Below are 543771 nucleotides of genomic sequence, written 5' to 3'. Positions count from 1 at the left end.
AAGGTATTTTACAACGACAAACAGGAAGATATAAGAGTACCAGTACTCCTTTAACATAGAGACTATATGCAGAACAAGATAGTATTACATATATGAAGGAGTGCAACATATAGTTAGTAAAAACAAAATTGAGGATATAAGTGGGTTTTCATAACACATTTCATATCACGCATACATAGATCTAATATGTGCAAACTATTGAAGTGCAAAAGCAATGTAAAAAAGTATTTCATATAGTGGCACATCTGTTGTATGTATAGAAAATATGAACCTAGTGGATATAAAGTCTAACTGCAGCCGCAGTTAGTGACTTTAGGTTCGTCTATAGCAATCAGATAATAGCCTGTTCCCATGGTATTTCCGCATTTAAACCTGATTTCACAGTATCTAGGAGGAAGATGTAATATACCTCGTGTTTTTTATCTGGGCACAATCCAGGATGCGGGATGATTTCTTCTAGATAATCCATTTGATGTCATTTTCTGAGTGATTGTATTCCAGAAAATGAGAAACCATAGGAGATTTCAATTTACTCGTTCTGATCGCCGATCTGTGTTCAGTTAGGCGGATATTCAGACTGCGCAATGTTTCTTCAACATATGCTTTCTCACATGGACATAGTAAAAGATATATAACATTTTTCGTTTTGCAGTTTGTTATTCCTTTACTGTTAATAGTATGTACATTATAGCAAATAGATTCGCTTTCAATCGTGAGAGGGCATATTTTGCACATTCCGCATCTAAAGTTTCCATCAACTGGATAGTTTCCAACAATACTTCATTAACTAGCTGTTTTTGTGGTAGTAGGCATACGTGATCTGACAACAATATCTTTGATGTTTTTATTTTTACGGTACACAAACATCGGTCTTGGTATAGGGCTACTGGTTTTGTGTATGTTCAATATGTGCCAGTTCGAACAAACAATCTGATGGACGTACTCATTTAGAACAGAATGCCTTGTTACAAACACTAGTTTATCTTCCTTTTGTTTGGTGTTGGTACCTTGAAGTAAGTGCTGTCGGTCATAAAACCTCGCACGTTTATATGCCTCTCTAATGACACGGTGAGGATAACCTCGATGCAGAAATTTCTGCTTCATCTCAATGGATTCAATATCATAGTCCGCAAGTTTTGTACAATTATGCCGAAGGCGCAAAAATTGTCCGAAAGGGATACTGTTTTTTTGAGGATGGAAACTACCATTATGTAAGATAGTGTTGCGCGCACTAGGTTTGGTGTAAAGATCTACATATATTTGGCCACCATCCTGTTTTATAGTTAGATCCGAAAAGTCAATATGAGAGTTGCTGTAGTGTGATGTAAATACAAGATTCGAATCACATAGATTGAGCCATGCTGTAAAATCAGAAAACCTATCCTCATTGTCATCCCAAATAAAGATGACGTCATCTATGTATCGCGACCAGTTCAAAACTGATTTGAAAAAGGGTGCATCTTCATTAAAGACAAATTTGTCCTCGAAATGGGCTACATAAATGTTCGCAATTGTGGGGGGGGCACAATGCGCCCATACTGACTCCTTTTGATTGTTTAAAGAGGTCACCTCGAAATTCAAAGATATTTTCTTTAAGGACAATGTCCAGACAAGCAAGAATGAATTCAATGTTGCAGTCTACATGATATTTTTCAATGAACCATTCTACTGCAAGAAGAGCACCTTCATAAGGTATATTGGAGTATAGACTCTCTACATCCAATGTCACAAGCCATTGCCTGTTGTTGTTAAACGGTATACCTTCCAGCATGTTGATGACTTCACATGTATCTTTAATGTATCCAGGGATGTTGTATATATAAGGACGAAGAATGGCGTCCAAATATTTGGAGATAGGTTCAGTAATAGAACCTATTGTGGATACAATCGGCCTGAAGGGAGGATTGGTCTCATCCTTATGTATTTTTGGGGTGCCGTAGAGGCAAGTCAATTTAGGATTGTCAATGTTGAGATATTGAAACTCTTTTTCACATATGATACCTTGGTGAAGAGCTTTAGTTGTCAAACGTGAGATCTTTGTTTTTATCTTGCTAGTAGGGTTAACAGCAAGTTTGCATTAAAATTTAGTGTCCGAGAGCATGGTTTAAATTTTCTCAACATAGGTGGTAGTATCTAGGATGGCGATCCCGCCACCCTTATCGCAGCTTTTGATAGTAATATTCGAGTCATTACGTAATGCACACAATGCTTCATATTCATCCCCAGAGATATTAAAAGGGGTCTTTGGTATATATTTGGTTGCCTGCAAAAGTTTGTGATATGTCACTTATTCAAATATTTTAGCCTCAGGTGCTATCTGATCTGTGGTTGGCATGAAGGTCGATTTTGGTGCCAAACCTGATTTATTTATCTCTTCTGGAATGTACTCTTTCTCATCAAAAAAGAACTTAAGGCGTATTTTACGAAAAAAAAGCCATAAGGTCGTTGAATAGTTCAAACTTGTTAACTCCTGAATGAGGAACAAAAGATAGTCCTTTGGATAATACAGAGTAAGTGGGACTATTGACAGATGACGTACTGAGATTAAATATAGGAATCTGTTTTACTGTCTCCAGTACTGTGCATTTCTTGTTTCTAGGTACTGGTTCTGGTTTACTTGTGGAGGGCCTTGATATTGGTGTTGATAGTGTGCTCGAGGTTAGTATTGACCGAGTGATTGATAATTGGCTCGGAAATGAGGTTGATAGCGAGGTCGCCAATTTCCTCTCTGTTGGTTGCGCCTCCCTAAAAAAGGAGTGTAACCCTGATTGAATCGAGAGGTATATCCCATGCCCCTTAGACCTGGTGTATGTAAGCTGCCATCACTGTCTGAGTCTGATGTTTCAGAGACGGTTGTGACTTTTTTATAGGTAGGTTTGGTAGATTGTTGGTATGACATGGTGTCGTAACCCAGATCCTCAGAATGTTTATAGAAACTGTCACTTAGGTATGGATAAATGCGCTCACGACTAAAATATTTTATATCTTTTTGTAACTTATCCGTTATTCGTTTTGTAAGGTAATCTGTATAGGAGCTTAATTCGGTTCCTATTTCAGCAAGTGCTTTTTTGGCATCATCTACAGCAGTTGAAGAGGATATAGTATTTTCCAGTTCAGCGATTTCTTTTAATAGTTGTAGCAAAAGTTATTTTGCTGTTTCCACTATCAACATCATGAGGTCTCTGGAACAGCGGTTAGCTATTTGAGACCATCTGTCCAGAAATTCCTTGATGTGCGTAAATAAACCAGGTATGTTTTTAATTTGTAATCCTTGTAGGATTATCCCCGCATGTAAATATTGCAGCATATAGTCACCGTGTACCTCTATTCTCTTGGTTTTCTTTTTAGGAGACAACAATTTAAGTAACTCTGCATTGTCATTTTTGTTAGGTCCTACTCTCTGTTCAAACCTAGTTGATTCCCCTAACATGGCAATAAACTCATCATCAGAGAAGCCAAAGGTGTTTAGGCTAGCCATGTTGTAGTTGGGAATGATAGATAATTATCCTAATAGATTGGCTAAGGCCAAAAGATTCAGCTCAATAACTGATTATAACATGCAGTGAGAACCTATATATTATGGAACAAAACTATACTAAAACTGTCCAGTGAGTTAAAATGAGGTCAACTGGGTTAGAGGAGGGGAAAACAAATATTTTTTGAGATGGTCATGAACCATTCAAACAAAACAGAGCAGCATCCCCTCATAGACCGGCTATGAGCATTATTTAATTGGAAAGCAGGGGACCCCTATATAGTGACTGGACTAGCTATACATAGGGAAAGAAACTGGTAGGGAAAGGTCTATAGCATAGTTGGAGGCTGTGACAATCTAATAAAACCCAAACATATATATTTCACAAGAGAAGCTATGGCCTAAAAAATACCTTATTACAAAAGGTCATGATTTCAATCATTTTTTAAATGTATTATTGTTTGTTGTATATATAGAAAAGAAATAATAATTTTTACAATATAAGATCAGACTTGTATTAATACTTAATCGTGGTGAGCCAATTTTCTCATTCTATAGTACAAGTACACAGTACAGAATAAAACATAAGACACAAATGATGATGGCAAGGCGGTAGTAGAGACTACGCGCGTTTCAGCGAGGTCGCCTTCATCAGGTCACCGTCTTAACGAACTGTAAACAAAATGATATAGGACATAGCTATTATTTTACATATTATAATTATGAGTGGGTTACATATCTGACAGTTCATAAACACAGCTCATAATTCTCCTAACATTAAAAGTAGTGACCACAGCAATATATACATCCATCAAGTGCATTATAAACAAAAAGCAGGAAAACATAATTCACATATATCAATATGTTGATCTATACATATTTACAGTGTTTAAAAATATAACATAAAAACAACCAAAAGTACGGCCTTAGCCACAGATATTGTGCCTTGTATTGTTATGTGAATAGAATTTTAGGGATAAAAAGGTATACCAGCTCTAAAAAAGCTGGAAAATAAAGAGCTGGCATAATGTATAGATCAACATATTGATATGTGTGATTTATGTTTCCGTGCTTTCTGTTTATAATGCACTTGATGGATGTATATATCTCTGTGGTCACTACTTTTAATGTTAGGAGAAAGATGGTTGATCTGTAATATTAAAATATATATCGTAGGGAAAACTTTTGTACGATATTATGGTCTCAATATAAAAAATCCCTCCCCACTTGAGGAGGTGTATAAACAATTACTGGGAACAAGATATTTAATAATAATGGGAGATTTTAACACACTATAGACACTGCCTTCGATAAATCCACTTTTAAATCTATAATGCATTCTCCAAAAATGAGAGAAGGTCTATATCAGCTAAATAAAAACTTAGGCTTAGTAGATGCCTGGAGGTTAAAAGAGGGACAAAAAAGAGAATATACATTTCAGAATAAAAAATATTTACATGCTTCTAGAAATTAAACAAGAACATCACTAGCCAATACATTTATCTGATCAATCAATCAATCAATCAATCAATCAATCAATCAATCAATCATAACACTTGTATAGCGCACTACTCACCCGGAAGGGTCTCAAGCCGCTTGGGGGAAGGGGTCTGCTACTGCTCGAACAGCCAGGTCTTGAGTTGTCTCCTGAAGGCGAGGTGGTCCTGGGTTAGCCGAAGGTGGATGGGGAGGGAGTTCCATGTCTTGGCCGCCAGGTAGGAGAAGGATCTACCACCGGCGGTGGCTCTTCGGATGCGTGGTACGGCGGTGAAGGCGAGGCTAGTAGACCGTAGCTGGCGGGTGGGCGTGTAGAAGGTCAGGCGGTCGTTGAGGTACTTGGGGCCCAGGTCGTGGAGAGACTTGTGTGCATGGGTGAGGAGCCTGAAAGTGATCTTCTTGTTGACAGGGAGCCAGTGCAGGTCCCTCAGGTAGCCGGAGATGTGGCTGCGTCGGGGGATGTCCAGGATGAGTTGGGCGGACGCGTTCTGGATGGGTTGGAGTCTTTTCTGTAGCTTGGCTGTGGTTCAGGCGTAGAGGGTGTTTCGGTAGTCCAGTCGGCTGGTGACGAGGGCCTAGGTGACCGTCTTCCTGGTTTCGGTTGGGATCCATCGGAAGATCTTGCGAAGCATGCGTAGGGTGTGAAAGCATGATGAGGAGACGGTGTTGACTTGTCTGGTCATCGAGAGGGAGGAGTCCAGGATGAAGCCTAGGTTGCGTGTGTGGTCTGTTGGCTTGGGAGCGGTGCCCAGGGCTGGGGGTCACCAGGAGTCGTCCCAGGCGGAGGGCGATGGTCCCAGGATGAGGACTTCCGTCGTGTCTGAGTTCAGTTTCAGGCGGCTGTTCTTCATCCACTCGGCGACGTCTTTCATTCCTTCGTGCAGGCTGGTTCTGGCGGTGTCTGGGTCTCTGGTGAGGGAGAGGATCAGCTGGGTGTCATCGGTGTAGGAGATGATGTTGAGGTTGTGTTGGCGTGCGATGGCAGCAAGAGGTCTCATGTAGACGTTGAAGAGGGTGGGGCTGAGAGATGATCCTTGCGGAACGCCGCAGATGACTTTGGTGGCCTCGGATCGAAACGGGGGGAGGCGGACTCTCTGTGTTCTACCGGCGAGGAACGAGATGATCCACTCCAGTGCCTTCTCTTGGATGCCGATGTTGCTGAGGCGTTCAACTAGGGTGCAGTGGCAGACCGTGTCGAACGCTGCAGAGAGGTCCAGGAGGATGAGTGCCGCTGTTTCCCCGTTGTCGAGCAGGGCTCGGATGTCGTCGGTGGCTGCGATGAGGGCGGTCTCGGTGCTGTGGTTGGTTCTGAAACCTGACTGCGAAGGGTCGAGGGATCCGTTCATCTCAAGGAAGGTGGCAAGCTGTCTGTTGACGATCTTCTCGATGACTTTGGCAGGAAAAGGGAGGAGCGAGATGGGGCGGAAGTTTTTGAGGTCGGTGGGGTCAGCTGTTGGTTTCTTCAGTAGGGCCCTGAGCTCGGCATGCTTCCAGCTCTCCGGGAAGGTGGCGGTGTTGAGGGAGGTGTTGAGGATGTCCCGGAGTTGGGGTGCGATGGTGGAGTGGGCCTTGTTGAAGACGTGGTGGGGGCAGGGGTCGGTCGGAGTTCCGGAGTGGATGGTGTTCATCGTGCGGGCTGTGTCTTCGGTGGTCACCGTGGTCCAGGTGCGGAGGGTGGCGGTAGGGGGCGTTGGTTCGACGGTTGGGTGCGTGGATGGTGCGCCTAAACTGTTGTGGATGTCAGCAATCTTGTGGTGGAAGAACGAGGCGAGAGAGTCACAGAGATCTTGTGAGGGAGTGATGTTGTTGTTGCCGGTGCTGGGGTTGGAGAACTCCTTGATGATGGTGAAGAGTTCCTTGCTGTCGTGGGCGTTGTGGTCCAGTCGTTCCTTCAGTGATTTCTTCTTGGTGGTGCGGATGAGCTGGTGGTGCTTGCGGGTGGCGTGTTTGAGGGTGGTCATGTTGTCAGTGGTCTGGTCGAGGAGCCAGGCTTTCTCGAGGGTGCGGCAGGTCTTCTTGGAGTCCTTGAGTTGTTCGGTGAACCAGGAGGCCTTCTTGCTTCTGAGTCTGCTGGGAGGGTTCTTCAGTGGTGCGAGGTCGTCGGCGCAGGCGGTCAGCCACTGCGTGAAGTTGCGGGCTGCTTGGTTGGGGTCCGTTGTGCTGGCGGGTGGGTTCTGGCTGAGGGAGGTGGTGAGCTGGTCGGCGGTGATCTTGCTCCAGCTTCTGTGAGGAACCTGTTGCGGGTGGTGGTGGGTTGTGGTTCTTCTGAAGCTGAAGTGGACGCAGCTGTGGTCGATCCAGTGGAGTCCGGTGGAGTGGCTGAAGGTGATGTGCTTGCTGGATGAGAAGACGGGATCAAGCGTGTGGCCAGCGTAGTGGGTGGAGGTGTTGACCAGTTGCTTGAGTCCGAGGTTGGCGAGGTTGTCCAGCAGGGTGGCGGTGTTGAGGTCCTTGTTGTTCTCCAGGTGGAAGTTAAGGTCCCTAGGAGGATGTAGTCGGCGGAGGGGAGGGCGTGTGGGCTGAGGAAGTCCGTGATGTCTTCGCTGAATTGTGGTCCCGGGGGTCTGTAGATGAGGGTGCCTCTGAGGGTCGTCTTTGGGTCGGTGTAAATCTGGAAGCGAAGGTGCTCGGCGGCGGCGAAGGTGCCGTTGGAGTCCGTCGTGATGCGGATGGTGTTCTTGTGGACGATGGCGATGCCTCCTCCGGTCTGGTTGACGCGGTCCCTCCTGATGATCTTGTACCCGTCCGGGATAGCGATGGCGATGTCGGGCGCTGAGGAGGCGTTCATCCAGGTTTCCGTGAGGAAGGCGATGTCTGGTGATGTTGTGTCGAGGAGGTTCCAGAGTTCCACGGCGTGTGTGTGGACGGAGTGGGTGTTGAGCATGATGCACTTGAGGTTGCTGCTGGTGCTTGGCTTGGCGGGTGCGGTGAAGGTTCAGAGGCAGGTGAACTTGCAGGTTCTGCAGGTGAAGGGTCAGTGAATGCGTTTCGGGGCAACCCGCAGCAGGCGGGATTACGGCCGGCATTGAGTGCGTAGAGGGTGGTGGCATCGTAGGTCTGTCGGGTCGTCTTGCAGCGGTGGGGACCCGGTGTCCTGTCACTGGGCGCGGTCCAGGCGCAGACGGGCGCAGATGGGCTTGCCTTTGGCGCGCCTTCGGGGCACAATCGGCGCCCCCGCTGCGCGCATCCGCTGCGCGCGGTCGCTCCGGGGGCGTCATAAGAGGGGAGGAGGGGTCAGCTGGGAGGCGGGAGGAAAGAATCCAATGCGTGGTGGGGGGCGGGGCCGCACGGGAGGCAGCGGCGGTAGAACGGAGCTGAGGAGCCCGGCGGGCGAAGCAACTCACACGGGGGTACCAATAGATAATGGGGCAGGCAGGCACACGGGCACTCAGGCAGGGGTACAGAAAGGAGAATTGGGCAGGCAGGCACACGGGCACTCAGGCAGGGGTGCAGAAAAAGAGGAAGGGGCAGGCAGGCACACGGGGGCACTCAAACCAGGCGCAGGCAGTCCAGGCGGCGCTCGAACAGGGTAGGAGAGCGTCGATCTGGAGGGGGGAGCAAAAAGACTGGCAGGCGGAGCAGCAGCGGTGGGGAAGTGACCTACCCGAGGGAGAAAAGCAGCGGTGGGGAAGTGACCTACCCGAGAGAGAAAATCCCTCCCCACTTGAGGAGGTGTATAAACAATTACTGGGAACAAGATATTTAATAATAAGGGGAGATTTTAACCCGCTATTAGACACTGCATTCGATAAATCCACTTTTAAATCTATAATGCATTCTCCAAAAATGAGAGAAGGTCTACATCAGCTAATTAAAAACGTAGGCTTAGTAGATCCCTGGAGGTTAAAAGAGGGACAAAAAAGAGAATATACATTTCAGAATAAAAAATATTTACATGCTTCTAGAAATTAAACAGGAACATCAGTAAAATAACACACAAGCCAATACATTTATCTGATTACCCCTCAATACAATTAGAGATCTCTCTAGGTACTCCCTCAGCCCAGGTCAGATGGACTTTAGATAGGACTCTCTTGGAAGATAAGGATGTCAGATTATTTAAGGACCATTACGATTGAATTTTTTAACCTTAATGAATATTCAGGCCTGGGGGGACACATTGTGTGGGATGCTTATAAAGCTTGTATCTGCAGTAAGCTAATAGGTATAGCAGCATATAAAAAAATTAGCCAGGGATAAACTTACAAACCTCGAATATAATATCAAGGAAATTCAGGAGGGGTTAGAGGCCTTTATGAACCCTATCAAAGTCTGGGAGCTACAAAATACACAGAGGGTGGCTAAGGTCTCGCTAGCAGAGTACCTTGAGGGGATAGTACAGAAGAGGTGGAAGGCTAGCAAGCTGACATCAGAAATGAAATCATAGATGGAGTAAATAATATGAACAAAGAGATATGTATAGAGAATTGAGCTATTGGGGAGACCTGTTTAGGTATTTTTCAAGAAGTATATACAGAGGATACAGCAGCAACACTAAGTTAGATTAAGGGATGGTTACAACTAGACAACTTTCCCAGTTGGAGGGTAGACCAAAATACCATCATAAATCAGAACATCACAAAGTAAGAAATAGATAGATCATAAATAACTGTCAGAATGGGAAGGCACCTGTCTTGGATGGGTTACCAAATGAAATATATAAGGTTCTGAGGGTGGAACTCATCCCACACCTACTAAAGTTAGTAAATGGGATTTATATGGAACATCTTCCTTTGCCGCTCTCATGGAATGAGGTGATAATAACATTAATACCTAAACCAAATAAGGATTTGACTAAATGCGAGGTATATAGTCCAGTACCCTTGCTAACTTCAGATTGCAAGGTGTTCGCACAGATTCTTGCCAAAAGATTGGATTGGGTCCTAGGAAATATAATACACGAAAATCAGAAGCGTTTCATGAGGGGAAGGCAACTGGCAGAACTTACCCACAACTTAGTAGGTGTAATTGATGTGGCTTTGGTGTCAGGAACTCCTCTAACTGTAATAATGGTTGATGCAGCTAAAGCTTTCAACAGAGTCAGCTTGCCGTATTTGTACCAGGTAATGGAGGGAAACGGATTAGGGGGACATTTTCTTAGGGCAATGAAAAATATCTATCAAGCCCCGAATAGCAAGGATACTGGTTAACGGCTCACTAACTTCATCCTTTGCCATAAGGAGAGGCAGGAGGCAAGGATGTCTGTTGTCCCCATTGCTCTTTAATCTATACATAGAACCTTTGTGAGAAGATTAAGAACAGAGCAGAGAATTTTCCCCTTTCAATACCTTACATGGACCACGAAGGCAGCTTTATACGCTGATGATGTAATAATTTACACTAGGTTATCTGGTGCATGAAGATAAAACTGAATTCATGTCCTGGAATGAACCAATAAGTTCCCTCTCAGGAAAGAAAGAAATAAGATATTTAGGAATCCAGGTGGTTAAAAACCTAGATGAGATGGCATATATAAATTTCAGCAAGCGTTTGAAAGAAACTAAAAGCCTCTTGCATCGTTGGGCTGCGATCTATATATCCATTCTGGGAAGAACCAATCTCGTAAAAATTTTGATTTTGCCGAAATTCTCATTCTTTTTAACTCCCTTCCGCTGCATTTTAAGCCAGAATGGTTTACAAAATTACAGAGTGAGTTGAGTAGTTTCATCCGGAGGTGTAGGAGGATCAGAATTGCGTGAAAAAAGCTCACAAAGAAAAAGGTAGATTGCGGCATTGCCGGATTTTCAATTATACTACTGGGCTTTTGCATTAAAGAACATAAGGAAATTATTACTGGACTCTAATGACATCCCAGCATATTTAAGGGCCCTAACGCAAAACCTAGCAGAAGAAGGAACATTTTATCTATATAGGTTCGGGAATCGCAAACATTTTTTTTTAAAAGTTGTTTGAAGTACTAATTTCAGATTGTAAAATATGGATACAGGTCACAAAAGTAATGGGAATTACATATTATAGTGCTAAAGCTCCAATTTGGAACTCCCCACGGACACCTCTCTGTTTTCAAGATACCTTGGCATTACCTTTGATGGAGGCAGTGTCGTATTTTGACAGTGATTGGGTTAGCATTTGCTTCAGCTACACAGGTTTTCCCCTGTTAACTTGACCATATTCTGGAGGCCATTTTGTATTCCTGACCTCCATTTTAGGTGAATGGGCTGCCTCGTGGTCAGCATGCCCTTTCTTCCTTCTTCTCTGCCAATGACCACCTGGTCTGCCCGGTAACAGGCTACTTTTTATTGTTGTTCAAGCCTGCACATGCGCTCTTAGGCCCCTGGGGTCAACGATCGGTCACTGCCCAGGAATGTTCCTTAAACTGACCAGTAGTGCTAAGCCCCTCCCACAAGTTGGCTGTGCTCCAAAAATGCCCTTATATGTACCTGAAATTGTTCAAATGTGTGTACCGCCCATTTTCAAACTTCTGTATCTGTATAAAAAGGCCACATGCTCGATGTTCGGTGTGCTACCTCTTGCATTGCCGAAGGGTAGTGTTTGAATGTACCATGGGGTATTAATAAACTTGTCTTTTTGCATTCCAGTGTCCGTGCCAACTTCTGTTTTAAGGTATCCCAAGTACGCAGAGTATGTAGGTCTGCCAGAACCTAATACCACAAAATTGGCGCCCGAACATAGGGATTCATCGGTGACTCGGATGCCCGAAGGATTGGTTGTGACGAAGGACTGGAAACTCGCCCTGGACGCTATCGCTGCTATCGAGTGACCCGAGTCTTGGCACCTACGGCATTTTCCCTTTTCACCCGATCTGACCTTCCAGGTGGCGCCGGTCCTCGACTGAGATCCTGATCGTTGGGTTGTCTTGAAGTGATTGTTTGATCGGTTTGAGAACTTGGCAGTTGGAACCTGGATATTTTAAATATTTGGTAAGCTTCTGATTGGTAAGGTAGTCTACTGACACTGTTTTTTTTTGGATTTGTTTTAGTTAGCTAACATTTGGTCCTATGATTTGTATTATATGTGGAGTGCACCCCACAAAGGCAGGTAATGTAGAGATATTTCTCTGTGTTTGTGTTTATTTGAACGGCACACCGTGTGTAAAATACTTTAAGTGCCATTTTGTATTAAGAATCATGTTTTGTGATATTCCTGACATGCCTGTTTTCAGCACGCTCCGAGGGATGTGCTGTCTTGGAAACAGTACTAGTTATCGATTACATATGTCTCAGCCGGCTCCCCCAGAGGGAACACCTAATCGAGAAATGTATATAAAATTTGGCCTTCCCCCTATAATGTATAGTTTGTTGTGGCACCGATTCACAAAAAACAACTCTGAATTGCAATGGCCACTATGTGGGTCATTTGATTTACGAAAGGTTCAGTATGTGGAGCAGTGTTTGTTTCAGCGCAGGTCTAGACAGGATATGTTTGATTGTGTGCGTATGTGGGAGAAAGCGGTATGTGAACGAATGAAGCGTGAACAAGCCTTGGCGGATAAAGAACAGCAAAAAGCTGCCATGTTAAGGCTTTACAGCTACAAGATAAGGAAGTACAGGAACAGAGCGAGAGGGAGACCAGAGAACGTAATTTGCAAGTTAATGGTCAGTTTCCTATTCAACGTTCTCTCTATCCTGTCCTTTATAATGCTCCTGATGATTTTTCTCTATTAGATCGCTCTCCGCCTCCATATGCCCTACCTACGGCTCAGGACGATGATTCTGGTTCTCACGATGACAGAGATAAAAAGAGGGACACTCGTTCCATGATTCCTGCTTCTCGAACTGCGGGCTTACGTTCTATGGCTTCTAAAATTAATGTTGCTTATATTCCTGCTACTGATGTTACTAGTTCTATAAAGTCTTGGCCTGAAAAAGAGCCGTTGTATTTCCTGGAGCATTTTGCTCAGGAAGTTATTGAACACTTCAGAAATTATTCACCTGACTTAGAACATAAGGATATCAGTGTTGAATATGCTAATTTGCGTAATAGTGTTTTTATTCTTGCAGATGCAGATGACCTCTTTCAGCGTTTACTTAGATTGCGGGACGAGGCGACTCGATTACGGGAGCTGAAAAAGAAAGAGGCTTCGCCTGTGCCTGGAGCGGCGGTTGAGAACAGGGAGTGTCCTATCTTCGGATCAGATAAGATTAATGCGGTCCATGTCATGCCTATGCGGGAAGCCACACCTTTGCATGCTTCTCCTAAGGGTAACGGTACAGATGATGATAAAAGATCTGTAGATGCAAAGGGTTATTTTATATATAACTGGGTTTACACTCCCTGGAATGGGGCGGATGTTATGGCTCTTAAAAAAGCTTTGCCTGACCCGCGTAAAAATATGGCGGCTTTCTATGAGGAAGTTGATGGGGCTATTAGCTCGTGTGTTATGACTTTAGTTGATATTGACCTTTTCTTTGGTTTAATATTACCTCCTGATATGTGGAGGGCAATTCGTAAGGTAGATGATCGAGCGATTTTAGGGGCAGATTGGAAGCGCATAGAACAAGCGGATTTAGAAAGAGAGCCTGCGTGTAAACCATGCCAATTGATTTTAGACCTCCCTGTGGCTGTTTTGAATAAATTAAAATTGCTCATTCCCCCCAAAAAGATTGATTGGACGGTGTTTGCTTCTTGTGAACAGAAGTCCGAGGAGTCGGTTTCCGATTTCTTTACACGCTTCAAGGAAGCTTTTCGTGATTATAGTGGGCAATCATTAACAGAAGACACGGGTAGGCATTTGTTTGTTGATAAGTATGTGGCTAATCGCCTACCAGAGATTGCGAAACATTTGAAGGCTAGTGAAAGTTCATGGACCACTGCAACTCCTGCTTCCCTCCTCACAATGGCTCAGTACTATGAACGACAGGAGATAGAAGCTAAAGAGAGTGAGGATAAGAAGATGAAAGACTTAAAAACGAAGGTGATGCTAGCGCCGGTTTATGGCTCGCAGCAGAGAGGGAATGATAGAGGAAGACGGAGATCATATGGTACGCCTTCTGCCCGCGCTGATATTTCTGCAGATCAGTGTGCTTATTGTAAGCAGTTCGGGCATTGGCTCGCAGATTGCCCCGTGCTTCGAGAGCAGCGCAATCAGCGTGGTCAAGGAAATAACAGGTTTCGGAATGATTATTCCGGTCCTAGGGGAGGAGCGAATGATCGCGGTAGGTTTGAAGCTAGGGGTCGTGGTCAGACTGACTATAATACTTTTGATCGACGGAATCAATATCAGATAGTCGAGGGTGAGTCTCCTGAGTTGCAGGATGCTATTTATGCATAGGATTGCATAGGATGGGGTATGGAATCGGTTGAAATACTAGTAGATCAAAGGGGTCCATATATTTCAGCACATGTTTTGGGCTCTACTGATCAGTTTCTGGTCGATACAGGAGCCACACGTAGAGCTCTGTCCAAACAATTGGTTCCAAGGGCTCCCCTGTCTGACGAAACGATTACATCGATAGGGTTCGATGGAACACCTTCCCTTAGCCCATTGTCTCAGCCTCTCCCATTCCACATTGATAAATTTACTGCACCATGTCCATTTTTATTGTCCCCAAATACACCAGATAATATTGTGGGCCTTGATATGCTCAAACATTTTCGAGCGACTAGACACTGCGCCCCCGAAGGGGTGCGGGTTATTTTGAATGAGAATTACCTAGCGTTTGAGAGATCGTGCCTCCTTCAGGAAGCCGATGCCCTAGCCTCCCTTCCAAGTGCTTTGTGGGCTACTTCTGATACTGATGTCTGACAAATGATTATCCCCCTGTCCATATCACGGTTAAGGAGGGAGTGCTTTTGCCACGTGTACCGCAATCCAAAATATCTAGAGAAGGTGAAGTTGCTTTGACCCATATTATAAATGGCTTGATTACTGTAGGAGTAGTGGAAGAAGTTCCCTATAATATTTGCAACAGCCCTATTCTTCCGATCCTGAAGAAAGATACAGATGCTAGGGTTTACTGTTTTATCATTGACCTGAGAGAAGTCAACAAAATTGTAGTGCCCCAATATCCTGTGGTGTCCGATATCACTACTTTACTTACTTTGGTTCCACCCACGGCCACCACCTTCTCAGTTATCGATTTGAAGAATGCTTTCTTTTCGATTCCCATTCACCCTGATAGCTGATACCTTTTAGGCTTTACTCTGAATAATAGATTATATAGATTCCGTAGAGTTCCTCAAGGCTATACAGAGAGTCCCAGCATTTACAGTCAGGCCTTGAAAAGACAGCTTGATTCCTTTAAGTTACTGTCTGGAGTCACTCTTATTCAATATGTTGATGATATTTTGTTAGCGGCAGATATACCAGAGCAATGTGAGGAGAGCACTCTCCCTGCTTTCTTTCCTTGCCAAGCATAATAACAAAGTGTCACGAAAGAAATTACAATATTGTAGACCGAAGGTGACCTACCTCGGTCATCTTCTGTCTAAGGAGGGGCGTGCGCTGACATCAGATTGAATCCAAACAATTCTAAACACACCAGTTCCCTCCACTCAGAAAGATGTTCATGCTTTTATAGGGTTGACATCCTTTTGCAGACAGTGGATATTGGGATTTTCATACATTATAAAACCTTTGTTAACTTTGTTGTCCAAAAATACACCGACTCCCCTTGAATGGACAGATGAATGCCAGAGTGCTTTTGAACATTTGAGACAGACTCTCTGCTCTGCACCAGTGTTAGGTACCCCAGATTACACAAAGATTTTTACATTGTATTTACACGAGAAGGATGGATGTGCATTGTCAGTTGTAGTGCAGACACACGGAGATAAACAACGACCTTGTGCGTACTTCTCAGCAGTACGCGATCCCATAGCACGAGGATTACCTGGGTGTTTTCGAGCAGTTGCAGCAACAGCAGTGTCTATACGGCAGAGTGAGGGAATAGTTTTGTTGCACAAATTGTTGGTGTTAGTGCCCCATGCGGTAGACGTCTTATTGAACCAAACGAAAACACAGCATCTAACTAGCTCTCGTTTAACAGGATATGAGTTAACGCTGTAGGCGCCGAGACACCTATGGGTAATTGCAGCGCTTTAAAAATCGCATAAATAAATAAATAAATATTACTCTGAAAAGGTGCGCCACTTTGAACCCTGCTACTTTACTGCCATATCCTGTTTCTGAGTCTCAGGAGGAAGAACAACATGATTGTGTTTTTCTAACTGAAGAACAGACAAAGGGCCGTATTGATTTACAAGATACGCCACTTCCAGATGTAGATGGGGAACTATGAGTTGATGGGTCATGATTGAAGTTGCCAGATGGTACAACTTCTGCAGCGTATGCAATCACGACACTTAGGACAGTAGTAGAAACAGCTCGTATCCCTCAAAAGTCGACCCAAGCAGCCAAACTGATAGCTCTAATGAAAGCCTGTGAGCTAAGTGCTGGATTACGTGTGAACATTTACACCAACAGTCGCTATGCTTTTGGAGTAGTGCACGATTTTGGCCTACTCTGGAAGGAGCGAGGATTTTTGACTTCACATGGGTCGCAAATCATGCATGGAGATTTAGTACGCAATCTCCTGAATGCATTGATATGTCCAAAGAAAGTAGCAATAGTTAAATGTAGCCCACATAAAAAGGTGACAGACAAAATAGGCAAGGGAAATGCTTTTGCCGATTACACAGCCAGAGAGACTGCAATGTTTAAGAATGTCTCTCCCATGTATGTGGTAAAATCGCAGGCTGAGAGATGGCATGATGTCAGAGAATAAATAGTAGACATACAGAAATCAGCCTCTGAAGCAGAACTTAAGCTGGGCTACAGAGGGAGTGCTGGATGATGAGGGCTGTTGGCGTAGCAAGAATATGGAGAAATGGAAATTGCCTGCTGCTTATTTGCAAGCAATGGTTCAAATGACACATGGGCTGGCACATGTTGGAGCTCTTGCAATTACTAAATTGCTTACACGAGTTTGGGAGCATCCTGAGATTGCCAGCACGGCCAAAAGAGTGGTTCAAACTTGCTTGATATGCTTACAGCATAATCCTGCCAAGGGAACTCATACTCCTAGAGGAGGGTTCGCTCCACGGACTGCACCATTCGAAGTGCTACAGATGGATTACATCCAGCTTGAGCGCTGTAATAACCTGAAGTATGTCCTGGTGGTGGTGTGTGCCTTCAGTAAATGGATAGAGGCCTACCCCACGAAGGACAATACAGCGTTGACAACAGCTAAGGTGTTGCTCAAAGAGTACTTCCCAAGGTACGGTGTTTGTAAATTTTTGTGGAGCGACAATGGGCCCCATTTTGTGGGGAAGATCGTGGAGTATGTCCTTAAGGGATTGGGGATAAAACAAAAATGTCATGCTGTGTTTCACCTGCAGTCAGCAGGTTTGGTGGAAAGGTACAATGCCACTTTGAAACTGAAACTAGCAAAGATCGTGGCCTCTACGTCCTTGAAATGGCCGGACGCCTTGCCCTTAGCATTGCTATCTATTAGATCAGTGCCACACTCCTGATCTGGCCTCACACCATATGAGGTGGTGTTCGGAAGTCCAATGAATATTTGGGGAGTCCCTAAGCCCCGCCCAGTGCATGATGTGCCATGTATAATGATGAACGATTATTTGGCACGATTAACAAATGATTTGTTTCCCATTCACCAGCAGGTTCGAGAGGCTCTTCCGGACAAATCCATGGGCGAGGCTCATAATCTCCGACCTGGGGACCATGTAATGGTCCGATCATTTGAGAGATCCAGCAGTCTAGAGCCGAGGTGGCGTGGGCCAGAGCAGGTGTTGCTAGCGACCTGAACAGCAGTACGAGTCATGAACAAGAAGCGGTGGGTGCATTCCTCGCACTGCCGCTGCGTTTCTCCAGACCTGGTGAAACCTGCTGCGTTGTCTGATTATCGAGACATCTTGGATGCGGAAAAGAGTCCAGCCACCACGCCTAGCGAATTTGAGGAAGCCCTCCCGGATCACACAGTTTCTGGTGCAGCGATGTACAATCTGCGATCAAGAAAAGCAGCTTTTATGTGCGAGACTGGTTAAGTTACCGCCTTGATGTTTGTGAAAACGGATGCAGAGAATATCAAGGGGGGGGGATCAGGTCTGTCTAGTGTAGAGACACCCGTCTTGAATCTCGAAGAAGACACCAACGGCTACCTCGAGGCTCAGCACTCATTTTCGTTTTTAGCTTTGTTTTAATTATTTTGTTCCGAGACTATGGCATCTAATATGGCAAGAAATAAGAAGATTCTTGGTGCTGTGGTCTTTGTTTCAACGATTGTGGTAATAGCAATAATAGCTTGGGTTGTAAAGCAAATTGCCCCGGTGCGGGGAATGAGATTTTGATACCCTTTTTGATCACTTAGATACTTATCTCATTCATCTATTTGGATCGATTGTTTTCTGTCATTGAGTAAAAGACAAACCCCGCATAGGTTAAATAAACCCCATAAACTGACGCAACTCTGAAGGACCACTTACGACTGGTGAAGTTTAAAAAGTTTAATATAAAATCAGAATTAAGTGCATATACAATCCTCTCAGGATAAGATTCAATAGGTATACAGGAACTAGAAGGAACATAAATTCCCTAAAGAACCTCAGTCTACAAAAGAATACAATTAAAGTTAATTCAAGAATCAGCAGATTAAAAAGCATCGACACAATGTGGTTCCGTTGCGTCATCTACAAAAAGAATAAACAAGTTAATTCTGTCCCTACTCTGTACTAAGTGACATCCCTACTTCGCAAATTCCTTACCTAAAAAGGTGTCAGCAGTTTGACTTCCAAAGAAGTTCAAACTCTCTTAACCCCTAATGGTAACTTATGTTGAGAAGCAGTACCCTCTCTGCCTACCCATCCGCTCTCTAAGGGTCCTCGGCCTACTGCTCTCTTGCGCTCTGATCTCTCTCAGCGCTCGCTCCTAACTTCTCCTCCCCAGGGTGCTGTCCCTAAAATACACAATCACAGTATGGGTGGAACGCCCCTTCGACGCCCACCACGTACTTTCCCCATGATGTCATTTCTAGCTCTTTCCATGGCTTCATCTCTTCGCGTCGTCCGTTAAGTTGACCCTTCTCCTTAGACGCCATCTTCGTCTTCTTGCTGGTGACTTCATTTGACATTCCAATTGACACTTTCGGAGCAAAAGCCTATCACCTCAGCAGAACTCTACTCTTTACGACTGTATTCGTAACCTTAGTTGGTCCTGTGAACGGTCGTTTCTAAACAAGACTCAAATTCCAAGCATCTCTTATCACGTTTAGGCCATAAACTTCGTCCAGCATTGTCACCTTAAATCTAGCAAGACCTTTGACTCTTGTCTCGCACATCAGATCAAGGCTATTCATGACTCCTGTGAGCCCACTAAATTACATACAGCAGACTACACTCCTGCGAACTCTTGGTCAGTTAGGTTAAAATCACATATGACCAAACCTTTTCTAACATTCCTACAAAAAGCTTTCTACACAGTATAACCTTTAACACACATTTATATATAATCGAATTTAGCAAAGCAATGATTATAAGTGAATACATTCTACATATAACGCAACATTTATTTTCTCGTGCTTACATCGTGCTATACATTCTCTACAATTTCGTCACTTTATGTTTCGCCGTTTTCTCCGTTTCATGATTACACACTTACATGAATTCTACTTTGCACGTTCTTCTTATTCGTAAGCATTTCTATACATTTCTACATTAGCCCACTATGTATACAGGCTTCTCTAATTCTAATACACTTTATAGAATAGATACATTTCCTATTGCTCATGTTACATCGGCTAACTTTATACTACAAGTGTTAACTTCACGTTATAGATTCACGTTTATGCGATATGCTTGTGAATATGGTCCGGATACACCTTTTATTCAAATTGCGCTCTCTCAGTTCCCCCCTTTGATGACCTCTAGGGGTCATCACTAAATGCAATTTGAATAACACCCTTACACAGAACTAGTTACAATATTCCCTCTTTTTATCGTTTCGAGAGCTCTTAAACTCTTGTACTGTTGATCTTGTAAAGCAGCTAATCTCCTTTCTTGCTCTCTCATGGATCTTTGTAACCGGTTCGACCTATACCATTTGTACAATTTCACTAACCCTAATAATGTGATTATGCAAATCAATACTATCAATACAGGTTTTAATATATACCACACAATGCTTTTACCAAGGTTGGCAAACCAACTTCCAACCTTTCCTACTCCATGACCTACTTTCTCCCAAACATTTGTTTTTGATAAATCTTCGATTTCTTTATGTATCTGTGTAATGTTTTGTATGACTTTCTCAAGTGGTTTTGAATTGTCTGGAATGTAAGTACAACATTCCTGGACCTTCAAAGCCTTGCAGACTCCGCCCTCTTTTGCTAGCAGTACATCTAAAACAAGTCGGTTCTGAAGAACCATTGCTCTAATCGACTGCATCTCTCCTTCAACTAGCATCAATGACCTTGCAGTACTTGCAGATAATCTATCTACAACTGTAGCTAGTCTCCTGATCTTAACATCGTTAAGTATTAAACCTAACATAGGAAGCATCGCTCCAAAAATGTCTCCAACTACTTCTGCATCTCCTACTTCCCTTTTCGCTCTTGTCGAAGCCTTTCCTTCTATGATCGCTAAATCCTTTGCATGATATATTTTGGGGAAGACAATTGCCAAGTAACATGAACCATACCAATTGTCAGGCAGTTTTACATAGGCATTTCTTCCACATACAAAATATACATTTGGAATCGCTTGCATCCCTTTCATGAAATCTTTCGTATAGTAAAGTAACCTAAAAGCATGTTCGCAATTTACTTCACCTACAAATACACTCTCATAATACGTCTTGCTTCAAGTTAAACATAACTTTCCTTTCTGCGTTCTATCCAAAGCTATTGGACCATTGCTACCCTTCTTCTTGTGTGCTTTTTCCTCTTCGGTCCAATCTGTTTTCCACTGTCCTGACATTTTTAGAATCTTCTGCCTTCTGTATCGGTCATCTACTTGTCCTATGAACTTTTTCTCTACCTCTGACACTTTGCAAGTCAGATTATTTCTGCGTGCATATGAAGTATCTAGTGTATCCCAAGGAAGAAAGAACTTGGCTAATCGATCTTCCTTTTTATAATAGTCCCACTTATTCATTTGTTTATAATTCGGGACTTCAGGCAGTACCGAATCATAATTTGAAAAGTAGTACTCAAATCCTTCCCTACCATAAAATATACTGAGCAGTAAACTACATGTTATCCCATAAGTCAGTGGGAGATGATGGTATCTGATGCCTTCATCTACGGAAGCCGGCAATTGCATACATACATAGCATTCTTTGGCCTCCATGGCATCAATATACTCATACAATAGCTTGGCATATGCATTTGATCTAAAATTTCCCTGTGACTCGTCTACGTGTAACCTACGAGCTTCATTTGCCAGTAACGTCTTTTCACGGATGACATTGCTCTCCTACTTCTCCCCAACAAGAGCAGGTTTCAAAGTTGTTACAGGCTTTACATCTGTTGTCTCTTTTTCACTTGCATGTCCTACCATGTACGATGTGGTAACTACTGTAATAATGAGAAAAATTACTACTGCTACTAGTGTACCTATTATGCATTTTGCTTTTCGGTTTGGGTTGCCGTTCTCCATGTTATCAAACAGCGTAGCTCCTTCTTTGCGAAGAAAAGTTTCTTTTCAAGTCTTTGGTTTGCTTTATTTGCTTTCTCAATCTGTAAAGTGCTCTTTATCAACAAAGTCTCTTTTTCACAACAATGTCTTTTTATCTTCAGTAATAGACAACCCTAACCCTTCTCCGTCCTCTAAATGTAATCCCTAATTTTATTCTTCTTTCCACTCGGCGCTAGGTTATCTTCATTATAGCTTAAACACAAAAGTCTTTATGCATCTACAATTATTCTCGTACCTGCAGCTTTAATAACATGTTCCAATAATTCCAAACGAATGACTTTTTCTTCTTGTTCTTGTATTTGATGACCAAAAGTCGGAAACTGTAATCGATTTAGCACTAGATCTTTGATCCGACTTAGGTATGGGGGTATGGGAAGTGTGAAAGTCAGTAACCCCTCAGTCTCGAGTCCAGGCGTCAACATCCATATCTCCACTGCCACAAATGGATCGAGATCGATCACTTTCACTTCTTTCACTCTCCCAGATTTCTGTCCCCAAGACATCTGCTAGATAAGTCCACTCTGGGGTGGCGTACCTTCTGCAGGGCACACGTACCCTTCTCGATCTTCTCGGACTCTCAGAACCTGAATCTGTAGTTTCTTCTTCTTGATCCGACTCTTCAGAGATCGGGACAAGGGTTCTTTCTTGATTTGCTTTTAAGCTTGGCCTTCTTCTTCTCTCCGGCCAACTAGCTTCGTCACTCCTTGCCCTCCTGCTCCTTGTTCTTGGACTTGTCTCTTGATCACTCACAGCTTGTTCGTTATCTGATTCGAACTCCCAGGTACTCTCTTCTTCTGAGACGACTTCGGTCTCACTGGTGTCCTGACCGTCGTCGGCCTGCTCCGACACCGGCTCAGCCTCTTCGATCACCTCTACAGCTTGGCTTTCCCCCTCTGTGGCTTCTCCGCTTTCCGCTGGATTCTCATCCGAGAGAGGAGCTGTTTCTTCCAGAGTTGTTGGCACTCTTCGGGTGTGTGAGGCGTGTATCCAGTTGGGCAAGCCTCCACACTTTACTGCAGTGTTCGTAACTAGTATGACTTGGAACGGTCCTCGCCAGCGCACGTCTAGACAGTTCTTCCTGACGTGCTTCTTCACCAGGACCCAGTCCCCTGGACACAGGTCATGGCACAAGTCTTGTGCTGATGGAACCTCTGCAGCCTGGACCTGGAGGGACACAGAATTAATGGCATCAGATAGTCCCTTCCAGTAGTCCAAGATCAAATCGTCTGTGATGTTCAATAGCGCTGCAGTCGGGACCGATGGCAATCTCATAGCTCTTCCCATTAGCACCTCGTGTGGAGACAGACCTGTTTTCCTATCTGGTGTGCTACGTATACTCATAAGAACCAATGGAAGTGCATCAGGCCAATTCAGGGATGTCGATGAACAAACTTTGGCAAGTCTGGACTTGATTGTACTGTTGATTTGTTCTACAATCCCTGAAGCTTCTGGTCGATAACTGCAATGGAGCTTCTGGTCAATACTCAAAGCTGAACATAGCATCTTCACTACTTCGCTATTGAAATGAGTTCCTCTGTCCGATTCCAAAGAGGATGGCACCCCGAACCTCGGTATCAACTCTCTAAGCAACAATTTTGCTACTGTAAGTGTATCGCACCTACGTGTCGGGTAAGCTTCAACCCATCTAGAAAATATACAGACAATCACTAAAACGTATCTGAGTCTATTGCATTGAGGCATTTCGATGAAATCAAGCTGCATTCTATTGAAAGGCCCCCCAGACCTCCCAATGTGAGTCAGTGTGACTGGTGTTCTCTTTCCTACGTTTAGTTGCTGACAGATCGCACAACGCTGACATACTGCTTCTGCCGCTACTCTAAACTTCGGATTAAACCACGTTTGTCTGAATACTCTCACCATGGCATCTCTACCTATGTGTGCTGATCCATGCAATTTCCTTGCCATTGGACTAACAAGTTCGTTTGGTAAAACTGCTCTCCCATCTGCAGAGATCCAAAAGTTCATTTAACTTTTTGTACATCCAGCTGTCTCCCAGCCCTTTTTCTCATCATCTGGTGCATTTTCCTGAACACATTTCAACTCATCCCATGTATCTACAGTGTCTAACAACATTGTCAATTCAGTTCTTTCCTGTATTCTCCCCACTTCTACATTGGTGTGAGAATAACCTTGTTCTGCACAGTAACGTGCTACCTCATCAGCATAACGGTTGCCTTGCGACACAAAGTCTACGTTCTTCGTGTGCGCGGCACATTTGACAACTGCTATGGCTGACGGACCTTGCAATGCCTCTAACAATAATCTCACGAATTCTCCATTCCTAATAGGAGAACCCGAGGAGGTCATATAACCTCTTTGAGACCATAACTGCCCATAGTCGTGAACTACCCCGAAACCATACTGGCTATCGGTGTATATGGTGACTCGAATTTTGTTACCTGCTAAACAGGCACGCGTCAAAGCAATAATTTCAGCTACCTGAGCGGAATGTACTCCTTCCAGGCAGGCGGCTTCCACGACTCTGGTAATTGTACAAACTGCATATGCTGCTCTCAGCTGACCAATATCGTCTCTTACGCATGAACCATCAACAAAGAATATTTCATCGGGGTCAGTCAATGGCTCATCTACGATATCTGGTCTCGGTTTGGTGCATAGTTCAGTCACATCAAGGCAGTCATGATCTGTACAAATTTCATCATCAATATCATTTGGAAGTGGCATCAACGTAGCAGGATTCAAGACGGAGCATCTTTTTAGGGTCACATTCTCGGCAGCCAATATGACTTGCTCGTAGCGTGTGAGCCTGCTATTCGTCAGATGCTGAGTCTTAGTCCTGGTCATTAACAATTCCACAGAATGTGGTACGTACACCACTAACTGATGTCCCATTACCACACTTTCACATCGTTCAATGCTGACATCCGTTGCAGCTACGGATTTGAGACATCCGGGCAACGCTGCGGCTACTGGATCTAATGTAGCCGAAAAATAAGCAACTGGCCTACGCGCATCTCCGTGTATCTGGGCCAAAACTGCTAAAGCGCAACCCTCTCTTTCGCAGCAGTAAAGCAAGAATGGTTTTGTGTAATCAGGCATTCCTAAAGCCGGGGCACGACATAAGTCCTCCCTCAGCTGCAAAAACGCCATCAAACAATCTTTGTCCCATGGTACCGGATCACTCACTCCTTTGTGCGTCAGTTGTAGTAAAGGTTTTGCCTTCAGTGAAAAGTTGGCTATCCACTGCCGACAATAACCGACCATGCCTAGAAACATCCTGACTTCTCTTTGTGTTTTAGGCGCGTTCATTTTCATGATCGCCTCTATTCTGTCTGGAGACACCTTCCGTTTTCCCTTTTCAATCCTGTGGCCCAAGTATTGCACTTCGGTCAGACAATACTGCAATTTACTTGGAGACACCTTGTGTCCGTTCTCGGCCAAGTGATTTAACAAGGTGATGGTGTCTACTTTGCAAGCTTCCTCAGTTTCTGACGCAACTAGGAGGTCGTCTATGTACTGGACTAGAACCGAGTTCTTGGGCAGTACTAGACTTTCAAGATTTTTCTTCAGCAGCTGGTTAAAAATCGATGGGCTTTCTGTATACCCCTGAGGGATACGACACCATGTTAAAACGCGATCTTCCAGCTTAAAAGCGAACAAATACTGGCTCTCCTCATCTAAAGGAATCGAAAAGAAAGCCTGGCATAAGTCTATCACGGTGAACCATTCAGCTTGGAACGGTATCTGAAACAATATCACTGATGGATTCGGTACCACTGGACAACATGAAACAATGATATTATTAATCTTTCGAAGGTCCTGCACTATTCTGTATTTTCCACTAGGCTTCTGCAAACCCATAATCGGGGAGTTACATGGACTTCCCACGATCTCCTTCAGTATTCCCTGTTTAATCATGGATTCGATCACAGGCTTTATTCCTGCAATCGTCTCCGGTGTCAACTTATATTGTGGTGTTCTTGGATACTCGGCATTGGGTCTTACCATGATCTTTACTGGTTCTACCCCTTTGATCAATCCTATTTCTTCTCCAGTAAAATCCCACACCTCAGCTGACACTTTCTCCCTCAAATCCTGTGGAAGCTCCTCCACTGTTAGGGTAGGATATAGTTCCACGCATTCCTGCGAGTTTACAACCTTAAAATCGGCATCCTCATCGTTCGTCTGCACTTCTACTCCTTCAGGTGTGCAATGTATTGTGCAATTCAGTTTACACAACAGATCTCTTCCTAACAGACACACAGGGCTAGAATCACAGATTACAAACTGATGTTCATCACTGTAATTCCCTATCTTCACTGATACTGGTTCTGTCAGAGGATTCGTCATCCTCCTGTTTGCGACTCCTACCACCTGAATCGTCTCTCCCGACATTGGCAGACCCGGGACTACCGCTGATTTCAACGTGGATCGAGTGGCCCCCGTATCCACCAAAAAGGTCGTAGGACATCCAGCTACTTCAGCCTCTACGTACGGTCCTCTCTGATCTACTTCCAGGGCCGCTCCTAGAGTACAGTCTTCTTCCCTATTCACTCGTTGCCCTGTAAGAGGATCAACGTAGTAGCATTCTTCTCCTCCTACAAACAATGGCATTTGTCTATAGGTTTTCCCTCCATTTGTAATGCGAGGCGGTTGAGGGAACGGCGCTCGAGGAGTCTGATTCCCCCCTTTGATAAACTTTCCCTTCGGGACTGCTGTCCCCTTTACCATGCTGGGTTGAACCTCATCCTCCTCCTGTTCTAATTCCCCCGTCTCGACATTATAGGGACACTCGCGTCTCCAATGTCCCACCTCGTTACACTGATGGCACCTCGTTGTCTTTTTCAGTGTCGCGATATCTATTCTCGGTCTCGGTCTTTCTTCCTCATCTCTGCTTTGATTATTCTGTTTCTTTACTGGTGTTCCTGTTCCCTGTTGCCGCTGTCCACCCTTTCCAGCTGATTGCATCTGCACCAACATCAGCTTTTCTTTAAGTTTCTTTGCTTTTGAGTCTATTTCGTCGCTACAGTACCTCGCATACCTCAAGATCTCATCTAAAGGTTTATTCTGCCAACAAATCAAATGCTGTTGAATCATTAGGCTTATGTCTGGTCTCAATCCTAGAAAAAACTTCGACACAAACTGTCCTATGTCTTTAGGATCCATGACATCCAACCCGCTATACTGTTTGAAGGCTTTCAGCAATCTCTCGTAGAACTCGTGAACTGTCTCTTTAGGCTCCTGAGTTGTTCGATCTATCTTAACCCAGTCTATGTCTTGCACTGGCACTTTCTCCTTTAACCATGCTATTACTCTCTCGTACTTTTCCATGACTCTATTTGATGGACCATTCGTCCTGGCATCTCTCGGAGGCTCACAAGCGGGCCATTCGACACTAAGCTTGCATGCCGTCCACAAATCTCCGGGTACTACGATATAATACAAGGTGTTCAAATCGATCCACAGTACCTTAGAGATCTTCACGAACCTCTCTACCTGCTTGTACCACTCCACGGGGTTCTCTCTTAACTTGGGGAAAGAATTAGTAAATGCCGCTAAATCCCCCCTACTCCAGGGCACATGGACGTAGTTTCTGTTCGCGATTTCTCGCAAAGGGAAAGCTTCCATTCGCATTAGCTCTCCATCTTGGGACTTCGCAAGTGTACTCCTTCTGACAGACCCCCTCTTGGACCATCTTTCCTCCCATCTATCCAGATCCCTCCATATCCTAATACACATGATTAGTTCCCTTATGTGTACTCTTAGCCCAATCGTCCTACGCTCATCTAGATCCTGATCCGTGCAATTTAGCCTATGGTTGGCCTGTAAAGCTTTAGTCCGTGACATGTCTATCATATACCTGTCTGCCAATTCAGATAATTTTTCATGAGCTGCCCTTGCTTTCCGAGTAACATCCTTAGATAAAAACAGTATTTCATCCGGTTCGTACAGCTCTAACCTTTCTATTGCCACTGTGCCGTCAATTATCTCATCCAAGTCTGATTTTAAACTCGTTACATCAAGCCGTCTTGCTTTTATTTCAGCTCTCAGTACGTCAGTCCTAGGTTGTTCACTCACACCCCTCTCACCTCCACTATGCGCCCTACGTCTAAGCACAGGTGAGTTATGAGGAGTTCTTCTTCCATCTCTTTGTTCCCACCTCTCTAGATCCCAAGCTTTTCCATCTTCCCTTGGGGTATGGTGGAACGTTAATCCATTCCCCATCACTACATTCCGTCTTTTCGGCTCGGTTTCTCTAGATACAATATAGGATCCTCCGTGCTGCTCTGTATCACTGCAAATCCCTTGCTGTCTGGTGTCGCTCAATAGAATGAAGGGTCCTCCACGGTCCTCCATGTTCCCGCGATCTCGTTCGTGATCACCGGATGCATGGCGAGACGTTTCGCGACTCCCTATATTCCCCTGACTTCGTCCGTGATCACCGGATGCATGGCGAGACGTTTCGCGACTCTCCATGTTCCCGTGATTCCAATGTCGCACATTTTTGTCCGGGGCATGGTGAGTGCACTTGAAACTATTTCGGTACTCCTGCGTCCTTCGTTCTCCCTCACTAAGGATGACGCGAGGCACTCCCCCACACCCTGCACTCCTGTCGTCGCACATTTGCCTATTGCCACTGGCAGTATGGCAAGTATCTCCTCTGCTTCCTTGACTCCCTCCCTCCCACTCAGGGCTGCTTTCGCCAGCTCCGCAGTGAGAGAGGATCCTGTTATCCTGGTCACTCCATTCTGCTCCTGTTTCTAATCTTTTATTCTGAGTCTCTTCGGCAGCGTCCCATTCTCTCAAATATTCCCTTAATTCCTTATAGGATTTCGGTTTCGGTCCCCTCAGATCCATCTGTCCTCTTTGGCCCCCCTGTTCTATCCAGGGACCCGTTGCGGAATCTAGTGGGGTACTCCGACTCATTGGTCCAAGCAACTGCCTCTGGGAATTGATCGTATTATTCCTTCCCTCTATCTCTGCCCTTTCTCTGTCCCATCGTGCCTGTTCCTCCTGCTGGACCCCCTCTGGGTTGTAGATTGACACTATAGGGCCTATGGTAACAGGTACTTGTAAAGCGTCGGGCATTTGATACGACCTTGCATGCTGTGTTTCTGGCACCTTCTGGACCACGAATCTTCCCACTACTCTCTGTTCGGGACTAGATTGAGGTACTTCCTCACCTTTCTTGGCATCCCACTCTGTTACTGGGAGCGATTTATATTCCCCCCATCTAGCTCCGTCCCCTTGCTGTAATGCAGGACTTTCGGCTTCTCTGTTGTACGGAGGTGGTCTATCTGTTAATAGTCTCTCTATCAGATCCTCATCTGGCTCGCTATCCTCATCTTCTTCTAGAGGTTTCTTTTCTCCCGTAGCTTCTAACATTGTGAACAGTTTGTCTGCTTCTATCTTTTGCACCCTCCACTTTTTAGCTTCATCGTCCCATTTAGAATCCTGCACTGCTTTTACCGATCGCCTCACTCTTTCCTGGCGTCTCTTTAAGCTCTTTTCGTGTGCTGCTCTAAACCATGCACTAAGGGCTTCGAACTGTGTTGGCCTCGGTAGAGGTCTTGTTGCTAGCATTACCGCTTTCAGTTGGTTCAATACTTCCAACTTAAACGTCCCGTATCTCGGAAACGTCAGTTCCTTATTCCCTTCTGTTAGCTTATTCCACTCGGAGATCCATAATATCGAGTGTAAGCCTACATTCACTGCCATATGATAAGCTGGTGTGCCTTCTGGTGGAGCTTCTTCTCCGGCATACAAGTTTCTTCTATCTCTCTTAAAGATCGCCCTTAAACGTTTAAAACACTTCATTTTCGATAATCTACGATTTTCCTCTATTCTCTTCCTTATTTACGTCCCGCTGACAAACCAACCAATCCCTACGCGGCTCTCGCTGACCAGCCTATCCCAGCTGACCGACCAATTTCAGCGCGGCTCTACGCTGACGTCACTCGTTCCCTCTGCAGCAGTTCCCCTCCTTTCTCAACTCGTCTCACGATCTTGCATGCGTTTTCATTCATACGCTGAAAAATGACTACTTCCGTCCAAGCGATCACTTTTCTCTGACTGTACGGCCACAGTCTAACTGTAATTGTCACCTCAACTGACGAAACGTCTTTCCTCTCACGGTCAGACGATCGCCTTAACTGATAGGTTACTTACACACAGTAAACGTACGACCAGCGTCCGTTACTCATACACTCACTCTTACGCTCCCCCTATCATCGGTCCGTCGGGCGATCAATGGTACCTCATGACCCCCTTTACAATGGTGAACAATTACTCTGGGTGTTCGATACACCCGAACCACTTAAGCTCTCCTTGAACTTAAGATTTTATCCGGTTGCGCGCGCTCACAACCTTCCCTCAATCACACTACAGGCATTCAACTCCGCTTGACATTACAACACAGGTACAACATAAAATACCGCAATCTTACAACGCATGACCCTTATACTCACTCTCGACCGACTCTGCTGCTTTTCTCTCGACGCACCGTCAGCACCGTCTTCGGCAGGGATTCTTCTTCTGGTCGTCGATGACTAGGGACCTTGGGGTAATCTAGACCTGACCTAGGTTGTCTTCCTCAAGAAGAAAACCATCTTTCTCTGCTACCAACTGCGGGGAATGAGATTTTGATACCCTTTTTGATCACTTAGATACTTATCTCATTCATCTATTTGGATCGATTGTTTTCTGTCATTGAGTAAAAGACAAACCCTGCATAGGTTAAATAAACCCCATAAACTGACGCAACTCTGAAGGACCACTTACGACTGGTGAAGTTTAAAAAGTTTAATATAAAATCAGAATTAAGTGCATATACAATCCTCTCAGGATAAGATTCAATAGGTATACAGGAACTAGAAGGAACATAAATTCCCTAAAGAACCTCAGTCTACAAAAGAATACAATTAAAGTCAATTCAAGAATCAGCAGATTAAAAAGCATCGACACAATGTGGTTCCGTTGCGTCATCTACAAAAAGAATAAACAAGTTAATTCTGTCCCTACACTGTACTAAGTGACATCCCTACTTCGCAAATTCCTTACCTAAAAAGGTGTCAGCAGTTTGACTTCCAAAGAAGTTCAAACTCTCTTAACCCCTAATGGTAACTTATGTTGAGAAGCAGTACCCTCTCTGCCTACCCATCCGCTCTCTAAGGGTCCTCGGCCTACTGCTCTCTTGCGCTCTGATCTCTCTCAGCGCTCGCTCCTAACTTCTCCTCCCCAGGGTGCTGTCCCTAAAATACACAATCACAGTATGGGTGGAACGCCCCTTCGACGCCCACCACGTACTTTCCCCATGATGTCATTTCTAGCTCTTTCCATGGCTTCATCTCTTCGCGTCGTCCGTTAAGTTGACCCTTCTCCTTAGACGCCATCTTCGTCTTCTTGCTGGTGACTTCATTTGACATTCCAATTGACACTTTCGGAGCAAAAGCCTATCACCTCAGCAGAACTCTACTCTTTACGACTGTATTCGTAACCTTAGTTGGTCCTGTGAACGGTCGTTTCTAAACAAGACTCGAATTCCAAGCGTCTCTTATCACGTTTAGGCCATAAACTTCGTCCAGCATTGTCACCTTAAATCTAGCAAGACCTTTGACTCTTGTCTCGCACATCAGATCAAGGCTATTCATGACTCCTGTGAGCCCACTAAATTACATACAGCGGACTACACTCCTGCGAACTCTTGGTCAGTTAGGTTAAAATCACATATGACCAAACCTTTTCTAACATTCCTACAAAAAGCTTTCTACACAGTATAACCTTTAACACACATTTATATATAATCGAATTTAGCAAAGCAATGATTATAAGTGAATACATTCTACATATAACGCAACATTTATTTTCTCGTGCTTACATCGTGCTATACATTCTCTACACATTTCGTCACTTTATGTTTCGCCGTTTTCTCCGTTTCATGATTACACACTTACATGAATTCTACTTTGCACGTTCTTCTTATTCGTAAGCATTTCTATACATTTCTACATTAGCCCACTATGTATACGGGCTTCTCTAATTCTAATACACTTTATAGAATAGATACATTTCCTATTGCTCATGTTACATCGGCTAACTTTATACTACAAGTGTTAACTTCACGTTCTAGATTCCACGTTTATGCGATATGCTTGTGAATATGGTCCGGATACACTTTTTATTCAAATTGCGCTCTCTCACCGGCGAGAGAGTATTTGCTTCCTTTCACTCCAGCTCCATGTGAACATTTCCACTTTACTTTGACCTATCATGAAGAGAGACATAGACAGACTTATCTGAACAAAAGTTTCATTCAAATTCTCCATCACACCCACAACATGACCAACACTTCGAACTGTTGGGTGTGTGGTATGTTGCCTGGACATCAAAAGAAAGGAGGAACTCCTCTTATTCCTCTTCCGTTTTCTCATAATGGTTCCTGCAATGCCTGGTATACCCTTCTGTTCACTCTGCGATGGCCAACAAAAGGAGGACTACTCTTTTGACTTAATAAAGTTTGCCACAATGATAAAGATGGTCACCCAGAAGCAGAAGGGACTAAATTTGAGAGGGAAGAATACCGACCGAACAATGTATCTTCACCTCGTATTTTTACTAATTTGAGAACTGTGAATATGTCCAGCCTATTCTTAATTACAGTCATTAAAGCAAGAGCCAAGCTCTCTGTTAAAAATAAAGGTACTATCCCAGTTGGCAAGAGTGAATGCGTTACCACACTAGCATTTGATACACCAAATAATGTTGCCTTTGTAACGTCATGTAACACCTACTTCATTTGTGGGAATAAGGGCTACCACCGTCTTCCCGTTGGGTGGTCAGGAACATGTTAAATATCTTTTGTATTGCCCCCTGTTTTTATTGCCCCACCCATGTACCACAATGATTTTGTATTATACCATGATTTTATATTGAATAGGGAGAAAGGGGCATTAGATCTTGATGATATTGATCAGACGGATACTGCCTTACAGCAATATGTTGATTTCAATGTAGGCTTATTTTCATTTGTAGGAGCAGCCCGTAACAGTAGAAAAATAAGGTGTCTGACACGTGTTGTGGAAGCTGTCGCCTACGAAACTGCCTCTGCTCTAGGGAACTTGACTGAGGAGCTTCAAATTACTAGAATTTTGACGCTTCAGAATAGCATCGTTCTGGATGTCATGTTGGCCGATCGTGGGGGTGCATGTCGCATTAGCGGGAGTAGTTGCTGTGTATATGTTCCTGACAACTCACCTGCTATATATGATGCTATTTCCAAATTACATAAAATTGCGTCAGAAATTCATCCCAAAAATGGTACATGGACATTCTCAAATTGGTTCTGGACTCTGCTTAGTACCTGGGGTTGGAAATTATTGACTATCCTTTGTATCATTGTTGGAATATTCTTTATGTTCTGCTTATATATCCAATATGGCCCTACGCTATGTTCCATATGTATCACAGCTTGTATTCCGTCTAGATGAGCTATTGCTAGAAATGAACAATTGACTAGCAAAGAAGTCACAAAAATAATGCTAATAGATATCGATGACGAGTATCCAGATTATTTCAGATATGAGGTAGCTTCAGCAAAATGCTAAAAGGGCCGTCTGTCGTATTTTGACAGCGATTGGGCTAACATTTGCTTCAGATACACAAGTTTTCCCCTGTTAACTTGACCATATTCTAGAGGCCATTTTGTATTCCTGACCTTCATTTTAGGTGAATGGGCTGCCTCGTTGTCAGCATGCCCTTTCGTCCTTCTTCTCTGCCAATGACCACCTGGTCTGCCCGGTAACAGGCTACTTTTTATTGTTGGTCAAGCCTGCGCATGCACTCTTAGGCCCCTGGGGTCAACGATCGGTCACTGCCCAGGAATGTTCCTAAAACTGACCAGTAGTACTAAGCTCCTCCCACAAGTTGGCTGTGCTCCAAAAATGCCCTTATATGTACCAGGAATTGTTCAAATGTGTGTACCACCAATTTTCAAACTTCTGTATCTGTATAAAAAGGCCACATGCTCGATGTTCGGTGTGCTACTTCTTGCATTGCCAAAGGGTAGTGTTTGAATGTACCACCACCCCATGGGGTATTAATAAACTTGTCTTTTTGCATTCCAGTGTCTGTGCCAACTTCTGTTTTAAGGTATCGCAAGTTTGCAGAGTATGTAGGTCTGCCAGAACCGAATACCACAGCAGGTATTGAAAGGTGGGAGCAGCTATGCGAAGAAGGGGCTCTACTATCATGGGAAAAACTAAGCACCATCACGGAAGCTAGAATATCCAGATTTAATACTACCAATTGGCGAGCTGGTCCTGGACACAGCTGAACTGGGGGCAGAAACTAGAAATTGAGGATGCATTACAAAGCACCCTATTATGTTGGAATCGCTAGCCACCGAAGAGTCCTTCACAGTCATGGGTGACATGAATTTTCACCTGAACAACATAACGGTAAGGACACCTTTGCCCTCAATACAGATCTGGAAATACTGGGTCTCAGACAAATGGTCACTTCCCCTACCCATCAGGTGGGACATACCCTAGACCATGGGTACTCACAAACTTTCTCTAAGGGGCCAAATTTACATTGTAGTTTGTGGCCGAGGGCCGCACCTGTGGGGGCGTGGTCAGTGAGAGAGGGGGCGGGGCTAGAGACAAAAAAAAACCTGTGACCATGAGGTTGAACACAGGCCCTGGCAGCGGATGTCTTTGTCCACTGAGCCACCAGACCGAGCATACACACATATCTCTCTCTCTGTCTCCCTCCCTTTCTCTCTTTCTCTTCTTCCCTCCCTCTCTCTATTTCTCTACCTCCCTCTCTCTCTCTCTCTCTCTCCGTCCCTCCCTCTCTCGTCTCCCTCACTCCCTCTGTCTCCCTCCCTCTCTCTGTCTCCCTCACTCTGTCTCCCTCACTCTCTCTGTCTCCCTCACTCTCTCTGTCTCCCTCCCTCCCTCTCTGTCTCCCTCCCTCCCTCTCTGTCTCCCTCCCTCTCTCTGTCTCCCTCCTTCTCTCTGTCTCCTTCCCTCTCTCTGTCTTCCTCCCTCTCTCTGTCTCCCTCCCTCCCTCTCTGTCTCCCTCCCTCTCTCTGTCTCCCTCCCTCCCTATCTCTGTCTCCCTCCCTCCCTCCCTCTCTCTGTCTTCCTCCCTCTCTCTTTCTCTCCATCCCTCTATTTTTCTCCCTCCCTCTCTTTTTCTCTCCCTCTCTCTCTGTCTCCCTCACTCCCTCCCACTTCCTCCCTCCCTCCCTCCCTCCCTCCCTCTATCTCCCTCCCTCTCTCTGTCTCCCTCCCTCTCTCTGTATCCCTCCCTCTCTTGGTCTACCTCCCTTTCTTTGTCTCCCTCCCTCTCTCCTTGTCCCTTTCTCTCCCTTTCTCTAACTGTCTCCCTCCCTTTCTCTAACTGTCTCCCTCCCTCTCTCTCCCTGTCTTCCTCTCTCTCTCCCTCTCACCCTCTTTCTCCTTCCCTCCCTCCCTTTGTCTCCCTCCCTCCTTATGCCTCTGCCTCCCTCCCCTCCCCTGACTCTCCCTCTCTCTCCCTCCCCGACTCTCTTTCCCTCCCTCGCCTTCCCCTGACTCACCCTCTCTCCCTCTCTCTCTCTCCCTCGCCCTCACCTGACTCTCTCTCTCTCCCTCCCTCTCCCTCCCCTGACTCTCTTCCTCCCTCCCCTCACACTCCTTCCCTCCCCTCACACCCCCTCCCTCTGTCTCTCCCTCCCTCGCCCTCCCCTCACACTCCCTCCCTCTGTCTCTCCCTCCCTTGCCCTCCCCTCACTCTCCCTCCCTCTGTCTCTCCCTCCCTCGCCCTCCCCTGACTCTCACTCTCCCTCTCCCTCACCCTGCCCTGGCTCTCCCTCCCTCTCCCCTGACTCTCCCTTTCTCTCCCTCCCCTGACTCTCCCTCTCTCTACCTCCCTCCCCTCACTCTCCCTCCCTCCCCTCACACTCCCTCCCTCCCCTCACACTCCCTCCCTCTGTCTCTCCCTTCTTCGCCCTCCCCTCACTCTCCCTCCCTCTGTCTCTCCCTCCCTCACCCTCCCCTCACTCTCCCTCCCTCTGTCTCTCCCTCCCTCGCCCTCCCCTGACTCTCACTCTACCTCTCCCTCACCCTGCCCTGGCTCTCCCTCCCTCCCTCCCTCCCTCGCCCTCCCCTGGCTCTCACTCTCCCTCTCCCTCACCCTGCCCTGGCTCTCCCTCCCTTCCTCTCCCCTCCCTCTCCCTCTCTCTCCCTCCCCTGACTCTCCCTCTCTCTACCTCCCTCACCCCCCCTGGCTCTCTCTCTGTCTCCCTTCCCTGACTCTCCCTCTCTCGCCCTCACTCTCCCTTCCTCAACCTCCCCTGTCTCTCCCTCCCTCTGTCTCTCCCTCCCTCTGTCTCACCCTCCCCTGACTCTCCCCCTCCCTCTCTCACTCCCTCCCTCGCCCTCCCCTGACTCTCTCACTCCCTCAACCTCCCCTGACTCTCCCTCCCTCGCCCTTTCTCTCCATCTCTGTCTCCCTATCTCTGTCTAGGCAAGGTGTATTAATTCTATTAGAAATATCACGAAAAGCAAGAGCCATTTGCTGCACACATCGAACCACCTTCCCCAGCCTTCCCAAAATCTGCAGCACATTATTAGTGACTCCCTAATGTAGAGGGTGTACGAGAGCTGGCTGGACCACTGCAGCAGAAATCAGGTGTAATCCGGAGGGCAGAGATTCCAAATAAGGCTGGGCTGATTCAGACTTTCATCCCTTCAGTGTCGATAAAACAAATGCTACTCGAGGCTGCGCAGAGTGATCTCCAAGTTCATGCTCGGCTCGGTTCAATCAGTCACGGGGGTTGTCCTGATCACTGTAATTGTCCAACAACTCCCCCCTCCTCCCCCCCATCCTCTGTGGCAGCCCGGGATGAGTCAGCTTGCCTGGCGCGCACACAGCCGGAGCACTTCACAGGTCTTTAAAAGACCATTAAATCGTTAATGAGGCTTTGTTCTGTTTCACCTGTTCTGAGGCCCCTGCAGCTCCACTCTATGGCTGGAATTTCCCGCCCCCCCCTAGAGCAGAGCCTCTCCAAGTCAGGCTGCATCAACCGGCGGTGTTTACTAAAACTCTTGATTTTTTTTTTTTTAACTGGTACATGTCTGCAAGGTCCGGCGGGCCGCAAAGGAAGGATTGCCGGGCCGCCACCGGCCCGCGGGCTGTACTATGAGTACCCCTGCCCTAGACGGTATCTTCTCTAACGTCGAGGGCCTGCATATATTAAACATCTTACCCATGCCTTGGACTGACCACTATGCCATATTTAGTAGATTGACAATCAATGAAAACTTAAGAAAGAAGGTCACTACCCCTGTCCCAGGCTCCTTTAAAGTATGGAAGAATATAAATCAGACAGAATTAAAAAAGCTGTTGGACAGTACATGTCCATTTCTGTCAAAAAGAACCCTATACTGCAACCCGACAATTTCAGGATTGGCTAGGCCATGCTACTAATCTCCTAGTACCTACTAAAACCCAATCTAGGAATAGAACCACACCGACCGCCCCGTGGTACACAGAGGAATTAGGAATACAAAAACAACTCAGCAGGAATAGGGAAAGGCATTGGCGCAAAACCTACGATACAGAGAGTAAGACCAAATATAAAGAATCATTGGCCGTTTACAAAGCTATGATTGTTGACGCAAAAAAAACATTCTTCTCAGAGCAAATTGAAAAAGCCAAAAATTGCAGCAGGCAACTATATGACATCACAAAAACTCTGTCAGGTAACGTCTCAGATCTTACCCCGCCCCCTTCACAATCACTTTGCGATGCATTGGCCAACTTCTTCTCTAAAGTGAATGACATCTATCAAGCTTTCACCTCAAAAACCAACACGACAATAGCCTCTCCTTCTTATATTCCCCTGAAAATATTTTGACCAGGTTCAAGGATCTTACGACTGACCAAATAAAGATCATTGTCTCCTTGATTAAAACTGGGTCGGCATTAGACCCTTGTCCTTTCTCAGCCCTCCCACGGTGATGGACACCATCATCCCGGTCATCACTCTAGTTTGCAACTCCATACTTGGGTCTGGGACCTACCCGGACTCCTTGAAAAACACGCTGGTGAAACCACTACTGAAGAAACTGAGTCTGGACAAGGATGAATTGAAGAATTATAGTCCTATAGCAAGCCTCTCTTTCTTAGCCAAAGTGGCCGAAAAAGCTATGAACCAACAACTATCCGAGCATGTAGAGAAACATCTTCTACTGGATGATACACAATTCGGTTTCCGCAAGTATCATGGTACTGAAACTGCCTTAATCAAAGCCGCCGATGACATTAGAGTAATCCGAGATCAGGGAGGGACAGCAGTACTAGTACTGCTTGATTTATCGACGGCTTTCGACGCGGTCGACCATAAGATCTTGGTCGACCGTGTCGGAAAGATGGGCATTCACCATACAGCAAGAGATCTGCTCGCATCCTTCCTGGCCGACAGAACACAGGCCGTCACCTTGGGGCCATACCTATCTGCCAAACTGTCACTACCGTGTGGGGTTCCTCAAGGCTCATCCCTAAGTCCGACACTATTTAATATCTATGTGTCGGACCTTGCTAATGTTATCAAAGCACATGGGATGAGCCTAACCTCCTACGCTGATGATACGCAATTGGTATTGGCCATCAAGGGCGATGGATATGCGGTGGCAGAGCGCTTCCAAAGTGGAATGCTAGCAATCGGAGAGTGGATGGCGTCTAACTGCCTTAAGCTCAATTCCGAAAAAGACGGAGGTGGTCATCTTTGGACCCCTTTCACCAGGTTGGTCACCAACCTGGTGGCCACCAGCCTTTGGAGCCCCTCCCAGCCCGGCCTCTAAGGCCAGGAACCTGGGAGTAACTTTTGATGAGGGTCTCAACTTTGTGGCACATGCTAACAAAACAGCGGCTACAGCCCATCACAAACTAAGAATGATCAGGAAAATTGTCCCGTTTTTGCCAGATGCAGCTGGTAAAACACTGGTCAGTTCTCTAGTTGTGTCTTCCCTTGACTACTGCAATGGCCTATTCTTAAACGCTCAGGTCAGGGTAACCAATAAGCTTCAGACGATACAGAACGCAGCAGCACGTCTGCTTTCTAGAACACCCAAGTTCTCGGCCATATCAGACACAATTAATAAATATAACTGGTTGACGATCCGGAATCGGATCAAGTTCAAATCACTCTGCATAGTCTACAAGACACTCCATGATCAAGGACCACATTTTCTGAAGGACCAGCTGATACCCTATGAACCAACTAGACAGCTCCGATCCACTACTCTTAACCAACTAGTGGTCCCACGTACCAAACCAGTCTCATGGGGTGACCGCCGCTTTCTAGTCGCGGCACCCAAACTATGGAATGCCCTGCCTCAACAAATTAGGACAAGCCCTTCACTCCTGCTGTTTCGTAAAAGATTGAAGACCTGGCTTTTCAACCAGTAATACTAGCCATTAACATCCTGGGGAAAGTTATGTGAATAGTCTAGCGCCGAGACACCTGCGGGTATTCGTTCGCGCTTAATAAATCGCAAATATAAATAAATAAATAAATAAAAATAAGAAGGAGGTTGATAGATGGTATTGGGCTCTAGTACAGGGAGAAGATGGTACTCGGGCTTCACCGCAGGAGATCTGGAAGCTCGACATGCCGAGATGCGATGTGACCCATCTGTGGCAAGTATCTGCATCTATGCATTGTTCTTCAGTGAAGCCGGCTCCACTTAGGAGAAACCACTTGTTTACCTTATAAGAAGCGTACTTGTCCCCAAAGAAGTTGGCAAAGATTGGGGCCGGCAAGAAGAGGCAGTGCCTGAAGTGTGCCATGGAAGATGCGGATGATGTCCATCTGTTTTGGCGGTGTCCGGCTATCCAGTTATTCTGGCAAGAAGTAGGGGAAGTACTAACTAAAATTATGGGCATAAACATTCCGATAAGCCTCTCATTAGTTAATTTTGAAACACTACACGGGGAAGGGGTATGTTTGGGGAAGAGTAGAGCACAACTCATGTTTATTTTGATGTATTAGCACGGAGAGAAATTTGCTTAAAATGGAATTCAGAAACACAACAAACTTGTGAGGGATGGAAGGCTTCGGTTGGTCACATAGCTAGACTGGATTGTCATACTGTGTCTAGTAAAAGAGGAAGAATGTGGGTACCTTTTTCACTTCAAAATGTTTGTTTGGAAAAACTTTGTGGTGGGAGGAAGAGTAAATCTAATGTAAAATATAGGTGAAATCCAAGGATTAAGACAACTTTTCTACCGGTTGCTCAGGATAGTGGTGGTGGCCATAATTTCCTCTTCAAATACTGGTCTGAAAAGGAAAAGGTTGGTAAAAGAATCTAAAACTTGGTGGAGGTGTTACACCACTTCTTTTGGTTTATACACTCCTTGGATATGATTCTTACCTTTTTTCCAAGTCTACATATGAAGACAAAAAATAATTCATTCATTTCAGTTCAAAAAGGTCAAATATTATTTTTCACATTTCATTATTTCATTATTAACATACATATTAAAGTGGACCTGAAATTCATATATTACCATAAATCGTTGATGATTACACTATGACGCACTGAATGTGCTGTGTTCGTTCAGGTATCCTTTCATTCTTTAAACATCTACCTCCTATACCCTGGCTAGATTTCCCCGAAAATTTGCTACATATTGTTGACTGACCAAAATCCTGTCCTAGCCCATTATTAGGTGTTCAGATGCCTTGGAGAAAAAAGGGGAAATTCTCTTAGAATGGATCTCCTTCCTTGCTTTAATCCCCTAAGTATGTCCACAGTTCCTATTCACTGTTAAGACCTTAAGGTGCTAGGGTCCTCAGTTATACAATGTACTTAGATTCCAAACGTGTTAACAGACTGACTCTGCCCCCTCCTCTTCATATAGCACTTGATCAATGCAGAAGTAACTCAGCATATCGCTTCTGCTCTGATGTGCCTCGGCAAAATGTCGAGCTACTGGATATGTCGCATCCTAATTACTTATTGCCCAACAATGTTCTAAAACTCTTTTTTTTGGCAGAATGAACGGTACTGCCAATATATTGTTTTCCCACATGGGCATTGTAGGCAATATACTACAAAACTTGAGTTGCAATTCAGAAGTTTTATCATCAATTTTGGCCTTCTTTCCTTTGGTATCTCATAGCTCTTTACTTTAACACTTTTTCTGGATGCCTTTCATGTTGTGCAGAGGTAGAAGCCAGTGACTTCCGGCCTTTTCTCTTGTCTGTCAATGAAATGACTATGCACTAAAAGATCTTTGAGGGACATGCCTTTTCTATGTGTAATGTTGGGTTTATCCTTTAACATTGGTCCCCAAATCAAATCTGACTGCAGGACATTGAAATGTTTGTCAATTAACCTCCTGATCTGGTTTGATTCTCATGAAAAATTCATTATAAATCTTACAACCTCTTCTTCCCCTGTTTTCTTTTGTCTAGGAATGAGTATTTCTTGTCCCTATCTCCTCTTTACCTTACTGACTGCTTCTCTTAATGTTTCACTAGCATACCCTCTTTCTTTAAATCAACTGAGCACTTCTTGTTCTGCCTTATGATAAAATTCTGGCAGGGGGTAATTCTGCTTAATCAATCCTTAATAGCCCCCTCAGGGGAAGCTAGCTACTAGACTTGTCGGTGTTGACTACATGCATGTAGTGTTGTGCTCCCTGCTGTGGGCTTTCTATAAAATCTTGTACATAACTAATTGCTTTTCAAGTATACCAACAGGTCCAAAAATTGTACTTTTATGCTGCTTATATGGCTGGTAAATTGTAAATTCAAATCATTATTGTTTAAACTAGCAATGTATCTTTCCGCCTCTGTTTGTGTTCCCCGCCATACTACAAAGAGATTGTCAATATACATGACCCACAGGGCCACATTGTCTATCTAACGCTCATTGGGTTCCCCCAGGCCACGTGTTTTCCCACCAGCCCACGAAACTGGGGGCAAAGCACATGCCCCTGGCAGTCCCTTCTGTTTGCAAATAAAGTTGTCCTGAAATTAAAACAAATTGTTGTTAAGACAAACTAAACAAATTGTAACAGCATGATGTTATGTTCATGGAGCCTTAATGGCCTGTTCTTAAGAAAGAATTCCAGTGCTATCAGACCATCTTAATGTGCTATGCAAGTATATAAGCTTGTAATGTCTAATGTTATTAGGATGAAATTATCTTCCCTTTGTATATTTTGAATCAATTGGATGAAATCTGTGCTGTCCTGAATGTACGAACTGAGATCTTTTACGGAAATAAGAATTACTTTACATATGTTGATGTTTTTTCCAATAAACTCCCTTTTGAGGAGACAATCAGGTGTCCCGGAGGGCATTTCTTATTCTTATGAACTTTAGGTAAATAATAGAATGTTGGTAAAACTGGATATTCCACATTGAGGATTTGATACTCCTCTTCTCCTAGGACACCTTTGTCCTGCCAGTTATTCAACATTTCATGGAAATCCGCAATGCTACTATTATATCAATTTTTTTGTATGTAGCTTTGTGTGTCATTCAATAAACATAGGGCTTCCTTTTCATATACGTTTTTTCTCCATGAGGAGCACATTTCTGCCCTTATCTTAATGCTTGAAAACTAAAGAAGGATCGCTCTTTAGTGACAACACAGCTTCCCATTCCCATTTGGACAAATTGTATCTTTTTGGGGGGATTTTGGATTTTGTTGTTCTCATTTCATCCTACTCTTTAATCATCATATCATGGAAGCAGTCAATTGCATCAAAGGGTTTTTTGGGCATATACCTTGATTTCATTTTAAATTTACGTAGTCCCCCTGTTTGCTGTATCCCTGCTTGCTCTAACACCTGTACTCAGCCATCCTTCTCCTTCTGACCAGAGAGGGTTGGTAATTCTTGCAAATCATATAAAGTTTGTATCATTTCCAAGTCCCTCCCCTCAGCAAATCTGTTGGCCTTCTTATATTTTCTTTCTCTGTTGTTCCTATTTGAGGCAGTTATAGATGGGCCTTTTTTCATTTCAGCTTCCTTAAACATAAGTACAGATCTATCTGAGTTTGAATGTAGAGAATATTAAATATACTATTCCCACTCTAATTTATTCAGCATTCTGGAAAGTTTAGAGGAGTTAGATTTACTATTTGTACTCCAGTCACCGCAATATTAGAGAAAGCGCTGGACTTTGATGGGGGCGTTACATTTACTATTTCCACTCCCGTCTGAACAACAGTAGGGAAAGTGTTGCCCTACGGAGGGTTAAAATGTACTATTCCCACTCCAGTCTGTGCACCATCAGGAAAAGCTTTGGACTTTGGAGGGGTAAAATGCACTATTCCCACTCCAAACAGTGCAACAGTAGGGAAACAGATTTTGTAGGAGTAAAATGTAATATTCCCACTCCAAACGGCGCAACAGTAGGGAAAGTGTTGAGCTGTAGAGGGTTAACATTTACTATTCCCACTCCAATCTATGCAAAAGTAGGGAAAGAGTTGGATTTCACAGGGGTGAAAAATACTATTCACACTCTAAACAATACAGCAGTGGGGAACGTGTTGATCTTCAGAGGGGCCACATTTACTATTCTCACTCCAGTCAGGGCATCAGTAGGGAAAGCATTGGATTTCGGAGGGGTAAAATTCACTATTTCCACTCCAGTAAGTGCACAGTATGGAAAATGTTGGACTTTCAAAGGGTAAAATTAGCTATTTCCACTCTACTATGGAACAGGAAGGAACGTGCTGAACTGCAAAGAGATTAACAGCCTGATTCATCATTGAGCCGTTTTACGAGTCTGAAATAGCGATTCATAACGAATCGCTATTGTATTGTATTGTATTGCATTGTATTTATTATTTGTAACGCGCAACTGTCACCCTACGGGTATCCTGGCGCCCAAACAGGAAGTAGTCAGATGGTACTACAATACACTAGCTGTCAAGACATGTAGAACAGCCAACGGATCTATTAAGTAAAGTCACGGGGATTAGACTTTGGCGAATAGCCATGTTTTCAGGCTCTTTCTGAAACCCAGTAGGGTGCCAATTTGTCTGATGTTCTGGGGAAGCTCGTTCCACAGCCTAGAGGCAGAGATGCAAAAGGCTCTGCCTCCCATCCTCGACCTCCTGATCCTGGTAGTAGCTGCCAGACTCTGGCTAGAGGAGCGCAGGGATCTGGAGGGCCTATACCAGGAGAGCCTTTCCTGTAGAGGGATAGGTCCCGTGTTGTGCAGGGCTCTGTACACAATACATAAGGATTTAAAAACAACTCTACTCCCGATTGGCAGCCAATGTAGATCTCTTAGCGCCAACGTAGTGGAGGAGCTGCAAGGTCTTTTAAGTGCCAGCTTGGCCGCTATAGACTGGACCTTCTGGAGCCCCTGTAGGATGTATAGGGGGGCCCCTAGATATAGAGAGTTACAGTAGTCCAGTCTGGCCAGGATCACACTCCTAACTACTAATGGCCTGGACTCATCAGGCAGAAGAGGCAAAATCTGTCTGAGTGCTTTCAACAATCCAAAGCAGACACTGATGGTTTTATTGGTCTGAGAGGTCATTTGGAGATCCGCATCAAACAGTACCCCTAGATTGCGCACGGTTTTAACTGGGATACAAGGTTCAGCTCCCGGCGCAAGCCTGATCTCGTGGGAAGGTTGTTGACTCAGTTTGGCTGACGAGCAATAGACAACCTCTGTCTTCCCCTCATTAAACTGAAGGGAGTTTATGGTCAGCCACCTGGAGACCCTGCTCATGCAGTTCTGAAATGTCTCCATGCTCACCGCCTGTCTTCCTTCTAAGGAGAACACCAGTTGTGTATCATCAGCATAGTTTATCAAATCTATGCCGAAGGATTTAATCATGGGGATCAGGGGCTGCAGATAAAGATTAAAGAGAATAGGGCTGATCGAGGAGCCCTGAGGTACTCCGTGACTGACCAGGGACTTGGGAGATGAAAAGGGTGCTAGGGTCACCACTTGTTGTCTACCTGTCAGATAGGATTGTATCCACCTCAGGGCCTTGCCCTTCACGCCCAGTTTTTCCAGCCTACTTAGCAGCACTGCATGGCTAACCGTGTCGAATGCGGCCGACATGTCCAACAGCACCAGGACTGAGGAATTGCCATTGTCGGCTCGCATTCGAAGGGTGTCCAACATGGTTGCCAATGCAGTTTCTGTTCCGTGGCCTGGGCGGAAGCCAAATTGGTCCTTATCCAACAGGCAGTTGTCTTCCAGATATCCTGACAGGGACCTACTGACCACCTTTTCCACAATTTTTATCGGGTAGGGCAGGAGGGATATGGGCCTAAAATGCGCCGGAATCGTAGGGTCCAGCGAAGGCTTTTTGAGCAGGGGAGTAACCACTGCCTGCTTCCATGCATCCGGCACTGTGCCTTCCTCAAGAGATTGGCGACAAATCTGATGCATCCAGGGGAACAGCTCTGGCCCATATTCCTTCCAGATCCTGTGCGGAAGGGGGTCTAGAGGTGACCCAGATGACACATTCTGGGCCAGACTGAAAAAGAGCTCCTCTGTAAGAGGGGTGAAATTTTCCAGTGATGACAATATTGGTAGAGGTTCCTCTTCTTCTGCCTGTGCCACTGCATCTTTGCAGCTGTCCCTTTCCTCCTTCAGCCCCCCCACAATTTTAGCAATCTTTTCCTCAAAGTAGATCGCGATCTCATCGCATAGTTCTTGAGTAGCGACCAACTTATTACTCGTACAGGTGGGATGTGAGAGATCCCTTATGATATTAAAAAGGGTTTTGGTACTGTTAGGGGACTGAAGAATAGTAGTGGCATAGAAGTGTGCCTTGGCTTTGGCGATGGCTCCTTTATATTTTGCCTGTTCCACTTTCAACAATTTTTTATCCAACTCTGAATAGCATCTACGCCATTTCTTTTCTGCCTGTTGGCGTGCATTGCGTAGGGATTTCAGCTCCTCATTAAACCAGGGAGCAGACGGTTTCCTCTTATTCTTTATAATTTTCAGAGGAGCAAGTCTATCCAGGGTCTTAGTGATGTGATTACAATATTTATGATAATTCAGATCTACCGATTCCTCTGGATCATAGGAAACATTGCTCTTAAAAATAGGCTTTGTTTTATCCTTTGGTAATTTGGACCAATTCCGTCCCTTCCTATAAGTCACCGGTCGCTCATTTCCATTCCCCTCCGTGGGTATGGAGATCTGGAAGTGGATTAGGGAGTGGTCGGTCCAGTGCTGAGGTAGGATATCAATCATCCTAGTCTCAGTCTGTTTGGCGAAGACCATATATAGGATATGTCCCCCTGAATGGGTTGGTTTCTGTACCAGCTGATCCAGGCCCCAGTTTCCACAGTTGTCCTTCAAATCCCTCAGGTGACTCCCCAGGGATCCATTATCCCAAAGATTAAAATCTCCCAGGATCAACATTCTGGAGTGGGACAAGGCAAGGGCAGCAATGGTGTCAAACAACGCCTGGTATTGTGTTTCCGCACCAGGTGGTCTGTAGCATAGCAATCCAGTCAGGATCCTACCTTTTGGGTCTTGTAGGGAGAACCTCAGTAGCTCTACCCCCGCCACCCCATTGATCTGTAGAGGGGAAAAGTCCCACTTATCTTTATAGATCACTCCGAGCCCTCCTCCTCTTCCCAGTGGCCTAGGTTTATGAAATAGTTTATATCCTTCAGGGCATGACAAGCCCAACTCAACAGAGGTGTCCACAGTAATCCACGTCTCCGTTATGAATAGGGCATCCAGGTCCATGTCATTTAGTAAGTCTGACACTTCCAGGTGATGTTTTACTAGGGATCTACTATTGATCAGCCCACAGTCCAGCATTACTGAGGACTGTGGTAGGGAATTTTGGGGTATTCCCTCTACACTCTTACCTATGGCCAATAGCTCGTTCCTAGAATACTTGCAAAAGGCAGCGGTCTTGGCCCTAGGACCGTCCGGAGCACGGACGGGCACAGACGGGCTCTCCTCTGGCGCTCCTCCAGCGCGACGATGCGCGCGTGCGCTGCGCGCCTGCATACTAATCTTTAAGTAAGGTGTGGCTAAGGGCACTCGCAAACACTAGAGCGCTAGCCCCTAGAGCATTTCAAGCCTACACCCAAAATGGCGGTCGGGAGTGAGGCAGCACTAGATTCACCCAAATTAGTGAGTCCTGTGGGGTCTTTGTTGCTTTGTGGGCAGTGCGAACAGAGGGGGAGAGAGGGGGTCAATTAAAAGTTCACACAGATCAATAACACAATCAATTTTTAAAATTTTAAAAAACGAGCAAGTACTTCTAAATATATTTTTTTTACTCAGCAAAAGTTCTACATTAGCAGCAGCAGCGTAACCAACCTATTTGTTGTCCGCGCGAGGCTAAACTGGTTCCCTAAATAGTGTTTGTCCAAGGGCACTCGCAAACACTAGAGCGCTAGCCCCTAGAGCATTTCAAGCCTACACCCAAAATGGCGGTCGGGAGTGAGGCAGCACTAGATTCACCCAAATTAGTGAGTCCTGTGGGGTCTTTGTTGCTTTGTGGGCAGTGCGAACAGAGGGGGAGCGAGGGGGACAATTAAAAGTTCACACAGATCAATAACACAATCAATTTTTAAAATTTTTAAAAAAACGAGCAAGTACTTCTAAATATATTTTTTTTTACTCAGCAAAAGTTCTACATTAGCGGCAGCAGCGTAACCAACCTATTCCAGACTCGCAAAGCGGTATTCATGTAGGAATCGCAAAAAAATATGCGATTCCTACACATTCCTGATTTGCGATTAGCAAATTGATAATCGCAAATAAGGAAAAACTCCCCATTCATTCCTATGGGCCAAAAGGCCCATAGGAATGAATGGGGAGTATTCCCTATTTGCGATTAGCTATTTGCTAATCGCAAATAAGATTGCGATTTGAAGGGTGCAAGGGGTGTCCAAAGGACACCCTGTAGCACCCCTCAAATGCACATTTGAACAGGTGTTGCGCACACACATGTCCAAAGGACACGTGTGTGTGTAACATGCAAAAGAAAAAAATGCACTAAAGTGCTTTTTACTCTTTTTTCGCAATTTACCACCAAGTCAGACTTGGTGGTAAATTGCGACCTAATATTGCGATTTCGCAATTTCTAAATGGTTGATGAATTGCATTTAAGGAATCTCTATTAGAGATTCCTTAAATCCAATTTCTCGTAAATATGCAATTTCGGTAATAGCGATTTTTGCATTTGGGATGATGAATCCCAAATGCAAAAATCGCACTCGCAAAGGGCCAGATTCTGAGAATCTGGCCCTTTGCGAGCGCATATCAGCTTGATGAATCGGGCTGTAATTGTATTATTCCTACTGTAGTCTAAGCACTTCACTTCAAACACATTACATGCCTGAGTAAGCTCATGGATGTCAAAAAAATATTAAACTCCTAATTAAAAAAATATTAATTAACATATTGTATATATAAATTTAAATGAAACTCAAAACAATCAATGTACATAATTACTATTCAATAAAAAATAAGTATCACTTGATAAATGTTATTAAATTATTAATGAACTAACTTCTCACCTTGTACCCCTACAAACATAGCAGCCCCTACCTGTCATGTAACTAAATAAATAACTATTTCATAACTTACATATTTAACATTAAATAAATAGTTAATTAAAAATTAATAATTTATTGTTCATTAAATCTTACTTAATTAACTTCCCACCCTCGACTCCTACACACCTCGTATCCTGCAACTAAGCTAAAATGAAATTAAATGGATATTCTACAAATTTGTTTTTAAAAATTCAATTAAATATTTAATTTACAAATAAAAATGAATACATAATTATTACTTCATTAATTTCCCACCCTATCCCCCTACAAATCTTGCCTACATAATTAGAAATTAAATAAATCATTAATTGGTAATCAATATTAAATTGTTAATTAGTTATTGCTTAATTAACTTCCCACCCTGCACCCCTACAAACTTAGCTACCCGCAACTAAAATATAAGTAAATCAAATAAGTATTCCATACGTTACATAACTAGAAATCAATTAAATAATTAACAATGTATAAATAATTGTTAATTATTTTTAAATTAACCTCCCACCATATAACCCTCAAATCTAACAGCCCGCAATTAACATATAATGAAAATAAATTTGTATTACATAAATGACATAATAAATACCAATCACATAATTAAAATAAATATATTAAATAATTTGTAATCAATTATTACCTAATTAACTTCCCACCCTATCCCCCCATAAACCCAACAACCTGCTAGGACACTATACAATACTATCAAAAATTAAATAAATAACTCTAAATCCCTTAAAATTACAAGCTATAAAACAATTAACAACATTTATGTAACCAATAGTAAAACATAAAATTAATACATCAACTAAAACACATTAAAACAATAAAAACAATATTTTTTACCACTATATTAGCAAAATGGTATTAAAAACATCGATATTATTTAAAGCAATATTTATTAACTCAAAAAGCGATGTTTTTGTCTATGATATTTGTGCATCACATTATTTATGTACTGTGATATTTAATTTCCGATATTTCAGTCTACTGATATTTTTAACTCAATATTTTGTCCCGACACTCCACAGAGTGGACAGTGGACAGAGGTAAGGGATTGCAATGACAGACAGAGGCTATTCTCAAGATGTTCCTTCACAACCTGATTTTCTTTCCTCTTTAAAAATGGGTTTTCTCTCATCAGTTGACTGTGCTGTACACTTGAACTGTACCTGGCTACTTTTGTTACAGGTGTCAGTTGAGTTAACACTTAACCTCATTGCGTGTTTCATAGTCTGTCTTTCTGCTCACAGATGTCACTTGGTTACTGTTGCTTTTCCTCTGTGCGGTTTTCCTTCCCATCAGTCTCATGAGAGACTTTCAATTAACTTTAATGTCTCTAAATTCAAGGTTCAAATATAATCATTCAATATTATCTTCAATATACATTCATGGACTGCTTGCATTTGCTATATTCTCTTGCAGTGGCATTGTGCCATTAATCATGCAACTCTAGGGGGCATCAGAAACCCAAATATGCAATGGCTGATCTGTCCCCCTACCCACAAGTTTTATCCCAGACTGATGCTGAGAGCTGCACCTTCACATCCTCATGCCCTGGGTCCAGAGAGTGCTCAGCTGAGATTGGGATGTAGAAAGGGGCTGGCAGGAGGTCTGGTGGGGCTGCTGCAGAAAGGGGAACGAGGGGATCAATGTAAAAAATAAAAAATAAACTTACCTGCTGCCCTCCATTGCATGGCGCTCGACTTCTCTCGACTTCTCTCTTTTTCCATCTCAGCCTACCCTGTGGCCAATCCTGAAGCTGCTTTCACATGAGAGCAGCTTCAGGATTGGCTTGAGCACCCTCAATGTGAGATCCATGTCAAACTGTGAGTCTGCCCCTGTCTCCCAGGGAGGACCTGGCTTGGCAGTTTCCATGAGACACAGGGTCAAGGCTGATTTGCATATGGCCAGGTCTAAATTGGGGTGACATGGTGAGTAAAAGAATGATGGACTTAATCCAGATCTCTTGATTGGGGGTGAACGTTTTGATTTGTTCTGCATTCCGTCCATCAATTGTGTGTCTTTTGCTTTTCTCCAACCCAGCAGTGAAGGGAGTGCACATACCACGCCCCTCAGTACCTGTTGTCACTGTGTCACCGCGGCTAAGACTCCGAAAAGGAAAATAATATGATGATAAAACAAATTTTAAACCCGTTTTATTATTGTTTTATTTTTTATGATTAGGAGGGTGCTGGCAAAGGGGGCGATGCTCTTCTGCCATAGGGAAGGAGCCGCCCCTGGTAGCCATAATACCATGGTTGTCTTAGGGGCAAGGTATATGTAGTTATTAAGTCTTTGTTTGCTTTTCTGGTGCAACACTTCATAGCAACATAGAAAATCTACATTACATGATGGGGGGCTCAGATGAACTTGTAACCATCTGGTCATGTGGTGGGTAGGTTGCTGGTTGTCCACAAAGCAGGCAAACACCTTGGCATCAAGCATAAAAAAGTAAGGCGAATTCTGCATTGATGTGGCTTTAAATCTTACCCCAAACATGAGCTGTGTGTATAGAGGATTCAGGATTAAGGCAGCAGTATTTGTCCATAGCCATTCACAGGTATTCCATAGAGCCGCATCGGGGTGTGGAAGAGTTGGTGCTCGCACCAGGGTACCCCAGCAGTGCCCAGTTGGCCGGTCCACGGAGAGTGCCAGGGGATACCTCTTTTAGGTAGACCTTGGCATGATTGGTTAGAGGCTCAGGCTCCCTTGGCAGGAAGGAACGAGTTAGTTCACCCTGTGGGAAGAGACCTCTGGTGGAGCTGGGGCCCAACTGGGCCTGAGTCAATTAACTGATAATGTATGGATTAGGTAGGTGGTCAACCATGAAGCCAGGAACCATTGGTTCGGAGATTCAATGTCTAGATTACTGTCGAAAATGGGATGTGACTGAATGTTTTGGGCATGTTATGTAAATGTGAAGAGAAGTCTTTGACATGTTTTGTGTTTGATAATGAATCAATACCACCTGAGAGAGGGTTCTTCTCAAACACAGCAATTGGTCCGGTCAGGCAGTTTTATGGGACTAATAGTTTTGAAGCACTTAAATGAATGTGCATCTCAGCCCCTTGGGCCTCCCCCTTCCTCTGCCCAGGTGAGGTCCCCCACCTGTGAGTGACACTATGAGAGAAAGGACAACCAATGTCACGGCGCCTTGAGGCCAATACATTGACTGGTCGATATTCAATACTAGATGTTCAGTGCGGACCTTTCTGCACATACATATTGCAGCATTTTGTGATAAAAGTAATGAATGTTCCTTTTCAGGGTGCCCCCATGCCAGCGTCACCCCCTGAGGTCTGATACGGTGTGTGCAGTGACCTCCCTAGTTACCTGACCTGCTCCGAGCCGAACTCCGGTAAAAGCTGCCTGCAAGCTGAAAGTTACTGCATGTATACAGGGTGTTTGCTTTATCAGAAGCCTTATCTTTAGTTTGAATGTACCTGGTCCTTCTGTTGTAACATTCCTGAACTAAATGGATTCTCTTGAACTAGAAAATAACACCTGCAATGGCGATGGGGGCCTGATGGTTCCGGTGCCTGGTTCCTGCAGTGGAGGTGAGGGCCTGCTGCTTCTGATGCTTGGTTCCTGCAGTGAAGGTGAAGGCCTGCTGGTTCAGGTGCCTAGTTCCTGCAGTGGAGGTGAGGGCCTGCTGGTGCCTGGTTCCTGCAGTGGAGGCGAGGGCCTGCTGGTGCCTGGTTCCTGCAGTGGAGGCGAGGGCCTGCTGGTGCCTGGTTCCTGCAGTGGAGGTGAGGGCCTGCTGGTGCCTGGTTCCTGCAGTGGAGGTGAGGGCCTGCTGAGGGCCTGCTGGTGCCTGGTTCCTGCAGTGGAGGTGAGGGCCTGCTGGTGCCTGGTTCCTGCAGTGGAGGTGAGGTGAGGTGAGGGACTGCTAGTGCCGGTACCGTGTTCCTGCAGTGGAGGTGAGGGCCTGCTGGTGCCTGGTTCCTGCAGTGGAGGCGAGGGCCTGCTGGTGCCTGGTTCCTGCAGTGGAGGTGAGGTGAGGGACTGCTAGTGTCGGTACCGTGTTCCTGCAGCGGAGGTGAGGGCCTGCTGGTGCCTGGTTCCTGCAGTGGAGGCGAGGGCCTGCTGGTGCCTGGTTCCTGCAGTGGAGGCGAGGGCCTGCTGGTGCCTGGTTCCTGCAGTGGAGGCGAGGGCCTGCTGGTAACCTGGTTCCTGCAGTGGAGGTGAGGGCCTGCTGGTGCCTGGTTCCTGTAGTGGATGGGAGGGCCTGCTGGTGCCTGGTTCCTGCAGTGGAGGCGAGGGCCTGCTGGTGCCTGGTTCCTGCAGTGGAGGTGAGGTGAGGGCCTACTAGTGCCGGTACCGTGTTCCTGCAGTGGAGGTGAGGGCCGGCTGGTGCCTGGCTCCTGTAGTGGAGGTGAGGGCCTGCTGGTGCCTGGTTCCTGCAGTGGAGGTGAGGGACTGCTGGTGCCTGGTTCCTGCAGTGGAGGCGAGGGCCTGCTGGTGCCTGGTTCCTGCAGTGGAGGTGAGGGCCTGCTGGTGCCTGGTTCCTGCAGTGGAGGTGAGGGCCTGCTGGTGCCTGGTTCCTGCAGTGGAGGTGAGGTGAGGTGAGGGCCTGCTAGTGCCGGTACCGTGTTCCTGCAGTGGAGGTGAGGGCCTGCTGGTGCCTGGTTCTTGCAGTGGAGGGGTGGGCCTGCTGGTTCCGGTGCCTGGTTCCTGCAGTGGAGGTGAGGGGCTGCTAGTGCCGGTACCGTGTTCCTGCAGTGGAGGTGAGGGCCTGCTGGTGCCTGGTTCCTGCAGTGGAGGGGTGGGCCTGCTGGTTCGGGTGCCTGGTTCCAGCAGTGGAGGTGAGGACCTGGTGGTGCCTGGTTCCTGCACTGGAGGGGTGGGCCTGCTGGTCCCGGTGCCTGGTTCCTGCAGTGGAGGTGAGGGGCTGCTAGTGCCGGTACTGTGTTCCTGCAGTGGAGGTGAGGGCCTGCTGGTGCCTGGTTCCTGCAGTGGAGGGGTGGGCCTGCTGGTTCCGGTGCCTGGTTCCTGCAGTGGAGGCGAGGGCCTGCTGGTGCCTGGTTCCTGCAGTGGAGGCGAGGGCCTGCTGGTGCCTGGTTCCTGCAGTGGAGGCGATCGCCTGCTGGTGCCTGGTTCCTGCGTTGGAGGTGAGGTGAGGGCCTGCTGGTGCCTGGTTCCTGCAGTGGGGGCGAGGGCCTGCTGGTGCCTGGTTCCTGCAGTGGAGGCGAGGGCCTGCTGGTGCCTGGTTCCTGCAGTGGAGGGGTGGGCCTGCTGGTTCAGGTGCCTAGTTCCTGCAGTGGGGGCGAGGGCCTGCTGGTGCCTGGTTCCTGCAGTGGGGGCGAGGGCCTGCTGGTGCCTGGTTCCTGCAGTGGAGGCGAGGGCCTGCTGGTGCCTGGTTCCTGCAGTGGGGGCGAGGGCTGCTTGTGCCTGGTTCCTGCAGTGGAGGTGAGAGCCTTCCGGTGCTGGTGCCTGGTTCCTGCAGTGGAGGTGAGGCGAGGGCCTGCTGGTGCCTGGTTCCTGCAGTGGAGGTGAGGTGAGGGCCTGCTAATGCCGGTACCGTGTTCCTGCAGTGGAGGTGAGAGCCTTCCGGTGCTGGTGCCTGGTTCCTGCAGTGGAGGTAAGGCGAGGGCCTGCTGGTGCCTGGTTCCTGCAGTGGAGGGGTGGGCCTACTAGTGCCGGTACCGTGTTCCTGCAGTGGGGGCGAGAACCTGCTGGTGCCATTGTTGGTTCCTGCACTAATGGTGCTTGCTCGGACTAATCGAACAAAGGCCGAATTCTGTGTTTAAAGTGCCTAATTATTCAGAAATCTGACTCATTTGTATTTTCTATTTTAACTGAAGCCCGATTCAAATAAAGAGTTTCATTAATCCTAAGCCTGGTAAATTAGTACATTGCCTAATTATTATGAAACATAAATTCCTTAAAGTGCGCGCTTAATCTAAAGCCTCGTTCCCATATTTAAGGTGCATCCTTCTTCTAAACCCCGAGTTTTATACCAAATGGACTTGTTAAAGTGAAACACGATTCCTACATTTAAAGTGCATCTTGAGTCTTGACCCTGAATGTGATGCTGGAGGCGCTCGCTTTATCTGGAGCCCGATTCCTGCATCTGAGGCGCTTGCCGCGACTGAACTAGTTTACCCTGCAGTTTGATTCGTTCCTACTGTTTAGTTACTCTTACATGCGGGGTCCTTTAAAGTGTTCTGTTAATCCTTCCGAAGACTTTTTTTATTTAGATTGTTTGCCTCCCCTAAATTAATTAACTCTGCGGTCCAATTTTTTTTTTATAGCGCTTAGTTCATCTGAAACCTGATTCTGAATAGAATGTGCTTGCTGCCACCAAATTAGCTTTCTCTGCAGCGTGACACATTCACAGCACTTTATTAATATGAAGTCCGATTCCTTTGCTTAATTATTCTGAAGCCTGATTCCTTTAAAGTGCTCCGTTAATCTGAAGCCTGATTCCTTTAAAGTGCTCCGTTAATCTGAAGCCTGGTTCCTCTAACGTGCGTAGTTGACGTTAAACTTGATTTCTAAATCTAGGTCGATTTACCCTGAAATGTGACACATGCATTGTGGTTGATTAATTTAAAAAGAGATTCTTTTAAAGAGCTTAATTAATCTGAAGCCCGATTTCTTTCAAGTGCTTTGTAAATCTAAAGCCTGTTTTGGTAATGTAAGGCGCTTGCTTTCACTGAATTGGTCCACCCTACATATGTATGGTCTCCTGACCTGCAGCACTTTCGAGGCTTTGCTTTGTGCACAGCGCCTCGCTCTTGGAAGCTTCCGAGTCGCAGACATTGTATCAGTTCACCGCATAGCGCCTGGAAAACGTGTAAATGATGCAGGCTTGAAACTCAACTATCCCACCCTGAGGGGTAGTAGTGGCGTAGTTGTGCCGAGCCTTCTGACTTGTCTCGTCTGTGTGAGTGTGCGGGGGCACTGCAGTCCATCCAAAGCGCCTACTGAAAGGCAGAAGGCGCTAGCGCCGGTCCTTCACTCTTCCCACAGTGCGCCACGTGCGCCCTGGCTTTCTGAGGCTAACGGATGCCCACCGTGCCACAGAACAGGATGTATGTGGCAGCAGTGCTGCGGGAACATATTGCGAGGCACTATACATCAAGGGAGCCACGAAACCCCCCCAATCCCTGATTTAGGATTGGGGTCGAGGCAATGGAGGGACAGACAGTCATTCCCGGCTTCCCTGTCTGTTATAAGTGGCAGACCTCGGGGCACGGTGGCATGTGCCACAAGGAGTCCACTACCTCCACTACTTACCAACGTGTGTGACAAAGTTTGCAAGCATGGTAGAGGAGAATATTCTGTACCAGAAAGAGTGCACAACGTCGTATCCCCCCTCCCACGCACCTATTCTAGTGGAATTAGTATTGTAGGAAAGGGAAGTCAACAGTTGCCCTTTTATTTTGGTGCTAAATGGGAATGTCTCCTCTAAAGGGAGGATGTATCAGTCCCAAATGAAAAAGTATGTTTTCTGCACACCCACCGATGGCCAGTCTTTGGGGGTCTTACAGCAGCTGCACGCCCCATGCAGCTGTTGCACTGATGGCGTCCGAACTAGTGCTTAGAAGGTACCATGGGCGCTCATGGAAGCACGCAGAATTCCCGGTTCTGCCTCTTATGTAGTAAAACATGGGGTGCAGAGAGTCCCGCGAGTCTGCGCCCCGGTGCCACTGTACCCACTGCACTCATAGTAGACATCCCCCTGGTTGTCGTCTAGTAAGTTGTTTGTGAGGCCGTGGCCAAGGGCCACCGTACCGTCCCGTGAGATGGAAGGCTGATGGGGTGGCTTGTGAGCCACGGCGGCTCGGCGCCCCCTGGCGGGCAGGTCTAGGCTTGCACCGGTGCACTCTGTGCCCAGAACCCCTTCATAAGACCAAATATGACCCCAACTCGCCTCGCGCTGGGCTCCGCAGACAGCCTTGGAGTTGGACGCATCTTTAGGCAGCAGCCAGCACAGGTGAGGTGTGTGACGGGTGCCCAAAGCCGGCCTGCACTTCCAAGGCTTGGGTGTCGCAACACAGCTTGACTTAACATCCGCCCCCAGCCCTCAAGTGTTCCGCACACGAACAATCCCCGCAGGACAGCACTGCTCAGAAAACGACGCTGCTCACACCCGCCAGTACCGTCAAGCCACACGCTGCTCTGTACGGGCAGTAAAAGCGGAGCACTGCTGTGCCGTCTGCGAGCACTGCCTAATTCTGGAGGACACGCGCCCAGGTCCCTTCCAAAAAGCGAGAGGTGTAGCTGGCAGCTCTGCTTCGCCCGTGCACGCACACTTCCCGTGACCGTAGTTGAAAGGACGCCAGTCCTGCTGGAAATACTTGGCATTAGCGCCCACACCACCCTCTGGGAGCAGGTGCAGCGCTGAGTGCAGAGGGGACGTGTTGGCTGCTCTCTGGCACACGCGAGGGGAGGGTGCGTGTGTTGTGGGCACACAGGACGCGTGTCCCTCCCACCCACACCAGCAGCGGACCCGCACACATCCACTGTATGCAAATCCGCCTGCCAGCGCGTCGCGAGCACATGGAGCCGCGTGGTCCCTAATCCCAGCCTCCCCCCTGACAGCCCGTCTGCCCCTCTCTCTGCTGCTGCTGCCGCCGCCGCCTCTGCCTGTGCTGCTTGGAGTGGAGCGGACAGGCAGCTCCTGCAGCCGGTGGCACGGTGCTCTGCCCTCGGTCTCCGGTGGTCGTCCTGCCCTCGCACCCCCCGGCAGCCCCCCGAGCCCTGCAGCCTTTGCTGGATTAGCTGGATTGTAATAATTTGATCTGCCGCCGGGCCCCCCTCGGCCCCCGCCCCTGCCTCGAAGCCCAGCCTCGCCCGGTGGTCATGGGGTCCCTGCCTTGGCGCTGGTCCGGGCTGCACGGAGCGCGCAGTGCTCACTAGAGTGGATGGGCGCGCCTGGACCTATGCGCTGGGGAGACGAGAGGCAGCGCGCAGGCACATCGCAGGAACTTTGAGCCGGGAGGATGCAGGCTGTGTACTGGTATGCCGTGCTCCTGCTGCAGCCCACGCTCCATCTGGTAAGTGCCAGCACCGACTCTGGCCGGGCAGTAACTCTCTATAACGGCCCGGGTTCTTGTGGCATGCGAGATCTCGCCCTGCGAGCAGGGTTTTGTATCCAAGGGGTGGCCACTGTTGATAAGAGGGCTTTTGAAGCTTCGGTGGGGACAGAGCGGCCGCGCGGGCTCCGGCAGCACAGGTGATAGCGCTTGCGGGGATACAGCTGAAAACCAAGAGGCTCTAAGCACTAGCAGCCTAGGGGATCGGTGCTGGGTTGGGAACACGGACTACTGCAATGTAGGGTACACTGCCCCGGGAGGTATCTGTTGCAGGGTGGGACCACCCAAGGCGAGGACACGGCTGCATCCCAAGGGAGGGGGGGGGGCGGGCTTTGCAGCCACTGGCAGAACAGGAGCTACTGCTTTCGGGCAAAAGGCTGAGGAACACATGTATCTAGGCACTAGCACCCTAGGGTCCCTGTGCTGGATGAGAAGAGTAACTGCTGCACCCTGGAGGCCACTGGCCGGAGGTGTCACGGCTGCAGCCTAGAGGCACTCTGGCTGAGGACACTGACATCTGTAACCCAAGGGCCACTGGTGGAAGGGAGAGGGCACGGCTGCAGCCTAGGGGCACTCTGGCTGAGGACACTGACATCTGTAACCCAAGGGCCACTGGTGGAAGGGAGGGGGCCCGGCTGCAGCCTAGGGGCACTCTGGCTGAGGACACTGACATCTGTAACCCAAGGGCCACTGGTGGAAGGGAGAGGGCACGGCTGCAGCCTAGGGGCACTCTGGCTGAGGACACTGACATCTGTAACCCAAGGGCCACTGGTGGAAGGGAGAGGGCACGGCTGCAGCCTAGGGGCACTCTGGCTGAGGACACTGACATCTGTAACCCAAGGGCCACTGGTGGAAGGGAGGGGGCCCGGCTGCAGCCTAGGGGCACTCTGGCTGAGGACACTGACATCTGTAACCCAAGGGCCACTGGTGGAAGGGAGAGGGCACGGCTGCAGCCTAGGGGCACTCTGGCTGAGGACACTGACATCTGTAACCCAAGGGCCACTGGTGGAAGGGAGGGGGCCCGGCTGCAGCCTAGGGGCACTCTGGCTGAGGACACTGACATCTGTAACCCAAGGGCCACTGGTGGAAGGGAGGGGGCCCGGCTGCAGCCTAGGGGCACTCTGGCCGAGGACACTGACATCTGTAACCCAAGGGCCACTGGTGGAAGGGAGGGGGCACGGCTGCAGTACAGGGGCCACTGCTTGGGGGATACAGCTGGAGCGGGTACTGCAGCAGGCTAGGAGAGCAGGGCTGGGTTGAACCATTGCTGAAGTCCAGGCGTCACTGGTGGCGGCGCACCCTGCTGCAGCACGGGGGCGCCGGTAGGTGGAGGCTCTTTTTTCAGCCCAGTGGTTACTAATGGGTTAATGGATTGGAATTCTGCAGCAGTCTAGGGCCATTGGCGAGTGAGGGTACAGCTGCTGCCTAGGGCCACTTGCGACTGAGGGTACTGTTGCTGCCTAGGGCCGCTGGTGAGTGAGGGTAGTGCTGCAGCCTAGGGCCACTGGCAAGCGAGGACACAGCTGCTGCCTAGGGCCACTGGTAAATGACGACACTGCTGCTGCCTAGGGCCACTGGTGAAGGAGGGTACTGCTGCTGCCTAGGGCCACTGGTGGGTGAGGGTACAGCTGCTGCCTAGGGCCACTGGTGAAGGAGGGTACTGCTGCTGCCTAGGGCCACTGGTGGGTGAGGGTACAGCTGCTGCCTAGGGCCACTGGTGAAGGAGGGTACTGTTGCTGCCTAGGGCCGCTGGTGAGTGAGGACACTGCTGCAACCCAGGGCCACTGGTGAGTGAGGACACTGCTGCAGCCCGGGGCCACTGGTAAACTAGGAAACTGCTGCAGCCTAGGGCCACTGGTGAGCAAGGACACTGTTGCGGCCTAGGGCCACTGACGAAGGAGAAATCTGATGTAGCCAGAGGCCACTGTTGAGCGAGGACTGTGTTGCAGCCTAGGGCCACTAATGAGCCAGGACACTGTTGCAGCCTAAGGCCACTGAGAGGTGAGAACTCCGCTGCAGCCTAAGGCCACTGGTAAGCTAGGACTCTTTTGCAGCCCAGAGGCCACTGGTGAGTGAGGAGGACACTGCTGCACCCTATGGCCACTGGTGAGCTAGGACACTGCTGCAGCTTAGGGCCACTTGTGAGTGAGGACACTGCTGCAGCCTAGGGCCACTGGTGAGAGAGGACACTGCTGCAGCCTAGGGCCACTGCTGAGTGATGACACTGCTGTAACCTAGGGCCACTGCTGAGTGAGGATACTCCTACCGTTTAGGGCCACTGGTGAGTGAGGACACTGCTGCAGCCCGGGGCCACTGGTAAGCTAGGACTCTTTTGCAGCCTAGGGCCACTGGTGAAGGAGGGTACTGCTGCTGCGTAGGGCCGCTTGCAACTGAGGGTACTGCTGCAGCCTAGGGCCACTGGTGAGTGAGGACACTGCTGCAGCCTAAGGCCACTGGTGAGCGAGGACACTGCTGCAGCTTAGAGGCCAGAAAAGGGTGGGGCACATCTGCTGCCTAGGGGTTACTACTGAGTAAGGAGATGGCATCATAGGGGCGCACCACAGTGTAACACGCAGCTGTGACCCCCGCGCTGACAGCCAGGATAGGACGGTGGAGCTGTCTAGGGGTGCCCTGGTGCGCGAGGTCACTGCAGCTGCTGGTGCTGTGCGAGAACACTACTGCAGCGTGGTGGCCACTCGCTGGCGAGGGCACTACTGCGGTGTGGGCACTGGCAGCCGTACTGGGTTAAAAACACTAGTGCGATAGTGGCACTGCCCGCCGGGGCGTGGAGCAGAGGCACAGCTGCGAAACAGGCACAGCCAGCCTGTGGGCAGCCCTGCGTGAGGGCACCGCTGCCCTCATGACACTGGCAGCCTGTGGGTAGCACTGGTTAAGGGCACAGCGTTCATCATGACACTGGCAGCCTGTGGGTAGCACTGGGTGAGGGTGCCGCTGCCCTCATGACACTGACAGCTTATGGTCGTACTGGGTGAGGGCACCGCTTCCCTCGTGACACTGACAGCCTGTGGGCAGCACTGAGTGAGGGTGAGTCTTCGTGCCATGCACTCATAGATCAGGGGCCGCTTCCAGTGCCGCCCCTGTCGCAGCCAGGGCGCTTGCATCCAAGCGTCGGTACTGGGTGAGGGCACCGCCAACATGGTGGCTGCAGCAGGTGCTCCTTTCACAGGGTAAACGTTGGGCGAAGACCCTGCGGCAGCCCACGCACTGCCCGGGCAGTTGTGGGTGTGTGCCATGCTGAAGGCCAGACACTAGGAGCCCTGGGGTCAGTACAGGGCTCACGCGCTGGTGCAGCACAGACACCAGCAGGGCAGTGTCCGTGCAGGGCGAGGGCACGGCTGCGGCCAGAACGCTGGCTGCCCAGGGACATTTTTGGGTGAGGCCACGGCTATGCCGAGGGCAAGGACAGCTAGGCCGAGAAGAGCGCCGCGTCCTGGGGAGGGGAGCCATTCACCGAAGAAAGTTTGAGAGCTGTGATAAGGTGGGCGCGTAGTTCGAAGCAGACGAGTTTGTATCCAGTCTTGAGACAACATCTGGACGAGTGTTTTATGAAACTCCGCGAGATAGCGCATAGAGCGCCCTCTGCCACTGACTGTGGCTCGCACCAGGGGGTCAGGGCAGCGAGGTGGAGGGGGGCGGTGCAGGAGCGCACCTGGGCGTGGACGGTGATCTTTCCTGCACGTGTGTGCGTGTATGTTTGCATGCGCTTTATTCAGTGTACAGGTATGTGCGAGTATGAGTGTCCAAGTGTATTTGTGAGTCTACGCGCATATATTGGAGTGTGCACGCGAGGGGTGCGTGTACTTGTGCGTGTAAGCGAATGTATCGGAGTACATGTTTGATTTGTGTGTGTGCGCGTAAGTGATGGAGCACTCGTGTGTATGGTTTTGAATGTGTGTGATCTGTCTGTGCATATTTCCTTCGGTGTGCGTCGCCATGTATGTGTTTGCATACCTGTTTGGGTGTGCACCTGTTTGTCTCTCGGGGAATGTATTTGCTTCTGTGCGCGCGTGCGTATGGCTGTTGCGCGTGTGTGTGTGACTGGGTGGCATGCCCTGGGTGTGCTGTACTCTCTGCAGACACTCCACACCCGGCCCCTCTCCGCCTGGCATCAAGCACTTGGCTTGCGAGACACACACCCGTTCACCGCTCCCTACTCCCGGCTCTACCTCTCTGCGACGTGTTTAGGAAGGACGCATTATTCTAGACGCCTCCCTTAACAGTGGCTAACTACACTGTTGTTACAAAGCACAGCGTTGCCAAACACCATCGGCCGTCAAGAACAACAATGACGCACAATGTGCTACGAAAAAAGGGCTCGCGGCGTGGACCACGCGTTCAGCGGTGCCAGAAACTACACGGACACTTTCTTTTTAATGACACCTGCGGGCAGCCAGGGGGGTCACCTGGTTATGTATTGCTTCTGTGAATCTAGATATGCAGATGCATCGGACGGGCAATGATAATGGACCGGGTAAACAGTGCCTGGATGCCAACCCTTTGGTTTTAGCGCTACATACAAGTAAATGCGAAATGTTCTGTTGAAGACAACTGAAGCGTGGCGTATGGCGGCCTGGGAGCAGAGGCATTTTGGGGCATCTTGGGCAGTATGAGAGGATTTGGGCAGACGTGGGCTCAGAGAAGCAATAATGGCAAAACAGAGGTAGGGTATAGAGCACATGTGCGAGTTTGGGCGCTTAGAGGCTGCTCTGGCAGGAAAGAGTTTCTGAACTGGGGTGGCGGGGTGAGAAAAATAACGATGGATTCAACCCAGATCTGTGACTGGGGGTGAATGTTTTGCCATTGTGCAACATTCCGTCCATCAACTTGTGCGCATTGCTGGCAGGAATGAAGCATGTCCTGGGTCTGTGCCCACTGGACATGGAGGGGTGTTACTTCACACCACAGAGAGCACTGGGGCAGTTCGTGGGGTGCCTTAATGACCTGTTACCATATCGTGTGTTCTGAGAACTGCTAGAAAAGCGGTAGGCCCAGAACACACGGGCAGGCCTGGTGAAATGGGGACGGGCCTTTGAGCACAGGAGAGGAAGGCCTGTGAGTTCGCGGGGAGTTCTGGGAACCGCAATCCACCAAGTATCACAGAGAAAGGCCTGGCAGAATAATGGAGGCCATGCGCCACTGGTCGGCCCTGAAGCCCTGGGGAGGCCTGGCAGCATGTGAGCCTGCCTGGCAGCAGAAGGGACCCAGGTCCTATCCAGTGTACGGGCGCATGCCTCGGCATTACCAGCACGGAAGCCTCCCTGCAGAAAGAGCGCAGTCCCACAGCACCTGCTGTATGTCGTTTGCGTGTTAAGAATAAACGTGCATTATTTGTTCATTCATTGTGGTCATTGTGAGGCCTGGTGTTGGCCACGGGCGAAGGGCGCCAAATTCGCGAAAAGGAGGGGATGTGGCAAACGAAGAACATGACATAAAACTTAACGCCACTACTTCAACAAGAATTTGGAAGTTGCTGGCTCGCATGCGCTACTCTAAACCTGGGCTGTTGTGGAGGAAGACGGTAGTGTATGACATTAACCCTACATCCGACCTGGTAATACACCACGTGCTTAGCAGAGCCTCCCTCGGACTGTACTCTCGGGTCAGTCTGTCTCGGGGTAGCATCGGTGTCTGAAATATGGCGAATTCCCGTCTCAAAACAGCAGCCAGAGAACTTAGGTCATGGTAGAATGGCTGCGCGTGCCCCGCAGGGCTGCCACACCATAGGGGCACTTGGCCTCCAGTGACAAGTGTCCGAAGCAGACCAGCTGTGTGTGTGCAGCTGTGCCGCAGCGGCCCGCTAGAGGGCAGCGTTGGCCTCCTCTTCCTTTCGCTGCAGGGGCAGCAGGTGACCGTGGCGGCAGCAAGTTGGGTTGTAATTCCCATTAAATGTCACTCGCCAGGATCCTGTCAGCGTCTCCCGCAGAAGCCCACCGAGGCAAGGCGAGTCTTTTTCGGAATTAAGAATCCCTAAGCCATGTTATCGTCATTTTCAAGTAGCAGCTTCACAAAGGACAACATCGCACTAAACACTCAATAAATTGACGGACACTACTCCCATTCAATGTCGTTTCCCCTCATCACCTCAGGAAAGACTTTAGGATTCAAAAAACAATAATACAACATGTCCCTAGCTAGATACCCCCCCCCCCCTCTCGCCCCGCCCCCAAGATATAATAATTATGGTCTAAGGTTCAAGACCTGGGAGATACAAGCGGCACACCAAGGGGGTTCTGCCAATGTGTTGGTTATTACATTGCAAGAGACACATGTTTGAAGAATCTATTTTATTTTATGATGAGCGGGTGACAGTGTATAGCAGGTATAGCTCAGATGTAACTTCCCGGCGCACCGCCATTTTATGGAACATAGGGCATTCTTAGATTGTATACAAACATCTGTGATTACCTACGCAGTGGTACCTAATTAAAGAAGTAGAAGAATTCGCATTTTTTTTATTTTTAAGATATTTCTCTGTCTACTACAGATACAAAGTCAACAAAAATGTGTTACTGGTTAAAAATCAATAGAAGAAATGGAATATAATTGATGCCACTGGAAAATGAGCATATATCAAGTGGCCATGATGCAGTCAAAGGTCAGTTCAAGGACAAAGGACCCGCCATTTTGAAACCACACACAATGTGGACTAGTGTGTACTTTCCCTGTAGCCCTCAGCATGACGGGGGAGGGGGTAAAGCAGGCCGATCTGCAAGACGCCTGGCCTCACCACAGAGGCGTCGGGGCAGTGTGTAGACCCCAAAACCTCGAAACTGGTATTGGACTGAGCGCGCGCGCGGGGGACTGGTCTGGCGGAGACAGAGCTCGGAGCTGAGCCGCCGAGGCTGCCCAGGCCGCGGGTCAAACCAACCTCAAGCTAGGGGTGTTGGAACCAGGTGACTGTGTCAGGGCCGCACGGAGGTGGGTGTGGAGCGGGGATGTTCAACCTGGGATTTAGAGAGCTCGAATTGTTTGGGCCTCAGTGCCTGTGTCAAGACTGCCACCAGGATACCTACAATGTCATCTGTCTGTTTCCACCCCGGTAGCTACTGGTTTCTTGGAGTCGCGACCCCCACACTAGAGTGTCCATTTTGTGTTCGCGGTCAGCTGGGAGCGCTTGGAAAGCATTCCGTGCGCGGTGGACGCTGGTTGAGTTTTCCGTTATTCACACACCTCTTTGCATGGATTGGACAAAAGGCGTCCTAAACCCCAGTGTACCCCTTGCCAGCACTGACAGAGGCCCTGGGAGGGATGGGCACCCCCTCCCTGCCCCCATACATGCAAAGAAAGTTGCCATGGTGCCATCTGGAGTGCGCTGACCTGGGTCACACCAGCGTCCATATTTCATTTTGAGAAATATTATAATTCTGCCTGTGAATGGCGTGTCGCTCTTATCCACCCGATTAGCCCCCCCACCCCCAACCCAAACGTGAATATTTACTTCACAGTGTCTGTGTCTCAGGCCCGGGCCCGCATGTTTTGCCCTGAGGGCACGACCTTCGAAGGCCACCGGATGATGAAATGACGGGAACCCGTTTTGCGTGATCCTGGCCTTGTAACTGCGGGTCACTGCTCCCCGAATTGCAAGAGGGTGTCTCTGATTTCGAGGCACGCTGCCTCCAATGTGGAGAGAGAGCGTCTGGACTGTTTCTCTGATTGTAGAGACGGTTCCTCTGATTGCGGGAGCTCTCCGTCTCGTGACGGGGCCTTCCTTTTTAATTGCGGGTTAATCTAATTCCACGAACTGTCTCGCTAGATGTGTGGCGCCCTTGTCATACGCGCCACGTTATGCAGCTGACAACGGACCTTTGTCCCCCTAAAAGCGGGCGCTGCTTTGCTGATTGCAATGCTCTGTTCCTCCTGCTGTAAAACAGTTTCTCTGATTGCGGCGCCGTTCCTGGATTTAAAGGACACTTTTCTGCAGTTGTGTGACACTGTTCCGTCTGATTGTGAGGCACTGTTCCTCTGGCTGTGTGTTGTGTGATACTGTTTGTCTGATTGTGAGACACTGTTCCTCTGATTGTGTATTGTGTGATATTGTCCGTCTGAACATGAGACACGTTCCTCTAATTTTGAGACAAAATTCCTCAGCTTGTGGGACACTGTTTCTCTGAAATACAGTTCCTCTGTTTGTGAAGCACTGTACCCCTGATTGTGATACACTGCGCCTCTATTTGAGAGACACTGTTTCTCTAATTGTGAGGCGCTGTTTCTCTAATTGTGAGACACTGCGCCCCTCTAGTTGTGATGCACTGGGCTTCTAATTGCTGCAAACTATTCCTCTAATTACTGTACACTATTCCGCAAATTTCTGTTCACTAGTCTTCTTATTGCTGTACAGGACTCCTCTAATTGCTGCAAACTATTCCTCTAATTGCTGTTCACTTTTCCTCTAATTGCTGTTCACTTTTCCTCTTTTTGCTGTTCACTTTTCCTCTAATTGCTGTTCACTATTCCTCTAATTGCTGTTCACTTTTCCTCTAATTGCTGTTCACTTTTCCTCTAATTGCTGTTCACTATTCCTCTAATTGCTGTTCACTTTACCTCTAATTGCGGTTCACTATTCCTCTAATTGCGGTTCACTATTCCTCTAATTGCTGTTCACCACTGCTCTGTTTGTGGTACAGAACTTCTCTAATTCAATTAGCAGCGGATCTTTGAATTAGAGCCTCTTGACACTTTAAAAGGATATCTTAATGATGTTTCTGGCAGCTAGTCTGTGACTGTTTTACATACCTCTGAACTGCAGGCTTGTGGCGGGCGAGCTCACTGGTGTGAACGGCTCACTTTGGTGCGCGGTTAAAGAGTACGATGTAAACAAGCAAAGTGACAGTGGCTTTACTCTTTGTTGAATGTTACTCCTCTTATCCCACTGGCGCTGTGTTTGACCCTTTCCCCTGAAAGCCCCCAGAAGATGGTTTATATAGGCGCATCCAGTGGGATTGTTCTGACACTTGCCGGGGATCACACCGTGACTGCTGGCCCGGAGCGCGGGGCTGGCACTTTGCCCGACGTGTTCACCTGCAAAGTCCACACGTGGTGGCTGCCTCCTTCACGCAGCTGAGACTCTCTTGTCTCATCTGCGGTAGTAACTTGTGTTTGCAGCGCTTTACGCCGCCGAGGAGCTTTTTTTTAAAGGTGGGGGGGGGGGGGGGGGGGGGAGGGGGAGAGATTGACCTGCTTAAGCACAAACCAGCCGGTTTCTTGGGTTGCGAAGAGGTGTAAATAGCTGTACAATGGCTGGGCAGAGCTCGAAGCACTTTACACTCTCATGGTATTCCACTATGGGTGTGTGCGTGTGTATAAAGCTACTACCGGCACGCACATACACACATACACTCAGCACGCACACTGGTTCAGAAATAAAACGGGCACACGAATGCAAATACACGCACAGCTTGTTTACCTCAGCCGCACGTGTCCACGTGAGGAGTACTTGAACGTCACGCGCCTTCGCCGCTTCTTTCAAAGCAGGGTCGGGTTATTTCCACTTGTGCACGTGCTCTCGTTGGATGCCCGTGCCCTCCTTTACCTGTCCTCACCCTATAAGTGTCAGAACACACGTGGGCATTCAACATGCGCGCGCCGTGCCCCTGTCAGCCTGAGGGCTCGGCCCGCGCATGGACCGGCCAGAGTGACATTATACACACCGCCAGGCATCTCACCCAGGGCTGCCCAGCTTACAGAACATCGCCTACAAAGGAGTATCCAGGTAAATGCCAAGGAATCTGAGACCCTACTTCCTGTCCAGCATCCGGGGCCCTAGGACTGGACTACAGAAGCAGTATATCGCGCCTGCGCAGAAGAACCGCCACTGAGCACGCTGGCGAAGAAACGTCTCGGGTCCTTTTTAAGGTCTCGGGTCCTTTTTTTAATGTCTCGGGTCCTTTTTTAATTATTTACACATCGCTTAAGAGAAAAAACACCCGTGCAAAAACTGTAATGTTCAACAACACTGATGACAGTTCCTTGACGCCCTCCTAACACCATGGTTAGCATCGAATGCACATTTCTTTCATTCTGAACAATTTGTTTCTGGGTGCAAAGGCCCTTGTTTGCTTATTGTTTCCCTACTTGAGATCTGATGGAATCGTTAATATAAATATCGGTTCAGAGTTTAAATATTAGTAGCTGTGCTGAAAGCACCCTGCCTGGGAGACGGTCCTGGGCCCCTTCTTGCACCTCTGACCCTATCCACGCCCCCTCGGGTGCGACCTGCGGAAGATAAAACGGGGCCATTTCTAAAGAAGGGTCATAGGGTCCCTGGGTGGTAGCACTGATAGGGAATGATAGTGTTGGTGTTGAAGGGGGTGGTGGGTGGTCATTGGGATTGATGGCGGCAGTAAACAGGTCGCATTGATGGGGATAAGAGGTTGGCGATTGGGTTCACTGGAGGTGGTTTGCATGTGGTATAGTGGTGGTGTTAATGATGCAATTAGTGGCATCAGCGGTGGCTCCTCCATGACAGCAGGGTAGCGTTGCCCCACCTCCTGCGAGCGCCACAGGTGAGCACACAAATAAAATGGCGTAATATTGCCATCTTAGTTTGCCTCCAGCTCGCACTGTGAACAGCGCAAGCTTGAGTCAGGGGGCGGGGCTGAATCCTTCTATTGGAGGATTGCTGCTGCCCCTTTCAGTACGCAGGTTGGGTTGGCCGGCTGGCTACCTCGGCCAGCAGAACAGCACACTGTAGACCCAGCAATCTCCCGCCTGTCAAACAGCCGAGGGATTGATGGCATAGGCCCTCTGGCCTCTAAATGAGAGCTGGATTAGCCTGCTCCCACCAATCCTGGAGCTTCTCTCATGCTGATTTGAGCAGCTCCAAGATTGGTTGGATTCGCGTTCCACTGAGCGGGAAGGAGGTGCCATCCAATCCTGCTCTTGGAGCGCCAGGGAGAAGTGAAGCATATATGGTGAGTTTGGCGCAATCGTGCCCCCGCCATATTTTTAAAACTATAGCCACCACTGAGGCAGTGGTAGCTGTGGCCTTATTGTGGTGTTTAGGTTGGGCTGGTGGCATTAAGCAGATTTCTGCGTTGGGGCAGTTGCAATGATAGGAGTAATAATGGTTGAGGTGGGGCAGGTGATGGTGAGGCAGGGTGGTAGTGGTTTAAAGTAATGAGAGGCAGTAATAAGGGGCTACAGGTAACAGCACATGGGGTGAATGGCTTGTGTTGACGGCATCAATGGGGTGGTTGGGGCGAATAGGATTGAGGTTCTGCTGTCAATAGTGGATGAGGTGGTGGCATTGGTGAAGTTGTGGTTGGGTGATTGAGGTGGTGGTAGTGTAGGGTTAGTGGCACTGATGGGTTTTGATTCTGATAATGGCCCTACAGGGGAGATAGTGCTAGAGATGACTGTGATGGTGGAAGGTAGGAACTGGTGGTGTTGTAGGGGTTAATGATGCAGGGTAGGTGTATGGTGCACCGGTGTGATGACGAGGAAGGTGGCAGTAATGGAATGGTGCTGAAGGGCGTTATGCCTGATGCAGAGAATGGATGTGGCGCAGTGATTGGATGAGATGATGTGGTTAGGGTGGGTCAGTGTGATGTTGAATGGGGTTTAAAGGATGCTGGGTAGGGCTGTGGAATAGTGGGCAGCTGTTACAGGGTGCTGTTGAAGGGAGTTATGATGCATACAAGGGATGTGGGTACACAGCTGTAGCGTTGAGGAGTGGTGTGGTGCTTAGCTGATCTTCATTACGTTCCATTGGAGTTGTTTACAGTGGTTAGTGTTAGTGATGGGTGGGGTGGTGGTTCACATTGTCAGTGTGGTGGAGAGTTGCTAGCATGGAGTGTGGTGGTGAAAGGATAGCGATAATGGTGATTAACATGGTTACAGTAGTTGTGATGGTAGTAATACTGTTATGTTGGACTAGAGATAATAATAGTGAGCGCTAGTGGTGATTGAGGTCGGTGTGATGGTGACTCAGATGAGGTTGGTGGGTATAATGGAAGTGGATGTGGTAGGGATGGTGAGACAGATTATGTTGGTGGCTGCCAGGAAGGTTGTGTTGGTGGTAGCTCAGATGATGTCGGTAGGCAAGATGGTGGTGATGGAGGTGGTATGGATCGAATGTTCAAATGATGTTTGTGAATATGATGATGGTGATGGGTGTGGTGGGAGTGGAATGTTTGGATGATGTGGGTAGGTGTGATGGAGGTGGTAGGGACTGAAGATTTAGATGATGATTGTGGGTGTGATAGTGGGGATTGAGGTGGTGGAGGTTCAGCTGATGTTGGTGGGTGTGATGGAGGAAGAGGAAGGTATGGTGGCTCATATTATGTTGGTGGGTATGACGGAGGTTGTGATGATGGTGGGTGTGATGGAGGTGGTGGGTACTGAAGGTTCAAAAGATTGTGGGTCTGATGGTGGTGATGGAAGTTGTGGGAACAGTGGTTCAGATGGAATTGGTGATGATGACTGAGGGGAGGTAAAGGTTTTCATGCATTCAAGGTTGCGATGGGGTGTAATCGTGATATGGTTTAGTGGAGCGGTGATAGTGAAGCCGAATGATGCTGAGGATGGGTGTAGCTATGGCCAGTGCCTTTGATGGGAGGTGGTGTGATGATAGTGCACCCACCGCAAAGAGGTTCCTTGCTTGTACAAGCGACATTTAAATACTCCTCACCGATCCCATGCTTACTGTTCCCATCTCTAGGAATTCTGTCCTGACCTAGCAAGCAGAGTTACAAATATTTTGTAATTGTTTTCCCCCACGAAATTAGGCAACCCTGCGCATAATGTTTTTTTATTAATTTACTTTCCAGTACAAAACTTGTTTTGCCCTGAAAGTTGCCTGAAAGTACCATAAAGCAGCACAGCCTGCTGCTGTGCGTGACTCTGAATCAAGGAAGCGTTCCATGGGTGGTGCACGGGCGTTCCCGTGCCATCCCCCATGTTTTTTGATGCGAAACCTTATCTACTAACAATAGTAACAATGGTGGTTTTGCACCAACAAATAATATTTTGAAGTAGGCGTTAAAAAGGAAAAATGCTTTTATTTCTCCTAAAGCTCCGCACTTTGCATATGTACAGGGCGCATCCAACGTGGGAAGCGTACTTAAGTTCGACTAAGCATATTGGGGCATATTATCAAGGGGGTTTATCTCCGCTTTTTTGGCTTCAAAAGCCAAGAAAGCGGAGATCAAATTATCTCCCTATTACCTAGCTGCCCCTAACACCAGTTAGCGACAGCTAGTAGGAGATAGCGACCATCTTGGGCCCCACTTTGCATGTCAGTGATATTTATCACTAATGACATGCAAAGTGGGCGTGCCAAGATGTTAGCGACTGAAAACAGTCGCTAACATCGCTATCTCCTATTACCAACTTTTGGAGATATTCGCGCTTGCGAATATCTCCAAAAGCTAACACCTGCCCTGAGCAGTTCTTAGCCATGTTATCCAATGGGAGGTGGATAACATGGCTAAGAGCATTAGCTCGGTAATGCATGAATATCGCTGACTTTTCAGCGATATTCTTGCATTTCGGCCGATTTTTATCGCATTTGCCATAAACCTTGGTAATACCAAGGTTTATCTGCGATAAAAATCGCCGCAGCTCAGCGGTAAATATTTTTTACTGGGAAGGCGCCCTTCCGGTACAAAACCTATGCTAGACTCACGCAGACACCTTTGCACAATGGTGCGTAGCCGTGTACGTGCAGCTCTGTAGATATGGCGAGGTCCTTTTCTCTCCCTCTCATGCATCACGGCATTTTTGGGCGCTGTGCTGCGTTGTGTGAGCTTTGTAAACTTAGCCTTCAGGTTATAAACTCGGTTGCAAGTCCCACACACCGCACCAGCGAGGATCCGCGAATCCTCAGGATCCGCGTGATTCCTGGTTGGGATTGGTCCCCGGGCCACCTCTACACTGGATTGAGCGCTCGGGCACAGAAATACACACAATGGCATTTTATCACGGCTCCTTAAAACCACCCCTGGGCTCCACATTCACTTTGTTTTTCTTTTAAAATAAGCCCGATTGTGGTGGCTTTCCTTTGGAGACGTTTAGGAGAGACAATGGCACGTGTGGAGAAAAGAGCCGCCGGCCCTTATCGCAGCCGACGAGAATTGAATCCGGCTCCGTGTGAAAGGCGCCTTTCTTATGTCTGTAATAAATAACTCCTGGGAGATGAGCGGCGACGGCTCCATATTTCATCCGCGGCCGGTCCCCGGCACACTTCCAATCTGCGCCAACAGAACAATAAAGCGCAGACAGATGTTCCACATCGGTTGAGGTGAGGCGGGGAGGGGGCACCATATGCCTGTGGTCACGGGACACTGGGCAGCCTAAGTGGAGGTGTTTGTCAGCGGGGCAGGTCAAGGCTGGGCCAAGGGAATGCCTGGAGGGAAGAGCCCCCGAGCTGTGGTCAACCACGGCAGGGACCAGCCATGAGTTAGCTTGTGTTCTCTTTCTTTCTTTCTTTTTGTCTTTCTTTCTTTCGTTCGTTCTTTCTTTCTTTCTTTCGTTCTTTCTTTCTCTCTCCATTTCTATTCTCTCTTTCTTTCTCCGTTTGTATTTTTTCTTTCTTTCTCCTTTTCTATTCTTTCTTTCTCCTTTTCTTTCCTTCTTTCTTGTTTTCTTTCTCTCTTTCTTGATTTCTTGTTTTTTCTCACTTTTTTTTTGCTTTTTTCCCTTTCTTCTCACTTTTGCTTTTTTCCCTTTCTTCTCCCTTTCTAGTCTTTGTTTTTTATTGTCTTTTTCTTTCACTTTCTTCTTCTCTCTCTTGCTTTCTTGTTTTCTTTTTCTTTTCCTCTCTCTCTTCTTGCTCTCTTCCCTTTTTCTGGTCTTGAGTTCTCTCTTGCTTTTTCCTTTCTTCCTACATTTCTAGTTTTTCTCCTTACTTATCTTTTTTCTCTTTCTCTATTTCCCTCTTTTGGTCTCTCTCTTTCTTTCTTTTCATTTCTTCCCCTTCCCCCCTTCCTTCTTCCATTTCTTCTTTCTTTCTTTCTTTCTTTCTTTCTTTCTTTCTTTCTTTCTTTCTTTCTTTCTTTCTTTCTTTCTTTCTTTCTTTCTTTCTTTCTTCTTTCTTTCTTTCTTTCTTTCTTTCTTTCTCTCTCTCTCTCTTCAGTCTTTCATGTTTTATCTCTTTGTCTCTCTTTCCTGCTTTCTTGTTTTCTTTCTCTTTGTTTATCTCTCTTGCTTTCTTGTTTTCTTCCTCTCGTTCTCACTCTCTCTTTCCTGATTTCTTTCCCTTTCTTCCCTTTCTATAGTCTTACTTCCTTTCCTTCTTGCTTTCTTTCCCTTCCTTCTTCCATTTCTATTTTCTTACTTCATTTCCTTCTTGCATTCTTTCCCTTCCTTCTTCCATTTCTATTTTCTTTCTTCCCACATTTCTATTAACTTCCTTCCTCCTTTTCTTTTGTCTTTCAACCTTCTTTCTGCCTGCTTTCTTTCTTTCTTTCTTTCTTTCTTTCCTTCCTTCCTTTCTTTCTTTTCTTTCTTTCTTTCTTTCTTTCTTTCTTTCTTTCTTTCTTTCTTTCTTTCTTTCTTTCTTTTCTTTCTTTCTTTCTTTCTTTCTTTCTTTCTTTCTTTCTTTCTTTCTTTCTTTCTTTCTTTCTTTCTTTCTCCAACATGGCATTTTGTTCCATTTAACAGTCCTTTGAGACACTAGAGACATAGAGAAATGCAAAGTTAGTATTTCAAATCACAAAATGCTACGCGTTGTAGCAAAGACACGACTTGACTTAGATGAAGGTTGTAACACGAAGTAGTCCATAAAACCAGTTGCATGTATACAGCAAGAGTGCAATATATGATGATTTGGGGCTTCCTGAAATTGCTGCATATAAGCTATGCAAAATCAACTGTTTCTGCCACTTAGTGATGGTAAACACCAACAAACACTCCACAATGTAGAGCGCAAATTGCGCTCTACATTGGTGGACTTTGTTTTCCAAATGGGCACCCTGAACTAAATGGCCTAAAGCAGCAAAACCTGGCCCGTGCCCTCGGAGCTGGGCTTATCTTCTCAGCTCATCTGCATCCAGTGGATATTGTGGACAACGTGCACCTGCGCTGCTAACCTACGCCCAGCCCGGCCCTCCTTCATTCATCTTTGTAATGTACATGCAGCGGGCCTAGTTACTCGAAGCTATTAAGTGCTGCATGGGTGAGGGTTTTAGGTCTGGCCTTACAGAGCAGATATCTAGATAATCTTTTGTTACCAATCTTTAAAGCATGCATAGAGTAAGTCCTTGGCTCCGCCCCGAGGAGTCCTGCCCTCTTGCCTCCTCTTACAGTTTTTTTGGTGTATCATTACTCATTCTAGTATGTGCTTTCTTTGGCTGCACAAGGGACTACTTTACATCATAAAAGTACATGCAATCATGACACTGTTTGTCACATTCAATTAGGTGTCTCATCTGTGCATTCTACAAGGAAACTATACATTGTCCCCACTTTTTCCAGTGTTAGCAAACCGAATACTGCTGGGTTTGATGTCCTGAACACTTTTCACCCATGCAAGACATGGAAACACCATGTGTATGCATACCTGTGTTTATAGTACAACCTTACCTATTGGCTTTGCCAATGCTTGTTATAGTAATAGAGGCATGAGTTGTGTCGAAATCAGACTAGATGATCTAAAGCAGGATGGGATGGGAAGGGCAGAGCACATGCTCGGAAGGGTACTGGCCAGCCCTCAGTACACGAAAGCATGTTACACATCTAAAGGTTGGTGGCACCTGGAGATCCGAAAGTCCAGGACCTATGGGACACTCCTGCAGCCCCCACGGTGTGGGGGGGGGGAGGGGGCAGTTTTACATACATAAAGGGGGGGACCTCACCTTCTCATTTTGGGGTATGGGTAGGATTTGTTACGCCACTGGCAGAACCACACAGTTTCCTGGTAAAATGCGGAAGCTGCAATTGGAATGTACCCAGATACAGAGACCGCCCCGGGTCCGAGACTCCCCCGCGATTGCGCGGCCTACGCCATGAGTGCAGATGCCCTTTGTGAATCAGGCCCACAGTTTCTAGGCATCATTGCCCTGTGGCCTACCCATTAGCCAAGATACAGGAGGTGGGCCGATGTTCCTTTAAATGTAGGGTGACCTGTGAATGATATCCGTGGGATGTGGCCGGTGGAATTTTAGGTAGGTCTGGAAATTCCATGGACAGAATTAGTGTTGCCCCCTAGTGGCAAACCTACTCCATCTATACAGTTTGCACCAATGGCTTTGTGATGTGTAAGGTCCGCTGATGGGGCAGGTGGTCTCTGCACTATTTTATTATTAATCCGGCCTAGCTGCAGTGAGATTACAGCAGTGTGGCCGTGGACACTGGTTTTCACCTGGACAACCGCTGCCTCCCAGTTGTGGCTTCTCAGCTGCCTTCTTGATGCCCCGTGTGACCCTCTCACCTGATCTCGGAATGGGGGTTCTTCTACAGTCTGTGCATGTGGTTGTTCTCTGCTGGACCTTACTTTCTGGTGATTCGTGTCATTCTTGCTAGTATATAAGATAGTTATATTGAAAGTGACTGATGTCAGCACTCTGCCTATAGACTATAGTTAATGGAATAAAACATTTGTATGTCTGCGTCTTCTGATCCGCGGGGCCTGTTTGGAAAGTGTTTATAAGCTGGTCTGCGTGCTTTTTATGTGACTCTTTCGGTGCTTTTCTATTGGATTCCTTCTTGACTGTATCTCTGATTTTATATTGGATTCTGTTTGTGCCTGTTTCTCTTAACCGTCTCTCTTATTATTTCATTGTTTTGCGTTTGCTTACCTGTTCATAAGATATTTTTTCTGATTGTGTGTTTATCTCTGGTCCATATGATTTTTATATGGATGTTAATTGATTATTTATTTGACGTCATGTGATTTTTAACTCTGATTGCGTGAATGCGCCTTACATTTTTCTGTGATTCTTGCTGATGATTGTCAGAGACAGTGGCCAGCACTGCTCACCATCTAACAACCCTGAAAGATAAGAGCTGGGGGTGGGGCGCGGGTGGGATAAATGCAGAGACACGGGGACGCACCAGGAAACAGACAAACGCTTACACACTCGGACGGCAACATACAAACACAGCCATGTGCTTACACGCGCACAGAAACATGCATATATATGAACACGCGCATCCAGGCAGGTTTATATGCACAAGCAAGCATGCAGACGTACACATATGTATGCGCACGCAGACACACACATTCAGTTCATAAAAACACATGCAGACTCGTACACATGCACTCGCATGACCCCCTCCCTCTCCCACACACACACCTGGAGTGGCACGTTGGCCGCGCTGCCCCCCCCCCCTCCCCCTCGCCTGCTCAGTCTTTAATTACCGAGCGCTGCTCCCCGGGGCGGCCCTCGGACACGCTCTGCGGCTTCCTTTCATCCATCACAGGAGGTTAATAAAGTGCCGCGGCCCTGGTGAGGCAGGACAAGTGCAAGCACTTACAGGGCCGGGGGACAAGTGCAAGCACACACGGGGCAGGAGAAGAGGTGCAAGCACACACGGGGCTGGGAGGAGAGGCACAAGCACACATAGGGCCGGGAGGAGAGGTGCAAGCACACACGGGGCCGGAGGAGAGGCGCAAGCACACACTGGACCGTAGGAGAGGCGCAAGCACGCACAGGGCCGGAGGAGAGGCGCAAGCACACACGGGGCAGGGAGGAGAGGCGCAAGCACACACGGGGCAGGGAGGAGAGGCGCAAGCACACACAGGGCCAGGAGGAGAGGCGCAAGCACACACGGGGCAGGGAGGAGAGGCGCAAGAACACACAGGGCCAGGAGTAGAGGCGCAAGCATACACAGGGCTGGAGGAGAGGCGCAAGCACACACGGGGCAGGGAGGAGAGGCGCAAGCACACACGGGGCCGGAGGAGAGGAGGAAGCACACACGGGGCCGTGAGGAGAGGAGCAAGCACACACGGGGCCCAGAGGAGAGGAGCAAGCACACACGGGCCAGGGGGAGAGGCGCAAGCACACAGGGCCGGGAGTAGGGGCACAAGCACACATAGGGCCAGGAGGAGAGGCGCAAGCACACACTGGACCGTAGGAGAGGCGCAAGCACACACAGGGCCGGGAGGAGAGGCGCAAGCACACACTGGGCAAGGAGGAGAGGCGCAAGCACACAAGGGCTAGAGGAGAGGCGCAAGCACACACTGGGCAAGGAGGAGAGGCGCAAGCACACAAGGGCCGGAGGAGAGGAGGAAGCACACACGGGGCCGGGAGGAGAGGCGCAAGCACACACGGGGCCGGGAGGAGAGGAGGAAGCACACACAGGGCCAGGAGGAGAGGAAGAAGCACACACGGGGCTGGAGGAGAGGCGCAAGCACACACTGGGCCCGGAGGAGAGGAGGAAGCACACACGGGGCTCGAGGAGAAGCGCAAGCACACACGGGGCCGGGAGGAGAGGCGCAAGCACACCCAGGGCCAGGAGGAGAGGCGCAAGCACACACAGGGCTGGAGGCGAGGCGCAAGCACACACGGGGCAGGGAGGAGAGGCACAAGCACACACGGGGCCGGAGGAGAGGAGGAAGCACACACGGTGCTGGAGGAGAGGCGCAAGCACACAGGCCTGGGGGAGAGGCGCAAGCACACAAGGGGCTGGAGGAGCGGCACAAACACACACAGGGCCGTGAGGAGAGGAGCAAGCACACACGGGGCCCAGAGGAGAGGAGCAAGCACACACGGGCCAGGGGGAGAGGCGCAAGCACACAAGGGGCAGGAGAAGAGGAGGAAGCACAAACGGGGCTGGAGGAGAGGCGCAAGCACACACAGGGCCGGGAGGAGAGGCGCAAGCACACACAGGGCCAGAGGAGAGGAGGAAGCAAACACGGGGTTGGAGGAGAGGCGCAAGCACACACGGGGCCCGGAGGAGAGGAGGAAGCACACACGGGGCAGGAGGAGAGGCGCAAGCACACACAGGGCCGGGAGGAGAGGCGCAAGCACACACAGGGCCGGGAGGAGAGGTGGAATCACACACGGGCCGGAGGAGAGGAGGAAGCACACACGGGACTGGAGGAGAGACGCAAGCACACACGGGTTGGAGGAGAGGAGGAAGCACACACAGGGCCGGATGAGAGGCACAAGCACACACAGGCCAGGGGGAGAGGTACAAGCACACACAGGGCTGAAAGGAGAGGCGCAAGCACATACAGGGCCAGGAATAGAGGAGCAAGCACACACTGGGCTGTAGGAGAGGCGCAAGCACACACCGGCCTGGGGGAGAGGCACAAGCACACACGGCCTTGGGAGGAGAGGCGCAAGCCCACATGGGGCCGGAGGAGAGGTGCAAGCACACAGGCCTGGAGGAGAGGTGCAAGCACAAACAGGTCTTGGGGAGAGGAGCAAGCACACACGGGCCAGGTAGAGAGGCGTAAGCCCACACGGGGCTGGAGGAGAGCAGGAAGCACACACTGGGCCGGAGGAGAAGCACAAGCACACACAGGCCTGGGGGAGAGAAGCGAGCACACATGGGGCCGGGAGGAGAGGCGCAAGCACACACGCGCCAGGGGGAGAGGAGCAAGCACACACTGGGCTGGGAGGAGAGGCGCAAGCACACACAGGGCCGAGAGGAGAGGCGTAAGCACACACAGGCCTGGGGGAGAGGTGCAAGCACACACGGGGCATGGGGGAGAAGCGCAAGCACACGCGGGTTGGGAGGAGAGATGCAAGCACACACAGGGCCAGAGGAGAGGCTCAAGCACACACAGGGCCAGAGGAGAGGAACAAGCACACACGGGCCCGGGGGAGAGGCTCAAGCGCACACGAGTCGGGAGGAGAGACGCAAGCACACACAGGGCTAGAGGAGAGGCACAAGCACACACAGGCCTTGGGGAGAGGAGCAAGCACACACGGGCCAGGGGGAGAGGAGCAAGCACACACAGGCCTTGGGGAGAGGTGCAAGCATAAACGGGTCGGGAGGAGAGGCGCATGCACACACGGGGCTGGGAGGAGAGGCGCAAGGACATACAAGGCCAGGAGGAGAGGCAAAAGCACATACAGGGCTGGGAGGAGAGGCGCAAGCACACACAGGGCCAGAGGAGAGGCGCAAGCATGCACCGTACTGGGGGAGAGGTGCAAGAAACACACGGGGCCTGGGGGAGAGGCGCAAGCATATACGGGTCGGGAGTGGAGACTCAAGCACACATGAGGTCGGGAGGGGAGGCACAAACACACACTGGGCCAGGAGGAGAGGCGCAAGCACACACAGGGCCGGAGGACAACGCAAGTACACACAGGGCCGGAGAACAGGCGCAAGCACACAAAGTGCCAGAGGAGAGACGCAAGCACACATGGGGCCGGAGGAGAGGAGGAAGCACACACAGGGCCGGAAGGAGAGGCGCAAACATACACTGGGCCGGAGGAGATGAGAAAGCACGCACGGGGCTGGGAAGAGAGGCACAAGCACACAGAGAGGTACAAGAACACATGGGCCGGGAGAAGAGGCGCAAGCACACTCGGGGACGTGAGAGGAGGCGCAAGCACAAACGGGGTCAGGAGTGGAGGCGCAAACACACTCTGGGCCAGGAGGAGATGTGAAAGCACTCACGGGGCCGGAGGACAGCGCAAGAACACACGGGCCAGGAGGAGAGGCGCAAGCACACACAGGGTCGGGAGTGGAGACGCAAACACACACTGGGCCAGGAGGGGAGGCGCATGCACACACAGGGCCGGAGGAGAGGCACAAGCACACACAGGGCCGGAGGAGAGGCGCAAGCACACACGGGCCTGGCAGAGAGGTGCAAGCACACACTGGGGTGAAGGACAAGCGCAAGCACACACAGGGCCTGGGGGAGAGGCACAAGCAAACATGGGACCAGCGGGTTGGCGCAAGTACACACAGGGCTGGGAGGAGAAGCACAAGCACACACGGGGCCGGGAGGAGAGGCACAAGCGGTACAGGGCCAGGGGGCGAGGCCCAAGCACACACAGGGTAGGGAGGAGAGGTGCAGGCACACATGTGCCGGGAGGAGAGTCGCAAGCAAACCCGGGCCGGAGGAGAGGCGCAAGCACACACAGGGCCAGGGGGAGAGGCGCAAGCACACAAGGGGCCGGGAGAAGAGGCACAATCACATACAGGGTCAGGAGGAGAGGCACAAGCCCACACGGGGTAGGGAGGAGAGGCGCAAGCTCACACAGGGCCGGGAGGAGAGGCGCAAGCACACACAGAGCCAGAGGAGAGGAGGAAGCACACACGGGGCTGGAGGAGAGGCGCAAGCACACACGGGGCCAGAGGGGAGGCGCAAGCACACACGGGGCCAGAGGGGAGGAGGAAGCACACACGGGGCTGGAGGAGAGGCGCAAGCACACACAGGGCCGGGAGGAGAGGCGCAAGCACACACAGGGCCGGGAGGAGTGGTGCAAGCACACACGGGCTAGAGGAGAGGAGGAAGCACACACGGGACTAGAGGAGAGGCGCAAGCACACACGGGCTGGAGGAGAGGAGGAAGCACACACGGGGCCGGATGAGAGGCACAAGCACACCCAGGCCAGGGGGAGAGGCACAAGCACACACAGGGCTGGGAGGAGAGGCGCAAGCACATACAGGGCCAGGAATAGAGGAGCAAGCACACACTGGGCTGTAGGAGAGGCGCAAGCTCACACCGGCCTGGGGGAGAGGCACAAGCACACACGGGCCTGGGAGGAGAGGCGCAAGCCCACACGGGGCCGGAGGAGAGGTGCAAGCTCAAACAGGTCTGGGGGAGAGGAGCAAGCACACACGGGCCAGGTAGAGAGGCGTAAGCCCACACAGGGCTGGAGGAGAGCAGGAAGCACACACTGAGCCGGAGGAGAAGCACAAGCACACACAGGCCTGGGGGAGAGGAGCGAGCACACATGGGGCCGGGAGGAGAGGCGCAAGCACACACGCGCCAGGGGGAGAGGAGCAAGCACACACTGGGCTGGGAGGAGAGGCGCATGCACACACAGGGCCGAGAGGAGAGGCGTAAGCACACATGGGCCGGGAGGAGAGGTGCAAGCACACACGGGGCTGGGAGGTAGAGGCGCAAGGACATACAAGGCGAGGAGGAGAGGCAAAAGCACAAACAGGGTTGGGAGGAGAGGCGCAAGCACACACAGGGCCAGAGGAGAGGCGTAAGCACACACAGGCCTGGGGGAGAGGTGCAAGCACACACGGGGCATGGGGGAGAAGCGCAAGCACACGCGGGTTGGGAGGAGAGGTGCAAGCACACACAGGGCCAGAGGAGAGGCTCAAGCACAAACGGGGCCAGAGGAGAGGAGCAAGCACACACGGGCCCGGGGGAGAGGCTCAAGCGCACACGAGTCGGGAGGAGAGGCGCAAGCACACACAGGGCTAGAGGAGAGGCACAAGCACACACAGGCCTTGGGGAGAGGAGCAAGCACACACGGGCCAGGGGGAGAGGAGCAAGCACACACAGGCCTTGGGGAGAGGTGCAATCATAAACTGGTCAGCAGGAGAGGCACATGCACACACGGCGCCGGGAGGAGAGGCGCATGGACAACAAAGGCCAGGAGGAGAGGCAAATGCACATACAGGGCTGGGAGGAGAGGCGCAAGCACACACAGGGCCAGAGGAGAGGCGCAAGCATGCACGGGACTGGGGGAGAGGTGCTAGAAACACACGGGGCCTGTGGGAGAGGCGCAAGCATATATGGGTCGGGAGGGGAGACACAACCACACATGAGGTTGGGAGGGGAGGCGCAAACACACACTGGGCCAGGAGGAGAGGCGCAAGCACACACAGGGCCGGAGGACAGCGCAAGTCCACACAGGGCCGGAGAACAGGCGCAAGCACACAAAGTGCCGGAGGAGAGACGCAAGCACACATGGGGCCGGAGGAGAGGAGGAAGCACACACAGGGCCGGGAGGAGAGGCGCAAACACACACTGGGCCGGAGGAGATGAGAAAGCACACACGGGGCCAGGAAGAGAGGCACAAGCACACACGGGTCCTCAGAGAGGTACAAGAACACATGGGCCGGGAGAAGAGGCGCAAGCACACTCGGGGACGTGAGAGGAGGCGCAAGCACAAACGGGGTCGGGAGTGGAGGCGCAAACACACTCTGGGCCAGGAGGAGAGGTGCAAGCACTCAAGGGCCAGAGGACAGCGCAAGAACACACGGCCCAGGAGGAGAGGCGCAAGCACAGACAGGGTCGGGAGTGAAGGCGCAAACACACACTGGGCCAGGAGGGGAGGCGCATGCACACACAGGGCCGGAGGAGAGGCACAAGCACACACAGGGCCGGAGGAGAGGCGCAAGCACACACGGGCCTGGCAGAGAGGTGCAAGCACACACGGGGTGGAGGACAAGCGCAAGCACACACAGGGCCAGGGAGAGAGGCACAAGCACACACGGGCCTGGCAGAGAGGCTCAAGCACAAACCGGCCTGGGGGAGAGGCGCAAGCATACATGGGGCCAGGGGGTTGGCGCAAGTACACACAGGGCTGGGAGGAGAAGCACAAGCACACACGGGGCCGGGAGGAGAGGCACAAGCGGTACAGGGCCAGAGGGCGAGGCCCAAGCACACACAGGGTAGGGAGGAGAGGTGCAGGCACACATGTGCCGGGAGGAGAGGCGCAAGCAAACCCGGGCCGGAGGAGAGGCGCAAGCACACACAGGGCCAGGGGGAGAGGCGCAAGCACACAAGGGGCCGGGAGAAGAGGCACAATCACATACAGGGTCAGGAGGAGAGGCACAAGCCCACACGGGGTAGGGAGGAGAGGCGCAAGCACATTCGGGGCCAGAGGAGAGGCACAAGCAAACATGAAGTGGGGGAGAGGTGCAAGCACACAATGGGCAGGGGGAGAAGTGCAACCGCACATGGGGCCAGGAGGAGAGGCGCAAGGACATACAAGGCCAGGAGGAGAGGCAAAAGCACATACAGGGCCGGAGGAGAGGCGCAAGCACAAACAGGGCCAGAGGAGAGGTGCAAGCACACACAGGGCCAGAGGAGAGGTGCAAGCACACACGGGACAAGGGGGAGAGGCGCAAGCACACACAGGCTGGGAGAAGAGGCATAATCACATACAGTACCAGGAGGAGAAGCGCAAGCACACACGGGGTTGGGAGGAGAGGCGCAAGCACATACCTGGCTAGGAGGAGAGGCGCAAGCACACACTGGGCAGTAGTAGAGGAGCAAGCACACACAGGGGAGGAGAGGAGCAAGCACACACAGGGCCGGAGGAGAGTTTCAAGCACACATGGGGCAGGAGGAGAGGAGCAAGCACATACGGGGCTGGAGGAGAGGAACAAATACACACGGGTGGTAGGAGAGGTGCAAGCACACACAGGCTGGGAGAAGAGGCACAATCACTAACAGGGCCAGGAGGAGAGGCGCAAGCACACACTGGGCCAGGAGGAGAGGCGCAAGCACACACAGGGCTGGAGGAGAGGTAAAAGCTCACACAAGGCCGGGGCTTGAGGTCAAGAACACACGTATTGGGAGAGAGGTGCAAGCACATACAGGCTGAGAGAAGAGGTGCAAGCACACATAGGGCTGGTGGAGAGGTGGAAGAACACACAGGGCTGGGGGAGAAGTGAAATAACACATGGGGTCGGGGAGAAGTGCAAGCACACATGGGATGGGCAAGAGGTGCAAGTACACAGGTGCTGGGAGGAGAGGTGCAAGGACACACAGGGGCGGTAAGAGAGGTGCAAGCACACACGGGCCAGGCGAGAGGTGCAAGCACACATGAGGCTGGGACGAGGCGGGGTTCAGGCATGCTACGGCCCCTTGAGAGGCAGAAGAAGTACAGGGAGACAAAGCCGGTGAAGGGGGAGTTAGGGGAAAATTCAGCCATGCTGCAACCTTCGGCGAGGCAGGGCAAGTGCAAGCTGACACAGGAGCCGGGGTATGGTGGCTTTACCCTTACTGTTGCCTCTGGAGAGCTAGGACAAGTGCAAGCACACACAAGCCCAGCGGAAGAGGTGGACTAAGCTGTTCAGGAGAACTAAGGGCCAGGTGGCCCTGTCTGCCCAACCCCAGCGAGGTTCATGGAGATACACGTGTGCTTGGGGGCAGATTACCCCCGCCTCTTCCCCCAAAAAAATCCATGCAGTCAACAGGCCTCTATCAAGAAAGGTGGGCATGTATTGGATGCAAGCCCTAAAAAAAAAAAGTGAAAGGACTAAACAAGTTAGGCAGTATGCAAGTGACATCATGGCATATGATATCACAGCACGTGACTACACAGAGCCTGACATGGCATGTGGCATCACAGAAAGTGGCAAACCAAACCATGACATCACGGGAAGCGATATCTCAAGAGGTGACATCAGATCCTAAGAAATCACACATATGTTTAGCAGGTCTATAATGAGTACATTTAAGTGCATTACAATATTTAACAAATTAGCTGCAACTAAATTTTCTCAGGGCATCAATGAATACTGATGAACAGAGATACCCAGGGCACAAGCAAGGGTACATGTCGGCAGATGGCGTCTACTCACTTTTTTCACAGGGTGGATGCCACCGCCACTGCCAAGAAGTTGGGACCCACAGAAATTTGCTGTACTGGTCCCAGTGTAATTTTCAGACACCGGGACACATTCAGCAGTGCCCGCATGTTGTCTGCTTTCATTCAGAGCAGTAAGGGCGCGTTCTTATTTTAAATTCCAACTGGGCCCAAAACAAAGGCTGAAGTTAAGGGGCAATCAGGACTCCTTTTGAGTGACAATCCTGGCTGGGAGCTACCTGGAATTTCCCTGTAGCATCTCGAGCTCTGGAGACTCCTCTGAGGTGCAACCAAAGGCAGTGAGGTCGAATTTAAGAATTGTTTCGAATTTAAGAGTTGTTTTCATCCGAGGCCTGTGCCTCCGCACGGGTTTTTAGAAGCCTTTGAAACCTCCGCATTTAACTGTGTTTCCACATAAAGTGCATGTGCATAACCGTGGATTCGGCCCTGCTTTACGATATTCTGTTTGAATTAGACATAGCCTTTGCCTCCTCATTACTTCCTTTATCCCTCTGTCTCCTCCACTCCCCTCCACTCATAATAATAATAATAATCCACATTTGGAAAGCGCGAACAATCACCCGTAAGGGTCTCTAGGTGCTGGGGGCCGTTGGGAAGATTAAGCAAGCTATCACCCAGAGTCACATGGTGCCGGGCTAATCTGCCGCCGTCTACGGGGATCGAACCGTGATCTCCAGATTCCAGCGTCAGTCACCCTGGCCACGGCGCCACACCTCTCCCTCTCTTTTCACTCATCACCTTCCATTCTCATACTCCCCTCTCTTCTGTAGTTCTTGCTCCTCTTACTCTCCCTTTATCCCGTAGTTCACTTTCCTCTTTTATTTATTAACTCTTCCTATCTTCTTCCCTCTTCTTTTTTGTTTTCACTTCCTGTATTCATTTTTCTCGTCAATCACTGTTCACGCGATTCTCCTGCTCTTTCCTCTCCCTCCTCCTCCTTCTTCTCGTCTATTATTCTTTCACCTAATTCCTTTTGATTTCAGCTCTCTTGTATTCCTTTCAATCTTATTCCTTCTCCTCACCCTTAATTATTCCATTCTTCATGTATTCTTTCCCGTTGCTTCGTCCCCCATTTCTTCCCCCATCTAGTCTGCCCTTATTTTGCCTGCTCTTCCCTTTCGTCTATTGTTCTTTCTACCGAATCCTTCCAGGCCTTTTTGAATCCTCCCTCTCTTCTCTTATTACGCCTTCCTCTATGCTTTCTGTGCATTCCCCCCTTCCCTTTAGTTCTCAGATCTTCCCATATTCCTTCCTCTCATCCCTAATTCCCACCTTACCTTGCTTATTACGTCCTCTTGCTCTTTCGTTTTTTCTGTCGTCCCCTATAGCTGCATATCTTCCACTTTGTGTCATCTCTTCCCTTACCCCGTCACAGATTCCCTTAGTTTCATCTGTCGTCGCTTATTGCTGTCTGTCCCTTTTATTCCTCGTATTGTCCCTTATTGTTTCATATCAGTACCACCCCTTATTTCCTGCATCCTTACCCCATCTCTTATTTCTTTCTATGCTTGTTTCTCGCTCCCTTGCGCCCTCCAGCCCCAATTCCTTCTTCTTACCCCTTATATCCTCTCGCTCTCCAACCCTGCTTCTCTTCCCTCTCCGTCCCTGTGCCCACCAGCCCCCGGCCCTTCCCTCCTCCCTTATTTTTTTCTCCATCTTCCACTGCAGTCACCACGGGTGGTGCTCTCAGAGCCCCCTCGCGCGTTGTTCGCCGAAGTTAAGACTGATTTATCCAGCCTTTTAGCGCCCAACTAACTCCTCGTGTAAGTCAGCGTTAAACAACCTCCCGGGCGCTTTGTAAACACAGCTCGGGCTTTTTATGCCTCAGATTGACATGTTGACGACTTAGCTTTAAGGGAAGTGACAATAAAGGGAAAAAAAGCCCAGCCCCGGCGAGCACTTCATCAGGGCTAAAAAGGCTCCTTTGAAGGGATGTCACTCAATTTATTGTGAAAGTCGAATGAATTACGTGTAATGAAAGAGCTCCCCAGATGAATATTACCTGCAATTTCCGGAGCCTGCTCTGTCAGATTGATATGAGCAAATGCCAACCCATATCACAGCAGACCCCCAGTCTCAATTAAGGGGCGGTTTCTGAAGAGCAGGATTTATTGATATCATCTATATGGGCTGCACATCCCTGCGGAGAGCAGCGCCGGCACTCTCAGGGCTGCACTTTGACCCCAAGGCGGTGCCTTCCCACTCATTCGAAAAATACAAATGTCCTCCACATTTTGCATTGGACCAATCTGTAAAAAAAATCTGCATAATATATATAGACATTGTTTTGCTGGTTGGTGCAATGCAAAACGTTTTCTATGTTTCATTTAAATATTCTACAGTATGTACATATGTGTATATATGGATAACGAATGAATAATGGATAACTGTAAAAGAGAAGCTGGTGAATTGAGGAAGAGCATTGCAATAAAGGATCCTTGCCTGGTTGCATAAAATTCCCACTTCCGTGCAGGGCCTGAGTCAATGAAGCAGCTAGAAAATTAAGACACCGCCAACACACTTCAAATCGCAGCTGGGATGGAACCAACCAAGCAAAGTAAGTGAGCCTAACCCACCATAGACGTCGCGCTCATGCAAGCACCTAGTCATCCTTTCAACCTTCCATCCAACTGTTCATAGTCACCATTTCACCTTTGCAGCCTGTCACTCATTTATTCTTTCCTCCATCATTCAATCTTTCACCATTCCAACCATTCCTTGGATATTCCATCCATTCATTCACATACCCATTGTCAATGCATGCATCGTTCTCTACATACATACATACATACACCCCCCTTAAATCCATCATTTGACTTGTGGAGAAGTGTGTCTCAATGGTTAGAGCTGGAGACCCTGATGTAGAGGTCTGGCCGGGGACCAGGGTCCAATTCCTGCCTCAACGGCTCTTGGGCTCAATTTCCCCGGACTTGATAATTCTCGCCTCGGTGCCTATTCTAATCATGGTTCCCACTCTGCAACTCTGGGCAATAGCTTGCTTAATCTCTACAATGGCCCCACCAATGCTAGGATGTCTGACTTCACAGGGAAAGGCCAGGAAGGGTTCCTCAGTGGTTTTCGTACACGCGCCGAGATGCCTCATGGTGATTCGTGTGCTATACAAGTACCATTACATTACATTTACTTACCCATCTATCAATAAAGCAAGTCATCAATTGACCTTTTAGTCCATCCATCCTCCCAGATTTCAATGTACTCTACGCTCCATCCATCCATCTTTTACTCAGTCATCCATTTACCCACTCATCTATCCTATCAGATTTCCATTTACCCTGCCATCCTTTCACCCACCCATCCTCACTGTACCACCCCTTCACATCTTAGTAGAATGAATCTACTTGACTCCCAGCAGCAACTTGCACTTAAAAAATCAACAATAAATAAAATAAAACATATAGATGATGTGAATCAGACATTCCTAGTGTTGAATTGAATTGAATTTTTATTGACTGTTCAATTAATTAAAATCGTTACAGTAAAAGCAGATGCTATAAAAAGAATAGTTTTGTATTTAGCAAAAATGCCACCCTCCTTTCCCCAGCGCCCTCCAGTTCAACCAGAACCTGAATTTATAATGATTATGTGCCCTTAAGCAACTTTGTGCAGCCCCCCAATGTTCTGTAAAAGTCATTCTGATTAGAACTCCTCATTAGAAATAAAAAAAAAATGTAAAAATCACAATCTTAAAAGGGCTGGGAAAAAAAGGGAGATACACTCCTCAGTACTTATCGGGGACCAGTTCGCTTGCTTCCACAGTGTTCAAGGCCTTTAAGGCAAACCCTGATCAGATGCGTGAATTTCCCCAGTCTTGCTAAAATTATAGTTTTTGTTTTGAAACAGCACAAGGCTGATGCTTCGCTGCAGGTCTTTACTTCATTAACAATACAAATCGGGCGCAGGAGTCGCCAACGTTCATTGTAAAGGTTGGGGCAGCAGCAAAGAAGGCGCAACGAGGATTCACTCTTTTAGGAGCACAGCCTACATTTTGTGCTCTTCCCCCTGGCGGGTCCATGCAGGATTAAAATCAGCGATACCTAAAGTGATTAGTCTCATAAGAAATATTTTGCTTTGGGCTTGTAATGTTAGGGCCTCACTTAGGTACGGTTCGGCTTTTCCTGTGCATAATGGGTCTAAAAATTACAATGCCTCGCCTATTGCGCCTGCGTTAATTGCATGTAATAAGATAAAAGATTGAATGCACACTCGCCAAACACGCCACCATGGCCCATTTCCTTGATAGTGGCTTCGGCTGTAGAACCCATGTAGTGACTCTGCTCAATAAACCCCTGACCAAGGCTTTAGCCAGGGCTTTAAGTGGGATGCAGAAAGCGGAGGGTCTGCAAAGGGCGTGGGGTGATTTTTGTAATTAAGGGCTTGGCTTAAACACATATACTACGTTTTTGAGATATAGATATTTTGCCACCCGATCAGTATTTTGGTGCAAGGGTCAGTAAAAGATGCATAATATAAAAAGGAACTGAATCATTGACATGGAATACCTTAACAGTTTTTACATTCATTGTTCAGAATTCCATCAGCCTTATTTGCCTGTAAAGTTAAGGACATTAATATAGGGCCTGATAGGGCCCCGTTTCAATGTCCATTTTTTTTTTATTACTAACAGGATTTAGACCCGGAGGAACCCGGTCCACTTAAAGCCCTGTCTGGAACACTGCAGAGAGACTTCTGTCGAAAGTCTGGAGACCCTGTCAATCACCCACCATACAGCTCTTCTTAGTAAACGCTTTTAATGTTTGTGAATGTGACAACACAAGGCCTGCTAAAGTGCCATTTAAAAGGAATCCAGGCACTGCCTTTTGTAAATATTAATTCTTCTTCACATTTCTAATTTTTTTAGTGTTGAAAGGAGTTACAGCCATTTTCAAGAACACAGCACTGCACACAAGTTACAGCACTCGTTTTCTGGTCGCCTCTGAAACACACTTAGCGATGCCCTCTATTGGTGATGAATGGCTACTTCTGTATTTTTGATACCCCATTGGTATCATTCCCTGAAAATGGCAATGTGGGATTGAAACTCTCTGTGCCATTGCAGTGTAAATTTCCAATTTTGGGACACTAGTCTTTCGTTGGTGGGAATAGGAATGTGGGGGTGCTGCAGAACTCCCCAAATAAACATGTTGGATTACAGAAGGTGAATAATTAATAAAGATGACTTTAAATTGTATGTTTAGCTTGTCACAATTGCTGTGAGTTCAAAGACAAGGGTCAAATGTGAGTTAGTGTCTTCTGACAAATTGCTGCTTATTCTTTTAACGTGGACATTAGTGTACACTTTTCTTTCTCTGAGCGCCATGTATGATGATTTTGTAAAGTGAAATATCTAACAATCATGCTGGGGTGCAGTGAGTTTTAAAGACACGGCTATGGCTATCAGCTTTTTTTCAAACACACAACATTTAAATACTTTCAAATGAAATGAACAAGTATTTCAAAACATAGCAAAAAGCCCACATTTTTGTAAACATTAAGTGTGATGGAAACACAGATGTTAATAGGATCAATCGAAATCAATACAACTTACTTGCTGATGTGGAAATAAAAAATATTTGTTGCCACTGATTTCTACAAACTGTGTCGATATTTCAATAGAAAATGGGCTGTCTGTAAATAACGGTGAGTCACCACGCCATGCCTTTGTAATAGATGTGCACTGTGTGCTTCAAGCTGCACCACAGCAGCATACCGCCCCGGCACCCCCCCCCCTTCCACGCACACACCCCTGCTGAAAGGGCGTGCTCATTGGCTACACTTTTTTGTTGTGTGAGGCTTGGATTTTCCACAGTCTTTGTGAGTTCAGTGATGTATTATTGGTAGTGGCACCCCCACTCTGAACATTGTTCCAGCACAATTGTAAGTGTAACCCCGCTACCAAAAGCAGGCCTCTTTTCCATGGCTTCCTTTGGAATTCTCTGGCTGGTGAGGTTAGGTCTGTAATACGTTTGGTTTTTGGTTTTAGTTAAACACGAGTCCGTAGTTCAAAATGAAATCACAAGCGAATAGCGCAGTCACTAGCCTGAAGCTTTTCAGTGGGAGAGTTAGACACGTCGACAAGAGGACGAAGGAATAACCTTGAGTAAATTGACATCCGTGCTGTTCAACCGGCCGCCCTACACTGGCGGCGGAGGGTGGTGGCGCTGCTCACCGAAACCCTTCAGCACCAGAGACAGCTCCCGGCGCTTCTCACCGAAACCCTTCAGCACCAGAGACAGCTCCCAGCGCTGCTCACCGAAACCCTTCAGCACCAGAGCCAGCTCCCAGCCCTGCTCACCGAACCCCTTCAGCACCAGAGACAGCTCCCAGCGCTGCTCACCGAAACCCTTCAGCACCAGAGCCAGCTCCCAGCCCTGCTCACCGAACCCCTTCAGCACCAGAGACAGCTCCCAGCGCTGCTCACCGAAACCCTTCAGCACCAGAGACAGCTCCCAGCGCTGCTCACCGAAACCCTTCAGCACCAGAGACAGCTCCCAGCGCTGCTCACCGCGAATCTTCAGCACCAGAGACAGCTCCCAGCGTGGTTCACCGAGACCTTCAGCACCAGAGACATCTCCCGGCGCTGCTCACCGCTACCCTTTAGCACCAGAGACAGCTCCCTGCGTGGTTCACCGAGAACCTTCAGCACCAGAGACAGCTCCCTGCGCTGCTGACCTAGGGCCCGATGTAGGTGGCCATTTACCAACCGGTAACGGCCGATTTCGGCCGTTACCGACCGGTAAATGACCAATCGGTATGTAGGGGCCTAAATCCAAGGCCACATGTAGGTAAATCTACATTTACAGAATCGGTAAAATTACCGATTCTGTAAAATACTGAATCGGTAATTTTACCGATTCTGCAAATTCCATATGTAGGTGGGACTCTTCTGAGTCCCAAAGGCCTTAACGAATCGGTATTTTACCATGAAATCCGACTTCATGGTAAAATACCGATTCCGGTGTGCATGCACATGTGTGCATGCACACCTATGCCATGTGGCAGGCAGACCTGCCCCTAGGGCTTGTATGCCTGCCACATGGCACCCAATCCTGTTTAGGGGGTGACAGGGGGTGTCAAAGTGACACCCCCTGCACCCTTGTGAAATTCGGTATTTACCGATTCGGTAAATACCGAATCGGTAAAGCCTATTGATTCCTATGGGCTTTGAAGCCCATAGGAATCAATTGGCTTTACCTATTTTGGTATTTACCGAATCGGTAAATACCGACTTTTACCGATTCGGTAAAAGGGAACATCTGGATTCCCTACATACCCACCCCTCACATTTACCGATTCTTAATTACCGAATCGGTAAAATTCGGTAATTTTCGGTAATTAAGAATCGGTAAATGTTACTTAGCTACATCTGGCCCCAAGACCCCTCATCACCAGAGACAACTCCCAGCGCTGCTCGTGAAACCAGCCATCTTGTATCACTGCCAGCGCTGGAGAATCCAATGCCGGGCCCTGGGGCTGAACTGTGCACAAACAGAGCTCACTATCACACGACGCAGGGCCCTGGTGCCGAACAGTGTACAAACAGAGCTCACTACCACTGCCGCAGTACCCCGGAATGCCACACAGTGCACTTGTACTGAACGGTGTACAAAAAAGTGACTCTACTATCCAAGACGCTAAACAATTGTTAGAAGCAGTTCATGAAACAATTGCAGATATGAAGTCACACACAGTCAATGTTGAAAGACATTAAGAATTACAAACTAGGAAGCGTGCACTCTCACCTTAAGGACAACTTCTATAAGAGTAATAACCCTAGCAGCCTTAGTCTGGGCAATCGGGCTCGGTCTCGTAGCAGATTCACCACTTTCTCGGTCACTTCTCAGACTCCGGACAAGAACATTTTGGACCTCCTAACCCCAATTTCCAACTCCCGGGGACCCATCCTTTTCACGACAGAGGTGGCGCAGGGGAAGAGGGGGTGGAGTATGGAGGGGCCGGTTTATGGAACAGGGAGAACTCAGGACAAGATGGAGAGTGTACAGGAGACAGACAATTCAGCTTTCAATACGGTTGAGCCCATTCCTATATATAATCTGTCAACTCACCAACTAACAGAGATTAAGGAACATGTATTGAAAAAAGTCCTGTCCTTTGTTCCACTCTAATGTGTGGTGCAAGCTGCAGAGGCCTCCTAATGAGAGCCCTGGTACTTATGCTTTTTTTTTGCAAATTAAGCACAGAATTGTCAAAGGAAAATGCACTTATTTTGATTTGTACACATTACTCATTAAATCACTTGTTTTTATATTATTGTTCGACCTTCTCAGATGTGCCTAAAAAATTGGCCATTTGCCCTGAATGTTTAATGTTGCTGCTCAGAATTTGGCTCAATGCCAGGTGGTCTCCTTAGAACAGTCCCAGTGTATATCTGTGTACAATGGACACTCATCCTCAGACTGCCTGTCACCACAGAATCCTGTGTGCAGCCCCACAGCTGAAGTGTGCACTACCAGAGATCAGGCTCACACTGTCCGGCACCACAGAATCCTGTGAGCAGCCCAACTGCTGAAGAGTGAACAACCAGAGCTCTGTCTGACAATGTCATCCACCACAGAATCCTGTGCGCAGACCACTGGCGGAAGTGTGTATAACAAGAGCTCAGTCTCACACTGCCCGTCACCACAGAATCCTGTGTGCAGCTACACTGTTGAAGTGTGTACAACCAGAGCTCAGTCTCACACTGTCAGTCACAACAGAATCCTATGTGCAGCCGGACTGCTGAAGTGTGCACAGCCAGAGAACAGTCTTTCACTCCATTTAACCACAGAATCCTGTGCGCAGTCGCACTGCTGAACTGTGTACAATCAGAGCTCAGTCTTACACTGCCTGCCACCACAGTATCCTTTGCGCAGCTGCACTGCTGAAGTGTGCACAGCTAGAGCACTGTCTCACACTCTCCGTCACCACAGAATCCTGTGTGCAGCTGCATTGCTGAAGTGTGCACAACCAGAGCTCAGTCTCACACTGCCTGTCACCACAGAATCCTGTGCGCAGCCACACTGCTGAAGTGTGCATAGCCAGAGCACAGTTTCACACTCCCTTTAACCACAGCATCCGGGGCCTCATTTATGAGGCCGTGCGTCACTTTTACTCCACCGGTGAGTCACTTTTTGTGACACACCAGTGGCGTAAAAAATGCGCCTTGTTACGCCATATTTGCGAAGTGACGCATCTAGGTAGATGTGTCACTTTGTAAACCCCTGTGCCACAATATACCTGTGCCAGGTATAATGTATGCAAGGGGGGCGTATTGATGCAAGGAAGGGTTGTAGAAGTGACGCAGTGAAATCTATGAGATTTCACTGCGTCATTTTTAGGACGCCGTTGCGTCAAAATCTTGTGCCTGCCTCACTGTAGGCATAAGACTGCCGCAGGCCCTTTCACATGGGGCTTGCCCCATGTGAAAGGACGCATTGCTGGAGTTGTGTTACTTTTGTGACACACTCCAGCAATGCGTCACTTTTGCGCTTACAGATACGTCATAATTACTGACGTATCTGTAACTCCTTGAGACATGATGCGTCGTACATTAAATATGACGCATCAGGAATGTCGCAAGGAGGGCGCACTGAGAAGTGATGCATCGCTGCTTTCACGCAGTGATGCGTAATTTCTCATAAATGAGGCCCCCTGTGCGCAGCCGCACTGCTGAAGTGTGCACAACCATATCTCAGTCTCACACTGCCTGTCACCACAGAATCCTGTGCACAGCCACATTGCTGAAGTGTGCGCAACCATACCTCAGTCTCACACTACACATCACCACAGAAACCTGTGTGCAGCTGCACTGCTGAAGTGTGCACAGCCAGAGCACAGTCTCACACTCCCCTTAACCACAGAATCCTGTGCGCAGCTGCACTGCTGAAGTGTGTATAAGAGCTCAGTCTTACACTGCCTGTCACCACAGAATCCTGTGTGTAGCTGCACTGCTGAAGTGTCTCTACAGCCAGAGCTCAGTCTCACACTGTCCGCCACCAGAGAATCCTGTGTGCAGCCAGACTGCAAAAGTGTGCACAGCCAGATCACAGACTCACACTCCCCTTAACCACAGAATCCTGTGTGCAGTTGCATTGCTGAAGTGTGCACAACCAAACCTCAGTCTCACACTGCCCGGCACCACAACATCCTGTGTGCAGCCAGAATGCTGAAGTGTGCACAGCCAGCCAGATCACAGTCTCACACTCCCCTTAACCACAGAATCCTGTATGTAGCCACATTGCTGAAGTGTGCACAACCAGAGCTCAGTCTCACACTGCCAGTCACCACAGAATCCTGTGTTCAGCCGCATTGCGGAAGTGTACACAGCTAGAGCACATTCTCACACTCCCCATAACCACAGAATCCTGTGCGCAGCTGCACTGCTTAAGTGTGTACAATCAGAGCTCAGTCTTACACTGCCTGTCACCACACAATCATGTGTGCAGCTGCACTGCTGAAGTGTGCACAGCCAGAGCACAGTCTCACACCCCCCTTAACCACAGAATCCTGTGTGAAGCCGCATTGCTGAAATGTGCACAACCCGAGTTCAGTCTCACACTGCAGGTCACCACAGAATCCTGTGCGCAACCACACTGCTGAAGTGTGCACAACCAGAGCTCAGTCTCACACTGCCAGTCACCACAGAATCCTGTGTTCAGCCGCATTGCGGAAGTGTACACAGCTAGAGCACATTCTCACACTCCCCATAACCACAGAATCCTGTGCGCAGCTGCACTGCTTAAGTGTGTACAATCAGAGCTCAGTCTTACACTGCCTGTCACCACACAATCATGTGTGCAACCACACTGCTGAAGTGTGCATAGCCAGAGCACAGTTTCACACTCCCCTTAACCACAGCATCCTGAACGCAGCAGCACTGCTGAAGTGTGCACAACCAGAGCTCAGTCTCACACTGCCGTCACCACAGAATCCTGCGGACAACCGCACTGCTGAAGTGTGCACAATCAGAGCTCAGTCTCACACTGCCCATTGCCACAGAATCCTGTGCTCACCTCCACTGCTGAAGTTTGCACAATCAGAGCTCAGTCTTACACTGCGCTTCGCCACAGAATCCTGTGCACAGCCGCACTGCTGAAGTGTGCTCAACCATACCTCAGTCTCACACTACCCATCACCACAGAAACCTGTGTGCAGCCGCACTGCTGAAGTTTGCACAACCAGAGCTCAGTCTCACACTACCAGTCACCACAGAATCCTGTGCAAAACCGCACTGCTGAAGTGTGCACAGCCAGAGCACAGTCTCACACTCACCTTAACCTCAGAATCCTGTGTGCAGCTACACTGCTGAAGTGTGTACAGCCAGAGCTCAGTCTCACACTGTCCGCCACCAGAGAATCCTGTGTGCGGCCAGACTGCTGAAGTGTGCACAGCCAGATCACAGTCTCACACTCCCCTTAACCACAGAATCCTGTGTGCAGCTGCATTGCTGAAGTGTGCACAACCAGACCTCAATCTCACACTGTCTGTCACCACAGAATCCTGTGTGCAGCCAGACTGCTGAAGTGTGCACAGCTGGATCACAGTCTCACACTCCCCTTAACCACAGAATCCTGTATGTAGCTGCATTGCTGAAGTGTGCACAATCAGAGCTCAGTCTCACACTGTCTGTCACCATAGAATCCTGTGCGCAGCCGCACTGCTGAAGTGTGCATAACCAGAGCTCATTCTCACACTTCCTGTCACCACAGAATCCTGTGCTCAGCCGCTTTGCTGAAGTGTGCACAGCCAAAGCACATTCTACCACTCCCCTTAACCACAGAATCCTGTGTGCAGCTGCACTGCTGAAGTGTGCACAACCAGAGTTCAGTCTCACACTGCAGGCCACCACAGAATCCTGTGCGCAGCCACACTGCTGAAGTGTGCACAGCCAGAGCACAGTCTCACACTCCCCTTAACCACAGCATCCTGTGTGCAGCCGCATTGCTGAAGTGTGCACAACCAGAGTCCTGTCTCACACTGCCTGTCACCACAGAATCCTGTGCGCAGCTGCACTGCTGAAGTGTGTACAGCCAGAGCTCAGTCTCACTCTGCCGTCACCACAGAATCCTGCGGACAACCGCACTGCTGAAGTGTGCACAATCAGAGCTCAGTCTCACACGGCCCGTTGCCACAGAATCCTGTGCGCACCTCCACTGCTGAAGTTTGCACAATCAGAGCTCAGTGTTACACTGCGCTTCGCCACAGAATCCTATGCTGAGCCCACTGCTGAAGTGTGCACAACCAGAGCTCCGTCTAACACTGCAATTCACCACAGACTCCTGTGCAGAGCAGCACTGCTGAAGTGTGCATAGCCAGAGCACAGTTCAGAAGTGTGTACAACCAGAGCTGGGACTCACACTGCCCGTCACCACAGAATCCTGTGCGCACCTCCACTGCTGAAGTGCGCACAACCAGAGGTCAGTCTCACACTCCCCTTAACCACAGAATCCTGCGTACAGCCGCATTGCTGAAGTGTGCACAACCAGAGCTCAGTCTCACACTGCCTGTCACAACAAAATCCTGCGTACAGCCACACTGCTGAAGTGTGCAACCAGAGCTGAGACTCACACTGCCCGTCACCACAGAATCCTGTGCACAGCCGCACTGCTGAAGTGTGCACAACCAGAGCTCAGTCTCACACTGCCCGTCACCACAGAATCCTGTGTGCAGCGGACTGCTGAAGTGTGCACAGCCAGAGCACAGTTTCATACTCCCCTTAACCACAGAATCCTGTGTGCAGCCGCATTGCTGAAGTGAGCACAACCAGAGCTGAGACTCACACTGCCCGTCACCACAGAATCCTGTGCACAGCCGCATTGCTGAAGTGAGCACAACCAGAGCTCAGTCTCACACTGCCCGTCACCACAGAATCCTGTGCACAGCCGCACTGCGGAAGTGTGCACAACCAGAGCTCAGTCTCACACTGCCCTTAACCACAGAATCCTGCGTGCAGCCACACTGCTGAAATGTGTACAGCCAGAGCTGAGACTCACACTGCCCGTCACCACAGAATCCTGTGCACAGCCGCATTGCTGAAGTGAGCACAACCAGAGCTCAGTCTCACACTGCCCGTCACCACAGAATCCTGTGCACAGCCGCACTGCGGAAGTGTGCACAACCAGAGCTCAGTCTCACACTGCCTGTCACCACAGAATCCTGTGTGCAGCCGCATTGCTGAAGTGTGCACAACCAGAGCTCAGTCTCACAATGCCCTTAACCACAGAATCCTGCGTGCAGCCACACTGCTGAAATGTGTACAGCCAGAGCTGAGACTCACTCTGCCCGACACCACAGAATCCTGTGCGCAGCCGCACTGCTGAAGCGTGCAGAATCCGAGCTCAGTCTCACACTGCCTTTCACCACAGAATCCTGTGCGTAGCCCCATTGCTGAAGTGTGCACAGCCAGAGCTCAGTCTTACACTGCCTGCCACCACACAAGTCTTTGCTGCAGTGTGCACAACCAGAGCTATTTCTCCCACTTTTTCTAGTGTGGCACAGTCATGCACAACCGCCCTTACCACATGTTAGATACTTAGGCTTCACCACAACCACCTTTCGGAATGACTCCCTGGCGCATAGTTGCACAAAAAAGCAGCGTAAAGCATAACTTGCGCTACTTGAAAGGAAATGTTCCAGGACTGAAAATTTTTGTTTTTTTAAATCAGAAAGTAAACAATTTATCAAGACGTTGCATTACTTTGCAGTCTCGATAAATCTACCCCAGAATCTTCTATTGCTCGAGGTCAGCAAACTTTGCTTTAAATGGAGACTCAAAAAAAGATGGGCTTAGCCTCGTTTCACATTTGACCTGCAATATTCAGAGGTATGTCACCATCTGACCCTCCCCTATGCAAGAACCATCATATTCAGTCCTACCCCCTTCAGACTGGATACCGCCACATGCCCCACTCTCCCCTCATTGGCGCGTCATCATGTTGTGGTAAGGTGCGTGTGCGAGGTCTGCGTGTGCATCTGTTCGACGTCTAATGTAAACTGCACTTTCGACGTCACCGACGTCCCCGGAAGCGGCCGGGGCATTCAACGCTGACGAAAAGCGCCTTTCATTCTCGCTCTGAGATTAAAGATAATAAAATATTCAGCGGGCGCGCGCGGGGCCGGTAAGTGTAATTCAGATGAATCCAGCGCGCGATGGACGGGATCGATCGGACATGAAGACAAGTACAGAGCGCGGGAGGCGCTGCCGCGCATCGATTACCAGTCAATAATTAATTGTGACATGGCGGCTCCGGGGACCGCGGGGCCCCGCCCCTTCCGTGGAAGCCGCGCCCGTGCTTTCCACACAGAGACCCCGGGCAGGTGCCCACCTCGCCGGGGCACGGGGGGCCCAGTCTGCCCAGGTTGATCCAGAGAGGCCTCGGTGGCAGCAGCGGCCCCGAAGAGGAGCTATGTACGGAGGAAGGCGCTTTATATGTACTGAAAACAATAATAGACGCAATTGACATGATTGTCACTATGGGTACTATTTTTGTACTATTAATTATTATTATCACTATTATCATTATATTAATATTGTTATTATTGCTAATAATAAAAAAGAACAATAGTAACAACAATAATAATGTTTATTATTAAAATAAAACTTACATACTAGTAATAACATGAGTGCTAACGATAATATTAGGAAAATGATATCAGTGGTAATAAAATAATATTAAATACTCCTATTTATAATAATAACACTAAAAATAATTATTAATAATAGTAACAATAACAGTAACCTACCAATATTATTTTTATTATTATTATTACTGCTACTAGCAATGACTATAATAATAATAGCAGTTTAGTGAAAACAATGATTGTCAAATACCTGCTGTTAGTAGTAATGGAAATAATGACAATAGAAAATAGTGGATCAGTTCTTTTAATGTAATTAAAGTTGATCTGTTGAACCTTCGGTAATATTTTGCCTCGTGAGATAGAATCAAGCACGCCCGTCACAGGGGTGTGTCAGAGCCAGAGAAGGGGGATCTGAGCATTGCTTCCGGCATGCATGTGATGCTCACAGCCTCGCCTCGTGCCAGGCCTGGCACACCCATCCCCCCTGTCACTCAACTAACAGCCTGCAGTACCGACGGTGGGCAGCCAGGGGGTGCACGTGTGTCTCTCCAGATAGGGAAATGGCCACTACAACGCGGCTGTTTCCACGAAAACCTTTACCACGCATGCATTACAACGCATGCGTGGTAAAAACGACAGCCTTTACCAACCATACCATTACCTCGAGATACGTAAAGTAAAGTAAAGTAAAGGCATGTGTGGTAAATGCCAAAAAAAGGGGTTTGGGGGGTCTCCCCCCAAAAAATAAAAAATAAAGCATGGGATTAAAAAGAGGGGTTGGGGGGTCTCCCCCCCCAAAAAAAAACCGAACCTAAAGTGCAGAAGCTGAAGCAATCAACGTCGTTAGAGAGGAAGCGGACATAAACTTCCGCTTCCTCTTTACGATGTTCGACCGACGTAACCAACGAAGGTGAAGAGGAGACGACTTAAAAAGGTAAGGGGAATTTTAGTTTAAAAAAAAAAGATTAAGGGTTAAGGGGTAATTATAAGGAGTGGGGGCCGGGGGTCATGTAAGGAGAGAGGTATAACTTTTAACACAAGCATGCCCTCACCATGCATAAATTTACAACGAGAATCGTTGTAAATCTATGCGTAGTAAAGGAATATTCGTGGTAAAGGTGATGCGTGGAAAACGAATTCCGTTGTAACACATGCGTGGTAAAGGCATGCGTTGCAACGGAATTTGTTATAACGACATACAACACTCCAGATAGCCTCCAGTGTCGTATCCGAGTCCTCGCTGGTTCCTTCAGAACCCGGGCGTGCTGCGGGGACCCTCATTTCCCACCACCCTCAGTGCTGCAGATTTCTGCAGTTTACCATCAATAAACCTGGCCACATTCCTGGCAGAGGAGGCCGGGAAGCAGAGGCCTGTTTGAGAAGGATGAACAGCACCCTTGACATGCCACTGACAAGACTGCTGACTCCAGAGGCGCAACTAAAGCCACATTGCGGGGGGCCTACTAAAAATGGGGGGGGGGAATTGGCTGATTATTCTAGCAATATGCAGCGTGGAGATGCAGGGTCCCAAAAAAGGGGTGAAAACACAACAAAGCCTTCTTAGCAAGTAAATGGTCTTTTAAAGACTTGTGAAGTACTCAGGTGCATCTGTGTATGTCCGGGAAGCTGTCTCAGCTGGGCTGATACACACGACAGGAGGGGGGGGGGGCTAAAGCCCTTTGAGCCGAATGGGCGTTGGGTGCCTGGCTGATTGTGCAATGTGGTGCAATGGTGTGTTCGTGGCGCACAGAAGCAATATTCTGCTCCGGCACCAGGGAGAGGGGAGGAGGAGATTGCCATATCTCTATACATATGGCGCTCTCGTGCTCTTTCCCTGTCACGCTACACAGCACAGCATTTTTAGCTCCTGCGCCCCCCGTTGGGTGACACTTTGCTACATCTGGCCTGTAGTCTGGGATTTGACTGGCTAAATTCATGGAATGACATGTAAGGAACTTCTTAACGTTTGTCACAAAAGTATAGTTAATAGGCTGGTTGCTTTTCTATTTTTCCAGCCGGAACAATCTCTAACATTGAGTTTTTCAAACAGTGCTTAATAGTTTTGCATAGGTTGTTTTTATGTGACTTTGGTTTTGACACGTAAGAGATGTAGATCGCGCTACTGAAACATAATCCCCGGAATAGCATGGTACCAGATTATCGAGGACAGAATATCAAGGAACAACATATCGAAAAGGTAAGTGCATATAAGGAAGTATAGATTTACTATTCCTAAGTCCACATCAATGCACCTTGATGACATATGTACCGCTTTGGAACATATAGGCGGAGTTAGGCATAGAAAATCTAGACACACCTTTGGATATTTGTTTTCGTATTTTGTCCTCAATATTTTGGCCCATCAATATTTTGGTGTCGATATTCATGGGACACACGGAAGAAGTGAGGTACTGGGAGTTAGTCAGATTTTCTGAGAAGTGCATGAGTTGCCAAGATGGTGATATTTGGATTACCCCTCAGATAACCAGTTTCACAGCTTGAACTTTAAGTCACTGAGTCACACACCATCTCATCGAATGTCAGTGCACCCTGAAGACGTACAGCAAAATGATGCCAGGACCTCTCTCCGCTAGCCATGACTTTGCATTGCTGGATTGAAGTCCCCCTTTCTTTTCTTTATCGGTACGACTGGAATGAAAATCTAGAACATCACTGTCAATGGTATCCTCTAATTGACTGTATGTGTGTTGCGTTTTATAGAGAGAACCCAGCTACAAAGCACCAAAGAGCTTACAGTAGAGCCATGGTATATTACAACCGGGGAAAGGAGCAGGTGAGGGCGTCTCTGAAGAGGGAAGTGTCAGAGGAAGACTGGTAGGCACTCAGGGCTCAGGAATTTTGGAACAAGTAGGTGGTTTAAGGGGACTTTTTAGCAGTGTGATCACAAAGCAACATTGATTAGGTGTGGTCTAAGAGCTGCCTCTTTTCTGAAGTTTACCAGGAGAGCATTCTACCTCTTTGACACATGGCAGAAGAAGCCTAGGTGCCTATTTTTTTACCTTTTTGCGTCTCCTTGTTCATTGTCTGCCGATACTGTAGGTTTTGCGGCTCCCTCCTGTTGTCTTTGTTTCGAAAGGCAGATATGGTGCTTTACGATCATGAACCACCAACATCTCATGCAGCTGGTTTCACAGAGAATTTGTCTGGCAGTGAAAGCTAATGGAGATCCCTTATCTTTGGTGTATATGGAAGACACTCTTTCTTTATTTTTAAACTACTAATACAAAAGAAATTGTTAAATCTACCATTCTACTTTTACATTTACTGAAGGGGAGATAACATCTCCGTTTTCCCACCATTTACTAGCTCGTTTACAGTGTCTTTATACATTTTAAGTTACATTTTTAGGTTAATTTAGCATTAAAAATGCAAAATAAGCACTAGTTCATGGCTGCAGTTGGAGTTTCTGTGGGTGCTTACTGTGCAGTGTCGGGAAATTACACCGGGACGAGTTTAGCATATTTCTGTGGGGCCCAACCACTTGGCTGGGTAGACAGCGTCCACCCTGTGAAAAGAGAGGGTAGACGCTGTCTACCCACGTGTACCCTCAACTTAAGCCCTGGATACGAGGTAAGTCTCTTGAGAGATTTAGTAAAAATAAAATGTGAACTGGAAGAAGGAACAACAGGGAAGGACTTGTCCAAACTCTCTGCTTTCCAAGACTAGCTTCTGGTCTGTGGTCTCTGAAACAAATATTAGGCACAACATCTGGAAACTAATGGAAATAAAGGTTGGCCAGGGATAACTCAGCGTCATTCCAGGCAGCTGGGGGTGACTCTAGAGACGAGCACTTCCCTTGTAATGTTGGATTGGCCAACGCATGATGAAGCTTCTTTTAGGGTTACCGTATCCAGGATCAGGAATGGGAACATGCACATTTTATATATTTTTAATGTATATATTTTAATCTACAAACTTTTGTATGCAGTTCGCTTGTCAGTCTGTTTGGTAAACAAACCCACGTTATTTTAAAGTAACTAAGTAAATAAATAAGCTCCAGGTGGTACTACTGTTTTCTTGCCTCTCTCCACCTCTCCGAATACCGCCGTATGTTAAAATTCTAACGCTTACCACAGTAACATATAATGTTATGTAAGTACTTTGCTAAATGTATGTTTTTGTTGTATGCTTAAGCATAAAGTACTTTAATTTAAATTCTATATTTGAAAGTTTAAAATAATTGACAACAAAAAAAAACTGCTCACGATTGATGCAGGTTGAGCAGAGCCGAAGTAATGTCTGTGCCTGTCATCCTTTATTGAGGCCAACATGCTAAAGGCTTGAGACACAAACGCTGCTTGGGCCAAATTTGCTGATGGTGAGATGAAAAAGTGTACACCACACGTAAGTGGGAAACGACAGAAAACGCAGCAAACCTGTTGGGAACACAGCTTAAACTCCTAAAGTAGACAGTGCATGAAAACAAGCATCGGCGCTATTTTAACGAACCCTTCTGCCTTACCTACAGACATGAATGCTCGCAAAGCATTTATAAATAAATAGACTTGCACATTGCAGCTCAGTCGACTGAATCACCACAATCGGCTTTTTGGTTCGAAGTTATGAGCACACAGACTATTTAAAAATATTTTTGTCGTAAAATAAAGCAACTGAAAAGCCTTCTCAGTGTATAAACACTTTAAAATATTAGGACTGCTGCCTATTATTGATACGTTATCCCATTGTATATGTTATAGATGTTGAAAGTCACAGAGTGTATCTGTGACCAGAGCCATCGCAAGAGTTGGGGCTAGGGGGAGAGTGGGGGCAGCTGGGGCTGTTTGTCTCAGACCCTGCCCATTTCAAGGTCCTTTGTCGCCTCTGAAAAGAATTGATTTATAGATCACTAAAGCAGGCCTTAAAAATGTCTGTAATACATTCATGATGAGGCAGGTAATGGAAGCCACCAGTAGGTGGCGCTGCAGGCTACAGCTGTCTCCAGTGTTTTTTATTTTGAACGATGAGCTGGTGCAGACAGAAAGCCACCTAAAGCGCCCGTTTGAACATTAAAACATGGGCCCCAGAAGAAATACTGACGTGCTTCTCTGTGGTGAGATAGAGCAGCGAAGCCCTGATCCAAGCGCTACGTGGTCACCTCTTCCTACTTTTCATTACTTGGTCAGCTCTCAATCTGATTCAAAATATTTTCTGCGTTTTGAGGATGTATCTGTGAAATAAAGAAATACAACGTTGACCCCCCAAAAAAGTAAGGAGTCTGAAACGTGCATTGTGTACCAAAGTGCCCCAGACAGCCAGCTTAATGGGTGAACTTGAAATGAATCTAATAGAAAGCAACCCCCCTCCGCCCCCCTTTATAATGTTGGATTTATAAACCATGTTTGAAATCAGAACCCTATTTTAATTCGGAATTACAGGCTATTTCTGGTGTCACAAGCAGCCCAAATTCCAACGAATTTACACAGATTGTGCCACCATCTGTTATATAAACTTGGCACAACAGTGCTGCCCACAGTTTTACCTAGAAGGATGACAGCATTTTACAAAGATTTTTAGGAGTTTTATATAGCGCGAACTCAGGCGGGCAACTAGAGCCAAATTTCTCGGGGGGCTGAAAAATATTTCGGGGGGGGGGGCTAATTCTTCCAACCACAGACAGAGTGGCTGTAAGAATGGGTGAACACACAACAAAAGCCTCACTTACAATTAATGGTCTTTTAAAGACCTGTTAAGTTCTCGGGTGCGGCTGCAATTAAGATGCTCGCCAGCCCGCGAATACGTGTCAGCCCGGGCTGACACACACGACAGGATCTTGAGTGTCGTCGCCGGGACTTGAACCCGGATCCCCAGGTGCAAGGTCAACTGCTCTAGCCGTAAGACTACATCCTCTCCTTGAATCATTTTTTTGACAACTTCAATTTTGCTAGACTGTAGGGTCGGATTGGGACAAAAAATAGACAGGGTATCAACATGAACGTAGCCCATGAGCAAACCAGGGGCCGTATTATGGATAGGGCGCACTTTACCCGTTTGAACAACAATGCACCTTAAAACAGGTGTCCTGGGCACAAACAGGGAAAGTGCACCCTATTACATGGAATGTGCTGCCCCCACGGCAGCCGCAAACTCACACTGCCATGGGGGCAGCGTATTCAAGTGAAAAATTGAGTGGTTTTGAAGTTGCCGCTCTGTGTTTCACTGTGCAGGTGGCAAGCTGCCTGTACTTTTAAGAGGGATGAGAGATCTCCTTGCATGGGGGTGCAGTGAGTGACTGTACTTGCTGCAAGAGGATGTTTAGGGGGTCCATAGGACCCCCTTTGTCAGCTCCAGAGGGCTGACATCAAGGGGCCTACTGTCAGTGCGCCTCCAACAGCTTCTTTGCCTCTGCGCCCACATCTATATTATTGCACAGGTAGAGAGGCAAATGGATTCACTCATTTGCACGGGGCCATGCCCGAGTTGCAGCACGATTTGGTACATATGTGAAGGGGTCCCCGTAAGGAGAGTGTATTGTGAATAACATACACTGGAATAAAATTAAAGGCAAACAATAAAGCAAAAAATTGGAAAAGGCAATTTTTGATTGGTATTTGTGATTTATTACCAAACACTGCGTGATTGCCCGTGGCAATATATGAATTAAATTGTAAATAGCAAGCCCCAAGGGGGGAGGAAAAGGGAGGGAGGGGGTAGTGCTCAAGGGAATGTTTAGGACAAGGAAAAATAACACAGTATCAAAAAGGTAACCAATATATTACAAAGTTAGTGACAGTATAAAAACAGTTATAGTACACATGCCAAAATACAAGGCATTGTCAATGGATCACATTCAACGGTCACATCTGAACACTAGATGAATCGGGGGTTTACCGGAATTTCAACAAAAACAAAACAGTTGACGTTCCAACCCTTATCAGCCGGCTAATTAAAGTCCATTCACGCGGTCTTCATCAGGACGTCACACAGGGAGGGGGAAGGGGCAATTCATGGGGTACGGCCTACATGGAAGGGACGTCACGCTAAGAAGTCGTGGTCAATCAAATAAGGTGGAGACCTCAACTCTGAGTTGTAGAAAGTCGATCCTTCAAGGATCCACGGGTCTGGCACAATGCAGGAAAACAAATGACTGCTTTGGTCTCCTGTGGTCAAGAGAAATGAGCGGACAGCGCCGTCTGCGTAGGACATGCAGTCAAACTCCGTCACGTTGAGTGAGAAGTTCACAGATCTAACTCGAATCGGAATATGAATTCATCCGCTCGAAAGTCTGTTAGACAAAAGGGAGAGCGAGCAACGCCGTCTACACTGGTCCTGCCACGAACTCCGCAGCGGCTGCAAATGTTGCAGCACGAAGCATGTATAAAATAGTTATTGTACATACACATACTCTCCTTACTACCCTAGCCGTACAGGGTCCTCTACGATTCTGCAGTCTGAAACATTTCCATTATCACACAGGCAATGATCCTGTGATGAATCGTTCTCTGCCGATAGGAGGGGTGGAAATTAGGGTACTCAAATTCCATTTTCGCTGCTGAATGAGGACCATTAATTAACAGCCAACTCACAATTTGAAATCAGATTTAGATACACCACTCTTAAAATCATACTGTAGTAATAAAGAATAGCAACTGGAAGACCCCACCTCCTAAAGAAGTGAAGTCGAGTGAGGATTATGCAAAACAAAAGCTAGGCCATTGTGACACAGAATAAAAGAATGAAAACCTGATGTTCTGATAGAGCTCAGTGATTCTCCCTACCACGCATTCAAAACATCAGTACAGAAGTACGGTTTAGATGGAAGAACCAACAAGACTCAATAATAAACAAGATTTAGATTAATTTGGTTATTGCATTAAAGAATCAAAATTCATTAAAATGAGTAATTTCTTAAGGACTTTGGTCAAAAATACCACAACTTGCATTAAAGCACCAAACATTAGGCAAATCTTTATCAAAAAGTTATAAAATTCCATTTACAGAATTACAGAATCCCCCTACCACTACGGCAGAAGGATGGTTCAAATTTCCTACAGCTCAGATCTTATTAAAAAGGGGACAGTTCAGACTTAAAGTCCATTGGCTTAGTTCTAAAGATATAATGAGAAATTGAAAAAATGGAAATAGTTCGGCAAAGAAGATCTCAGTCCATCAACTACCGATTGTAGCTTCGACAAACAGTTCAAAGTGAAAGACCGATCAGCATTGCATCCGGGTCTCAGGTAGGAAAATCTGAATGCCGGTTGTCAAAAAGCAAAAATCCGTGGTGTATGGTGCTCCTCCTTTGGGATTTCTTCTTTTATAGAGTTTTTGGCAATGTCTAGTGGAATGGCATCACACCACCATCGAAAGACTATCTCATGTCCATTATCACATCATATCACCTGAGATGGTTGAAACATCAAGCTGGTTTCCCATGCTAGTCATGAAAAACAAAAGTGTGTGAGTTCACACAAGCCTAGTATCAAATAAAAAGGTACAACATACGCTATCCATAGGCATGGCTGAAAATCTATTACCACAGGAATATTTTATGGTGATCGTTGGAGAAACTTATTGGACAAATAAGTAACATTTCACTTGTAAAGAACGATCAATTGTATTAAATCAGGGGAAAGGTGAGCACTAGAGAAAGAAACATTTCAAGAAAGCTGTTGGGTTAGCCTTGCACGTTTAAATGAAATAAGCTCTAACTTCACTTCAAATATAATGAAATTAAATCAGTTCGAATGAAGAATGTATACATTTTCACAAATTATTATTACATAAAAATAACTAGCGTTAGAAATGCCCTACTACCACACAATTTTACGATATTCATAAAAATGCATCTTTTTCCAATTTCATCCTATATAAACAGTTTCTAATACTTCATAAACTATAGAGTCTCTAATATCATATTACAAAATATCAAGCTTTTCTTCATTGCTACACATTTTTGCACCAACTTTTCTAACAGGTGTATTCTCAGCAAAGAGTATGGACAACACTAGACCACCTCACTTAGCATGACAATTTTAATCAATATATGTTAATAAGCAACATATGCATTAAAATTCTGAACACAACACATTTATACGTATTTGTGTTGTTCTATAAATGTGTTTTCTTTATCTCATGTTTTAAAGCACGCTTTTATGGTGCTTCTACTACACTTGTCTCTGTATCACGTTTCACTGTGTCTAAAGTGGCAACGTGTACTTCCAACCTTTCATGTCTTCTGTGTATAAACATGAGTATTATGATTTTTAAAATCATGCTGCTTCACCCCCAAGCAAATGAGGGAAAGCCCTCTGGTGATAGTGCTGCTGATGTATGTGCTCCAGCACTATCTGTAGTCCAGAAGGGGCCGCACAAGCATCTGCGGCCCTTTCTGTAATACCAAAGATCCCCGGGGACATAGAAGCGGGGGCATTTTTATTGTGTTTGTAGGAGTTGGGTGCAAATGTGCCCTACATACAAAAAATCCACCACTACAATTAAAAAACATCATCATCCACAACGACATGACCTGCAGAGAAGCCAATGAGTGAATGGGAATTTTACCATGACAGTCTTCGAGTCCATCTAAGCCATTTAATTTCCCCTGCTGAACATAACGGTAAAGGGAATACTGTTGGGAAAACCTAATTTCCGGTGCTTTCATTATGTCTATTTGATGAGTGCTAAAATCAGGGCTTTTAGTGGGATACAAAAAAATAGGTTTTTTTTCAAAGGGGTGTGGCCAACATAATTGAGGGTGTGGTTCAGAAACACATAAGCTAAAAATCTGGACTTAGCATAGTGTGGTATTTTGCTACTTTGCCATTGGATCCAGATATATAATACAACAAGTAACATTACACCTACAACAAGCCAGGACTATTGGCTTTGTCAATGGTTTTTAGTGGCATAAGATAAAAAAGCAACAACTATGGTTTCGTTGTATATAATTTTGAAAATGCTTCAATTAAAAAATGATGAGACAGTGAAAGAACTATAAGAAGTCTCTTTGAAGTTACATCAAAGAGTTAAGATTTTCTTTTTTTCATTGAGGGTATGAACAAAAATGGAGAGTCCGATAGCGACCCTTCTCGGCACCTTTTTTTGGAAATGCTGCAGCTTAGCACCGGCAGGCCCCAGCCCACTTAAATCCCCGGCTAAAATCTCAAACTAAGATACCACAAGCGCCTAGGGATGAATCCGTTTGAGTTGGGCGCTAAGTGAATATCTCTCGGGTGTAAGGTTCCTGTAAATGCATTAGTAAAACAAGTCAGATATCATTGTATTGCATGGTTCAGTTTATTCATGAAGTATTTGTTAAATTGACCAATTCAGGGATGAAAACTCACTCCTAACATTACTCAACGTCACAAGCACAGCTTACTCTTTATTGAGATAGGCTGATATATTACCATAAACCCTGTGAGGCAGATTATTTCATTTATCATGCCTGATAATCTGTCATTGGGATGAGCAGCTTTGAAAATAATAATAAACATCCTCAGAGCATGCGTGCATTGGTGCTCTTTTTTTGTTGTTGCAGTTTTATAAAGCACAAACTCGACCTGAAGGTATTGGAGCACTTTACATGAGCACCAGTTACATTACACAAGGACGCTTTGCTAGCTCAAGATGTCTGCCAGCTCTTATTTTACGCAATGTGTATTTGTCTGTCAGGTTTCTGCTTTACATGGATCAGGGTTACATCTGAGTGATTATTTTTAGCAGCCACGGCCCGTGGAGGGAGTTTCGGTGGGGCGGAGAGGCGTGGCGGGGGAGGGGCAGGGTGGGGGTTGCTAAAAACCGGAGTATGGATAATTGAAGGTTAGTAAACAATGTAATAAATAAAACGAATTTCGTAGCGCACCCTGCATCGCATTTTACGATGCAGGCTGCGCTACGAAATTCGTTTTTTATTAATTAAATTGTTTACTTACCTTCAATTATCCATACTCCAGTTTTTAGCACCCCCGACCCTGCCCCTCCCCGCCTCTCCGCCCCACCAAAACTCCCTCCACGAGCAGTGGCTGATTTTCAGTTTAAATCTAGACACTTTCTGGGCGCTAGGGAGACTATCCAATACACTGAATGAAGTGGAGAACAGAGCTAGTCAATCTTGAAAAACCTACATTTGTTCTCCAGAGCTTCAGACACTGCAGGTCGAAGGTGGGTAGATGCTTCTCAGTGCCATGACTCCCTTCAGACCCTGGGTACCAGGCCCCCGACAAAGGAATTTCAGGGTGCACAAAAGAGTACTTCTGTATCACTCTTTTACGTACCCATACATGTCTTTATGCATTGACCCCAAAACATCTAAAATGGGAATAATATGGGAATATTCAGACAATATTCATATACAGTTAGTACAAATAGAAAGGACTGTGCATTTTGCACATTTATTAATGGGAAGTTAGATGTTTCCGGGCCCACTGACAAGGCATGTAGGAGTACCACTTCATGTACCCATAAATGTTCTCGAATAAGCCAATGAGCTCTACCACATCCTTTCCAAATGTCAGGTGCTACTTCTTGTTTTGTGTAGTAGCGTTTATGTAGTGCTTAATGCCACACCATGAGGCTGCAAAGCCCTCTAATTGACATTGCACTCCTGTGTTTCCTTTTTGGAGTACACATTTCCACTCAGGGAGCACTCTAAGCCTGTGTACTTCATAGCGCTACATTCAGCATACCATTCATTCATTCTTTGAATCCAACATTAGCCAGTGATTTCTTGATTCAATATCTACTTCCAAACACATGTTCTTCCTTCCACATCTCCACATCGCATACAGTCCTTAATCTGCAAAATAATAAGTACCGGGCCCTGACCAGCAGGCCACTTCAGCTTGCACCAACCATTGCCCCTGGCATCCCTGCCAATGGCGGTACCAAAACAACGACTAACCATCTCTCTCACCAGCAAAGGCGACAGTTAAGATTATTCCAGGCGCCCAACTAAAGGAAGGGCTGGGGAGGCAGGTATTAGTCATTTTTCAAGTATACTGTATTCATAAACAACCTCTGTTCTGCTCAACTCCAAATTAGATGAGCAGCACCACCATGTGGCAGACTGTCATTAGTGTGGTGTAGACAATTAAGAAACCAATTTAGTGCCGGTGCTGAGCATTGGAAACCACTGGCTCAAATTAAGCACTGATCCCCCAGGACAATCATTTCTCTTAGTGCTGGTACTCCTGATATTAAATAGATAGGTGGATAGCACTGAAGTAGTCATTATCAGATCATCACATGTTATTGTCATTGAGGGTGATGCAATTGTCCTTTATCCAGAAGCTAAGAAGGGCTTGTCCGAGAATGTAACACAATTTTAAGACATTCCCAGAAGTGATTGGGGGCTATGGCAGCTAAGCCCAATGCAGCCATATGCAAATTCAGCATCCTGAGCCCTGGTACCTTTACAGCATGTGGTATAGCATCAAGCTTGGTAGCGCCCAGTGATGTGCGGATGCTGGTGCAAGGTACTTCCGGGCCGGAAGTGGGATTCACACAGGCCCATAGTAACTAATTAGGCAGGTAGGGGAAGAGAAGGAAGACACTCAGGGCTCCTGACACAAGTTAATTACCTTGTGATAATTTTTATAGAAAGAGCCAACAGAACTCATTAATTGTTACAATTGATACTAAACTGACAGAAAAAGTTGTATGGAAACTATTTAAGAAACAAAAGTGGATACTGTCATGAAACCCGTCCCCACTTGATTATTCATGCAGGGACCAGACACATTGTGTTTTACTTGAAACAAACTAGCACTGAAACATTTGTTTAAATCGAGGGATGCTGATGAGGTTAACCAGATCATTACAGTGCAGTGCCCCGGCCAGAAACCGGTCATGGGATGCTTGATTCCGGTCCAGGGAAGACATGGTTTGGCAGTTCGGGCTGGACTGTTCCAGTGAGGCACAGAGTCAAGACTGATTTGCATATGGCCATGTCTGAACTGGGGTGGCTTGGTGAGCAAAATAACGATGGATTAAACCCAGATCTGTGACTGGGGGTGAATGTTTTGCCATTGTGCAACATTCCGTCCATCATCTTGTGTGTCCAGCTGTTCTGTGCACCAGGGCCCTCATTTAAAACAACAATTAATGACAACCCGGCCAGTCGGGTCCAGCTCCATCTATTGCTAATGTTATGCAACGGGATGTTTTCAGTCAATTCCATCTGAACTTTGCTTCCAATCTCTAAAGTGCCTATTCTTGTCAGCCCCGTGCACTGTATGAAACACCCTAGACCAGGGAATGGTAAAAAAAAATTCAGCAGGGCGGGATTCATGCCAGATTTCTAGATATGACTTTCATTTAGATTGGTTATATGTACATACATTTGATGTGACTATGTCATGGACCCAGCCCTCCTAGGCCTATGTTGTACACCTTCCCCAAATCCATGATTTGCTACTGATTAAGGTCTGCCTAGTGTGTTTGCCTTTGGTGTTCTTGCCAGGAACTAGAGCTAGGAGAGAATATTACAACCTGTCTCATACGTCACTGACTGCCTTAAAGCTGGTGGTAACCCTTTGTACCCCCTAAATCCTAGGAGGACCCTAGTGCTGGAAGCAAACATTAGTAAAAACATATCATTTGTTTTAAAATATTGACTTCACATTTATAGACTCGAAATCAAGTAGTCATTGCCGGACAATTACAGAAGCTACTGATGGTGGAGAAGTGTGGTGCAACGGCCAGAGCGGCTGACTCCGGAGCAGGGGGATCACAGTTCGATTAACAGTGGCAGCTCGGCCCAGCACCAGGTGACTCTGAGTAGTAGCTCACTTAATCTCCCTGATGGCCCCCAGCACCTTGAAACCCTTAAGGGGGTAATATGTTCGCACTTTACAAACATGAATTAAATTATTATGCTATGATGGTGAAAGTTACAAAAGTTTTTCACTAATCATGTCCCCAGGTAACTGTTGTCTCTCGAGCTCATGGCCCTGGGTAGAAGAGGTTAGTAATAAAGGGTTAAAGGAAGCCGCTGTCCTTGACCTGGGAATCTTGCCTGCAGGCCAACTTGATGGCAGGTGACTCTGTCAAACTACTCTCCAGTCCCGCCAATTCCGAAAGTGGATTTACAGCTACACAGCAGGCATGAGCAGAGATAGCTCAGCGAGTTGGAATTACAGGCTGTCACCTCCTACGCTCACAGTGCTTTAAAAGGAAACCATTCCGTGTGCGCCAGGACACAATAGCAGATGATTAGCAATCAAACATTGAAGCAGAAGATTTCATAAAGATGGATATCACTCTATTAATTTGTGTGAAGTGTCTAATTCTTATTAATACGCATTCTATTTGGGAGCTCTCCGTGTGACTGTCACCATGGTGACCACACTCTGCCTTGCAGGGGTGGTGCATTCTGATCAGTCTTATAATAGTTAAACTTCCATTGCACACACCTGGAACTGCTTTACAGAACCTGTCAGTGGTGCTAAAGAGATTAAGCGACGTCCATTTGCACAATTTGTGCTTCTTGTGTAGAGAATGGAGCATGCAATATCTGTATCTGGTCTAGGACGACACAAACGGATTTCACAATATTTTGCATCTACCCAATATTAAGAGGAATAAATATATTTCTTCCACATTTCAAATGGGAAAGATTTTTTGAGAATATAATAGCTGCTCGTGTTTTACCATGTAATTAGCACACATATTTCCCTATCAGTTTGTTTTACTTTAAAGAGTTATTCACAGACAGATGATTATTTATAAAAATATTTATTGCTCATTCAAAATGAGTTATAATTAATAAATGGCTTTACTGCCCATTTTCTTCATTTTTGCTCTTTTGTAAAAATATCTTTCCCATATAGCGTACATCCAATTCTGTGTATTCCTCCTCCTATTATAAAAGCAGAACAAATGATACAAATTATTTTTTCCACTTGTTGTCCAACTGTAAACATTGTTAATTATGTTCAGATAAAAACTGGTACAAAGTCTCTGTGAAGTGGCTATGAGGGACTTTTTAACAAATGCAAAGAGGATAAATGCATGTGCTTTTTTGTTCTTATGTGTCACATAGTAATTTGCTCAAAGCTGCAGTTTTGCACTTTGGCAAAACGTAGAGAAAACGGATCCAACACATCGGAAAAAGTGTACTTTATCAAAGTTTGAGATATCAAAGAGGGGACAAGATTGAAGGCAACATGCACCATGTTTTTTAACATGTAAAAAACATACAAAATGATTTTTTTGTTAAAATCTCGATAACGCAAGTGATTGCGCCACCGTGTATTTCTTCATTTTTGCCATTGTGAAGGTGATTGCTCTGTTTTACAAGACCCACCTTAGTCATCTACTCCAGTACTCTCCCAACCTTTTGACTTCTGTGGACCCCCACTTAATATTTGCTGGAATCCAGGACCCCCACTGAATCAATGGTGGAATTTGGGGACCTCAAATGAATCATTATTGGATTCCGGGGACCCCGCAGAGTCATTACTGAAAGTCGGGGACCCCGGCCTAAGTATTTTCCATGATTTGAACCGCAAAATAATACACAAATAATACTCAAATAATCATTCATCACACAAATACACAAATGATGAAAGTTTGTATATTTCATTAACAAACAAATATTTAAAAAAATCTAATTACATTTTTATGGGAATGTTGAAGTTTTTCAAAATTCAATTGAGACAACTCATCTTCCATACTACATTCTGTTTAATGCACTTGCACTGCTCCCACTAATCAATCTGAGGATGCTAACTTAATTTTAGCCTCTTGTCTCAAATTCTTTAATATTTACAGAACATTAAAAAAATTAAATTTGACTTTCTGATCCTTTACTCAAAGACACTTTTTTAATCTATTAAATCACTTAATTTTCCTAGCAGTCATGGACCCGACCACAGGTTAAGAATCACTGATGTATTCTATTAACATGCAGTCAATATTTATGAAAGGTACTCTGCTGCTCTATACAAAGATTTAAAGAGAAGATTCAGCATTTAAAAAAACCACCCTTTGCTGGATTGGTGGCTAGTAGGCTGACCTACGAGTTGACATGCTGTGTGGAACATACGTTTCAGGCCCAGAACCAGGCAGGTACATAGGCCTTCATCCTGTGGACCTCACCCATGGCTACTATTGCTGGCAGCCTCATGTAGATGCAATTGCATTCATCAGGGCTTGATCGGATAACTTCAAGGCCCTGGGCAATCAATGATCTTGCAGAAAATATTTCAAAATCCAAAGGAGATTGTGCAGGAGATGAACTGTTGCTTTGCTCATATGGTTAGAGGAGAAAAGAAGATTAAAACATTACCAATAGACTACTTATACTCTGTCCTGTGCCTCAAGGCAAACATGGCCAGTTTCATGGTGGTAGATCAAATGGAAAGCAATGACCTGGGTTTCAGAGCTGGAGCAGGATCTCTGACTTTGAGTCAGTGAAGCACAGCAGATTTCTTAATCATAGACTGGATACAACCTTTGCATTTCCTATGTCTCTTACTAAGAAATGTTTACAGCTATGGTCTCCAATCACACAATTCTTAGATGATAGCGCTAAAAAATCTTTCTCTCCCATCCCCTAAGTACAAGAAGTTGCTCAGCCACCATGACTTTCGTTATATTGTGATTACCGTTATTTGCCATATTTTCTCTCTCAATATTCGTTTTAGCTTTATACCTTTTAATACTTAAAGTCTCACCTTTTTATCTCCTGCCATAAGTATGATTTTTAAACTCAGCTCATATGTTATTATTGATATTCTTCTCTATGTAAATTTTGATGTTTATTACATGAAGTATTGATGTATATCCATTTGTGCTCAATAAACTTATTTTTTGAAACTTAGAAAAGCACAGCAGATTTCATCCCATCCTGTGCTGGCCTAGTAAAAGGCAGCCCATGGCTGAAAATCTCTGTCTGTTGAAGTGTCTCATCAGTAACTTCTCATACCCAATGTTATGACTATCAAGAAATGAGCTAGATGAATAATTTAGAAGTTGAATAATATAGGGGGCAGTGCAGACCACTGCAACAGATTGAGACAGACTTTAAGCAGAAGGGGTTTAGCTGTACATTTCTCAGAATGATGATCAGGTGCAGTCACATTTTATCATGAAGAATGTGGCTTTTAAAGCCGGACTTTAAGTACCATTGGTTTAATTAATTTATGTAATCAGAAATTCATTTTTCTATCTTCTTTTAAAGCTAATTTTTGGAAAGACAACATACCCTTCTATATATTTGTGGCTCATTTATATGAGATCTTTCTCATGGATATTTAGCCACTGCAAGGTAATATGTTGGTCTTTAATGACTTTTTATGATAAACTAAAATCTCAAAAAATGCTGTTTGAAAGTTTGAAATTTGTTTAACTTGAAGTAACTCTACCCCAGATGTCTCCGTCAGTCTCCACAATTCAATTAGCAGTTATAAGCTAAGATGTTACTCCCTTATTTCAATACTAAACATTTTATTAGGAGTACAACATAATCTAATCTGTACTTTTTTATTTCCAGCATGAGAACTGATCACTGATGGTAAAGACCTCTGTAATATTACATAAACTACAATTGTGGCATCTTTTCATTTACAACTTATTAAAGTAAACAATATTTCACACTTTCTGAGAATGGAAGTCCATACTCAGTACTTAATAATTCAGCTAGATCCATGCTGTTAGGCTTGGGCTGATCAATCTTCAATATTTTCTTTGTTATCCATCTTTTCTGAAAATCATTTATTTCTGTGTATCTTGGATAAAACAATAGCTTCAAATACTTTCCACCAAATTTCCCAATTTTAGTTTAGAATTTACCTGATAATTTGAGCTAATTTAGATTTTTCGTTTGTTAACATTAGTGGGTCTTTGGTGCCTTATTTAGTATTTTTGTCTCTAATGTGATCTTTATTAGAGTCCGAGTTGTAAAATAGCTCTTAATCTCCACCAAATATCATTATTATTACCCATTTTTCTGATGTCACCAACACTTTCTGCTTTAAGGCATTTAAGTCTGGAGGTCCATTTTGTACAATGTTATTGCGAAATCCTGAAGGCTTTCAAATTCATGCTGGGTCTGTGGAGTATGGTTGTTTCCTGCAGGTAGTCTCTGCTTCTGGCTGCAAGTAAGGTCCTTTGAGGCTGGGGAGATATGATCTGATTTCTTTAATTTGAGGTGGAGTCTTGCTGCATGAGTTTGTAGGTTATAAACATTTGCAAATGTTTTCTTAGGATCTCTGGCATACGCAACACACTAATAATGTTCTAAGTATTTGATCTCCCGCTTGAATCATCCCAATAGGGATATCTCGGCTCTGCGTTGTAATTGCCCCGACATGAGAAACTATAAAACACACATTTATTCAGCAGGTTATTTTAATTGTTGCAATTGGAACAGGAATGGCTATGCAGAAGGAGGATATTCCAATGAAACGGCGCTAGATAGCAAAAAGCCCTCCACCAAATTTAACGATATGCATGCGGGGGATCTGGAACAAAGTTTTATTAGAAGATCTTAGCTGACTGGTGGGTCTATAAATCTTAAAGTTTTGTTGCAAGTACACTGGCTGGGCCTGATACATGGCCTTATGAGTTAATCAACACAGTTTAAAAATTGCACGTTTCTCTATTGCCAACCAGTGCAGAGTTTTAAGGACAGGAGCTGAGGGTGAACGAGCTTGCATATTACATATTAATCTGGCAGCGGTGTTTTGCATAATGAAGTCTCAACAACACCAAAAAGGAGACCAATTCAATGAGGTCTGGACCAAAGCAGAGCAAAGATCCTTTTCAGTAACATGAGTTGAAAGTGGATATTTTCCACCACTATTGTAATTTGTTGATCATAAAAATGTATTTCCTTGCACCATACTTCTTTGCTCTGTACTGAAATAGTAGAGGCCGGTATGACTTCTACTTCAAATGCCCATATGTCAATGGCACACACTAGATAGGTGTAAAGTGATGCTTTTGCTCTGAAATATTCAAACAGATGTGTAGTTGGATGTCATCTGCCTACATTTGGAACTGGATGTTATGTGCCGCTAACCCCTGGGCCAGACAATGTTTGTTAATATGGAACAGTAAAAAGGACAAGGCACACTACTGCAAAGCCCTTTGAGATCTGTGTAATATTAGGAGTAGCTGAGATGAGTTAAATTGTCTGACTTCTGTCTGCCTATTGGATGTAACAAGCATAGTTGTTCCTGCATGGTGGTGCATAATGTACAATTCTACAAACACAAACGCATTAACTTTAGAGCAATTGCACTTCCCATTTATTTCCTTTAAAGAAAATATATTTACCCCATGTAAAATCCGCCTCCATACATCTGGACAATTTTGGGGGTGTTCCTTATCATTCCTACCGCAGAACCCTATTTGCTTCTAAATTTGACAGACATTTTAGACTGTGTTCATTGTGGGAAACAGGTGTCGGAGAGCTTTTTAGATACCCAGAAAAGTGTTTGTTAGTTTAGGGACTTTGGGCCATATGTATCATCAAACTATTTTGCATTTCCTAAATAGCGAATTTTAAGGAATCGCTATTTAGGAAATGCAAAATGGTATGTATGAACAAAATCGCATTTAATTTGCGATTCCTTAAGCTTCCTTATTTGCGAATTTGCATTTTGCGAATTTGCAATTAAGGAATAATTTCCAATGCATTCCTATGGGCCAGGAGGCCCATAGGAATGAATGCAAAATAATTCTCAAATTGCAAATTCGCAATTTGCTAATCGCAATTTGAGAATTATTGCAAGGGTGCAGGGGTGTCTCAAAGACACCCTGCTGTACCCCTGAAAAGAGCATGTGTGTGCATATGGCGCACATACATGCCCTATGGGCATGTGTGTGCATCATATGCCACCTTTAAAAATGCCAATTTGTGCATTTTTGGAAGAATTCGCAAGTTACCATCAACTGAAAGTTGGTGGTAATTTGCGAATTCCTAAACAAAATTCGCAAGCTAAAATTGCTACATACATAGCATTTAAGGAATCGCAAATTTGCGATTCCCTAAATGCTATGGAAAAATAAGGAATTGCACAAGTTTGCAATTCATTATTTTGGGAATAATTCATACATTCCAAAACGTGCAAAACGGCTGTTTGCGAGTGGCAAAGGCCGAAATTCTGCGAATTTCTGCCTTGCAATTCGAAAACGGCTTGATACATATGGCCCACAATAGGGTATCCCTTAAAGTTCAAATGAGCATTTTGTGAATTTCAAAAGTTTATTTCCACCCATAATTTAACCTATTTATGAATCTTAGATGAACATACATGGATTAAATGGCCTTGTGAATTGGGCCCTGAGAGTTTTAATGCTAATTGTTATTTGAACAACATGACATTGAGCACTCTGTGTGGTGGGAGTTGGGCTCTGGGGGCTGAGGAGTGAGAAACCCACATCCTTGACTTCAAAGCGGAGACATATTGGTTCACTAGCCTGAAGCTAGAAGAAACCTGCAGAGGCACATTCCCATTGCAAAGAGACCATGATGCTTAAGGGTACTGGCTCACAGAGGAGCTGAGAATGAATAGACACCATGGTCTACACATTCTGATTGCCTCAAATGGCAGCCAGCACAGACAGCCTACGGTATAAAGAAGCGCGTCGAATGAATTTCACCATCACAAACTATTTGCATTCACTGGTTTGGCTTCCGTATGGGAATGCATTGCCAGCCAGCATGAAATTCCATATTCAGTGTCCCAGCATTTAAATAGCTGTCTGTAGTATTTTTTTCATTACCAGAAAAGAAACAACAGCAGGCTGAAATTCCCTGAATGGGATTCAAATTGCTTTCTTTAAATGTTAGAATTAGGAAGACTGTGAATTTTAAAAGCTCATTATGTGGAAGGCAAATTAAATGACTGCAGTCTGGTGTGACTAGGACAGGCTTCCCAACACATGCTTGGCAATGCTCCCGCAGTCTGGCTTGTGTTGCTCTTGCCTGAAGCTAGAGCTTCGGAGGGGTAGGCGGAGCCTGTGAGGTGGCGGCGATATCAAACAGCACTCTACTAGCCGGCACCGGAGATGTGCAGGCACCAAGGGGATCATTTACAAAAGCATTTATGAGTACAGGAAGTAGTACCACAGGAGTAGTCTTTTACATACTCATACATATGTTTATCAATCAGCCCCAAATCCCCCTCTCCCTGTTGGTAACAGAGCAAAGATCTCACAGTTTTGTCTATTTGTACTAATTATGTATGAATATGACCCAAATAATCTCATTCTATTGCCATTTTGGTTTTAGGGTGATTCACAAAAGTACTCTTTTACGTACCCTTACATGCCTGTGTGAATTGGCCCCTAACTGAACAATGACACCCACTGGAGAAAAGGGTTAAAAAGGGCATCCCAATGCCATATTGCAAACAAGGAAAATGCCCAACTCCACCTGTTACCCCAGTAAATTAGTAATCATGTTTGGAGTATAATAGGTACCTTACATTCCTTGGACCCAGTGCCACTGCTCCTGCTGCACAAATGAGGTCTATGCTTCTGCACAGGAAGGAACTAGGACCATTTTGTATGCTCTCCCTTTCCAGAAAAAGAAGCCGGTTGGGTCCAGAGGAGAGCCGCGACTGCGGTTGCAACTGAAACCCAAAGTGATTAAACCAGCTGGATTATCCGGGAAGTAACACTGGAGCCAGTGATCCTGCACCCAACAAAACTGGGGGTCAAAACAACAGGCCATTTGCTATCTGGAAGGAATTCCACTCCCTGCGAATTGTAAAGAAGATCAAAGTGGTGTGGCTATGTCGGTGTGGGTATGTCCAGACATGGGGCACATCCTGATGTACATTAGGGATTCAAGTTGATCCTCAGTGATAAGGTTCCATTGTAGTGAACCATGCATGTGGTCAACCATGCATGTGGTTGCTTATTGCCCTGTTCCTATGGGATGCATCCTAGCTGTATGAACAGGACTCTTATTGAGGGACAGAGACTGATTTGCATATGACTGATCCCTGCCTGTAATGGTAGAGATAAACTATCAACATTGGAATGGATTGTACTAAAACAATAAAAAGGATCCATGCATTTAAGCATATCCAGCATTTGCCTTTGTGTGGATTTAATAGCGCACGTTCTGACTTCCACGTGGTCAGCGGTGTCCTAAAAACAGTGCGGAGCAGTCTTAGCGTCCTAATCACTTTTTCAAAATGTTGACTTAAGTGGTGACGTTGTAGAAAGTGAAATTGATTTTCCGGTGAGAATTTGTCACATACAACTAACACACTCATTTATCTGCTGCTTGCACCACTGACCCTGGACTGCCTACAATCTATTGTGTTTAAACACTTAAGCCCGTGCAGAGCCAAAGCGCCATGGACGGCCTAAGCAGGATAAATTGGGATCAACACCTGAGAATTTATTGTGCTGCGTAGAAATACCAATTACACTTCTGGCTAAGTTTGAGTTATGTTATGGTTTTCCTTCTAAATCACCTTTGCTTGTTTTTAAAGCCTTGCATGTGATGTTGCACAGTGTGTAATGGCATTACAGTATACAATGCAAGAAACAAAAAAGGTCATACTTTCATGTTACCGAGGCATCAATTATGCGAGTACCCCTGAAGAAATTCTTATTTTCCCTGCCTCAAAATTGCTATTATCAGGCCCATTGACATTTATGGGATACACTCATTGAGGGCTGTAAATTGGTTATTTTATTGTGTGACTATGCTTGAAATGGTGTCAAAGTGGTAAGTGAAACAAGCATTGGTAAAGCCAGTAGGTCTAACTTTTCTGACCTATTGACTTTGCCGGTGTCTCTCTGTGATGCTATACAGCATGGGCCAGATGCTGTGCAGCACTGCCAAAAGTGAAAAAAGTAGGAAAAAGCTGCACTCACATTGCCACATCATTTTAAAGGCATGGATGTGGGTGCAATATTTTTATTTACCAATTTGAGATCGATCTCAAAATATAAAAATTAAAAAGAAGTAGTGCAAACACGCTTTTTTTAAAGACGTGTTGCCAGCAGTGATTTGCTACCTTGCTGCATGCCTCCCTAAAAAATAAAAAGGAGGAGGCAATGGTGGAACAGGTGTGGGAGACCAACATGAAGTGGGCAGAGGAGGAAAAAAGCAGCACACGAGGGAGAGCAACAAGGGGTTGAGGAAAAACACAAAAGTGAGAAAAGCAAGTGCGGGGTAAGCAGTGAGTCTTGGAGGGAGAACCACACGAGGGAGATAGCAATATGGAGCACTGGGTGGGCATTTGGCCTGGGAGAGAACCACGTTAGGAAAAGAGCTGGAAAACACATGCACTCTCATGGAACTTAAGCAAATTAAGTAGTTTACTAAAAGTGAGCAATGGAAGTAAGCCATCCAATAAAGAGATGGTACAGAGGCTGTGCTCCAAGCTTGCACTGCCTGATGGGCTCAACTTTAAAAAAAAACTGTGAAAAAAGTGAATGATCGTAGTTTGCAAATCTGAAAGGAAGGCCAAAGATTGGGTACAGCAATACAGCAAACTGGTATTGGACTGAACACCATAACATCGGAAAATGTGCACCTAATCTGATTTAAATTAATGTCATTGTGATGTTTTTGTTTAATTTGAGGATATATGTTTGACAGATATCATGGCAAGAAGCGCAAATCAATAGTGATTTGCCATGTCCTTTACTCCCTTTTCTTGCTGTCTAATTTCACTCTCTCATCAATGCTCCTACCATACACTTGAGTGTAGAACTATTTCCGATATAGGCATCTTATAATAACTGGCGGTTCTACAATAGCATTATGTATGTACCTGGAATAATCTAAGAAAATAAATACTTGTATAATCCTGCAGTACTGACTTATGCAATTATATACTTACAGATATGACGATATTTAAACCAAATATTTTAATTGCACAGCTGCAGTTTATGACCTGAATTCCCCTTTTCCCCGTACGAACACTACTATAGCTACAAAAACATTTAAGTGACTCCACCCCTGTTTTGGTTAAATACCTTTTTCTAAACCATCAATCGTTTTTCTTGTTTCTTTACAAATTACATTATTTAACCGTCAACACAATAACAGATCTCCCACTAAAAGAAATATCCTTACTTTACGCGCCCATGTTCTCACGTTTACCCACTCACAAGATATGTATCTACATTTCCTCAGAAAAAAGCACACATTTAATAAAGAGAAGAGATCCCTTCCAGCTTTCTTTCGGGGGTAGGCAGCATTGTCGAACCAGACAAATGTTTCTCCATGCTTAATAGGCTCAGAACCCTTAGACTTAATGGAAAGGTAAGGCCCCTACATTTCTAAATCCGACATTTAAATATGGAGTTCCACAGTTTATGGAAATCAATATCAAGATCCAGAGACCTTAAATCCAAGGTTCAAGATCCAGAGACCCTAAATCCAAGGTTCAAGATCAAAAGACTCCAAATCCAAGGTTCAGGATCCAGAGTCCTTAAATCCAAAGTTTAAGATCCAAAACCCTAAATCCAAGGTTCAAGATCTAAAGACCCTAAATCCAAGGTTCAAGATCCAGAGACCCTAAATCCAAGGTTCAAGATCAAGAGTCCTAAAATCCAAAGTTCAAAATCCAGAAGCCTAAACCAAGGTTCAATATTCAGAGACCTTAAATCCAAGGTTCAAGATCCAGAGACTTTAAATCCAAGGTTCAAGATCCAGAGACCCTAAATCCAAGGTTCAAGATCAAAAGACTCCAAATCCAAGGTTCAGGATCAAGAGTCCTTAAATCCAAAGTTTAAGATCCAAAACCCTAAATCCAAGGTTCAAGATCTAAAGACCCTAAATCCAAGGTTCAAGATCCAGAGACCCTAAATCCAAGGTTCAAGGTCAAGAGTCCTAAAATCCAAAGTTCAAAATCCAGAAGCCTAAACCAAGGTTCAATATTCAGAGACCTTAAATCCAAGGTTCAAGATCCAGAGACTTTAAATCCAAGGTTCAAGATCCAGAGACCCTAAATCCAAGGTTCAAGATCCAGAGACCCTAAATCCAAGGTTCAACATCAAGGGAACTTAAATCCAAGGTTCAAGATCACGAGTCCTTAAATACAAGGTTCAAGATCCAGAGACCTTAAATCCAAGGTTCATGATCCAGAGACCCTAAATCCAAGGTTCAAGATCAAGGGAGCTTAAATCCAAGGTTCAAGATCAAGAGTTCTAAACTCCAGGGTTCAAGATCCAGAGACCCTAAATCCAAGGTTCAAGATCCAGAGACCTTAAACTGAAATCCAAAGTTCATGAGTCGGTATGTGTGGTTTGCCACATAGAGCTAAAATAACTTGTTTGGCTTCCTGCAACAAGTGAGAGATGGTTTTCTCCCTCGTGGAGTACCTCGAATAGCATACCTTAGAGGGATGCCTTAGTATCTGGATATTTGTCAATTGCTGACACAGCAGCTTGATGGATCACATTAAAAATGTCTACACTGTGTTATCTTTGGACACCTCCACACAATATGTATGAGAGGACCTGATTACCGCATCCCCGGAAACATATCCCACTATATGATGGATTCCATTGAGTGGCCTGGCTGGTGTTTGATTCCACTGATAGAGTAAACTGTTGATCGCTTACCTCCCTTTGAAGTGTTTTGCTAAATTGTTGGCCATTATTTGAATTTCTACCCATTGTTAATTGTCGAGCTCGAAGCCTAGCTCTGTTTCCCATTGTTTTCGACATGGTAATTTAATAGAGTTTTGGGGGTGTTTTAGGACAATACTTTTTTTTTAAAACATGCCATTGAATAAACATTCCAATGCAGAGAGCATGTATGCAAATGCACAGGGTGTTACGCCCCCATACATAAACTACCCTTTTGCATATGTCACTAGAAAAATGTAATTAAGCAAGAGTTAAATATTATGTGCCTTATGTGTGTGACCAGAACCCTCTCCCAATCCGCTGTATCCTGCACAACCTTACTGTGCGCGGAAAATCACATTTGTGAATAAATTCAAAATGTGATTGATGGTGCCGTGAAATATTTGCGATTTTAAATTGCAAAGACGTTGACAAGTATTAACTTGTTCACACTTTCATACCATCTTATCTATCTATCTATCTATCTATCTATCTATCTATCTATCTATCTATCTATCTATCTATCTATCTATCTATCTATCTATCTATCTATCTATCTATCTATCTATCTATCTATCTATCTATCTATCTATCTATCTATCTATCTGTCTGTCTGTCTGTCTATCTGTCTGTCTGTCTGTCTGTCTGTCTGCTGCCTGCCTGTTTGTCTGTCTATCTATATATACATATACACACATATATATAAATATATATTAAAAACACACACACATATATACTTATAAATATACATACATACATATATATATATAGTTCCCCATCACATTACATTCACCATGTTGCAATAGTATATTCTAGTATTCTAGAATGAAGTCTATAGCCATGCAAAGCAAAAATTGAGCATGCAAGCTGCCATGATTGCAGTGCTTCCATCGAAGCTTGACATCCACTCTGCGCCATTTCAGTGATTGCAAATGGACGAAACAAGATGTGACATTATGTGTACAAGGGGAGTTTTTCTTCCCCTTCAGCCTTTCCAGTTTAGTATTCAGCTGGTAGGCAGGGAATTGCTAATGAGAACTCAGTCTTAGGATGAGTGATTGACTGCCGTTGTAAGTAATGTACCAATGCAGTTTCTGAACCTTGGAGGTCCTCTTCTCTTTAAATACAAGGAATCTGTACAAGATCCTCCCCTCTCCCTAGAGATGCAGTGACTATGCTCTTTGAGATGTAGCTTGTCGTGGACTAAACAGGGATTATGTCTATTGGTTGTGTGGATGCCCCTCGCAGGCGCCCCGAGGCAATGATCACATCAGTATGCACGTGTGCGGCTTTTAAATAAATAATAAAGAGCATGCAGCATAAAATGTTATTACATGTTCTTCTCGAAGCAGTTTGCACTTTGTAAGCAAGGAAAAAGTATCCTTCTTTTTTGTCTGATCACATCTCATTGGTTGTTCGTTCACCTAGGATGTGAGAATGTGCTTCAGAAGAATAAAAAGACACCATGGAAGGCAGTCACTTATTCATTCATGCCATGTAATCAACACCTATGCCCATCCACTCTTGTGGTGACACTTGAATCAGCACAGATCCACGTAAGGACTTTGCATTGCACATTAAGGGGCACATTAGTATGGCGGGCGTCGTACAAAGGGGGGGGGGGGGTACCGTGGCTGCCATTAGGTTGCGCCCGCCACAGTGGCGAACGCATCTAGCATTCCTGACATTGTGGCGGGCGGTGCACTCAGCACAGCCCGCCACAATGCCAGGAAGTCATGTTGTGCACTTCCATGCACAACATGGCAGGCACCGCTTGGTGCCTGCCATGTTGTACATGAAAGTGCAGGGAGGTATCATAGGTACCCCCCAGGTGCACCCCCACCCCCTAGAGTCCCTGGGGTCCCGCAACGGTCCCCCCAAGCAGACTCCGCATGCCTTTCCATGGCGGCAATGCCGCCATGGAAAGGCATTTCAAACCCCACATCATAATATGGCTGGAGGTGTCTTTCAGACACTGCCACCATATTGAAGCCTTTTCCGCACGGTCGACTTCTCGACCGGGTGGAAAGGCGGCAGACGGTCTTTCCGTCCGCTGCGGACCCTCCGTAATATGGCGGGTTTCTTTAATGTGAGGATGGCGGGTGGATCACCCCCGCCGGGCTGGCGGTGATTACCGCCAGCCCGGCGGGGGCGGTCCGCCCACCATCCTAATGAGGCCCTAAGTGTTAATCTGCTGTCCACAGACTGGCTCCTTTATTTACACCTTCTCTTACTCCCACCAACCACAGTACTCTATCACTTTTAAAGTACACACCATCACTGCGAAGACCACTTCCAGCACATCTGCCCTTTAAAGTTTTGATCACCTCTAACTGAAATCCAGAATGCCACCATCTTTAACTTGCCTATTTTCATTGCAAGACCTCAAGTCCACCCCCTGCAGCTCCACTGGATTTTATTGATTTTCTCACGCCACCTAGCTGAACTGCTTGACTCACACCAGATGTCTTTTGGTTTGGCACAGTGGAATGTAATAAAGGTGTCGCGACAAACACACAGATGATGAATGAAATGCAGAGCAAATCAAACATTCATCCCAGACAATAGATCTGGGTTATATCCATCATTATTTTGCTCACTATGCTACCCCAGTTTCAACCCAGCCATATGCAAGTCAGTCTTGACCCTCTGCATCATGGGAACAGTCCAGCCCGAACTGCCAACCAAGTACTCCCTGGACCAGAAACAAGCATCCTGGGACCAGTTTCAGGGCATAAAACCCACATCAGCCTGGCTAGCTTGAATCGAGTGGCAAAGTGAGCCCGGGATCCACATCTAGGCATACCCGGTGCACTTAGGACAAGAAAGCAAAAGACACACAGATGATAGACGGAATGCAGAGCAAATCAAACATTCACACCCAGTCAAGAGACCTGGGTTAAATCCATTGTTCTTTTGCTCACCATGCCACCCCAGTTTAGGCCCAGCCATATACAAATCACACTAGACCGTGTGCCTCATAAAAACAATCGAGCCTGAACTGCCAAGCAAGATCATCCCTGGACTGGAACAAGAATTCTGGGACCGGTTTCGGGGCATCGCCCCACATCAGCTAAGCTAGCTTAATTCCAGTGGCACAGTGTGCCCAGGACCCACGTCTGAGCATAACCGGCGCACTTAGGATGGGAAATCAAGACACACAGATGATGGATGGAATGCAGAGCAAATCAAACATTCACCCCAATCAACAGATCTGGGTTAAATCCATTGTTCTTTTGTTCACCATGCCACCCCAGTTTAGACCCAGCCACATGCAAGTCAGTTTTGACTCTGTGCCTCAAGGGAACAGTCCAGCCCAAACTGCCAAGCCAGGTCCTCCCTGGACCTGAAACAAGCATCCTGGGACCGGTTTCCATGCATCATCCCTCATCAGCTAGGCTAGATGGAATCCAGTGGCACAGTGAGCCTGGGACCCACATCTGGGCAAACCCGGTGTACTTAGGATGAGAAAGCAAAAGACACACAGATGATGGAGAGAATGCAGAGCAAATCAAACATTCAACCCCAGTCAATAGATCTGGGTTAAATCCATTGTTGTTTTGCTCACCATGCCACCCCAGTTTAGACCCAGCCACATGCAAGTCAGTCTTGACCCTGTGCCTCATAGGAACAGCCAACCTGAACTGCCAAGCCAGGTCATCCCTTGACTGGAAACTAGCATCCTGGGACTGGTTTCGAGGCATCAACCCTTATCAGCCAGGCTAGCTTGAATCCAGTGGCACAGTGAGCCTGGGACCCACGTCTGGGATACCCAGGGAACTTAGGATGAGAAAGCAAAAGACACACAGATGATGGACGGAATGGAGAGCAAATTAAACAACCCCCCCCCCCTCCCCCCAGTCAATAGATCTGGGTTAAAAATACTTGCCTATTGCCAATACGGTTGTACGAAGGTGAACCATACATCAGGAAAAATGCTTTGAGCACTCAGCCCTAGAATTCTAGGAGATACATCTACTAGTTATTTTGTCTCTTTCTGACCTACGAGACTTCACATCTACAGGGTACACCACATGGGGCCAAGAAGGGCAGAACTGCAATTAATGCACTACATATTGACTGAGGGAAATAAGGAAACTCTTTCTCCCAGTTCGGGCAGACAGTCCTCGGTCCACCCAGGGCCAATACTCTTCTGCAATACTGCTTCATGGTGTGTGGGCACAGCTTGTCATTTCCATAGGGAATGTGGGCTGGTGACTTATCTGATTGTCAGTCATCCCTGAAACCTAGGCTGTAACCCTGTCTTCAGAAAAATGGCATTTCACTTCAGCTCTCTGTGCTTCAAATGTTGTAAATGTGTAATGTAGTGTAAATACTTGTAATAAAAACATGGCTGTCTTGTGAAAAATAACTGCTGCTTCGGAGTCATCAAAGTACATCACACACACACACACACACACAAGCACATACACACACACACACACACACCCTTGCTAAAGAGGAAACAAGGGACTGAAATTACGTTTACATTCAAAGTTAATCATGGGTCTTATTACAATGTTTAGAATGCATTTAAATAATTCACATGGTCCAAATCCTGCTCCCAGCCATGCATAAACTTACAGCTAATGTAGTCGCATACACAAGCAAAACGTTTACACACTGCATATGGCCAGGCGTCATGCTCTTTAATAAACCATAAGGTCATCCCAGTAGTGTTCAAAAGCCTTAGTGTAGGCAAGAGAAAGTGCAATTTCTATCTTATATATTATTACAGTGAACATTTTAATAATTTGCACTTAACAATGTCTACGTTTTCCATTGAATAGAAGAAGTATGCTTAATGTGTTTTCAAAATAAACTAATACGCATAAAACCTTCGTAGTCAGAGTACATGTTGGTACTAGAATACTCAAAAATTTGGCTGAAAACTATTCAATTTGGTGGTCAACCTTAACAATGAACGAAAAATGGCAAAGCTCATACATATAATATACCAACAATGCCAAAGGAGGAAGCCTGCTCCTAGATTTCATTTTCCTGCCAATTTTAATGTCTGAATTGCTGTTATGTGCCAATGTTAGATTAGTATGGAAGTGATCGGATCATAAAATAGCTGTGCAATATGTATTTTCATTGAAGCCAAACAAGAAAAAAGCGATCGCTCCATATGAACGTCGCGGCGAGGGCTCTGTAAAGCTTTTAAAGCAATATAAAAAAAATGGAAGATGGAAATCTTCAGAAGATTTAACACGCTTGTAGAGATTTTAGCGTTCAAAGACTCAATTGGCTTCAGTAAAAAGGCGCACACTGATTTCAAAGTCCAACGCCATTTGTATAAATCTTTTTGTAGTACGGTAGACTGCTGTACAGGCAGCCATTGCAGAGAATGTGCACCCAGGTGTGCTGTGCATTCAGAGGAACGTAATCTCTTGGAAGTATCCAAAGCCTAGATCACCACAAAAAGAACTACGCGTCTCTCTTTTCTTGAGGCATAGCCATGGTACGCATGCCTACTGTTCTCTGTCAAATAACATTCATGGGCTATTTCTGAAAGAAAATGAAAAAACAGGTACATGTTTTGCTCCTTGAGCTGTTGGCCACACATGGTTGCTCTCAAAAGTGGATTATGTTCAGAAGACCTTATCACAACAACTGCATGAGTTCTAAGATGGCGTCACTCCTGGGATCATCACTATTGATGCAGTAATGTGGAAATAGAAAGAAGAATCACTCAAGAGACATCTTGACCCTAACCTTCTGGCGAAGAAGAGGATATGCCAGAGCGGGATCATGCTTGCCCGTGAACCTTACAGGAAAATACTGAAGTCTGGCAGTAAGGATTTTTTGTTGACAAATCAATAATATTGGTTGGCCATTGTCATTAGTTGTCTTAATTTTTGTGATTCAAATTTATTTGACGAGTATATGAAATTTTCCTGGACAGCAAATGTATCTATAAATTTCCAGTGATGATGCTTCAAAGATATGCACATGCGCTCTCTGTTGTTCAGCCTGTTCAACTTCATTCTTTCTATATTTTGAACTTGAGCTGAACAATACTAGACTTTGTGTCATCATCACACCAACACATGTCAAACCCCTACTGCAGCTGTGTAATTTCACCAAAAACTTAAGAGAAGCGGAAGTGACATCACACACCCTTCGTCTTCTTTGGAAATCCTTGATGGACTGCTGAACCTGTCATGGGGCATCCTATTTGTTAAAAAAAATGTATATATAAACTCAAGGTTGCAACATTCATCTTAAAGAGTTGTTCGTCAATTACCCTTCCATAGGTTTGTCAGTCGAAGATCCCACAACTAATCCGAAGTAATCTGTGCAGTTCTTTTACGATAAAGTGAAATCTAATAAACACACATTTCTACAGCGAAACCTTAACAGTGAGTGCAAGTTCCAGATTATTAGGTCACACTGTACAGAAATCTCAGAATTAATTATTAATTACTAATGACATGATGAAACCTTCAAAACATTTACAGACCCCAGTCAAAATAAAATCGCAAACAATTGGCTCACCAGGTTACAACATTCTGGCCTAATTTAGTTGACTTATCTCTTGTGAAAGGGGTGCTCCCAGACTGTCCAAAAAGTGGGCAAATCTCCCTCTTCTGAAGTTGCCCATAGCTAATGCCTGAGATCTTAACGACCTACATCTTAAAGAATTAACTTATGTACAATTTTCAATCTGGCATCATTCAAGGGGGTAACACTGAGACTGCCCTGCTCCAGGATGTGTAATTCTAGTTTGAATGACACCCTTCGGATGGTGCAAAGTTGGGTAAAACCCAACCAACTGAAGCTTAACGCATTAAAAACAGAGGCTCGCCTTTCTCCTGCGTGGTTCAACATGCTTCTGTAATGTTTGCTCTACTCCTGCAACATTGTAGATTGTAGCCCTGTTACATTCGCATGGTAAAACCATTGAATTGCATTCCTGATCACAGTCTAACAATGCACTGGCCAAGAGTGCATGATTTCAATTGAGCCTATGGATCACACAATACACAAAAAACTAGATTTCAAGCCCAAAGCACAATCCCTAGTTGTCTGGAGACAATTTACTCTTGAATGCCCTATCTAAACTGCAGCTAAATCCTCTCAGATCAGTGTTAACTGTGGTGGCTAACTTTGCCAATGGAATCAAACATGTATTTGCCCACATCACCCCCATGTTACAAATGCTCTAATGGCTGCCAAATGAAGATAGATTACTGTAAAAGAAGGCATGTATCGCTCACAAAATCTTACAGCCACTGCTCTGCGCCGGACAAATTGCATTCTCAGGGGGTCGGTGGTCCTTGGAAAGTGCTAACTCAATCCATTACAGGGAGGTTGACCATAATTTCAAGCCCACCCTACACCTTCGCTCCACACGCCACCACCTCTCATGCAACATTTAAGGAATATCTGAAACTCCAAAGATGCTTTGGATCTGGTTCAAGCTAATTCTGCTCACTTGTTTCTCGAGATTTAACCCTACTGTACCTCCCTTTCACACTTGTACATCTTGTGTAAATACTCAGTAGAGGATGTCCTGAGCTCAGTATATCATTTGTCATTACCTCATGCATTCTCCACTTGTTCAGGCTTCCTTCGCTCGTATAGGAATTCCTGTTGGAGTGCCATTCTATTGAAATTCACATATATCCAGGGCACTAGTCGGGGGTACACGCAGGTACACGGCGTCCCCCCACTCTTTTCACAGGGTGGACGCTGTCCGCCCTGCCAAGAAGTTGGGCCCCACTGAAATATGCTGAACTTGTCCTGGCGTAATTTTCAGACACGTTCAGCAGCACCTGCACGAATAGTGCGCAGGGGTTTAACAGTTACATTTAGCACTATTTTATTTCATTTATAGCGCTACAACGTGACGTCATTGGGTTATTTGCATATTGTCTTACTTGCTTAGTCCCCACACTTCTTTTTATAGCATTTGTGCCCTGCATAAATCATATGTATTCACAAATATGTCATATTCTCTGTTTATACGTATCATTATTCCATTGCCATTAATTCATTAATTTGCCATCTCTACTGTGAAGTGCTTTAATGCCTCTGGTACAAGTTCTAACTATATAAAACTGTAAAAATAAATTGTAAAATATATAATTAGTGATTGCTCACATGCAAAAAGGACCTACAACTAAAACTAATAAAACCTTTGAGTATGGTCACTTTCAAAAGATCAGTAGTCAGAGTGATTAAATCAGAGGGGTTGCAAAGCAGTCCACTGAGGTGCTTAAAACAACTCGCGGCCTTCTGGGTCGCTTGATGGCACACCTGCATACTCCAGGAACAAAACTAGTTTGCAGCAACAGCACTCCGTCTCATAGGTGATAACTTGTAGGACAAATGCTTGAGAAAGTTAAAAACAGAGCTTATCCCTATATTCACTCATATCCTCAAATATTTTAGCGACTTTAAAATTGCAATGTTATAAGGCTACAAAAATCAAAGAGAGCTCATAGCTCAATGTGCTAATGCTAAGCCAGGGTCGAAAATAAGACATCAGTAGAAAAACTGAGGATTAAAGCATGGCCCTGAAGTATAAATTATTAAAATAACTTTTCATAAGAGTCCTAAGGGCAGCTATGTCAGTTTAACAAAGGCTTTATCGTTACAAACGTGTAGGGAGTTAGTTAATTAGAATAAAGACTGCCCTGTTGTCTGTGCGTTACTGGTTTGGTCCTCTGAGGCATCTTGTCTCGACATTTTGACTTGTCCAACAAAATACTAATTTGGATACCCATTCCACGTCATAAAACCCAAAGATGAAAGGAAAGTAGGAAGACTTGGACTCAAAGTTACTTGGGAACTGAAGGATTTACTGTTGATGACAAAGACAATTCGATTATCACTTCTGCTGGAGAAAAGCCATTTCATACAGAGCGGTTGGATCTATTGAACAAGAGTTTGTTGCTGCCCTTTTAAGGCTCCAAAGTGATTTAATGCATAGGTCATCTTGTCCAGCCACAGACCAGTAGGGCTGCACTTTTGTCAGGGTTTTGACATGGCTTTTGACAAATCTTTCCATTTAATGCATCAAGGTGAGAATCATAACTGAAGTACGATGCCCTCCTGAGAACCTGAGGACTGATATTAGATACCCTTGCCCCAGATGTTTACTATATGGTTGTGCATGACTTCAAGCTTTGCTTAACAGCTCGGTTTGGTCCGGGAAAGAGGGAATTTGGATGGGTATCATGTTGTCAAGTGGGTGAATTTGCAACAGCTGCTTATTTTCTCGTGAATTGCAATTCACGCAAGGTTGAAAGCGGGACCTGGATTCGCCCTGTGCTTGCGGCAAGTGTCGATATATACGTTGGATGCATTGAAGGGAGGTTTGTCAGATTTTATGGAGGAAAGAAGAGGGAGCAATATAGAAAGTTTCTTTTTGGTTTTCAATTTCATTGATATTGCCCTCAAACTCAAAGTAAGAAATGCTAGGAGACATAAGTGTCAAATATGGCAGAGGTCTACTGTGTTTAAGGCAGCATATCTTCATTGCAAGCTTTTATGAAGTTAAGAATATCGCTTCAAAGTAATCGCAGCACACTTGAGGATACATTCATGGAACCTGGAATTATGCAGCAGTGGAGGACCAAATTATGCGACAGTCTGACTAAATCATATGGCAAAGAAAGGCACTTAAAGGCAAATTATTTGGCAAAAAAAAGGCAAATTATGCAACACACCCACATTATTTGAAAGACTTGGTGCCTGATTTAAAGCTTGGAAGAATGGTTACTCCGTCACAATTGTGTTGAATCCTCTGTGCTTCAACTGCATTATATGCTACCGCGCTTGTAATGCTGTGGAACGTATACCTTTGTGAGGAAGTACCCATCTGACAAATTCTATATCACATCCGTATTAGACTAGATATTTTAGCACACTAATACTAAAGTGGATTCAGTGCTCAAAATGTGCATGGGTTTCTTGAGAATGACATCTGCTGACATTCAGCAGATCATATTATAAAATTTCATCTTGTACAATTAATATGTTTACCTTGCATAGAAGCTCAGATTAGAAGAGATTGTGAAAAATATGTGGAATATTGCCCCAAAGAGAAAACAATTCCTCAGGTACATACTGTTTTTGTAATGAAAGGTATGCTTGATGTATTTGCTGCATGCCACTTGTGTTCTAAAACTCCTCTTTAGTTTTGAGTTACCAAACCATGTTTTCAGGGTATTGTGCCACTGGAAGTCCCTCTTTCCAATGAAAAAAACAGCTCCTCTGAAGGATATAGCACATTTCCCATTCACTAGATATCTGTCTCACTAAAGTACTGCAGGGCATTTGAAAAAGGATGCAACATGTTTTAGATTCTTTTGAAGTCCTAGTGCTCTTCTAAAATAATTGCTTCTTTGAGAACATCTCCAAAGGGGTGAACCTTAGGTTGTGTGAAGTGCGAAAGTAATTGTTTGTGTTTCTTGCTGCATCAAGACTTTTTCTTTCAGTTCATGAAATGTGGATGTTTATCCCACAAGTGCAACATTGGCACCTCTTTAAATGTCTGATTACAGCAGTCAATAGCTTCAGTGACTGGTTAATGTTTGCAAACTCTGTGATATGCGTTACACCCTCTGCAACAGTTTTAATACCTATTGATCAGCGATCAGTAAACACTTTTTTATTAAAATCTGCAAATTATGTGGCAGATTAAAAACTGTGTAGTTAGTGTAGGAAATTAGTGGCAGATGTATCATCATCATTTGCGATTCTCAAATAGCGATGTTTTAGAAATCGCTATTTGAGAATTGCAATTTGGGATGTATGTAGAAAATCGCAATTTTTTAGCGATTTCTTAAAATTCCTTAATTGTGATTAGCAAATTGCTAATCACAATTAAGGAATAATTTCCCATTCATTTCTATGGGACAAGAGGCCCATAGGAAAGAATGGGAAGTTATTCTCAATTTGCGATTCGCAATTTGCTAATCGCAAATTGAGAATAATTTCAAGGGTGCAAGGGTGTCTTAAGGACACCCTGCTGCACCCCTGAAATTTACATGTGTGCGCATATGGCGCACATACATGCCCTAAGGGCATGTATGAGCGCCACATGGCACCTTTACAAATGCCAAAAAGTGCATTTGTAAAAGAATTCGCAAATTATCATCAACTACAAGTTGGTGGTAATTTGCGATTTCTTAGTGTAAAAATCGCAAAACTTTATTGTTTCATAGCATTTAAGGAATCACTTTTTGCGATTCCCTAAATCCTTGCGCAAAATTAAGGAATCGCAAAATTTGCGATTCCTTAATTTTGTGATGCGATTTTCTTCATACATCGCATTTGCCAATTTTTTGGTCGCAAGCGGTGCTTTTTTAAGAATTGCAGCGTTTGCGACAAAAAAAACGGATGATACATCAGCCCCTAAGTGTTTATACTGAAAATACGGCTGCTGTTCATTCACGGTTTTCTGGTGAGCCTGATTATATTGCTTTTGCTTTTTGCAATTCTTCGATGGAGCACAGATTGTCTGGAGATCAACCTGGGCATAGCTCACCAGCAGAACAGCACTTCGCTTTTCTTCCAATGCCAAAATATGCTTGTTTTACTCCTTTTTATGGTCTGGATTGATCACATAGCGTTCGCCAGACAGTTATGTGAACATTACTAGAGAGATACTTTGGCTCCACCCACAAGTTGGGAGTCCGGAATACATGTTTCAATTGGGCAGAAGTTGTGTGCTTCCACAAAAAAGTGTTTGCTGGCCACACAGTAGTGATCATTTTGATATTTATCCTGCTACCTGAGCTTGAATTTTCAGGGGCAGACATATGACACTGTAACGCTATTGAAGTGTCTTAGATAACTAGACAATTTATGTTGTTTTTCTCCGGCAGCAGAACAGGTGGGGGGAAGGTGATCATTACTATAGAGCTGTGTCACACAAGTAGAAGGGGAAAGAAATCAAAGGATATAAAGTGCAGACCATGCTGCATATGTACCAAGTGCACCCTAATTGTGAATGTTGCCACTTTTTAAAGTACAGCACTGATATGTTGGTCTGAGATCCTTCTAAGAATTTAAATGATAAAGAAAAAAAAAGTAAAAAGATAGAAGGGGAAACATAATATAAAGATTGAAAACGTAATGGTTTGTGCATTCAACACTACACAATTGTCTCTTGCCACTGGTGACAGGGTCATTGTGTCCCAGACCCAGTAAAGCTCACTTAGGGAACCCTCATGGTATAAGGGACATAGTGAGCTCATCATGATTTGGACCAATGACTGTCAAGGAGTACTCCGATTCTGTATGCTTGGGGATCACCCATCTAATAAAAGTAGTCGCTGAAGAAATTTCTGCACAAATAATTTAAAAAAAAATTGGGACAGAGAATTTTCTCAGAGCAACATTTATGCAAGATAATATTTTCCTGAAAATATTCATGCCTAGATTTTCTTCTTTGAACCTACTTTAATTGTTATCCTGATTGTTTTTAAATCGTTTCATATTTTTTGAAGTGCACAAAGAGTGTGAGGATTTCATAAAAAATGCACAAAATTGTGGGGGAAAAATCTTTGCACCTTCAGGCGCCTTAAAATACAATATCTTGAACATATGCCTATATGTTGTTGCCTTAATTCCCCTAATAGGAGTTAGCAATATGTTTTAAAGGGTGGCCCTCAAACATTCAACCAACTGTAGGCCTAGTTAGCACAAGAAGCTTGAAGAGGGTAGGTTATAATCAAGGCCACAGGAATTATGTGATTCTGCAGTTGCTGCTTTATTTTGTATCATTATGGATTTGCCGCATTTGCCACATAATCCATTATCTGCCACATAATTCCAGTTAAAGTACATGTGAGAAATGGAGAAGTAGTTAAACTGTGCATATAGGTATTTCTCCCTGTATTAGGGTGTCTGCACGTCGGCTGGAAATAATCTTCATATTATCTCTATGCAGGATGAGGAGTTTTGTAACTCACCTTGCTTGTCTGTTTACTGGGAACCAGTGAAAGTTTTTGCTGCATGCTCTGTACATTGCCGAATGTGCAGAGGCATCTGAACAGTTTGACGGAATGTTTAGGGCATGATCAAGAATGTTTATCAACCTCAAACGAAATCTGACACTAAGGGCCTCATTATGATTGCGGTGAATCCGCATACTCCGGTCCGGCGGAAGCCACCGCCGTCCCGGAGTATGCGGATTCACCGCTGCAGCCACATAGAACACCCACCGCCAGATTAGGATGGTGGTGGGATTGCGGATGGACCAGCGGCGGACTGCAGGTCCGTCCGCCACTGATCCGCGGGGTGGGGAGGGCTATTTGGTGACAGCCAAATTAGGATTTGCACGGAGACATGCTTTTCCGCGGCGGCTTTTCCGCCGTGGAAAAGCATGTGGACTTTGGCTTTTGGGGGCCCGTTGCGGGCCCCCAGGGTGTCGGGGGGGTGGGGGGTGCCTATGGTACCCCCCAACATTTATATGCACAAAGCGGCAGGCACCGCGCGGTGCCTGCCTCTTTGTGCATGTAAATGTAATACATGCATTTTTAACATTGCGGCGGGTGCAGCTTGAAGCTGCACCCGCCGCAATGTTAAAAATAGAGGATGTGACCGCCACCCTGGCGGTCACATCCTAATCTGCATGGAGGGACCGCCGCTGCCCCTGCGGACGGTCCCTCCTTCTCTATGGTGGCGGACGGACTCAGGTCCGTCCGCCATCATAATCGGCCCCCTAAGTACTGGAGGAACTCGGCTCAAAGGACTGCTATTGTTGTGAACTACAGTGAACATAGTGGTGATTTTTGACCCTTTGAAGACATGGGTCAAATTACAGGGCCTGTATGTATGAGGTATTTTTATAGCACTGTACAGGGTTTGGCATCAACTGGAGCTAAAGTCATTTAAGTTGCATCAGATAAAGGATGCATTGCAAGTGCTGATTTAAAACATTTATTTTCTGCCACAGTTTTGAGCTCACTGCTGTCTCAAATTGTTGAAGGGCTGGTGCAGCATTAATTAGCACCTTAAACAGTGGTAAATGGTTGCTTGTCACAGATATTTTAAAGGCATGTGCTTTTTTGACTGGAAATCTGTTTGCATTTGTTGATATATCAAAGTAAGAACTTAACACAGTTAAAACGCAACAAGGCATGACACAACAAACAGTAAAAACACAAAATAACAGTACAGCACAACATCACATCAGAATAATGCAGCGCAAAAACACAACAGCACAAACACGGAGCATAACATCACTACATAAAATGCCACATAAATTTGCACAAGCATTCATGTTACACATTACCACCTCCAGAAAACTGCTCGCTCTCATTCATTGGGGAAAGGGGTTTGACCAATCACTGCGTTAAACTACCACCAAGGACATGAAATAGAGCCAGTGATAAATATGATGGCACTTTGTGTCACAATATGTATTTCTTTCTTATTATGGAGTGTGCAACTGCTCCAGCACATCCTGGTATCCATAATCTATGTACTAAAAGGACCCCAACCACCACTCTGTGTTGTGTACAGCAAGACATATTTTAAATGCCTCTGCTGCAATAGATAAAAGTTTTCCTTGTGGATAACAGCGATACACATAAAATATCCACAATGCATTTCTAAAATGCGTCAGTAAAGCAGGATCTTGACTATTTTTTAAGAATAAACACACGTATGTGGTTTCAGAAGAAAACATTTTTTTAATTGTACTAGGGTTCGAGCAGTCCTCATTTATGAACTCTAAATGAAGCACACTCTTTTTGTGATAGAAAAAAGTGCCCAATACTGATCCTCCAAGAATACTGATCCTCCAAGAATACTGATCCTCCAAGCTAATTGTAATACCGCCTGCAATTAATAAATATTGGCCATTCCAATCTGTCTCATCTAAGTCCAAAATATGCAACATTTCTGCAGGGCTTTGCTATCTCGGCTGCAGGCTTGTCACGTGACCGCCATCTTAAGTTCTCTTAATTGGAGACATGAAAATGCGAATGGAGCAGAACCCAGGGAGCCATGCATGGGCAATGTTGTATTCCTCGGTCTTAGGGTTGAGGGCTATTTGGTTTTGAGGCGTACATTTTGCAGAGTGTTGCAGATTTTCTGCTGCTTTCACTCGAAATGTGTAATTGTGCCTCGTGCCAGACTTCGAATCATTAATTTCTAAACTATGTTCTTAATGGCCAGGACCTCTTCTGTCTTTACAGCAGCTCTGGTCCTATTTCAGGAAAAACACCATCAGACAAATGTTGAATACATCACAGAGCTTTTAAGTTTCCTTATTGCATCTGTGAGCGGCTCATTCAGTCCAGTTTTCCTTTGCATTCTGGAACATGTAGTCATGCTTATTCCATGATAAGTAAAGGTACCAGGGGCCTTATTTATGAAGGCCTTGCGCCGCCGGAGAGTCACTTTTAACATGGGAAAAAGTGACGCACCGATGGCGCAAGGCTTTCATAAATGAGGCCCCAGGATTCCAAGAAAACACTCGGACAGGGACATTTACGTAGGCGTAGAACTGGAAACTTTAAGAGCTCTGATACTATACTACAGAATGCTAAATCCCCTTTCACATTCAAGAATACTAAAAAAACGAGAAAAATCTCAAAGCTAGACTAGTGTGCACAATATGAATTGTAACCATTACAAAAACAAATACAATGGTAGACACAAAATGCACTAAAAGCGTGAACAAGAAAAAATGCTCCAACATGATTGAGGCTATATAGCGACAACAATTCTACCACCATTCTGATAATTCCAGACACTAAACTAATCCCAGCACAGCAGAAAATAAAACCTATTTCGCATTTCAGGGATAGTTCACACCAGCATACCTGTTTGAATAAAACAACTTACGTTCAATATAATAGCAAGTTCTGCTATCATTGCCTCTCAAGACCAGCTGCACTTGCACATTTAGCCAGCGAAGAGGTGAAGGCTAAGTGCTAACGCCTCACTCTGCCACTTCCCTTGTAAATATGCCCCTATGTTCTTTTGAATAACAACAACAAAGGAGACATGTAACTGTTGACTACTAGAAAATCTTAAAATTCCACAAAAAAACACTGTAAAATAAATCTGCGAGCATTTAGATTGAATACTGCAAATATATTCATGTAGATTGATTATTTCATTGCAGAATATAGTACTGTAAATAAAATGTGTGGTACATTGATTGATTGACTGGCTCATGTTACTCATGCAGGGGAAACCCAGAATGGAAAAGACATCGCTGTCACAAAACTGCAGCATGGTTTGCTCAATAGAATCAGTTACATTGATGATATAGATCGATTTCAGATCCGAGGCCACCGAAGTCATCTGCGGCGTACCACAGGGATCATCACTCAGCTCAACCCTCTTCAACGTCCACATGAGCCCTCTCGCAGCCATCGCACGACAACACAACCTCAACATAATCTCCTACGCCGATGACACTGGCTCTCCGTCAGCAAGAGAATCACATTCAGACTCCTCACCCACGCACACAAGGCTCTCCACGACCTGGGCCCCAAGTACCTCAACGACCGCCTGACCTTCTACATGCCCACCCGCCAGCTACGATTGACCAGCCATGCCCTCGCCACCGTAAAACGCATCTGCAGAGCCACCACTGGTGGAAGATCCTTCTCCTACCTGGCAGCCAAGAACTGGAACTTCCTCCTCATCCACCTTCGACTGACCCAAGACCATCTCTCCTTCAGGAAGAGCTCAAGACCTGGCTGTTCGAGCAGTAACGTCCCCCTCTCCCCCAGCGCCTTGAGACCCTTCCGGGTAAGTAGCGCGCTTTACAAATGCCGTGATTGATTGATTGATTGACACTTGTAGCTTTTGACCCCATATTTAGGTTTTGCCTACCAGAGAGTACCAGATATCTGATTGTGAAAGGCTTATTGTGAACTTACTGTGGGGTTAGAGTCCACCCATTACGTACCATTGGTTGGCTTTATTGTCACTCTCATTTGCTTGCTTATTATTCAGTGCTTGCCTTCCTCTTCTTGTGTTTGTCCCTTCACTGGAGCACAGCTTGTTTTCAATCCTTTTGATTGGCGGACCTGTACACATCCACTGCTCACATTTAGGTAACTCCTTTTTTCTTGTTCATTCAGTATCCATGTGAGTTTGTGTGTTTTCTACACTATTTCCCTTTTGAGCTGCTTTCCCACCTAAATATTCCCACCAGCATTAAGGTTATTTGTGTTGGGTATGGCTGAAGAGCAGAAATAAAGGGTTGTTTTTGCTTTATCTACTACAATCTACTTATTGCATGCAACCACAATCTTTGGCACACACAGGCATTTATGGCACTGGGAGAAGGGCAATCTGCAGCACTCACTCAGCTGGCTTCAGAGGCAGAAGGTGTACTTAGCTTGATACTTTTTCTGGAGACCAATAAATTGCTCCCTGGGCTATGCGGAAGACCAAATGGCTGTTATAAGTACATTAGGCTTCGGCAGGCATTTCCCCTTTCATTCTGACACTATAGTATTCTTTTCATATTTTGGTAAGAGTTTCCTGAGTAAATTGAATTTGAAAAGTAACCTATACCATTTGTAAAGACTGAAAACATTGAATTTAATGTACAGTTTTGAGATACTGCTGGACGTGTTTGCTTCTTCTCCAATATTTTATAATGTTTTTCCTTTCACTTTTTTAAAGCAATGCTTTACAGGCAAGGCCTACAGCTCTGCATTTGCACTGGATATCTGAGACCTATAGGGTTAGACAGTGCTTGTTATCTGTGTGGCAGCTGGTTTGAACATAGACCCTAGCGTTACACATTAGGGGAAGGAGTGTACCCATCAAGAAAACAACTTCTTCCCAAAGAATCTTCTGTAGCTTTTTTAGGGCTATAGTTGTGTTCATGAAATAGATCTTCCACCCGTTTGTTCTGGCATTGTTTATTAGACTAGTTCTTCACAGTGGCATGCCCTTTTGTAGTAAACAGTTTCCAGAAAGTACAGGCCTATTATCTGGTACATTAAATCTAGGAGACTTTATTTCATTGACCAGCAACATCTGCTTTTCTACTGGGTTATTTGTAGTGCTTTCTACTCTTTGAGTGGTTTATGTATTGGTCCAAGGCAAACTTTCATGTGCCGATTTAGAATGCAGATGTAGGCTATGTATTGAGGGGTCAATACGCTAATTAGACAAACTAAGGTTGATTTAGGGAGAACGTCATCGAGGAGATTGTGATGTGTACAACTCTACTCAGCCACTTGTGAAGAGACACATTATCATAATTTGACCACAGGCCACATTGGATATATCAACTGTAGCACAATTTTCCTAGGTTTTTCTTTGTACAACACCTCACTACTTAATGTGTGCTGTTGTTTACAGGTGGTGGGTTGTAGCACGCATTTTAAGGACTTGTGTTTCATCATTGGACTTTGACAGAAAGCAAAAGGAGAAAGGAGATCAAAAAAGAGGGGAGAAGAAGGACAAAGGAATAAGGAAGGAATTAAAAAGAACCTACAAGAGTGAAGTGAATAGACAGAAAGTGTAGGGTGATGGAAGAAAGAGGCATGCCTCTGAATCAAGACTGGGCAGTCTTAGTTTTTGCCAAATTGCAAAATTGACAGCAATGGCAGTGGGTTCCTAAAAACATGGGACCTCTGATATGATTTATTTTGTTTTACAATGTAAGCACTGCAACAAATGGAGAAAGCCCATTTAATACGCACTACAAGAAAAATCCATGAAATTGACAAGTTTCCATGCTGGTAAATGTATTTATGGTCAACTATTTCTTTGTGAATTGTAGGAACCTAATTCAGCCGAATTTATAGCTCCAAGCTGGATTTGTGAAGCGGCCTTGATCATTCTTCTGAGATGCTTGGTCTTGTAAACATCATCACAATGAGAGACTGTGATGGAGGATGCAGAATTTAAGGAGAGGTCTAAAATATAATTCTCTTGCTATATCTGTAACAGTTATGTCAATGCAGGGGCCGAGGTCAAGATTTTGATATCACTCTTTGACATGGTTATTCAACTATGACTTATTTTAAACTAAAGTGTGGTTTTGAAATGTTTATGCATTGTATTGTATTGATGTCTCTATATTCCGTTTAATAAACAGAAAGTGCACTTGTAATTTCCCTTGGTCGATAAAGATAGAATTACAGTTTGGTCTAAATTAACACAATTTAAAAAAAAATGTTTGTTTTCAGTAATTCATTAAGGAGCAAAAATGTACAACAGTTGGAAAAGCATCAAATCAAACAAGGATAAACTGAGACAAGTAAATACACTTTTAGTTTTTGAGGGCTGTGTAACTCACTGCTATGCATTAACTTTTTTTAAAGTTATTGCAAACTATCGCATAAATGTCACAAAACTCTGAGGTTCCAATATCTTACCCAGAGCACTGGACTATTTATTTCTTATAAAAACTCAGTATTCACGTACATTTACCATATTTTGTATACTTAGGGTCCTAGTTACGAGAAACAAACGTGGTGCCGCAAGTCATTTTGCTGTTCTGCGTTAGCTTCAAAGCACAGGGTTGTGACATATTTACAACAATGTGTTGCATCTCTGTGCTTTCCCTGCGCTGGAGCACAAACTGCTGCCATGCACTGGCGCAGGCAACCTTGCACAATGGTGCAAGGCTGCCTGTGTCGTGAGGAGATGGTTTTTGTGCAGGAAGGAGCACCTTCCTGCACAAAAAAAATCAAGTTAGGTAATTTCCTCTTCCAAAGCGTGCTGCAGAATGCAGCACTCATTGAAAGAGGAAAAAAACGAGGAGAAATTAAAACATTTCTCCTTGTGCCTTGCTACGCCACTGCTGGGGTGGCGTAGCATTCTGAGGCATTTCCAGGTTTATAATTGCGCGTAAATCTGGAAATGCATCCGTGGACCCACAGCAACACCCATGTCATGCCTCTATTACGCAATGTGTTGCATGAAAAGGGGCGATATTTACAAGAATACATAAAACTACGCAGGGTGGCTTTACGTGTGCTTGTAAATATCAATATCAACGTGACACACTGGTGGCGCAAGGGGCTTGTAAATAAGCACATTGGTCTCCTGCTGTTCCTGATGTAAAATATTTTCTGGTTGAAAATAATAAGAATATACTTACTCTTTTCTGTGAAAATGATAAACCAATAGTAATTTTCCTCAAAAACAGTTTACTTGCAAGTCGTTCTCAACGTGACCTTTGTATTTTATTTAGTTTTGGAAAAAATCTAATGAATTTCTTCTCTCCTGCCTAGCACGAGAGCAGTGTACTAAATAAAGAAGAATAGACAGAGAATAGAATAAGGGCCGCATATAGGTAACTTGGAAATACTGATTCCTAAACACCGAATTTTACCGATTCGGTATTTTGGAATCGGTATTTCATATGTAGGGAATAATTCGGTAAAAAATACGGAATCGGTAATATTCCTTATTACCAAATCGGTAATACCGATTCGATACCAAGGAATCACCTACCCATTCATTCATATGGGCTTGGAGGCCCATAGGAATGAATGCGAAGAAATTCGGTATTACCGAATCGGTATTAACGATTCGGTAATCATGGGAGGTATTTCAAGGGTGCCAGGGTGTCCAAAGGACACCCTCTGGCACCCCTGAAATGTGCATGTGTGCACATGTGGCGCGCATACATGCCCTAAGGGCATGGCACACTTCAAAAAGCAAAAAAGTGCTTCATGAAAGGAAATCGCTATTTACCACCAAGTAGGAGTTGGTGGTAAATAGCGGTTCCTTAAGGCTGAGATGCACTGTTTTAAGTGCTACCTACATTTCATTTAAGGAAACGGTATTACTGATTCCTTAAATGCAAGGCCATAAGGAATCGGTATTAAGGAATCAGTATTTACCGATTCCTTAATACCGAATCCTCCCTACATCTCAAATGCCTAAATACCGGTCAGTAATGGTGAAGGAATCACCTACCCTTTATATTCCTATGGGCTTGGATGCCCATAGGAATGAATGCGAAGAAATTTAGTATTACCGAATCGGTATTACTGATTCGGTAATCGTGGGAGGTATTTCAAGGGTGCCAGGGTGTCCAAAGGACACCCTCTGGCACCCCTGAAATGTGCATGTGTGCACATGTGGCTCACATACATGCTGTAAAAGCATGGATGTGTGCCACATGGTACACTTCAAAAAGCAAAAAAGTGCTTCTTGAAAGGAAATCGCTATTTACCACCAACTAGGAGTTGGTGGACCTGACCTCAGGACACCCCCATGCCGCACGGCCCTCCAGCTGTAGGTGAGTCTCCCTCGTTGCTGCTCATTGTTCCGTTTTAGCCGTTTTTTTGCCCTCCTGTGCCTCTCTTCCATCTTTTACCCTGCCGTGCCCCCCTGTGCCTCTGATTTGTTACTATTGTTTTGCACTGTTTCTCTGGTTGTTCTGTACGTTAGCGCCCCTGGTGTGACCCCCCGCTTCCTGCCGCTGTGACATCGTGGCAACGCCCCCTTTTCTTTATGTGTCCTCCCCGCTCCCGCCTCCCAGCTGCTCCTCCCTCCCACTTCACCTTAAATGGAGACTGCGCGTACGCGCAGTGGTCACGCGCAGCGGGAGCACCGATTGTGTGCCAAAGGCGCGCCAAAGGCAAGCCCGTCTATGCCCGTCCACGCCTGGACCGCGCCCAGCGCCAGGACCCCTTGTCCCCGCCAACGCCAGACCACTCGGCGGACCTACGACGCCGCCACTCTCAGCCCACTCAACGCCGGCCGAACCCCCGCCTGCTACCAAGCCACCTCGAAACGCACCCACGGACCCTTCACCTGCCAAGCCTGCAAATTCACCTGCCTCCGGACCTGCACCACACCCGACAAGCCGAGCACCAGCAGCACCCACCTCAAGTGCATCCTGCTCAACACCCGCTACGTCCACAGACACGCCGTCGAACTCTGGAACTTGCTCGACACAACAGCACCAGACGTCGCATTCTTGACGGAAACCCGGATGAACGCCTCCTCAGCGCCCGACATCGCCATCCCGGACGGATACAAGATCACCCGGAGGGACCGCATCAACCAGACTGGAAGAGGCATCGCCATCATACACAAGAACACCATCCTCATCACAACCAGCTCCGACGACACCTTCACCGCCGCCGAACACCTCCACTTCCAGATACACACCGACCCCAAGACCACACTCAGAGGCACCCTCATCTACAGATCCCCGGGACCACGCACACAATTCAGCGAAGACATCACAGACTTCATCAGCCCGCACGCCCTCCCCTCCGCCGACTACATCCTCCTAGGGGACCTCAACTTCCACCTGGAGAACAGCAAGGACAGCAACACCACCTCCCTGCTGGACAACCTCGCCAACCTCGGTCTCAAGCAACTAGTGAACTCTCCCACCCACTACGCAGGCCACACGCTTCCCCCAGTCTTCTCCTCCAGCAAGCACATCTCCTTCAGCCACTTCACCGGACTACATTGGACCGACCACAGCTGCGTCCACTTCAGCTTCAGAAGAACCACGACCCCCCACCACCACCCGCAACGGGTCCCTCGCAGGAACTGGAACAAGATCACCACCGACCAGCTCACCACCTCCCTCAGCCAGAACCCTCCCGCCAGCACAACGGACTCCAACGTAGCAGCCAGCAACTTCACACAATGGATCACCAACAGCTCAGTCGACCTCGCACCCCTGAAGACACCTCTCAGCAAACACAGCAGCAAGAAAGCCTCTTGGTTCACCGAAGAACTTAAGAACTCCAAGAAGAACTGCCGCACACTCGAGAAAGCCTGGCGCAACGACTGGACCACAGAGAACATGACTGCCCTCAAACACGCCACCCGCAAACACCACCAGCTGATCCGCACCACCAAGAAGATAGCATTCAAAGATCGATTGGACAACAACACCCACGACAGCAAAGAACTCTTCAGCATCATCAAAGAGCTCTCCAACCCCAGCGCCAGAAACACCTCACTTGGCTTTTTGAGCAGTAACGGACCCCTCTCCCCCAGCGCCTTGAGACCCTTCCGGGTGAGTAGCGCGCTATACAAATGTCATGATTGATTGATTGATTGATGGATTGATTGATTGATTGGTGGTAAATAGTCGTTCCTTAAGGCTGAGGTGCACTGTGCTAAGTGCTACCTACATTGCATTTAAGGAATCGGTATTACCGATTCCTTAAATGCAAGGCTATAAGGCCATAAGGAATCGGTATTAAGGAATTAGTATTTACTGATTCCTTAATACCGAAACCTCCCTACATCTCAAATGCCTAAATACCGGTCGGTAATGGTGAAATTTAACAAATTTCACCCTTACCGACCGGTATTGGCCCACCTACAAATGACCCTTATTGTCTAAAAACTTTTACAGAAAGAAATTCCTCTGATTAAAAAAAAAAGGAGTTTACTTATTTGACTGCTGAAGTGGCAGTTGGTGTTTTGCTCAGTGGACATTCTGAAGTATGAACTGACCTTTAATGCATTATACTGTTGCGGAGTGCTGCAATGTTATCATTAAAGATGGGAGGCGATGACACAACGACAGAAGAAGTTGTCCTATAGGCTACTTAAGGACATCCTACATGAATTATACTTAGTTGTTTCTGCACCAAGACTCACCAACCTCCTTGAGAGAATAACTCACACCTCTTCTTTTTTCACTGTGCACTCCCACGACCAAGGTAAAAGCACGTTGAGGTGACTGAGTTGACAGGGTGGTTCCTTGTGCAATCATTCATCCTCAAGAAATCCCGTGTTACTTTTCCCTTTGCTGCAGCTTGCCAACATTACCACTTCATCAGCATGGCACCCGGTAACACAGCCTATCACACTATGAGTTGTGGGCCCCAGAGTACATTGACCTACCGTCTATGGTTCATAATGACCTCTGACCCCTACATTGGAAAATTCAAGTGTTTGTACTGGTGTCTTGAGGCCACCTCTCAAGAAAGGTATCTGTGCTCCTTCAAAAATTAATACTTTCCAACTCCTACTGTTGAATTGCTGTTTTTTTTTTTTTAACAGAGACACTAAGTAAAAATAATAAGTCCTGCTTAAGGTCCTTTCCTTTTTTTCGCAAAATGGTTGCTGCCACCGAGGTGATTCGATGGAGCCTGCACCAGGGCTCTCTGAAGCCTAATGCGTGCCAGCCAGGACTCTCCAGGCAAGAGTGACCAAAGTCATTAGCGCTTATTTGCTAATCGTGTTAAATGGCTTTGGGAATTAAAACACCCCGTCGGCTGATCACCCCCAGACATTGGCGCTTTTTGCAATTTAGAGATGTAAACAAAATGAGCGCTGCCACGGGATACGGGTGAAGTCCGCTGCCAACCGCGGGAGGCGGAGCCTGGCTTAGTTACCGCCGCGCGCTAGAGTTCGCCCGACCTTGGATGGGGCTTAGCAATGCCTCCGGGGCCTTAAAAAATTAAATGTTCCATTCTGCAGCAGAGCCATTTTTCACATTTATGGGGGACTTAAAAATGTAAATAAAATTGCTTAGCACAGAGGGTGTACGTGAAGGTCACATTTTTTTTTCCTGCAAGAACTGGAAACGCGATTTTGACCCACTGGTAGTTCACTCGACAATAACGTGTTCCATTGGGTTTCCGTAATATTCATTTGAAAGGTTTTATGAGGCGCAATTTGTGTGTCCATCTCCGCGTTTCCGAGTAGGATAGCGGATATAAATCTAGCCGGAAGAATTAACGACGGGAGATTTCTTCATGGTTAGGAAACCTTGAGCACGCTTTCCGAAAATGCCACGCACAGCTTGTACCCTTTATGGAGCGGTGAAGCAAATCTTATGGAATTTCAGCGTTTAAAGAATAAAAAAAACAGAGACCTTGAAAGACTCTGGCTTGACGTGCTCTGCATTGCACGTACACCTTTAACATGGCTTTTCTTGCCTGCAAAGGACAAAAAAAAAAACAACAGTGCAGGCAGCGCGGGAGACTTTTGTGCAGGGATCTTTGATACAACCATTGACATCGCAGTGTGCAGCCATTTTGTTTGACGCGCGTGTCGGTGCTAGAAAGAACACATTGGCCATAACGGCGAGCAATTAACTGTGCGGTCGTTTAGAACAATTCTTCCCGACTACCTTACCTCACCGGACTTTGCGAGGGACTAAAACAGTGTGGGGCGAGAGGGCTGCAAAAAATATAATGAACCTTTCCATTAATGAGTTTTCAGCGCGCGTCCATTTCATTCCCTTCTCGCCGTTTAATTTGAGACACCGCCTCCCTTCCCTTACTGTACGCCGATGGAGTCTGACAAATATTGTCATGCCAACCTTTCTGTTGGGCGGGAAGTGTGAACGTGACGACGGGGTGGTGGCGGGCCTTGCAGGACATCTGAGGGGACATGGGAATGTGCTAATGGGCTCTGTGGCGACCCCTGCTGTTTCTTAAATGAGCTGTCGGTGCTGTCAGCAGCGGGTTTGAGGTCAGAAATAGAGCTAAAGCGGTTCATAATACAATTGTTCTGAGAATTGTGATATACACTTCAGGTACAGGCTGACATTTCCTACTGGTGTCCCCTCAGTGAAACTGCCTGTTCCTTCTTCTGCTTTTGGACACTGCGCCACTCAGCGGCGGCTCACACAGGTAAATGCTGTGGGGCGGTGAGGCGGGCGGGGTGTGGTGTAGTGGACTCCGACAAACGCAGGGAATATGAAAACTAACTAAATAAATAAATAAAACCACTTACCTTGCGCTTGCCGCATCGCAGACTTCTGCATAATAGAAAGGCATGAGAGACAAAGAGGACAAGAGCGAGATCTTGGGGACCATTTCGGCACAGATTACAGGTCACCAAAGAACCATACCATTTAGCCAAAATAAAGTTTAGCAGGAGCATACAAGCTGGCCCGATCATGAACTACATACATGCCAACAGACCGGATTCAGGTGGTAGATTCACAACTTTTAAAGTCAAAAATTGATTTATTTTACCTATTGACCACCTAAATTTAACTCTCTTTCAATGTTAGCCAAAGGGGAAAATACATTTCCCCCAATTTTTCTTCACCATCTCACTTTTTCCTGTTTTGAATTATTGGGATGTATGCCACCCGTCTTGCCTATGCTGTTAATCTCCATGTTGATGTGGGGTGCAAAAGAACTTGAGAGCAGGAGCTGGCTCATTGCAGATATTTGTAGGAAATACCTTATTTTCAGGACCCAAAAGAGTTTGAGTGGATGTCTTTAGTCGTTATAGGCGCGTATTATTAGTGCTCTGGTGAAACACTTTTGTCCCACTCAGTCTGCAGATTGTAATACATTTCAGCTCGATAAGGTTATATAATTTGAGACAAATCAAATGAAGCATCTTGTGTTCTACACACCTACTGAGTTTTTTTATATAGACCTTCAACAATATCTACAATTATTTACTATTCTCAGCTCCCTATCTTCCAAGTTTGATGAAATCTCTCTCTCTATAAAGATGCTAGAGAAATTTAGTCCATTAGGGCTCTAATGTCTATTCAAGGTTTGCCAACCATCCCAACCCTTCTTGGTCAAGCGTATCAATGACAGGGAGAGGAGACTCTCCTCGCTTTGCAGGAGTAGCACTCTTTCCATAAATTCCATGCTGAAAAAAGGAAGACATTGACCTCTCCAAATTGTCTTTGACACCAATTGGAAGAGTGCATCTACCAAGGGCGAGGCTAGATGAGCCCGCCTTTAGGGGCCGGCCCCCCGGCCCACGCCCCCCCCATTAGTAGAGGGTAGCCGGTCATCCACCCTATGGGAGGCGACCGGGCGAACAAAGGAAGTCCTTCCGGGGTGGGCGGTGACGCGTTTCCGGTGCAGGCGGGGTCAGAGGCCGTGACCTATATAGGTCACACTTACAATTCGGTCGGCCTCTTTCCTCACCTGCGCACGGACCTGCACACATCTTCTGCCCCCCCCTCGCATCTCTTGCACTCTCAGGCTCGGTAGCCTGTTTTATTTAATCTCCCACCCACCCGTCCCTTAGCTAGGCAGTTCGAGGGGGTGTTGCGGAAAAGAGACATTTGAACACTAATCTTGATAGATGGCATAGACGGGAGTCCACCTTTGAGCACTCCCTTAGGCCAGCACTGAGGGGAGAGAGGGTAAGCTCTTCACAGGGGGATGGAGACCACCGGTTGGGGAGGCTAGGGCGACAGATACGAGCCTCCTGGGTCCCTGGTCAACCTGGTGGAGGAGTGGTGGTGCCCTGGAAATGGCGGACAAGGTTACGAGGGCTGGGGCCCATCACTCTATGACGCAGGTGGGTTGCGCCTCGCGTGGGCATCGCTTCCTGGGGAGAGCCTAGCCAGAGGGCCCCTTGGTGCTGGGGGGATAATGTCATTCTGTGTGTGTGATTATTAAAATGATAATGTACAGTTTTAATTTGGTGTTCTGATTTGCAAATTTTTAATACGTTTAATGATAATCTTCGTCATGTTTATGTTGTGTGAATATTAAACATGGCCGTTTTGACACCCACTTAAATCTCAAGTTTAATTATTGGGTGGGTGAGGGGAGGGCGTGGGGCATGCTGGGGGATCCGGTCCCTATACTTCTTGCTGAGATGTCCTATGTTCGATGAGATCAGAAGCAACACCACCAGGCAGGCCTTGGAAAAATAGCACCTCGGATCAGATGATGGCTGTTTATTCTTTCTTCTAAGTGGCAACTCTGAGGAGGCAACCAAATGAACGGGGAGATATCTGGTGAAAAGTCGGGACCTGCAGAAAAATAACTGAGATTAAACAACAATTGAAGTAGCAATGGTCCCCCTAAAACCAGCATTACTCCTAGAAACGCCCACCCAAAGCTTCGTACGCAGCAGATGTAGATACAGATTTATGCTTTTTTTACTAACTGCTGTTTCAACTTTCAACTTCATCCTTTCTTAATTTTCTATTGTAAATGGTTTTCACCCTTGTAGTATGTTCTGTCCTTCTTGTGCGAAAGACAGTACTTTGCCGAAAGCACAGATAAAACATAACATTCAAATTCTCTCTTTATGTGTGTGTGTATATATGTGTATGATATATATATATATAATATATATATATATATATATATATATATATATATATATATATATATATATATATATATATGTATAGAGAGAGAGAGAGAGAGAGAGAGAGAGAGAGAGAGCTTGTAGAGGGTATATGGGTAAATATATATATCTATACTACTATTATAAAGGAAGAAATCTGAGGCTTTGAGGTGGGTAAACTCGGAAACCACAGCGCCAATCCACACACCCGATACATCGTTGTAATCCTCAGGGTGTGCAGATGGACATTGGCTATATAAAGTTAAAAAATATGTTATATTTAAAAAATTTACATTATAAAAAAAGTAGTTCCCTCAAAGTAGCGCCGGCCGCGACCTGCGTGCTGACGTCAGGAGCGCGGGGAGGTGCGGCATCCAGGAGCGCGAGGAGGAGCGGCGGACATGGCGCGGGGGAGGAGCGGTGACGAGTGTTAGACATGGTGCGGGCGAGGAGGTGAGGAGCAGCGGACCGGCGGGAGGAGCGGTGACCAGCGGCGAGGAGCGGTGAACTGAGAAGCGGCGGCTGAGGTAAGGCTCCGGGGGACAATGTCGGGCAGGCGGGGGTCGGGGCAGGCGGGGGACGGGGACTTACACCAAAACAGAAGGTGGAGCGGTGAACTGAGGAGCGGCGGCTGAGGTAAGGCTTCGGGGGACAATGTTGGGCAGGCGGGGGTCGGGGCAGGCGGGGGACGGGGACTTACACCAAAACAGAAGGTGGAGCGGTGAACTGAGAAGCGGCGGCTGAGGTAAGGCTTCGGGGGACAATGTTGGGCAGGCGGGGGTCGGGGCAGGCGGGGGACGGGGACTTACACCAAAACAGAAGGATAGAATTTAGATCGGCTGAGGTAAGGCTCCGGGGGACAATGTCGGGCAGGCGGGGGACGGGGCTGGCAGGGGGATGGGGCAGGCGGGGGACGGAGACTTACAGTATCTGCCATGGAGATTTATGCAGAGCGCCTCAACACTGGGCCTTTGTGACATCCGGGGGACAATGTCGGGGCAGGCGGGGGTCGGGGCAGGCGGGGGACGGAGCGGCCGGGGGCCCGGGCTACTGGGCAATGTCGGGGCAGGCGGGGGTCGGGGAAGCCTGATTGCTCACGGACAAGGTCGGGACGGGCTGCTAGTATATGTATATATATATATATATATATATATATATATATATATATATATATCAAAAGACAAAAGAGGCGGCACAATCAGGATGTCTGAGTTTAAGCCTTTATTTCAAGACTATTCACCCCACCAACGCGTTTCAGCCTTACACGGCCTTGCTCACGGTCGGTTAGTCCCTCTACAGTGTTTCTATATATACTGGCCCATAAGCAGCCAATTATGAGGCATTATGGGATATGTAGTTTTTTGTTACATTTTAGTGAAGAAAAAAATAATTAAAAGAAAGGAAAGACTTGGCATGCTTATAATTTCAACATGTTATGAGTAACTTAATCAATGTTAAAAAAAAAAGGGTCTAATAGATGACGAAGAGAGAAAATATCTCACGATTGACCACCCAATAACACCGTGTATATATTTTCTCCCGAAGATCCATAAAACTCTAAACCAACCACCAGGGAGGCCAATAGTCTCGTCATGTGGGGCACTGTATGAAAACATCTCAAACTACGCAGACAAATTTCTAGCTCCAATTGCCCAGACCCTGCCATCTTATATAAAAGACACTGGAGATTTCTTGAGAACCCTAATGGATGTGACCTGGAACCCTGACTACCTTTTAGTAACAATTGATGTAGTTTCACTCTACACGTCGATCCGCCATGAAATCGGAATGCAGGCCTGCGAATATTACTTGAAACAACGCAACATCACATATCTAGACCATTCAAACATGTTGTTGCAAATGATTGATCTCTGCTTAAAAAACAATGTATTTTTATTTAACAAACAGCTTTACAAACAAATCTGTGGAACTGCCATGGGCATTTCTCTGTCACCGAACTATGCTAACATCACAATGGGGTGGTGGGAAAAGACAATCGCCTGGAATGAAGACAACCAAGAAGATCTAGAACGAATAATGTTATGGGTCCGTTACATCGACGACCTTTTCATCATTTGGCACGGTACGGATGACCAATTCAAAATGTACTTTGATAAACTAAACAAGAACAATGTTGGTTTGCAATTCACATGTAACACTAGTGTGAAGGAAACTGATTTCTTGGATACCAAGATATATGTACACAATGACAAATTGGAATCCACCCTCTTCCGGAAAAAGACAGCCACCAACAGTGTACTGCATGGTACAAGCTTTCATCCTGCACCCCTCTTACGGAGTATACCATATGGTGAATTTACCAGACTGAAGAGAAATTGCTCCTTACCTGAAGAAGCTGAGAAGGTCATTGAAGAAAGTAAATGCCGATTCAGAGCGAGAGGCTATGATGAAAGAGTGTTAAAAAGATGCAAACGCAAAATTGATCAAAAAACACGAATTCAGACACTGATGGAACAACCGAAAAAAACTGAAGCCAATGCTCCTCCAAGATTAATATTGACTTACAGTAAAGAAAGCTCAAACATCGCTCGTATAATGAAGAAATACTGGCACATGCTCACAAAAGATCCTGACATTGGAACCACCATTGGAAATGCTCCCCTAATAACATACAAAAAGAACACCGCATTGAAAAACTTACTAGTCAAAAGCCATTTCCAAGAAAGACCTAAACAGAACTGGCTCAATACACAACGTAATGGATTTCAACCCTGCAACTCTTGTAAGGCCTGCAAAATTGGCAAACACATGAGAATGATTGAAGAACCAGATGGCAAGTCCATGAAAATAGATCAACAAATCTCTTGCAGTTCCAAAAATGTTGTTTACATCATACAATGCAAATGCGGAATGAAATATGTAGGAAGCACGACGTGCATGTTGAAAAAAAGAATTCTGGAACATATAAGGGCAGTGAAAAACTCCAACATGCAATATGCAACTGCCAAACATATGAGCGTATGCCAAAATGGAGATTGGAGACAGATGCATTTTTTCGGAGTAAAAGTTCTAGACAAAATGGAAAGAGGAGGTGATGTAGTCCGCAGACTACGACAAATGGAGTCGCGGATGATTATCAGACTCCGCACCAAACACCCGAGAGGGATGAACTTTGGGGAAGACCTGCATATTCACCTGGACTGAAAGCCCTAGTAGAAATTAGGGTACTACACCCTATATTTTCTATAAATGGAACTGGCAACATCATGAAAAGACTAGGGTACTAGACCCTGTATTATTTAACATTGATTAAGTTACTCATAACATGTTGAAATTATAAGCATGCCAAGTCTTTCCTTTCTTTTAATTATTTTTTTCTTCACTAAAATGTAACAAAAAACTACATATCCCATAATGCCTCATAATTGGCTGCTTATGGGCCAGTATATATAGAAACACTGTAGAGGGATTAACCGACCGTGAGCAAGGCCGTGTAAGGCTGAAACGCGTTGGTGGGGTGAATAGTCTTGAAATAAAGGCTTAAACTCAGACATCCTGATTGTGCCGCCTCTTTTGTCTTTTGAAATTTCCTGGGTCAGGATCCGACCCCCAGGCAGAGCACACACTGCTGAGCGCGTCCCAGAGGCTGAAGGATCACTTTGAGTAACATATATATATATATATATATATATATATATATATATATATATATATATATATATATATAGTACTATAATAAAGGAAGAACTTTGCACCTTTGAGGCAAGTAAACTCAGGAACCACAGCACCAATCCACACACCCGATACATCATTGTAATCGTCAGGGTGTGCAGATGGACATAGGATATATAAATGAAAAAACTATCCGTTATTTGAAAAATTGACGATAAAAAAAGTAGTCTCTTGCAAGTAGCGCCGGCCGCGACCTGCGTGGTGACATCAGGAGCGCGGGGAGGAGCGGCGTGCAGGAGCGGAAGAGGAGCAGCAGACATGGCGCGGGGGAGGAGCAGTGACGAACGGCGGAATGGCGGTGAGGACCGGCAGACAGGCGGGAGGAGCGGTAAGCGGCGAGGAGCGGCGGAGCGGTGAAATGAGGAGCACAGGGGAGGAGCGGCAGCTGAGGTAAAGCTCTGGGCAGGCGGGGGTCGGGGCAGGCGGGGGACTGGGCGGGCATGGGCCCGAGCTGCTTGACAATGTCAGGGCGGGCGGGGTGGCCGGGCTGCTGTACAATGTCGGGGCAGGCGGGGGTCCGGGAAGCCTGATTGCTCGCGGGGGATGGGGCGGGCAGGGGCCCGAGCTGCTTGACAATGTCAGGGCGGGTGTGGGGCCGGGCTGCTGCACAATGTCGGGGCAGGCGGGGGTCCGGGAAGCCTGATTGCTCCCGGACAAGGTCGGGACGGGCTGCTAGTATATGTATATATATATATATATATATATATATATATATATATATATATATATATATATATATATATATATATATATATATATATATATATATATATATAGTACTATAATAAAGGAAGAACTTTGCACCTTTGAGGCGAGTAAACTCAGGAACCACAGCACCAATCCACACACCCGATACATCATTGTAATCGTCAGGGTGTGCAGATGGACATAGGATATATAAATGAAAAAAATATCCGTTATTTGAAAAATTGACGATAAAAAAAGTAGTCTCTTGCAAGTAGCGCCGGCCGCGACCTGCGTGGTGACATCAGGAGCGCGGGGAGGAGCGGCGTGCAGGAGCGGAAGAGGAGCAGCAGACATGGCGCGGGGGAGGAGCAGTGACGAACGGCGGAATGGCGGTGAGGACCGGCAGACAGGCGGGAGGAGCGGTAAGCGGCGAGGAGCGGCGGAGCGGTGAAATGAGGAGCGCGGGGGAGGAGCGGCGGCTGAGGTAAAGCTCTGGGCAGGCGGGGGTCGGGGCAGGCGGGGGACTGGGCCGGCATGGGCCCGAGCTGCTTGACAATGTCAGGGCGGGCGGGGTGGCCGGGCTGCTGTACAATGTCGGGGCAGGCGGGGGTCCGGGAAGCCTGATTGCTCGCGGGGGATGGGGCGGGCAGGGGCCCGAGCTGCTTGACAATGTCAGGGCGGGTGTGGGGCCGGGCTGCTGCACAATGTCGGGGCAGGCGGGGGTCCGGGAAGCCTGATTGCTCCCGGACAAGGTCGGGACGGGCTGCTAGTATATATATATATATATATATATATATATATATATATATATATATATATATATATATATATATATATATATATATATATATATATATATATACATATATATTACCTACTGGCACTCGCCAGTAGGTAGTTATAGTTAGGATTTTTTTCAATGCAAAATCTCAAAATTCTATTGTGAATAACGTTGCCGTCGGTTGACGAATCTGCCTGAAAATTCCCTCAAATTTGCCTTGTCGAGCTCCGGTCCTTCCCTGAGAGTTTGGAGGGGATTCGTGAAGCGGGGGCCGAGATAAAAGGGAGGTCCCAAAACGTGTTTTCCCCATGTTAATTTCCATAGGGCGGTCGAACTCACTTTTAGCCCGAACGGCTGAATGGATTTCCAACAAACTTGGTAAAATTGTAGGGACTGGTAGCCCGATGTGCCTTTGCTATGTCTCAAGATATGTGCTCCAGTGGTTTTTGAGTAATTTAGGTTAAAAAAAATATATATATCTATAAGCGCGCCCGGTACGCGCACCGGGGCGCGTACCGGGCGCGCCACGCGAGGTGCGCTCGGAAGGCTGATTGGCTCTCGGGTGTCTGTAAACATTCGAAACAGTCCGGAGCGGCCGCCAACTTGTGTCTCGGTAAAATCAAGACACAAGAGGTGGCAAAAACAAAGGGGGAAATGACCAAAAGGGGGCAGAGTAGACCCCCCCCTGACCCACTAGGTTTGATGTGGGGGCCAAAAAAGGCGCCATGAGTGATGTCACTGACCATGTCATGAGTGATGTAATATGTGACGTCATCAGCAGTGCATTGCACGCGCAAGTTATAGTGAGTCCAACTAACTATAACGTGGGAATTTCAATGGTTTTATGTCAGTAAAATTTCCAGCTAACTATAACTGGTGTGAAACCTATGGTTTTTTCAGTGAATTTAATAGGTTTTTTAAATGCTAATTCCTAACTATAACTGGTGTGAAACCTATGGTTTTTTCAGTGAATATATATATATATATATATATATATATATATATATATATATATATATATACACAAATCTGGAATCCAAGTAAGAAATCCACACGAGCCCGTAATTCTGCAGCAGCGTTTTTAATGGCAATTCAAGCAGTCAACGGATAACGCGTTTTGAACAACAAATTGTTCTTGGTCACATGACCCGCGTTTCCCTCATACCACCTTTTAAAGGTGCAATTGTATTGAAGTCATAAAAATAGAAAAAATATTTCAAAAGTCACATTTACAATGGCATCAGGTTGAAAAAACAACAATACATTCTTGTTATATTTCCAGTTAAAATCAGTTACTGTCACTGATATTCATTACTATGTGCTTATAGTGATTTCATGTGTAAATAGACCATTTTTTGGGACAGAAAAAACTCCGGCATTACACATCAACTGGTTTTTGAAATTTTCAAGTTTAAATACACAATTCAGCTATAGTACCATATTATGTATAAAATATATTGAGCATGTTCGATATCGAAACCATCCAAAAAATGAATTACATTTATAAAAGCAAGTTAAGGTATACTTTCAGTTTTCCTAATGGAACAATCAGATTCAGTACAGGGTCAATTATATACGAATTTGTAATAGCAAATAATAATTGAATGCCCCTAGTGATCATTCAGTCATACTCTTAACTGCTTATAGTAACTAAATAATGGAGGTTGGTACAGTAGGTTTAGGAAGATCAGAAGAAAGTTGCTCTTAATGACGGCTGTTGTTCAATGTCTCGCTTCCCAATCCTAAGGAGAAAGGAGAAGAAAAGAGAATTTTGGTTGCTAAATGTTCAGAGCAAAAAAGAGATCTATCTCTAACATCTACATTAAATCATTCGAAGAAAAAAAAAATATATATATATAATTAAAGGTATTTCTGAATCATTCGACTACACAGGGACAGGGTGTACTGGCACAGATACATTAAATGAGTTTTAACAAATATACGAAATGTAGTTAAGTGTGTAGTGGAGTGAAGATTGACAGGAAGAGAGTTCTATACTTTTTCTGGTGAACACAGAAACCTCATGGCCTCTTAGATGAACCTTATGAAACCTGGGGACTGCCAGCAACACATTCATGCTGAGCCACTGAATATACAGGAAGGTCACTAGTGAGAGAATTGTAATAGTTAGGACAAGATAGTACAAGAGCCTGGACACTGAGCTTACGAAAATGTGCAGTCAGACCCAGTAGTAGGTAGAAGTGATTTTCCTGATATAAGAAATAAAGGAGAGTAGGAAATCAAAAGTGATGCCCAGATTGTAGGCAGATGTCATCGGAACTGGTGCAGGGCCAAAGTCCAAAGGCCTTTACGAAGTAGCCCAGGTGGAAAAGATACCAAAAATTAATATCTCAGTCTTATCTATGCTGAGGTGGAGAGAGTGAAAGTTCATTGATTCCGTATGTGCAGGCCTTTAACTAAGCTTGGAGAAACGATTGAGTCCATCGAGCTAGATGATGAGTTGGGTGTATCTACATATATGTTGAACTACAGCTTCAAAGAATGTGTAAGGTGTTCCAAAGGGGCCATGTAAATGTTAAACAAAGTAGGGCATTGTGCTGATTCCTGGGAAATACCACATGTGACCTCCTTGAAGGTAGAGAAAAACAGTGCCAAGGAAACATATAAAAGACATGAAAAGACAAGAACCACAATGTTTTTTAGATAGTCTAGAAGAATGGAATAAAAGATCACATTAAAATATGCAGCCAGGTCTAATAATATTAAGTCAGCTCTGCTTCCCCTGCCAAGCAGCATAGGTGTGTTTTATGTCTAACTGGTGAGGGTCAAGGATATGTTTGCCTTCTATGCATTGTGCTGGATGTTGTTTAACAAAGTTGTTGGTCAGGAGGCACAATTGAGAACAAAAATGTTTGTATTTGCAATTTTTTTGGGATTGATGAGTGCCCGCACCTGCCCCAATAATAAAGGTTCGCAAAAACAATGACAACACCAGCATTGACAAAGCTAAAATGTTGGAGGCCTACACAAGACATTTTGGCTTTGCCAATGCTTGTTTCTGTAGTTTCAAGGACAGGCTTGGGCTCCATAGCTCACTGTTTGTTTTCTTTCGGTAAATGTGTCCCTCAAAGCAAAACCATTTATGATGTCTTGCTGGGGGTTATAATGCTTCCTTCAGATAACTGCCTCCACAGAGATAAACACTTAATTTTATGCAATCTGCATAATTAGCATAGTAAATAAAAGACATTAAGTACAGCAGTGCAAAATATGCAAATTCTGAAAAGTATGGCTCATTCTTGTGGAAAATGTCATTTTAATGGAAATGGCTTTTCGCTACAACCTCTGAAAGATTTTTTTTTAGGCAAACTGTATATTTCTCATCCATTGCAGGTTACGCGAGCATTCATTGTGTCTCATAAATGTGCCAGTCTGTTCGTGTTAAGATGTTGCACTATGACTGGTTGTGATCGCATGTGTAATTTAGCTGATGAATATGAGGTAGGAATGATTTTTCAAGCGGGCCTGCTGTTGAATGGTCTTTATGACTTGCTTCAAACTACGCATGTGCCTACAGTACACACTTTATCCAATACTTTCTTTAAACAATTGTGCTGGTTCTTTATACACCAACCCCTATGCTTGATTTCCCATGAAACAATAGACTTGTATGGATACACTAGGGTACATCCTCAGACAAGCTACACGGGATACCAGGCCTTTCTCTTCTTCAAAAAGATCCACCTCAAGGTGGATCTTTTGTTTTTACTAACATCATCTTTTTATCTTTTTGTTTTCTAATACCATTACATGGAGGAGGGTGCATTCACCATAGTGCTCCTCAGCCCTACCTCTTCACTCCCTCATCTTTGATTTTTTGATTACTTTCTCTTCTTCACCCTCCATTTTTGCACTGGAATTTTGATCATTTATGGACTTCAATAATCAATTGTGGATGAATTCATAATAACTGTACGCTCCTTCTGTGTGGATTTAATATTTTGTTAAATGACCACTGGGCGGTGGATCATCAGAAGTGAGCAGTTTCTTTGAATACCTAGTCAATAAGTGAAACACCTAGAATACTCACCTGTGCACACGAGTTCTGTGACTCTCACCGCTCTTTAACGTTGGTTTGATATTTTTAGTACTAGCGAATCGCCATGGTTACAGCGGGAGAGCCTATACTTACTCGGCCAGTGGAATCTTTTGACCAATGGTCATAAAGGCATTGGGCTGTTGGACCATGGCTTCAATAGGGTGGACTGTCCAATGTCATTTTGTTTCTGTTTGGAGCTCTCAGGCAAAGCCTGGTGGTCTCAAGTAGGAAATCGGACTAATGACTCCTTTGTGATGGGGAAAAATACCACAGCGCACCAGGGCTATTAACCTGGCTGAATGGAGTACAGACTGCCAAAAGGTTAATAAGCCCTATATTCAGGACCCATGGAATTATGCTATGATGGAGTACCAAATTATGTGGCAGTGAAAACAAGATTATGTGGAAAAGAAATTCAAACTATCCAGTGTCATGCATCATCCTGTAGTAGTATTATTTTGTTACTTTCTCATTTTAACAAATTTAATATATAACAGATCCTAATGGTCTAAAAAATTTGGGTAATAAGTAGCTAAGGAAGTGAGTCCTTCACTTCTAGTAATTTCACATCTTTCTCTTTACTAGCAATCAAGTCCCCCATTGTAGAACTTAAGTCTCTCTGGGTAGTGGAGCAGAGCAGTCCAAGGCCTAATCAGCTGAGGTGGTGTGGCCTAGTAGCCCCAGATCATAGCAACACTAAATAAATCAATTCAATTCAATTCACGAAGCTTTATTCGGTACAAAAGAAATGACCATAAAAGCACATGTAAAAAGTACATAATACATAAATCATTACATTTTAAAATAGATTTCAATACAATACAGACCAATACTCTAAAATATCATACTTTTACGTACACTAATGGATTTGATTAAAAACGTGGCAGTATAAAAACAGATATCAGCAGATTTCATGTTAAAAATAAGACTCATTGCCTCGTCCACTGTACGTACCCCATATTTAACAAATAAAGGCTTAAGGTACAAAATTCGATAGTTCAGGTACAGTTTACATATAAGTAAAAAGTGCAGGGTGCTCTGCTTTGATATACCATCACACTGGCACGGTCCTTTAGGATGTTGCTTTATGTTAGGCAAAGACACCAACTCATGTACAATTCCGAACCTAAGTCTGGTTAGGACGAACTTATGCGATTGCCTCTTTACCAGTGCAAGGTACTAAATAAATCATTGTCCAATCAGTGCTTTGTATACAAAAGGAAAAGTACTTTATTACATACTCACCACTGAATACTATGCCTTAAATTACAAATAAGTAAATTTTGGTAGAAGGAAATATCTTGGGTGAGATCCCCAGATTACCCTGACCCCATGACCACAATAACCCCACCTACACTAATCACCACATAAGAATATGGACGGTGTCATTCTCTAAAAGGCAGGCTAACTGGCTATATCTGGGTGTTACCACAAAGATAATAAATGCAAAACATGTTAAAAACAACCAGTGTAACAATATTGAAGCCATTGGGGTGATACCATCACCCATTAGTACATGTAACATGTCAATGTTAAATGTCAACAGAGCATATTCAAATCAATCAGTGTTTGCAATAATCTTATGTTTACTTTAACAATGCTGCTACTTCAGCCATAGGAGCAACTAACAAAGGCCCCCCAATTCCAGAGCATTTGTGCAAAAGCCCAAGCTCTGCCAGTGCTTAAAAACACATGAAACCTCTCCCCCTCTCAATTTCAACCATCTTGGAAGACGTAAGGTATCTTTTGGTTGCATCATCTGGGGGCTGCTTTACTTCCTACAGTCCTACACAACACATTTTAGAACCAATGGTGTTGCCCTTCCCAACTTAGGGCACCACAAAAAGGCAATATGTTAATTCAAAACCCTCGTGGGGGGTTATGGGAAACTCCATAGCCACAGGCCATGAATAGTAAAGGAGGAGTGTATACAAAGAGAGGGAGGGTGATCAGATTAGATCAGAAGGGCTGAAGTACCACTCAGGGGAGTGGAAGGTCCCGCCGCAGTCCGTGTCCTAAGAGAGTATTTGTCAAAAGAAGTGGACAAGGCTGTTCCTGGTGAAGGTTAGTGTATGTGTGCTGGTCGCCAGGAGGTGGGGAAGTGGCTTAACCACTACAAAATGGCCACTACGTGTATTTCAAAGATCACTTGCCATGCCTTACTGCGACCTGCAACTGCAGTTAGAATTGGTTTCCTTGTTCATTGTGTTTTTTGGTGGTGGCCGGGTTTGCGCATACTGTAAACAAACCCACCCATGACCTTTAATTTAGATATCTTTCTCCTCTACCTGGGGAGAGCGTATACTTTTTTTAGAATAGCGTTTACAACAAAGCTATTTAATAAGCGTCAACGTAACAGTGCCAACCATTGGCTTGGAGTCCCTATTTTGATTAAACAATAGTTTATATTCATTGATCTGGCACGTTTGGGCTTCCAAATGAAGAGATTTTTCAACACTCCGTAAGCCTCAACCTCTACATACAGACCATTACAATATGGCCGCCACTGATTCAACAATTATCACGTGATTCCCAGGCCCCTTGTCACACACCCACGCCACGTAAGTGACACAATTTAATGGAGGCTGAGAACGTCCGATGGCATCTACCCGATCCCGGCGGAGAGGGGTAGGACGAATGCCACGGACACAGGAGCCTTGAGGTGAGTGCTCCCACTTTCAATGCCGGTAGACACGGCGCCTTGCGCGCCTGACATCAGTCAAACCCCACGGCTGCCACAATTAACTGATCTATGCATCGTGGAGTGGTGACACGAACCATGCTCTGCACAACAGCGTGTAAATGGGCTTTTTTAACTTCTAATCTTAGATTGGGTTGGACTTGTTCATCCCCCTGATGTTGCGGTGATTTTCACAACCAACACATTTATTCCAAACGTAATTTCGGGTAAACCTGACCGCCCTGCTTGCCTGGTTTCTCCACACTGAAACCTCTAGACAACCTACACACATGGGACACTCGAACAGGGGTAGGGGTCCAGAGTATACCCTATGGATATTGATTCGATCTACTTAACTCTTATCCTACAACAACATGAGAATAAGTAATATTTCAGAGGATAGAGGGGAGAAGTTTACAAGTGATCATGAGCCTGGCTTTCTATCTGGATCCCCCTCCACCCTCCTTTTATTTTTCACATGTTTAGCCTTATATACAGAGGCCTCATCCCTGACTTACGACCCGCCGGGTATTGATGTTGCATATAAATCTTGACCCTTAGGTGAGTTTGAGGTCTTTGATTGGGAACAACCGAGATGCTGATGCAGTGTTTTTAATGTACTTTGATTGGTACAAACTCATATTTTGGCTGCCTGCTATGTTTTTAAAATGTGCGATTCCACAAGAGCATGTTATCCTCTTTACTCACCGTGGGGAGCACCCACCTGTTACTTCACAGATGCTAGTGCAACTCACGTGTTTAGCATGTCACCTTGTGTGCTTTTAGTCACTAGGATTGTGGGCATTAAGCTACATATGCCCTTTAACCAGCCTCTCTTGTTCCCCACTCTAGGCAAGGAACAGTGCAACAGAGGTACTACATTTCCACAACTGGTAATAAGCATATGATACCGACATAGGCTTGAATGTTTGTAGACTTCCCCACTTAGGTCCTGATAAATCGTGAGTCAATGTACCAAAGCGAGAAATATGACGACCAATTTTTACACTTCTTAGTATAGTCTAGAGCCAGGAAACATTATTTTCCAGCAAGTCCAGACTTTTTTTCGTTTTTAATTGAAGCAAGGGACCACCCGAATAAAGTTGTTTCTGGTACCATTTGCTTCATTTTAATTCCCATCTTCGTCTTCAATCTCTTGCCCCACACCTGCATGTCACCCATAGGCAGTTGGATAAAAAGATCTCCGCTAAGGAGCCCCTCTTTGAGGTGTGACCGTCGGGGATTGCACCGCCTACCCGACGAGGAGCATCGCCTATGATGAAGCATGACACCTGCAAAGGTGCGTGAGGCAACTATATCCAACATAATGGATACCCAGTGGTAGGCTTATATACTTCAACCACCACTTCCCTACCTCCTGGCGACCAGCACACATACACTAACCTTCACCAGGAACAGCCTTGTCCACTTCTCATGACAAATAGTAAAGGAGGAGCACATACATGAGCCGCCTTAAAGCTTAGGGTTTGTTTCCACATTGCAGCCTCACACTGCGCTTCTTTGAAATTGGGTGTTTGTGCACACTCAGTCTCACATGTTCAGCCTGCACATGCATGTGATCATATTTTTTTGTAACCAACTGAGAACCTCTTACCCAGCTGCACAAAAAATGGACACTGATTGTTAGTACTTTCAGTCCATTTCTACAGATTTTACCATTAGTGAGACTCAGTTGATGAGTAAAATATCAATACCGGGTAGACAGAAATTGAAAAATCTAGGTGATTTAAAAGGGCAAAACCCATTTCCTACAAATGCTATGCAAAAAAGAAAAGTTCTTTAAAAAAGAAAAATATAGCTATTGACTAGATCCTATTGAAAATGTTATTCACCCACAAACAATGATTTTGTCGAGCATGAAAGCACAGACAACATTTTACTTAAAGGTTTCTTCCTATAGTAAAATCATTTATAAAAAACATACAGTGTTGCACGTAGCAGAAAACACACACATATATGCAGACTTCTTGTACTGAACGATGTTCTTCTTTTATTCTGTGTATCATAGCTTTATCTTAGAATGTGAGGATCTTGAATATCAAATAGGCAAAATCCTTAGACCTTAATATTGCTGGTAAAATATCGAGGTCACAAATATTGATATATACATAACTCCCCATATTTGTATCTTGATATATGTATATCTCTAAGGTATGTTGGTATGGAGTTGAGGATAGTAAATCTATATATCCCCACATGGACTTACTGTTGATGTTTGGTCTGCAATATTGTGGCTACAATATTAAGGTATCACAATATTCCTGTACTCTATATTCCATACTACATCTATCCTAGAACTGGTCTTCGGTTCTGAGTTCTGCCTTGGTCTACACTCTGGGCCTTAGAGGCACCTCTGTCCATTAAGAACATGCCCCGAGGAGCTGTATTTTTGCATTACACACTCAATGTATACTATACATATCTCAGTAAAAGGCACTGTAAGATTTAAGACCTGGAACTTTAAAAAAACAAGTAAATATTAGGGATTTATCATTCTTTGAGTACCCCCTTTAAATAGCGGCTGCCTTGTGAACAGTGGTTGACTTGTAACAAAAATTTGCACAAATAATGACACATATTTTTTCATGATTAGAAAGAAAGAAATTTTTATTTCTACCTTGTTTCAATTATATATGAATAAGTATGAAGTTTGTGTAGGCTGCAAGCAAGAGCACTTCCCCAGTTCCTCTGCTAAGGACACTAATTCTGTCTGGGAAAACTGTCACCTCACTTTAACACCAGAATACAGCAATCAACTGCTTGAAAGTGGCTGGTTACATTTTGTAAAGTGTATGTACTGAGTTGCATTCGTGGGCTGTATTGTTTGTAGCAACGTTTGACTGGTTTGATCATGAAACTATTTTGTTTGCTAAGATCTGCAAATTGTGTATCAGATGGTGGAATATATGACATGACATGTGGTAAATCCTAAATTACGTGGAAAACACCATTGCCATCAAATTGCATAATTCCAGTCACTCTGTTTACATAGTGAGAAGAGTGGACCAACCTTTTCCAGGATTACATGCAATGTATGCAGGATCTTGCACTGGTTTCCCAAAGATAGTTGAGTGATCATCCTCAAAAGGTGTTACGTTGTAGGAATGCTACTTCTTGGAGTACTTACGGATTATTAAGCCATTGTAACATAGGCCAACAGTAGGTGCCTATTTCTCTTAAGACCATCGGTGTAACAGCAGCTCAAATGCAGACCACATTGTCTGCTATTTATTTATTTATTTTATTTTAAAGGTTTTATATAGCGCTGGCTAGACCCAGAGATATCAGAGTGCTTTACCTGAGTATCAGACCATAGTTGCAGGTTACATCGTTATAAAGGTTACACAGTTGTTAGAGAATGGCAACATAGTTACATGTAAGGTCAAGATAGACAATAAGGACATATATGTAAGGGAAGAAGCAGGCAAGGAGAGAGATTCAGAGGAGGGGGTAGGAGCAGGGGAAGTGGACAGAGAGTGAAGGAGGGAAAGAGGAGGGGAGGGTGAGAGACACAGCATGGAAAGCGGGGGAGGGTGACGGGGACACAAACCGGTAGACGAGTCAAAGCTGCGTCCAAAGTCCAGTAAGTTGTGATCCCAGGGGAAGTGGTATCATTTCCCCATCTCTGTTGCGAGAGGTTCCCTTTACGCAGTGGACTCTCTCAGAGGGGTCTCTGAGAATCCAAGCCCTACATATTGGATCCTTCCCCAAAAAGGGGAGAGGGAGTGCTTTGGCAAGGGGTGCCATACAGAGATAAAGGGAACTATCACGGATCTCCGCTAAGTGAAGAATCCCTTAACACTGTGGACTCACTCAGAGGGGTATCTGAGATTCCAGGACAGGAATGCTAGGACCCTTCCCCAACAAGGGGAGAGGGAGTGCTTTGGCAAGGGGCACATTTAAGGAGGCCAATTAAGGCCTATTTCCATTATGTGTGAGATCCCTAACACAGTGGACTCTCTCAGAGGGGACTCTGAGACTCCGAGGCAATAATGCTGGAACCCTCCTCCACAAGGGGAGAGGGAGTGCTTTGGCAAGGGGGACAATCATGGAGGCCGATAAGGGACAGTTGGGCGGTGGGGGGGACCTGTACAGCGAAAGGGGTGGAGGAGTGCTATACATAAGTTTCAACATAAATAACAAAATTACATCAGTTACACGATTACATCAAATACTAGGAGAACATTTCAAGAGAATAGAAGATGAAGTAATAGGATCTAAGAAGGGTAAGAGGGTATAGATAACTATATGCGACACATTAAAAAACGAGAAGGGGAGAGAAATAGAGCGAATAGGGGTAAAGGGGTTTGAGAAGGGAGAGGAAGAGGGGTTAGATGGTATGAAGAGATGAATGGAAAATCTGATCAATGGTCGACTGGGTAGATGATGGTCAAGGAGGGAATCACAGCCAGTCTCCCCTTTAGCTCACAGGGTAGCTCGATCAGGCATCAGTCAGATGGCTAGGTCTCGAGGTTAAATCAGGTACAGGTTACATTGGTTGTTCGTCATATTCAACTAGCATATAAGACAAGATTAATGGCCAGAGGGAGGGTAAGGAGAGTAAGGGTAAAAGGGGAATGAGGAGTGAGATACGGCGGGAGACCGAAGGAACTTGACTGTCCAATGTCCAGGGGGTAGGTGACGGTTGAGGGGGAGGTCCATAGCCCATTTCCTCTGCATTAATTGAGGTAGCTCCATCCGCCAAAGTGCTTGGTCTCCACTATCAATGGCAAGTTCAGAGATTAATTGGGGGCCCGAGCACAGCCTTGGTGTCGGGATTTTGATGAACAGCGCGCGATAGGGGCTGGCGCAGCGCTAAGAGGATTCGGGTCAAGGGTTCCGGATGTAGGATTATTGTCTTGGCGGTAGAGGCTCAATTGCCAAGCATTCCAGAGGGGTTTCCCGGGGGCCCACTCCAAAGCTCTCCCGCTCATTCACCAAACGCCATCTTGAGACGCTATCACCTGGGGATAACAAAGCCGATAACACGACAATGCAGCAGCCAGGTGCAACGGCGGCCACAGCGGCAGACGCTCACAATCATCCGAAGTTGGGAATTGGCCCTATTAAGCTGGTTTTGTGGGGAATGAAGCACTGCGCTAGGTTGTTGAGCGCGAGGCTTCCAGGCAGCATATGCTCCAAGCAACCATGATGGAGCTGGCTCCTCCCCTCCATCTGTCCAAGGCTCGAGGAATGGACGTTATGTTTTGGGCCCCTCATCGCTCCATGGCTGCAACGGGAGGGTCAGGATGAGCGAGATATTGTGGCACAAGTTGTTTATTGAGAGTTGCTGGGACATTTGGGTGGATTGCTCGCCATTCCCAATTTTTCGGCCATCTTGGAGTCAGGCAATGGCATCCGAGGCTCGTGAGTTGGTCGTTGCAATTTTCAGGATCCTCATCGCTCCATGGCTGCAACTGAAGGGTCAGGATGGGCGAGATATCAAGGTGCAAGTTGGTATTTTGAAATTGCTGGGTCACTTGATTGGTTTTCTCGCCATTTCCGATTATTTAGGGGCCATCTTGGAATCAGGCAATGGCATCCGAGGATCGTGGATTGGTCATCGTGTTTTTCAGGACACTCATTGCTCCATGGATTAGAATCGGAGGGTCAGGATGGGTGATATATTGGGTGCAAGTTGTTTTTAAGGCTTGCTCTGGACACAAGAGTGGTTTATTGCCCTATTCGATTTTCGGCCATCTTGGAGTCAGGCAGTAGCGGCAATGCAATTTCATTCAAGTACAAAGGAATAAAAACACCAGATGCATTGTTTCAAATAGGCAAAACAAAACCTGACAGAGGAAGTACTGGACTGTTGTGGGTCGGCACTCAGCATGCTGAAAAAGCAGGTTTCGGACGACTCACATCAAATTTGTATGGAGAAAAACTAAAGATTCCGAGTATTGAAGTTATCAATTGAACAAAAAGTGTAATTACTGCGTTAGACACATCTGACCGCAAGAAGCCATAATTGAGAGGAAGTACTGCCTTAGGGAAAAATTGCACCCCATGTATGGTTTGTAGTATTTTTGCATTGCATTATGTATTTTTATTTGATCATAAAGTCCAATTAAAGAATATAATGGCCTACCCATATTGAACATCATAATGTGTTATTGATATAATGTTTAGATACAGAGGAATTTGCATAAAGAAATCAAGCACACATATTTAGATTGTGGAATGTAAGGCAAATTAAGCTCTATGTGTTATTTTGAGGCATCGCAACTGACCCTTACCACAAAAGATTCAAAGGTGTAGGAAAGAAACTTGCCATTAAGAGTTAATGTTGACCAAAAAACGCTTGCTGCTACAGAAGTGAATTTGCACTATGATACATTAAATACTCAGGGGTCATTCCGTAGCCAGTCCAAGATGCTGCCCAAGTGATTGAACTCATGGGCATTGTGCCATTCAGGTCAAGAGCATTGTGACCATGGAGGTTCAGAGTCATATAAAAAAGAGATCACTGTGCGGCTTATGTTTGTTGGACTGGAATATGTCATGAGCTTTTGAAAGACAATGCAACCTTTCCTCTGCACATCTCTCTGGCTAAGCACCTTAAAAGTTATCACTCTTCCGCTGCACATCTCTTCGGCTGAGTACTCTGAGGGTTACTTCCTTTCCGCTGCACTTCTCTCTGGTTGAGCACTCTGAGTTACTTCCTTTCCCCTGCACATCTCTCTAGCTGCGTACCCTGACAGCTACCACCTTTCCTCTGCACATCTCTCTGGCTGAATACCCTGGAAGTTACCACCTTTCTGCTGCACATCTCTCTAGCTGAATACTCGGAAGGTTACTTCCTTTCCGCTGCACATTTCCCTAGCTGAGTACTCTGGAAGTTACCACCTTTCCTCTGCACATCTCTCTAGCTGCAAACCCTGAGAGCTACCACCTTTCCTCTGCACATTTCTCTGGCTGCATACCCTGGAAGTTACCACCTTTCCGCTGCACATCTCTCTAGCTGTGCACTTTGAGGGTTACTTCCTTTCCGCTGTACATCTCTCTGGTTGAGTACTCTGAGGGTTACCACCTTTCCTCTGCACATCTCTCTAGCTGAGTACTCTTAGGGTTACTTCCTTTCCGTGGCATATCTCTCTGGTTGAGTAATCTGAGTTACCACATTTCCTCTACACAGCTCTCTAGCTAAGTACTCTGAGGGTTACTGCCTTTCTGCTGCACATCTCTCTGGTTCAGTACTCTGAGTTACCACCTTTCCTCTGCACATCCCTCTAGCTGAGTACTGTGAGAGTTACCACCTTTCCACTGCACATCTCTTTAGTTGATTACTCTGAGTTACCACCTTTCCTCTGCACATCTCTCTAGCTGAGTACTCTGAGGGTTACTTCCTTTCCGCTGCACATCTCTCTGGCTGAGTACTCTGAGTTACCACCTTTCCTCTGCACATCTCTCCACCTGAGTACTCTGAGGGTTACTGCCTTTCCTCTGCACATTTCTCTGGTTTAGCACTCTGAGATACCACCTTTCCTCTGCACATATCTCTAGCTGAGTACTCTGAGGGTTACTTCCTTTCCGCTGCACATCTCTCTAGCTGAGTACTCAGAAGGTTACTTCCTTTCTGCTGCACATCTTTCTGGTTGAGCACCTCGAAAGTTACCACTCTTCCGCTGCACATCTCTCTAGCTGAGTACTCTGAGGGTTACATCCTTTCCTCTGCACATCTCTCTAGCTGAGTACTGTGAGAGTTACCACCTTTCCGCTGCACATCTCTTTAGTTGAGTACTCTGAGTTACCACTTTTCCGCTGCGCATCTCTCTAGCTGAGTACTCGGAGGTTACTTCCTTTCCGCTGCACATCTCTCTGGTTGAGAACTTTGAGTTACCACCTTTCCTCCGCACAGCTCTCCAGCTGAGTACTCTGAGGGTTACTTCCTTTCCGCTGCACATCTCTCTGGTTGAGTACTCTAAGCTACCACCTTTCCTCTGCATATCTCTCTAGCTGAGTCCTGTGAGAGTTACCACCTCTCCGCTGCATATCTCTCTAGTTGAGTACTCTGAGTTAACACCTTTTCTCTGCACAGCTCTCTAGCTGAGTACTCTGTGGGTTACTTTCTTTCCGCTGCACATCTCTCTGGTTGAGTACTCTGAGTTACCACCTTTCCTCTGGACATCTCGCTAGCTGACTACTGTGAGAATTACCACCTTTCCGCTGCACATCTCTCTAGTTGAGTACTCTGAGTTACCACCTTTCCTCTGCACATCTCTGTAGCCGAGTACTCTTAGGGTTACTTCCTTTCCTCTGCACATCTCTCTAGCTGAGTACTCTGAGGGTTACTTCCTTTCCTCTGCACATCTCTCTAGCTGAGTACTCTGAGGGTTACTTCCTTTCCGCTGCACATCTCTCTAGTTGAGTACTCTGAGTTACCACCTTTCCTCTGCACATCTCTGTAGCCGAGTACTCTGATTTACCACCTTTCCTCTGCACATCTCTCTAGTTGAGTACTCTGAGGGTTACTTCTTTTCCTCTGCACATCTCTCTGGTTGAGTACTCTGAGAGTTTCCATATACTCATCAATCAAGCTGAGGGCCACGAGGGATAGCTGCAAACCCCACGTGGCACATTTTAATAAAGCACACAGTGATTTTCGACCTTGACTGAAGGGTGGGTGGCACGCCATTTGTGTTAAACTGGCGCCGGCTGACCCTCTTCTGGAGTGACCCTAAGTGGAGCCGGCGTGCCCCTGCACCAGCCCCTTGGGACAGCCTTCCGTTGCCTCTGTGGGTTCAGGATGCCACAGATCTCGCTGTGGTTTTAACCTTCCCTATTTCCTTTTCTTCTTCTTGTTCATTGCTTGTCTTCTGGCTAAATCATTATTACCCCGCGTTGTCGCTGCGATGCACAAACACCAATCCGCAGTCTTCAGACGTATTTTAATTAGTGTGCTCAGCGTGAGGCCTTTATAGAGCTGCAGTTTTTAGTTGTGCTTACTTTCTTTTCTGTCATTGCCTTTTGACTCTGCAGTCCTCCTCCGTTTTAACAACAAATAGGTTCTAAGCCCCTTTGAAGCTCTCACACAATATGTTAAGGGGGCGCAGGCTGCCGCGTTTGTTTCTATCTCAAGCATGGAAAATGCTGCAGAGGAGAAGTGGCGTTAAATGTGATGTGCTAAAGAGAGATGCGCCGTGCAAATATTAAGCAGGGGTACCAGACTGCGGACTCGATGGTAGTCAGGCAGTACATGGAAAAATGGCGGCCACACTTCGCAAGCATTAACCTGGTGTGCGGGACCCATTTTTAACAGTGCTGTAAATGGGCCTGTGCTGTCCGGTACTGAGCACCAGCACTTTTTTATTTTGAGAGGGGAATACCTGCACTCTTCAAGAGAGACATAATACTCTTAATTGGAGAGTACCGGCACTTCTCAGAAACAAGCATGTTCTCTGATACAGAGTACCTGCACTTCTCAAGAGAGACATAATACTTTTAATTGGAGAGTACCAGCACTTCTCAGAAACAAGCATGTTCTCCGATACAGAGTACTTGCACTTCTCAAGAGAGACATAATACTTTTAATTGCAGAGTACCAGCACTTCTCAGAAACATTCTCTGTAACAGAGTACCTGCACTTCTCAAGAGAGACGTAACACTTTTAATTGGAGAGTACTAGCACTTCTCGGAAACAAGCATGGTCTGTGATACAGAGTACCTGCACTTCTCAAGAGCGACGAAATGCTTTTAATTGGAGAGTATCAGCACTTCTCAGACACAAGCATGCTCTCTGATACAGAGTACTTGCACTTCTCAGAAACAAACAGAGACTCTGATAAAGAGTAGCTGCACTTCTTTTTTTCCATTTCAAGCACATTATTTCCATAAGGTACATATGTTTACAACTGAAAATTCCTCCATTTCCACCTGCCAACAACTCACAGAAGAACTCATGGTCGATAAAAATAGGTTTACTACTCCAGATTTCACTGCCAGGAGTGCGATGGAACCTTAAGTAGTAAATTCCACACAAAGGAAGGGAAGTGGGCATCACAAGGCATGTTGTGCCTCGTTAGTTTGTGAAAGCCCACAGCCTTGTCTGTTATTGGTCGTTCACAAACTCCTATTCATCCTCTTTCCACCCTAGAAATTATCAGAAAGGTACTCCCTTCCAGGGATCGAGAGGGGAACAGAACACCTGGATGTAGATGAGAATGGTCTTTCTCCATGGGGAAAAATAATTTCCTGTGAACAAAGCAAAAAGAAGAAAATGTCCTTCTACACAGGGGGGTTCCGTTCCCCTGTGCTTACATCTGTAGATTTCCGCATAAGGGAATCATTCAGGAAGCTGCTGTAGATGTCACATGACCTTCCCAGTAGTACGTCTTTAAACCTATGCCTGACATACCTTTCCACTTTTAGATTTGAGAATGTTTGTAAATTGTAGAAAAAGATAAAAATCTCGAACCATTTTGGACATTTTTGTGAATTGGATTCTAGGTATTTGTCCGGACATCTGGGTGACCATGGTGATAGAGCGCGCAGGTTACCCGACTAATTTTCTTACCAAATATGCACACTTGGGCCCATAAAAATATTTTCATTACACTTTAATCAGGTAACCTACACACTACTACCAGTAATTATGTTCCTTTCTGATTATTTCCGTGTACCTGACTTACCAGTCCTCGTCACAGGTACCTAAGATCACAATGGATCAAGGAGCTAGCTGTGGAGTAAGTAGACAACACAAAACCATATACAATTGAATATTATTTGTACTCTTTATAATAACCACAAACTCAGGAAGTTTTGAAAACCTTTATCTAATCATCATATGCCATTAGCCAAAGATTTACTTAGATCAAACTGTCTATAACTAGAATTAGAAGTATCGTATAGCTATGAATGAGGCACAGAATCATTTAGAAATCGGGAATTTAAGGGGAAGGAAAAATAAGGAACACACTATTTTAGATCAACAGACTTTCACAACTTCACTAAGGCTAATCAAAGTAGACTTTCGAAATTCACTAACGGTTCAAAGGAAATGAAACTTATGCAATTTGATTAATCCAGCAGTGCTTATTCTCTATAGGGAGGGTAAGAATGGAACAAACTATATGTGCAAACAATTTAGCATTTGATTAAAGGTAGGTAGAAAAGTGGAACATACTAATAGACAAATAATACATGGAAATCTCATTTATAGAGACAGGGAAGATAAGGAACGTATGCAAATATGCTTTATTCGAGACGAGAGGAAAGAAAGTTTAGATAAACAAACACCCACACAGACTTATATTTACCTAGGATAGAATGAAGACCAACCCTGGACACGGGTCAGTTTGGAAAGACGGGAAAGGACCCTCAAGGACTTAGGTTGCCAGTAGGCAAACAGGTACAGCTCATGGACAGTCAGGACAGGATAACCCCAGAATTTGGATCAGGACCAGGACCAGGTTCACCAAAGGGTATGACCAACACCCGCAGCTTCGGTTGCAACGCCTGCGCTACTCCCTCTTTTGCAAGGAATCTGCCAATAACCCTGATTGGGTTCTCGAATCTGCCAGCGAAGTGCTTCGCCAGCACTTAAGGTTCCCCAAAACCCCGACTGGGTCTGTGGAAAATACGGACAGAGTGCTCCTTAGCTCTCTGTATCAGTCACCTATAGAGTGCGTTGGGTCAGTGACAAGTCAGCTATTTGGACAAGTCGGACAATTTCTCTAGCTAAACCTACTAGTTATACTATTTTTCGGGTCAGTGTACCACCCCCCAATGTTGCAAGTGTGAGGACCCCCAAATTCTGATTGGACAAAGGAGGAGGTTAAGTCATCACACCACCTAAATTTTAGACTTTCTCAGGCTTAATATTCAGTTTTCGTACCCACCCCTTACATTCTAGTTTCCCATGGCATATGTTTTACAGAGAACAATAGAGTACACAGCAGTTTATTACAAATGTAGCAATTTCAGGTACAGTTCAGCTTCGTCCTGCTGGGTTACAGGTCGGTTCCCAGGAGCATCTTGGGCGAGGCTGCGAGCTGGCTGGGTTGCACTACTGCATGGCTTTCTTTTCCCCCCATCAAGTGAATGGTACCATACGGGCTTCAAAGATGGGGTAGTAAGCACCTCCCAGGCCCAAAGAATACAATACATGAAAAGCAAGCGAAAAATTTTAGAAGCACAGAATAGAAAATTACACTGTATACCATGAAATGGCTATACTATATCCCTTACTTTATAATAACTATTGCATTAGGATAAGTGCAGAACAAACGGCTTTGCAAAAGCAGCTATGCAAGCTCAGAGCATGTGGAACACAAAGCAGCCATTTTAAGTGCATTGCGCATGAGCAACAAATTCCCACCAGAACTGCGAGTACGTCACATCACATGGGTATGACCGACGCATGCGCAGACTAATTCCCGCGTAGCAGCGACCATTTTAGATGGCAAGCGTATTATGATTAATAAACACATAAGCAAGCTTCTCTGGGACACCCCGTGTAGTGTAAAATGTGCAATATTAGTAACACGGAACAGATTTATTACATAGTTAAAGTTATTCGAGGTTCATGAATACAAGCAAGTCGCTAATTGTGCGAAACTTTGCTCCATCAATGGTTGGCTCTGGATGTTGCCTTGACCGTGGCGTCACATCAGAATATGCAGTAAAACTAGGTTACTACAGGTGATAAGATTGTAACTATAGCCATACCAATAGCCCTCTTTTATGAAGAAACGATATGAGAGCAACGTGCACAGTGAAGCGGCGGGCACACTTGTGCCTCGCCCACATTGTTGACAACCCAATGGGAATGATTACATTTTAAAGAGACAGTTACTGAGAATGCCTTTGCAAGTTAAAGCAGTGCCTCAGTGAGAAATGTTTTTTGTGATTGACCATAGTCACTGCTGATTCGTGCTATCAAGGGAGAATCCCGAAAACAGGTTTTGGGTAAGTGTCGAGGTCTAATTTAGAGCAGGAAAGAGGGTGTCAAATACTGTCTGCTTTTACAGCGAAGGCTAGGGGAAGAAAGTAAACAGTGTTTTGTAGTGTCATATTATAAAGTAAAGTTGGAAATGCATCTTAGAGAGTAGGCATACTGCATTCTGGGACACTTTTTCAACTAAGTGTGCTTCTGCAAATGCTTGCAAAATAAGTAAAATTATTCCATTGCTCAACCCTTGGTAGCTTAATTTAGGAGACACGTATGTAAAGCATTTAAAGACACCAATTCAGTAAATAATTAAGATACAACACACAATAAAAATCCCTCACCAGTTTGTAACAATAAGAAATATTTTTATCTTTAAAATAACATTGAAGCAACAAAAATCCAATGTAGGGAACGGGAGGTATGATTTTTTAAAGATTTCACACTATAAAGCACTTAGGGCCAGATATACAACCATTAAGTTTAGCAAGTCGCAAATTGTGCAAAATTGCAACTCGCAATTTGTGATTCACTAAACTTAATGTACAACAGTGTCTCAGACAGAGTTTGCGATTCCCAATGGGGTTGCAAATTGCATGCCTCATGAAATTAATGAGACTGTCAAAATTTGCGACACAATTGGGAATGGCTAGCACTCCCAGGGATGGTAGCCTGCTGGGGTCAGCAGTCCACAATGTCTGTGACTGCTTTTTTAATGAAGCAGTTTTTTTAAAAATGCAGACCGTTTTTCGTTAAAGGAAAATGGTCAGTATTTCAAAAAACAAAAATGAAACTTTCAATTTTCATATTCTAAGGGCAAGCAGTGGTCCCTGGTACCAATGCTTTTAAAAAATATTTATGCACACACTCACAAAAGGGAAGGGATCCCTGTAAGTGTTTTGCGACCGCATAACAGTACATGGCATGGCGACTCACTATTAGGAAGGGACGCCCTTTCCTAATAACAAAAGTCGCAAATGCTATTTTCAGTGACTCTCAAAATAGCAATTGTACATGCCTGGAACCTTTTTTGTGTTTGCAAACGGGCCAATTTCCCGTTTACGGCCATAAAAAAGGGTTGTACATCTGGCGCTTAGAATACTATAGCACCACTCTGGGACATCTGGTTGCACTTGACTGGGACAAAGGCAAAGTTTCAGGTTGACCGCAATGAAGCCCTGGTCAGATACCCCTCGCAGTAGGCCTGGGTCAGAATTTTACCTTGTACTGGAAGTTAGACCTCCAGAGCTTTTCAGCAGGATGAACCAGCAGATCAGGCAGTCATGCGGTTGAAAGTGGTCGGATTGGCTCTCGCGGTTGAGACGGTCCAGTTATGGAGCTTTTTCCAAAGTTGCTTCAAAGTTCTCCAAACATCTGGATCTTCTTCCTGAATTTCCTCTTGAGGGTCAAAAGTGTCAAATATACAATTCACGGGTCTGGAATCTCCAAGATGGTCCTTGAAAGGTTGGGACCACAATTCCCACAATTCACCTGGACAAAACTCTTACAAATCCCCTAGACGTACTCCAGGCAGGGGGTTCTTAGTGGCGATAGTCCAGGTGAACTCTGTTGACCTGTAGTTTGCAGGGAGTCTACTTTTTAATCCTTTGGAAGCAAGATACATCCACAGGGCTGTTGTTCCAGATAATGCAGCAGGCTCAGTCAGTCAGATAGCAGGCCCTGATCGTGCAAATCAAGTATCCAGCTTGGCAATCCTACTTCTTCTCTTAGTTTTAAACAGCAGATCTGAGAGGCTCTGCTTCTCTCACATATTTATTCAGTATTCGCTGATGTCAAGCAGGAGAGCACTCCTGTCCAATGAGGTGCAGGGCAACACCCCAGAGCATGACCACTTCCTCCAAAATGTGGCATAATCTTCTCCCAGAAAACACTATTCTTCCAAAATTCAGTATGGCTGAAATATCAGCAGAGAAGCAAGAACTAGTTAAACTGACCTCCAGTAATGCTCATTTCCTTAGTTCTTCTCCCCCTAACATATGTAGATTCCAGGCTTGAGCATGGCATCTGACTGTGTCATAGGGGATGGGGGTATATGGACCCTGCATTCCCTGTCTGTCCCATTCTTCTTTGAAGCTTCATGCTTACGACCCCTCCCCCCCCTTCGCTTGTATTCCTGTGTAGCAGAGGTGTCTCTTACAGATATCCTCTCACTTCATTAAAGCCACCTGGATAATTCTGTTAACTCTGACCAATCAGGTAAGACCACAGGAAGGCTGACTTTTAACTAACAGACAAGTAAGTCTTATAACTTCTTTTTTGTATACTTTAGGATAAATTAAACAAAGGTATATTGTTGGGTGTATCAATACCATTCTCCCAAGTCCTTGAATTGTATGGGGCTAAGCATCTACAATGGGGAAACTACAATGTGCAATTTCTCCATCATAAGTGCATATAAAATAAGGCCTCTGCTTATAGGTACAGGACCCCGCCCCCACCCCACCCCTGGGACACCTGGGGTAGGCTTTAGGGGTCATGAAAATGCAAACATAGTGTAGATCCTCACTCCACAGTGCTCCTAGCACCGAAATCGATTTTGGGAGGTTTTTTACTACAATGGGGAAGGTGAAATGTGCATTTTCTCTATCCCCAAGGCATATATAACCTCCTTTATAAGGGATCTCCTTATAAGTACCTGACCCTTTCACCCCTGGGACCACTTGGGGAGAACATGGGAATACTTAAAATGCCAAAATGTAGTTTATCACTTTTTAAGTGCCCCTACCACCACAGTTGAGGTTGCCCACAATTTACATTTAATAGTACTGCTGCAACACAGGGCTGCTTTTAAAATGACCTCAGGTTCTCAGTAGAGCTTAAACGCAAGTGCAAAAAAGGCTGCTGGCCTCTAAACTGCCAGGCTCTATTATATATAAGGGACTTAAAAGTAGTTTTAAACCCTCTGCCCTATTATCTACCAGGGACTTCTAGGGTAGGTCATGCCAATCATTGGTGTACCCTAACACATAGTGTATCCTAATGCATGTGTGTCTTTTCACTGTGCAGTGGCCCTGGACATGCAGAGAACAGAGCCCAGGCACCCTCAGAGTCAGAAAACCAGCATCTAGGGGTCTCACTTGGGGCAAAAAGTGGGGGGACACTGCAAACAGGTCCTGATTTCCAACAGTAACCCAGACGTACTCAAGGTGCTCCTCATGACTTGAGCCAGTTTGAAGGTCAGCCATTTCTGGTTCATTGGTGCTTCCCCACTGCAGCGATCCACAGTCCTTGGCTGCCGAGCAGCCGTGACAAGAGTTTCTTTTATTCCAGGAGCGCTAACAAGCTGTCTGTGGGTCAAACGCCCCGCAGTGATCCATGCAGGGACGGAGACACAGTGCAAACAGCCGCATTTCATACAGCTGCCCTGCCTGGCTTTATGAGCCAAAGTCCCGGTGCCCAAGAAGGGGCAGAGGAGATCACACACTTTCTGGAATTCCCAATACTTCCCATTGTTTTTTCAGGTCCCCCACCTTCAATAATAATTATTTATTTATTTACTTCTTATCGGGAACAGCAGGGGCTCTCCAGTGCCTTCTTACGGTCACATGGTGACGAAATGCTGATAATGGAGTTGTATAACGGAAAAGAAAATCATATTGAAAGCACTTGCTCGTCTTATTCTGTGTTTCAGCGGAAGGAAATCAAACAAACACTGGTCCATTGTAAACATGATTCCACTGAACAGTTCAAAACTGGTCTTATCATTGCAGGCAGTGGCTGGTGTGAAACCAAAGAGCCATTTTCATACCTGTGATGCAAAGCATTTCAGGTTACCTGGATTTGACACCCTGAATGGGGCACAACTCGTGCTGTGGTGTGCCGAGCATCCCATATGAAGACAGGCACTTGCTTTTGAAGGGTACATTAGCAGAGGTGGCATCGTAAGGTACATTACGCAAACCAGGGCAGCTCACATACACCTCCAGGGTGCTTTCTCGATAGAGAAATAATGCAGATTAGGTATGGACGTCAGTTAGAGATAGCCATGGTCACAAACTCTTGGCTTGCCCTGTGGTACCCCTGGCACTTTATGTGGTCCTCACGGTCTCAGAGGTAAGGAAGATATTAGCAGATGCAGAGAGCCAATGTGACTCTGAAAGCCACAATATACACATGGTAGCCTTCCCACTGTCCCTCAGCAACACATAAGGTGCTCAGGGTTGGACAAGGGATGTCTTTGGTGGCCAAAGAACCTGTCATGTCTTCTGCTATTCCTGTCATTTTGGTGACCTGATATCTACGCCATAGAGTGCTCGTAAGCCGGTTTTAAACCCAGAGCTTGGTTGCCTGGCCTGGGATTGGGAAGCATTGGCTGTTACATGGCCTGTCAGCTTACTTTTGAAAGAGAAAAGTGAGCACAGATGCCTCCATGTGGGAGCAAGAGTTAGATGGCATCCATGTTTTCCACGCTTTTCGCCGAGAGGGGCCCGAGTGAGCCAAAACTGTGCTTATGTGTCTGACGTTTGGAGGTCCGGATGTTTTTACGTCACATCAATGTGATTGTACAGTTTTAGGAATTGATCAATGCACAAGATAGCACATTCCTGTTTCAGCCACGCCCAAGCACATGTTTGGTGTTACAGGATGCATATTAAGTGCAAAGTGAAATGATGACTAAATCTCTGCGTGATTTTGTTCTCATTACTTTATACTCTTTGGTTTCTTAGGACCTCTGCAGCACACCCTGCACTCAGTGGCCATCCACAAGAAGTCTGACTATCTCTTCCTTTAAAAACACATAACATTTTCATAGGAGTTCTCACTGCACCTACTTTTTCAAACCAGGAAGCAGCTTGAGGTAATCAGGGTCCAAATAATCTAAGGTTTCCATTGTGGAAAATAGCTCGAATCCATCACACACATATCCACTGCTTTCCTAAGCAGGATATTTATTGTAGTGCAAATTATTGCTGAAGCACTGTGAACCAGGGAACCCTGCAGAGAAGCAGCTGTGAAACCCTTGCTACAATAAACAAAGAAAACGTTATTGATTATAAAGCTTATTTTAACAAAAAGACTTGGCCCGTGAATACACCTTGTTAGGAAATTTAGAAAAATGGATTTTGCACTAGTTGTGCTAAACCCACTAAAATGCAAACTGATGTTGTCAGAAACTCTATACCATATCTATGCGCTACGTATTATGTACGCAAGAGACATGGTAAAAGTGCAACATCAGTTGGACGTTACGTTGGCAACGATAGGTTTGCACGTATCCCGCGTACTTCAGCGCTTGTTTGCGAACATCAGAAACCTGCATTAGTTTTTTGAATTTTTTTACATTGATGAAAAGTTATGGACAAGTCTCCAGCACTGCACTTAGCATGTCTTCAGGCGGCAGGGCTGTGATCTCTCTTACTAATAGCTTGGGCAGTAGGATTCTTACAATGGGTCTGTAAAATAAAACTAATTAGTCCCATGAAGGGCGATGCAAATGTACTTTACAACTTGGGCGGAGCCGTGAGAGCATTTTTCCCACAAGAGGAACCACGCTTATGCCTTAACCACGCATATGCGTGGTTAAGGCAGTGCGCGGTTCAGTTGCTGAGATCGGCGCGCACAGGATGACAAAGGATCGGGAGAGGACACGGTCTTGTAAGAGGTGCTGGGGCCCGGTTTTAAGGGGGAGGGGATAGTTGTTTTCAGGGGTTGGGGGTATTTTGTAGGGCTCAGGGTGGGTCTGCCTTGTTTTTAGGGTTTGGGGAGAGGGGTCAGTGTTGTTTTCAGAGCTCAGAGGGGTGAGGGTAGGTTTAGGGCTCATGGGGTAGTTTTTACGGGTTGCTGTAGTGTTTAGGGCTCAGGGTAGTTTTTAGGACTCAGGTGGAGTTGGGGGAGGTTTTAGTCAGGGCTAGGGGGGTGGCTGAGGTGTGATCTTTACCACACATCCCTTTACCAGTCATGTCTTTAAAACAAAATTGCGTGGTAAAGGCATTCATGGTAAAGGAACGCGTTGTTCAGACAATTGTTTTTCGGGCAGCGTTGTAGAGGCACGCGTGGTTTAGCCACGCATGCCTCCGTCATACAACCGTGCAGAAGAATCCACATTATCTGTGCATCTAAACTACTTTTAACTTTCACAAATGCTCTTTCCACATTTAACAGAACCCTAAACAGTAGTAAAAACCCTGATCAGATCAGTGATGGACGATCAGGCAGTTTTACCCTGTGGCCAAAGTTTCTGTGCCGAACCCTTGCCGAGCACAGAAGGCTTTGACTGATGAAAGGCCAGCATCAGGAAAGTGGCCACATGCATTGCAAGAATGAGCTACTGTGCCAAGAATAAGATAATCACAGGCTTTTCAGCATGAGTAATAGCAGGGTTGGGAAAAGTGGAATATCTTACAGTGTTTGAAACATTTCTGCATTAAAAGGTAACTACTGCAAAGTCCATTGTCTTGGAGCCTGAAGTGCTCCAGCAGAATGTTAAGGGAAGGAGAATGGCCAGGGGGCATTGTGTGCTTGGAAGGCAAGCTGGGACTTTTTATATTGTGCCCCTTGTCAGGGAGTGAAAGATTTGTAGGTGTGGTCTATAGCTGCTGAAAGATGTGCTTTTTTAAATGTTATTTTATATTCCCTATCTGTTTACATAAATTATTAGGAAGAGGAAATAAAAAATTATACATGTTTACAATAGCAGGATCAATATTAAACAAAACATTTACAGAAACATCACCTATCATATGCAGTCTTAGATACCAATTAAAAAATTGTTGTTGCAATTTTTCTGTTTTATGTGAATGTGCAGATGATTGCCAGGCATGCTTTCCCCAAGTCATTTGTAAGTGTTCTGCTTTTGCCAAGACTAGCACAGGTTGTGTATTCTACCCCAGGGAGACAGAACCAGAGTCATTTGCAAATTGCCTTAATTGTGTTTATTTCTCTCTTTAGTGTTGCCATATCAGCATAGAACGACCATTACATATGTATTTGTACTTTTTGTAAAATTCTTATGCCACTTGAAGGCTGCTTAACAGCACTGAAGTGTCAAATGTCCAGTAAAGAGTAATACAGAGCAAAGCGTGAACACATACAGGAAGCAAAGTATCAGGAACGAGGAATGCAGAGCATAATGTGAACACATTCAGTAGTCAAAGGAGCAGTGGAGAGGAATGCAAAGCAGAGTATAAACACGCTCTATAGCCACAGGACCAGTATAAAGGAATGCAGAACTAAGTATGAACACATTCAGTAGCTGTTAGATCTGGCATCTTTTGGTGTGGTTTCCCCTGTCTTTTTGCTTCTGACCTCCTGTTTTTGACTGTGTGTTGAACTTCGTTTTTGCTGGTTTTAGGACACTGGGCACTTTACCACTTTTAATCAGTGCTAAAGAGCATGTGCTCTCTGTCTAAAATGTAATGGCATTTGGTTTCTCCATGATTGCCTATTTGATTTAGTAGTAAGTCCCTAGTACAGTGCACTACATGTACCTAGGGCCTTTAAATCAAATGCTACTAGTGGACATGCGGTACAAAAGGGGGTGGTGATGGACGGAGCATCTGAATCAATCAAACACTCACACCCAGTCAAAAGATCTGGGTTTAATCCATCACCGTTCTTTAGCCCACTCTGCCACCCCAGTTCAGACATGGCTATATGCAAATCAGTCTGACCCTGTGCCTCATGGGAACAGTCCAGCCCGAACTGCCAGGCCATGCCTTCCCTGGACCGGAAACAAGCTTCCGAGGACCGGTTTCTAGCATTCCAGCCGTCTTCAGCCCGGCTTGCTTGAATCCAGTGGCAAAGTGAGAAAGGGACTCACGTCTGAGCATACCCTGCCACACTTATGGCGGCCAAAAGCAGTACAAAAGGGGGTGGTGATGGACGCATTTGGTTTCTCCATGATTGCCTATTTGATTTAGTAGTAAGTCCCTAATACAGTGCACTACATGTGCCTAGAGCCTTTAAATCAAATGATACTAGTGGACATGCAGCACTGATTGTGCCACCCACATGAGTAGCCCTTCAAACCTGTGTCAAGGTTGTCACTGATGATCCAGTGTGTGCATTTTTAAACTCCAATGTCAAACAGGCAAGTTTACCTACTTACCTGGCCCAAACCTTCCCTTTTATTACATGTAAGTCACCCCTAAGGTAGGCCCAAGGTAGCCCCAATGGCAGGGTGCTGTGTATTTAAAAGGCAGGATGTGTACTTTTGAGTTTTACATGTCCTGGTAGTGAAAAACTGCTAAATTCGTTTTTCACCAAAGCAAGGCATATCTTGACCATAGATTAGCATTGGAGTTGCCTTGTAACATTTTGCAAGTGTAACTTTCAATTGGGAGCAGATAGAAAACTGAAGTTTGGTGCCTCTGGAATCACAATTTAAAAACTCATCTTTTTGGAGACTTTTTTTTAAATTGCAGGCCTGAAAATGTCAGTTTTAGAAAGTTGACAATTTCTTACCATACCATTCTGTGCCCCTGCCCACCTGTAGGATACATGTCTGGGTAAGGGTGACAGGTGGGCTTTGTGAATTCACTCTAGACAGCCTCATGCAAAAGGAATTAGGTTTGCCATTCCTATCCTGATGGCCCATCACCAGGCTGATGGGTCTTCCTGAGCTAAAGTTGTGGGAGGAGTTGACACTTGCATCTGAATAGGGATGTGCCTGTCCCCACACAAAGAGTTGCATACTCCCCTGTAGTATGTTTGGAGCCAGGTCCGGGAAGGGCAGGGTCTTATGCAGTACAAAGACCTTTTTTTGAAGTCTCCCTACTTCAAAGGCTGAAACTGGGTATAAGTACTGGAACTCTGACACCAAATACTCAGAACACTTCTCCACTGAGGACATTCTGCCAGGAAGAAGAGATTGGGTGCTGCCAGGAGGGACTGCCACTTTGCTGCTTGCTTTACTGTTTTGGCTGGCTGCCTACTGTTTCCTGCCTGGGAATGAGAGGACTGGACTTTACTCTCTACATCCTGCTTTCTAAGGTTCTCCAGGGGTTTGACTGAGATTGCCTCCTGTTGTTGAAGTCTCAAGGACTTTAAAGGCTTCACCTGCATCTTGCTGCCAGCACCGGGGCTCCTCTGCTGTGAATCCTGTCCTGTCAACTGGTGCCAAATCCAATCCTGGGGCTTTAGAGGGGAATTTGTAGCTAAGGCCAAGAACTCAATGCATCGACTCCAAAGCGACAGTTCGGAACTGGCGCATCCCTGCAAAAATGCCACATCGCCACTGCCTGTACCAAAGTCATGGCCCCCGATCACTGAGTGAGTAACGCATCGACTGTGACTTATAAAACAGCCCGACTTTGGCACAGCACCTCAGAAGAAGTGCCACTGCGTGAGTCTCGTGCATCGCCTCACCAAAGTCTCTGACACACCGCTCTGACACAGCCCCAGCCTTGCATGACTTTTGAACGACGCATCGCCTTCATCCCAGCAGTTCAACTTCAATGCTGTAGAATCGACGCATCATGCTTTAGACATTGACACATCCTTGATGTCTTGTCGCCTTCAGGAAACTATTCTTTGAACCAGCTTCTGACGCATCACCTCCTCTGCACAACACATATCACCGGGCGTTAAAGCTTCAACAACCTTGCGCCCCCTTCAGGAACTGACCTGTATTCGCAGCACCTCACCTCCTCTGCACAATGCATCATCTTTGCTTTCTGATGCATACAAGGTACTGTAAGGGTGTCTGCACAACTCATGTATCTGGCCCGCACTCCATCGCGGTCAGGTTGAACCTTTGGATTTGTGATAGTCAAGCTTGACCAGATAGTCCAGTTGGAGCTATTGACTTCTTAGCACTGTATGTTAATTTAATCTTTAAAAATTCATATCTTGACTTGGGTATGTTAGATGCTTGTTATTTTGGTCTTGTTTTACTCACATAATATTGGCTATCTTTCTAAACTGGTGTGGAGTACCTTTGTGTTGTTTTCACTGTGTTATTGGGTGTATGTGCACAAATATTTTACACATTGCCTCTTCAGTTTATCCTGACCACTCTGTGCCAAGCTACCAGAGGATGAGAACAGGTAAACCTTTAGTGTGTACTACATTTACCTTGACTAGAATATGGGTTCCTACTTGGATAGGGTGCATACCTCTACCAACTAGAGACCACATTTCTAACAGAAGGCAAAGGAGAAATGAAGAGGAATACAGAGCCAAGTACTTAAAGTAACAGCAAAGAGGATTCAGAGCCAAGGATGTACACATTCAGTAGCCAAAGGAGCAGTGAAGAGGAATGTAAAAATAAGTACGAACACATTCAATAGCCAAATGAACAGTAAAGATGAATGCAGAGCAAAGCATGAACACATTCAGCAGTCAAAGGAACAGTGAAGAAATATGCAGAGCCAAGTATGTACACCACAGAACTTTAAGGAACAGTGAAGAGGAATGCAGAGTCAAGTTTGAATACATCTAGTAGCAAAAGGAGCAGTGAAGAGGAGTGCAGAACTAAGTATGAACACATTCAGTAACCAGAGGAATACAGAGCCATGTATGTCCACACTCAGTATTGTATTGTATTGCACCATTTATATAGCGCTTACTTCCCTATGTGGGGCACTGAAGCACTTGCCTTCATGAGTAGCATGCTGCATCGTGTAGAGGGTGTGGCTGAAAAGATGTTGTTGTTTTGATCGGTTGGGAGAAGTGTTTCCTTGTCTTGCAAGACAACCACTGAGGTGTGGTAATCGTGTTATTAGACACAGCAGGTAGTAGTGTGTTGGACGATGAAGTGTTAGAGACAAGTGCAGAGCTTTATGGTTTTCAGTGTGCTGGGAGCTTTAAACAGCTCTGCGGGTCTGTTTATGGCATTTCATATGATATAGTGTGCTTATATGATTACTGCCCTGGGTTTTCCTATCTTAGATTTTATGGCTAGGTATGGTCTGGGCAGGCGTGGTTGGAAGGAGAGAGAATTGGTGAAATCTGTTGTGATGGACATTTTTATTTTCATTCCATATCTGAGTGCCTACATGACAGGTAAAGAAGCCATCAGATTGTACAGATGTTTGAGTCCTGCAATGAATGGACTATTTTATAGTCCTCCAAAATTGTCCAGTAACATGTGACAGATCTCGTCGGTTTGCCTGTTCATTTGGTGATGTTTGGCCGAACATTGCTGGTGATATACAACCCTCATAGCAGATATGTCTTATGTGCTTCCATGACTGGTTGGTAGTGAGTTCCAGAGTGTGGCGGCTTCTACTGAGAAAGCAGTGCCTCCCACAGATTTCTGATGGTAAGGTGGTTAAAGGTATAGTAAATAGGAATGTAGAGCCAAGTTGAACAGATTCAAAAGAATTGCAAAGAAAGCAGAGCCAAATATGAAGGAGTTAAGTAGTCAAGCATTTATGTTCAAAGCTGAATCGTTAGGTCTTAGGCACTCTCAGAATATTATAATTAGGGCTTCGAGTTTTATGGTATTTTTTTGTTACATGTCCAGCTGTATTTAATCATATTTATTTTTGGGCCATCCTATTGGTATTTATCCAAATGTATAAAATGGTATATTTCCACATTTATTTAACTGATAAACATTGGTGACTGTCTCGTTTTAGCAAATTAAGCAGCCAAGTATAGTGAGACACTATTCCCACAAGTACATATTAGCATTATAATACAAATACATATTAACATATACCTGTATTTTAGGAATTCCCAACCTGTTTTGTAACTTGCCATTCTGTTCATCTGCTCAGCTGTAGTAATGGAAATCACAAAAGACAACATTTAGAGTCACCCAAAAGAAGTTTAATTTTCTGTATTTTTTGGTTTTTAAAAATAAGTACAGACAGGAAACAGATTGTTTTCTGTCTGTGTTTATCTGGGAGCCTTAATTATAATGTTACACTGGATACAGATAGAGGTGGTGTGGATGTATGTCAGTACAATGCGATCTTTTAGATCGTGGCACTTTACAACGCGGTTATTACAACGCAAGTCGTTACAACGAATTGCGTTGGAGGTCGCGGATTGAGGAATAATATAATTTTATATTCCAACACCAGTCCACGTAACAGTAGGGAAGGTGTTGGAATATAAAATTACAATATTCCTTAACCAACAGCGCCATCCAGCGCAATTCGTAGTAACGACTTGCGTTGTAATGGCAGCGTGGTAAAGGACGTGCGGTGTAAACACCGCGTTGTAAATGACGTTTACCAGGTGGTGTGGAATAGAGCTTTACGAGGATGAGTCCTAAAATTGAGGGAACTATCTTAGAACTTCTGCATGTGGGCCTAGAGATGGCCAGTAAATTTGCAGCACCTGGTTTTAAGAGTGTGGTCATACACAACAATGGGTACACTCCAGTGATGTTGAGCAGTGCATGGCTATGAAAAGCTTTATGTTCCTGGTAAACGGCGCAGTGGTTTCAGAGTCTGTGAAATGTGTCCAAGCCACTATGGACCAAAGGCATACAACCTAATTTTGGACCCTCTACTGAGTTAAGCAAACCACCAGAGTTCAGACAGATGGCTCTTACATTTACTTTGAACTTTCATTTCATTGTATATGGTACATGGGAAACTGCAATCATTGTTAAAAAAGCCTACCTCTGATTTCTTTAATAAAGAAACGATGTAGCCTCCCAAGTGTGATTGAGTTCTAGCATCACAGTACAGCAGCCAGAGTGAGCAGTGACGGTAAAAGGCAGATCACGGAGCATAATTAAAGCTGCACGTTTTTATTTTTCCGAAGTTTTATATAGCGGAGTCAGGTATCAGGGCGCTTTACATGAGCACCAGTTAAATACATGAGGACGCGTTAAAAAATTAAACTAAAATATGGCTTTTCTTTCTTCTGCTCAGCTTTTCCAGGTGGACAGTAAAAAGCATAAAGGAGATATTTATGGCAACATGTATATTTTTCCATGCTTTAGGTAATCGTAGTCCCTCTCTGGATGTTTTAAACATTCTAAGCTATAGCAATATTTTTAAATCAGAATTGTACAAAACGGATTCTTATAACCTTTTGCAGCAAATATCTAACTGCTTTTTGGTGTGCTTAATTTTGCACTTGAGATTCTATTTCCATTCTTCATGTTTACAAACAACTGTTTCATAGGAAAGAGCAACACACCAAAGATAAAAGTGGTTTATGGAACACTGATTGTGTGACTATGTATAATAAGGAATACAGTACTCCTTGCTGTACATTTCAAGGGTATTGCACATCACTTCGGTGTTCTATGACCTTATAAAGGAACTCAGCATCCAGCCTCGTTCCTCTATACTGGCACATAATTTCTGATGACTTGAAATATCGTTATAATGTAGGGCACAGGGTATTTTACCCCATATATATTTACATCAGCTGCTTAGGCTGCATTAGATATTTTGCTAACCTCGCTACATCTTGGGAACCCATAGAGTGAGGCTTCAAATTCTAATAAAAATTGGACAAGGTATTAAATTATCTGTAACACGTGTGGGTAGTAAAAAACGAATTTAATTACCACAGCAACGGGAGACCCAGGGGAAAGATTTTGATTAAGGATCACAATCAACTTTATTTAGCATTAGCTTTACAGCAACCACAAATGTGAAAGAACGTTCAATGTGTGCATTAATATTTTATCAAAAACCTCAAAGGCACAAAAATCCATCAAAATCAAATACAATTTTAAATGCATATCAAAGTGCACAGACAAAATACATTTACTTAGAACCTGAGGGACTCTAAACAATTCCTTTCTAAAAGTGACAGATTACAAAAAAAAAACCAGGACATATTCACAAATGAATTTACTTAACATTCCAGCGCACAATTTCACAGTGCCAATTCTGCAGTAGCAGTAGTTTAGCTCTCTCTCTCTCTTTTCATCCAACACAGTTATACAAGCAATTTCCAATGTGATGCTCAGTAGTGCAGCAAATATGCATTGATGTGGTACTAGTAAATGCAGACTGTTTGCACATAGGGAGGGATTACTACAGTTTACATACACTAGTGGGTCAGCAGGGCCAGTAGTACACTAATGTACCTCTACAAGAGGGTGTCACACCCCAGTAAATGACCACCACAAATTACCATATGAGGGGGAGTGCCTAAATGGCAAAGAACACTTTGCCTGGGGCATTGAAAATTCTTGCCCCATAGCGGCTGGTCACACAAGTGTAAAATAAGAATTTTCTGTTCATTATATTTCAAGGAAGGCATTTACATACAAAATGATGTCTTTAACATGTAGTTTGTTGATCTTGAACCTTTCACCAAGTCAGTAGGCTTACCTTACCTACCAGAGAATGGTGATTACTAGCCCAAACCACCTCCCCTGAGTACGCCTCAGAATGATCTGCTTCGTTACCCTGTGAGAGTCAAGTGCTACAATGGGGTGCTTGGTTCCCACTAAAGTGAATTGTGGACCCATTACTTGTGTAGCCCACGCAACTAATAACGCAGTTTACTTCAGTGTGTTTTTAAAATGAGTTTTTAGTTGTTGATCGAGCCGTAAATGATTTTGCTGCTTAAATTAACTGAGTTTAAAGAATAAAACATATGGCTGTCAACCAAATATATCTTCTTTCCAGCATATATTCCCCAGATGAACTTACTCTTCCCCAACATCTACAATCTAACCAGTATCCTGAATATATAGCTTCCGAGTTAGCTAGCTCTTACACACGACCAGTAGAATGCAAGGAAACTGCCAGACAAAAGCTCAACTTACAGCAGCTAGTCATTGCAATTGTATAATTTTTACACTCTATTCCTTGATTTCACACGACCTCATTCAATCAAAAAAAAGTCTGGCTTTGATACACCACAATCCTGAATCCTGTACCCCTCTACTACCCTATCAAATGTCTTTGGGGAGTGCAGCAAATTCTTGGAGTTCAAATTTGCCAGCATGCTCTCTGCTCATGACCTCAACTCCCACTTCTGCCCCAATTGCTCCCATTGCAAGACCCTCAATAACAAACTCTTTGTACTCAAGCTATCAACCATTAGGCATTTGTCTCCTGGCAAAACCATGATATCATAGGGCTCTTACTTCAATTCTATTCACACCCTGTGCCACCATCTCTAGGTGGGGTTCTCCATCCAAATCTATCTAGCCATACCTAAAGTGAATCTATTACTCGTTGTGTTTACTCCCAGCCTCCCCACTCAGAAAACATTAAGGCCCTAGACACATCTTTGAATGCAATAAGCTGTCTCCTGGGGTTCTTACCCACCGCACCTTTGCCCACCTCTTTGAATCACCACCATTATTTGTGAAATCACAATCTGCGTGTTGCCCATCCCCGGGTAATAAAAAAAGAACATGCTATGTAGACAAACATGCTACGAATAAACTCTCACTCTTTGTCCTTAAGTAAACCTCATCAAGCCTACATACTAACAAATTTGCACCTTCTGTCTTCACATGCCAACACTCCTTGTTTGTTTTCAAGTTGAAGATCAAACTCCTTACCTAGAAAAGTTGATAGTCTTGTCTTAGTTGTGATTAACAATATTAAGTACTTTGCTGTGACAATGCCATATCAAAACCAGGTTAGCCAAAGCTGAAGCCACAGGGAATGTGATTGCTTGATTTAAAAGGAGATTTTGCAACACCATATACCTTGGAGTTGACAAAATCTGTCAGCAAAGTACCGAAGCATTATGACAAAACATAGCTGAGATATGGGATCTTGCATGTAGCATTGCTAGATTTGTTGAAAGATTATTTTGGAAAAAAATAATAATGAGTATACAAAAAGGTTTCACGTCCATTTTCCTAGGTTCCAATGTGGTGTATTCTACTAAAATAGTAGTGGGTGCTCTATGTCTTGAAATGCCACATATCTTAAACCAAATATTTGGAAGCTTAGGCATGAAAAACACATTGGGTCTTTGAAACATCCCAAGAGGGTAGGTGCTACAAAAGGACTAGAGGGAGTTCCAGCAAAAGAAGAATAAGTTACCTCATGGGAATTTCACAGAAACCAAATGTTCATTGTTGACACTGTTAAAGCGCCATCAAGAGGCTCATGAGCAATGTGAAAAGCTCCCTAGGCCTAGAGGGCCCATTTCACGAAGGTAACTTACATGTAGTAAAGTTAAGAGTGCGGAGTCTCCGCACTCAGGGCAGAACCACCGCTCTTGGGGAGAAATCGCCTCACTGCGCACTATCCGTAATTACCTTAGTAAATTTATCTCTGTGAGTTTATCTTATCTTATAAGGGCCCTTTGTAATTGTAATTGTATTTATCTTTATATTGCACTTACTACCCCTGACAAGGCATCAAAGCGCTTTTCGCTGAGTAGCAAGCTACTCTGAAACCCAAAAAGGATTAGTGGTGGATTAGTGGTGGATTAGTATAGGGAATTATGAGTTAATTTGAGGGGTGGACATGCAAGTCTGTTAATTGGATTGAATAGGATAATGGCGGGATAAAAGAGGGAAGAGTCTAGAAAGTTTTATTTGGGAGATCATAGTAGTAAGATGAGGTCTAGAATGAGTAAAAGGAGAGATGGAGGAGAGAAAAGTCTCTAGAAATGGATTAGGGAGATTATAAAAGTAAAAAGAGGTTTGGGATGAGTCAAAGGAGGCATACATGAGGGAAGAAGTTAGAAAGGGTTGTTTGGAAGATCATAGTGGTAAAATTAATTTTGGGGTGATCCAAGCATGGATAGAGGAGGGAGGAGTCTACAAAGGGTTATTTTTTTTCTACAGTAGGAGTAGTGTAATAAATATATAGATATATAATTACATAGTACGGGTATACATATATATGGAAGATAAAAAAGTTGTATTGTATAAACCCAGTCTTTCAAGTGTTGCTTTACCTGAAGATAATTTATTTGTGTAGTTTTTAAACATTTTTCCATAAATGTTTTGGAATATGTAAATAAGAAGATATTTTTAACCAACAACCTGAAGTGCTGTTGTAATCCAAGGGCCACGATATAAATGGTCCAGTGGACATACAATGCTTCTATAAAATATTCCAAACAAAAACATGAGAAGAAAAGTTTATAGTTTAAGATTAAAATAGCACATAGTGATAGAAATACTTACCATGGCAACACTATGTGGCAGAGGACAGAGTTCCTGAAAGATTCAGCATGCAGCCAGAGACTATAGTCCATCGAAAATGTCTAGATACATAACAAGGAACAGTGCTCAGGTACTGAGGTGGGACTGTTGCCAGAGGACAAGAACCATGTCACGGCTCTAGTTACAGATCACAGCAGGGAACACAATCAAAGCAACACAGATCGTCCTTTTTGGGAATGAACATTCTTCACACCCAAGGGGTCACAGAAGTTGCTGATATGTGTACATTATTACATTTTGTTTAATTGTAGACCACCATAAAATTCTCATGTTCCAATATGGTAATAGTCAGGTTGTATATAGGTATACAGGGAGCAGCAAGACACACACACAATGCAGTGAAGGCATGCAGGGTATTTCCTTTAAAGGGATCACATACACATATCTATCTATTTAACTATATATCTATCTATCTGAGAGAGAGAGAGAGAGAGAGAGAGAGAGAGAGAGAGAGAGAGAGAGAGAGAGAGGGGAAGGACTGTATTATGCTCACATTCAGTTAATATACAGACTTGTGGTGAGAAAGCCAGGCAAAGTTCTCAACTTCAGAGTCATACACAGATGTGTTCAGAGAGACTACATGTAACAATCACACTTTGTGGGTTATAACAATGCTCAACGAGAGGAACAGCAATCCACAATACTAAACACTCAGGGTGTATATAGCAACTTTATCAGCAGTTGGTGCTTGGCGACTCTTCTGTAGACTTATAGTGAGGAGCCCAACATTCTTATTCAGGAACAGACATCACCAGATGTACCTGAGTGACATTAATAGGCACAGGTATACCCTTACTAGATAATCACACAGACATTAAAAGCAACAGATGCACTCACTAGATACACCTCAAACACATTAAAAAGTTCCTGAATGCCCCCTACAGATGCACAATACAGGCATCAGTAAGCACTTTAAAGACCTGTAAACATACTTTGCAGACATTAGTAAGCACTTGGAGGTCCTTCGTAGATGTATACCATGACACATTAACAAGTGCACACAGTAAGGCTTAGATGGATGCATTAGGAACATCTCTCAGATAGGATGAGCTTAGAGGCCTTTATTAGATGCACCTTACAGAATAGAACAAGCACTTGGATGCAGGCATTAGATAAATCGTGCATACAGTAAGTACACAGGTTTATGCATGCACTAAATAACCCTCAAGCATCAAGCGCTCTGGTGCACTCACCAGGTACATCTCATTGACATTAAGTTCTCAGAGGCCTTCACTAGCTATACCTTACATTAGTGAGTGGTGAGTAAGGTCCCATTAGATCTCAAACCCCAGCATGTGTCACCAAAAAAAAAAACATTCTAGAATGCTTATTGTTGGTGAATCGTAGTGATGCAGGAATGGATAAAGAGAACTATGGCCCTCATTTGGAGTTTGGCTGGTAGCCAGCCATCTGCCAGGGTGGAAGAGGTTATTACCGCCTCCACCATGGTGTCATATTAAAGATGTCTGCCAACGTGTCTGAGATCTCTGTGCCTTAAAAGTAGCTACTGACATGGTGGCTCCTTTGAAAACACTAATACCCACATGCATCAAAGTCAATTGCATTCGCAAACGGTGCGAATCGCAATTTTCGGCCGTTTGCAAATGCAATTGACTAATTTGGAAAGCATCATGCATTTTGCAATTTTAGGAATCGCAACCATGTTGCGGTTTCTAAAATTGCGATTGCATTTAAGAAATCGCAATTTCAGATTTCTTAAATGCAATGCATGATCATTTTTTGATTGCGAATTCGCAATTTGGAAGTGGTAAATTAGCATGAAGTTGAACTTCATGCTAATTTACCGAAAACTTTCAAATATGCACAAATTGCATTTTTGAAAGTTTTAATTTACACACACACATGCCCTTAGGGCATGTGTGTGTGTAAATTGCATTTAAAATTACATTTCAGGGGTGCAGGGAGGGGTTCTTTGGACCCCTCCCCTGCACCCTTGAAATTGCATTCACATTTTGCGAATCGCAATTTGAAATTCTCAAAATGTGAATGCCTTCCCATTTATTCCTAAGGGCCTTTTGGCCCATAGGAATCAATGGGAAGGGTTTTCCTTAATTGCGATTCGCAAATTGTGAATCGCAATTAAGGAAAAATACTGAATCGCAAAAATAAATGCGAATTGTTCATGCATTGCAGTTTGCGATTTCTAAATTGCAATTCCTTAATTTTCGCAATTTAGGAATCGCAAACGGGTGCAATGATGCATATGGCCATAAATGTTTTCTGAGTGGTGCCATGTTTCAAGTGGCAATTCAACAAAATGTTGTGTTTTACAAAAAGCAAACTACGAAGGTGGGAGTTTCTTTTTTTTAAGTAAAATATTAATGACCCTGACACCCAGCGATCTTTCTCCTAAGGTATGGGGGACATTTTTCTCTTTTTCTGCTGGAAACACCAGGCTTTTCCAGGAGGCCCTGAACAGGTTAAAACGTACATCAAACTGTACACTCTAAATACAAGGGCGTAATCATACATCATTTAATTTTTACTTTGCCTCACACACACATGCTTGCTCACACATTCACACAGTCTTTGCCCTTTAAACACATTCTCACCCGCAACCCTCATACAACGAAACGTTTAAAAGTATTCCTACTTACCTTAACTCACATGTAGTTTCACATTTCAGCTAATCTAATTTGACTCCATTTTTATTGCAAAAATGGTGAACAATATTATTCATTATTTGCGTAATAAAAACAGGGAAGTGGAACCCTAACTGACGTCCATTAGGAAGAGCTGCTCCTGTGTTCCAGGCATTGCTTTTGCCACCTCTGAGGCCAGGAGTAGCAAAGGTAGTCCCAGGGGTCTCAAGGGGCAAGCGATGGGTCTCTGGCGACCTCTAAATGACGTCCTTCTCTAAATAGGGTGGATGGTGTGATGTACTTACACTGACAGCCCCAGTCCTCTGGGCCACCAGAGTAAGGATTCTGCTGGCGGAGCCTGTGGGTGCATGCCTGCGGGAACATGACTGTCCACCGACTCTAAATACAGCAGGTGAACCAATACTTTGATGGACAGCATGCCCTGCCATGCTTGAGGCTTGTCTGCAAAACTTGAAATAAACCCTTTGTTTCTTTCTCCTCACTGGAAGGCCCCTTTAAAAAGCAAGATGTGTACATTTAATCGATATTCCCATAGCCATAGTTACGTTGAAAAATCTACAAGAGCAGACAATTTTTGCCATGGCGTGGTGTGCCGGGGGTTGCAGGGGATAGGGTTGTAAAAAGAAGGAAAAAAAGAACCCCCTCGCTGTTTCTCTCTTCCGTCGTCACCACGTTTCTCCTCCATCTTCTCGCCGCGTCTCTCCCAGCCAGGAAAAGGATGCACCCAGGCTCCCCTGACCAATCACAATGCTATTATGATTGGTCTGAGCACCTTGGTTCAGCGCTCAGCCAGGGAATGGGAGCCTGGACATGATCTCCACTCAGGCTGTAATGCAGCCTGGGTGGGGAACATGCAAAGTGCGCATGACTGTTTGGCCAGCACGAGAGGTCCGGCCAGTCAGTCATTGCGCACTTACAGAGTGCCCACCGCTCATCCCCCTGCTCTTCCCGCAAACCTGCCACAGCAGGAACAAATAACATGATAATAACATCAAGTTATTATCATTTTATTTTTCCTTTATTGCACTGCTGCAAAGCAGTAGGGTGCCGCTCCCCGCATTAGCGGTGGAGCTGCCACTGGTGGGCTCTCCGCCTTAGCGGAGGAGCCGCCACTGGTGGTGCCGTGTTATTCCGCTGGTGTAAAATATAACGAGAGGAAAGATATCTCAAGATTCAATGTGCCACTGTAGCAGGAACTCGACAGAAGGCTGCAGCAGTTCTTCCCAATCTGCCCATGCTTTCCTGCACTGTGATCGACAGGCTTGATTTCACAGCTTAGGCAGTCATTTGTGATATGACATCTGCAATGATCTTCCTGCTGTGTGACACAGATCCCCAGGTAATGAAATTGGTGTGCCTCTTCCTAGCAGTAGCATGGAAAATCAGAGCAACATGACAGCAGCAGGAAGACGGAAACCGAAGAAGACGGAGAGTCAGTCTGAGAATATGTTCACGGCTGGACAAGTGACAACTGAGGGGCAAATAAGAGATGCTCTGCAGTGTGTTCCAACATGCAGTGCTCACCACAAATTGATTTTGAGAAGAGTGCTCTCTTCAAAGAACTTGCTTTCCTGTTTTTTTATTTTTTCCTTGCAGGTTTTTTTATGTGTTTTTAAAGTTGTGTATTAGAGAAAAGTTTGTGGTGGAATTGAAAGATCAAATATAATCTCACCAAGCTCTCGTTTTATCTCTGTCACGTCTCATACTCCATTTTTATCTTCTCTCTCTCTCTCTTTCTCTCTCTCTCTCTCTCTCTCTCTCTCTCTCTCTCTCTCTCTCTCTATATATATATATATATATATATATATATATATATATATATATATATATATATATATATATTCACTGAAAAAACCATAGGTTATAGACCATATATAGTTAGGAATTAGCATTTACAAAACCTTATTTTACTCACACAAAACCATTGAAATTCGCATATATAGTTAGTTGCACTAATTATATATCGCGCACCCGCAATCCACTGCTGATCATGTCACATATTACATCATTCATGACATGGTCAGTGACATCACTGATGACATCACTGATGACATCTCAAATGACATCACTGATGACATCACTGATGACATCTCATTTGACATTACTGATCACATCACTGATGACATCATTCATGTGATTATACGATGAACCTCTTCAGACTCTAATATAACCTTAGATACACTCAGTGTAAACAGACACTCACAGACTGTCACTCATCCATGGAGTTACTCACACACCTAGTCAGTCATGCAAAGAATCAATCACACCTCCATTTCCTCAACTATACAGTTATACACACCTTACTTATTCAAACATATACTAACACATATTTACTCTCTTATACAATCCCTGATACATGTTCACAATGATCCATACAGCCACTCACACATTCACTGGCTCTTATGCACAGTTATTTATATATGTCAACTCTCCCATGTACTGTGTTTTACATATGTACTTACTTTGACATGTAGCACTGAGATATCCATTCACTCACCAATACACTCATGCACACAGTCAACCACCCATACAGCTGTTTCCACATGCACTTTTGAACCCATACATCTAGTGAATCAACTGCTCACACATCTATGCACAGAGTCATACACCTCCAGCCACCCACACACACACTCAGTCTCCCATACAAATACTTGGGCAACCAATCAATAACCCATATAGTTACTCATATAGCTCCTGATCAACACATGCAGCAGTTTACAGAACAGCAGACATAATGATGCACAAATTAAGACAGTTTAGTCACTAACCCATGCACTCAGTGAGACACATTTAATCACTCACTCATACAGTCAGTCATGCACCTACTAAATCCTTCATCCAGACACTTATACATCCACTCATTCTTCAATATGTAAGGCATATTTTAACTTTACAGAAACATACAGTCACTGGATGTTGTCATCAGTGATGTCATCAGTGATGTCATTTGAGATGTCATCAGTGATGTCATCAGTGATGTCACTGACCATGTCATGAATGATGTAATATGTGACATGATCAGCAGTGGATTGCGGGTGCGCGATATATAATTAGTGCAACTAACTATATATGCGAATTTCAATGGTTTTGTGTGAGTAAAATAAGGTTTTGTAAATGCTAATTCCTAACTATATATGGTCTATAACCTATGGTTTTTTCAGTGATTTTCAAGGTTTTGTAAATGCTAATTCCTAACTATATTTAGTCTATAACCTATGGTTTTTTCTGTGAATTTCAATGGTTTTTTAATAGCAAATATCAAAAGCTGTAAAATGTATTCTTCTTTTAAAAGGAAAATATATTTTATATGTATTTAATATAATTTTTTTATGTATATACATTTTTTGAGGGAACAAATTTACAACTATCATGCTGAAGAAGAGTGTGGGGAAAAAAACAAAGAGGAGGACTAAGAGGAAAGAACAATCAGTTCAAAAATACAATTGCTTTAAAGCATGAAGTGCTTTTCCACACATTTACATTTAAATAACCCATATTAGAACATACAAAATATCTACAGAGGAGACGGTGTACATTGAATTTTAGACTCTTCATTGGTACCTACATGTTGGTACTTACATCACCCACACAACACAACAGCTCTATTCAGAGCTACCCTACCTCAAAGCACTCTAAAATATTATTTTACTATTTCCCTTGGTTTTCCCCTTGTTACCCTTTCCGGAACGCTACCCGGTGCGCGGACCGGGCGCTAACCGTGCGGAAATTTGAAAAAAAAAGGTGTTTTTTTTTTACATATATGGGCCTCCTCAGCCACCCTCAGAAAACCTAGGGGGTCAGGATATGTCTCCCGTGCCCCCTTATACCCATTCCCAACATTGTTTATCCTCCATCTTGTGACTAAATTCGTCCGAAACACAAGATGGCAGACTCCCGTTACGCTACCGGTGAGCTACCCGGTTCGCGTACCGGGTAGCGCTTCCACCGCGAAAAATCGGAAAAAAAATTATTTTATTTTTTTGCCCCGCGGGGCCCTTCAATAGCCCCCACATCAATCCTAGGGGGTCAGGAGGGGTCTACCTTGCCCCCTTTCATTCATTTCCCCCTTCGTTTATTTCCACCTCTTGTCTCTGGATCCTACCGAGAGACAAGATGGCGGCCGCTCCGGACTGTTTAGAATGTTGACAGTCACCGGAGAGCCAATCCGCTTCTCCTCGCGAAGTTCCGTTACGCGTCTGGTACGCGAACCGGGGCGCTAACCGGGACGCTGTCACAGATATATATATTTTTTTGAACGTTAATTTCTCAAAATCCACTGGAGCACATATCTTGAGACCTAGCAAAGACACATCGGGCAAACAGTCTCTACAATTTTGCCAAGTTTCATAGAAATCCATTCAGCCGTTTGAGCTAAAAGTGAGTCCAACCGCCCTATGGAAAACTCAATGTTAAAAACACGTTTTGGGACCCCCCTTTTTTCTCGGCCCCCGCTTGACGAAAACCCCCCAAACTTTCAGGGGACGCTCAGAAACAAAATGTGCAATTTCCTGAAAATTTCAGCCAATTCCGTCCATCAACGCCAAAGTTATTCAACATAGAATTTTCAGAATTCCCTATTCAAAAAAATCCTAACTATATATACCTACTGGCGACCGCCAGTAGGTAATATATATATATACATATATATATATATATGTATATATATATATTAAATTAAATTATTAAATTAAATGTATTAAGTGTTACCACTTTATTCCAATCAAGATGACTTCAGGTGTGCCATACTTTTGTCATAAGTAAGACTGTTAGCGTTCTAGTTGTTCTTTAGAACACTCTGGGACATTCTGTCATTGGGCTATAGTTGGGCTACATCTGGCTGATATTTGGGCTACATTTGGGCTCTTTTGTCTCTGGTGGCCATCTTGGGAGACTGCATTTCAGAATGTTTTTAATGAAATATAAGAGGATTTGAGAAGTCACTCAAAATGTGCCCTAATTTTTCTTTCTTCAGCACTAATCATAATTTCTATGGCAAAATGAACCCCCTCATTTTGTACCTTTGCAAATTAAATGTTTTAAGTGTTAACACTTTATTCCAATCAAGATGACTTCAGGTGTGCCATACTTTTGTCATAAGTAAGACTGTTAGCGCTCTAGTTGTTCTTTAGAACACTCTGGGACATTCTGTCACTGGGCTATAGTTGGGCTACATCTGGCTGATATTTGGGCTACATTTGTTTTTTTTTGTCTCTGGTGGCCATCTTTGGGCTACATTGGGCTACATTGGGCTACATTTGGGCTCTAACATATATATAGCCCAATGTAGCCCAATATATATTTTTCAAAGTTAATTTTCGTAAAAACCACTGGAGCATATATCTTGAGACATAGCAAAGGCACATCGGGCTACCAGTCCCTACAATTTTGCCAAGTTTTGTGGAAATCCATTCAGCCGTTCGAGCTAAAAGTGAGTCCAACCGCCCTATGGAAAACTCAGTGTTAAAAACACGTTTTGGGACCCCCCTTTTTTCTCGGCCCCCGCTTGACGAAACCCCCCCAAACTTTCAGGGGACGCTCAGAAACAAAATGTGCCATTTTCCTGAAAATGTCAGCCAATTCCGTCCATCAACGCCAAAGTTATTCAACATAGAATTTTCAGAAATCCCTATTCAAAAAAATCCTAACTATATATACCTACTGGCGACCGCCAGTAGGTAATATATATATATATATATATATATTCACTGAAAAAACCATAGGTTATAGACCATATATAGTTAGGAATTAGCATTTACAAAACCTTGAAAATTCACTGAAAAAACCATAGGTTATAGACCATATATAGTTAGGAATTCACATTTACAAAACCTTATTTTACTCACACAAAACCATTGAAATTCCATATATAGTTAGTTGCACTAACTATATATCGCGCACCCGCAATCCACTGCTGATGATGTCACATATTACATCATTCATGACATGGTCAGTGACATCACTGATGACATCACTGATGACATCTCAAATGACATCACTGATGACATCACTGATGACAACATCCAGTGACTGTATGTTTCTGTAAAGTTAAAATATGTCTTACATATTGAAGAATGAGTGGATGTATAAGTGTCTGGATGAAGGATTTAGTAGGTGCATGACTGACTGTATGAGTGAGTGATTAAATGTGTCTCACTGAGGGCATGGGTTAGTGACTAAGCTGTCTTAATTTGTGCATCATTATGTCTGTTGTTCTGTAAACTGTTGCATGTGTTGATAAGTAGCTATATGAGTAACTATATGGGTTATTGATTGGTTGCCCAAGTATTTGTATGGGAGACTGAGTGTGTGTGTGGGTGGCTGGGAGGTGTATGACTCTGTGCATAGATGTGTGAGCAGTTGATTCACTAGATGTATGGTTTCAAAAGTGCATGTGGAAACAGCTGTATGGGCGGTTGACTGTGTGCATGAGTGTATTGGTGAGTGAAGGGATATCTCAGTGCTACATGTCAAAGTAAGTACATATGTAAAACACAGTACATGTGAGAGTTGACATATATAAATAACTGTGCATAAGAGCCAGTGAATGTGTGAGTGGCTGTATGGATCATTGTGAACTTGTATCAGGGATTGTATAAGAGAGTAAATATGTGTTAGTATATGTTTGAATAAGTAAAGTTTGTATAACTGTATAGTTGAGGAAATGGAGGTGTGATTGATTCTTTGCATGACTGACTAGGTGTGTGAGTAACTCCATGGATGAGTGACAGTCTGTGAGTGTCTGTTTACACTGATTGTATCTAAGGTTATATTAGAGTCTGAAGAGGTTCATCGTATTATCACATGAATGATATCATCAGTGATGTGATCAGTAATGTCAAATGAGATGTCATCAGTGATGTCATCAGTGATGTCATTTGAGATGTCATCAGTGATGTCATTTGAGATGTCATCAGTGATGTCATCAGTGATGTCACTGACCATGTCATGAATGATGTAATATGTGACATCATCAGCAGTGGATTGCGGGTGCGCGATATATAGTTAGTGCAACTAACTATATATGGAATTTCAATGGTTTTGTGTGAGTAAAATAAGGTTTTGTAAATGTGAATTCCTAACTATATATGGTCTATAACCTATGGTTTTTTCAGTGAATTTTCAAGGTTTTGTAAATGCTAATTCCTAACTATATATGGTCTATAACCTATGGTTTTTTCAGTGAATTTTCAAGGTTTTGTAAATGCTAATTCCTAACTATATATGGTCTATAGCCTATGGTTTTTTCAGTGAATATATATATATACATACATATATAAACATATATCATCTGTATATCTATATAAATAAAAACATAAATGCATGCATACATATACTTATATGCATACAGATGCATGTTATTTACATGAAAGTTGAAAAAACACTAATAAAAGCAAAGCTAAAAAGCCACCTCATTACAAACAGAATGGCTTTAACTTAAACGAGGGCGAGATCTATTGCATTTTCAATGTTTGTTTACTTTGGTTCCATCAAGAAGGCATTCAGATGTGTCACACATTTGCCATAAATTCTGAATGTTAGCATTCTAGTTGCACATTAGATCACTGTAGTAAAGCTACTGCTCACCAGGGACGTCTGCTGCTGGTATTCAAAGTGCATGTTTCAGTCTGCATGACAGAATTTTTTTAATGAAATAGAAGAGGATTTGAGAAGTCACTCAAAATTATCCCTATTTTTTCTTTCTGAAGCACTAATCATACTTTCTATGGCAAAATTAACCCCCTCATGTTGTTCCTTTTTAAATTGAGTGTTTTCAGACTTACCACTTCATTCCAATCAAGATGGCTTCTGGTGTGCCATACTTTTGTTATAAGTAAGACTGTTAGCGCTCTAGTTGTTCTTTAGAACACTCTGGGACATTCTGTCATTGGGCTATACTTGGGGTACATCTGGGTGATATTTGGGCTACATTTAGGCTCTTTTGTCTCTGGTGGCCATCTTGGGAGACTGTATGTCAGAATTTTTTAATGAAATTGAAGAGGGTTTGAGAAGTCACTCAAAATGTGCCCTAATTTTTCTTTCTGCAGCACTAATCATAATTCATATGGCAAAATATACCCCCTCATTTTGTTCCTTTTTAAATTAAATGTTTTAAGAGTTACCACTTTATTCCAATCAAGATGGCTTCAGGTGTGCCATACCTTTGTAATAAGTAGGACTGTTAGCGCTCTAGTTGTTCTTTAGAACACTCCGGGACATTCTGTCATTGGGCTATACTTGGGCTACATCTGGGTGATATTTGGGCTACATTTGGGCTCTTTTGTCTCTGGTGGCCATTTTGGGAGACTGCATGTCAGAATTTTTTAATGAAATAGAAGAGGATTTGAAAAGTCACTCAAAATGTGCCCTAATTTTTCTTTCTGCAGCACTAATAATACCTTCTATTGCATAATATACCCCCTCATTTTGTTCCTTTTTAAATTAAATGTTTTAAGAGTTACCACTTTATTCCCATCACGATGGCTCCAGGTGTGCTATACCTTTGTAATAAGTAGGACTGTTAGCGCTCTAGTTGTTCTTTAGAACACTCTGGGACATTCTGTCATTGGGCTATACTTGGGCTACATCTGGGTGATATTTGGGCTACATTTGGGCTCTTTTGTCTCTGGTGGCCATTTTGGGAGACTGCATGTCAGAATGTTTTAATGAAATAGAAAAGGATTTGAGAAGTCACTCAAAATGTGCCCTAATTTTTCATTCTGCAGCACTAATCATACTTTCTATGGCAAAATATACCCCCTCATGTTGTTTCTTTTTAAATTAAATGTTTTAAGAGTTACCACTTTATTCCAATCAAGATGGCTTCAGGTGTGCCATACCTTTGTAATAAGTAGGACTGTTAGCGCTCTAGTTGGTCTTTAGAACACTCTGGGACATTCTGTCATTGGGCTATACTTGGGCTACATCTGGGTGATATTTGGGCTACATTTGGGCTCTTTTGTCTCTGGTGGCCATTTTGGGAGACTGCATGTCAGAATGTTTTAATGAAATAGAAAAGGATTTGAGAAGTCACTCAAAATGTGCCCTAATTTTTCATTCTGCAGCACTAATCATACTTTCTATGGCAAAATATACCCCCTCATGTTGTTTCTTTTTAAATTAAATGTTTTAAGAGTTACCACTTTATTCCAATCAAGATGGCTTCAGGTGTGCCATACCTTTGTAATAAGTAGGACTGTTAGCGCTCTAGTTGTTCTTTAGAACACTCTAGGAGGCTGCAGTAGAACACAAAGGAATCAACTGACAGTCTCTGTCCTTGTTGGATGTACATGTTTTACTGAGAATGTCAGACTTCATTTTCACATGACTGAGAAAGATAATGTGAATTTACAGAAAATATGCTTTCAGTTTAGCTTATAGATCCCCTTCCAAACCACTGTGGGAAAATCATGAGATATTAGTTTTCTTTCAAACAATATTCATGATATCACAGCAGAAGGTTTTTTCACATGGTAAAATCACCTTAGAACCCACCACAATTCCTAAAACGAGTATGGTACCATCAACAAATGATTTATAATGTAACTAAAGTCCTAAAACCCTCTATTAACTACAATGCTTTTTAATGAGGTGCTATCATGTATATTGGTCCCAAGATGGCTGCCAACACTTCTTGGATGAAGTGCTGACAGCCAATCAGATCAGATGTGTGGTTAGGCTCCGCCCAGATATATATCTTTTTTTGAACCTAAATTACTCAAAATCCACTGGAGCACATATATTGAGACCTAGCAAAGGCACATCGGGCTAACAGTCCCTACAATTTTGCCAAGTTTCGTGCAAATCCATTCAGCCGTTCGAGCTAAAAGTGAGGCCAACCGCCCTATGGAAATTAACATGGGAAAAACGCGTTTTGGGACCCCCCTTTTTTCTCGGCCCCCCCTTGATGAAACCCCCCCAAATTGTCAGGGGCTGCTCAGAAACAAAATGTTCCATTTTCCTGAAAATTTCAGCCAATTCCGTCCACAAACGCCAAAGTTATTAGACATAGAATTTTCAAAAATCCCATAGAGAAAAAATCCTAACTATATATACCTACTGGCGACCGCCAGTAGGTAATATATATATTCACTGAAAAAAACATATATATATTCACTGAAAAAAACATAGGTTTCACACCAGTTACAGTTAGGAATTAGCATTTAAAAAACCTAATAAATTCACTGAAAAAACCATAGGTTTCACACCAGTTATAGTTAGCTGGAAATTTTACTGACATACAACCATTGAAATTCCCACGTTATAGTTAGTTGGACTCACTGTACCTTGCGCGCCTGCAATGCACTGCTGATGACGTCACATATTACATCACTCATGACATGGTCAGTGACATCACTCATGACATCACTGATGACACCATCCAGTGAATGTGTTTCTTTCTGAAAAATAAATATGTTTTTTATATGTATATGTAAAGGTCGATGGAAAAATAAATGTTGAAATAAGTGTCTTAGTGTATGTTTTTTTATATGTGTGTGTTAGCGAGTGAATGACTGTCTCACTAGTGTCTTTATCAGTAACTACATATGTTTTAATCTAGTATATGTGAGTATTGATGTATATAAGTGAGTATTTGTGAGAGTGAGAGATTGAAAGAGTTCCTGTTTAAATAAGTATGTGTTTCTATAAGTGATTGTTTAAGAGAGTAAGTATGTGTAAGTTTCTTTAGAAGTAAGGTGGTAGTGTGTGTATAGTTGTATATGCAAATACATGGATGTTCAATAGTTTATTTGCATGTGTGAGTATGTGTGTGAGTAACTTTTGGATGACTGTCGGTGTGTAAAAGGATGTATAGGTGTTTCACTACATATGATGAGTGAGTATATGTATGTGTTACTATATAGAACTGTTGGTGAATGAGTGGACGTGTATATAGATGGTGGTATTACTAAATTGGTTGTTGTAACTGGTATGGGTATCTCAGCTTCTATTTTTGAATATGTGTTACATTACACTGAAAGGAGGTTTGTCACTCTGTCACAAGGATGGTGTCATCAGTGATGTCATGAGTGATGTCACTGACCATGTCATGAGTGATGTAATATGTGACATCATCACACGGGGCCCTTTTATAGCCCCACATCAAACCTAGGGGGTCGGGGGGTGTACTCTGCCCCCTTATGGTCATTTCCCCCTTTGTTTTTGCCACCTCTAGTGTTTCGATTTTACCGAGACACAAGATGGCGGCCGCTCCGGACTGTTTGGAATGTTTACAGACACCCGAGAGCCAATCAGCTTTCCGTGCGCAAGTCGCGTGGCGCGCCCGGTGCGCTTCCCGGTGCGCGTACCGGGGTGCTGCTATAGATATATATATTTTTTTTAACCTAAATTACTCAAAAACCACTGGAGCACATATCTTGAGACATAGCAAAGGCACATCGGGCTACCAGTCCCTACAATTTTGCCAAGTTTGGTAGAAATCCATTCAGCCGTTCGGGCTAAAAGTGAGGTCGACCGCCCTATGGAAATTAACATGGGGAAAACACGTTTTGGGACCCCCCTTTTATCTCGGCCCCAGCTTGACGAATCCCCCCCAAACTTTCAAGGAAGGACCGGAGCTCCGCAAGGCAAATTTGAGCAAATTTTCAGGCAGATTCGTCAACCGGCGCCAACGTTATTCCAAATAGAATTTTGAGATTTTGCATTGAAAATAATCCTAACTATAACTACGAGGTAATATATATCTATATATATATATATATATATATATATATATATATATATATATATATATATATATATATATATATATATATATATATATATATATATATCTCACAAGCTCACCCCCCACACTTTTCTAGCATTCTATCCCTTCTTTCTAACACGTTTTCCTCGAGACTTCATCTCGCCCTTTCTCTATTTTCCATTTTTATTCCTTTTTTTTGTTTCATGGTCTTCTTCTCTTTCTCCTCTCTCGTCTTTCTGTTTCCTCCCTTGGCTGCAAATTTCCTCTCTTACCTTCTTCTTATATTTCCCCACTTCTCTCTCACTCTCTCTCTGTCTCCTTTTCTCTCTTTATCTCTCTCCATCTCTCTTTACTGCTCTGTTTTCCTCTCAACTCTGTTTCTCGTCCCTCTTTCTCTGCCTCTCTCCCTTTCTATCATTCTATCTCCCTCTCATTCTCTCTCACTTCCACTTTCCTCTATCTCCTCACCTTTGTTTGTTGTCTATGAGTGCTCTATCTTTCTCTGACCAGCTCTCCATCTATCTCTTTCTCCCCCCCTTCTTCTCTCTCACCCCGATTAACTGATAACCATTGTCACTTTATTTTTTTATGTCGAAACATGTTCCAGTTAATCTATCAGTTGTTGTCTGTCTCGCTACGTTTTTCTAGTTATTTCACCGTCTGGGTTTCCTCTTTATTTCTGCCAATTACCCGCTCTGTGTCTTTGGATTAATTAGGCAGCGTCCTGTCCGAAAGCCCAGCGCATGCACTTTCATAATGTGCAACACGTGTGATCCTAGTCGTTTGGCTCCATGAACAGCTTGTGTGAATTATTCCAAAGATGTGCCTGAGCTCTACTGAGAACAAATCTATAAGATGCGTCAAACTTGTTTATAGCCCATTAATTTAACCACAGTCAGGCAAATGAAAAGATCCGTGTATTACGGCGAATAACTAATTATGTACGCTGCTTAAAATAATAATTATTAAAATAATGGCTTTATCACCAGTGACAACAAAGTGTACGCCGAGGCTTTGCGTGCACTAATGAAAGTAAATTGGAATGAAATGCGGTGCCGAAGCATCTCATTACATCTAGATTTGAAGCGCCGTGGTCTTGTGTGGTGGTTACTGAAGCATTACAGGAGCATTAATGGGAACATGATGGCATGTTTCACACATTGACTGTCAGATTCGGCTCGCTGTCACTGCCCTTGTGAAAGCCAGGCTTCTGTAGGACTGTGGCTGCATTCTTTTGAATACTACAAGCCACTACTAACTCTCTTATTACATAGCTAGCGCTTTGATTCTTTCTCCCAGCACATTCAGCTGGAAGCTACAGAAAAATGTCCAGGGGCTAAACTCGTTCATTTTCAAATGTTGTCCTCTTTCAACATTTCGAAGAAATCAGTTGTAGCAATGAAACCAGTGGGGCTGTGGGAGTCTCGGGCAATTCCGGCGGTAATAACGTTTTTGTAAATACTTATACTGTTAGATGCGGTTTGACAGGGCTCGTAATCAGTGGTATATCGTAAAATGGAGCCTCCTCACCTCGCAGGGGTTCATGGGAAGCCCCCGGTCTCCCATATTTGACAGATATTAGCCTGAGAATAAATAGGGCTTCGGGTGTGGGGTGAGGGGGGTGGGCAGTTGTCCCATTGCACTGCAGGGGTTGCAGGGCCCAGTGTTATGCTCCAGTTCGTAATTAGTGCGCCATTCTAACATTCTAATTCACGCACCTTGAATTGAAATAATGACGTAACACTGTATGTTTTTCCCCTTTTGAGGCTTTTAGAATTTGAGATTTTTACCCACGTGATTTTCAGTAGCTTTTACCTATTGCAAAACCGACAGAGTGATATATATATATATATATATATATATATATATATATATATATATATATATATATATATATATATATATATATATATATATATATATATATATATATATATATTTTAATACATTTATACATTTATTTATTAACTTTCACTATTTATAAGCAGCAGCTCTGGAATTTTCAATGTACTCGATGTTGTCACTATGAAACTGATCGTAGTATGCTTTCCATGTCTATGCCTATTGCGTTAAATTGCACTGTCACTTTAAATGGGAGACACTCCTCATGCGCGTCATGTGAGCAAGGGCACGGAGTTGCCCGAAACGCGTCATGGCGGTGGTGCAGGGCGTTATTCATATAAGGAATAAAAATATATGCACCGAATCCTGGGTCTTCGTCCGTTTGTTTGGCGAAGGTGAACGAGAAACGGAACTTTGAGCATATATATATATATATATATATATATATCAAACACACACACAGGTAAGCCAAACGAAGAGAAGCCTCAAGGAGTACTTGGTATTCACATTTAATGGTTCCACAGCTTGCCAGCAGACAGCCAAAACAACTGCAGTCTTCAAAATATCAAAGTTAGCCTGACGCGTTTCAGGAACTGTGTCCTTTCATCAGAGGCATGTTCAAAAAAGATTTCCAAGCCGTTCGTGGACTCGCACTCTTGATAAATGTCTGCACCTGCCAAAAGTGGGCGTGATCTTCCCCAAGGCCTTCTGGGCCTTGTAGTGCGTCCACCATCTTCCCCAAGTGGGGCAGCTTTCAATCCCACACATAAGAACAGTTTTGCTCCCAGTGGAAGAAGCTATGCAAGAGATGCCATCTGCCCTGCTTTGTAGCTGTGAAATATGCGTAGGACAGCGCCACCTGTATGGCGCCGTGCTCGTCTCCTTTTCAATGCTGCAAGCCAAGGTTCCCAGCCTGCATGAAACCGCCTCCCAGCGGTGGGCTTCTCTTCACGGCCTGGCAAACGGCCGTACTATATCAAACACACACACAGGTAAGCCAAACGAAGAGAAGCCTCAAGGAGTACTTGGTATTCACATTTAATGGTTCCACAGCTTGCCAGCAGACAGCCAAAACAACTGCAGTCTTCAAAATATCAAAGTTAGCCTGACGCGTTTCAGGAACTGTGTCCTTTCATCAGAGGCATGTTCAAAAAAGATACCAAGTACTCCTTGAGGCTTCTCTTCGTTTGGCTTACCTGTGTGTGTGTTTGATATAGTACGGCCGTTTGCCAGGCCGTGAAGAGAAGCCCACCGCTGGGAGGCGGTTTCATGCAGGCTGGGAACCTTGGCTTGCAGCATTGAAAAGGAGACGAGCACGGCGCCATACAGGTGGCGCTGTCCTACGCATATTTCACAGCTACAAAGCAGGGCAGATGGCATCTCTTGCATAGCTTCTTCCACTGGGAGTAAAACTGTTCTTATGTGTGGGATTGAAAGCTGCCCCACTTGGGGAAGATGGTGGACGCACTACAAGGCCCAGAAGGCCTTGGGGAAGATCACGCCCACTTTTGGCAGGTGCAGACATTTATCAAGAGTGCGAGTCCACGAACGGCTTGGAAATCTTTTTTGAACATGCCTCTGATGAAAGGACACAGTTCCTGAAACGCGTCAGGCTAACTTTGATATTTTGAAGACTGCAGTTGTTTTGGCTGTCTGCTGGCAAGCTGTGGAACCATTAAATGTGAATACCAAGTACTCCTTGAGGCTTCTCTTCGTTTGGCTTACCTGTGTGTGTGTTTGATATAGTACGGCCGTTTGCCAGGCCGTGAAGAGAAGCCCACCGCTGGGAGGCGGTTTCATGCAGGCTGGGAACCTTGGCTTGCAGCATTGAAAAGGAGACGAGCACGGCGCCATACAGGTGGCGCTGTCCTACGCATATTTCACAGCTACAAAGCAGGGCAGATGGCATCTCTTGCATAGCTTCTTCCACTGGGAGTAAAACTGTTCTTATGTGTGGGATTGAAAGCTGCCCCACTTGGGGAAGATGGTGGACGCACTACAAGGCCCAGAAGGCCTTGGGGAAGATCACGCCCACTTTTGGCAGGTGCAGACATTTATCAAGAGTGCGAATCCACGAACGGCTTGGAAATCTTTTTTGAACATGCCTCTGATGAAAGGACACAGTTCCTGAAACGCGTCAGACTAACTTTGATATTTTGAAGACTGCAGTTGTTTTGGCTGTCTGCTGGCAAGCTGTGGAACCATTAAATGTGAATACCAAGTACTCCTTGAGGCTTCTCTTCGTTTGGCTTACCTGTGTGTGTGTTTGATATAGTACGGCCGTTTGCCAGGCCGTGAAGAGAAGCCCACCGCTGGGAGGCGGTTTCATGCAGGCTGGGAACCTTGGCTTGCAGCATTGAAAAGGAGACGAGCACGGCGCCATACAGGTGGCGCTGTCCTACGCATATTTCACAGCTACAAAGCAGGGCAGATGGCATCTCTTGCATAGCTTCTTCCACTGGGAGTAAAACTGTTCTTATGTGTGGGATTGAAAGCTGCCCCACTTGGGGAAGATGGTGGACGCACTACAAGGCCCAGAAGGCCTTGGGGAAGATCACGCCCACTTTTGGCAGGTGCAGACATTTATCAAGAGTGCGAGTCCACGAACGGCTTGGAAATCTTTTTTGAACATGCCTCTGATGAAAGGACACAGTTCCTGAAACGCGTCAGGCTAACTTTGATATTTTGAAGACTGCAGTTGTTTTGGCTGTCTGCTGGCAAGCTGTGGAACCATTAAATGTGAATACCAAGTACTCCTTGAGGCTTCTCTTCGTTTGGCTTACCTGTGTGTGTGTTTGATATAGTACGGCCGTTTGCCAGGCCGTGAAGAGAAGCCCACCGCTGGGAGGCGGTTTCATGCAGGCTGGGAACCTTGGCTTGCAGCATTGAAAAGGAGACGAGCACGGCGCCATACAGGTGGCGCTGTCCTACGCATATTTCACAGCTACAAAGCAGGGCAGATGGCATCTCTTGCATAGCTTCTTCCACTGGGAGTAAAACTGTTCTTATGTGTGGGATTGAAAGCTGCCCCACTTGGGGAAGATGGTGGACGCACTACAAGGCCCAGAAGGCCTTGGGGAAGATCACGCCCACTTTTGGCAGGTGCAGACATTTATCAAGAGTGCGAGTCCACGAACGGCTTGGAAATCTTTTTTGAACATGCCTCTGATGAAAGGACACAGTTCCTGAAACGCGTCAGGCTAACTTTGATATTTTGAAGACTGCAGTTGTTTTGGCTGTCTGCTGGCAAGCTGTGGAACCATTAAATGTGAATACCAAGTACTCCTTGAGGCTTCTCTTCGTTTGGCTTACCTGTGTGTGTGTTTGATATATATATATATATATATATATATATATATATATATATATATATATATATATATATATATATATATATATATATATATATATATATATATATATATATATATATATATATATATATATATATATATATATATATATATATATGTATATCCGTTATAATTGCAGTTTAGGCACAAGCCTCTGTCTGCCCAAAAATGGAGATTTGTGTGGCTAAGAAGAATGACAGCCATGATCTTTTGTCACAAAGGTCACTGGGTGTTGATTTTAATTATTCTCAAACTTACATTGAAACCATTGGTTTTTTGTGTTTACTTCTTCAACGTATATTTTTGCCACCACGATGTATTTTTCCAGATTCCTTCCAGATTGGGAGGAGTCATATTCTCAGAAACTGCATCACATTTCCAAACACGTTATCATCAATGGAACAATTCGCCAGGCTCCTGCTTGCTTAGTGTAGTCAATACATGAAGTTTTATCAAAATAGATTGGACTTTGGTGCAAAAATTAAGGACAAATTCCAGCACAAACGGAGCATTTGCGTAAAAAATATCATGCAAAAACTTCGAGGTAGGAAGTCTGCTAGAGAGCTTTGTTTTGCGTAAGCGCAACCATATCACTTTGAGAATCTATGAAGCGAGTCACCTTGTATAGCATTATTTAGAACTTACGTTCACTTAGCACTTCACAGCAATGACAATGTGCAAGAGAGCTTTAGCGGATGGGTAGACTGCAACATCATGGGTTTTCTTGGTTGCAAGTGTGTTGGGTTGTAGTGTGGCCTAGTCAGCAGGTATTTTTGTGTTGTTATCGTGTCATCTATCGCTGCCCCTGTGTGACGATAGCCAGACGGGTGGAGTTATGGAAATTACTGTAAGGACCCTTAGAGTAGGATTCCTTTTTAAAAAAATTTGCTTTATCAACCTGCCTCTAGAGGACTGTTTCAGAATGTCTTTCTTGCAGGCATTCCCAGTTGTGCAAGTGCAATAAGGAAGTGCCTTGGCCTAGGTTTTTCTACCATATATCCGATGCAAGTCCATCACTCTTCAATGGCACAATTTTGTTGCAGCTTAATGCCCTCCTTCCTACAGCCTATTAGAAAGATCAAGGCGCCCCGTTTTTGTTCGCGTTTTCTTGCTTCAAAGCATGCCCTGTTTTCCAGGTTAGTAATTGTTTTTGATTGTTGGTAACAGCACAGCTGTCATTTCATCTGTCGGCTTATGCGCCACAATACTCCACCTAATAGAGCACATCTTCTCTGAAAGAGAATGAGGACAGCCACTCACCCTGGAAGGGAGGAACAGATGTGGTGTTTAGTCTATCAGAATTCGTCTCCTTAGGGTCAAGGTTTACCTAGGCTTGTGCAGTTTTATATAGTGTGAGCCTGATCCACTGGGGCTCTGTTGCATAGGCGCACAAGGTTTGCAATTATGTCACTGTCTGAGGCTGCATTTGAATCTAAATGTGTATACATCATCTTAATTCCTTTGCCGCTGACATATCACGTTCCATAAGGTAAATATATGTCAAGGCCACTAAAATATCATGGTGAGAAAGGATTCAAGGACCATTATTGGTTTAATATTAACTAGTAGTTCAGCTCATTGGCACAAAGCCATACTGCTCACACTTGTGCACAACCTGCAAGTATCAGGTTAGAAGGTCAACTGGCCTTTTGTCTTTGTGAAGCTGGCTTCTGGCTCGTGGAAAAGTTGGTTCTGAGCCCCAGACCAAAGAAGTGACTCCAAGGGTAAGTCAGTTGAACCCCTGAAACCAATGCCATGGCCATCAAAGCTGAAGAAGCCCACACTTTCAAGTTGATAGCCACATTCTGCAAATCACCGCCAACAATAGCTGGGCGACCCAAGAGACCAGTCCTAGATGGCCAAAAGTTTCACCAGAATCTGCTCAACCCAGGAGTGTCATCTGAGTCCAGACAGGTCGCCTAAGAGAGACTCCATCCTTCACCAAAGGATACAACCGGACTAGCTGTATATGGAGACCGGTAGCCCAGCCGCACCTTGCCTTCTACTGACTCGAAGAGAACTTAGAGGACCCCGAACCCTGTGGCTAAAGTCGGCCCACCTTACCCGTGAACCGAGGAATAACCACAAGGACACCCTCGTCGACCGCTCAGTACACGGAGCATCTTTCAACATCCTCAGCATCCTGCATTCCCAGCATCAGGACCACTCCATTGAGCTATATGGCAGACTTGATGTAAAGTGTGCAACTGGACTTGAGACTGCTTTGGTGATCAGGTAAGTGTCCAAATTATCCCGAATGGTTCCCCTGACACCCTTCTCACCGGATTAGTTCCCACCATTTAACGCTTTCAAACTTTTCAAAAGTTTCTAAATTTTACAGTCACCAATGCTTGTTTGCGATGTGGACTAAAAAGCCGAGATTTACATTCTACCTGAAAATCTATATCCATTGAACCCTCTCATAAATATTTTGCTCATCTTGGTTTCTAAAAATTCATAATTGTAAATTATTTTCAGATTTCTTTGGCGTTGCTTGACTGTCTTATTTCGTTGTTTGGTACTTCTAAATGCTTTACACTATTTCCTTTGTTAAAACCTTGCAGCTCAAAGTCACAGCTACTCAGGGTTGAGCTAAAGGTTTTGCAAACGAGCCTGACTGGACCCAAGACCGCTTTGTGAGTGTAATACACAATAAGTTTGCACAACTGCACCATATAATACACCACATTCCTCACAAGATCAGATAGCCAAATATTGTGTACTTGAAGCCACAGTGTGTGCAGCTTTTGATGCACTCTTTCTTGGCGTACCCAGTTAAAAGATTCCTGGTTAATTTTTCCTATTTGCTCAATGACTTCGAATGACAGCCTGCTAAGAGACCTCTGGTACTGCTATGATCTGTGCATGATCATTTTACGACACTTCAATGATGTTGTGAACTTACAAAATTATGTTGTGAGGTTTCAAAAAGAAGCTAAAAGAACTTGACAGAAGGAGGAGCTGGAAGTGGCTTGGAAGTAGCCAGGAGTCGATAAAACCCTCATTCCATTCAGCTGTGTGAATGCACACAAAGCAGACAGGATGAAGCAAAGAGAGGGCCATGACAGGAGACATGAAGGGTACAGGGTTAAAAGTAGAAACATCCACATGCTTTGAAGTTGTCTCTGCAGTAGAACAGCAGTGGCTTTTCCATACCCCCAAAGAATTGTGCTAAATCTCCTGACAAGGAGAAGTTCAAAGAGGCGGCAATCAAAAGATAAGGTCACTCAACGCCAGACCCTTCTGGTACCTTTAAACCTGCAATGTTCTCTGCAGCGCCGCGGCTTCAAAACTGATTCTGCCCATTAGCCTGCCGGCATGGACACCGCGGAGCGGCGACTGACCGCCGCCATCCCTCCAGGGCCGCCCTGAGCAGCCCAACAGAAACATCACAGCCCAAGAAGACATGTAGCAATCTTCTGCCATACAAAATCAATTTTCTAATGCGGTTGGCCATCGCCGGAGCAGTTAAGCGCAGTTTTTAAAATAATCGGCAGCTACATGATGCGCGTCTCCCCCACTGCGCGGTTCTGGTTGGCATCTCCGCTGCAGTGGGCTCCGGTTCCTCCATCTGCAGTGTTTAGTTCAGTCACACATGAGCACATGAGCCCTCGCTGTCAGCTTCCCGAACAGAAACGCGGTGCGCGCCTACATCAGGCAGTACAAAGAGGAGCTCAGCGGGGAATCCCGGGAGCAGCTGTCAGAGACGCCTCTTCACAAAAGTGCAGTGCGGAGTGTGTGGCGCCCCCAGGACGACGAAAGCGGATTGCGAAGCAGAGGATCACACGGGTTACATCCCATTCAGAGATGCAGAGCTCGGAAGGAAGATGCCGGAATAAATTCATCCCTGTGTACATAGCCTAGCTGTCACTACAGCTAAACCTCTCGCCATCTTTACTGTGTGATTAAACTGTAGTGACAGGAGCGCGCGCGGGCCCCCGGGGGGGTTATGCTGGGCTCTCGAGAGACCACGGAGGGCTGCAGTATGGAGTCGGCAGTGCGAGAAAGGTTCATTGTATTTCTTTCTAGTCAATAGGAGGATGCTCAGAGTATCTGTACACCTTTTTGTCTCGGGCTGAAACAGACAACATTGGTGCGTGTGTGTGGGTGTGTGTGTCCTGTCACAGGAGGTTTGTGGGATTCCATGACTAAATGCATCACTCTATGATTTATTTTGTTCATTTATTTCACACTTAATTTTGACCTGCATTAATGGGTGGTCAGTAAATTGTCATGCTGGACATATGGTACTTATGGAACACTGAGTGATTAGACAATCTTGGCTGTGTACATCCCTCGATAACGGGTATTTGCAAATTGCAAATTTTATATAACTTGAATATATTGAGGGTTTCCATTGTATTCTATGTATACTGTTCACTCTGCCAATGCAGGCAATTTCAGTCTGTGGATCCATGGGCCTAAATATGCGGTCCCATTTTTAAAATATTGTATTGCCTGGTAGCATTTTTATACTGGGCACTACCCCTATGTGGGGCACAGAAGCATTTACCCACATGTAGAGCAAGCTACACCATGTAGGATGTGTGATTGGACGGGTATAATTTTAATTGGGACTAAAACATATAGGCAGCTGCACAGCACCAGCCTAGTCATGTGGCCAATGGGATGCTGTTTGCCTATACAAAAAGGGTGGCCGAGAAGGTCTAGTAAACCATATGGCACACATGCCAGGCATAAATGCTGTTGGTTGGCTAAATGAATATCGAAAAAGCGAACATGGCACTGCTTACTGCTCAGTCAGTGCACCCCATGACTGGAACAGGAAGAAGACTCAAACATACCTGCCAACTTGAAGAACAATCTCATCATATGAGGAGGGGGTAGGGCTTTGAAGGGGTGGGGCCTCTTGCCGAGAAGTACCCTTGAGGCACTTCTGAACCTCGCTCTGCCCCCAAGCCCCCTCCTGCCCCAAAAAAACACAAACCTTGAGGAGGCTGGTGCTGATATCCTAGGGCGTTTTCACACTCCTTAATGGATGTCGGAAGTTCAAATCCTTGGAAAATGAGTTGAAAAACCACTATTTACAATGGTTTTCAGCTAGTTTTCCCTGCCCCTCGTTGATATTGGCTCCTCATCGGGAGACCGTGTGATGGTAGCCGATATCGTGTGTCACACGGTGGCTCCTTGTGAGCTGGCAGGTATGCTCAAAGTAGGCAACCTGAGCAGAAACAACACTATTTTTTTAACCGCTTAACCACGGCAGCAATTCCGCCGCAGTGCGGCTGTTTAGCGGAGTGGGTGGGGACGCGTCGGCCAACGGAGGTAGTGCGCGTGACGGCCGTTGTCCGACAGAAGCATTGAAGGGGTTAAAGGCCCAGATTTCAACTCCTGCTAGGCTAAGGGAAATCAAAATCTGGAGCGGGAGTTAGAACTCCAAACCCCTCTCAAGCTCCTACAGGCTCCCAGAGGTGGTGAGCCCTAGTCAGGTCATGGTTCCGACCCTAACAAGATTGGCACACTGCGTGTGTGAGGGCGAGAGATGAAGTGCTTGGCAGATCTCTGCTCTGATAGTGAAAGAGCGAATCGGCCTGCCTCATGGTACTCTTCAGTCCTCACCCTTCCTTGAGTGCCAAATGCTTTCTTGATTCCAGATACCCTTACGCTTTCTAGTTTACAGAAGGAAGCATCCTCTTAATTTTCTAGAATTTCTTCCCAGGCAACTTCCACTTTCATTATGTGCGGTGAATGGCAGTTTGTGGTAAAAATCAGCGACAAAATGGTGAAAGGAGTCTTAAGTCCTGCTTCCATTATTTTGACCAGGCAGCAGTATATCACCGTTTTTGGTACTTCTCATTTTGTTCGATCTTAGGCCATATCTATGACATTAGATCCTTGAGGAAACACCTTTCATATATGTTTCTATAAGATAACATTCCTCCCCTTTTGTGAGTCTGGGTTCTTGCCACCCTTACCTTCCAACGCCCCATTAATATTATATTATCAATTTACAGATGTTTTCAGTGTATTTTTAGCTGTTAGATTTTTGTTTGCGTTAGATTCTCCTTTTGCTTACATTTTTTCTTTCATTCTTTCTGCTCTCAGTGAATTCGCTTCTGTCCTCCTGATGTAAGTTAGGTTAGAATTGGGGAAAAAGTTGTTTCTAATGACGTTGTTCAGGTGACAAAGATGCCTTCTCACGCTTCCCATTCTCAAGTCATTTTCTTCAGGTCGGGACACTGGATTCCAGATGGATTCGAACATTAAGGTCCCGGCTCGCCCTTTCTTTACTGTGCTTCTTCAGATATCATTGGATGGTTGTGTTAGAGATATTAAGTTGAACTCCCTGGAATGTTAATCCCCAGGGGCAAGTCAATCCCTTTATGTTGCCTTTAAGGCTTTAGGACTGCACAATCCCAATAGTCCCATTTCCTGGACTCTCGAAAGGCACATTCTTACTCCCTAAGATGATGCATTTCAAGAGACTGAAACTCTGCCATAGAGGGATGCAGTCATCACAAGTGCAGATTTCGAGTTTCAGAGCGAACTTTGCTAGAGTTTTACTTGTATGAGTCTGCATTAGAGGGAGGCAGCCCTCTCAAATGCAAATTTAGAGTTTTAGATAAATCTTTACTAGAGTTTTACCTGTATGAGGTAACCTGATCCTGGAATGGTCCAAGTGAAAAGTCTAGGACCATATCACCTTTTCTGAACTCAAAGATACCTACAACTTTGGCCAGACATTTATCTGATGGAGACTTTAATCTTATAAGTCAGTGTACTGAGATATTGAACCATTTGCCCTTGAAGTATGGTTGTACCATTGGTGAGTGTTTATATTGGCTTCTCCTTCGGCACTGTGGTCACTGAGTCATGGTGCTACATAACTTTCCTTTAAAAAAAATAGTATTTCTGTCGTCCCCATTGGGAAAGGCGATGATTGCATCTCCTGAGAGATTTAATACAGAGAAAAGTCTCTGTTGAAAAAGGGTACCAAATAGACTTTGGTCACAAAACCTATAAAAGAGACCCTGCATAGGAAGTGGCTCACATATGCATACATTATGTTTTCAAAACAATACCTCACAATTCCAGATGTCTAAGTTTCAATGCGTGCCACTGAATGGAAACAAGTAGCCAGCAATTAATGACAAGGCTGAAGCTAGTCACACTGACTTTCGATGGTTGGTGAACAGCGACACTGGTATGTTGTAGGAACTATCGGCCACATGCACCATTGTTGCCGTTTGCGATTTCTTAATTGCGAAAATTAAGGAATCGCAATTAAGAAATCGCAAACGGTTATGAATCAAGAAATTGCTATTTTTTTTGCGATTTCTAAAAATTCCTTAATTGCGATTCACAATTTGCGAATCACAATTAAGTAATCCCTTCCCATTGATTTCCATGGGCCAAGAGGCCCATAGGAATCAATGGGAAGTCATTCTCAATTTGCGATTAGCAATTTGCGAATCGCAAATTGAGAATGCAATTTCAAGGGTGCAGGGGGGGTCCAAAGGTAACTTTAAGTGCATTTTTCACACACACATGCCCCAAGGGCATGTGTGTGTGTAAAATGAAACTTTAAAAAATTCACTTTTGGGCATTTTTTGAAAGTTTTCGCAAATTACCATGAAGGTCAACTTCATGGTAATTTACCTCTCCCTATTTGCGAATTCGCAAATTTAAAATTTTCATGCATTGCATTTAAGAAATCTCAAATTGCGATTTCTTAAATGCAATCGCAATTTCAGAAATCGCAACATGATTGCGATTTCTAAAATTGCGAAAAACACGATGCATCCCAATTTTGTCAATTGCATTCGCCAACGGCCGAAAATTGCGATTCGCACCGTTTGTGAATGCAATTGACAATGATGCATGTGCCCGTATATCAACAGTCACAGACTGTTCTGTCACAAAGTCAGCAGGCAACGAGGAGGGAGGAAAAGGTGATACATTTATATCATACAAAAAAGCAAACATCACAGCAGCTGAACTGTCCTAACGTCACTTACACCTACTAAACTCATAAGACACTTTGTTGGATAAAAGTTTGATGAATTCAGCTTAAACTCTGCAAGTATTTTCGAATCACTCACTCGCTATTAATGCTCCACGTCACTCTAATTTAGCACGCCAGCAACTCCAATGCCAAACAAGCTCCCATTTGTCTTTTGCTCAGACATATACTTTGGAAGAGTGATTTGCTATGCATGATCTCACATTTAGAGTGCATTGTGATGTGCAGGGCCCTGGATGCCTTTTGGCAGGACATGATGTCACTCACCGTAAATTCGAACAAGAGTTGGCACTGATATGGCCGTGACTCGGTTCTGCACAGAGTTCATGAAGTTTAACATTGCCAAGTTTTATGTTTAGTATGCTGCCTCACTGGATTGCAAATGGCAAGGAGGGGGTCACCTTTCGGAGGTCACTGCTGCAAAATGTCTGCAAACTCTTTGGGAAACACATGCTCACGAGAGGACGTCCAGGAAGCAGTGATGTTATAAAGTGTTGTTTCCAATACTAAATAGAAAACTCGTTCACAGGGAAGCAATAGTGAGCGTAGGGCGTCAACATGTAGAGTTATGGTCAACTATATTCATAGTTATTCAGTTGATTTTCGATGAAGAAATCCACTATCATAGAGTTAAACAAGCATTGAGAAAGCCAATAGATATGCCTTTAGTGTGCTAATGTATGCAAACATCGGCAATCATAAATGCTGTTTGTATGTATTGCATGCTCAAATACTAGTTAGGCCATTAAAGCCAGCTGATACTGACAAAATAATAGCAAATATGAGATGGCGGATTGGTGAACACCACTACCAAAGTTATTCTAAGATATAGATGGTGGCCATATTGGAATGGCACTATTGCAATTAATTTCACTGGAAACAACTGAGGAAATTGGCATCCTTTATTATTTTGGCATGTCTTCTACCGATTGATCACAGAGTACAAAAAAACACAATCACAGAAGAAATACTTACATAGGAAGAAAAACTCATTTCTAGTAAACTGGAATGCATTTCAATGAGCAGATGGCAGGTTTTTATCTGATTCAATCAGTGGGACCCACATTTCCATGTCTTTACTTGCTTTCACATATAATTATTGATATGTCTGTTTGTTTTTCAAAATGTTTAAAGCTCTAAGAAGTAATAAAAATTCGGATAACATTAGAAGTGCTCTGTGTTTGTTTCTAACAGTTAAGGCCTACACGGTACATTAAAAAGAAAAATAAAGAACGTCTATAGAAGGCTGTACATCTGGGAAAAGCAATCTTTTGAAATTGCAGGCACGCACTGACATTTAAATAAAGCATGTTAAAGGACACACTCATTATACTGCTTTTTCTTTTAGTCGGAAAAAGATTTTCTATCGGCAGGCTTTCACAAATAGAAATTTTGTTGCAAACAGTTGCTTAGGAATAGATTTTAAGTGCATTTTCGGCTATGGTTTCTGAGGGGTATATCACAAATTAAAACCCCTTGCTGAAAGGCAAGGGTGCAGTTAAAGTACACCTGCGAGACCTTGTGATTCAATCTCTTTAGGGATATAGTAGTGTACAATTTCTAATGCATCTTAACAAGCTATAGCAACAATGATAAGGTGGCACCATTGTGTTAAAAGGCGTGAATTTGAATGTTATTCTGATGAAGCCAATACGTCCGGGGAAAGGGAAGGATGGCTTATGTTTTTTATTTGCATGCGTGTTAGATAAATACAGTACATTAGATGTGGAAAGCCAGTGACATCTAGAGGAAGAGAATGGGAGTGTTGAAATGTACCTGCAGTTCTCCTATCGGTCAGTGGGGGTCACTGCTGTATGTTGATTTGTCAAGGCTTTGTAAATGCAGAACACTGAGTTAATGCAAAGACAGAGCCAAAAGTATGTTGGCAAATAAAGCACCCCCACAGATGCTCCAGCAAATGCAGGAAGTCTCAACGGTTCAGATTGGTTAACATACGCAGTCTGGGGAGTTTACCCCAAGGATTTGTCTCTAAAGGCCAGCCCTTGCAATTCTGGGTACTCAGGTCCGTACAACTCACATATAAAAGAGCTTTAACAGTTATAGACTGCAAACAATAATTAAATATATTTACATTCATTCATAATTCGGTATTAAGCTGATCTTAGAGCCTTGTTATCTTGCAAGGGGTGAAAACGATGCACAAAGCTTCTCTTTTACCAGGAGTTGGCCATTCTAGTAGGAGAAATACTATTCTACCAGCACTGTGAGTAGATATATGTGGTGGGGCAAGGGGTTGGCGGAAAGCTCTCTTAAAACGACAACTTCCTACTATCCGGTGAGAGACACAGGATCACAGTTTCCATACTAAGCAACAAGAGAGCGCCCCCTGATGTTTGTAATTGATGGATTCACATTGGGAAGTTCTGTCCTCCTTAATGGGAGGCATTGTTTACCTTAATACTAACTGCAGTCTTAGACTAGCTCTGAAGTCGGCGGCTCTGGCCATTACGCCACATCCTCTCCCCACTTTAATGGTAAGTAGTAGGCGACACTAACAGGAGAAATGGGCTGGTGCAAGCTGTCTCCTGACAAGCGCCCTGGCACTTTTTATTTTTTTACAAATTAACCACTGGACCTAAGTTATAGTAAGTTTTAACCTGTTCACACTGACGTCTAACATGTCCCAGGAGCCTGGCAACCATCGTGGACTCTAAGTATTCTTGTATATTGGGTACCAAAACTACAGCATGGACATGGTAAAACATTGGTAAACTTAGACCCTTAGAACTACTTCTGTTTTTTGAACCGTTTTATCAAATTCTTCAGATTCTACAAAATTGAGGACGGGGAAAGGGAATTTTTAAAATAGGAAATTGTACACCCCCCCGCCCCCCTAAGCCTCAGTATGAGTTTGCCTGATTTTGTTGTGGTGGTTAGATGGGACAGGAATTTCCAGTTCCATCGGTTTGCCCTGCACCTAAATCTGGCAATTGCTATACTTGACACTGGAATAGGCAATAAACACATGGACCTGGGAATGCCAAGTCCTTTTTAGGTGTTTTCCCAAATTCTGGGGAAAAAAACTGCTGATTTTTTGTGTCTGCTCTGAAACTGAAAATGTCAAGGCAGGTTTACTAGAGAGATGGTGGGCAGTCAAGGGATCAGGCAAGGCCATGGTTGGGTTAAGCCAAGGGGAGCACTGTATACGTCACCAGAGGGTCTGCAGGGGTTGGTTGGGGTCCGGCTATGCTCCTGCTTGCTGCCCTAGGGCCTTTAATGTATCCCTGCAGCGGTTTCAACAGATGTGCATGCCCACCCAGTGAAATCGAGTCCAAAGTTCCTTGGAAGCAGCCGCGCGCTTTAAAATGTCTATTGCATTGTAAAGTCTTTGAGCCACCGGTTAATTCGGAATGGCTCAGGACAGTATCCACACGGAGTTAATACTCTGAGGGCTTAACTCAACGCACAATGAGGGCCATAGTGTCACTGAACTTGGCAAAGACTGCCACTGCCACTTGCTGCGCACCTCACTAGGACGAATGGATGTGTCCTCCCAGGGGTGTAGTCATACATATAATGCGAAGAGTAGTTAAAAAGATGCCGAACCCTCACCCACACATGGTGCCTTGTTTCATCATTCGGTTGACTTCTTTGTGGGAAAACAGCATCCACTGGAACTTGTAAAGTTGTGATAGCTTTCAGAGAGGTCTGTGCCAACCAAGAGATAGCTGCATGACATTTAGCATGTGTTAAGCCCTACGTACAATATCAGCTAAGGCCTATCTTACAAATTCCTACCACATTGAAGTCAGTGCCATACTAGTTACACTGAGTACTCTTCGCCATAAACAACCCTAAACTAAAATTGTGCGGGGAGGCTTTTTTTCAAATTCTAATCTAATTTTTCTACCACAAGTCTAAAACCCAAGAGGACATTAGTCATATTCCCTTCATGTCTATGTATGTCAACATATTTGAGCGTGTCATATAGTCATTCATCAGACCAGAGGTGGGTTTTGGGTGACCAACATCCAAGCCTTTAATGTCAGGATGAGAGTTGCAATATAAAATAATAAAAAATGATATCCCTGTGATTGTGAGTTCCTGTTATTGAAGATTGAACACTCAGCTGCAAATGCTGGTGAAGATGCAAACAGCCCAGCCTCATTTTCGCAGCTCGGTAGACCCATCTTATGCAGCCATATCTGCCTTGCTTCGTGTGCCAGCTTCCATCCCTTTCCGTAAGGCTCTGAGTTTACTTATTGGTGTCTTCCCATAAACAGAAATAAACGAGAGGGGTTCTTACCCTATTTGTTGCTACCATGCGCCATACAATCACCCTGGTGTTCTTATAATTATTATGCTGTTTAGAAGAAGTTATGGGTAGTTCACCTCAGTCCTCTGTTTGTTTAGCTGGCACTGCTGGTTTTGGGGATAAAAAATTAAACTGGTGGGGGGCAGGCATATTTCATTTCAGGGAACATGCCTTGAGACAATGAATTTTTAGTTGAGAATATATGGATGACATTTTAGGCTTGCATCAAGTAAGAGACAGTCGGCACATATCTTTATGTGTGACTTCCTGCTCTTCTTCCCTGGTGGTATTCCCGCTTTGAGCACGTAAACTATTGGGCTTTAACTGGAAGATTTAACTGCACCCTTCTGAAGGAATGTTTCATGGTCTGCGTCCGTGGCGATGGCGTACAACTTCACTCCTGAAAAACTCTGGCTTGGTTTACCTTGCATTGGAAAGAGGGAGGTCCTTAAAGTGCGCTTTATAAAGCATGCTATTCCCAAAGCAAATCACTAGGGGCCGCTGTGGAGTGAGATTCTGTTGGTTCTCCATTCTGCCATGTGTGCACTACCTACATGCTATTTATTAATAGAAATAGCTATACCGGTTAATGGGTCTTGCTAATAGCTGGACTGCCAACAGGTTTCAAAGCATTTTTTTAGGGTGAGTCTCTCACAGCTGGAAGGTTGTGTAGAGTGCATGCTAAGGTTGTGTCTAGCATGTTTATGTTCTTCTTTGTTAGTTGATTTACCTGAAATGGTTAATGGATCATGTTCAGGGTGAAATCACCTAATTGTCAGCGAACATTTCAGTTTAATTTTTAGTGGTGTGGTATAGCAAAGATGGAATCATGTAGCACTAGGTTGTAGGGTTTCAAGGGACATTTTTCCTTCGGGGAGAAGCGTCAGAGTCTTGAATCCTCAGGTAAATGTCCTTTTTTTTTGTTCTCATTATGTCTGCTGTACGAACTCTGGGGCATATTATCAAGGGCCGGCAATAAATATCGCAAAGAGCACTTAGCGCGTACATAATTATCACCGGCTACCTGTGGAATTTATCGCCTGGTTAGCGCGTTATCAACGACGCGCATCGCCGAGGCAATAAAAATTCCAGAGATTGTGTGGATATCGCCATTTTGCATGGTGGAAAATGGCGATATCCTAGATCAGTGTTTCCCAAACCGTGGTCCGCGGACCCCCCAGGGGTCCGTGACACATTCCCAGGGGGCCCGCAGGCAACAGTTTTAAAAGCACAGAAACATTTCTTGTATAATTAGCAGCTTTCCAGCAACAATAAAAGTGTCAAGAGAAGGCCAGTGATGAATGTACCTGCTGGAGAGCGAGGAGAGTTTTGTTCAGTGGCAGCTTTGATTTAACTAATTTAGCACAGAGGGTTAATGTGCCTACTGCAAAGAACGTGTAACATGCATCTTAAAAAGCAGCATTTTATGTGCCTAGGTTCGTGGTTACTGCTTTTGTCACAGAGATTCCTTTATTACTGTGCACTTCATAAGTGACAATCGTAATCTATAAACTGTCATCAAAGAGCTGCTTGCAAACTGCATGGTACCAGTTAGTAACTTATATTTTGTCCCAGTTATTCATTATCCTGATACTGCTAAAAATATATATTTGGGTGGAAATACATTTTTAATGTTAAAGTCAATGCTAGCCACTGTGTTATGCTCTGAATCCTTAGTTTGTGCTTTTCCAGACCAAGCACTCTTTAAACATTTTATATACACACTGATTTACATGTATGATTCAATGTCTCTATATGTGTGTGATGTAAAGAGCTCTGACATCCTACAATGGTATGAGAGATGCAACAAAACAAATTAAATACATGTGACAGAGGGGCTATTACTTCAATATAAAATACTAAGGGCCAGATGTACGATCTGTTTTTATATGCGCGAACGGGTTCGCGAACCCGTTTGTGCATGCAAAAACCCTATTGGGCCATGTACAAAGCCTATTTCGCGAGTCGCAATTTGTTTGCGACTCTCTAAATAGGTTTTGCAACTTACTATTTGGAAGGGGCATTCCCTTCCAAAAAGCGAGTCTCAAAACCATGTACAAATGTTTTGCGGTCGCAAAATAGTCACAACTACCACCTACTTCAAGTAGATGGTAATGCATTCGCAAATGGGAAGGGGTCACCAGGGGACCCCTTCCCCTTTGCAAATGCATGCAAAATTATTTTTTAAGGTCAGGCAGTGGTCCCAGGGACCTCTGCTAAATCATTAGTACTTTGAGTATTTGTTTTGTGTGCACATATGTGTATTTTTTTCGAATTACTGTTTTAATGTTGGAAATTTAACTCATACAAATTGCTTGGGGGTCCCCGGATTCCAGTGGTGACTCAATGGGGGTCCTCAGGAGTCAAAAGTTTGGGAACCACTGTCCTAGATGATAGGGCCTGTGGTCTTAGCCACACATTCCACCCCCCATGTTAGGTATGCCTTAGTCAGGAATTTAACAGATGTCAAATTCCTGCGTTAAGGCATAGTTAACGTGATTTTAAATATCGCTAACCCTCGTTGTCAATATGGCGAAGCTGGGTTAGCGATATTTTCCACAGGGGGTCTTGTCAGGCACGCCTCCTTAGCATCTCATTAGCGATGCGATGGGAGACGCGCTGACAAGGGGCGCTATTACAAGGAAACACGGGTTAGCGTGTCCTTGTTGATAATGCAATAATATTATAGCCGCTTTTCGCCTGAAAACGGACTCTAAAGAGGCGATAATATTATCGCCACCCTTGTTGATATGCCCCCAAGTAAGACACAATCGATGCTCATGCCACATTGCTGTGTTTCCACTCCACATCATCGTCCCGGCCTTTCCTGCCAGTGCACCATTGACCGGTTTATGCAAAGGATCCACGCTACACAATCAACAATGTGTACTTCCTCCTGTGCACATACCAGAGCATTAGGATCCAGGCTACACAATCAACAATGTGTACTTCCTCCTGTGCACATACCAGAGCATTAGGATCCAGGCTACACAATCAACAATGTGTACTTCCTCCTGTGCACATACCAAAGCATTAGTACATGATTTGAACTGTGTTTCATTCTTGTATCACAATCCTTTCATACCTTGCTTTTCTCTGCGAGGACCCGAAAGATATGACATCAGCCCCCTTACTCCCGACTGACTCTGCGTACCCAAATATGGCGGGATGCATGCAGGGCCGTCTTAACAGCATTCTCGGCCCGGGGCAAAGCAGTGCACTGGGCCCTGTCTACACAACCGCTCACAGGAATAAAAACGTTTAATGGAAAATTAGTGTTAAATTCTGGTCTGCATGGGGCCTCTATGCTCGTGGGGCCCCCGGGCAACTGCCCAGCGTGCCCCTGCATTAACACGGCCTAGATGCATGGCAACCAGGGGATGGTGGGGAGGGAGGAGGGAGGAGGTAGGAGGGAGGAGGGGAGAGGATGAGAGCAAGAGTAAAGGCCGAGAGGGGACCCATAACCCCATAAGTCTGAAAGTCATTCTCCATACGGCTGAGCACACAAAAGAATTGAAAGACCTCAGGAGCCCATTGCTGCTCATAAAACACATGCTGTTTTTATTTTGCCAGTCAAGTAGTTCTAGCAGCTTGAAGCTGAAAAATATTGTTTCCCGCATTTATTTTATTAAAACACATTTGGCGACACGTTCTTTGCAATGTGCTTTACAGTATGAAGCATCTCAAGCTGAGCCGGGATATCCAGGATTTCAGGCGATCAAAGAAATCATTGTATTTTATAGGCGAACAAAGCCCGCCCTTGCGCGCGGGCCTAGAAGAAAGTGAAAAATCGATGAGCGTAAGTCGTCAATTGAGACATATGCCTTCCACAGCAGCCCTTTCCTCTGGACATGGGCCTAATTAGAAACAGAGGGTTGCATTTAATAACCTTTTTCAGTTCTCCCTGTTTGCAGCCCGCTTCATTCTTTTTTAGGTTCTATTCTGGTGATTGTGTTTGGTTGTATGCGCCTTATTTCATAAAGCTGTGAGCTGGTCTATTGGATATGTGCTAAAGGATCTTTGTCACCATTTCATTTTTAGCAACATCTGATATATGCCTTTATTTACACCACATCTGGGCCTGTCCCGTTGTTCTTTCCATTGGCTACTCAAGGCAAGTGGGAAGGGAAGAGCAACAAGCAGATTTATTGATGTGATAACAATGACAGCACAATACTGGTTAAGACCACCTATTATTGTTTTCTTAAATTCACCCATGCTGACTTTGAATTGGACACGTCTCAAGTATACCTCTTTGCACCCCCACACCCCCTGCACAGATGCCACATGCACACAGTGCTCCGTGTATATCTGCCTTTGAAGCTGTGGGGCGGGTTGGAGGCATGGGGGCTACAAGAAGGTGTTTATTTTCAGAGAATATTATTCTGGCTGGAGAGAGGAAGGTCAGCGGGTGAGGCTAAGGCGGGGGAAGCTCTGTGAATGGCTTGAAGTCCTGGATGAGGGGTGTATATTTAGCCTTTGGATTTGCAGCTGGCCAATCGCCTTGCTCGTTGGAGGCAGAATGGTCTGGGTTAGATTGAAGAGGACATGTGTAGTAATTGCAATCACTCTGTAAAGATGAGAAAAGGAGCAGAAAGGAAGACCTACTAAATTTGGATTTGGGAGTGTGAGATGGGAGGTGCAGGTGGCGTTTCCTGTTGATTATCCACAAATCGAACTCCTGTAGTCATGTTGGAGGTCATCAATGCCAATCACACGCTGGAGTTCATAACTACACCAAAGGGCATATGTACAAAATATTGTCGTAGGGCAGCACCACAAGTCTTTTTGCAGTGCCAATTTGGAAGGGCAGGCATGCACAGTATTTATGAGATGCGATGCATTCCCGTCCTTTTAGCCTGCGTACAATGACACCATGGTGAAAGGGTGTCCACGTTGTTAGCAGGGTTGCTGTTGTGCAGGTTGGGGCACCTTACTGCACAAAAACAATCCTGAGAGATGTTTGCCTCGTTATACGAGTGCTGCAGAATGCAGCACACATGGAAAGTGAAAAAAACGAGACAAAATGAAATCATTTCTCCTAGTTACGCCTGCTCTGGGCAGGTGTATGTTTTTGGCACTGCCCCAGGTTTACGCGAACTTGTAAGTCTGGGGCAGCGTCAAAATCCATGGATGTTGCATGGGACCACCCAACGCAGCATCAATGGAACGCCTCCTTGAGCCAGGGTACGGCAAAGCAGTTCTTTGCGCTGCCTTGCCTTACTCCATATCTCCATAGATATGATTGAGAGGCCTGCACCACCGGAGCATCAAAAAAAGTGATGCTCCGGTTGCACAGGCCTCTTGTAAATAAGCCCCCAAATATTTTTGCACGGGACAACAGGCAATGTGTTGGGGAAACAAGGTTGCTCTGGATGTAGTGTTTGGGAAGAGTTTGCATGAGTTTGCATGAATATAGATGATTTCACTTTTTGAGGAATTTAGCAGCATCAGTCCAAAACTTTGGGGGAGATAATGTAAAAAGAGGCATTCCCTTACATAAAATCATAGATCTGTCCAGTAACTAATATCTGTAAGAACATCGGTATTTTTGAATGCCATAGAAATGCGGAAAGTTGGAAAGGAGAAGAAGCCTTGTGTGATATCAGCATAAATGTGATAGAAGAAGTCAACCAGGGAAATAACATCACCAAGGAAGAAGGCGTCAAGTGAGAAGAGGTCAGTGCCCAAGGCGGAAACTTGAGGGGTGTTAACTTCTGCGGCAATTTGACAAGGAAAAGCAGCTGAGTTAATAGCGTTTGGGAGATCTGCAGGGACTCGGTCTAGGGTGGACTCAGCCTAGGGTGCCTATTGTAATAACAGGAAAGATTGTGGTAAGGTTCACACTGTCAAAGCCTGCAGTCAGGCTGCACAGGATAAAGATTGTGAGAGCGTGATTGGATGAGCAGAGGAGATTTTGTGGAAAATGTGTGTAGAGTCTAGAAACTCCATTTTAGGAAAGAATGCATGATGCTGGGTGAGAAATAGGAGGTAGGACAATGGAAAAATATGTGTTAAATAGTTTTTCATAACAAGCATTTGCAATGCAATAGGTCTCGCATTAGGAAAGTGTGAGCTTTTGGTACTGTAAATGACAATTTTTTTTAATATGTGTTGGCTTTAAAAATATATAAATTAATAGCATTGTTATTCACAAAGCCAATAGCTTACACTGTCCTAATGCAAGTCATATTGGCTATGGCAATGCTTGTTGGTAGCAAGCAAGGACAGTGCTGTTGTGGTGCTGAGTGATGATGTGGTTGGGCTGAGTGATATGGTGGTGTATTAGAGTGATGTGGTGTTGTCTCAGAGTGATGTGCTGGTGTCCCCGAGTGATGTGGTGGTGTCCCTGAGTGATGTGGTGGTGTCCCCGAGTGATGTGGTGGTGTCCCCGAGTGATGTGGTGGTGTCCCCGAGTGATGTGGTGGTGTCCCCGAGTGATGTGGTGGTGTCCCTGAGTGATGTGGTGGTGTGGCTGAGTGATGTGGTGGTGTCCCTGAGTGATGTAGTGGTGCCCCTGAGTGATGTGGTGGTGCCCCTGAGTGATGTGGTGGTGCCCCTGAGTGATGTGGTGGTGTCCCTGAGTGATGTGGTGGTGTCCCCGAGTGATGTGGTGGTGTCCCTGAGTGATGTGGTGGTGCCCCTGAGTGATGTGGTGGTGTCCCTGAGTGATGTGGTGGTTCCTCTGAGTGATGTGATGGTGTTCCTGAGTGATGTGGTGGTGTCCCTGAGTGATGTGGTGGTGTTCCTTGAGTGATGTGGTGGTGTCCCTAAGTGATGTGGGGTGTCCCTGAGTGATGTGGCGGTGCCCCTGAGTGTTGCCCCAGAGTGATGTGGCAGTGTGTTTGAGTGATGTGGTGGTGCCCCTGAGTGATGTGGTGGTGCCCCTGAGTGATGTGGTGGTGCCCCTGAGTGATGTGGTGGTGTCCCTGAGAGATGTGGTGGTGTCCCCGAGTGATGTGGTGGTGTCCCTGAGTGATGTGGTGGTGTCCCTGAGAGATGTGGTGGTGTCCCCGAGTGATGTGGTGGTGTGGCTGAGTGATGTGGTGGTGTCCCTGAGTGATGTGGTGGTGCCCCTGAGTGATGTGGTGGTGCCCCTGAGTGATGTGGTGGTGCCCCTGAGTGATGTGGTGGTGTCCCTGAGTGATGTGGTGGTGTCCCCGAGTGATGTGGTGGTGTCCCCGAGTGATGTGGTGGTGTCCCTGAGTGATGTGGTGGTGCCCCTGAGTGATGTGGTGGTGTCCCTGAGTGATGTGGTGGTTCCTCTGAGTGATGTGATGGTGTTCCTGAGTGATGTGGTGGTGTCCCTGAGTGATGTGGTGGTGTTCCTTGAGTGATGTGGTGGTGTCCCTAAGTGATGTGGTGGTGTCCCTGAGTGATGTGGCGGTGCCCCTGAGTGTTGCCCCAGAGTGATGTGGCAGTGTGTTTGAGTGATGTGGTGGTGCCCCTGAGTGATGTGGTGGTGCCCCTGAGTGATGTGGTGGTGTCCCTGAGAGATGTGGTGGTGTTCCTGAGTGATGTGGTGTGTGAGGGTGAGGGTGTGAGGCGGTGAGAGGGTTGTGAGGGTGTGTGAGGGTGAGTGAGGGTGAGGGGATGTGAGGGTGAGGGAGGGTTATGGGGGTGAGGGTGATGGGGGTGAGGGTGTGTGAGGGTGAGGGTCCGAAGTAAATGGTGGCAGGGCAAACATCATTAGACAGAGAGAAGAGACTGTGTGGTGACTGAGTTGGTCAGTTTCAGAATCAGGAGGGGCAGAGTCAGCACAGTCTGCGAGGGATCAACGTGTCTAGATGCAAAGCATAGCGGATGTAGCATTGCAGCTAGCAAGTCAAGTGTTTTCAAGCTGAGTGTCCCTAGAGAGATGGCAACACAGCAACAGCATTTGAGGAGCAAGGCTACTGTAAACAAGCACGGTAGGCTTTTACTTTCGTCCAGAAACAAGCTCTCGGCATTGCTGTGGCGGTGGGGGGTGGGGGGGGGGGAGCCGGAGCGCATTCCTTTGAAGTCTGATGCGGGGGGCAAGGGAGCGGCAGCCTTTGAAGTCTGATGCCGAGGCACAGACAAATTGTGGTGCGCGATGTGCACACGGGGGGGCGGGGGAGCAGCAGCCTTTGAAGTCTGCTGAGGCACAGACAAATGGTGGTGTGTTATGTGGCTGGCGATGGTGTGCACGCGCATCACATGAACTGTATGCGATCCGCAGCCGTTTTGGTAGACTTTTCTTTTCCGCTTACTATAATCTCGCTGGAGCAAAGAGCAAGTGCATTGGCTCAGGCGAGACCTAAAAACGCTGTGAAAATCGGGGAAAGTCCACAAGGCCTGCCAGAGCGGATGTCCAGAAAGACTTTCTGCGCTTCTGTGATTTCCCACGCTTGTGGGCGCCTTGGTACAAATGTCTCGCTTCCTTTCATAGGCTTTCACAAACACTTGGCAAGGGTTGGCGTCTGAACTCAACCACTGATGCCATCCTGCTTTGAGTCTTCATGGCGCATTTCCACAAATCAGTTCAACTTTCACTTCCGGTTAAAGAGAGGGTGGTCGGATCTGAGAGAAGAAGTGGCGCCCCTGGTGTGGAAGATGAGACATACGGATTAAACGGTAGTTTGAGTGTGCCACAACCGAGCGCGAGCTGATACGCACTCCATCGTCTGCGTCGCCAGCTTCCGCCTCAGGCATCGCTTCCGCTTTCATGGAAGACACCACCCCTTCCGCTCTGTTGTGGCATCCTCTTTCACTTTATCTGCAGGCTGCTCTCCGTATACTAAGGCAAAATGATGCCCCTCCCCCCTCGCAAAATGTGATGAGGGGCGTCCAAGTATCCCAAATATTCACTGGTCTTGGGTCGAATGGGGCCCCCATCGCGATGGGGCCCCCACCCTGCACCGCAGGGCCCTGCGTTTTACGCACCGGAGTGACACCTTGGAAACCGTAACCATCACAGTATGAATGATGGCTTCTAGGTGCTGTGTAAGCTCATTTATGGCCGCGGGGCAGATCATAGCGTTGACGCCTGATCAGAATTTTACATGCAAGGAGACTATTTTCACATTTGTAAACAATAATTGCAAAAGTTGGTATTTTCCACCATGAAATGTAACCTTTAAGTGGCGACTACAAGAAGAAATCTGATAAAAATCGATTGAAGCTGTCTAAACTGTATCTACATGATCATTGAAGGAAACGGGTCAAATTGTCCTGTTGAAACAGTGTAGGATTTTATATGAAATCTGACTGAAGCAGCAACCCTTCCTCACCTCAAAACTCGAAGAAGTGACAGGTATTTTTCTCTGAGAAAATGTGCACATCTATCTGTGCCGGTGCGCCTAGAGGCATGTACCCACCAACTGCACTGGTACATGGCCAGATTGGAAACCGAAGCTAGTCCTGGCAAAAATGTTCAAAACCAGCCCGACACTGCAGAAGGCAGCACCTAGAATTGGGGGTGAGGGAGGGGGGATTATTGGGTCATAGTAGCCTGTCTGCTCTGAAAGCAGTCCACCTGGAAAATGCTGGGTGGCAGGCAGTCCAGCGCTTCACATGTGTAAAAGCCCTTTCAGCAATAAGGCTGTGACTCAGAGAAACACATATGGCGATTGAACCATGTCATTTGTTACAGCATCAGCCGATTCTGTTTTTTTTTTTTTAGCAACCACACTGCTCCTGCTGCTTTTTTGTCCAATACTTTCTTTAAAAGCAAAACTACGAGCCCCAATCTGCAACTTGTATTTGGCAAAAAAAATCTAACAAGACTGGCGGAAGTTAACATACATGCTCTGGCATACTGGGCAGCTAGAAAGAAAGGAGTGACCCTTCGAAGGATATTCGATTCCAGGCCTGGCAGGTTTATGACTTGATGATCAAGGCAGCTGGGAAATTGTCCATCACATATAGCTTCCGATATGGCAAGAAGAGCTCACGCATGGTCCCAGATGCTGAAGAAAAGCTTTAGAGACAAGATAATGAGTAAATTAATGGGAGGCCTCTCCTTAAAAACTAAATTAACATTACTTTGTGATAGCCGTCCTTTAGGTAGTGACAACTACTGTACCTAGGTCTCCAACTTGCTTCTAAGAGTCGGTCATTCATTTGAAGTTCACTCTATCGCCAGAGATACTCGGCTTTACACATGGCCTCACGCCCCTTATCAGGAGTCGCATCATGACTCCAGATGTGCTTAATTTGCAATATAATAGTAATGCTTTTGCGACGAATTGAGCCAGACACTGAATATAGGACACACCCTCCTATACTGATGATGAAACTAACATACAGGGTGCGGGGGATGGAGAATGACGTTGGCTGGTGCTATCTGCGCGAATTATAAAGAGAAGGGCAAACTTAGAAATTGGCAACATAAAATCCACTCGTAGATTTGCACATCAGCCGCCAAAGAGAACATTCCTCGTGACAGCATAACATCTACGCATGCAGGCAACAGCCATTCCATTCTGATTGGCTAACGAATACAGACAGGGCTGTCACCATCCTTGCTCCTCTTCATTCGCCGGCTGGGACAAAAAGCCTAATCAAACCCCTGGTTACCAAAGTGATGTGATCCCTCTGGAATGACAACAGCACTGACAATCCTCAAAGAAACCTTGTGTCTTTCCTTATCCCAAACCTCATTCAAATCTCTTCTTGTGCAGTTTTATAAGGCGTTTCCTATGCATAACCAATTACCTACCTTGTGTGCAGACTCGCGTTTGCGACTTCTATTTAGATTCTCACTTTCATGATTAACGCCTTTAATATCCTGTATTGACTCTCTATACAGTGCTGTGCCGCTCCGGTGGCCCCCTGTCCGCTACTCCCACGGACCCACCGTAAATCCAGCCTCATGCCCGTCCTCCGTTGCTGATCTTTTAACGGATGTCATTAGTCCGTAATTTTAGCACTTCCGGGTCGCATGACAACCACTCCCACGCCTCAGAGTCCGTGAGACTCGCTCAGGAGTGGGCGGCACTGCTGATTTGTAACAAGACCAAGTATTGGACTATCATCATATCCACCGCCAATCCTAGTGCGCCATACAGAATCCAGTGCTGATTGGTTGTGATATCCGCACGTGCCTCTGTCCGGGCCGCCCTCTCACGGTGGCGCGTGCCTCCTTTATTTGGGATGCAGTGGAGTAGCTTCTTCTGGGGTGTGTTATTTACTGACTGTCGGTGAAACCGTGTCTGTGGAGGCCAGGCTGCAGCCGCCTTCTGTTTTGAATCGAAAGAGAGGGGGAGGGAGACCGAGGGGAGGTGGGCACCAGGCGAAGAGAGTGAGCAACTGTTGGAATGTGTTACTCTCTCCCTGCTTTTCAGACGGGCAGACCTCTTTTCAGTTTTCACCCTTGTTTCTGGGACTCGGGCCTGCAGGTCAGATGTGGAGCGGCCGGGACCGGTAGGATGCGGGCGGCGGTTCTGTAAGGCCTGTGTGGCTTTTCTAGCATGGAGTGACGCCTCGTCGGTTGAGCAGATCATGATAAAACACTAACCGGAACTTTCTACAGCATAGAGGTCGGACTTCAATTCTGCACGGACCGATTGTCTTGTGTGGGTTCATCCACCGCATTCTTCAGAATAGAAAACCCAGTCAACGAGGGACTAAAGCAATTGTTTTAAACACAGTATGACCCCTGTTCACTAAAACTCTAAGTGGAAGTGCCGCTGGAAGACATAAAACATTGCCTGTCATGTCGACTTACCCAGAACAAGTCACGTTTAAAGTACTCGCATGGGTGTCTTTGTATGTGACGCGGGCTGCATAACCAAAAGCTGCCTACGGACATAATAAGCAAAGCAACAAAGGTGATTGGCCCATGCTGCCGTTTTTGCTGGGGTGCACGACGCACCGTGCAGTTCAAATGATGGCGGACCAGAGAGGGAGCATATCTTCAAGGAGTGCTGCCTCCTGATTGGCTGTTGAAATAAACACTGAATAGAAACCTGTGGTGCGCGCGCACCAGAGAGGAGCCGACTCAGGAATCGAAACCAGTGGTGCGCGCGCACCAGAGGAGCGGGGGTAAGGGAGCACGAAGACGCCGAGACAAGGTAGGTGATGTGTGTGTAAGGGGGGGTTCTCTGTGTATGTGTGTGCGTGCGTGTGTGTATGCGGGGGGGGGGCTGTATGTGTGTTTGCACATGTTGTTAACAGCCTGCCGGAATCGGAGCGCGTGTTGACGCGCGCGACCTGATCCCGGCAGGCTGCTGCTGCGTGCGCGTGACAGTCTGTTGTCCTCTCCCCTTGAGTCCCTGAAAACCGGAATGATAGCAATAGTCTCGCTCTGCGACAGCAGGCCTTTGGCCTGCAATCGCAGGGCGAGACCTAAAAAAGGGAAATGTGAAACTGAATGGTAGTTGGAGGTGTCATCTTTTTGACTTCTTGAGCATTGATGTGACAGCTCTGCATTGGAAGCATTTTGGGTGGTACCAGGTGTGAGTGAAAGGATGAGTAACTTTAGCCAGACTGGTGAGCACACATGAGGAGACAGCAGAGAGATTAAACATGTGAGTTCTATAAACATCAGAACGAGCACATGCAGGGACTACTGGTTGGATGAGAGTCGGAATTGTGATGATGGAGTTGAAGGAAATCAACAATAATTCTTGAGTTGGTGGCAAAGGCAAACGTCTCCAGTCAACTGGTATGAAAAAATCTGCTCACTGACGTTCACTTCAGATTTTACCATCAGCTTGCAACATGGGCAATAGATAAAACTCCTCCATCCTAACCATACCTTAAACAAGATACAACACTGGTTCCACTCCTACAATCTCAAACTCAACCCCAAGAAATCTGAAATCATCCTCTTCTCCCATAAAAACAACGTACTCCCCATCCTAACCTGGATCTCTGACCTCAATGCACTCAGCTGCTCTCTCTCTCTCTCAAACTCAGTGAAATCTCTCGGTTTTACTGTGGACAAAAACCTAACCCTCAATGACCACATAAAAAACACTGCTAAAGGAGCTCTCTTCACTCTCCGCCACCTAAAGAAATCAAACCCTTCATCCCACCTAAAGACTTCAAATGAGTCATCCAGTCCCTGGTACTCTCAAAAATTGACTATGGGAATGCTATCCTCACAGGAACCCCCAAAGTCCACCTATCCCCACTCAGATCTGTGCTCCACCTAGCAGCCAGGCTCATCACTGGTTATAAACGTTTTGATCACATCTCCCCAGCCCTGAAGGCTCTAAACTGACTTCCTGCTGAAGGTAGATCCTCCTACAAGACAGCATGCATCACACATAAAGCCCTACACCAGAATGCCCCGCTGAACCTCACAAACAAACTTTAAAAAGCAGGCAGCTGCAGAATGATGAAGAGCACAAACACTTTCCTCCTCATCCCCCATTATTCAAAAAGGAAACTACTCAATCTCGCTCCTTCTCTGGAAACGCGCCGACAGTATGGAATTCCCTCCCAAAGGAACTGTGCTGCAACCCCTCCTACGTTACCTTAAAAAAGACCTTAAACTGCACCTCCTCAGCAAATATTGGGGGACTTAACCAGTCCTGGACCTCCTCTGACCCTACCCTCCTCACTTCCCCTCCCTTCACCTCTCCGTCTCCCTCATCCCTCTCCTCCATCCAACTCCCACCTCCCTTCCCTCCTCCCCCTTGACCATTCCCCCATCCCAATCTGTAGTCCCCCCGCCATTACCTCCTTAAAAATTTCTACCTCACCCACAGCTCAGCCCTTAATCTCTTCCCCCACCCTTCCACTTTATATGTAAATGTATCTGCACTTGCTTTGTTCTCTGTTTATTAGACCTCAACAGAACGTTTGTTGTTATTTACTGTTTCTATTATGTTTTGTTTATGAGCAACTCTTGTAATCTTATTGTTCATACATGTAAAGCGCTCTGATACCTCCGGGTCTAGTCAGCGCTATATAGAACCTTTCAAATAAACTAGCAGCCCGCCCACGGCGTTGCCCGGGGGCAGAAGGGGGCTGGGGGCTGCATTTTGTGCATTTGCTTAGTCCCGGCTGGGCCCCCCGCGTCCCGGCCGGACCCCGCCCGCTCGCCCTACCGCCCCGACATTACGTATACACCCGCGTCCCGGCCGGCCTCCCGCCCTCCCGCCCCGACATTACGTATACAGCTGCCCGCCGCCTGACTCCCGCCCGCCTCCCGCCTCCCGCCGCCCGCCTCCCGCCTCTGCCTTACCTCCGCTCCGGACTTAGCCCCCACTTCCGGACCCCCGCCCGCACCGACATTGCCTGGACGGCTCCCGCCTCCCGCCTCGCCTTACCTGAGGTGCCGCGCCACTCCTCGCCGCATGTCGCCGCTCGTCACCGCTTCTCCCCGCCCGTCGTCATCACGCAGGTGTAGGTCACAGGTTAGCGCTACGTCGCGGCTGGCGCTTGTTTTAGGGGACTACTTTGTTTTAAAACTTAAATTTTTTAATTTACGTTTTTATTTTATTTTATACAGCCTATGTCCATCTACACACCCTGAGGATTACAACAATATATTGGGTGTGTGGATTGGCGCTGTGCTTCCTGAGTTTACCTTGCCAAAAGGTGCAAGTTCTCTCTTTATAATAGTAGTATAGATAAATAAATAATCTGTTTAGACCAGACACCATTGCTCACAACACACACCTCACCCATCGCACTTTCTTTTATGCTGTCAGATTGATGACCCACCAAAGGGTGGCTTTATGTTTGGGTACTGGGTCCTGCCAAGTTTGCTTATTTGTCTCTTCTCCATTGAGGGCTGTCTCGGGGTGTTTTGGTGTTATGCATGGAACATTGTGTGTGCTCCTTTCCCATAACGTTCTATGCATATACCACATGTAACACAATGCACATAATGGCGTTGAAATAAAGAGGTAGAATGTATCAATTGTATGCACAGATTGTATGCTACTAATGTAAATCTAATTAAATCTTTTAAAACTGATTTGAATCAATAAACCCACATGTAATGTTGCATGAATGGACAAAGAACAATTACGTTTGTGATGAGTATTATGAAAGAAATTATTATATTACTGACCACAAGTCGGAATTCTAGTTGTTAGATCTGGGAGTCTCTAGTTGGCAATGGTATTCATCTTTGTCCAAATAGGGACCCTTACTTCTAAGTCAGGATAAGGGGATTACACTCCTTCATAACCCCCTTGGTAGCTTGGCACGAGCAGACAGGCTTATCTCAGAGGCAGTGTGTTAAGAATTTGTGAATATACACAGTAATACAGTGAAAACACTACAGATGGACTCAACACAGGTTTTATAAAAATAAATATTATAGTCTTAAACACAAGACCACAAACAACAAAAATCTGCAATACTGCACTAAAGATTGCTTAAAAGACGATTCAAGTTGCTTAGTTCAAGTTGATGGTAAATGCAACAAAGTTCTCAACAAAGTACCTGGATGCGTAACGCAAAGTAAACAAAAGGCTTGCAAAAAGGGGGGATGCGTTAGTTACCGTGATCCGGGGGAACAGTTGCGTCCTGCCTCAATACTTGTGTAGAGTACTGGGACTCGTCGTGAGCCTTACCGGTGAGGAGGTGATGCGTAGATTCTAGGCCTGCGGGCCTGTTGCGGTGCGCAAGATGGCGCCTTGATGCGATGATCCGTTGCGATGCGAGAAGATGGCGCCCTTGATGTGGCGATGCCATGACGATGACGCCCTGGCAGCCTTGCGACCACTTTGTACTTTGGAGCAGCGACAGGCACTGCGACACGCTTCTCCGATGATGCCATGGCGACTCTCTCGATGGCGTCACGCTTCTTCGGTGATGCGACAGCAGGCAGCTTCGATGAACACGCGCTTCCAGGGAGATGCGATGAAGGCTCGCTTCTCCGGCGTTGCAATGATGTCAGCTGCGGCGGTGACATGCTTCCTCTCGATGCATCGCGTTTCCAGCTCCCAGCGGCACCCAAGTGACTGGAGTCAGAATTCCCAGCAAGGAAATTCAGGGGGGAGCTGGATGTGAAGTTTTTTGGCCCTGAGACTTCAGCACGAGGCAAGCACAGTTCAAGCCCTTGGAGAATATTCTGTAGATGAAAGTCCTTACAAAGTTCCTTCTCCTTTCCTTGGCAATGAAGCAACCACTGCAGGCCAACCCTGCAAACAGCACACTGGCAGAGGGGCAGTACAACTCCTGCTTCTTCCTTGGTTCTTCTCCTTGGCAAAAAGGCTTCTTGTCCAGAAGTGATCTAATTTCTTGGGATCAGGTTCCAAATATTTATACCGCAAAATCCTTTGTTCTCTGAGGCCAGAGAGGCCTCTGCCTAGTCCAAACCAGTTCCTGAGAACTTTGTTGACATGACTCTCTTCTTCCTTTTACTGTGCAGGGCAGAGACATCAGCCGCCCAACAGGAGATGGGGCCAGCACAGGGAAGTAAAGATACAGCTCTGGAGCACTCTGTTGACATGATTCCTCCTCTCCTTTCACAGTGCAGGGCAGAGACATCAGACAAGTCACAGGGGGTGGAGCCAGCATGCATTGTAGAGGCAAGGCCCAGCCCTATTCAGGTCCCAGGTGCAACTCCTCCCTCCCATCTAGATGCAGATCTCTCTATTCACCACCGGACTGCCCCAGCCTGTCTCCTGGAATTCCCCAGCCCTGTCACTCACAAACCCAGACAAGGAATACACAACCCGGCAGAGGCAGGCCTGGACAGTTAGGCAAGAAATACCTACTATCTAAAAGTGGTATTTTCAAACACAGAATATTAAAACCAACGTTACTAAAAGATGTATTTTATTATTCTGAGTTCAGGCATACTAAATTCGAATTTCTACCATGTTCCCTGAGCCAGTTAGGATTATAAGAATGTAATAATCTAACTGGCCATTCTGACCCATGAGAACAGGTAGCCTTCAATAGTGAAAAAACGAAAATGGTTGTAATTCACTGTTAGAACATGCTACACATATCAGAGCATGCTCTACCTTATACTTACAATGCACCCTGCCCTTGGGCCTACCCTAGGGGTGTCTAACATCAAGCAAAGGGAAGGTTTAGGGACTGGCAAGTGGGTGCACTTGGCCAAGTTGACAGGGCAGTGCTAGAATGCACACAGGCCTTGAAATAGCAGTCCTGAGACACACTTTACAAGCTGCTTCTGTGGGTGGCACAACCAGTGCTGCAAGCCCACCAGCAGCATTTGATTTACAAGCCCTGGGCACACATGGTACACTGTACTAGGGGCTGACAGATAAATGAAATAACCCAATCATGGAATAACCAATTAGTACATCAATTTAACATAGGGAGCACTTGCACTGTGGCACTGATTAGCAGTGGCACAGTGCCCAAAGCATAAAACCAGCAAAAACATATCAAAACAGAGGAGGCAGTCCATCAAAAATGGAAGGGAGACTCACACCAATGATGCCAGGTCTAACACTAGTCTACTAAACAATATATGAATGAGACATGTTTAAGTTGCAGTGCATAGTCTGTGAAATAAATCCCTTCTTTCCCAGTTCTTTCTCGTGAGAATAATGAGACAGAGGGAGTTAAATAGATTTGCCCAAGGTCACACAATTTGTTCATATAGGGAAGTCAGTTGGTCAGCCCAAACTTCCAGGTTCACTCGCTAGTAGTTCAAAAGCTTTCCACATGTCTCCTTGTTTTTGCTTTTACACATATGTATAATGCTTTGAGCATTGGTGTCTATTTACAAAAAGGATATTTAAAGTATGGCCCTGCAGCTGCATGCAGCCTTCTTGAATTTTACAGGTGTGGGCAACAGCAGTGCTAAGCTGATGTTTACTCAACTCAGCACTAACATTACAAATAATAAATAAACAGCAAGCATTTATTTAAAGGTTAATTGCAGTTAAAGAAAGGAAATCACTAGGGTATACTTCACCCCTTAACTTTAGAAACACTTTCATTTTTAAAGATAGCAAACTTGTAAAAATATGATTGTCTTTTCAAAATTCTAAAAGTGTATTTTATTACCCTGCAGAACCATTTCACCTCAGTAAAGCAGATTATAGCAGTGCATTCAGAAATATAACTTTAAAAGTGATAGTTTTCAAACATGAATTTTAAAGGTTCATGCCCCCTGCCCCACAACAATGCTATTAGTGGTTAAATCCAAACACAGGAAAAGGTTTTCTATACACAATTTGTTCAAGTGGGGAACCGAGATTCCTCCCAGGTTTTCCGGTTCCACATTGTGCAATTCAGTTCAGCCACTAGATGTACATGATTCGCTTCCTCTAAATCCACTTTACGCATCCCCTCTTTCTCCGACACCCACCCTGCTGACATCAGTGTGGCCATCAGTCACACCACAGACCTAACTTTACAGGCCACAGGAACATTGTTTGAGAGTACCTATGATTTGGAACTAAAGCCCAGCACAATCATCATCACTATCAGAAAGCTGAGTTCACACAACTATCCTCCAAAGGAAAGCTTTACTAAATATGGGTCTAGGAGTCTAATGGAAGAGCTCAGGTAGCACTTGGAGTAAACCACCACCAAGTGTGGGATGGCTGAGATGCTCTTCCCTTCCCCTCTCCCTGTGGCTCATGCTCCTCTTTGTCCCTTTGGCTGAGGCTTAGGACCCTAGCCTGCCTTCAGCTGTGAAGGTAGCCTTGACTGCTTTCTTGATGACCGTCCTTGTTGCTGCTGTTGCTCAACTGGAGTTTCGGTTTTGCATCCTTGGACTTTGCAGTTGTGGTTCCTCCAAAGCTGAGACCTTAATGAGTTGTGATATTACCTCCTTCATGCCTTGCAGCACATGTTTCCATGAACCGACAGTGAACAATGTCAAGTCCTGCTGAAGTTTCCAAGCACCTGCAGCATTGAAAGGACTCAATTCAGTGCCTGATATATGAAATTTCCATTGGCAAAAAGTGTTAGCAAATTGTGTTCTGGCTATTTGAGAATACAAATAAATGTTGTCAACCAACCTTTATATTCCAAACTTCCTAATCATAGTGGGTTGCGACCTGAACTACCTCATCAATATTCATGAGGCACATGGAAAATTGCAACCCGCTACGATTGGATGCCATCACAAGGATTGTGGCCTCATTGAGTCAGCAAACTGCCAAGTTTGTGATCACTTAAAGACAACTTTATTTCCAATGTAGCCAGTTTCTTTAAAGTAAACAGGGCTGCATTTAAAGGAAAAGAGTTTTTTTGGTTTATTTGTTTGAGAGTTGGAAGTGGTTCTGTGTACCACTGCCTACTCTCCAACAATCTTTTTTTAACATTCACAAAGGGCAAAGGGTCCCAATGAGACCCCTTCCCACTTGAAAGTGGATTGGCTCCTCCTTTGATGTGTTGGGACAATTTCAATGTTAACAAATAACTATTTTAAAAGAATGCCCTAAACACACACCTTTCTAAGCCCATTTGCAATTTAGTAACCTGTAACCTAATTACAAAATGGGTTTAAAACATAACACAAAGCCATTTTCTGAACAAAAATCCTGTTATTTTGTGAATTTCAGGTTATTAATAATTTATCTGAGAACAGCCCGTAATTGTTCTTCTAATACAAGTGCCTTGTCCCTGACAAAGAAGCCTTGGGCTTGCCTTTTCTAAACACCCGTCACCTTGACGTAAGCTCTTACCCTTTTCTGATTGGATTAGACTTAGTTTTAAGGCAGAGCTGAACAGTTGCCAGACACATATGAACCTGTCCTGGGTAAGTCCTTATTGGCTAAGGGAGAGGCTGTCTATTTATTTGCCTTACCGTTCACGTGTTCTGGAAAAATGGATTGCACTACGGGAAGTTACTTTCACAAAATCAACAAAACAGGCCTGTTAAAACTGACAGAATTAGGATGGCCTTCCATCAAACTTTTTGCCTTCTTCCCTCCTGTCTTGCTGAATTTGTTTTGTAGGCCTTAGGACTTTACCACTGCTAACTAGTGCTAAAGTGCTTGTGCTCACGTGGCAAAACTGGCTTACACCTGAATGGCATATTCAATTTACTTATAAGTGTCTAGTAGAGTGGTGTACCATAATCTCAGGCCCGGTCAATCACTACTACTAGTGGCTCTGCAGCACTTATCGTGCCATCTACTTAAGTAGCCCTTTACATGTCCCAAGCCTGCCATTTCAGCATGTGGGAGGTCGTAAACTGCCAATTCAATGTGGCAAAATAACCTGTTTGCCATGCGTACAACTCCTTTTTTAATATATATATAAGTCATCAGTAGGAAAGGCACTAAACAACCCATAGGGCAGGGCGCATTTTATTTAAAAAGTGATTACGTTTTACATATCCCGGTAGTGAAACACGCACAAATTTGTTCTTCACTACAACGAGGCCGCCCTCTTCCATAGGATAATACATTTAATAGGTGACAACTTTTGATTGAGAACAGTTAGGAATGCCATGTTTGGTTTCTAAAGAATAGTAATTTAAATTCCTCTTTAATGGTAAAGTCAGATTTTTAGTCACAATTTTAAAAATGCCTGTTACATTGCCAATTCATCTGTACATAGGTTTACTTGTAAGTAGGGTCCGAGTTCCATTGGAATCCTCAGTGCTCCAGAGGATTATGTTTAACATTTTTAGGGATGTTGATTCGTTTGTAAAGTGTTTTCTTGACGATATTCTGATCTTTTCTGGCAACAATCAGGATCATCTTAAACACCTTTCTGAGGTTTGTACTAGATTAGAGAAACTGGCTTAACACTTAAAGCTCATGAATGCAAAATGTTCAGGAAAAGTGTAGAATATTTAGGACATACCCTCACAGGTGATGGTGTAATTCCTACACAATCAAATGTGGAGGGCATTATGAAAGCTCCTTCTCCAAAGAACAAAGACCAATTGTTATGCTTTGCGGGATTGTGTGAATATTATTCAAAATTTGTGAGCAACTTTGCTAATAAGATGGAGCCTTTAAGAAGTTTATTAAGACATAATGTACAGTTTGTATGGTCTGATTCACAGGAAAAGGGTTTTAATGAGATCAAACAAGACATAATTAATGCACCCACTCTAAGACCTTTTTGTTTGAAGAAGCAATGCATAATAACGGTTGATGCTAGTCCCTATGGTATTGGAGGTGTTTTGTCTCAGAAGAGAGGGATTGAAGAGTGGAATGTATGCTTTGCGTCAAGGACATTGAATGAGACAGAGAGGCGTTATGCGGTCATAGAGAGGGAACTTTTAGCTTGTGTCTGGGCTATAGAGAATTACAGGAACTATATCTGGGGTACAAAGTTTATTTTAAGGACGGATCACAAGCCGTTAGTTAATATTCTGTCACCTGGTGGTGGTTGGAATTCGACTGCAAGAATTGCTAGATTAACTTCTAGATTGCAAGAATATTGTTTCATAACAGAATATGTTCCTGGGAAAAAAATGTTTCGGCAGATTTTATGTCAAGGCATCCATATGAGTCGGATTCTAAGGATAAGGATGATGAGTTGGATGTTAATACCACCATTCAGGATGTTGTGGTGGGTGCTTTTGCAGAGATATCTGAGGAAATGTGGAAAGAATGTGAAGGAAATGATGAGTTATGGCATTTGCTTAAGACATATCTGGTAAAAGGATGGCCACAGAAACATAGAATTCCTGAAGAAATTATGCCTTTGTTTAGGGTGTCAGAGGAATTAAAATTAGGCAATTTTATATTTAAGGTTGGTAAGTGTGTTCCTCCTTTGGGAGTGAGAGAAAAAATTCTTAGGATAGCTCATAATTCTCATCCTGGTATGTCGGCAATGAAAAGGTTAATCAGGGGCTATTTTTGGTGGCCTGGCATGGATCGTATGGCTGATCGGGTTGTTAGAAATTGTGATGTCTGTAATGCAAGTGATAAAGTTTTCAAACTCAATGTTCCTCCTCTTAAACCAGTGGAATGGCCACAAGAGCCTTGGAAGAAATTGGCGTTCGATATTTCGGGTCCTTTTCTTAATTTACCACCTGATTCTCGTTATGCTTTAGTATTAGTGGACTACCACTCTAAATGGCCGGAGGTGAAGATGGTTCCCATGGTCACCTCTTGTAAAGTACTGGAGTTTTTTAGGGAAATTTGTTCTAAGGAAGGTTCACCAGCCATCATTGTCACTGATAATGGGGTGCAACTTATTTCTAACGAAATGGAACAATTTTTCAAAAATCAGGGTATTACTCATGTTACTACATCATTGTATGCCCCCCATGAAAATGGTCAGGTGGAGAGATTCAATAGGGTTTTAAAGGGTTACATTTCTGAGGTCACCAAGTTAGGAGATGATTGTAAAAGTTTATTGAGGGAAAGATTAGGGATGTACAGAATAACTCCGCATTCCATTACTGAAGTGAGCCCTTTTCGTTTGCTAAAGGGCAGAGATCCGACTTCAAAAATCTGTCCTTGGTGGCTTAAAGAAAAGTCTGGTGAAAACGTGTACTGCGAATGGAATAGAAAAGAGACAGAGTTAAAAGTGAAGGAAAAACAAAGGAAATCAAAATGTTGGTATGACAAGAGGTGGAATGTTAAGGAACATGATTTTTGTGTTGGTGAATATGTAAGAATTAAGAAACCAGGTTTGGTTTAGTAAGTGTGCCAGCAGGTTCTATAAACCCATTAAAATAACAAGAGTTTTCATAAATTCTGTTATAACACAGGATGGTAAAGTGTGGAATGTCAGGCATGTTGCCAGATATCCTGGTACCTTCAAGAACAATTGTATGTTTGATAGGGTTAGGGTTGGGATTCAGAGTCCTGACATAAACGATAATCTATTGTTACAAGATCCTAATACTAATGACCTACAACAGGATTCGGTAGCAAATAGAGTCAAAGACTCAACACGGTCTAGGTCTCTACCTGCAAGGTTCTTAGATTATGTTAGATAAGTTTCTATGGTATTTATCATGTTGTTTTTTTGTCACTGATCATTCTTCTTTTTATATAAGGGAGATGTGTTACATTGCCAATTCATCTGTACATAGGTTTACTTGTAAGTAGGGTTCCAGTTCCATTGGAATCCTAATTAAGAATGTTTAGTTATGCTCTGGTCAGTTGTGCTGACTACTCTCAAGGATGCAGTCTTGTTGCTGTGTTGCTGTAATTTTAACTTAATAAATTGGTTTAATATTTTATATAGTATTACATTCTTTCAATGCCACTAGGCATTTTTTCGTCCTAACCAGTTGGTGCATGTAGCCTGTATCCTGGGTTGGTAGGTGGCCTTTGTGTATTCCTACCAGAAAGTCAAACATAAGGGGGGAGGTGTTAGCAGTATGGCCCATCCTGACAGAATGGGAGGGACACAGCTTTGCAAAGCCCATCTTACATTTCAAGGGAACTGCCTCAGCACACACACACAAAGAACTTCACACTAGGCTTTGTGACCCCTAGACCTAATGGAGCCTGGAAAAGGAGGCAGGAAATTATACAACCATCTACAGGGGAGGGGTGTAAAACTCTAAAAGTTTCTTCCACACCAAAGTTTGGACTAGGTATAAAAATGGGACCCTCAGGCCCACTCTTGTGATCACTTCTGGACCTGTGAAATACTCAGAAGAAGGACTACTCTGCTGTCCTGCTCCTGGAATGACTGTCCTGCTGCAGTTGCGGCTCCTGGAGGGAGTGCTGCCGAGGGTGACGCAGGGCGGTGGAGGGGGGTAGTAAACTCCGAATTATGGCCTAACGGAGGTAAGTATACAAATAAATAAAGAAAACAATTTTAATTGCGCGCTCTGCATCGCATTTGGCGATGCAGGGCGCGCAACGAAACTAGTTTTTTTAATGTATTTGTATACTTACCTCCGTTCGGCCATAATCCAGAGTTTATTACCCTCCACCCTGCCATCCCCCACCCTGTGTCACCTCCCGGCAGCACTCCCTCAAGGAGCCGCTACTGTCATGCTGTCCCACTGCAAGAAGGAATGCCCTGATGCCTTGCTGTCTGAGGAAGGAAGACTGGACCCAGTACTACCAGAGTGACTCCAAGGGTTCGCTAACTGGGCTCCTGTTCTGAGCTACAGGGACATAACAAGCTCTACAGACCCGCTCTGTCCTCACAAAAATATAGCATTTCAGTTCTCTCCTTGCGTTGGTGCACTGTGTGCTGTGCGCTGTGGGCTGCCCAGTGCCACTGCAGGCATCCTTGCACCATAGTGCAAAGGTGCATGCATTACGGGCAGGATTATTTTTGTGCAGGAAGGAATACCTTCCTGAACAAAAACAATCTTTAGGGACATTTTCCTCTTTCTGTGTATGATGCTAAATGCATCATGCATGAAAGAGGGAGTTAGATGGGACATAAATATATTCCCCCTCAATATGCTTCACTAGCATTTTGGCACATTCCCACAGTAACTACCTTTAGTAAATCTGGGAATGCTGCAAAACCCATGGGTGAATGCACGGGAACGTCCAAGATTCGACCATGGAACAGCTCCCACCTGGAAATGCAATGTAACACAGCACAAACCGCCCTTTATGGAGTTTGTGAATAGTGTTGAAGACTTTGTGTTGTCCTTGCTTAACCTTGGGTGACACAAGGACAACATAAAGACTTCATAAATGTGGCCCATTGTCTCTAAAGCAAGAAAGTCCTTGCTTAGAGGTGTAACCCTTCAGTGAATCACTATTCAGCCAAAGGACAATTTACATGTATGTGAGATATGGGAGGTTCAGAGGCCTGCTTCACATTCTGCGGGGGAGGGGCAAAGGGGGGCTACTGCCCTGGTTGCTGCTCATTCAGTCGACATTTTCAGGGCGAGGAGTTATGAATCGAGTTTTCCATGTTGTCTACATTTCCTGGGTTTCATTAAAGGTTTAGGAAGACCTCAACAACAGTCCTGTTTTGAGTGGGTTTTATTGAAAAATTAGCAGAGTTCCCTTAAGGATGGCTCTGTTCTTCGAAACAGCCAGAAGGAGGCATTTAGAACAGCAAGCTGGGGGAGGGGGGGGGGGGGGAGCTGCTACTGATCGAAATTGTCAACAGTGACTGCCCAGCCCGCTGGCCTATAACTTACTTCTGTGAGTGGAAATGGCAGTCGATGAGCTTGTTAGCGGCGTTAGCTTTGTTGCAGGTTTGCAGCACCATATTAACAAAAATGTGGTACAGCCTTGCGTTTCCCCCTGCGATGGGACTAAGTTTTGCAACTTAGCGCCAATGCAGGCACCCTTGCACCAGAATGCAAGTGTGTCTGCGTGCAGGGGAAGATTGTTTATGTGTCGGGAAGGTGTCCCTTCCTGCACATAAGCACTCCTGAAAGGCCATTTTGTCACTTACATGCATGCTGCTTCATGAAGCACAAATGAAAGTGACAAAACGGCATTTTTTATAAAGGTTTGTTTATATACAGGCAGGAATACCTTCCTGTACATAAACAAGCCATGGCACTTTGCTTTTTCCATGTCTGCTGCACACATGGAAAAAGCAAAAACGAGGAGAAATAATGCATTTTTTCTCGTTTTGCCAACTTAAGACCTGCGTTTTCCTGGTCTTCATTTTGGCGCTGCCTCCTATGTACGCCACCCTTGTACATAGGTGCAGCGTCAAATGCAATGGGTGTTGCGGTGGAACGCCCACCACAACAGCCACTGCACGCCCCTTTCACACTAACCATAGCGTGAAAGGGGGCTTATGTACAAGGAAGTGTTAAGCCACTTTAAGTGGCTTAACGCTGCCTTGTACATAAGGCTCTGCCCCTATCGCCACCACAACATCCATAAAAGTGACGTTGTGGTGGCGATTGGGGCTTGTACATATGCCCCATTGTGCCTCAATTCTAGCCATTTTCTTTATGCACTAACCTGTCACATTTCGAAGATGTATTACATTTATAACCGGCGCTATTGTAACGAAAATTGGAAATAATGTTGTTTACAGAGTGTTCGCTGCAGAATTGTCAACGGTGGCTGCCCAGCCTGCTGGCCTATAGCTTACTTCTGTGAGTGGAAATGGCAGTCGATGAGCTAGTTAGCGTTGTTAGCTTTGTTGCAGGCTGCAGCCAGTAGGTGGCACTGCAGCAGAAGAGTGAAAGTGTAAACCTGTTCGGCTCCCAGATTAACAGATTGGAGAGAAGAATAGTTTAGTGATGATAACGCGCTCGCTGCTAGCAACCAGAAGGGTATAAAACTAAATCCAATATATAGAAAAGAAGACACGCGTTCGGTGGTATAAGAGCTAGGACGGCCGGATTTAGAGAATTGATGTGTACACCTCACTAGTGGCATTGTGAATTTAATATCAGAAATTGGGTGACCACCTCACGCTCTGGGTCGTTTACAGATACTGCTTTCAGTCCTAGACTTTGGTCTGATAGCCTAAAGCATTCTGGGTATTGTAGTGCTTCCATTGAACTCACAATCTTGAAAACAATGCCTTTATAGGTGAAAAGTTCAGGACTGCAAAGAGTGTCGCAATGACCTGGCGTGTACTGGGCACCTTAGTCAGAATATTTTATAGGTGGGATCTGGCTGGGACCACGTTACAGAAATCAGGAAGTGAAAGCAGTGAATTGAGTGCGAACTTTTCATTTGGACACACAACCCACAACTTTCCTCACAAACGGGTACATCGAATATCAACGCATGATTACAAATTGGGGCAGTCAGAGACTGTCTACAAAGTCCTTTCCTTTTCTTAATATGCATTTTTCGCTCCGGTTGGTCTTGACCGCCTTCAATTGGTCTTGTCTGCAGCCAGTGGCAGCTTTTAATCTTGCGTGATTGATCGGCCTTTCAATTGCTTTTCGATGGTGTGACCTGTAAATGGAGCGAACGGAGCTGCTCCGGTATTACTTTCATGGCTGGAGTCCAATTTACCTTTCAGAGCAATGAAGATGGACACTGCCGGCATCCGTCCTGACACCTAACAATGATTTATCCTGCCCTCCCCCATTAAAGGAAAAGGAATAAATGTAAGGAATTTGCCATGATACCAGGGCTCCCACTAGGCGACTATGCCGATTGTGTTTGTAATGAGCAGGGAGGTGTAAGTCCATATCTTGCGTAATTTCTGACCATCAATCATGTTCGTTTCAAATCATGTTTTATTGAGAACTGCTTCCACTGTGTTGCATTTCTTTCCTGCATAACTAAAACGATAGACAGCTAAACCAGGCATATGCGCGGGTAGCACTTTTGTTTCGCGCAGGTAATGCACATTCATGCTTCAAAGCACTATAAACCATTGAAGCAGTGTCGGAGTGGTAAGGCGGGTACCCGGGCAATGGCCGAGGGTCCAGTATTCAAGTTCCAGCTGTGGGCTGCTTTTTTGGCAGGCTGGGGGCCGATTTGGGCGATGTCTGTGTTGTTGGGATGCCGCCAGCGGCCCAGTGGGTGCCGGAGTGGCCTTTCTGGAGGCAGATGGGCGTCCATTACCTCCCTTTTATCAACGTGCAGAGGTGTCACCCCCTTTCTCTCACTGGGCCGGCCAATTAATGTGATTGCTGAGCAGGGGCAGGGGGCCTGCACAGAAGTGGCCTCACTTGTTTTCAGGTGTATATAAAACTTCGCCGGAGCAGTGTTTTGTGGATAGGCAATATGCAAAAGTGGCCACATTTTTGTTGCGTGCCTGGGCCGATTTCTAATCCCAATCCATCCCTGATTGCAAGCATGCCAGTGTTCTTGATTTTTGAACACGTGACCTAGTGTCACATGTGGATGCAAGCGTCATAGGGATGTGGAGTATGGAGGAAACAGTGGCGTTTGCTTTGCGCTCTCTAATGGATTCAGAAAGGAACTATTCTGTAAGTGTGGCCTGTCTGCAGCATGCGGATTGGACCATTTTAGAACACCTCTAAGGTAAAATTTATCCTACGGACCTATCACACGCCTCTTCTTAAGGTGCTGTAAGACAAGGGACACCAAAGGCCATCTAGCCATGTCTTCCAGTTGCAGGCAGAGCCTGCTTTTGGGCAGTGCGACCGTGCAGCTGCACCGGCGCTGACCTAAATGGGGTGGGGGTCCTGGGTACTGTGTTTAACCCCTTGCATACACGTGACAGCCAGGAGCCGTCATGCGTCACGGTGGGTGTGTGCAAAGCATGGCCCCCGGCCGCCCAAACCCCGCCCACTCATTAAAAACCCAGCACCGCAGAATTTTCGCCGCAGTCAAGGGTTTAAAATAAAGTGCGATTTAAAAGCACCTGCTGTAGAATTGGTTGTGCGTCAAGCTTTCAGGCAGCAATAAAATTGTCAAGATAACTCTTGTGATTAATATTCCTGCTAGAAAGCGAGATCACAGTTTTGTCCAGTGACAGTTTTGACTCACTATAAAGTAGCACAGAGGGTTATATGTAGGGTGACCAAACGTCCGTAAATTTCTCGGACCGTCCGTAAATTGGACCTCACGTCCGTTGTCCATGAGGATCCCTTTTACGGACGCCTTTTGTCTGTAATTTTGGGCCTTTCAGGGGAACAGAGATGTTCCCCTGCGAAAGGCCTCAGCTCCCTGATTGGGCCGCCTCGCGCTCCTCTGAGCACAAGAGCAGCCCAACCCTGCCCATTGTCATTCTGTTTGCGGCTGATTGGTACATACAGAATGACAATGGGTCAGTCTGGGCTGGCACAGCATGTGGTGGCCTCCTCCAGCCTCGGTCTAGGGCAGGGCTTTCTGTCACCTGGAAGTGCAAAAAACGCCCATGTTGCTGCTACCTGAGAATCCAGTTAATCGAAGGAAGGCAGTGAAAGAAGTTCAAAGGAAAGGATTATAGTTCTTTCAGAGTCTCAATCATTTTAGAACTGAGGCATTTTTCAATATTATATTCAAGGAAGTCATGGTTGTTGCTTCTTATTTTATGCAACTAACAACCATTGACAAAGCCAATAGTTCTGGCTTGTTGTAGGTGTAACGTTACTTGTTCTAGGTGTAATGTTGCTTCTTGTAGGCACAGATTTTTAGCTTAGGTGTTTTAATCCATGCCCTTGATTACATGAAACACCCTTTTGGAGAGAGCCCTTACGTTTTTTCATCCCACTTAAAGCTCTGGAAACAACACCATGTCACAATCGCCCCATGTCCAGGCACTCTGCATCTTGCATGACTCATACCTTCCACTTTTTCAGATTGTCTATGTGCAGGGGCATAGTGAACCCTGCCCCATCCCACCCCTCACTTTAGGAACTACAGCAAGGGTGGAGTTCTTGATGGGTCTCTTCTGTCTGCAACTCCGCAGACAAAGACTCAGCTCATAAATAATGTGAAAAGGTGAGTAAGTAAGTGAAGGGATGGGTGGGTAGATGACTGGACGGATTAGTGAAATGATGGATGGATGGATGGATGGGTGAGTAAAAGGGCGGATGATGGGCGAGTGAATGGATGGATGAGTGAAATGATGGATGGATTGATGAATTGATAAGTGAAAGGGTGGATTGATGAATTGATAAGTGAAAGGGTGAATGGATGAATGGATGAGTGAAAGGGTGAATGTAAGTCTTGATTAGTGAGAGAAAGGGTGGGTAGATGGACAAAAGGATGGATAGATGAGTGAAGTGAAAGGGTGGATGGATGAGAGAAAGGATGGATGAGTGAAAGGATAGATGAATGATAGGTTCAATGGATGGATTCATGAGTGGATGAGTAGATGGGCGGGTGGATGGAAGGATGGATGGCTAAGTGAAAGGGGAATGGAGAGAAAGGGAGGATGGGTGAATGGCTGACTGAACGGGTGAATGGGTAGAAGAATGAGTAAGTGAAAAAATGGCTGGATAGGTAAATGGCTAGATGGATGAGTGTACGGATGGATAGGGTGAAAGGGTGGATGGATGGATAATGGATGGACGAGTAAAAGGGTGGATGGAGGAATGGATGAGTGAAATGATGGATGTAAGGATAGGTGATGAATAGGTTTGTAAATGGTTGAATATGGACAAGGATGGGCACACCGATGGAAGGACAGAATGAATGGTGAAAGACTGAATGATGGATGAAAGTATGATTACACACTGTAAGCCCCATTATCTTCAGCAACATTTCCTATACATCGACTTTCGCATTTATATGAGTGATTGTCTCTATGTAATATGTGTGTGATGTAACACATTCCGACAATCTGCCCTGCATACCTGGTATGAGTAGCACTATAAAATAAATTAAATACACATGAGAGACAGTCTATGTAAAGATGAGGGGCCCCATTGGAGGGTGGTAGCAAGGCCAGACTGGCCGGACCGTGCATCAGGCATTTTCTCTGGGAGCTGGAAAGGTGGCTTGGGGGTGGCGGTTTTGTTACCACAAAAAGTCCTGCACATTTGCTTAAAGCTGCATGCATACTGAAAAACCACGAAGTGCACAATTGTCTCAACCTAATATCAATTTATTTTCACTTGTACTTAAGTGGTTTTTTATTTACTTACTTATATTCTATTGCGCAACCTCCTTTGATGTGTCTGTAAAACGTACCTTTTGTCCTGAATTTTGACCCCTGTCCTGAATTTATGTCCTGAATTTTGACCCCTTGTCCTGAATTTTTACACTCACTGTCCTGAATTTGCACCCATGCCAGTTGGTCACCCTAGTTATATGCCTGGTGCACATAACAGATCTGTATTTTATGTGGATAATTGAGTAGAATAGTAAAGCCAGCCTTTAAAAGCGCTTTAAGACAAATTATATGTATTTGTGAGAGGAGATATGGACAGATTAGAGACCCTTTTGCTGCTTTGTAAAGAGGAAATTCGATGAGGTAGTCATGTGGGAGGTGCCAAAAAAGATTGTTGAATCGGGTACCCCCCAGTGATATAACCAGCCCTGTTTGCAAGGGTACAGATACAAGGTACAATACATTCCCATATGAAGCAATAAACAAGAGGTTTGCCTTTCCCATTTGTCCTGGAAAAGGATGACTCTATATTTGAACCTGAGCAAGTGGTTGTGAGTGTAGAAGATGTGTGGGTGAAGTGCGGAAGAGTGATAACCAAACCAGAAAGACAAATTGCAGATGAGGAGAACATGCTTTAACCCTTTCGATGCTGATGACGAGCTCAGCTCGTCATCACCCACGGGTGTCGTGTGCTGATGACGAGCTGAGCTCGTCATGGTGCCACTAAAATGGCATTTTCCAGCACAGGGGGGGGGGGGGGGGGAGGGAATGGCCAGCAGCCATGTGGTTAAGGTGAAGTGGGATGTTTGACTGGACGAGGAGGTAAAGGGGATGTTGTGTGAGTGGAGGAGCTGGAGCTATCTTTAAAATGGTGATAGACATGATTTTTGGGGGGAGGATTTGAAAATACATAGAACGATGATCAACATCTTAAGGGGTTGTAATAGAGGTTGTGTGAGAAAAGTTGTTTTGGACAGGAAAGTAAATCCCAAATCTGCATATTGCACCACTTTGCATCACATTTGGTGACTTTGCACTAGCGTAAAGTGTTGATAAATCTTGCCCTTAGTCTAAGCATAACATTTTGTACTGTAAGGATGCCCTTCCAGTAGAAACATATGCTATGGTCACATCCACACTTTTGTACAGTGGTACAAAGGTATGTTGATGGTGCAAGGCAGCCAGAAAATGCACTATCACTTAGGAAAAGAACAGCAGTGCCATGTTTTTGTAGATATGGCACTGTCCTGCTCTTTCACTCAACGAGATGCAGCATCTTTGGTTACTGCTCTGCCTTGCATACAAAAGAATGCTTGCCCCCTCATGTTTCTCTCTCTCTAAAATGATTTTTAATTTTTTTTAAAGTTAACTAAAGTGCATATATTTTGTGACTTATATAGAAAAAGATGTGTATGAGTTGATCATGTCAAGTGAGAAAATGCTTTTTCTCGCAATATTCAGTGCAAAGCCCATCTGGAAAAAGAAGCTTACCACACAGCCCGACATATAAATAAAATATTCATTTAACTGCCAAAGAAGTCAAGGAGATTTAGACATAGGGTGCTGTGTAGATTTTTACTGTGAGTGTGCACATAATTACAGTGCCCTTAATGACAAGAATTCAACTTTATGATAGTAAACAGAAGACATTGGGACTGGCTGCAGCAAATATTGTACATATCCATGCCCTTTTAAAGCACTGACAGCGGTTAATTTGTGGTTGCCATTCGGGTCTTCCGACACCTATTTCTTCTCATCGGATATTCATCAATTGCAAAAAAGGGTAATACACACAGATCGGAAGGACAGAGGAAGATAAAGACAACAAAACCATCCCAAGGGAGAAAGCAGGAACCTGCAAGAGTGAGATAAAGGGGTTGGGCGTGTCTGGTAGAAATTTAAAGAGGCCTGAGCTGGATTTAAGACTACCAGTCTTGGTATTCGTTGCACAGATATTTAGTTGCTTTGCCTGCAGACTTCTGAGCAGAGCTGTGGACTTCAGTACTCTTTCTTTGACAAATTAAACACTGGCTGGGCATTGTGTAAATTCACAGTGTGCCCAAGCCATACACCTATGTGTGCATATAGATAAAGTCCATTGTACAGTGAAACTGAGTCATCAAAGAGGGAAACAAGATGGCCAAATTGAGGTGGAGCTAAATCTCACAAGGTGTGATTTCTAATGGTAAATGTTTGTGCCAAGTGAAGGCATAGAAGACAACCTTGGGGAGAGCCAAGCCTGGCAAGGGCTTGGCTCTAAGAGGAAAACGACCTATCAAGCCATCAAAAGATTTAATTCTGGCAACAAATGTCATGAAAAAATATGATAAAGACTTTATAATGAAAAAATTCATTTTTCAACATTTCTCAGCAATTCATTGAATTGAGCAACATTTGAAATAATCTATATATATAAAAACAAATGTATGTCTGTCTGTCTGTTTGTCCTTTATGCATTACTACACCATTTTGTGTATTCATTTATCATATGACTGATTTACAGTTCATAAACATAAACATTTTTAACACCTTGGCTGCTATGGCTTTTTCCCTCCTGTGGTGCAGATCCATGAATCCCTTTATTTCATGACGAGCTCACCTTGTCATAAGCACAGCTCCAGTGTGCCTCATGACGAGCTGAGCTCGTCATGAGCATGGAAGGGGTTAAAAAACATTTACAAACAAACATTAGGCATAAGACAAGACAGATGATGTAGGCAATACGGCAAGGTAGTTCAAAGTGAACTACCTTGCCGTATTGCCTACATCATCTGTCTTGTCTTATGCCTAATGTTTGTTTGTAAATGTTTTTAAACATTTTTTATGTTTATGAACTGTAAATCAGTCATATGATAAATGAATACACAAAATGAAAAAAGATATATACATATATAACAAAATTGTTATAAAAAGATAAAATACCTATATCAATTTTTGAATAAATAAAGAAAATAATTTAATTTCATTGTCCCTTTGGGTGGTGAGTTTACTTACTACTGGATGCTATTACCATAACATTTAATGGTGATTGCCTCATATAGTGTTTTATGGTTCCTGTACATTTGCTTAACTATAGACCGTTCCCAAACTGATTAGTTTCCCTATGTATAGCAAGTGTATTACTATTAGTATATAGGGGTCCCCTTTTTTCCAAAGTGCATTACTACACCATTCATCCGATCGCCATGAACCTTTTGGAAGTTGTTGAGTACACTCCCGCGAAGGTTTCTGGCATACACTTTTTTTAACATATCGGCCAAAAAGGGCCCAAAAATCGGCCCCCAGGGCCCTCATAATCTTCAAATACTGAAATAAACAGCGAATTTGCAAGCATCGTCAACAGTTATGCCCCGAAATGGAAATCGATTGGTCAATCTACATCAGAAGCACAAAAGAAAAAGTCATTACGAGCTAAAGAAACAGACAAGCAACGGGAAGCAAGATTAGAAGCTGGTCCAATACAAATGGCTCAAGCCCGTTCTTCTCAAACGAACGCGCAACGAGAATCAAGATTGGAAGCTGATCGAGTACGCACTGCTCAAGCCCGTTCTTCTCAAACAAACAAGCAACGAGAATCAAGATTGGAAACAGATCGATTACGCACTGCTCAAGCCCGCTCGAAGGAAACAGGAGAGCAACGAGAATCAAGATTGGAAAACGATCAATTATGCACTGCTCAAGCCCGCTCGAATGAAACAGGAGAGCAACCAGAATCAAGATTGGAAGCCGATTGAGTACGCACTGCTCAAGCCACACTTTGAAATGTTTTCCATCTTAAAATTAATAAGTTTCAATAACAATGACACAATGTAAATTGAATGTTATCATAACGAGTTTCCTTGAATTTCCTTCTTCTGAGATCGCAGCAACGCGCAACAGGTAAGCTAGTAATATATATATATATTTTTTAAGAGGCTGTCAGTTTGTTATGGTCTATATTGTATACCCTATATAGTTATTCAATGTGAAACAAGATCACAATTACTTTATATATGCAATATATAAGTGAGATTTTTGTAGAGCACCAAAGGTATGTAATTGTGCCTTCAAACTGTATAGTTAGTCTAAATTATATATGGCAATGTAGAGCTATGGGCCACGGAACACACAATGTGGTCAAGTGGTTATGCCAGGGTTTGTGGTCAGCATTGCATATTGTGCAGTTTAGAGACTGTAGGGTTACAACTCTCTTTTGCATCAAAAATCTGTGTTTTGTCTTCACTTATTCATTTATTGTTATTCAATTAGTTTTATTATATGGACTTTAATAAATAAACTTAACCCACCTTAAATCAAACTGACACCACAGACACACATGCGTGTGTGTGTGCGCTCACACACACACACACACACACACACACACACACACACACACACATTTTGTATGTAGTATTAAAATTTTAAAGTATGCTTTTCTTTTTGGAATGTTCCCACTGACACTGAAGATCAAACACCTTGACAGAATTCATGCTGCACTTCACAGCTCTCTTTGAAGAGATGTAACTTAAGATGCAAGTTCTAAGGGGGCTCAGAGTCCTCTTCAGTTGTGATTGAGGTGTTGAACCTCTCCTAAAATCCATCTGTTTCTCAAGTCAGCGAAGCCAGCAGCAGCATTAACATATATTAGAATCTCTTGGCTTCCATTAGACTGCTAGCTCCTCTGGCTGGAATGCAGATTTCTGTTAGGAGAGGCTCACCACCTCATTGACAGCAATTAAGTAAATAATAACACAAAGAGTTCATAGAACCTCCACAGAATTTGCTTCTCAGGTTTGAGCACTTCAAGGATGCTTAGGAGATGTGAAGTAGGACTTCAGAGAGACATGTTCTGTCTGCTACTGTTTAATCTTCAGTTTTCAGTTCAAAATGGGGGAGGGGTATTGTTCCCCCCGCCTCCTTCTCCTGGCACTGTTCTTATGACCATGCTGCTTACATGAGGGCTTATTTAAAACCCATTGCACTGCCTAAGCGTCACTTTTTTTTGATGCACCAACGGCGCAATGGACTTGCCCATATTTACAAGGCCACGTAAAGTCACGCTGCATGAGTTTTCATGGCCTTGTAAATTTGAGCCCCCTTTCAAGTTTTACTTTGCGTGAAAGGGGCATTCCATTGGTGTTGCTGTTGGGGATTCCCATGCAACATCCATGGAACTAGACACATTCCCAGATTTACAACATTTTGTAAAACTGGGAATGCACCAGAATCTTATGCCTCCCCAGGGGAGGCGTAGGAATGGCACAACAGGGAGAAAAACTTTTATTTCTCCTTATGTTTTCTTCTTTCTATGTGTGCTGCATTCTGTAGCACATATATAAAGAGGAAAATGCCATTAAGGATTGTTTTGTGCAGGAAGGTGTCCCTTCCTGCACAAAAACAATCATCCCCGCAAGGGCTTGGGCAGTCGACCTCAAATCTGGGGAACCGGGTTCGAGTCTCAGCAATGACACTGAACATCCAGTGATTCTGGGCAAATTGCTTAATCTCCCTGTGCCTAACAAAAAATAATGTGTCCTCATGTTACGCAACTGGTGCTATGTAAAACGCTCTGATACCCAATACCGGGTCAAGATTGCGATATATAAAACTCAGGTAAAAACAAAATCACCCCCCAAAAATGCAAAACGATGTTACAAGGGTGCCTGCACGTATAAATTGCAGCCAATTGTGCACAGGGGAAAGCACCAAAATGTGTTGTATTGTTGTTAATACGACACATCCCTGTGCTTTAAAAATGATGCAGCAGCTAAATGGCAGTGCTGCGTCATTTTTTGGGAGACGAGGCATATGGTGTTTAGAGTCACAGCTTAAACTTTACAACCTGTATTGTTTCAGGAAGGTGACACACAATGAACCACAGAGGTATATGGCTGTGGTTTTTAATTTCTTCATATCACTGTTTGAGAATGTGAACATGAGAATGGAAGGGTGTCTGCCCCTTTTAACAAGTTGTCCTTGTAATGACTAGCATGTTTTTACAGTTCTTTTGTTATACATTTGAGAGATGTATTTACATGCTATATTCAAGATACATTCATACTCCTTCCTTCTGTTTGCTCTTACATTAATCTCTGAATGTGTAATCAATAAATGTATTTGTTTGTTTAATCCAATGTGTCTTGCATTTCCTGTGCATGGTTGCATCACAAGACACATGTTTTGTATGGAATGACGGTAACCCTCCTCCCTATTACTATTGTGATACGTGGCAGAGTCCATAGGAGTTCAACCTTCATCTATATACAGGAGTACAAAGGATCTGAACCAGGGATCAGGCTAAAATTACAGCCACAAATTACTTCTTCCGCTTCCCCCTTCAGAGACTGCCCTCCACAAGCCTTCCTTTGTGCGCAGGGTTGTCTGCTGATCTTTATTTAATCTGCCCATCTTGGCTCTGACCCTCACCAACCCCACGCATCCTTGCCTTGGACATCCCGCTCTTTTCAGAACGCGCACTTTCAATCAGCTGTGGAAACGAAAGGCCATTTTTTTGCTGATTCACCAAGTGTTTTCCCCTTGTTTTCGCCATCATTACGCGAGCATCAAGGCTACCATGAACGGACAATTTTTTGTTTCATGGTCATATTCTTTTATCTTCCAGACACTTCAATTACCGGTTAAACCATAGGCAAGTGTCTGGAGTATCAAATCTTCTATCATCCAGCGATGAAAACAAAGGGCCAGCTCTGTCAAAGGGTTTTATCCATTCTGTGTCTATAGGGAAATGCATTGATACATAAGGGCCAAGGTGCGTATTTTAGTCGCGATCCAGTGCCATCCAGGGGGCTGGCACTTTGATGAGGATGGAAGTTTTCAGAAGCTCCAGCTCAGAATCATTGGCTATTTAGAGACGTTGCACAGAGGCCCACCAGCCCTTGCGACCCAGACACAAAAAAGGGTAGGCTGCAGCTCCATTCCACAGCTTACTTTCTTCAAAAATACATTTTGCAGGTTAGTGTGGAAAATACTGCTCTTTCCATTAAGGCTCATTTTTTAAACATTTTTTGGAAATAACTTAGCACTTGATATAGGGTTCGACAAATGGGTTACTCTGTTACAAACGTACGGATATTCCATTCTCCATATTACAAGTGCAATTCCATATATGGCCCAATACGGCAGATGGGATTTCTGTCAAGTTTGTGATTGAGTAACCCGTCCTCCAAACTCAAAATCAGAACCTAATTCTTTTGCTTCTTTTTTGAGGTGTTAATGAATGTTGCAAAGAGAAAAAAATCCAGAAAATAGAAAAATATTTTTGTTAATATCACACTGGACACTACAGAGACAGTCTCCTTGTATCCTAGAGTAGATTTACAAGCCTATTTCTATATGTAAGTTTGAATTATTTTGGATATCCTGTCATTTATGCTTTTGTAAAAAGTATTTTTATTGATGTTCTTAACATATACGCACAGTCAACAATAGCAATAGAATTGTGATCAGAGCAATAGCGTCAAGTTCCTCAATGCTCCCACTCCCTACCTTCCCACACTCCCTCTCCTGGGGTTGAGTCCCTTCCTGGCCTCTTCCTACTCCCACTCAGTCTCTACTCGCATTGGCCGTGACTGTCCCGCAAAACGAATCGATTCTGTATCAATTGCCCAATTCATTGGAACGTCACGTTGAGATCATATACTTACCTTAACCAAGCCCGTAGTTGGCATAGTGGTTGTATCCCAAATCTTGTCAAACTATTTTTATTATCATGTATGCTTATATTGAGCATTATTCATAAAACGGAATGTTAGTATTAACATGTAGAACGTGTAGTGTTGTATGAGAGTAAACAGACACAGTAGAAGAGGTGGATTCATTTTTTTTTACCAGAATGGCTTTAGAAACCGCTGAAGAAGGGCGATTCTTACAGTAATGCAGAGCTAGTGGCTGCAGTAAAGATAAGGTCAGGAAGAGAACAAATGATACATTGGCAGATGTCCACTAGAGGCAATGGGTGATAAGGACCTATTTAGTCTCCTAGTGTCCCTGTGTAATGTACCTGCTTTGGTCTTTCTTTTATAATGGAACCCTGTTCTATTGCTGTTCGAGAGCATTTTGAAATATGTACAACACTTTACCACTATTGTTGCAAGGTATTCCAATTCCTCACCATACTGTATGTGAGTAAGAATTTTGTAAGTCAATTAAGATTGACGCATCTGTAATGCGGTAGAGATGGGCCGAGTACTTGAAGCTAGTAAAATGGGGGCAGTGGATCAATGGTCTTGTAGGTGAGCATGTTCCACTTTGGTTGTGCAGAAGGGACATAGAGGTCAGAGAAAAGACTGGAGGACTGGAAAGGTGTCATAGAAGTGGTAGTTTTTTTAGTGGTTGGTCCCCATCAAAATGTTAAAAGTGGATAAGCGTTGGTGGTTGGAAAGGGGCTGAAGATATCAAGTTTAGCGGTGTCGGATGGACTGCAACTTTCACGCAGACCAGAGTAGGTGCCATTGGGGGGAAGCCATCACATCGTTCATCCTATTTAGAGTGTACAGTTGGATGGCATTGTTTTTTTACTGACTGTCCCTGCCAGGTATATCCTGGTGGTGAGGGACAGTAAAAAAAAAGAAAGTGAATCTTAAAAAGTTGTACATTTTCATCCATTTAAGGAGTACTTTCATAGGCGCAAATTTGCTACTTTTTTGGTAAACGGGGCCTATATAAACATATATAGGTACCAGTTTACCAAAAAAGTCATTGTAGCAAACTATAAATTAATTTATATTATATTATATATTGAAGTTTCTGGTCCAAAAATGAAGATGTTATAACATCACACTCCTCGCAGTCACTGACTACATCTGCTCCCTCCTTGACTGGGGATAAACCGCATCCTACTAGACCTCTCGGCTGCATTCAACACAGTCTCCCACTACACACTAATCACGCGACTCCAGAATGCCAGCATCCGCACCAAGGCACTAGACTGGATCCACTCCTTCCAGACCAGTCGTACACAGCGAGTCGGACTGCCCCAGTTCCTCTCAGAACCCACAGAGATCAGCTGCGGAGTACCCAGGGCTCCTCCCTGAGCCCCACACTCTTCAACATCTACATGGTCCCCATGCAGCTATCGTCATAAGCCATGCGCTCTACATAATCTCCTACATCGCTGACACCAAGCTGATCATCTCCCTCACCAATGAACCCACAACTGCCAGAACCAACTTTCATAACAGACTTGAATGCAAGACAGCTGCCTCAAGCTTAATTCGAACAAAACGGAATTACTCATCCTGGGACCCAATTCCTCAGCCTGGGATGCCACCTGATGGCCTGCCACCCTAGGAACCCCTCCCACCCCTACAGACCACACACGAACCCTTGGCATCATACGGGACTCTTTGCTCTCAATGAACCGCCAAATCTACACAGTATCCTCATCTTGCTTCTGCATGCTCTGCCTACTTCATAAGACTTTCAGATGGCTCCCTGCAGAATCCCGAAAGACGGTCACCCACAAACTCATCACCAGTAGACTTGATTACAGCAACGCACTCTAAGTCAGCGTTACCCAGAAACAGCTTATAAAACTACCAAATGTCAAAAATGCCAGAGCCAGACTGGTCCTTGACATCCCCTGCTACAACCACAAGACACAACACCTTGGACAACTCCACTGGCTCCCTATCAACAAGAGCATCACTTTTAAGCTCCTCACACATGCCTACAAAGCTCTCCACGATGTAGGACCAGAATATCTGAAGAACTTCCTCACCTTCTACACACCCGCCCGAAAACTCCGCTCAACTCAACTCGCCCTGGCTTCCATCCCACTGATCCACAAAACCAGAACCAGTTAATGATCCTTCTCCTACCTTACAGCCAAGACCTGGAACACCCTACCCCTACACCTCAGGCAATCTGTGTCATTGACACAGTGCAGGAAGGACCTCAAGACCTAGCCCTTCGACTGAACCCCCATACACAGACAGATCGGCAGCCCCCGCTCAGCGCCTTGAACCCTCATAGGTGAGTAGCCTCGCTTCAAATCACTGATTTATTGATTAGTGAAATCAGGTTGATGAGAAAAACCAACACAGACATAGCAGACCTGATTCAGGACCCGACTACAAAGCAAAGAATTTATTTATTTGACCCACTGCCCCTCGCTAAAGATACACCCCTTTGTATGGGGTTTGGAATTAATCTAGGGTGGGGATGAAGTGGCTTTAAGGTACCAGCAGTGATAGTCAGACGAGAAAGTCCCTTAAGCAATGGATTATAATGTGCTGAACCCATTCAAAAGGTGAAGTAACAGGCTGCCCTATTGTCTTGGAATGGTTAATGCTTCAAAGGGTGCTGCATGTGTTTCACTGAAGCCCACCATTAATTATGCCTCAGCAAAAACCCTAGCACCACACCTCATGTGTGTCCTGCCTATTCTATTTGTACCTCTCTTTGGATGTGGGGCACACCCGAGTGGGGTCCCAACCCTGCTTCCTTTCATCTACCATACTTTTACTGTTCCTCCATCTCTTTTCTCTTTTATGCCCAATGGCTATATTTTCTGTTACAAGTCCCCCCCCCCCGCACCCCTCCACCCCCATTTCATGTTCTGAAAAACCTTTTGCTTCTCTCCTTCCTCTTCCCAATCCTTTATCACTTCTTCCATTTCCTTTATCACTTCTTCCATTTCCTTTATCACTTCTTCCATTTCCTTTATCACTTCTTCCATTTCCTTTATCACTTCTTCCATTTCCTTTAGCACTTCTTCCATTTCTCTGTAATTGCTAGGAGGGCAATTAACAGCTGCTAATGCCTGCAGTTTTGGACAACAATGCTTAAATCCAAATGCCTTGTCCTTGGGCGTTAGTGGCAGGGAATTTCCTATTTTGTAGCGCCGCTTTGTGACTGTGTTTTAGTTGAGGCACTACTAGCCTTTGACGTAGCCACTAGGGATTTTCTAGTGACTTAGGAGCCATTGTTTGAAACGCTTGATCGCCACAGTTTGAACAATACCAACTATAAAACAGTGCGCAATGCCTTCTGGGAACCAGCTGCTGTAACAACCAATCATAATATAGGAAAAAGAAAAGATTCTAACTGTAAAGTTAACAAGAAAGAATTCTCCCCTTGCAGTGTTGACTATACAACCGATAACACAACGAGATGCAACAACAGGTGTGAGGAATCAGTGAATGCATTTTGAAACTGTGACATACGTTTCCTCTTCTGCCTGGAGCCCTCAAGGCGCAGGAGAGACAGATAAGGGCACCTGCCAGCAGAAACAATTTCATTCATATTTACGGATGTAAGTGAGCGAGATGGCGAATGTATTTCCAAGCTGATTACATATTTTCCTCGCAGCTTCAGGGTGTTCAACTAAGACACAAACGAATGAACGAAGAAACCACCGAGGGACGTCGCATTCGTGGGCTTATGGGAAAGTTATGATATATGTATTTAAAAAAATGAAACTAGATCCTGTATATTCCATACATTATTCTACAACGCTGGAGATTCAGAATCGGCTCCAGTAATGTGAATCTGCATTTCAATAAATATTTATGATCACAGGGAATTGAGCGACCTCATCTGCTCAAGTGTGATGCTCAAGTTCACATAACGTTTGTTTGACTTGGCGCTTGTACAACATATAGTATTTTTTTGGTGCTGATAAGAAACAGTTATTTCTGCCCACCACTGTGGTGGGAGTGAGCATGAGTGAACACGCCAAGAGAATGAGGTTTCCGTTTGGGTTTTTGGCTGGTGGTGGTGCAGAGGGGAGATGTTGCCTTGCAACATGGACTGCTCTTTGAACGGGAAACAACCTTTACAACGCAACTTTTACAACGCACTACCATCACAACGAAACGTTTACAATGCAACATCTATTACATCGCATGCCATTACAACGCAACCATTACAACGCATGACACTACAACGCATACAACGCATGTCATTACAACGCAGTCATTACAACGCATACTATTACAACGCATACCATCACAACGCATAGTACCCTTACACTATCCAACACTTACCCTACTGTTGCACCCTCTGGAGTTAGAATAGTAATTTTTACCCCTACACTATCCAACACTTACCCTACGGTTGCAACCCCTGGATTTAGAATAGTAATTTTTACCCCTACACTATCCAACACTTACCCTTCTGTTGCAACCCCTGTAGTTAGAATAGTAATTTTTACCCCTACACTATCCAACACTTGCCCTACTGTTGCACCCCCCTGGAGTTAGAATAGTAATTTTTACCACTACACTATCCAATACTTACCATACATGCAATGTAATGGTATGCGTTGTAAAGGTAGTATGCGTTGTAATGGAATGCGTTGTAAAGGTAGTTTTTAAAAATTCGTTTTAATGGCATGCGTTGGAATGGAATGCGCTCTAATGGATGTTGCGTTATAAAAAATGCATTGTAAAGGTATGCGTTGTAAAAGTATGCGTTGTAACGTCATACATTCCTTTGAACAGGTAGTGAAGCATTGCACTGAATTCATTTTTCATTGCTTACTAACTGGTATCGCTAGCTCCCTTTATGAGGTCCAAACATGTTTTGAAATGGAGGCAGAACATACAAAAAGAAATGGCAAAGCCAATAGGTCTGACTTTAAGGCGCTAACACCTGGAACAACATTTGGGCATGCTTGTGTTTGCATCTAATAGCTCATTTAAAGATGCATCCTTCTCAAACGCGGACCAGCAGCCAGTCACTGCAGCAAAATGACTGATCTAATCCAATCTCATAACCTTGACCGTGTTGTCTGACTCCTCCCAACACAAACTTGACCTCCTGATTCCCACTGGATTCTCAATCATCCTCCTGGACCCTACCAGTAAATCAGGAGGAGGGGGTGCGGTAGTCCGCAGTTCCTCCCTCAATGCAAAAAATAAAAAAGTCTTCCCAGGCTCCTAGTTTTGAGTGCCTCTATTTTGAATAGAAGACATTCCACCAGAATTTTCTATTTTCCACACTGTATATCACCCTCCAGGGAAGGACTTTCCCTTTGTCAAACACCTGATTGAGCTTACAGCTGAAAGATACACGACCAAATCTAACAACATCTTCCTCAAGGACTTCAACTTACAATGCAGAGACTTATCTAACTCAGCAGTGTCACAGCTAACTGTGTTCATAAGCAGCAGTGATCTTGAACAATTTTGATTACCCCTACTCACACGAAAGGTTCAATCCTTGACCTCATCATCGCCCAATCACGATCTCATTGAATGCCCCTCCCCGATTCCTATTGACTTGTCTGATAACTTACTTGTTCCCTTCTCTGCTGGTAAACCTCCTCTTGCAATGAAACCAAGGAACCTTGGGCTTAGATCAGTGATTTTAACAACATCAATCAACATTTTAAGCTCTAAAATAACCTCAAAACCCCCGTCCTTTCATTTACCTAATGACAAGCCTTGCAGATAACTGCATCGCCATGATGATTGAAGTAGCTAATGATCTTGCCCCACTCAAATTCCAAAAAACTCCATAATACCCCATAATCACTTGGTTTCTCCAAACAACTCAATGAGGAAAAAAAGATCCTCAGAACCACATAATGCACTTTGAGACGAAACCCCTCAAAGAGATACCTTGAAGATCTTAGAAGGAAGCATAAAAAATACACAAACAACACATCTTTAAATCAAAGGCAGAATTCTTCAGAAAGGAAATAAACCCAAGAAAGGCTTTGACATTGACAGGACATCCCCCCTCACTGACCCCATCACAATCTCACAACAAACAAAGTAAATTGTGACATCCTCTCTGACCTCTTCGTAGACACGATTGACAAAATTGACCTATCCATTCCAAAGTCACTCGGGCATATATACAAGCCCCGTGCACCGCCGGTAAGTCACTTTTTCCCATATTAGAAGTGATGCCCCGGCAGCACAAGGGGCTTGAGAAAAAGCTGCACAGTCTCCTTTTCTGGAATTGCTGCCTTGGAAATTCAAAGAGGAATGGTCCCGCTTTAGACTGCTAACTGAAGATGAACTGAAAGAAATAATCTCAGAAATTAAGTTCTTTATCACTTTGCTGACCCATAGAGGTGAATATGTTTAAAAACATTGACCCAAGCCTCATGCCTTACCTCACCCAAATTGCCAACTTCAGACAAGGCATAGTACCCGACTCCCTGAAATCGGGCCAGGTCACCCCTGAACTTAAAAAACAAGACAGATGCAGGTCTCACCTCAAAAACTTTACCCCCCCACATCTCCAACCTCCCATCTGTAGCCAACCCTCTGGAAAGTTGTGTGTCTTACCAGCTCAACAACCTCATGAAGAAAAACAACCTTTTTGATGCACACCTATCTGGTTTCAGATCCGGCTGCACCACCGAGACCACAACGCGACAAATAATACATGACTTCTGTTTTCTCATTCTTTCTGACCTATTCAGTGCCTTCATTGCAGAGATGAATATTTTTGTGCAAAATCAATTAGAAGAGTCTTTTTTCTCTTTCTATGAGTGCTGCAGAATGCCTACCGTATGGAGGCGTAGGTTTTTTGGGCTGACTTAGAGTTACGATTTCTCATAAATCTGGGGGAATGTCTAAATGCAATGGTTGTTGCTGGGAATGCCCGCCGCAACACCCATCGCATGCTCCTTAAATGCAGAAAACTGTGTTAAAGGGAACTATATTTACAAGGCAGCATTAAGGCAAAAAAAGTGGCTTGTGCTGCCACGTAAATCTGGAGCAGGCTCTTGCTCCAACGGAGCCTCACAAAATGTGATGCACCGAAGGCGCAAGGGGCTTATAAATAAGCCACTAAAAATTCTTCTCCTGCAGCATCATCTTCCACCGTAGAACTGTGATGCACTAAAAATCCTCAAGCAAATGCTACCCTGCCTCTATCACCATGGTTTGAAGACATACCTTTTACATTCACTTTGTCCAACTGCAACTAATTAGTTGCATAACCAATGTAAAGCACTTTGATACCCCTCAGGGACTGGTTTGTGCTATGTGAATGCTAAAATAAAATAAACAATCTTTAGTATTAAATCTTGAAAAAGTGATGCATTTTAAAAGCAGGGAAACAAACACACCCACCCTTAAGATCAAACTGTATTGTTATACACATTTTTGTTGTTTTCGGCTGCATTTTTGCTGTTGAGTGAAATGCAAATAAAACCTTCTTATGAAAAGGTTTGCTGGTATCTCCGGGTGCAGTTATATCAAATCATGTTCTGTAGTCTCAGGATCGCGCGCCCTTTCCAGGTCCTCTTTTCCCAGTAGTATTGTTGTACATGTACGGCTTCTTTGATCTGCCTTTTCCCAGCGCACAGCTTGCTTTCTAAAATCAATACACAAATGAAAAAATACACTGGCTAGCTTCCAGCCCTAGAGAGCTTCAACACGAGAAACCACAGGTATAAATATCCGGTGCATTGATTGCCCCTAAGAGTTTTGTGTGGTTTATATGTAATAGAGACCATTAAAGTGCTGCTCACATTAGGGTCTAAATGTGGGACAGTTCGGGGGTTAAATAAGAATCCCTCTTGGTTGGTTTTAACAACTTCATATTGAAACCAAGAGTGCAAAACAGATTTGTGAAGAAATACAAGGTTGTGGATTCCACCCTGGGAGAAGAGGCAGCAGGGAGTGGTTACAGACTCTAGACCTGGAAAGATCTGTAAGAATCTCAGCTTCCACACATGACCAGAAGGTTGGGTGACTCTTATAACCAAGTGTCCAACACTTGGTTATAAGTGGCGTTAAGTACTGTACCAATTATTGCTTTCACTAGACACAAATGAGCACTATTCACTACTGAACTGCACTATAACATGGTCAAATCTGTCACAATTCGATAGAGATTACATAATGTTTCATTATACATTTTTTTAGTACTGCTCCCTGAAGAAGGGCGGTCCATATGCCCGAAATGCATTGGAGTATGCTTCAGTAATGATGTGTGAACAACCAAATCATTGAATGAAAATGAAAATTCTTTGAAATCAAAAAGACATTAAAATAAAAATAAAAAGCATCATAATTTTCGAAAAAAGTGTGGAATCCTCATTATTTGACAGAGGAACAAAAGTGTGCCTGTGGGGATGCAACTAATGATCTATTAGGAGCACTTCTCTAAGTGTTATTTTGTTTACATTTATCCAGATTAGATATTATGGTGCACAGATGTTTATTTTGTGTAGTAGAGGTAAATAATGTATTTTTAAAAATGTTTTAATGTATTTAAATGTAGTGATATCTATAATCGCTGTAGTTTTACAAATTGTGAGGGTAATTAGCACTGTGTGTTATGTCTGCTGATGTAGGTAAGTATAAAGTTTTTTTTTTACCCTTCATCACTTCAGTAAAGTGGTAATAGGTAGAGCAAAATAGTTCTAACATTCTATATCGTTTTTTTAAACTATGGAGAAGCACAGGAATACTGCAGTACCCCAATAATATTTTAATCAAGATGTTAATCATGTTTTCAACATTTGTATGCCATTGTACAGTACAGTGACTTTTTTTAAAGTAACAGTATCATTTTTAGTAATCTGTCCTACTCTGTACACTTATATGTGCATATTTAAATATAACAAATTTGAAAAAACACTTTAGCACACTATATTAATAAAATATAGTGTCTGACAGCATATTTCTAGTTTTTTTATACATTATTGTTTTGTACCGTGGTACTCCCTTGAATCTTCATATTTTTTTATTTAACATATTTATAAACTTCGAAATAATTTTCGCTACCTATTACCACTTTACTATAGTGGTAATAGGTATGGGTAAAATAGCAAACCTAATACTTACCCAGATTGAATAGCATAATGCAGAACACAGAGAAACTCGTGGTGAAAACAAGACAGCTGCAGTTAACTTTTGTAAAGGCAGTCATTAGCTATTCACCTAATGACTTGTCATCGCTAAATACCTTGGTACAAATGTGGCCATAAGTATTACTAAATTAAAAACACTTAAAACATATGAAATACTTACCCTACTTACCTGCAATACCCAACAGAATTATCTGCACTCCATAATATATAATCCTTCCGAATTTCATCAAAATCCGACTGACGGTTTTCGGACTATGTGAAATACAAAAGTCTATGTAAAATGCATTAGATTTTATACCTGTTTTAGGATCCCCCTTTTCTTTGCAACTCCTTGATGGGCTACGTGAAATACAAAAGTCTATGTAAAATGCATTAGATTTTATATCCGTTTTAGGACCTCCTTTTTTCTTTGCACCTCCTTGATGAAACACCACAAAACATTTAGGACTCCAAGAATGAAATGGGGGCACCAGGTCTGCAAAGTTTTAGGACATTCTCCAAATGGGTGCAAAGGTATTAAGGCACAAAAGTCCCAAGAAATCCGTATATATATATACACATACATTACCTACTGGCAGAGTCGCCAGTAAGTAATTAGGACCTAGTTTCCATAGGAAAAGCAGTTTATTCACTTGCCTATATCTTTGGTGCCATTTGTCGAATCCTTATGAAATCTTCCCAAAAAAGTGTGCCGGTCAGTTTAGTTTAGCATGGAAAGTTTCAGGGTGATTTGTTGAACGGGGGATGAGAAAAAGGGGATTTCAAAAAGAAATTTCCAATGTTAATTCCCATTACCCCCAGGCTTAAGATGTCATCAGTGATGGCATCACTAGTGATGTCACTGACCATGTAATAAGTGATGTAATATCTGAGGTCATAGCAGTGCATTGTGGGGGTGTACGTTAAAGTTAGCTCAGGTTCATACACTGCTGAATTTCCATAGTTTTGTGCATGCGAAATCTGAGTCTAACTATAACGTCCCTGTAACCTTTGTTTTTTTCAGTGAATATATACACTTCATGGGCAAGAAATTGTCCAAAAGCATTTTCTTTTTCATGCGCGCGGATCCGCGGATCCATCTGCAGTGGATTCAGATCCTGATTTAAAAAACACACATACACCCACTAATAGATCCACATACCTACTCACACATTCATTCATTCACACACACACCCACTCACACACCTACTCACATACCAACACAGCCACTCACACACCCACTCACAGACTCATAAAACCACTCACTGACTCACAAGGTCACTCACACACCCACATAGCCAGTCACACACCCACTTAAACACATATACATTCACTCACATAACCACTCACAGAACCATAAAACTACTCACACACCCACTCACAGACCTACATAGCCACTGACATGCCAACTTTCACATCCGCACAGACACTCACTTACCCAACCACTCACACACCCATACAGCCATATCACACACACACTCACAGACCCACAAGTCACTCACACACCCATTCACAAACCTATTGAAGCACTCAAACATCCACTTACAGACCCAAACACTCACTCCTGCACTCTCCTGCACACTTATACACCCACACAGATACTCACACAACCACTTACACATCCATACAGTCACTCAAACACCCACTCCCAGACCCAAAAAACTACTCACAGACTGACACAGCCACATACACACCCACTCACCCACACTCTTTAACAACCACACAACCATTCACAAACCCATACAGCCATCTCACATACCCACTCACAGACCCACACAGTCACTCACACACCCACTCAAACACCTACTTAAACACCCATACAGCCATCTCATACACCTACTCACATACACCTACTCACAGACCCACATGGTCACTGACACGCCCACTCACAGACCTATTAAAGCACTCACACACGACTCACAGACTAAAACATCCACTCATGCATTCACCTATCCACTTCCACACAGCTAATCACACAACCATTTACACACCCAATACAGTCACTCACACCCATTCACAGACCCACAAAGCCCCTCACACACCCACTCACGGACTGACTGACCCACCCAATCACACACCCACATACACACCCACACAGCTACTCACACACCCACTTACTCACCCACACAACCACTCACAAACCCATACAGCCATCTCACCCACCCATTCACACATCCATTCACAGTCACTCACAACCCCCATAGCAACTCACACACTCAATTACACACCGATACAGTCACTCACATACCAAATCACAGACCCCCAAAATCACTTACACACCCACTCACAGACCCACTCAACCACTCACACACCCATACAACCACTCACACATATATATGCTCCCCAGGGTCAAAATTCAGGGATGAGACCCCATGCATGACCCCTCCTATAATAATTAATAATTGTGGATGCACTCAACCAAGGGCCGTCGGCCAATCTCAGGGGATAAAATGCAAAAATGTGGCATTCCACATTCTTTAGAATTTGCAAGCTGGTCCATGTGGGTCCATGTGGGGGTTCTCTTTGGGTTTCCTCCACATGGCCTGGGGCGTCAAGGCATCTCTACCATTCCCCCGTATGCTTTTTTTTAAAACTCTTTTCAGGATATGCAGACCATGTCCCTGTGTCCAGTAATGAGCACCACAACATTTCTTTACATGTTGTGGCCAGTCAATCAGAATGCTCACTATGAGAACTCCGCACAGACAATAAGAAGGCTTACATCTTTGAATTTCAGTCCAACAGTCCATATATATATAATTTTCAAACCTTAATTTCTGAAGAATTTCTGAACGGAATTACACCAAATCACAAAAAGCACACCTATTGTGCAAAGATCTAGATTTCTACCAACTTTGGTGTAATTCCGTTCAGCTGTTTGGGTTGTACTGCAGTTCAAATATCCCAATGGAACTTGTCTGGGGAATTTGCATTTTCAGACCCATGTTTTTTCATGGCCCCTTCTTTAGGGATCACCCTGAAACTTTCAAGGGAGGAGGTGAAGTGGATGAACGTTTTTTGGAAAGTTTAGTGAAGATTCATCAAAGGGTGCCACACTTAATAGCAAACCAAAAAACACTCTTTCTATGATACCTAGGTCTTAACTATAACTCCATTTTCATGTACTTCAATTCAGCATATGAATGAATGAATGATTACAAACTTGGTATAGCACATGCCTACCTGAAGGCATCCCAGCGCTTTTAGACCCAGGCATGAAACCACAACTCAGCGAAACAGGAGAGTCTTTAGTTGTTTCCTAAAAATGAGGTGGTTGGGTTCGAGTTGAATGTTCTCGGGAAGTAGGTTCCAGCATTTGGCTGCGTGAAGAGAGAACAGACGGCCCCCCCATTCATGACCTCTTAACCCTCGGGACGGTCAGAAGATTAAGATGGTTGGACCTAAGGACTCTGGAAGATTGATAATGGCAAATCAGAGGGCGAAGGATAGCCGGGCCATTGTTCATTGTTGACTTGTGAGCCATACACATAGCCTTAAATCGGATCCTCTCCTGCATCGGCAGCCAATGGAGGGAGCGCACTGCAGCCTTCGCAGAGCAGTGTCTCGGTACCTCGAGTAGCAGCCGAGCTGCGCAGTTCTGAACCGACTGTAGTATTTTAATAGTGCCCACAGGAGCTCCGAGATAGACCGCATTGGCATAGTCCAGTCGGGAGAGAATAAGGGACTGGACCAGGAGCCGTCTGGCCTCAAATGGCAGAAGGGTCAGAACCTTCCTTAGCAGCCTGAGGAGGCCATAACAAGTCGAGGCAAACTTTCGGGCCTGCACCTGAAAGGCCAGAGAGGGATCGAGCTAGACTCCCAGACTCTTGTTATGGTCATTAGGAACAGGGGGAGGATCCAGACACCTCGGCCACCAAGGATTGAGAATAATGGGGGCCTTAAATACCAAGAGCATAATCTCGGTTTTTGAACTGTTAAGTTTTAAAAATGAGGAGGCCATCCATTCAAGGACCCTTGTAAGACAGGAGGACAGATTGTCTGTACCGGAGACCACATCTCCGACCTAGCAAGGGAGACAACCAGATGCGTGTCATCGGCGTAGGTGACTAACTTGATTCCCCAGGGAAGAACCACCTCAGCCAGAGGCCTCATGTAGATGTTAAACATTGTTGGACTCAGTGATGATCCCTGGGGAACGCCGTAATGCAGTGGAAGTTGTTTAGATGCTGATTCCTCTTCAAAAACTGAAAAGGTTCTTTCTGAAAGAAAGGATTGGAGCCATTTTAGGGCCACCCCTGATATACCAGCCTCCCGCAGGCGCCGGATCAGCAGTGTGTGATTTACTGTATCGAAGGCTGCGCTGAGGTCCAACAGGACCACCGCAGCGCAGCCTCAGGCATCCACAATTTTCCTTGTTTCCTCCACCACCGCAACCAGAGCGGTCTCTGTACCCTGATTAGTTCTAAACCCCGTTTGAGTGGGGTAAAGGGCTCCCTCGTTCTCAATGAAGGCAGATAGAGCCAGGTTGACATGCTTCTCTGCAATTTTACTAAGCCCCAGCAGCAAGGAGATTGGGCGATAATTGGCCCAGTCCTCTGGGTCAAGGCTGTTTTTTTTTTAAAAGAGCCTTAACTCTGGCCTGCTTCCCTAAAGATGGAACCACACCTGCAGCCAGAGAGATGTTAACAACGTCCCTAATGACTGGGGCAACGATCTCCGAAACCTGTTTGAGTACAGATGGCGGAGCGATATCTGAAGGGGACCCAGATTTAAGATTGTCGAGGAGTCTTTCTACCGTGGGAAGATCAATCAGCGGCAGAGCATCAAGAGTTGTGGGCGGAACAGGCACAATAAGCGGGGAGGCCGTGTCAGTGTTGTCATTAGTACAGAATGCAGAATAAATATTTGACACCTTTGAGGCAAAGAAATTGGCTAGCTCCTCGCAGCGTTTCTGGGGGTCCGAAGCTTCATTCGGGGGACAAGGGGGAGTAACCAAGGATTTAAAATTTTTATAAATTTCCCTAGGGGAATTCGCAGTCTCAGAAATCTTAACTTGATAATAGGATTATTGTGCCGATTTTAATTGATTCTTGTATGCCCTAAGAGCCGATCTGTATTCCTTTTTGTACTAAAGGGAGAAGTTCATATAAACAGATAAAGGGTGGGGAAGGGGTTGAAAAATATGTGATAAACAGTGGACCAAAATATCCTGCTATTACCTTGCTGCAATACCTGCAAGAGTATTTCCCAGTGTGATATTACAACTTCCTGCTGCCGTTTAATAGTTATTTGTTTATGTTGCTTACGCAAACAATGCATCAAGCTGGGGTCCCTGGGTTTCGCAATTCGTGATGTGTGAAGGACCCTATTTGCTACTGAAAACTCAGTATTAAACCACCTTGAGGTATTAAGGACTGGTTTAGCAGGTTTAAGCAGACCCTCCCTAATCTTATGGCACAGTTTTGTGAATGGTGACATTGCCCATTAGCTATATGTCTACTCAGTCAAAAAGGTAAGCATTAGCTCTTGGTTTGCCCCAGTTAGTGTATTAAAAACTGGCCAGCGTTTTTCAATCTCCATGTCACTCTCGGGTTATCAGTAGTGGGCTGAAGGTTAGAAGCTCCAAAGTCTCTCCTAAATTTTCTTCAATAAGGGAGAAATAGCATAAATTTCAATAGGATTATGATTACTGTTATTTTAGCTTCCATTGAAAATGTGCAGCTACAGAAAAACTCCTGAATGGATTAATATCAAACTAGGCATGAAAGAAATACATTCTGAAGAACGTGTTTTCCCCTTGCATTGGTGTGAATCTGTTCAGTAGTTTTTCAGATGTTAACATTTGAAAAAGGTGACCCGTGGGCTTGAAAGGGTTTGTATATATTGTCAGGTGAAAAGCATGTTTTGAGTTGCTTACAGGTTTTGCAAGGTTTGTTGAATATGCATAACATTTGACAAACAGTTTCTATCTTGAGATTACTCTTTGTATTTTCAAATGTAAGCAGATCCATCAAGGGGTCAGTTTCAGAGGGGGTAAAAAGTGTTAACGTTTGACATCGGGACACACATTTACAGAAGATGTGGCAGAAACGTCAAAGGAGTAGTTGTCAAGTTGTATTCCAATCTATTAAGGGGGAACAGTTAAAGAGGGGCAAAAACATTTTCTTTGGCTTATAACTTTGTTGCATGTTTCATCTGCATCAACTGTGACAGCTGGTTAGCAAGATACACCAAGTGAAGATACTTTGGGTTTCATGCAGATCCCGGTGGGGGCAAGGTTGGGGGGGGTTAAAACGCTTTCGATTTATTTATAAATTTGCCACTGTTTAATAGACCAACATGAAATTTGGAAGAGACCATATATTTTGCCAACTAATTGTCTTCTCAATTACACGCAGGTCTCTTAAAGGGGCAGATTAAACGCGGGTCAAAGAAGTGTTCATCTGGTAACAAATTAGGCACCATTTGATTCATCTGCTTACAATTTGGCATACATTTAGCAGGTTTATCTTTCTGTTTTTGCCAAGTTTTGATCTGATCCACCAAGAGGGTGAAATAACAAAATGGGGCAATAAAAATGTCATTCACTAATAACTTTGGGACAGACTGATGAATCTGCTTGAAATGCGTCAGACTGGAAATAGTAGCACAGTTCAAATTAAGGCAGGCAGTGTAACCAACCGCCACTGCAAACAGTTGAAAGGCGCTGGTCCAAAACTGTGTGCAGCATAGCATAGGTACAAGGCTGGTGAATGTACCTCAACATAGATTTATTGAATCAAAAACACAGTTCAATGTTAGTTATGGTTCGGTGAACACCAAACCAATAAAGGCCTGAGATTTGCCAGTTTTGTGACCATAACTCAAGTACCTCTCCTTGCTCAGTGCACCCTTTCTCCAATGGTAAGTTCAATATCCGTTATACTCCAAGATGACGGTGCTTCCGGCTACCATTTTAAAAAGATTTTTGGGCTCACAAGGCGATTGTTCAGGACGCAACCATAAAATACAAGTATGTTTTCGTTTTTACCTCCTGATCAATATGGCTGGCAGTGATTCCCATATGTAGTATGCCCTGTAGCTTAATTTACGAGTGGTTTGGGTAGATACATACTACTATGTGCATTCATTTGTTTATTTATAAATTTTAGATTTCACTCTATCTTTTAAACATTATCTGTGAGTTACACAATCAAGAATTCTTTACGTACTGATGTGGTTGACCAGACCAAATTATTGTGCTTTATGCACATTATTATAGGCTTCATTGCTGATTTCCTTTTGTAAGTCTCTCCATTTGTTATTTCATTTTTTACTAAGGATTGGTACCATTGCCAAGTAAGGATAATCTTTCTTTTATTGTGACTTCACTGAGGTGGTTCACTTGTTTGAGGCTTCATTGGTGATTTCCTAATTTAGGTGTGCCCATTTGCTGTTTCATTGCAGAGAAAGGAATAATCTTTTTTTTTAGGCTTCACTGGAGTGGTTCAATCACAGGGTCTATCTTTGCTGCTTGGTATGTGGATTAATGTGTTGTTTGCACAGTTGAATTAGCATGTTGTTTTGGTGAGTGGTGATTCACATCATGATATCACTGTTGGTGTGCTTCATACTTATCCTTTTAACTCTATTTTGTGTAACTTTTATTTTGTTTTGTTCTGTATCCTGATTCTCCAGGATAAGTTTCATTGAGGGGTCTTTAACAACAGTTATTTCCTACTCTTTTTCCTGAGGATGGTGTCAAGTAGTTAATTAGACATCTGGAGACTGAAACGTCAAAGTACTGACAACTGCAAGTGCTGGATAATTGACTATCGACCAGTATGTAACAAATGGACTCTAAGTGGGTTTCAGGAACTATCACAATCTGTTGAGTCACCCACATTGTTTATGGTCACGACTTGGACTGGGTGCATCTTTGTGAACATCTGTGACGAGGTGCTGGTGTATTTGACTCGAAAAAAACGATGTACTGTCGTTATATATATATATATATATATATATATATATATATATATATATATATATATATATATATATATATATATTAATCTCCTAGTATAAAAATCTGATATACATGAATATATATATATATATATATATATATATATATATATATATATATATATATATATATATATATATATCTATCCAAAACCTTCTTTGCAAAAGGAATTCAGCCCACGCAGGTCACAGGAAAAACCTTCAATTTATTTCAGCAGCGCAGGGTCGGCATGACCGGTTTCGGCTTCCATGCCTTTATCAAATGCCTTTCACCTACTCCTTTTCCTGCTGTCCGTTTTTAATCCAAATGCCCCACTTCGATTGGTGCAGGCATTATGAAGGGTGGGGAAGGACTCTGAACTCGTTGCTCCTCACCTCGGTGCTCCGTGCTCAGCTGCTGCAGGTACATGTACGCAAGTGCTCCCCCAGTGGGCCGTGCCTGCAGCTTCACTTCTCCCTCCTTGATGGTATTAACGGATGAACTGTGAGTGATCCTGTGTCCATCATCCAGCCTCCAATTCCCACAAGGCACCTTTGCGCACTGTAGTGTTTTATTTTCAATGTCCGTGCATTTCATTTGTACAGCATGCGCCTTCAGTGTTCAAGCTGTCTGTGCAGTCACAGGTTTCCCAGCATGTGCCTGGAGGTAAGTGGTGGCGGTTCGGCGTATATCCCAAGCACTTTGAGAGTGTCCAAAAGAGTTTTGCCACTACTTACGCCGAACAGCTTAAGGAAGGGGACTTCATGGCGCGCGTGGCCTCGCACCTAAACATCTATCCAAAACCTTCTTTGCAAAAGGAATTCAGCCCACGCAGGTCACAGGAAAAACCTTCAATTTATTTCAGCAGCGCAGGGTCGGCATGACCGGTTTCGGCTTCCATGCCTTTATCAAATGCCTTTCACCTACTCCTTTTCCTGCTGTCCGTTTTTAATCCAAATGCCCCACTTCGATTGGTGCAGGCATTATGAAGGGTGGGGAAGGACTCTGAACTCGTTGCTCCTCACCTCGGTGCTCCGTGCTCAGCTGCTGCAGGTACATGTACGCAAGTGCTCCCCCAGTGGGCCGTGCCTGCAGCTTCACTTCTCCCTCCTTGATGGTATTAACGGATGAACTGTGAGTGATCCTGTGTCCATCATCCAGCCTCCAATTCCCACAAGGCACCTTTGCGCACTGTAGTGTTTTATTTTCAATGTCCGTGCATTTCATTTGTACAGCATGCGCCTTCAGTGTTCAAGCTGTCTGTGCAGTCACAGGTTTCCCAGCATGTGCCTGGAGGTAAGTGGTGGCGGTTCGGCGTATATCCCAAGCACTTTGAGAGTGTCCAAAAGAGTTTTGCCACTACTTACGCCGAACAGCTTAAGGAAGGGGACTTCATGGCGCGCGTGGCCTCGCACCTAAACATCTATCCAAAACCTTCTTTGCAAAAGGAATTCAGCCCACGCAGGTCACAGGAAAAACCTTCAATTTATTTCAGCAGCGCAGGGTCGGCATGACCGGTTTCGGCTTCCATGCCTTTATCAAATGCCTTTCACCTACTCCTTTTCCTGCTGTCCGTTTTTAATCCAAATGCCCCACTTCGATTGGTGCAGGCATTATGAAGGGTGGGGAAGGACTCTGAACTCGTTGCTCCTCACCTCGGTGCTCCGTGCTCAGCTGCTGCAGGTACATGTACGCAAGTGCTCCCCCAGTGGGCCGTGCCTGCAGCTTCACTTCTCCCTCCTTGATGGTATTAACGGATGAACTGTGAGTGATCCTGTGTCCATCATCCAGCCTCCAATTCCCACAAGGCACCTTTGCGCACTGTAGTGTTTTATTTTCAATGTCCGTGCATTTCATTTGTACAGCATGCGCCTTCAGTGTTCAAGCTGTCTGTGCAGTCACAGGTTTCCCAGCATGTGCCTGGAGGTAAGTGGTGGCGGTTCGGCGTATATCCCAAGCACTTTGAGAGTGTCCAAAAGAGTTTTGCCACTACTTACGCCGAACAGCTTAAGGAAGGGGACTTCATGGCGCGCGTGGCCTCGCACCTAAACATCTATCCAAAACCTTCTTTGCAAAAGGAATTCAGCCCACGCAGGTCACAGGAAAAACCTTCAATTTATTTCAGCAGCGCAGGGTCGGCATGACCGGTTTCGGCTTCCATGCCTTTATCAAATGCCTTTCACCTACTCCTTTTCCTGCTGTCCGTTTTTAATCCAAATGCCCCACTTCGATTGGTGCAGGCATTATGAAGGGTGGGGAAGGACTCTGAACTCGTTGCTCCTCACCTCGGTGCTCCGTGCTCAGCTGCTGCAGGTACATGTACGCAAGTGCTCCCCCAGTGGGCCGTGCCTGCAGCTTCACTTCTCCCTCCTTGATGGTATTAACGGATGAACTGTGAGTGATCCTGTGTCCATCATCCAGCCTCCAATTCCCACAAGGCACCTTTGCGCACTGTAGTGTTTTATTTTCAATGTCCGTGCATTTCATTTGTACAGCATGCGCCTTCAGTGTTCAAGCTGTCTGTGCAGTCACAGGTTTCCCAGCATGTGCCTGGAGGTAAGTGGTGGCGGTTCGGCGTATATCCCAAGCACTTTGAGAGTGTCCAAAAGAGTTTTGCCACTACTTACGCCGAACAGCTTAAGGAAGGGGACTTCATGGCGCGCGTGGCCTCGCACCTAAACATCTATCCAAAACCTTCTTTGCAAAAGGAATTCAGCCCACGCAGGTCACAGGAAAAACCTTCAATTTATTTCAGCAGCGCAGGGTCGGCATGACCGGTTTCGGCTTCCATGCCTTTATCAAATGCCTTTCACCTACTCCTTTTCCTGCTGTCCGTTTTTAATCCAAATGCCCCACTTCGATTGGTGCAGGCATTATGAAGGGTGGGGAAGGACTCTGAACTCGTTGCTCCTCACCTCGGTGCTCCGTGCTCAGCTGCTGCAGGTACATGTACGCAAGTGCTCCCCCAGTGGGCCGTGCCTGCAGCTTCACTTCTCCCTCCTTGATGGTATTAACGGATGAACTGTGAGTGATCCTGTGTCCATCATCCAGCCTCCAATTCCCACAAGGCACCTTTGCGCACTGTAGTGTTTTATTTTCAATGTCCGTGCATTTCATTTGTACAGCATGCGCCTTCAGTGTTCAAGCTGTCTGTGCAGTCACAGGTTTCCCAGCATGTGCCTGGAGGTAAGTGGTGGCGGTTCGGCGTATATCCCAAGCACTTTGAGAGTGTCCAAAAGAGTTTTGCCACTACTTACGCCGAACAGCTTAAGGAAGGGGACTTCATGGCGCGCGTGGCCTCGCACCTAAACATCTATCCAATATATATATTCATGTATATCAGATTTTTATACTAGGAGATTAATCAGTGCACCTATTACATTTCCTTGTTTGATTCATAACCGGGATGAAAAAAATCTATATACTTTAGGTTGTCTTAGGGGTTGGATATTGTATTTACCAATATTCCAACTAGATTACCTCATCGGGAGACATTTTGAGTCCAGTTTAAAAATACTCTAGCGACATCTTAAGGGTGAATGGCTTCGTTTGCCATACCTGTATTCAAAATTCTGACCTGCGAATTCCTGAACAGGGTACCTCCAAGCATTTAGGTTGTGGTGCATAGTTGCTCAGTTCCACTCTTGAGCCAGTGTACTACAGTCTGGTTGTCCATTTGAAGGCAGCAGCTGTTTCTGTATCCCGTATATAGCTAACAAGGGCAAAGCTATAATGACCTCTAGTTTGAGGGCGTTTAAAAACTTATGTCCTTGGTACCTTAATCTCAGATCTTAATTGAACAAATGTTTTTCAATGTGACCAATGAAAAACATTGTATCGTCCTCTGTAGATTTGTTGCTCACCAACGTCACTTTTACTAACAAGAAAAACTCACAGCCCAACCCTGCCTCACACCGCTTAAATGCTTCACTGCATTTTGATGTCTTGGAAGCATTAAAGGGCTTATGCTAAACTCACATTCCATTGCTGCTTGTCGGCTGTCAGCAACTGTTGGACCTATTTTGGTCTCAGCGGTTTTATCTGAAGATGCATGGTGCATACAGCATTATAATCCCCAACCACCTTTATTTGACCCTCTTATTTTGTGTTTGTATATAGCGCAAACTTTGACCAAGGGCATTAGAGCACTTAACATAAGCATCAGAATATGTTACACAATGGGATTACGTGATTTTCCCAGATTCACAGGATGTTGAACTAAGGGATTTAAATCTGGTTCCCCAGTTCCAGTTCCAAAATAAGCAGCTCTAGGCACGATGTAGCAAGGCAAGTACTGGTCAGTAACGGTCGATTTTGGGCGATTTTGGGGTTTAAGAATTCGTTGTTTACCACCAACTAGAAGTTGGTGGTAAATATTGAAAACCCTTTAAAAAGCATTTGTTTTGCTTTTAAAACAGTGCCATGTTGCAGACATACATGCCCTAAGGGCATGTATGTCTGCAACATGTGCACCCATGCACAATTGAGGGGTGCAACAGGGTGTCAAAGTGACACCCTGCCACCCTTCTATGTTTCCCCCAATTACCAAATCGTTTTTTACCGATTCGGTAATTGACATTCATTCCGTTTAGGAATGAATGGCAATTACCGAATCGGTAAATACCGATTCGGTAATTACAGAATCATACCGATTCGGTAATTAAATCGGTAAAATTACCTACATCCGGATTGCCAGTTCTTAAATACCGAATCAGTATGATTCGGTATTTAAGAATCTGTAATCTGGGATTACCTACATCGGGCCCCATATCTCTACCCTCCTGAAGATCTCCTTCTTCTTCTTAGGTTGGTCTCAAAAGATCTTGCTACGATAGCAGAAACAACATTGGGTTCTCAGGATATTTCCACTACAATTGTGTGCTCTGTTAAATGGAACCCTCCCCTTGCCCTTAGTGCAATTTTAACATAATGTAAATACATGCATACTTGCAGACATTTAAAAATAAAGTCTGAAATGTACTTCTGGCAAAACAGCAAAGGTAATCAATGACATGGCAAATGATGTTTACAGTTGTAAATTCTGGTTGGGGAGGAACAGCTTACTTGTGCTGCAGATAACATGATACTCTAACGCTTTCAATATTTTTTATCATGGGTTCAAGTTCAAGTTCGAGCATTTGTATAGCGCACTACTCACTCAGAAGGTCTCAAGGCGCTGGGGGAAGGGTTCAATATTTGTCGAATAGCCAGGTTTTGAGTTCTTTTCTGAAGGAGATGTGGTTCTGAGTAAGGCGGAGGTGAGTGGGGAGAGAGTTCCAGGTCTTGGCAGCCAGGAAGGAGAAGGATCTGCCACCCATGGTGGATTTCCGGATGCGCGGGATTGCGGCGAGGGCTTGATTGGACGATCTTAGTTGACGGGTGGGTTTGTAGAAGGACAGTCGAGTGTTGAGGCATTCGGGTCCTAGGTTGTAGAGGGCTTTGTGTGCGTGGGTGAGAAGCCGGAAAGTAATTCTTTTGTTGACGGGTAGCCAGTGGAGGTCTTTTAGATGTCCGGAGATGTGATCTTGGCGAGGGATGTCTAATATGAGTCTTGCTGATGCGTTTTGGATGCGCTGGAGTTTTTTCTGTAGTTTTGCTGAGATTCCGGCGTATAGTGTGTTACCATAGTCCAGTCGACTTGTGACCAAGGCGTGGGTGACAGTCTTTCTTGTCTCAAGGGGGATCCAGCGGAAGATCTTTTTGAGAATGCGAAGTACGTTGAAGCAGGAGGACGAGACGGCGTTGACTTGTCTGGACATCGAGAGAGAGGAGTCTAGGATGAAGCCAAGGTTACGTGCATGGTCTGTGGGTGTGGGTGCTGCGCCCAGAGTGGAAGGCCACGAAGAGTCGTCCCAGGCTGAGGGGGAAGATCCTAGGATGAGCACTTCCGTTTTGTCTGAGTTGAGTTTAAGGCAGCTATGTTTCATCCATTCAGCTACTTCTTTCATGCCTTCGTGAAGGTTGGTTTTGGCGGTGTTGGGGTCTTTGGTGAGGGAAAGGATTAACTGGGTGTCGTCGGCATAAGAGAGGATGTTAAGGTTGTGTTGACGCGCGATGGAAGCGAGAGGACTCATGTAGACGTTGAAGAGGGTTGGGCTGAGTGATGATCCTTGTGGTACGCCGCAGATGACTTCGGTGGCCTTTGAGTACAATGGTGGAAGTCGGACTCTTTGAGTTCTTCCAGCGAGTAATGAGATGATCCAGTCCAAGGCTTTTTCTTGTATGCCGATGTTGCTGAGGCGATGTATAAGGGTACTGTGGCAGACTGTGTCGGAAGCGGCGGAAAGGTCGAGTAGGATGAGGGCCACCGTTTCTCGGTTGTCCAGGAGTGTTCGGATGTCGTAGGTCGCTGCAATGAGGGCGGTTTCGGTGCTGTGTTTGGCTCAAAACCCGGATTGGGATGGATCAAGGGAGTTGTTGAATTCGAGGAAGGCAGCGAGTTGGCTGTTGACGGCTTTCTCGATTACTTTGGCCGGGAAAGGGAGGAGGGATATGGGTCGGTAGTTTTAAGTTCAGAAGGGTCTGCTGTGGGTTTCTTTAGAAGGGCGCTGAGTTCGGCGTGTTTCCAGCTTTCTGGGAAGGTGGCAGAGTTGAACGAGCAGTTGATGACATCACGGAGATGGGGTGCGATGACGGAGTCAGCTTTGTTGAAGATGTGGTGGGGGCAGGGGTCGGTGGGCCAGCCAGAGTGGATTGAGTTCATCAGGCGAATGGTGTCTTCAGTGGTGATTGGGTTCCAGGTGCTGAGGTTGTTAGTTGGCGGAGTAGGAACTGAGGGGGAAGGGGAAGGTAGATCGCTGGGAGTATTCTCGAAGCTGTTGTGGATGTCGGCAATTTTGTTGTAGAAGAAGGAGGATAACGCATCGCAGAGGTCTTGGGAGGGAGTGATGTCGTTGGATGCTGTGGTGGGGTTGGTGAATTCTTTAACGATGTTGAAGAGTTCTTTGCTGTTATGAGAGTTGTTGTCGAGACGATCCTTGAATGCCTATTTCTTGGCAGATCGAATCAATTGGTGGTGTTTGCGGGTGGCTGACTTGAGGGAGGCCATGTTGTCGGAGGTTGGGTTTTTTCTCCATATTTTTTCCAGGGTGCGGCATAGCTTCTTGGATTTTTTAAGTTCGTCATTGAACCAGGGAGCCTTTTTGCTGGCTGATCTCATCTGGTGCTTTTTCAGGGGTGCTAATTCGTCATCACTGTGGGTAATCCATTGCCTGAGGTTGATGGCCGCTTGGTTTGGGTTCATTGAGATGGTGGGAGGGTTTTGGTTGAGTGATGTGAGGAGTTGGTCGGAGGTGATTTTGTTCCAGTTTCTCCGAGGGATAGGCTGTGGACGGTTAAGGGTCAGGGTGGTTTTGTAGCTGAAGTGAATACAGCTGTGATCCGTCCAATGGAGAGCTGTGGTGTGATCGAAGGAGATGTGTTTGCTGGAGGTGAAGATGGGGTCGAGCGTGTGTCCGGCTACATGGGTGGGGGTGTCCACAAGTTGTTTGAGTCCGAGATTGGCCAGGTTGTCCAGAAGGGTGGTGGTGTTGCTGTCGTGTTTGTTATCAAGGTGGTAGTTGAGGTCTCCTAGAAGAATGTAGTTCTCGGAGGCGAGGGCGTGTGGGCTGACGAAGTCCGTGATGTCATCGCTGAATTGAGAGCGGGTACCTGGAGGCCTGTAAATGAGGGTGCCTCTAAGTGTGGTCCTGTGGTCGGTGTGGATCTAAAAGTGGAGATGTTCGGCGGTTGCAAGATTGTCGTCGGAGTTGGTTGTGATTTTGATGGTGTTTCTGTGGACGATGGCGATGCCACCTCCTGTTTGATAGGTGCGGTCTTTTCGGATAATCTTGTATGTGTCCGGTATGTCTATGGCGATGTCGGGTGCTGATGATGTGTTCATCCATGTTTCTGTAAGGAAGGCGATGTCCGGTGACGCAGTGTCGAGTAGGTCCCAGAGTTCAGTTGCGTGTCTGTGGACCGAGCGGGTGTTGAGCAGGATGCACTTTAGGCGGTTAGAGTCGGAACTGTGATTGGAGGACGTGGATTTGGTGAGAGTCCTGAAGCAGTTGAACTTGCAGGAGAGGCAAGCGAATGGGCCGTGAGTACGTCCAGGAGTAGTTTCGCAGCATAGTGGTGTACGTCCGGGGTTGAGGGCGAGGAGAGTAGCGGCATCATATGTGATTCTAGTGGGTAGGGAGATCGGCGGGGACCAGGGGGTATGGCGCTGGGCGCGGTCCAGGCGCGGACGGGCGTAGACGGGCTTTCCTTTGGTGCACCTTCGGCGCGCATGGGTCGCGACCGCATCGCGTAAACGCTGCACGATTGTCCAGCTGTCATTAATGGAGGGTGGAGGGGGTGGAGCGTGGGCGGGGCGGCTGGGAGGCGGGAGCGTGGGGGGAAGGACGGGCTGGAGGCACAACCAAATGGCAACAAGCAGTAAATAGAAAACAAAGGCTAACACGCCGATATTGGGGCACACGTAAATAAAATAAAGCTAATGCAAATTAAAATACTTCCGTGGGCACAGTTAAGCACACAGCTACCATTAAATTCAATACTCAGCATGCGGCGCTATTATTGTCCAGCAATGCGCATCTTCCGATTCATTTATCCAAATGGCACACATCTGTGGTTCCTTTATCTCCATTAGGTCGGGATCCTGGTGGCAGAACATGCTTTTCTGTATTTTTTATGGTCTCAACGTAGCAGTACAGTTTACTCTCTTATCATTTCTCACAGTGCCTTGTTTTTGTCTTTAAATTTCAGGGCGAGGTGGACTCTTTTATTCCTGGCTCTTCCCATCATTATCACTTTTAGTCACTTTTTAAAAACATTGCCAACATCAGAGGTGATTATATTCATATTTAAGATAATACTTTGAAGAACAAATACCCATCTCCTTCAAGACTTCAGGCCACTATAAAGCCTTCCAGGCTAGCATCCTGCTCTTTTTGGAGATGCGGCAAGAGAAGATGCCCGACCAATACTTTTCACCCTTGACTATGTTGCATTTATCTTTAAATTATCTTATAAACTTTTGATGGTCTATCACCCACCTGACAACTCCTCCACTTTTGGTGAACACCTATCGCCCTGATTGCCCACTGCGCTCTCAAAGACACTAACTTCATAATCCTGGATGATCTCAACTTACGCTGGAATGAAGCCAACAACACACTTATTCAATCTCTCAATAATCTCCTTTGTGTCTATAACCTTTCCCAACACTGCTCTGAAGAAACTCACAACAAAGGAGCGACCCTGGATGCCATCATTGCCCATCAAGGCGCAATCACGATCGATAACATCCTCCCAGTGGACTGGTCGGATCCTCACATGATCTTATTCCACATCAACCAAAGAGTCCTATCCCTGCCTCCTGCTCAAGATCCCCCCAAACAGTCAAGAAATCTCAACCAGATCCCCCTGGACATCATAGAGGATAGACTCAAGTTGCTCCTACCAAGTGACAAAGATCTCTCCACAAATAACCTCACCTCGCTCTATAACGCGAAAATGGGATCCCTTCTTGACCAACTAGCACCCTTGAAACTAAGAAAAAAGCAAGCCATTCCGTCCAGATCTTGGTTCGACTCTGACATTAATGAAGAAAGGAGACAACTAAGAGCCGCAGAAAGAACCTGGAGGAGCTTGCCCACTACCTGCCATCGCAACAAACTCAGAACTATCCAGAAGAAATACAATAATCACATCTAGAACAAAAAATCTATGTTCTTCCGCTCTGCTCTGGAGAGGGCAAAAAACAGACCTAAGGAACTCTTCAGTATTATTAGACAGCAAACCTCCAAACCAGATACTTCCCTGGAGCAGGCCTCCAAAGAATGATGCGACAACTTCGCCAACTTCTTTGATGATAAGATCTTCAAGATCGAGGACTCTCTGGTCACCAACTGCTCCTCCCCCTACAGCAGACACGGTGGATTGCTTAGTAGTGCCCCCCTCCCACTACTAAACCCTGGTCACTCTTTCAGCCCATTCTAGAAGAAGAGATAGTCAAACTTATCGCCACCTCTAAACCTTCATCTCACACCCTTGACCCCCTTCCGGCTCAACTCACCAAAAAAACTGAAACTCTCCCTTGCCCCACTGTGGTGCAGGATTATCAACAGCTCCCTAAAAACTGGAGTAGTCCCAGACTGTCTGAACGTGGGACAAGTCACCCCACTACTAAAAAAAACAGGCCTGGACAGAAGTGACTTAAATAACTTCAGACCCATCTCTAATCTTCCTCTTCTCTCCAAAATCCTAGAAAGATGTGTTCTCCACCAACTAACTCGGCACCTGGACAGTACCAGCCTACTCGACTCACATCAATCGGGATTCAGGAAAGGGTGCAGCACAGAAACTGCAATCCTCAACGTATTTGGTGACTTATACAAATCACTGGACTCAGAACATTGTAGCCTTCTTATTCTCCTAGATCTATTGGCGGCATTTGACATGGTCGATCACAATCGTCTCCTCAAAGCTCTGAAGGAAAGGGCCAGAATCGACTACGTGGGCCTCAACTGGTTCTCCTCATTCTTGCACAACCGCTCCCAAAAAATCAAAATCAGAAGCTTTGAATCCGACCTCCACCCAGTCAAGAGGGCAGTACCCCAAGGTTCAGTGCTCTCCCCCAACTCTTTAACATCTACATTGAACGCCTCACCACCCTACTCAGAAAAGCGAACATGCCCTTTCACCTCTACACTGATGATTCACAACTCTACTTGGAAATCTCCTCTTCTAAAGACAACCATGGACTCAATGAAACACTAAAGGATGTTCAACGTTGGCTGTCAAGCAACTATTTAAAGCTTAACCCGGACAAAACCGAACTACTCCTCATCTCGCACAAAGAAGAGAAGCCACAAATGATCAAATGGATAAAAGATAGGAACTTCACCTTGGCTGACTTCGTTAAATCATTAGGCATCACGCTAGACACCAAACTTGACTTGACCAAACACATCACGATCTCGGCAAAGAGTACCTTCCTTAAATTGAAACTACTAAACAAAATTAAACCTTTCATTCCATCCAAAGATCTCAAACAAGCCACCCAAGCATTGGTGTTGTCACGACTGAACTATGGAAATGTAATCCTCTCGGGAATAGCCAAAACTCACATTGCTCCTCTGAAAACAACCCTCAACGCGGCCGCCAGAATGGTCACTGGAATGAAAAAATGTGATCACATCTCTCCGGCACTAAAAGAACTCAAGTGGCTACCAATAGAAATGCGGGCAAACTTTAGAACAGCCTGCCTCACACACAAAGCCCTTCACACAGGCAAGCCCGAATATCTGGCATCCAAAGTCAGAAAAGCGGGTCAGAACAGGACTCTCAGAAGCTCTAACACCCTACTTCTTATCGCGCTAAATGCACGAAAACAAAAACTGTGGTCAGGTCCTTTGCCAGAAATTCTCCCAAAATATGGAACTCTATCCCCCCCCACATCAGAACTAGTCCTTCCTTCCCTAAATTCAAAAACCAGCTCAAAATCCTTTTCCTTGACCGCTCCCTATCGAACAGATAGGAACAGCTCGGAGTGTTTAAAACACCACTGCTCTCCTCTCTGATGCGGTTTGTCAAGACCTTGTTTTTGGAACTCGTCAGCACCCTCTCTACTATGACTCGTACCCTGAATGTCTTGCGGACTGTATTATGTTTGCTTTCTTTGCACTGCTCTGTACTTGTTGAGAAGCGCTCCGATACCTTTCGGTCAGGCTAGCGGTCTATATAACTTCTTGAATAAATAAATAAAATGTATTCCAAACATGAGAATTTTTTCTCACTGTAGAACTAGGCCTGGGCGTAATTTCCATTATAACTGAGCCATTGGAGTAATTTCTGTAATTCTGAGTTACTCTTTGACAAATACTGGTGCAGGAGCACATTTAGCATGTGCGAGTGGCTGCAAGTGCTAGCAATTTGTGTTTTACTGCATCTATCGCTGTTTCTTGGTGCAAAATGCATCATTGCATCATTTTCGATGTGAAGGGCATTTTACATTAAGAACATAGCGCTAAATGTCAGTATTAAGTTGGAGAAAAATCCTACCACATGAGCAAATTTAGAGAGTGTAAGCGGCCATTTGCTGTTCATGTTCTGTTACAGTTAGTGATAATTCTTAGCACAAAATACATCCTTGCATCCATTTTGGGCGCTAGAGGGCATTTTTACACCAAGAAATACTGTTAAACATAGAATTGCTTTTCTAATGTAACACAACTGTAATCTTGCGGAATTCTTAGGTCATTCCGCATGACTACTCTACATGTAATTATGCGAGTTATGCTCACCCCTATTTAAAGTAAATTGCATATAATTTTCCCTTCAAAATATTTTTGGAACTTTAAAATTAAATTTTGCCCTTGAATTATAAATTAGACGAATATAGTGCTTCAAAGACACTCGATGATTGCTTTGGATGCAATGTACCTCTATTGATTTCCAGGTTTTAATTTTATCCTGACACGCCATATTAGCGTTAGCAAATAACAGTCTCTTTTTTGTACCATTTTGTCTGTGATTTAGCTTTCAAATGTAATGGGTAATCTTACCTAGATTACAACTGTACTCAAACCCTTTATCTTGGTATCTAAACTATGTAGTAGATGTCTATATTGTTTGAAATCTTGCATGCATACTAATCTCATCAATTCATTTTATATAGGTACATATTTTATTCTGTTCAATGATGAAAAAGCTAAAGCCCTAGTAAAATATTTTCAATGCATAGATGTTCCATCAATTGCAAATTTCATGAACCAATTACATAATTAAATGTGTGCCATGGTACTAATTATAGAGCAGTTTCAACTAATTACAGTTAAATATTGTGTACTTCCATATGTAATTAAACAAGAAGCATGATATGAATAAATGAGGCAAGCCCTCTCTCAAAGTTACAACGAGACATAATTAAAGGGACTCACCACAAGACCCTCTCGGAAAACCTAAGAAACAATAACTCGAAGAGACTCCTAGGGACTCCAATGTTTAACAGATAATTGGGCTGAAAAGAATTATGAAAGATAGTGTAGAAGAAAACTGACTGAGAGAAATGAACAGTTTTAAGTACATATATAAATATAATAAGAATGTTAATATGTCAACATGGAGGGAATGTGATATTAAAAACTAAGTGATAAGCAGCAGAAGCAATATATACTAGTGAAGATATTTTGGTGCAAGCACTATAGGCGGAAGTGCTTCAAGACTTGATGAACAAAACTACATGAATTATGTAATTATTTAGATATTTTGAGCCTAATTCACAAAGGCATGTAAAAATATGTAAAAGATTGGACAAGAGCACTACTTTAGGTACTCCAAAATACCTTTGGGAATATGATTAAAATTGTGTTAATTCAAAATCATCATGGAGCATTGTTCCCATATGAAAACGAGTTACAAACGTTCTTGCTAAATCCTACCAATGATATCATGAGTAACTAAATATCAAAAGTCATTGTAAGAACCTGGAAATCTCTGGCACAGAGGCGACAACTGCTTCTATCGGCCATTGATTGGTAATACAATGTCTGGCGATATCTCAGTGCTGTACCTCTGCTGTTTACGCGGCTGTACCTAATTTCAGAAGAACTCCAGATTAAAGTATGCCACCCTAACTAGCCCAGACCAATTAAACTCTATTTTGTAAAATACAATTCCCAAAATGAGAAAATCCATATTCCTGTGGAAAAAATCTGAAGTTTCATTATAAGAAACCCTCCTCAATAAAGGGGCACAAGAAAACAGGCAAAGGGAAAAACGTAGTGGAATTAATGGAGAGGTATTGATATTTAGATGTAAGTAGATCTGAAGTCTAGGGTGGAGGGAGTAGAACATTGGTATAGGTAATTGTAGAGGTGCTATGTCATACGTACTGGTAGCAGGACTAGTACACAGGCGGGGCTAAATAGTGCTAGGAGTGTTAGGGTATAGGCATAGTTAGAGGTACAATAGTATTTATAGGGGAAGGGTATTCACAATATTGCAGTGGAAGATGTGCTAGGGCTGGGCTGGAGACACTTGGGCAGAGATGGCGTAGAGAATGTAGGGTATAAATAAGATATAATTGGGTTTATGGAGGGCTAGGGGAACAAACATAAAGTTAGGGCTGAGGTACAAGAGTTTATAAACAGGTGAATAGGTACAGACTATAGTAGGTGTAGAGCAGTAGAGTAAAGTTGATGGACAAGTAAAAGGGAATAGGCAGGGAAGAGATGGCTCTGGTATTGGTGGGGGTGGAAATATGATGATAAAGATAAGGCAGGCTTTGATGTGCAATGATATAGGAATGGGTAGAAGTTAAAGTAGGTAGGAGTAATGGTGATAGAGCTTAGACTGGGACTCAGGTACTGCAGGCTACAAAGAGATATGTTATGTTATGTTATGTTTGGGTCTCTTTTATAGCGCACGGCTACCCCTGGGGGTGTCCCTGCGCTTTGGAAAAGAGAACTGTATAGGAGAGAACACAACACAGCAGCTCACAGAGGGCCAACAAGAAGATCATACTAAATAGAGCCAAGTTTTCAGCTCCTTTCTGAAAGCAAGAAGACTATTTGACTTTCTTAAGGAGACAGGTAGCTTATTTCAGCAGCGCGAGGCCCAGTATCGGAAGGAACGCCCTCTGATCCGGACAAGTTTAACCGGGGGAACAACGGCTTTGGCCAACAAGGCCGACCGGAGCGTCCTCCTCGGGACATAGAAAGCCAAGCGCTTCTCCAGATACTTTGGGCCAATTGAGTGGAGGGCCTTAAAAGCCAAGGTCAACACCTTAAAGGTGATTCTTTTAGCAATAGGCAGCCAATGCAATCTCTTTAGTAGTTCCGAGGCTTTTGCCCTGCGTGGGAGACCGAAAATGGCTCTTGCAGCCGAGTTCTGCACAATCTGCAACCGGGCCAACAGATATTTAGGCAGCCCGATATACAGGGCATTCGCGTAATCCAGACGCGAGCCAATTAGAGACTGCACTATGATTTTTTTGTGCTGCAGAGACAGCAAAGGAAGAAACTTCTGAAGCATTTTCAAAATGCCAAAGCATTTCCCAGACAGACCGATGATCTGGGGTCCGATAGAGAGGCTGTCATCACATTCCACACCAAGGTTTTTGACCTTCACAGAGGCCACATCAGGCGGATAGAAGTACTATGTAAAGTTAAGTATTGAGGTACTAAGATAAAGGTAGGGGTGGAGGTACTAGGGTGTAGACAGAGTAGCGGCCGGCAACATTAAAATAAAGTGGGGCGCGATGCCCAAACAACTCACCATATTTGTTGCTCTGGCACACAGGGTCTTGTTGTGGTCTCTCTGCTCTCATAGGCGGTGACTAGAGGCGGTCCGGCGGAAAGGGCAGGACCTCCCTTATGAAAAATTAAACCAACCAGGATCAGTTGGAGCCGCTAACCCACACTCATTTTGAATCTGGGGTCCTGCGACTGCAATCCCTCGGCTGTTTCTCAGCCCTGGAAGTGCTAGCTCTGAAGTGCGCATGTCAGATTGGCCGGCTCTAGACAGCCGGCCAATCTGACATGCATCCTGGAAGGGGGCTTCATTATAGTGTAATTGCCCTATCCAGCCCCTCCCCCTGCCCTCGCACTGTAACAGCGCCAGCCTGGGACACATTATAATAAAACTGTAAAAAGCACCATTTTATTACAATGTGTGTTCCTGCTGCACTCGCATCAGGTGGGGCGACACTCCTCCGCCATTTAGGAGGAGCCACCGCTGTGTGGACCATTGAAAAGTTACACATGTAAAGGCGGGGTAGAGGCATTGGTTATAGCTAGGGCTATAGGAACAAGCTATATGTAAGGGATATAGAAATTAGGGTTTAAGTAGAGCTTGAAGAAGGGGTCGTGGTAAACGTATATAGCTGGGGGTAAAGTTATAGGGCTATGGGTAGGAGCTACATACATGGGTAAAGATAAAGTAGTTGAGGGAGAAGGTGGAGAAGTGGCCAAGTATCTCATGGTGTAGGAAGAGCATTGTAAAGAGGAAGAATATGGGATATGGGAAGAAAGAGGATACACAGGTGGTAAAAGGGAAACTATGAAATCGTGGGAATAACAAAGAGGGCATTCAATTTTTAGAGACAAGAAGGGCATTTTCCAAGGTGGATTGGTGATCCTGGGAATGTCAATCGTTTGGAGAGTTTATCTTCACACATGGATGTGTGTGCACAGAACAGGCCAGGAGCAACCGAACAAAGAATGCATAGCAGGAGAAACGATAAGGAGTTAGATAAAGGAGAGGTGTCTTGTACGAATAAGGGTGGAGGTGGAAAAATGAACACATGAAGAGATAATGATCTAAAAAGATTAAAAGCACAAACAAATAAAGTAATCCCGAAAAGGGAACAACAACGGGGAAAATTAGACGAAAAGGCAGAGAGACAAGGTTCAAAATGAGACAAGGGTAGAAAAGAAAATGCAGAAAAGACCTTAAATGGACCTAAAAGAAAAGGCGAAAGTCAGAAGAAAATACAGAAAAAGAAACCAAAGTGAATACTGTCTTATATTCTTTAAAGTGCGGAAGTAATACCCATATATTACATGAAACAGAAAAAAAATCGAACGGTGCATCATATTTGATTTCTACGTGGAATTTCATTATACTATAAGCACACTCATAACCACTTTAATGTATTTATTATTTATTTTACGTTTTATATAGTGTAAATGCACTACAAGTGTTGTCAGGATCTTACATAGAAACAAGTTTTAGATACAACATCGTAGGTGAGTGGGAAATTTAGGCCAGAAAGAATGTGGAGGACTAGAGAGACAGAAGGCAAAGAAAAGTGTAGATATAACAGTCAAATGGTCCTTACATTTCTTGCTACCTTCTAAGAGCATGATTTTCTCCATTTGGGGTGCATTATCTCATGTACTACCTTTAACACACTCCAGTGTATTGCTTGAAATAGCAATGCAATGCATGAAAAATAATTTTCTCAAGTCATGCCAACAAACAAAGGTTTACATTTTAAAGAATGTATTGTATTAAAATATATGTACAGCATCATGCTTGAAACAAGCTAAGATCTTCCCTTGAAAGAACCAGGTTTATTTTTTCCTTCACGTGAAACAACAACTTCCTGGTGCAGAAACTGCCACTTAAAGGTACCACCATAACATCACCCTGTGCCGGCACCACTACAGCAGCACCCTGTGAAAGAACAACCAAAGCAGCACCCTCTGAGGGAACCACCAGTGCAGCACCCTGTGCCAGAAGCACCAGAGCAGCACCCTGTGCAGGAACCAAATAGCAGCACCGGTATACACCTGTTACAACGCAACTTTTACAACTACCTACTATTACAACGCAACTTTTACAACGCATACCATTACAACGCATTGCGCTGGGGGGCGCTCTAGGATAGGGAATAAGTTTAATTTACTATCCAACACCTTCCCTAGTGTCCACGGGGACTGGAGTTGGAATAGTAAATTATACTTACCACTATCCAATACCTCTAAGCGCTATGCGTTGTAATGGTATGCGTTGTAATGGTCGCGTTGTAATGGTAGGTAGTTGTAATGGTATGCGTTGTAACGTCATACATCCAGCAGCACCCTGTGAAGGAACCACCACAGCAGCATCTTCTGAAGGAACCACCACAGCAGCACCCTGTGCCAGAATCACCACAGCAGCACCCTGTGCAGGAACCAAACAGCAGCACCCTGTGAAGGAACCACCACAGCAGCATCCTGGCAGTAACCACCATAGAAGCACCCTGTGCAGGAATCAACACAGCAGCACCTTGTGCAGAATTCACCACAGCAGCACCCTGTGCAGGAATCACCACAACATCACCCTGTGCTGGAACCACCACAGCATCATCCTAGTTTGTAACCACGCCAGCAGCACCCTATGTCCGAACCAGCACCACAGCAGCCCCCTATGTCCAAACCATCACCACAACAGCACCCTATGTCGGACCCACCAGAGCATCCTATACTAGAACCACCAAAGCTGCACCTTATGTTGGAACCACCACAGCAGGACCCTATGTCAGAACCACCCCCACAGCAGCACCCTATGTCTGACCCACCAGAGCAGTACCCTGTACCAGAACCATTACAGCAGCATCCTGTGCAGGGACCACCACAGCTGCACCCTGTCCAGGGAACACCACAAGAGCACCCCGTGCAGGAACAACCACAGCAGTACCCTGTGCAGGAACCACCACAGCAGCACCCTGTGCAGGGCTCACAACAGCAGCACCCTGTGCAGGAATCACCACAGCAGCACCCTGTGCAGGAATCACCACAGCAGCACCCAGTGAAGGAACCACTATAGCAGCATTCTATGCAGGAACCTGTACAGAAGCACCATGTGCAGAAATCACCACAGCAGCACCCTGTGCAGGAACCACCACAGCAGCACCCTGTGCAGGACTCACCACAGCAGCACTCTGTGCAGGAACCCCCACATCAGCACCCTGTGAAAAAACCACCACAGCAGCATCCTGTGCAGGGATCAGCACAGAAGCACCATGTGCAGGAATCACCACAGTAGCACCTTGGGCAGGATTCACCACGGCAGCACCCTGTGCAGGAATCACCACAACATCACCCTGTGCCGGAACCACCACAGCACCATCCTAGGTTGTAACCACCACAGAAGCACCCTATGTCCGAACCAGCACCACAGCAGCCCCATATGTCCAAACCATCACCACAACAGCACCCTATGTCGGACCCACCAGAGCATCCTGTACCAGAACCACCAAAGCAGCACCTTATGTTGGAACCACCACAGCAGCACACCATGTCAGAACCACCACCACAACAACACCCTATGTCGGGACCACCACAACAACAGCACACTATGTCGGACCCACCAGAGCAGTACTGTTAGATCTGGGGTCTCTAGTTGGCAAAGGTAGGTACCACTGTCCAAATAGGGACCCTTGCTTCTAGTCAGGGCAAGGGGGATACACTCTTTAGATAACCCCTGCTCTCCCCCTTGGTAGCTTGGCATGAGCAGACAGGCTTACCAATGGCAATGTGTAAAGTATTTGTACCAACACTCACAGTAACACAGTGAAAACACCACAAATGGACTCCACACCAGTTTAGAAAAATAAAGTATCTTTATCTAAACTACACAAGACCAAAACGACAAAAATTCAACATACACAGTTCAAGAATATGATTTTAAAAAGTTCTATGGTTTGCGTCAAAATAATCCACAGTTGCGTCACGTTTAGCCCAAAGTACCTGTAGATGAGACAAAAGTTCCAAGTGGAAGCTGCAGCGTTGAAAAACAAGCGATGCATCACTCCTGAGACTCTGGGGAGGCGATGTGACAGCCCCGCTGCATGCAGCGGGCGCTTTGCGATGAATCCGGTCTGTATGGGTATGGGGAGGGATGCGATACCTTGTATAGATTCCGATGCGCAGGTTCAGTAGGAAGCATCTCACACAGGCATGATGCGACGATCTTTGGGATGGCTACGATCTCAGGTGCGTGGGCGATGTGTCGATCTTCTCCTCTCGCGGCCCCTTGATGCGATGGCTCTGCGATGATGTTTGTAGCGACGTGATGCGGTCCCCAAGCAAGTGGTGCGACGATCTCACCCAGGTGCGACAGGCTCTGCGACGATACTCGCAGCGACAGGTAACTTCCCGCACCGGGGCGATGCGTTCCGCAAGTGAACAATGCGTCGGTTCCTGCAGCGGCAACAGGCGCTGGGTCAATCTCATTCTTCACGGCGATGGGAATTTTCTCGCACTGTCAACGATGCACTCCGCAAGCGAGCGATGAGTGAAAATTGCAGATTGTCTTATTTTCTCCTTGTCCAGCTTCCCAAATAGCAGGCAACAACTTCCAGAGACCCCACAATTGGATCAAGCACTCTAGGAAGGGCAGAACTCACTCAGCAGAGTTCAGGGGGGAAGCTGGGGGTGAAATCATTTTGTTCCTGCGACTTCTTAACAGGAGGCCAGCTCTCCTTCAGCCGCCCAGCAGGAAATGGAGCCAACATTGTGGAAGGCAGGCACACAGGGCCGGACTGGCATTTGCGGGCACCGGGCATTTCCCTGGTGGGCTGGAGGAGTGGGGGCCGGTTATGTGGCCGCAGGGGGCCGCTTTTCTTACAGAGTGACGGTTTTGTAGCAGCGCTGCAAAATCGGCCCTCTGTAAGAAAAGCGGTAGCAGTGCTTTGCGGTTAACAACCTCCTTCCCTCCCGTTACCAGGGCCGGTGGAGAAGCAACCTGCCAGGGCTGGTTGCTGGTCTCAGTCCGGCCCTGCAGGCACAGCCCTATTCAGGCCCAGGTGCTATTCCCCTCCCCTCCCACCACACAAGATGCAGATGCAGCTATTCAGCCTAGGGCTGACTCATCCAGCCTCCTGGTGGCCCCCCAGCCACTGTCACTTACAAACTAGACAGTCAATTCACAAACAGGCCAAGGCTCACAGAAAGGTCAGACAAGAGAGCAGTCACTTTCTAAAAGTGCTGTTCTCAAACACAGGATTTAAAAACCATCCTTCCTAAAAGATGGGTTATTAAATTCTGAGTTCAGGGATACCAGACTTTAATTTTCTATCATGTTCCTATGGGAAGATATGCAGGTAAACATTATACACAGCATTCCCCATTATAGCCTACGGGCAAGATAGTCTTACAATAGTGAAAAACGAAAATGCCTGAAATTCACTACCAGAGCATGTGACACAGACTAGTACATGTTATAGATTTCACATGCACTGCACCCTGCCCAGGGGAGTACCTAGGGCCATCTATAGGGGTGCCCAGTGTGTACAAAAAGGGAAGAGTTAGGCCTGGCCAGTGTGAACACTGGTCAGGTCAGCATGGCAGTTAGCAATTGCACACAGGCACTGTGGTGGCAGGCCTGAGACACCATTTTAGGGCTACTCGTGTGGGTGGCACAATCAGTGCTGCAGGCCCACTAGAAGCATTTGAATCACCAGCCCTGGCACACTCAGTGCACTTTACTAGGGACCTACTGATGAAACAAATCTGCCAATCATGGATAACCAATCACAATACCAAATACAGAGAGCATATGCACTTTAGCACTGATCAGCAGTGGTAAAGTGCCCAGAGTCCTATTGCTTACAACCACAGGTCAGGAAAAACAAGGGAGGAAGTAGCAAAAAAATTGGGTGTAATCCTGCAAAAAGGGCAATTTCCAACAAGCACCCTGTACCAGAACCACCACAGCAGCACCCTGTGGCGGAACCGCCGCAGCAGCACCCTGTACCGGAACCGCCACAGCAGCACCCTTTGCAGGAACCACCACCACAGCAGCACCCTGTGCAGGAACCACCACAGCAGGACACTATGCAGGAGTCACAACAGCAGCACCCTGTGCAGGAGTCACCACAACAGCACCATGTGCAGGAACCACCACAGCAGCATCCTGTGCAGGAAACGCCACAGAAGCACCATCTGCTGGAATCACCTCAGCAGCACCTTGTGCAGGATTTACCACAGCAGCACCCTGTGCAGGAATCACCACAGCACCACCTTGTGCAGGAATCACCACAGCAGCACTCTGTCCAGGAACCACCACAGCAGCACCCTGTGCAGGAACCAAGCAGCACCCTGTGAAGGAACCATCACAGCAGCACCCTGTGCAGGAACCACCACAGCAGCATCCTGTGCAGGAAACACAAAAGAAGCACCATCTGCAGGAATCACCTCAGCAGCACCTTGTGAAGGATTCACCACAGCAGCACCCTGTGCGGGAATCACCACAGCACCACCTTGTGCAGGAATCACCACAACAGCACCCTGTGCCAGAACCACCACAGCAGCACCCTGTGCAGGAACCAAGCAGCACCTTGTGAAGGAACAACCACAGCAGTACCCTGTGCAGGAACCACCACAGCAGCACCCTGTGCAGGGACCACCACAGCAGCACCCTGTGCCGGCTGCCATTCTACCAGGATACTTTTTAACTGTTACCAACTCCCTCTTGGGTTTTTTGTATCCCCCTCTGGAGGGCTTATTAGTCATCATTTGAAAAGATTGTCTTATGGAGGTAATGAGTGCTGAAAATGTGTAATTCATCCTAATAAGCTGGAATAGCACCCTGCATGCTGTGGCCGTTTCCAGCCAGGCATAATTTATCCCCATCCTTGGCCGCGAAGCCGCGCGGATCTTCTAAACCGTGCCCGTGACAGATGGTTTCGGCTTGTTGCCGGGCGCTGCTTCCAGCCCTTTGCCCAGACTGATAGAATTGGCCTTGAAAAGGGTAAAGAGATGCTCTGCGGCACCAGCATCCCTACAGAACCGCAGGCGACGAAGGGCGCGAACAAGGTGGAATCTATCCAAAATTTACTGCTTCCCTAATAGGACTTTGGAAATTGAATATCCAGGGATCCAATCCTAGACAATATCAAAATGACTATATTAATTTTATTGCACTCCTTTAAAAAATAAATTATTAAGCTATGAGTTGTAAATCAGAAGATATTTCTTGGGTCTGTAATCCGTCTGGGTGATAACCTGTGGTGTTGGAAATATGAAACGGCCTCTAATTTAGGATGGCTTCGCGGAGCCTTTAAATTCTGCTGATGGGCGCGTCTGCTGACGATCAGGTGAGTGGAGGCTTTTATGGCACGTTTAAAGCCTTGCTCGAGGCAGGAAATGAAAAGCTCTCCGGGCCCGCATCCATTTTCCCCGAACATAGATTGATTACGTTCTGCATGCCAAGTGTTCAGCTGACTGACTCCCTCCCATAAAGCGCGGGTCTTTTCATCTTGTCGCCTTTTAGTTTATGGTCGGAATCAATGAGGACTGAAGCCTTCCACAGCCATCTATAAAACACAATTACTGTATACAACACACACCGGAGCTCCCGTGGTCCATACGTTCGGGCATAATTTATGCCACTTACCTCCAGAGAGGTATCGATCGCCCGCGCGGCACGCTCCGCCAGGCAGCCTCCCGGGCGCAGGCCCGGGGAAAAATGCAGTTATCGGTGCATGTCTGTAATTTGTTAAATGGTGGTCTGGAACAGCGGGCGGCGCGCTGCAGGGCGGACAGTCAGGCGCCCCTGACTCGGAATCTTGACTTCTACGCCGACTCGCGGCGTGATTCCTGACAAGCTCCTCTGAAGGAATGGCAGCGGGTTTGGGGAATGCGATGCATGAGTGCAGGTGACATATTGCGGGACGTCACTGGTGCATTCAGTCAGCTTGCTGCAGCCACTGGAATGTGCGCAGCGACAGTAGAGTCTTGGCGCTATCTCCCCCCCAAGCCCCTGTTACTTTTCTCCATCATCGCTCTCCGCACACAACTGAAGGCTCTTGTTTTTAATTATTACGTATCTGTTAGTTTCTTGAGCCCATGGAGCCCTTTATTCTTTCTCTTTTTCTGTGGCTACGTTGGTTCGATAGTGCAAAGAAGCTGTGGTTTCTGTAGCGCTTTATAACTATTGAATATTATAAGATTCTATTTTTTCCAGCAAGGACTTTTTCTCCTCCTCCAATGGTTGTTTGGAATGGTTTAGCCTCAAACCCGCTCAACTGTGGAGGTCAGAGTTCAAGGTTGAGGTTGTATACTTGCCTCTATCCGCATGAGAGGGAGGCTGGTGTCAAGCGTTCTCTATACATCTCGTTTCCTTTCCATCTTGTCATTTGGGATGGGCAAGACAGATTTCCCCACTAAGATAAATGCAGTTCAGTTCAGTTCATGAAGCTTTATTCGGTTCATAAAGAATAATGACCATAAAAGCACAACAAACATGCAACAGAATAAAAATACAAGCAATGATTAAAAAATCATACTTTTCCTAAAAGTCATGGATTTACAAATAAAGCAAATGCATTCTTTGCCCCTCTATGACAGCACAGGTTTTTATGAGGTGTCCCCCTCCCCCATCTAGGTTCGAGCCCACTGTGTAAGGGATGTTTCGGAACCATGATGTCTTTATGAACTCGAACATCTGTTTCCCACCCTAGCTCTCAGCTTTGACCTTGGTCACCCTGTCATTTTCAGGGGCAATGCTGCCTACTGCAGCAGGTGCGTGAGCATTGAGGCTGGGGGTATAAAGACCCCCCACCCCCCGATTATGGATGTTTTTACTACCCAAACATGAGGCAGGGAGGCATTTGCCACATTTGAGTTAGAGCCAATGCGACAGATGCCAGGCCACTGTTCAACTCTAGTGTTGGTGTTTAATGATGAATGAATGAATTTTGCATTTCTAAACTGCACTGTCACTTATAATTGAGCATCCTGGTGCAATGCTATGGGGCACCGTGAGCCTAATGTAAAACCAGATGGATCAATCTAAGTAAGGGCTTGGCAGAGTGCATCCGGGCAATACACAACTCATCAGGGGTAGCAAGCGCTATATAAATGCAAACCTTTTTCCCTCTTCTATCCCTCCACTATCCTTCTCAATCTTAATAACGGACTAACATATCCATCACTTAAATTACTTTCATTTTTCACTATACTAATTCACCAGTAATCCTTATGGGTTCCAGGGTAGCATGCTACTCACCGAAAAAGCGCTTTAACACCTCATCAGGGGTAGCAAGCGCTATATAAAGGTAAATCTTTTTCTCTCTTCTATCCCTCCACTACCCTTCTCAATCCAAATAACTGACTAACATATCCACCACTCAAATTACTTTCATATTTCACTATACTAATTCACCACTAATCCTTTATGAGTTCTAGAGTGGCGTGCTACGTCCTGAAAAAGCACTTTGATGCCTCATCAGGGGGTGAAAGCTCTATATAAATGCAATTACAATACAATACAATCTTTAAAGCCTTGTGATCTTAGTTGCTTCTTCTCTCTCAGCCCCTGTTGATGTGTTTCTTCTTAACCTCTTATCCTCCCACCCTCCCGTTATCCATGTTGCTTCTTCCCTCCCACACCCATGCTCCTGTTGTCTGTTCCCTCCACTCTCCCACTGCCTGTTACCCTCAACCCACATTCACCATGAGAAATAAATGCACTATGACGTGGCAAGTTCTGGCAGTATCATCGGTTTTTATTTTCAATTCCTGTCCTCCTGTCCAAGTGTTTTAAAAAATGCTTTTTCCATGCTGCTCAGCAGACACGCTGCTCTACAACAGAGATAAAAGACATCAGTAAAGTCAATAGCTCTCACATAGGTGAGACCTATTGTCTTTGCCAATACTTGTTTGTAATTCGGCCCCTTGATTTCGTCTTAGCATTGCCCCCCAAAAATATAAAACATGTTGTGTCACCCAAGTTACTGCTTTCCTTTGCAATCTCCCTCCCAAAACAGAAGGTGCTAGATCCCTCCCCCCTCAACTACCCCAGGCGTAATTGGGCCAGGTTCTCTCTACCTAACTTCAACGAAGCCCTTATAGCAGAGGGCCCCCCTGGGGGTGACGACGCGGATACGGCAAACACACTGCTCAACGCTCGTATTACTGCGGCCCTTGACCTCACGGCCCCCTTGGGCCATTCAAAGGGGGGTGGTCGCAAACAAAGAACGGCACCCTGGTTCAATAAGGAACTACGGAGTGCCAAGAAGAACTGTAAACGGGCAGAAAGGCAGTGGCGGTTAGCCTATGACAGCCTAGTAAGAGAAAAATATCTCACTAACAGACGGCTGTACCACAATCTAATCAAAAAAGCTAAAACGGACTACTATGCCACTAGAATTATGGATGCTGAAAACTCAACCAAGGAATTATTTTGTGTCTACAAATCCCTGGCTGTCCCTCAATCCTCGACAGGACTAGAGGACCGATCAGTCACAGCATGCAATCGCATTGCTGAGTATTTCAGCGACAAAGTTTCCAAAATCTATTCAGCATTCCCTATCCAACCGGTGGCAGGAAGGGAGATTAAAATCCAGGATAGAGAGGATGAGGGACAAAATTTGTTGCTTAAATTCTCCACTCCACCAGGAGAAGACCTGATCAAAATCTGCAAATCAGTAAAGTCAGGTTCCCCACGGGACCCATCATCTCCCAAACGGTTGGCCGACAGCTTGATGACACTCGAACCATACATTAGGCATCTGCTGGATACTTCTTTCAACTCCAGCAGTTTGCCTATGGAATGGAAACAAGCTGTGGTGCTTCCCCTCCGCAAGAAGCCCAATATCAGCTTCGATAAGCTGGAGAATCTGCGTCCCATCTCCCTTCTACCCTATTTCTCCAAAGTGGCAGAGAAGGTGGCCAACTTGCAATTAATGCAATTTGTGGAGAACACGAGTCTCCTACACCCTACCCAGTTTGGATTCCGGCCCGACACTCAACGGAGTCGGCTCTTCTCATGGCAACCGAAACCATCAGGCAGGGTGTTGACGAGGGCCACACCATGGCCCTGATCCTATTAGACCTGAGCGCCGCGTTCGACACTGTAGCTCATTCCATCCTGCTACAGTGTCTGAACAATGGAGGGGTAGGAGGCGCAGCTCTAAAATGGATCCAGTCGTTTCTATCCGGACGTGGTTTCCAAGTCAGACTGGGTGACTGTTACTCAGAGCGAGTGGCCCTCGATCAGGGGGTCCCGCAGGGCTCGTCTCTGAGCCCGACACTTTTTAATCTTTATGTTGCGCCGGTTGCCACCATAGTGGAAAGTCACGGCCTGCGCATGGTATCGTACGCTGACGATACACAGCTCGTCATCTCCCTATCGCGAGCGCCCGGTCTGTCGGCAGACATCTTCAGAGCATGCATGCAAGATCTTGCTGCCTGGATGTCTACCAACTGTCTCAAGCTCAATGGAGGCAAGACCGAGGTGCTGGTGGTGGGGGGAGACCAAGCAGCCTGGACATCAGAGTGGTGGCCACCCTGCCTAGGACCCACACCAGTCCCATGCCAGGAGGCGAGGAATCTCGGTGTTTGGTTCGACTCTAAACTCACTTTCGGACCTCAGGTCAACCGTGTGATTGGCTCATGCTTTGGGACCCTCAAGACCCTGAGGAAGGTCTTGGAGTTCCTCCCCATCAAAGCCCGCCAAACACTTGTGCACGCCTTAGTCACCTCCAAAATGGACTATGGCAACCTGCTTTACTTGGGGACCCTCGAGAAGAACTTAAACCGTCTGCAGGTTTTACAAAATGCCGCAGCCCGGCTGGTCCTCAGACGGCCTAGAAGATCAGCCTCAAAATCCGCGCTTCAAGCACTCCACTGGCTCCCGGTGAGAAACAGGGTGAAATTTAAAGCACTCTGCACGTGCCACCGGATCATCAACGGCAGGGCACCCCTCCCCTTGCAAGATCTTCTGACACAATATGAGCCCGTGCGTTCCCTCAGATCATCTGGCACGCGTCGCCTGGCCATTCCTAAGGTGTCCAAAGCCAGGATGGGCGGCAGGTCCTTTAGGTACCTAGCAGCGTCCAGTTGGAATGAACTCCCTGTGGCGCTCCGCCTGGAACCCTCAGAGCCCACCTTTAGAGCTAAACTGAAAACACTCCTCTACTCTCAATAGTGTTCCTCCTCCCTCCCCTCCAGCCTGCACTAGGATCTCAGCGCGGGGACACGCCGTCGGCGTCACCATGCGCTCTACAAATCTCCCTATTATTATTATTATTGCTGTCATCTGGGTCTTTAATGGCCTTTAGGGACTTCCAGCATTATGTGGCATGTATGACACATTTCTTGTTGGCTTTTCAAGGGTGACATTGTCACTGAACACCTTATTGATAGGGCTGTAGGGCTGGGTAACCACCTGGTTTGAGTACTTAACTGTACTTTGACCTTGGTCAGGTAGAAATGTTCTCTGAATTGGAAAGTGAACTTAGCTCTCTGTTTCTAGAACCCTTTAGCACAGCACAAACAGCCTTGGTACACCATCTCACATAATACATGTACTTAACATGGTGTTGCTCATTAGTTGAAGACTCTGCTGTGCAGTATATGGAGGTACACTGGAAATGTTCCCTCAAATGATCAACGATGGGCCCGTCCTCTTTCTAGGTTCGTGGACAGACCACAATGTTCACGGATTAGCTGTCCTTTCACTGTTCACACACTTCTTGCGATACGTTGATGTGAAATGCTCTAGTCTTTTGCCCTGGTGTGTTGTCAATAATAGAATCTGTGTTTAAGTTAATTCCCTGTCCTTGCCGAAGCGTTGTGAGTGAGACTCACATCTGCATCATCCTCCAAAGCCAGTGAGTTTGGAACAGACACTGACGTAAACCAGCCTAGGACATCGTCAACATGAGGCAGTAACAAATTATGCACAAGAATCGCGTTATCCCCCACGGTAGAAACTTCCCCAGGGTGCACTCAAATTAAAAAGTTCATTAAATGTTCAAACAAACGTCTTTTGAGTTTTCTTCAGCTTTGTTTATTAAAATCTTTGTCTTCAATGGTAATTATATACCCAACAAATATTTCAAGTAGTATATCCAATGCATATCGGGCAGTGCCCTTCTTCAGGGGCCTTATTTTAATTTGTTCCGATGCTAAATACATTTCAAAAGTGGTTCTAAACATTTAGGTATGTAACAACATGATGTAGCATCTTCACATTAATTGCGTCATTTACATATTCGAAATTCAGTCGGCCTGTGTTCAAAGGATGGATCCCCACCATGGGGATAAGGCGAGTCTTGTGGTTAAGTTACACCCTCATCCTCAGGAGGGTTAACCTTATTGCACCTACCCACCATTATCACATGGTTTACCTTAATCTTACTAGGAGTGCAATTGCCCTAAAATCCACTGGATATCTTGTCTAGTAACAAATTATGACCACTAGTAGGGAAACCATTGCACAAAACGAATTGATCAGATAGTCATTGCAAATAGGTGGACTAGTTTGACAGTGAAATCTGATGATTCAAGTTTTGACCCAGGCTTCCCTAGGCTCTTGATTAAATTGTCTCCCGGATATAGCACATTTGTGAGTGCTTAAAATACACAGAGGACCATTTAAAGTGCTTAATTGGGCAGGCACATTTACAGATATTCAGAACTAGTAAGATAGATCTGTCTTTGGACATTGACTCTCCTTTATATACATGTATCTGGAACTCTAGGATGGTTTCATGGCGAGACCCCGAAAAAGAAACCTAGAAAAAAGGCAAAAAACGTGTGCTTTTGAAGAGTGACACTGGACCGCGGGAGTGCTTTTGTCCTGGATAGCTTTAGCACCTGCAAAAATATGAGAGCTACTCTATAGGAAAGTTTTAATACTTTTACACTTAAGCTTAAAAGTTAATATCACCAATGGTGATGCAGCAGTCTGTGAATGTGTGTTGTTTATATTTTACATTTGTGCGTACAGAAGTCAAGCATCTTTCACAAAGCATCAGGGTACTCGAGGAGCGTCAGTGGAGGTGCAGGAGGGCACAGTGTTGATTGTGCTGAATGCGAAGTCTCAGCGAGCACAATCACGGTCGTGCTTAAGTAGGTGTGGTTTGTTTCTGTGTCTTCAGGAAAAGGTACAGTTGCTTGAAAAGATGCTGTAATCTGGTCCTCTAAAGCATTTGAGCCACTGATGAAGGTAAAGCTGAGTAGGAGGGCGGGGAGGGGGTTAGATCTGCAGATGAATGGTCCAGGGTTGAGTGGCGAGAAATGCTGAACAATGTGTTATCTCCAAACACACCTAATGTTAAATGATTAACTGGTAACTAGACAGCAGGCTTAGTACTTTGACCAACACTTAGGGCCCAATCTACAAAGATTAACTACACTTTTGTGTAAATGTACTATTTTTTTTAAATTCAGAAACTATGAGTTAATGAAATGATTACGACAGGAGATTCCGCAGATGGGGTGGAGAACTCTGCACATTAAAAGACAGGACAGGCCTAGCAACTTGCAGTTTGTAAGCAAAAAAAATTAAGAAACCTACACAAAAGTGTAAGTTTACCTTTGTGAATCGCTCCCGAAAAGTTGAAGTGCGAATGAAAAAGATATCACCACTAAAGTCTGAATCACAACTATTCTAGGGCCTAAATATGTAGAATAATACACAGTGAATAACAGGGGTGTTTTTCATCGAGAGGTTCTGAGTGACATCAAATAGACAAGAGGCAGCTCAGGTAATTTACCAGCGATGGATGCTGCAGCCCGGGCCATCTCTCACCGGGAGCAGCGGGGCAGTGAGAGGTTATTTGCTTTGTTTAGCAGATGTGCTGCCTTGGCTTAAAACCTTGCCGCATTTCTTGCGGCTCCTTCCGTAGGGATCCCGCCTCTTCAAGAAGGCCTCCGAAAATCACTGTCACAAACCTGAAAATCATATTTTCAGTTCTTGCTTGGACAGTTCAGTCTCGCAGCATTCGCGAGAGCGGCACCAGCGGTGGACATTGTTAATGTCTGATACGCTGGTGATTTGACGACAAAGGCTTTTGTTTTCCCGAGTCAGTCGTTAACAATAAATATACATTGCTTTGTGACGTCATTGCAGCCTTTTCGTGAACCTGCTTCAAAATGTAGAAGAAAAGAGAACAAATTATAAAACCATGGATTCTAAATTAAAAATGGCTTTTGGTGACAGGGAGCCGCACTTCCGCATTGTAAATGAATATGAAATTTCATCAGCACATGGCAACCGAACACAACTGCCATTTCTAATTTAATTCAAAATGCAGTAGGCGGTACCTGCAAATCCAGGTGCATGCACTAACATGCCTCAGTGATTCTATTCGTGTTAAAGATATTAGGGTTGTTGAAATTTACCCCAAGAGCATGAGTGCAATCACACACTGCACATGTGGTTCTTCCAGGCAATTATTGCTATTTTAAGAACATAACATGCATGAATGTTATTTTTTAAACACTTTGTTGCTTTATTACCCATTTTTTAGCAGGTCATGATCCTGGAATTGGTCTTCGGGCTTCGAATGGGATACATTCTTTCCATTGCGCTAGGCTAACCTCCCTCCTCCCGCCTTTACCCTCCCCCTCTACCCCCCCACCTCAGGCTTATAATGCACCATAATCTGCGCGCAGCCTCATTTAGTCGAGTGGGAGGCTGAGCTGCAGGAGGAGGATCTGCAATCAGCGGTCATTGTCAAACAGCAGAATGACTGAATGGCGTCGCAATTAATGCGTGCATCAGAGAGGCGCGCCGCGTCTCATCACAAATGTACAGGACACGTAAGATGTGAAGGTTAAAGGCAGTCTACCAAGCAGAGCTGAGACACAGGCATGCAAAGGGTCATGTCCAGGAGCAAGCCAGATAGTTCAAAGACCCTGTCCTTTCATCAAAAAATACCATTCTGCGGGAAAGGCCAGCCGGCCAAGAGCCGGCCAATTCTGCAATATCCCCCAAGGTGCTTTTTGCTCACTGAAGTTAAACCAATGCGCAGGTCAAAGCAGATATCACCCGTAGAAACAGATGCCTCAAATCAAAAAGACGCATGTGCAAAAATGGCAGCTGCCAAACTAGCCCCTTGAGTGGGTGCAATGGTTGGCTTCTCTGCATGAGTTGTGGTGGCAAAGGAAGACGTGGGAAGGTCACACCTGTGTCAATCCACTATTTCAATACATTTTATTCACCATTTTAAAGATGTGAATGGTAATTCAGGCATGGAGCACCATGCAATAATATAATCTACAACCTGCATCTTCTGCTCAGTCATGAGTAGGAGGCTGTCAGTAGAAAAAGACTGAGCCTACATTTTGAGCAAACATAAAGTAAGATCAATGTTCAGGAGTGTTATGACACATAATAATGCAATTCATTTAATCATTTTGGTGTTTTCTAATATGTACAAATACCACCTTTTGGACAATTTAGGGCACCAGGCACTACAGTCAAACATGCATAAAGTTGCAACAGATTTGTTAATATATCTTCTTCATAAAAGTTAGCAATGGCTTGGAAATACTTACTTATTGTTAGAAAAGACCATACATTCAGCAGTTATAATACAGGTATACTGAATGGGGAAAAGGCTTTTTTAAGGGACTAGCAGTGCAGCGTTTTGGGCTGGGGATAGGGTTATGGCAAATACAAATATAAAATATCAAATATATTCAGTTAGTGAATATTTCAAAGTGCTGCTTCATAGCAAAATCTTGATTATGTTGGGCACCTGCCGAGATGAACATTCTTCACATCTGAGCATCGCTGTACTGTGACACGTATAGGAACAAACACACCAGGTGGCCCAGTACGTCAGGTGCATGGCATATAAGAATACTGTTGCAGGGCTATGCTCTAAATCACACTGGAAAAGATTATTCCCAGAATATACAACATGCCATATGCTGCTAAGGCATAAGCAGTGACCACGTAATGTAACAGGTTCTTTCGCTGTCCTCAGCTTGCTTTTCAAGCTCTCTGAGTGCTTCTACAAGGTCTGACCTCAAACTAAGAAGAGTGAATATTGACAATACCTGACCACAAAACTATTGTTCATGATAACTGGTGGCATTGAGATGATAGAAATAATGAGAATGACCTTATTATATCTTCAACCCAAAACAAAGCTACTTTTGTTCACCATCCACCCACTGAAAGACAGTTGAGTAGGAACTGAAAATAACATCAACAGACATCTTTCTCTATTAGGAATTCCAGTTTCCAGTTCCAACCTAATTTTGAGTCCAACATCACTTTTTCAAAGAGGCCAGAACTTGCAAGATGCCATATTTTTGACCTAAAACTCCAGGAGGACATTCTGTTCATCAAAGTCAGTATTGTCCAGGTAAGTAGCTGCTGTTTCAATCTCAAGAAGCCCAAATCACTTTTGTCAGAAAGCAGTGTGTGGCAGATTTTGGTCAACTGCTATTGGTAAATTGGTGACTTTGTGAATTGTGATGAAAGATGCAAGCAGCTACTGCTAATAATGGCGATTCTCCAACTAACGTGCAAAGCACATCTTGATTTAATTAAAGTCAATGGAGGCAAACATTATGCAGCAACCTTTTACTGCTGCCCCAACATGCAGCCCTTTAAAAAAAATAATACATCCTAAAGCATTAAAATGTCCAGACAATATAAATATCAAGGGCACACAGTCATTTTCTTCTTTAAGCTGCAAATAAACAGGATACAATCTTCATCTTCTGCCAAACTTAATAATAGCTTGTTGGCAAATAGAACTTCAATATTAATCCGCAAGCAGTTGATGCTATAACACTATCCATTATAAACCTATTAACAAACATAACTAAAATCTTTATCTTATTCCTTTTTTTCCATTACGTTTTTTCTTTTTCTTTCTTTTTCTCTCCTCATAGGGTGAGGAGGGTGGGATAATGTTAGCCTCCACTGTCTTTAATGAAATAAAGATTCTCTTTGAATGTTAATTGAAGGATTTCCATTTCTTCACAAGCCCAGAGGCTACCATTATGCATGTTTAAAGCCATCCAACTCCACACAACTCATCTGCCCCACGGCTCTTAAATAACATTTTGAGAAAGTATTTACATTAGATCAATCTGCTGCTTTTAAAATATTTGATAGCAAACCGCCGGCCCAGAAAACCTTACTAGCCATCACAACTGTTGAAGAATGGGTACCAAATCTAGAAAGATCTACTAATGTTTCACTCATTACTACTCTCACCAACCTAGCTAACGAAGCTTTTGAGACTGCTTTATAGGGTTTGACATGACAGTGAAAACTGCTTTTCACCATCCGCCCTAAACTCCAGCATATTGCTCTCATATTATCTCATACATTTCACCACCAATAGCTTCTCACACTCATGAACAAAGGGGTAAAAAACTGTCTCAGACATCTTTCATTTTCCAAATATCAAAATGTACCCTTTCAGGAGAATAGAATCTATTCAAAATGGCCAATGCTTTAATATACAAAATCCTTCTAAAAGAAGTTAGGCATGGTAAAGTTGCTAACTTCAAAGAGATCTGACTAAGATAAAGGTAATTATTCCCTGGCCATGAAGTAAATAACCATGATAATAAGACTAATGTCCCATAATGATTTGTAACAAGCCTTAGGGGGTCTCCTTAATCTTACACCCTTCATAACTCTCTCTATCAAAGGGTCACTCTGAATTTAAAAATGATTACCTATCGCATGTCCGGCAGAGACAGCTGATCTATAACAGTTAATAGTCCTATTTGAGAGGCAGAGTTAAACAAATTCCCTAGATAGTTTGCCAACTCTGCTACAGGAGCTTCCACTGGATCAAAACCGCTTTCCATGCACCAACTACATCAATTCTTCCTCTTTGTATTTCTCTCTAGTGTCCTGGGCCCACAATTCATCCAATGGATCTTTAGCCTTTCCTGAAAGTTCTGAATATCTACTGGTGCCCCTGAAATCTTACGGACAAGAAGGTTAATTTTCCCTTCTAAAACCAAAGGGTGCTCCTCTCCCTCTGAATTCACCAGAAGACCTAAAGACAATGGAACCAGAAGGGTGATGGAACCGTGAGTTCCATCAACTATGGGAACCAAACCTGAGACTTCCAAAAGGGTGTCCCACTTTCTGGATCATCTAGAAGCAGGGAAAGGCATAGCCTCCCTCTCTACTCCAATCTTGTACAAAGGCATCTACCACCATGGCCCCAGTGTTTGGTTTCCAAATGTAGCAATTGGGTACCTTATATCTTAACCTGTTCACAAGCAAGTCCACCTGAACAGGACCCCATAGTCTCTGAATCAGACCGAGAACCTCTGGATTCAGTTTCCAGTCGTTGAAGCCATTGAGGTACCTGGAGTTCCAATCCTCCCTATCATTCTGCTGACCAAGAATGTATTCTGCTCTCAAAAATATTTTGTGATTCCAACAGAAATATCGAATTCATTTTGCCAGAACCTTGGATCTTGATCCAGCCAAGTGGTTTATATAGGAAGCAGCTGTAAAATTGTTTAAACTAATCAATGCCACTGTGTCCATCAAAAGATCCTTGAAGCTCATCAAGGCATTCAGGCCTGCCAACATTTCGAAACAATTTATGTGAAATGACTGTTCATCCCTGGACCATCTTCCTCTTGTCTCTAAACTGTTCAAACATGCCCCCAGCCCAAATTGCTGGCATCTGAATCCAAACCCAATTGGAAACATTTCAAAAGATAGCTTTGCCATTCCAGTCCTCTAGATTTTTCAAACACCATTCCAGATCCTCTTGGTCATCCACTGACAAGGATGGTGAGTCTCCATACCATACGCCCTTCTTTAGAACGAAAGCCTTCAGCCTCTGAAGGCCCCTGTACAGTAAAGGACCTCAGGAAATGGCCTGGATGGAAGATGACAGTAGTCCCAAAAGTCTTGCTAGGTGCCATGCACTCACCTGGTTCCAATTCCAGAGATGATACTGGAACTGATGGTGGACCTCCTATCCAGGCAGGGTCGGGACCATTCAAGGAATTGCTTCTCCTTAAACAAAACACTGCCGTTGGGTGGTGAAGGTGTTGGGATCATGGGAGTAGTATTGGCACCTAAATAATCCCCTCCTGTCAGCCCGTCCAAAAACAGCCCTTGAGCCGAATACGCATCTCATAATATTCTGAGCCTTGCTAACGGCGGTTAAGTTTGGAACATACTTTCCCAGGGCTTTGACAAAGCTCTCACTAAAGGGGAGTCCATCTCCGGTGAACAAATTGCCTAACTTGGGGTTTCACCCATCATAGAGGGGGTGGGGTTGCAATTGTCTATCGATCATATATTAAAGCAACCTTCTCTGAAACATCCCTTACCAAAGATAAGGCTATCCTATTCTCTTTCAAAGCTACTAACACAGAGTCCTTCAATGGACTCTTAGTATATAGACCACCGGGACCTAGAAATACGTTTATTGAGACCATTCAACTATAATGGAATCCTGCATGGCAAATACAAATTTCACCGTGGTAGGGGACTTTAATTTCTATCTCGAGGATGTTGAAAACAGGGACACCAAACAGCTTATTGACCTATTCCTAAGTCTAGGCCTAACTCAAATAGTAACGGAGCTTACACATACTGGCAAACATACTTTGGATGGCATTTTTACAAATTGTTTACAATTACATTTTACGATGACACTACCTCTACCATGGACCGATCATAGTGCGGTCTTTTTTAAGGTCCAATCAACTGGCCCTTTAATTAGAAGCTTTGATACCAGCACTTTGAAGACCCAACGCTCCTGGTCTCATATAAATTCTTCTGATCTCCAGAATATGCTGCAATCGCACTCTGTAATTCTGGATTCTGATCTAGACCAAGCTGCGATAAGTCTCAACTGTTGGTTGGAACAAGCTGCTGTAAGCCTAGCTCCGGATATTAGTATAGGAGCCAGAAATAAAAATAAACTGTCCTCAGCCCCATGGTATGATACTGAGTTAAAAGTTCTTAAAAAAATCTGTAGAGCCAAAGAAAGGCTTTGGAGAAAGTAATACTATGGAAAGGAAAAAAAGCTCCATGGTATAGCCCTAGCCAAATATCAGGAAGCTATAAACGAGGCAAAATCTATTTACTTTACGGATACAATTATGGCTGCTAAAAACACCTCTCGAGAACTTTTTAAGACAGTCCTTAAGCTTTCTGAGCTTGCTAACACTAAACATTGTAAATCTACTAATCAGTTTTGTGTCAAACTTGCTAATTTCTGTCGGCAGAAAGTTGTAAAGGTATATGATGAATTCTCCACCGACGCCAATGAGTCTAGACCAGCTGAATGTAAATTGGCAGTACTAAATACTCAAATGTTACTAAAAAAGTTCAGTCACCTTACTCAGGAGAAAGTGGAGAATCTCATCCTGACAACTCATTCAGGCTACCCTCTGGATCCCTGTCCAGCCACAGTTTTTCATATGGCACCAGAAGCCATTGCTAAGGTCCCGACATCTCTTTTAAACAATATTCTAGAACAATGACATTTTCAGACGCATTGGAAAAATTCATTTATAAAACCCATTTTGAAGAAGCCGACTTTAGATCCTACAGAAGTTGCAAATTATCGGCCTATCACTTCTTTACAATTTCCTTCTAAAGTGTTGGAAAGAGCAATAAATGAAGAGCTACTAAATTTTATAGAATCACACGGTATACTAGATCAAGCACAACACGGTTTTAGGCCAGGCCATAGCGCTGAATCTGCATTGGTTGCAGCCACTGAAAGCCTACGTGTGCAATTGGATCAGGGTAGGAAGGCAATATTGATATTGCTTGATTTATCTGCCGCATTTGATATGGTGGATCACCGTATACTTCTTCAACGGCTGGCAGAAATAGGCATCACAGACAGGGCTGCAGATACCATTAAAACATACTTAGCAGATTGACAACAAACAGTGATATTAGATGAACACAAATCTCCCTCCTTTCTTATACCATGTGGGGTACCTCAGGGGTCGGCACTTTCACCCACCCTGTTTAATATATATGTAGCCCCGCTGGCAAAGCTTATTCGCTCCTTTGGCTTCACAGCAATTTGTTATGCTGACGACACACAAATCGTCGTCTTCCGCGCGGATCCATCGGAGGATGTGGCAGCATGTTTCAATTTATGCATGAGCCATATAAATAACTGGATGCAAAGCAATTGCTTAAAGCTTAATACCGGGAAGACGGAGGTAGTAACCTTTGGCAGGGACTCCTCTCTCTGGAATACCGCCTGGTGGCCTGACACTGCAGGACTGTGCCCTCATCCTGTAAGACAGGTAATAAACCTTGGGATCATAGTGGATGACCAGCTTTCCCTATCTGACCAGGTCGATAGCATTACCTCTTCCTGTTTTTATACGCTCAAAATTCTTAGGAAAATCCTTCCCTTTATTCCGATGCCTCCCAGGAAAAGGGTAGTTACAGCGCTGATTCTATCGAAAATCGACTATTGTAATTCATTATATCTTGGAGCCAAAAAAAGTGTGATGCACAAATTGCAGATTCTACAGAACGCAGCTGCGCGATTACTATTGAATCTACCTAAATTTAGTTCCATCAGCCTGGCGATTAGAGAGCAATTGCATTGGCTCCCGATCATTGCCAGGATTAAATTGAAGTCCATGTGTATTTTACATAAGGCTCTGCACGAAAATGGACAAAGACAGATCAGACAATATGTCGAGTGCAATGCTCCATCAAGAAACCTCCATTCTGCCTCGGCATCCCTGTTAAGAGTCCCCAGGATAAGGACGCTGAAGTAGGGAGGCCGAAGTTTCCGATACTTATCCCCGAAGTTGTGGAATTCTATGCCCTCACATCTCAGAACCCAAAATAATCTACTCCAATTTAGGAGGGATCTCAAAACCTGGCAGTTTTAGCATTTAGCTGTACTAATCCGTTTCACTCCCTCTACTCTGTATTCTGATAGTCCAGCGCTAAGACGCCATGGCATACACGCGCTCTATAAAAACCCTTAGTTCATTTCATTTCATTTCATCCTCATTGGGACTGTTTTTTTCCTCTCAGTAATCAGGCCTGCATTTGCATTTCCTGGCATGCAAATGGCATGCTGTGCCCAGCCTCTCAAAAGGTCCACATTGACCCTGGTATTCTTGCTTGTGGCCTCATTGGCCATATCAAATATGTGAGTCAAAGGACCCAGCATATCAAGGACTTTGTCCTGACACTGCCTCGGTTCTCACCTTCTCAAGATGTTTCCTCTTCTGGGAGGCCTTGACCTTCTTACAGGCGTTAGAGGTAGAAGGAGAGTCCCCCTCAGACAAGGATAAATCATTTTCCTTCGAGGGGATGCCCCTCTTTCTCTTTGTAAGTGCAGCATTCACTGCCTCTCTAACAGACGATCTTACCTATAACCTTGTTTTTTAGTGACTTTCAGGAGTTTTTTAATCATATACTACATCCAACTTCTATACAAGTGCACCCTACCATAAGGCTCCTGGTCTTTGTCAGTGCACATTAGAAGTTGGTCACAGGGCCTGCACTCAACACCCACTGCACACAGTCCTTGGTTCTGCAGAACTGGGTGTTGACTGCAGGGGCTGGGTGTTGGGGAGAAGGGGTATGTTTCACCATTTGGAAGTTGGCAGAACAAGGGGGAATTGGAGGAGTGGGTGGATTTTTCTAATGTTCTCTACTAGATTCTTTAAAGGTGAGGATTTGGATCGAATAGAGGATTTTAGGCTTGTAGATGAATGAACTGCTCTCTGAGGTTTCATGCCACTAGCTTATGGCAAACAGTGCAAGAGGGGGCAGCCTATGGAAATGGATGGTAAGGTGAGGGCATAGTTTGGTGGGAATTAGATCACCTCTATCATTGATGAATTATACAGGGATTGATTTGTCATCAAGTGGCAGATGGTAGTAAGACAGTAAGTAATTTTGATTTGGAGATGGGGTGTGAAAGAGGGAAAAGATAGGAATCTATGGAGTAGATTTACTAAATAAAATAGTCCCAAAAAGTTCCCGCCCTGTGTTGTGCTGGGAGAGGGAGCAGTGCAGAGCCATCTCTGTAAACATATGTAACACAAAGTCAGAAAATACATTGAATACTTAAGTAGAACATCATTGCCAAAGCTGCTTAGACACAATCCTTCTCCGAATTTGCAAATTAATTTATAGGGCCTCGCTGTAAGCAGAAGTGAAGTACTGAGGCTAGGTTACTGACCTGGAAACTGGATTCCAGGGTCTAATCCCAGTTTGGCTCCTGAACAAGAATATAGTGAGATACAGCGCAAATCATGTTATCGACCTGTGCCATTCGAATATGTTTTAATTCATATGCATTCATTCATTAAATCCAAAATGACATACAAACTGTACAATATGTGTAATGGAAATGTGTAAAACTGTAGGGTGTGATGTGTAGTACTGTTCCAGTTGCATATTCCTACCACCATTCACTTCATAGTATATATTTTATAATGTATTCTCACCTGGCTCTCATGAATCAGGCAGTTCTATCTACAGCACCCGATGGTCAAGATGCTCCTGTTCAGAAACACCTGCCATTCTCAGGAGTTGTGGTAGCCTTTGAGGTTAAGTCACTCCAAATGACTGTGCAAATGATTTAGTGGGAAATATAAATTGTTAGAGCCCCTATTATTGGAATGTATAGAACTATCACAGTTGAGGTATGGATCATTCTTTCATTCTTATGAATTGACATACAAAGTTATGGGTCTCAATTTTAATGATACTTGAAATTCAGGCCACACTATGTCATATACATAACAAAATCATAGTTCTCTGTACAGAAGGTGTCTAACGTTGTGGGTGGGATACATGCCAGATGTTTAGCATAGCCACATGAAATAAACTAGCGTACAATTAAAGTAAATGGATATCATTACTTGGTCAGCAGTTATCCTGAAAATCTGGCAAAGTTTCAGCCCACTATGACCTCTTTTGGATGCTCCAGCTTTCTGTCACTGGAAAGAGGAACTTGTTTTTTGGGTGATTGTGAGACTTGATACATTTAAAAAGGTGTACCTTCCGTTGCCCTTTTGTTTGTTGTTTTTTCTGTATAAATGAACGCAAATCGTTATTTGAGAAGCAAGTGGCTAATATTTTACTTTGAAAATCAGATTGGTTCGGTTGTCATTCAAAAATAGGACTATAAGTTTGCAGCACCAAAGCCCAATAATCCTGTTCTATGTTCTAAGTATTTCCAACAGTACCTGCAGAGTAATGCTTTGTAACCAATATATAACGACAACATTAACAGGTATTATTATTATTATTATTATTATTAGATTTTATAAAGAGCGTAGTCACCCGTAAGTATCCCAGCGCTAAGATCCATACATCTGAGGGACACTGGGGCGAAGGGGGAAGTCAGATCAGGGGAAAAGGTCAGGGGAAAAGGTCAGGGGAAAAGGTGCGTTTTCAGCAGCTTTACAGAAAGTTTACAGAAAGTCGCAATAGATGATACTAAAAAATATGCTTTCAGCAATTTTCTGAAAGAATGCCTCCCTAGGTTGGATCCTTTGTTTGAAGGTTATAAAAACACCCCAGAAATCTACGCATCTCCCAAAAGTACACCCAATGTCTCACTCCATACTCCGTTGCTTTCAGAGAGTATACGGCCAGGCCCTTTGCCTGACAGGGGATTTGAGTGAATAATGCTCTGCTCACTGTGATTCTGGCATTGTCTGCTGCTACAGCTTTCTCCAGAAGTCAGAACTGTACCCTTGAAACAAATCGTACACGTGCATATTACGAAGTTGGTGGTAGCGGGCAGGCCAAAGTTTCCACTGATGAGCCATTTTTAATTTTTACACAAATGTTTCTGCCATTCACCAAATCTGCACAAAACTTTCCAAGAAAATGTTTTCACCTGCTTTGGATTCGGTATGACAAGCTTCATTCAGTTAAATCAAGGAAGGGGGAAGGCCATGAACAGTGGGGTTTGGCCCCCACAGTAGATTGGAAGCAGAGGCTGGCTGAAGGCCAGGACCACAGCACACTCTTTGGGCCTGATTGCAAGTTTGGTGGTGCGGTGCCGGGTCTGCCCTGTGTCCGCCCCACCGGCAAACTCGTGCCCGGGCCGCCTGCCAGATTACAAGTGTAACTCATGTCTGGCATTCTTTTTCTGATGTTCCCATGGCAGTGACTCTAAAAATGGGCAACGCAACGGGAACTCATAAAACAGTTCCTGCACTTAGAGTCCATGCCGTGCAGGAACTGGGGTGCATGCACACAGGGGGCACATGTTGTGCTCCCCTGCATGCATGCCAAGGTGCAAAGGCACAAGTGGGCCCTATAGTGTCCCTTTATTTCATCACCACCAGGTTTTTCCAATTGTAAGAACTGCCATGAAAACCGTGGCAGAGAGGAAACTCCTACTATGCTTGGCGGGACCTCGGTGATCCCGCCAAGCATATTGATGCCTCCTGACTGCCGCAACACCTCCAGGGAATGGCGGTTCCCTGGCGGCTGCGGCAGGGCAATGGTGGTCCGACCGCCCTAAAAGTAATAGGGCGGTTTGGAGACCACCACTCCCCCACGAGTCTGGTGGTCCGTGGACCGTCAGATCCATCATTAGACTCTTTATGTGCATGGATGAAGGCCATGTACAGTATAGGTTCGGTGCAAGGCTTGCACATGGGCCAACGCCCATGCACAGAGGGGTTTGACTGCCCTTAGAAAGGGTGTAGGGCCTGTCCACAAGTCATGGCCAGGGTTCAATGCCTGTTGCACAGAGCCAAAAGCCATTGCAATGGGGCTTGAATGCCTGTGGTGGGTTGAGCGAAGGACCTGGCCACAGCCCAGGCCCTGCAGCTACACCCAGTTGTGCACAATCAAAGACTGTGCGCAGGGTTCAGGCCCCGTGACCAACTCCTAATGTGTACTGCCAAAGACCACGTGTCTCATAGTAGAGTACACTTGTATAGAAGTTGGATGCAGTATATGATTAAAAAACTCCAGAAAGTCACTAAAAACACCATGGGTATAGTGACGTAAGGCCTAGCTTTGTTGGTAACACGTTAACATATGTTTAAAAACACATAAAGAATCCACTTACCTAACACAGTAACAGTTGTGGTTATGGACTAAAATAGGAAAAACACTCTAAACTGCACATTATTGTTAGCTGCGCAATCCATAACTCAAACAACAGTCTTACTGGCATAATTTACGCATCAAATGCAGTTTGTTTAGGCACAACTCATTCACTCAATTAAAAAAACTGCAGCTATATATGCATACTTTACTCATAATTCACAATAGTATAATTCACGTTCACATGTACATTTTAACTTAGGCCAAAAAAGTGTACACAGCTGGAGGGAGGGGAATTAGAATAGCGGATTTGGAAATTAAAAGTAGTGCACTAGTCACTTCCAACTCTTAGTTGAGCTAACCAACATCCAAATGCTACAGGCATAAGTAATACAAAAGTGTGGAAGAATGCATCACTCTGCCCAGCTATCACAAACAGTGTTTTGTAGGAAGGGGCGTTATAATAAACATAATTTCAATATATAATGCACAATTTCCCTGGCATTAAGCTCCCATCTATTACAGAATTACAAGTAAGGTACACATTTTGCACAAAGCGTGTGCTTGTTGCCATAATATTTTTTTTCCAGTTTACACCCTGGCAAAAATCGTGGGGCAAATAGTATGAAATGCTGCCCCCCCACCCCGACCCCAGGTGAACAATGCACACTATACCTGTCATTCCCAGTTCTTAGGTGTGCAATGAGGATTTTGGTGCAAATTGCATACCTCAAATTTGGTCCTATGTGTATAAATGCATGTGCAGCGGTGGGCTCTTGCAGTTATGTTTGTCAAAGTCCGAGGGAATGATTTCCATCACCCGTGTGAGGAGGAGAGAACCACTGTAGAAGGTTATCACTTTTTTCCCAATTTCCTTTTCACCTCCAGAAGCAGACAGTTTAGAGATTTTGTCCTCATGGAGTAATAAGAAGTCTTTGTATGAACCACAGTCACACTTCATATTACTTTCTCCTTCTGTTGAACCTACTGGGACTTTCTGCTTCAGATCACTAAAACATCCTGCCAAATCCTTAGCACGCCTAATCTTCTTCCGCAGCTTACACTTAAGTACTGTTGAGCCTAGTTATCTCTTGGCTTTTCCCTGTTGTCCTTTGCTCTGCTTTAAAATCTCTTCAATATTGTTTCAGTGCTGTGGAGATAGGTCCTCAGCACAGTACTTCAAGCAGTGAGCTTACTAACAGATGCATATACATACTTTGCAGATCGCCACACAAGTGTTCAAGAGCGCATTCGCTGGCTTTACTGAAGAGAAGTGTTCTGACGTGAAAAGTGACTGTGGTTGCAGCATAAAAGCTATGCATGAATGCTACCTAGGGCGTGCTCATCTTACACAAAATAGGTAGGGTTGTGCAAATTTTGCATAATTTTCTTTTGTGTAATGAGGCAAATTTTGGCCATGTTACATGAAATTATGCGTAATTATGCGAAATGCAAATCTGTTGTTTTAGCAAGAAATGCATCCTCGCGTCCATTTTGGTGCATTTAAACAAAGTTCTACGAACAACAGTTGCTCACATTTTGTTATTCCTGTGTTTGTGCCAATTTTTTACAACAAATGGTGCCATTCGTGGTAATTTTTGTGTGGAAAATTGTGCATAAGTACTCAAATTGACATAATTTCAGTAATTTAGCACAACAATCATAATGCAAAGATCCTGAAATTATGCGAATTACACCACCATAGTTTACATTTCGCAGAGGTCTAATTGTAGGGAAGTCTGAAATGGTGCCTCCTGGTATTCCTACAAAGCAAAACGCACCACTCAATCAATCAATTAACTAAACATTTACAGAGCACAGTTTAATCACCTGTGAGGGTCTTGAGGTGCGGCAGCTGTTTGCTGCTGCATCGAGGTTTGATCATTCTAGCATTCAGGTCTTTAGTTCTCTTCTAAATTGCTGGATCGACAGTGTGGTCCCGAGTTGCAGGGGGAGGTTAGTCCAGGCCGTGGCTCCATGTGCGAAAAGGAGCGTCCTCTGCTGTTGGCTCAACGAAACCATGCGGTGTTTGAGAGGGAGAGGGAATCTGATTGAAGGTGTCTGGTCAGTTGGTGGAAGGTCAGGCATTTGTTAATGTATGCTGGTCCATCATTGAGCAGGCTCTTGTAGGCATGAGTCAGCATCATGAACTGGCATCTCTTCTGAATCTGGAATCAGTGTAGTTTCTTGAGATGGGGTGTGATGTGATTCCTTCTGGGGAAGTTGAGAATGAGTCTTGCAGCGGATCTCTGTATTGTCTGAGGTCTCGTCAGGAGGCGTGCAGTAATTCCTAAACACACTGCTACACGATTCCTACGTAGATCGTGTTTTCGTAGTCTTGTCTGCTGGTGATAAGGGCCTGCATGATGTTTAAAGGGAGCCACCTGAAGAACTTGTGGAGCATGCAAAGCGTGTGGAAGCAGGTGGTTGAGACTTCGTTTACCTGTTTCTTCTTGGATAGTTTGCTATCCAGCATGATGCCGAGGTTGCAGATGTGGTCTGTTGGAGCAGGGTGTGTGCTGAGCTCCACAGGCCATCATGTGTCATTCCAAGGCGCAGTGTTGTTCCAAAGATTAGGACTTCTATTTTTTCAGTGTTGAGTTTGTGACATTTGTCCTTCATCCAGTCTGCGATGTTCATCATGCATCTGTGGAAGTTACCTTTTGAGGTAGAGGGGCATTCGGACAGTGAGAGGATGAGCTGTGTGTCATCAGCGTAGTAGATGATGTTGAGTCCAAGTGATCTATTGGTGACTTCAAGGGGCATCATGTAGCTGTTGAAGAGGGTCGGACTCAGGGACTTTGGTTTCATTGTCAGTACATGCATGGCCAGATTAAGGAGAACCTAGTTTACTTAGGGATGAGGCCTGGAAATGTACTATAGACGTGTACATCAAATGCATGATTAACAAACGTGTAATACATAGGCCATTCTTAATTAAATGAGCAAGTTATTTACACCATCCCTTGCAAATTTCTCATACAGGTGTCTAAAGTTTTGTTGTTTTTCTTGCAAAGTTTTAGGATGTTGTTGATTTTTGGCTTTCACAAAGATTCGTGATTGAAGACATTCATGTTTTATGAGATATTTCTCACCTCTGTACTTTTCAGTTTTGCAAAATGGAAAACGCATACAAGCTTCACAGGTTTTCTATGCAGGTATAAATGCAAGTAAAAAAGTTTTTCTCTTTTTGTTTCCGATCACCATAAATTGTTGCAAGCATTATTATATAATGTCAGAGTAAAGTTTAAAAACTTCGCAAAGTACCAGAAATTTTCATCCAAGTTTTGGTGAAAAAAAATAAAAATCTTGCAGTCCTGTAACACTGGTGGTACTTTCCAAATGTCAAGACCAGACTCCTCTCTCTACTAGGTTGAGGTTATGTGTGCTGTGCAGTGTGTTCAGTGCAGTCTGACTTGTACGAGACACATTGGGATTGTAAATTTGGGAAACTGGTCCAAATACAAATATTTCATCTTATCAAATGCAAATCATATATATCCTCAACTAAATACAGGTTGTGAAATTATATGCTTCTCATCAATAGTATTAGAGCAATGATTGATAGGCAATTATAATATTTAAATGGATGTCACCGTTACAGTGTTTTAAGGGGTTTCTGCGTGGTCACATTGTGTAATTATTAAACTGGGTCCTAAAATATTGCAAGGCAAGATAAAATACAAAAAAACTCACCTTGATATATTGCATTTTCACAGGCTTGAAAAAAGGCGTATCGATGACTATTTACACGAAATTCACAAATTGCATGTCCTGAAGCCTGAACTTGCACTTAGCCCTATATGACGTCACACACTTGCCCGCATACGTTGCCAGAGAACCAGTAATGGAAATACCATTTAAAATATTTAATAAGGGAATCCAGCGGCCAACATGTGCTTCTATTGGCTTGGAAATGGGTCACTTTCAGGTTTTTTTTTAACCGCTTAACTGCGGCAGCAATTCTGCTGTGGTGCGGCGGTTAAGCGAAGTGGGCAGGGCCGTGTTGGCCAATGAATGTTCGCAGCACTACGGAGGTAGTGCTCGCGATGGCCGTTGGCCGACAAATGCAGCGCAGGGGTTAACTGCATCCACCAGGAGCGCTCCAGTTGGGTGAATGTGGGCAAGTTGATAGCACATATTGGCACTGGTATTTGGTTAGCATTTTATATTCCACAGAACAGTTCCATCAACACCTGGACTCTTTTTCATTAACTGCTTCCTGTCTCTTCATGCAAAGTCTGTTTCTTAACTATTTGAACACTTTGGTTTATCAAAGGACTTAGGGGCAGATTTACGAGTTCTGGCAAATCTCTGCGAATCAGCAAGGATGCGCCAGAAAAGATACAACACGTAATTTCCTCCCTGCACCACCACGAATGCGTCGTATTTACAATGCGGTGCACCGTGGTGCAAGGATAGGGTGATGCATGTCGCATCTTGTGTCGTAAGGGCGGCGCATTGCTGCAGTTGTGTCACAAGCAATGCTCAGGGGCACCCTATGCCTAACATGCTGCGTAGGTCCTTAAGCCTGCTTCATCTGATTGATTTCACTGTGTCACTTTTACGAGGCTTTCCTGTGACGGAACTCCCACCCTGAGCTGGAATATCCACATGAAACCTAACGCAGGTTTAATGTGGCGCAGGGCTTTACAACGTTTAGGCCGAGGCTGCATCACAGAAGTAGCGCAACGGCAGCGTAAATGTGGCGCATGGGACTTGTAAATCTGCCCCTTAATGTTTTCTTTTTTTTGTCTTTGGTATATCACATCTGTTAGAACTCGGGGACTCTAGTTGGCAGAGGTAGGTACCACTGTCCAAATAGGGACCCTTGCTTCTATTCAGGGTAAGGAGGAAACACTCTTATATAACCTCTGCTCACCCCCTGGGTAGCTTGGCACGAGCAGGCAAGGCTTATCGCAGGCAATGTGTAAAGTATTTGCACCAACACTCACAGTAACAAAGTGAAAACACCACAAAAAGACTCCACCACAGTTTAGAAAAATAAAGGTATTTAATCTAAACTACACAAGAGCAAAATGACAAAAATCCAACATACACAGTTCAAGAATATGGGTGACCCTGACTGCGCTACAAGGCACCGGGGGAGAAGAAGCGCTGTGTTGGTGACTCGAAGCGCTGTTACAAAGTAACGCTGTGTCGCCGTGATCCAGGCGCTGGGAGCTAGAAGCGCTGTGGGCTCTTATCACCGCCTCGGCCCTGAGCCGATTTGGCAAGTTAAACTGTCCCCAACGTCACCCCCGCGGGCCCGAGCAAAAGCGCACCCGAAACTCCTTCAAGAATCCCCCTGAACACACCGCCGCGGCTCAGGAGCTTCGGGAGCCTGGGGCGCATCATCCCAGGCATCAGGAGAAGCCGCACTGGGATTGGTGCGACGTCAGCCCCAGGCCGCGCTGCGATTGGCCCTGAGCCTCCAGGATTCCCTGCTCGTCATAGATCTAAGAATGACACACTCAATAATCCGGGGGCTCCGGATGCATATAAAGCATTGGTGATTGCCCTAAGGACTTCACCAGCGCCGGCCGGAACAGGGAGAGTTGCACCGAGGACCGGAGAAGAACCGAACTGCCGCCAGCCCCCATCCGGCTCCCAGGTAAAGCCCGTGTATGTGCAGAGCCTCCCGCGCCTATAATTGTCTTGGGCGGGAGGCCTCTTGGGGAAGCTGCTCCACTGGGAAGCGGGATGCGGGGGCTGTGTAGCTTGCTAGCGGGCCACCCAGGACTGTCCTGAAAACTTGATTGTGGTCATTAGAGTGAACGCGGGCCAAGGTTGCGAACTTGCTTTGTGTTGGGGCATCTCAAAAGTACCTCAGACAGCGCGATCCCCTCATTGGCGGCCACATCCTCACTGAGCGCATGAACGCCGGGAAGTTAACTCCCGTGGTGCTAAGGCTAATGTGCTGACTTCAGTAACTGGGAACCCCTAAAAGACCTGCCCGAGAGTGTCATATTGTTTCCCACACTGAGGACACTGGGAGAAAGACAGTACCAGTAGGAGCCCTTGGCACACATGAGCTTTTGGGTGCATTTGGATTAATGATTGACCTTGCCGGGGAACAGGAATCATGATTCTTGATGATTGATCTTGCCTGGGAAGTGGATTTGTTTCTATTAATTATTGACTTTGCGCTGAAGTGGGATTTATTTGATGCTTGACATGCTTTATATGCATCTGGAGTCCCCGGATTATTGAGTGTGTCATTCTTGGATCTTGCATAATTCTCAGATAAAGATCTTTATATTTTTATATACAAATTGGTGTAGTGTATTTTTCTTTTGTGCGTGTTTTACTGGGAACTGTTGGTGTGTTGCACAAGTACTTTACACATTACCTCTAAAGTTACGCCTTTGCTGCTCTGCGCCAAGCTACCGGGTCGGAAGCGGTGGTCCCTACTTGGACTAGGGTGCATACCCCTGCCAACTAGAGACCCTGGTTCTAACACTGGCTTTTCCTTTCAGAGAGAGGGGCAGGGTCGTCAGCCACCCAGCAGGAGGTGGAGCCAGCATTGTGGAAGGCAGGCACAGCCCTATTCAGGCCTAGGTGCTACCCCCTCCCACCACTCTAGATGCAGATAGAGCTATTCAGCCCAGCGATGGCCCACTCAGACTCTGGGAGCCACCCAGCCCCTGTCACTCACTCACAAACCAGACAGTCAATTCACAAACAGGCCAAGGCACACAGAAAGGTCAGATAAGAGAACAGCAACTTTCTAAAAGTGCTGTTCTCAAACACAGGATTTAAAAACTACCTTTCCTAAAAGATGTTCTATTTAATTCTGAGTTCAGGGATACCAGACTTTTATGTCCTATCTTGCTCCTATGGGAAGATATGCTGGTAGCCACTGTAGCCAGCATCCCCTATGATAGCCTATGGGACAAGATAGTCTTACAATAGTGAACAACGAAAATGGCTGTAATTCACTACCACAGCGTGTCATCTGCACAAGTACATGCTCTACCTTTCACATACACTGCACCCTGCCCAAGGGAGTAAATTGGGCCTTCCATAGGGGTGACCAATGTGTACAGAAAGGGAAGGGTTAGGCCTGGCCAGTGGGGAAACTGACCAGGAGGACATGGCAGTTCACAGACTGCACACAGGCACTGCGGTGGCAGGCCTGAGACACCATTTTAGGGCTACTCATGTGGGTGGCACAACCAGTGCTGCAGGCCCACTAGTAGCATTTGTTATCACCAGCCCTGGCACACTCAGTGCACTTTACTAGGGACTTCTTGGTGACACAAATATGCCAAACATGGATAACCAATATCAATAATAATTTACACAGGGAGCACATGCACTTTGACACTGAACAGCAGTGGCAAAGTGCTCAAAGCATCTAAACCAGAAAAAACGAAATCCAGCACAGCATCAAAAATACAGGAGGTAGAGGCAAAAAGATAGGGGGAAACCACGCCAAAGATGCAAGGTCTAACAACATCCTTATTTTTCTTGAATGCATATTTCTGGACAGTACCTATTCAATTCTTTATTTAAGTTGCTTCCCTTTCACTTTCCAAGGGAAGCCTTGTGCCCAGCTTTGCTACCAAAAAGTGAGTAAAGCTTACTGTAAGGATCCTTTGATCTCTGTTTCGGTTGACTAAGAGCTGCTGATATCGACAGTAGTCTCTTAAGGCACAATGCTGTGCCTTTTCTGTTGCAAACCCTGAGTGAGGGTTGAGGACAAACATCAAAACGTGATCTATAACTTCAAAATGAATCATCTAAAAGCAGAACATGTGTAAAAAGGAATCACTCACTGCACTGTTACACCATGTGTATCCCTTTGTCGGATTAATAAAGCCTGCGAGCACAAACTACTGGCAGTCCAGACTGATCCAATTATAAATTGTATTTTCACTTAAGGTAGCCTGATGAAAATATATTGAAATTCATATTTAGTAGGTTATTGGAACACATTTCACAGAGACCACCATTTTGTGTAGCTCAAAGCGGTGTTCATCGGTGCAGAACACCATGCATCGCAATGAATATTCTGCCGTTTAAGGACAGTGGGTGACGTTTTTGACGCCTACAATGCAGTCAGAAAGTGTTCATGTCTCCCAGTGTAGCCCGACTTTGACACTGATCTAATTATGTTGTTCAGCAATCTTTGCCAAGGGATGACTGTCAACCACTGTCATTGCACTCACCGCAGGGGGCATGTAAAATATTTATAAAAGGGTCTTCTTTCGCCGACCTTGTCTATGGGATGAGGGTACTCATGATCAGAAGCTCTTGAATTCTGACAACTTCTAAAATGCAGAAGACCACCCTCAGAAATGTCATATCGCGTAGGAGAATCCCCGACAACAGGGAGAGTTCATGTATACAGCCTGTGTCCTTTTAACAATGTCGAAATCCCAAAACAGTATAATTTAGAACATTACTAGGAAGGTCAATCTAAACTGAAAAACATGAAGTGGCATTTAGGGTGACATGATCTGTAGAAACAGAGGGGTGGGTAGATTGATATTAAATTGCACTGCCTTCAAGCTGTATCTTCTGAATCAAGCTGTGTTAGTGCATTCACCTTAACACTGATAATGTACAAAGGGTTGTACAGGATAGGCACTTGAAATAAGCATACAGTCAAAGAATGTAAATTGAAATAACTTACATTGTATGGGATTAGCCCTAAAATGTGGTATGGTTCTGTCTCTATAGGGTCAACATTGGCTGGGGCATGTGTTTAATTTCTGGCATTGTTTGCCCTTCCTATCTGAAACACAACTTGCATAGCCTTTCTATAACATAAAACTTGAGGGTCCTTTTGGTACTTCCCTACGCTTGGCTTTAAAGGGAATTAGAGAAAGCTTGGAAGGTATTTTTTAACCCTCGATGGTGAAGCATGAACTGCAAGCATCATGTCACAGAGAATCAGTAGTCTATGTTAGCTTTGCTTTTAAAAGTTTTTTAAATTATGCATAATGAGTTTAGGGCCACATGAACAAAGCATTTTTGTGGTAAGCAATGGCGATCGGGCCGTTTCCGAGAGCAAAAATGCTTTCACATATATACAAAAACACAAATTGCAATTTGATAACACGTTACTGAATCACAATTTGTGTTTGTGATTTGGTAATTGGAAGGGGCGTGTTTAATGCATTCCTTTTCAAATAAAGAATCTCAATGGGATTTCTGAGTGTTTTGCAACCAAATTACTGTCCCGAAACATTCACATTTTACCGACTCCTTCAAGAAGGTCGTAACCCATTTGCAAATGGGAAGAGGTCCCCAAGGGACACCTCATCCTTTGAAAATGGAAAAAAAATATTTTATAAGAGTAGGCAATGGTCGCGCAGACTCTTAAAAATGCAATAGTTAAGTTTCACTTTTTCTTTTTAAATGCATCCCATTTTATTTCAAGGACAATGGGTTGCATTAAAAAAAAGATTGCTTTATTAAATAGCAATCACAGACATGGTGGTCTGCTGACCTCAGCTGGCTACCATCCCTGTGATGGCTGTGATACTTAATGGGTCACAGATTGCGATCTTTCTCATTAATATGCATGAGGTTGATCTAATTTTGACCCACTAGGAATCGCTAATGAGATTCAAAAGAGTTTCATACATTAGGAATAACAATTTCCCAATTGTGATTTGGAGACATTCGCAATTAGGAAATCGGTATTCTTGTTGCTAGTGCAGCTGGTCCTTTCTCCTTACGAAAACAAAATAGTAACTTGCTGTTAATAAAAGCGAGAACAAGTAGAATCAAATGTACCCCCAACTACTGTAACATATGGTAAATGTTGGGCTTGGCCCTTTTTGCAGGGTCATCCCTGAACTTTTTGCCTTCTGCCTATATTTTGTCTGACCCGTTTTTGTTGGTTTTATGACTCTGGGCACTTTACCACTGCTGATCAGTGCTAAAGTGCATATGCTCTCCCTATTGTAAATTAATGTATTCATTAGTGATTCCATGATTGGCTGATTTGGTTTACTTGTCAGACCTTAGTACAGTGCACTGAGTGTGCCCAGGGCTTGTAAACCAAATGCTGCTGGTGGGCTTGCAGCACTGATTGTTCTACCCACAGAATCAGCCTTGTAAAGTGTGTCTCAGGTCTGCCATAGAAGAGCCTGTGTGCAGTCTGGTACTGCCATGTTGACTGGGCACATGCACCCACTTGGGAAGCCATACGCCTTCCCTTTTCTTCATATCAGACACCCTTATGGAAGGCCCAAGGGCAGGGTGCATTGTGCGTATAAGGTAGGACATGCCCTGGTGTGTGTGGCATGTCCTAATAGTGAATACAGCCATTTTCGTTTTTCACTATTGCAAGGCTACCTATTCCTCACAGGCCAGAATGGGCAGTTAGATTTTTGCATCTTATAATCCTAACTGACTCAGGGAACCAAGGTAGAAATTAGTGTTTAGTATGCCTGAACTCAGAATGATAAAATGCATATTTTAGTGAAGTTGGTTTTAACATTCTGTGTTTGAAAATACAACTTTTAGAAAGTAGGTATTTTCTTGTCTAACTATCCAAGCCTGCCTTTGCTAGGGTGAGTATTCCTTGTCTGGAGTTTGAGTGACAGGGACTGGGGGAATCCAGGAGACAGGGTGAGTCAGCCCAGTGGTGAATAGAAAGACCTGCATCTAGATAGGAGGGAGGAGTTGCACCTGGGACCTGAATAGGACTGTGCCTTCCTTCCACAATGCCGGCTCCACCCCCTGTGGTGCGTCTGATGTCCCTGCCCTGCACTGTGAAAGGAAAGAAGGAGTCATGTAAACAGAGTGCTCCAGGACTGACCAGAACTGGTTTGGACTAGGCAAAGGCCTCTCTTCCTTCAGAGGACAAAGTATTTTGGGGTATAAGTATTGGGACCCTGATCCCAAGAATTTAGATCACTTTTGTACTACAAGAAAAAACCTTTGCTGAGGAGAGGAACCTGAAGAAACTGAGGATAGACTATCCCTAAGCTGAAGTGCTGCTAAGGGGATTGGCCTGCAGTGGTTGCCATTTTAAGGACAGTATTGTGGATTTTTGTTGTTTGTGTTCTTGTGTTAAATATATCTAAAGAATACTTATTTTTAATATACAACTTGTGTGGTGTCCATCTGTAGTGTTGTCACTTGATTACTGTATGTGTTCACAAATGCTTTACACACTGCCTCTGAGATAAGCCTGTCTGCTCATGCCAAGCTACCAAGGGGGTGAGCAGGGGTTATTTTAGGAGTGTACCCCTTACCCTGACTAGCGGCAAGGGTCTCTATTTGCCACAAGTACCTTCCTGTGTCAACTAGAGTCTCCCCAAATCTATCAGTAAACAATTGGGAAACGCACATCACACAGAGATTCTGATGGTCAAGGAAACAGAGATGCACAGCAGGATTTTCTATCCTCTTTTGAGTTAGTACCCATACCACTGTAACTGCTAAACAGCATGCACTAGTGTTCTTATAAAAAACGTAACCTATCCCGTGGTCCGACCACCACTTAGTGGAATTTACGATAGCAATGCCGCAACTGACCACTTCTTGCAGAGCTCCATCCGGACCCAGAGTTTTAAGAAATTGGAAAAAGCTGGATTCTACTAAGCTTAACACCTGTCTTGGGGACACTAGGCCCCTCACCAATATAACAAATATAGGTGAAGCTATAGTTATTCAAAATTGGCTTAGTTCCGCCATTAATACATGCCTTCCACTGAAAAATAAAACACAAACGCCTCTTCACCCCCCAGCTCTTTGGTTTACAGACGCCCTCAGACTTGAAAAAACGGTGTGTAAAAATTTAGAGCCTAGATGGCGTGCCCACTATGATTCCGTACAAAAATCAATTTATAAAGCAGCCCTTCTGAACTATCATGCTAACTGTGCATCAGCTAGAGCTGAATTAGCTAAAACAACTATTGAAAATGCTCAAAATCGCCCTAAAGCACTTTTCAAAATAGTCCAGGAACTCTCTGGTTCATCCTGTCAACCAAAAGCACCCTCCCTGGACTCTGCACAGTGTGATGCTTTGGCGGAATTCTTTAGGAATAAAATTGACAAAATTTATGAGGAATTCAAAGACCCAGCTATTTTTCCATCAGCTGCGGACTCCTCGGTATGCCTGTCCAAATCTGAAAAAGTTACAACAACTCCTGTCCCAGATGCCAATTCCCAGCTTCTAACCAACTGGGCTCCCCTCAACCTGCATTCACTACAAAAAATTATAACAACCATTAAATCCGGCTCTCCCCTTGACCCCTTCCCTCCCCAAATCCTCCCTTCACTGGACACTCCTTCACTAACGCTCATTTTAGAGCTGTTAAATACCTCCTTGAGAGAGGCTGTTGTCACCAAATCATAGAAACATGCCATGGTCTCACCCCTTTTAAAGAAATCCACTGCAGATCCACAGGATCCATCTAGTTTCCGTCCAATTTCATTGATACCCTTATTCTCCAAAATTTTGGAGAAACATATTGTCCCCCAACTTACAAACTTTACAGAATCCAACCATCTCCTTCACGCATCCCAATCTGGTTTTAGGACAGGATTCTCAACGGAATCCACCCTTCTTGGGGTTTCTGAAACCATACGTCGGCAAGTTGATGATAGGGAGACCGTGGCACTTATACTACTCGATCTAAGTGCCACATTTGACAAGGTCTCCCACACCATCCTCCTTAACATCTTGCAAACCTGTGGCATCACAGGACCGGCACTGGCATGGCTTGAAAGCTTTCTTTCCGACAGAACTTTTCAAGTCTTTTCTGCCACAACCTCATCTAAAACCCACAATCAACCTTATGGAGTGCCTCAGGGATCAATACTTAGTCCTCTGTTATTCAATTTATATATCAGTCCCCTTGCCTTCCTAGCCGAACAATCTGGGTTGACAATCTACTCATATGCTGACGATACCCAGATTGTGTACTCTCTCTCAGCAAATGCACATTCTAACCCGTCCTCCCTCCATTTGGGCCTTACCAATATTGCCAGCTGGATACATGAGAATAAGGTAAAACTCAATGGAGGAAAGACGGAACTACTTCTGTTTGGAAAACAAGCCTCTTTGTGGGGCCCACAACATTGGCCCTCTCAGATGGGGCACACACCCACCCCCTCTAGCACCGCCCGCAACCTGGGCATAATTTTTGATGAAGACCTGTCCATGAAACAACAGACGGTTAGAGTGGCAGCCACGTGTTTTAACATACTCAAGTGGCTTAGAAAAATCAGGTGGATGCTCCCCCAGGACACATTAAAAACCGTGGTCCAAGCTTTAATTACGTCCAGGCTGGACTACGGTAACATCTTATACCTGGGAGCTCGCAAGGATGTTATTAAGAAACTACAAACAGTGCAAAATGAAGCTGTGAGACTGATATGCATGTTACCAAAAAGATCCCCCACATCATCTGGTCTCCGGAATCTCCATTGGCTCCGGATCGAACAAAGAGCAAAATTTAAAGCTCTGTGTTTCATGCATAGAATCAAAGCTGATAAGGCTCCTGCCTATCTGAACTCCTTGGTTAAGAAATACGTCCCCTCCAGAACCCTACGTTCCTCGACTCAACACAAGTTCCAGGTACCTAGGATTAAACGAGTTAGATAGGGAGGGCGTTCTTTTTCCTATTTGGCCCCCTCATTATGGAACTCGCTCCCACTTCAACTCCGTAAAAATGAATGCCATCTGCAATTCCGTAAATACCTGAAAACATGGTTGTTCAACCTATAAACAGTTTCCACCTGCTCATTTTTTTTTCTCCATTATTACTTTGTTTTAATTTTTTCCTAGCGCCGGGAAACCTTAGGGTAGCTGTTGCGCTCTATAAAAATAAATATAATAATAATAATAATAATAATAACAACAAAATGTGGTCAGTGAAATGCTTGCAAAATCATAGCCACTGGCAATTGCTGGGACACATTACAGTTTTTTAATTTTTTTGCACCTGGTTCTGTTCCAAGCGGGGATAAATCATAGGCATATTGGTCCAGCAGGACCATTTCAACTCAAATTGCCACTCCGCTGCTTCCTTAACTGGGACACATAAAATCCCAGAGTCTTTGGACCTTATGTACGTACACATTTCTCATAGACACAGAATGGGTAAAACCCTTTGATACATCTGGCCCTTTCTGCTTTAAATTACAATGGAACATTCTTGTGTGGCCTTGGGTGGCTTGATAAATCTGGAGTAGCTCAGCAAAGCGCAAATCATTGAAATGCGTTAGGCTGCCCCAGGGAGATGTACCATGGGTGGTGCATGTGGAACACCCATGTATTGTTGTGCATTTCCTGGTTTAACATTACTGGTAGACCTAGGAATGCTCCAAAGTGCTGGGCATTCCCAGGAGAGGCATAATTAGGAGAAATATCTTTATTTCTCCTCATTCTTTTCTCTTTCTATGTGTGCTTAAGGCCTGGCTTTTCGTTCTCTAACAAACCTCTAAATACCCGCTTACTTTCCAATTAGCCACAGGAAACTCCCTGGAGTAGCTGCGCACTTTAGAAATCCTGCTATTCATTCATTCATTCATTCATTCATTCATTCATTCATTCATTCATTCATTCATTCATTCATTTATTCACAATGCATTCTTTAGCACACATAGTAAAAGGAAAATGCCTCAGGGGATTGTTTTTGTGCAGGAAGGTGTCTCTTGCTGCACAAAAGCAATCCTGATTACAACTGAGTCCCCCTTGCACTATTGTGCAAGGGGGCCTGCATTGGTGCTAGGCAGCTCATTGTGTGCCAGCACCGGGAAAATACAGGAATGCACCATATTATGTTAATTAATGCACATTCCTGCCCTTTCCCTGCCACACAGCGAGGTGGCTTGCTGCGCTTTATGCCAGATAGCACTCTCGGCATTCAGCTCTGCTCTGAAGGTCTAACAATCAGACTGCCACGGGGTCATACCCAATGATTACTAGAGGTAGCGGTCTGAGAGTATCCACCCTCACAATATCTTACGGAAATCCACAGGAGAATGATCCACTCAGTGGAAGAGGGTGCCCTCTGCACACAGCAAGGTTGCTGTCATTATTTATAGATTTTACAAACTTTCTTATCCTAGAATTTATTACTTTTGATTTGATACGATGTCCACTTTTTGGATTATTTATGGAATTATTTTTAAAATTGCAATCTCTTTCAATTTGACGTTGACCACCCCCAACCAAAAAATAAAGAAAAAGCCATTAATTTTTCTAAATGTACTTTTTTAATAGAAATGGGTATTTTTAAAAGTCGTACAAGTGCTTTAGATGCTCGTGCTTGAGACTAGAACAGCTTATCCCTAGTAGCCAGTGAAAAACAATTAACAAGATACTAAAGCTGTCCATCTGCTTTAATGCCCTTTTCAAAATAACATATTGCAGACATATTATCTAGCATTATTCTTTACATGCTGGATTTGACAAGAGAAATTTTGGTAGCATTCCTCGGGCCATACTCGTGAGCACCCCATGAAACCATAGAATGATAAATAACAAATCATGGAATAATAAGTAAGTAAATAATACCTATGAAACAGAATTTTTAACTGGCATGAAGAGTTTCAGCATCCCTTGAGTTATCCTAGGAATTTTTGTCCAGCAATTGGCAATACTGGAGTAATTTCTAAGTGCTACCTTTTTGTTCAGTTATATTTAAAGTTACATTTCATTGCACTGGACCTGTATTTTGTTTCATATTATTATAGTGCCAATCAACAGGTGGGAAAGAAAGATAATGCTTATGTTGCCAAAAGAAAAAGAGCAGCATTGGGATCACTCATCCTAAAGTGGTGTCAATATCTTCAGGAAAAGGTCCAAGAATTACTTTCTCATGCTTTCAAGAATTGTCTGTGGTTTAAATCATTTTTGGATCTCTCAGTTACATGATTGTTGCAGTAGGTTCTTTTTCATTATGTAAGAGATGCGATCGGGCAGCCAAGTTAGTCCTGCATCAAGTTGACATTTTGGCAATAGTGATACTCAGAGTAAGTGTTTTGGATTTAATATTTTTATATTTAAAAGAAAAAAACATCATTATATAATACAAAAGTGTTTCAACTTTCTCCTGCTTGATAATTTGCCTTTTTAAGCATTGTTATCTAAAGGCAATTCACAAGGGTGCTGAGGCAAAGCTGGGTGCCCCACACCATCCCGGTCAACACCAAACTGGGAGTGCCCTTCCCATTAGATAATATTGCAATTGTAAATCAGACCCTTAACATTTGGAATTAAATTCAAATAATTATTTGTTCGATGGGTGTGTTTTTTCATGGGACTATTTAGGTGGATGGCTACAAGATGCACAGCTTTTGAATATCTTTAGTGATGAGGTGCTCCCATTTTTGTTCTATTAAAATGCATAGTAGAGAATGTTTGGTTTTGAGGCATGCATGAGGTACATCATTTATGGGGAGTGCCATGCTCATTTTAACAATTGAGGTGCGTCCTAAGGCGATCTCACCATGTGAAAAATGCGGATCCACTAATGACCGTTGATGAACTCTGTTTGAGAGAAAATGGTTTTCCCACATGATTTTCTCATGGAGGAATGGGAAGTGCTCCAGAAGCTAAAATGACAGCATATGTTCTGTAAATTTACAAGCATCTTACTCAGCCATGAATCCAATATGCTGATTAAAACATGTAGGGCCCGATGTAGGTAATCCCAGATTACCGATTCTTAAATACCGAATCATACCGATTCGGTATTTAAGAACTGGCAATCGGGATGTAGGTAATTTTACCGATTTAATTACCGAATCGGTATGATTCGGTAATTACCGATTCAGTATTTACCGATTCGGTAATTGCCATTCATTCCTATGGGCCTGGAGGCCCATATGAATGAATTTCAATTACCGAATCGGTAAATACCGATTCGGTAATTGGCGGAAACATAGAAGGGTGGCAGGGTGTCACTTTGACACCCTGTTGCACCCCTCAATTGTGCATGGGTGCACATGTTGCAGACATACATGCCCTTATGGCATGTATGTCTGCAACATGGCACTGTTTTAAAAGCAAAAAAAATGCTTTTTAAAGGGTTTTCATTATTTACCACCAACTTCTAGTTGGTGGTAAATAACGAATTCCTAAACCCCTGTAGCACTGATTACAGTGCTACCTACATGTCAAAATACAGATTCGGTAATTTTACAGAATCGTAAAATTACCGATTCGGTAAAATTACCGAATCTGTATTTTAACATGCCCCTACATCTCAAACTCCAAATACCGGTCGGTAACGGCCGAAATCGGCCGTTACCGACCGGTATTTGCCTTCCTACATCTGGCCCGTAGTTCCAACAGGAGCATTACACTGTCAGTTGATTTCTCAGTGTAACTAGAACTAACATTCTATAGTCATGACAAAGTGAGGCACACCGGAATGCCATATTACCGGAATGGGAGTTGTAGAACTGAAATCTTTTCCAGCAAAAAGGCTGAAGTTAATGAGCAATGTTATGGGTATCACCTTCTCATTGAAACTCTGGAACACTGTAATGATGACAAATTTTCTAGGACTTCTCAAATATCTTTCTCATCCATGTCAAGGAGAAGGGGCTTATTTACAAGACCAGTAAACCACCAGAGCGTCACTTTTAATGAAGATCTGGCAGATCACTGGGCTTACCCATATCTACAAGGCCACATAAAGCCACCCTGCTGGGAGATATCTATCTGTCTGATTTACAATATTCATTAAAGCAACTCTTTATAGGTAATTTTGTTGACGACAATTCACTAGTAATTGAATTGCATTCCTCGCAATCAAGTTTTTTCTGACCAGCAAACATTTTTAGGCAAGGGCAACCCCTCACAATGAAAGAAATGCCACAAGTACATCTAGCCACCATGTTTATCACAGAAAATTAGACAGAAGCAGCAAGAGGATAAGGAAGCGTTTCCAAAGCAAGCAGAGTGAACATGGGGTAAGCACCCAACAGTGGACAGAAATTCCTAAAAAAATATCCAAAAGGTGAGGGCGGAGTTGAGCAGCCTCTGTGATAACCTGACATTCCAAGTTGGACAAGACGTCCAGGCAGCCACGGAACCCTCTCATAAGAATTTGCAGCCAGCAAGCAGAGTGATCTTAAGGATTTGGGAGGCCCTACAAAATATTTTGATTGCCAGTTTCGCGCAACTTTTAATTTTATTGACCACTCTCTGCTAATTCCTGCCCTATGTTGCTTAACAATATTTATTATATATTGAAGGTAGAGATACAGAAATATACAGAAGTGAGCTTGAGAGAAAGTTTTCTTTACCAGGGGCCCCTTGGAAGGTGGGAACCCGGACAATTGCCCACTTTGCCCATGCCTTAGGAAGTCTCTGGAGTGGGAGAGATAACTAGGGTTGGGTGTACCTAGCTTAATTCTCTTTGACTTAATTACTCGTAATTACCAAAAAATTGCTTATGTATAATTGTGCGAGAAGCATAATGCGATCATTTAGAGCTATGTTCTTAGTGCAAAATGCACCCTTGTGTCCAAAATGGGGCAGAGGATGCATTTTGCAATAAGGAAATAACACTAAATCCTAAATGACATGAATGGCAGTAGCCAGAAGGATTTTCCCCCAAATTACTTTTAATTACTCAAGCTGGAGTAATCACAGAATTTTGGTAATTTTGCATCACAACAGTAAGTGTAATTGCTGAAATTATTTCAATTTCTCCAGTGTAATTACAATTTTGCCCAAGCCTCGAGAATGAAGTTTCCTAGAATCCTATTCATGTAGTACTTAGCATTCCAAAGCAATACATATCAGGGCATTTAGTCCATACTGCCCCAACAATCTACTGGTGACATGGCATTTTTTGAAAATGTTACATTGGGAAGCAATAACTATGGAAAAAATAAGGGGTAAGCAATAAAGTATTTGTAGTAATGAAAGTACAGGGTAACCCTCCATAACAAGTTAAATAAAGTCAAGAGCAAGAGGGTGGACAAGTGTCCCATAAATATATAATAAAAAACTAAATTTACAATCTGATATTAATGAATAACAGTATCCTAAAATGAATCCAAACAGGCAATATGTCTGAAATTATAAAATGGAACACAGCCACCCTTTTGACTCCACCACCTTTGGGACACCACTGATCCAGTGACACCGTCTACTCCACTGGTCTTCAAACTGTGTGGCAAGCCCCCCAGGGGCGGAACTGCAGCATCCCTGGGGGGGACCGCATCTCACCAGAAAAACTCACCTATTATTGCGCACTTTTCAACTTTGAAAGTATGTTTGTTTCCTTATCTTTTTCCAGTACTCTCCAATGGAGCTCTCTGATTGGAGGATACGACAGAGCAACCACATGAGCCAGTACCATTAGCCACGACATTGCTCCAATCACAGCGAGAGCAGCACTGACGAAGATGGAATTCAGCAAATTTTATCTTCAGAAAGCTACAGAATGCCCACTATTTTGCTGTTAGTGGCGCTTCTCCACTGCTGTCTTTCGCAGGCTGTTTGCTGCCCTTCACCTCGTGGGTTCTACCCTTCGCCGTGCTGCCCTTTGCCTCATGGGTTCTGCCCTTCGTATTTTGCTAAAAGAGGCTTGTTTGGGTGCAAATGAATTCTTAATATTAAAGTCAGCCCTAACCACTGTGCTACGTTCTGAATCATGAATTTGTGCTTCTCCAGCCCAAGTACTCCTGAAAAGTGGATTCCAGTTTAATGGCATGTGAATCCTAAACCTTGTAGCCCCCTTTGCCTTATGCAACATTTTATATAAACTGATTTACACATGTATGATTCATTGTCTCTATATGTGTGTGTGTGATGTAAATTGCTCCAACACCCTATGCAGGTATGAGAGGTGCAATAAAATATATGTGCGAGCTGGGCTATGGTGAGATGAGAGGAACTGTTGGAGGTTGGTAGTGAGGGAGCAATTGAAGATCCCCAATGCGATTGTTGTATCTGGGTGCGCAGTAAGGTCATCATTTACTATGCTTTAAAAGCTAATACAGTTGAATATATAATAACAAAAGTGTTGTAGACTGCACTATTTTTGTCCCCCACATTTTCTTGGGGGGAGAACCCCTCCCCCTTGTTATTGGTTAGGCTCGCTTGCGGCACTCCCTTGGCACCATACAAGGGCTGGCCTAGCAAAATTTGCCAGGCCTTCTTTGGGTTCCCAGTGTGGCCATCATGGCATCATGTGCACTTCTAGCCCTTGCACACTTGATCTTTCAGTCCCCAGCAGAATAAGCGGAGCTAAGAGAAGAGGTGACTTTGGTTGTCATGGATAACGCCTCAGGTCTCATCCCACTGGTTCACAAATGGCCCTCTGAGCAGCATCATCACCCCAAGAACCATCCTGGCTCGGCGCTCATTCAGGTACCCAGCGCCACGAAGTCTGATGCAGTAACACAAAGTTCACAGAGGCACCAAAATACTGGTCTTACCTCAGGCTTTTTTTTCTTTTGTTTACATCCTCATATGAAAAAGGGAGGTGATAAACGGGGAGTAAAACACTACCCATTGTGCTGCTTCTACCTAAGCACTCTTGGACCAGATGCTCATGGCTGCCCTTGCACCCACGACAGCCCACTTGGTATTCAGCAGTCAAAGCAGACATCTCCCTCTCCTGTAAGCACTTGGCATCCGAAGTCCATTGGTATGGTGGATGAAGAATTAGTTATGAACGACCTGCATTCCTTCTCTTGCTAGAATCTTGGCATGGGTTTTCACTTTTACTTCACAGAGTCCTTTTAACTATGCCTGTTTTCAGTGCGAAAAATGAATTGTGTAACCTCATCAGTGGTATCTGCATGCTGCAGCACTGTTGGGAGCACCCATGTAAAGCTTGGATGTATGACGGTACAACGCAAACCGTCACAACGCATCCCTTTACACCGCATCCCTTACAACGCAAGTCGTTACCACGACTTGCGTTGGGGGCGCGGATTTCGAATAGTATAATTTAGGGAATCTAGGGAAGGTGTTGGGATAGTAAATTTACTATTTTTAATCCTTTAGCCCCCTCCAGCGCAAGTCGAGTAACAGCCGCGTGGTAAAGGTACTGCGTGGTAAAAACTTCGTGGTAAAGGATGTATACCGTAAAGCTTGGATCAGCTAGAATAAATGTTTATTTATGCAAAATTGAACCATTCTTTTGTTCATATTTTATATATGTTGTGAAGAAACAAGGTCCTCAAAGTTGGTTGGTTCCAGGATCAAGATTTATTTATAGATAGAGGAACAGCTTAACAACCACAGGGACTGGCACCCAGCACAGTCAGGCTCCAACTGATACTCACAGAACCTTTAACAAGGAACATTGATAGAACATTCTGAATTCTAAGAAACTTGTATGCTAAGAAGCACACAGGTAGCATACAACAATATATAACAAGAAGAAATGTGTGTTTAAAAACAGAAAATGCTTGCTATTTATTAGCATGCAGGTTCGCAATTTTGTATCTTAGGTCAAGCACACTTTTGGATCACATCCTGCTGCCAAAAGATGGTAGAGTTCTCAAACAAAAGGTTGAAACAGATAGCGAGAGAAAAGCTGCAAAACTAAAGAAATATGATGCCTCCTACTCGGACTTCGGATTCACCTGCATCATTGTTTCTGGAGAAAATAGGCCACAGTGTGTGATTTGTGGTGTCACCCTAGCTGACAACAGTTTGAAACCAACCAAACGAAGGTGTCACTTGGACACAAAACATGGGTCTCTAGCAGGGAAGAGTAGAGATGTTGCACGAGTTGACCCAACAGAAAGAAGCAATAACAAAACTTTGCATTCACCCCAGCAAATGCCTTGAAAGCTTCACAAGAAGTGGCATACCACATAGCCAAAAACAACAAACCTTTTACAGATGGAGAACATGTGATTCTACCAACAATTCTTGATGTGGCTAAGACAACGTTGGTGAAAAGGCAGTAGAGAAGTTAAGAACAATACCCATGCCAGACACAACAGTTTGCCACTGTATCTCTGTCAGAAGACATCCATGGATAACTAGCCCAGTTAAAATCGAGTTGGTTTGAGTTGCAGTTGGATGAAGCAACTGACTTTTCTAAAAAGCACATTTAATGGCTTATGTCCGATATTGTTATGAAACTGCAATACTGGAAGATGTTTCATTCTGCAAGTCAATCAAGGAGCGAGCAACCGCATGCGTCCTGTTTGACATTGTCAGTGACTTCCTTGGTCTCCATGGCTTAAAGTTGGAAAGCTTTTTTGGGATCTACATAGATAGTGCTCCTTCGATTCATGGTGCTAGGGCTGACCTAAAAGCTAAAGTGTTAAAAGTGGTTCCCCATATTCTTGGACCCACTCTATGATACACTGGGAAGCCCTTGCTGTTCAAAATATTGACAGTGAACTTGAGGATGTTCTGCATTCTGGTGGAAAAATAGTTATTCCGTTTGGATCCACCCCACATGAGTGCATCTGTTTGCAATTTCATGAGCGGAAATGGAAGCTGAACATGATGGCCTGCTGCTTCACACTGAACTCTACTGGTACTGAATCACATTTATGAATTACAAATAAAGTTCGGCAATTTCTTCTGGATTTGGACCCCTGCAAAGCAGCAAAGCCAAACTACTATGTAATCCCCAGTGGCTTGTGCTTTTAGCATACCTTGCTGACATCTTTAAGAAGTTAAATTCTCTAAAAACGTCTTTGTAAGGAACTGAAATTACTTCTTTTGTGATGAATACAAAAATATCTGCATTCAAGAAGAAGCTGGAGTTATGGAGAAAAGTAATTGAAGCTGGCCCACTTTGAGCCATTGCCAAATATAACCAGAAATGACCTGGGATATGAGGGTGGGGTTGGCTGTCGATGATGTAGAGCACCACCGTCCAGAAATCAGTGGTGTAGTTAGATCTTAGGTCGCCTCTGGCAGTTTCTGCGTTAACTGTCCAGTGATGGCCACAGGTAAGAGCTAGAGGGTTGGGGCGGTGCTGGCAGTCACTGCATTGGCCACCTCTCAACAGCCACAGGTAAGTAAGAGAGGCTGACACCCCTAAAACTCATATCGCACGAGTCGGACCACCCCCCACCCCCTTGCTGCGACACTGCCAGAAATGTCCTCAGCAAAACATTTTGCTGGGGGGGGGGGGGGGGGTTTAGCCCAAAACAAATTGGAGGCCACTGGTCTAGTCAAACTGTGTGAAAGTTCATTATTCTTTAACAGCAGCAGATTGTTTTTACTGAATAAAAATTTTACTGCTATTTCTTTTCTATATGGCGTTAGAGGGTATGTTAAAAAAATTCGATATTTTAACGCAAAAAAAACGAATTGATATTGACTTCTGCTCACAATTAAAACAACTTAATTCAGATCCTATCATTTCATTAAAAATGCGTCTGAACACATGTACCTAAATAGTTAATTTCATTTTCTATTCAATCCATAGCAGCTAAACACACTGCCAACCCTTAACGTGATTAAGTTAAGATCACGCACAAGTCAACTCCCAGCCACAGGCTGACACATGCAGTCAATACAGAAGGGCTAATTATGTGGAAGTTAAAAGTTGCCTTTCTTTGAGTGTGCTAAATGCTTCATGCAAAGATAGCATCATGAGGTTTACTTGAAATGATGTACCAGAAGAAAACCAGCCATATTTAGTACAACAAGCTTTCAAATTCTCCATATTCAAATATAGAATTTAATTGCCCAGTATTTGTTTACTTGAAAAGGCTTTTCAAATACGTACACGTCTGTGGCTTTGCCTTCATGTTTCCTTTCCATTCTGGTCTGATTTCTAGTTCTTCCATTTTTCTTTCTTTCTTTCTTTCTTTCTTTCTATCTTTCTTTCTTTCTTTCTTCCATTTTTCTTTCTTTCTTTCTTTCTTTCTTTCTTTCTTTCTCTCTTTCTTTCTTTCCTTCTTTCTTTCTTTCTTTCTTTCTTTCTCTCTTTCTTTCTCTCTTTCTTTCTTTCCTTCTTTCTTTCTTTCTTTCTTTCTTTCTTTCTTTCTTTCTTTCTTTCTCTCTTTCTTTCTCTCCTTCTTTCTTTCTTTCTTTCTTTCTTTCTTTCTTTCTTTCTTTCTTTCTTTCTTTCTTTCTTTCTTTCTTTCTCAGATTATACCTGTGTATTTGGGTCACTTTATTACTTCTAATACACAGTAAAATAGCCACAACACAGGAAATTAACTGGAGGTTGCCACTTGAATACCTCTACGACCTGTTTGATTTCGAATGGTATGTTGAGGAGCTCTTTTTTACTATGGTATCATTTGCAATTTTCCTTCTATGAAAGATTTAGGGAAACAGTAAACTAACTGTATTCTCTTTTGTAAGTTAACATAAGATCTTCTACCTGTGAAATATCAAGGAAATTGAGAGTATCCTAGAATTCTTATAAATGACAAATTGTCTGTTGAATTTCCCTGTTTGGCCATTTACATGGAAAATCCTTGAACATTCTTTCTTCATAGTATTCAGGCAAGTTAAATGCTTTTTGTCATTTCACTAATTTAAAATGATTATGACTAGTCAATGAGGAAGTGTAGCAAACACGTAGATATAACCTTTGCTGCTGAGAAATTCTTTGAAAAGTTGTAATAAACACTTTATAGATTATTCACTGGACTATAATGCTAGTTTTCTAATTCACGCCCATTTTAGCACTTGCACATGTCTATGTTGCATTCGTAATTCATGCAAGCACTAAAATGAACACATCCACATTCTTATTATTAGCCAGTGCTATACATGATGAACTTAGGTGAGGGTTTTAGTTTTTTTCATTAGGGTATTTCTAGCAGAGTACTATGTTTGCCATTTGTGTTTCCTGTAGATAGGTAGGTAAGCCAAGATGCACTGATTTGGGTGTTATAGAAGCAGTCTTGAAGATGCTGTGGTTACGAGACTGAGCCAAAGAAGATCTCTTAGGGAAGTGGTGATGTTGTCCGATTTCTTTGCTCCTGAGATGGTACTGTTCAGCTGTGAGTAGAATGGCTTTGATGCAGCCTACAGTGGACTTTGAACAAGCAGCCAGCATCATGTTCTCATTATTTAGGTCACACAGAAGAATACAAAGTTCCCCGGGAGAGTACTACAGTGTGGAGAAGAGAGTGGACGTACAGAGTCAAGGAACTGGGAGGGTTCCCTTGTCAGAACTAGAGAGCCTCACACACCCAGAGCGTTAGGTGTGAAACACACCCTGACTGAAGGATGTCCAGTATCATCATCGGCTCACTGCTCCTCATCAGACCAGCACTGCAATGTCTGACGGAGTGCCCAAAGGCACTCTTTTGGCGGAGTTCTTTTGTTCCTTCGGGATGGTGAGTGTGAGTGAGGATTAAAGAAAGTGTAGTCGGTGCAAAGTGAGTGAATATTAAAAAGGGTAATCAGTCCACAAAGTCATATCTTAATTATGTGACTGTATAATCAGAAGATGTAGAGTGACTTCAGTGAATGCTCTCCACACTGTGAGGGGTGAGGGGGGGCGTGTAGGGAAACCGATCATACCGGAGACTGGGTGGAATTTCCCTTCATAATCGGTCTAATGATGGCACTATTATTATCTCTCATTGGAGGAACCAGAGTGCAAATAAAACACTAATCTGAGGTATATAGCAGAATCTTTCAAAGTGACACCCATTCCTAGGAGAATACCAGGAAGGTTCTTACCCTAAGGGAGAGTAACACGGGCCTCGCAGCATGCTCCCGTGAGGCCAGCGCTGTCTGGTGGATGAACCTGTAGGGTATGTAAGGGAGGGATTGATTTGTGTGTTACATATCAAGGGGAAGTATGTTAGTGCCTGATGGTTTAACAAGTGACCTCCAGGGTTAAGACAGTAGCCCCTGTAAACAATCATGAAGTAGGAGGAGGGATGAGCACTCTGTCCGCATTATGTGTATGAAGGTCAGAGGGGCCCCAGAACGGAGCCCAGTATGTAAGGTCGGCAACCAAGCGACACTCCATGCTTATAAGCCTAGAGCATAGTTGAAGCCGGCGTCGTGATACTGCGGGTCACCACGCTGATCACAGCCCTCAAAATGTGGGTTAAATAGAGTAAGTTTAGTCAGGGGCAGGGGGGCACTCCCCACACTCCGCTAGACTACTGGCCGCACTTTAAAGAGGTGGCGTGGGTCAATGGTGGAACTGGGAGCAGTCTCCGTTGCTGCCAGTACCATAGGGCTGCAAGGATGGTAAAGTGCATCAGGTAGATATGGCACTATAACGAGTGGGCGCGAGTCCAATTCGGGGCTGGGAGCAGCTCCCGTCACTGTCAGTAGAACTGGGCTGCAAACATTGAGACGAGCCTCAGGGGGTCAGGGGATGGGGACAAGGCTTACCTTAGTACAGGCGCTGGAACGGTGGGACACCTACCCCTCACGCTCGCAGCACCTGGTCAGGGTGCAGAGCAGCTGGTAATGGATCCCGGAGGGGTCCGCCTTTAAGTAGGTTGTTTAGTGATCCGCCAAGGCGCCGTCGGTAACGTCGCGCCTGTCGCGCGTCATGCGAATGCGTGTGAGTAGTGCGGTAACTAGACCTGCATCCGGGAAATGATGGCAAGGCAGAGCGGCCATGTTGGAGGGGTCGCTGATGCCGTGAATGAGGTCTGCTAGGGTTGGCGGTAAACCGGGTGGCTATTGATCACAGAGTCTCATTCAGGTATTTGTGTCGGAAAAACTTCTTGATAAACTAGCGCGCGGGCGAGTGTTGTTGGGGGGGTAGGTTGAGGCACTGGTGTTGAAATTTGGGAGGGCGGAGTGCCGTACAGCTGTTGGAGAGAGGGGGCTATCACCAATTTAAAGCCCCGGGAATGTCACAGGAAGCCCTTCTTTTGGCCGGATTGTTAGGCTCGTCTAAGAGATGACAAGGGTCGGTCAGGTACTTAGGGGCCGTAAGGTTGGGATATCTCATTTGTGAGTCATCAACAATATTACATGCCATTAACCCTCTGTAGTTAGAAGACCTGTGCCGAGCTAGGATGTGAGTGATTCATAGGATAGCTGGGTACATGCGCAAGCTAAGGAATGTTAACTGGAGACGATAACCCAGGTAATTGCATCGTAAAGCCCTATGACATGCCATTAATCCTCTGTAATGGGAAGACCTGTGCCGAGCTAGGAGGTGTGTGATTATAACTAGGTACAGGGGCTGGCTAGGGAAAGTTATTTAGGTGTAAGAACACCAGTTCTTGTACTGTGTTGTAGGTATTGCAATGTTAAACTATAACATCACTTTAACCTTTGTTTTTTTCAGTGAATTTCTAGGTTTTTTTTAATGCGAAGTAAGATTTTGTTACCATACCTAACTATCCAAACTCCACTCGGGTGCCCAACTCTCTGCGGGTGACCAACCCACATCACTCATAGCCTTCAACCAACCCCACGCAGGCAACCAACCCCCCAATTGCTGGCCAACCTCCCACAGTCCTACAACACCAAAATACACCCACACAATTTTTGTTTGTCTTTTTTATAACATTGTAATCTTCAAGCACGCTTTGCAGTAATTTTGCCTACTCTTTTCAATTTCCACGTAGGCCGACCTGAACATAGCAAGAGTACAGCCAGTCTACAGGTGTCAGGGAAAAAAACATCTTTTTCCACCTTAATCCTAAGGTGAGTTGACCTAAGGCTCCTCTCCCTACACAAAAGTCCGAGGGGCTGGGTACCCCTAACATTTCTCCTCATGTTGCAGCCACGCAATCACAGAGCTAAGTCTCAAGGGACTGGTCACAGCCATGTGGGATCAGCCAATCGGAATACTTCATTTGTCATTTTTTCCCCTCTGTACTTCTCAGTACTCCCTCTATAGTACCATGTCTCTAGATAGCTATAAATTGTGAAGCTTAATTTCTCTCAAACAGCTGATCGGATTTTCACCAAATCACCAAAAGCACAATTTTGGGGGAAATACCTAGCTTCCTGTCAAATTTGGTGTAATTCTGATCAGTCATTGTGGCTGTAGCGTTGTCTAAAGTTCCTGTGTGAAACTGTATGGGGACAACACGTTTTGGGACACTTACCCATTTTTTCACAACTATTTTTCACAATTTTCATTTTTCCTAAACTTTGAAATTGAAATTTTGCTTCTCACGATGTGCATTCTCCACTCTCTTTTTAGCCCTACAAACTTTGGATACTGTTCATTATAAAAGATCCAATCACTGTTCGGGTCACTATTTTTTAAAGAAATTCATGCACCTCCTCCCCACCCTCTCTTTTCTTTTGTTTAATGCTGAGACGAAAAGAAGCAACCTCGGTGAGCAAATCAACCAGCTATTGAACAAACAACAGAAGGCACATAACTCGAAGCCTTCCATGCCCACTTCCATGAAGAAGTGCTGGTTATGTTTTTTCTGGAGCGGTTGAATTGTTTGGACTGGGATGCTGGTATACGTCTAATAATACCATTTCAACTTGGTGAACTGGTGCTCATGTAAAGCACTCCAGTACCTTTGTACTACATAAAACTGCAAAAAAATGATGTATTATGGAGTTATTGTAACAGTTGGAATATATATCTTTTCTGTAATGAATACAATATAATTGGTAGGTTCACTCAGGTGGAAAAATGGCTATGCCAGCTGATTGCAGACATAGTTTATTGAAGGTAATATGCAAGTTCTGTGTCCACAGTGTTGTGCGCTCTTAATTCTGTACAGTTTAGCTCTTTTGACTGGGCACATTCCTATGGAAGAATCCAGCATGTATAGTGAACCACTATGCAGCCTATTTATGTATGCATTCTGAAGTACATAAAGCAGTAATTCTTGTAGGTACTGTTACATGCCTTTGTGTATGACTACATAGAGATACAATGGGAAGTGAGTTGGATGTAGGGGAGAGGATGTAGCCTAACGGCTAGAGTTGTCGAAGCTGGGAAACCGGGTTCGAGTCTCGGCAACGAAGCTCAACATCCTGTGATTCTGGGCAAATCACGTAATCTCCCCATGCCTAACAAAATGAATGTGCCCTCAATTAACAAAAGTGGTGCTATGTAAGGGACTCTGATACCCGGTATCTTCGGGTATAGTTTGCGCGATATAAAACTCTAAAAAATCAAATAAAATCAAAAGGAATGTGTCAAGGTTGACTCACAAATGCATGTAAGAGTATGCAAAAGAGTCCTACAGGAGTACCAACTTACACAGCCCAAAATGCCTTTGTGAATAGGCCCTAATAAATACTTAAAGATTCTTGCTGCTAGCAGAGTGCAATTGAATAGTGAACATTGCCTCCTTGTATTGTCTAAACATTGTGTAAATGAACGTGCTTATGTAAAGTGAGCAACCTGTCTCCAAGAGCTATGCAGTAATTACCACTTCGTTCCAGATTTCCACTCCACAGAGGCTTAGCATTACAGCCACACACAACATGGGCACAGTGTATGGATACTGTTGACACAACCTTAAGTAGTGTGCTTCTGAATCTGCAAAATAATGGAAACGACTTGGACTACACAAAAAAGCAACACCTCATTGGAAAATGAAAGTGCACATAGATTACACATAGTCACCAGCCACTTAGCGGTGCATTGATACCAAAGTCTACAGCGAGTAGAACTGGGTTTCTAACATTTCACTGTGGCCCTTTTATCCTTTGAAATCGATAGGTGAGTTTGAAGAAGTTGTGTGTTGTGTGTGCACTGATGTGTCAGGACACTATGGGCTTTAAGTGGCCCGGATCCTGCCGGTGCTCAGTACCGGAAGTTCTAAAAAGCAGGTGCCGAGACGGGTCCCTATCGGGCTCTCCAATAATGGACTCACTCTCAGGGTGAAAAAAATAATCTTAACTCTGCATCACTACCAGCCTTTGATGCCTTTGAGGTAACTTCAAAGAGATGCGTTATAGTTCTTTCACAGTCTCATCATTTGAGAACTCAAGCATTTTCAATATGCAACTAACTACCATTGGCAAATCCAATAGTCCTGGCTTCTTGTGGGTATAAAGTTACTAGTTGTATCATGCATCTGGATGCAATGATGGAAACAGCAAAATACCAGACAGGTGCCACACTATGCTAAGCACAGATTTTTAGCTCGGGTGTTTTTAAGCTACGCCCTTAATTACATTGGCCACACCCCATTGAGATACCCTGTTTTTTTCATCCTGCTGAAAGCCCTGATATATACTATCATTCTAAACACATCTTCTGTAGTACCACTGGAGTCCAGGGTTATGAGATGTCACCTCCAACATCTCTTCCATGTTCGGTGAAATAATACAATAGGCCAGAATACTGCATTCAGATTACTGCTGCACATCCTGGCAGCCACGGCCCGTGGAGGGAGTTGCAGTGGGGCAGAAAGGCGGGGCGGGGGAGGGGCAGGGTGGGGGGGGTGCTAAAAACTGCCATATGGATAATTGGAGGTAAGTAAACAATTCAATAAATAAAACGAATTTCGAATTGCGATGCAGCCCGCGCTACGAAATTAGTTTTATTTATTTAATTGTTTACTTACCTTCAATTATCCTTATTCAGGTTTTTACCACCCTGCCCCTCCCCCGCCCCGCTTTCTGCCCCACCACAACTCCCTCCATGGGCAGCGGCTGCATCCTGGCATCTCGCAGAAGCAAAGGTGTCTAGATTAGCAAGAACAAAAAGGATGAATGCGAACATATAACAAAAAATCACTCCTTTTCAGTAGCTTAAAATGAAAGCCAGCACCAGTAAGTGTTGAGATTGCTGGGGCGGTAACGCATTTGTATCACAGAAACCTGCACAATTGTAGAACACAATAGAAAAGATGTATTGAAAAGATATTTAGACTTCTTTTCTTACCGTTTCAGTAAAATATGAAGCTTTCATTGCCACGGATGTTAAAGCTAAGATAACCAACTAGAATGCATCAATAGAGGCACAGCGGACGTCGCGAGGACAGGGAATACTTAACAAAAGACGTTCCAAACTTTAAACTTTTGTACTCTTTATGAGCGAGTCTCCTCTGCAGTTTTTAAATAGACCAAGTGTATGTGCAACTGAATATGATGTAATTTCATCTATTGGGCAAAAGATTTTTCATATACAATGGAAAACCCATAATATAGAACTTGTGCTAATGTGGACACTGCTAGAAAATAACTAAAGAAGAAGAGACTTAATGCAAAATGTATATGGCAGATGAAAATATAAAACATCATTTTAATCTAGATAATATTTAGCATCTATTGTGTTTCTAGACTTTCAAATATGAATAGTGGTTTAAAAAACCAGACAGCAGGACAAAGTCAGGACATTTAAAGTAATAGTGAGCCACCTACTAAACTAGAACTCACAGACCACACTTAGATGTTCAGTGTAGTACCCTGTAGAGTCTTCTGTTACTGGTAGATAACAGAAAAATATCACATAACAATTCTCTGTAGTTTACATTATCGAAGAGAAGTAGTGGACTTGGTTGCAATTATAAAATCGTCTGACAAAGATTTGCCTACTGAGGTGCCCGGTGTCTAGAAATGCCATATTGCCCTGTTTAATTACAAGACTATAGATTGGTAAGAACTTAGGATTCTAATTAGTTCCTATTGGAGCAGGATCAATATTGATTTGCATATTGCTTGGCCAAACCAGAGGTGGGGAAAAAACGATGGACTGGGATGCGACCCAAGTGATTATCTGTGGCTGAGATTAATTAGAGTTTTCTATTTACCTCCTTGTTATTGTTGCCCTATAATTAGTGCCTACTTTTCTCATATTAAATATGTTTAGGTTTGAAACTCTGATGGTCAAACTTTGTTGCAGAAGATAATTATCACATGGGATCAAGTCTGCATAACTTATAATGCCAAACCATGTGCAAACAGGGGTTTGCGGAGTGGTTGGATTTTTTTGGGCTACTCCTAACAAGGTCCTAAGTATTTACACTGGATCAATTAAGATCCCTAATAATTACTTCCATTTTTAAAACGAAGACCATGATTTGCAGATGCTTCTGTGGCAAAGCTCCTTGAAAACAACCTCAAGCTTTATTTAAAATATTGTATTAATTCTTAAAGAACCTACATATTGCTGCCTTATCCTATAACTTCTGCATACACTTTCAGTGCCACTCTGTTCTCTTTGTGCTGCAACTCCTGAATGGACCCTGTTTCCTGATGTCTTCATGTCCCTCTACAAGCTATTTCTTTGCTCTAAATATGTTCACTCTGTTTTCAAGATGTAATGTGCATCTTCTACAGTTCTATAGCATCTTCATTATCTGCCTCAACTTTAACTTCTCAAGATTTTCCCAATCTATATTTAGCCCATTTGTTCATAACCACTTAGAAATACAACATTTATCATCTCTACTTGCCCAGACTGCTATGTAAGGTTATTTGTGTTGGTATAGTGCACTATCATCCAAGCAAGTATCATACAGCTTATATTTTCTGAAGTAAAACTGATTTGTTGGACAACATAAACTTTGAACTGGTGCGAGACTGGTTCTGAGCACTCCTCAGAATATGTTGGCCTATCGTCCTGATAGCTCACAATCCACTATCTGTACCCCTAACCACACAAGTTAGAAAACAGATTGTTCATCCTCGGAACATGATAACCCTGACTCCCCAAGCAAATCATGGTAACAGATCTAGAACCCTTTCACTCAGTTACTCATGCATACCCAAAGAGATACACCAGAAGTACACAGTATGAGGTTTCAATATGTATTGAAGCAATGTGATTCGTGTGTGAAATACTTGTGCTGCAAATATCAATGGAAAAAAACAAAAACAATGTGATCAACATTATGAGAATGGCGAAAAAGATGAACAGTTCAACCATTTTAACACTTAAAGAGAATATATGTTTGCATACAAGTACTGTCATATATAGTACTCCTGCCCAGCACATTCTAACCTATCATGTCTAAGGTATGTGAATCTGCCAAATCCCTATAGGGTTCTCTAACTACCCATTACCTGTGGGTAAGTGTCAGCAAGGTGCTGATTGTGGTGTAGAGTTGGACAGCATTATTGCATGAGATAATACAAATCAAATACCATCCTCCATGCTACCATGCTGAAGCCCCAGCCAGGCTGCTATTGTTTATTCATTTGTGATATTCTGTCACTGAGTGGCCAAAGCAAATAACACCTTGAATGCTGAACTTAGCCTTTGTATAGAACGTTCATGGTGTTCTGATAGACTGTCCACAAATCGGTACAGTAAGCAAAACTGAGTTCAAAGAATGTTATTCCAAATCTGCACTCAAATTAATGTGTGTCAAATGTCACAGTGTTTAAGGAGAAAAGGCAATTTAGGAGCATGTGCATGTAAAATGGTGATTTTTTTTAACTAAGCCTAATACCTCCACGTGACATGGGTGTCCTGGTGCTTTGTAGGTATGTGAGGCCAGTCTTGTGAGGGGGAGGTACTCGAAGAGGCAAGTCTTCAGCCTCTTGCAGAAGTCAAGGAGGAGGAGCCTCTGAATATGGAGTGAGAGAATGTTCATTGCTTTAGGAGTGATGTTTGAGAACGGTCGACCATTGGATCTCCTTCTGTGGATGCTTGAGTCACTTTGTTGTAAGAGTCCAACTGAGCGGAGGTGCCTGGAGGGTTGGTGAAAATGTATGCGGCTGTTCAGGTAGGCGGGGGCCTGAGTTGTGTAGCAATTTGTAAGGGTGGGTGATGAGATTGTATTGTGCACTGCTTAACTCTACATTGGGAGACATTTGAGCTCCCTTAGGTGTGGTGTGATATGTGCTCTTTGTGGAAGATTGCGAATTAGTCTGGCAGCTGTGTTTAAGATGGTCTGCAATCTCTTTGTGAGTTGCTTAGCGATTCCTGGATACAGGGAGTTCCCATAATCCAGCCTGCTGGAAATGAGGGATTGGGTGATGGTTTTTCTAGTGCTGTTCGGTAGCCGCTTATATATCTTTCTCAGCATCCTCAAAGTGTGAAAACAAAACAAGATGATTGCATTAACCTGGGCGGACATATTCAGTTTGTTATCAATGATGATCCTGAGGTTTTTTGCATTATGCTGGGATTTGGAGTTGCTCCAAGGTGTGTAGACCATAATGTGGAGTGCAACAGAGAGGAATCCTTTGTGAATATCACCACTTCTGTCTTGTCAGTGTTTAGTTTGAGACAGCTAGACTTCATCCAGGTGACCACTTCGGTCATTCAGGTGTTGAAGTTGCTCCTTGTGCTGGGGGATTTGCCCGAGAGGATCAGTTGCTAGTCATCAGCATAAGATGGGATCTTCATGTCATGAGCACGGATGACATCAGACAGTAGGTTCATGTGGATTTTGAAGAGTCTGCAGCTGAGAGAGGAGCCTTGGGGTACTCTAAAGGTCAGTTCGGGACTTCCTAGGAGTAAGGTGCCAAGTGACTGTTTTTGTTCTCCCAGTTAGGAAGGTGCAGATCCATTGAAGGGTGGGTCCTCCTTGAGCACCAGTGGGAGGCCATGCCAAAGGCAGCTGAGAGGTCTAGTAGGATAAGAGCTGTGGTTTCTCCTCTGTCTAGGATTTCTTTGCAGCTGTTAGAGCTGGTGTCGATGAAGTCTGCGAGGGTCTCCCACTGGTTTCCTGGATTTGAAGCTGGTGGAGCATATCAGCTTGGATTTGAAAGTTCCTTTATCAATATTTGCATGGCTTATTCTCCACCTATGTTCTAGCTGTTTGCAGTGATATTTGGCCATTCAGAGTACTTATGAATACTAGCTGGCTTGAGTAAATGTTCTTGGTAGTTACCCTTGTTTACAGGGGCCATATGCAGGGAGGTCTCCTCTCCCTTTGAAAGGACTGCTGACGTCTTACGAGCCGTCCCGCTCCCTGAGATCTTCCGGCTCAGGACTCCTGGCTATCCCCAAGGTGTCTAGAGCACGGATGGGCGGAAGATCCTTTAAGTACCTTGCAGCCTCTAGATGGAACAAACTACCCATGGCATTGCGACTAGAACCATCAGAACTAATCTTTAGAGCCAAGCTTAAAACTGCACTAATCGTACAGTAAGGTATTCCGCTTCTGTAGGTTCCAGTAAGTATCTGCTCCTTAGCGCTGGGACACGCCGCTGTGCGTCACCAAGCGCTTTACAAAACTCCCTAAATAGAAATAGAAAAAATAGATCCAGTAATTGAAGTTTCTGATGTCACTTGTCAGGTTACCTCGTGTTGTGGGGGATTTTGGTGAGCTTGGAAGCCTAATCCATTTCTGCTTTGTTTTCTCAGCATCAGTGGGGGGCGGGGGGGCTGTGGTGGTTGCTGTCCTGTTTTCTGGAATGGCGATATTGAAACTGACGAGGGCGTGGTCATTCCAGGTGATAAGTGTGGGTTTCCTGATTTTTACATTGCTGAATAATGTGAAGATGAGCTCAAGAATGTGTCCAGCAGCGGGATCAGATACAATGTAGGAGAGCATGAGGTTTCCAAGTCTTTCGAGCAGTGTGACTGAGTTGGTGACCATGGGGTCCACTAAGTGGAAGATGAGGTCTGCTAGGAGGATGTAGGAGCAGGAGTCGATAATTAGTGGAGCAACAACGTCTGCAATGTTATTGGTGAGAAGTCCTGGGGGTCTGTAGACAGGAGAACATGCAGAGTGAAGTTTGCTGTGATTTTGAGAATAATGGTGATTCCTCCTCCCCCAGGCTTGTGTTGGCAGTCTTTCTTGATGATCTGGTATATGGCATCTGGCGGGGATGGCTGTAGTGATGTCTGGTGCAGACGCTGGGGTCAAGCATGTTTCTGTGGAGAAAAGTAGGTCCGGGGCTGAGTCATCCAGCAGATCCTAGGTATCTATGGCATGTTTGGTGAGTAAGCTGGTGTTGAGTAGCAGGCATGAGAGCCAGTAGTGGGGCGATTGTGGAGTCTAGTTTGAGTTTGCTTTAGTGGCTTGGGTGCTAGGTGTTGTTGGTGTTTTCATGGTGGGTGATGGAGTGGTGAGTGTTGGTTTGGTGGTGTGGTGGTGTGCCTGAAATGGAAGCCTTCTGTGTTGGGTGGCAGAGCACGGCATCAGCACTGTGGTCAGAGTTGAGAACCTGGAAGGTCTCAGCAAGGTAGAGATGGATCAGGAAAGGATCAGGCTTTCTAGTTATGTATCCGGTCAAGGTGCGGATAGGCGTACCTTTGGCGGTCCTTCAGTGTGTCATCAGTGAGCCCGCTGTGCATGTCTGCTGCTTGTTTATGTGTGCCTGCTGTTAAGTAGGTCGTGGGGGGGAGTAACGCCATAGGAGGTAGTTGAGTGCTGCAGTTTACACCCTTAGCTTGTGAAGTTTTTACATGTGGTTTTGCATGCTAAAATCTGGAAATCATACCCTTTTTAATTTTTATTTAGAGCAAAAAAGGCTTACAACATCTATCATCAAACAGTTGTTTATAAAACCCACAGCAGTGTAGACGGCTAGGGAAAGCAAGACCTACGGCACACGACGGGTGGGCCAATAATCGGGCTCTACACAAGATTTCAAATGCATAATAAAAACTTCGTGCTTCAGCATAGTAATATCATATTTACGCTATTCTTTGCCCGATCGCTTCAACTTAATTACAGCTACACTATAACACCAATTGTCTAACTTCTGCATAGCTTTTTTGTGGACCTAAACGATCACTGAAGGCCAATTCCAGTGATGCCTTTTCCAGAGGCCATGCATGTACCACCTGTAGTGAGGAAGTCAGCATTGCTTTGAGATGCCTGTGAGATACACATCGCTCTAGAAACAGCACAATTGAAATATAATTAGATAGCAATACCTTTTAGTCTCTCCTCTTTTGAAAGTGTTGCTATTAAATTACTGGCTTACTGCTCAACATGCAGCACATATTTTACCACCTTGTCTCACGATGCAGAATATAGCACTTTAGTGGGAGGACAGGCTATAATTATACTGTAATTTACCAAGCAATCTATATACATACAAACATGTGGGAGGCTTATGTGCTGATGGTTTTTAGGAAGAACTTTAATTTTACACAATGCTTTCCTATTGTAATGAAAGGTGTGGAAGTTCTATTTGTAGAAATGAATATGAAAAGCAGGCATAGAGTACTGCAAGTAGATGCGCCAAGTGATAAACAAGCTATCAGAGATGGAAAAGCACACAAGCAGTGGATGTGAACGAGCAGACACACACACCTCACTGGTTATTAGACCTTCAGGCCTCAATGCGAGTACAGTGCCATGAGCCGTTAAAATAAGCATTCACCTGGTCTCGGTACATCCCTGTTTCACCTCAGCCCTGCCTTTCTCTGTGTCTTCTAGGAAGCCATGCACAGCCTTAGTTTCTCCTACCCTTCAATGTATTTTCCATTTCTGATTCTTCTTGAGGGTGGAATAGATCATTTGAGGTGTTTGTGTCTTGTTCAATGAACGTCCAAATCAGGATTTTAATAATGCAAACAACTGGAATGTAAATAATAAAAGGAATCAATAAATCTATAGGTCAAGCAGCATTTGTATATTACAGCACTGTCACCCCTAGGGGCATCTGATCGATGTGTCTCTGCCTAAGAGCCAGGTCTTGAGCCTCTTTCTGAAGTCTGCCAGTGAGGGGGCTGTACACAGCTAAAGGGGAAGGTCGTTCCAGGTCTTGGCTGCGATGTAGGAGAAGGAGCAGCCCCTGATGTGGCTGCAACAGATGTGAGGGGTGTGCTGGTGTAGAGGGCATTGCCGTAGTTGAGGGGGCTGGTGATGAGGGCCTGAGTGACGGTCTTTCTGGTGTTGGTTGGAACCCATCTGAAGATTCTGCAGAGCATGCAAAGTGTGTGGAAGTAGGAAGAGGTGACTGCATTGACTTGTTATTTCGTTGTCAGTTGGCTGTCGAGGATGAGGCTGAGGTTGCGTGCAGGTCCGAGTTCTGCAGGCCACCGGCTGTGGTCCCATGTGCAGGTGATCTTTCTGCAGTTCAGTACTTTAGTTTTGTCAGAGTAAAATTGGAAGTAGTTGTCTGTCATCCATTTGGCTGTCGGTCATGGCGTTGCAGAAGTTGGTTTTGGCATTGGAAGGGTCCTCAGTGAGCGAGAGGATCATTTGAGTGTCATCTGTATAGGATGAATTTGCCTTTTAAAAGAACACTGTATTCCCAAAAAATAAATAAGTAATTTATAAAAACTTAGCTTTACGCCAACTGCTCAAAGAGTCAACAGGGAAGAAACACTGTTTGTAGAGGTTGTTAAGTAATATTAATTGCTTATAATGCAAACGTTGGCACATAATGAGGGGAAGGTCAAATAACGCTCTGTATCGCTTAATAGAAAGTGACAATAAGGCGTCTAGCACACGACCATCTAGAAAGAAAGGCCAACTGTCCCTGTTTGCACTTTATCTCTGCTTGACATTCTAATTGAACTCAGAATGTGAGCTTGTACCAGTGTTACTGTCAGCATTCTAACAAGTCCACTCTCAGCATTCCATAAATGGTACTGACATATCGTACACTAATAAAAGCATAATCATACGTAGATTAAATGTGAGTACAGAAAACTTTTTGTATGTGTTTTCCAAAATTTACAATCATGTGACGGTGGCGGAGGCGCGGCGCACAATAACTGGCGCATCCCTGCTGATATGCAGGGATGCTCCAGTTATTGTAAATCTGTCCCTACCTTTGTGAGGATTGGTGCATTTTGAGGACTGGTCGCGGTCATGTGTTTAGGTACTTTCGAGCGAGTGCATCAAAAAAACAAAAAACGCAGAGTTGCCTTGGTTTGCTTTATAACCTTCCCTTCTAACAAAGGGCACAAGGAGTTACAATAGTAATTACATATTTCAATACGGTCAATGTCCGGTCCTCATAATACTAGGGGGTATATGTATCAAGATTCCATTTTGCGGTTTCTAAATAACCATTTTTAAGGAATCGCTATTTAGAAATCGCAAAATTGAATGTATGTAGAAAATCGCTATTTTTTTAGCGATTTCTTAGTCTTCCTTATTTGCGAATTCGCAATTTGCGAATTCGCAATTAAGGAATAATTCCCATGCATTCCTATGGGCCAGGAGGCCCATAGGAATGATAGTGAAATATTTCTTAATTTGCGAATCGCATTTTGCAAATTCGCAAATTGAGAATAATTTCAAGGGTGCAGGGGTGTCTCAAAGACACCCTGCTGCACCCCTGAAATTTACGTGAGTGCATATGGGCATGTATGGGCATGTATGTGCGTCACATGCCACCTTCACAAATGCAAAATAGGGCATTATTGAATGAAATCGCAAATTACCAGCAACTACAAGTTGGTGGTAATTTGCGATTTCTTAACACAAATTCGCAATTTCTAGAACCCACATACATTGCATTTAAGGAATCGCAAAATTTTCGATTCCTTAAATGCTTAAGCAAAATAAGGAATCGCAAATTTTTGCGATTCCTTATTTTGCGATTTTGTGATACATTTCAAAAAATGCAAAAAAGCCTTTTGCGAGTCGCAAAGGCCGAAATTCGCCGAATTTCGGCCTTTGCGAATCGCAAAAGGCTTGATACATCTACCCCTAGGTATGTTATGTTGTGTGTGTGTGCGTGTTTGTGTGTGAGTGGTGTGTATGGTGTAAGAGAGAGAGAGATGTTGGAAGGAAGATGATGAAGATTCACAAATTCAGGCTAAAGGGAGGCAGAGGGTATTATTCTTCTCACTGGTTATTGAACGAGTATGAAGAAAAATATCCAGAAAAAAATATCTGTTTTGCGGCCGAGGATGCAAATGTCAGTTTCAAGTTTTTGAGTAAAATCTGAGCTGACACAGTGCGGAGGTCAACATCCCTCCAAGCCCCCATACACTTACTTTTCCTTCAGAAAAATGAGTGCGCACTTCCATCCTGCAAGCCGTATGGCTGCCTCCTTCAGGTACTCAATGCTCAGCTTCATGTTTCACCTGCTCTGCCCATCTCTGAGAGCCACAGGCACCGGCGCCGCCTCCGGCCCAAAATCATATCATATCATGTTAGACTCAAAGACGGACAGGTAATTTGTGCCAGCTAATGCTCCTTTCCGAACAGTTCCGAGCGAGAATCGCCAGGCAGAGTGGTCTAATAACTGGAGGTTTATACTGGTCCCACGCGGAATATTGCTGCTATCAATCACGGTGTGTTTTTTACAGTTCAGCTTTCTGATTTTAGCGTTGAGGGAGGCTCCGAGTGCTCTTCAAAGAACAACTTGAATGGCAAGCTGTTATTGCAAAGAAACCCCTTCTGCGGCCGTCAATCAAGAGGCCAGCCTGGTGCCGCACTTTCGATTACAGTTTATGGCACACAACAAACTTTACTGCCTTCGAAACGCTATACGCGCCACTCTGGTGGGCCAGATTCCATGGCCGCAATCGCTTCAGTGCTGCACAGTGCTTAGCGAGCATCCTTGTGCTGACTGTGTCTCACACGGGGACCATGTCAGGGAAGAAGGTGTTATAATTCAATAGTTCCTTGAGTCTTGCAATCACAATATCTCCTACACCTATTTAATATAGCCTTATAGCCCACTGCTGAGGTCTATACTGGATGTTAAAGGCCTTGAACCTGAGTTATAGGCCTGACCTGCAGGCGAGACCCTATAATGAGGGTGAGGGTCTTTAACAACCGGAATAGCTTGAGGCACAAGGTCTAGAAGGCTATTACAACATTCCACCTACTGAGGGTAGAATGTTCTAAATTAAAAGGGGAGAAACAGGAAGACAAACATTGAAATGTTAGAACCATTAGAAGCCAGAAGTTACTCCATTGTCTTATATGGAACTCCCAGCATTCCAGTGTTCTAATTTTGAACACACTGTTTTCCTGAATCTTTTTTGAGTCAGAATGGTGTGGCCTACCCAGCTTCCTTTAAAATGTCTTTGTAGTCATGCCACAGTCTACAGCACTTGCTGGTTCACACTTTGATACTAAAATGAATGGCAATCCAGGTGTTGCATAGGTTCAAGCAATTGTTCATTTATTGGTATGCATGATTAAGCAAGAAGCTAGTAAAACATGGAAAAGACATTCATAAGAAAAATTTGGACTTTGTACATAAACTTTGTACATAAATTCCCTACTCAAATTGGCTAAACAAAGAAGTAACTCTGGAGACAACTAAGCAAATCTCATTATTCCAGTAGCATGCATGAATCAATCGAGTCAACTTGGCTGGTTCTGGGAAAAGGTAAAGTAGTCCCCAACCTAATTAACTGGGCAAGATAATTTTCCTTTAACGAGTTGATCATAATAAATTAATAATTGTTTCAGTCTGTCAAAAAATCATGTTTCATCTTGTTGAATTTACAGGACTAATCCAGAATTCAAATAGGGTTTTCTAAGGATTTCCCAAAAAATGAGTTAGTTCTGTCTTTTAACAAATGAGGGTCTGGTAATGTTATCTTCCTTGTGTCCCTCGGCTTCTGCTCAGTGTCATGGGTGGTTGGCTGTATTTTTCACTGTGAAGATTTTAGGCTGAAATCTAAAGGGTATCTGTCTCTTCGCTAATTTTGTTCCTTTTTTCCCTTCAGTGCTTGTCTAAAGTCTGGAATATATTTCAATTATTGCCATTTTAAATTTAGAATGTCAGCACTGGTGTGTTAGTCAACCCCAACATTCTTCCTTTCTTGACCGCTGATCGAAACCGCCCCTCTGACCTGCCCTTCCCCTCTACACACATCTTTGCCATGCAGCTGACTTTGGCTAGAGAAGGCGTGACCTTTTTTGGGACATTCCTGTTTAGAGTGAAGAACGTTGCATCTCCCAGCAATGACTCCTTCCCAACCCACACTTTGTTGATGAAGCGTTTTACCTCCTTGCCACTCAATCTCTTCTTGATCCCCACAAGGTCCTGCTGGCACTGCTGAACCTCAACATCCACAGCGACAGAAGTATGTATAAGAGCTTGAATGATATCCATGTACCTTCTATACTAGGAGCTTACTTCCATCTCTCTTTATGGAGGACGTGCCAGCATTAGCTTGGTCTGATCCCGGTGACATGTCCTTCCAAAATGTTTATGGAAGCAGTAAGCAATGTAGTGGCAGTGGAGAAGCGAGGCTCAATGGTTAGAGCGGCAGACCCTGATGCAGAGGTCTGGCCCGGGACCAGGATTCAATTCCCACCTCGGCGGCTCTTGGACTCAATTTCCCTGGACCTGATAATTCTCGCCTCGGTGCCTAGTCTAATCATGGGTCCCACTCTGTGGCTCTGGGTAATAGCTTGCTTAATCTCCACAACAGCCCCAGCAGTGCTGTGGATGCCTGGCCTCCACCTTGGGGGTGCCCAGGAGTGGACATTTCACAGGAAAGCCAGGATGGATTCCACAGAGGTATGAATACAGTGCTACGAGTCCTCCGGGTAGAAGTGCGCTATATAAAATACTCTACATTTACATTTACGATGTGATGGTCTGATAAGTATCAGTTGTCTCCTGCGCCAACCTTGTGCTTTCTGTACACCCAACCATGGGTCTGTTGTTTCAGCCTGTTCCTTCTGTGACAAGGTAACTACCTGCCACATATGTAATAATCATGGGGGCGCTGGTCCAATGATACGTTAATTTCTCATTGATTTAGTTGTGATTACTTGAATCAATTTTGGACGGCAAATATGCAATGTAGTATATTTGATGCATGCCACTGACTGAGAACTATATCAATAGTTTATAATGTGAGCTATGAATATTAAATTAGGCTGATGTTTTAATGATGGTATGGGATGAGTTAAACGCATGGAAAGAGGGCATTCCTATCCCGCTTGTGAATATTACTTCTGGCTTGACAGCACAGCTGTCTGCAATGCCCATTATTACCAATTCTTTAAAATAAACATTGGGTGGATTTTGGCTCCGCCCAAAGGAGTGTTTCTCTCTTGCCTAATGCTATTGGCTGTTGCTGCAAGGAATGCTGACATCGGAGAGCTTAGGGAACTATTTTACATCTCAGGAGTAGTCTGAATGACTATGCATTGCTTTTTCTTTTAACTCACAGAAGGGTTGCTTACAGAAAGCAGTTGTTCTTGGGTCTGGCTTGAAAGCACGGCAATCTGTGTGACCTTTTGGGACCAATCCTTTAAAATATACATAGTGTGGCCTTTGGCTCTCCCCAGAGATGTATTATTCTCTCACACCTCATACAATTGATTGTTTGGTGAATCATTTTGCCTCCTGTTCAGTACTTGTGTTTCCATGCATGAAGAATCATTTTATATCTCAAAAGTACTCTGAATCATCAGTCATTAAATTACTAATCTCATAAATGCATCGTAGATTGAAATAATATTTTATTTACTGCAGCAAACTTTTTTAATGTGTTAGACAAGACTCAAAGTGCAAGTCAGACCTTTTGTTTTAGATAATGCTTGGTTTGTTTTGTTTGGTACACAGATTATGGGTCAACGATGCAACCCATGTTATTGGGAAGAACCAATCAGCTATCGTGAACTATTGCAGCTATGCCTAAATACCCCAAGCAGACCCTCTTTTCTTTGCGGCCTCCACATATCACGAGTCTTTGGGGTCTTTTTTGCTCTCAACCTGCATGGCTGACCTCACTTGCGTTGCGAAGCCGCGCAAGGGGCCCATCTGAACCCACGCTCCGTTTACTGCGTCTGCTTAATTTCTGCACCTGACTCTGTGATGCTTGTCCATGCCGGCTCCTTTAACCCCTTCGGCGCTCATGACGAGCTCAGCTCAGTTACGGTTCTTGTACGCTCATGACGAGCTGAGCTCGTCATGTAAAGCGGGTTTTTAAAAAACTCAGCGCACAGCGGGAAAACCGCTAGCGCGCATGGGGTTAATGAATATGTTGGTGTGATTTTCTTTTACGGTGCATCCTTAGTAAATCATTGACATTTCAGTTTTTTTTAAAGATTTGGCGCATACTACATGGTGCATGATAAAATGTGACTGAAGATTTTGGGCAAAAGAGCTCTTTACTGTGGAAAGGGAACTCTTTGACACTGCTTCTTCAGCTATTTTAATGACTTTCCCATTCAGATTACAGTCTGTTTTCTTGAACATCCTTCTTTTTTACACTTTTAAATGTATTTTAGTTTCTGTACAGAGGATACTCATGCCTCCCTCATTGACAGTTGCGTCATCTCACCAACATCATAGTGGAAGCAGTTCAAATCAAATGATCTTTGACCCTCCAGAACCGCACAAGGCATACTGGATAACTATCAGCTGCAGCAGGTTAACATACAGTTACCGGGAGCAGGAGCAACATGCAAGCACCAAAAATTTGCAAAATGGAAAGGTGAGCTTAAGATTATAAGATGAGAGATCAGGTTGATTATAGACGGAAGAAAATAAAATTAACATAGTGATAAATTAAACATGCGAACTGACATCTGATAAAGGCTACCCTCCAGTAAGTCTAGCGCTGGCCGGTTTATTTATGTGTTTCTGGTTTACGGTCTGCAGTTGTGCATCACAGGTCAAATAAGCCATTTATTTTAAAGTGATCTGAATTAGCCTACAGTGACCTAAAAAGATGTGTCAAATGCTAGAGTTAATTTCACACTGGTTCAGAGCGAGCTGTGAAACTACCACTCTCCAGGATTTGTGTGCGGCTCACATACAGGCTGTCTGAACAGCTCACAGCAGCCAATCAGAAAGGTCCTAGCCCATGCCCTGGTGTTATTGGTTGTTTCGTGGTTGAGAGGGCCTCTTTCTTTAAACCCAACAGACAACAAAAAGCTGTCCTATGGAATGTGAACACACCTTCTAGGACCATATTTGTAGACTAAGCCGGTGAAAAAAAGCTGAACTTGTTTCTCTGTTCAGACAAGGACCGGCTTTTTTGAAAAAAAATGTTGCTTGTGGATGCGATCTCGTCCGTTTTTAACCCGGTGTCACTTTGAAGAGAATTCCATTTTTATATTTTTACCACCCAGACCTAATTGTGAGACTGCCAGAGGTAGGTTAAATTCCCGCGCACGGTATATGATCGTCAAGACGGCCTTTTGGCTCCAATTTGTACAGATCTTCGTATTTGCCCAAATGTTTCTTTTTGTAGAGAGAGGCATAATTTTATGGCAGTGCCATAGATATGGCTCTCGCATGCCTTACTTGTTATATTTCAGGTCCTGAAATTGAGAAAAAGATGCTCAGGCCCAAATACTTCATCCGTCACTTAATAAATAGCCTTAGCCAAGTGGGAGAAATAAATTTGCACAGATTGTGGTCAGGGATAGCACAGTAAAGTAGGCATGCAAGGAATATTATGGGTGGTTCTCTTTTTTGTGTTTCTTATCCTACACATGTTCTGTGTAAAAAAACATTACACATTAGACAGTATTATTGCATTTTTTGATGCTTTAGGTACCCTATGTATTATAAATTGTAAAGTATTATGATTAGGGCTTTGCTTTTATGTCCCTGCATCTGATGTGCAATAAACTATGTATCAAATAATCCTCACAGGTTGCAGGCAGCTGGTATGTGGCAGTAGTTGCTAATGTAACTACTAAAACATAACGCCCCTTGCAACAGGCATGGAAGGCGTTTTTGTGGGGTATGGTCGAGAAAACTTCCTGTGGGGCCCCACACACCGATTTTTAAGTCAAACATGTCCCCAGGGAAAGAGAACACACTTTAGCTCAGGCATCCATTTTCGCCTTGTTAGCTGTCTCACCATTAAGGAACATGGCATACTTTCTTTAAAAGCTATAAATAGATGTTGCGGCATGACTCCTGAAACTGCAAGGGGTCTGGGCAATAAAACCTCATCTGCACTGTCTGAGGCGCCGCACGGCGTCCTAAAATTGTTACACATATCGGATCTCAACGCAGTTGTGTACACATTTGCAGTTAATGCGCAAGCGCCAGTTTCTTCGTGAGGGCGGGGGAGTGTTGCCCCCGCCCTGCCCGCTGCAGTAGAGTTAAACCTGAAAAATAAAATTTCAATGATATTATTTCGTTGCCATTGTATTTTTCATGCTTAGCCCACAGCAGCTGCCAGCCTCCCTCTAGCTGGGAGAAATGGGGTCGATTGGCAGCAGAGGAGGACCAAAACAGGGATGACTGGACGCTCCAAAGTGCGCATGTCACTTTGGCCGGCTGTCTTGCGCCATCCAAAGTGACATGCACACTTTGAAACTCTCCAACCAGCTGTCTCTGACAGCTGGGTGGGGACCAAGCACAGAAACAAAAGGGCCTGAAGGAGTGTCCAGCCAGGATGCTCCATCCCATTCTAGCACTGCTGTCATGCTGGTGAGAGCAGCGCCAGGACTGGTTAGTGGAATTTCCTGGAGCCCGCGGAGCCGACAAAAGAGGGACTGAGGAGGACGTCAGATGTGCAACAGGCAAGGTAAGTGTCTTTATTTGCCACTCACCTTGCCTGCATACAAGCACCCACACAATAGTTGCCTGCCCCACCAATGCATAAACCTGCCAGCCGCCCCTGTAATGTACATGTTGACAACACATCACCGCAGATGTGGGACTTGCTTCCAGTTGATGTACATGCCCTGTACCATACATCACATGTCTGAATCTCCACAGTGATATACAGACAGCGTCAGCGTCCCTGGCCCATAACATGCTCCTAAGATTGATGGTTTGCATTATCGGTGGGTTGCAGAGCAGTGCAGAAGCTGACCTTAAGGTCAGGGTCCCTGGGGCCGCTGTGGACGTGCTAATGCTGTCAACGAAATGTCTCTTTTGCAATTGAGGTGACAGGCAAAGAGTTTGTGAACATATTTCTGCCCAAAATGACTTTCCCAGGACATTTGGATGACTATCACCAGAGAAGGCAACGAGTCCAGATAAGGAAATACCATTGAGGAAAAAAACATAAAGCAGATATTAAAGATGTGCATTTAGCAGCCGTCATCCTACAAAAACAAAAACACAAGCTGGCACAGTAAATGCTGCTGAACAAAAAGCTGCAAGAAGCATGAGAGGATTCTTGGCAACAAAAATAAAACAACCAAGCCACGTGACAAGCAAAGAGCATTTTACAAATTGGGTGACCTTAAAAAGGAGACAGTAGACAAATAGAAGACAAATGCCCACCGAAAACCTGCCAACCTTGTCAAACATGCTCGCCTTTCCCGGATTGGGGGAAATAGGAAATAAGCGAAAGCGAAGGTTCGAAAATTGTGCGTTGAACTATAGGCTGCTCTTTCAGGGACATAATTGCGAACTTATCTGATCTGAAACCTGTGCGCACGCTGCCAGCGGATGTGACCTCATATACTATGTGAGCATTCTGTTGGCTTCAAAGATGTAATTTGCACACACAAAAAAAATTATGAAAAAATAAACCTCTCTGGCACCGGCAGAGAAATACTTGTTAATTATGAAGTCAGTAATTCCATGGGAGGCATAACTAGAGAATTCTAAAATACACTCCCTAAAAACATAAATGCGGGTGAAATAAATTGGTAATTTTATTCGGAGCAAAATGTACACTTAAGTCACACTAATATTTTAAAAGGTCTATTACAATACAATTTATTGCAATTATTACATGTGTTTGTATTAAACGTGAGAGTTGTATGTATTGTAAATCAAACGTCATTCATGAGCTTTACTATATTACAGTAGCTCTCCCATCCCTCCTGGGTGGCAAACCAGTCATCACAGTACAACATGTTATTGCCCCCTTACTATTGATATCCGTTACCTAGGGATTCTCTTGCAAAGTCATCATAATAAGGTCATAAATCATTCAACATGTTTCAACTCAGCGTAAAGCAGTAATCACATTCATTAAAGTGGTACATGGCCTTATACCGCTTTTAATTCATGAGTGTCATCAGTAAGTAACACAAGGTAAATTACCCCCTTTCCTCGTCCCCACCCACATTCAGTCTATTGTTTACCTTTTATGGGATGGTAGCATTTTTCCCGTATGGTGATAGCTTTAATCTCAGGCCACCATTTAACGAAAGCTGGAGAATTGCTTTCCTTATATATTTTTCGTTTGATTTCTAAGTATTTTATTGAGTTTTGAAAAAAACAAAACAGAGAGAGAACGGATGCCATGATACAGCAACGTTAGACACATATTGCAAAATGCTGGTAGAAAATCCTATTCATTGGACAAAAATGCATTATCTGGTTTTCAATTTCAAAGGCAGACCCACTAGAACAGTTCCAACAAGAAAATTCACATTCATAATAGCAATATTTGTCAAAGACGCAATGACTTAAGCCTAAAACTGACTTAATTTGGACAACTCAACATCATTTGCTCTCAGGTTCAATGTAAGTGTCGCATTTATTACCAATCATACTAACTCCAAGGTACAAGCCATGGGGAGTCATTAGGATGCAATTATAAAACCCTTTTGTTGCCATCTACTCTTTATTCGTGATTTCCTCAAAAGTTTCCTGGGAGTTTAAATCCAGGTCTGCATATGTAGTGGATAGCGATTCCAGATCAATAGATTCATAGAACACCAGCCGGCTTTAGGTGCTTCCTTATGTATACCTATAAACTGGTAGTTGGTCAGCTACAAATTCTAACAAAAAAATCGCTGACAGGGGAGCTCGAATTCAGCATGAAGCTGAAAGAAGGCCTTGGTTTGACTATTATTAGTAAGATGTCCTTCGTCTCAATATAAATGAACCAACCACTAAGACCCACCTTCTATTCCCTCTCAGGAAGCATCACATTTGACCGCAAGGTGGTAAGCTCATGCCATTTGTGGATTTAAAGGACTTTAGCTGCAAAAAAGAACATATGCATCAAATTCTCAGTGGATCGAAACCTGTAATTTAAAAAGATTTTAGGGTGCTTGAATTTAGACAAAAACACCAGCACATGGTAGGAAACTAACATTGCTTGGATATCAGAATTAGCTAGTCCAGATAACCACAATAGATCAATTAATCCTTTCAAGAACCTAAGGATAGATGCAGTATAATATCACTCAAAGATGGGCAAAACTCAACCCCCTTACTGTAGTGCACAACACATTCTTTGGTGTTCGCCCACTTTCTATGATTGAGTTTTAGACATTAAAATCAGGAAACACAGTAAAGCGTGAAACAAAAACAGCCACTGGAGTAGTACTGCAATCTTTATAAGATTAACTCTTCCCACCAAGACAAATGGCATTGTATCCCAATTTTTGAGTTTTTTTCAAATCTTCTCTAAAAGTGGAGAATAGTTTAGATCATACCGTTTGGAAATATCAGATATTCAAGGGAATGCTTATGAGCTTTATCCACAGGTGCTTTGAACTCATCCTGAAGACTCTCTTTTCAGGCCACAATCAATAAAGTCTTGTCCTTCTTATGTTTGATTTTTTGCTAAAGCTAAATATTAGAGATGTTGGGTCTCATTCCAGGAATGTTTTTTTCCGCATATTACATAGGAAGACATCTATCTTCATTTAATTATCTAATGGAGAAAGGCATAAAGAAAAGTGCAAAATTAAGAGAGTGCTAATAATCCAACCTCCAACATAACAAATCACTGTTGGTCTTGGCAAAGCCCCATATATGTTTATGATCTGGTGAATAGAGAAGGGTCAAGAGTCGTCCATAAAAATTCCAAATTCAGCAGATCAAAAGCCTTCGGGCAGCCAAAAATGCAATCAATACCTATTGCGCCATATCCTTTACATAAAATAATGTTTCTGTTGGGGAATGTATTTGGGTAACCTATACCAGCTATTTATAAAACTAGTTTGATCGGTTTTGAGATGTGACAAAACTGCAGTGCGAGATCATGTTGCATCGACAATGAGGATCCGATCAACAGGGCACACGGCATCCCAAGTCCGGTGCTTGGGATGCGGTGTGCAGCTGGCAATGCATCAATTTAGAGGAGCTTCGAGGCTGCGATACGAAGTCCGGTGTCATCGTCGAGGCTGCCGTTAATGAGAGATGTGAGGACCTGTGCTGTAGATGTGCCAATGAGGTGATGCTTCGGTTTTCAGAACTGCAGTTGGCGTTGCAGATTATTGCAACTGGTCCAATCCATGCAGCAGGTGCAATGCATTGGTTTTGCTCAGGGGTGCGCTGCTCATCCGAAGAGATGCGATGGTTCTGTTCGGGGAGGCATTGCTTAGCAGAGAAGATGTGTTGGTTCTACTATCAAGCACCTTAGGCCCACTTCCAAGAGTCCAGGACTGGGGTGGCACCACAGATGGTAGTGTCCAGTGTAGGTGCAAGATGGTGGAAGCGTGTTATGTCCCTAAGGCTTCAGGTCTGGAGGCCAGTAAATTAGCCCTTAGAGTCACTCTAGGTTCTGAGCTGAAGAGATGTAGTTCTAGTCCTTTTCACCCAGGCAAGAGAGTGGCAGGTCAACACAGTAAAGCAGTTCAGCACACTAGCAGTCCAGTAAAGTGTCAGTCCTTCAGCAGCACAGTAGTCCTTCTTCCTGGCAGAGTATCCACAGGTCCAGAAGGGTACTGAAGTAGTGGTGACTGAGGCCTTCCTTTTATACCCATTTGTGCCTTTGAAGTGGGGAGAAGCTTCTAGAGGCATGCCCTTGAAGTGCACAGATGCTCTGCCCTGGCTCCAGACTAACTACAGGGGGTATGCAGCCATTTGTGTGGGGACTGGACACAGTCTATTCAGGTGTAAGTGAGGCTGGTCCCATCTCCTCCCTCCCATCTTGCCGGGTATAACCCACTAAGTGACACATAAGCCCCCTTTGTATGTGGCAGACTAGGAGGAAGACACAAAGCCCAACTGCCAAACACAACCAGTCATGTGACCAGAGACAGGCAGCAGGGACCAATTGGCTAAGGAAAAAAAATGCCAACTTTGTAAAAGAGGAATTTTCAGAATTGTAATTACATTTTTGACTTCGCCATAGGTTAGGATTTTAAATTAGGATTCCAGAGACACCAAACTTGAACCATTTATATCTAATCATTTGGAAATTACACTTATAAAATGTAATGAGGTAATTACAATGTTATCCTATGGGAGATACAGGCCTTGCAGCAGTGGAAAACAGATTTAAGAGTTTTTCACTGCCAGGACATGTAAAACTTAAAAGTACGCCCTGCTTTTTAAATATATTGTACCCTGCCCTCTGGCCTCCCTAGGGGTGACTTATATGTTTTAAAAAGGAAGCATTGGACCCGGAAAAGAAATGATTTTGCCCGGTCAGAATGGCAGTTTAAAGGGCTACCTAAGAGGGTGGCACAATCTGTGCTGCAGGCCCACTCGTAGCATTTAATTATTTATAGGCCCTGTCCCCGTGCGGTACATTGCACTAGGGCTTATAAGTAAATTCAATATGCCAGTTGGGTATGAGCCAATATTACTATGTTTGGAGGAGAGAGCATATGCACTTTAGCACTGGTTAGCCGTGGTAAAGTGCCCTGAGTCCTAAGGCCAGCAAAAATATATATATATATGTCACTGGACCTAAACACTGTGCTACCTTTGAGGTTGTGGATGCAGGTGGGGCCCCCTACTACTCATTTGTGAGGTACAGCCCTTAGTTTTTCTCATCAGACATCAATCTAGAGCCAGAGAGAGAAAAACACAAAAGGGGAAAAAGGACAAAGAGAAGAAAACAGGAAAAAATGGGACAAAAGGGAAATGCAGGGATATGAAAGAATCTGCATGAGTGAGATAATGATACAGGGAATGTCTGGTGTTGGATTAAATAGGCATGTGGTGAAATCAAGACTATGCAGCATTGGTATTTGGCATCAGTGCTCAATAGCGCCAGCCGTGTGCTTCTGAGAAAAACTTTGGGTGCTGACACTTATACGTTTACAATTTCAGCACTTCCTAAACAAGCACACTTACATATCAGTTTAATATGCCACATGGATTAGCTTCCAGCAGACAGAACAGCATAGGAAGGGTTAAAAAGGGTTAAAAAGTGTCCGCATGGGACTAGCGTTCGCTGTCAGAGATAATGACCTGGCTTTTATGAACATGAGCAGTGCGGTGAAGGTTGCCACTAGATCAATTAATAATCCTGATTAGGTTTCATGTCTTGTAACCATTATGACGGTGATTTATCACTGCACTAGAACAATCCCTCAACTGAGAAAATCCTGCTAAGCGCCACGTAAATTATATTTTAACTGAAACACTGACATCAGGCCAGACATTGTAAAATCTCTGGGCTCTTGGGTTATGCTTTCTTTGAACCCTAATGGCCTAAAGAAGACATAGCCACAACATTGATTCTTTTGAACTGACCTACTAGCCTGCTAGTTGCAGTGATATTTTGTCTCTGTCGCTAAATTGTTTCATGCGCAGTGGCCACGAGCCTGTATTGTAGACAGCTCTTAATAGGAGGGGAAGGTGCCGGGGGGGGGGGGGGGGGGGTGGCAGAAGAGGCACTGGCAAGGAAAATGCAAATGTGTTCTAATATATACAAATGGGTTCTCAAATTACAGTATGGAAGTGGAGTTGCAGTACTGGATGTAGAAGAAAGGATGCAAACAGGCCAGTTACATCCTCGCTATGCCAAAATCTTGAATGATCCACAACACCCTTTTAAGCAAGATTATTTTTTTAATGACCATTAGTTCTGAAAACTGTGCACGGTCCAGCAATAACCCTGTTACTACAACACAAACACACACACACACAAGAAATCACAAAAGCGCTCATTTAGGCGCTATACCACCAAAATCTTTCCCTAATTTACTACTTCAAACTCTAGTTTGGGAAATAGCTCTGTTTGCTAACAAGTTGCATTCACTGTCAAGTGATTCGTTCTCTAAGATACATGTTTACGTTTTGAAAACTGAGAGATCTGGAGCATCACTCACTCAACACTCTGAAGAGTAGTGGCCCTGAGTGGTACTAGCAATTTTCATTTTTAATGAAGTAATATTTGCTAGATTTTTGGCGACATTGATTATATAAGAGGTATAGAAAGTGGGAGGTGGGGTGGTGATGGCAGGCAGCAGACCACGCTTTAAAACTAACTTTAGTCATCATGTTGCTCCAATTCCTTGTCTTCTAGCCATAGTCGGAGCCATTTTTTTGTCAAATTATGTGTAATAATTCAAATTTTGGAAATTAAAATAAATCTGACAACATAATTAAGGTGTTTATAGATGGACTCATTATTTACAGGTATGCAATCAGATAGTGAGAAGCAGAACAGCAGAATGACCAAAACCTTATGGACCACTGGTGCATGCAGTAAAACCTGTTCATGTGTATTCCATTGAACAGGTATTTTCTGACTTTACTTAAGTTTCCAAAGGACCATAAAAAAGGCATACATTATTAGTGTGTGCTAGCACATTAGTGTCACCCTTTGACATAAGATGGACACACATGCAAATTTGGAATTGTCTGAGCTGCTGGCCTATCAGGTACTAAACACAAGATGTGCCAACAACGAATACATCTGCCCCCCCCCCCCCTCCCCAGGTGTGTGCTGGCAACCATCTGTGGAACCCACACTGCTGTATGGAGTGCACTACGTGGTTTTGTACCTAACCTAGGTCCTACAAGGCACCTCTGTCTGCACAACTGCATAAGCAACAATTCTAATTTGACCTGGGAGAAATTTCAATTATGCCCGAGTAATTTCAGTAAATATGAATTACTAGGGATGCAAATTACTGAAATTATGTGATTACAGCAGTTTGAGTAATTAAGTGTAATCTGGGGCAAAATCCTCCCACAGGAGCAGAGGAACAACAAACTAAGGGAGAGCACGAGGGCTGCTGCTGTTTGTGGCTGTAACAGTTAGTGCTATATTATTAGCGCAAAATGCATCTCCTGGCCTATTTTGGATGAAAGGGGGCATGTTGCACTAAGAGAATAGTGTTAAATATTGGATTGCACTTCTCACACAATTACGCATAATCACTAGGAATTTTGCGGTAATTACGCTAGAGAGAAATACGCCAGTTATTCCCAATTTGAGTTCTTATTAATGACCAATTTAAATGTGAATGAACGTAAATGTGCGTGCGTTTTTGTGTGTGTGTCAGCACGTGTGTGTGTTTGGGTAAATATAATGCTTTTTGGTTTTGGGAAAACAAGCTTGCTTCTAACTTAATTTATTTTTAATGTTGTATTTCTAAAAAATTTAAATGCGGTGGCAGTAGTGATAGTTTTCAGCATCACATAAATGAAGCGGTGTAGAAAATCCGAGTTTATTTGTGGCCGTGCTGCCCATTGTTCGCTAATGTTTCCGTTGAACGAACACAGTAAATGGAACGTGCCTATTAGGTCGAAGTGCTAATAATGCCTGCTGGAGTCGAGGGCTTGTGTGGGCAGCTGTTGTACAATTTCCCCACGGAGGGCCGTCACCCGCTGCCGCCGTGCCTCGCACTTGACTTGCGTTTCGCGCGCCCCCCCTCTATCGCGCGTCCCCACGCAGAGACGGCATGGCGCGCAAAATTGTTCCCAATTGCGTAATGCCTTTTGTGATGTGGATAATTGTACAACACACCGGGTTTAGATCATCGCATCCCGCTCACTCGGCATTCAGGCTACATGAGATGACGAAGTTGTGTGCCAACACACTTTCCACCAAGCCCCCGCGGCTGTGCTTTCTAGTTAGCGGTTCCTGTAGAGTTCCTGCTGAAAGATAACAGCCGTGGAGGGGTATACATCACAAACACACTGTATCCGGAGTCACTCGGGAAGGAGAAGCGAGCACACTGCTCAACAGTTTTGGGGCATGTTTCCTAGGAAGCGGAACATCTTTTTTTTGGTCCAATTCGATGAGCAGTTAATTAAAAATATTTGATGAAATATGCCAATCAGTAAACCTGGCTTGCGTCCCAAAAAGGCGCGTATCCACATTTGAGAACACAGCAGATATGAGACGCATTTCCCATGAATTGACGGCTTTTCGTTTCTCTTTAGTTTCACGCAGGTTGGATTTTTGGTTGGAACGCTCCATCTGCATGCAGCAGGGCACGACTAATTTATTTCACTAGTTTATAATTGCACCCATTGCATAAACTCACATCAAGAGTAAATGGAATGTAAGAGTAACTCTCACATAGCCACGCATAAACATAATGTACACAGCACAAACTCTTAGATTTGGAAAAAGTACAGGCTGTGCAGGTCATAAATGAGGTTCTCTAAACTGGTTTGATGCAACATTGTGAAGTCAAACAATTTATGACGTTCATACTGTTGGTGAGAGAGCTCAAGCACAGTTAGAAGATGCATGCAATCTTGGCCTGGTCTGGGTAGACCTTAGGAATATAGAAGCCAAGATTTGATCAGTGAGGAATTTTCTGTTCAAAGCGGAGTGAGTTTAGGTTTCATATTGAGGAAGTGTGAGCATCTGGAATGAGGTGTGTCCAAGTCAAGAAAGAGTTAAGAGTGGGAATTGTAACACTTGCTTCAGATGCTCCGAGAACTTCTCCAGGTGTTTAAGGGTCTCCAAAGAGCTGCAGGTTTCAAAGGCAGGCAGGAATCTAGCTTCCCTTAAGTAGTAGCGGAGCAGCATCTGCATACAGAACATTGACACATAAATCTCATTGGTGGCCTTGGATCTTTTAAAAAATTGCATCCTCTCTAGAGGCTCTTTATATTGCTGGATGAAAGAATCAAGAGGTCGATTCAAGACTAAGCAGCCTTCATATTCAGAAACTCCACCATTAATTTGCTGCGGACTCCGGAAAAAAAAATGGATTGTACCCTTATTTTTATTTGTTTATATTTGCAGAAATTAAGACTGCCTAATGAGATACATTACCAAATCAGGATTTGTATTTTTTGCGTAGACCTTTTGTATCTGAACATTACTTTTAATTGAGTTTTAGAAATACGTAATACAAGTTATGAAATATAAAGTATAAATATAGAAAAGGAATTACAACAATAAATATTTAGTACTCAGGATTGATGTAAAAAATCAAGTACGACACGAATATTCCTAATATTATTTGCATATAAAGTATATGCAAATGAGTATAAGGAAAAATAAGTAATTCTTACATAGTCAGTCAATTAAATTAGTACACATCAATATCATACATATAAATAGATAAATATAACATAACAGACAGCAGGAAGATAAAAAAACAGAAGCTCAGGCAATACAATTAATAACAGACCTTTAAGGTTAATAAAGTATTGCCAAAAAATATTTACTATTTTAAACCATGCAAAATAATAATAATAATAGTAATAGTTATGAGAAAGAAGGGGATCATAAACAGTACTTTGATACACATTATAATTATTAACAAATTGTTGAGACAAAAAGGTAATGTGTGCTAGCCAAAATAGATCCTTCTTTATCATGACTTTAACATTACTGGAGATAGTGCTATCTATTCTATTGTTTTCACATATACCATCTCAACAAGAGCTATTACGTAATCTGGAAAAAAGTTTTCATGAAGAAGCAATATTGCTTAAATGGTATATAAACAAAAACAACTAAAATGTGATCATAGTTTAAACAAATTCTATTAATAATAGCAAATGAGCCAAGAAGAACAATATTAAAGACAAAAAGTTACATTCACCATTTCATTCCTTTACCTCTTTATAATATTCCAAAAATGATACACATACTGGCAGGTAAATAACATCTGTAAAAGGGTATCATCTTCAGTTTTACCAAAACACCATAACCATCAGTTTGCTGACTTTGACAAGAGTAAAAATGAGTCTGTTGTAAATAAAAAAAATAGGGAATGAGAACCCTTGAGGTAAATTAAGAATTGTAAGCAGTTTTTCAAAATTAGATTGCATGAGTTCTCTGGATGGATCTACTCCATATAAGTTTACGAATTTCATTATTCATGATACTTTCTGTAAAAGCACCTGAAAAATGTAAAGTTAAGAACTTGTCACTACACTTTGAAGAAGAAAATATCCCATGCATAATGCCTGTGGGTACTTGAAAATAAGACTGGAAATAAGGAAAGGAAAATAGCTGAGTACTATCACTCACTTGATTGATCCATGAGATGCTCCTGTCCCTCCACCTGTTACAAAAATAGATATTTTACAAATCTTCAAATTTGTGCCAAATCAGGAGGATGGAAAAGTAATGAAAATGTAGAATATTTGAATATAATACTCTCCTAAAAGTAATATGACATTATTTAAACTCTACCCCTTTGACATATGAAGAAGGTATTTAGAAGGAAAATTAGGTAACACAGACCTCTCAACAAAATCCCAGGTAAAAGTCAGTGCCAGACTGCAATAACAAAGTAAACAGCAAGCTTCTTTAATAACAAGGGCTGAATGATATTTTTAAAGATAGAAAATCTGATTTCACTTTCCACTTTGGGTCTTTTAAGTTTAGGTAAAGGGGAGATTTAATGTATAGGGTATATTGCAGCCACATTGTTTCAAACATAACTAGGAATTTCGAATGGAAGCATGGATGAAACAAATAAAATATTTGAAACAATCATCATATTGATGCTATTAAGTCTCCCTCACCATGACTGCAAGAGAGAAGGCTAGGATAAAATGTAAGAATATTATATACTGTAATTAATAGTTACCTAATTGTTATTTGTATACTGTAGGAAACAGCTTCTCTGTACAGTGTTCTAAAATAAAGTACACTATGTAGACAATAGGAGAGATCACCAAAAGGCCGGTAGAGGCAAAAGTAGATAATACTAATTTTCGTGTTGTGGTGGTGTGGGAGAGCAGTTAGGCTTAACCGAGGGTAATGCAAAGCATTAGTTGTACTCACAGACGCAATAAATGAGACACACACTCAAGATTAAATCCAAGACCAATTTGTAAAAATAATATTGATTTATATATTTTTTTAAAACCATAAACACAGTTCTAAGGTAAGTACTTTCGGAGTTACAATTTTTCAAAGTTTGGAAAACATATCACTTCCATGCACAATTGCCTATCATAGGAAATAATGGGGAAACAGCAGAAAAATGCATAGAATTCCAGGCAATGCTTTCAAAAAGTTGATCTTCTTCTTTTAGCTCGGTGTCCGGACTGTGTCCAAAGTTCCAGCAGGAGAAGTTCAGGCTCATCCCGGATCGGCCGGGAGCATTACTGCTGAGGTTTTGGAAGCTGGTGTGCCAAGACAAAGGGGGTCACTTGAAAAAGCACTGCACAGAGGGAGTTACATGTAAGTCTGGTAGGTCTCCTTATAGGTCGCAAGGGCCGGGGGACCATGGGAGTAGGACTGGTTGGTCAGTGCTGGGGCCAGATGGACAGTGAGAATGTCGGCCAGGCATCGTGCTTTTTGAGGTCCTCACGGTCAGGAGCAGGCAACTTGGAGAAGCGTCTCAAGACAGCTGGGCCACTCATGAAGAGGGTCTCGGGCGTCTCAATGCACCTCAACGGGTGCTTGCTTGTGGTGTTTCGGGAGTCCGTTGTATGTTCTACTTCTTGGTTTATACTATTGGAGGGCAGGTACCCAAGGTATTAGTACACTGCGGGTCTGGTTTGTCCTGGTGCCTCCAAACTTGGTTGGAGCCAGATCTGACCATTCGGAGCTGTTATACCTCTTCTTGCTTTGGTGCTGTGTCAAGGTCATCAGGGAGCAGCACATCCACAAATCAGACTTCAGGGAACCGGTGCCTGATGTGTGCAGGGTATTGATACCTTCACTCCAAGGGAGCTTCACATCGTTTTTGTGAAGGCTGGAGGTGCTCCTGGATTCTTGGAGTACTTTCCGGTTTCAGGACGACACAGCAGAAGCAATTTTCGAGTCCTAGGAACAGCAAGCAGGGGTTGGCACCTTTTTCTTCTGCAACCTGGCTTCAGTTCTTGAACTGCGGGTCTTCTTTGACCTGGACTTATTTTTGGCTATTGAATCTGATGTTCTGGATTTAGAGGCGTTACAAGGGGAGAAAGGCAGTAGCCAAAGGGCTACTTACCTTTAGGGTATCTACACCCTCTAGTGACCACTTCTTGTGGGAAGAGGCACTACCCTAGCCCTGATTGAAGGTTTTGCCACCATTCCAAGATTGTGGAATTTCAGGAAAAGGGTTCACATCACCTGTCCCACCCCAGTGATGATGTAGGCTAAGTGGGGATCCTCCTTATCATCTAATTAATTTTCCCACCTTTCCTCCTGCCAAAAGTGAAGCAGAAGAGGGGACTTGGCCTCCCCCACTATCTGGAGGTCCGTGGGTTGGATTTCAAAGGTGCCATTGCATTTGAAGCTTCCCTCCCAGGAAGGGTATCCTGTCGGAGGTGTGAGGCACATCTGGACAAAACAGGCTTTGTCTCTGTCTTCTCAGAGCACTGGCTCTCACCCCATGAGGTCAGAAACATGACTGGTAGTGGCAGGCTGGTGAAAACAAGCCAGAAACCACACCAGTGCTTGATAGGTTTTCAGGAGTTCCTCAAAAAAGGCCTCCTGTGTTAATTTAATAAAAAAGTCCATCACTAGCGTCAATAAGGATTTATTAAGACAAGGTGTTTGGTACCAAACATCTCAGGAATCAGTAAAGCCATCCTGGAGCTAGGAAACTCACGCTGACAAGTATCTAGCCCGTGTACTCTTTAGGGCTTCCCTGTGTACTTACAATATTCCAGAACGGACTGGGCATTGTAGGAACATATCTTCTCATGCTGATATGCCCACACATAGGATATAGTGCACCCTGCCTTAGGGCTATAAGCCTGAAGTAGGGGTGACTTACTTATATCTCATGCAGTGTATGAGAGGCATGGCACTCGGGGTTGTGTGTCATATCGACTCTTTGGATTTCGCTGCACCAAGACACGCAGCCTGAAATGGCAGAGTGAATAGCCTTGGTTAGGGGTCACTGGGGTGGCACAACCAGTGCTGCAGCCCCTGAGGACCCTTCTTAGTACCCATGCCCTTGATACCGAGGGTACCTTTTATTAGGGACTTACAGGGGCCACTGAACTTGTGCCAATCATGGTAAAGTTTTGGGGAAACAGATCTGGCACTGTGTACCTGGTTAGCATGGGCCTAGTGCACTTACAGTTCGTAATTACATCAGACATCAGGCAAAAAGTGAGAGCTAACCATGTCAAAAGAGGAACTTTCCTACATATACCACACCACAAGGATTTGATATTGTGTGGATGCCACTGAAAATGACAACTATAAAGCATATAGTTCAAGCAATATTTATTTAAGTGAAAATTTTCTGTTTTGTTACAGTTTAATGTATGTCCTGAAACATAAGAATAAGAAGGAGCCTAATTGAGAGAAAGAGTGGGCGATGTATTAGGCATATATAGTCAATTTTCATCAGCATATGGGAAGTATTACCATTAATGCAAATTTGACACCTTCAATCAAAGTCTTACATTTTATTTTCACCAAGAAAGATTCAACAAACACACAATAATAAAGGGCAAGGATGACAACCTTTTTGAGTGTCATGAGACACATTGAAATATGGGAAAATATTATTAGTAGAACACTAGCTCTTGGAATAAAATAGATAAGGTTAATTAACTTGTACAAATTAATGCAAAACCAAGTCAAAATTCTAATAATATATTTCCAATGTATACGATCACAAGTCTTTTCAGCATGTAATGACAAAGCAGTAACAAGTCTACTTTTAATAGCAGTGTCTTTATTAACATTAGCAATCATTCTTCCACTATCCAAAGGCAATCTGCTTTTTAAAATGCTAGACTGATCTGATTGTGTCAAACGGAGGTATGCACTCTGAATGAGAAGCTAACACTTCAGCAAAGCTCTTGTAAACACTGTTAACAAGGGAACTGGCTCTGTAATTTATGCAGTAGATATGATCGTTCTTAGGTTTGGGACTAACTGAAATTAATGGTTTAAATAAGGTAGCAGCAATAGCAGAGTTGGATAAAAAAGAACTGAAAAGTTCTAATGGCCTAGTGGAAAAAAGGATGAATAAAGAGAGATAAAATCAAAAGATAATGTACCTTGACCAGGGATTAACCTTTCTAGGAGAATTCTTTTTTTTTTGCTGAGTTTTATGTAGTGCTAACTTGACCCGAATCGGGTATCAGAGCGCTTTACATAGCACTAGTTACGTTACATGAGGACACATTTATTTTTGTTAGGCACAGGGAGTTTAAGTGATTTGCCCAGAATCACAGGAGGTTTAGTGTCATTACAGAGACTCGAACCCAGTTCCTTAGGTCCGAGGTCGAGCACCCTAGCAATCTCTCCTTTCCAGATTTGTTTTTTGAGGGAGTCAGAGTCTTAATCGGTGGTATTATATTTTGGAATACATGGGAGAAAGCTACCTAAAGTTGTTGGGAATGGGTCAGTGTCATAGGTACATACTTGTTTACAAAATTGTATCAAAAAAACTGTAAATGGTTAATTTTGAAGTGGAAAACACATTTTAAAGTTCATTGATAATGCCATTTTATTTTATGTTCCTTTTTACCTGAGAAATAATTGATGTGTAGCAGTGTCATCTGACATGTCTAAAGATTTGATAGTAAAGTAGGACTGCTCAAGATCTTTTATATTCTTTAGAAGTTAACTATAAATAAAGTTCTTTTTTTAGCTACTCAATAGAAGATCAAGCCTCCCCGGGTAACCTAAACAACATGCCAGTGTGAGCCATTGAAGTAACTTGAGAACTGTTTAACTTGAAACCATCTCAAGAAAAACATCAGTGGACAATATATATTTATTAAATCTCCATTCAACCTTTTACCAACATGATATATTTCAAATTTTGGTATGAAAGAATTGTGATAAAAAATAAAGAGATCTCCATATTCAGCATTTTGTAAAAATGTAATCAACTCCAGTCAGAGTTCCATTTCCCAGTAAATAACAAAGAAAATTCACAATTAATGGGATTAACGATTCTCCGTATATCAACTAAGGATCTTGTGAATGAAACTACTTTAATGTTGAATGAGATTTAGCAGGGGATAACTTATATTTATTTTTTCTTTCTAGAAAAGATTCACACAATTGATTAAAGTTACCCCCAACCATAACATAGCCATTTTGAAAAGTTGTCAATTTAGCCTTGATATAGTTCCAAAAGGAAGTCTCAGGTTTGACTGGAATATATACATTTGGGAGAGAAAAGGTTCATTAAAAATATACTTTGTATACATCTTCAAAAATCATCATGCTCCTGAGGAATAAGCACCAAATATAAGGACTTATGGCAAAGTATTGTAGTGCCACATTTATATCCATCGACAGTGAAAAGATGTCTTTACCAACTCATTATGTTTTAAGGCTCAACAATTCTACTTTGTTACAATGAGTTTTCTAGATATAAGCAATGGAAGTGTTACATTTGGCTCGGTGAGGTAAAACTTTTTGCCTTATAAACAGGCTAAAACTACAGACATACCAGGAAGTAAAGTTAAGCATTGTAGAGTGTAGCGTTTGAAAAGTATTTATAAGTCAGCCAAACAAGCAGTTTGCTAGATTCATTGAAATTAGAGGTGATAATAAAAGTAAATGTATAATAAAAAATTAAAACAATAGAGCAAGAGATCCCATAAGAAGAGGGGGTGTAAGAAAGAGGCGAAGTAAAGAAATAGAGAGATGACATAAAAAAGAAAGATAGAGTAGAAAAATTGCAAATCAAGTGACAGACCCAATAATTGTGAAAGATAAACACATTTTTAAATAAGCCATGTTTCCAAAGTGCCAGGGTAGAAAATGCAAACTAGGTAGTAGGATGAAACTGTACTTCAATGACAATAACTGGTTCATCATTTAGTTTTCAAAGAAGAGATTCACCTTTGTGAGTGATTTCATAAAGAGACTGGTGTACAATTCCATATCCTGTGTTGCACTGCCTAAGGATAGGCTTCTAAGACAATAATTTTTTCTCGTAACATTAGAAGCATTGGATATGTCTTGTGATATACATAGGGTATGACCAGACCAGGTTAAAGTTTTCACTTATTTGGTAGATTTGAGAACATGTAAAAGATCAGTTTGTTCCAGAAAATAAATTATTTTGTCTCGAGGCTTAGGTGAAGTAGAAGTAGTAAGCGCTTTTCTCCCTGAATTTTAAGTTCTCTGTATATTTAGTTGTGAGGATTTAGGAATAGCAATCACATCAATGAAAGCTTTTCAGCAAAGACAAAAGCTCAATACCTTCCACTTTCTCTGACAAACTATACAATGTAAGATTATTATGTTTTTTCTTGTTTTCCAAGTGGGGATCAATTTATATTTTAGTAATCTTAGAAGTAAATTTTTGAACATCACTAACCCAATTGCTCCTTTTCCAAGATCCAACTTTCCATAGCAACTCATCTGTCATCAATTTGTTGCAACTTTTTATTTGTAGCTTTCATATGAGGTTTCAAGGCTCTAACTTCATCTGGGATAGGTTTTTGTGAAAAGGCAATTAAAGTGGGATGATCATGTTATAATCTCCTTGATTTTGTGCCAAAAGATAAAGAACGAGTCTTAAGAGTAGAGGATGCTCCTGAAAGCATTTTGGAGAAACTAGTTTTTTTTCTTGTTCTGCCCATGCAAGAGTATTCTGGAAAACAGAAGATGCCAGGGCATAATGCTACCAAGCAGCCTATTCAGTAGTACTGTAGATAAGAAATACATTTTACATTTCAGGTTATAATTTCACACAAGAAAACTTGAGGAATCACCATATAAGAGTTTTTAGGGGCAGTTTAAATATGACAAAATCACCTCAGCAACAGATATGAGCCAAAAAATCACTTACATTGGCAGCGGCTTTGAGGAGAATACATTATGATGTAAAGGAGGCTTAAGTTACAAAACACACGGAAATGTATAGCACATCCAATATAAAAGATGGGTTAAAAAAACTCTTGGTAGAATTTCATCATATAGCAATGGCAAAAGATGAAAAAAGGGTGAAAGTTGACCACCATTCAAAATGGCGGGTGGGAATCCTCCACAGAACATACCAAGCAGAGTGACAAACAGAAACAAGCACTGCAGCTCAACTGAAAATGGTCAAAGCAGCCACAGAGCAGTGGTATGCAGAGTTCCATTTATACTTTGCTGTTGAAGGATTTTTTTTATTTGCATCTGGACTAGATAGATAAAACTGTAAAAGGTAGCATTTAATGTCAGTTTATTCTGAATCACTAACAATCACCAATGGTAAGTATTCTAGAAAGTTACTTTGTTTGAAGATAGCTGCATGGGTTGAGACACATTGCGACATTATTCATCTGATGGCCCACTTAAGATTTTATTCCAAAAGCCAATACAGTTCAGTGCATTAAGTCAAGACTGCATTATAAAAGATGTCTTAGTATTGCAACAATAGCGCTGCTGTTGGATGGGCACAGAAAAGGGGAGCTAGGTTGTTGCGGCATTGTACAAGCCGTTATGTACCCAGAGACTGGACATTCCCAAGTGATTACTGTAAGATTACTAGAAGAACCTTGGGCATATGTAGGACATCTCTTGGCCTCTTGTTGGCCTTCTCATGTTACAGCACAATGGTGGGGGTTTATATTAGACTTCAGGAAGTGTAAGAGGTTTAGATGCCATGAATCAGCCATTTAGGCCAGTTTAGTCCCTGTGGTATAAGAAAAGTCATCTTGGGTTCAATTAACATTGTTAACTACGGTCCATAAATAACTACTTCTGAGCGACATACAAGGGAAAGAATGACAGTTCAAATACCGCAACTGGACCAGCGAAGGGAAGGAGCTTGGTGTACTTCCCGTAGATGTGCTTAATCATTTCACCTGGCATAAATTAAATTGAGGATGCCTTTACCCATTTTCGTACTGGCAGACACCACACTGGTCTGGGGGAAACAATAGGTTAACTTTTTTTTAAACTATCTTTATTGGCATTTTAACAATTTTCTATACATAACAGCAAAATACAAGTACAGTGAAAGACCAAGGTTGGGTGAGTAGCTGAAAGATGAAGGTAAACTGATTGAAAGAGAAGATATCACTCTCTGAAACTTGACATATAAAGTTATTAGAACTCTCACTGCAGTAACTGTGAGCCGTGGTGTAAAATGTAGTAGCCTTAATAAATAGGGAAGTGGGTTATTAGTGTTGGGATTCCTCTCTGGCTAAAACTGTAGTTGTAAATTTGTATGCATTTAGAACCTTTGAAAGGGGGGAGCCCTGGGGGAAATGTGAGGGTATAAACCCTTGGCCAGAACTGGGTAGGGGGTGAGAGCAGCCAAGCAAATAGTGATTCTAGTTGAGGATGGGGGCCTCCCTGTAGTGGAGTGTGCCAAGGCATGGTACTGGAGGAGAGAAACTCTAGGCACATGGGAACAGAGGAGGATGTGGGCTGAAGGATGATGTAGTAGGGGGATTGGGGTCTACAGGGGCAATGTATTTTCTTTCAGACCCCCTAAGATGGTTTTTCAACTGTGCTCTATGGGTGTTTCTTGTCGAGCAGAGCTTTATCTTCAGCCTTGGCTCACTTGATGGTTGACTGGTGCCATGACTCAAGTGTGGGATGGACCTTAGCTTTCCATTTCATAGTGCTTGCTCGCTTGGACAGAAAGGTGAGATCAGTACATCATGTCTTTTGTCTTTTATAGATGCACAGGCTTCCCAGTCTTGGGATATGGTCCTACAGGTGAAGGACAATAGCATGTCCAGTGTGTCGGACCAACAGCCAGCTAGAGGGGGGCCCGACCCCTGAATGTGGTTGAAATCTGTCTGCTCCACCTAACAATAGGGAGATGAGGTGTTGGAAGTGGGAAAGTGTTTGCTGATTGATCCTGGGGAAAGGTAGGCTCTATGTAGTATGGATAGTTGGATGTGTTTGAACCTCACATTGGGGGAAACCATGTGGGGGTCTGCCACTGCTATCATCCATTTCATGTCAAAGAAAACTCTTTCTGCCTCTGTTTGTTATTTGTTTTGTAGGTGTTGACGGAGATGTGAGTGTGTATACTAAGGCCCAGATTTAGGTACCTGCAATGCATCACCCAAAGTTGCTGCATTACGTGACAAGGAGAGAGGAGGAAAGTGTAGATATGGCCTTGTCATCCCCTCTCCCTAGCGCCAGCGCAGACTTTTGCTGCCAAGCGCCACGCACACACCTTTGCACCACAGTGAAAAGGAGTCTGTGTGAGTCTAGCATAGCTTTTGCACTGGAAAGGTACCCTTCCTTTTTTTATTTTTTATTTTTTATTTTTTTTATTGAGATTTTTTCCCCAATTTTTTCAGGGTAAAGGGCACAGCAATAGCAAAGAAGAAATTACTTATTCATACATCACCAGGAAAAAAAGAACAAATACAGTGACATTGACATCCAGGAAAAAAAAACAAATTAAACAATACATGGCTGATTTTGATATATATTCTGCTTCACTTATTATAGTACAAACACTGCTACCTTCTCCTCAAAAAAAAGAAAAAAAAAAGATAAAAGGGAGAAAAAGGATAAAAAACTAAATAACATTATCATCATTATCATCATTCTCATCCTTCCACCTGGTTATTGGCTCCCAGATTTTTAATCCAAGCCTCCTCCCCCTTAATCCAAGCCTCCTCCCCCAGAAAGGTACCCTTCCAGTGCAAAATATTATACCTAGCGTAAATTAAAAACTTTTCCTACATTGTATGTGTGATGTACGGTGCAGCACACATGCAAAGTTGGAACAGAAAGTCGAAATGAAAAAATGTCTCCTTTTACGCCTGTTTCAAGTGGCGTTATTTTGGCACAAACCCTCTATACTATTGTTACTAGATAGAGTTTTGTGTCAAAAACCATGGGTAGTAGCATTGGAACATCCATGTACCACCCATTGAATGTCCCCTTGATGCAGAGTAATGCAAAGCAGCACTTTGCGCTAGTTTGCGTTACTTTTTCTTACAAACCTATGTAAATGCGAATTAGCATTGGTTTGTAAAACCCCTCACAAGTTTTGCATTGGGTCTGCATTAAAAAAAGAATGCAAACCTGATGCAAAACCTTTCTAAATCTGGGCCAAAGTGGTCTATATAACCCGGTAGTGTGCCTACGACCATGACCCAGATTGGGACAGAGATGGGACCGAGGTGTGTGACTTCTGTTTCTATGACGTGCCAGTGAGACTGTAAAACATTGCGCCCTGCATCACATTTTGCGATGCAGGGTGCACTACGAAATTCGTTTTATTAATTAAATTGTTAACTTATCTTCAACTATCCATACTCCGTTTTTTAGCACAACCCCACCCCGCCCTTCCCCCACCCCACCTCTATGCCCCACCGAAACACCCTCCACGGGCCGCGGCTGGTCGGTGGCCGTCTTTCTGGACTTTGTGGGGATCCACTTGCAGATCTTTCAGAGCAAGCGTAGCATGTGGAAGCAAGATGATGAGACGTTGTTGATCTGGTGGTTCATGGTGAGCGAGTAGTCCAGAATGATGCCACGGTTTCGTGAATGGTCTGTTGGTGGGGGGAATCCAAGATCAGCGGGCCACCCGGAATCATCTCATGTGGCGGGGCTGAAGCCCAGAACAGCTCTGTTAAGATTTCCTCCTAGGGGATCTCCTTGGAGTGGTAAATCCTGATTACCAGGTTGCAGTAGGAAACGCTTTCCCATTTGAGGAATCCTCTGTGTGCGACTTAACTGCAAAGATCTTAAAGTTGCCAACCTTTATTTACAGCCCTGGGTGACAGAACCTCACGCAGGGAAAACTCCTCTCTGGTGCTCAGATTGAACATAAACAATCACCTAGGAGGTGGAGCTACCACATAATTACATATTAATGAGTTAAAAGTGAATGTGGAACACGGATGGAAGCATAGATGGAAAGGCTACGTTCACTAGCAGTGGCTACACTTTTTCCCAAATCACTGGAGTCTGTGGTTTCTCCCTTTGCTTCTGTACAATGCTTATTTGAAGACATGGTTTGGGGAAAGTGCTTTGTCGCATAATGTCTTCCTTTAAAATTACAGATTGTATCTTGTGGTTCCAATATGTGGTGCGTGTTTAAATTAAACTAGTTGGCCAAGATGAGTTGTGATTTCGGGCAGCATCACTAGTTAATTAGCTGGCTGGGTAAACCCCCAACGAATGAAACCAATCAGTTTCCCTATCAGAGTCAGACCTGTGCTCACAACCCAACACAAACACAGACCTGCGATCAATGCCGCGTGCGCCAACTTCAGCAGCTCGCTGGCAAAACAGGGTCTGCTTTCGGCGGGAAATGGATGCGCTCTACAAAGCAAACAGCGCTCATTTGGCGTCTTGCTATTTTAAGTTTGTGGCTCATATTAAATCTTCCATTGCCCACGGCCATAAGGGCACCACGCCAAGCCTGGCACAGATCGGGATTCTCCTGGAAGCCAAGTGTGGGCTGCTTCATAACCCAATTGTTTTCCCAGTCCAAGAAAATTGTTTCAAATTGCTTGAAATTAGCATCATTGGCAGGAGATGGGGTCTGAAAAGAGCCACGGGAGTCCCATCTATGGATTCTAACGGCTGCGGAACGAGTCCCTGTCACTATCCATTCTTGCTATTGTTCAATAGGCGCCTAGAGATCGTAAGATTCATTTTCAAGGCACATGTCAGAGCAGCGCCCGGGCACCGCTACTTCAGTCTTTACAACAGGCTATGAAACACAACATGTTAATAGAAGTCTACCCTATAAAGTTCCTGCAAAGCGTGCAATGTGTGTGGAGCCTCTGAAAACGTCATTCACGCACGAATAATGGCTGAACCCCATATCAGAATGGTGGAGAGGAGCAGAAAATAAAACAGCTCTTCTGCTCGTGAGCAGTGTATTCTCTTAGCTAATTTCACTCTTTCCCAGAACATACCAGGAAACGCTCTAAACTCACATATTCGACTGGGGTAAATAAAACTTTCCCATTTTCGTGATTTGGCTCAACTCCAAAGTCTACACTCCAAATAGCAGCTGCTTCGGTTGTAAAGCGGGGAAAACACAGCCAGCCATTTAATAACCACTCTATGTAATGATGCAGCGCGCGCAATATGTTGCATTTTACATCCTTCCGTAAGAGTGGAAGTAAACACCATCTATCGACTACTTGGAATCATTCAGATTGTTTTCCATGATTAGAAATGCCAATTTACCTGTTCTTTTTTTCCAAAAATCCTTAGGTTTAGATCCAATATATATTTATCTTGCTTTATTTTCTACTCTATCGCGTAGATTGCATCTTGCTTTAAAAGGAAAGGCATTTAGAGAGCCTAAGAGATATCTGTGTAGACTGAAAAGTTGGTCAAGAGAAACGAGTCATAAGCAGTTCACCTGAGGGACGAATAGCACTCGTTACAATGCTGGGTTTTCTATGCATGCCATTACAACGACGCCTTGTTACATCGCTTGCCATTACACCACAAGTCGCTACACCGACTTGCTTTGGGGGTGAGGGGGGTGCTGGAGTTTGGAATAGTATAATTTACTATTTCAACTCCAGTGTATGCAACAGATGGGAAGGTGTTGGATTGAAAATCCACCAAATCCAACACGTTCTGCCCCGAACAGCAAGTCGTTGTAACGACTTGCATGGTAATGGCATGCGATGTTACAACGTGTCGTTATAATGACTTTCGTTTTAATGGCATGCGATCGGTAGTGGTAGGGAGTGGGAGTGCTGCAGGGCGGTGACGTGGGGAGGGGCAGGGTAGGGGAGAGTAATCTACGGAGTACGGACAAATATAGACGAGTAAACATAAAAATAAATGAAACAAATTTCATTGCGCACACTGCATCGCCAAATGCAATGCAGTGCGCGCAACAAAATTTGTTATATTCATTTTTTTGTTTACTTAAGTGTATTTGTCTGTATTCCATAGTTTACTACCCCCCACCTGCCCCTCCCCACGCCACCGCCCGGCAGCACTCCCACTACCGACTACTACTGCATGCGATGTATCGAATGCATTGTAAAAAATGTTTCACCTGAGGGACTCATTGCGTGAAGCCATCTCTGACGATAATGATAATTTCTGCTGGACTGCATTACACAGCCTGGTCAGTACTATGCACAGGCTCCCTGTCCCTGTCTGAGCGCCGAACCACGGTGCTCAGACTAATCACAACGTTGCCTTGCAGAATTGTGATTGGCTCAGGGGAGCCAGTCTGCCCTGGTGCTTCCTACTGCCACCGGCCGGGACAGGGAGTTGAAGAGGACGAGGACAGAGGAGAGGCGGTGGACAGCCGTTAAAGTTAAGTTCTTTTTTATTTTATTGCATTCCTCCCCACTTTCCCCCACCCACACTGCCTGTTCAGTAGCAGCCGCTACTGAGCGATAGCAGTACATATAGTAGCGGGTGCTACCAGACGGAAGTGGTAGGGGAGGGGGAGGAATGTAATTTTAAAAAAGTACTTACCTTTACAGGCCGGCCACCCCCTCTCCTCCGTCCTCGTACTCTTCATATTCCTGTCACGGCCAGCAGCAGCAGAAAACACCCGGTCAGACAGGCTCCCCTGAGCCAATCACAACATTGCAATGCAGCGTTGTAATTGGTCTGAGCGCCTTGGTTCGGCGCTCAGATGAGGACAGGGAGCCTGTGCATGTTCCAGACCAGGCTGTGTAATGCAGCCCGGTAGGAACATACAAAGTGCGCATGAACTGTTTGGTCAAGAGGACCGGCTAAACAGATCACACAGTTCATGTGCAGTTAGGGGGTGCATACCACCCCTCCATTGATCTGGCTAGCCCCGTCCGGCCCACCACTGACTGCAATAGGGGAAATAAAATGGTAATACCAGTACATTATTATCATTTTATTTTTCCTTTTGAGCAGTGGGGCGACGCTCCTCTGCCTTAGCGCCTTAGCGAAGCTACTAAGTTCAGACCTAGGTTCAGAAAAATGTTCAAAGTCATGCGAGTAAGATCACTATATCTTTGACCAGCTATGACATCACAAGTTTGATTTCTTACGGTAACCCTATTCCTTTAACAATGTCCTGTTCGGTGCTGAGATGCTAGCAGTAGGGGTAGGAATGGGAACCACTGGAAGAAAACAAGACTATATGAGCTTTGTTTTACTGTAAACCCCTAAGACAAGGGATAGCAGTGACACCACAAGGCAAGCCAATGGTAGCAGGTTCTAAACCAGGCCACCCCATTGCAATACATGGATAGAAGACACCAGTCATGGAGGACACCCGCCGGATCTGCTTGTTTATTACAGCTGGCAGTCAGACTGTCACATATCTGATTAACTGTTGCATCTTAATGGATAATATATTGTATTTTTTTCTGTGCCTAATTTAAACATAGTCACATTGCTTTTTAGTGTAGGAAAAAGATAAGAATAGCATGTCAAACGTTTTCCAACACATGTACATAAAACAATTGTTAGTTTTACAAACTACATTTTACAAGTATGTCCAAATATGTTAGAAACATGTGAAATACACATGAGGCAACATTAACTCTTTGGATCAGATTTTTCCATGTTTGTTGATTGCTTTTAAGTGCAAATTTACTTTTGAAATAAAAAAAAAGGATTTTGCACTCAAAAAATGGATTTGCTCATGCACAATACCAATGGAACCTTGTGAAATATTGTTGGAAAATGGCCCTCTCTGAAGGGTCACCCCAAACATTTTGCCTTCCTCATCCTCTTTTTCCTGAATTACTTATGTTGGCCATAGGACTCTTGGCTCTTTTACTACCGCTGACCAGTGCTAAAGTCCACGTGCTCTCTCCTCTAAAGATCGAATAATTGGTTTACAACTATTTGGCATATCTAATGTATCTATAAGTTCTTAGTAGACTGCACTTTCTGGTCACAGAGTCTGAAAAAGAAATGCTACTAGTGGGCCTGAAGCACTGATTGCGAAATCTATTTCAACCAGAAACCTAATTTCTAACAAATATGGTACATGGATGAGATTTCTCCTAGAGTCAGCTAGTAGCCATTTAAGAGCAGAGATTCTCAAAAAGTATGCGAACAAACGGAAACTCACAAATGTAGTGGTATACACAGTCTTCTCCATGACGCACTACCACCCCTGCAAACATTCAGTAAATAACTTCTGTCAATGATAGGAGTAAAGCTGTATCCTGAGAGGATGGTAATATGCACGCTCACCCCGCCAAATTTGGTGGGGGTAAATGGAAAGGAGTTTCTTGATATGGAAACACATTTCCATTCAGAAGAATAAAAGAGGAGAGGAGTTGGCCTGACGGCTAGGGCCGTCAACCTCGAATCTGGGGAACTGAGTTTGAGTCTCTGCAATGACGCTGAACATCCTGTGTTTCTGGGCAAATCACTTAATGTCCCTGTGCCTCACAAAAATGAATGTGTCCTCATGTAACACAACTGATGCAGGTGTAAAGCGCTCAAGTTCGCACTATATAAAACTCCGTAAAATAAATAAATAAAATATATATATAAACCTACAACTTCGTTAATGTGAAGGGGTTTTCTATGCTCAATGATTGTACAGCACGTACAATATATTGACCTATGTGAATTGTTTTTAAATTTGCAGTCAATTAAAGAGGTAAACCCAGCGGTGCAGATGTTTCATTTTTTTGTAAGAATAGAAACCCTGATCTTGAAGTATGAGTGAGACAAAGATTTTCGTTTTTTTTTCATTTGTAATTGAACCACTCGCTGACCCAAAAAACCTTCTATTTTTTATGAAATATAAATCTAGTGGATTATTGGCATATTGTCCTATTACTACTCACAAACTCCGGTGATAAACGCGTAGGTACAACTTATAAAAACGTGACAATGGTGTTGTGAAATGCTATTTGCACCCAACATAGTGTTAATTTAGAAGGTAAATCCCAGCAGAAATGTAGTTGTTGCTATTGGGTGTCTTCTCCTGGTTTAACAATGCTATTTAAATCAACTTGATTGTGTTTAATTGAACTTTGTGATTTGGACGATTCACATTGTTTAACGTAGCAGAGTTTATGTTATTTTTTGACACCTTGTTTTCTTCCCTTCTTTTTGAGATATTGCACCACCTGCACAAAACGTGTTTAAAACCACCAAACTACCACACACTATGTGGTCTTCAACAACTTATAAAAAGTTGGCTCCTGATGCTTCGATCCCAATCCTGAAAGGCCCTGAATTTTGATATAAATATGATGTCAGCACTATAATGCGTATGAAACGTAAAACAAATACATGCCTTTATTCCAATTCTTTTTATGGTATTCTGAATGAGACGATCGGACTCGTTTCACATTCTTATATGGAGCAATCACCTCTGGAGGCTGGGAGCAGCCTCTTTGCGGAAGGCTAATAGCACAGGGCCCCTTGTACTCCAGGGCAGGCTTCATAACCTGCCTTTCAAAACTGAGAGATGTGGTTGAGCTTCGTTCTTTATAAGGCAAAACAAGTCAAACTATTTAGTGGTTATTTCTGTTTAGTTAGTTGCACAAAAAATTAATGCGAGTATCTTAAACCACAACCTGTAGGTATATAGTTTGAAAATATGTCTTAAAGTGTACCACCTGAACATTGACAGTAACCCCCATTCTCTCTATGAAGTGTTTCCTATTAGTGCACTTCTTTGTTCACAATCCCTATACGCCTTTATTGCGAAGATGCTACAGGCCAGCACCTCCACTCTAAAGATGGTTTCATTATCACTGACAGGTGGAGCCAAGGGATGAAGGGATAACTTGAGTAAAACATGAGACTCTTCCCACAACAGCCTACTTTGTCAGGGACACAGTCATTTGTTGCTAGTGATTGCCTGAATGTCTAGCATTCTGATTGGTTGGTGATACCCCAACATTCCGTAGCTTGTTCTACGACAGATAAAGCATCTCTCAGCCATTGGTTGTAAGTTCTGAAAGAGGGTCACCTACCATTTATGCAGCACTTGAAGGGGCACTGGCGGTCTAATGGGGCAGAGATACCCCTATATGGGGCTACCTTTTGCCTCCCTTACTTGCATTAGGCCATTGACCCCCGCCCGCCCCTCCCCTCCCCTCCCCCCCCCACCCCTTTGCAGCACAAACTATATTCTGGAACGCAGACGTCGCTACTGGCTAATTGGTCCAATGCCTTCAATAGGAAGTAGCTGTTTAGTGCCGAAGCATATAATATATTGCTCTTCAAAAAGTAGGGAAAGATTGGCGCATGCCATTAAATGTGTGTATATTATCTTAAGAAAAGTTCTTTGCACCAAATGTCAGCGCACAGTGGAAAAAGAGTTTCTGCAAAATCAAATCAGGAAGTACAATGACACTTGCAAGGCTCCCCGAAGAGACGCCGTTCAGGGAGGCAGCTAATAGAGCTTTGCAAATAGAACCCAAGAGGTGTGAGTGGCAGGCTAAGAAGGGTTTGGGAGAATATTAAATGCATACCTGCTAGTTTCTGCGCTAGTTCCCGCTTCTCGTGTAATTAAAGGGAAAAGGGAAAAAGCTTTGTATTTATTGAGGCAGGAAACTTGAAAAAAGCCCCTGTGCGTTTTTATGTTAACAAAAGTATGTAATTTTACAGCCAGAGTTTTTTCTTGCTCTTTCAACCTTCTTTTTTTAAATTCGCAGAACTAGTCGCTGGAAATGTCTCTGATAGGAAGCCTTGCTGTTCGGTCAAATGGGACCTTTGCATGAAACGTTCTGTCTCCCCCGCCAGGTGGCAGCCTCCCCTTTGAAGGCGTACAGAACAGCTGTGCTGGGTGTGTACACAGGCACTTTATTAGACAGGATCCAGTCTGGATTGGAAGTAGATTCCTGCATATCTAGAGTCCTTTTTTACCATAAATGTTTCAACGTTTGAATGGTTGTGCTACTTTTCTGCGCGAACACCCTTTGCATCTTTAGTACTCGTGATTTCTGTTGTGACTGGGAGGCTTACAATACTATCTTGAGTGCTGTTGCTTTGTTATCTGCTTACTTACAGTGAAGTAGTGTGGCTCACTGGTTAGAGGCGGCAGACCCGAGAGCAGAGGACGGCCCGGGACCAGGGTTCGATTCCCGATGCGGCAGGTTTCTGGACCAGGGTCAGCGGACTCGATAATTCTCTCGCATTGGTGCCCACTCTGATCAGCGATCACACTCGGCAACTCTGGGCACTAGCTTGCCTCATCTTCACTAACGGCCCCACCAGACCGCCGGGGATGCCTGGTCTCACCCTGGAGATACCCATTAAGGGACCATCTCTCAGGGAAGCCAGGAAGGGTTTCACAGCGGTCGAAGCGCGGAGGTACCCCTTCGGGAGTGATTCCAGCGCTATATAAGCACATAATTAATTAATTACTTGTCCGTGCCGACCCACTCTCTTGTCCTCTTACGCCTCCCACATTGGCTTTCCTTGTCCATCTTCACTTTCTTTGCTAGCCCCTCATACTTTCCCTGTCCGTCGTCGACTTCTTTTCCCTACATCCTTCCGTATGTTGGTGTGCCTTGAGACTTCGACACCTCCTCTTTGGTCTTCTGTAGTGCTTTTTTTCCAATTCTTTTGCGATATGCAAACCCCTGCAGATCACTCTCCCACCTCCAGGTCGGACATACAGTCAAAATGTCCTTTGTGAACTCTTTGCAGAACCATTATTTACCCACTATAGCACTGTGAGGCAGGGCTTTAAGTGGGAGGCAAAAACTAGGGAGATGGGGTATCACATAGGGCCGCGGCCAATGTAATCAATCAATCAATCAATCAATTATGGTATTTATAGAGCGCACTACATACCCGTGAGGGTATCAAGGTGCTGGGGGGGGGGATGCTACTGTTTGAGGAGCCAGGTCTTGAGGAGTCTCCTGAAGGTTAGGAGGTCTTCGGTCTGCCGCAGGTGGATGGGGAGGGTGTTCCATGTCCTGGCGGCGAGGTGCGAGAATGATCTGCCGCCGGCGGTCACTCTTCGGATGCGGGGGACGGTGGCGAGGGCTTGGTCGGTGGAGCGGAGCTGGCGGGTGGGGGTGTAGAAGCTGAGACGACTGTTGAGGTACGCTGGTCCGGTGTCGTGGAGTGCCTTGTGTGCGTGGGTGAGGAGCTTGAAGGATATCCTCTTGTTGACGGGGAGCCAGTGCAGGTCTCTCAGGTGGGGTGTGATGTGGCTGCGGTGAGGGATGTCAAGGATCAGGCGTGCAGAGGCGTTCTGGATGCGTTGGAGCTGTTTCAGTAGTTTGGCCGGGCCTCCTGAGTAGAGTGCTTTTCCGTAGTCCAGTCTACTGCTGACGAGGGCCTGGGTGACCTCCTTCTAGTTTCGGTGGGGATCCTCTTGAATATCCTGCGAAGCATTCAGAGGGTGTTGAAGCAGGAGGAGGAGACGGCGCTGACCTGCTAAGTCATGGAGAGGGTGGAGTCGAGGATGACCCTAATGTAATTAAGGGCGTGGCTTAAACACATCAGCTAAAAATCTGTGTTTAGCATAGTGTGCCGCCCTACTTGTATTTTGCTGTTTCTGTCATTGCATCTAGATATATGATACAACAAGTAACATCATACCTACAACATGTCTGGACTATTGGCTTTGTCAATAGTTGTTACTTGCATAAGATAAATAATCAGCAACTATGGCTTCTATATAATATTGAAAAAGCTTCCACTTAAAGCCCTGGTGACACCACAACAATGTTGCCGCTCCTGAGTTTCAAAAAAAGAAGGGAAAACCATAGAGAAAATGAGGTCATGCCGTAACTTTTCCACTAGAGAGAAGTGAGCATTGTGAGCACGCGCACATCGATGGGCCTGCTGTCACTGCAGTCTGGGGAAAAACACGGACCGTCCGTGCCAGGGCACAAAGCCGAGGCCAATAGAGACCCGTTTCGAGGCCCCCTTTAAAACGCTTCTGGTGCTCAGCACAGGTGAGATTAGGGCTACTTAAAGCCCTGCTATGAGGCTCTTATAGCCTCCAGAAAACACTATGCCAATTGTTTTTACTACCTCTAGGCCAAGGCATGTGGGCGCGCGCACATTTTAGAGCAGGTTGAATGCTGTAGGCACAACCGGCATTCAGGAGCAAGCAGGCTGCCAGTAGGGTATTACCTAGGCCTGGCGCTGGCGCTCAATGTCCAGAGAATGTTCACTTTACTGGAAAAGAGAGTTCAAGCGTTTCTTCTGCAGCACTGCCCCAAGTTTCAACACCATGCAGGATGCACCACATTATGGGTGAAAGCATAGTCCAGAAAGTCTTGCCGGCTGGAGTATTTGCTATAATTCCCAAAATGATCCTACAAGGGTTCAATGTGGAGTTGTTATCCAGCCATAGATTGAGCTTTTCATGCATGTTTCCCAGAGGTCAGAAGGCCTTTCTGATGACCCCTAATGCAGGAAGAGAGAAGGTTCTCTAACCCGTTGTTAATACACTGTGGTATTTGAATGGACCAACGGGTCAGCAAGGGGAGAAGAGAGTTCCCTTAGGCAGTAACTAAACCATACATTGCCTATCAATGAGTAGATTTGTAGAGTGCTACCTGTCGACCTTGAGGGTATCCAGGCACTGACTTTGGCAAGTGGAGAAGTATATTAGCATCACAGAAAGAGAACATTAAAAACCCCCAGTTTAAGGTTGGCGGTGAGTGTTGGCTGCCAGCGTATATATAGCTGGAGCAAGGCTAAATAACTAAAATATAAGGACAAGGGCCCAAAGTTATTCTTAGGAGACTATTTCCGGTGCTACCAAGACAGACTCATCTTGATTCCACCTCATGCCTCTTTCTTTCAGAAACCTACAGTACCTGTCTCTTTATCTCTCTCTACAGGTCGTTTTCTACCCCTTTGGAAGAGTTCTCTTATACCTTTTCACCTCCTCAATTCTCCCTTTTCTGCTTTTCTGTCTTTTTCTCTGTCTTAAAGTGTCAGGATTAAAAAATGAGTTCCGATTTACCCATCGCCTGCATCCACCAGTACAAATTGAGATCAGGACAAAAAAATTGTATTATCGGCCAGACTAGATGAGTCTGGGTCTCTTTGTATGACTCTTGTCAATTTGGCATTACATCAAGATATACCCCAAGTTCCATGTTCCTATATCACTGCCCTGCTTAAACCCAGTCATGGCCTGCATGACTAGCAGGTGGGGGGGAGGTCGGAGGGAGAGTCGGGCGGGTTCATGGGTGGGGGGGTTAATAATTTTTTTTTTAAATCGTACCTTCCCGCGCCCGTGCCGTCTCAGCTCCTGACGTGTCCCACGTTTTCCTGCTGCTCTCCTGAACAGGAAGCAGCCACACGCATCCTTCCTCCCCTCCCCTAAACCAATCGCAATGCTGCAATGGCAGTGTTGTGATTGGTGTGGACTGCGCCCAGTGCCTATGCATGCAGCCTACCAACATTGGGCAAGCCACTTCTCCCAGATCCGCCCACCCTCCCACCAGCCCCCAACTAGGCAAACCCTTCTGCTTTCTTGCAGTGCAAGAAGCAGAAACATACACTGGTATTTAAAATACCATTTTATGTTTCTGCTTTTTGCACTGTGAGAAAGCAGTGGGGCGACGCCCTAATGGAGGAGCCTCCCCTGCTTAAACCTCTGGATGCAGATGTTCGCTATGTTTTTCCCCCCATTTTTTTTTTATTGAGCAGAGCATAAGGGGCATAACAATGGTAACAAAGAACAGGGAGTTTAAAAACACCATTTGATCAGTACATACAAATCATTAAGTAAAACCAATACAGTAAAGGTGGAGAGAGACATAGTGCTACAATAATCTGGCAGCATACTTGTTTTTCAAGAGTGCAAAAGTTAATATCCCAACTTTTTACAGATATGCAATTCTAACATGCTAAAGTCCAAAAGTACACGGGAAAACCTGGAGCAAACTAACCTTTACAAAGTGAAATAACTCCACGGGATATACCAAATTACAGTACTGGTGCTTTTTTTTTGTTAAGAAACGTAATGTAACTCTAACCTTAGATTTAGTTAATCCTGCTTTAGAATATAGATAAAGCTTCTAGTCCGTCGTAGTTTCAAGATTCACTAAGTATTTCCAAACCACAGTGAACTTTTTCTTAGCCACCATCCACCTCGTTTATGCTTCTTCGAAATTCCTGGTTTGTTTCATCTTATTTAACCACCTTGAATATGAAGGTGCTTAAGCCGAGCTCCAATTCTGAAGAATTTGGGAGTGAGCAACAAGGGAGGAAATAGCTAGAAAGGTCTCCTACGCTTTTGTCATTGTCAAGTTTACCCTAGAACTGGTAATGCCGAAGAGAGCTACATCTGCCTCTGGATCTAACCTCTTCTGGATCACCAGGCGTATAGCCGAAAAAATCTTGTCCCAAATTAGCCTGAGCCTTGGACACGTAAAAAATATATGTAGCAATGCCCCTTCCCCTTCTGCCTGACAGCGGTAGCATCTATTCTCTACATCTGGATATTTTTTATTGAGTGCTTTAGGTGTATAGTATGCTATCCACCTTGACAAAAAGGCCAGTCTTTTAAAATCGGCAGCTCTTAAAGCCTTGCTCCTTAACTGAGATATGTCCTGCCACTTCCGAATTGAAAAGGTATATTGAGTTTCCCGGGTTACTTTTTCTAAGAATTTCTTGACCAGTGTAGATTCACTTTGGTTACACAAAAGACAGGACCAATTACCCACCCCTCTTACCTTTGCTCCGAATAGAGCGGTCACCAGCTCTGTCGGAGCACCACTAGACAAAAGATTATATCTGTTTAGAAAATATTTGATCTGTGTTTATTTTTTTAAAAACAGGCTTAATCTGGTCACCGCATCTATTCTGAACCTCTTGCCAGGTAATTACTCTATTCTTCATAAAAAAAAGTGCCCCAGCTTCTCTAGACCACATTCCTTCCAATACCTATGGTGACTAGATTGGATTTGAAGACCCAAACGTTTACATTCATCTAATTTTAGATACTAAAACCCAGAAGAACCAGCTTGCTTAAAAAAAGAATGTAATCAAAGGGAATATTCCTGCAAAGTCTTATATCTAGTCCTCTTGGGGCATTTGGATGTTTTTAGAAATATTGGAATCTGCAAACCAGACACCAGCACCATTTTATCCATAAAAAAGTGTCTAATAAACCATTTGATTCTAGCAAATGAGCTGTTAAATCTAAAATAGCCACTTCATAATATGTACTAATTTGCAGAAATGCTAACCCACCCTGATTGATATCCAGTTTTAGTGCCGAGAGTTTAATCCTGGGAGCCTTCTTACTCCAGACAAATTCTCTAAACAATTTCTAGCTCGTAGAAATAACTAGTATTGATTTTTATGTGTATATTTGTAAAAAGAAAAATGCGTAGAGTGAGTATGAACATTTTGATGAGAGCCACGCGGCCTATTAAAGTTATTGGTAAAAGTGACCAATTATCCAGCAATTTTTTTATTTCACCCGCATGGCTTCATAGTTCAATTTATATAGCTGCCCATATTGATTAGAGACATATATCCCCAAATATCGTATTGGATCCGACTTAGGGCTTGATGTTAAGATTTGCAGGGAGAAAATCGCTATCGGTATTTAAAGTTAGAATCTCTGTTTTATCTTAATTTATTTTATAGTCCCCCAATCAATTCAAATTGACAAAATTCTGATAAGACCAGGTCTAGATTCTGGCTCGCAGAACTGAGATATAAAATAATGTCATCCGCGAACAGCTTTAATTTTACCAATTGGAGCTCTAATTGCTACATTGTCACATATTTTAATAGCCAGGGGTTCGATAAAAAAGTAAATAATACGGATGAAAGCAGACTCCCTTGTCTAGTCCCACAGTTCATATTTACTATCCCAGCTCGGTTAGTATTTATCACCACCTGAGCCTGAGCTCCCTGATGGATATTCCAGAGCATTTTTGTGACCTGGAAGGGGACACCGAACTTACCAGACCATAAAAAGAGGGTCCCAGTTGACCAGGTCAAACGCCTTTTCGGCGTCTACCATCATTATGTGCTCCAGTCGAGGGCCTGTGTTAAAATACCTATATTCTAAGACATCAACCTCCCGGCGACTAACCCAGACTGGTCTCTGTGGATCACTTCCTGCGCTAGGAGAGTAAAACGCTGAGCCCAAATTTTCATAAAAATGTTGTAATCAGCATTAAGTAGGCTGATTGGTATATAGGAGCTGATGTCCTTGGGATTCTTACCCATTTTCACAAAGCTAACGTTAATGGCTTCTTCAAATATTGAGGGGACAGGTCCTCCAGTCTTTATATAATTAAAAAGCTTTCTCAAGAAGGGGATCAATTCCTTAGCGAATGCTCCCGCAATTAAATTTAGGGATGCCAAAATTTCAGAGCCTGATATGTCAAGTCGAATCTGTTCCACGAGGGAATTGGACAAACTCTGGAGATTTACGCCCTTGAAGTAATGCTCTATTGAGTCTTGCCTGACTGCATATTTAGTATCGTAGAGCTGTTGATAATGCTCCATGAATACTTGAGCAATCCCATCCGTATCAGTCACTGTGGCTCTGATCTTGGGATCTACGACCTTTGTAATTATGGCCACTTCCTGTCTGGTCTTGGTTGACCAGGCTAACAATTTGCCAACCATTTGACTTTCTTCCTATACTTGTTGTTGAAAAGTCCCTGAGCTGTTGATTTCTTCTATGTTTGCTATGTTTACTGTGTCTGTCTCTATTTGATGTTGACTGCTCCAATCTTTTCTATATCTATATCTTAACCGACAGAATCTCACTTGTAATGTTGCATTGTATAAAATATCTAAAACATTTGCATTAAAAAAAATCGTCATTGCTCTTTGCAGCAGATGTTTACACACCTCATGAACACTGTTATCAGGAGGTAATGTTTCTCCTTGTTTAATCCAATTGCAGACTAACACATTCCGTTTTGCTGTGGGCTGCAGACACTGATTTGTTTTTATCAGGTACTAATTTGTTGTGTGAACACAGCATGCAGCCTTTAACTAAGAAACACTACAACACATTGTACATTCTAAGCAGCAGCAGCTCCTCCACTAAGGCGGAGGAGCGTCACCCCACAGGAAAAATAAAATGATAATAACACATTGTTATTATCTTTTTTTTTTCATACTGGCTCTGTTTAGGTGCGAGGTGGAGCTGGGCTGCCCACAAAGTGGGGGGAGTGGTGGGCACTATCTCAGTATGCATGAGGGCTTGGCACTTCGCATTTCTGCACCCAGCTGTATTGCACAGCCGCGGGGAAAATGTGCACAGCCTCCCACTCCTTGTCTGAGCACTGAACCAGGCCGCTTAGACTAATCACAATGCTGCTGTCATGCTGCTGTTTCCAATGTCGACCAAAGAGGATGGAGGAGAGGCAGTGGCCAGGGCTGGACTGGCCATAGCAGGCACCGGGCATTTCCCTAGTGGGCCGCAAGGGTGGGGGCCGGTTTTGGACCAGTTTTGTAAATGGGGGGCGATTTTGCAGCAGTGCTGCAAAACCGTCCCCTTATAACAAAAGCACACGCAGCAGCAGTATTCCTGCCTGTATTCTCGGAAAGTGCTTTTTCAGAGACCTACCCAATGAAAAAAAATCAAACTGTGAAGCACTCAGTATTTAAATGTACTCGAATGTTCCTAAATCACAGAATGTTATTGAGTTCTGCGTAGGAAACGCAGCATACCAGAGCGCTTGTGGCGACTGGTGCAACACTTTTTTTGGCACCCCCAATAACCTCCTCTTCCACAGATTCCCCTACTACCACCCTCCAACAGTGGCCATCATCTCATCATAGCCTCCTTTCTGACATGCATTTCATTTTTTTAATAGTGCTACATAGTTCTCTCACACTCAGTTCTGTGTATCTGCATGTACATCAACCCTCTGCTCTACAGTAAGATAAGTCAAAAGTGCCACTAGACAAAACTCTGACCTCTCTCCAGCAGGAACATTAATCACTAGAGTTATCTTGACATTTTTATAGTTGCCTGAAAACTGCAGGAGACAAGGATTTCTGCAGGATGTGCTTTTAAACTGTAAGTTATTTTCAAACAGCGCCCCCATCCCCATGTTAGCGCTAGGTGCGTCTGCACCAGCCGCACCGTCCTAAAGCCAGCCCTGTAACAGAAGTCTGCGGTTATAGATCTGTGGTTGGCTAAGGCTTATCTCATGTAGTGATGATGGTTTGGGCACTAGCGAATTTTGTGAAGTAGACAATGTCAGCATAACTTGAGTTGCCTTGGACATGCTCTGAAATGGAGGCAGATGGAATGCTTCGCTATAAAGTGTAAATACATTGCAGCACTCGAACATCACTCTTTCGGACATTCCAGTGGCGTAATGCCCTGCTCCATATTCGCAAAACTGCTTTAAGCCACTTTGCGTGGCCAAACCCCACTTTGCAAATATTGTCCCCTTTCAGGTAGGTATGCGTAAAAGGAGCATGCAATGTCTGTTGCTGTGGGCGTTCCACCGCAACACCCATTGCTTTTTGACACTGCCACAAATTTACAAGTGGAGAAGTGTGGCTCAATGATTAGAGCGGCAGACCCTGATGCAGAGGTCTAGCCCGGGACCAGGGTTAAATTCCCCGCCTCGGCGGGTCTTGGGCTCAAAATTCCACAGACCTGATAATTCTCGCCTCGGTGCCTATTCCAATCATGGAGTCCCACTCTGCAACTCTGGGCAATAGCTTGCTTAATCTCCACAACGGCCCCCACAATGCTAAGGATGCCTGGCCTCCACCTTGGGGGTGCCCAGGAGTGGACGCCTCACAGGGAAAGCCAGGATGGGTTCCACAGCGGTATTCGTACAAGTGCCTTGAGACCCTTGCGGGTGAGTAGTGCGCTATACAAGTATCAATTTACAATTTTTATTTACAATTTTAAATCTGAGGCATCGCCAAAAACGAACACCACTGAATAGTAGGCCTTAGATTGGCACAACGGGGAGAAAGAATTTTATTTCTCTTAGTTTCTGCTCTTTCTATGTGTACTGCATTCTGTGGTACACCTAGAAAGAGCAAATCACCTTTAAAGATTCTTTATGTACAGGAAATTGTCGCTTCCTGCACATAAACAATCATCCTTGCAATGCACACATCCTTTCACCATGGTGCAAGGGTGTCTGAGTTGGCGCTAGGCAGCTTTTTTTAAAACCAGCCTAAGGAAATACACATTGATGCACCGTAATCTTGAAAATATGGCACATCCCTGTGTTTTTTAAATGACGCAGCTCGGCGCTGCTAAATTGCTCGCAGGGCTGCGCCATTTCCTAGTAAATATACCCCCTGGAGTCCAGAAGTATTAAGCTGACCATGGGCTGTTCTACAGCCTCATGTCTAATACTGTGCCAGGCACCCACTGATTTTATCCTGCATGCCCAGTTGACGTTTTAATTGTGTTACTGTATGACCCTCATCAATGCTGGACAATGAACAAGAAGCAACAGGACAGACGAGTAGCGCTTTGGCTTAATTCCGGCCAAGAGGACATGAAAAGTTCCACACTATATATAGTTCAGCAACAAGGGGGGCTCACCACTTCAGGTCCAGAAAAGTCTAATGGGCTCTTATGTATAGTCCAAAAGTTAATAGGTTTCAAAATGTCATCCTATCGGACTGGTTGAAGTTTCCATGTAAAGAGAGATGTGTGGCTGAGGTAGCTGTCTATGTTCATTCAGGAGCACCAGTGGAACTCTCCAGGCAATTCTGTCCGACAGGAAGCTCTATGGATTCCCTTCAGACTTCCAGCAGCAAGAAAAGGGAAGAATGAGTGGGAAGGGATTTTCTTATCGAGCAGCACTCACCCTCAATCTAGCAAATGCATTTTTTACAGGATCTGAATATCTACAGGTAACCCGTAACGGAGGCACTCCTTCAAGGTTCGTGAATCTCACTATCACCAGATGCACATGTTAGTATTTGCGAAGGGTTACTCCAGCGATGCCGGGTTGTAATGTATACAAACATTCAAAAAAACACAAAATAGCACAGAACATGGTGCAATCTTTCTGAAGCCCCTGGACCTGATTTAACACGGAGAGGCCAGTAGACCAGAAATGACAATCAGATGCCTCCAGCTAGGGTCTACTCAGAGTGCATCAAAAGTGGCTGTCACCTTGAAACTAGAATGGGGAGGATCCCCACATTCACAAGACACCTCAAGGATGTCCCTGAGGAACACCAGATTTGCACATTGGAGCACACAAACTCTGGGGAAAATGAAGAATTGGGGACACTGTCCATACAGGAGATGCCAATCCAAGATGCTAACCTCACACACAAGGCTCTACACAACCAAGGACCTACCTACATTAACCACCACCTGAACATCCATAAACCGTTGAGTAGACTATGCTCCTCCTACTTTTCACTTGCCCATACTCCTCGCATCTACCAAAGCAGAAGTGGAGGATGCTCCTTCTCCCACATCGCAGCAAGACCTGGACAACCTCCCCACGTATCTCCAGACCATCACCTCACTTCCAGAATTCAGAATGGCCCACAAGAGCTCGCTGTTTGAATAAGCCTCCGGGACCTGCAAGCACCTGGATACACAATTGGGTGATTAGCCGCGCTTTATAAATCCTGATTGATTGACTGATGCAGTCAATTCCAATTCAATTCCTTTATTCCGTTTTCATATTGATACAATAAACCATAAAAGTACAATTTTAAAAGCATTTGGTTAAAAATGTTAAATTTCATTCTCTGTATACAATAAATAATTTAAAAGATTTCACTTCAGTCAATGAAGTACATTACGACAATAATGGTTGCCAAAGTCGAGAGACCGTATTCGGAAACAGCTAAAACATGGTTAAAAGAAGAATGGAGAACATCTTATTCATGCACAGAGTATACAGCAGCAATCTCTGTTATAGGTTTTTTCTGTGCCTAACATAAAGTTTCACAAATTGGGCAATGTTTTTCACAAAACAATCCGTGTCCAGGAATTGCAAAGCGAGGTATGCTGGGTGACATTGTCTCATGCCCCAAATTTTTAGGATAGGTATTATCCATCTTTTTCTAATCTCTTTATAGAATTTGCCAAACAGAACCAAGTGCATTGATGTTTGAGATTGATACCTCGTCACAGGGGCAGGTTGACAGAGTTTTGGCCCAATCGTTCATTTTGGGGAAGGTTACCAAATGATGAAATATATTCAGCCTAAACCGTGTCAGAACAAACCTATCATAACCACTCAGGTTCAACGTTAGATATGGTTGTATTGTTAAGGAAGTTTGCATCATTAGGTTATTTTGTACTGAACATTTATTTGCTTCAATAGCAAATCTAACCTCCTCCAAATGACTCATGCACTGTTTTTTAAACATTTTCCTGGGGATCTAAGCTATCAATGGAGAGTCATAATAATAAATTAACAAGCCCAGATCAGAAAATAAATTTTTCACTTACATGAGCCACCCAATCTTGTGTACGTTTTCAAGGCCAAGACAAACCTTCAAAACCTACTGATTAAATAATGTTTATGGGGATGACCAAATACGATGCCATTATAAAACAGGTTGAGCTTATACTATATCAGTAATATACGGTATTCCTAATTCTGAGTGGCAGATAATTGTCGAGGTACCTTGCGGGACTGCCAACAAATACCTTAAAAAGGCATTCTCAACTTTCTGGCGTGCATCAACCCCTCCGTAACCCCAAACTCCAGCCCCGTATATCGCTATGCAAATACATTTGGCTTGGTATATTTGGAGCATCTCCATCGGTGACTGATGCAGTCATGCACACAGATAAATGGTAGGAATGGCACTGCTGCTGTGCTGGTACAGCAGTTTCATCCCTAAATCTAGACCGCGTGGGCAGTGTTAGCTGTTACCACTGACTGTTCCAGGTCTTCAGAATCTTTAGAGACGCACAATAGACAGTGAAATGGACCAGATCTTCTCTGCTCTCCTTGAATGAAAAGATGCAGTAGAGGTAAAGGAAAGCGACGGCCGCAGGCCAGAGAGCATGTGATTGCACATCGCTGTGATATCACAGTATGCAACAAAACCTTTTGTTGTCTTCTGCACCCTAAGAGAGTGCAGTAATGGGATAGGCAAAAAAATACCCACTATCCAGTGTTTAGGTTGATGACAGAGAAACGTAGAGGGTATATGATTCGTAGTTACTTTGATGTCATGAGGTAGTGGGAGGATTTACTTACCAGATACTATCATATTGTTCAGATGGTGGCAGGGCGGTGATGGTGAACTGATGCGGTCGCCGGCGCTACTCTGTGGACAGGAAGAACAAGGATGCCAGGTTTATGAGGATGGGAGAGTTAGATGTTGAAGATTTTGATTGGTGGCTTTGTTGATCAGTGTTGGGAAATGTTTTACCTTGCATGTTGCAGACCCTCCTTTATGTCTATGCGCTAGAGTGCATCGTGTAGCGAGTGTTCTGTGTTCTCTGTGTAACATTGCAGCTCTTGAGCCTGGGGCTGAGCTGAACACCATCACAGCTCCTGGCCTGGATTATGGGAATAAACATGTCTTATGTCTTCGTGTCTACTTCATAATAAAGTAAGGAGCTGGGCCAGCAACCTTCCATTCTTTATTCCTGTATCCTACTTTCAGTTTCAATAACTGGGGGTTTCATAGGAGAGATCAGAGTAACTGAAGGGACACAGTAGCAATAACACATGGACCAATGGGGAGGCGAGTGGCAGAGCTGAGCCTGTGTCCAATAGTCATGCAGGGTCCAGGTGGTAATGAAAGGGTTGGCCTTTAGCCTACAGGGACTTGTACCTGAAGGCAGTAAAATGGCCAGTTAGATAGCAGAGGAGTGATGATGGTAGGGTGGAACACAACATAGAGACTTGAGAGAATTGGGAAAGTGAGGACGCCAGTGGATGATGCGAGCATTGGCCAAATATTCTAGGGTCACCATGTTAGAAAGAGAGAAGAGAGTTTGGGAACTTTGAAGCAGCAGTCGTCAATAGGAAGCTGAGTTTGTGTGTGTGTGTGTGTGTGTGTGTGTGTGTGTGTGTGTGTGTGTGCACACGCGTGTGTGTGTGCTGGCGTGTGTGCATGCATGTGTGATCATTAAAAGCAGACATGAAGATCCTCCATGTTATTCACTTTACAGGTATAGGGTCAGCAGAACTATGTTATGGTAAACAGTTCGTTAAAAAGGAAATGTCTATTGTTAGCATATATTAAATTATGTATGAGAATTTTCAACACAAAGGATATCACAGTGACAAGGAGATACATAGGGCCTTATTCGCAAAGGTAAACTTACAATTTAGATGTAAGTTTACTATTTTTTGCTATTTACAAGACCTCTGCAGCCTAGATAATGCACCTAAAACTACACTCGAGGTTTGTGAATAGCAAAAAATAGTAAACTTACACCTAAAGTGTGAGTTTAACTTTGAGAATAAAGCCCGTAGCCTGTTTAAGGGCATGGGGAGTTGTCAACTCCCACATAAGTAAGAAAAACACAAAACAGGACCCAAACTGATGTGCAACGAAGAAATAGGACGCAGGGTTGCCTGTGGATTTGACTCCATCAGGCGCTGTAGAGACAGTGAGCGGAAGGAATTCCTATGCATGCTGTGGTTGAAAAAAGAAGGAAGTTAGAATACCTACCTAGCATCAATAAGTGAATTGCACAAATTGACCTTCCTTATGAGGCACCTAAAATGTACAGTGCAGAAATACTGCTCATGCTGTTACCACTACCAGGGGTAAAGGTAAAACAAACTGAGGTATAGGGATTACAAATGAGGCATTACAATTGCAATCAGTAATATTGCAGGGCTCATAATACTTCTCCGAGTAGAAACTCATGTTTCCACCTACAACAGTATTATTGTCAGGACCACTGTGTATAAAAAATATTACATGTGGCAGAGAGACGGTTGAAACCTTGGGGTTAGATGATGAGCTAAAAAAATGTACCCACATTTGGGGGAGAATTTTAGGAGACCCATAATCCTGGAGGCAGGTAGTCAAAGAGGTCCCTTTTGCTCAGGTGGACACCACACAGCAATGCTGCACCACCCTGGCAGTTCTGTGAAGCTCGGTGGTGGCTGGCATCTACTGGGAGGAGGAGCAGGCGTGCGCCAAAATATCCAAAAAAATAAATAACTTACCTGAAGATGACCACGCGTCCTCTGCACCTGACGTCTTCTTTCTCCGTCTGCAACCCGGCCAGCAGGAAACTCCCTTGGCCAACCCTGGCAATGCTCTCACTAGCATAAGAGCAACGCTAGGATTGGTGGGAGTGGCCTGACTCGGCGCTCCACAGCGCTGTGGAAGCTTTGACTTTCTCTAACCCAGCTGTCTTAAAGATATGTGTGGCTGGTCATTGCAAGACGGACGGCCAAAAAGACATGCACACTTTAAACAGTGCACAGCCAGCCTACCCTCCATCCTGCTGCTGCCAGTCATCGGTGACCTGCCCCAGCCTGACAATTTTTATTTTTAATCTCTGGGGCTTTGCTTGAGGGATGAAGTGGGGCAAAGCTCCTCCGCTCCAACGGAGGAACTGCTCCTGGAGAAGCTCCAGGTGGAAATGTGAAAGAGGGGTAACAGCCCACTCTTTGCCCTGACTTATACAGTCTGGAATTAAGTCATGAAATCACTTTGTGTTTGGCTTTTTCATCTGGTGGATGAGAGTTCCGCATTAATGAGCACCTCAGGTTGCTTGGTAGCTGTTTTTTGTCTTGTGTCCAAGTGTCCCCTATTTTAGCAGATAATCCAGGATCACACAGTTTGTTCAACTAAGGAACCTATGCTAAGGACTCATGACTCATTGTGGTACAGATGACAGCTCATCTAAAGTGGCGCTGCTTCACCAAATTGTAAAACCTGAAAAAAAGCGGGGACCAGGAGGAGGATTTTTTTTTGGTGAGATTTGCGAAACTTCAGCCAATGTCTGTTTTGAAGTGTGTCCTTTGTTAGCAGGAAACAATACATTGAGTGTGGAAAATGCCCAGTTTATAATTATAAGCAATTGGCTGCTATTTATCGAACACTCAATAGCTAATAAGTGCATAGTGTATTGCCTCTGTTCCAAAAAACACAATTTTTGGGGCTGGATTACACGCATTGCACTCATGACTGAGTAATTTTGCACCGATAACTGATCAATATTTGCACCAGAATTTGCGCAAACTCGTGCAAAATGTTACTTCCAGTCGATGTAACTAGTTCCTGCACTGGTGGAAGATTGAAAATGCCGTTTTGCACCGGTTACTTGTTAAAAACCCAGACAGGCTTCTTTGATTTTCGGAAAGTCTCAGCAATCCGCACATTGGGGAATTAGAATTCCATGTGAGTGGCACCGTCTTCCCGCAGCGCCCTGTCCGCCACTGTCACTTTCTCAGCCTGACACCGAGGACTGTCGTACATGAAATAGGGCTGTAAATGTTTTTAGCATACATATGCATGAAAGATTCTCCTTCGAATAAAAATTTTGCTGCGCGCTTTCAAGGTTCCAAGGAAGTGAAATAAGGCACTCTGTCAAAAACCTGCGCATACGCTTGTTGGGAAAGGATTGCATTTTTTTTTCACAGCCAATATGTTCAGAGAGCTTCAGCTGCCCAATATTTATGTCAAGTGCTGACTCTAGCTGTAGAAGTGTGAAATCTTAAATTGACTATACAGAAACACTGGCTGTCTAAGTGGTATTTTAGGAAAGCAATTAATCGGATACTGTTATTATAAATAAGCAACAGTGTTGGAGCGCGTGTCCTGGCACAATGCTCTCCCAGTTGGTGGGTGGCAGAGGCCGACGCTCAGCAGATGGTACAGCCCTAAAAGCCGAAATAATGATTGCAGTGATTTTCATTACTAGCTTTTGATGACACGTACAATAGTGTGAAAAAGGCCTGAACTATGTAATCACCGTAAATACAGTCAAAGGCAACAGATGCTCTTCAGACAATCGAACTGTTGACAGATGCGCAGCCCGGCTTCCCATGCGCATGCGCGGGAGGCAGCCGTTTCAATGGGTAACCCGATGTCATCTGATTTGCAATTATTTGAATAATGAATGGGAAAATAATTACATATCTAAGTGCGCTGGAAAGTTATTCTCCATAAGTTGCAGTTCTGTGAATGGCAGCTTCATGCATTACCTCGGCCAATGTATTTGGGAGTTTTATACAGTGCCTCGTGCCTACTCAAGAGTGCTGTAAAGTTGAACCATGAAAGTCGGGGATTGTGGAGTCGCAGGAGTGAAATTAAATGTATGGCATGACTCCTATCTGATATCCCTCTGTCAGGCCCAGATATACAAAGACTTTGCCCTATATTTGTGTTCCTTTTTAACACAAACCCGACGCAAAGTGTTGCGTTGGTTTTTACAAATCAACCCCGGTTGCGATAGCAGTTGGATTGTAACTAAAAGTAGTACAAAACTGCAGAATCCACAGCCTTGCATTGCTTTGGAGCAAGGGGGTGTTCCATGGATGGTTCATCGGCATTCCCTGGAAACCATTAATGGGATTTGACACAAATCCATGTCTACAAAGAATTGCAGACAATGATTTCCGCCAAAGCCCTGCACCTCCTTGTGACAGGTGTAACGAAGAGAAATGTTTTCATCTCTCCTCGTCTTTCCCTCTCTGCATCTGAGCTGCATTCTTTGGCACACATGGAAAGAGGGAAACGCCCGAAATCATAGTTTTTGTACAGGTTTCTACCTCTTCCTGTAAAGAAACTATGCTTACCAAAATGCAGACATGCTTGCACAATGGTGCAAGGGTGTCTGTGTTGATGCATGGCAGCATAAAGGGCACTAGTGCACGGAGAGAGCTCAACAGTGGCACATCTTAGTAGATGCAGAGTTGTTCTCTCTTTCCGTTCCAATAACATAGCGCAGCAACTTTACTTTTTGAGACCAGTGAATTATCTATTAGTAAATCTGGCGTCCATATCAACAGTTAATTGGTCTAGTCAAGGATGGTGCAAGGGTGCCTGTGTTGATGCATGGCAGCAGAAAGGGCGCCTGAGCATGGAGAGCTCAACAGTGGCACATCTTAGTAGATACAGCGCTGATCTGGTCTGTCCGTTCCAGTAACGCAGCTCAGCAACTTTACTTGTTTTGTGCATTGAATGATTTCTAAGTAAATCTGGTGTCAATATCAACACTTAATTGGTCTAGCCAAGGCCAGCCTGAATAACCTAGGGGCATATTATCAAGGGGGTTTATCTCCGCTTTTTTGGCTTTAAAAGCCAAGAAAGCGGAGATAAAATTATCTTCCTATTACCTAGCTGTCGCTAACACCTGTTAGCGACAGCTAGTAGGAGTAAGCGACCATCTTGGGCCCCGCTTTGCATGTCAGTGATATTTATCACTAATGACATGCAAAGTGGGCGTGCCAAGATGTTAGCGACGGATCACTGAAATAATATCGAGGGACAAAATATCGACTTGCAAAAATACCGTGGACAAAATATCGACAGGCAAAATATCGAGTTTGTATCTACAAACAGGTAAGTACAAAAATATCGAGTAGTAAATATCGTTTACAATAATATAGTTTTAAAAAATATCGACTTTATTAAAAACAGTGTTAAATTAAATTAATATTAAAATTTAATTACTAAAATATACTTAAAAATACTTAAATTAACTTATAATAATTAAATAATAAATGAAATAAAAAAAAAATACAATCATATTTGTTAAAACATATATATATAGTAACATACTATAATTAGATAAGATACTATTATATTACCGTACAATAGCAGAAGTGTAAAAAATACTATTCCCACTCCAAAGAGTGCAAGCGTAGGGAAAGCATTGGATAGCGTAGGGGTTAAAATTACTATTCCCACTCCAGTGGGTGCAACAGTAGGGAAAGCGTTGGATAGCGTAGGGGTTAAAATTACTATTCCCACTCCAGTGAGTGCAATAGTAGGGAAAGGGTTGGATAGCGTAGGGGTTTAAATTACTATTCCCACTCCAGTGGGTGCAACAGTAGGGAAAGCGTTGGATAGCGTAGGGGTTAAAATTACTATTCCCACTCCAAAGAGTGCAACAGTAGGGAAAGCGTTGGATAGCGTAGGGGTAAAAATTACTATTCCCACTCCAGTGGGTGCAACAGTAGGGAAATCGTTGGATAGCGTAGGGGTTAAAATTACTATTCCCACTCCAGTGGGTGCAACAGTAGGGAAATCGTTGGATAGCGTAGGGGTTAAAATTACTATTCCCACTCCAGAGAATACAACATTAGGGAAAGTAAATACTTCATAAATAAATATAAAATGTATTATTGAATATCTATTAATAATTAATTAAAAATAAATAATATGTGTATACAATTTAATAATTAATATATTAAATTTACTAATTAACAATAATTATTTCTATTGATCACCTATTAATGCAAATTAATAAAAATATTTACTATTAATTATTTAATAATGAAAAAGTATTTAACAATTATTTGAAATTAAATAAATATAAATAAATGTAATTAATTAATTATTTATAATTTAATCACTTCCCACCCAATTCCCCTATAAACTCACAACCCGCTGCAAAAATAATTTAGTAAAATTTACATAATTACCAATTAATCAATTAATTATAATTAATTACCAATTCAAATTTAATTAATTAACTATTATAAATTAATTAACTATTAATTTAAATTTACTATCAATAAATACATTTATATATTTAATTAATTATAATTAAAATACTTCCCACCCTATTCCCCTATAAACCCACAACCCGCTACAGAATTAAATTACGCAATAATTATAAAAACAAAAATCATTAATAACAATTAATTATAACATAAATACACACTTTTCACACATATTATACCATAAAAATACACTATAAAAAATTAGATATTATTAAAAAGTCGATATTTTTTACTATCTATATTTTTAACAGTCGATATTATATCACTTACCTTAAAAACGATATTTTGGTCATCTATATTCTGTCCTGTCGATATTTTGTCCAGTCTATATTTAAAAGTCGATATTATGTCCAGTCGATATTTTGGTGTCGATATTATGTCTGTGCACCGTTAGCGACTAGCGACTGGAAACAGTCGCTAACATCACTATCTTCTATTACCAACTTTTGGAGATATTCGCGCTAAGCGCGAATATCTCCAAAAGCTAACACCTGCCCCTGAGCAGTTCTTAGCCATGTTATCCAATGGTAGGTGGATAACATGGCTAAGAGCATTAGCTCGGTAATGCATGAATATCGCAGACTTTTCAGTGATATTCATGCATTTCGGACGATTTTCATCGCTTAGGATATATATCTTGATAATAGCAAGGTTCCTAAGCGATAAAAATCGCCGCAGCTCGGCGGTAAAAATATCACCGCTAAACCAACATAGCGATAATTATCGCTAGTTGTTGGTAATATGCCCCTCAGTTTTTAAAACGTGGTTGTTTGGGTTCTGCTGCCAAGATCAGGTTCACAGCCGTCCTTAGCTTTGGTCCTTGAACCCTGAGGGATCTGTATCAGTTGTTTTAGGATCTGGAAAGTTTGGTGAGAGGAGAGTCTTCGTTAGGGTATAATGAGGGGCAACATTTTGATTGCACTCCAGGCTTTTCTTCCAGTATGCTTTATGAAGCAGACTGAAAATCTTCACTTGATGTGCTCTTTTTGTGGCAGCTAATGAAGTTTGGCCATCCTAGCTTTACATGGTCACTCTTATGGGTATTTAGGGGCAGGACAGCTTCATTACTTTGCTGTTGTTGCATTTTTTCAGTAAATGTTTTAGGAAGTGAAGTGTATATACCACATCACAGTAGCTAACCAATATTCACATCCTTGTGATCTTGGGATATATATATATATATATATATATATATATATATATATATATATATATATATATATATATACATATAGACTCACAGGGCAATGATTATCCATTGAGTTTTTAGCTTGTGAAGGTCTGGGCAAAGACACACCACTTCTGTGTGTAGCCTGTGTGTAGTGAATATTTAGAGCGTATGATGTCCAACATCTGGTATGATGCAACAGCACTGAACATATCATGGGTGGGATAGAAGGGAGGTTCCTTCACATTTTAGCCAAGGAGGATAAAGGTCTGGCGCATTTCTGATCAGTGGTGGGTGAGGTGCACTTAGGAAAGATGATCTTTTTGTTCTGCTGCTAGACCACTGGCGGGCATGGAGTTGCAAAGCTCACATTGCGGGTGAGCCTTCTGATACTATGGTTGACAGCTTCTCTCCTAACTGGGACTGCCATGCACGGCATGGTGCTGCCAGACATGAATAAAACAAAATGTCCTCTAGGAGCGCGGAGAAAACGTTTTGTACATCAGAAACAGTGCATTTGTATTTTCTGAAAGATCCACTGGTTTAGGGGTTTGTCTTTTGAAAATGAAAAGGTGCTGAGAGATCTGCTGTACTGTCAGGTTATGACAGCTTCAATCCACGTTTTGTCATCCACACGGCTCCCACTATGAATGTAGGTGCTGCGTCAGGGAAAGAAACAAGGATATTTACAAAAATCTCACAAGAAACTCAAAATAATTCAACCCTGTTACAGCTGTTGCAGGTGGGCATGCAGATGCAGTACCTCTTCTGCCATTTCCCTGTGGTGGTTGGACCCGATATGCTTGGTGTGGTTTTGCCCCGACTTATCTCCTTCCATCCTCCTGTTTTTGCTGACTTTGTTTTTGCTAGCCATAGGACTCTGCACACTTTATCACTGCTGACCAGTGCTAAAGGGCTTGTGATCTATCCGTAAAACATGGTAAACTTGGCTTCCACCCAATTGGCACAATGAATTTACTTGTAAGTCCCTAGTAAAGTGGAACTACATGTACCCAGGGCCTGTAAATGAACTACTACTAGTGGACCTGTCGCACTCATTGTGCCACCCATTTGAGGGGCCCTTTAAACATGTCTCAGGCCTGTCATTGCAGCCTGTGAGTGCAGCAGTTTACACAGACATTTAGACTTTTCAAAATAAACCTTTTGCCTAAACCTTTCTTTTTAATACATATTAGTCACCCCTGGTATTCCCTAAACAGCCATATGGTACAGTCCAGTGTGTTTAAAAAGTTGTAAATGTACTTTTGACTTTTACATGTCCTGTTTGTGAAAAACACTTGCATTTGTTTTTCACTACTGTAAGGCTTGCCTCTCCTATAGGATGACATTAGGTTGCCTTAGTTCATTTAATAAGTGAAAATGTTAAATTGGAAAGAGGCAGGGATGTCCAAGATGGTCTCTAAAGAATTGTAGTGAGAACCCCTCTTTAGTGGTAAAGTTGGATTTTGAGGTCACAATTCTGAAAATGCCACTTTTAGAAAGTTAAAAAACAGTAGATGGACGGAATGCTGAACAATGCAAACATTCACCCCTAGTTATACAGATCTGGGTTTAATCGATCAATTTTTTGCTCACCTCGTCATTCCAGTTTGAACCCAGTCTTATGGAAAACTGTCTTGACCCAATTCCTCATCGGAACAGCCCAGCATGTATTGCCAGGCCAGGTCCTCCCTGGACAGGAAACAAGCATCTTAAGGCCATTTTTGAGGTATCACCCTTCATCAGCCAGGCTAGCCTGAATCCAGTGGCACAGTGAGCATGGGACCCATGACTGAGCTTACCCCTCCCACTTAGGGTGACAAAAGCAAAAAAAAACAATTGATGGACAGAATGCTAAACAATGTAAACATGCACTCCTAGACACAGAGATCTGGGTTTAATACATAATTATTTTGCTCACCACGCCACTCCAGTAATATATTTTCTAAAAAACAAAACACATAACACGTTTGCTCATTTGCATGCACTTACACAGTGACCCTCTTGTAACGTCTATGTCTGCCACGTGTGCGCATGCATGGTGTACAGCTTGGAATGATTCTTATCTCAGTGTTAAGTAAACCAATTCCAACATGGCTACGATGTTCTTCTGTGTTTGTGTGTACACGCACAGACATGGCAGCCATCTTGGAATGATTATTTTTTTTTAGTATTAAAACAAAAGATCTTCCAAGGAGGTTTGAATGCATGCATGGGTGTGCTTTTGTGCATTTGCACACACTGGTGGCAATCCTATAGTTAAGAAAGCATTCAAAGCTGGGCATCCAATGATACTGGTGATCACCAGCCAGCGGGAAGAGTGAAGGGCCTCCAGTGAGGATTAAAAAAGGAGCAGGGTTGGAGGCTGCAAGTTTTACATATGAAGAAAGGGGAAGAGGGGAACAGAGACAAACATGAGAAAAAGAAACAAATCCCTCAAACAATGCAGTACATAATTTCAGTAGAGGTAGGGTGCAACAGAACATATCAAATCAAGATGAAACTGAAATGCTCCTTGGGCGGAACCAGCACATGAATACGGATGAAGACCTTCATGGAAACACGAGCAGAGTAAGAGATACACAAGGAAACCATTGACTCAAAAGCAAAGGGTCAGCCTAAAGCCCAGATTACATTGATTACAATAGATCAGTTTGCAAACAGACTAATGCTGTTTGTAGGGAAGACATAAATAGCCGGTAATTCAAAACAGAGGTAGACATTCTTTGAAGGAGATTTAAAAATGAAGTTCATGCGTCCTATAAGAGTTCAACCTTCTACAATTTTTAAAATACAAAAAACGAGCTCATAGTGCCTTAAGGCAAGTCACCTCTCCTGCAGGGTTTAAATAAGATTTAAAGGCCGACCGTAAGCAAGGTTTATCCAATTCCAACGCAGATGTATGGTGGAGTTCTAGGTCACAATTTGTTTTGGAATACCTGCCAATAAGTGCTGAATTATAAAAAAGATCTCGGCTTAGCCAATAGTCATTTAACTGTCTTTGTCACATTATGTAATGCAGAGTACAATAGTCCTTTTAGTGCCTTCCACTATCCCTGCAGATTGGTGATTCTAAATCCTAATGCTCACCAGTCACACTACCATCAGCAGTGTGGCCAAACATCCCAACACTAAACATTTTTACTGTCTTCACCTCCTCAAGTGCAAAGTATGCACCCTATATTCCTTTAAAATATCCCAGGATCAAACTGTTCCAAACCTCTGCAATCTTATTTCAATGAACAGCCTACACATTCTACATTGTAATGTTGACCTTCATCTCTCCATCTCATGATGCAAGTCTGCTAGCTCAAATGATGCTGTTCTTTGGGTCTGTGATCAGGCTTCCCTTGGGTCAATGCCATACATTCTAGTTTTGGTCTGCAAGGAATATTGATTTACTTTAATGTGTTTTCTTGCGTTTAGCTTTCGGAAGTCTTCTGGGATATATTTACTTTGTACAAGGCTGTAGAACAGAATATTGCTTTATGTGCCGTTGCATGATCATAGATGTAGCCTTCAATCAATTTCCTAACAGGTCAATTACAGCTATTGTAATCAACATAGTATTTAACAGATAAGGTGATAGCCAAGAGCCCAATCCTCACTAACCTTGTCTCTTTCAGTGGACTGGAACTGTCTCAACAAAATACAGTATTAGAGTTGCAAGCCACTGAACAAACCTTGCACTAAAACATTGAGTACCTGGTAACAGAACTACTTAATGATTAAGCCTATTGATTTCAGGTCGCTTTTCTTCTTATTCCATAAAGGCATTTGATATTACTAATCACCCAGGACTCTTAACTCATGTAGTGCTATAAAGTGCAGCGGAAAGCCCTGGATGGTGGTGAAGTATAGGTACCCAAATGTAGTTGAGTGAAGATTGTGAATGCTTTGGTGAAGTCTGATGAATATTTGTACATAAATATTTGCCAAAAACATCCTATAAGCATTCTGAATAACCTATTGAGTACTGATTATTGATGTCATTGTGTACGAGCCACAGATAGACTGTGTGTGATGTAGAAATATGAGTACTCATGAACAATGACACTATGTGTGCTGTCCACTCTGTTATGACAACAGTAACCTACCACAGAAAGGAAATAATATCAGACAGATCCCAGTTTATACAAGGCAGTCTCAGGATGCAGCGGCCTATTTGGGCCTATCCCAAATTATCATCTTTACCTACAACAATTGACACTTTTAGATCTGATCTGGGGAGGGCAGGAGTTAATGCACTTTCTTTAAAATGAAACAAACCTACAGGCATACGATCAAGTTCCTTTGCTTGCAGTTCTTCCAAAATGGGAGTAGGGTCCCCAGTGCCTAATAAGTCTTGGGGGAGAGGGTCATGTGGTTCTACTCTGCTTTATTTTAAGAGGGGTTCCCTAGAGCCTAATCAGGCTTGGGAGGAGGCACCAAGTAGCCCCCCTTTCATAAAAAAGAGACTCTAGGAGATGGGGCCCCCTGAGCCTAACAAGTCTCAGGGAAGAGGGCCATGTGGCCCCCTTCCTTTTCTTCCAATGAGTGATCCTAGGGCATGAGGTCCCCAGGGCCTAGCAAGGCTCTGGATGGGGGCATGTGACCCCTCCCCTTAATTATTAGAAAAGGCCCTGGGGGATGGGGTCCCCAGCGTCTAACAAGGCTCAGGGAGGGGGGCCATGCAGCCCCCTCCCTTTTAATTAAATGAGTGGCCCTGGGGGATGGGTTCTCCAGGACCGTACAAGGTTCGGGGAAGGTGGTCACATGGCCCCACCCCTTTAATTACAGTAAACAGGGTATGGTGTCCCAGAGCCACATAGGGCTCAGCGAGGGAGGCCCATAGGCCCCCTTTTGTGTTTGTGAAAAAAGGCTCTGGGGGATAAGGTCTACAGGGCCAGGCCCTGTAAATGTAAATGTATGAAGCTTATATAGCGCATGACTTACCCTGGGGCATCTCCGCGCTTGCTTAGGGAACCCGTCCTGGTATTCCCCTGGGAGATAACCCTGGCAGGGTATCCACAAGGTGAAAGCCAGGCATCCCGCCGCGAGGGGCCGATGTGGAGATTAAGCAAGCTATTGCCCAGAGTCGCAGAGTGTGAACCCGTGAGTCGAGAAGGCACCAGAGCGAGAATTATCGAGTCCGTGGAATTATTGAGCCCAAGACCCGCCGAGGCGGGGAATTGAACCCTGGTCCAGGGCCGAACTCAAGCTCCAGGTCTGCCGCCTCTAACCCCTGAGCCACACTTCTCCACTCTCTCCACTTCTCCACGCCCTCTACCCAACACCCCGCCACGCATGGCTGAAGGCCGTGTGCAGTTTGGGGTTGGCTGCCTTTGGTGGAGTGGGTGACAGGGCCTGGCCGCAGGCCAAGCCTTGTGGCTGACACCCCACTCTGCAAGGCCGAAGGCTGTGTGCAGCATGGGGTTGACTCCATGCAGGGGGTCTGCCTTGCATGGTGGAAAGTAGTATTTACTTATTTCAAATTAACTATTACTTTACATTAAATGAACACTAGAAATTCACTGAAATAAACAAAGGCAAACATTAAATAATCTTATTGTTAGTGGAGTTTGCCAGTGAGAACATTAACATTGTGGAAAAATAATATCACATAAATTCACCATTTATAGTTAGCAGAGGTAACTGTAACTTGCGTTTCGCCATGCACTGCTTATGACCTCACATATCACATCACACATGACATGTTCCAATGAAATAATTTATCTAAAATGATATGAAAAATTCAGTGAATTGAAATATGTATGCACACACACACACACACACACACACTCTCTCTCTCACACACACACATATACCAAAAACTGGGCTTTGTAGTTTACTGGCGTGCTTCCTGATCGCCAGTGGTGCAGAAAAGAGTGATATCGCAAATGCCTTTTAACACCTGCACTATTTCTTCCCATTAAGAGAAAGCCTGCACTCAAGATCATGAGAAGTTTCCATTTTGTTTCCGACGGCTCTTGACACAGGAAGTGTTTCAGCTGTGCAATCACCTTTCGGCTATTCAGTTAGCCTTTGTCAATATATATATATATGCAGTTTGTACGTCACTTTACTTAGCCAACGATCTGCCCAGCACTTCCACCGTCAACATATATATCACTCAGTGGCGATTGCCACTGGGTAATTATCGTTAGGACAACACTTCCATAGGAAATAGTTTTTTTGATTTGCTTATAACTTTGGTGGCATCTCATGAATCTTCACACTACTTTCCCAAAAAAGCCTCCTCCACCTCAGCTCCTTCCTGGAAAGTTTTAGGGTGATCCATTAAGGGGGGGGGGGGAAACAGGGGGTCCCAAGACATATTTTGCCAATGTAATTTCCCATAGGAAAATTAGATTCCAAATTTGATAGAAAGCTAGATCTTTACTCAGAAAGTGTGCTTTTTCAGGTTCTGCAGAACTAACTGATCAAAAGATTGGCTTCCACACCATCAACAAAGATGTTGTGGCAGACATTTTAAGCCTTGAAGACTCAGTCCTTTCTCCTGTAAAAAGTTTTAAGAAACAAAAAAGGTGGCAGGATGGAAAACCCTGACATCCAAAACCTCATGCCCAAAAACAGATATATTTTTTTAACGGTACAGCGAATCCGCAGATCTGTGGTCCTGTTATAAAGAAAAAGATGGGCTCCTGCACTTTTTATTTTCAACACCCCCGGAGTGGGTGAGGGCCAAAGGAGTGAACAAAATGTATTAGGAAAGGGGAGGCAGGTGTTTGATCCCCCCATTCCCAAGCCAATACAAGGCCCTTGAGACCCCATCTTCCAGGTTCAATTTTGTTTGATTGGGGCAGGCGATGTGGGTCCCTCTCCCTGAGCCATAATTTAGCTCTGGTACACCATCCCCCAGGGTGAGATAATTTTTGGGGGAGGTGGGAGTAGGGTACCTCCCTGCAAGCCATCAAATGGCCCTGGGTTCTTCAATCCCCCGGGGCACGATGACATACGACCATCCCACATCCCCTGTGACACTATGCTGTTCCCCACCTGCAAGAGCACAGGCAGGGAGATCTTCAATTCCCTGCCCATGCTCTTGGGGCAAAAAACACAGGATTGCTCCCGCCAGGCGGGAATGCATACCAAAGCTGCTTCACCGGGGTGGGAGCAACCCAAAGGACCTGGCTCCTACCACACCTGGGATGGATGCAGGCAGGGGAGCTGACATGGCTGTGGGGCCATGGGCCACCACTTGCGGCCCACATGTTAAAACACTTGTTGAATATACTAGGTAGCACTGGGGTACCAAAGTCGGGACCCATCCGAGTACTGATGAACATCCCAAAATTCTGGTCCATCTCACAAACTCTTAAGGAGCAACACTGATTACCAATCAGAGCACGAATCAAGTTCAAAATCTTATGCTGGCCCCACAAGGCCTTGCACCAGGCTGGTCCTGTCTTCTTTCAAGGAATCTTCAAATGGTATGTACCTACTCGGTCCCTGCGGTGAAGCATTGCAAGACAGGCGAACATTCCCAGAATCAAAAAAGCACACTGGGGAGGAAGAAGTTTCTCCTACTCTGCCTGCAGATGGTGGAATTCAATGCCTGGCCATCTCAAAGGTCAACCGAATCTCAAAAGAATTAGGAAACAACTACAAACTTGGCATTTTCGCTGCTCTACCTAAAACTGTTCCCTGCCTTATCCCAAATCATCTTGATTGGACAGCAGTGGCAAGACGTCGAATGGTATTTGAGTGCTTTACAAAATTATTAACAGAACATAACATTAAAAAATGAAAACTGTGTCCGGTTTCCATGCATGGAGCATGCGGGGCCTCAAGGGTTTAAGGATCACCCAGCAGTCCCAATAAAGAAAGAAATCTGTGGGTGTCCCAGGTAGGACTAGGACACCCACAAAAGATATAATTAAATGCTGGACAGAATAATATGAACATCTTTATCCGCTCATTTATTATTCACTGCTTCTGGAAAACATTTTATTAATGGCATTTTAGACTTCTGCATCTTAAGACCAAGAATTTGCTCCTATTTCAATTAGTTTTGTTGTCACTATGGCCTTTTAGTAGTACTTTGTTTATCTGGCCTGATAAGCTTTAAATACACATCACAAGGATAAAGGCATTATTATCGTTTTGGCTGAAAACACATTGATTTACTGTCCTCCTGAGTAAAACTAATAAATCGGTTCAAATCGAAATGGACATTTAATTATAGTATATTTTCCCCAAACACTACTAGGCAACATGTAGTTAGACAAGCAAATGAATAGTCCAGTGCTTTCGATTCCGCTGATGATTACTTATTTGTGGGGACAGCGGTAACCGTGTGCTCAAGTCTTTCAGCTTTTGTTTTCCAGATAAATTAGCTAAACCGCAAACACACAAAAGTCACTTGTCATGGGGCTAGCAACGGGGATATGAGATGTTGCAGGAAGCCCTGTAGCAGTAACGTGGCGGATCAGTGGCGTCCCGGAGGCACAGCGGCTTTACCGTGCTAGACGCCCTGTCTGCTGGATGGAACGTCCCCGTGCGTCCCTTTAAGGACGTCAATCGCTCTCCGCGTTCTCATTAGTTAGCCTTACGCATTGGTTAGCGCGAGCGTCCCCAGCTGCGCTGGAAGCGCGCGCACAGGGAGTGACTGGAAGGAGGACTGCTTAAACGCTTGGCGACGGTTACAGTCCAGACAGGCCATATTTTTCATCTCACGAAGAAGTACACCAGAGGATACTCCCATATTGCTTACGGCTTATTGCCATTTACAGTAAATAGAGCTCCGGCACACGAGGCAGCCGCGCGGTCTTTGCAACGGTACTGCTTATTCTTGAGACTTGTGAGGAAATACAAAACCATCTCATTCCACTGTTTGTTCAATGCCAGAACAGAGTAACTCTAAAATATTTCCAGGACTAATGTCACTCTTATGTTCAAAGTTAATGACATTTTTTATTTCTTTTTTGAGTTTGTTATTTTGAAGAATGGGCTTAGCCATTGGCGTGTTGGTAGGTGCTTCTTTTTTTTTTTTTTTTTTCTGTAATTTTTTATTGTATATAAAAAAAATATATATTTACATTTCACCCTCTGAGTCTGTTACTTTCTCTCATGCCCTAGAGAAAACAGCCTGACATTAAATGCCTCATGTCTTGCATCGAGCATCGACCACCACACGTCTGCACACACGCACCCACGTGTGTGTCCGTGAACGGATGGGCATGCATTGAGCTGTTTAGGCATAAATGGGGCAATCCCCTCTTCCAGAGCAGCCTCTGCCTCACAGTGCCTGCAATGCATTGTCATCGTGCCTTCAATGTGTATATAAATGAAAGAGAACTCAAATTCCCACAATGATCTACTAGAGTAGGGAGATAGTATGGGACTTTAATGAATATATTTTCGATTGATTATTACTATTGCAATTTTTTATGTATTGTGCTTTTTAGTTTTGCATGCTCTAAAATAACGGTAGCAATACCATTGACGATTTTGGTACACAATCTCACAGTCACACTTGAAACATCCATTTAACAAAATCGACTTAATATATACAATGTATACAATGCTAAACACGTTGGATGTCATTGTTTTATATTTAAATAACTAATGAGAGTGCCGTATATATCCATAACCATGAATACACGGGTCGGATTCTCTTTAGCCGAACCTGCTTATTCTGACCCTATACGTCACTTCTATTCCTTTACAAAAAGCAGGGACATTCAATGCATCCTCACTGCCCTCTCCCTGGCGCCAACTTTGCGATGCACTTACAGGCAATTGAGCTGTGCAATGAGTTCTACAAAAATAAATATAAACATAAAACGCATTTGATAGTATAACAGAGAGAACACAACCTCAACCAGGACGCTTGAGACATTTCAGTTCATACAGTGGACTCCCTGGTTGTTCTGGGCCTGGAGGAGACCCATGAGTATGGTGTGCTGTGGCCTTAACTGTTTTCTCTATCGATGAGTCCATCATAATCTGCATGGGGGGGATGGGTGATGGTCAGCAAAGGAAATCCTTGAACGCTCGGGACAAGTCAAGGAATATATTGTACTACACACATCTTTTTGTTGCCTCTGAAGTACTTATTTGTGCATTAAGATTTATGCATTGCATTTCGCTTACTCTTCTTTTTTTTTAAATTAAAATGAGCCTGTTAGCTTTCCTCTCATGTGCATGAGGAGCCACCTTTAGCTTGTGGCTGGATACAATGAGTGCACTTATCCTCATCTAGGGTAAAGCAGCACAATTTGTCATTTTTAAATAACTCACTGAGCCTGATTTAGAGTCTGGTTGATGCTCCGTCATATGATGGCTATCTCGTCCGCCGTATTACAAGTGCCAGAGGATATAATGCACTTGTAATAAAAAGAACAAGTTATCCAGCACATTTGTGACATAGTAACCCATCTGCCAAACTCCAAACCAGCCCCTAACTATCTACATCAATATCCTTAATCGTGGCTGCCTGCTCTGAGGCTGGTCCTTGCATTTGGTCTCAGTCTTCCTTCCTTGCTGCCAAAACATTAACCTTCAGGGCCATTGAAGTTTCTCTCATTTTATTGCCTTCACGATCTCCATCCCTTTCACGATTGGATCCTTGTGTCCAGCTAACATGAATGGCTTCTTTCTGCTTGCCAAGGTCTACTTCCGAGGTTCAGCCAACTTTTTCTGTTCCTCAGTGGCTGGACATTCTGACAAGGTGGAGGGATTAAGGGTGAATTATTTTGGGGTCTTGCACTGGGGGTCTTGTACTGTCAAGAGCAGAAACTCCGCTCTCCTTTCTTCCTGTTGGGCCTCCACAATCCTCTGCCATGCCACTCTTTTTAGTCTTACCATATCTACCCACATTCTGTCCCTAGGATCCCCGAGTGATTCAGACAAACACAGTCCCCTGTCTATGGTGCAGGGTTTATCGCCACCGAGAGTGGTATTTGTGTAGATCTTTATACTGTCTTGCACGTTGGTGATTTCTTAGGGCTGGACTGTTGCTAATCATGGCCCCTTGTACAGAACAGACTTACATGCATTTTCGTATACACTAGTTGCTTAACAATGCCGCAATAGAGGACTACCCTACGTCCCTTCTAATTGAATACCACATGCTACAAACCATCTTTCCTTGACATTTGTCAGGGGAGGGCGTTCTAATTGGAACCCATACAATATACAACCTGACTGCATAACAGTGCACACTGAACCCTGAAGGCTAATTTAGAGAAGAAGGTAACTCATATTCCAGAATCAAGGTAAAAATGCAAAATATGTGTTTCACTTACTATAACACAAAGGGAAAAAAAAACAACGGGCAAAAAAAGTTGACTTTATTTTGGTGGCGAGATTAGGGAACTTAGTCAAATACTAAATGGATATCTTAAGTTCGATTGACTATTAGCTTTCGTAGGCTTCTGTGAACTGGAATTGAGTTATTAAACTTGGCTGCTGATGGGACACAAATATGGTAAATCGGAAAATGAGTACCCACCTGCTCCAAAATTTTAATATGGTAAAAATGACCAATGAATTATAAAACTAAACTGATGGTAATATGTTAATCAGCAGCTCACCAGTGACACTTGACCTCTGCCGGCTTTGAAAGTACCGCCCCTGTCGTGGCACTTCTACTTTAGCCTGAAGAGGCTCCATTATTGAAACTGGTTTTAGCGTTTATTTCCTGGATATTAGTTATGTTGACAGAACGTAGTAGGTACTCATGGGGTTGCTCAAATGTGATGCTGTGAAGCAACAAATGAATAATACTGATATATATATATATAGTTAAGTACACATACTAGGCAGGATGGTAGGGTTCACATTAATAAAACAATCTGAGTTCGTTTTTCAGAAATCCCTTTAGGGGTAACTCTCATATGTTGGCTTGGGAGGAGTCCTCAAAGTAATGAGGTTGATTTATCAAGCATGTACACAGGGGCGTAGTAGCTGCACGAGCTGAGTATTCCCGCTAGGAAACATTAGTTCCTGCAAACACTGAACAGCTGGACTGCTTTGGTTTGCAGATGGAAGCTGGGATTTGCAAAGAGATCCGTGCAGGATAGGTATTTGCAACAAACGTTAGCTGGTAGGACGCCTCTGTGAGTTGAGTGTCTGTTGCTGAAACACCTACCTACTTGCAGGGCATGGGTTTAAACCCTGCAACGCGACTCAGCTATCGATCATTTTGAAGTAGACAGAGTGGGGGCCACTGGACTGGGCAATAATAACCCCTGTGACTTGCAGCTTTTGCAAGACAGCAGGCATGTCTTATGTAAAAAGTTAGTATTAGTGCATGGGCTTCCAGGATGAGCTGGTTTGTAATAGTTTGAAATGTAACAATAATAAGTGTAGAAAATATATATTTTAATCAACATCGACACACGCCACAACTCCTATACCCAGTCCTGTACACGAGAGCGATTCCAAGCAGCTAGGCTTAGAGAGCACAGAGAGAAGGTGTGAGTCTACAAATCAAAACAGGGCAGTGCATTTTTTAGTTCTAGTGGGCAAGCAATTAGTTTTGTATTTATTTGTTTGTTTGTTCATTATATTTATTTGTGCAGCTTTATATTACACCAAGTGTTGGGAGCACATGAGGTCATTTGGGTGAACTAACAAGGTGAGTAAAGAAAAACACTTGAAAGTATCTTGTGCAAAAAGAGTGAAACATTTTAGAAAATCATGATTATAACATTTTTACTTAATTAAACGGAGATAAGGTATGGCAGGGACTCACCAAAAATTATTTTGGAACATAGACATCCAGAGGGCTTGGAGAGGTTTATTCAAGGTACGGCAAAGAGAGGTGCAGCCTCAGCCGAAGAATGTTCAAGTAATAATAGGTGTGAAAGGAAGGCACTGAGGGAGTAATGGAGTGATACAGTAATGCAAGAGAAAGTAAATAGAAAGGGAAAGGATCAGAGTGCTAGTGGGACATGCCGAAAAGAGAAGAAATCCCAATTCTTTCTTGAAAGAGACAGCACTCCCAGAAAAGGAAAGTTCCATCATACCGTCCTTTTTAAAAGCAGGAGATTTTAAGAAAATAAGTTAGGTACTGCGTAGGTTTTCTAATTCACCAGATATGTTTAGGTTTCAGGCTAAATAATGGAGGTCGAAGTGTGTAGGACCTTGGGGGTAATGCATGCCATCTTATGCAGTGCTCTTGGCTTCATGAAAGCCGTTTAAGGTTTGAGTGCACAAGAAAGCTACAGTCCTATTTTTAGGTCGAACCTGGGCAGTGCATGCGTTGCTCTGCGAGGCATGCTGTATTCAGGTAGGGACTTGAAGCTCTACCCACTCTCCACCCATATTTTTCATTGGCTTGTGTCATTGTCCGTAGTAAACTGTGGCTGTTCATTGGTCAATAGGCTTATTAGTCCCTTACTAACACCTTGTCTCATTTTGTAACCTCCCATGGCGACACCCCCTGTGACGTTTTACTCTGTAGGCTTTAATTACAGCCTCCGAGCACTACTTTCCCAAATAGCTTTGTCCTGCAGGCAGGATATGATTTAACATTTTTTATAACATGGGCGCAGAACGCATTTGCAATGCTATAGGTCTTGCATTTGCGAGAGTTTAAGCTATTGGCATTTTAAATGACAATGCATTTTATTTATTTGTTTTAAAAACAATACATAAATAAAAGGCATTGTCATTTACAATGCTAATAGCTCGAACTCTCGTAACTGCGAAACCTATTGCATTATAAATGCTTGTTTTGGTTCCTGTGATGAAGCAGGCCACAGCATAAATTACCACTTTTAAGGGAAAATTTGTATTCTCAGAATACTTGTCAAGAGAGTGTTTCCATAGTCGATACCAGATAGCACTAGAGTTTTAAGTTCTTGTTCTGGTTTATACTGCAAAATTCCTTAACCCCTTCCACGCTGATGACGAGCTGGGCTCGTCATGGCGTAGCCTCCTCGCACGCTGATGACGAGCCCAGCTCGTCACGTAACATGTGATTTAAAAAATCTCAGTGTGCGAGCGGAATTCCGCTAGCGTGCATGAGGTTAAAGGAGGCTTCATTGGAAGCATACACTTTTGGCTATTGCATTGGTCTGAGATTGCAGATTGAAACCTTTATCAAAACTGTACAGTTCCTGACAAAACATATAAATAAAGTTGTTTAAAAAAGATAGATCCATCTATTGTCAGTGTACTGATGATATAATATTGCTGAATTGATGAGTATGACTCTAAGGAGTTCCAAAAAGAGGTTGAAATAAGTGATCACCAATATGAAACCCTGAGGTACTTTCTGTGCCAGAGAAACAAAGCTAGAAAAAAAATTTATGATTTAAATATATTGTGTTCAATTGTATAAGTTGTAAGAGAATCATTTGCAAACCATGCCTTTAATCTCTGTGTGCTGAGAATTTAAATGAGCGGGAGTGACCAATGATACCAAGCAACCCTCAAGAATATATTTTTGAGTTGAGTTGCCGCTCAGCGCTTGAGGATTTTCATGAGAATGGAAAGACTTTTCAAAGTCTGAAAAATATTGAGTATTTCCACATTTGCAGCGGTGTTTTTAGCACAGAAGTAGTTATCAAGAAGGGGAGAGGGTGATCAATAGATCCGAAGGGCACTCGTTACCACTCAAGAAAGTGGAAGGTCCAGTTTCAGCCTGTGCCCCCACCAAGTCAATGTAAACAAAAAGGGTAGCTGAACTGTTCCTGATAGAGAAGAAGCTGTGTATTAGGCGTGACCATGGGTGTAGATGTGACACCCTTGGGCATCCATTTTGTTGGAAATATTTGCCTCACACACCCGAATGGGTGTCATGCTTCACCATCGGCATTGCTCATCGTCGGGGAGGCGGTGCAATCCACGACGGGCTCACCTCGAAGAGGGGCTCTTTGACGGAGATCTTTTCTTCCAACAGAAGTGACATGGCTGATCTTAAGGAAATCAGGAAAAGCCTGTTGTGTGCTAGAGAGGTTTGTTAACTTAGTCAGAACTTTCAGAAGACGGTGGCCACATTCATAGCTATATTCTGTAGAACTGGGTCCAGGAAATAGTTTGAGGTCTTAACTTTTGAAATAGTATTATGAAGAATAGTTTGGTCAAGGGGCTCAAACTTAATCCATTTCACATTTGGTTTACAAGTAAAGGACAAGACTTTCTTTGTGTCCTGGAAATGGGGTAAAGAAAGTCCAGAACTTTTTATTTTCTGATCAAAGACCTCAGCACATTCTTCAGTAGGATTTTCAAATCTATATGAACGAGAGTGATTAGTCACTGGTTTAAGTATGTAGAAGAGCTGCTTCGTTAGGGCCATAGCAATATTAATTACCAATTATCTTTTTATGTAAGTTAGCCTTGGTTTTGAAAATGTTTTCTTTGCAGTGCATTTTAGGCTCCCTTATAGTTTCCAGATGAAACAATGTAGTCAATTAAGGTCTTTCTTTCCCCAAATGAATCTTTGGAAAACCAAAGCGCAGAGGGTTTAGGCTGTTACCCCTAGTGGTGATATGGACATAATTATTGCAATCGATAGGAAGAGATTTGTGCTGATTTAGAAGAGCAAAACTATTACGATCCAAATGTTTACTATCGAGAACCCAGTTGAGATTGTTTTTTGATTGGCTGGAGCCTTCACCGTTTAAGACCGTGTTGTATCAGGTCAGGCGCTGAATACACTAACTGCACTGTTACCACCCCCAGTGAAGGTTCAACTTACCCAGAAGCACATTAGAATTTGATGGGTGAGCTGATTTGTCATATAATCTGTTAACACTTCGAGAAAGATTTGCCACCAGGACAGGGTTAGATAATATTCAGTCTAATGAGAGAGGCAGCCTTAATTTAATTGAACTTTGCAGTCACTAAATGGAAAGAAGAGTATGCATTTCTAGCAGTCTTTCTGCACTTCACGAAATGTGTGTAACTGGACTGAACTGTTCCCATTGGAGCCGGGTCAAGACTGATTTGCTTATGGCTGGGTCCAACTAGAGTGGCATGTTGTGCAAAATAACGATGGACTGGGATGCGGCCCGAGTAATTACCAGTGGCTGAAAATAAATCAAGCATTCTAGTCAGAACTTTTTTGCATACTTTAGTATTTCACACTTAGTGGGATGAGTATGCACAGACATAGATCCTGTGCAGACTTTGACACTGGAACCAAGCTATATCTTGCTGATGAGCCCTAATTAGTGCAAAACTGGTACTAGGTTGCTTGTGTTCTGGTTCAGGGATGACCTGACATGGCAACTTGGGCTGGACTGTTCCCACTGGAGCCTGGTCAAGCTAAATTTGCATAAGGCTGGGTCCAGACTTAGGTGGCATGGTGTGCACAATAACAATGGACTGGGATTCGTCCAGAGTGATTAGCAATGGCTAAAATTAATTCAAGCATTCCACCTATCATTTTTTTGTATAATTTTACTGTCCACTGATCACAACTTCAGAATGAACTTGACTGTTTCACCTGTTCTAAAGCAATGGTGATGTTTGCACTGAATATGGCATTGAGATAGTATTGGCAGGACTCTCCTTTTCCACTTATTAGAGACTCCCCATACAACTTTTTGGTGTTCTAAATGGAGGAAATATATTGAGAATGTTTTTAAACTGTTTAAAGGTTCTCATAAGAACTAAAAAAGGAAAACATTGGCAAAGTGAATTTTCACTTTCTTATATTATCTCATATTATGTTTTGAAAATAGCAAAGTTCATTTACTTCACTGGTTTTGGAAGTCAATTTTTAGGCCCAAAATGTCATGTTTGTGTTGCTGATGAACTAGAATTGAAAATTGGTTGTTTCAATTTGAAGCAAGAGTTTAAAAGTCACTGTCTTCCTTTTTCAAATGTGCTTACATACACGGTTTGGATAGGCATACCAGCAGGAAAATTCATTTACATGAATACTGCATGAAGAAAAATGCCCTTTTGGTAGCTGTGGCTACGGAAAATCACACATATTATAAAACAAAGTAAGGGTAAAGGACAAACTTATTGTTTATCTTGTTGAACATTAACGACTTACAGTCTTGGCGTGCTCCAGTGCCTTATATAATATTCTGTTAAACCTGCAGGGTGCACTGCAGAAGCATACATGACTATGTTGCTCACCAAGTAACGTGTGTTCTAAATGAAAATTAATATAATATGCTAGTGGTATTCTTTGGAATATTTTGAAGCTCAAGTGGTTTCCCAGCTAAGTCAGTATTACTATACCATTCAAGTAGCGTCCTCTGAGGGAAGCTTGTTTCTTTTTACGGCTGATATAGGGGTTTTAGTGTAGCTCAATAACAGCTGTCCAATAAGACTCGTGCACATAATTAATTTATACTAGGGGTGGGCAAAAAAGTCTCCTCCACCTGCGGAGTTCATGGGGTTTTGCCCACTCTGCGTTGTGCTTGTAACACGGCGTTCCGGCAAAACTCTGCCAACCGCCGCATGGCAGTTTTTTCTTATGTGTGGCGTATCTATGTTAAGTTGGGGACCGAGAATGGGTGTCTCCTAGTGCGATTTTCAAGTGGTAGAACGGTATCCAGTGAGCACCCTTTGGCACACCGCGTAGTGCCATTCACGCCTATTTTGCAGCGCTGAACAAGCTCCAAGTGCTAAAAACCAGCACAACGTACCGATTTCTGCCCGCTCACAGATCTCGCAGAGTTTTTATGTTACTCTGCGGAATACCACAAAGTGAAACTCTGTGAGTTTTACCCACCACGAAAATAAACCTAGTTTGTTTACGTTAGAAACCAAGCATCATATGCTATAAGAGGAGAACTCTTTGATACTCTCTATACACATTATCTGTTTTGTTGCAGAGCAATTGACTTATAGTCTACAGAAATAGTAACATAGTATAATAGTGGGATACTCTGTAATATTCGTCGAAATTTTGCTTGTTTATAATGTTATCAAAGCACTATATGAGTTCCAATTACTATACGATTAACGTTCCATCTGTGGGACTCTCAGGAACCATGCTCCTTTATACTGACGATATAGTGTTTCTTGTTCTAGATAAAAAACAGTGGCCGAAACTTGTTTGAATTGTCAAGCTAGTGATTTATAGACTAAGTCCATGTAACAAATACTAACTGGAAGGACCATCTTTTGTACTCTCTAGAAATGTGGTTGTTTATATAGTTGACCGAGTAACTTGCTGTCTATGTAAACATTAGTGGATCATACTAGAGGAATTCTCTCTGCTATTTTTGGGAAATCTGACTGTTCTAAGTCAATTAGAGTTGTCCAAAAGATCTGTGCACATAACTAAGGGCCCCATTAGGATGGTAGTCCCGCACCACCAATTAGGATGCGACTGCCACCCTGGCGGTCGCATCCAGTATTTTTATCATTGCGGCGGGTGCTGCTGTAAGCAGCACCCGCTGCAATGCCAAAGAGGCATGTTCTGCATTACCATACACAACGTGACAGGCACCGTGCAGTGCCTGCCACCTTGTGCATGGCAATGAAGAGGGGTACAATAGGTACCCCCCAAGTGCAGCCCCCCACCCCATGGAAAGGACTGAACCGCCAGGCATCATATTAGGCACCACCACCATATTGTGCCAGAGTTCCGCCCAACTGGCAATCGTGAGAATTCCCGACCGGCGGAAAAGTGGCAGACGGACTTTCTGTCCGCCGCGGTACCCCACGCCAGGGTAAAATGGCGGGAGTAAATGAGGCTGTGATGGCAGGCAGATCGCCACCACCGGCTGGGCAGTGACGATCCTCCCACCATCATAATGGCTCCCTAATTCTGAGGTAACTTGCTTACATTGGTGGCAAAGCAGTTATGGTCTACATCAACATTGCTATGGCTTGCCAAGAGAATCTACCTATTTGGAAACATGCATTATTATGTTGGTTAACAAGTTACCCTAACTAATTGAACATTAACATACAGTATGAGAAAAAACCTCTATGGTATTCATTGAAAGGTGTCTGTAAAGTCTGTGTTAACCCTTTACTTGTGATTGGATGGCTTTTTGTGTATATAATTTTTGTCTCTTAACCCCTTCCGTGCTGCGAACGTCCAACGGTCGTCGCGTGCACTACCTCGCTGGTGCTGCGCACGACCGTTGGACGTCCGAATCCCGTTAGTGCGATCGAACGTCCGCACTGGGGCGGAATGTTCGACGCGCTAAACGGGTTAATTTGATGTTTTCCCCCTGTTATTGAATTTGAACTTTCTAAGAGCGTTTTGGCATCATAGTGCTTTGATTGATTGATATGTATTCTCCCACAGCTGACATCAGACCTTGCATTACATTGCATTTGAGGGCCTATTCTTTCTCCTTTGCCTTCTCTCCCTGCTCCTCTCGCTTTCCTCTCACCTCGTCAACCAACAGCCACTTGCCCTCTTGTCCCCTCAGCACCCTGGCATTTTGGATGCTGCGGAGTGAGATTTCGGCAGACAGCCATCTTAAAATATTTTTTTAACTATTCCACGATGACCACCAATGTTTGTGCATGTACATGTGTCAAGCATCCTCGAATATATTTTGTTTTATTTAATGAAATCCCATTCAAAGATGGCGGCCTTGACTGCATGTGCATCAGTGGTAGCCATTTTTAATTGGGATTTCTTTGTACAAGTATCTACATTCAACGATGACAGTGTGAGTGCATGATCTTGCAATGACCATCTAGGATGAAAAAATAAGCTTTAGATAAAACCAGTGGAATTCACAGCATGAAATATTGGTCTTGTCAATGCTTATTTTATTTTAGTGGCCAATCAGAGTCTAAGCCGCCATTACTATGCTAAACTGGAGGGACATTTTATGGCGCAATTTCAAAGTGAGCTTCTCTCTATTGGCGATATAGCAGTTTATAGTTTGTCAATTGGCCACAAGGCCCATTTAAATTAATAAGTAATAGACATTTCACCAGGGAGAATGCATAGTCACCTACCTAATTTTGATCTGAAAGATTTCTTTAAAAACATATCCACGCCTAAAGAACTTTGTATATTCTCTGTGAACAGATGGCTGCAACTTGCGCCTTTGTTCCTGTGTTTTCAGATCTGTGTTCTAATTTGTCTAAATCTCAAGGATATAATTATGATAATCCAGTGCTCTGGACAAAGGAGACACAGACTTTGTGGAAAATTAATTAGTTCACATTTGAATATTCCTAATTATTCTTTGCATCTGACTGTACAAAAATAGTTCTTCTTGATTGCCTGGGGGTTAAGGGATGAGCCATCATGACCCAATTAAACAAAATTACACAATAAAACAGGTTAACTTCGGAGTGTTTCTTTGGGCTGATCCCACGTTTGGTTTATATTGAAGAGGTTTTCTCAATGCTGGTAAAGAATAGTCACATATTTGTTGTGACAGAGAACAAGGAGACCTTTTCCATATCAGACAACGTGAATGATAGATGGAATAATAGACAATTGTATGCATATAATATTGATTGGTGAATACTGTGTTTCTTAAGAGATTCTTTCCTATCCTTTAGAGTAAAAAAGAGCTGTTTAAAATACTCATGCCTTCATTTTAAATGCGTATATTAAAAAGAATAGGCAACAATTTGCAGTGTTTCGGCAAAATGCTTTGGAGTGTGATTTGCTAGCAAAATCAATTTGGTCAATCGAAATATGGTGATGGATTTAATCACAATTACAACTACATGGTATTATAACCCACAGCCAACACCAAAAGCTGAACATTAATGCCCTAGCCTGCTGAGGATGTAAATAGTGATTAATGCCATCTAAACAGAATGTTAACTGCTCCCACTTACCCTGACAGCAGGACAGAGACAAAGGTGAAGCCCATAATGAGAGAAGGAAGAGCAATGAATAGCTGTTAATGCCCAATAGTATGTGGACAAAAAGATTATTAATGCCTGTTACGGCAACTTTACCCAGCACAAACAAGCACACCCATTGTCTTTGTCGGTTTCATGCTCTTTTCACCAAACCTAAACTGCACACAAACAAGATCATTTAGGGGTTGTAATTGGAGTATTAGTTGAGGGCATGAGAACCCACCTCAAATTATGATCACAATCTTGTCAGGGTGAACCACAAAAGTGGCTATATGAACCTGTGCTTAAACATTTAACTTGGTAGCAATGCGTTAACTATTTTTGCAGCACTCAAACAGTAATAAAGTGAAAACACAAAATAGAAAAATCCCAAACCAATTTAGAAAAATAGAAAATATTTTACTAACTAAAATGAAAACAAAGAAACAAAAATCCAATGAGTAGAACCGGAGATATGAATTTTTTAAAGTTTGAAGTGAAAAATAGGGCCAAAAAGAACAAAGGGCTAACCTTTATCTGGTCGTACTAGACCATGACAAAGCTGAAGGTACAGGCCGATTGTGATGGAGCACAAGTCAAGTACAGGACCAGGTTAATCTCGGTGGAAAGTTTATCTTCTGACTTAGAAACTTGCATGTAGAAAATGTGGTTGTCGACAAGTGGGCAGTGGGCAAGCCTCACAGTGGATCCGAAGCAGGGCTCAGCCACAACAGGTTGCTGAAGAGCGGGGTCCCATTGCAGACATTGATGAAGACAGGAAAGCTCTGAGTGGGTGAAGTCTGAAGTCTGTGCTCAGGAAGGCATTGGTGTTGATGGGTTATTGCGTGGCGACAGTCTTGATTAAGCCATCTACGTTCTGACTTCGAAATATTCTGGAAGTCAGATCTCCTTCAGTGGGGCAATCCAGTAGGTTGAATCTGACCTAGGATTCCACATCAGAGGTTCAGATCAATGGTGGTCCTGGTCTCCCTCCAGTTCTTTTGGCCTCCAGAATACACTCTCATACCATAGGAGAGCCATTAACAGTCAGGTGACCCTGGACACTGGCAGAAAGGTGCAACTGGCTTAGGCAGGAAAATGAAAACTTTCTAAAAGGGTCATTTTCAAAAAAGTAATATGAAGTCTGAATGTGCCATTATGTTGGATTCTAAATTAATATTAAAATGATTCCTTGAATCATTTTTCTAACTCGTCCCGAACTGAAGTTAGGTATTATAAGGTGCGGAATTGTAACCCAGTTTTTGCATATGGGAAAGTCCTCTTTGTCACCGTGCAAAATGACTTTGGAGGCTTTTCACTGATAGGACATCTAAACTTTATATATACAGGTCCTAGATTTTTAATATCATGCCCCTATGGGCATTTAAAACACACAAGATGATGGACGGAAAGTCCAAAACATTCACCCCCAGTCACAGATCTTGGTTTAATCCATCGTTATTTTGCTCACCAAGCCACCCCAGTTCAGACATGGCCATATGCAAATCAGCCTTGACCTTGTGCCTCATGGGAACAGTCCAGACCGAACTGCCAAGCCATGTCTTCCTTGCACCGGAATCAAGCATCCTAGGACCGGTTTCTGGGTATCAGCCTTCATCAGGCAGGATAGCTTGACTCCAGTGGCGTAGTGAGCATGGGACCTACGTCTGGGCATACCATTCCCACATAGGGTGAACAGCAAAACACACAAGATGATGGAAGGAATGTTGCACAATGGCAAAACATTCACCCCCAGTCACAGATCTGGGTTTAATCCATTGTTATTTTGCTCACCAAGCCACCCCAGTTCAGACATGGCCATATGCAAATCAGTCCAGACCGAACTGCCAAGCCATGTCTTCTCTGGACCGGAATCAAGCATCCTAGGACCGGTTTCTGGCTATCAGCCTTCATCAGCCAGGATAGCTTGACTCCAGTGGCATAGTGAGAACGGGACCCACGTCTGGGCATACCCTTCCCACATAGGGTAAACAGCAAAACACACAAGATGATGGACGGAATGTTGCACAATGGCAAAACATACGCCCCCAGTCACAGATCTGGGTTTAATCCATCGTTATTTTGCTCACCAAGCCACCCCAGTTCAGACATCGCCATATGCAAATCAGTTTTGACCCTGTGCCTCATGGGAACAGTCCAGACCGAACTGCCAAGCCATGTCTTCCCTGGACCCTACCCACATAGGGCATTTAAGGCCTGCCTTAGGAGTGACATACATGCTAAAAGGAAGGTTTAGGTCTGGAAAAAAGGTTTATTTTGCCAGGTAGAAATGGCAGTTAAATATGCCAATTTTACAATGTTTAAAAGGGAGAGCACAAGCACTTCACAGCTGGTTAGAAGGAGTAAAGTGTGCAAAGTCCTATGGGCAACAAAAAACTGTTTCAGCTAAAGAAGAAAATAATCTGGGGTGATACCATGAAAACGATTGTTCCTTCCAAAAGAAGTTGTATTCTAATTGGCTAAGCCTATCTCAGAAGTCCTTATAGAGTGCCTCTGTTTGATGCATGACTGTCTCCTTGAAAAATCTGAGTCAATCCCACATTAAGACCAAACCTCTCTTTAGCCAAGGCCATTACACCACTGGAAGCAAATAGGAACACATACTCTCAGTAGCGGTTGGTGGTGGGAGTAGCCGCCAGTCAGTGACGTGGGGAGGGGGAGGGGCAGGGTGGGGGGTAGTAATCTATGGATTGCGGAGGTTTACAGGTAAGTAAACATATAAATAAAATTTATTTCGTTGCATGCACTGCATTCCCAAATGCAATGCAGTGCACGCAACAAAATTCATTTTATTTATTTATATGTTTACTTACCTGTAATCCTCCGTAATTCATAGATTACTACCCTCCACCCTGCCCCTACGTCACCGCCCAGCAGCTACTCCCACCACCGGCAGCTTCTACATACTCTGCACCTGTACTTATAGAGCGCCCCAATTGATAATTAAGCAAATGGGAACAATTAGATCAAAAGTCCATGTAGCACAGAAGCAGAACATGTATTGTTTCTTAGCCCTCTTAGACTAAATGACTACTTTTTAAAAGGTTGCTCTGTTCCTTCTCTACTTATTTGAAAAGAAGTGCACAGTTATCTATGCTGCCAGTCTAATTTAAGGGATAGTTTTTCTTAAATGGTTAGCCTTGTCGTCACAGATACTTTGGACAAATGAAGTCTTATATTGATTCAGACACGTCACGGATACTGTCAGAAAGATAAACCGCATCCAGTTGTATCAAGAAACGGGCATAGATAGCAGCTAGGCTGTACCATCATCTATTGGTGCAAAAATGTCGCTAGTGACTCCTGTGCCTTGAGGAGGAGCACACCATAATGACCCACTTTTTGTCTTCTGTTACTTCAATGATTACTCTATGTGCCTCCTTACGTGTAATAAATTCTGCCGAATACGGCTATAATAATATTTTGCAATTGTTTACAACAAAATCCTGAACACCTATAATGCACATGGATTCTCAGAGGTGCATGTAGCTATATGAAACTTTAATGTTCAAGCATAGTCATGTCAATTATACAAAAGCGTCTTATATAAAACAAATATTTGTCAGCAATAGGGCCATTGCAGATGATCTTACAGGTTTTGTTATCATTTTGAAACTCACTCTATAATGTCATATTACCAATTGCATCTTGTTAACTAAGCCCTTCATACATTATTTCTCCTGTTTCTAATTGCTGTGGAAATTATTATTATTACTACCCAATTTAATGGGACTCAATTTCAGTGCTTAATTTGTAAGAGAATATGTGCCAGTGCCCAAATCTCTGTTCAGAATCCATGGCCAGTTCCATTAAATGTCAGTTTACTAGCCTCTTTAATCCACTTCCAGACACTCAATCTGTCAGTCTGTCAGAATCTTCCTTTTTTCATTCTTCAGGATGGTTTTTTCATCTTTCTCTTACTTCGTCTTTCGACTTTGTGCGTTTTTTCCTCTCTTGCACTTGGTAAATGTCTAATTTAGAAATATATGACTGCCCCCAAAATAAATGCTGGGGGCCATCACTGGGAGCCACCGTCTTAAATAGTACTGCAATTTACCCACCACTGAAGGATCAAAGGCTAAGTCCGGCTTACTGGTTTTGAACTTCTGACTTGCCAATCACCCGATCTTTCAGTGGCAAGCTTGCAACTTGCTGAGCCAAGATTTATTGAACATACATTTCAATTTAACAGAGATAGAACCAGCTCCTATTGTTGTCTCCTGAGTTGTAAAGTATCTCAATCAAATGGAACAACATGGCTACTGGCATGCACACACACACACACCAGAAGTACTACAGGAAGCTTCTTACAGTTGCAAAGAGTGTTACCACCTTTGGTGCTGTTGAATCAGGATCTCAAATTACACTGGAGTCCCAACTGTGGTGACGCCTATAACTGACAGCACATATTGCTAACACGTCAAAGGAAATCTTGCCCGACTACATGCCGACACACACAGCTGGCTTATACGCTCTTTCACACAGCTGTCCAATTTCACATCAGCCTTAGGTGAGACAACACTCCTGATGTTAAAACATCTGTGATGTATCAGATGCGGGCTCTCGCTCTATAGCTTTCTGTATGTGAGGTACCAGGAAGGCTTTGAGGACGAGCAATATGGATTCCTCACAGGCATATCCATGGCTGAGTCACTGGATGGCCAAAGATGCCTGTTGATGCCGTATGATTGAAATCACAAAAGCTATGACGCTTGCTGCAATTGTGAGGGGGGGGGTTGACATTATAAATTGACATGTGCACAGGAGTTTTGTTGCAACCAGCAAAGTCTCTTTCTAGCAAAAATAGCATTTGGAAAATACATCAACCTATCACAGGACGATTGAGCGTGTGAGATTATTTGTTTTGTACTGTTGGATATTAATATAAAAAAAATAATATGCTTCATAATTATTCAGAATCTGCTTGCCACCGCTCCTCCATTTATTCCCCATCCCACTCCACCTTCCCTGAGAAGCTTACAGAAAATGTGAATAAAGAAGTATTTCCTAATTAGAAAATTAATGTTGCTATTCAGCTAGAAAGAGGCAGGAGGAGAGGATGAGAGACACTGGAAATTTAGTGAAAGGCAGACAAACAGTTGGTCACATACCCGCAGTTAAGAACTTAGTTCAAAGAAATATCATTTGGAAGATTATACTGACATTTCTTTTTCTGGCCCAATCCTAAAATATATTTGTCTCACTCTCAGGCTTTTTATCGTACAAGTAAATAAATGTAATGATATTCACACCTTGCCCTTGGTCACCATCAAATTCGGTCAGTTGGCTAGTCAAACCCTTTCTGATGACCTCAGTCAATGAGGGTTTTCGTGATATCAGTAGAGAAAGTGAAACATCTAAGGGCATTGTTCAATCCGCACAGCTGAGCTCAGCCTTTATAAAAAGCACCGACTTTCAACTCATACTACTCTAAAGGGTCCTTCCATGCTTCCAGAAGAGTTATTGAGCGAACTTACCATCACTAGAGTCCGTGCCTGTTTTTTTGCAATGAAGTTTTAGATGCTTGATGTATGTATTCTTTCCTCATGTGTTTCTTCCGCAAAGACTACAAAGTATAAATTGTGAGAGAATTCTTTGTCAGGTAGATTTTGCCATCAACAGTCTCATCCAGAACCCATTTTTGTGCAAACACTTGCTTGCAATAAATTCCAAGCAAACGTAAAAGTCTGAAGTCCTACACAAGACTCAGGGCAATGTTTTCGGGGGCAAGGACACTCTTTATTCTCTTTCCTTGCGCTTTGCTCACAAATTGAATATACATGTCTTATTATTGATTCATACATAGTTTTCCTGCACAACACAACATTCATTGGAATGTTGGGGGTGCGACAGGTGAAATATTAGTTTGTTGATGCTATTTTTACGAAAATGTCAGAGTCTGATATGTTTTAAAAATGTGCCTTTAAACGTGCAGAAACCAAGCTTTCACAGGTTATCAACGAAAGAATTACGTCTCTTGAAAACCACGTGAAATTTAAATTGATTTCAGAAATAGTTTTCACATTAATTAACGAGTCTAGAGTTTATCTCAATTATAGACTTTTTTCGATCTGCAAGATATCACCTAGTCAAACCTTTGTCTCGCCCTTCTTTGACTGGTAGCAAAGGTGCCACTTAGTAGTCATTTTGAGAAGTTATTTTATCTCAAGTAATACCCATAAATATCATACTGGATTTGAACAATGCACTCATACCATTTGTATTTTTTTTGGTTTCTTATTGCTTGATTGGCTGAATCTTCGTGCTCCTTCAAATAAGCGGTCCAATACATTATTGTTTTCTGCTCAAACTTTGAGGTTATCTCAGATTTTTATCAGTTGTGGTACGAATTTTTAGGTAGCCAGAGTACCAACCAGACTGAGAATCCATTGAGCTCTCAGGCTCACCAATTGAGACTGACAGTCTGGGTTATAGGACAGGATTCAAATGTGAATTTACATAATGGTACCCCCATAACTCAAAGGGCTACACGGACAATTACAATAGAGATGAAATCCAGATACCTGACCACAGGCAACAGACACTACCTATACCCTAAGGTGAAGATGAAAGGCATCCATGCCCCTCTATTGCCTGAACGTGGTAGTGTTCCTCATTCTTGCTCGACTTGCTGTAAAGCCAGAAGAAACATGGGTTATGACTTGTCAGGCTATGTGGGACAACCTTTGACCAAAACCACTCTGTTGACTAAAGGGAGGAAGAGAAACTCTGGTATTTCGGAAGAGATAAGCTGGCTGGCGCTGAAGCAGAACGTATATTGCTACAATCCACCAGACATCAACAGAGACTCTGCAGCAGAGCCATAGAGGCAGCAGTATGCTGAGTGCCAACTCCACAGGAAACAACAACATGTGACTTGAAGGGGAATTGTCTTTTTGTGTAATCACTCACCATATTCTTTAAAGGATGCAAATTCCCCTGCACAAAGGTTTCCAGTCAAATTACACACATTCAGCATGCTACACACATGCACATATATGCATGTCCACACATGCATGTGTATGCACGCACACACACATACACACACACACACATGTATCTGTTGGTAAATAGACCTGTACCTCTAAACTATGAGCTGCCACAAACAGTCATTTCGCCAAACCCTGGTGTGAGGAGATGCAACCAACCTCAGACTAGTGCTCAGCTGTGAAGTGGTAGGTAAAACTGTGGAGCACTTCTAGTCGACTGTCTGGCGAGGTATATTGCCAAGTCCAGTGGGGAAAAACACAGAGATTAAGGAAGCTGAAAAGAGACAGATGGCACATCTATTCTGAACACCCAAGGACTATTGTCCGTATGGTCTTTGGTGATATGTAACATATCCGTGTGTAACATGCTTCTGTTAAACAATAAATGGTTCATAAACCTTAAATCACCTTTTATTTGACTACTAATCATGATAAATGATAGCATGAATTGTTTTCAGTCCTAACTCCAAGGGGCATATGGACAAAAGCATATTTAAGGTCGGAAACTGCCCGATTCCTATAATCGGGTCATTACCGACCCTAAAAAATGATTTTTGATATGTACAGCGCACAAACTGCGATTCTGTAACATGTTACAGAACAGCAATTTGTGTTTAGAGATTTGGTATTTGGACAGAGCGTGTTTAGGGCGTCCCTTCCAAATACCAGATTGCAGTGCTTTGTAAGAATGTTTGTGACTGAATTACAGTTGCAAAACATTAATTCTTTTACCGACACCTCATGGGTGCTGGTAACCGCACCCCTTCCTCATTGTGAATGTTAATACAAATACTTTTTAGCAGCAAGCATAGGTCCAAGCGACCACTACCTACTCTTAAAAAATGAAACGTAAACATTTCATTTTATTTTTTAAAACGCAACCTGTAAAATAAAAAATCACTTTATCAAAAAGCAATCACAAACATGGTAGTCTGTTGACCCCAGCAGGCCACCATCCCTGTGATGGCTGCAGTTCCTAATGGGTCGCGACCTACCTCATTAATATTCATGAGGTAGGTCTATTGCAACTCCATTATGAATCGAAATTACTAACTTGTGAATTTTTGTACATTAGGAATTGCAATTTTCTAACTGCAATTCACAAAGTATCAAAATTGAGAAATCGCAGTCCCTAAATCCTTTGCACATGGCCCGAAATTTGGTATTCTAAGGTACTGCTTTGGCAGTAAGTTAATATAATACTTACACATACAACTTCAGGAGTGTGCACATGTGTTTCTTTGAATTACTGTACAGTAGCTGTTGTTTTTATTGAATCTATTAGCAAACTGGCAATCAGTAACAATTCCTAAACATCAAGGTAATTGTTAGATGTGGGGGTCTCTAGTTGGCACAGATAGGTACTTTTGACAAATAGGGACCCTTGCCTCTAGTCAGGGTAAGGGGGTACACTCCTAAAATAACCCCTGCTTAACCCCTTGGTAGCTTGGCACGAGCAGACAGGCTTATCTCAGAGGCAGTGCGTAAAGCATTTGTGACCTTATGGAGTAACCCAGTGACAACACTACAGATGGACACCACACAAGGTTTATATCAAACACTTCTCTCGATGCGGTGCAATATGACAGCTCCAGCGGTGACACCCTTGTTCAGAGAAGCGACGGCAGCAGCAGCGACGGCGACACGCTTCTTCCTCGTTGAGTCGCGCTTCCAGCTCCTTGCGACACGCAGTCCCTCAGAAGGCCCAAAACAGCAGCATGCACTTCCAAAGAACTCTGGGGAGCTGGGGGTGAAGTCTGTTGTCGCTGAGACTTCTGCAGGAGGGAAGCTCTTTTCCAAGCCCTTGGAGATCCTTCCCAAGTTGAAAGTAAAGCACACAAAGTTCTTTCTCCTCTCTTTGGCAGTTAGGCAACCACTGCAGGCCAATCCCCTAAGCAGCACTTCAGCTTAGAAATAGTCTCTCCTCAGTTTCTTCAGGTTCCTCTCCTCAGCAGAGATTTCTTCTTGTAGTCCAAAAGTGATCTAATTTCTTGGGATCAGGGTCCCAATATTTGTACCCCAAAATCCTTTGTCCTCTGAGGGCAGAGCGGTCTTTGCCTAGTCCAAACCAGTTCTGGGACACTCTGTTTACATGACTCCTTCTTTCCTTTCACAGTGCAGGGCAGAAACATCAGAAGCCCCACTGGAGGTGGAGCCAGCATTGTGGAGGGAAAGCACAGCCCTGGAGCACTTTGTTGACATGATTCCTTCTCTCCTTTCACAGTAAAGGGCAGAGACATCAGACGCACCACAGGGGGTGGAGCCAGCACTGTGGTGGGCAGGCACTGTCCTATTTAGGTCCCAGGTGCACTCCTCCCTCCCATCGAGATTCGGATCTCTCTATTCACCACTGGGCTGACTCATTCTGTCTCCTGGTATCCCCCAGCCCTGTCACTCAAACTCCAGACAAGGAATACACAACCTAGCAGAGGCAGGCCTGGATAGTTAGACAAGAAAATACCTACTTTCAAAAAGTGGTATTTTCAAACACAGAATGTTAAAAGCAACTTCACTAAAAGATGTATTTTATCACTCTGAGTTCAGGCATACTAAACTCGAATTTCTACCATGTTCCCTGATTCAGTTAGGATTATAAGATGTATTAATCTAACTGCCCGTTCTGGCCTATGGAGAACAGCTAGCCTTGCAATAGTGAAAAACTAAAATGGCTGTAATTCACTATTTGGAAATGCCACACACACAGGGCATGTCCTACCTTATACTTACAATGCACCCTTCCCTTGGGCCCACCATAGGGGTGTCTGATATGAAGAAAAGGGAAGGTTTAGGGACTGGCAAGTGGGTGCACTTGCCCAGTCAGCATGACAATACCAGACTGCACACAGGCTCTGCAATGGCAGGACTTAGACACACTTTTATAGGCTGCTTCTCTGGGTGGCACAACCAGTGCTGCAAGCCCACCAGCAGCATTTGGTTTACAAGCCCTGGGCACTCCTGGTGCACTGTACTAGGGTCTGACAGGTAAACCAAATCAGCCAATCATGGAGTCACTAATCCATACATTAATTTACAATAGGGAGAGCATATGCACTTTAGCACTGGTCAGCAGTGGTAAAGTGCCCAGTCATAAAACAGCCAACAACAGGTCACAAAAAAATATAGGAGGAAGGCAAAAAGTTCATAGATGACCATGCAAAAAGGGACAAGTCCAACAGTAATACATACACATAATCCCATAACAGCAGCAAATCAATATAACATTTCAAAACTTTAAAACGTTTCTTAAAGAAGTTCTACATTTTTTGATTTTGTAGTGTGCAGAATATCAAATGTTTTGGATACCTCTTGAATAAAGTAAAAAGTTAAAGTAGAAGAGTCACAATACCATGGGAAAGTCCACCACATTACTTGAGAAGCCAAGCCTTAAACAACCTATCTATGGTAGACCTGAACCACTACAACTATCAGATGTGGTTTCCCCATAGGCCCCAAATGTCTCCCATGTATGACTCAAATCGTGTTGTTCACAATACAGTACTTCAGAGAACATTGTGAAGGAGAGGATATGGGCTTGTCAATCAAAGACCTTCAGTGGTACAATGATACCACAGCTGCAGTGTATTAAAAAGAATTCTGGAGTCCAATTTAGCAGTTGCTGTCAATATTTATTAGGTGACTGTAATAATGGGTATCAGGACTGGGAAGTTTTTTTAATTTCAATTCCAAAGCCCCAACTTTTTTAAATCGATAACATTTTAGACTATGGTTTCTTTATGTTACATCTGGTAGACAAACAAAACATGTGAGTTGTCTGTTGATGCATGCACATGCACCCTTATGGACTAACCCTGAACTCCTGGGTATAATTTTGATGGGTGGTAGCAAGTTTTGGATAGGGTGACACATAGTATGTCTGGGACAGTTCATCTGGGAAAATGAATTTAAGCCCTGTGTTGACCTTCAACAAGAATTTGGCTTGCCCTAGAGTGGCGCTGTTTTAAGTATGTATAAAATTGTAGTTTATAGGGAAATAGGTTTGAGGTTGGGGGAAGTGATGATTCTTGAATGGGTCTATTCTGATCCGGTTAAAGCAGGTTTCTATCAAAAATATATAGACGGCTCATTACAACACATTTACCAAGCCATGATGATATTATGGCATCTGGTGAAAAAAGTGGCTTTAGAAACATCATTGAAAGAATGGAAACTTCTTCAAGAATAAGGTTCTGATTATGGTAATTAGTGAGTTGTTTGGAACTTATTGCACGTGATAATTATAGCCTATTCAACATTTTTTTGCGGAGTACTGTTCTCTGGTAGGGTGATATCCGTTGGAAATTCCAATACATGTAAGGAATTGGAGTGTTCTAGCATTATAACTTACACTAGAGGGTTACACTTGCTTACCGGGCTACTACCGGTACAGTAACATTATTACCGTGGAACATTGCAATCCCATATCTATTTGATTTTTCCAAATACAGCTCAGTGAATATCTTCCTTACTGAGCATAGCTACATCTTTTCAATGGTACAGACCAGAATACTTGATTTTGTAGACCCAGAGAAGCGCCCATAAATAGTTCATCCCATCATCTCTAATGGGATTGCCAAACGACTTTTGAATTCATATTAACTTCTCATTCAGTACTCTGGGTGCCTAGAGCAATAGCTTCCTCTGAATGCAAGGCCATTAAGAACTGTGCATGCCTTGAAAAAGTCACAGAGGGAGAAAACACAGCTGTTGAGACACAATAAATCAATCATTAGATTTGTAGAGGGCTACTTTTCACCTGTGAGGGTATCTAGTCTCATTCCTTATATACAGCTTGCCAAGAACTATTGCTCTGTTTATGAACTGTTGACAGTAAATGCCTAATACAAATTGGTTCTTTTTGTTCATAACCAAACATCAAACATCTTTGATGAATTTCCATTGCTTAGTCTTATTTTATCAGTCACCGCTGTTTCCAGGTTCAGAATTTTGATCTATGGACATACTGTTCATGATTGTTGATGTTTAGAATTGCTACACTTTAATGCCACTTTATCCATCATTCATATTACTCTGTTATGAGATGACAATATCAGAAAATGCCCTGTTTTGCATTTCATTACATATCACTGAGCATATTGTCAAAGGCTGTAAATTTTAGTAGAGTGGATGTAAGTCAAGGATGGTAGCGATATTAATATTTATATCACATATACAGAACAAATAATTGTCTAGGAACTTAGTAATAGATGTTATTTATTAACCATCTCAGCACTTTGGCCAGCTTAGTGGTATATCGTTTATTAACCTATGCATGGCAAAACCCTGGATTGACCGAGTTGGTGTTCAGACCAAAATGAGCAGTGTAGCCTGAGCTGTTCTGCAGCATGCTGTTTACACAAGCATGTTATCAGCTCCAGATGTATTACAGCTCTATCATATCTCAACAGTGATCAGCCAGACTGGTGTACAGCTACAGCCAAGCTAACAAATGACGGAAAGAATCTTTTCAAAGAAAGGCCAGGAGTTTAGTAAACATTCACTCAACAGTTTAGGCTTTGCTGCTCCTTTTTATCATGTGGACATTCGATTTGTGTATGGATCGTCTCCTAAGATCATCTTCACGTAGTGGCACGGGATGACACAGAGGCCAACTCACAGTGTTTAAGTGTTAGCTCAAGTCTTTCTATGCATCACAATTCCATTGACCCGGAGAGCCTGCCTAAATGAGACAAGTAAGCTTAGGGATAGAAGCTGCACCTCACCTTCTCTGTTACTTGTCCTTTTGTTGCAGAGCTCATCCTGGATCACAAATTGTTGCCTCCTCCTGTCATAGCAAAAAAGTATCACTCATGGTTAGAAAGCATTGGCTCTACACAGGCACTGATCACGTAGGTTTGAATCAAACTTTTCAACAGAGCAACTTTATCAGCCAATGTAAAGTCTTTGGATGACTCTATGCTGCTTTCATATGTCATTGAATACTATAGCCTTATAGCCCGCCGTAGAGGGCTATACCGGCTATTAAAGGCCCTCTCCAGCATTAAAGGCCCGAGCCGAAGGCCATTCCATAAATATCATACATAGTAGTGGCTTATTGCCAATCTTGAACAGCAATCCGACCACCTGAGTCAATGGTCAACAGAGAAGGTACCAACTGCAGTGTAATAAAACAATATAATAAATGTCTGGTGTGTGCGTGTAACACACAAATAATGTTATAGAAAAGCTAAATGCCTCCACCAGGGATCTGAAATACAGCTAACATTGTACATTTTCAGCAGGTTGTTGGTTTCTGTTTATGAGTGGCTTATTTCGAAGGACATGCAGAGATTTCAACAAGCTTTAACCTAGAAAATGAATCTATAAAACTCGCAGATTCCTTTTCTTTCTAATCCAAGTGCTCAGACCTCGAATCATTAGCCAGCATGCCCTGTGTGTATTGCACCAAGTTAGACAATATCACATTGGTTTCTTCTTTTATCTCTTTCTAAATTGCTTCTGTAGATGAGGCGTGCTATTTGTATTTTGTATCTATTGGCAGGAAAATTGCTCCTTTAGTATTTACCAGCCCCGGGACCCTTTTATTGCTCACATGTGCTGCTGCATCAGAGTCACAATCATAATTGTAAATGCCATTCTTCACTATGAAATAATCTCATTTTGTTCAAAAGGCACAGGGGACACAAAAAAAGGTAACTTGAGAAGTACATCAAGCCGAAACATATTTTCAGTGCATGCCCCTGTACTATATACATTTCTCAAAAGTAAAAGACATATTTTTGTCAAGATTGCACAGACACCCCTCACTTTAGTAATAGCATTTGGATTATTATATATGTTCTCAGTCTGGTAAAGGATTTTGAGTACAGCAAGGTAATGTTTAGAGCTCATGGTTAAGTTTGGCCAATTATGCCAAAATAATGGGTGATTTTAAAAGAGAGGATTTAGGTTTGTTTTGTGGAATTGCATGGTTTATGATTAGTGCAATAACAGGCTAATGCTTTAGAAGCGATGTTTAGCTGCTGCACCATGTTAATGCGGCGTCTTCCGTTTTCATTACCCCCAGGTCCCTCCGTCCTCGACACCTTCATACTAACAAGTGGAGATAACCATCTCCAGACAGAAAAAAAAAAACAAGAGGAATGCTGGGACACTAATACTGCCCCTCCCCCCGGGAGTACATAAGCAGTACTTACCCAGCAGACCTCCTGTTCTTTTTTTCTGTCTTCGACAGAATGGACTGATGGATGCTGTTGCTGTTGCTGCTCCTGCGCCTGCTCCTGCTGGGCTGGGGTGGCGTGCAGGTTCTTCTCTGCTCCCTCTGCCCGGCTGCCTGGTTTCGCGGGCAGTGGTGATGTTTCCTGGTGTGCCTGCCTCCCGGCCTGCCGGGCTTGCTGGGAGGCATGGCTTGTTCCTGGCTGGTATTCCGGATTCTTACCGGCCCTTTGCGGCTGGTGCGCCGCCTCCCGGTTGCTTCCGGGTCGCTGTGCGCGTCTCCCCGAGCTTGGCCGGGTGGGAGTCGCGCTGCGATGGATGCTTGGAGTCCGGTGCCAGCTGTTTGTGTGGGGGCCTTGTTGGTGATGCTCTGGCCCCCGCTCCGGGTGAGTCCCGCTTTGCGGTAATTTGCTCTCTCTCTCTGTGTGCCCTACGTAGCCTCGCTGGGGTGACTCCTGCTGGTTTCTCGTACACCGGTGGGGTGGGGGCCTTGTTCCTGGGGTTGGCCCCCGCTCCGGGTGTGTCCCGTTTCTGGGTCTTTTTTGTTCCTCTGTATGTTCCTGTCTTCGTAGGTGAGCTGTCACGGGGGGGACGGAGATTGCTGTGTTGGTGCTGCTGTCGGCCTATGGGTGGTTCCTGCCCGTTTTCTTTCCGTTTGCTGAAGCGGATTGATGGCAGGCTAGCCTTCTGGTATAATGCCAAGTTTCTGGACGGAGACTCCTGGAGATGCCGAGGATTGAGCCCGGGGCCTCATGCATGGGATGCTTCCGCTCTACCTCTGAGCTGTACTGTGGGGAGGTTTGTGCCAGGATGTCCCAGGGCTATGTTTCTCCTGTGCATGTTTTCCTCCTAGGACGGGGGGCTCTACGCTGGAACTGGGTATCCGATTTGTATCCTGTTCTTTGCACATCGCTTTTCCTGCTCATGTCTCCTATTGCATGATGTTGAGTGATGTCTGACTATCATGTTGGGATCGTCTGCTGCGTGACTCTGTTTTATGTCCTGCCTGACTCTGATCATTTCAGGGTGTTATGTTGCGGGCGTGGATCGCTTTCTCCCTGTCTGTTTTTCAGCTGCTGTGTGTCTTCCAGTGGTGGAGTGTGGCCCAATGGTTAGAGCGACAGACCCTGCTGCAGAGGTCTAGCCCGGGACCAGGGTTCAATTCCCCGCCTCGGTGGGTCTTGGGCTCTTATTTCCACGGACCTGAAATCCCGGTCTCGCAATTTCGGGTTTGGGCGTGGTGGTGTACGTGCTTATGTGTGGTGCTGTGGCTTTTTTACTGGCTGCGCCCCATGTCCTCACTGTTTGTTTTCTCCGTGGCATGTGTACTTTTGGAGATGTGGGTGTCGCATCCCTTTTTTTCCGTTCCCTGCTGTGGTGCCGTTGATGCGGGCTCCTGTTTTGTGGGGGTTTACAATGGACCTTCCAGTTCGACCCTCCTGCCTTCTGCTCCGCTGGGGCTGGATGTTGGCGCCTTCTTCCTGCTGTTAGCTCTGTTGAATGTCCTGGGTGAAGTGCCTCAGCCTTGACCTGGTTTTGGTCTCTTTACGGTGGGGGCCTTGTTGTGGTGTTGGCCCCGCTCTGGCTGTTTTTCGCCACCCCCTTTTTTGCTTCTTGGTGCTGCTTGGCGTTGGCCTGCGCCTTCTGCTCGTGGCCCGTGGGTTCGGGGCTGGCCCCGGCTGACCTGCTGTCCGGCTGCTGCCTGTCCTGGGGTGTTGCCTGGCCTGCCTTCTGGAGTGCGTCTTTTTCATTTCTTCCTTGCCTCCGGGCCGCCCCGGATCTTGCTGTTTTGCGGTGGTGGGCGTTCCGGGGGTCTTCTCCTGCTGGGTCTCTTCTTCAGGGGTGCCCCAGCTCTGGATGGCTCTATGGGCGTTTGCTCTTTCTGTTTGAGGGCTGTCTCGGGTTGGCGTGGGTTCTGGTCGACTCTGTGGTGGCTGTTTCCTTTTCGCTGGCTCTGCCTTTGCTTGCTCCTGGGATTCCCTGTGTTGTTGGGGTTTTCCTGCCTGCTGGCTTGCCCCTTGCCCTCTGCTGCTCTTTTGGTATGGCTTCTCTCTTCTTCAGCGTCGGCTTGTTGGGGGTACGGTCTGTTCCCCGTCCGCTTCTGGCTCCCTGCCCCGCCTGCTGGTGGGTCGGTGTTTTCTGCTCCTTGGCCCGCTGCATGCGTGTGGGGGGGGGGGGGAAAGGCCTGTTGGCTCCCCTGGTTCGGGTTGGCCTGCTGTGTTGTTCTCCCTTGCCTCCGCTGCGGGCTGGCTCTTGTGGCCTCTGTTCCGCTTGGGTGTCCTGGTTTTTCCCTTGCTGGCTTCTGTGTGGATGGTGGGTGTCTGGGGCTCCTGGTTTCTGGCCTGGTTCCTCCCGTCCCCTGGGCTGCGCCTGGTTCCTGTTGAGACTTGCCTGCGCCGTGCCGGGGGCTCTTTGGGGTGTTCTGTCCCCTGGGGTTCTGTTCCTCCCTGCCTGCGCTTGTTCTCGTCTGTTCCCTGCCGGGTGCTTGGTTGGGTGCCTGCCTGGGTCTTCCTGCAGCCTCCCTTTGCTCCGGCCTGTGGCTTCTGGTGTTGTCCGGGGGCCGTTTCTGTGTGCTTGGATGGGCTGCTTGTGCGCTGGCTCCCACTGTGCTTGCCTTTGGCTTGCTTCTTGGGTTTTCTGTCCGCCCCTCCTGTTTCTGCCATGGTGACTGCCTGGTTTGTTCCTGGCTGGGGCCTCCTGGCTGCTGCCGTTTCCTGGGGTGCCTCCGGTTCTCCGGGTTGGTTTGCTGCCCCCGTGCTCCGCTGTCTGCGCGGTGTTTGTGTTTGGTTGGGCCGGGTTGGTGCCTGACTGGCCTCCTGGGGCTGCTGGATGCTGTCATCTCGCTGTGCAGTTCTGGTCTCGCCTGGTTCCCTTGGTGGGTGCCTGGCTGAGGTTTTGGCTGGGGCATGCCGCTCCTGCTTGTTGGGCTCCTTTTTGGGCTCTGCTTCCTGGCTGGTGTCCCTTTGGGTCCTGGCGGGGTGTTCTGCATTGAGGCCGCTTCATGGTGGTTCCTTCTGGGCCTTCTCATGCTGTTGGTTCTCTTCCCGGGCTTGTTTTTCCCGGTATTGGGGGCCTGTGTGGGGTTCTGTGGCTATGGTTCTGCCGGCTTCCTGCTGGTTGTCTATGGCTTCGGGCTGTGCCTTCTGGGTTTCAGGCTGTGCTGTCCTTTTTGGCCTGCTCTGAGGGTTTGTTGCCGGCCTTTTCCGGGTTCTTTCCTGGTTCTGTGTTCCTGGCTTGCTCCTTCCTCCCTTGCTTTCCCGGGCTTTGTTCCCTGTGTGGGCCTGTTTGGCTGCCCCTCCCTCTCTGGTTGGGGTGCTGTTCTGTGGTGCTCGTGACTCTGCGGGTCCCTCCCTCTGGGCTGCGGGTTGTCTGTGGTTTCCTGCTGCTTGGTCCTCTGCTTTCCTTCGGGGTTTGCTTGGGCCTGCTGTTTCTCCTGCGTGATCGGGTTGCTTGGCTCTGGTCCTGGCTTCCCGTTTCTGTTGGGGTTTGTTGGACTCTTTTTGTGGTTTGCTTGGCTCCTCTCCGGCGTTGCTGGGTTGGGGCCTTGTGGTTGTGGGCTGGGTGCTGTGCTCCCTGGGCTTTCCTTTTCCCGCTGCTCCTGCCCTTGCTGCTTGCCTGGCCTGGGTGTGGGTTTCCTGTGTCTTTTGGGCGCCTTCTTTGTGCTGCCCTCTGTGCCTCGTTGGCCGGCTGCTGGGGTTTCCCGGTTGCTCTGTGCTCCCCTCCTGCCTTGTGTTCCATCCCTTTGGGGTTGGGGTTTTCGGGGCTTGTGGTCGGTTTCTCTGTTCCCGTCCTGGTTGAGTTTTCTTTGTTGCCTGGTTTCCGGTCTTGTTGGCCTCTCCTTGTTTGGTGGGCTTTCGGCTGGGTTCTGGGGTTCCTTCCCATCCCTGTCTTTTGGGTCGGGTTCTAGGTCTTGTTCGGCTCCTGGGTGCTTGTTACCTGTTGGGCCTCCGCGGTGGGGTTTCCTCCTCGGTGCTCTTTGGCTTCTGTGCCTTCTTTTGGGAGTTTGACCGTGTTTCTGGCCTGTGCTTCTCCTTCCTTTTGGGGCTGGGCGCTTGTGCCTGCGCTCTGTTGTCCGTTCCTTCTTTGGCTTTCTTCCGGGTTGTCTCGTCTTCCTGGTGGGTCTGCCTGGCCCTGTGTGCCTTCCTGCTGGTTTTGGCCTGGGCGGTCTTCTCCGGTGGGTTGTTTTGGCTGGTCTTGGTGTCCTGGTCCTGGTCCAAGTCCCGGTTGCCGGTTTCTCGGGTTGGTGGCCTCCTTTCTTTGGGGCTCCGGTCCTTGTCCTTGCTGTCCTGTTCTGGGTTGCGGGCCGGCCTGTTCCTGCGGTCTTCCTTTCCTCCTTCTCGGTGCTCCCTTGGGTGGCTGCTTTTGTTGTGGTTTCCTGGGTGTGCTTGTGCGTGCGGAAGGCCGGGTTTTCTGCTTTGGTATTCTCCACTTGTTAGTATGAAGGTGTTGAGGACGGAGGGACCTGGGGGTAATGTCCTATTACTTACCGGTAATCTTCATTACTCCGGGTCCCGTAGTCCTCGACACCTTCATGCGCCCCCTCCCTCCCTCCCGGGCGGCCGGCCTTCCTGTCTGGGCTTGTTAGTACAGGAGGTCTGCTGGGTAAGTACTGCTTATGTACTCCCGGGGGGAGGGGCAGTATTAGTGTCCCAGCATTCCTCTTGTTTTTTTTTTTCTGTCTGGAGATGGTTATCTCCACTTGTTAGTATGAAGGTGTCGAGGACTACGGGACCCGGAGTAATGAAGATTACCGGTAAGTAATAGGACATTAATGAAGTTGTTTTTAAAAAGCCCTGTTTTTAAAGAATACCCTGCAGTGAAAAGCTTGGTTAAATCACTGCATCCTCTCACTGACATAACTTACACATTTCCAAGTGTTTGGAAAGGCCTTGCACTTCTCATGTCCCGCCATAACATTTGATGTTATGAAGTGTTCATGTCGATAATGATATGTTAAACACTGAGGAAGACATGCAGAGTAAGGGAAGTCCCACTGTTGCAAATTTGCCTTTTTTTGTGTGTGCTGTTGCAGAATGCCAAACACCGCACAAACGGAAATAAGTTGAAGTAATTTGCAAGGAAATAATATTTAATAAGTTACATTTGTTTAAATCATTAAAATTACATCTATATTTTTCGAATATGTTTAAACCTGTGAAAGGTGATGCACGCAGACTGCAATATAATGAGCTTTGCGCCATGTATGCCAAACGTGACATTTGATTGCATCCTGGGAGTTGTAGTCCTCATTTGCTGCACCTTAGCCAACAAAACTAAAACACCTGCTAAAGTGCTGTCCTGGATATCTGAAGTTCTTGGAATTAATTTGAAATTCGAATTCGAAAGTGTGGGAAACTAGAAATTTGCAGGCACATAGGTGTCTGTAAGATTGGGTGCTGGTATGTGCCTGGTTGCTGTAGTGCCTGTTTGTCTGCTTGATCCTGGGACCCTGTCGCTTGGGTGCATGTGCGGATATCCACTGGTTTGTATGAATGGATACGTGTATATCTGTTTGTCGTGTGGATGGGTGCTTGTCTATATTTTATCCTGTGTGCTCGGGTGATTACATCTTTGGGGTATGTGTGTACGAATGCCTGGTTTGTGTTGCTGTATGTTGATTGGTTTGTGTCTGTGCGACTGTTTACCCTTTTGCTGCGGCGGCTATTCCGCCGCAGTGCTAAGGGGCGAGGGGGGGGGGGGTGGGCACGCGGCGCTCACACGCTGGTGACGGAACCGCTCCGTCATGCCCCTCGGGTGAGCTGTGCTTGTGACGGAACGGTTCTGTCACGGCCCGCCTGCTCAATAGAACGCGCCGCGCAGGTGCGAAATCAGCGCCGCGCAGGCACGGCGAGAGGGCCGTGACGGAACCGTTCCGTCACCAGCACAGCCCACCTGAGGGGCGTGATGGAACGGTTCTGTCACCAGCATGGGAGGGGTTAAACCTCAACGAGCATGGTACCTTGTATGTCTGTTGGTCTCTATGTATTTTATGTTGGTCTGTGAGTGATAGGCGTATAGAATGATTTTAAGACCGTCTATGCTTCCATCCACTTCTCTGTCTGACTACATATAAGTGCTGAGTTACTTTAAATTCAGCAGTATTGACATTAATGCATCAGATCTGTCTACGTTTGCACAGTATTGCATAATCCAACATAAAATATAATATTGTCCCCAGCAACGTTATTCTTATTATATTTTCACAGCCAACGTTTGTCAAAATTGAACAGTGTGTAAAAATACATTTTGAAATGTCAAATAAACTGCTTGGAAGTCCTTAGAGAGACAAATCTTCATATATAAACGATTTGCCCGAAAGTCGGTGCTGCATAGAATCAGCCATTCGAGTAAAGATGTCACAGGCATAGAATAAACCTGACTGGGGAGATAATGACGTTTGATAATGGCGACATTTTGCTCGGGTGGGTGCAAGGAGCGCGAGCCATCGGTATAATGCTCTTGGTGCACGCACTCTGGATGCTGCTCTGGGACTGATGGCGGATACAGTGTGTCTTAAAAGTACTCGTAGCTTCGATTTACATTTTAATGTCTACCTTTTTCTTGGGAACAATGGTTTTATTGCTTCTCATAATTGGCCCTGTACAGCAGATCCAATTTCTATGTATTTTACTTTCAGCTTCACTACCACAATAATAATGTAGCTTCATCGATCGAGGGTAGAAAAATCTCTCTACCTTAAAAGCGAAAGATGTTTCTTGTACACAAATACTTTAATGACTTGTATACCATGTTTGCATATTCGTGGCTTGTGGGGTTCTGTGGAAGTGAGATGCGGAAAAGATAATTGAAGATCGTAGGTACTAAAATGTTTCTCCTTAAAAATTAAAAAAAAGTAGAAAATGCAGCTGAACTTATCTCACGTGTAGGTTAGTACTATTTGATTGTTTTTTTTAAAGGAGACTACAAAAATCAAATAAGATATAATATACATACAAAAGATAAAACAATTCTAAAAATCACCTATACTCTATACCTTAAGAAAGATTTTTAAAATGTAAAAATTCAGAAATAACTTGGAATATTTTCTGAGTAATAAATAATTTCTACTGCCTCAACATTTGTCCTAGAATGACAAGGGAAAGGAGCATCACAAGAGATCCTTCAGGCCTGCTGAAGGATCAGCTGTGATCTCACATCCTGGTGCACAGCAGCTGGGCACACTAAAGCCCTCTGCTTGTACTAATGCACCTGCTCTCTGCCTCTACTCTATTGAGCTTGCTTTGGTGGTTGGCAGCCTGGGAGAGGAGGCATGAGTGTACAGAGGGGGAGGCTCACAGCATTTATGGGAGAAGGGCCAGCTTGCAGCTGTGGTATCTTGTGACTCCATACTGGTTGGTTCCATAGCAGAAGATATAATGGAGACGCACTGTGGGGAGGACATCTGGATGAGTGAGTTTCCACTGATACCTTGTTGCTGCAGTGCATGCTGACATGCAGAGTAGTTGGTGTGTGGCAGCTGCCTGAGGAGTTCAGAGGCCGGAGGCTGGAGTTTCATCCTTTCATGTTGTAGATCAGAGTAAGGTTATTATTAGCTTAAGTAGTGTTCACGCTCTTTTCTCTCTTTTATACATTTGAGAAGTGAGATCTTAAGTTAGCCCTGTTTTATACTGTGTTACATTTTAATTTATTAGGTCCCTGATTGGAGAAGTTCAATGAAGAGGTTGCTGCAATTGAGCTTAAACCTACCCAATCTGAATGCTCTGCCATCTTTTGCAGCAGATATTCATGCGATGGAGCACACTTACTTGATTTCACTAACTTCAAACTAGATAATGTTTGCTCAGTCCCTAGGGCTTTGAAATTAGGATCACTGGCAAACTGGTCCGTTTGGAACGAGGCACTCTCAGACTGATGCAAGATCTGTTGCTGTGAGTGATCTGCGTAAAAATGCTTCTCTCTCCTTCACAGAGGAGGGTGCAAAAGTTGATAGGGAATGTCACAGTATTTGCTTCTGTCTAGATGAATGCTTTGCACAATATCTTTTCTCCAGCTGCTTTCAACAACCTTGCACAGTATGGATCCCATTTTGGACAACTTGACCAAAATGTGAGTCTTCAGCAGCTCCCACAATGGTCTGACTCATGTGTACCTGTATGCAAGGATGCACAAAGGGAATCCTTATGTTCTGTTGTCAATTAAGAAGGCCATTGGCAAAACAAAGCAACCCTACTGGTGCTTATTGTGGTTATAACAGATATATAAACAAAAAACCTTAGGGGCATGTTGAAAAATGTCTGTATATTAGATCATCGCATTAGAAAAGCTGTTTTAAAAACTACTTACACATGGAGAATCAAAATCATAGTAAAGGTCCAATAATAATAATAATAATCCACATTTGTAAAGCGCACAATCACCCGTAAGGGTCTCTAGGCGCCGTCAGGAAGATTAAGCAAGCTAATGCCCAGAGTCACATGGTGCGGGGCTAATCTGCCGCCGGTGCCGGGGATCGAACCGTGATCCCCAGATTCCGGAGTCAGTCGCCCTAGCCGCGGCACCACACCTCTTCCATTCAATGTGTTCTATGCTCCTATACTTGCCCTGGGGCATCCTTATTGAACTCAGGATCCACCCCACCTGAATCTTCTCTGATTCATTCTGGAAATGCATTGTCCCCAACTGTGAGCAAAGACAGGATGATGGCTGGAAAAGATCACGTTGCAATACGCTTCTGCACTCTAGGCTTGTTTACTGTAACTATAGGAAAAGGTTTAATCCCATCCCCATCCCTTATGATATCATCTTTATTCCCAGCCAGCGACTTCCCTCTCCCACATTCCAAGATAAGTAGCCAGTAATTACTCATCCCTATCCGCCTACCAGCAGAGCCAAGTCTATTGTGTCGAGCAGAGGCGGTAAGTATTTCACACCTCATCAAAGAGTTAATAAATATCAGGGGTGGGGTTGGAGAGCCAAGCCAAACTGATATATTTAAAACCAAACTTCACAGTAGTTTAAAATGTTTTTTGTTCTAAAAATATCACATTTGCCAAATATTTTATAAAATCTATTTCTTACAACTGTACTTCTTATTTGGTCAATATTAAAAATAATACTTGAATGACTACTGTAGCATTTACTGAATTCAACTTATGAAAAATTAATCATGAGTAGGCCTTAACAGTAGGAAAAGCCATAGTAGCCTATCAATTGAAAGCAACACTTTCGCGATAGTCACTGGAGGGACATACTAAATTTGTTTAGCATGTCTCACTTCTAAACACTCTGCATTGTTGACTACAATGCACACTTAGTACTGGCTTAGCTAAAGTTTATTCTTCTGCGTTCTAAATAAAAAAAGTAGTGAACCAAAAAAGCTGTTTTTTCTAAATCTCAAGCCTGTTTCCTTAAACATGTTGCTGCATTGTTTAAGACTGCAGATTTCATTGATTTGATTTGATTCGTAGATTTGTAAAGCGCACGCATGCCCAAGGGTGACTTGTCGCTGGAATTGGCAGTAACGCTGACGTTTGGCAGGACCTGGTGATACTAGTACAATATATGAACAAGTCAGTTGGCGAATAACCATGTTTTCAGCAGTCTTCTAAATGACATGAGTGACGTGCTGCTCTTTATCAGGATCGATAAGCGGTTCCAGGTTTCCGCTGTCCCTAATAGGAAGCTTTTGCCCCCCCACCAAACCTGCTTGTACCTGGGCATTAAAAGTAGTTTTAAATGAGCTGACCTTACATTTCTGGCTGGCATATACCTTTTAAGATGTGTCCTCAGATACAGTGGTCCTTTACCATGTAGGGCGTTATATGCTAGGAATTGTGATTTAAATTTAATTATTTTTTCCAAAGGAGCCAGTGGAGGTCTCTCAATCAACTGATTCATATTTGGGTATGTCTAGTATCAATCTAGCTGCTGCATTCTGCATTCGCTGCAGTTTCAATAAAAACTAGGACTGTATCCCCACATATAGGGCATTGCCATAGTCCAGTCTGGAAAAGGCTGGAGTTTTTAATGCATCCGGGGAAATAAAAGGGCGAATCTTCCTAATCATCTTTAAAATACCCTAGAAGGTGGAGGCAAGCTTGTTAATTTGACACTCAAATGTCAGTCTATCATCAAATACTACCCCTAGGTCCCTAACCTAGGGGTAGTATTTGAGGGTTAGACTGGAATTGGGCATTCGCCTAGATCAGCTGGACACCATCCTGGATACCAAAAGGAGGCGTTGGACCCTAGCAGCCGAACTTCTGTTTTTTGCGGTTCAATTTCAGGCAGTTAGTCTGCATCCATGTATTTATCTGCGTCATGCAGATGTTGAAATGATTGGCGGTCCCTTCAACATTATTTTAGACTGATACCACCACCTGGGTGTCATCGGCATAGGAGACCACTGAGAAACCACATTGCCTGATGATCAATGCCAGAGAAGCCACATAGATATTAAAAAGTGTGGGCTCAAGGAGGAGCCCTGAGGCACCCCACATGGCAGTTTGAAAGATTTGGATGCCGATCCATCCACTTGTACTGCAAAAGTTCTGTCCGTTAGATAGGATGACAGTAGAGTAAGAGCGGTATCTTGTCAGCAAGTCAGGCTACAATGGAAAGCCTGAAGATAGTCTTTTGCAGTCACATGGGGAGGGTCTAAATGTCCACATTCCACATGCAAAATTTAACAGTCCATATGCAAATTCTAACTTTTATGCCACTGGTGCAATTTCGTCACTGTTACTGTGGCCTTACTTAAGTGGAAAATTTGGCGATTGCGTGCAGCCAACCTTTCACCAAGTTTAATGGGTCAGAGCATATCTAGTGGGGGGCTGAATGTCAATCTCTCAGTGACCAGAGTCCAAATAGCTTGCAAAACGTATCCAAAAAAACTTGGACCATTCAAAAAGTACACTTACTTACAATGAACGTTAGTGCAAGTATATTCAATGGCAGATCTTTCGTATCAGGATAATACTTTTTTCTGAGAATGAAAATTACTTATTTTGTGTGTTTGCCTCCAAAAGTCTGCTTTTCAGAGCATTTTATTCAACAGGTTTTGCTATCACCCAACAGAAACGTTGTTATTTGTTCAATGTATGTAGGTATGAGTCAGCCCCTTCAAGATTTAAATGGGAATTGAGCAGCAGAACCCTAGACATGTCATAGGCAAGAGTATGAAAGAAAGCGCAGTCGCAGGAAAACATGCATGTCTGACAAACGCAGATACCCGGTGAAAAGAAGGTAAGCCAAATAAAGTAGATACAAATTTGAGTCATACCCACACCACCCTTGTCTGCACTGCTTTGGGCAACCCCAGCAGGACAAGAGATACACATATAGCAATTGCAGAGCCCCCTGAGCTGAGATATTGGTAAACCTGTTTCAAGCACAAAGGAAGCAATGATATGGCCCAAAAAATATTTCCAGCATTGTTTCACTCAATGAGTGCAAACATAACTGTCTGTAACCCATAATCAATGCACAAAATACCAACATTATTTATGATAGTAAGCCTAAAATTGTACAATATGAATAATATAGCAGGATTTCTTGTGCCCAACTTCGGAAGGAACCGTAAACTATAAAACACTGTAAAGACCTTGGAGGTCCTTGCGTCCTTAAATAATGTCTTAACAGTACCTTACAACCATGTGAAAAAATAGTGTGTTCAGCCAGGCTGTATGTGTATTTATGCCAATAGACAACCTTTAGTCAGTCTAGGCTTTCTTTTAATGACACTTTGTTTGGTAGGTCTTTTAGGCTATACTTAAAAGGGTGATGTTGGATAGTGGGTTATTCGTAGAGTAAGTATGCACCTACCACTAGTAATTAGTCCACTGACACAGTATAGGGTCCAGTAAAGGTCTAAACAAATTAGTCCCTAGCTCAATCCTTGGAGGATGTAACCGATCAGTCAGGCTTAACTTAGGAGACAGGTATGTAAAGCATTTAAAAACACCAATACATCAAATAAGTAAAACACAACACACAATAAAAATCCCATACCATTTTACAATAATAGGAATTTTGTTTTATGAGCAAATAGACAACAAAACGACAAAAATAAATATACGGAGCCAGAGATATGAATTTTTGAAGATTAACAATTATATAGTGCTTAAAAACCTATAGCACCATTCTGGGACATCTGGTCACACTTGACCGGGACAAAGTCAAAGTTTCAGGCTGACCGCGATGGACCCCTAGCCAGATACACTAAGCGGGAGGCCCCAGTCAAAATTTAGCCCTTGTAATTTGGAAATTTTTCTGAAGCTTTTTCTTCGGAGGGCCCTCGCTGCTCTTCACCAGGCTGGATTCAGAGAGGGTTCACTAGCTTGCTTTTCAGGGAGCTCCTGGTCAAATCCTGGAAGTCGTAGCTCCGGAGCTGTCAGCGGAATGAACCTGAAATCCTGGCCGGGTTGCAGTTAAAGGTATTTGGATTGCCTCTCGACGTTGGGTCGTCACCTCACGGAGCGTTTTCTCAAAAGTTCTCCAAATTTCTCCAGACTTCAGAAGATGGTTCCTGAATGTATCCTTGTAGGTCCCAAATGTCCAAAACACAAATCCAAAGGTCTGGAATCTCTTGGATGGTCTCTGAAAGGCCTGGACCACAACTCTCACAATGCCACTGGCTAAATCCTTAAAAGCTCACTGGATGCACTCCAGGATGGAGACTCTTGGTGGACATAATGCAGGTGGGTTCTGTTAACCTATAGCTTGCAGGGAGTCCACTTCTTAATCCTTCTTGAAGCGAGGCACAGTCCCCAGGGCTGTAGTACCAGATTGTACAGCAGGCGCAGTCATTCTGAGTGCAGGCCTTTGGGTGCTAATCCAGATTCCAGCAGGGTAGTCCTTTTTCTCCTTGTTGCTTCAGGTAGAAGGTCTGAGAAACTATGCAGCTCTCAGATCTTTATTCAGTGTTCTGTGAGACAAACAGGGGGCACCTCTGTCCAGTGAGATGCTGGGTGCCCCCAAAAGCATGACAACGTCCTCCAGAGTGTGGCATTTTCTTGTCCCACAAAGCACTGCACTTCCAAAATCAAGCATGGATGATTTATTTCCAGAGGAGTAAGAGCTAGCTAAACCAACACACAGTGTGGTTCTTTTCCATTAGCTCTCTTTCCCCTGTACTCTTCAAATTCCTGTCCTACGCCTGTCATCTGGCTGGGGCACAGGATGTGGGGATAGGCACACCTGGCATTCCTTACTGATTGGCTCTCTCTTTGAGCTCAGTTTGATTTCCCTAGCCCCTCTGCAGTTCCCATCCTTCCCAACTGCAGAGCTCTCTCTATCAGATAACCTCTGCTCCTGACAGGCCACTTATCACCTAAAAGCAGCCTGGCTAGGCCTGTTTATGCCAACAAATCAGCAGAGACCACTAGAAGGCTGAATTTTAGTTTGCAGTATAAAAGTTACATACCTTCTCTTCTGTACTAGTTACGATAAATGCAACAGTGGTAAGTTTTTGGATTTATCAATACCAATCTTTTAAGTCCTTGAATGATATTTTTCACTCCTTTCCTAGCAATATTCATAACTAAAATAACTAGATAAAATATTGCAGTGTTAGCCTACGGAGCTATGTATTTACATTGGAGAAAAATTAAATAGGCATTTTTTTCCCTCACCAGGCCATATAAACCTATTTTATTAGGCCCCTGCTTATAGTTACATGACCCGTTACCCTTGGGACACCGGGAGGAGACCTGGGGGTGCCTAATATTTAAGAATAAGGTAGATTACTAGCGGAGAAGTGTGGCTCAATGGTTAGAGCGGCAGACCTTGATGCAGAGCACTGGCCAGGGACCAGAGTTCGATTCCCGCCTCGGCGGGATCGGGCTTAAATTCCTCTGACCGGATATTCTCGCCTCAGTGCCGAATTTAAGCATGGGCCCCACGCTGCAACTCTGGGCAATAGCTTGCTTAGTCTCCACAACGGCCCCCAATACACAAGGGATGCCTGGTTTCACCATGGGATGCCCAGAAGTGGACACCTCACAAGGAAAAGCCAGGAGGGGTTCCCTTGTGGTAGGAGTACAAGCGCCGGGATGTTTACGGGTTACTGTTCGCGCTATACAAATACAACACATTTACATTATCACTCTTTAAGTGCCCATTCCATCAAAGTCATGTTTGCACACAGTTTTCTTTTAAAGACAGTCTGCAAAGCCAGGCTTGCTTTAAAATGACAGCAAGCACTCAGCAGTGTACATGCAAGTGCAGGAAATCTGCTGGCCTCTAAAGGTCCAAGCCATATTATATACTAGAGACTTATAGGGTCTGTCAATACCAATTGCTAAAATTTACTTTTAAAGACAGGCTGCAAGGCAGGACTGCCTTTAATAGGACAGCAGACCCCATCAGCGCACACATGCAAGTGCAGGAAATCTGCTTGGCCTCTAAACCTCCATGCCCAATTATATATTAGTGATTTATACGTAGATTGCACCCCCTGGCCCTATTATCAACGAGGACTTATAATGTCTGTCATTGTAATTGTATGTTTAACCTACTATATGTATCTTTTACAACATAGCACTGGCCCTAGGCCTGGTTGGCAGAGCCCAGGTTGCAGTCAGAGTCAGTTAACACCAGTATCCTTCAGCAAACACATGGTGGTGAACTGGGCACAAGAATGACATTCTTACACGTTTGCAAAGGCCAGATATTGTCTTTGCTTATGCTGGTTAACATATGGATTGATGAAACAGCCTCACCGTGCAGGCACATACCATGTGGAAAAGTCAAAGATTACTCAATAACAAACTTTACAGTGATGAGCAATTCAACAGTGCAAATAATGTATGTAAGCACAAAGAGCTACTCCTTAAAGTAACCTACTAGTAGCAGTGAGAGGACGGGTATAAGATTGGTCATCGAATTCGAATTACAAATGTACATGATACAGAAAACTTTTAAACCTAGGCATGCAAGATTTACATACGCAAGATGAATAGTTTGCATTGGGATTCATTTAAAAGGGTGACTTAAAGCTGTGTGTCCAACCCCACAACTGGGCAAGTGGGTAGGTGGAAGTATATTGCACAGAAGACCCAGCACTAAGATTGTTTTTAAATAACCATTTAACTAATATTTGAATTCGTTTTTTCCCTTTTAAAATATTTACCTCATATGGGCATGATTGCATACGCTTTGCACTGATGAAAAAATACAGCAGTTTCTTGAAATCGTTATTTTGCTTGCTTTAAATTCGTTTATCCTTTCACTTTTTAAAAGTGCAGAAATATGAATTTGCCCGTATTCTTAAACATGTTAACACACCCACCTTAAAGCAATTTCAGTTTGACTCCCGCTTTTGCTACTTGAAAAATATTTATGTAACACGCTTGCCCCATTTCCTCCAGGAGGCCAAATAGCTTTTGCACGTTTATTTCACCGTCCATTTCGCCATTCCTATGAAAATGAGTATGGGGGGTGGGAGGGAGGTGAGGGAATCATGTTGAACGTTTGAGTCTCTTCCCCCTGGATCTTTTAGGGTTACTTCTAATGTACTTGAAGCATGGCGACTGGGTTTACCATGTTTGTGAATCTCCATTACAGCCCAGATTATAATAATAGGTGAGTTCTCTTTTAGTCAAAAACTCCTTATTCCTCTTAAAAAAGATTCCAAGTCACACAGTATTTTCTTTGTGCTAATTGAACATGTGCTATTTGCCCAGGTACAAACTGACCATCCCTTCCTATTGGCCCACAAGTGTACTTATGTCAGGTAAAATCTGGAACGGAATAGTGTGCACTTTCGATTGGAGCCCTTAGGAATGGCTTTTTCCAGCCACTTGTGCATGGTTGAAGATAACAAACGAGCTTTCTAAACTTTGGAGCATGAATCATTCACATAAACCTATCAACACAATCAAATGACACCAAAACTACCCTCTTTGCCATTTTTCTAATTTATGTGCACTTATTGGTATTCTAAGAGTACCATAGATGGCGGAATACCAACCACCGATACCAGCACTCCACCGAATATAACAAGGCACGTAGAATGTGTTCCTAAGTCTCTCTCTTATGGACACCTAAGCCCTGTAGGAGTAGGGGCTACTCTCTCCCAGCTCTATGTTCTGCAATAGATGCATCTATGTGGAGTAACAAGATGAACTACACCCCTGGGATTCACAACTGGAGATTGACGACAGATCTCTGAATGTAATGTAAAAGCAAACTTGTATAGCGCAGCTATCACTCCGGGGAGGATCTTGGCGCTAATACGGAAACTGGAAGAGGAGGAAAAGCCGGTATGCTGCTCATGGCACGTGGAACTGGGGAGTTCAGATCAGAGTTTTGCACAGTGTGTCTGGAACAGTATAAATCCAGGTTTTGAGGGCCTTCCTAAATACCGACTCAGAAGCAATATGGCAGAGCTGAGGTGGCAATTGATTCCATGCCTTTGATCCCAAAACTGCCACTGATTTTCCTCCCTTAGACACCAATCTAAAGGTTGTAATAGTCAGCAAGTTTGCGTTGGAAGATCTAAGGCTACGAGAGGGAACATAGCGCTTAAAACCAGTTTGAAGGTATTGTGGTCCACATGCGTGAAAGGCCCTAAAAGTAATAATAAGGACCTTAAACAATACACGTTCGTGAACTGGCAACCAATGCAGGGTGTTTAATGCAGCAGAGGCGGAAGATTTCCTAGGCCACTTTAGTACCAGCCGAGCAGCCGCATGCTGGACCATCTGAAGCTTATGCATGACTGATTTGTTGATTCCTGCATACAGGGGATTGCAGTAGTCCAGTCTGGATGTAATGAGTGCAACAGCATCAGTGTGCCTAGCTGAAATGGGCAGTAGGTCAAATAATTTTTTCTGACTTTTTATGATATGAAAACAGGTGCTCGCAACTGCCAAGGAATGTTGCTTAACAGAAAGGGTTGTGTCAAACTTTATTCCTAAGTTTCTGGCTGCATTTATTGTATTAGGAGGAGGGGTGGCATTTTCTGGCCAACAAAATTTAGGCACGTAGGGGTTTTGTTTGCCAAATGGCAGAATCTCAGTTTTTTCCGAGTTACACCTCAGATGGTTGTTATTCATCCATTTGAAGGTATCTGAGAGGTACTTTCTGAGGTTTTCTTCTGCCTCAGTAGTGTTAATGTCAAGAACCAGAATAAGCTGCGTATCGTCCACATAAGAAATGGTTTTGATCTTATAGGATGATATTAGATTAATCAGGGGGGACATATAAACATTGAAGAGGGTTGGTCTCAGGTCGATCCCTGAGGGACCCCTGATGTAAGTGCTTTTTCTTCTGAGTTATATTGTCCCAATGCGATCACTTGGCGCCGGTCTTGTAAAAGGTCTTGATCCACTCTAAGACATTACCCGGTATGCCAAATGATGCAAGACGGTCTAAAAGAATGGTATGTGAGACCCGGTGAAAAGCCGCGGACAAGTCCAATAGGACCAGCACGGCATTCTTACCCTGATCCAGGGCTGCTCGCAGGATTTCAGCAGTATACAAAAGGGCGGATTCTGTCGAGTGTGGAGCTCTGAAACCTGACTGATTTGGGTGCCATACATTTGTTTCCTCTAGGAATGTGGTAAGTTGTTTATTGACAAACTTTTCAGTTAGCTTACACAGGGTGAGAAGAAGCGAGATGGGTCACAGATTAGAGAGGGTAGTGGGATCATCCAGTTGCTTTTCCTGAAGAGGTTTTACCGCCGCAAGTTTCCAATCTGATGGAATTTTGGCTGTGAGAAGCGAGGAGTTTATGATATTGTTGATGGTGAGATTTACAAGATCAGTAAGAGCGTGTAGTAGATTGGGGGGACAGGGATTGAAAGGAGAGCCTGATTTGATGGATTAAATAGCCCCACTGGATTCCTCCTGCGTGATGGGCTGGAAGGTTTTCATACAGGTAGTACCTGTGGCAGGAATGGTTCTCGTATTTAGAAGTGTCAGGAGTTTTCCTTCAAAGTAATCTGCTATGTTATTGCAAAGGCTTCGGGAGGGCGGGATCTCTTGGAGTAAACTATTTGGATTTGAAAACAAATTGACTATTTTAAAAATCTCTTTCTGTTTGGTTTTGGAATTTTTAACAGCCTCAGTATAAAATGTTTTTTTAGAGGCTTTGATCAAGGCATGATATTTTCTGCGAGCGATTTTGTAGGTGTCAAGATCATTACTATTGTAGTTCTGGCGCCATCTACGTTCCAATACTCTGACTTGGTCGTGCACTTTTTTTAAAGATAGAGAAAACCATGGCGCCAAGGTTTTTTTTTTAGAAGCCTATGTGATGTAATTATAGGTGCCAACTGACCTCTTAACTCGTGCATCCAATTCCCAAAAAGCTAGTTGTCAATTATAGGGTCGCCAACCATATTGGGTCTACCCATCAGGGCTTTAGGGACGAGATCTGAAAGTCCCAGGAGTGCCTTCCAGTTAACTTTGTCCTATTGTTGGGTTTTGGTTTTTTACTTAGCTGGGGCCCTATCTTTTATAAGAAATTCAAGGGAATTCATTTATGGTTAGTCCAGTTTGCGTAACAGGAGACTTCACTTTACGACTGTCCAGATTAGAGCAAATGCAATCCAAAGTATGGCCTGCACTGTGCGTAGCAGATAGCGAGTTTGGTTGTAGGCCAAAAACCTCTATTACCTCCTTGAAGCAGCTAGCTCCAGTGTCCTTATGGGAGTCAAGGTGGAGATTAATATCTCCTAACAAAGTAAAATTAGAGAACCTAACAGTAAGAGTGCTAATCACCTCAATGCTTTCTAAGAACTTGTTATACCTTCCCGGGGGGGGGGGGGGGGGGGGGGGGGATTGGGCGGGGGGGTATACTAATGCCTCTGCGATGGAGTCATGTAACTGGATTCAAAAACAAATGCTTTCTACACCTTTCAGTTCCGGTAGCTGCTCTATTTTGCAACTGAGAGTGTTGCGATAGATAATTGATAGCCCACCCCCCGCGTTGCTCTGGCCTATCCACTGCTTGGATAAGATAACCCGAAGGGAGGGTGTTCACGATGTCTGGATTGCATCAGGCTTTCAACCAGGTCTCGGTCACAGAAAGGCAGTCCAGGTCATCTTCAACTATGAGATCAAATATATGAAGGGCATGCTTACACATAGATCTTACATTTATGAGACCCCCACGTAGACTTTTCCGAGGCACCTTCTCCAAAGTTATAGGTGCTTGTGTGTAATTAAAAGCCTTCCCGGTCCCGGCGCGGACAGGCGCAGACGGGTTTGACTTCAGCGCGCCCGCTTCGCGCATCTGCTGCGCGTCGGCGCTATCTGTGCTTTAAATAGGTGAAGGGAACAGATCCTAGTCAAAAGACTAGACCGTCACCAAATCCAAAATGGCCCCCTTAAGTGTGCCACAGGAAGTGGGGAAATGATGCAATGGGTCACGTTTGTAGACCTCCCTCCACACAAACAGCACCAGCTGTGATAGACCAGGGAGTGAAGATGGCACCCAGCGAGGTAAAGTTTAATATAAAAGGTATTTAACACAAAAATAACTGTGGTTTAAAAACAATGCTGTGCAGAATCGTAATCATTCGCACACAACCTCAATTGTCAGTGCAGTCAGGAGAAATTGTACAGAGTCAGTGTCATCTTTGTCCCAATAGCGTGAGCTCTGCCAAAATACCCAGCCCTTCAAAGCAGCTATTCTGATGCGCGTCGGCGCCCTCAGCGCTTTAAGTACGTGAAGGGAACTGATCCTAGTAAAAAGACTAGACCGTCACCAAATCCAAAATGAGCCACCTCAAGTGTGCCACCGGAAGTGAGGAATTTTGCAATGTGTTGCCTTTGTAGACCTCCCTCCAATCAAACCTTTCAATTACCATTCCTCCCTAGGATATACAGTCAAATGAAATTCACACCTGGACTATATCCAGAAACTTCCGGTGACTGTAGTCCAAGTAAAAGCATGAAGAACTTAAGTGGCCATGCCACTAGCTAGCCATATAGTGAATGTTATTTAACTCTGCAACGATTGTGCTGAATAAGCAATACCTGTTTTGATGCAGGTTGGGTACTCATGTCAATTTCCCTTGAATAATAACTCCAGATTTTGTGATGAGTGTAACTTGCAGAGATGCCTAAGAGATTCTGGTCCAGTTTCACCTTTTTGTAAACTCTTAAATATGCATTTACATCAAGTGATGGATCCCTAAACCCCGTGGTGCTTGGATGCTAATATTCAAGTTTATATAATATTTTAATGGTTTAAAAGTGCTTTAAAATGATGCTGATGAATGCTCGCTGATAAACATGGCCAATATCTTCAATGAAGTTCATTTTTTCTGTATTGCATTTCTTATCAAAACTACCATCTTTAGATATGTTTTAATCTAGCCATTATCTTGGTCCTCCTCTGCCTCTTCTAGATATGCCTCTTTCCACTTACTTTGCTTTGTCTCACATTGTATTTGTTCACCTTCTCTCCAACGGTGCAACATGTACTTTTCTCTTCTTAGCCATTTTTCATAACACAGTCCTCTTGAAAGAGCCCTTTCATCTCCACTCTAATTTGCCCTAAAATCTTTCTGTTTCAATTTTCGCCTTGCTAGCTGTCTTTCTGACATGCCCCTTATTTCTACAATAATGCAACGAAACACAAGCACATTAAAAGCAATCTACAAAAACAAGACCACCCGGCAAGTCCATCACATGCAAACGCACAGCCTGACAATAAATACATCTGTAAATTAGAACAAAATCACATGAAAGGGCAGATTTACCACTGCTGTATATAACAGCGCTGCCTACGAAAATGGGCGTGCTTCAATGTACAGTAAGAAGTAAGTACAGTAAGAAGTAAGACGTGGCTATTACTGTGTATTGGTCAATAGTAGTCCAGCGATAAAATTAGCAATGTTTTCATTGTAATAGGTATTCAGCGGCAGATTCCCAAAATATATTCCCAATCTTTTCTAGTGCAGCTCAAGGATACAAGAGCATTTTGAACATGACTTGATTTACAAATCTAATCAGCTCTCTGTCGCTTTGTAGCAAGGTTCGTGCTTTCTAAGCACCGTCATAGAAGCATGGGGGAAGATTTATTAAAATCTAGCGCAGAGAAGCACTGAGTTGAGCAAGGAGGAGAGAGCAGGCCAGCACAACATCTACAGTGTTATTGCATCGCTGCACTCTTCCTCAGCGCTAGCATTCTTTGGCTGCTTAGCGTCGCAGACCCAGCTTTGCACAATAGTGCACAAGGCTGTGTGGGATGTCCCATGACCCTGCTCGCAGGCCAGGTTGCTCCCCTCCTGCCGCACAGCTCCACCTGTGTGCCAGTGCCTCTCCCCCCTCGCTGCTGCTCTGAGCATGAGTTAGATCCTGCTGTGCCCCCTGATCGCTGCTGTCTGTCCGCCTTGCCCCTGTAGCTTAGTTTATTGTTGCCACTGTTTTGTGCTCTTTTGTGCAATTTTTCCTGTTTTGTACTTTGTTTTGCCTTTCTTGCTCTTGCGTCCTGCTCGTCTCCAAGCCCCTCCCCTCTTTTTTCTCTCTGTACCCTCTGCCAATCCTGCCGCTGCTCCCCTGCGGCCCCGCCCACTCGCCGTCTATTCGGCGCTCCCGCCTCTCAGCTGCTCCTCCCTCCCTCCCCGCCTTAAATGGCGGCCGTGCCGGAGGCGCGCCAGAGGCAAGCCCGTCTGCGCCTGTCCGCGCCTAGACCGCGCCCAGTTCCAGAACCCCTGGACCCCGTGACCGCCATGACGCCATACTCCGGTACGACGCCAGCACTCTCTATGCACTCAATGCCTGGCGACAACACACCTGCATCCATGCCGCCCCGAACGCACCCAGGGGCCCTTCTCCTGCCGCAACTGCAGATTCCCTGCGACAGAGCCGCCAAACCACCAAAGACTGGATTCAATCACCTCTGCTTCATACTCTTGAACACCCGCTCTGCACGCAAACACGCCGAGCTCTGGGACCTGCTCAACACCTCCGCCCCAGACGCTGCCTTCCTGACCGAGACCTGGTGGAACGACTCCTAGGCACCTGACATCGCCATAGCCGTCCTGTAAAGCTACAAAATCTCCTGCAGAGACCATACCAACGGAATAGGAGGAGGAATAGCCATCGTCCACAAGTCCTTCATCAAGGTCTCCACAAACTCAGAGGAAACTCTCAGCACCGCTGAACACCTGCACTTCCGGATCCACAAGGAACCCTCAGAGGAACACTCGTCTACAGACCCCCCCGGACCCCGGCCACAGTTCAGCGACTTCATTGCCGACCTCGTCAGCACCCACTTCCATGGACTACATCCTCCTCAGAGACCTGAACTTCCACCTCGAGAACAAAAACAACGCCAACTCTGCCACCCTGATCGCCAACCTTGCCAACCTTGGCCTCAGACAACTGGTACCCACACCCACCCACGCCGCCGGCCACACGCTTGACCCCATCTTCTCCACAAGCACCCACGTCTCCTTCGACCACACCACTGAACTCCACTGGAATGATCACTGCTGCATCTATTTCACCTACAAGAAGCCCACCACGCACCATCCCACCAACAGCTGCCCCGCCGATGCTGGAGCAAAGTCACCGAAGACCAGCTGGCCAACACCCTCGTCCAGAACCCGCCCACCGACCCAGACACCCCCGCCCGCAACTTCAGAAAATGGATCAACGAGTGCGCCAATACCCTTGCCCGCTCAAGAAACCATCCAACAGCCACAACAGCAAGAAAGCCACCTTGTTCACTGAAAAGCTCCAGACCACCAAACGAACATGCTGGAAACTGGAGAAGAAATGGCTCCACGAACGAACATCAGACAGCTACGCAGCCTACAAGGACACCACCCGCAGACATCACCACCTCATCAGATCAGCCAAGAGATCATCCTTCAAAGCCCACCTGGACAACAATGCACACGACAGCAAATAACTCTTAAGCATCGTCAAGGAACTTTCCAACCCCAGCGCCAACGACATCCCGCCCTCACAAGAACTGTGCGACTTACTGGCCACCTTCTTCCACGGCAGGATCGCTGACATCCATGACAGCTTCAACACCACGACAGCGCCAGACCCCACCCCCCGGGGAACACCACCCGCATCAACCGCCTGACCTCCTGGACCAACGTCAACGACGACGAAACACGTAAGATCATGAACTCCATCCACTCAGGATCACCGTCAGACTCCTGCCCACATCACATATTCAAAAAAGCAGCCATCACACCTCAACTTAGGAAAGTAATCAGCATCTCCCTTGAGAGAGCCACATCCGGAAAGCTGGAAGCACGCCGAGATCAACGCCCTTCTCAAGAAGCCCAAGGCAGACCCCAAGGACCTCAAGAACTTCTTGCCCATCTTCCTGCTCCCGTTCCCGGCGAAGGTCATCGAGAAAGTCGTCAACATGCAACCAACCCGCTACCTCAAGGACAACAACATCCTAGACCCATCCCAGTCCGGGTTCCGAAGAAACCACAGCACCGAGACAGCCCTCATCGCCGCCACAGACGACATCAGGATTCAACTAGACAACGGCGAGACATCAGCCCTCATCCTCCTAGACATTTCAGCCGCTTTCGACACGGTCGGCCACCGCACACTAAAGACACGCCTCCAAGATGCCGGAATCCAAGAGAAGACCCTGGACTGGACCACATCCTTCCTCTCCGGGAGAACCCAGAGTGTCCACCTCCCTCTCTTCCGCTCCAAAGCCACCGACATCATCTGCGGCGTACCCCAAAGCTGTTCCCTCAGCCCGATGCTGTTCAACGTCTACATGGCCCCCCTCGCCCACGTCACCTGACAACTCGATCTCAACATCATCTCCTATGCCGAGGACACCCAGCTGATCCTCTCCCTCACCAAGGACCCGCACACCGCCAAAACCAACCTCCACGAGGGAATGAAGGCCGTCTCCGAATGGATGAGGAGCAGCCGACTGAAGCTGAACTTGGACAAGATGGAGGTCCTCATCCTCGGATCCACCCCCTCAGCCTGGGACGACTCCTGGTGGCCAACCACGCTAGGAACAGCAGCGACACCCACCGACCACGCACGCAACCTGGGAATCATCATCGACTCCTCCCTCTCCATGTCAAAGCAGGTCAAATCCATCTCCTCCTCCTGCTAAAACACTCTCCGCATGCTCCGCAGGATCTGCAAGTGCATCCCCACCGAGACACAAAGAACTGTGACCTAGGCCCTCGTCAGCAGCAGGCTGGACTACGGCAACACACTCTATGCAGGTATCCTGGCCAAACACCTGCGACGACTGCAACACATCCAAAACACCTCCGCTCGACTGATCCTCAACGTCCCATGATGCAGCCACATCACCCCCCACCTGAGAGACCTACACTGGCTCCCCGTCGAACAGAGAATCACCTTCAAACTACTCACCCATGCACACAAAGCCCTCCACAACACCGGACCAGCCTACCTCAACGGCCGATTCAGCTTCTACACCCCCACCCATCAGCTCCGGCCTGCCGCTGTCCCCCGCATCCAACGAACGACCACCGGTGGCAGATCCTTCTCCTTCCTCCCTGCCAAGACCTGGAATACCCTCCCCACCCACCTACGGAAGACCCAAGACCTGCTCACCTTCAGAAGACTCCTCAAGACCTGGCTCTTCGAGCAGTAGCAGCACCCCCTCCCCTCAGCGCCTTGAGACCCTCACGGGTAAGTAGTGCGCTTTACAAATACAATGATTGATTGATTGATTGATGTCTAGCATGGGTCCTGTACCAGAGATGTAGCAAATTCTGTCTTTTTAGAACAGAAGCGTGAAATGAGCTATACAGTGCCCAGAGGAAGAGAACGACTATCAAACAAGACGGTAATAGTTTTTGTTCTTTAAATATCACTTGGTGCATCGAGGGGTAGCCAGGGAAATGTTGTGCAAACATAGTGAGTGCATCCAACCAGGTACAACTGTACTTAAACAACGGAAGGGTCCAGGGACAACTGTTGCAGTTACTGTGATAAGAAGCATGGGTCAGACAAGCTTTGATATAGTGGGCTGGAGGAACAAAGGGAGTCATAGAAAAAGATAGGGGAAGATTTACAAGACCCTTGTGGCAACTTTATGTTGCTGTTGCGTCACTTCTGTGACGCAGCGGCGTTGTAAACAATGCACCATGATGCGACATATTTAGAACGTGAGGAATCTAGGGAGATGCGTCATGTTGTAAAGCTCTGCGGCTACATTATACCTGAATCAGGTATAATGTATGCAGGATGGGCATTCCGTCACAAGGAAGCCTCGGAAAAGGTTTGCAGTGAAATCTAAAAGATTACACTGAGTCACTTTTACGACGCCACTGCGTCAAAACCTTGCGCCTGCTTGAAGTAGGCGTAAGGAGTGACGCAGCATGATGGGAATAGGCATTCCTGGCCATTGCTGGAATTGCGTCGTGCTTACTACACGACTCCAACAATGCAATGCCATTCCAACAAAAGATTCGTCACGCATCTGTCTATCCTTGCACCACTGTGTGCCGCATTGTAAATGCGGCACATCCATGGTGGCGCAAGGATATTCTTCGGTCAAGCAAATTAACTGGCACATCTCTGCTAATTTGCAGAGATGCGCCGGTTCTTGTAGTCTGCCCCATTGTTTTCAGTCATATCAAAAAGGTTTTCATAAAAAAGGCATTTACAAAGCCAGAATTTAATGTTCTAATGTGCAGACATTTGCACGTGCTAGCACATTAAAGCCAGCTCTCTAGGCTTTGCCAATGCTTGTTTACAATTACAACATAAAACATTGGTGCCTTGCCAACACGGAGAAAGGTAGCAACCCTAGTGGTGTACAGCTATCTAGCAAATGTTATGTGACTGATGGCTGGTAATATTGTGAAATGATAATCTGGAATGGAAAACTGAACGATCCAATAAAGAAAATGGTTGTGAAATGCTACAAATCTAAGGGAATGCATTACATAATAATGATGTATTTACTGGAGAGCCTGGCAGTGGCTTCGTAAACTGATCTTTGCATTGGCGGTTGCTATTGAAATGAATGAAAGCATTCATATTTCAAAATGGCCGCCCCTTTCTGTCTGCTGAGCTGCAGTTACAAGTAGATTCAGTGTATCTGTAGACACAGCCTAGCATGCATTGGCAGGTGGTTCTGGTGGTGTACCTATCCTGACCCCCTCCTTCCTCCCTGTGTTGTCTTTCATCGCAGGTAGCTGGGTGCTACTACAGGAGTTGGGTGTTGTGTGTCCTCATATGTTTGAGATCCGCCCTCTTGGTTAATGCACTGAGGTGATACCCGCCCTTTATTCCAGTGGGGGCAGTCTATGTGGTGGGATGGACTAGATTTAACCCCCTCCTCGACATATTCAGGAATTTGAAGTGCCGCATGTCAGTACTAAGTGTCATTTTTCTTTTCACACTTGTACTTCCTTTCTTTATTATGAAAAAAACTTGAGTTTAAGTTCCAGGGTGCAAAGAAAAGAACACAAGTCCATCTCATGATCATTTTGGGGGCTGTTTGAAAGTATGTATGTGTTCACTGACAATGCATTCTTAAAGCAATTTTAAATGCAATTATTACATTTTTTAACTAAAACATATGATAAAACGTCGGCGGAAATTATGTTAACACCTTGCGTGCTCGTGACGGAACCCTTCCATCACTAGCCTCGGGTGGGCTGTGCTGGTGACAGAACGGTTCTGTCACGTCCCGCTCGCTGCGCCTGTGCAACTCGAATTCCGCGCCTGCTCTGAGCGTTCTATTGAGCAGGCTGGGCCATGACGGAACCGTTCCATCACAAGCACAGCCCACCCGAGGCTCGTGACGGAACCGTTCCGTCACGAGTATGGGAGCGCCGCGCGGCCCCCCTCCCCCTTAGCACTGCGGCAGAATAGCCGCTGCAGCTAAGGGGTTAAAGCTATGATCCAGCACATATATCACTGAAATTCCTTAGTTACCTATGCACGCTTAAGTTCCCGGTGAACTACCCAAAACTTCAAATATAACATCACAAATGACACAGCAATCACAATGGTGTCAAAGTGAGATCACTTATCATATTGCCAATGACACCATCAGCTACACCTCTGCATTGACGCTCAATTTCACTTTTCAGATTCTTTTCTGCCAGTGGAAATTCAGTCTTTCTTCCATTTGAAGTTTTTTATGGCTATGCGAATTTGTCAGCTGTACAGGCAACAATTCATGTCCTATTAGAAAATTAAAATTTGCAAATTGAATTATCTTGATGGCCCCAAGCACTGCAGAGTTGATGAAAGCTCGCTTCAGTTTAGTTCTCTGGTTTATGCTTTAATGTCTGCCTTCAAGCGGATTGGCATATTGATATGAGGAGGAATGGATGTGGTTTCAAGCCTGCGACCCCGTGATCCAAATGTACTCTTTGTGTGTCCTGCAGTGCCAGAGAGAATGAAACTTAAGGGTCTTTTCACAAAACAGTCCTAAATTAATCTGTGCCATAAACCTGTGAATGGCCTTATTATACCCCCTTCATAAGTATATAACACATGGCGGAAACAAAGCCTGCGATGCAACAGTGTGAAATGATGTATGCCAAATAAGCGTCGAGGAGTGCGGTATTCTCAAGCATTCTGGATGCAGGGCCATTTTCTTTACCCTATGCACTTAGGTATTATCACCACAACCCACAAAGCTTCATTTGTTTGGGGGCTCATGATTTGCATAGAATTGCATTGCCCAGACCTCTCCTCTTACTCCACAGCCAGCAAAACAAATCCATAACTGCTTATGTTACTCACACTTGGCGCAGATTCCTTGCATGCACACCTAGAGGTTTTTGACTTGGTGATTTTGCAGCCAATTAGAATGCTGATTCATAACTTTTCTTATGTGTAAAAAATGGTTATGGTTACACCCATGAAGTAGAAATGAACTGCTTGGTTTGGCCCCTCTGGATGGTTCCCATTTGTAGAAACAAGATGGCCTCTGTGCAGCAAGTGGGTAGGTTGGGAATGGTGCAGCCATTTTGTTGCTAGTGAGGGACTTTGATAGGTGACAAAGGCTTGGCTTAAAAGCTAATAGAGGAAGCCGAGAATAGACCGCAAGTGATGAAAGACACCTACAGCAACCCATTCTCTCTTACACCGCTACTGCCCTGTCTAATACCACTTATGAGAGACCAATTTTCCTAATGCCGATGGTTTCAATTAAATATCCATTATGACTTTTTTTTTTATTCTCGCGGCTGCTAGCCCAATCCAGTCCCATCACAGCCTTTTCATTCCCCAAATACAGTGAGAAATAGATTACGGATGAGAGATTTTGATTAAAATCCAGCTCCCTGACCTTTCAACGTGTGATTGCGTTTAACATTTTCTTTCCGCGTCTACGGCGAGCGGCGCGAGACAATATTATAAAGCAGGCCGGAGCAGGTGGCGCGCATCTGAGGTTTCATTTCCAAGGAGCAGGGCTTCGCTCTGTTTGCGTGGAGCACCTGTCTGAAAGCCCACTTCACCATTCCCAGCCCAGCATAATTTATTCCATGTGCAGGAGCGCACTTGCGCACTGGCAGTAAAGAAATAATAGATCTGCCGTGCCCTTTTCAGCATCACTGGCATATGGCGGATGACTGATTGCCAATTTTATAATGTGCAAATCTGCACAGTGACCTTAGTGTCGAGCTGAAGAGGATTCCTCTATGTCCAAATTGTGAGAACTTGGAAAAATCGTATCATTTCCCCCTGCTATTCTCTCTCTGCTAAACTTGGGTACATAAAAAAAAGTTTAAATGCCTGTCTTTAGTATGATATGAAAAAGGTGATATACACATTTACAAACCTCTTTTTTAATGATTGATACCCCTTGTGGAGTCTTCCTACACAAGTATGAGTTGGTGTATATCTTGAAATTAGCATTTTCATACAGTCCCTCTTGTATATAAACAATAGTCAACATGTCCTATTTGATGAAGTTACATCTGCTCTCTATAGTCACGCTAAAATGACCTGGATACATTATTTCATAAATTCGTATTCTTGGTTGCCTGGTAAGGTGATGTTCGCTATTCACTCTTCAGCTTGTCAAATGTAATTTGATTTCCTATATTTTCATGAACGTGTCCTCCTCCCTTCTGTGTTCGAAGCCATTCTTTCCATTGAAGACAACTTTTCCATCTCTTGCGTCCAGTCTTAATCTTCCTGGCTGATTCCCAGTCCTTTTAGCGCTATAGGTTAGCCAACAATGGTGGCTGCCTCAGTCCACTGTACTGTTGTTGATGTGAAGGCGCCGCCCTTCATAGGCAACTCGTGAAGAGCAATGGTCTGTCAGTCTGTCGAAAGTGGTGGGGTGTAGTCACAATTAGCACTTGCACTAGAACAGCCCACACTTCTACTTCTGGAAAGACCAACGACAAATATATCATTAGAAACGTTTCATATTGTGTCTCCAGGTCTTACCAGATTTAGGGAGCTTCGATTTCCACATTTTTTGCAGAGCCTTTGTAGTATTACATTTTCATTGAACTTCCGGCGCACCCACCCATTTGACAGAAGAGCTCTTCAACTTTTTGACTTTCAGGGAGTTCACCTCTTCACACTCTCTTGTCTCAGTGTCTAAATACCTTGGTTATGTTGGTGGCACTGGATGAGAACTTTCCAACAAATGTGGAGCTCAGACCAAATCCCTTTGCAGCGTCTGGTGGCAAGTGTGACATGGTTTCAAATGGAAGAGTGTGACATCCTGAGATGCAGCTGTGGCATGCACTAGTGACTCATCGAATGGTGCATATGTTATTACTGTGCGTTTTTGGCATAATTTAGGTCTTGAACAGCTTCTGAAAGGAGAAATATCCTTCTCCTTCACAATGAAGTTGCTCAACTGCGGCTCGACAGAGGAGGGAATGGGAAGTCAACGATGCCAGTCGCACTGCATGAACACCATCAATAAACCTGGAAACTAATTTTTAAACTCCCTTCCAAAGAAAGCGCTGTGATCATGACTATGTTCATAGGATACTTCACACAAAATAAGACTTAAAGTCTTGGTTTATCCCATATAAGTGTTTCCTCCATGCTTACTCTTCAGCCATTAGCACTAGCAGCATTTTCCACAACTTGCTCTGTGCATTACCAGCCCTGTGGATACCGTCCCTATGCACGTTACCTTATGTACAAAAAAGCCTGGAACTAAAGTTAAATGCATTGTGATCATTAGTTCTGTGAAGATTCACAGTGGGTTTACAGCCATATCTTTGCACGTGTTCCAGCACAGTAAGTGCCTTCCCAACTTGACACTAGTAATACATTAAATTGTAATTATGCTAATTCAGAACTATCGTCTTATCCCCAATGGGTATAGTGAGGAAGACAGAATGGATGGCGAGTGCATGGTGGAACCGAGGCCACAACCAGTAGGTGATCATCCCAAAAGGCTTCGAAACTGGTTTCTGACCAGGCCCTAGCCGTTAAGATTCATGGACATTCCTCACCAGGAGGGGGATATGATTAATTTGAAGACTGTTGAATTGAAAGGTCTAAACCTTGATTTAACGAAGCCATTCCGCAGAACCATTTAACAGCATCATTGCTATAACTGGGCTTGCTTTCCAGAGAGATCGAGTGTGTTAGTGTTAATTCGCTGTATGGTTTTCCTACTGGTAAGTTCCAGCAGCTAAGAACGTCACATTTACTTACTGTAATTTACATTTTATCAGTCAGTTGTCTTGGAATCCTCAAAGCCACAGAGCAATCAGAATCAAGTACCAGACATGCGGTGCCAGAACCCTTCCATCAAACTACATAGAGGTTGCATACTTATAGATCACATTGTCACCTATAGCTCTGCAAACATCAGAGACGTTATTTGCCCAGCAGCAGCCTCAGCCTGCTTTGCACTCACCTATATATAATCTTATTGAGCACCAGGCATCCTTGCCTGTGACAAAAATACATACAATATCATTGTATATAATAGTTCTGTAATGTTAATGCCGTGCAACCTTTCTAAATGTGCTTTTAATCATTTTGTAAGGCAAGAGGAGTTTGTGATGACCTTGGGATAACCTTGCTCTGTTACAGTTTTTTTCAGCAAATTGAATAATTTATTGAAGCGATATCCCGTAATGAAAGGCGGCTTATGTCAAGGAACACGCCAAAACGATGAGCACAATTAAATGTTCTATAATTAAAATACCTCGTATGAGAGAGCTAGTTTACTGTCATTTCAAATTAAAATCTGGCTCCGGAAGCATTTGAAGTACTGTGCCAAGCAGGTGGATCTTTATGGGCAGAGTCAACCATCAAGTTATAAAAAACTATGCCTAAATGAAAATTTAATATAATTTAGAGAGACATCTATGTAAGGTCCTTGTTCAGCAGTCAGAAGGAAATGCCTTCGCATTAACCTCGAAAAGGAAACATTATGTAAAGGTCACGGCCAATGGACACAGCTACATCACTGGACCTCAATGAAGTTGTGATGAATTCTAATTACTTTGTAATGTCCGCCCACATTAGTTCATTTAAAGCAAAGTGGGACAACATAGGTCTAGGGGGGGAGGTGATTGGATCCCTTTCAGACTTTATGAATAACCGCATCCATTTAGGTTATTTGTATGTGAATTTGTCGTGGATGGATTTCCCGAAGACCTGTCATGGATCCGCCCCTACTGTGCGTACATTGTACACCTTGATTTAAAGATTAGCCAGTGATGCCCAGAAAACTCTTGACTCATGCAACAGTTTCTGTGCACTTTAATATTGTACTACTGATTATCGACCTCCAGAATATCATGCTTCCATGAAAATGGAGGACAGAATATTGAGGGCCAAAATATCGAAAAGTAAGCGCATGTAGAGAAGTATAGATTGACAATTCTGAACTCAACATCTACGTACCTTAAAGATATATGTACCACCGAGCTACATGTATGTGGAGATTGGTATAGAGAATGTAGATCTACTTACCTGTCAATATTTTTTTTTCACTATTTTGTCCTTGATATTGTATTTCATCGATATTCTGGGATCGACATTCAGGGTGCACACCCACGTCAACCCTGTAGGGTAATGGTAATAATGCATGCTGTTGATGGCTAGAGTATTAGAAAAAAAATAATCAACAGTTCAAAAAATAAAAGCAAACAACTACTTATTTTGATTACACTCATCAATACAGTAAAGTTAAGAATGTATTCCAAATTAAGGCTAGTTTAATCTAACAATAAACCTGGACTGATTGGCATTTGGTATGCATGGTCTGATTTCAATTTAATAACAATGTAGTGGTCTATAATCATTCTAGAAAAAAATGATTTTACATCTGCCTACACCTGACTGATAATTTCAGCCGTATCTATGAGGTGGGGTTAGAGAACTGTTACATTGTGGATTAAATGTACGAAAGAAGTTGTAGATTGATAAAAAAAATAATGAGCACTTGAGTCTCCATAGATAAATAATGTTCGCTGTGTCACTGCATTTCATTAGTGCTAGGTTATTTTTTCATCTCACTGTAATGTGACCATCACATTGTCTTCACCAAAAAACTTCCGCGATTTACGGCCACATTCATCCCTCTTTGCTCAGTTAATTATTTCCTGAATTTAGGAATATTGTTTTCGCATCCAATGTTGAATATAATAATAATAATAATCCACATTTGTAAAGAGCACAATCACCCGTAAGGGTCTCCAGGCGCTGGGGGCCGTCCGGAAGATTAAGCAAGCTGTTGCCCAGAGTCACATGGTGCTGGGCTAATCTGCCTCCGGTGCCGGGGATCAAACCGTGATCACCCAGATTCGGGAGTCAGTCGTCCTGGCCGCGGCGCCACACCTCTTCCGAGGGTTTGTGTAAATAGGCTGTTAAGACAACGCAACTAGAACATGTGTTTTGTGTGCAGTGCTCCAACTTGTATTTATCAGTGAAACTTTGACCTGCTCAATATTAATTTTCAGTGCAAGTGAACAATACAAGACAAGAGCTTTGGTACCTGGGATGTTGCCCATTTCAATATTGTCACACATATAATGAGAATTCACACATATATCAGAACATCTCAAACAATGGGTTAAAATCAGCAGTGCCAGCACCAACCCCTCCTACTCTGCCCCATACTTCTAAATATACATCTTAAATTCAAAATTGATGGTTTGTGGAATGTGCAGAATTGCCAGTGTATAAAAGCTATGATACAAAGTAAGGGTTCCCAAAACAGGCTGAAGGTGAGACATATCTGTCTTTTTGCTTTGTCAACTCTTGCTTTGTCATGGTTTTGGTAAAACTTCATTGTTGGGGTAGCTGCCAGTCCCTCCCCGATATAAAAAAAATACATAATTGTCTATAGGCAAATCATTTTTTGGGTCTAAAAGGCACACTTTGTCGTAGTAATCCCTGACCCTGACTGAAGACAATTACTTTACGTGTGAGTGTGCTTCATGTGAAAGAGCAGAATACCATCACTCACAGTAAAGTTAGCCAATGGCTGAAGTGGGCGGACCCATTGCCACATGCTGTATACTGTAGTCAGTGGAATTAAACAGTGAATGGCAAAACAACAGACCAATGGGTGAAGAGGGCTTGCTGAAGACCCCTATACGTAAATATATCATATAAATAATTTGATTAAAATGAATCCAAAATATCTTGACTAATACCAGACCTAACATTTCTATTGGTTAAAAGTGAAAACATTATTTCTACGTCTACACATTTCTTCTGTTACCTTTGAAAATGTACGAAGTCGTTGTTTATGATATGGATTCCTACTCAACTGGAATCAAAAACTCTGGGTAGCATGGACCAAGACTGAGGAGCAGCATTGACCAGCCTCGGTTTTGTATGTTAATTTCCATCACACTCTTCCACCCATTTGCTGAGCCTGGCACTTTCAGAAATGTAAAAAAAATATCTAATTAAGTCCTAGCTGAACTGACTACGGACAGGAATTTGTAAATGTGGGACAATAGGCAATAGTTCAGGGAAAGAGGAATGGGGTTTGTTGACATTTCGATAAGTGTGAAAGGAAAGTGGAAAGTGTTTTGGGGGAAAGAAGCTAAATGGGGCAAAATAATCTAATGTGTTGCAACCATCCTCTCTCAGGGTCATTGCGGTGATTTTGAGCACAGGAGGTGAAATTACATTTTTATGCCCTCTTCCTCTGTACTTGATACTTCTAAAAGACACTTTTGCTGCAGTTCTTGGCCCATCCAAAGAGAGCAAGTCCGACCTTATAAAGGCCATCTCACACAGGCCAGAGAATGATGCACTGCCTGGGGATGGCATTTGTAAAGTGCTGGTCTGAAAATGTGTGTCACACTTATAGCAGGGCCCAGAATTTGACGTCTCTTTGGAAGCATTTTTACTGAATTGGAGGCTTAAGGCGTGTTCAGCCTTCATGACACAGAACACAAAAGTGACGTTTGCCCTAACGCAATGGATTTTGTCTAACACAGGGAACAACGTGAGGTACTGCACGCTCCATTAGAAAAAAACCTCAGACCTGCTCCTCGGGCCACAGCAGTCCAATTTTCAGAGCCATTATATCCGCAGCTTTTCTCTTTAGAGCGACATCCCCGGCGCTGATTAAAATGGCGGTTTATCGACTCGGATGTCGCTTTCCTGGGAAATGAGATGTGACTACGAAACGCATTCCACACAGTGCTCCACGGGGGAATCCGGGGACAATGGCCCCCGACCATTCTAGTTCCTAGCCCAAAAGTAACCCTTGTTTCCGTGTAAAGCGTGGAGCAGAACCACTAATGTGCCTTCCGCGGAGACGCGGCACTTGCTGGAACACAACGGTGCTTCCTTTAGAGCAGCGATTTGTTTCCTCAAGTTTAGGAAAAGATTATTTCAACAACATTTTAAAAGCGGTACCAACACTTGCAAAGATATAATGTTCATAGAACATTGGACTGTCAATAAAAGAAGATGTGATGAACATTAATGAATAGAATCAACATTATTTTATACCTTAGCAGGGATTTTTTTTTGTATTGGACGAAGTGGGCAGCTTCCTAGGGCACCATCCTTTAGGGCCGCTCCTTTCACTGTGCCTAGCTCACGAGCCCTGGTGCGAGTGCCATTTGATCAATTGAGTTAGTGCGTAAACAGATTTTTCTTTTAAATTACTTTTCTTCATTTTTTGGGCAGGAGAAGGGATGGGCGCTGTCACTGACCCACAACAGTAACTTTGCTGAAAACGTCTGTTCCACTTCTCATGTGCTTATTAATAGCGCACTATGTCGAAAAATGCTATTTTTAAATAGGAATTTTGGGGGCATATTACCAAGCAATAGCGATAATTATCGCTATTGCTTGGTTAGAGACAAAAATTACCCGCTGAGCTGCGGCGATTTTTACCGCAAATAAACCTTGGTATTACCAAGGTTTATCGCAAATGCGATAAAAATCGCCGCAATGCATGAACATCGCTGAAAAGTCCGCGATATTCATGCATTACCGAGCTAATGCTCTTAGCCATGTTATCCACCTCCCAGTGGATAACATGGCTAAGAACTGCTCAGGGCAGGTGTTAGCTTTTGGAGATATTCGCGCTTAGCGCGAATATCTCCAAAAGTTGGTAATAGGAGAAAGCGATGTTAGCGACTGTTTTCAGTCGCTAACATCTTGGCACGCCCACTGTGCATGTCATTAGTGATAAATATCACTGACATGCAAAGTGGGGCCCAAGATGGTCGCTATCTCCTACTAGCTGCCGCTAACTGGTGTTAGCGACAGCTAGGTAATAGGGAGATAATTTTATCTCTGCTTTCTTGGCTTTTAAAGCCAAAAAAGCGGAGATAAACCCCCTTGATAATATGCCCCTATATTTCTAATGGTGTGCAGTGTAATACAAGGAACACCACAACAGGCCTGATTCACAGAACTAACTTAAGACAAAATCCTAAACTTGCTACTTTTGCTATTCACAGAAGTTAGGATTTTGTCTTAAGTTTGTCTTAAGACAAACTTAAGACTGACTTAAAACAGACTTAAGTTAGGATTTTCTCTTAAGACTGTCTTAAGTCTGTCTTAAGACAAAATCCTAACTTCTGTGAATACCAAAAGTAGTACGTTTAGGATTTTGTCTTAAGTTAGTTCTGTGAATCGAGCCCAAAGACTCTACAGTTTATTCATGGCAACGACACCATTAAGTAACATTTTCGTCACTGGGTCATGAAAGGAAAGTTGTTATTTATATAGTATGCCTTTCTGAAATGTTGCCCCTCGGATGGGGGAAAACATAATAGTATGACCGCGTTGCCTCCCATTCAAAGGTGGGGAACTCAGAATGACGTCATAATACCAAATCCACTAAATACGGTACCCTGAGCTCTTTGGTGTGGAATTACAGCTCCAAAATCCTGCATGACGCTCAATGGCCTCATCAGTGTTTTAATCATGGGCACAAAGCAGCCCCCCCCAGCCCAGAAGGTGTCCCTTATGTAAATTTCAGGGGCCTTGCACAGTCCCTTTTGCCCAGGGCCCCGTAAATCCTAGATCGGCCCCGCAAGCTGCAGGGGAGAGGCAGAGTCAGTCATATGCGACGTTCTCCACCCCAGTCTCTCCATAAACGGCCTTCCTCTGCATGCAGATGGAGTCGAAACCATATTTGCAAGTAACTTGCAAACCAGACAAGTCCCCTTGAAAGTCCAACGTGCGCCTGTAACGCTGTAATTACGTGAGTGATAGCAGGGTTGGCGTTGCCCTTTTCAGTATTACCTAGAGGAACAGATTCGCATTGACCTTTCCAGGAGTATGGAGACAATATCTCCGCCGCCATCCATTGTTTCAAACTCTTTCTCCAGTGCCTGGTGCCGCTTCCATCAATAAGAGCGGGGAAATGACCTCGCCTGCTGCGCGGCGCGCTGGCCTGAGCAAGAGAGGCAATTTAGGATAATTACTGAAATGAAATGATCTCCCAGTGATCGCGGTGTTACCTTTATAAGTGTGGAAATAATCTCCAGAATTCATGCAGCCGCTTCCAAAACACTACTACTACCTAAACCTGCCACATGGGAGCCTATTCACAAAGTCATTTTGGAGTACGTAAAGTAGTACAACTGTAGTACTCTTTTACATAGCTCTACATGCCTTTGTGAATTGGGCATAAAAAGTGGAAATATTCAGGGAATACTCATATACAGTACTTGAAAATAGAAAGGAATGCACACTCTTTGCAGTTTTACTAATAACGAGTTCAACATTTCAGGAGACTCTCAAAGGAGGGTAAGAGAACACAAAAGGATCAGGGGCGTAGCTTCATGAGGGTATTTGGTGTGCTACACCCTCCCAATATATCTATTCTCTAGTAAATAGTTGGAAACTGGTGCTTTCAGGTGGGTGTGATGCGAAGTCTGTCAGATTTCACCTGGGATTATTACATACACACACAGACAAAAACAGGCACACACACACTGTCCCTCGCCTTTGTTTTAATTGTCTTAAAACATTTCTGTTATTTTACAAAATATTGTGTTTTAAGTGCACCTTACAATCTGCACCCCGCTCCTTTTCCACCGCCTCTTAATCTCCCCTTCTGCACTGATTACCTATAAACGTTTTGTAAATGCTATGTCAGTATGGTTGTTGGAAAGACTGATGCTCATACCACCCTAATCTTACTAACCAATCTACACCCCTGAAAAGGATACTCATGTGGTCCTCCTTACCGTACTCAGAAATACTTCAGCGAGTTTGACCTGTAGTTATTTGCTAAATGGCAAAACAGAGACAACCTGTCAGGGATGAGGTAATGTAAAGTGAATTCTTTTTTAAAGTATTTTTACTACTGGACAACGTACATTATACATTTTACATTTAAATCATGAGTTTATGATGGCACTTTTTAGGCAGCTGGTTATTTTTGTGTGGCGTGCCTCTCGGAGATTTTCAATGCTACTGTGCCGTGCTGATTCTGCGAGGTATTTTGTAGAACAACAAGTAGTGCTGCTGTCGTACTCATATGAACTCTAGCATGCCTTTGTGAATTTGCTCCAAATTAGCTTGTGAAAGAACTAGCTCAAGATCTGGCAAGACCTCCCAAAACAGTGGAGAAGCGTGGCTCAATGGTTAGAGCGGCAGACCCTGATGCAGAGATCTGGCCCGGGACCAGGGTTCAATTCCCACCTTGGCGGTTCTTGGACTCAATTTCTCCGGACCTGATAATTCTCGCCTCGGTGCCTCCTCTAATCATGGGTCCCACTCTGTGACTCTGGGCAATAGCTTGCTAAATCTCCACAACGGTCCCAGCAGCGCTTGGATGCCTGGCCTTCACCCTGGGGGTGCCCAGGAGTGGACATCTCACAGGAAAGCCAGGAAGAGTTCCACAGCGTTATGAATACAGCGCTACAAGACCTCTGGGTAGAAGGCGCTATATAAATACAAAGACATTTACATTTAACTCAGAACTTCTCCCTCCCTCATGGACTTTCGAAGGAACCGGAAGACTTCCTGATGAAACAGGCATGATCTCTTCCTCCCCCATGAGCCCTGCCCTGCTCAGCGCCTGGATACCCTCACGGGTGATTAGCCATGCTTTACAAATTCACCTAACATAACAGCAGAAGTGTCATAGTGTAATTTGATGGTATGACACTACTGGAGTCAGTTCTTTTATGAAAGTTCAGCAATTACTACTATTTCAACTCTCATAGCTCACGCAAATCAAAGCAACACAAATGTCAGTGCTGAAAAGTTGATGCAAAGGGCCTACAAAATAGTTTTGCGTCACACTAAACTCCTGTTTAATGTACGCACATTGGACATAACTGGGAAGGAACAGGGCAAACATCCTTATGTGTTCACGCTAGGCTGGATCTCTTAATATAGCAACCCTTACCTTCAAACAAATATTTTTTTTTTTGTGCGAAATATTGATGAATCCATTTGCATGCAGACTTATCTACATAGAATACTGCACACATGTTTACACTTAGCACAACTCAGCACTGCTGATCTTCATGCAGTGCTGCACAAATTTAGAAAGTCAGGATTTTACTTCACAGAGCACTACTACACAGGTTTATTTATTCATTGATGCACTTTTGTGTGAGTGTGTGTGAATATCCTTGTTGGAAAACGAGGCAGTATCTGTGAGGCCTTGTACAAATACCATGTCACATTTGTCCTTCACTGGGAACCAAACACCCTAGTGTAGCCTCTGACTCTCAGAGGGTAGCATTGCAGAGCAGTCTAAGGCTCCTGGCTACAACACGAACTACCTACTGCACTCGTTATAACTGAATACGCTGTGCGGGCCATGTTTCCTTCTGTGGCACATTTCCCCGAGCCTCAAGGAGCGATCAAAACTACAAGTCCCAAGATCCTCATGGCCACTTCCGCCTCGCTACGCGCACGCAGTGACGTCACACGTAGGGCGGTACCGACAATCAGTGGCGTTTCGCGCTCGAGAACTACTTACAATTATGCCGGTTACAGACTCGCAAAAGCTGGGTACCGAAACCAAACAGGTTTGAAAGCGGGGCAGGACTCTTGATGAAGTAATTGATTCTGAGTGCGAAGGGAAGCGGGAACATTACGGCCTGTATCTCTAAATACAGCTGAGTGAGAATCCCCGCTCCGAACATCGTTACTTTTTTGTTAGACCCTGACACTAGCTTAAAATTGTTTTTCCTATTGGGGCACATCACAGGGTTTGACTACAGAGCTACCCCTACATGGCCACACGTGCCCTTGAGAAACTGAGACTTCACAAAATTTGGGTAAGACTGTGTGTGTGTTTTAATGCAGTTATTGCCTAGAATATGATCAGTATGACTATCACAACTCTACAAAAGGCTTTTAGTATGGCACGGCATGAGTGATGAGTGAGACTTTTCATTGAGTTTGATTCCTTGATAATACGCACTGCCTGGCATGGAGATAATGTCAGTTTGCGAGCAAGCTCGCCACTGCACTAAATTCTGTCACGTAGCATGGCCATGTACAGATTTTGATGCAAGTGGCACAAGATTGAAAGAGATTGAATACTACTAAGTTTCACAGCCTTTGGGCACTGGTGGGCTCGTTCTCTTTCAACTAAGCACATATTTGGGAAACACAAACGTGGAATTCCACATGTATACTCATACAATGTTGTATGCTTTTCCCTCTTCGTTGTTGATTTCTTACAGATGGAGACCTACATGTGATAGACATATTATTTATCACACACATAAGGAGCAGCTACTCTGTTCTTTTTTCACTGACAGGACAGGGAATCCCCCCTTTCTGTACCCCAGGGAGGCCAACCCGAGCCCTGAAGAAAGTCCAGGACATTTACGGCCACATATGGACTAAAACATGTTGGCACTAGGGTCTTAGGACCATAATACTCCTACATCGACCCGATTTTTAACAGTTTTAACAACCCTGACAGACCCAATAATAAAGGGAAACAGGGATTCTGTGGGAGGTTTTTTATCTAAATAGCCCCCCTGGTCTTCTTCAAACTTCAAAGAGCTCCTAACACTGTGGTCGAGTCCACCCCGACTTATAGGCGTCGGGGTGACCCGATGATGAAGCATGACACCACTAGGGTGTGTGAGGGTAAGTAAACAAAAAGGAATTGTTTCCTTGCTCACCTATTGGTGAAGTTACATGATTTCCCTTACCCTCCATTCTTCACGTCCTCCCATTTAAGTGCATTTTGATTGACCATCATCCGGTCAGTTGGAGTAATTTTTGCGGTGTTGTGGGCTAGTAATCGCCATTACAGGTGCGCAGAATTAACACTCAATAATTGATTGTCCAGTCTGTACTTTGCTTTATAAAAGAGTACATTTATTAAACACACACACTACTTAATATTATGAACCAATTTACAAATATACATAAGCTGTTGGAATTACTTTGAGACAATGCATAACATCTACACCCCTCCTGAGGGGGAGTCTAGTACCACCACTCTCATGTAAGCACATCATCTTGCCCCCTAATGCAGTGGGTTGACACAACCTGGAGCGAGGGTCCTGCCAACTGGCACCATCCCATTGGCGACCCACCCCATCATCTCAACAAGCATTAGAAATAGGTACACCTGCCCTGGGGATACATAACCCTGACTGAGCATCTCATACTGACCATACAGTATGCACCTCTACATCTTGTGGCTAACAGTCTGGGTTGTTCCTCCCCTAATGCAGTAGCATGAATACATGTTTGGGCATCAATTTAAATGAGGTACTTATCATAGATGATAACACTTATAATGCATTGCAATTAAAGAACCTACAATGCATCACAGTTAAAATCACAGGATTAAACAAATACAGCCAGACACCCTAGCAGGAACTTCCAGCAACATAACTGCATTTGGTTTATGACATCACCTTTCACAGGTACTTCACCTAACTATACCCTCCAGGATTTTGCGGTTTGCTGCGAAATCGTCACTTTTGTAAAAATGCCGGGATTTATACAAAAGTGCCCGCAAAATCGGCACTTTTGTAAAAATTCCGTTATTTTTCCAAAAGTGTCAAGGAAATTGAAGGAATGCAGTACTAAATACATGGATTCGTGATTGCGTGAATGAATAGCTAGTTGAGGGGATTAGTACTTGAATGGATTCATGGGCATGGATGAATGAATGGGTTGAGAGATGTACAAAAGAGCAAAATCTCAGGAAGCACACAAAGAAGCCTCAGAAGTGTCAATCCACTTGCCAGCATTTTCCGCAAGCAGCAAAAATATGGGCACCCGTAAAACACATGAAAACAGTTCCTCAGAAAAAAGAGGATGTGTATAATTAGACAAAACATAAGACCACGTTTTTCAGCTCGAATTTGAAAATATACCGACTGTGTAGCAAGTCCGTGTGATTACCAGGATCCTCTTGGTTTTGAAGTTCCCCAGTTCTGTTTACAGATCCCGGATGCTGCATGGTGGGCCAAAGCATGCACTAGGCCTTATTACAAACAGAAGAGAACCACACATGGTGGGGACAAAGCACTCTCTACGCGTGAGCGCCACAGCACAAAGGAGAAAAGCCTTTGATGTCACTTTCTGTAACAACATAGAATTTCTCAAGCTTCAGAAAAACATAACTCAATAGTGCAAACGCCTATTGCACATATATACAGGTGCATATGGGCATCACCAGTGCAAACTTCCTTTTGCTCATACATACCGGTTCCTGTGGGTGTCAACAGTGCTAACTTCTGTTGCACATATATAGAGTGCCTATGGACATCAGCGGCACAAATGTCCACTGCACACATATACAGGTGCCTATGGGCATCAACATTGCAAACGTCCACTGCACGCATATAAGGGGGGCCTATGGGCATCTACAGTAGCAATGTCCTTTGCACATATATAAACGGGCCTCTGGGCATCAGCAGTCCAAGCCCCTCCCCATTAGGGCATGTCCCCATGAGCCACCTTTACCCTTGGCACATGTACAGGTGTTGATCAGCCACAGAGGGTACGTCCCTCAGAGAATGGATGTATTTCACAATTTCATGGCCCAATGATATCCAATGATATCCATCTGCACATATATGGACTCCACACTATCAACTACCAGCATGTAACTGGACACCTCGGTAGCAGATGCCTTAACCCCATAAAATATTTTAAAATGCAGGAGCTGCAACCAATTAACTAGAAGAGATTTACAGCCATGCTACTCCTTGTAGTCAATTTCTTTGTAGCAAGGCTTTGAAAAAAAATATTCTTAGTTGAGGCCCAGATTTTGCATTGGGATTGCATCACTTTTTTAGGCACAAGCCCAAAGCAAAATCTAATTTGTTAAATCTCATTATGCGCTTAAATGTACTCATGATATATCTGTTAAACATATGTGTGAGGTCTTAACATCTGATGTTACTTCCAGAAAGATCACTTCTTGTGATCCCACATGGAATGTCACCTGGCGTGGCATGATGTGCTATGGTGGCACTCGCCATGATGTCAACTTGCAAAATAACTAACTTGGTTAGTTCCCACACTCCTATTTTTTTAGGACCCTTGAAGGGTTGATGCCACTGGTCAGGGTAGGGGTACCTGTTCCCTGTTCTGGGGCGAGAGTAGGTAGGGAGCAGCATTGGGCACCATTGCATTCCCTATCTTCTTATTTCGGGGCCCAGCAGGGGTGCATTTAGTCTTGCAAGAGTGTCTTAGACTCTCAGGGGCACGCCAATTTAAAAGTCCTCTTGCTCCTATGGAAGTCGGAGTCCTGCAAGTTCTCTGATTTGTTGCCAGCAACATGAGAAAAATGTTGCTGCCAGCTATTACATGACTCGGGACTTAGCTTAGCACACAAATACTCTCAGACATTTTAAACATGGCTATTGTAAAGTGGAACACTCTGCTAAAACAGATTCTATTAATTTAAGACTGAAAAGGAATGATTATGAGTCAAATAAAGTGCCGCAATAATACCGCTAAATTCCAATATTTGTGCCACAAAATTTCAATTTTTGTGCCGCAAAATTTGCAATTCTATGCAGCAATTTACTGGGGGGGTCTGCCTAACACATGTGACTTTCAGTTCTTCAAAAAGAAATAACATTGTTAAATCTCGTGCAATTGCACCTCTTCACCTCCAGGGGATGCCTTTTTTCCCAGACATCCCTAACTCAGACCTTCATACCTTGGTGCAGTGCATAATGCACCCCCAGCGGCAGAACAAAAGTTCCCGCCTCAGAATGCTTGGATTGCTGGCTGAGCCCTTGAGGGGTTATTCTTTCTAAGTCCCCAGAAATTTATGGAGGGACTTCCATTTTCGTGCTGGGGGAGACTGCGTTGCTCCTGCAGCTCCCCCTGCACCTTGGCACACATGTCGTGGTGACCACGTCCTCCTGGGGTCACCACACCCAGAAAAACAGGCGTTTTCCTGCAGGTCGGCTTGGGCCTGCAAAGCATTATGGGGCGAGGTGCTCCGGAACCGTGCATATCGTAGTAGCGGCTCCCCCGCTGCAAGTGGAGAGCAGCACTGACAATGCTGGTGGCGTCATGTCACATCTGCCCATCATTGGAGGGCCCGGTCCCACCCGGACCACATGCCTGCAGGTGAGCTATCCAGCCCGGGGAGCCCACCCCCGGCTGCTCCTCTTGTTTTTTGGGGGCACGGTCCCACCTGGGCCTCTGCCATCTGGCCTCTTGGGGGGGGGAGCCGCTCGGGGATCCCAGCCCCTGGCCAGCACCATTGCGTGCTACCACGGGAGTCGGCATTCCTATTCTGGACTGTACGAAAGGCTGCTTCCTCGCAACAGCCTCGCCTTTGGGGTAGTGCGATGGTACTCCCCCCACCTTCTTGCTACTGCGGGGGAGTGCAACAGCACTCCCCCCACATCTCCTGCACTTCGGGGGGATAGGGTCCCAGGCCCCCACAGGGTCACCATCACGAGGAGAGTGATGGCGCTCCCCATCTTTCCATAGGGGCATCCGGCCAGGAGTTGGAATCCCGGGCCCCAGAGAATCTTCACGGGGAGCGTGAAGGCACTCCCTAACTTGGTTTCGCCCGCCTCCTCTTCAGCACCATCGCCGGGGGCCAGGGTGGGCTTCTGGCACCTCTTTTTGGGCATATTCAAGGGGAGCACGACGGCGCTCTCCGGCTTGACTTCTCCTGGGGGCAGCTCCCGGGACTTGACCCACCCGGGGGGGCCTTTTGGAGACTGGCAACAGAGTCCCACGCACTTCGTCGTCTGTCTTCTCAGAGGTCAAAGTTCGTCTACCTTCTGGGGGGCATATCTCAGCCCTTGGCCTCTTATTGCCACTGGGAGCACTTTCCTTCACCCTCTTGCTCTCCAGGAGGGTGAATGCAGCAGGGAGCGATCTGCACTGGCTCATTGCGCCAGCCTTTTGCCTGGCTCTCCTGGGCCTCTCTTCTCCTTGTGCAGAGGCCCAGGCTTCTGCTCACTGGTCCTGGTCTCCCCTTGTGGCGCAAGACAGGGTCCTGGGACAGTCTGGAGGTTCTTCCTTCCAGCTGCCCATGGTGCCAGGCTCCAGCACCAGTTGTCCTCAGCAGACCACACCCCAGAGAGACTCCTCTTCTTGTGCAGACTCTTTTTAAAGAATGGGAAGGGGGCTGGCAGGAAGTTTCTGTTTGCCCTATCACACAGCGACACAGCACCTCTCTGCCCCTGCTCCCTCCTTCCTGCCCAGGCCTCTGGGTTTGTTCAAAGTGGCATCGTCCAGGGGTCTCATGCCACATGGTCTCTGAGAGCCCCTTCCCCCCTCGCTGCCTTCTCTCCAGAGCAGCTTGGTGCCTGACACCAGGTGTCAGCTGCTGATGGTTCAACCTCAAGCTCCGCCCATCTTCTCTTCTTGGGGTGGAGGCCTTCACCCTTGGAATGCTTGTCATGCAGGGCTGGGCCTCTGAGGCTACAGCTTGGGGAGGAAGATCGTTAATTCAGCCTGGCAGGGTCAGCCACAGCCAGGCCCTGGTTATGATCTGACTCAGAGAAATATGACATTTCTGGATGACCCAAAACAGTACAAATATGACTTTGGACTCTGTATGATACTTTTTCTCACATAAGTTACAGTGGATTTTAGTGCGTGTCTGGAATTTTTAGGCCCAAGCAAAGTAAAACTAGGTCATGTGCTCCCTATCCTCATAGGAGAATAATGGAATAAAAACAGTAAAGCACACTGACGTTCCCTCAAATGTTTCTTCCCATTGTAGAAAGCTTATTCCATGTCACCACCCAGTTCTGCTTAAGTCCTGTCACTCAAATCAATTTGTAGCTGCTCCTGGGCTGCGCACGCTAGGAATCTCCACTGCACAGCCCTTACACTTGTGCATATGCATGTAAACACATGTCTGCATGTAACCAGCCCGGTGCCCCTTACTCTGGCTGCAGTGCAGTGGGCTACTCGAGCCAGGGGCACACCGGTAAAATACACGTACATTCCCTTTCATCATGAGTTCACTGTGGGTGAGTCCCAACTTATGAGGCTCTCTCCACAGTAAAAGCTCAATTAGGTGTTCAAAAAGCAAAAAATGCGGGTGGCCCAGATGGTTAGAACCATCTTCTAACAGTCCTCATGTAGGTATGTGTGTGTCAATGCGTCTGTGATGAGAAATCAAGGGCAGAATGAAAGTGAAAGACAGGCTGAAGGATTAATGCAGCCTAAGTGAACATGCAGCATTTCACAAACAAAGGCCTTGTGTTCCTTGGAATATACTTAGCTCTTCCTAAGGTAGCCTGGGCTGCTCAAGTTGAAGGCTTAGTCTTTGCAGAGGTTTTACATGTAATAACAAGTATATTTAAGGGATAAAAAATTTAAAGGACAAAAACTGATATGTACAGAGTAATCATTTATTACAAAAAATGCAAGAACTACAACCCACCAAAAACATTATTTCAAGATGTAGTCCATCAAACATTTGGGAAGAATAGAGTTCCTCCTGACCCTCATCCTACTACAAGGACTGGAAAAACAAGAAGGGCACACTACAGAGACCTGAACCAAACTAGACGTCTCTCCAGAAGGACCACCACACATGTCCGGGTTAGAGTCCCCCCGAACAGGTGAATCAGAATCGCCATTGGGGTTAGACCTACCCCAAACAGCTAAGTCTAAATCCCGAACACTCACTACTCAGACCAGTGCTAGACACCAGCATCCTCTACCTCCTAGTACCATTACACCCTTCCTCCAACCACCAACCAGAGTCAGCACCAAAAGCAACCGCGGGTGACACTTCACTGCCCACTCCACCAACAGTAGCCCTTTTAACTGAGCCCGACTTCCAATTACTCCACCATTTACTGTTTTCAACCATAATGGCATGCTTAGAAACCTTTACTAATGCATTGCAGGTAAAAACTTGGAACTATCCCTCTTCTGCCCATCAGGTCTCCTGATCTTAACTAAATCACGAGCATGAAATGAGACGTCTAAACCTTGTGTAGTTCGTCATATCTATCCTTGCTTCTGTTCTGTCCCTCTAGCACTGTGCCTTGCACTTCCTCCCAACCTGGTATCCTGCCACTGGCTCCAGTTTTAACCAGCACCCACATAGGATATAAATCACAAGAAGAGTGCCTTCTGCCTAACAAAACAAATGTGGAGACACCCGAAGTAGAATGTGGGGTATTACGGTAGCTTCATAACCTATCTTGGACTGCTTGCAAAACATCCATCCCAGATACTGTGGGTGTCCCATCCTCGTCGCCAAAACGTGTTGTATCGGACAATATGAAACCAAAGTGTCAGTAGGTTGAAAGTGTTTTATTTATCAACAGCACATAGCCGCAGCTCAGTAGGTCCCGAAGTTGGTTTGACAACTCCCAGACTCTGCACACTGCCCCAGAACGGCCGTTTTAGGATTCTACCCACACATTGTACACCAACTCAGAACATAACAGTTGCGTTTCTTGTCATTCTCATGTACTTTCTTCTTATACTACAGCGTTCCTTTCTCCTCCTGTGCTTGGTTCTCTCCTGTTGCATAGCTTACCATTCTTTTTATTGGATGACTTGCTTCTTTTCACTGCCTATAATAAGGCAAATATGTTTTTCTTTAGCACTCTATGAGAGTGGATGTGTTTTCTTGTTCTCTCCCCCATGTGCTGTTTCACCGCTCCAATCCCTGCAGTCTCTGAGTTTCTTCACCTTCCACACAGCTCATCCTGCTGCTTCACCTACACCCTGTGCTTTTTTTATTCCAAAGACAGACATACTCCAAGATTGGTATTCACCATCTTGGAATGGTAAAGTAAAAGTAAATACTTCATCACACTGTCGTTGCCAATACAGAACAGCATACGCAAGAGGCATGGGCAAAGCCAAAACATTGGTAATGACATTGAACAATGCAACCCACTGGCTTTGTCATGCTTGTTTTTTACTGAAGGATTACCTCGTGGCTTAACGCCTTGCGTGCTCCCGTCGGCCAATGGAGCCCCGCCCACCTAATAGAACGCCTGCACCGCTGGAGAAAAACCACCGCGGTTAAGGCATTAAAAGGATGCACAGATGATTCACCTAAAATCTGGAGTGCTCTGTGAAGGTTGTTGTATGCAAATGATGCAGCCATTTTGTCCCAGGCAGGGAATTTGTTACAAGGACAGTAACACAAACAATATCATAAATTAAACAACCGTCTGGTCACCATTGCTGCGGCATTATGATTTAGCCGGGGAAATGGTTTTGATCCCCTGTGCAGCTTTAAATGATATTAAAGGGAGCCAGGCTGTGCATATAAAAATGTGAACAAACACATCTAATGATACACATAGGTGTACTGATGATATGGCGGTTTCATACAGATACAAAAACATTGATAGTGAATCACAATGTCCATAAACATAAGAAAGGGTACATACATGTGTAATAAATCCATACCGTTCATTGCTTATGCTTGTCATGTTTCTCTTGTGTATTGTCTGTTCACTGCGCATCATATTATCTCAGATTGTAATGGATAAAATTGATGCAAAGGTGTAGCTGTCAAGAGGCTCTGTGTGTCTCAAAGATGCTGTTTTTGTTGTGTTTGAAAGTTAATCACGCTTACTCTGCTGAGCTGTGAGCTCTGGAAATCAGAAGAGGTTGTATGTCAGAATATCATATGCAGAAATTTCTTCTAATACAAATATTGTGACCTAAATATTGTTTACAAATACATAATATATATACTGGGGTTTTTTAGAGCACGTCTTATCACCATTGAGGGTATCCAGGTGCTGTCCATAGGCACAAGGAAGATTAAGTGATTTTCCCAGAATCACAGGATGTTGAGCCGATGCAGAGACTTGAACTTGGATCCCCTGATCCGAAGTCCGCAGCTCTGGCCGCTATGCACTATCCTCTGCCTCTACAAATATATAGTCCCCTTCTGTATATTTTATTATTAACTCCACTGGGGTGATATTTCTTGAGCATCAGATGATATTCTCACCTACCACACCCAAGAGGGCCCATCTCCTAAAGGCTTACTGGAAAACACATTTTACCAGACTGTTTTGGGAAAGATGCAAGATTTTTGCTCAAGTAGAAGTCTGCCGTCCAAATATGTAACAATGTGTTTGAACGTAGAGTCACACTTCAGCATGATGCTGTCATTGCATGGTGTGTACCTATACCTTAAGAGTGGCATTTTGCAGCTTTTTGGTATCCCAGAAATGTAGGACAAGAAGATTTGTTCCCATAGTGTGATCCAAAAGCAGCTTCAACCCTTGCCAGGTCAGAGCGTTTGTCACACCTAGACCACTTGGGCATCAGGGGAGCATCTACTTCTGCATCCGCCTCGTTTGAGGATGGCTAGTTAGGCAAAGCCATCATGGCATCAAGAATTGACAGGATTCATCCTTTAGCATCACGATGAGGTGATCTCCTTTAAACCCTGATGTCCCATGGTACATGAAAGCAACAGCAGTTCCTTAGAGCTCCCTTACTGTAACCTTCTTTCTGGCTCTACGTGTACACTTAGGGGAGGAGAGCAGGAAAGGCCTGAGTCTGCAGTCTTTTTTTACAGCTATCTAAATACATATTAACAATACAATAATCAGCCAGAGATTACACTGACTGTGAATGATAAACTGCAGATGTTAAATCAGTCTCATTTAAAGGATTTTGAGTTTCAGGCAATACACATTTTAAGGGCCCCTTTATATAAATAAGATTGAGTTTTATTACCCATTTCCTGTTAAATCAAGAATGTATGATGCCAAACACGAATAACTTAACTTTAACAGAGTCACACAAAAACAGCTTAATATGCCTTGCCCAGTCCTAAAAAAATACTTAACATGACACTGTGTAGCTGGATAGAGTCAGAGGTAACGGTAGATAGAGAGATTTAGATAGAGAAATAGGACAGACAGGAGCCAAATAGAGAGAGAGTTAATTTTCCCAGGGGGCCACTGGACAATTGCCCACTTTCCCCATGCCTTAAAGCGACTCTAAGATGTTTCATGCACTGAGTCAAGGAGACCCTGACACGCACACACACCATCGTGGATGACGTTGTGATGGCACGTCACTGTATGTACACTGGGATAACTCACAATCAAAAGAAAAAAAGCCTGCTTACTGAGCCACCCAACAACAAGAAGCCATGCCAATGGCGAGTGATGCTAATATACAGGATACTGAACACAACAAAAAGAGCTGAGGAGACATGATGCGGGGGTGGGCACACTCTCTGAAAACAAAAAGGCATTCGAGGCCAGGTTGCTTTTTCAGACTTGTATAGTTTCAAAGCTTCCTGGCTTCCTTCAGCACCAGATAGTTCGATATGAAATCTCCTGGGCTCTGAAGGTAATGATTGATTCCCCCCTGGTATCTTGCGGAAAACACTAACACTCGTGGAAAAAAACTGATTTAATGAAAGCAAGTGTCATCGGAAAATTGACTTTTAAGTCCTAAAGCCTTGGAACACAAAGATTCAATTATAACAAGGCAGGTTGGAACTAAACTCATGAATTCATTCTTCGGTTATGAGAAGGAACTCGTATTTGTGATCAGGAATTGATTATGCTAAGAGAGAGCGCACTGTGAGCGATAAGACATGTATTGTGCTTGATGTGATAGTTCTGACCGACACCTTTTTGATAAGCAAAAATCGACCAGGTCAGCCTCACTCTTAAAACCCACGGCCTTGCATTCAACCCCGCCGTGAAAGATCCTGTCCTTAGCTAGATAAATGATGCACTAGTAAAGAAATATGAAAACAATCATTGATTTTGCTTTGCAAGCATTTTACCCTTTAGAAAACCTCACGGATGAAAACATTATACAAATAAGCCATTACTCTGCATGTAGAGGACGCTAAAAACTCCACTATCCCTAGGTGTCAGAAAAACAAGTGTCATCGATTCTGAACACAGGGGGGCGCATTTTTTCACGCTCAGAATGATGAAAAGTGGAGTCATTCCTGCTAGGATTTAGACACGTGGCTTAAATGTGTTTGAGCCTGAACGTGCCTCACTGGCATACTTTAATGACATAATGCACAAACAAGGGTACAGCAGCTAAAAGGAATGGTGTTTTCGCTTTCAGCAGTACTTTCTTTTTGCTTACAGTGATATTGTTCCAAGTCTAGTTAATGTCTAAAAAAAGTCTAAATAATGTCCATTTATTTAATGAAATTACACAGTACTGTAATTAAATTGCAGACACTGCGTAAAATGGCATAAAAATCTAGAGGGATGAAAGAACGAAATCACCAGTCAGAAACACAGTAAAAGTTCTAAATAGAGAACATCAAAATTTAAAGGCAGAGAAGGGTCTGTAGCGCCTGGTGACTGTTCTTGGATGCTTCTCAACGCCGTAGGGAGCGGGTTCAAATGTAAAGAATCCAGGGGGTCGAGTGATCTTGTTACCTGAAGCCTTGAAGGCTGGAAGATTTTGCAACTTGAAAGGTATCGTTTGATCAGGGTGAACGCCAGAGAGGCCTATTTCAACTCCTTTCTGTTCATCTTCTGGGCTCGAGTTCTAAAGAGCATGTTGAGTCGAGCAGAACAAGATTATAACTCATAATTGAAGAGATCCAGCAACAAGTGGATTTAAAGGTATTTTAATAGCGCCCTCTAGTGTGGCAGCAAGAGGGCGCCCAGGAAGAGAACCTATGTGAGCAGTAAGAGTAGATTCAACAATTCAGTTGGCAACGACTAAAGGGAAAACAGCTTGGTATTTAAATAAAAAATTGAAAATGTTGGAAACGTTCTGCCCCAGAAAATATGGGAAACAATGGCAAATTGGGGCATTCTACAACACATTTTTCAGTATACAGTCAATTGTATTTGTTTTCACAGCATAGTAAATGATGTCCTTAATGTTCACCAGGAAAGGGCAATCCTTATTGGGCTCTTCAATGATTCCCTCACCATCGCTCTCCAACAGTGCCTCTCATCTCTCCATAGCCCCTCTGTCACACGTATTTCATTTATTTTATAGTGCCTCTCATACCAGTGAAGGGGTATGTAAAATTTACATTACACATACATACGGAGACAATGAATCATAAATGAGAAAACCAGTGTATCGAAAATGTTAATTTAGGCCAAGGGGACTACAAGGTGTAGGATTCACATGTCCCCCTTACTGGTAGGCCTTTTTTTACGAGTGCTTGATCCAGGGAAGCAAAAAATCATGATTCCGACGTAACACAGTGGTTAGGATCAACTTTACTAATAAGAATGTATTTCTACCCAAACAAATCATTTTTAGCCAAATTGGGATAATGAAAGCTTGGGACAAAAAAAGCATAACTTTCTAACCTAGATTACAATTCTAATGTATGTACTGGACAGTAGCAATATGATTTCTGCGACAAAAGCTGTAACTCACTGAGCCATGCACATAAAATACTGTACTGTGATCTGCATAGTACACACTCTTTGCAGCAGGCATATAACCCATTGTGCTACCTTAGATGAGTCAAAACTGCCACTAGACAAAACTCAGATCTCTCTCTAGCAGGTACACAGAAAAATAACACATATTTACAGAGATAAATACAAGTTGTTATACAGCAAAGTTTACAAACTTAGAAATAAAAAGCCTTCTGTTCTGTTAGGCTACAGAGCAATTGTTCATTTAAGTGTTGTGAAAAAGTCAGGGCCATGCCATTAAGGCAAGAGCATGTGCCTAGTGGGGAGCTTGGAGAGGAGTATATTTGTGAAAAAAATCTTTGGAAGAGAAGAGTTTTGAGGTCCGATTTGAAGATCTGGAAAACAGTGGGGATGCACAGGTTATGAGGCAGTGAGTTCCAAACTCTAGTCGCATTCCCTAAACAATTGCCCCTACATCATTCTCTTTTGAAAGTTGGAGGTTCAAGCAGCAGATTCTCAGCATTTTGCGAGGGTCTAGAGCCACCTGATAACTTGAGTTTGTTTGCTAGGTAGCAGGGGTAGAAGTGTGAATGGCTTTATAGGTGACACAAGAAGTCTTTCATATGGTCCTGGCTTCAATAGGAAGCCAGCGAAGGGTTGTCAACAAAGGAGTGATAGATTCTTTTCTTTTGGCCCCAAAGACAAAACTCACAGCTGAGTGGAGGATGGATTTTAAAGGGGATAAGTGGGTCATCGGGAGGCCTGCAAGAAGAGAATTGTAGTAATCCGATCTCGAGAGTACTAAAAGTTAGACAAGAGTTTTCATATCTTGTTCAGGAATGTAATGTCGGATACCCCAGAGAAGTTATAGAAACGTGCATTCTTGGCCGTGGTGTTGATTTGGGATTTGAGGTTGAGTCTTTTGTTCAGGATGACCCCTAGAGATTTTGCCTAGTTTGGCCCACTAATGATGACCAATGACAAGAGTTTAGGAGGAGGTCAGCAAAGCTCCTCACACATATCCAGAGGTACAGGAACAACAGAATCAGGCCAGAATACATAGGTGCAGACCATGTCAACTTTGTTCATGCATCTCCCACATGGTAAAAAAATGTTGACATCTTTTTTGCACTTTGAAACGGAGCACATTTCTTGAGATAAATGAGCCAAGCTTCCAGACCCAAGAGGCTATATAAGAAAGTGCAACTAAATTAATTTATTATGACAACGTATAGACGTATCCCAGAAATCTACAAAAATGCAAATCCCATGCACAACGATTTAAAAAAACAAGAACTTCAGAAGAACGTTACTTAGGCTCGTCCAGTTCACACCAATTGGAAGATATGACTTTTTATTGAGAGTGCCCTAAAAGAAAATGTATTGGGTGGCATAGCTAATATCGATCCTTGAGTGATGTCCGAGAAGGGTTCCTTTCTGAACACAATTTCATTTGTGCCCTACAAAAGTTATTATTAACAGAAAATATTCCACAAAACACATTCCCCCTCCCCCCAAAGGATTGTTGACTTATAATTATGCGACGAGAATGTCAACACTTAATAGAAAAAGACAGATCAATATCATATCACCAGATCTTTAGGAAATGAATAATGTAGAACAAATATGCTGGCGCCTAGTAAAATAGTTTACTTTTTAAGGGAAGCCAGAAGAGCCTGCTAAATTCTGACATCCTAGACAATATGCCACACGATTTCCCCAAGGCTAAAGCTACCCTTGTGATGCGTGGAGTAGAAACACCGTCCAATGGTGACGCAAGCACCATACCTTAGTTGCTCATCTTGGCCGAACGTCCCTGCACACCCCCAATATTTGTGCGCTTATCCTCGTTGCTCCTCACAGCAGCCAGGGGCGTAGCTTGCTTTGGGACAGCAGGTGCAGTGGCACCGGGGCCCAGAGCCTTGAGGGGATCACCAGATCTTGATTTTTGCTTATTTTTCAATTCAAGCATTAGTCAGAGGGCCTCTTTGGTTCCTGGCACTAGGGACAATGATGCACTGGGTACACTACTGACCTCAGCCCTGCCTCAGTGCACCTACTCCCTTTGCACGCTTACCCTGCTAGAACCTGGCACTGCTCTTAGTAAGACTTTGAACATGAGATAAATATAATGCAAATTGAAAATGTGTTGTTACTTAATAATTTAAGTTAACCTGCGTAAAGTGCTGTTTCTCTACCAAAATGACATACACTGCCTGGAATGTATAACTTGTTGTAGGTTATCCATGTGCGCGCTAAATGTAATGTTCTAGCAATCAACAAGCTCCAGGAGTAAGATGGGCTGTTAAGCCTCGCTACCAAGTCAAAGACTAAAAGAGAAGTAACTGTCAAGTGAGGGATCTTGCAGGAGTATATCCCGCTCTTCTAGTGCCACTGACGTAAGTAATGTTCACTACAAGGACTGACTAGCGCTGGTCTCTAGAAGAACTGGTCTGGTTGGTCCTGTGGGTGAGGTGTCTGGTAATTGATTGTTTAATTCTTCTCTATATCACTGTGGCCCAGTGAATATGGACCCAATGAAGCATGTGCATAATTTCTGCAATGCTACCTTCTACCTTTGGTGGGGATGCTTTCAGATCGTGCTCACTGTGTAGGAACAGGGTGGCTGGGCCAGTGGAGGAGGCTTCCACTGTTCTGTGCATCACCTCGAGGCCGGATTGTTAATCTCAATGACTCCACCTTTGGGGGATGGCCAACTTAGGAAAGGTGCCAAGGACAGCAGATGGCACAGAGAGCTTTTCCCACACAAAGAGCGTGAAAGAGCATCGAATAACCAGCAGATTGAGTCTGCGCATGCTCAGCCTGGTAAATCTGAGAATGGCAATAGTATGTACTGAGATGATGACCGTCTCTTGCGCACATGATCAGGAACACAAGGCTGCCCCCTGTCTCTTACCCTTCAGTCAGACAGTGACCGTGTGATCTTTGAGCTCCATCCATTGTGGTTGCAGACTATTGATTCAATTCCATGTGTGCAGCTCTGCCAAGCTGGAGAACCGAGTGAGTCTGATTGTCCCTGGTCTCCTCGTGACCTTGCATTTGGTTGGTGAAGTTGTTTGCTTGTGCCAACATCCTTCCCAAAGTGGCTGCTTGCTGATGTTCATGCAGATGAATTCACAGTGCAGTACCACCACCCATGCCAAAGGGATCCTGGCTCTCTTTCGATCAGCAGGGCATGCTCTTTGTCATTGCACTTCCTCATCTGTAGGTTACCAGCAGTTTACTTTGTATTATATATTGACAGTGGAATGTGCTTCATCTTTAATGTGGTGGACACCTTGCTTTTGTATCTGTGCTTCATTGTGCACATCTGTACATACGCCTCAGCAAGAATCCTCTTGGGTATCCCCAAATTCAGCTCCATCTCCCCTCTCATCCGCCAGCTCCATTGGCTGCCCATCAAAAGCCGGACTAAGTTCAAGGCATTGTGTATCGCTTACAAGGCCATTAACAACACCGGCCCGCAGTTCCTCAAATATGCCTTCCGTCCACTTGTTTCATCTAGGACTCTTCGCTCAGCCTCAGTACACCTTCTTAACGTCCTGCGCACAAAAAAAGCTAACTGGGGCGACAGGTGCTTTGTTATCTCCACAGCAAGACTTTGGAATGCCCTCCCCCTCAACATTAAAACCAGTCCTACCCTTCTGAACTTTAGGAAGCAACTGAAAACTTGGCTGTTTACTCGCTATCTGCGCTCTATTTGTCCATTTTCAATCTTTAGCGCCTAGACACCCCTGGGTAATTGCGCGCTATACAAATTGCCAAAACTTAAACAGAAACAGAAACATACATACCCACCAAGCCCCACAACTTGTGGGAGCCTCCAGCAAAGGGAGGGGCTCTTCTTAAATAAAATGTCTGTGATTTTGGAGTCCACACCTCAAACGCAGCTGTGGTGGCATTGAGGGTGACAGAGCCACACCATTGACTGAGAGAGGGCTGCAAGGTGTTCCTGAGCTGAGGCAAAGTATGGTAACATTGTCTCACCTCTTTAAATGTTTTTTTAGAATTAAACATACTTCTTTATCGTTCATGTGAAATGTTTAGAGAGAGCATTACTTCTGTAATATTATGTTTATCACAGAAAAACATAATTTGTGGTATTCTGAAACCAGCTCGCGAGTATAAGTCTTGGTTCCTTCTAACACAAAAGCATTTAATCACCATCCTGATTGTACATATAAAGGTTCAAAACACAGCTTAATAAAAAAGTATTGAAATAGGAATAAAAGATAATTCAGCGCCTTTTTAAAAAAAAAAGATATCAACTTTTTAAAATAGTATCTAAAATTAATCATTATCTGACCATGTGTAGCTAACATTTGTAGGTTTTCATTACAAAGAAAAAGATTTTCATCTTTGGTACTAAATGGAAAAAGAAGTGTACTGGTTGTAAGAAAGTAGCTTATTATTTGGGGTGGGCGACTGCCCACTTCAATGATTAACCACAGCCCATGTCAGGGTGAACTCTCCAGTCACTAAATTATGCTGAGCTCAACCCTACAGTTATGAATGAGAGCAGACAGGTTTAACTTAGGACAATGTGTAAAGTGTTTATGCAGCACTAAAACGATAATAAAGTAAAAATGCCAAACCATAAAAATTCCTAACCAAATAAGAACAAAAGAGTAAAATTTAGCAAACCAAAATGACAAAAATCGATAAGGGGAAAAAGAGTAATGAAGTTTTTAAAGTTTTGAGTACAAATAGAGCCAAAAAGTGCTAGGCGCCAATGAGACTTTGGGGCTGTAGTAGATCGGGACGTAGGCACAATTTCAGGCTGACCGCGATGGAGTCCAATATGGCTATATCAACTTGGCTACGTGTTAGAAGCACCAAAACAGATAAAACGTTGAAAATACAGCGCAATAAAAATCCCACTCCAATTTATAAAAATTTGTAAAAAAATGTAATAATAACCAAAACAGTACCAAAAAGTCAAAAATCCAATAAGGATAACCAGAGATATTCTTTTTTTTATTTAACTGCTTATGTCCGCCGCTGTGCAGAAAAAAATGACGCGTGCGCAGTTTGAATGGCCGTCCAACGCATGGAAAAGGTTAAGTGAGAATCACACCAGAAATGCACTAATATTGTCAATGGTCATGGTAGGCTGGAACCAGGCATGATTTGAGGTGATTCACAAGTTAGATACACCAAGTCTAAAGCCTAGAAGCAGGGAATTTTGAAAAAGTTTAAAGGTGCAAATCTATAAAGTTACTTTATCATTTTTCTGAGGAAATACTCGTCTCCACGTGAGACACACCTGAAATTAAATACAATGCTATGTAACAGCTAGTCAGATATGTTTTGCAGTTGGTCTCCTCAGAGCTCTGTAGCAAAGGTTTTGAAAAAAAAGTTCCCAAACTTCTCTTGGTGCCCGAACAACCACAGAGGTATACTTCCAATGCCCCTAGGACCTTAGGAGCAGCACTTGGAGACTCTTGGGGTGTCAGGCTGAGGACAACAGCAAAGTCCAGGCCAGGTCCAGTTGCATCAAGGGAGCTGGGATTCTCCACAGGAATGTCATTTTCAGCATTTGTGTGTTACTGGAGATACCCATGAAATCAGCCTATCACTCCTGGAGATCTTTGTCCTTGTATTTCAAGTAGGCAGGGGTCTAAAACCCTCAGAGCCTTCTCACAGATCTCAGATGCCGAAAGCAGCAGGTTCAGACCACCTGGTATCCTTTCACATGTCCAGCAGTGTTATGATGAATCTGCTTTTTGGGTGCCACATTAATGCTTGGCACTAGCTAGAGGGTGTGGGTGTCTCCTGGGCCCTCCCTAACCTGTGAGGTAAATGTTCCAAGGACAACCCTACCTATGTTTTCAGTAGTTCATGTTTGCCTTACTGCAAATAGGCCCAAAATGAAAGGTGCCAGGGCATCTTCAAAATGAGGAACGTCTTCGTCAACACTATACTTGAGGTCTGAGGGCCGGGGTGCGTGGCATTGTCATATGTAAATCACTAGTGTCCTTCAATATCTCACACTAAAATCCTGATTGAATCAGACACTCTACCCCAACAAACCCAGAGACATAGGTCTGATAGGATGAAAGCAAGGTTTTCAACAACCAGACAGGAGATACACAAGAAATGTCTTGGCATCATGTGCTCTCTCTTTAAATTGCGCCCAAGTATTACATGTAGCTAAAAAGACCAGCCAAGCAGGATTTTATGGTGTGGTGCAAAGAGGATACGCAGAGTCCCCACTCTGAATATTCTGGGGTATTCAGACGAGTCATCTCTGCCCATTCAGGCTATTTGCTCCTGGGAGTCATTTCAATCTACTTTCACGCCTATTACCGAGCTTGAGTACAGGCTGGGATCTGACAAAGGCTAATACAAATTAGACTTTTGAGTGTTCAGGCTTGTAAATGATAAGCTTTTAAAGGTTACTTTTCCATAACAGTTATTAACAACGTGACTTCACTACTGAATTGGATTTTTCACAACTATTAAAAATAGTAGTTTAATTATTTTTCTAGTTATTCCAATACCCAAGATACAGTATTAGTATTTTAATCTGTACAATGTTTCTTTTTGACATATGACAGCTAGTAAAAAGAGTTATTCGGGCCTTGTCAATGTAGGGATTTGATAACAATATTTTCTATATTAACACTTTTAAATACCATGTAATGTAATGTCATGTATGTAATGTAATGTAATTAGATTTGTAGAGCGCATGGTTACCCGGAAGCATCCCAGCGCTAACAAAAGAACCAGATTCACAGAGGGAAGAATGTGCGAGAAGGATCACTGGGAGAAAAGAAAAGTTTTGAGTAGCTTCCGGAACCACAAATGACATGGTTCTGAACGCAGCTTTAGAGGAAGAGAGTTCCAGAGAATCGCTGCATTCACTGAAAATCGACGGACACCTGTGCGCGCCTTCTTCACCCTCGGAATTTTGGCCAAACATTCATGATCCGACCGGCGGGCCCTGTTGGCCTTATACGGCACAACTAGGCTCTTCAAGATAGGGGGCCCCTTGCCTTGTAGAGATTTGCGGGCGATACACAAGGATTTAAACTTTATCCTTTCACGAATTGGCAGCCAGTGGAGCGATCTTAGAGCCGGTCTCGCTGAGGCCCTGGCCGTGGTATCTGTGAGCACCCTAGCTGCGGAGTTCTGGATCTGTTGCAGTTTATTAATAGTGGCTTCAGGAGCTCCCAAATAGAGGGCATTGCTGTAATCCAGCCTGGAAAGGATCAACCCCTGGATTAAAAGCTTCCTTGATAAGGGAGGAAGAAGGGGGAGAACGTTCCGGGCTGAGCGGAGTAAACCAAAGCAGACTCCAGCCGTCTTCTTGGCCTGAGTTTTAAACGACAAATCCTGTTCAAGCCACACCCCTAAGCTTTTGATTTCTTTTTTGGGGTGGGGGAGGACTCCCATACAGGAAGGCCAGATGGCATCGGATAATGATGTCAGCTTATGTCCCAGCAACATAAGTTCCATTTTGGAGCCATTCAGTTTAAGAGAAGACTCACTCATCCAGGTGTGTATCTTCATCAGGCAAGAACAGAGATTTTCGATGTCCTGGTCCGATTGGGAGAGTGATATAACTAGTTGGGTTTCATCTGCATAGCTGACTATTTTAATCCCAAAAGGGGCAACCACGTCCTCCAGGGGGGACATGTACACGTTAAAAAGAGTAGGGCTCAGCGATGAGCCCTGCGGTACACCACACTGGAGGGGAATGAAGTTGGACCGTGAGTTGCCTTCCCAGACTTGAAACGTCTGATTATTCAGGAACGATGTTAACCAGGTCAGGGCAGTGCCTGATACTCCCAAGTTACATAGGCCCTGGATTAAGATACAGTGGTTAACTGTATCAAAGGCTGCACTTAGATCCAGAAGGATCACTACCACTGATCCTCCCGAATCCAAGATGCACCTCGCCTCCTCGATGACTGCAATGAGGGCAGTATCAGTTCCTTGGCCTGGACGAAAGCCAGTTTGGGATCTTTGGAGCAGCTCATTAGATTCCAGAAAGTGGGACAGTTGTTGATTGACCATCTTTTCAGCAATCTTACTGAGTCCTGGAAGTAAAGAGATAGGCCTAAAATTGGCCAACTCCAGAGGGTTCAACTGTGGCTTTTTCAATAGGGCCTTTATGATAGCTCCCTTCCAACTAAGAGGGACAATACCCTGACAGAAGGAAGCATTGATTAAATCAGTGGCAAGAGGAGAGATGGTAGAGGTAACCCGTTTAAGAATCCGCATAGGAACGGAATCGCTTGGAGAGCCACTTTTCAAGGCCGCCAAGACTTTCTGAAAGTCTTCCACCGAGATTGGGGCAAAAGAGTCAAGCTGCGGGCCGAGCACAGGAGGCCGGTTACAGGCGGCAGTTGAGCAATCCAGCTGTGGCAAGGTAGCTAAAATGTCTTGAATTTTAGAGTCAAAATATTTAGCCAGCTCATTACATTTACCTCCTGAGATATCTGGAGATAGAGGGGGGTCAGGCACCTTCAGAAGTTCTTTAACGTTTCTCTAGAGGAGTTGGAAGAACTTCTAATCCTTTCTTCAAAAAAAAAACATGCACCCTATCTTCTGGGATACAAGGCCTACATAGGAGTGACTAACTAACATTATAAAGGGAGGTTTTACACTGCAGTAGCCAGGCTACACAGATATGCCTGACGCCAATTTTTCCTCTGTCACACTAGTAGATGGCATGATCAGTGCCGTGGTCCAAATGAGACGTATATTGTTTGGTGTCATTGGTGTATTTTCACACCATCTACTATGGCCTTATAGAAAAGTTGAGTAGGCAAATCATGTATTATCCAATTTCAACATGTTTTAAGGATCAGAGCTCACAGACTTTTCCCTGGACAGTTGTGCCCTAGTGTGCAGAGCCTACAAAACAGCAATAACATTCAGCAAAGAAATGGGAGAGACTCCCTGAACCAGGTCATTTTCTCACATGCGAGGAGCAGGGTGGCAGGGTTCAGAGGTGGAGAACTACATAAGAAGCAACTATGAGTGTCCAGTAGCAATAAAAAGAAATAAAAATATAGCAGGAAAGGAGAAGACAAAGATAGTGAAGAAAGCAATACAATACCATATTCCCAATGAGAACTGAAAACAAAATAAACAACACTCCTATTACATCATCAGAGGAAGGATACAAGACATCCAGTTAAAATACAGTGAGACTATGGGCAGAAAAACAAATAAAGTGGAGAGCAATAGACTAAGAAGCAGGTAAAAGAGAAAGACAAGAAAGCCATCCAATCATGAGAAACACCAAAGGACACTTTAAGTCTGTAATGGATCTTCAACAGATAGGTAAAGCTATTTTTTAGACAAGACTAACAAATGTTCCCTTTGATTTTGGGTTAAGGTGGACGTATAGCAAAGTGGACAATGAAAAGGCATGGTGACCTGCAGCAGTGTGGAGGCAAGCACTGGGAAGGGGAGCCACAATTAAATATTGAGTCTCCGGTCATTACTTAGAAGAAATTCTATCACCATACTATGTTAGTAGAGAATGGGGTGAATTGAAACTGGCAGGAGTAACTAGTTGAAGAAAGTGCTGACATAATCCAGCACTATAATCGACAAATAATAAGTGTGTTACAAAATGTTTCTTAGGGGAACATGAAGAGGCAAAATGGAAAAAAGAAGCAAAGTACATAGCAGAGTTTGTCAGTGTATGTGACGATTAAAGTTCTCTGCGAGATACGTGAAAGGAAAGGTGGGAAACTGAAAGAATATTGGGGAGGTGGAAGGCATTTTTACATCATGCTCCTCATTTAGGCAGTGTGGTGGAGACAGCTCTTCCACCCCCCAGCCAGACCACCTCATTTAAATCTGCCCATTGTTAGACTACTGCAAACATTGATGGACAGACTTCAGGGGCAAACATACTTTCAGTGGTGTAGCAAGCAGGGGTTCGGATGAGGGGGGTGTGATCCGCCCCAGGTGGCATGAGTTGTGGGGGCTCCTCCTACAGCCATCGCGGGGTGGCCAATATAGGGACCGTAGCCACCCCCGCTTTTACCTACGGCTGTCACGTGGCGGCAAACGCCCGACTGCCACGGGCGGCAAAAGGTGTCTAGCTACGCCACTGCATACTTTGACAGCAGTTCTAGCATGCCATGGTGGGATATTCCAACTTTCCTCATATAACAGATGTCTTTGTTACAGTTAGTTATTTTTTGCCCAGCAGAGAAATACAATTTCAGAGCTTTTCGTGTTGGAGCACCAGAGTTTCAATGGCAGTCCATCAAGATGGGACAGCCTGCCCTAAGCTATATGAGACATTTAATACCATATCTGGTGATGTCAGGTCTGCCGAATACGTGTTTCTCATGGAAGAGTCCAGTAGCACCTGGTAGTGGGAGGGATGCGGGGCAGTTGGGCGGGGTGGAGGAGGGACAGGGTGTGGGATAGTAAACTCCGACATACTGCCAACTGGAGGTAAGTACAGAATAAATAAATAAAACAAATTACATTCTGCGCGCTGCCTCCTCCCCTCCCCCACCGCCCGCAACACTCCCACTACGAGCCGGTACTGAAAGAGTCGAGAGTGATTCTCCTTTTGGGAGCTTCCCCTTCGGTTGCCATCTATAAAGGGTAACACGAAGTAGAGAAGGACTAATGGGACATCTTCTTTTTATGCCAGATTTCTTATTGCTACCCTTTTCTAAATGAAGCCTGCAAGCCAATGTATTGTTCTTTCTCAGTGTGGAAACCTTAGTACAAGTGCCCACTTCTCTTTTTACATTTGCTTATTTGTGCACAACTTCTACTGGCACAAAATATTCTCCACTATAAATTCAATGCAAAAGATAGGAAGGCCCAATGGCAAGTATATTTTTCAAAGTTTGATCCTACTTTGTGTGTTGTGATACAATATTCATCCCCAAAACATTGCATTTTCTTTTTTCATGTAAAATGATCTTTCTTTATAAAATGACGCAGTTCCAAGTATCTATTTTGTCTTAACACATAGTTTTCACACTCCAAATGACAATGTATATGTTATTGTTTCCTCCCTATCTCCCAGTATAACAGATGCAATACAACAGTAAAATGCCCTCACTGTGGATAATGTAGCACAGAACGGGTTGAGTTTGGTGAAAAGGGTATTCTCTTTCCAATGAAAGGCTCTGAGAGGGTATGCCGCCTCTACAAAAGTAATTTGGACTCTGATCAGACCAGCGGCAACTGGTCCATAGGGGGCGACGGGGCAGCGCCCCACTAGGCAAAACTGCTCAATAATAAACGGGCAGCAAGGAATGTAAGCAGACGAATTGACAGCTTTGACAATTCATCTGTTTACATTTCCACCCTTTGCTGGCAGCTGATTCACAGCCTCAAGTGCGCATGACAGAGACTGAGTCAGCAACTAACACACAGCGCATGCAGGCGAGACTCGAGAGCAGCAGGATTCCAGACTCCGACTGCGCATCTGCGAGGGGCGCTTTTATTTCAGCACCCCCACTCCATTGACATTACATTAGGCATGCACATTGTAGTGCAGGAGTCTGGAGATGGGATCCTGCTCAGGCGGTGACGTACAGTCGCCCCATGCCCAGTCAAATGTTAGGATACAGCCTAGTAGCCGCCCCCAGTCGCATCCAGTCATGCCACTTGCCAGTCAAGCATAAGAGCGGGGAGAAGTTCGTTTTCACGTGTGTGAGAGGAGACGTGCGTGATGCGACGTGGAACTGGCAGAGGAGATGCTTGGTAAGTTTGTTTTTACTTTATTCATTTAAACAGACGCCGCCCCCCTCCCCTTGCGAAATAACCCCCCGCGCAAAACAACCTCCCCACCGCGCGCATCGTGTTTTGGTTCTGTGCTTTGTGAGAGAACAGTGTAGCTATGGTCGGCGTTTTGTGGAGAAAGACAGCCTGGAAAGCCAAATGAAACAGGTGAAAGAGCAAAAGCCTCCAGAGGGTCCTTTTCCCTAAAGGAAAGATGACTTTATGAACAAAAATAGTCATCCCCCTCCCAGCCCCCAAATTACTCTTATTCAAATGTGAATCCCATCAAATGCCTCGTGTGCTTAAAACCTGAAATACCAACTGGTAAAGAAAAGAAAATGTTCAACCCTCTAGCAGATATGAGGTAGTTTGCACAAGTCTTGGGAAGAGTGATGTAATTAAAACCTGACTTGACTACCTGAGACGATAGGCCCAGGGCTCATTGGCCCTGGAGGCTTAAGGAAACCGAAAAGACTCTGTATCAGAGAGTGACAAATTTCAAACCATTTTATTGCCTTAGGCGGAAAATCTGCCCGATGCCCTTAAGCAGAGCAAAGAGTTGGCAGAGAAAAGCTTGCAGTTAAGAACAGTGTTCGATCACATTGATCGTAGAATTATTTAGCATTTACCCCCTCCCCTCTTGCAATTCCTCATTAAACCCCTACTTTCGATACATATTCCTGTTTTAATACATTCTCGTACACAACGATTCCGATACATTAAGAAATCCTCTCCTGTCACAAAATGCTTTCTTTACAAAAATGTGTCTGTTCGTAAATGCCTAGGTGATCATTTTCGAAATGAACATGCAGTTCACTATTTTGATTTAAGGTAAATTCCCCTCTTACTTTACTTCCCCCTGCCCAACAGGAGTGCTGCAGTGATTTATCTTCTGCAAGTTTCTGATGCTCGCATACGTTGATTTGTTCTGCATACGGCCCACCAGTTTCAAATTCCACCAGCCACCCCTGCATCAGACTGATGAAGGATGGATTATTAGAGCCTAGCACATACTGGGCTTTCTCTTGATACTATCAGTGCATGTCCTAGAATAATGAATTATTGGGTGGTCATGTATAATGGGATTGAGATCTTCTTTGAACCATCATTGCCTATCTTGGAAATTGTAGTAGTACTACTGGTTCCTTGTTATTGTATGGTACAATGTGTGTATTTGTAAAGCACACAACTCCCCCGGGAGGGTATCCTGGTGCTGAAGCAGGAGCTGTATGGGCTGAGCCAGGGTCAGGGCTAGGTGAAGAGCCAGGTCTTCAGTTTCTTGCATAATTCAGGAACTGAAGAGGTGGCTCCATTGTGGAGTGGCAGGTTGTTCCAGGCTTTGGAGCAAAGTAGAAGGCACAACCTTGGTAAAATTAAATTATTTCCGGGAACAGAGTGTGGAGAATTGTATGCCCTCTACTTTTTTTAATAATCATGTACCTCCTCATATCTTATTTTTTTACCCTTTTTGAATGATGTTCTTCTATATTTTATGCTTTCACTCTTGGAAGCGGTCTCTCTATATAGTGCACTAAACGAAGCACACTGTGCAGAAAGTCCAGGGGGTCCCTGCTTGATATACAGAGACAATAGTAGATAAGAAAAGTTAGGGGCATAAAAGGGAGTGACAGGTAGTAGCCAATGGGCTACCTACCTTCAGGGTGTCTACACTCTCTATGTGACCATTTCCTGTAGAAAGGAGCACATCCCTGACCCTGATAGGCTAATTCCTTCCATACCAAGATGGAAGAATTGGACAAGTGGGGTCCACATCACCTGCTCCATCTGAGTGGTAGTGCTTGCTGACAGTGTTCACACCTCCTTATTTTAGTAATTTTCTTGTGTGCCTCCTGCCAAAAGTGGGATCTGGACAGGGGGTTGACATTTTCCACTAACCGGAGAGGCCTGGGGCGCATTTCAAAGGTGGTATATCCTTTGAAGCTTCCTGCATTGGGTGGCAGATTCTGCTTGGAGGAGGTGTGAAGCACCCCCCCAGAGCAGGCTTTGTTCCTGGTCTCTGATTGCAGAGGCTCTCGCCCTAGGAGGCCCAAAGCAAACATGTCTAGTAATGGCAGGCTGGCTGAGAATAGTTGGTAACCCCACTTGTAGCTGGTCGGTTTTCAGGGGAACTCTCTAAAGGACCTCTGTGTGCATTTATTAATGAATCCCTCACTGGCATAAGTAAGTATCCAGCCCATGGTCTCTTTATGGCTTCCCTGAGCATTTATAATTTCAAAGGATGGACTTGGGGATTGTAGGGTCATATTCACTCAGGCAGATATGTCCATACATGGGATACAGTGCTTTCTATAGGGGTGGCTTATCTATACCTCATGCAGTGTATGTAGGCATGGCACACAGTGATGTGTGCCATGCCCACTCTTCAGTTTTCTCTGCATCAAGATATGCAGCCTACACTGGCAGTGTGCATGATCTTGGGGAAGGGTGCAACCCTAGTCGACCCTCTTCAGTTCTGATGCCCTAGGTACCAGGGATACCATTTGCTACGGACTTATAGGGTGGCTGAAGTTGTGCCAATTGAGTTACAGTTTTAGTGAAAGAAACAGGCACTGCGGACCTGGTAAGCTGGAACCCAGTGCACTTTCAGTCGAAATCACATCATGTTCCAGTCAAAAAGTGGGGCCTAGCCATGTCAAATTAGGCACTCTCCCACCTTCAGACTTTTTTTCTCTTGATTCTTGTGCTGATAGCAACATTTCGAACTGTCTATTCCTGTACTGCTCACCTGCGGCCATTCGCGTGCCAGAATGTAGATCTAGACATTTTTCTAGTCACTTCTTTTAAGAATTATTTAGTTTGTGATGATATTGGTACCTTAACATGTCTGTTACTACTACTAGTAATACTAATGCTCCTATTACGACAAACACTGATAACATCACTGCTATTTCTACTACTATATATTATCTACTGCTACTTTTTTACTATTCGTTTTATTACTACTTCTCCTCCCACTACTACGAATGTTACTATATCTTTGACCGCTTTGGCTGCTTAAGCTTCAGGGACTACTATACTATCACTACTACTAGAAGCACTGCTATTACAACGCTTCCAACGTGTTCAGAATGCAGCAGTTAAAACTCTTCTAGGCTCAAAATAATATGATCACGTTTCCGATACACTGTAACTACTTGATTGGCTTCCAGAATTAAAGACAATCATTTTTTCACAACACTCTGTAGCTGGATGCCTGGATTGTGTATGTCTCAACTATGATCCCCTCACACAGGCACACTCCATTTAATATAGCAGACATACTGCGCATGCCTCAGGCAGCACAATATATCTGCCAACATTTAGCTAACAGGGCACACATCAGTGCAGCCAATGAAAAGCCATAAAGAGCAGCATGGGCTGGATCCCCAGCACTTCATCAGCTTCTTATAGGGCTGTACTTCCAGTCCTATCAATAAGCTGGGAGACGGATTAAGATGAGTCTTCTCCTTTTCAAACCTGCCCTTGGTTCTCCATCTGGCTCCTCGTTGGGAATCATGGCTTGCTGGCTCAAATGCCCAGGCCAAATCCTTGCTCTGCTACTGCCATGGAACCTTCGCGTTGCCAGCTAAGTAAGCAAGGTAAGTTAAAAAGATATTTCTCTATGCTTGTGTGGCATGTGACTGAGAGTGAATGGGATTGAATAAAAGTGTGTGTGTGTGTGCATGAAAAAGTGAAAGTGAGTACGAGAGAGTGAGAGAGTGAGTGAAGGAGCGCGAGTGAGTTAGAATGAGTGATTTGAGATTATGAGAGGGAGTGGAGGTGAGTCAGATGTAGATATTGCTGGTGCAGCAGGTGCAGTTGCACCAGATCCCAGAGTCAGTGAGTGTGTGTGTAAGTGTGTTAGTAAGTGAGAATGAAAACCAGTAAGTATGTATGCTTGTGTGTGTGTAGAAGTGAGTTAGAATAAGTAAGTCAGAGAATGTCAGTAAGAGTGAGTGAGGGGCAAGAGAGTAAATACGAGAGTCAGTGGGTATGAGTGAGGGACATTTTGAAAAAAAATGGGGTGAACTCCTGGCTGGTATTATGCCCCAGGGCGTTCAAATATCATCGGCCACCACTTCCAGCAGCAAAGCTTTGATTAGCTGTCTTTTGGACCAAATGTACGAAATATGGGTTCCTTGCTTTCAGAGTGGAGGCTGCTCAGGTATGAAAGAGCATCCCATTGGAATTGGAATATGTAGCCAACCATTTCATATTCCGCCGAAAAAGCCTTTGATCTGGATCTTTACACTACAGTGTACTACTGAGATGAATCTGAAGTCCATGTTCATTATATTTTTTCTGTAAAGTGCCAAGAGACTCCTAATGATTCAATGTTTGTGCTGAATAATTAACTAATACCATTAGTAATAATCACTCATACAATTATTATTTTTGAGATAATATCAAAAATGTATACAATAGATTTAAAAAAATGATGCCTCTGGGCCCGAATGATCACACACAATTTCATATTGTGATTGAAAACAAGGAGCCCAAATAGAGAGAAATCTTTTGCTGTTTTTTTGGGGGGGGTCAATGTATATGCTGGTGGCAACAGCACCCACCCATCATGGCCTGGAGTTATTCTTGAAGACTTCACCAATTCTTGAGAAAGGCTCATAAAGATCTATTCCCCATGAAGGGACGCCAACTATTGCATGGCTGCCCAAAAGTGAAATTCCAATATGGTGGTCTAGAGCAGCTATAGGCATATGTAGCTGTTCTCATCAAAAGCCATTGGCTGGTTTCCCACCACCCAGTGAAAAGTACCATTCACCCAGAAAAGGATACCTAATGAGGCTCTATTCTTTTGTGTGCGGTCCTACGCACCCTGATCACCAAGTTTAGGAATGCTGTTCTCTAAGTAAATAATTACATTTCAGCCCACATGATTAACCAGATACATTTTCAAAAACTGATACAGCCTTTGCATATATGATCTGATTGTGAAACAAATAACAGGTTGTCATGAAAAAGAATGACAAACTGATATTCAGCTCTAGTTGTGTTGTAAAGTAGTAGATTCCTTGCCTAGAAGATTACTTCATGGAATACCAATAATTTTGGTTGAAAAATGACTTAATATACCTCAAAACACTAGAGAATAGTAATGATTATCGGGGGATCTTGTGGATATCTTTTTAGAGATTCACATTCTAGCCAACGATTTGCTATTGTTGCAGCAGATACATGGCCTTTCTTTTAATTTAAATCTCTGGTTTCTCATTTCTATTTTATTTTCCATGTGACTTACCTAACTGGCACTTACTTGTTCCTCTGATGAATCTTGCATTGTGCCACTGAGGGATTGGATACCAGAGATCTAACATCCAGTATATCCAATAATCATCAGGAATTGGATAACCGAGTCACAAATTCGTAATTAAGTTCACGTATATAACTCTCAACACCAAACTATATAAATAAAGGATTATTACTGCTAGTCTGAACCTCCTGAATAAATCTAGCCAGACAAATACCATGCAGGCTAATAATTCTGTTAAGACAATACAAAATAATATTATTAGTACCTGATGATCGGAAATTCCTCTATACTGATCTCTTCCTCTTATTAATAAATATATTGGCACGCACAATCAAATTAAGGAGACACGTCATGATAAACAGAGCCTATAATTTAGTTAAAGGAAAGTTTATCAAGGATATCAAAAGGGTAATAAACATTAATAAACATTTAAGATCTAAAGAGTGCGGGATAGTCTAATTAGTTGGGTTGGCCATAAAATTGAAAGGGATTTGGAGAGTTCAGCAAGGACATAAACTATGACAGTTCATGTGCTGTGTCCCATCAAGAAAGAGTCCAGGTACGCTGCACACAGCGCATGCGTCAGCTGGGAAAGAGCAAGTAAAGTCTGCAAAGTTTCCCAAAGAGCAATCTCTGGGGTCTATAACAGAGACAGCCAGACTGAAGTAGATCATCCATCCATCAACACAAAGAATAACATATCATCCAGTTTGGGGGAGACATCTCCTTGATCACCTCATTGTGTCAGACCACTCTGTCCATTGTTCATTTTATATACGATGATTGTCAGATAGCATAAAGATAGACAGATATTATAGCAAGAGGTGGTATTGATCACATCGTTTGTCAGATCACCCACTATACATAAAACTTCAAACAATGATCCTTTAGTAACAGCCACAAGTTAGTTCAAGAGGACAGTGTTCCATAGCAGATGTTTCCAAAGTATCAACTTATGCTACAATAGTCCTTGTAAGTGAGTGAGAACTCTTCCAGTAGGACACAGTTTCGCTTCACAGTGTAAGTTTCAGAGAACGTCTCACAAGTGTATTTCAAAGCAAAGTAGGGAATTGCAGGCCTTAAATAAAGTTATTTTAAAATAGGCAAAATATAAAGTAGTAAGAATATACATTTCATAAGAAAAATCAATATTCCAAAAATCCTATCAATTTATAAGCACTCAGATTGTGTTATTTGTTGGATTGCAAAGATCAAATGTAACTATGACTAACCCTGGGCAAAGCACTGCGCTACGCTCGCGTAGTTTGCGAAGTTTGCGCTACTTCGCACTACGCGAATTGCATGTAGCACAGTCCAAACATGCATAGCGTAGTGCAGCAGTCATTTTTTGCTTGCTCGTGGTCCTCAACGTCAAGTTGACATCCTGGCGAGACTTTTTCCTCGTTCGCAATCAGCAACATCAAGTTTCCGAACGCGAGCGTGGAAAATAAACCTCCCGGGAGATTCTCAACCGGGGGAGGTCTGGTTTCTCATTGCGAGTGGTCGCGTATGCTCGCAACCGCTCGTGATGAGAAACTACCAGTTCGCGTTGAGAAAGCTGCTGCTCGAGTAAAAATGTACTCGAGCGTCAGAAAATGACAGCTCGCACTGTGCAATATGCCGTTTTCAATGATTGCACAGTGCCAGATGCTTTTCCGCACTGTGCAATCATTGAAAACGGCATCTTTCACAGTGCGAACAGGGTACTACGCAGTTCGCGTAGTTCTACGAGTAGCTCGTGTAGTGCGATGTGCACTTCGCGTAGCTACGCGTAGTGCTACTTCGCGAACTACGCCCAGGGTTAACTATGACACATTACTACATTTTCAAAATACTAATATATAAAGTTATTTAAAAACATAAAATTACTAATATAGTTTCACATGGTTTACATTGGTACGTATATGAAGTTTATCTGACGGTTTCAAGAAAATTACATTCAATATGACTGGGTAGGATTTTGCTTTTCTAATTTGGTGCACAATTTAACATATGCAACTGATGAATGAAACCCTTCCAGTATCACCCATAAAATTATCTAAATTGTGTAAGATTTCAGTAATTCTCTATACACATTACTATTTCAATGAGGATGGTTATAAATCTTATAACTTGTCAGTACCTCATTATAACCTTTCAATACACTTGTAATTGAAGCTGGTTAATAAAATATGAACCTATATTATTCAAATGATATGATTTCATATATTCCACAGTTATCTACATGCTTTTATGATGCAGTAAATAGGTTCTCTGAAATGTGTTCTCATATTTCTTTAACGTGTGGTTAATTTACATTTTTTGTTCACAAGTTTCTCAAAATGTCTCATAGTCGGTTTATGTATCAAATGTAAATGTAAATGTAAGGTGTTTTGTAGCGCGCTCAATTACTACCGGAGTATCCTGGCGCGAATGACCGCTGGGGAACCCGTCCTGGCTTTCCCTGTGAGATGGTCCCATGTTGGGTATCTCCAAGGTGAAGCCAGGCATCCCCGGCGTCTGTGGGGGGCCGTTGTAGCGATGAGGCAAGCTTAATGCCCAGAGTTACCGAGTGTGATCACTGCCCAAAGTGGGCACCGAGGCGAGAATTATCAGTCCGCTGACCCTAGTCCTCGACCCTGCCGCGTCGGGGATCGAACCCTGGTCCCGGGCCGTTCTCAGCCTCCGGGTCTGCCGCCTCTAACCAGTGAGCCACACCTCGCGTCAAGCAAGGGTTTTGACAGCTTTTCAGCTGAATCACTATGCAGGACCGAAAAAATATAACCACCTCTATTCACCATTGTTGTAGAAACACCTCTCTTACCTCCGATGAATTAAAAAAAAACAAGAACCCCTGTATGACAAGGCAGGTACCAAACATAGAATAGAACAGGGGGAAGAGGTTGAAAGGAAAACACATTTTTTTTATCTTACTGTCAAGCTGGAAGCATCCATTACAATGCAGCAACGCTGCAGCAACACCCACACTCTTCCAAGAGGCTGAATATATAGTTAAAGAGCCCTTTGAGAGTCCAGCGGGTACCAATTTACTACAAGGCATTTGCACATAAAAATTCTGATAGGAGATAAAAAAAACAATAAACTAAAGAGCCGTCTGCACCGCACTGTGTATTATGGCTGTTCTTTACATTGATAAGCAGTTCAAAACAGCACATTCTAAAGCTGGCTGCCATTTATCAGTTGCTTTGACATGAAAGCAGTTATTAGAATAGAAAATGAGAAAGAAGGTCTCAGGGCCAACTGCATGACTCGAAAGCCTCAGACTCTCAGAAAATCAATGCGAGGAACAATCAAGTGCATTTGTTATGTCAGATGAAGAGTGGCTCTCGCATCAAAATCAGAGCCTCTTCGCGTACCAGCTGCGCGGGCTGCAAAGCGCGCATCTCTGAGCCGGCAACATGCGCACCAGAAACCTCCACTGCGCCGCGCGCAGAGACGCGCGCCACTTTGATGTGCCTTGAAAAGCAAGCTCTTCTTTCTAACATGCTTTGTGGTTTTATGCCATGTTTTGTGGGGATTTGTGTCATAATCCCTCTTAATGTATCCCTATGAACTACAAAAGTCAAAGACGCCTTCTGTGCAGACAGAATGGGAATGTGGTGGACAATGTGAATTGCACTGCTAACATGGCAGTAGCAAGAGGGGCAATAGGAGGTTAAAGGGACAGGCACATTATGAATCAATGAATGTGGATGAATGAAGGAATTTTGTTTTTAACTAGATTATCATTATTATTGTTTTTATTCTGACATGGTTTGATCCCTATTAAAAAAAACTGATATACAGGGACTTCAATACTATCGCTCTATGGCACTGATTGTCAAAGTACGGCCCCGGGCCCACATGCGGTCCACCTGACATTTATTTGTGGCCCCCTGGCCAACAGCAGCAGTGGGCTGCTGTTTACTCGACTCAGCAGTAACATTAAAAATATGTTAAATAAACGGCCGAGCATTTATTTAAAGGTTAAGCGAAGCTAAAGAAAGGGCGTGACTAGGGTGTCCTGCAGCTCTTAGCTTTAGAAGCACTTTCACTTTTAAACACATCTTACTGCAAAATGTGTAAACATTTTATAAAGTCTTTCCAAAATTAAAAAAAAGTACTTAATTAACATGCAGTACCATTTCTCCGTAGAACATCAGATTATATCAGTGTGCTGAGAAGTATTTTTTGTTTAAAGTGATTTTTAACCATGAATTTAAAAACATTAATTCTTCCTCCCACCATGACAACAATGCCAATATTAAACTAAGAGTTGGGTCAGTTGTTACGTGCATCCTTTTGGGTGGCCTGGGTTCCTATTCTACTTCAACAACATCATCATTTATTAAATCAAACACAGGAGAGGATTTTGTAAAGAGCACATCATGAAGTCATATATTTTGAGATCTTCTTAAATGTGATATGAAGAAAAAGGAGGGGAAGTGAAAACAGCTGCCTAGGATCACACAGTTTGGCAAAGTTGGGAAGCTGGTAATAATGCCTGGTTTTCTGGTTTCACATTGTGCTGTTCATCACTAGATATATATGCTTTGGTTTCCCTATACCCACTGTATCACAGACACCGCCCTGCTAACCCTCCTGCACGACCATCACCCCGCTGGCATCAATGGGGCTCCTGGCAGATCACAGGCCAAACATTTTGGCCCCCAGGAAAATGTTTGCTAGTACCCATCCTCTATGGTTTAAATAAGTCATCTCTGGAGGATTCTTATCAGCATCCACGATCTGTTAATGAAAACAAACTTTCTTTTGAGCTGGGAATATAGCATGGTCTTCATTTTGAAACACAATACTCCTCCTAGATTGAGCGTCATTTTTTGTCTAGCCTAGTCTCGTCATAACTGAGGAGTACATTATAATTTGGAAACCTAAAAAAATAAAAATAAAATTACTAATGCTATGGTATATACCTGCTCTGGGAGCTAACAATGTGAACATCAAACCACATCTCTAAGGACTGGATGAAGGAGAAAGACCAGGCCTCCTGAATGTGCCAGAAAAATGCTTCACTAAGTTTATATACAGAATCCATTTACTGGTGTTACTATTTCGTCCAGTTCAGGGGTCATTCTTGCATTCTGTTATTTGCAATCCTGCATCTAAGATGGCAAAAGCAAAACTGCAGTGCAAAATGCAAAGAAAAGAAAGTAAAAACTCAGCCTAGTGAGATAATATGAGTTCTATGCAAAAGGAAGCTTTTAGTGAAAGTGTTTACCCAAATCACTGATGCATTTGTTTGAAGGAGAAACAATTTGCTTCGTTCATTTCAACAGATTTTAGATTTTTAGGCAAACATATAATTTTAAAAGCTGATGCGTGCTCACACATTGATAGTTCTATTCTTTTAATAAATAGACCTGGCACAGTTTTTAATCCACAAGTATTTTGATATTGCTTATGCTTTCCTATTTACAATGTCTGTTTAAACAAGTCATGGCAGTGGGAAATGTAAACTCTAGTTTTCCATCTAAATCCTTATGGTTTTCAAAAATGATATAGCAGGTTGACATGCTTCTGCTGTAGATGACGTATTTCCTGTTGCTCCCTTTTATTGTATGATGTTCCAGTCATGATTAACGTGCATATATATTTGAATGAACATGTTGGCAATGTTTAGCTGTCACGAGGCCCTATTTGAAATGAAATGAATTTGTACTTGTAAAGCGCACTTTTACCCCAACCGGGGTTTCCTGGCGCTGTACGCATACCTCTGTGGAACCCTTCCTGCCTTTTCCCTGTGAAATGTCCACTCCTGGGCACCCCCAAGGTGGGGCCAAGCATCCCAGCGCTGTTGGGGCCATTGTGGAGAGTAAGCAAGCTATTGCCCAGAGTTGCAGAGTGGGACCCATGATTAGAATAGGCACAAAGGCGAGAATTATCAGGTCCGAGGAAATTGAGCCCAAGACCCGCTGAGGCGGGAATTGAACCCTGGTCCCGGACCAGACCTCTGCATCAGTGTCTGTCGCTCTAACCATTGAGCCACACTTCTCCACCTTTCACCTGTGACCCCTCTTTCCAGTTCTGTCATTTAAAACCACATCACTGTGAATTCTGGGACTTGTAGTTTGGATTTTCTAATAGGCGATTGGGTGCCCAGTGTGCAAAGTGAACTTAAAGGTTTTCTCATCACTGGCTGAAGGTGTTAAACATTCCAGAGCCAATTGACCGCTGTGATCATCAAAGTCACTCACTCGATGTGACGAGAGAGGTCAGCTGAGCTCCCAAGGCTGTCCTGGCAAACAGCTGCCAGCAGCCTCCATGTCAGTGTGCCACCGCAGCTCTCTGTTGACGGGCTTCCTGTTGGGAGATGATCATGCAGCCAGCTGCAATGCTGGGAGTGGCCACATCTGGGCTGCCAGGGAGCGAGGAAGAAGCGGGCGGGCGGCATGCCCAGCCTGGAGAGGGGCAGTCTGTGGTTCTGCCTCAGTGCAGAATCTAAATGGACAGTCATGTAAGCCTGCCTGAGAGCGCAGCAGTCGGTCACTCTCAGAATCTGACTCTCAGGGGCAGATGGTGTCAGTGTACATACGCTTCCAAAGGTCTCACAGTCCAATCAGAGGATGCTCACCACTGCTGCTGTAGTGCACAGTGTGGGAAAGGCTCTGACGCTAGGGACCCTTTTCTTGCTACGTGCAAAGCAAAATCTGAGGAGCAGCACTGCTCTCGTGCACGGTGCACAGGTAACTCACGATGAAACAGAGTCCCAGAATCCAGTATCCGGCGTGGACGTTGACGAAGCGCTCAAAAAGGAGTAGGTGGTGTTTTTTCACCAAATTCTACACATTTACTGAATGTACAAAGTGGGTGAATCCATTTTTCGAGGCACAGAAAGATTAAAAGAAAACACTGTCAACCCGCTTACTGAGCTCAGCTGAAATGCATGATTCATTTCAACCTTACAGTAAAACTGAAAAAAATCTGATATGGGTTAGCCTAACTCTAGATGAGTGGCACTTGACAGGGCTCTGACACAAAATGTAATTACTATCAATAGTGAGTGCAGTATGCTTTATAGGTATTTTATTACTCTGATATTCTTATGGCAGCTCATACATTTTTTATTTAAATCCAGCCATAAGACAAATGAACATTAATGTGGCTAAAAGCATGAAGGTCGCCACAAATTATTTTCAATATACATTGTAAAGCCTTTTATGGCCTTACCACCCTCCCGGTACCTGCAGTCAACCACCAAAAACCTTCTCACCAACTACACATATATATACAGCCACAGTTCAGAATTGTGCATATTCATCCTCGCTGTCATCACCCAGCTGTAAAGTTAAGAATCGAACAAGACTTCTTGAACTTTTGGAGAGGTCTGAACACCACCCTCTTCCACTTAGATCTGTATTTGATCTTTCAGTCCCATCCCTTGCTCCTCAGTTTGTTCAGATGCTCAAGTCTGCATCCTCTATGAAGGCAATCCAAGGCCCAGGCTAGTCATTCTCCATCCTTCTCAAGTTTTTTCCATCTCCTCCACAGTGGGTCTGAAGACCACCCTCTTTCACTCTGATCTCTATGGGATCTTTCAGTACCATCCCTTGCTCCTCAGTTTGTTCAGATGCTCAAGTCTGCATCTTCTATGAAGGCAATCCAAGGCCCAGGCTAGTCATTCTCCATCCTTCTCAAGTTTTTCCATCTCCTCCACAGTGGGTCTGAAGACCACCCTCTTTCACTCTGATCTCTATGGGATCTTTCAGTACCATGCCTTGCTCCTCAGTTTGTTCAGATGCTCAAGTCTGCATCCTCTATGAAGGCAATCCAAGGCTCAGGCTAGTCATTCTCCATCCTTCTCAAGTTTTTTCCATCTCCTCCACAGTGGGTCTGAAGACCACCCTCTTTCACTCTGATCTCTATGGGATCTTTCAGTACCATCCCTTGCTCCTCAGTTTGTTCAGATGCTCAAGTCTGCATCTTCTATGAAGGCAATCCAAGGCCCAGGCTAGTCATTCTCCATCCTTCTCAAGTTTTTCCATCTCCTCCACAGTGGGTCTGAAGACCACCCTCTTTCACTCTGATCTCTATGGGATCTTTCAGTACCATGCCTTGCTCCTCAGTTTGTTCAGATGCTCAAGCCTGCATCCTCTATGAAGCCAATCCAAGGCCCAGGCTAGTCTTTCTCCATCCTTCTCAAGTTTTTTCCATCTCCTCCACAGTGGGTTCGAAGGCCACCCTCTTTCCCTTGGATCTCTAGTGGATCTTTCAGTCCAACCCCTTGCCAAGTAAATACAATCTTTGTATGCGAGATTGGGAATGTGCAATCAGTGTGAAGCACGCGTGTTTGTTGTTTGTATTTGTGGTAGGTAATACTATGGCTGCTGTACAAAGATCTATTTAGATTTAAATCTAAATCACGTTGTGCACTCTGAATATCAACCCTAAAACATCGATGGGAAACAATATCAAGGACAAAATCGATTAAAAAAAGTATTGACAGGTAACTAAGTTTAGACGTAATACTTCTTACTCCACATATATGTACCTAAGCAGCTTATATATCGTCATGGTTTGTAGATGTGAAGTCAGGAAAAGTAAATCCGTACTTTCTTTCCTACAAGCATTTACCTTTGGATATTTTTCCCCGCCTTGATATTCCATCCTTCATTCTCCTGTCTGGCGCACAACGCCCATTGGGCTCAAAGGGCTTCAGCACCCGCCGTCGGGTGTGTCAGCCCGGGTTGAGACAGCTTCCCGGGCACACACACAGCTGCATTGAGTACTTTACAGGTCTTTAAAGACCATAACGAGGCTTTGTTGTGTTTTCACCCCTTCCTGAGCCCTTGCATCTCCACTCTGCATATTGTTGGAAGAATTAGCACCCCCCAAAATTTTTAGTAGCCCCCCCCTGAAATTTGGCTCTAGTTGCATCAATCTGCTGACTTCCACAACACATTTTCCCTCAATCTATGTAGTTACTAGACATTAAAGCATCAATATTAGGTGTTGTTACCTTACACATTCCTGTATTCTGTTCCTCTTCAGAAAAGTGCTTGTATTGAAAGTGCTGATTACATATGGAGTGTTCTTTCTCTTTGTCTGATTTTCATGTGTTCAGAAAAATCTCAGGCATATACCTGGAAATATATAAGAGTTGTAGATTACCAAGTGTCAATGTGTAATTCTGACCATTATTTTTGTTTGTTTCGACACATATTTTTCCCCATTGGAGAGCCCTTTCCCTGCCATCGCCAATAAACCTGGGAGGAGGGGCGAGGGTTTCCTGTCCATTACTCGATCCTGAAAACACACCCCCACCATAAACACATTTGTGTACGTTTTCATCAACTTGCAAATTTGTAGGTGTTCACCTACAAAGAGTTTGGTTTGTGTACTTGCATTAATATTAGGTACATGGGGGCATATTTATGACATTTGTGGCACAGGGCAGCGCAGCAAGCCACCTTTCAGCGCTGCCCTCCGTCACGGGGAAAGAGCAGGAATGCACCCATATTTATCCAATACAGCGCATTTCTGTCCTTTTACCTTGCACTGGCACCATTTTGGCCAACACAGGCACCCTTGCACCAAGGGGCAGGGGTGCCCGTGATGTTGTCAGGATTGTTTATGTGCATGAAGGGGCACCTTCCTGCATAAAAACAGTCCTGAGAGGCTTTTTCCTCGTTCTATGTGTGCTGCAGAATGCAGCCCATGTAGAAAGACGAAAACCTTAGGATGAAATAAAGACAGATCTCCTTGTTACTCCTCTCCTGGGAAGGCAACAGATTTTGATGCATTCCCAGGTTTACAAGTCCTTGTAAATGTGGGAATGCATCAGAATCCATGGGAGTTACTTGGGAACACCCACAGTAATGCCCATGGAATGTCAAGCCACTGCAGAGCAGCTCAAAGCAGCAATTTGCGCTGCGCTACTCCAGATTTATGAGGCCACCCAGAGCCACGCAAAGTGTCTTCCTAAATCTGATTTAGAGGTTTGCATAGCACATGTAGCACATTGCGTAGCGCAAACATGATACAAGCCTCCCATAAATATGCTCCTTAGAGTATATGTAATTATAAATGATTGTATATTGGTTGCTGGCTGTAGCAGATGCTGTGTACATTAAAGGGAAGCAGACTCATAAATCCACTAGGTCGGAGAATACTTTCTATTTTTGACATACAGATTGACTTCTGTCAGAAACACCACGCCCAATGAGCGGACAGACTGTCTGGGATTCCGGGTCAGACGTATTTCGAAAACTGAACCTTCCAAGATGCCGTTGGCTTAAGACTTGGCGTCAAGTAGTGCACTGTGGGATATCATTATATAGGCATAGGGAAGCGAGTACGTAATACTGGGGGTAGGAGGAGTGTTCCACATTTGGTTGGACTCCTGGTACTCCAAAAAGTTCTTGCTCCTGTATCCTGAGAGCACTGCACTCCGAAAAAGCCCAATGGCGAGGTTTAGCTCTATATCAGAATCCACAACAAATAAATACATAAATAAACAAACAAACAAATAATGACATATTTGGATACACTTCATAAATATTTTAATGAATGTATTTTACAAGGCAGTTGGACAGACTGTGTTTGTTTTCCTGGAAAGCACCCGTTTATGAATTCTGGCAACAGTACTATTATTGCATGTATCATCCCACCCTATTGATCCCAGGCATGAACAAGCATATTATTGCTATTAGCATCCTGTTGGTCTGTCCATGCTTCTGTCCTACACTGGAGAGGCTCACAAGGTACAATAAGTGTGACAACGAGTGGCATACGTCTTGTTTTTCGGAAAGTAATCCAAACGTCTGCAACTTCCTTGCTCTCGAACTTTCCAATCTTCCACCATTGCCCACTACAAGAGAAAGTTGAAGAGAATGTTGCTTCAATGCTTGAACACTTATCACTCTTGCTATTGCAATCTTGCTTTACTTTCAATGTCAACATTCTATTTGGCTCAGATGCTCCTGCACATATTTGGTTCTCTATCATCTCCCACCTTCGAGCTTCAGCAAAGCCCAAGTATAGGGAGGGGCATATTTATAAGGAAATGGCAGAGCGGCGCCAAATTTGGCAGCACAGCAGTCCAACATTTCCAAAAGAGAGGTATGTGCCATATTTACAACAGTACGGCGCACCCCTGTATTTTCCCTAGCGCTGGTGCAACAATTAGCTGCCCAACGCCAGTGCAGGCACCCATGCCCCATAGTGCACGGGTGCCTGTGTTGCAAGAAATTATTGTTTATGTGCAGGAAGGTTTCCCTTCCTAAACATAAACAATCACTAATGGGGATTTGTTATTTATATGTGTGCTGCAGAATGCAGCATATATAGAAGTAGCAAATCCTCATTATTTAATGTTTGTTTATGTGCAGGAAGGGACACATTCCTGTACATAAACAAATATAAATGGAGTTTGCTCTTTCTATGTGTGCTGCAGAATGCAGCACGCATAGAAAAAGCAAAAACGAGGAGAAATAAAAGTATTTCTCCTCGTTTCACATTTCAATGCCTGCTGTTGCATTGCCTTAGTTTTTAGCACTGCCTCAGATTTACATATCCTTGTCTTATCCTTGTCTTATGGTAGTTGGAGTTCTTTGCTGGAGCTAGCTGGTGCTTCTAGCCATTGATGGTAAATACGAGCAGCAGTGTCTAAATCAGGGCAGACCAGTGGGGTTAATTCCATAGGAGATACATTAAACTGACTAGCATCTATAGTGTTCCATAGGTGAAGAGTGTTATTCCTAGTATGTGGGCAGGGATTTTTTGCTTTGAATGGACCATTGGGTCAAACATGATTACCTTATGGCTGGACCATGTCAAAGGGAGAGAGGATACCCAATGGAGCAGTGGATTATCCGTAAGGATGCCGTCAATCAAATGACCGGCTGTGTGTGAGGAGCCCTGGAGAGTGTGTTACCCCACTTGCAGCTCTGACAAGATCATTCGGTTTTTCTTTGGTTTCATACGCGGATGACACGCAGATTGTTGTGTCAGTCACTGACAATCCCAAAGCCACAATAGCCCAGTTTCATGACTGTATGTCTCACATTGGGAAGTGGATGAGCAGTAACTGCCTAAAATTAACCTCCTCAAAGACTGAGGTCCTGTTGTTTGGCCATAATCCTTCTTTTTGGTCGATTAACTGGTGGCTCCAGAAATTGGGGAACCTACCTATCCAGAGTGACAGAGCAAAAAACCTTGGAGTAATCATTGACCGCAAACTATCCTTTGAAGGACAAATAAATCATATCACCTCAGCATGTTTCTTTATTTTAAAAACTCTACAAAAATTGTTACCTTTCATTCCATCAATTCTGCAGAGGACTGTAGTTACGGCTCTCATTTCATCTAAAGTAGACTACTGTAATGCACTTTTCATCAATATTTGAAAACAATTTTTACATAAGCTAGAAACACTACAGAATGCCACAGCATGGTTATTGATAGGCAATCCAAAAGATAAATCCACAACTCAAGCATTGTTCCAATTACACTGGCTTCCTATATGTAAACAAATTCAGTTTAAGGCACTCTGCATTGCCTTCAGAGCACAACCAGGAACTGTTACAGCGTTTTCAGCGCTACACCCTGGCTCGCTCCCTGCGTTCATCCACCAGTGGAAATCTTATAATTCCTAGATTTAAGAAAACCAAATGGGGAGGGAGAGGTTTCATTCTATGTTCGCCAAGGCTGTGGAACTTGCTTCCAATCGAACTAAAATCTAAGACAAACCTATAGGAATACAAAAAGAACGTGAAGACTTGGCTTTTCAATGAATAACATGCACATTTTCCAGAGCCTTCATGCTGTCCGTTCCGCTCAGTACCTAGATACTCCCTGGTGGTTGTTGCACTTTAGAAATTCTATTTCATTCATTCATTCATTCATTCATTCATTCATTCATTCATTCATTCATTCATTCATATAGCTCTCCCGATCCTCATACATACCCCTTCCTGATTCTCTTCCTCTGCACCTGACTCCTCTCTTACTTTGCCGCATGCATAGGATGCGTTCCCATCTGTGTGCTCCCATTGCGGCTAGTACGTGCTCTAATGTTTGCTTCCCTTATTACTGCACACGTCTGGGAGCCCGTCCTGGCTTCCTCTTTATGCCTTTCTCTTCATACTTGTATTCCAATTGAATCGGTGCACGTAAACTATTCTAAAGTCATATTTTCAAGACATCTCTTGGAATTAGTTTTACTTTACTCTCTGAAATATGAACAAAGTGTCACAGTAGATTACTGTTTCAATGTAGGTACCCCATATAGATAGTACTGTGTATATACCGTTAAATTAAAACTTTTGGGATGCTGTGGTTTATCTTTTTAAATCATGAAATGACCTGGTTTCCGCTCATACTAAATCCTTAAAGTATTTGGTACATTGTTTTAACTAAAGTATTTGCTGTATATGGTAACCCTTTTAAAAGACAGTTTTGGAGAAGTGTTTCTTCAATTGTGGCTCCTCCTAAATGGCGGAGGAGCATTGCCCTACCTGCTGCGAGCACAGCAGGTATCAGTAATAAATAAAATGGCATAATAATGCCACTTTATTTTGCCACCAGCTTGCGCTGTGTACAGCACAAGCATGAGGCAAGGGGGCAAGGGGGCAGGGCTGAGTCCTGCTATTGCAGGATTTCTGCTGCCCCTTACAATGCGCATGACGGGTTGGCTGGCTGGATACCTACGGCCAGCCCGACATGCGCACTTGAGACCCAGCTATTCCCTGGCTGTGAAACAGCCAGAGGATTGCTGGTACAGACACCCAGCCTTAAAATGAGTGCTGGGTTAGCCTGCTCCCACCAATCCTGCTGGAGCTGCTGAGAGCAGCTCCGGGATTGGTCAGGAGTCACGTTCCACTGGGCAGGAAGGGAAATCCTTACCTTTCCTGCTCGTGGACGTCATACCACGATCACCAAGTGTGCTGCACCAGGTTGAACATCTTGGAGGTGAGTTGGGCATATGGCGTCCCCCCATATTTTTGTATTGCCAGCCGCCGCTGTGTTTCCTGCTAGAAGGAGAATTTTACTATATGTGATGTCTGCAGTGCCAAGCATTAGAGATTGATAGCTTACAATTCCCAATAAAGATTTTTGATTTGATAATTCTCTTCTCTTTAAACTAAGATGAATTCCACTACTCCTGATTGATCCATTCTAAAATGTCTTTCTTTTTTCCTTTGATATTTCAGGTTTCCTGTGCGAACTTGAAGAACAGCGGAAAGTCTGACCTTTTCAAAACAGGAAGCTCCAAAACCACGCTAAAGCACATATGGACAGAAAGCAGCAAAGACTTGTCCATCAGCCGCCTCCTGTCACAGACTTTTCATGGTAAAGAAAATGAAACGGCTTTGGATCTGCGATACGACGCCCCGGAAACGTACACCGAGCAAGAGCTCTGGGATTGGCTGAGGAACTCAACAGACCTGCAGGAGCCGCGGCCACGCGCCAAGAGACGGCCCATCGTCAAGACGGGGAAATTCAAGAAAATGTTTGGATGGGGCGATTTTCATTCCAACATCAAAACAGTCAAGCTCAATCTCCTAATAACTGGGAAAATTGTTGATCATGGCAACGGAACATTTAGCGTTTACTTCCGGCATAATTCCACTGGCCAGGGGAACGTATCCGTCAGCCTGGTGCCCCCAACTAAGATAGTGGAGTTTGACTTGGCACAACAAACAGTGATTGATGCCAAAGATTCCAAGTCATTTAACTGTCGCATCGAATATGAAAAAGTCGACAAAGCTACGAAGAATACGCTTTGCAACTACGACCCTTCAAAAACCTGCTACCAGGAGCAGACCCAGAGCCACGTGTCATGGCTCTGCTCCAAGCCCTTCAAAGTCATCTGCATCTACATTTCATTTTATAGTACAGATTATAAACTAGTACAGAAGGTGTGTCCTGATTACAACTATCACAGCGACACGCCTTACTTCCCATCTGGTTGACAATAAACTGTGCAAAAGACTAGCGTCCAAGGAGTAACAGCGGTGCAGTGACGGGGCTGGTACCTCCACGAAGAAAGCCACGCCTTCTGCCTGGAATGTGTCTGCATCCTTGCTGTGCCCACTAAACGAAAAGACAGTTATTTTGCAGTGAACAAATCTGTATCAGTTTCTTCCTAGTTAACACCATTTGCTGGTATGTCCAATGTGTTAGTTGCTGTCCTTTATGACCGAACAGGGAGAATCCCTCTCAGATTTGATGTATTGAGAATTATGGTGGAAGGGTGTCATTTTCTGATGGATTATGTTTCAGGATCACCTAGACGCAAGGATTGCCCTTATGGAAAAGTACTCCAAGACCTGTTTGCATTGCCAATGGTTATTCACCCTGTTCCTTCAGTACAATTGGCCTGGATTACAACTTCTTAAGAGATAAGGATTGATGATTAGGAATATAAACTGAGATACTGTACAAGGACACTGTTTCCGAGCATCCCGTATGATATAAAAACAGGAAAGCAAAATAAAAAAGGGACTTTCTGCTAGCACATGTAGGCACTCTCAAGGTGGCTAGGGTGGCACTTTACCGATGGAGTTGGTCACTGATAAAGATGAGTAAACATTTGAAATTTACACACAGGCACACCCTGGTTTTTCTTTGACCTTGTTGCCCTTTGCCCTCTGAGGGCATCAGGGTGACCCAAGCTGCCGAATACTGCCAAGCTATGTTAGAAGGGACATGCCTGTTAGAGATCCTGTAAGTTATAAGTGGCTGACTTATCTTTATGACAGTGTAATGTAACAAATTCAATATACTAGTCTTCATTTGTATGAATGGTTTGTATTGTATATAGTTTAAACAGTGTCACTTGAGCCGCTTATTAATATTAACTTGTAATTGTCTCGCTGCTTGTTATTGGTTAAAAATACAAACAAGAAAATGAGGAGTCCATTATATCAATGTACCTGTAAACACCATTGAGAAGGACAGAACATGTACAAAACATTTATTCAGCTAAAGTATTGTTGAAACCTATACATATAAGAACATTACAGTCTGTATTTAGATATTTTATTCCTGGAAAAGGTGAAATGTACATAGAAATAAAATACTTAAAGTTGAGTTTCAATATTTGTAGACATTGTTCTCGGAGGGTCTGGTTGGATGCACACTGTATGCTACTCTACAAAGGTGATGTATGGCGGTGGATTATTCATTTAAGACACATTCAAAGCTGCTCGTCATGGAACCTGCTAATAAACAGAATCAGTGTATATTGTAATTGGTGTGTGTGGCTCTCATGTGGAGCCTCTATCATTTAGATCAGTTTCTGAATCTGATAAATCACTGCTGTGATGTAGCAATAGCTGATCACAAAACTTGTTGCTCACTATTGTTACGTAATAAAGGCTTTCCAGGCTAGGATAACGGGACTCTCTGAAGGTTTTCACCTCAATGTCTATTTCATGTCACTCAGAAACCCCGTATAAAATCATCCTCGTAATTCACTGTTACCCATCTATAATTCTATATATCATAATCCACCACCTCATTGGTGTAACCGAAAAGGAGCACCCTTGGAGAATTTGATGAGGGGTCCTTAACCGCATCGCTGCGGCGGTTATTTTTCCGCTACACGGCTTTTTTCTAAAAGCCGCGTTAGATGACGAGCTCAGCTCGTCATCCGCACACGACCACCGTGGCTGATGTCGAGCTGAGCTCGTCATCAGCATCGAAGGGGTTAAGTAGCCCATATTTCACAGATATTCATTCACATTGGGCTGAATGAGGGCACTGAGTGGTTGGGGGTGCCTGTTGGATTGTCCCCCCACCTCCTAATCCCGACTGCATCAAGGTTGCTGCAGGGGCATGCATTATGCCCGTTAGCACCATGAACAACCTGTTGGCATTTAGATATTGAGTTATAGTAAATAGACGTGAACACACCACTTTTTGCCCATGCTTTCATCAATACTTGGCACATTGCTTGCAAGAAAGACAAACATCACCGCTACTGCACGTCTACTTTTACTCTACTGCGACTGACACTTGCTCACTTTCAGATAGCAGGCTTAGGCTTCCCCTTTCAAGTACAAAAAGATCCTCACATGCAGAATGTGTATGAAGTGGTTTTACTGGACAAGGCTCATAGGTGCAGGATGCAGATTCTATGAAACCAACTAAAGATTGGCACAAACAGCCCTCACAAATTCTTATCTATTTATTGAAGGCTGGATCAAATATTTGGTGGTGTTTATGACTTCTTTCAAACTGATAATTTTGAAGTAAGAAGATTTATGATGCCAATCACTTTATAGCATGAAGTTTGTATATGAACTGCGACCACCACTTGGAGTTTCTTAATTTACCATTGAATTCAAAGGAGTTTCATTTCATGCAAAGTTTTGCAGGCATCCAAAGTTCAAGATTCTTGACCATTCGTAATACAACCACAGAGCTCAGCAGCCGAACAGAAACTGCATTTCTCTACAGTGTAGTTTTTTCTGTTCCAAAAGTTTTGATTTTTTTAACGCAAAGTGCAAAATAAGAAAGATCTCTCCAAGTACATTACAGTAAGATGGATTGTTGTTCGCAGTTCATACACGTACATATGATGGTGACCACCTTGTAGTAAATGAGCAACAAAAATGGTGAAATCTTATCAAGCAGCCTCTTAGTATTCTGCAAATCAACCCATATGATTCAGGTAAAATAAAAGGCACATGTATATGCATCCATTACAATCCTCTAATAGTCAATATTCAGGTGAGAGTTTTAACCCCTCAAATTGTACTTGGAGAGAAGAGAAATAAAAACTAAAATAAAGGGAGGGAAGATATAAAGACAGAGTAAGATAACATAAGAAAGAGTTGGAAAAGGAAATCCGAGAGGAGGTACTGGAAAGGAGAAAGAGAGCCAACTAATAGGTCGCTATGGTCACAAAATAGGACATCGTCTAGCTAGGATAACTGGCACTTGGAGTAAAGGGAGGCCAAAGGACTGCTACTATATCTTATTAAAAATGGAATCTAAGGAGGTTCCTCATATGCATTTAGACGGGGCAGGGTTGCTACTGTGGTGAGATTGGGCAATGTGCGGGCTTCTAAGATAAGTAACCCAGGCCCCCTAAGTTTGAAAAAAAACATATTTAAAGTCTTTCCAATCAAGTAGAGTAACTTTAAGACTTTAAGAGCAAAGGTAGTCAGAAAATAATTAGATTATTGTCTTTAAGTGAGAGTTGCATCCCAGCTTCATGCAGTCCAAGAGCAATAGGCCTCCGACTTACTAAGACAAGACGAGCACCACCGAGATCGGACACCATAAGGTCTTGGCCACACAGACTTACCCGCCTGTGTTTTTGCCTTTATCTATACGCACCGACCTACGGCCCTTTCAATACCCGTCCACCGGGTTGGAACTATCACCGGTAATTAGATCTACTCATCACGCCTGTTCAGCCCTGAAGAGTCACAGGTATCCCCCTGTTGACAAAACACATGTCGGCTGGCGTATTATGTTCTGAAGAATATATCCACATAAACAGCGTGTGTCAACTTATTTTTATGTAAATCTCTCAGTATACGTAGTGTTTATCTCTTGAACGTGTGCCCAGTACCTGCTAATAGTTTGAAAGTCTAATAAGATAGTTGTGTTAAATACTCTACTTAACTAGGTCACTATGTCTTTCCAATATGTGATGAGGAAGGAACATGAAAAGAACACGTGTTCCAGGTTGCCTTTAGTTGCTCCACAGGACACCAAGGTATCAGTATCCGTTCGCATCAGCTTGTAGAGTTTCCAAGGGTTCCAGTAGATCGAATGCACGACAAAGTTCTTTGTCTGTAGCAACGAGGGGATGAGCTTACCAATGGAGCAGTAGGGACCTGAGACTACCAGGCTGGGGAGTTATGCCCTTAAGACTGAAGTACATGACTCTTTTATTGCACAGGTTGAAACTGAATTGGACAAAACTCTCACATAGTAATTTATAATGCTTGGATGCTATATGTCCACATGATTGCACTCACTTGAGGGCTGGAAAAACAGGAGTAGTAGCTAGACGGCCTAGGTTAGAGATTCTAGCCTAGAGCTTCAAGAAGTCATGGAAATTCAGGTTGGGTAGTGAGTACTTTCCCTTCAAAGAAGTAAATGACAGGGACTCCTTATCCATGCATAGATCCAAGATAAGGACAATGCCATTTCTGGCCAATTCCAGTGCCAGCGCCGAATGGCTAGACATCTGTAGCCTCTTAATATTCCATAAAGAGATGGAGAAGGATGTATTAAAGTTGGAGACTAAAAGTTTATCTAGTAGTAATAGGGATTTAATTGTGTCATTTAAAATGACATGGGAGAGGGCAAAACTGTTGTGGGACATAGTTAAATTTACCATTAAAAGGAATGGGTGGCTAATGTGTTTTTCAATACTTAGCCTAGGCAGGACATCAACGGGATTCAGATCCAACCGGTGTATAACATGAGCCACTACGAATGTTGTTTGATTGTTTAACCAGTCTGAGACATTACAACCACCTGTACTTACGAGACACCTAAGTTATGTCAAACTCATTCTGGTCCTTTCATTATTCCAAAGGAACTCAGTGCAAAGTTTGCCTGTCGTTAAAAAGAACGAAGTGGATAGGCAGATTGAGGACATACTGGATAGGAAGAATACGAAGGGCGTCACCACCATTTTAAGGTTTTCCAACCTACCCCACCATAATATAAATTTGGGGTAGCAAACGGACAAAAGATCTTGGATGTGGATTCGGCCAAGTTGTTACAAAACCAAATACTCAAAGATTTAAATAATTTAGTTCGCTTCTGGAATTGAGTGTTACTTAGGCAGGTGGGACATTGAAAGGCATAACCTTTGTTTTGTCCCTATTCAAGGAGTGTCCAAAAAAATAGAAGAACTCATTAATTATATCCAGTATTATAGATATAGCCATTTCTGTGAAAATTAAAATGTCATCCATATAAGCACCTGTTTTATAAACCATGTCATCAAACTTTATTGCATCAATGTCTGTAGATATAGGCAACATTAATATCAATGGGTCAATGGCCAGTAAAAAGAGCAGTGGTGAGAGTGGGCCACCTTGATCTGTGCCCTGTAGGAACCAGGGAGGACAGTTTGCCATTGACTTTGATTCTTGCAGTAGGCCTACAGAGTCATGAACATTTTGATATAGTCATTCCCTAGTGAGAATAGCCTCAAGGAAGGGCCAGGACATCTTAACAAAGGCCTTCTCCATGTCTAGAGCTATGAATGCTGAGGCAGCAGCTTGTGGAAGGGATGTTTTTTCGATTGCTTGACAGAATAGCCGGATATTATCACATGCTAGCCTGCCTTTAACAAAGTCCGTGCTAACACTTTAGCATCTATCTTGGTCTCCATATGTATTGAGGAAATTGGTCTAAAATTTGTTAGGTTGACGGGATCCTTCCCTTCTTTTGGGATCACCACAATAGGGGCCTCCGCGGCAGCACCTGATACCTCCCCTGAGAAAACAATACTTTTTTATATGCTTTCTAAGGCGACCATAATTGTGGGCGCAAAGGTTTTGTAGAAACTTATAGGCAGACCATACGGATCCGGACCTTCTCAGATGGAATTACCTTCTGGATCTTGCTCCGATCTATCAGCATATTCAGACGCCAACGATCTTCAGTAGAAAAGGCTTTTATCGGTAAAGGCTAAAAACATTTTCAACAGCTGTCGTCGGAAGTGGTGACTGAGGGGGAGTATAGTTAAGTATAGAATTTCTGAAAGATTTGGAGACTGTCACTTGTTTTTGTTTTGATGGAACCAAAAGGGTTTTTAATGTTAGAAATTAATATGGAGTTCCTCTTAAATTTAAAGTAAGTGGATAGTGTTTTTCCAGCATTATTTAGATAAAACAATATTTCCACCTTTCTGCATGTGCCAGGACCCACAAGTGCATGTAATTGCTCACAATTCTTTTATAATCGGATTTCAGATTTTTTAGAGTTGTCAGAGCAGCAGGGTCTTTCGAGCCTCTGAATAAAATTTCCTGAGTCTTGATATCAGATGATAATTTGTCCAGGGAAGTTAGAAAATTCTGGTGTTTATGTGCCATGAACGTTTTTTACATTGAGGGTCAAGGAGTCTGAAAGAAACAGAGATGACTCTGTGGTCTGAAATGGAGATGTGCTCAATAGAAGAATTCAATATGCCCCGTAACAGGACATTATCGACTAGTAATCACACCTGGAGAAACTGTTGTGTGGAGGGGAAAAGAAGGTAAATCTATGAAGCCCTGCGAAGAGTAAGGTGAGTGCATCACTATATGGGCTTTGGATATTCTATATTTAAAGGCCGGATTCCTATTCAGGACAGTATCCATTGGTAAGTTAAAGTCCCTACCCAAAATGAAACGGGCCTTCGTTGGAAGTAGCGGCAGTTTGGCTGCCAACTTGATCAACCAGGATTATCAATGTTCGGAGCATGTATGTTTATTGCGAATACCTCTAAGACTCCAGGTTGGAGTTGAGTAATCAGCCACCTGCCACTGTCATCCTGTTCAGAAGTAATGATTGATATTAGGGTAACATCCCCATTTTGGGGGGAAAATGCTGTGGAGCAGGATAAGTCATCCACTCAGCCATTGCACATGGAGAGTGCTTCCTTGTGACTGATCTTTGTTTTCTGTAGAAATACTATGTCCTCATACAGGGAGTGACAGTAGTGCAAAACCTTCCTGCACTTAATTGGGTGGTTAAGCCCTTTTGTATTAAGATAAACTGCTTTCAGAGTAGAAATAAGTCAGACATATTAGGCTACAACGGACTGTTTGGTGAAAGGAATAATTGTGGTCCACCTAACGACCAGAGGTGAGAGTGCACTGAAGAGAGAGATATGGCTCTGGTAAAGAAAAGGCTGAACAACAGAAAAGGGGAAAGGGGAGGGTTAAGTCATAGAACATGAAGACCCCCTACGATTATGGGAGAAGCCCCTCAAGGAGGTGGAGAAGTGCAGAGATGGCTGTGGTGCACACACGGAAAGGAGCGGAAGCCCTCCACACCACCACATTCAAGGTAAAACAACAATAACTAGCTAGACGGCCCGGATGTGTGTGTACAACAAGGTGGCTTATCAACACATATTATATAGAACATCTTGAACCACTGGAAAGGGGGAAATATGGAAGATCAACAAGTGTAATTATCCATTTACATACCCCATCAGCCCACAAAAAACGGCACACTATGACATTGTTAAACAACACATTGAACATTGCTAATCCCAACCCCCAATACCATGAGCAGGCCGCCCTAGATCAACAGTCACAACTGGCCCACCCTGCATGAAAAAACAGCTTCCTGGGCACTAAACTATCTAATCACTAATAAGGAGTTGATAACCCTGAGAACTTTAAGGGTAAAGGTATAAACATGACAATGCTGCCACAAATAAAAAAAACAAGGACAATCAGGATCATCTGTAAGGAGGCATTATCTCTAGACGTTGTGTTATGAATTTGCCCCAGAGAACTGTAGGTCCACAAAGAAAGAATGAAGGCATAACTCACTGAATTACTACAATAGCGGCCTCTGTGGCAGTACCCGATACCTCCCCTGGGAACTTAAAAAATGTTGTTGCGCTCTTCAAGGTGACCATAATGTTGGACGCAAAAGATTTGTAGAAACTTATGGGCAGGCCATCTGGACCCAGAGCTTTCCCAGATGGGATGAGCCTAATGGTCTTCTGGATCTTGCTCTGGCCTATCGGCTCATTCAGACACATTCTATTCTTGGTAGAAACTGTGTTTATCGGTAGAGACTGAAGACATTTTAAACAGGTGTCTTTGGAGGAAGTGACTAAGGGCGGGTATAGGTTGGTATAGATATTCTGAAAGATTTTGAGAATGACACACATTTTTATTTTGATTGATCTTAGAGGGTCTTTGGTGTTAGAAATGAATGTGGAGTATATCTCAATTTATTTGTAAGTGTTTTTCCCAGCTTGATTAAGATAAAATATTTTTTACCTTCTGCATGCACCTGAACCTACAAATGCATTTGCTTACACTTTTATTATATTCAGATGTCAGATTTGTTTTAGTTTTAGAGTAGCAGGGTCTTTCTGGCCTCTAAATAAAATTTCTTGAGTCTTAGTATAAGCCGATAATTTATCCAGGAAAATCTTTGGTTTTCTTAGCCATTTGGCATATAACATGTCTTTGAAAAAAGCATTTCAGGGTGTCCCAGAGAGTAACTGGAGAAG

The 543771-nt window shown here is 44.1% G+C and overlaps 1 protein-coding gene and 1 non-coding gene across 2 annotated transcripts; both read left to right on the top strand.

Annotated features, from left to right (window-relative positions):
• Nucleotides 1-56384: 56384 nt before the first annotated feature.
• On the top strand, nucleotides 56385-536796 carry NXPH1 (neurexophilin 1). The gene is made up of 2 exons (XM_086941996.1): nucleotides 56385-57165; nucleotides 534761-536796. The coding sequence occupies exons 1-2, from the start codon at nucleotides 57112-57114 to the stop codon at nucleotides 535520-535522; spliced, it is 816 nt and encodes a 271-aa protein (XP_086798122.1). The 5' UTR covers nucleotides 56385-57111; the 3' UTR covers nucleotides 535523-536796.
• On the top strand, nucleotides 361547-361737 carry LOC147689118 (small nucleolar RNA snR46). Its single transcript, XR_015300825.1, has one exon. It is a non-coding gene; the product is annotated as a small nucleolar RNA snR46 (small nucleolar RNA).
• Nucleotides 536797-543771: the final 6975 nt, after the last annotated feature.

Source organism: Lissotriton vulgaris, chromosome 10 (assembly GCF_964263255.1).
Source record: "Lissotriton vulgaris chromosome 10, aLisVul1.2, whole genome shotgun sequence".
Classification (NCBI taxonomy): Eukaryota; Metazoa; Chordata; class Amphibia; order Caudata; family Salamandridae; genus Lissotriton; species Lissotriton vulgaris.
The sequence above is the reverse complement of the archived record's forward strand: the minus strand, read 5'-3'. Positions and strand labels throughout refer to the sequence as shown.

What these genes read in the sequence shown, in the direction of transcription:
- NXPH1 (XM_086941996.1), top strand. Translation starts at nt 57,112, where the DNA reads ATGCAGGCTGTGTACTGGTATGCCGTGCTCCTGCTGCAGCCCACGCTC. An exon ending in TGCAGCCCACGCTCCATCTG is followed by an intron (nt 57,166 to 534,760) that starts GTAAGTGCCAGC and finishes TTGATATTTCAG; the next exon opens with GTTTCCTGTGCGAACTTGAA.